The 524,683-nt window shown below is 38.2% G+C and overlaps 1 protein-coding gene, 1 long non-coding RNA gene, 1 other non-coding gene, 3 pseudogenes and 1 gene segment (V, D, J or C); 2 read left to right on the top strand and 5 right to left on the bottom strand.

The window, feature by feature from the left end:
- Positions 1-40,804: 40,804 nt before the first annotated feature.
- On the bottom strand, positions 40,805-40,936 carry LOC150001810 (small nucleolar RNA SNORA63). Its single transcript, XR_016513208.1, has one exon. It is a non-coding gene; the product is annotated as a small nucleolar RNA SNORA63 (small nucleolar RNA).
- A 38,211-nt stretch (positions 40,937-79,147) lies between these two features.
- AMPH (amphiphysin) lies at positions 79,148-390,061 on the top strand. The gene is made up of 21 exons (XM_090287371.1): positions 79,148-79,602; positions 203,619-203,699; positions 260,696-260,750; positions 269,469-269,563; positions 274,234-274,329; positions 290,627-290,734; positions 296,740-296,825; positions 312,147-312,222; positions 312,885-312,967; positions 315,324-315,462; positions 316,530-316,658; positions 335,122-335,238; positions 338,501-338,524; positions 340,791-340,814; positions 343,452-343,484; positions 355,988-356,047; positions 360,196-360,321; positions 378,116-378,325; positions 380,010-380,252; positions 382,052-382,153; positions 388,843-390,061. The coding sequence occupies exons 1-21, from the start codon at positions 79,534-79,536 to the stop codon at positions 388,948-388,950; spliced, it is 2,064 nt and encodes a 687-aa protein (XP_090143497.1). The 5' UTR covers positions 79,148-79,533; the 3' UTR covers positions 388,951-390,061.
- On the bottom strand, positions 103,084-103,472 carry LOC150001809 (ATP synthase F(0) complex subunit f, mitochondrial pseudogene; annotated as a pseudogene).
- On the bottom strand, positions 281,079-281,373 carry LOC150001808 (protein S100-A10 pseudogene; annotated as a pseudogene).
- Positions 319,898-321,250, bottom strand: LOC150001807 (keratin, type I cytoskeletal 18 pseudogene; annotated as a pseudogene).
- A 57,227-nt stretch (positions 390,062-447,288) lies between the features above and the next one.
- On the top strand, positions 447,289-455,077 carry LOC150001805 (T-cell receptor gamma chain C region C10.5-like). The segment is given in 4 exon segments: positions 447,289-447,322; positions 449,196-449,258; positions 452,849-453,175; positions 454,907-455,077. Coding segments are annotated over 4 exon segments (540 nt in total).
- A 12,676-nt stretch (positions 455,078-467,753) lies between these two features.
- LOC150001804 (uncharacterized) lies at positions 467,754-524,177 on the bottom strand. Its single transcript, XR_016513058.1, has 6 exons — positions 524,104-524,177; positions 513,219-513,592; positions 508,694-508,803; positions 504,472-504,510; positions 503,501-503,615; positions 467,754-467,774 (listed from the first exon to the last, which is right to left on the bottom strand). It is a non-coding gene; the product is annotated as an uncharacterized LOC150001804 (long non-coding RNA).
- Positions 524,178-524,683: the final 506 nt, after the last annotated feature.

Raw genomic sequence — 524,683 nt, 5'->3', positions numbered from 1 at the left:
TAGAAAAATCATCCAGAATAATCAACAGAACACTAGCTGGAGAGAAGTCTTATAACCACAAACAGACAGAAGAAACCACTTCACCACAACATGACTGGCATGGAGTGCAGAAGAGAGATGAGAGGGCTGGCTGGGCTCCAACAGGTGGCAGCTGAAGTGCCAGAGGGATGCTTCATGGGGGTGTCCCCTTGAGAAGCGTGGGATCTAATACCCAAACTGAGCTTCCCAGACTACAGCATAAGAACTGGAAAAGAACCCGGATAATATCCAGCTGTGAAAAGCAGCAGGGTTTCTATCTGCCAGCAAGAGATGGCTAGAGATGGCTAGAGATGCAAGAGCCTCTTAAAGGGCCAAAACACTAAATTTCATTTGCAGCCACTTACCCCAGGTGCCAGAAAAGGGAAAGCTGAGTGGAAGGCCTGGGGTTGGTGGCTCCAGGGAGATAACTGAAGAAACAGCAGCCAGGATGCCTGTGCTGAGTCATTTCCCATATTGCAGGAGCCATATTGCACTCCTCTCTGAATGGCATCAGCCTGAGGGGAAGCAATACTCCCACTCCCAATAATTATTCTGCTGCACTCTGTGGTGCTTAAGGCAGGCTGCTGAATATAGCATGTTTAGATTAACAAGAATTAACAACCAATCAGTTTAATGACTGATTAGTTTGACAGCTAAGGTGGAAAATACAAAGCAGCCGAAACAAAAAGACAAAGAAACAGACCCCAAATGAAAGAACAGGTGATTTTTTCAGAACTAGATGAAATGGAGGCAAGCAATTTATCAGGTAGAGAGCTTAGTGTAATGATTATAAAGATACTCAACAGCATGAAAAAAGACATAGAAACCAAAAAAAAAAATGGACAACTCAGAAATAAAGAATGTAATATCTGAAATAAATAATACACTGGAAGGAATAAACAGTAGATTAGGGGAAGCAGAAGACAGAATCAGTGCTTTGGATGATAAAATAGAAAAGAACACTGAGGCAGAGCAGCAAAAAGAAAAAAAATCTTTTTTAAGAAATGAGAAGAGCTTAAGAAACATTTTGGACAACATGAAGAGTAACAATTCCACATCATGAGAATACCAGAAGGAGAAGAGAGCGAGCAAGGGATTGAGAACATATTTGAAGATATAATGACTGAAAAGTTCCCTATTATGATGAAGGAAAAGGTCACACAAGTCCAGGAAGCTCAGAGAGTCCCAAACAAGTTGGACTCAGAGGCCTACACTGAGACACATCATAATTAAAATGACAAGGCTTACAGACAAGAAGGTAATCCTGAAAGCTACAAGAGAAAAGCAGGGAGTTACTTACAAGAGAACACAAATTAGACTGGCATCGGATTACTCAACAGAAATATTTCAGTCCAGAAGAGAGTGGCATGAACTATTCCAAGTGATGAAAAGCAAGGACCTACAACAAAGGCTACTTTACCCAGCAAGGCTATCATTTAAAGTCAAAGGAGAAATAAGGACTTTCTCAGACAAGAAAAAGCTAAAGGAGTTTGCTAACACCAAACCAGTATTGCAACAAATGTTAAAGGGCTTGCTTTTAAGAAGAGAAAGAGAAACAAAAGAGAGAGAGAAATAGTCTAACAATAAAATGTCATTACTTATGTATCTATTGATAATCACCTTAAATGTAAATGCCTTAAGTACTCTGACCAAAAGAAAGAAGGTACCCAAATGGATAAGAAAACAGGACCCATATATATGCTGCCTCCAAGAGACCTACCTCAAACTGAAAAATACACACAAACTAAAAGTAATGGGTTGAAAAAAGATATTTTATGCAAATGGAAAAGAAAAAAAAAGCTAGGTTAGTAGTACTTATATCTGACAAAAGAAGGACATTACATAATGATAAAGGTAATATTCCAACAAGAAAATATAAACACAGTAAAGCTTTATGCCACCCACACAGGATCACCTAAATATATAAAGCAAATTTTTATGGACATAAAGGAAAAGACTGACAGAAATACATTCATAGTTGGGGATATTAACACCCCATTGACTTCAATGTGTCAATCTTCCAGGCAGAAAATCAACAAAGATATGACAGCCTTAAATGACCCACTAGGTCAAATGGATATAATTGATATCTCCAGAGTATTTCACTCCAAAGCTGAATATGCATACTTTTAAAGTGCACATGGAACATTTTCTAGAATAGACCATGTGTTAGGATACAAAACAAGTCTCAATAAATTTAAGAAGATTGAAATCAGGCTTCCAACCAAAATGGAGGCATAGGTAGACATATCTCCTCACACAACCATAAGAAGGTTCTTAACTAACATCAAAACACAAAAACAAAAACAACAACCAGAACTGCCAGAAAATCAAACTGTATGGAAGTCCCACAACCAAGAATTTAAAGAAATATCCAGATGGGTAGAAGGGACAAAGACAGGGAGCTGGGGCAGAGAGGACACAGTGTGGTGGTGGGAAGGAAGTGGTGGCAAGGCAGCAGCAGCAGCCAGTAGAAAAGGCAGTCCTGAATTCACATATGGTGGACAAAAGCCAGGAAGGATACCTGGGGAGTGAACCCAGCCCCTGGTCAGCCCACAGAGCCCACAGTTCAAGCGCCAAGAAAATAAAGCCTCATAGCTTCTGACTGTGAAAACCAGTGGGTGTTGGGGTAGTGGAAGAAACTGCACATCTCTCAGGAGAGTCTGTTTAGAGGGTCCCCATAGTCCTAGAATGAAAGCAAACCCACCCACTCTGGCAACTACCACCAGAGCAACAGCTAGAGGGGTACCAGTTGCTCATGGGAAATGGATGAGGTACAGGGAAAAGGGATGAGTGCCGAGCAAGTAGCTTTGTTCACTCTCTAGCTTCTTACCCATATACAGTGCCACATAATGGTGAAAGAGTTTCCCCACCCTCTCAAATACCTAAGGTTCCACCCTTTACAATGTAACCGGTGTGCCAAGACAGGAAGTCAAAGCAGCTCTACCTTATACACAGAAACAAACACAAGGAGGCTGCCAAATTGAGAAAACAAAGAAATATGGCCCAAATGAAAGAACAGATCAAAACTCAAGGGAAACAAACAAACAAAAAAAAAAAAACTAAGGAAAATGGAGATAACCAAACTATCAGATGCAAAGTTCAAAACACTGGTGATAAGGAAGTTCAGGAAACTCATGGAATACAGCAAATGCATAAGGAAAGAAATGAAAGCTACACTAAGTGAAATAAAGAAAAATCCACAGGAAACCAATAGTGAAGGGAAGGAAGCAGGGGTTCAAATCAATGATTTGTAACAAAAGAAGAAATGAAAAGTCAATAAATACAGAATGAAGAAACAAGAATTCAAAAAAATGATGTGAGAATAAGAAGACTTCTCCAAAAGTGCCAACATCTGTATCACAGGGGTGCCAGAAGGAGAAGAGGAAGAACAAGAAATTAAAAACTTAGTTGAAAAAATAACAAAAATTTCCCTAATTTGACAAAGGAAATAAACATACAAGTCCGGGAAACACAGAGAGTCCCAAATAAATTGGACCCAAAGAGGACCACACTAAAACAATCATAATTAAAATGCCAAAAGTTAAGATAAATAGAGGATCTTAAAAGCAGCAAGAGAAAAGAAGAGTTACCTACAAAGGTGTTCCCATTAGACTATCAGCTGACTCCTCAAAAGAAAGTTTGCAGGCAAGAAGTATTCAAGTTGATGAAAAGTAAGTATCTACAATCTAAATTACTCTATCCAGCAAAGCTATTATTTAGAATGGAAGGGTAGATAAAGTGCTTTCTAGACAAGATAAAGCTGAAGGAATTCATCATCACCAAGCCATTATATGAAATGTTAAAGGGACTTATTTTAAAAATAGAAGATCAAAACTATGAACAGTAAAATGACAGCAAACCCACAACTATTAACAACTAAATCTAAAAAAGCAAAAATAAGAACAAAAGGAAACTAAGCAAACAACTAGAACAGAAGTGGAGTCATAGCTATGGAGACGATTTGAACGGTTATCAGTAGAGATAGGGAAGGGAAGGATGGGGGAAAGGGTACAGGAATTGAGAAGCATAATTGGTAGGTACAAAATAAACAGGGGTATGTTAAGAATAGTAAAGGAAAGGGTGAAGGCAAATAACTTATATGCATGACCCATGGACAGAACTAAGGGGGCATTGATGGAGAGAAGGAGGGTATTGGGCAAAGGGAAGCAAAGGCTAAAAATTGGGAGAACTGTAACAGTGCAATGAATAAAATATACTTAAAAAGAAAGATTGAAATCATATCAACCATCTTCTCTGACCACAATACTATGAAACTAGAAATCAATGACAAGAAGAATACTGAAAAACATGCAAAGACATGGGAGCTAAATAATGCTATTAAACAATGAATGGGTTAAAAATGAGATCAGGGAAGAAATCAAAAGATGTCTTGAAACAAATGAAAATGAAGAAACAGCAATCCAAAATCTGTGGGACACTGGGAAAGGAATCTTAAGAGGAAAATTCATAGCATTACAGACATACCCCCCACCCAATAAGAAAAAGCTCAAACAAACTATCTAACTTTACACTTAAAGGAGCTTGAAAAAGAACAACAAACAAAGCCCAAAGTGATTAGAGGAAGGAAATAATAAATCTCCCAGCAGAAATAAATGAAATATATTCTTTAAAAAAATGATACAGAAGATCAATGAGTCAAAAGCTGGTTCTCTGAAAAGATAAACAGGATTGACAAACATTTAACCAGACTCATCAAGAAAAAAAAGAGAAAGAACCCAAGTAAATAAATTTAGAAATGAAAGAGTAGAAATAACTGCACTGAAGAAATATTATGAACAACTATATTCCAACAGACCGGACAACCTGTACCAAATGGATAAATTTCTAGAAACATACAGTCTTTCAAAACTAAACCAGGAAGTATCAGAGAATATGAATGGACAGATCACACCTAATGAAATTGAAGCAGTAGTCAAAAAACTCCCACAAATAAAAGCCTTGAACCAGATGGCTTCGCAGGTGAATTTTACCAAACATTCCGAGAAGAGCTAATACCTCTCCTTCTCAAACTATTTCAAAAAATTCTAGTGAGGGATGGCTCCAAACTCATTTAAGGATGCCAGCATTATCCTAATTCCAAAATCAGGTAAAAACACTACAAAGAAAGAAAATTATAGGCAAATATCCCTGAGGAACCCAGATGCTAAAATCCTCAACAAAATATTAGCAAACAGAATACAGCAATGCATTGAAAAGATCATACACTGTGATCAAGTGGGATTTATTTTGAGGATGCAAGATCAGTACACTTGCAAATCAATTAATGTGATTCACTACATGAACAAAATGAAGGATAAAAACCACATGATAATGTCAATAGATGCAGAAAAAAACTTTTATTGAAATCCAGCATTTTTTTATGATCAAAACTCTCAGCAAAGTGGGAATAGAGGGAACATACTTAAACATAATAAAGAACATAAACAACAAGCCCACTCTCAGCTTCATACTCAATGGGCAAAAACTACAAGTATTACCCTTAAGATCTAGAAGAAGATAGGCATGTCCACTTTCAACCTTCTTATTCAACATAGTACTATAAGTCCTCGCCACAGCAATTATACACAAAGAAGAAATAAAAGGCATCCAAATTGGAAAATAAGTAAAACTGCCATTATTTGCAGATGACATAATACTGTACATAATGAACCCCAAAGATTCCACCAATAAATTGCTAGAAGTGATAAATGAATTTAGCAAAGTAGCACAATACAAAATTAATATCCAGAAATCAGTTACATTTTATATGCCAACAATGAATGAATATAAAAGGAAATTAAGAACACAATTGCTTCAAAAACAATAAAATAGTTAGCATAAAACCTAACCAAGGATGTAAAGCACCTGTACTCAGAAAACTATAAGACACTGAGAAAGAAATTGAAGATACAAATAAGTGGAAGCACATACTGTGTTCAGGAATAGATAAAAATAACATCATTAAAATGTCCATACTAGCCAAAAAAATCTGTAGATTCAATGCAATTCCTATCAAGATTTCAATGATGTATTTCGCAGAACTAGAACAAATATTCAAAAATTTATATGGAACCACAAAAGACTGAAAATAACAACAGCGATCCTGAGAAGGAAGACCAAAGTTAGAGGAATCACACTACCTAATAACAAACTATATTATAAGGCCATTTTTAGGCATAAGACCTTGGTTCCAAGAATTTTAGTAAGGCCCCCAAAATCTGCTGCTCCCACAGTAACTGCTGATGCCAGTAACTGCCTATGCCCTTCAAAGATATCTTAGTCTGCTGGCAAGAATTCAGTAACTTCTCTGTTTTAGTAACTTCACTGTTCTCAGAGCTAACTCTCCTAGCTTTCCCTTGTCTGGGAAGCACTTTATCTGCCCTTCCATTCTAAATAATAGCTTTGCTGGATAGAGTAATCTTGGTTGTAGATCCTTGCTTTTCATCACTTTGAATACTTCTTGCCAGACCCTTCTTGCCTGCAAAGTTTCTTCTGAGAAATCAGCTGATAGTCTTATAGGCACCCCTTTGTAGGGGGCGGTTAGGGGGTGGAGGGATTGAGCAAAATGTAAAAAGGGCTCAGGGACATAGGCAACAGTGTGGTGATTGCTAGGGGGAGGGGATATAAGGTACTAAATGGTAATGGAAGAAATACAATAAAGGTTAAATTTTTAAAAATGAAAGAAAAAAATAAGTTACTACCTTGTGGAGAGACCTATCATTACCGTCCTACTCCATTCCCATCCTCTACACTCTAGCTTTAGATAGATATTGACACAGGTATCTATAGGTTATATCTATATCCATTTATTTTTGTTGCATGATGTTCTTACAATAAATCCTCTCCCCAAAATATGCTCGTTTTTAAGATTTTTTGAAACATATTACCTAATTGACCCCAGAAAGAATCTATTAATCTATACTCCAACCAACAGTGCTTGAGAGCATGAGCACAAGCCTCAGTGGTTACTGGGCTGGAGTAGAATATTGATTAATCTGGAAAAGTCAGGGAAGCTTTTTGGAGTCCAGAGATGTCAGAGAGGTGGAAAGAGGGCTTTGGAAAAGATAAGCAGGAGGTGAGTGAGGGAGAGCGGTGGGCTGTCATGTCATAGGAATGGAGTCATGTCACCAGCCTCTTTATCAGACAGCTATGTGAAAATTTGTTCTACCGAGTAAGAAAACATTAACAGTCAAGAAGACCTTTGCAAGCAGCAGAAAGGTTGAGGATGAAGAATTCTGCTGACACAGTCTGTTGGAACTGAGCTGTCTTGACAACCAAGGATTAAAGCCCTTCCAGTCAGTTCCAGTATGTTCATCCAGGAGCCTTCCTGATGGTGCAAATCAAACTGCGTCTGTCCTTGAACACGGCTTTCTTTCTGGTTTTTTCCCCCAGCTCCTGTTTGAATTTATGATTTAAAAAATGTGACAACTTCCTCATAAAAATGTGTTCAAATCTTTTGTATTTACTCACCAGATATTTCTGCACAGTGCTGCTCTGTGTCAGGATTTCAACTTTTAGTCTAGTTACTATGTTATGTCTACTTTTTATGTGGCTTCTTTGCAATTTCACAAGTAGTTGGGGCTTAAGCAAAAATGGTTTTTAATTTTGTAACCACCACAAAAATAATTTAGCACAGTGGTAGGTCCAAGGAACAAAAGGATTAAGACATGATTCCACTTTCCAGAACTTTAGAAATTTCTCTAAATATCTAGAGCATATAATCAACTAAGATAAATTTTTAGAAGAACAAAAGTATCAAACAACCCAAGTAAGAAAATGACAAAAGATAGGAAGAAGCAATTCATTGAAATGAAAAAGACAAATGGCAGAATGACAGATAGAAAAAGCCCAAACTCACTAATACGTAGGGAAATGCAATAAAATATGTGAAGACTGTTGGCAAGGGTACAGGGAACAGATACATTTATATACTGTAGGTTGGAGGTGTAAACTGGTCCTAGTTTTGGGGGAGGAAATTTGGCAACATTAATTAAAATTAAAAATATACATAGACTCACCACAGTAATTCAACTTGTAGATATCAATCCTAGAGAAATTCTCACACTTAATGCAAAAAAAGCATGCCCAATGGGGGTCATTGTAAATGCCAAGCAGAAAGACCTGCATAAACCTGGTTTATGCTATGGAATTCTAGAAAACAGCCTAAGTGCTAAAGAGGACGGACCTCTTAGACATATTATAAAGTGTAAATAAAGAAGCTGCAAAATAGTAAATATTAAATAGTTCCACTTATGTGCAATAAAACAAAGCAGTCACATTCTTCTGACATGTATATAAGCAGGTAAATGCATAGCAATAGCAGCACTAAGTTACCTGTGAAATGGAGAGACACACTAGAGAAAGAAATGAAAAAGATATTTTGACTTTGTCTGTATAGTTTCTATAAGAATGTATTTATATATTATTTGGGTGCCTGAATTTAATTTATATGATTCTTACAGTTATCGGTTTTCTCGCCACCTTGAAAGTAAGTGTGCCTTGTGGTTTACATATTCTAATTTATAGTAGGTCCTTTAGTGTTTTACTCGATTAAGAAATTAAACTATATTACCTGTTCTTCCAAAGGACAATTCAATTCCAAGTGCTTCCTGATCTGAAATAACTCTGTATTAAGCCTCTGGTTAGTGAATTTCTTAATGATATCAAAGAAAATATTCATATCAGCTACTATTTTGATGTGTTTAGATACCACTGTGACTTTGTAGTCTTGATTAATAAGGAAGATACACTTTTAGAATGAATCTTCTAAGGCATTTTCTCAGAGCCAATTCAAGCTGTGGATTTCCCATATCATCAGGCTTGTGGGTAATGTCCTTTTTTTAAGAAGTCGTCAAAACTTGGCTTGCCTTCTTCTGAGAGACATAATTTTATCTTCTCAATCTGTGCATCTTGTGACCATTGTTGAGAAAATTGGTAGGATCAATGATGAAAAATTATTTTAATTTTAAGCTAAATTAGAAGAGAAAATAAAAGGTTTCTGAAGTCTTTTAAGAAGATAATCTGGAAACTTTCATCAGCCAGGCAAATTATGGTATGAACAGTGATATTTCCCTGAAATAAATCTACAGAAGGCCTAGGGAGATCAAGTGGGAGGAGAAACTATCCATTTCGGTATGCTGATCATAGACATGAGTGTTGATGAAAGAGCATTGTGCAATGGTTTACAGGAAAACATCCAGGGCAGCAGTTTGGTCTCAGTATATGGAAAGATGTGGATGTGTCTAAGGTCTTTGACTGGCTCTACAGAAATTCTAAGTTTCACTCTTATGTATATATCCCCACTATTGATGGCTATTTAAATTAAACATAAGCACTCTGAAATACATACAAAATAGGAATTTATCTATAATAGCATCATACTTGGCACAATTTGTTATCTGGGAAAAACCCTGATTGTCTACCTTCTTCAAGTACTTCATGGATAAGGGGATTAAATGAAGGGAAATAGAAGAAGAGAAAAGAATTACTAGTAAAGGTTAAGATGGCCTCCACAGTATATCTCCCATACTTTTCTTACTACTGTTTTAACCACTAGAATGTGGCAGAGGTGAGCAAGACTAGGTCACAAAAATGCCATGCACTTCCATGTTGTTCTCTTAGACCCCACCCACCGTGCTGTGAGAAGGCCCAGGCCACACACACATAGCTGATCCAGATGACAACCTCAGCTAAGATAGTTACGTGTGTGAGGGAACCTTCAAAGTGACGCCAGCCCCAGCCATCACATAAGTGCATCCTCAAGTAAGAACTGCCTCTCTGAGCTCAGTCAACCCGTAGTACAATATTTTGAGCCATTAGGATTTTTTTTTTAGTAGTAATAATTATATCTTTTAAGCAACTATTATGTCATAGATACTGTTAAGAATTTTTCACTTAACTTCACAACCATCCTATTATTTAAGACAAGGTGAGGGAGGCAGAGTCAAGTAAATCTTCCAAGACCACCCAGCTGGGAACTGGCAATCTGAGGTTCAAATCCAGATGAGTCTAGGACTCAATTTTCTTTCTTCCTCACAGTGTCCTGTTCCTTAAATTTGTACACATGGTACACTTCATGTAAATTCTATGAGTGAGCCCCAGATTGTGTGGCTCTGTTGGTTGAGCATCGTCCCATAGGTTTGATTCCCAGTCAGGGCACATGCCTGGGTTGCAGGTTCAGTTCCCACTTAGGATGCATGCAAGAGACAACTAATCAATTCTTCTCTCTCATATTAATGATTCACTCCCTGTCTTCCTCCCTTAATCTCTCTAGAATCAATAAAAGAAAAAAGATTTTAAATAAATTCTCTGAGCGGGATTCCAATAAATAAGTTTTAGAAGCAAAATAAATATTTAAATTATCAATTTCTACACATGATTCTGCTAGAAGTGTTAACATTGCTATGGAGACCCAGATGGTATGCTATTTGAATACTACCCAGTCATGTTCACTGTTTTCTAGTGTTTGAATATTTGTCATAGGCTACATTACTTTGTAAATACTTTGACAGAAGAAATGCAAAAGAGAAGATATGAATGTTGTTGTAGAATACACCAATGAGAAATTAGAAACTGATGGAAAATTGAAATTAGAAAAGCAACACATTATAAATTCTGACAACAAAACCAAAGCCAGGGCAAAACAAAAACAAAAACCAAGATATTTTTATTATTAAAAAGTTGCTTAAGTGAAGCAACAACTACTGCAATGCCCAACTTGAATATGCTTTAGGATGCACTCAGCAATTCTACCAGCGTCAATATAAATTGAAATATTTTCTATACCTGACATATTTGTCATGGAACAAAGATTGAGGCTATGAGATAGGGCAATTAGTGTTTTTTGTGTTTAAAAAGTTCATTTTAAGAATGGATTTCTTAATATTAAATATAGTATTTTTAGCTTCATAAGTGATTTTCAGCTGACATTTATTTTGCATTAATATTGTTATTTTAGGGTACTTTTATTATCAGATGTCTATATCAGTTAGATCATTTTTACATGACATTGAAGCACATCATCTTGTCACAATATATTGGCTGGCAATAAAAAAATTGTTCAGACTTCTGGCCAAAATGGAGGCTTAGACTGACACACTCTGTCTCTCTCCACAACTAAGAAGGACTACAACTACTGCAAAACCAGAAATAACCAGAAGTTCCAGAAAATAAAGCTACATGGAAGTCCAACGTATGAAGTTATAAACAAGTGGTGCTCGTCCAGACAGGTAGCAGGGGTGAAGCCAGGGCAGAGAGATCAAGTTGTGCTGCTGGCGGCAGCTGCAGCGACAGGTGGCAGGACTGCGATAAGCACAGATATCCATATTTAAGGGGAGGCGAGAAGCACCAGGGGAGCACCCCCAGCTGCAGTTCAGACTCATAAGCTCATGATTCCAAACCGGGGAAGGCAGACCCTCATTGTCTTGGGCTGTGAGGCCCAGAGGGCATGGGGATGGAGGAGGAGGCTCCTGGTTGCTCGGTGGAGAGTAATGGCAGGAATCCATCTTAGACCCCCACCCCCACACAAAGTGCCACAGTATGGTGAGAAGGGTTTCCCAGTAGTGACAAGTGCACAGGGCTCTGACCCTGATAGCAAAAGAGGTGTGAATGCCCCACCCAAGAAGGAAAGATAAATGAAAACAGTCAGGATGGCAGGAATCATGATTGAAATACCGATCACACAGCTGACCAAAAAGCAAATACATGAATTAACCGATGGACAAATAGATAATCTTTCAGAGCTATAGTCATAAGGCAGCTTACAGAATTAACAAAAGATATTGAACACAATGGGGAAGGAATGAAGGCTAGTCATGCTGAAATGAATGAAAACACATATGGGACAAGTGGTGAGGAAACAAAAACCAGGGATCAAATCAACAAATCAGAACATAGGGAAGGAACACTCAACCAGTGCGGAAAGAGGAAACAAAAAGTGAGGAATATGAGGAGAGGCTCAGAAACCTCTGGGACAGCTATAAATGAACGAACATCTGAATTATAGGGTTGCCAGAAGATGAAGAAGAACAACTAGAAATTGAAAAATTATGTGAAAAAATAATGAGGCAGAACTTCTCTAACTTGGGGAAGGAAATAGATTTACAGGTCCAGGAAGCACAGAGAGTTCCAGAAAAACTGGACCCGGGGAGAACCACACCAAGACACATTATAATCAAAATGTAAAAAATTAAAGATAAAGAGAGACTCTTAAAAGCAGCAAGAAAGAAGAAAAGAATTATGTACAAAGGGATCCCAATTAGACTACCAGCTACTTTCTCAAAGGAGACCCTGCAGACAAGAAGGGACTCACAAGAAAGAGTCAAAGTAATGAAAAGCAAAAACCTATAACCACGATTACTCTATCCAGCGAGGCTGACATTCAGAATAGAAGGGCAGAGAAAGTGCTTCCAGGACAAAGTCAAACTGAAGGAGTTCATTAGATTCAAACCACTGTTATATGAGAGGTTAAAGGGACTTGTTTAGAAGAAGGAGGATCAAAACTATGAACATTAAAATGAAAACTGTATCATAACAACCAACAATAGAAGCTAGGGAATCGAAACAAAGGCAAACTAAGTAGGCAACGAGAGGGGGAAAAATAATTATAGGTATGGGGAACATATTGGAGAAAGGTCAGTGGAGAGGGGGAAGCGGGAAAAGGGAGGGAGATGATGCAGGAATTAAGAAGCATAGTAGGAGGGAATGGAGTAGACAGGAAGATGTTGAGAAGAACTATATGCACAACCAATGTGCATGGACTAAGTGGGGGGCAACTGGAGGGAGGGGTCACTTGGTGGAGGGGAGCAGAGAGAAAAGAAATTGGGACAACTGTAACAACATAATCAACAAAACATATTTTTTTAAAAATTGCTCATTTATTCTTATATATTTGTTAGCAGAAAATTTAAACATTAAGTAATATAACCCAAGTACAGAAAAACAATTCACCACCATTATAATTACTCATTATTATTTAAAAACATAGAAATAAAAATTTTAAAATACAAAATCATTTATGATTTTGGCATTTCATGAAAATTCCTGGGAATTTTACCTTGTTCATGATCCCTAAGATTCATCTGTTGGGAATTTGTATAAGTTACTTGGGCTATGGCAACCACTCCCAACTGACCTTGACATCATTTTTGCCACATTCTATCTATGTTCCTCTTATTTTCAGAAAACATCCACCAGAAATCCAAATTGTGCATATCATTTTCTGCTTAGAACTTGTCAGTGGTTTCTTGCAATATTTTTGCTTGAATACCCTTATATGCTCAAATTTTTTTAGAATCCATCTATGTATTTATAAATTACAAAAATGTACTACTATACAAAACCAGTATTTTCATCTTAAAACTTGCAAAATGCAAAAATAAAATGGATTAAAAAATTTAAATATTAACAGAAATTTTATCTTCCAGTAAACCAGTGAATCATTTTGGATAAGTTCCAATAGGTCAAGCACCTTACTTTGGAGTCCACTAATGTGAGGAATAAAAATTCAAATTCTTTAGCAATTTCTTCATCCTCCTCCGTTTCTGCAACGCCTCATGCTACAAGCACATTCTTTGCATGTGGCATATTCTGTCTCATTTTGCAACTCTGTAAATTCTGTCCTTGCTGCATCTAATGACCTAGTCTCCTAGTTTGCTTTTCAAAATTCCTTCCACTTTTTAAAATGTAAATTTTATTGATTATGCTGGTACAGTTATCTCAATTTTTTTCCGTTCGCTCTCTTCTGCCCAGTACCCCTCTCCCCTCCAGCAATCCCACCCCCATTAGTTCATGTCTATGAATTTTGCATATAAGTTTTTTGGCTTCACCCTTTCCTATATTATTCTTAACTTCTTCCTGTCTGTTTTGTAACTACCAATTATGCTTCTTAATCCATGCACCATTTCCCCACTTCTCCCCTTTCCCTCTTCCAGCTGATAACCCTCTAAATGATCTCCATACCTATGATTCTGTTTCTATTCTTGTTGTTTACTTAGTTTGTTTTTGTTTTTATTTATCTAGGTTTTGGTGTTGATAGTTGTGAGTTTGTTGTCACTTTAATGTTCATAGTTTTGATATTATTTTTCTTAAATAAGTCCCTTTAACATTTAATATAATAAGATCTTGGTGATGATAAATTCCTTTAGCTTTTCCTTATCTGGAAAGCACTTCATCTGCCCTTCCATTCTAAATTATAGCTTTGCTGGATAGAGTAATCTTGGTTGTAGATCCTTGCTTTTCATCACTTTGAATACTTCTTGCCAGTCTCTTCTTGCCTGCAAAGTTTCTTTTGAGAAATCAGCTGATGGTCTTATAGGAACCCCTCTGTAGGTAACTATCTGCTTTTCTCTTGTTGCTTTTAAGATTCTCTCTTTATCTTTCACCTTTGGAATTTTAATTATGATGTGTCTTGGTGTGATACACTCTGGGTCTAGCTTGTTTGGAACTCTCTGTGCTTCCTGGACTTGTATGTCTATTTCCTTTACCAAATTAGGGAAATTTTTCTTCATTATTTTTTTACATAAGTTTTCAATTTCTTGCTCTTCCTCTTCTTCTTCTGGCACCCCTATGATTCAGATGTTGGCACATTTAAAGTTGTCCCAGAGGTTCCTAAGCCTCTCTTCACTTTTTTTCAATTCTTCTTTCTTCATTCTGTACTGGTTGACTGTTTATTTCTTCTTTATGTTCCAAATCATTGATTTGAACCCCAGCTTCCTTCCCTTCACCACTGGTTTCATGTGGACTTTCCTTCATTTCACTTAGTATGGCCTTGACTTTCTCCCTTGGGCATTTGCTGTACTCAGTCATATCTGTCAAGTCTGTGAGCATCTTTATCATCAGTGGTTTGGATTCTGTGTCTGTTAGGTTGGCTATCTCCTTGTCTGTTAGGTTGGCTATATCATCACTTAGTTCTTCCACTGGAACCTTGATCCATTCCTCCCTTTGGGCCATACTTCTTTGTCTCCTCAACTTGACAGGCTCCTGTGTTTGTTTGCCTCTGTGTCCTAGGTAGAGCTGTCTCACCTGTTACACTGTAAGGGCCAGAGCCTTAGGTATTCATCAATATGAGGTGACCTGTTTCACCACGTTGTGGCACTGTATGTGGGGGAGAGGTCTGAGAAGGAACAATGTCACTTGCTCAGCACTGACTGTTTTTCCAGGCATTTTTCCCACTTCCTGTATAGGACTGGTGCCTCTCTAGCTGTTGCCCTGGCTGTGGTTCCCAGAGTGGGTGGGACTGTGGACATTCTAGGACCATGGATGTCCTTAAACAAATGGACTCTGCTGAGAAACCAGCAGTTTCTGTCAGGATGAGTATTTCTTCTTTATATATTTGTTTGGTGGACTTCCCTGAAGCTGGATTTTCTGGAACTTCTGATTGTCCCCAGTTTTGAAGTAGTTGTATTCCTTCTTAGTTATGGAGATGCAGCATGTTTACCTATGCCTCCATCTTTTTTTAAAGATTTTATTTATTTATTTTTAAAGAGAGGGGAAGTGGGGGAGAAATAGAGGGAGAGAAACATCAATGTGTGGTTGCCTCTTGCGTGCCCCAAACTAGGGTCCTGGCCCTCAACCCAGGCACTTGTCCTGACTGGCAATTGAACCAGTGACCCTTTAGTTCACAGACTGGCACACAATCCACTGAGCCCCACAAGCCAGGGCCTCTTCCCACTTTTAAGGTCAGCCTGAACATCATCTTTTCCACAAAGATTACTTTCCTCTCTCTAAGAAGAGGTGGTGAATAATACTGATCATTATTTTTATTACTGTAAAGCATCAACTACACACATGGACTGCCAGTTCTGCAGGGAGTCTGTGCACCATCTCTTGTAATTGCTGCAATACCCAAATAAAACCCTTGGTGTTTTCCTTCTTTTGGATAAAGCAGTAAAAATTCAATCTGCCTGGCTCTGGAACATAAGCACAGAACTATCTTCTAGCAACTTCTTCTATGGCCCACTGCTATAAGCCTGTCCATAGCCATCTCCCTTACAAAGCAGTGCGCTCTTGGGAACCTGGGGCTATTTTTCATCCATATTTGCATTCCTGCAATCCAGCATCATACCTGACACATTTTTTATTTAAAGTTAAAAAAATGATTACTGAATAAATTTGTAATCAATTTTAAACATAATTATGTGACCCTTCATAGTTGATATATTGATGGAGTTCTCAGGTCATAAATCCTTATAAGGGTTTTCTCATTAACTCCGCTTATATATACAGAAAACTCTTAATGCACAAGTTAAATAAAACCTCTCCTGAGCTTTCATATCATTGCTCTGTTCACTATTTAGAAGAAGTTATGATATAGGACACTGTTTAAAAATTATATTTTAGAATGCCACAACATGGGTTCCATTATTTGCTTTCCTGCAACTTTTCCACAATAACACAGCCTCTATGAGCTACAGTTTCCTTCTCTGTACAATGGGGATGTTGATAAAATCTGGTTCTTAGAGTTGTCATGAGAATTATGAAGCACTTAGAGTAATGACTGGCAAATAGTTGTTGCTGAATATATGTTAGTTATTGCAATTTTAGAGATTTAAAAGACTACTTCTTCCGTGAGCAGCTCCCAAGATTAATAGAAGATTTTTGCATCTGAGGGGTTCCTCCTTAGACCTCTTGTCTCTCTCTAAACCTCATCTCTGGACAATCATCTCCACTCTGTAGCTTCCAGATAATCTTTTGTTTGCCAATTACTCTGAATTCCATGCCTTAATTCAGGCCTTTAGTCCAGATAGTTCTTTGGAACCTCAGACTCACATATCCAAATGCCTACTACATATGTATGCACTTTGTCCCTCCCTAGTCGCTTGAGTATGAAGTGACTAGGAAGAAACAAAGTGGATTATATACACCATGTCTAAAACAAAAAATATGACAAGGATTAGAATAGGCGATAACCAGAGGAAAGGGAGTTGTTTGAAATGGGAAAGGCTAGAGCACCTTTAATTCTTGCAGAAAAGAGCTGAGTAGAGGGACCGGCTGGAGACACAAGAAAGAAACAAACAGATGCAATGAGGGCCTGAGGAAGCATGAGTGAGTATGATCCTGAGGAATTGAAGAGGAGGTGGCTGTGGTAAGGATGGGGGATACAGAGAGATTGCTAGAGGAAGATGCAAGAGGTGAGTTCTGCTCAGTGACTGACTGCTAGTTTTTCTGGGAAAGAGAAGAGGATATTTTTTGCTATACACAGAGTAGGGAGGAGAGCTAGGGGACATATTCAAGTTGTGAGCATTTCAAACTGCTGCCAAGAAATGGAAGATGAGCTCAATTTAGGACTGTGTAGGCGTCCTGTTGAGGTTAGAGAACACAAGTCTGTACCCATTGATCTGTGAGACTGTGTGACTTTCTCTATAGTCTGACTGGAGACCCAGAACAGCGAAGTACAGAGATGAGCCATTAACATAGAGGTGTTAACTATTGGAGCCAAGAAGAGGAAGATGGTTTTCACTAGAGCACAGCTGAAGAATGGGAAAACCAAACATATGCCAGCTGTGATTAAGCCAGGAAGAGAAAGAAGTGCTGGGCTGGTAGGATGGGAGATCATGGTCAGAGAGTGGATGCTTGTGTTACAATTTTCTGAGGTGAGTAATTCCAGGTAACTGCAAGGTTTACAGTGTGGCCTTGTCAGTGCATAGCTGAAGGGGAGGTTATCGAAGATGGGCATGTGTGTTGTTTTGACCATTTTCCTGGACATTGCAGGAAGGGTGAGGCAGGGCCAGGAATTCAACAACTGAGCCATCAGAGATGATGCAAAAACAATAGGTTCAAGGGTCAGAGCAGCATGAAATTTTGCCCCAACTGGAGGAATGATGGTCTGAGGCAGGTAGCACTGAGGCAGGTAGAGAACTTGTGGAATCCTTTTCCTGGCATGGAGGGTTGCCCACATTGGTGAGTACTCTTGAGAATATAAATCAGGAAGGATAGACCAACCTGTGGACAGAACATGAGAGGACTTGTTCTAGGATGTAGAGGAGTGCATTTTTCATGGAATTGGGGTTTCTCACTGCCCAGAAGGGAGGGAAGCAAGGAAAGAATAATAAGGAAGAATAAGGCAGCTTTGGGTTTCAGTGAAGTCATAGGCTGTGAGAAGCATGTTTGTGGGCTCCACCAGCTTCCCTATGGATTACCTGGGTAGGTGTGCTCAGATATATAAATCCTGGGTGACATGAGAGTCACTGATGGTTTCAGTAGGTAGAACACGTTTCATTTCCTAGGGCCAGAGGCAGAGAAGTGTCTTTCTGTCCATTTGGAGGAAGCAGTTCAAAAAATAAGAATATTTTGACTTAAAAAAGAAAGCCTTATTTGTTCAAGAAAAGAAAAGGCCGGCCAGCCTTTTGGTGTATAGGATGATGCTGAAACCAACTGAGCCACACCAGCCAGGGCCTGGAGAACATTATGCTAAGTGAAATAAGCCAGTCAGAAAAAGACAAGTACTATATGATTTCGCTTATATGTGGAATCAAATGAAGAAACTGAACTAAGAAGCAAAATAGAGATAAATTAATAGAGAGCAGGTTGACAGCTCAGGAGGGAGTTGGGGTGGGTGGAGGGATTGAGGGAAAAAAGAGAGAGAGAAAACCCATGGACAACAGTGTGGTGACTGCTGGGGGTGGGGAGGGTGGGTGGAGGTAGAAGAGGGTATAGGGGGATAAACACTAATGGAAAAAATACCATAAAATTAATTATTTTTTTTAAAGAAAAGAGGCCAGAAAAAGGAATGGTGTGGCTCATGGGTGGATATGTGGGAGACAAACTCCCTGTTTGGCATGGTTTCAGCTATCAGCTGAAGTAAAACCACACAGAAAGAGCTAAAACTGAAAAAAAAAAAAAGTAGAAAAAAATTGTCTAGCTTGTAAACTCTGACATACCTATTTATAAGCACACATGTTCTTTTAGGGGATACACCCAGTGTCAAGAAGAAAGGCATTATATTTTCATCACAGCAGCATGACCTTTGGAATTGCTGTGGGTAAATACTCTGATAGGATTGTAGGTGAGAAGCACCTAATTTTCCATCTTCCTGATCTTTTCTCACTATTTAAAAATGAAATGTCAAATTATTTGCCTCTCTCCTAAAACCATTTTCCCTGGAAACTTCATTAGGCTAAAATGGATTAGTTACTTAGACCAATGTCTTAGCCATAATTAAAAAATAAATCAACATTTTACTTCTCTTATTACAAAAGATATACATGTTCACTAAAAAAATAATAATTAAAAAATAAAATAAAATAACAGAAGTTGCCCAACATCACTGTGCTTATTAGAAACCACTGTTAACATCTTGGAATACATTTTTCCAGATTTGTCTGACTGTTTTGCCCTGCCTGTATACAGTGATACAGGCTGTTCTGTCCCATTATGGCCATACCATGGTCTCCTACTCAATCTAGTATACAGTCCTCAAACAAGGCAGTGGATTCATAATCTCAGAAACCAGGCACTCAAAACTCCGCAGGAGACCTCAGATTGCATGTGTCACTACTCTATAATTCAACACAACAGCAGGCATAGTACCTGGCCCTTGGCAGGGGCTCTGCTGAAAAGAATGAAAGTTTTCCTTTGCTTCCTGTTCTGCTCATCTTACCTAAAGTGATACAGCATGCAATATATAGTACAGGATGAATGGTTCTGAACACAGAAAAAGAGACTTTAAACTGTCACCTTTAGGACAAACCTAGAACATTAAAATCAAGTCTTCAGGGCTCTCTCCAGCCCAGTGTTTCCCAACAAGGGCCTTTGTCATGAAATAAGTTTAAGAAATACTACAAATTCTCTTCCCACCTTTGAAAAACAAAAAAAGCACATAGTGTATTCAAAGTCCTGATAGTCCAGCAATAAAGATATCTGTAACACATCAACTTTTATTTTACAGAGGAGGAAAATTGAGGCCAGAAGGGTGATGTGACTTGTTCCAGCCCCATAGCTAATGAACCAGACCAGGGCCAGACTGAATGCCTCTTCACTCATGAGTCCCTTACCATCCCTCTCTGCAACCCCTTCATCTCAGGTTTCTGTCACTTCATGAAGACTCAGAGAAAAAGTTCTAAAATTGGAGCAATGGGACATTTTAACTCCTAAAGGGACGATTTCCTACGTGAGAAAGTTCACATAGTTCATGTGCCATCTGAAGATTCCAGGCTTGTTGCCAGCTGGTTTTTATGCTGGTTGCTACTTAAATATGATTATGTAAAATTAAGGTTTGTATAGGGGCTATTGCTTGAGGTTAAAAACAAAGGTCTGTCAACTTTCCATGGACACTAATATATGGTTATGTCCCTATTTGTGCGAGTTACGGCTGCATTGTAACTTATATAAAACTCCACAACTGATGTGCATTTGTATAACAATTGTGAGTATTCTTTATTTGTCACAAAAATGAAGTTATCCACAAATGTGATTTTTAAAAACAATTTTTAAAATGTTTTGTGCTTCCTAGGGAAATATTAATGTTCAGTGGAAACCCACTAGCCTTTCATTGTCAGAGAACACTAAACATAATTTGTCATAATCATAAAAAACAGCACTGTAAAACTCCCTGGCCGCTGAGGTCTGCACCACAGAGGAGTGATAGCCTCGTGTGGAGGTGATGAGCTCAAGCTTAAAAGGAGGACATGTATGTGTCATTTTTGTTCTGCCACATAGAACCTATCAGACCTGGAACAATTTATTTCACCTCTTGATGTCTCATCTTGTTCTTCTGTCAAATGGAGATAAGTAACACCTACCCTAAAAGGTGGTGGTAAGAATTTAAAAGGCCTGGCACAGAATAACCTTTCAATGAGTAGTAAATACTTTGTGTTTCTGGATGTTTTCAAAATTGATTTTCTTTGCCTTCCTTTTTCTTTTAAAATGAACACTTTTTGTTACTTTTTGTCCCAGAGGTCTCCATCTGTAAGGAAATCTGTCATTCACAAGTGCTCCAAATCTCTCCAACACCCTCTCCACATTTGGATTATTCCCAACTGGAAAGGAAAAGCCTGTCTTCTCAAGATAGACTTTAAAAAAAATTTTAAAAACCTGTCAACCAGATGCACCCATGAAATAGCTTGATTCAGAACCGAGGATGGTCTTGTCCAAAACCCCAGGTCACTAAGACAGTTAGGTACATATGGAACAGGAAAGTGGACTCAGTCCTTTACTTAGAAAGCAGTTGGCGTATTCCAGCCCATGAGGAGGCTGCAGTGCTAAGGAGATATAGACACCGCTACTTTACTCCAATTTGTCTCCCTGGGTCCTGTGATTCGCTCATAAGAGTTAACTTTCCAGAAAACTTGCTAAAGCTAATCCCTTCAGTCACACATGTCTACCTCTCTCACTCAGCAGGGAAACCTTCTCCAGCCTCTCTCTTCCCTGGCGCCAAAGGGGCTCATTTTAACCCATTACCTATCTATCACTCATACCCGAGACTTGAGCACAGCCTCTGATGGAAGCTGTCTGCAATTCCGCTCTACTTGGTTCAGCCAGAAAGGAGAGGGATCCTATCAGACCAGAGAATGAAGGGAGCTGGAAGCTGTTACCTGATTAAAAGATAATCCTTTCACATTGCCATGATCATCCCCCAGGCATCTCTCCTGTGCGTTATGTGAAAAAGAGTGTCCCTTTCTTCCTCTTGAGTTTCAGATCAGAGGTCCCTTTCAGTTTTCTGATATTTAGTACTTGCCAGGACCATGGGGAAAAAATGCATTTGCTTGGGGGAAATGAGGGTAGATACTTATACTTCAATGCTAAATTTTCAATTAAGAAATATTCTCCAGAATCCTAAATTTTAAAAAAGAGATGTCTGCTTGGTTTTGCAGTCTGGATGTCATTTCTTAGGATAATTTATGTTTAAAATCTCACTTAATAAACATGTGGTTGCAATTGCAAGCCCAAGTGAAGGATACAGAAAAATTTAACTATTAAAAACTATCTGGAGGAGCTGTGCTTGGATATAGCAAAGTGACTAACATCTATCTGACTTACCCAACAATAAAAGTTGGAGAACAACAACACCCCCCAGCCCCATCAAAACAAGACAAAGCTGTTTGATGGTATCAGAGGAAACTCACAGAGGTGAGCTGACTCTCCTCCAGAGTATTTTATCTGCAGACCATTTGGTAATTCACAGTGCAGGGCAAAGAGGCCCAACAGAGTCCAACAGTGGACAAGAGGTTGACACAGCCTCTCTGGACTTGGGGGACCTAACTGGAATTTAGAGCTACCAAGGCAATAAGGAAGTGAGGAGCCAAGACCCAAGACAAAGAAACTTCAGGAAAAGGAGTTCCACACCCTGCAGGGAATTCGCCGTTGAGGCATTTGGTGATTCCTAAAGAAAGGTGCAACATTAAGAGTGAGACACAGGAAGAGTGATATTGAGGCAGCCATTCCCAAGAGTACTGCTTGGTCTAATTAAATGTATGCCCACCCAATGATACAGCACCTAATAACTAATGAATAAACAAATCAACAAAGAATAAAAATGAACAAGAAGTCTTGTGCAGATCAATGAACTAAGGAGTGTGATTAACCCAAACCTCTGCGACTAAGCTTTAAGAAAGAAAAAAACAATAATAGGAATCTACATTATAAGTAGTTAGAAGCAAATGTAAAGAGAAGTGTAAAAGATCAATAGGAAGAAAACAACTAAACTTATGGAAACGTATGAATAATTGAATAGACATCTCTGATTTCGCAAGGGCAAGACTCAAAATTATAAATCTATCACTTCTTCCCACATTAATCCTGTATATTAAGGACAATTTCAGTTGAAATCCCGAAAGATTACTTATAAAACTTGAAAAAAAAATCTAAAATTAACAGAGCCGAATAAACCTGTGAGAATATTTATAAAATGTTTAAAAAGGAAAGTAATGAAGGTGAACTACCCCAGATATTAACATTATAAAGTTATAATAACAGAAATAATTATGTCGGTGAAATAGACTAGATCCTAAGAACAGTAGCCCCTCTCTATATCGCGGTTCACTTATTGTGGCCTCACTGTATCGCAGGAGTTTTAAAAATATATTTAAGTATTTATCGCGGATTTTTCATATCTCGCAGGATTTTGCAGTATTGTATATGTATATTGGTAAAGTTACGTAGGTTTAAGAGTGTAGAATATGTTTAAGAACATAAGTAGTGTTTATAAAAGTGTGGAAAAGTTTAATAAGGGAGTGGAAATGGTTTATAAGTGTGTGGGAAGGGTTTATAAAGCCTTAAAATATATATAAATACTAAAATAAATGTAAGGTTCCTACTTCGCATATTTTCAACTATCATGGGGGGTTCTAGAATGTAATATCTGCGATAAGTGAGGGAATACTGTATATTAAAGGTGTAAATGTAAACAAGCCATAAAGCACAAACCATGAAAGCAATGCAATGTAATGTAGGTCAATATTATATATGTTAAGATTTTATTTTTTATTATATAAACTTTGATCCATTTTGGATTTCTGTTTGCTTTAAGAAGGTAGAAATTAAGCTTTATTTTTCCCAAGTAGTCAGCCATTGACTGAATACGCACACCATTTACAAGTGATTCTTACCACAGAAAAATTTCCCGTGATTAACTCATTGTCTAGTCCTTTAGCTGTACTATTTTAATTACTATAGTTTCATGTGTTTTCACATGCAAAAGCCAAATCAACCTTATTACTTTCTATTTTTAGAATTTCTCCCAGCTATTCTGTAATATATTCTTTCATTTGACCTTTCAATTATTTGATCAGACTACAAAAATAAAGAATTATTAATTTTTGGTTTGCAACTGAATTTGATTCTGTTGATAGATTTGGGAAGATGTGACTCCTTTACGATGTGGAATCCTTAGACCCAGAGATATGTTAATAGTTTTTTAAAGGATGTATACTTTCAAAATGAAGCAATCTACATATTTATTAATTATATTATTTTACTATAATTTTATCTACATAACCTGTCAATGACTGAAAGAGATTTAAATCTCTATGATTATATTTATGTCACACTCTCTTAATATTTTAAGCATTTTTTGTTTTAAAAGCAATCCTTGACTTTACATTGAATTTTCATAACAGTTAACTTTTTATACATTTTTAAGTAGCTGTTAATTCCTCCGTATCAACTTTGATGTGCTGAATTACTTCAGCCAGCCAACAGTCCATTTTTGCAATTGTTATTATATTTTCTTATAAAATTATTTGGATATTCATTATATTTTGTCCTTGTTATTTTTATAAAAATTATTGAAACACATAAATATAAATGGGTTAGTACTGGTGGTAAGAATTGTAGTTTTATAAACTTAATTCTATTTCAATACAGATGGAATTGATCTGATGTGCCTCAAACAGCACATCATCAGATTCAATAAGGCACTTATTATAAAAATAAAATATAATTAGGTTCCAATATGGCTGCAGAATAGCTGGAAGCTCCATCCACTTGCTTACAGGCCTGGACCAGTCTTGCAGCTAAACAACAGAGCAATCAAGTTGAAAATCCAGTTGAATGTGAGTGAGTGTGCGTGGATGTGTGTGCAGACAAGTGTGCCGGTATGTGTGCAAGTGTGCGAGTACTTTCTACCTGCGAGGGCACTCAGGGGCAGGTGTCCCAGGCTCACCTAGCAGAGCCACTGCCACCATCACCTCCCACCCTGGAACTTCTGGCAATGAAGATTTGGAGTGGGGGCCATTTTGTAGAATTTACAATATCCTCCTCCAGAAGAAGCTGCTGGAGTGGCCATGCCTCAGTGCCTGGACTTGCCTCTGTGCCCTTCGCACCAGCCTGTGAACCCCACTACCACTGGGATCCAGGGTCCAGAGACTGCAATACTTGCTGGGGAAGAGGCTGTCACCTCCCTGGCCCTGGGTGCTGCTGGAAGTGTGAATGAATGGGACAGAGTCTGACTGAGGAGACTGCGGATTGGCTGAGGAGCTGGGAGCACAGAGGGAAGAGAGAGGCAGCCCGCTGGGGCATACTGGCTGCAGAGACCCCAACAGGAGCACAGCAGTGTTAGCCCAAGGTGGAGGTTCACTGAAGGAAGTAGCATGAGCACTCTGCCAATGTCCAGTGTTATAGTTTTGCTGCTGTACTCTTCCCTTCCTTCTTCCACCCCATCAGGATGATATGAGACTTGAAAAAGATGATGCATACAGGATATATTCTATTGATTTTTCAGAGAGGGAGAGGGGTATCAGTGTGAGAGAGAAGTGTTGATTGTGTCCTTCTGTACTTGTCCTGACTGGGGATTCAACCCACCCCTAGAAGCCTTCTCAAGGCAGAGGTGGTTGTGGTAGTGGTTGAGTCCCATAGTCAGCCAGATGGGAGAAATTTCCACCAATGAACAGGCCAATAAAAATCAGAACCCAAATATAACAAGAAAGTCCACATGACCCACACAAAGGACATTCTTAGAGCAACCAGGTCAGGAGATCAAGGAGTTGACGCCATGTGTGCTTGCTGCGCTAGGGAGAGACAAAAACTACTGGAGAAAAACCCACCATCATTTTTTTTTTTTCCTTAAAGGGACAAAGCACAGGTTTTGTGTCTACAGCTACCCACTTTGGGCCTCAGTGACGGGAGAGTAGTTCAGACTGGAGCCATGCGAGGAGAGTCTGGAGTGGGAGGCACTAAGGAGAGTCTTAGGGAAGCGGCTGTGGGATTTGGGGGGCCTGCTTATACCTAGGCTTCACAGCAGTCATCTTCCTTGAGAAGAGCTAGCCCCTCCCAGGAGAAAATTAATTACGTACTCTCTGGGATGCCACTCCCATCACCCTCTGGAATACGCCTTTCCACAACCTCTGAAATCCTGTTGCTCCCCTGAGCAACTTTTCTTTTGCTCTTTTTTCAATTATGCTCTGTCTTGGTGTTCTGTTGGGGTTTTTGTTGTTGTTGTTTCTTTTCTCCCTTCCTGCATTTTAACCCTTACTGAGGAGAAAGCAACATAAACAGAGTCAGGCATCATCAGAAACTGGCAGTAGGGTGCAGCCAATCCATACATTATTCTGGGAAACAGACTGGTGCTTTCCCCTTCTGGGAGAGTGATAGAAACACCTTCTGAAAAAAAAGAAAAAGAAAAAGAAAGAAACACCCTCTAGCATCCTGCAGATCCAAAATCTGGGCTCTGGAAGCCTACTGGGGGCACTGCCCTGCCAAGTGAAGGAAAATAATCCAGGACAGATACAGACTAGTGGCTCAGGGGAAGGGGAACACACCCACCATCTTCCCTGAAGTCTGAAAGGCACCTGCCATGGTGAATCCAGGAATCACAGTCCCCTGTTTGCTCCAGAAGCCCTCTCAGATATAGTTGGGTTGGCAACTAGTCTAAGATTGAAAACAGGCCAATAGGCAGTGACAGGCAGAGACAGGAAGAGGTGAATCCTGTGGTGACTTAGGACATTTGCTGACACAACCATGTTCCCAGTACTGATATAAACCAGCTTTGCAGAGCAGCTTGGCCCACCCTGAAAGCAGCCAAGCCTGAAGAAATCAGCCACAAACTGTGGGTTGCCTGTAGCTTTGAAAAGGTAGCTGACTTCTGGTCAAGATGGAGACATAGGTAGACACACTTCGCTGCCCTCCATAATTATAAGAATACAACTACCTCAAAACTAAAAACAACCAGAACTACCATAAAATTGAACTGCATGGAAGTCCAACAAACAAACATATAAAGAAGTAATCCAGGCAGGTTGGAGGGGTGGAGCCAGGGGGAGAGGACACAGGTGTGTGGTGGTGGTGGTGGCGGCAACAGCAGCAGCCTCAAGGCAGTGGCTGTTGGCTGGCTAGTGGAAAACACAGTCACACATTACAAAAGTCAGGAAGGACACCTGGGGAGTGATCGCAGCCCCAGACCAGACTGCACAGCTCACAGTTCCAACACAGGGGTTGGGGAGAAGCTTAATTACTTCTGACTGTGAAAACCAGTGGGAGATGGGATGGTGAAAGAAACTTCCAGTATCTGAGCAGAGTCCATTTGTTTAGAGGGCCCCCACAGTTGTAGAATGTCTGGTAACCCTCCCACTCTAGGAACCACAACCAGGACAACAGCTAGAGGGGCACCAGTCCCATACAGGAAGAAGGAGAAATGCCTGGAATGGTGGTAAGTGCTGATCCAGTGGCATTGTTCCCTCTCTGAAAGCTCCGCAACGTACAGTGCCACAACGTGGTTAAACAGGTTGCCCCACACTGATGAATACCTAAGGCTCCACCCCTTACATTGTAACAGGTGAGACAGCTCTACCTAATACATAGCTTTACCTAATCATAGGAGGCTGTCAAGTTGAGGAGACAGAGAACTTTGACCCAAAAGATGGAGCAGATTAGGGTTCCAGTGGGAGAACAAAGTGATGAGGAGAAAGCCTACTTAGCAGATGCAGAGTTCAAAACACTGGTGATAACAATGCTCACAGACTTGACAGACATGCCTGAGTATGGCAAATGCATAAGGAAAGAAGTGAAGGCTACATGAAGTGAAATGAAGGAAAATCCACATGCAACCAATGGTGAATGGAAGGAAACCTGGGTTCAAATCATTTTTCTGGTACATAAGGAAGAAATAAACAATCAACCAGTACAAAATGAAGAAAGAATTGGAAAAAATGAGGAGAGGCTTAGGAACTTCTGGGACAACTTTAAATGTAACAATATCCAAATCATAGGGGTGCCCGAAGAAGAAGAGGAAGAGCAAGAAATTGAAAACTTATGTGAAAAAATAATGAAGGAGAACTCCCCAAATTTGGTGAATGAAATAGACATACAAGTCCAGGAAGCACAGAGAGTCCCAAACAAGCTATACCCAAAGAGAATCACACCAAGACACATCATAATTAAAATGCCAATCTTAAACGCAGCAAGAGAAAAGAAGAGTTACCTACAACAGCGTTCCTATAAGACCATCAGCTGATTTCTCAAAAGAAACTTTTCAGGCAAGAAAGGACTAGCAAGAGTATTGAAAGTGATGAAAAGCAAGCACCTAAAACCTAGATTATTCTATTCAGTAAAGCTATCATTTAGAATAGAAGGTCAGGTAAAGTGCTTCCCAAAGTAAAGCTAAAGGAATTCATCATCACCAAGCCCTTATTATATGAAATGTTAAAGGGACACATTTAAGAAAAAGATGCCATGGCTAGTGTGGCTTAGTGGATTAAGCACCAGCCTGCAAACCAAAGGTAAGCCAGTTTGATTCCCAGTCAAGGCACATGCCTGGGTTGCGGGTCAGTTCCTCAGTTGGGGTTGTGTGAAAGGCAACCAAACATTGGTGCTTCTCTCCCTCTCTCTCTCCCTCTCTTTCTTTCTCTCTTCCACTTTCCGTAAAAATAAAATCAAAAAAAAAAAAAAAGAAAAGAAAAATAAGATCAAACCCATGAACATTAAAATGACAACAAACTCACAACTGCTAACAATTGAATCTAAAAAATAAAAACAAAAACAAACTAAGCAAACAACCATAATAGGAACAGAATAGGTATGCAGATCATTAGGAGTGTTATCAGCTGGGAGGGGGCAAGGAGAGAAATGGAGAAATGGTGCAGGGATTAAGAAGCATAATTGGTAGGTGCAAAATAGACAAGGCGATGTTAAGAATAACATAGGAAAGAGTGAAGCCAAAGAATTTATATGCATGACCCATGGACATGAACTAAGGGAGGGGGGACTGCTGGAAGGAAGTGGGGTACTGGGAAGAGAGGAGCAAAGGGAAAAAATTGGGACACATGTAACAGCATAATTAATAATATATACTTAAAAAAAGAAAAGTGAAAAAAAGAAAGAAAAAGGAAAAGGAAAGGCAGCTGAGGGCCAGATATAGACAGCACCTGACAGGCTCAGACATCTGAGTGGTATCCAAAGGGAGAAACCAGAAGGCAGGTTCTAAACTGTGCTGAGACAAATCTACTTGGCTCTTTTTTTTATTATCTTCGCTATTTTTCCTTTTCATAGCCTTTTAATTTATTATCTACTCTTTCTTTTCTTTTGTGTGCTCTAATTTTTCTTTTATATCTCTTATTCTACTCTTATTTCCCATTCTTCTCTCCTTTTACTATTTTTGTTACCTTTTCTGTGTTTCTTTTCCCTGTTTTCCTCTTTCAATTAATTACAGGTAGTAGTTCTTTTCTGCTTTCTCCTCTCATTAATCACTTTTCTTCCTTTTGGTCTTCTCATACTCCTTTTCCTTTTCCCTTTTATCTACTATTCCATTTTTCTTTCTGCTTTTATTTTTCTTTGCTCTCTTTTCATTGATATTGCTGTCTTTATTGAGGAGGGGTTGCTTGTTGGTGTTGCTTTTGAATTGTTTTACTTTGTTCAGTCAGCACCACTACAGCAGCATACAACACGTGGTGGGGGTTGAGTCTCTTAGTCAGCCATCTGGAGGGGAGTTCCCACCAATGAATGGGCCAATAACAACCAGGACACAAATACAAGAGGAGAGTCCACATAACCCACACAGAGGACATTCCTAGAACATTCAGATCAGGAGATCAAGGAGTCTGCACCATTGGGTACCACAAGACTCCTAACACACATGCCACTCTAAAAGATAGAGTCAAAGCAAATCAATCTAATACATAGAAATAAACACAAGGAGACAATCCCCAAATGAAACAAAAGGAGTAATCTCTAGAAAAAAGACCTAAATGAAACCCAAGCAATCAATTTACTAGACAGAGTTCAATGTAATGGCTACAGTGATATTTAAAGAACCAGTGAGAACTACAAGGAACTTAATGGAAATTACATCAGCATGAAAAGTGACATAGAAAACTTAAATAAGAACAAGATGAAAATGAAAAATAGATGATCTGAAATGAAGAACACACTAGAAGAAATTTAAAGCAGGCTAAATGAACCAGATAATTGAATAAGTGAGTTGGAAGACCAGGTAGAAAAAAACATCCAGTCAGAGCAACAAAATGAAAAAGACTCAGAAAGAATTAGGATAACTTAGGGGAGCTTTGGAACAACATGAAACTAAAAATATTCACATTGTAGGTATAACAGAATGAGAAGAAAAGGAGCAAGGGATAGAAAACCTGTTTGAAAAAATAATCACAGAAAACTTCCCTAACTTGGTGAGGAAAAAGTTGATGCATATCCAGGAAGCACAGAGTGTCCCAATCAAGATGAACTCAAAGAGGCCCCCTCCAAAACATATTATAATCAAAATGGCAAAATTTAAAGACAAAGAGAGAATCTTAAAAGCAGCAAGTGGGAAATAGGTAGTAACATATAAGGTAGCTTCAATAAGGCTATCAGCTGATTCCTCAATAGAAACACTACAGGCCAGAAGGAACTGGCACAAAATATGCCAAGTAATGAAAAGCAAGGATCCACAACTAGGACTAATGTACCCAGCAAGATTCTCACACAAAATGGAAGGCTAAATAAAAAGCTTCCCAGACAAAAGAAGGCTAAAAGAGTACATCTCCACCAAGCCAGCATTGCCAGAGATGCTAAAGGGAATGCTTTAAGAAGAATAAGAAAGAGAGAGAGAGAGAGAGAGAGAGAGAGAGAGAGAGAGAGAGAGAGAGAGAGAGAGAGAGGAATGCAAGTAAAAAGGGAAAAAGTGGCAAAGAATAAGTACCTATCAATGATAATTTTAAATGTAAATGTATTAAATGCTCCAATCAGAAAGCATAGAGTAGATAAATGAATAAAAAAAATGACCTGCATATATGCTGCCTACAAGAGATCCAACTCAGAACAAAAGATATACACAGACTGAAAGTGAAGGTATGGAAAAAATATTCCATGCAACTGGACATGAAAAAAAAAAGCAGAGGTAGCAATACTTTTATCAGACAAAATAGACTTCAAATACAGGCCGTAAAAAGAGACAAAGAAGCTCACTACATAATACTTAAGGGAGTAGACCAACAAGATGAAATAACTCTTGTAAACATCTGTGTGCCCAATATAGGTGCACCTAATATAAGAAAAATCTTGGAGGTCTTTAAGAAAGAGACACACAGTGATACACTCATTGTAAGAGATTTAAACATCCCATTGTCAACAATGAATAGATCTTCCAAACAAAAAAATTAACAAAAATATTGCAGCAATGAATGAGACTCTAGATCAAGTGGACTTAATTGATATTTATAGAACATTTCACCCCAGAGAAGCAAAATAAACATTCTTCTCAAATGCACATGGATCATTTTAAAAGATAGTCCACATGGTAGCACACAAAGCAAACCTTGAAAATTTCAAGAAAATAAAAATTATATCAAGTATCTTCTTGGATCACAATGGCTTGAAATTAGAAAACAACCTCAAGAAAAAAACTCAAAGACATTCAAATACATGGAGGTTGACTAACATGTTATTAAATAATGAATGGGTTACAGTGGGATCAAGGAAGAACTCAAAAACTATCTGGAAACAAATGAAAATGAACACACAACAACCCAATACCCATGAGATAAAGCAAGGGTATTCCTAAAGAAGGTTGACATTTTTAAAATAAGCAACCTAACTCTACATCTACAATAACTAGAGGAAAAACAACAAACAAAACCCAGAGCAAGCAGGAGGAAGAAAATAATCAAGATCAGAGAAGAATCAGAGGCTAAAAAAAAGCAATTCAAAGGATTTAATTAGTCCAGGATCTGGTTCTTTGAGAAAATTAAAAAAATGAGAAACCATTAACCAGATTCATCAAGAAGAAGAGACAGAAAGCCCAAATAAAATTAGGAATGAAAGATGAGAGATAACAACCGATATAACAAAAATACAAATGATTGTAACAAATTACTATGAACAACTATATGCCAAGAAATTTGACAACCTGGGCAAAAATGATAATTTTCTAGAAAGATACAATCATCCAACACTGAATCAGGAAGAAGCAGACCTGAATAGACTGACAACAACTAGAAAAATTGAAGCAGTAATTTAAAAAACTACCAACACACAAAGGCTGACCATATGGCTTCACAAGTGACTCTACCAAACATTCCAATAAGAACTAATACCTCCCTTTCTCAAACTATAATATATTTCAAAAAATTCAAGAGGAGGGAAGGCTCTCAAACTCTTTTAATGAGGCCAGTATTATACTAATCCCAAAAGAATATAAAGACACAGCAAAGAAAAAAAATTATAACCAAATATCTTTGGTGAACACAGATGCTAAAACCCTCAACAAAATACTAGCAAATTGGATCCAGCAAACATTAAAAAGGTCATGCACCATAATCAAGTGGGATTTATTCCAGGGATGCTAGAATGGTACAATATTTACCTCACATAAACTAAATAAAAGACAAAATCACATGATTATATCAATAGATGCAGAAAAAGAATTTGATAAATTCCAGTAGCCACTTACGAGAAAAACACTCAGTAAAGTGGTAATAGAGGGAGCGTACCTCAACATAATAAAAGCCATATATGAAAAACCTCCTGCCAACATCATACTCAATGGGCAAAAACTGAAAGCATTCCCCCTAAGATCAGGAACAAGACAAGGATGTCCACTCTCTCCACTCCTATTTAACATAGTATTGGAACTCTGAAAATTATAGAACACTGAAGAAACAAATTAGGAAATGTACAAATTAAAGGAAGCATGTACCCTGCTCATGAATTGGAAGAATTATAGTAACATCATTTAAATGTTCATACTACCAAAAACAATCTATAGATTCAAAGCAATTACTATTAAAATACCATTGGCATACTTCACAGATCTAGGACAAATAATTCAAAAATTTACATTGAACAAAAACATCCCTGAGTAGCCACAGCAATCTTGAGAAAGAACAAAGTAGGAGGGATCACAATGCCTGATATTAAACTATACTATAAGGCCACTGTAAACAAAATAGTCTGGTACTGGTATAAGAACAGACACATAGATCAATGAAATAGAAATAAACCCATGTCTCTATTATCAATTAATATTTGACATGGGGGCATAAGTATACAAAGCAATAAAAATAGCTTCTTTAATAAATGCTATTTTGAGAACTGGACTGGTATATTAAAAAAAAAGAAACTAGACCAAAAACTTATACCATACAGCAGAATAAACTCAAAATGGATAAAAAGACTTAAATATAAGATGTGATGCCATAAAAGTCCTAGCAGAAAACATAGGCAGTAAAATTTCAGTTATCTTTCATAGCAATATTTTTGCCGATGTATTTCCTAGGATAAGGGAAATAAAAGAAAAAATAAACAAATGGGACTACATCTAATTAAAAAGCTTCTGCACACCTAAAGAAACCATTGTGGGGGACCACTTTGGGTGGTATTGGGAACTGTTGCCTTGCCACAAGCCAGGCCTTGAAAGAGGCCTATAAGTCCTGACTGGAAAACTGGGCAGGCTAGAAAGGGGGCATGACCCGCTAACTACTCTGAGTGTTCTTGTGGGAATTGGACTTAAAGAATGTGTACTATGCTTTGAAGCTTGCTCTGTTTTTCTTAATAGTTGCTTAACATAAATAGACTGTCCAAGATTAAAACACGGAAAATATATGAAATCCTGTACCTGGTAGTAATCTGACACCAAAATGTTTCTGTGTTCCTTGCATTTTGTTATCTATAATCAGCAGTTGTTGATAGTAATCCAAGCGTTTGAAGGTGATTGGTGATTTATGTATCCTGAATGTACATGCCCATACATACCTTTATTAATAAAAGGTATGAAAAAAAGAGTTCAGGGCTTTTCTCCTCTAGAGGGAACTGCCACCTCTCTTCCTCCCAGAGCGAAATCAGTGTCCAGATCAATTCATTTCTCCTCATCTGAGGTCCCAAAACCTTTTCGGGACAGAGTTTCCACCAAGCTGGGGCGTGCATCCACAAACCATCATCAAAATAAAAAGGGAACCAACTGTATGGAAGAACATATTTGCCAATGATACCTTGGACAAGGGTGTAATCTCCAAAATATATAAAGAAATCATATGACTCAACACCAGAGAGACAAACAATCCAATTAAAAAATGGGCAAAGGACCTGAACATACACTTCTTTCCAAGGAGGACACACAGATGGTCTATACACATATAAAAAGATGTTCGATGTCAATTATCAGAGAGATGCAAATTAAAACCACAATGAGATATTATCTCACACCTGTCAGAATAGCTATCATTAATAAATCAACAAACAAGTCCTAGTGAGGATGTGGAGAAAGGTGAACTTTTTTTAAAAAATATGCTTTATTGTTTATGCTATTACAGTTGTCCCAATTACTTTTCCCTTTGTCCCCTTCCACCCAGTGACCTCCCTCCCTCCAGTGGCCTCCCTCCTTAATCCATGCCCATTAATTATGCATATAGTTCTCAACATCTTCCTATCTACTCCAATCCCTCATACTATGCTTCTTAATTCCTGTACCATCTCCCTCCCTTTCCCCCTTCCCTTCCCGGCTGACCTCCCCCCAAAATGTTCCCCATACCTATAATTCTTTTCACACTCTCATTGCCTACTTAGTCTGCCTTTGTTTTGGTTCCCTAGTTTCTGTTGTTGGTTGTTGTGATACAGTTTTTATTTTAATGTTCATAGTTTTGATCCTCCTTCTCCTAAACAAGTCCCTTTAACATTTCATATAACAGTGGTTTGGGTCTGATGAACGTCTTCAGTTTGACTTTGTCCCGGAAGCACTTTCTCTTCCCTTCTATTCTGAATGACAGCTTTGCTGGATAGAGTAATCATGGCTGTAGATTTTTGCTTTTCATTACTTTGAATATTTCTTGCCAGTCCCTTCTTGCCTACAGAGGTTCTTTCGAGAAATCAGCTGATACTCTTCTTCTCTCTTGCTGCTTTTAAGATTCTCTCTTTATCTTTAATTTTTTACATTTTGATTATAATATGTCTTGGAGTAGTTCTCCCAGGGTCCAGTTTTTTTGGAACTCTGTGCTTCCTGGACCTATAAGTCTATTTCCTTCCCCAAGTTAGGGAAGTTCTGCTTCATTATTTTTTCACATAATTTTTCAATTTCTAGTTCTTCTTCTTCACCTTCTGGCAACCTTATGATTTGGATGTTGGCCTGCTTATAGCTGTCCGAAAAGTTTTTGAGCCTCTCCTCATTTTCCTCACTTCTCATTTCCTCTTTCTGCACTGGTTGACTGTTTGTTCCTTCCCTATGTTCCAATTTGTTGATTTGATCCCTGGTTTTCTTGCCCTCACCACTAGTTTCATATATGTTTTTGTTCATTTCAACAGGACTAGCTTTCATATTTTCCCCATCTTGTTTAGGATCTGCTGTTAGGTCTGTAAGCATTTTTATAACCAAAGCTCTGAACTGAGCCTCAGAAAAGTTTCCTATTTGCTGCTTCATTAGATTAGATATTTGCTGTCTGGTCAGCTGCATAACTGGGATCTCTGTCATGATCTGTGCCATCCTGACTGTTTTGTGTTTACCTTTGCTTCCTGAGCAGGGCTGTCACACCTCCTATGCTATAGGGGGCAGAGCCCCGTGCACTCGTCACAACCGGGCATTTTCTGCGGGGGTGGGGGTGGGGGTCCAAGATGGATTCCTGCTGTTCACTCTCTGCTGAGGACGAGAGCCTCCTCCTCTGTCCCCACCCCATCTGGGTCTCACAGTCCAAGGCAATGAAGGTCTGCCTTCCTCGGCTTTGGAATCGCAAGTTGATGGGTCTTGTCTTCATTCAGGGGTGCCCCCCAGGTGCTTCTCGCCTCCCCCTAAATATGAGTGCCTGTGCTTACCGCTGTCCTGCCTCTGTCACTGCTGGTGCCATGGACAGCACAGCTTGAACTCTCCTCCCCGGCTTCGCCCCTCTTATCTGTCCAGAAGAGCACCACTTCTTTATAACTTCATACATTGGACTTCCATTTATTTTCTGGAACTTCTGGTTATTGCTGGTTTTGCGGTAGTTGTATTCCTTCTTAGTTGTGGAGGGAGATGGAGCATGTCAGTCTAGGCCTCCATCTTGGCCGGAAGTCTCCTGTGTTTGTTTGCTTCCATGTCCCAGGGAGAGCTGTCACTCCTACTATGTTGTAAGGGGCAGAGCCTTAGGTATTAGTCAGTAACAGGTGACCTGTTTCACCACATGTGGCGCTGTATGCAGGGGAGGGATCTGAGAAGAAACAATGCCGCTTGCCCAGCACTCGCCCCTTTTCCAGGCACTTTTCCCACTTCTGCACCGGACTGGCACCCCTCTTGCTGCTGCCCTGGCCGTTGTTCCCAGAGTGGATGGGTCTGTGGATATTCTAGGTCCGTGGGTGCCCTTTAAACAAGTGGACTCTGCTGAGAGACTGGCAGTTTCTGCCTCCGTCCCAACCCCCGCTGATTTGCACAGTCAAAAGCAATGAGGCTTGATTTTACCCAGTGCTGGGACAGTGAGCTTTGCGGTCTGGTGAGGAGCTGGGAACCCTCCCCAGGTGTCCCTCCTGACTTTTTAAAATGTGTAACTGCGCTTTCCACTGACCTGCTGCTGTTGCTGCTGCTGCCACCACCACACCGTGTCCTCTCTGCCCTGGCTCCATCCCTACTACCAGTCTGGATGAGTATTTCTTCTTTATATCTTTATTTGCTGGACTTCCATGCACTTTGATTTTCTGGAACTTCTGGTTGTTTCTAGTTTTGAGGTAGTTATATTCCTTCTTAGTTGTGGAGGGAGAAGCAGCATGTCTGTCTATGCCTCCATCTTGGCCAGAAGTCTCATAAGGTGAACTCTTTTGACAGTTGGTAGTAGATTATATTTGTTGATTTGAAGATGTTGAACCAAATGTGCATTCCTGGAATAAGTCCCATTTGATCATTGTGTATGATCTTTTTGATGCATTGCTGTATTTTGTTTGCTAATATTTTGTTGAGGATTTTACCATTTATGTTAATCAGGAATATTGGCCTGTAATTTTGTTTCTTTGTAGTGTCTTTATCTGATTTTGGAATTAGGATAATGCTGGCTTCATACAATGAGTTTGTGAGCCTTCCCTCCTCTTGAATTTTTTGAAATATTTGAGAAAGAGAGGTTAGTTCTTCTCAGAATGTTTGGTAAAATTCACCTGTGAAGCCATCTGGTCTAGGGCTTTTGTTTGTTAGAAGCCTTTTGATTACTGCTTCAATTTCACTAGGTGTAATCTGTTTATTCAGTTTTGCTGATTCTTCCTAATTTACTTTTGGAAGCTTGTATGTTTCTAGGAATTTATCCAATTCATCCAGGTTGTCCAGTTTTTTGGCATATAGTTTTTTATAATATTTTCTTATGATCCTTTGTATTTCTTTGGTGCAGTTATTTCTCCTTTTTCTTTTCTGCTTTGATTTACTTGGGTCCTCTCTTTTTCTCAATGAGTCTGGTTAAATGTTTGTCAATCTTATTTATCTTTTCAAAGAACCAGATCTTGGATTTATTGATCTTTTGTATCATTTTTTTTTAGATGTATTTCATTTATTTCTGTTGTGAGCTTTATTCTTTTCTTCCTTCTACTAATTTTGGGCTTTGTCTGTTGTTCTTTTTCAGGTTCCCTTAAGTGTGAAGTTAGATTGTTTATTTGAGCTTCATTTTGTTTTTTGAGATAGACCTGTAATGCTATGAATGTCCCTCTTATTGCTTTCTCAGTGTCCCATAGATTTTGGATTGTTGTGTCTTCATTTTCATTTATTTCAGTTATCTTTTGATTTCTTCCTTGATTTCATGGTTGACCGCTCGTTGTTTAATAACATGTTCTTCAGCTTCCATGGCTTTGTGTGTTTTTAAGTTTTCTTGTGATTGATTTCTAGTTTCATAGCATTGTGGTCAAATAATGCTTGATATGATTTCAATCTTCTTAAATTAATTGAGACTTGTTTTGTGTCCTAATATGTGGCCTATCTTAGAACATGTTTTACATGTACTTGAAAAGTATGTATATTCTGCTGCTTTGGGGTGAAATACTCTGAAGATATCATTTAAATCCATTTGAACTAGTGTGTCATTTAAGGCTGCTGTCCCCTTGTTGATTTTCTGTCTGGAAGAGCTATCCATTTTAGTTCATTGAGTGTTAAAATCCCCAACTATGACTGTATTTCTGTCAATCTCTCCCTTTATATACATCAAGATTTGCTTTGCATATTTAGTTGCTTCTATGTTGGGTATGAAAATGTTTACTAGGGTTATATCCTCTTGTTGAATTGTTTCTTTTATCATTATGTGGTGTCCTTCTTTGTCTATTACTATTGCTTTTGTTTTAAAGTATTTTGTCAGATGTAAGTATGGCTCCCCAGTTTTTTTATCTTTTCCATTTGCATGAGATATCTTTTTCCATCCCTTTACTTTTAGTTTCTGTGTAACTTTTGACCTGAGATGGGTCTCTCTGAAGCAGCATATATATAGGTCTTATTTTCTTATCTATTCAGCTACCCCTACATCTTTTGGTTGGAGCATTTAAGCCATTTACATTTAAGGTGATTATTGGTAGATACGTATGTAGTGCCATTTTATTGTTAGACTGTTTCTCTCTGCCTAACAAAGATGGCTTCTGCAGTATAGAAATGCACTAGGATCCTGGTGGCTCTTTCTCCAGTTCTTTTCCCAGAGCCACCAACCCCAGACTTTCCTCCAGTGTCTCTAGTTCACTCTGCCCTCCCTCTGCAAGAGCCCAGGGTAAGTGGCTGCAAATGAAATTTTGTGCATTGGTCCCCTAAGGGGTTCCCTGGATCTCCAGCAGTCTCTCCATGGCAGACACAACTCCACCGATTTTCACAGCTGGATATTATCTAGGTTCCTTTCCAGCTCTGGTGCTGTATGCCAGAGAGCCCAGCTTGTGGTTTAGACCACCTACTGCTCAGCGGAACCATCCAGCTGCTGAAATATCCCTCCAGAAATTCAACTGCCACCCATGGGAGCCTAGCCAGCCCTCTCATGTCTCCTCTGCACTCCCTACCAGTCATGTTGTGGTGAAGCAGTTTCTTCTGTCTTTCCTTGGTGATACGGCTTCTCTCCAGATAGTGTTATGTTGATTATTCAGGATGATTTCTCTACAATTTAGTTGTGATTCCAGATTGATCCTGGGAGGAGGTTAGTGCAACTTCCACTTACTCCTCTGCTATCTTGGATCTCTTCGATTCATCCTTTTATTTATAGTTTTGATTGCACTTGTTTAAGAAGTAGCTCTTGTAGATATTCATAATTATAGACCTGCTGTTTTAATTATATGTAGTAAGAATATTAATTCATCAGTTTAATTTTGTGATCCAATACATGAGTAAAACACCCACTTATCTATATTATTAGTATAGACATTTTTACTGTCACTTTTGTGATAGTGCTTTTTTACTTCCTGTTTTTGCTACATGCCATATGTTTTCTTTGGGTTTATCTTGCCCTTCTCTCTGTGATAATTTGAAAGTTACTAAGCATGATCTTATTTCAACTTTAACAAAAAATGTGGATATTTCAAGTCAACTTCCTTTACATTTATATGCAAAACAAGATCTATTTACTTCTATGGAAGGTGAAGGAATTAACCTGTTTCAACTTCTTTCTAATATCTGGTTCAAGCTTTTATCAGGATATATTAGAATTTTTATCTGTCTGTCATTATTATAAGTACTATGAGACCTTTCTGTAAACAGGTGTAACACCTACACTCTGTATTATAAGCACAAATATTCTATGTTTAAATAATTTGTTGTTTACTGTTAGGACTGGCTACATAATTTGTAGATCCCTGTGAAAAATGAGAACATAGTCCTCTTTGTTCAAAAATAAGAATTTTAAGATGGCAACAGCAGAATGTTTAACCATGAAGGGTTCTTTGAAGTATGAGGCACTATGCAGCTGCACAGATTGCAAAGTCCATGGAGAAAACCCTGCTGCAATCTTTTCACACAACTTTCCTGTTCTCAGTTATTTTGATTTATCATTTGATAGACTGGGTTAAGATGTTGCACCAGTCCTGGGCTGGCTACCCACATATTCCTTCCTCACCCTTCTCCTATATGCTCTGAATGACAGAGGGGCTTGCCTCTGCAGGATACTTTCCCAGGCTCTTGAGTCACCTGGTTCTCAGTGAGGTTTGCCCAACAGGCAAGGAGAGTAAGGAATTGGAAGGATGGAGGGAGGGTGAAGCAGAGTATTACTCCCTGCCCCTGTTCATTCCAGACAGCATCTCAGGCACCAACCCTCCATGTGTCTCAAACAATATCTCCATTCTTGCTGGGCAGGTAAACTTCCTTCAGGTAACTCTGGCTCCTGGGTTCCTTTGTCCTGCCAGCTGAGAGATTTATTATTGCTTTTTTTTTTTTAGTATATTTTATTGATTATGTTGTTAACAATAGTTCCAATTGTTTCCCCTTTGCTCCCTTCCACCCAGTACCCCCCTTTCCCCAGCAATCCCACCCCCCTTAGTTCATGTCCATGGGTCGTGCATATAAGTTGCTTGGCTTCACCCTTTCCTATATTATTTGTTTTAAATGATTAATTTTTTATAATAATAAAAAATAACAATTCCCCCCTCTCACACTTAAGACCCTTTATAACCTTATAAAAAGAAAATGAGCAAAGGTTTTGTGCTCCTCTAGCTGCTTCAAGCTGGACATGGTTGTCGTCCTACCTACCTTTGGGTCCAGAAATCCCTGATAAGAGTAGGGGTGTAGCACGGAAGGTGGCCTTCCCACATGGAAAAGGATCTTGCAGACTCCAGGTCAGTTGGCTGTCTCTGGACAACGGCGTGCTTGATGTAACAGGCTGGCATCCTTGTTGTATTAGACAATCACTCAGGTAATGAGATCATAAGCTTACGTCCTCTGGTTCAATTTTGCTCGTTTGTGTTGCTCATGAGTCTCCTGTAATAGGTGATATCATATGGTATTTTTCTTTCATTGCCTGGCTTATTTTTTTTTTTTTTTGACATGTATGAGACCAAGCGTCCCTGGCTGCTACAGGAGTATAGCAGACAGGTATAGTTAAGAAACAACTTTATTTTGAGCAGGGGGAACGACAAGATAGCACTGAGCAGCTATATTGTAGTTTGAATCCTGCTTGCCTGGCTTATTTCACTAAGCATAATTCTCTCTAGTTCCATCCATGTTGTTGCAAATGGTAGAAGTTCTTTCTTTCTTTCTGCTACATAATACTCCATTGTGTAAATGTACCGCTGTTTGTTTATCCACTCATCTACAGATGGGCACTTAGGTTGTTTCCAGCATTTGGCTATTGTAAATAGGGATGCATAGGTTCTTCTGAATTGGTGTTTCTGGATTCTTCAAATACAATCCTAGCAATGGAATTGCTAGTTTAAAAGGCAGTTCCATTTTTAGTTTCTTGAGGAAATTCCATACTGTTTTCCACAGTGGCTGCACCAGTCTACATTCCCACCAGCAGTGCAATAGGGTTCCCTCTTCTCCACATCCTTGCCAGCACAAGTTGTTTGTCGATTCGCTGATGATGGCCATTCTGACTGGTGTGAGGAAAACTCTGACTCCAAAAAACCTCCGCTGCCTTGCGGCATACCTCTTCAGGGGAAAGGCTAAGGGAGTAAACCCCGACAGAAAATCCGGAGCCGGAGTCCCTAAGGCGGTTTGACGTTGTAGTCAACACCGGCAACTCCTGTGGTGCACCTGAAGCCAAGCTGTATTGACTCTGTCTTTCCCTTGGATCCTTCAGCTGCGAAGAGAGGGGGGGTCTGCTGCATGGGCAACAGCAGACCCTCCATATCACCCTGCCCAGGCTCTGTAGCTTCAGCTCCAATGGAGAGGACACTCCAACGTCATTGCAAGATGTCGATTCAACATGGGAAGAGACAGATACCGTGTCACTCCCAAGTCGGACTGCAAAGCCATTCTCGGCGGTGCAGATAGACTCTTAAGAAGCTACACCATCAAGAGAACAAGATGGCGGAGGAGTAAGTGGAAGCTACACTAACTTCCTCCCAGAACTAGTCTGGATTTACAACGTAATTTTGGAGAAATCATCTGGAATAACCAACCGAACACCAGCTGGAGAGAAGTCTTATAACCACGGAGAGACAAAAAAGGCCGCTACATCACAACGTGACCGGTAGGGAGTGCGGAGATGCGGAAGGGCTGGCTGGGCTCACACGGGTGGCAGCTGAAGGGACTGAGAAACAGCTCAGCAGCTGGGGATTCCCCCTGAGAAGGGCAGGGTCTAAACCCCCAGCTGAGCTTCCCAGTCTACAGCAACAGAGTGGAAAGTAAAATAGTATCCAGCTGAGAAAAGCGAAAAGCCACAGGGTTTCTTGCTAGCCGGAGAGAAACAGCTGGAGAAAAAGAGCTCTTAAGCGGATCACATACAAAAATATTTTGGCCCCCACTCACCCTGGGCTCAAGCGGAGGAAAGGCAGAGAGGACTGGAGATGCTTGGAGAGAGTTTGGTGTGGTGGTTTTGAGGGGAGAGCTGGGGAGGTGGCCGGCTGGGTCCCAGTGCTGACTCATCCCCACACTGCAGGCAGACCATTCCCGGCCAAGTGGCGACAGCCTGAGGGGAAGCAAAAGCCCTGCCTACAGGAATTAAGCTGCCACACCCACGGTCCTTAAGCCTGATGGCTAATCACAGATTGAATAGATTATCAACTAAAGAAGCCAGACAAAGGCAGTAGATCCCTGGAAGTCTCCAACAGGCTGCCTAGGCCCAGACTGGTACAGGATCTGATGCCACCAGGGGCAGATCCAGGAAGTGCAGATCATTCTAAGAAGCACCAACAAACAATAGGAGTCACAAAAATGGGGAGACAGAGAAACAACCCCCCATCGAAAGGAAAGGTAGAGTCCCCACAAAGAGTGCTAAATGAAATAGAGGGGAGCCAACTATCAGATATGGAATTGAAAGCATGTATTATGGAGAAGTTGAATGAGCTCAGCGGAAACTACAAAGAACTCCAGAAAAACTACAGTGAACTCCAGAAGAACTATAAGGAACTTACTGAGAATTATACCAGCATCAAAAAGGACATGGAAGCTATCAATAAGAGCCAGGAGGAAATGAAGAATACGATCTCTGAATTGAAGAACACAGTAGAAGGAATTAAAAACAGGCTAGAGGAAGCAGAAAATCGGATCAGCGAGCTGAAGGACAACGTAGACAAAAACTCACAGACAGTGCAACAAAATGAAAAAAGGCTGAACAAGACTGAAGAGGCTCTAAGACAGCTGCAGGACAACATGAAATGTAATAATATCCGTATCATAGGAATTTCAGAAGGAGAAGAAGAGGAGCAAGGGATAGAAAACCTCTTTGAAAAACTAATGACAGAAAACTTCCCTAACATGAAGAGAGAAAGAATCATGCAAGTCCAGGAAGCACAGAGGGTCCCAATGAAGATGAACCCCAACAGGCCTACTTCAAGACACATCATAATTAAAATGCCAACATTCAAAGACAAAGAGAGAATCCTAAAAGCAGCAAGAGAGAAACAACTAATAACATACAAGGGAGCTCCAATAAGGCTATCATCAGATTTCTCAGCAGAAACACTACAAGCCAGAAGGGAATGGCAAAATATATTCCAAGTAATGAAAAACAAAGGCCTACAACCAAGAATACTCTACCCAGCAAGGCTCTCATTCAAAATGGAAGGTGAAATAAGGAGTTTCCAAGACAAAAGAAGGTTAAAAGAATACATCTCCACCAAACCAGCATTGCAAGAGATGTTAAAGGGTCTGCTTTAAGAAGATGAAGAAACAGAGAGAGAAAGAGAGGAACACGAGTACAAAGGGGAAAATGACAATGAATAAGTACTGAGAGAAAGAAGGAACTTCTACCATTTGCAACAACATGATTGGAACTAGAGAGAATTATGCTTAGCGAAATAATCCAGGCAACAAAAGAAAATTACCTTATGCTATCACCTGTTACAGGAAACTAATGAACAACACAAACAAATGAGCAAAATTGAACCAGAGGTATGTAAACGAGGAATAAACTAACAGTAACAAAGGGGGAGATGGGAGGGAGAGAAGTGGTAAGAAGGGGAAGGGTCTAGTCAAAGAACATGTATAAATGACCCATGGACATGGACAACTGGGTGGGGACTGAATGTGGGAGAAGGGAGGGACAGGGTGCAGAGAAGCAAGAGGGGGAAAAAAGTGAGACAACTGTAATGGAAAAACAAACAAACAGAAAAATTTTTAGTGGGGGGAAAAATAAAAATATAAAGAATAGAAATGCAAGTTCAGTGAATATTAGAAGGACAAGGTTTTTCCTTCACACTGTATATATTTTCCCCCTATCTGATCCCTCCAGAATTTTGCATTCTAAAGAAGTAAGTAATGACCTAAGTTTCTTTGCATAAAACTAATAAGACCAGTTGTTAATAATGATTTTTTTGACTAAGACTTTGACTGGAATGTCATGCCTAAAGGAGACATGCTTGGGCTTTGGTTGTTACCAAAAAGCCCTGAGCCACTGGGACTGACTTTCAAAGGTAATAAAAGTCCACGAGATAAAAGGCCTGGTACCTTGGATGGATGAGCGTTCCATAGCAATCTTTCCAGGGAAGGAACGAAGGTTGTTTTCCTGAAAGATGGCTAGAAGGGACCTTAAGGCACAATGGAAAACCAGGAGGACCTGGAAAAGACAGGTGTTTACAGACAAGGCTGAATGCCAGGTATGTGGCTCAGCTTCTGTACCCTGAAGGGCAGACTGAAGGTCACCCTAAATGTTCCTTGCGTAAGTTCCAGCAAAGCAGAACTAAAGATCATAAGTGATCATTTGCTGCTCTTGTTGTGTTTATGCAAATGAACAGGATAAATTAAAAATGAACTTAATGCAGTCCCTTTAATGACAAGGAGGGTAATCTTAGGGAGAAAAATCAAGATTCAAGGAAGATCACAATGCCCAGTGGTAGACTATAAAATAGTGCAGCTAACCGTCTTTAAAGTTTCTTTTCATTTAAAATTTGTTTTCATTTGAAAGTTAAACTATGTCTGTGGCATTATCAAAGATGTTTAATTTACAGGCAAGAAGAATGTCAAATGCCTTGCAACTGGATGTCTTTCCGATAAGACAGTCCTACAGATCTATAAACTTGTGTGTGGGTTATGTTATGTAAATTAACATGTGTTTTCTGTTTTCAAAGGGCATAAGCCTACGATCTCATTACCTGAGTGATTGTCTGTACGTATAGGCCTCACTTAATCCTGTCTGCATTGCTGCCTCCTGAGACTCAATGGTTTGGCTGAACTAAGTGGCTGGGTTGGTGAAGAACGGGGTGGTCTGTGGGCTTCACTTTAAAACTGGTTTCTCTTTTCTATCCTAATGGCTTGGACAGAAAGAGCCCAGAGGCCTGAGAGGGGGGAAACATAAACTATTTCCCTCAGTCCAAACTAAGTATAATGGGCAAAAGGGTTTTGGACAGGTGAGATGTACCTGGCATACCTTCCTCCAAAGAAGCCCTTCTTTTCCCTAATGTGGGACATTGAAAAATTAATACCTGTCTTTTGTCATCTAGTGGTTACGGATTGAATGATGTCCTTTAACCCTGTTGCCCCCAGAATACAACAAGGATGCCAGCCTGTTAAACCAAGCATGCCGTTGTCCAGAGACAGCCAACCAACCTGGAGTCTGCATGATCCTTCCCCTTGTAGGAAGACAACCCTCCCCTCCACATCCCCACTCTTATTAGGGATTTCTTGACCCAAGGGTAGGTAGGACAACGACCATATCCAGCTTGAAGCAGCTAGAGGAGCTCGAGACCTTCGGCCATTGTCCTTTATAAGATTGTAAAGGGTCTTAAGTCTGAGAGGGAGGGATTGTTATTTTTTATTGTTAAAATATTTAACTAATTAATTAATTATTTAAAAAAAAAGAAGAATATATGAAAGGGTGAGCCATGGGCATGGACTTGGGGAGGGGATTGTCGGGGAATGGGGGTGCTGGGCGGAGGGGAGCAAAGGGGAAAAAATTGGAACTATTGTAACAATATAATCAATAAAATATATTTAAAAAAAAAAAAAAAGCTACACCATCGTCTCTCGAGACGGACGGGCATGGGCAACAGCAGACCCTCCATATCACCCTGCCCAGGCTCTGTAGCTTCAGCTTCACTGGAGAGGACACTCCAGCGTCATCGCAAGATGTCGATTTAACACGGGAGGAGACAGATACCGTGTCACTCCCGAGTCGGACTGGACAGCCATTCTCGGCGGTGCAGATAGACTCTTAAGAAGCTACACCATCGTCTCTCGAGACGGACGGCTGCCGATGAGGTTTTTATTTGCATCTCTCTGATGGCTAGTGATGTTGAGCATTCTTTCATGTGCCTTTGGACCCTCTGTATGTCATCTTTGAAGAAGTGTTTGTTCAGGTCCTTTGCCCATTTTTTAATTGAGTTGTCTGTCTTCTTGGTGTTGAGCCATGTAAGTTCTTTATATATTTTTGAGACCAATCCCTTTTCTGAAATTTCATTGGCAAATATATTTTCCCATATGGTTGGTTCTCTTTTCATCTTGCTGATGTTTTCTTTTGCTGAGCAGAAACTCTTTAGTTTGATGTAGTCCCATTTGTTTATTTTTTTCTTTATTTCCCTTGCCTTAGGAGATGTATCAGTAAAAATATTGTTACGTGGGATATCTGAAATTTTCCTGCTTATGTTTTCCTGTAGAACTTTTATGATGTCACAGCTTACATTTAATTCTTTGATCCATCTTGAGTTTATTTTGTTGTGCAGGGTAAGTTGGTGATCTAGTTTCATTTTTTTTGCACATCCCTGTCCAGTTCTCCCAGCACCATTTTTTGAAGAGGCTCTTTTCACTCCATTTTATGTTCCTTCCCCCTTTGTCAAATATTAGTTGACCATAAAGATCTAGGTTTATTTCTGGGCTCTCTATTCTGTTCCATTGATCTACATGTCTGTTCTTATGCCAGTACAAGACTGTTTTGATTACCATGGCCTGGTAGTATAGTTTGGTATCAGATATTGTGATTCCTCCTACTGTGTTCTTATTCCTCAAGATTGCTGTGGCTATTCAGGGTCTTCTTCGGTTCCATATAAATTTTTGAAATATTTGTTCTAGGTCTTTGAATTATATCGCAGTATTTTAATAGGAATTATATTGAATCTATAAATTGCTTTGGGTAGTATGAACATTTTAATGATGTTGATTCTTCCTATTCATTAACATGGTATATGCTCCCATTTTTTTGTATCTTCCTTAATTTCTTTCTTCAGTGTTATGTAGTTTTCTGAGTACAGTTCTTTTACCTCCTTGGTTAAGTTAATTCTTAGGTACTTTAGTAAATGGGATTTTTTTTTTCTAGTTTCTGTCTCTGATATTTCATTGTTGGTGTACAGAAATGCCTTTGATTTCTGAATATTGACTTTGTACCCTGCTATTTTGCCAAATTCCATTATTGGGTTGAGTAGTTTTTTCATGAGTATATAGGGTTTTCTATGTATACTATCATGTCATCTGCAAATAATGACAATTTAACTTGCTCTTTTCCAATTTGGATGCACTTTATTTCTCTTTCTTGTCTGATTGCTGTGGCTAGAACTTCCAACAGTATGTTGAATAGGAATGGGGAGAGTGGGCATCCTTTTCTTGTTCCTCACCTCAGGGGGAGTGTTCTCAGTTTTTGCCCATTGAGTATAAATTTGGCTTCAGGTTTCTCATATATGCCCTTTATTTTGTTGAGGTTTGCTCCCTCTATTCCCATTTTGCTGAGTGTTTTTATCATAAATGGATGTTGTACTTTATCAAATGCTTTTTCTGCATCTATTGATATGATCATGTGGTTTTTGTCTTTCATTTTGTTTATGTGGTGTATTACGTTTACTGATTTGTGACTATTAAACCATCCTTGCAACCCTGGGATGAATCTCACTTGATAGTTGTGTATGATCTTTCCAATGTGCTGCTGGATCTGGGTTGCCAATATTTTGTTGAGGATTTTAGCATCTATGTTCATTAGCAATATTGGCCTGTAGTTTTCTTTCTTATTGTGTCTTGACCTGGTTTTGGAATTAAGATAATACTGGCTTCATAGAATGAGTTTGGGAGTCTTCCTTCTTCTTGGATATTTTGGAATAGTCTGAGAAGGATAGGAGTTAGTTCTTCCCTAAATGTTTTGTAAAATTCACCTGTGAAGCCATCCGGTCCAGAGCTTTTGTGTGCCGAGAATTTTTTGATTACTACTTCAATTTCACTAGTTGTTATTGGTCTGTTCAGGGTTTCTTCTTCTTCTTGATTCAGTTTTGGAAGATTATATATTTCCAGAAATTTTTAAATTTTACCTAGGTTGTCAAGTTTCTTGTTATACATTTATTCACAATAATATCTTATAATCCTTTGTATTTCTGTGGTATCGGTTGTGATTTATTCTTTTTCACTTCTGATTTAATTATTGGGCCCTCTTTCTTTTTTTCTTGATGAACCTGGTTAAAGGCTTTTCGATTTTGTTTATCTTTTCTAAGAACCAGAGTCTACTTTTGTTCATATTTTTAATTGTTTGTTTAGTCACTATGTCATTTAATTCTGCTCTGATCTTGATGATTTCCTTCCTTATACTCGATCTGGCTTTGTTTGTTGTTGTTCCTCTAGTTCTGTAGAATTAGATTTTTTTAATTAGAGATTCTTCTATTTTTTTTTTTTAGGTAGGCCTATATTGCTATGAACTTTCCTTTTAGGACTGCTTTCGCTGTATCCCATAGGTTTTGGGTTGTTGTGTGTTCATTATCATTTGTTTCCAGAAACTTTTTGATTTCTTTCTTGATGTCATTGTTAACCCATTCATTATTTAATAGTATGTTATTCATTCTCCATGAATTTTAATGTTTTTGAGATTTTTCCTTGAGGTTGATTTCCAGTTTCAAACCATTGTGATCTGAGAAGAGGCTTGATATAATTTCAATTTTCTTGAATTTGTTGAGACCTGTTTTGTGTCCTACCATTTGTCTATCTTTGAAAATATTCCATGTGCACTTGAAAAAAATGTACATTTTGCTTCTTTGGGGTGAAAATTTCTATATATATCAACTAAGTCCATTTGATCTAGAGTGTTGTTCAAGACCTCAATATCCTTGGTGTTTCTTTGCTCTGAATGTCTGTCCATTGTTGACATAGTTGTATTAAGTTCCCCTACTATGAGTGTGTTGCTGTCTATATCCGTCCTGAAGTCTTTCAAAAAATTTCTTACATATTTGGATGCTCCTATATTGGGTGAATATATGTTTACTGGGGTTATATCTTCTTGATGGATTGTTCCCTTAAGTATTATGAAATATCCTTCTTTGTCTCTTTATATGACCTTTGCTGTGAAATCTTTGTTTGATATGAGCATTGCTACCCCAGCTTATTTTTATGTCCATTTGCTTGAAAATTTTTTTCCATCTCTTCACTTTCAGTCTGTGTAGATCTTTTGTTCTAAGGTGCATCTATTGTAGACAGCATATATGTTGATCATGCTTTCTAATCCATTCGGCTACTCTATGTCTTTTGATTTGTGCATTTAATCCATTTTCTCTTAATGTTACTATTGATAGGTACTCATTGTTTCTTCATCTTCTTAAAGCAGACATGTTAGCATCTCTTGCAATGCTGGTTTGGTGGAGATGTATTCTTTTAGCCTTCTTTTGTCTTGGAAACTCATTATTTCAACTTCCATTTTGAATGAGAGCCTTGCAGGATAGAGTATTCTTGGTTGTAGGCTTTTATTTTTCATTGCTTAGGATACTTTTTCCCATTCCCTTCTGGCTTGTAGTGTTTCCGTTTCAAATCTGATGCTAGCCTTATTGGAGCTCCCCTGTATGTTATTAGCTGTTTCTCTTTTGCTGTTTTTAGGATTCTTTGTCTTTGAATGTTGCCATTTTATTTATGATGTGTCTTGAAGTGGGCCTGTTGAGGTTCATTTTCTTTGGGACCCTCTGTGCTTCCTGGAGTTGTGTGACTTTTTCTCTCATCAAGTTAGGGAAATTTTCTGTCATTACTTTTTCAAACAGGTTTTCTATCACTTGCTCCTCTTCTTCTCCTTCTAGTATTCCTATGATATGGATATTATTACATTTCGTGTTTTCCTGCAGCTCTTTTAAAACTTCTTCATTCTTTTTCAGTCTTTTTTCATTTTGTTGCAGTGTCTGGGAATTTTTTTTTATGTTGTCCTCCAGCTCGCTGATCTGATCTTATGCTTCCTCTAGCCTGCTTTTAATTCCTTCTACTGTGTTCTTCAATTCATAAATTGTGTTCTTCATTTCCTCCTAGCTCTTACTGATAGCTTCTATTTCCTTTTTCTAACTGGTCTAATTCTCAGTAAGTTCCTTGTAGTTTCCCTGGAATTCTTTGTAGTTTTCTTTGAGCTCGCTGATCTCATTGAGCTTCTCTATAATCCATGTTTTGAATTCCATGCCTGATAGTTTACTTTCCTCTGTTTCATTTAGCACTCTTTCTCGGGGTCCCTCCTTTTTTTTTGATGGGGTGTTGTTTCCCCATATTCCCATTTTTTGACTCTTCTTGTTTGCTGCTGCTTCTTAGATTGATCTGCACTTCCTGGATCTGCCCCTGGTGGTGTCAGATCCTGTACCAGTCTGGGCCTAGGCAGCCTGTTGTGGACTACCAGAGATCTACTATCTTTGTCTGTCTCCTTTAGTTGTTGATGGCTTAAGCACTGAGGGTTGGGCAGATTAATTCCGGTGGACAGGGCTTTTGCTTCCCCTCAGGCTGACACCACTTAGAGGGGAATGGTCTGCCTGCAGTATGGGAAATGAGTCAGCACTGAGACCCAGTCATCTGCTCCCCCAGTTCTCTCCTCAAAGCCACCGCCTCAAATTCTCCCCAAGCATCTCTAGTCCTCTCTGCACTCCCTCTGCTTGAGCCCAGGGTAAGTGGGTGCCAAAATATTTTTGTATGTGATCCACTTAAGAGCTCTTTTTCAGCCATTTCTTTCAGCTCAGCAAAAAACCTGGTGGCTTTTCACTTTTCATAGCTGGATGCTATTTTACTTTCTTCTCTGCTGCTGTAGGCTGGGAAGCCCAGCTGGGGGTTTAGATCCTGCCCTTTTCAGGGGGAACCCTGGCTGCTTAGCTGGTTCTCAGTCCCTTCAGCTGCCACCCGTGGGAGCCCAACCAGCCCTTTCATGTCTCTGCACTTCCTACCGGTCACATTGTGATGAGGCAGTCTTTTCTGTCTCTCCGTGGTTATAAGACTTCTCTCCAGCTAGTGTTCAGTTGGTTATTCCAGATGATTTCTCCACAATTAAGTTGCAAGTCCATTTACTCCTCTGCCATCTTTTTGCTATTGCTTTTTGCTGTTGTTCATCTTGAAGAGTCTCATTGGCCCTTATTAGCTTAGCTCTTACAACTGTGAAGCTGATTTTCTTCATTCAATTACCGCATTTCAAATGCTCATGAGAAATATATTTCCTAAGTCTACACATAGAAGAGATAGTTGTCTGTTACCTTTTCATGTAAATGACAATGGAGAGTGGTGCACAATTCATGGGTTATGCTGTGTTTATTAAAAAAAAAACCTCTGGGGCTTCTGGTCAAGATGGAGGCATAGGCAGACATGCCTTGCCTCCTTCCATAAACATAACAAGGATTACCTCTACCTCAAAAGAAAAAAAATCTGGAACTACCAAAAAATTGAGCTGCATGGAAGTCCAACAAACAAAGATATAAAGAAGTAATGCTCATCCAGATGGGTAGGAAGGGCGGAGACAGGAATCTGTGGTGGAGAGGATGTAGTGCAGTGGCAGTAGCAAGGCAGTGGCTGTAGCTGACCAGTGGAAAGAGCAGTCACATATTGTAAAACCTGGAAGGGACATCTGGAGAGTGATCCCAGTCCCAGTCCAGACCATGTAGCTCATGGTTCTAGTGCCAGGAAAATAAAGCCTCATTGCTTCTGGCTATGAAAACTAGTGGGAGTTGGGGTGGCAGAAGAAACTGCTTTTCTCTTAGGAGAGTCTGTTTAGAGGGCCCCCACAGTCCTAGAATGTATGCAAATGCACTCACTGTGGAAACAACCAGGGGAACAGGTAGAGGGGCTCCAATCACATACAGGGAGTGGGTGAAGTGACTGGAAATGGGGTGAGTGCCGAACAAGTGACATTGTTCCCTCTCTGACCCCTCCCTGACATACAGTGCCACAATGTGTTAAACCGGTTGTCCTACACTGTTGAATACCTACGGCTCCACTTCTCACAACATGACAGGTGAGACAGCTCTACCTAATACACAGAGCTGAACAAAGGGTGCTGTCAAGTTGAGACAGAGGAATATGGTCCAAAATAGAGAGCAGATCAAGGCTCCAAAGGAAGAACTAGGGAGGAAGAGATAGCCAACCTAATATATGTAGAGTTCAAAATGTGGGTGATAACGATGCTCACAGAAGTGATTGAGTAGGGCAATGCATAAGAGAAGAAGTGAAGGCTATACTAATAGAACTGAGGAAAAATCCACACGAAACCAATAGTGAAGGGAGGGGAGCTGGGGTTCAGATCAACAATTTAGAACATAAGGAAGAAATAAACAGTCAATGAGTACGGAATGAGGAAATAAAAATTGAAAAAAACAAGGAGAGGCTTAGGAACCTCTGAGACAACTTTAAACGTTCCAACATACAAATCATAGGGGTGCCAGAAGGAGAAGAGGAAGAGCAAGAAATTGAAAACTTAGTTGAAAAAATAATGGAGGAAAACTTTCCCTAATATTGTGAAGAAAATAGACATACAAGCCCAGGAAGCACTGAGAGTCCCAAACAAGCTAGACCTAGAGCAGATCATACCAAGACACATCATAATTAAAATTATAAAGATTAAAGATAAGGAGATAAACTTAAAAGCAGCAAGAGAAAATAAGAGAGTAACCTACAAAGGAGTTCCCATAAGACTGTCAGCTGATTTCTCAAAAGATACTTTGTAGGCAAGAAGAGACTGACAAGAAGTATTCAAATTGATAAAAGCATCTTCAAGTATACATGAGTTTCTGTTTCATTTGCTTGTCCTCTACTGCAGGCAGTAACACCAAATTATCTGCATACTGGATCTCCATTGTTGAAATCTCCTAGGTTTCCTGCACCTTGGCAGACCCATGCTAGGTTCAGTTCCTAAGATGATTGATGGATTGGGAACAAAACTAGGCAATCTGGTAACTTTTTCCTCATATATTCTTCTGACAGATCTGAGAATACATCACAGAAGTTCTCACAAGCATAGCAAAAAGCAGTTCAGCCAACCATGATCAGGGAGTGTAAATAACCTAGACCTGCATAATGTCATTCTGTTGTGAGAGACTGGCCCCTTCTTCTCTCTTGGCTTCCTAGATAGTTACCTCTATCCTCCAGACTGGGGGTACTTAGTAAGACCTTCAAACATCTCTTGCTTCCTTTCTCCTCATTGCCTACAACAGGCCTTTAAATAGTGGAACTATCTGCTGACTCCTTCAGTTTGGTCAAAAATAAATTATCTTGGTTTCTGAACATATAAAGTTTTTGAAATACTAGTTAAACATTTTTGTTCATTTTGGTGAGTTATAAGGAAGGTTTTTATTTTTATTCCCCCCAAAATTCTGCTTCCTAGTTTAAAAATAACTTATGCATAGTGGAGAAAATTGGGAATGCATGGAAAATGTAGAGAAACAGGAAATAACAATTGCCCATTATCACACCACCTGAAAGTGCTAACATTCCTTTCTGTATTTTTAAATGTATTTTAACTTACTGAGAGAAACATTTTATCATTGAATTTTGATCTTTTATTTTTGATAGGAGAAACTTGTAAGTAAATTTCCTAGTCAGGTAAGGCTATATATCAGGAATACAATCCTACTTACGTGGCATGACCAAAGATTTATTTCATTATACTTATTGTCCTAGTGTAATTATTAGTTATACCTCCTTTTACTCTCAAAACTGTTTTAGTGAAGCAAAGGGGTAGAAAGTTGGAGGAAAGGATAGGGTTTTATGGAGAAGTTAAAGAAGTCAAGATAAAGTTGACTGAACCACCAAAATAAAGCTTTATGTATATTAGTTATGATTTGAAGATACCAAAAGAAAAATTAAACATGATTTAATAGTAAAATTTTGGAAGGAGGAGAGGGAGAGGAGAGATAAGTGTTAAAGTGAATTAAATCCTTGTGTTGGGTGTAACTCCAACAGGAATAATGGTACCAAAAATAATGCCCTACAGAACTGCTCTTATGGAAACTCCATTGTCACCACACTCTATCACTTGGCACTTCTGATGTTAAGGGTTCAAGTCTAAACTATACCTAGAGCAGAACCTCTGCCACAGTTAGTACAGAATAATGGGCATCTCCACCCAGAATTGCCTTCCAGGAGATCCCATCATCTCAAATTGCAAATTTCCTTCTTCTAAGTTTTAAATAAGTGGCATGTGTGCTTGGTGAAATGTAGGCTACATATGAATCCCCAGCTCAAAAGAGTCTGGGAAATGTAGGTTTATACCTTTAAAAAGTTTTCCAGCTTCTATAGCACAAGAAGGCAATAGAGGGTGTTGGAGTATGTCTTGAATGAGCCAATTTGAAGAATTGCCATATCTGCCTAAATGACACCTATTGACAGTGTTTTAAAGAATACAAATAATGCATCTATACAGATAGAAAATTTATAAGGCATAGAAGGATTTTGGGATTTCTTGAGGCTAAGAGACCAAAGAAACTGACAATGCCAGAATTACATCAAGAGATCATTAAGGGAATTTACAGATAAAAGCAGCACCTTGGACAGGAACAAGGCAGTCAACTTTCCTTACCCAACAAGGGTTGGGGCTTCCTGCTAACACAAGTGGCTTGTTGCCAGGAATTCTTTGCTTGTTAAAAACTCTGTAATCCAAACCTGTAGCAAGTTAATGAACCTACTTCTCTATGCAAGAATATTTCCTGCAGGTGATGGGGACCCATCCCTCCTAAGCAAACTGGTAGTCACATTGCTTAAAGTACCAGGAATAGTTGTGCCTAACAAAGGCATAAAATAAAAGGTAAAAGCTCCTTCGTACACTCTTTTCCATTCTCTTTTCCTGTATTAGTTGCTCTATAAGGGATTACCTCAAATGTAGTGGCTTTCAAACCAAAACATTTACCATCTTAATTTATTTGAGTCAGAAATCTAGGCACTACCTAGCCAGTTGTCCCTGGTTTAATGTCTGTCATGAAGTACAGTCCAGCTGTTGATTGGAACTTAAGTCTCATCTAAATGTTCCACTAGGGTAGGGTCTCCTTCCAAGTTTACTGGCTTCGTTGTTAGTAGGATTTGGTGCCTCACAAGCAAAGAACTGAGGACTTCAGTTCCTCACAGGCTGTTGGATGCAGGCCCCTCAGTTCCCTGACACATGATCCTGTGCACAGGGCAGCTCACAACATAGCTACCAGACAAGAGAAGGCAAAATAAAACACCCAAGGTGGAAGCCACAGTCTTTCTATAATCTAAGTTTGTAAGTGACATCTGTCACTTCTGCTGAATTCTATTTATTAGAGGCAGGTCAATAACTGTAACCTATAGTCAGGAGCAGGGAATTATGCAAGAGTGTGAATCCTGGGAGGTGGAATCATTTTAGGAGCTGTCTGCCACGACTCCTCTCCCCACATGTGCCTGTCACGAATAGTGAACACTATTAATAGTTTCTTATTCCTGTAAAGAAAAAAACTGGATTTGAATCAATTTTCCAAAATTAACCAGTAAGTATTCCAACAATTACTGCTAAGATTTAAATGTCAACCATTCTTAAGTAGCATAAAAGTTATCCTCTTAGCCAAATAGACCAGATGAGCATTGAAACACAGCTTGTTTTCAGGCAAAAAGGTAACTAGCACAGGCATGGTGATGTGGTGAAAGTGCCCAAGGCTGTTTTTACATTTTCACAAGTGAAATAAAAATCAAACATTATACATAGGGCCATGCCTCAGAAGGAGTTTTTGAGAAAAATATACTTACTCAGATAAAATGTCCACTCTTGTGTCCACAGAGCTGACAGAGAATCAGGGTGTTGCCCATAACACAGGAGTGCTGTTAGCCTCACATACAAATGGCAGTGACTGGTGCCTGCCTGCTCATGAACTGTACCTAGCCTTATTCAGTACTCAATGGCCAACTCTACAGAAGTGATATTAACCCCCCTCAACGATAAAGAAACTGTGCTTCTAGAAATGTGACTTGACCAAATTCCAACACAAGGGTCTCTGGTTTAAATGTTTTGCTCTTTCTACTTCACTCTCCAGTGCCTGAAGTTGGTTTTAGCATCTCCCACCTTTATTGATGTCCAAACGGTTCCGCAGCTTCAATAGGAAGATGTAGCTACGGTTTGCTTGGGGGTAGTTTTCCTCTATGCAGAACGATACCTTTCAGCCATCACCTGCCAGCTCCTCTCCTATATGAAGAAGGATTGTAGCAATCAGGATCATATGCTCTTCATCTGGTTCCAAACAGTCTAGATAAGTGGTGCCACACAAGGTCTTTTGTTCTCACAGAAACCAGTCAACATTTAAAAATTATTCTTATGTTGTGTACACTGCAGTGGGACATAGATGCTGGCCTTTGTCCTGTTGAAATTTAAATTAAGAAAGCAACTAAAAATAGATGGAAGACTTAGCTATTAGTGGAAGAAAATTCTAAAACAAATAACACTTGGAGATAATGTACAGATAGAACCAATAAAACAATTATATTAGAGAGAACACTGGAAATGAGAAATTACTAGAAGCCATTTGATTTAGAAATTGAGCTATTACTATCTTTAAAATCTAAAGTAGTATCACTTCAGAATTAAGCATTCATTTAACAAACATTTATTGAATTTAGTACCAGTCACAGGAAATGCAAAAATAAACAAATGCGTCTCTGGGATTTGGAAAATATAGAGAGGCCAAATGTGAGATGATCATATAAAAATAATTACAGTACAGTTATGGAGGCATTTATTCCCAAGTTCCTGTGTTTTCACCAAGAGCTTGCATTAGACAACACTAGGCTTTTCTCCACCCTTCCCTCTCCTTTCCCCTTCACTGATAACAGGCCAAAGGTGAATGGGGAGTTTGGAAGAGGAAAATGGACTTACTTCTTTGCTTCTCCCTCTCTCCCCTCACCCCACCCCTACTCTTAAGCTCTCTGCCACTTTACTTATAGGGTGTGTGAGAGGGAAGATTCTGTTCAGATGGAGACAGTTTCATTCTGAAACTGTGTAGTTGTAAGCCCACATGACCACATACTTAAGCTTCAGCTTCCAGGGTACTGTCTGTCAGTAATGGAACTGGTATTCTGATTATCATCTGATATATCCTATGTTTCTCTCTCAGAACTAGGCAAAGAAGAGAGATGTTACTTTAGAGTGCTCTTAAAAACTTAAAAAGAAAAAATAGGATTTGTGTGTAATAAGTATATAAGTGCTGTAGGACACTGAGAAGAGACCACCCCTTCTCTCTGAAAAAGTAAGAAACATACAGCGTATATGTTATTGGGCCTAGATGTTGAAGTGTCTGGAATGAGTAAGGCAAGGAAGGCAGGACAGAACATGCTAGAAAAGATATAGAAAGTTACTCTTCATGAAACTGTCATGGAAGGGAAGTGGCAAATAGTCTATGTGGCCTTAGAGTATGGTGAGTTGTGAGGACATGGAAAGTGGGGTTAAGGTCACACTGTGGAGGGTTTGTGTAGATAGTACTACACAGGTTCCTGTACCCCACCCCAGGATTCTGTGCATCTGAGATGGAGCTTGGGTGTCCCATCAGTTTTAGGACCCACTGTTTTCCAGGTGAAGGAGTTTGAACTTCATTGCACTAGTAATAAGAGGCCATTTGAGGGAGCTGACTTTAAACATCTATAGAAAGTTTACTCTGTCAATCAATGTGCAGGCAAAAACAAATGAGAAAAGCCTAAACCACAGAGTAGTAAAATTTATAGAACTTGAAAGTAGAGATTGCCAAAGGCTGAGGACAGGGGAGAACAGGAAGCTACTGTTTAATAGGTATAGAATTTCAGTTTTGCAAGATGAAATGAGTTCTGAAGGTCAGGAGAGGTGATGGTCACAACAATGTGAATTTAACTAATCCCACAGAACTTTATACTTAAAAATGGTTAAGATGGTAAATTTTATGTATATTTACCACAATTTATAAATGCAAAAACACTTCCAGCCATGATGGAGGCCTAGACAGACATGCTGTGTCTCCCTCCACAACTAAGAAGGAATACAACTACCTCAAAACTAGAGACAGCCAGAAGTTCCAGAAATTTGAGCTGCATGGAAGTCCAACAAATAAAGATATATATAAAGAAAACTAATTCAGACAGGTAGGATGGGTGGAGCCAGGGCAGAGAAGCTTCGATGTGATGGCGGCAGCAGCTGTGGCAGTGGCAGGCCAGTGGGAAGCGCAGTCACAGACACCTGAGGAGTGCTTTCAGCATCAGACCAGACCACACAGTTCATGGTTCCAGTGCTGGGTAAAATAAAGCCTCATTGCTTTTGACTGTGAAAACTAGTGGGGGTTGGAGCGGAGGAAGAAACTGTCAGTCTCTCAGCAGAGTCCACTTGTTTAAAGGGCCCACACAGACATAGAACGTCTGCAGACCCACCCACTCTGGAACGACAGCCAGGGTAACAGCTAGAGAGGTGCCAGTCTCATACAGAAGTGGAATAAGTGCCTGGAAAAGAGGCAAATGCTGAGCAAGCGGCATTGTTCCCTTTCAGACCACCCCCCCACAGCACCACAACGTGGTGAAATGGGTCACCGGTACTGATGAATATCTAAGGCTCCACTCCTTACAATGTAACAGGTGTGACAGCTCTACCTAAGACACAGAGGCAAACAAACACGGGAGCCTGTCAACATGAGGAGACAGAGAGGTATAGCCCAAAAGAGGGAATGGATCAAGGTTCCAGTGGGAGAACTAAGTGATGAGAAGATAGCCAACCTAACAGACATAGAGTTCAAAACTCTGGCGATAAAGATGCTCACAGGCTTGACAGATATGCTTAAGTATGGAAGACGCATAATGGAAGAAGTGAAGGCTATGCTAAATATACTCAAAAAAATGCAAATAAATTTTTGCTTAAATATACTTTGAATGGAAGCAAAAGACAAGAAACTGTGAGAATATTTAGGCTGAAATATTTGCATTTTTCAGTATAAAACTACAATGAAGCATATTCTTCCTTTAGCAGAATTGTTCTTCTCTTTCTTGGCATATTAGTACCTGTAAAAATAGTATCTTCTCATTTAAAATATATATTATGGTATGTAGAGAAGAGTCAAGTGAAAGTGAGAACAATTTAAAATTTATTAACCATAAAATACACTTTAAAGATTATTGGAAATGTATTTAAAACATTTTTAAAATTAAGTTTTTCAGAAATATATTAGTGACAGAGGAACAGATACGGCTGAAAAGCAGTTAAAGTAAGTGAATGTGTAGCAAGAATAATTATTTTGTTTGCATTTTTCAAGTGCTTAAATAATCAATATAAAAAAGTTTTATAAAGTTAGCTTTAATATAAATGGAAACCTGTTACTTTTATTCTTTAGAAAGTATTTTATTTAAAAAATAGTTTTTATAGATGGATTTTATAAGTCTTTCAACATGATAAAACCAGTTGAATGTAAATAAATAAATATTTCAAACTATATGATTCATTCTTAAACTTTTTCAGTCTCAAAAAATATTCATCTTTAGATGATAGATTATATGCGTAGCTGTTTATAAAGTTGGTATGTTTCTCATTTGGTCATTAATCCTCATCCCCTCAGCAGGGAATGCAGGAGGAAAGAAGGATGAGTATAGCAGGGCATGTACCGTAGGCACTAGTGCCCAGCCCAGTAACGACACCCTCAAAGCTAGCAGTCAAAGACCAGTGGAGTTCAGGGAAAGCCACAGCTCACTGTGCAGCCCTGGAAGCTTATAGGGTGGCTGAAGCTAGTATGAGATTATTGGAAAATGAGATTCTTTTAATTCCACTTAAGGCTGACTTCAGAACAGGCAGAGCTTCAGACAGAGAGGCTTTTAAGCAGCTTGGGAGAGAATGTTATTTTGCTGTCACAGCTTCTTTTCACCTTTAATCTGTTCCTCAACTAGGACAGCATAGGGGGCCAGTAAAATGCAAAAAGCATCTATGTTCCACGTATGCCTCAGGGCTCCTGTGTGTGATGTTCAGGGCCTTTGGTTCATTAGCTGCAGGTATTGGCAGGCGGCCCTGGATCAGCATCCCCAGTTGTGTACCCAGGGCCAAGAAGGGACCCAAGGTACATCTGCTTTATTGTTTCTGCTGTAATGTAATGGTAAAATGGATTTATAATTCCTAACTCACAGACTTTTTCTGAGAAGTTAATTAAATGAGTCAATATTTAAAGCACCTGAAACAGAACTTGGGAGAGAGTAAGCCATGGATAAGTCTTTGTTACTTGAATGTTCATACGTTGCTTTATTTTGTTGCAGAGAAGGTATTATTTATGTGATCGGAAAATAATGTGAAGGACATTAAAGGAACAAACTTAGGTATTATTATAGCAGACTTTCCTGATTTAAAAACATTCTAGACATTTTTAAGTTCTTCATTTTACTTTCTGTAAAGTATGAGTGAAAACCACCAAAATTTTTCTTTCTGGGTAGGAAGTAAGAAACAACAGATGAGAGGGAGAAATTCAAGAAGGAAAGAAGGGAAAGAAGGACAATAGAAAGATGTGCATGAGATGTTCATCAAGAGTCACTGATGAACACATTGGATCTAACCCTGGAGTCTGCCTTTCCTCTCCCCTGCCTCATTCTGGGAAGTTCTGGGGGGCCCTTGCCCTACATTTGCCAGCCTGGGCAGGGTGTTGAAATATGGTCCTAAGATCATGGGGCAGGGTGAAAACTGGGTTACACTGACCCCCTCAACTCCTCTGGCACTGTCTGGTCCTTTAAGCACTTTCGGGGAATGTAATACAGAGGTTGGTGTGCTACACTGGTCCAGGTACAACTGGATGTTATCAAGGTGATATAGACAGTTCCAGTATGCATCTCCCCACAAATATCCACAGACAAAAATAGCTCTGGGAGAGAGAATGCTGTAATATGATAAAGAAGCTGCGGCAACCCAGTAAAGCACAAAAGCAAAGGATGGCCACATAAAAAAAGGTAGAAAGCATTTTGCCTACATCATTCTATACCCCAGATCAGCAAAACTCAGCAGTAGAAGCGTCTGCTTGGACATAAGTTCCCTGCATGGGAGAAAAGGAGAGTAGGAGGACCCCCAACAGCCTTCACCACTAAAGATTCCTGCATCTTCACTGAGGTGGGCCACAGCTTCCAGAGCTTCCCAGAGTTCATGCCACCGCAACCATCTGGAGCAAGCTCTACCATACCATTGCACAGCACTGGCCTCACTGCATGTGTTTCATTTTAGCAATGAATCATATTCCTTTGTCTGGATGTACCACAATGTATTTATCTTGAAGACGTCTTTCTTGCCTCCAACTTTTGGCAATTATGAATAAACCTGCTATAAACATCTATGTGCAGCTCATTGTGTAGACATAAATTTTCAATGTTTTGAGTAAATGCCAAGGCACATGATTGCTGGGTCATATCACAAACATTTATTTAGTTTTGTAATAAGTTGTCAGAGTGTCTTCCAAAGTGGTCTTACCATTTTGCATTCCCACCAGCAATGAATGAGAGTTAACTGTTGTTCCACATCCTAGCCAGCAATTGGTGTTTTCAGTGTTCTGGATTTTAGCCATGCTAATAGGAATGTAGTTGTTCATTGTTTTAATTTACACTTCCCTGATGACATTTGATATGGAACCTCCTTTTATATGTTTATTTGCAATTTGTATATCTTCTTTGGTGAAGTGTCTGTTAAGGTCTTTGGCCCATTTTTTAATAAGGTTGCTTTTTTATTGCTGAATTTTAAGAACTTTTTGTGTGTGTTTTGGATAACAGTGTTTTATCAGATGGATCTTTTGCAAATATTTTTTCCCAGTGTGTGGCTTATCTTCTTTCTCTTGACATTGTCTTTCATGGAGCAAAAGTTTTTTTTTTTTTTCAGAATTACAACCATTTTATTTTATTTTTTAGTGTATTTTATTGATTATACTATTAGAGACTGTAATGGGGCAAGGCCTGGAGAGGCTCGTAGGGAGAGCCTGGATGGGGGGAGGAGACTACGCGGTGGGCCTGCAGAGCAGACCCTTCCCTTTACGCTCCTCCCCAGGTTCTCCTGAGCAATGCGCTAGCGCGACTCAGCGGCTCCAAGGAGGAGTTCGCTTTCTGCCGCAACCTCAATATCAGCCTGTGTCCGCTCAGCCAGACTGCTGAGAGATTCCAGGTGACCATTTATAATCCGTTGGGGCGGAAAGTAAATTGGATGGTGCGGCTTCCAGTCAGCAAACACATTTTCCTCGTGAAAGATCCCAGTGGCACAGTTGTGCCCAGCGATGTGAGCCCAGTTGATGAATATTCCTCCCATGAATACCCTCCTCCCATGACTACCTCTCCTTATGGGGTTTTCTCCCTTCCCCTGTGGACACCTTCAGGGCTACCTGTCCCCTCCCTGAATACCTCCTGCCCAGTACTTCTTTTCCTCTTCTGAATTTACCCTACTCTGTCCCTTAATATAACCCTCCTGAGAACATTCCTTCCCCATGAAGTATCTTTCTCTTTTTGGCTCGGTGGATTGAGCGTTGGCCTGCGAGCTAAGTGTCGCTGGTTCGATCTTCCAGTCAGGGCACATCAGAGAAGGAAAACTCTGATTCCAAAAAACCTCCGCTGCCTTGCGGCATACCTCTTCAGGGGAAAGGCTAAGGGAGTAAACCCCGACAGAAAATCCGGAGCCGGAGTCCCTAAGGCGGTTTGACGTTGTAGTCAACACCGGCAACTCCTGCGGCGCACCTGAAGCCAAGCTGTATTGACTCCGTCTTTCCCTTGGACCCTTCAGCTGCGAAGAGAGGGGGGGTCTGCTGCATGGGCAACAGCAGACCCTCCATATCACCCTGCCCAGGCTCTGTAGCTTCAGCTTCACTGGAGAGGACACTCCAGCGTCATCACAAGATGTCGATTCAACACGGGAGGAGACAGATACCGTGTCACTCCCGAGTTGGACTGCACAGCCATTCTCGGCGGTGCAGATAGACTCTTAAGAAGCTACACCATCGTCTCTCGAGACGGACGGCTGCCGACGACGACTATTAGAGTTGTCCTAATTTTTTTCCTATTCCCCCCCCATCCACCTGGTGCCCCCCTTCCCTCCAGCAACCACCCCCCTTAGTTCATATCCATGGGTCATGCATATAAGTTCTTTGGTTTCTTCATTTCCTTTACTATTCTTAACATCCCCCTGTCTATTTTGTTCCTACTGATTATGCTTCTTGATCCCTGAACTGTTTTCCCTTTTCTCCCCCTAGTACCCTCCATATGGTCTCCATATCTATAATTCTTCTCCTGCTTCTTTTCTAGTTGTTAATTAGTTTGTTTTTGTTTTTTATATTCGATGTTAATAGTTGTGAGTTTGTTGTCATTTTATTATTCATAGTTTTGATCTTCCTCTTTCTCTTAGTGTAAGTCGCGTTAACATTTCATATAATATGGGCTTAGTGATGATGAACTCCTTTAGCTTTTCTTTGGGTAGTACTTTACCTGTCCTTCTATTCTAAATGATAGCTTCGCTGGATAGACTAACCTTGGTTGTAAGTCCTTGCTTTTCATCACTTTGAATACTCCTTGCCAGTTCTTTCTTGTCTGCAAAGTTTGTTTTGAGAAATCAGCAGATGGTCTTACGGGAACTCCTTTGTAGGTAACTTTTCTTTTTCCTTGGTGCTTTTAAGATTCTCTCTTTATCTTTAATGTTTGGCATTTTAATTATGAAATGTATTGTTGTCATCTTCTTTGGATTCGACTTGTTTTGGATCCTGTGTGCTTCTTGGACTTGTATATCTATTTCCTTCACCAAGTTTGGGAAGTTTTCCTTCATTATTTTTTCACTTAAGCTTTCAATTTTTTGCTCTTCCTCTTCTCCTTCTGGCATCCTTATGATTCAGATGTTGGCACTTTTGGAGCTGTCCCAGAGTCTTCTTATTTTCTCCTCATTTTTTTTTTTTAAATTCTTGTTTCTTCATTCTATACTGGTTAACTTTTTATTTCTTATGTTCCAATTAATTGATTTGAACGCTGGCTTCCTTCCCTTCACCATTGGTTTCCTGTGTATTATTTTTTTTATTTCACTTAGTGTAGCCTTCATTTCTTTCCTTATGCATTTGCCATACTGAATCATTTTTCTAAGCATTCTTAACACCAGTGTTTTGAACTTTGCATCTGATAGGTTGGCTATCTCCATTTTGCTTAGTTCTTTTTCTGGAGTTTTGATCTGCTTTTTTATTTGGGCCATATTTCTTTGTTTCCTCAAATTGGCAGCCTCCCTGTGTTTGTTTTTATGTGTTTAAGTAAAGCTGCTTTGACTCCCTGTCTGGGCATACCTGTTACATTGTAAGGGGAGAGCCTTAGGAATTCACCAGTTCAGGGTGATCCATTTCACTGCTTTGTAGTGCTATATGTGGGGGAGGGATCAGAGAGGGAGCAATGCCACCTGCTTGGCGCTTGCCCTTTTCCAGTCACTTCACCCACTTCCTGTATGTGACTGGCGCCCCTCTAGCTATTGCCCTGGTGATAGATCCCAGAATGGGTAGGTTTGTGTGCATTCTAAGACCATGGGGGCCATCTAAATAGACTCTCCTGAGAGACGGGTAGTTTTTTCTGCTGCCCTAACCCCAACAGGTTTTCACAACTAGAAGCTATGAGATTTTATTTTCCTGGCACTAGACCTGTGGACTGTGAGGTCTGGACTAGGGCTGGGATTACTCCCCAGGTGTCTCTCCTGGGTTTTATCCACCATACCTGAATGTGGTGCTGCCCACCCATTCTGACAACCATGCTGCCTTGCCTTGCCACCTTACTGCCGCCACACTGAACCCTCTCCTCCCTGGCTCCCCAACTCAGCCCCTCCTACCCATCTGGATGAATATTTCTCCTGAAATCCTTGGTGTTGTAATTCTTTGCAGTTTGGTTTTCTGGCAGTTCTGGTTGTATTTTGTTTTTGATTAGCCATGATCCTTCTTATGGTTGTGTGAAGAGGTGAAGTATGCCTGCCTATGCCTCCATCTTGGCCAGAAGTTTGGAGTGAAAGTGTTTAATGTTAATGTTCATATTATCAATTATTTCTTTCATAGGTCATGTCTTTTGTGTGATGTTGAAAAAGTTACCACCATACCCAATGTCATCCAGGCTTTATCTTCTAGGGCTTTTATGGTTTTGTATTTTATATTTAGGTTTTTGATCCATTTTGAGTTAATTTTTGTAAAGGGTACAAGGTTTGTGTCTAGATTCATTTTGTTTCTTGTGGATGTACAATTGTTATAGCACCATTTGTTGAAAATGCAACCTAGCGAATGGGAGATGATATTTGCAAACCATACATCTGATAAGAGGTTAACTTCCAAAATACATAAGGAAACTTTATAACTCCATTGATAAAATACTAATAACCTAATTTAAAAGTTGCTTAAGGACTTTAATAAACATTTCTCCAAAGATTTAAAAAATGGCCAATATGTATATGAAAAAAAAAATGTCAATGTCAAATGACATTGAAATGAAAACCAAAACCCACAATATCACCTCACACATTTCCAGAAAGTTATTATTAAAAAATAAAAATCAACAAATGTTGGCAAGGATATGGAGAAAAGAGAAGCCTTATACACTATTGGTAGAATGCAAAATGGTGTAGCCACTATGGAAAATAGTATGGAGGTTCCTCAGAAAATTAAAAATTAAACTGACATATTATCCAGGAATCCTATTCCTTGGTATTTATCCAAAAGGATCAATATCAATATCTCAAAGAGTTATAAACCCTCCTGTGTTCAGCATTATTCATTCATAATAGTCAAGATGTGGAAACAACTTAAATGTTCATCAACAGAGGAATAGATAAAGAAAATGCAGCATTTACATACAATGGAATATTAATCATCCTTATAAAAGATAAGAAAATTCTGCAATATGAACACTATGGATTATAATGAAAGAAATAAGCCAGTCACAAGAAGACAAATACTGCATGATTCCACTTACATGAAGTATCTAAAATAATCAAATTTGTAGAATCAAAGAGGGGTATGGTAGTTGCCAGGGATGGAGGAGATGGGAAATAGGGAGTTACTAATCAATAAGTATAAAATTTTAGTTAAGCAAGATGAGTGAGTCCTAGGGTCCATATAACATGGTACAGTCAACAATACTGTATTACACACTTAAAAATATGTTAAGCTCAAGATCCAAGATGGTGGCAGAATAGGTAGAGGTTACACTCACATCCTCCCAGGACCAAATTGGAATTTCATCTAAATTATAGAACAATCAGCCTGAATAACTGACTGAAGACTAGCTGTAAAGAAGTCTTATAACCAAGAATATACAGAAGAAGTTACTTTGAGACTGAACGTGAAAAGAGCTGGACTCTCAGCCACATGTTTCAGTTGAGAATCTGGAGGGATATCTCAGTTGCAAAGATCTCCCCTCAGGGGCACCTTTGCTGGGAAGAGGTAACCACATAACATGTGCCTGTGAAAATCAGTGGGGATTCCATCCACCAGAGTGATATGGGAAACTGCCAGAAACCTAGATTCCCTCTTAAAGGGTCAGTGCACAAAATCTCATTTCTGGCCACTCACCCTGGGCTCTGGTGGAGCCACAGAAGTTCAGAGCAGATGGGAGTCATACAGGGAGAGACTGAGTTATGTGGCTTCAGGGAGAGGGCTGAAGGGACAGCTCCAATGTCCCTGTGCTCAATCCCACTCCCATACCACTCACAGATGCAGTTTCCTGGTTGAACACTCCCCTCCATATGGCATCAGTTTGGGGAGATACACCAACCCCATCCTGACCCTGGGGCCCCGCCCTGCCAAGCTTTGGTCCTGCATAAGAATCAACTAGGTGAGGCCATCCTGGGCCCATGGTGCAGTGCTTTTTGGAAGGCTCTTGAAAAGTTCCAGGCAGACTTGGGGGCTGTCAGAGAAGCATAGGTAGAGTCTAAATTGTAAAGCTTTGGGGCAATGGCTATTTTTCCCAAATGCCAGACTGGCACCATCCCCCATGCCATCAGCTGGGGGAGATAACCTAGCCCCACTCTCCCAATTCCCTGTGACCCTACCTGCTAATCTCACCCCTTGTGCTCTATGCACTGCAGAGGAATCAGCTAGCTGTGACCAATGTGGGCCCACAGTACAGTCTTTCTTGGGAGGTTTTCAAGGAGGTCCAAGCAGACTAAGTAGTGTTATAGATGCACAGGAGAGATTGAGATGTATGGTTGTAGGGCAAGGGCAATTTTGCCTGTGCTCTGGCCTGACTGGTGCCTCTGTTGCTGTGTAGAGCCCACCCTTCTGACCTCTACTGGCCTCAGCCTGATGACTGCCTAATACCCCACGCCACCACAAAGGTCCGCAGTTCTCAGACAGCTGGCCTTGGTATATACACTGAGAATTTTGCTGAGTGGCCTCCAACCCAGCACTGATGTCGAGTTTGAGTGTATATAAATCTGGTAAACACCACCTGCCTTATATTGTGACTAACTGAAAACCTACCTCCCGCAAATAACAGGCAAATAGCAGGCAAAGGTAGATCTTGGGGTGCTTTGAGCATTAGCTGACCTGCCCCAGAGCTGGTACTGGTGGAAGTTGACCCCAGCATGTAGGTTAGTCCCTCCCATGTAAATCTAGGTTTAGCAGAAACAGTTACCAACCATGCATGGATCACTTGAAGCCCAGAACCACTCTCAGGCAGCATCTGACATTGACCTGAACCAGAATCCATCCCAAGAAGCCCCAGAACCAACACTCAGTGATGGGCTTCAGAGCACAACCCAGTTAGTTCTACAAGTGACATACCCAAAGAAATCTTGGCTGGCACCACAAACTATTGGAGCAAATTCCATTGCATGGAGTTAGCCCCTGCACAACAGCTCATACACTGTGGTAGGGGGCAATCTTTACAGTTAAGCCAGCCTGAAGGTCAACCCCACCCATGAATAGGACACCAGCATTCAAGAAAAAACTACAGCAGGAGAATTACATAACCTGCACAAGGGACATTCCTGGAGTACCTAGCTAAGGTGATCAGAGAAACTGTGCCACTGAGCCCCGCAGGACACCTACTATATGAGGCCACCATACAAAGACTGGGAGACATACAAGATCTACACAATACACAAAAACAAATGCAGGAGGGCAGCCAAATGGGGAGACAAAAAATGTGCCCCAAATGCAAGAAAAGGAGAAAAAGAACTAAATGAAATGGGAACGAACAGTCTACCAAATATAGAATTCAAAACAATGGTTATAAGGATGCTCAAGGAACTTAGGGAAAGAATAGATAAACCCAGTTATAACTAAACAAAGAGATAGTTTAAGTTACAGTTAAATAGATAGTTATAGTTAAAGCACAAAAAGGACATAAAGACCATAAAAAAATAAGTGAAGAATACAATCTCTGAAATTAAGAATACACTAGAAGGAATCAATAGTAGATTAGATTAAGCAGAGAATCAAATCAATGATATGGAAGATACGGTAGCAGATCCACCTGATCAGAACAGCAAAATGGAAAAATACATTTAAAAAATGAGGATAGTTTGAGTGACCCCTGGAACAACATCAAGAGTAGCAAAAGCAGTAACAGGAGGAGAAGAGAGACTGAGAACCTGTTGGAAGAAATAAAACTTTACCGACCTGGTGGAAAAAAAGACACACAAGTCCAGAAAGGACAGAGAGTACCAAACAAGATGAACACAAAGAGCTATAACTCAAGACATATTATTAAATCGGAAAGGTTAAAGACAAAGAGAGAATCATAAAAGCACCAAAAGAGAGACAGTTACCTACAAGGACATGCCCATAAAACTGTCAGCTAATTCCACAACAGAAACATTTCTCAATAGAAATGACTGGCATACAATATTTAAAGTGAAGAAAAGTAATGACTGACAGCTAAGACAACTCTACCAAAAAGGATATCATTTAACATTTAAAAAGAAATTAAAAGCTTCCCAGACAACAAAAAGTCAAGAGTTCGTCACCACCTAACCAGTATTATAGGAAATGTCAAAGGTTCTTCTTTAGAAAAAAAAAAAAAAGAGGAACATAAATATGTATATATAATAAAATAGCAATAAAAATGTACTTATCATTAATAACTTTAAATGTAAATGGATTAAATTCTCCTATCAAAATAAATTGGGAGCTGAATGGATGAACAAACAAGACCCATATGTATGCTCAGATTAAAAAGACACACACAGACTGAAAGTAAAGGTATGGAAAAAGATATTGCATGCATGTGAAAACAGAAAAAGTTGGGGTAGCAATACTTATATAAGATGAAAGGCTATAATGGGAGACAAAGAAGGTCATTACATAATAATAAAAAATCAATCAAATAATAGAATATAATACTTGACAAAATTTATGCACCAAACATAGGAACACCTAAATGTATAAAGAAAATACTGATGGACATAAGGGAGAAACTGACAGTAACACAGTCATAGTAGGGGACTTTCACACCCCATTGACGTCAATGGATACATCTTTCAGACAGTTAATCAAGGAAGCAGTGGCCTTAACTGGCAAACTAGACCAGATGAATTTAATTTACATGTTTGTGGCACTTCACCCCAAAGCAGCAGAAAATACATTCTTTTCAAGTGCATATGGAATGTTTTCTAGGATAAACCAAATGTTAGGACACAAAACAAGCCTCAGTAAATTTAAGGAGATTGAAATCATATCAAATATCTTCTCCAACCATAATGGTATGAAACTAGAAACCAATTACAAGAAAAAATAAAAACTGGAAAACACAAACACATAGAGGATAAATAATATGTTACTCAACAATAAATGGGTTAACAATAAGACTGAGAAAGAAATTTTAAAAAATAAAAATAAAAACACAGCAACACAACATCTATAGGGCACAGAGAATACAGTCCTAAGAGGGAGACTTATATCAGTACAGGCTTATCTCAACAAGAAAGAAAAATCTCAAATAAGCCATCTAAATTTCCACCTAGAGGAACTAGAAAAAGAACAACAAACAAAGCCCAAATTAGGAGAAAGGAAATAATCAAAATCAGAGAGGAAGAAAACTAGATAAAGTATTAAAAAATACAAAAAATTAATAAAACCAAGAGCTGGTTCTTTAAAAAATATAAAGACAACTGATAAACTTTTAACTAGACTCATCAAGAAAAAAAGAGAGAAAACCCCAATAAATAAAATCAGAAATGAAAGAGAAGTAACAAGTAACATCATAGAAACACAAAGGATTATTTAATATTATGCCAACAAATAGAACAATCTGGAAAAATGAAAAAATTCCTAGAAACATAAAATCTCCCAAAACTGAATCAAGAAGAGACAGAAAATCTGAACAGACTGATTACACTTAATGAAATTGAAGCTATATTCAAAAGACTTCCAGAAAAAAAAAAAAAAATCCTGGACTCGATGGCTTTATAGGTGAAGTGTACCAAACATTCAAAAAAGAATTAACAGCTACCCTTCTGAATTATTCCCAAAACTTCAAGAGGAAGAAAGACTCACAAACTCATTTTATGAGGCCAGCATTATTTGAAGTCTAAAGCCAGATATACTTTAAAAAATAAAATAAAATTATAGGCTGATATCTCTGATAAACATAGATGCAAAAATCTACAACAAAATATTAGCAAATCCAATCCAGCAATACATTAGAAAAAATGATACACCATGATCAAGCAGAATTTATTCCTGGGATAAGAGGTTGGTATAATACCCATAAATCAATTAACATTATACACCTCATAAACAAAATGGAGGAAATAAATCACATGATCATGTCAATAGATACAGAAAAGCATTGGACACAATTGAGCACCTATTAATAAAAAAAAAAAAAAAAAACTCAGCAAAATGGGGATAGAGGGAACATATCTTAACATAATAAAGGTCATATATGACAAACCCACAGCTAACATCATACTCGATGAGGAAAAATTAAAAGCATTTCCCTTAATATCAGGAACAAAATAGTCATGTCTGGTTTCACCACTCTTATTCAACATAGTACAATGGTGTGGAGAATGCCTAAGGTAGTCAGGTGGGGCTGGGTGGAGAAGGGCAAAAGGGGAAAAATTGGGACCACAGTAACAGCATAATCAATAAAACATAATGTAAAGAAAAGTCCTAGTCACAGTTATCAGAATAATACGGAATGTAAATTGTAATTGAAAAATAAGTAATTAAAAAAGAATGGTGCATATATAAAAGAAAATATTACTTGTACATAAAAAAGAATATAACTTTACCATTTGCAACGGCATGGATGGTACTAGAGGGTATCACGCTACATGAAATAAGCCTTCAGAGAAAGACACATACCATATGTTTTTACTTATATGTGGAATCTAAAGAACAAAATAAAGAAACAAACAAAACTGAAACAGACTCAGAGTTACAGAGGACAGACTAATGGTTGACAGAGGGTGGGGGTTTACGGGACAGAGTGTAAAATGTGATTGAATTCGAAAGTACAAATTGGTAGTTATAAAATAGTCATGGCATTGTAAAGTATGGTACAGGGAATACACTCAATAATATGTAAGAACTATGTATGGTGCCAGGTGGATAATAGACATATCTGGATGAAAACTTTGTAAAGTGTATGATTTTCTAACCACTGTGCTGTAAACCTGAAATTAATGCAAAATAGTACTGAATGCAAAATGTAGTATTGAAAAATGAAAGTTAAATTAAAAAATGTGTTAAGCATGTAGATCTCATACAGAGTATTAGTATCACCATAAATTAAACTTAAAAAATAAAAATATGGGGAAAAAAGTAACTGAAAAGATTATAAATTTAGACACTTCTTGACATACTTATTGACACTATAGAAAAAAGAAGGAAAGACTAAGCAATTAACTGACAGTATAAAACCCAGTGTGAAAATCAGAGTGCCCTTTGGGAAAACTGCAAAGAGGCTCTGGAAAGTATCCTGCAATGGGAGTGCAGAGAAAGCTGAGCATGAGGCCTAGACTTAATTACCAGAGTAGCAGAGCTCCAAAGGTTAAATGCTCACCCTATGCCTAGATCTTCAATGCCAAGATTAGAGCCTTGTTTGAGAAAGAATAAGGCACAGACACAGAGGATGGGAATATCTGGATTGAAAACCCTGAAAATCTTAAATCCCAAAGTTTCCCTTGAACTTCTGAGCCTTCAAATGTGGCCCATCCTTTCCTATGTAGAATTAGCTCTCCATTCCTCGGAAGATAATTCAAAGTCCTTCTGCCTTTAAGACAAGGATATAACTCTGCATGTACCTGACTTTCCTCTTGGCTATTAGGCATATAGTCACAGAATGTCCTAACCAGTGATGTGCAGAGCATGAAAAAGGAGGAAAAAGCCCATACCACAAAGGAACTGTTACTCTCAGCATGCACTGCTAGGCTGTCTCGGAGGAAGTGCAGGACTAGAGTTTATGCACGCTTGATAAAGGGGCCCCAGAATTTACAATTGAATAAGGGAAAGTTTACAAATTAGTTACACTTCCCCAGATATTGGGTTTAACTGTCTGGCAAAGACTCAAAGCTGACTAGTAGAATGGATCCTAGAAACACGGTAAAACTAATGGCTTGTGCTTAGTGAGGAAAAATGTCAGATATACTGTGACTGATGGTGGGGGAAGAGATTAAAGGACTCAGGGAAGTGAGCATGCTGGAGTGGATATACTGTGTAAAAGCTGGAAAACTCAACAGATGACATTGTGTAATAGAAACACAAGATGCTAATGTTAAGATAGTTCTTCAGACTCAACAATTCTCTACTGCTTTTTGTGAATTAGTGGTGGTTGGTGATGCGGCTGGCAGACAGAAATATCTTTTGGTCTTTTTGTGCCTATGTCACAGGCTGGAGAGGTCTGACACCACCTCAAGAACACTTGAGACTAAAGGATGAAGGAACTAAATCTTTACCCCAGCTGCCACCAACTCAATTCATGATAAGACCAAAGAGATCAACCTCTCAGTAGTGTAAGAAGCTGGAAAGCAAGGAGAAGAATGTCAAGATCTTGTAGCATTCAGGTGAATTGCTTGTAAACCCTGCTGGATAGAGGGGACTGACTTCATCTTAAAGATCTTGGTTTCTAAATACAATTCTCCACAAACATGAACCAGGGGTTCTTGAAAAAATGGCTTATTCAAAGGTGGGGCTGGGAAAATGCAAGATGAACCTGGAACATTGTGCTAGAAAATAAGTTTTCAAAAAATGATGAGGATATATTAAAAAATGAAGAGGCACTCACTGACCAGATCTAGGATAATTTGAGCATAAGGGTAAATAAAAACAAAAATAGGATGAATAAAATGAGACTCCATGAGTCCACATTGACAATAGATAACAAATTAAATATAAAGGAAGAAAGCGAATACTCTTTCATGCAAGAGAATACTGATTAGTAAATATAGCAGAACTGATGGAATTAGGAAGCATTATTAAAAACCATCTTAGCAAAAAGAGATTTAGGCAAGAATCATTATGCTCACCAAGTTGGGTGAAGGAAAGTTTGACAAGAAACGCTATTTACGTAGTCTTACAGTACCTACCTACAAGTTTCTTATTTTTACAAATGGAAAAATAGTAGCCATACAGTGGAGAAAACTGACAATGCAGATGACAATAATTAACTTAATTAGATATGGGCAAATGGAACATGTTTAAATGTAAAAGGCTAGGCTTTTAGGATCATGAACAATTTAGTATTAAGATACCTTCAGAAGCATATCTGTGTAGGTGGGAGGCATGAAAACATGAGAAGGTGAAGAAAGAAGATATTTTGGAGAGGACTGAAGAATATGTCTCTACCATGTGTTAGGAGCTCCATATCTGAACTACAGAGAATAACGGATGGACTTACTGCCCACCACTGAGAGAGTGCAACCCCAGGCAGCCTCCTGCCCATGCCTGCAGGGTAGGCTCAGCAGCAGAGTGCCAGATACCCCTCCTAGGACACTGGCTCCCTGTGACTGGTGGGCAGATGTATAATGGCTCAGCCCCTGTCAGCTGGATGGAGACAGTCTATGGGCAGAGCACACAATAGAGCCCCAACCTGGTTGGCCAAGGCTTCGTCAGGCCTGATGACAGTCAGACTTCTTCCTCTGCCAGTCATGCTTTCTCCCCCTGCCCCTTTCACAGGTTCCTTGCTCCCTAGTCAACTTGTATCCCAAACTCAGCCTCTGCTTCCAGAGAATCCAACTTGCAAAAACTCAAAAGCTGCTGTTTTTTTCCACTAAATTAAGAAATAAAATAAATACAAGTCATACCCTTACAAAAGTACATTGTTTCAAAAGAAAGCAACAGATGAACATAGGCTGTTCCTACTAATTAAAATCTTGTTTTTGGAAATTTGATTGTCAGTTATTAAATAAGAGGACACGTTTTTCCAAGATGTACATTGTTTTGAAGTAGGTTGAATTCTGTATTAGTTTCCTAAGCCTTCTATAACAAAGTAACACAAACTGGGTGGTTTAAACAACAGAAATTATTCTCGGTTCTGAAGGCTAGAAGTCTGCAATCAAGGTGTTGGTGGGACCATGCTTTCTCCTAACCTCCGTGGGTGCTGGCACTCCTTGGTGTTTCTTGGCATGCAGCTGCATTACTCCACTCTCGGCCTCCTTCATCACATGGCCGTCTTCTGTCCTGTCTTCCCTCTGTGTCTGCCTTCACATGGCATCTCTGCGTGTGCATCTGTCCCATAGTCTCTTCTTTTTTCATAAAGACACTCTCATATGGGATTAAGGGCCCACCTTACTCCATTACTACCTCATTCTAATTTACATCTTAATTAAATATTTACATCTGTAAAGACTGTATTTCCAAATAAGTTCATATTTACAGGTATCAGGGGGTTAGGACCTGTACTATCCATTGTGCAGAGTGTAAAAAAAAAAAAACAAAACAAAACTGTGCATTTCTTCTCTATTTTCAATACTTTGGCCACCAAATGTCAGGGGAGAGGGAGGTTTCCCCACATCAAGCAATCTTGAAATACCAGCGAGGTGTTCTACAACTCAATTCAGTCCTGATACTATCTGGATTTAGCATCAGATACCACAGATTAAAGGCTTAGTGCTACACGATTGCTCACCTCCAACCCCCACTTCAAATCCAGGTTGTCACCTGTGCTTCTGACCAAACTGGCTGTAAATCAAAGGTCCCTATGACCCCCTCCTGGATTCAGGTAATATGCTACAATGGCTCATAGAACACAGAGAAACGTTTAACTTACTAGATCACTGGTTTATTATAAAATGACATAACTCAGGAACAGCCAGATAGAAGAGATGCACAGGGCAAGGTATGTGAGTAGGGGGTGCAGAGATTCCATGTCTCCTCCAGACCTGCCCCTCTTCCTGCACCCCCGGCTGCAGACCACACCCATCAGCTCGCATCTCCAATGCTGGGGGAGGCAGACCCCCATTGCCTCGTACTGTGAGGGCTGGAGGATGTGGGGATGTAGGAGGAGGCTCCCAGTCTCTCAGTGGAGAGTGAACATCAGGAATCCATGTTGGATCCCCACCCCCACACAAAACAGCACAGTGTGGTGAGAAGGATCGCCCCGTAGTGACGAGTGCATGGGGCTCTGCCCCCTATAGCACAGGAGGTGTGACAGCTCCACCCAGGAAGCAAAGGTAAACACAAAACTGTCAGGATGGCACAGATCATGATAGAGATCCTGGTGACACAGCTGACCAGATGGCAAATATCTAATCTAATGAAGCAGCAGATAGGAAATCTTTCTGAGGCTCAGTTCAGAGCTTTTGTTATATGAATGCTTACAGAACTAACAGCAGACCTTAAACAAGGCAGGAAGGAAGGAATGAAGGCTAGTCCTGCTGAAATGAATAAAAGCACATACGAAACTAGTGGTGAGGGAAGGAAAACCAGGGACCAAATCAACAAATTGGAACATAGGGAAGGAACAAACAGTCAACTAGTGCAGAAAGAGGAAATGAAAAGTAAGGAAAATGAGGAGAGGCTCAGAAACCTCTGGGACAACTATAAGCGGGCCAACATCTGAATCATAGGGTTGCTGTAAGGTAAAGAAGAAGAACTAGAAATTAAAAAAATTATGTGAAAAAATAATGAAGCAGAACTTCCCTAACTTGGGGAAGGAAATAGACTTACAGATCCAGGAAGCACAAAGAGTTCCAAAAAAACTGGACCCTGGGAAACCCACACCAAGACACATTATAGTCAAAATGTCAAAAATTAAGGATAAAGAGAGAATCTTAAAAGCACCAAGAGAGAAGAAGAGTATTATGTACAAAGAGGTCCCAATAAGACTATCAGCTGATTTCTCAAAAGAAACTCTGTAGGCAAGAAGGGACTGGCAAGAAATATACAAAGTAATGAAAAGCAAAAACCTACAGCCACGATCATGCTATCCAGTGAAGCTGTCATTCAGAATAGAAGGACAGAGAAAGTGCTTCCGGGACAAAGTCAAACTGAAGGAGTTCATCAGACCAAACCACTGTTATATGAAATGTTAAAGGGACTTGTTTAGGAGAAAGAGGATCAGAACTATGAACATTAAAATGAAAACTGTATCACAACAACCAACAACAGAAGCTAGGGAATCGAAACAAAGGCAAACTAAGTAGGCAATGAGAGTGGGAAAAGAATTATAGGTATGGGGAACGTTTTGGGGGGAGGTCAGCCAGGAGGGGAAGGGGGAAAGGGAGGGAGATGGTACAGGAATTAAGAAGCATAGTAGGAGGGAGTGGAGTAGATAGGAAGATGTTGAAAAGAACTATCTACACAACCAATGGGCATGGACTAAGGGGGGGGGCGGGCAACTGGAGAGAGGGGGGTCACTGGGTGGAGGGGAACAAAGGAAAAAGAAATTGGGATAACTGTAATAAGATAATCAATAAAGCATATTTAAAAAAAATCATTGTAGTCAGGGTTCCCTTTCCCCTGCCCCTATTCCAGTAGTATTGTAGAATTATGAGAAGAAATAGCTAAGGATGGATGTTCTTGAACTATTCTCATGCATGTGTGCATTTTTTCAACAAATATTTGTGAAGCTCCTATTAAGTACCAGCTAAAATGCTTTGTCAATATTCCAGAGTGGCTAGAATGAGCCACATGGCACCTTGAAAATGGATGCCCATTTTCTTGTCAGTTGGAGTGAAATGATTTGAGAACAGTTTGCACATAATAACTTTTTCTTTTTCTTTTTTTCATAATAACTTTTTAATAGGCTCAGCATGTATTCCAAATAGAATTATCAAGAAATGACAAGCTTTCCCTTTCTACCCACATTACAGAACTGGATATGGGCATCTGAATGGAAAGAAAAGTTAACCATTTGTGATTTTCTTTCCAAAGATATTCACTGTGTTCCAAAAATTGGTGGGGGAGAGAGATAGGCTGGTACAGTGAGAACTCATAGCTTGAGCTCAAAGGAAGCAGAAAAAAAGTAGGCCCTGTGCTTTGAACTCTGCCCTTTGTTAGAGAGAGGGCAGTGATATCTGCAATAGGAGCTGAGTCCAGGCCCAGTACAGTAGCAGAGGGGGTTCTGGGTCTTGTAGTATAAGTGACCATGGATTAATATGCTGCAGAACATTCTGGTGTATTCCAGCATTCTGAGGTGTGTAGCCTCATTGCCAAGATTCCAAGGCAAAGGTGAGGTTCTGAAGCCCCCTGCTTTAGAAAGCTGACTAAAATTCCTGGGTTCTGAGCAGTCTTTTCCACTGAATGTTTACCAAGAAGGGAATCAAGTTTCCTTTTACTCCCCTTTGAAGTGGTCTCTTTATTTACTTGGAATGTTGGAACCCAGGCAACCAGCTCATCCAGGTTTACCCAGGACTTCCCTGGATTTAGCACTGCAAGTCTCGTCCTAGAGACCCCTTCATTTCCAGGCAAATTGGAATAGTCATCCTAAGGAAATAAGAGCCAGATGACTAGACTGGCATGACAAAAGTTAGTGGCTTAAAACAACTACCATTTTATTTGTTTTCCATTCCTCACTCAAGGCTGTGATCAGCTGGGCAGGTCTTCTGTGGATCTTGCTAAGATATTTGTATGGCTGCATTCAGCCAGCGGGTTGGCTGGAGGCTGGGCTTAGCTGGGATGGAGGGAGATCCAGGCCACACTCTCTGTCCAAGTAACCTCAGGGCCTCTCCCTGGGGGTTTCTTACAGCAAGGAAGCTGGACTTCTACATGGATGCACAGGGCTCCTCAGAGTGCAAAAACTGCTTGCTTTCTTAGGCTTAGGCCTGGAACTGGAACAGTGTATTCCACCGTATCTTTTGGGTAAAAGCCAGTCACAGTGGCATTCTAGGATCAAGGTGGGGGACTACACAAGGAGTGAATTACTGGGGCAGTTCATAGGGGGCTACCAATGTAATAGTCTACTCCAGAGGTGCAGATGCTCAGTTGGACACCCAGGTGCCCGATTCACTCTAACCTGTTTGCTGGGCCTTCCTTGTTCTCACACTCACAGAGAGAACAGAATGTGAATAGACTGATTACTGATCAGAGCCTTCAAGAGCTCTAGGTAGGTGTAGGACATGTTTATCCCCATTGTACGTACTCCTGCTAAGCGTATATAGGATGGTGTATCCCTGTTTCGATTACCAGAAGATTTGCAAGAAGCAACAGGTCAGGAGGCCTGGCTCTTACAATGTTGATGTGAGATAAGAAGGGACCTGACAACACTTCTTGGGAAGTGAGTGCCTATGCCAGAGTCTCTGCTCAGGGCAGGAATTACAGAGGTCACCAAAGCACAACACTGGCTTAAAGGAGTTGTCCCTTCTCAAAATGGAGCCTTTTCACCCAGGCCACAGGTTTTTGTCTTAAGGTTAAACAAGTGGGAGTGTCAGCATTGGTCCTTCCCCTCTTTCCCCTGGACCTGTCTCTCTACTGCAGCTTTGACCCCTGCACTGACCTGGTTCCCAGGCCAGCTTTCCTGAACAGTGAGCTTCCCTGTAGGACAAAGCCCAGTCCTTCTATTGGAACACAGCGATGGTGAGAGGTGCACTCTCTGGCCCCGGTGCGATTGGTCCAGATGGCACTCCCGGTAGATCAGCCCCGCCCCTCCACTTCAGCAGCTCCAATCCCGCTGGCTCCCACATTCCCCAGGCTTCCCCCCCCCTCTTTTCCCCCCACCCCCTTTTGTTTTGCCCTCCTCCTACACAAACTCAGCTGTAAAAGAATCCTTGAGCTGCCTCTGGGCTCTCGGTCTGCTGCTGGCTTCATTTCCTTTCTCCGCTAGGCCTTTTTCTCCATCACCGTGGGCACTAGCTGGTCATTTTGACTTCTGACTCCCTCCCACTCTTTTTCTCTACCCTGCCCGGTGTTGCCTCCAGTCCCTGCGAGTCCTGCCTCCGCTCTGTCTCTTTAAGCCTGTTCCCCTCCGCTGCGCCCCTCCCTCATCACGCTCCAAGCTCCCCTGCTCCTTGCCACCTTTCCCGCCGCGGCACTCCTGCTGCTCACCCACTCCACCTCCTTTCTCCCGCATCACCTCCTCTGCTGTGCGCATCACCCACTCCTCCTCTGTGCTGCCGGCCTTGCGCCGGTTCTGCTTCTCGTATCGTCTGTGGACCCGCCGCCATGGCCGACATCAAGACGGGTATTTTCGCCAAGAATGTCCAGAAACGACTCAACCGCGCACAGGAAAAGGTTAGAAGCGGGTGGCGGTGCAGGTGGAGGGACGCGATGGTGAGGGCCTAGGGGTCAGGGGAGCGGAGGAGGCCTGGCGGTAGCGATGCCTGGCCGGGGCGGGTCGCGGGGTCGTGGGGACTTCCTGCCCTCGGTTGCTGCGACTGCAGCCAGGCTGCACCGGGCGCTGCGGGCGGGAAGCGGGACGCCAGGGGAGCACAGACCCGGCCCCTGGAGGCGCTGGGTCTGCGGAGCCTCCCGGTCCCTTACTCCCCGCGCTCTGGCAGCTATGCCAGCTCTCAGGGCTGGCGCCGGGCACGAGCAGTCGCAGGTGCGGCGGGTCGCCCGCTGCCCCCGAGCTGAGCGCATCTGCCTCCCTGCGCCTGTTCCCCGCTAGCTCGCCGGGAACTGGTGGGGACACTCACGCATGTTTGGGCAGGGGACTGCGGCAGTGGTTCTTCCTCTGGGGGGATTTACCGGCTACCTGAGTGTAGCAGAAGCAAACAGTTTAGCGCAGAAGATACCCTACCCCCCGCCACTCCAAAACATCAGGGGCTTTAATGCAGTGCTGTGCAGTGAATCCTGGAGTCCAAAACAGGTATCTACATATATAATTTTTGGGGCGTCCTTTTTGGACTCTGTGTATGCCCCCTTTTGACGCCAGTGTCCATTTGAAAGGTCAAAAGTAAATATGACATGAACCTTACTGTTCTTCTCTGCACATTTTTGTGCAAAGGAGGGGTTTTATTACATTTAAAAAATGGTATTGCACAGGTTGGGTTCCCTGTTTTACAAGCCTCTCAGTCTGTGACTTATTCTTCTTACCCAGAGATATGCACAGATGAATCCCAGGTCCATACCGCACAGCCCTCAGTAGCTGGAGAAACAGAGTACCAGGCACAGGGCTGGCCTGGCTACCCCGAGACTGCTTGTCATGAAGGCCTCACTGGCACTGAGGTCCTCATTTCTGTTCTGAGCAAAGGACGTTCTGCTAATAAAGTAGTTTGAGCTCCATACTTGGAAAAAGACATCAACTAATGAGCTTCATAGTCTGTATCAGTTCAACTGTGTTTCCTCTTTTACGTGGCAGGATTTTCCATCCTTGGGATACTGGGTTTTTCTGACACTTTTCTGTTTTACTAGAGGTCAGATTTGCCGCGTTGCTCACTATGACATCGAAGTTTCCTCTTCAGACCCAGGCTCAGGCTGCCCCCACTTCCGCTGACAGAGAAGCTGAGCTGAATGGGGTGCTGGTCCCTTTGCCTGTCCGCTGGCTGAGAGACTGGGTGGCTGCCTCTAGTCCCCCCCTCCACATGGCACACTCTCAATGCAGTAAGAGGATTGTGTTTCTTTTAATATCTACCCAAGCTCATTCTGGACTAATGTGATCCTCTCCCGCCACTCCTTCAGCAGCTGAATTAGCAAGGTTTCCTGCCCCATTCCAGTCCCTGATTACTTGTCCAGAAAGTAGCCAGGATCTACTGGGATCTGAACCAAGTTTTGTCATCATTTTTTCATACTTCATTTTACCCACTTGTAGGTATTCTCCCCCTCCTTTCAAGTAATTACTTGACTCTTTGGTCTGAAGCTTTTCATTGAACCCACTTTCCATCTGTGAAGGAATTTAGTGATATAGTCTGCTTTTCACATATTTTTTAATCTAGGTCACCAGCTGTTAATATGCCAAAAATAAATGAAAAGAAAATGTAATCTGCCTTAAAGAGCATTCAAGCTCTTATGAATTGTTGAAAACTCAGTTTTTCATTATTAAGGCCAAGTGTGTATTATGGTTGCAGCTGTGGATGTTGCTCACTCTTCTATGGGAATAGGGGTGGAGTCTAAGGGAACCTTGCACAGGGCTTCAAGTGTCCTATTTTCTTTCCTGGCTTAAGTTGTTGATGAAAAATGCCTGTTGCAGTTAGTTTAGGTGGTTAAGACACCAAGAGGCTCAGAGTCTGGGTTCTGCCTCTGGGTAAGTTCTGAGCCCTTCCCAAGCCTGTGCAACACAAGGGGAAAGGGCATGTGGGAATCCAGGTGAGGTAGTCCAGCCAAGCCCCAAGGAAGCTACTAGAGAACTGAAAGCATAAAATGTTGCAGGCTTCGTTAGACATCAACCCCAGTGATTCCTTCTTTTTGCCTTTTTGGTCTCTTCCTCTTCTCCAAAGCACAGACACTCCATTGCAGTAACTATATGCCACATATGTTCTTGAAACTCTTTCTCTTTGTTTTTACAAACAAATTTTCCAAAAAGAGAGTCCACTCCCTTTACTTTCTCATTATCTGTGCTCCACCTAACAGCTTGCATACTTTTGACTTCAAATGCAAGAGTGAAACTGCTCTGAAGGCGACTTATGGCTTTTTATGAATTTAAATAATTTTTTTCTTATTGAAAATCCATAAAGGTTCATTGGAGACACAATTAAAATATATATAAGGTAAAAGAAACAACAACAAAACCCTGCAATGAACTAGATCATTCAAAATTCCACCACCCAGAGATTTCACTATCATGTGTATCCTAATAGATTTTTTCCATATATATATATTTATATAGCTAAAATATAGACTTATACTACAATAGTTTCCCCTTATTGGTTTTACTTTCTATGCTTTCAGTTACCCACAGTTTGAAAATATTAAGTAGGAAATTCCAGAAATTTATTAATTTTTTATCGTATGCCATTCTGGGTATCATGATGAAATCTCAGCTTTCTGCTCTTTCTTGCTCATGAGGCAAATCATCCCTTTGTCTAGTATCTCCACCTATATACATGGTATCACAGTGTTTGCTTTCAAGTAACCCTTATCGTCTGGAAGTCAATAGTAGCCTAACACCATGTCATAATTCCTGCATCATTCACCTTACCTCATCTCATCTTGTAGACTTTGCATCTTCTCACATCATCACGAGAAGAGAAAGGGTGAGTACAGTACCGTAAGATAATTTGAGAGAGATCCCATTCACATAACTTTTATTACAGGGTATTGTTATAATTGTTCTATTTTAGTATTAGTTATTGTTGTTAATCTTTTACTGTACCTAACTTACAAATTAAAATTTATAATTGATATGTATGTATAGATAAAAATATAGTATATATAGGATTTGGTACTATTTGGTTTCAGGTATCCATTGGGGGTCTTGGTATGTATCCTCCGTTGATAAGGGGAGATACTATATGTGGTTTTATAATCTGTTTATTTTGTTTAATAATCATTAACATTCTTCAATACTTATATATTTTCAGTCAGCATTTTAAATGGCTGGTATTGGAATATATGGATTTTAATTAATTCACTATAGTTTGGACATTCCATTTTCAATGTTCTTGTTTGTAAATACAAATCAGTGAGAAAACATGCAGGGAAAATGTTCCCACATGCCCTTAAGTATTTCCCTAGATAAACTTATAGAACAAGAATTATTTCAAAGGTATGCTTCTTTTTATTATAGCTAGATTGCCTTTCAGAAAGGTTGTGTAATTTATATTCTCACCAGCCGTCAATGAGATAGTTGTCAACACTGGATAATAACTGAAAACAATCTTTAGCTATGTCATTGGAAAAAATTAGTTTTTATTTCATTTGTTTGAATTTTAGAAACTGAACATTATTTTTTACATTTCTACATTTTTCATTTGCAAACTGTGTGTTGATATTTTTGCCCATTTTGTGTAGTAACTCCTTGTTATTTGTAAGGGCAAAACCATATCAGTCCTAAAGGTTGCAAACATTCTTTCTTCCCTTTCTGTTTACTGTTTAATTTTTTGATGATTTTTTTCTGATACAGAGAATGTTTATGTTTTATGTATATTTGCTTAACTCTGTTGAATGATTTTGTGTGGTTCTCTTTTGTGTGTGGAATTAGTCGGAATCCTGCCACTTGTAAGTATCAGAAATATCAATTCAAACTGGCTTAAGGAAAAAGGGGAATTTAATTCTTAAAAACAAAAATATGGTTTTGCACATAAATTTAAATGAGATTTTAATATATACATATATTTGTATTAAGCAGTTTACATATGTTCTTACATATATGTACCTATAAAAATATATGCAAGTATATTATATACACATATATTATCTCATTTGATTCTATGAGGGAGGTACTATTACCATTTCATTTTATAGATGAGGAAGAGATAAGTAACATGTCCAATATCCCATAGTAACTAGTAAAGCCAAAGTTTGAAACCAAGTAGTCCAATACTTGGGTTCCATTACAAAATGTTGCCTCTTATAATTATGAAAAGGGCAGGGATAGACAAACTTCAGGCCTGCATGGAACCAGAGCCTCAACCACAGACATGAGGGCTCAAGGGCCTTCTCCCATCTCTTATCTCTGCTGGTCATCCTGTCAGTCCCATTCTTGGTCAAGTAATTCTCTCCTGATGATAAGATGGCTGACAGCAGTTCTTAGTAAGAGAATGGCCATACAGGGAGCTCCTCAGTATAACCCTTATTAGCTAAAATTGGGCCTTGTGATTATCACTGGAAGAAAAAAAAAAATCTCTATGGATTGAACTGGGCTTGAGTGACAAGCTACTATTGAAGCTGAGTTGGAGAATTCCTTCTGGATCATATGCACTAATGGTGGAGGGGGAGGGAAAAATCAGAATACAGATTTTATTGTACTGACAAAATAAAGGATGTCACTGAAGCATACTTAAAAGGCTTTCTCTGCCTCATGTTATATAAGTAATCACATAGTTAATGAGTTATAATTTAATATTTAAAAATTTTCCCCATCAAATTAATATATGCACAATTTAAAAAAATCAAATATTAGTAACAGACTGATTTTACAGAATAGCAGTCCCCTGTTCTCCCTCTCCTCAACCTCCAAGTCTTGTTTCCCAGAGGCAGCTAATACTAACCATAAAATTTCTCAAAAATATGCTCATATAAGTGCCTCTTGAGCTATCTTTCCATGTTTGGTAAAGATAGATAAAGATTTAGCTCTCTTAAATTCATCCCTCTAATTTCACATCCTATAATCATGTATTATAGCAAAAAGCGTTGATTGCCGAGGATTATATTTTTTTAATTAAAATATTTTTATTGAATAAAGTGTATAAATCTTAAGTATTCAGCTTAGTGAATTTTTATGTATATGGATATCTGCATAGCTACCACCCAGGTCAAGTTATAGAACATTTCTGTCATATCATTCCTCATGCCTCTTCTGTTCTTTGTCTTTTTACATTTATAATTTTATAACTCCTTTCCTGTCATTTCCCTGATGAGAATCTTTTCATGTACTTATTAGTAATTTTTGTATTTTAATTTATGAAGTACCTATTAAAATCTTTTGCCTATTTTATATTTGGGTTGCTTGTCACTTTCTTATTTGTTTGTATTGGGTTGATCAAAAAAAAAAATTTTTTTTTCCATAAAATGGTTGGCTCTACTAGTGCTAAGTTGTCTTTAACTTCACCTGAAACAATTTTGTTAGATTGTACTGTGGCAGCTGTCATATCAGTGTGCATTAATAATAAATTAACAAAATAAATGAATTTTTGTGTAGCCATTTAAATATTGAAAACAAGAAAATATGTAACACTTTTGGCACATTATGCTTTATTATTTCAAGAAAGGCAGAAATGCAGCTGGACTACAAAAAAAGATTTGTGCAGTGTATGAAAAAGTGCTGCGTGACTGATCGAATATGTCAGAAGTGTTTTTTCGAAGTTTTATGCTGGAGATTTCACGCTGGACGATGCTCCATGGTTGGCTAGACTAGTTGAAGTTGATAGCAATCAAACCGAGACATTAATTGAGAACAATCAGCATTATACCACGTGGGAGATAGCTGACATACGATACCCAAATCAATAAAGTTATTGGTGAAAATGAAACGTGTCTTTTATTTTATGGAAACAAACCTTACAGACATTTTTGGCCAACCCAATAGAATTTTTTTATATATTCAGGAAAAGAATTCTTTTGTTAGACATTTTACAAATATTTTCTCTTAGAAAGTGGCTAGCCTTTTAACTTTCTTTATGGCGTCCTTTGATGAGCTGAAGTTTAAAATTTTTCAAGAAGTCTTGAGATTAAGTTTTCCCTGGAGTTAATTATGTTTTCACTGCTTATTTTAATATGAACTAGTTGGAAATGTTTGTTTTCACTTCATCATATCTGTCAAATAGCTTTCAATATTATTATCAAAGGTTCCATGTATCAGACACCTCCCCCCACAACACACACCTGTTGTAGTATCTGCCTTCTTGCTATAATGTGAGCTGATTTTTTTCCCCTATGCTTGCTTTGTAGCCATTATCCTAGAATTTTCCTTGCCATTGTGGGGTCAAGGAAGGGACTTCAAGGCTCATCAATTCTCTATTCCTAGGTTTTCAAACAGTGCCCTGATGTCAGTGTTGTCCTTCATGCTCTCATTCTGGAGTACTTAGTGGAACCAAGTCCAGTTTCTCTGTTCTGCTGAGTTGGTTCCATTCCTCTGTCCTCTTTTTTGCTAAAATATATTAAATTCTCTCATCCACTAATGATGCGTCTGTTGCTTTTATCTTTATATGTTTATACTTTTAAAAAATTCCTTTACTATCATTTTGGTTGGATTTTGGTAGGAGATAGAAATAAACACATGCAGTCAGTCTGTTTACCCAGCCTTTTTACTTAGACATTTAATCTCTCTGGGATTTATGTTTTTGTCCATCTTCTTTTATTCGTGAAATCCAGTGGCATTTGTTTGATCTTAACCCCTTTGACCTCTATGCAATATGTAACTTGATGGAGCACTTTAACATTTAACATTTTTTAACATTTAAACTTTTTTTAACATGACTCTAGAGAACAAGAAAACCTTTATTATGTTATAATACTAATTTCTTTAAGCATCAGCTTTTTGACTTTTGTTTTTATAAAGGAGTTAAAAATGTGTAAATTTTAAGGTATGTCTAGTCTGGTATTTTTGTGCCATTTTATCTGTCCCAAGTAATTATTGTAAAATAGACTTAGGTGTAATTTTTTTCATGCATTATATCTTCCTAACTAGATTGTAAGTGCTTGAGAACAAGGACAAAATGTCTTCTCAATTGTACATATTCATTGATAATGTATTGAATTGACTTTCTATGTTCTTGCTTGTTTATATTCTACTCTTACAAACACATTGTCTTAAAGAATCCTTTCACATAATTCTTTCTCTAACTTTTGTGAAATTATCATAAGGGTTTCACCGTGTATCACTGTCATTTGCATCATCATTTTGTAAAGGTAGTATATTAAGTATAATTGTTCTTATAGGTTCTGTACATGGTCAGAACTCCATCAATATTAGGGTGAACTGTGCTAATTGTTATTTCTGTAAGTCATGTGGTTCATCCCAAAGTTGATTGTGTGATATGGCAAGAAAAACAACATAATCTCCTTACTTATACCCAATAATGTGACACTTGTGGGTTTTTTTTAGTTGTGTTGCTGATGCCCACATTTAGGTTTGTTCTCAAACATGTGGATGGTGTTTATATGTGCATGTACTTACGTGTATGTGTGTGTGTATGTATGTATGTAAAAAGAATAGGAGGGTGAAGACCCTGCTGTGTCCAGGAGAGTCTTTCCATGGGGCTCAGAGCCTTGTCAGTATAAGAGTAGCTTATATGACTTTGTTTACATTCAAGGACTATCTCTGAGGCATATCCAGTTTCCCATTTTAAGATCATCTGAAGACTTTCTTGCCTGCTTCTAAATTATACAAGCTTATACCTTCTCTTCCACTAAGAACATTTTCTGTGACTATAATATAAACTGCCAAAATTAAAAATAATACAAGGACTTTCTTGACAGAAGGTTTCCTTCAAATTTTTTCACTTCTCAAACACACATATAGCCACACATCCCTTTTTTACCCCAGCAATGACTACAATAGGGAATCAGAACTGTAGGGACTCAGATTTTAACATTTGTAAAAGTGACTGTTCTTTACAACATAGCAGAGTGTGTATGTGTATGTGTATGTGTGCATGATTCCTAAGTCATACTTTAAAAGTCAATATATCTGTGGACCAATACAATCTTCTTAAATGCCTGCAGTACATTTATAAACAATATGGCCCACTTTTATACCCACTTTGGGTTATAAAATTAGATTCCACTTATCTGAATATTCAATTAAATGATTTTGACATTCTATCCAATATATCACAAGAAACTCTTACTCCTTCCTTGAGTGATCTGTTCAGAAAACTCATGAGGAGTTTTCCTCTCTCTAAAGGAGTCAGTGGTTTTCACTGTGGTTTTATGGAAATGGGTCCCAAAAGGTCCCAAAAGCATTCACATGTCACTCTTGTCCCTGGGTGAGCACTGTAGTAAACACTGAACACAGTGCCCTCACTTATGGTTCTCATGGTTAAAGCAGAGGCAGGAAGCCTCTCTCTTCAGGGTTATTCTCAACTGTGATCACTACATGCCACAGCATGCTGGAGCTCCAAATGTCTGAGCTCTTTTTAATCATTTCCATGCTTGCATACATGCACATGGCTTCCTCTGCCCCAAGATTGCCTATGGTGCCAGGATCATTAAGTTAGGAAAGATCTCATCAAAGACTATACCTAGAATTATCCATTCTATTCCACTCCACTCTATTCCATTTTTAAGAAAATGCTCATGTGGATATATTAAATTGATTTCAAGCCTGTAATCTGAAAACCACTACCCTGGAAGAACTCTGGCATCCTTTCCTATAACTTGGCTTTCTTTTCAACCATTCAGTCCATCCAAGGATATGTATGTGCATGTATGCATGTATGTGCATGTGTGTATGTGTGTGAGAGAGATTGTTTCAAATGAAAAATACTGTGAAGCACTTTGGGAAGGGATGAGTACAGAAGGGAAAGGACGTTTAAAAATGATAATGTCATTCTGACTTTTTAAAGTATCAGAATTTCTACTTTACTGTTTAAACACAAATTTTTATTTTTTTAGTCATTTACAGTAGGGACCATCTGTGTAGAGCTCCTAAGGAAATAAGTGGGCCTGTGGAGTTCTGTGAAGGGAATAAAGATTTCTTGTGTTGCAGATATAATCTTCCAGATACTCTCAATAATAGCTAACACCAGTATAATGAAAAGTGCCATCATCATAGATAGAATTCAAGTAATTTACCTGTGAAAGACTACTTATTGTAAGACTATATACATGGAATTAAAGGGATAGTAATCATGATTTCCTGAGAACACATCCTTGGTCCAACTTTTAATGTAGAAATGCTGAAACTTCATCCTTATTGATTCAAACTCTAAATTTTAGGGTGGTATTTAAGTAGATGTACTTTCTGAATACATATGAGCAAATTTCTTATTAGCAATGATATTTCATAAAGCCATGGATGATATCTTAGTTTTGAAATATTTACTGTGCTATAGTCATATATCAAATTTGATTATCCCGAAGCTACTTGGAACAGATGTAAAAAAATAGGAAAACCACCATTTTGTTTATTTCCATCATATTCTCATATAAGTAGGTAGTTGAAAGTTTAGTTCAGAAGTGGGAAGAAGCCCTGGCTGCTGTGGCTCCGTGGATTGAGCATTGACCTGTGAGCCAAGTGTTGCTGTTTTGATTCCCAGTCAGGGCACATGACTAGGTTGCACGTCAGGTCCCCTGTTTGGGGTGTGAGTGAGAGGAAACCACACAATGATGTTTCTCTCCCTCTCTCTCTCCTTTCCCCTCTCTCTAAAAATAAATAAGTAAACAAACAGAAGTGGGAAGAACCTTAAAGTGCTTATAGTGATTTAATAAAATACACATGGACTCATAGATGCACTTCAGTTATGGCACCTAACACTTCTAGACTAAAGTATGCTAAATTTACATGCTCTAATAGTTATGTATTCTATGGTGAAGTCAATCTGGTAGAATTCATTCATTCATTTTGAGTTATTTATTAAGAATGTAATACATGAAAAACACTTGCTAGATACTTGTAATAAACAGTCAACAAAGATGTTCTGGCTGAGTGTAGAGACCAGCAAGAGTTGGTAGGGATGCAAACCTTAAACCTTTGAACATACTAATAACTACAGAGTTATTAATGAAAAATCATAATTAAAAGTTCCGTGAGGAGAAAAAACACAGTTTTCTAAAAATGTAACTAGGGAATTCACCTAGAGTGCCAAGATTGGACACATCTAACTGAAGAAGCTAGGTTTCAAGCTAAGTTCCTAAAGATGAGTTAGAGCTAACCAGGCAAGAGGAGTCAGGAATCATTTAATACATCAGTCTCTTTGCTCTTATTAAAAAATAAATAAGAAAAATAAAAGCTATAGAATATAGGTTGACTGTTAGCATTGGCCTTATAAATGATTTCTTCCATTTGCATATTTAATAAGGGAAAGTGAATTTAATTGACAGGGTCCTACTATAGTAGTAGTCCCTCTTTTGTGTGAACAGATTTTTTAACCTCACATGTTGAAGGGTTGAAGGGTCCTTCTGGGGCAAAGTTCCCCCTTGAAACAGAGGCAGGACACTGGTTTAGAGCTGATTGCCCTCTTAATTATCAGTCATATAAAGTTCCCTTTGCACAACAGCAGTAAATTCCAACCCAGTCTGCCTTCATGGATTTGTAGTGTCTCATCTTAAACTATCAGAAATTCAAAATAAAAATGAAAGCCCTTATAAAATTCTTGAATGTTACACATGTAAAAAGATTAGTTTGTCTGTAAAAGATTTAATAATGCTTGGCTTCCCAATGTTTAATGAAAGAGAGAGAGAACACACAGACACAGTTAAGGCTGGCACCAACTTGACTTAATTATGTTGTGGCAATAGCCTTGATTATTTTGCAGGCAGTGGTCTTGAATGTAGGAATACTCTGTTTAAAGGGATTTGCAGCTTGGAAATAATCTTAAATTTGACAGAGAATCTTCTGTAGCGGTCTTTTCTTCTACTTAGTAACAGTTGCTAACAGTTGAATAACATAGATGGTCCTTAGAAGAATCTCCCACTTTGTGGTAGCACAGCACAGAAAAATGTGGTACTTTTTATGTGCCCTATAATGCGTTAGTGTATGAGACATTTGTGCCAGAAATCCTGCCTTTTTTAACTCACATATTTTTATTGCAAGCTATCAACTTCCTGCCTGCTCTCTTGGTTAGTGGGTTCTTCTCTGAGCCTCTAGGAAAATGATGTCCAGACTTTTCTTCCCACGTCTCTAGAAAATGCTTGTGAGTAGGGGGCCTACTAGCATTCCAAAACAATAGATTGGGACATGAGAGGGCTCTCCTGGGGACCTATATGAGCCCACACTTGGTCCTGTTAAGCATAGAGAATGAATCTAGAAATCAGGTATCTCCAGGGCAGTGTTTTCTCAAAGTGTAGTTAGGACTGTTAGGGGAGGAGAGGGCTAAAATGCAGATTTCTGGGCCTAGTAACAAACTTAACCAGAATATCTTTTTTTTTTTTTTTATTTTATCTTTTGGTTTTTCAATTACAGTTGTCCCATTTTTACCCCATTGCTCCACCCCCACCCAACCAACCCCTTCTCCCACAATCCTATCCTTCCCCGTTGTCCATGTCCATGAGTCATTTATACACGTTCCTTGACTAAACCCTTTCCTTACTTATCCCCCTTCTCTCCCTCCCCCCTCCCCCCTATTAACTGCTATTCTGCTCCTTGTCCCATTTAGTTCGTTTGTTTATGTTGTTCTTTAGCTTCCTGTATTAGGTGATATCATATGGTATTTTGCTTTCTTTGCCTGGCTTATTTCACTAAGCATAATTCTCTCTAGTTCCATCCATGTTGTCGCAAATGACAGGAGTTCCTTCTTTCTCTCTGCTGCATAGTATTCCATTGTGTAAATGTACCACTGTTTTTTGATCCACTCATCCACAGACGGGCACTTAGGCTGTTTCCAGCACTTGGCTATTGTAAACAGTGCTGCTATGAACGTAGGGGTGCTTAAGTTCTTTTGAATTAGGGTTTTAGGATTTTTCGGGTATAATCCTAGCAGTGGAATCGCTGGTTCAAAAGGCAGTTCCATTTTTAGTTTTCTGAGGTAATTCCATACTGTTTTCCATAGTGGCTGCACCAGTCTGCATTCCCACCAACAGTGCAGTAGGGTTCCCGTTTCTCCACATCCTCACCAGCACTTGTTGTTTGTTGATTTGTTGATGATGGCCATTCTGACTGGTGTAAAGTGGTATCTCATTGTGGTTTTTATTTGCATCTCTCTGATGGCTAGTGATGTTGAGCATTTTTTCATGTGTCTATGGACCTTCTGTATGTCCTCTTCAGAGAAGTGTTTGTTCAGGTCCTTTGCCCATTTTTTAATTGGGTTGTTTGTTTTCTTGATGTTGAGTCATATAAGCTCTTTATATATTTTGGAGATCAGTCCCCTGTCTGAGATATCATTGGCAAATATGTTTTCCCATATGGTTGGTTTCTTTTTCATCTTGCTGATGTTTTCTTTTGCTGAGCAGAAACTCTTTAGTTTGATGTAGTCCCATTTGTTTATTTTTTCCTTTATTTCTCTTGCCTTAGGAGATGTATCTGTGAAAATACTGTTACATGGGATATCTAATATTTTCCTGCCTATGTTTTCCTCTAGGACTTTTATGGTGTCACGGCTTACATTTAAGTCTTTGATCCATCTTCAGTTTATTCTCGTGTGTGGTGTAAGTTGGTGTTCTAGTTTTATTTTTTTGCATGTCCCTGTCCAGTTCTCCCAGCACCATTTGTTAAAGAGGCTGTTCTCACTCCATTTTATGCTCCTTCCTCCTTTATCAAATATTAGTTGACTGTATATTCCTGGATTTATTTCTGGGCTCTCTATTCTGTTCCACTGATCTATATATCTGTTCTTATGCCAGTACCAAACTGTTTTGATCACAGTGGCTTTGTAGTATTGTTTGATGTCTGTTATTGTGATTCCTCCTGCTGTGTTCTTCTGTCTCAAGATTGCTTTTGCTATTTGGGGTCTTTTTTGGTTCCATATGAATTTTTGGAGTATTTGTTCTAGGTCTGTGAAATATGTCATTGGTATTTTAATGGGGATTGCATTGAATCTGTAAATTGCTTTGGGTAGTATGGCCATTTTGATGATGTTCATTCTTCCCATCCCAAAACATGGTATTTGCTTCCATTTATTTATATCTTCCTTAATTTCTTTCTTTAATGTTACTTAATTTTCAGAGTACAGGTCTTTTATCTCTTTGGTTAAGTTTACTCCTAGGTACTTTATTTTTCTTGTTGCAATAGTAAATGGTATTTTCTTTTTTGTCTCTGTCTCTGATATTTTATTGTTGGTGTACAGAAATGCCTTAGATTTCTGTATATTTATTTTTTACCCTGCTATTTTGTCAAATTCACTTATTATATCGAGTAGTCTTTTAGTGGAGTTTATAGGGTTTTCTATGTATACTATCATGTCATCTGCATACAATGATAGTTTTACTTCTTCTTTCCCAATTTGGATGCCTTTTATTTCTTTTTCTTGTCTGATTGCTGTGGTTAGGACTTCCAAAACTATGTTAAATAGGAGTGGAGAGAGCGGGCAGCCTTGTCTTGTTCCTGATTTCAGGGGGAATGCTTTCAGATTTTGTCCATTGAGTATGATGTTGGCTTCAGGTTTCTCAAATATATCCTTAATTATGTTAAGGTATGGTCCCTCTATCCCATTTTGCTGAGTGTTTTCATCATAAATGGGTGTTGTACTTTATCAAATGCTTTTTCTGCATCTATTGATATGATCATGTGATTTTTGTCTTCCATTTTGTCTTCCATTTTGAACCAGCTCCTAGTTTCGTTGATCTTTTGAATTGTTTGTTTGGTCTCTCTGTCATTTAATTCTGCTCTGATCTTTATGATTTCTTCCTTCTTCTTGCCCTAGGCTTTGTTTGTTGTTGTTGTTCTAGTTCTTGTAGCTGTCGGGTTAGATTTTTATTTGAGATTCTTCTATTTTTTTCAGATATGACTGTTTTGCTATGAACTTGCCTCTTAGGACTGCTTTTGCTGTGTCCCATAGGTTTTGGGCTATTGATTTCTTCTTTGATATCATGTTAACCCATTCATTATTTAATAGTATGTTATTTATTCTCCATGAGTTTGGATGTCTTTGATTTTTTTCTCTGAGGTTGATTTTTAGTTTCAAGGCATTGTGGTCTGAAAAGATGCTTTATATGATTTTAATTTTCTGGAATTTGTTGAGGCTTGTTTTGTGTCCTATCATGTGATCTATCTTTGAAAATGTCCCATGTGCCTTTGAAAAGAATGTATATTTTGCTTCTTTGGGGTGAAAAGTTCTATATATATCAGTTAAGTCCATGTGGTTTAGTGTGTTGTTCAATGCCTGTATATCCTTGGTGTTTCTTTGCTTCAAAGATCTGTCTACTGTTGATAATGGAGTGTTAAAGTACTCTACTATGAGTATGTTACTGTTAATATCCTTCTTATGGTTTTCTAGTATTTTCTTTATGTATTTGGGTGCTCCTATGTTGGGTGCATATATATTTACCAGGGTTATATCTTCTTGATGGATTGTTCCCTTAAGTATTATGAAATGTCCTTCTTTGTCTCTTTTTATTGCTCTTGCTTTGAAATCTGTTTTGTCTGATATGAGTACTGCTACCCCAGCTGCTTTTTCACGTCTGTTTGCTTCGAATACTTTTTTATATCCCTTTACTTTCAGTCTGTGTAAATCTTTTGTTTTGAAATGTGTTTCTTGTAGACAGCAAATATGTGGGTCCTGTTTTCTTATCCATTCCGTTACCCTATGTCTTTTAATTGGAGCATTTAATCCATTTACATTTAAGGTTATTATTGACATGTATTCATTCATTTCCCTTTGTACCTGTGTTCCTCTCCTCTTTTTTTTTTTCTTAAAGCGTTTCCTTTAGCATCTCTTGCAGTGGTGGTTTGGTCGAGATGTATTCTTTTAGTCTTCCTTTGTCTGTGAAACTCCTTATTTCACCTTCCATTTTGAATGAGAGCCTTGCTGGGTAGAGTATTCTTGGTTGTAGGCCTTTGTTTCTCATTGCTTGAAATATTTTTGACCATTTCCTTCTGGCTTGTAGTGTTTCTGTTGAGAAATCAATCGATAGTCTTATCGGAGCTCCCTTGTATGTTATTTGCTGTTTTTCTCTTGCTGCTTTTAGGATTCTCGCTTGGTCTTTAGATGTTGCCATTTTAATTATGATGTGCCTTTGAGTGGGTTTTTTTGGGTTTCTCTTCATTGGGACTCTCTGTGCTTCTTGAACTTGCATAACTTTTTCTCTCATCAGGTTTGGAAAATTTTCTGTCATTACTTCTTCTATCAGCTTTTCTATTCCTTGCTCCTCTTCTTCTCCCTCTTCTATTCTGATGATCCTGATATTATTTTTCCTCATGCTATCCTCTAATTCCCTTACTTCTTGTTCACATTTTTCAATCTTTTTTCGTTTTGTTGCATTGTCTGGGAATTTTTTTCTACCTTGTCCTCTAATTCGCTGATCTGATCCTCTGCTTCGTTTAGTCTGCTTTTGGTCGATTCTACTGTGTTTTTCAGTTCAGAGATTGTATTCTTCATTTCCTCTTGGTTCTTGTTAATAGTTTCTATGTCCTTTTTTATGCTGGTGTAGTTCTCTGCAAGTTCCCTGTAATTTTCTTGGAGCTGCTGGTAACTTCCTTGGAGGTTGTCGTAGTTGTTTTTGAAATTGTCAAGTATATTGAGCTTCTTCACCACCATTGTTTTGAATTCCATGTCTGACATTTGGGCTATGTCTATTCCATCTACCTCTCTTTCTGGGGATTCCTCTTTTCTTTTCATTGAGAGGTTGTTTCTGTGTCTTACCATGTTGGATCCTTGTTTGTTTTTGTTTTTTGGGTTTGTCTGCTTTGACTTCCCACCTTTTTGATATGAGATTCTTTATAGGAGATCTGGGGGTTTCATTGGTGCAGTCTCTTTGATCTCCTGAGCCTGATGTTCTTGGGGTTCCCTTTATGTCGTTTGTTTATGCTGTCTGGTTATATTTCAGATGCTTCTTGTTAGGATCTTCCCTCTGTCTAGTTGATTGAGAGTCACTCTGTCCACTTTTTCTTGAGTTCTTTTGTGGAGATGCCTAGGCTCAAGCAGAGGAAAGGCAGAGAGGACTAGAGACAGTTGGGGAGAATTTGGCATGGTGGCTTTGAGGGGAGAACTGGAGGAGCAGCCTACTGGGTCCCAGTGCTGACTCATCCCCAGTACTGCAGGCAGACCATTCCCCTCCCAGTGGCGTCAGCCTGAGGGGAAGCAAAAGTATTCCCCTCAGGGGGAATCCCCGCCTATAGGAATACTTAACTAGAATATCTTAAGTAAGCAGTTGGGAATATGCATTTTAAACTCCTTTGGTAATTCAAAAGCTTAATGAAGTTTGTAAATCACACTGCTTTAGAAAAGGGGGTTTGTTGAGATTTTACAGTGGTTATGAGCTGTTAGGTCCATTTCAGGTTATAATATGAAGAGTAAAGCTTTCTACCACTCAGTGGCTATAAATTTATCTCTAATGTAATAAAGAGAAGAAGTGAAAAGCAATGTCCTTATGGAATGCCTAAAAAATATCCCATGCTTAAAATAACCTACTTAAATCTCAAATAAATCAGCCAGTTTGGAGATGTTTCATCAAAGGCCAAATCACTTCTTATTTAGGAATATTGTATAACATGGAAGATTGTTGTATAATCTAATTCTGTAAGAAATTATGATCATGGAAAGTTGCTGTGTAATCCAATTCTGTAAAATATGATTTTAGAATAATGCTGGTTAATGCATCAGTCACAAAGGTAGAAAGACCCACTTCAAAAAACGTTGATATTTTTGGTAGGTGACAGAAGGAGATGGGGTGAGTTTGGGAGATTTAGTTATAATTACATTTATTTTGTCTTTTATTATGAAGTTAATAATAATGAGATTGCTTGTCTTGCCTAGAAGAGAATGTGGTGAAAACTCTAGAGGTTGATTTTGGTGTCCTGTGAAAGCAACACTGTTTTCTAGGAACTAGACCATTAGATTCTAAGTTTAATTTTTTAAAAAGTATGCTGTTGAATATTTATATTTATATTCTAAATAAATATTGTTTTGTAGTTTTCTGTGATGTTTTGTCTGTTTTTAAATAATTTTTAATTTTTAATTAGAGTGGACATACAGTATTAGTTTCAGGTGTATTAGATATTTATATAACTTACTATGTGATCACCCTGAAAAATCTAATACCCATTTGGCACCATACATAGTTTTTAGAATATTATTAACTATATTTCCTACGCTGTACTTTATATTCCCAAGACAATTTTGTAACTGCCAATTTGTGCTTTTAATCCCTTCACCTTTTATTTATTTATTCATTTATTTACTTACAATATGTGTGTGTGTGTGTGTGTGTATAATTGTTGTTCTATTACAGTTTTCCCATTTTCCCCCCATTGCTCTCTCCTGTCATGCCTGCCACCACATTAATTCCCTCTCTGTTGTTCATGTCCATGGATCATTTATACTAGTTTCTTTACTAGCCCCTTCCCCTTCTTTACTATCTTCACCCCCTCCCCTGTTCACTTTGGTCACTGTAAGTCTGTCCCTTGTTTCCATGCCTCGGATTCTATATTGCTCATTTGTTTGTTTTGTTCATTAGGTTCCTGTATTAGGTGAGATCATATGGTATTTGTGTTTTGCTGCCTGGCTTATTTCACTAAGCATAACACTCTCCAGTTCCATCCATGCTGTCATGAAAGGTAGGAGTTCCTTCTTTTTTCCTGCTGTATAATATTCCATTTGTAAGTATACCACAGATATTTTGATCCACTCATCCACTGATGGGCATGTAGGCTGTTTTCAGCACTTGGCTACTGTAAATAGCATTGCTATGAACGTAGGGGTGCATAGGTTCTTTTGAATTGGTGTTTCAGGATTCTTTGTGTAGGATCCCAGCAGTGGAATTACTGGATCAAAAGGCAGGTCCATTTTTAGTTTTTTGAGGAAATTCCATACTATCTTCCACAGTGGCTGCACCAGTCTGCATTCCCACAAACAGTGCACTACGGTTCCCTCTTCTCTGCATCCTTGCCAACACTTGTCATTTGTTGACTTGTTAATGATGGCCACTCTGACCTGTGTGATGTGGTATCTCATTGTGGTTTTAATTTGCATCTCTCTGATGACTAGTGATGTTGAGCATCCTTTGATATGCCTATGGGCCCTCTGTATATATTCCTTGGAGAAGTGTCCATTCAGATCTTTTGCTCATTTTAAATTGGATTGTCTGCCTTCCTGGTGTTAAGTTATATAAGTTCATTATATATTTGGGAGATCAAACCCTTGTCTGAGGTATCATTGAAAAATATGTTTTCCCATATGGTTGGTTCCCTTTTCATCTTGCTTATGTTTTCTTTCACTGAGCAGAAACTTTTTAGTTTGATGCAGTCCCATGGGTTTATTTTTTCCTTTATTTCCCTTGCCCTAGGAGATATATTGGTAAAAATATTGCTGCGTGGGATATCTGAGATTTTACTGCCTATGTTTTCCTCTAGGACTTTTATGGTGTCAGGACTTACACTTAAGTCTTTTATCCATCTTGAGTGTATTCTGGTATATGGTGTAAGTTGGTGGTCTGGTTTCACTTTATTATATACATGTGCCATGTCCAGTTCTCCCAACACCATATATTGAAGAAGCTATTTTTACTCCGTTTTATACTCTTGTTCCTTTTGTCAAATATTAATTGACCATAGAGACCTGAGTTTATTTCTGGGCTCTCTATTCTGTTCCATTGATCTGCTTGTCTGTTCTTATGCCAGTACCAGACTCTATTAATTACAGTGGTCTTGTAATATATTTCGATACCAGGTACTGTATTGCAGTTCCTCCTACTTTGTTCTTCTTTCTCAAGATTGCTGAGGCCATTTGGGGTCATTTTTGGTTCCATAAAATTTTTGAAATATTTGTTCTAGCTCTGTGAAATATGACATTGGTATCTTAATAGGGATTGCACTGAATTTATAAATTGCTTTGGGTAGTATGGCCATTTTGATGATGTTCATTCTTCCCATCCCAAAACATGGTATTTGCTTTCATTTATTTGTATCTTCTTTAATTTCTTTCTTCACTGTTCTGTAGTTTTCTGAGTACAGGTCTTTTACCTCCTTGGTTAAGTTTATTCCTAAGTACTTTATTTTTCTTGTTGCTATAGTAAGTGGTATTTTTTCTAGTTTCTATCTTTGATATTTCATTGTTGGTGTACAAAAATGCCTTCAATTTCTGAATATTGACTTTGTATCCACTATTTTACCAAATTCGCTTATTATGTAGAGTAGTTTTTTAGTGGAGTCTGTAGGGTTTTCTATGTACACTATCATGTTGTCTGCAAATAATGACAGTTTTACTTCAACACCGGCAACTCCTGCGGCGCACCTGAAGCCAAGCTGTATTGACTCCGTCTTTCCCTTGGATCCTTCAGCTGCGAAGAGAGGGGGGGTCTGCTGCATGGGCAACAGCAGACCCTCCATATCACCCTGCCTAGGCTCTGTAGCTTCAGCTTCACTGGAGAGGACACTCCAGCGTCATCGCAAGATGTCGATTCAACACGGGAGGAGACAGATACCGTGTCACTCGCGAGTCGGACTGCACAGCCATTCTCGGCGGTGCAGATAGACTCTTAAGAAGCTACACCATCGTCTCTCGAGATGGACGGCTGCCGACGACGACTTCTTCCTCTTCAACTTGAATGCTTTTTTTTCTTTCTTATCTCATCACTGTTGCTAGAAGTTCTAAAACTTTTGAGTATAGTGGAGAGACTGGACACCCTTGTCTTGTTCCTGATCTTAGGGGGATAGCTTTTCATATTTTCCCATTGAGTATGATATTGGCTGTAGGTCTCATATATGGCCTATATTATGTTGAGGTATGTTACCTCTGTTCCCACTTTGTTGAGTGTTTTCATCATCAATCGGTGCTGTACATTATCAAATGCTTTTTCAGTATCTATTGGTATGATCGTATGATTTTTGTCTTTTTTTGTTTTTATAATACATTTATTTTATTTTTTAAATTTAATTTAATTTTATTGATTATCCTGTTCCAGTGGTCCCAATTTCTTTTCTCCCTGCTCCCCTCCACCCTATGACCCCCCACTCCCTCCAGTTGTTCCCCTCCTTAGTCCATGCCCATTGGTTGTGCATGTAGTTCTTCTCAACATCTTCCAGTCTTCTCCACTCCCTCCTACTATGCTTCTTAATTTCTGCATCATCTCCCTCCCTTTCCCCTCCCTCCTCCCCGCTGACCTCCCCCCAGTATGTTCCGTGTACCTATAATTCTTTTGCCCCTCTCATTGCCTACTTAGTTTGCCTTTGTTTCGATTCCCTAGCTTCTGCTGTTGGTTGTTGTGATACAGTTTTCATTTTAATGTTCATAGTTTTGATGCTCCTTCTTCTAAACAAGTCCCTTTAACATCTCATCTAACAGTGGTTTGGATCTAACAAACTCCTTCAGTTTGACTTTGTCCTGGAAACACATTCTCTGCCCTTCTATCCTGAATGACAGCTTCGCTGGATAGAGTAATCGTGGTTGTAGGTTTTTGATTTTCATTACTTTGAATATTTCTTACCAGTCCTTTCTTGCCTGTTAAGTCTCCTTTGAGAAATCCACTGATAGTCTAATTGGGACCTCTTTGTACATAATTCTTCTATTATCTCTTGCTGTTTTAAAGATTCTTTCTTTATCTTTAATTTTTGACATTTTGATTATAATGTGTCATGGTGTGGTCCTCCCTGGGTCCAACCTATCCAGAACTCTCTGTGCTTCCTGGACCTGTAAATTCATTTCCTTCCCCAAGTTACAGAAGTTCTGTTTCCTTATTTTTTCACATAATTTTTCAATTTCTAGTTCTTCTTCTTCACCCTCTGGAAATTCTGATTCAAATATTTGTTCGCTTATAGCTGTCCTAGAAGTTTCTGAGCCTCTCCTTATATTCCTCACTTTTTGTTTCTTCTTTGTGTACTGGTTGACTGTTTGTTTCCTCCCTATGTTCCTATTTGTTGATTTGATCCATGGCTTTCCCTTCCTCACCACTTGTCTTGTATGCATTTTTGTTCATTTCAGCAGGACTAGCCTTCATTCCTTTCCTGTCTTGATTCAGCCCTGCTGTTAGGTCTGTATGCTGCCTTATGACTATAGTTCTGAACTGAGCCTCAGAAAGATTTGCTACTTGTTCATCAGCCATGACCTTTATTTATTTTTTTGTTAGCTGTGTGATTGGTATTTCAATCATTAATTTTGCCATTCTGACCGTTTTGTTTATCTCTCCTTCTTGGGTGGTGCGCCGTCACACCTCCTACGCTATATTGGGCGGAGCCTAGTGTGCTGGTCACAATCTGACGACCTTTCTCACCACACTGTGGCACTTTGCGTCGGGTCAGGGGTCCAAGATGGATTCCTGCTGTTACTCTCTGCTGAGGAACTGGGAGCCTCCTCTGTCCCCATGCCCTTCTAGACAATTGAGTCTGCCTTCCCTGGTGTTGGAATCGTGAGCCGAGGGGTCTGATCTGCAGCCAGGGCCGGTTCCCAGGCGCTTTTCTCCTCCCCCTAAATATGGGTGTCTGCTTACCAGGTCCCGCTGTTCGCTGCTGCAGCTGCTGCCTCCAGCACAGTTTGATTTTTCAGCCGCGGTTTCACCCTTCCTACCCGTCCAGATGAGCACCACTTGTTTATGACTTCATACAGGGACTTCCATGTAGCTTTATTTTCAGGAACTTCTGGTTATTTTTGGTTTTGTGGTAGTTGTAATCCTTCTTAGTTGTGGAGGGAGACAGAGCCTGTCGGTCTATGCCTCCATCTTGGCCGGAAGTCAATATATTACATTTATTGATTTGAAAATAATATACCATCCTTACATCCCTAGGATGAATCCTGTTGATTGTGGTATATGATCTTTTTAATGTGTTGCTGGATCTGATTTGCCAATATTTTGTTTAGGATTTTAGTATCTATGTTTATCAGCAATATTGGCCAGTAGTTTTCTTTCTTTGTTGTGTCTTGAACTGGTTTTGAAATTAGGATAATACTGGCCTTACAGGAAGAATTTGGGAGTCCTTCTTGGATTTTTTGAAATAGTTTGAGAATGACAGGAGTTAGTTCTTCCATAAATGTTTGGTAAAATTTGCCTGTGAAGCCATCTGGTCCAGGGTTTCTGTGTTCTGGGAGTTTTTTGATTACTGACTCAATTTCACTAGTTGCTATTCAGGTTTATTCAGGTTTTCTGCTTCTTCTTGATTCAGTTTTGGAAGATTATGTTTCCAGAAATTTGTCCATCTCATCTAGGTTGTCAAATGTTTTGCTGTACAATTGTTTGTATAATTTCTTACAATCCTTTGTATTTCTGTGGTATCTGTTGTGATTTCTCCTCTTTCACTTCCGATTTTGTTTATCTGGGTCCTCTCTCTTTTTTTCTTGATGAGCCTGGCTAAAGGCCTGTTCATTTTGTTTATCTTTTCAAAGAACCAGCTCCTGATTTATTGATCTTTTGCATTGTTTATTTAGACTCTATGTCATTTACTTCTGTTCTGATCTTGATGATTTCCTTCCTTCTCCTCGCTCTGGGCTTTGTTTTTTGTTGTCCCTCTTGTTCTTGTAGCTGTAGGGTAATATTTTTTGAGAATCTTCTATCCTTTTTAGGTAGGCCTGTATTGGTATGAACTTTGCTCTCAGGACTGCTTTTGCTGTGTTCCATAGTTTTGGGCTGTTGTGTGTTCATTATCATTAGTTTCCAAAAACTTTTTGATTTCTTTCTTGATGTCATGTTAACCCATTCATTATTTAATATCATGTTATTTATTCTCAATGAGTTTGAATATTTTCGAGTTTTTTCCTTGAGGTTGATTTCCAGTTTCAAGCCATGTGATCTGAGAAGATGCTTGATATGATTTCAATTTTCTTGAATTTGTTGAGGCTTGTTTTGTGTGCTACCATGTGGTCTATCTTTGAAAATGTTCCATGTGCACTTGAAAATAATGTATATTTTGCTTCTTTGGGGTGAAAAGTTCTATATATATCATCTAAGTTCATGTGATCTAGTGTTGTTCAGTGCCACAATATCCTTGGTGTTTCTTTGCTTGGAAGATCTGTCCATTGTTTACAATGGGGTAGTAAAGTCCCCTACTATGAGTGTGTTGCTGTTGATATCCTTCTTGTAGTCTCCCAAGATTTTCTTTATATATTGGGTGCTCCTATGTTTGGTGCATATATGTTTACCAGGGTTATATCTTCTTGATGGATTGTTCCCTTAAGTATTTTAAAATGTCCTTCTGTGCCTCTTTTTCTGGCCTTTGTTGTGAAATCTATTCTGTCTGATATGAGTGTTGCTACCCCAGCTTTTTTTCCATATGTTTGTTTGAAATATATTTTTCCATCCCTTCACTTTCAGTCTGTTTAGATCTTTTGTTCTGAGGCGAGTCTCTTGTAGACAGCATATTTGTGGTCATGTTTTCTTATGCGTTCAGCTATTCTATGTCTTTCAATTGGAGCATTTAATCCATTTTCATTTTTTTTTTCCCAGTACCAGCCGTCTTTTATTAGGTGTTAATTACAATATGAAAGGATTCAGGGGTACTGTGCAAAGATAATGGTCAGGGATACGGAATCCACACTGGGTCCTCTTCAGTGGTACTTGCGCCGCCGCTCATGTTTGAGTTCCTTATAAGAACGGCAGTAGTTAAAAAGCACATAAGCTGCCAGCACCATAGAAATCCCAGCAACACCCCCTTTCTTCACATTGATATACTTGTTGTAATACCGGTAGTAAGCTCTTTGAAATGCTCCAGCAATGCCTTTAGGAGTGAAATCCTGCATCAGTATCCAGCTTGGCAGCTCCCCTAGTTTGACATCCATGAGTGTCTTCTCCTTCAATGGTACGACTGACGCCATCTTGGAGTCCAGGGTGTCCTAATCCATTTTCATTTAATGTTATTATTGATAGATACCTATTCATTGTGATTTCCCCCCTTCGTATCTGTGTTCTTCTCTCTCCCTCTCCCTCTCTTTTTCTTTATCCTCTTAAAGCATTCCCTTTAGTATGTCTTGCAATGTTGGTTTGGTGGAGATGTATTTTTTTAGTCTTCTTTTTTTCTGGGAAACTCCTTATTTCACCTTTCATTTTGGATGAGAACCTTGCTGGGTAGAGTAACGTTGGTTGTATGCCTTTGCTTTTCATTGCTTGGAATATTTTTTGCCATTCCCTTCTGGCTTGTAGTGTTTCTGTTGAGAAATCAGCTGATATCCTTATTTGAGTTCCCTTGTATGTTACTATGTATGTTACTAGCTCTTTCTGTTTTGCTGCCTTTAGGATTCTCTGTTTGTCTTTCTATTTTGCCGTTTTAATTATGATGTCCCTGGAGTATGCCTGTTTGGGTTAATCTTCATTGGGACCCTCTGTGCTTCCTGGACTTTTTCTCATCAAGTTAGGGAAGTTTTCTGTCTTTACTTTTTCAAACATGTTTTCTATTCCTTTTCCTTTTCTTCTCTTTCTGATATACCTATGATCAGATATTATTATGTTTCATGTTGTCCTGCAGCTCTCTTAAACCCTCTTCATTCTTTTTAAGTCTTTTTTTATTTTATTGCTCTGTCTGGGAACTTTTTTCTACTTTGTCCTCCATCTCGCTGATCCGATCCTCTGCTTCATCTTTCCTGCTTTTAATTCCTTCCTCTGTGTTCTTCAATTAGAAATTGTGTTCTTCATTTCCTCATGGCCTTTATAGATAGTTTCTATGTCCTTTTTAATGCTCGTGTAGTTCACCTGGAGTTCTTTGTAGTTCTCTCTGAGTTCGCTGAACTCATTGATCTTCCTTATAACCATTTATTTGAATTTAATGTCTAGTAGTTGGCTTGTTTCTATTTCAGTTAGCACTTTTTCTGAGGTATCTTCCTTTTCTTTTGATTGGGAGTCATCCCCCTTCCCCCCACCCCCCCATTTTAGGTAATTCTACTTGTTTGTTTTTGCTTCTTAAATTGATCTACTTTGACTCCCTGTGTTCATGGTGTGACCTTCTGTGGTAGGAGATCTTGGAATTCAGTAGTGCAATCTTGATAGCCTGAACTTGGTGCTCTGGGATGCCCTTTATGATGTTTATTTGGGCTTTCTGGTTGTAATTGCATTTTGGTTGTTGTTGTGTTGCTCTTTGGTGGGTCCTTTTCTCTGGTTAGCTGACTGAGAGTTACTCTGCCCTTCCACATCTTGTATACTGCCATCAAAACTAAAGTAAACAACCCAGTAAAGAAACTCACATCCACGAAAATAACACTGTCAACTGCAAATGAGCCAGTATTAAGGTATGAAGAGACTGCGACTATTATAAGAAAGGAAAAACAGGTAAGAGGTGGCTAACTGAAAGAAAAATGATTTTAGAGAGGAGAGAGGGAGGAGCCATAAGAGTAGCTAATAGGGACAAGGCAATGAGAGAAAGAATGTAAAATTTATGTTGTATATAAAAGAGAGAGAAGAAGGCAATATGAAGTAAGAGAAGGGAAGCGTTTGATATTAGGTTTAAACAGAAATTATATAATGTATATATAGTGAGAGAGAGAACAACAACAACAACAAAAAAAGAAAAAAGGAAAAATAAGCAGGAACCAAATTAGAGAAAACTTTTCACCAGAGCACTATCACCAATCAATGAGCAAATATAATATAGGTGGAATGGGAGTAAGGGGGACAAAGGAAAGAAAGAAATGCTTAAGAGATGTGTCAACAAAAGGGAAGTGATTTTGAGATGTTAGACGGGGAAGGAATACTAAGAGTGAGGAATGAAAACCAGGGTAAGACAGGGAAAAATTTAAATTTGAAATGAAACAAAGGGTTGGAGAAAGCTACATATGGAATAGGGGAGGGGATGAACAAGACTTGAGAATTTAAAAACAAAAAAATGAAAACCTGTGAATAGGATTGCAGAAATGCCACAACCACCACCATATCCACAAACAATGAGCAAAGATTGATCAAGGTGGAGAGAATACATATATTTTAAGAAAGGGAAAAAGAATGTGAGATGTCTAATGACAAGAAAAATGATTTTGAAAGACTGGAGAGGGGGAAATGGTAAGAGTGCCCAATGGAAACAAGTTCTAGCAAGAGAGAAGTTAGAATTTAAAACAAAAATAAGAAGAGAAAATAAGGTGGTAAAATGGTGTAAGAGAAGGGAGGGTCAAAATATGAGATTTGAAATAAACTGTAATATAAAAACTAGCAACTTAACATGCACAAACTGGGAGGACAAGAAACGAATGTTAAAAAGCTATGCAGGAGAGAAAATATCTCAAATCTTGAAGAAGACGGTGGTGGAATTCTTCTCAGTAGTATCTGTTTCTTTTACCACTTTATTCTCTTTCTGGTGATATTCGATGATTGTGTTCCAGTCTGGGCCTAGGCAGCCTTTTCAAGACTACCAGGGATCCACAATGTGTGGCTGTCTCCTTCAGTTGTTAATCTAGTCAATCTGTGATCAGTAGACAGGTTTAAGTACACAGGGTGGGGCAGGGTAACTCCTATGGGCAGGGTGATTGCTTCCCTTCAGGCTCATGCTATTTGGAGGGGACGGCTCTGCCTGAGGAAGATGGCTCCTTCAGTATAGGGGGTAGGGGAATGTGACTCAGCACGGGGATCCTGGCAGCAGCTCCCTCAGTTTTTTCCCCAAAACTACTGCCCTAGACTCTCCACAAGCGTCTCTAGTCCACTCTGCCCTTCCTCTGCTGGAGCCCAGGGTAAGTGGCTGCCAGTGAAATTTTGTGCATTAGCCCTTTAAGAAGTTCTCTGTGATTTCAGGCAATGCTCTCAGGCCCAGCAACAGCCCCCACCGGCAAGCTGCTTTTCACTTTTCACAGGTTTACTCTAGGCTCTGTTGCTGTAGGCTGGGGAGCCCAGCTTGGGATTCAGACCCCATACTTCTCAGGGGGAACCCTCAGCCTCTGACATACTTCTCTGTACCTTCAGCTACTGCTTGTGGGAACCCAGTTAGCTCTCTTGTTATCTCCTCCACATTCCATACCAGTCATGTTGTGATGAAGCAGTTTCTTCTGTCTGTCCGTGGTTATAAGGCTTCTCTCCAGCTAGTGTTAAATTGGTTATTCTGGATGCTTTCCCCACAATTAAGTTGTAGTTCCAGATTGGTCCTTGGAAGAGGTTAGTGTAGCTTCCACTTACTCCTCCACCATCTTGCATCTCTGAAGGAGTCATCTTTATCCCACTATGGAAACCAGGGCTCTATGAACTGGGCTTTCACGTTTATTTACCTGTTCAGCATTTGATATACTAAAGAGAGATATGAGGATTATGGAAAATTTACATTTGAGACATCTTAATTTTTGTGTCCACCCTAGTATGCATTTATAATTGTGCGCTTACTATCTGTTAGGTACTGTTATGGGCAATTTACATATTGACTCATTTAACCCCCATAGTAAACCTATGAATTATGTGTTTTTATTATCCTTAGTTTACAGCTGAGGAAATTGAAGTTCAGAAAGGAAAACATTAGGCACATTGCCTGAGATTACTTAGCCAATTAAGTAATTGGGATTTGATGTTGGAAGTCTGGTTCTAGAAAGCTCACATTTTCTGAAAATTTTGCAGTCCAATGTTCTTTTCATCAGTTCAGGTAATGTTCTGATGTGTTGAGTTGAGAAAATGTCAGGTCTCATGTGGTGGTTGAAGGCAGGGGTAATATCCACGTGGTCTGGTATCTGAAAATGTGTCATTATATTCCTGGAACCTCTCTTCTAAACTTCTGGAGAGTATTTTTTATACACTAATTTTTCTTAAAGTGGGGCAAACCAATGTGACAATCACCTGTTTTGGGTTACATGGTAGTTTTATCCCAGCAACTCAAACTACTTTAATAAATATACTTAAGTCTTGTGGGATTTGGAAAGGAGGCACTGATAACTTGGAGTCTTAGTACCTCAAAAATGGTTTTGGAAAAACAAAGAATTCTTGAGCATATGAATTTATTTTATTTCTTACAAGATGAACACCCTGCGAACTCTTTACAGCTCACCCTAAAGTTGAGCACCAGGAGATATGAGAGAAAGCTGTGCCACTAAATGTGATCTCACAAATTAGGGAAGAGAGCAGAGTGTGAATGTTGTGTGGGTTCTATTCGATTGACAATGGGCAGCTTTCTCTGAAGAGCAGTTTTCTGAAGCTATCAGTGAACTTGTGCATGTTCTATATCTGCTTCTTAGAAACTTAAATATGCTAAGAATGCTGACTTCCTCTTAATTTAACCTTACTTGAATAACTCAATTTTTATCTTTTCAAGTGCTTTTCCAGAGCCTTTTTCAGTTCAGTAAGTTTTATATGATCCATCATAGGAACTCGTAGCATTTTACGACAGTTCCTATTCTTTCTCTTGGTGTGTGACAAAGATTTCAGGTTCCATTGTCATTTGGTGATAAAACCCTAATATTTGCTAGGCGTATGGGTATCCACTTAAAGATAGTATTTCACAACCTCATTTGCAGTTAGATCTGGCCATGTGAGAAAGTTCTGACCAGGTTGATGAGCAGAATGTGCATAGGTTCAACTTCCAGGTCTTGATTATAAGGTTAAAGGTTTGTGTTCTACTATCTCCTCTCTATCCCCTTTGTATGGATTGTGGATGTAATGCCTGGAGGTAGAGCTGAGACCTTGGACTATGAAATGGCCATATGCCATCTCATGTGGCAGGAAAATAAGATGGAAGGAGCCTGGATCCTTCACACTATGGAACTGCCATAACATCCTGGGCTACTTACATTAGAACAGTTACATGACAGGAAAATAGAATTTTATCTCTACAGAAGTTTCTGGGCTTTTTTTTTGTTGTTGTTCGTTTGTTTTTGGGTGGGGGAAAGGAACTTTTATTTCTGTAGCTAAACTTATGTGCTAAGATTTAGTTTGAATCACTTGCAAGTCCCATTTTTGTGAGTCAAAATTATCATACATCATTAACTTCATATAGTTCAACTTAAAAGCACATTAATTTGATCATTATTTTTCCTTGAGTTTTGCACCTACTGTCTGAGGATGCATACTATTAAAGTAAAGGGTGTTTTATGGAAGGTGCAAAGATGACTCAGAGACAGTGGAAAAATACTCTCAGACATAAGGTAATGAGCAGGTGCTTGATAACTTAGCATTATCCAGATTCCGTCTGTTGAAAAGATTGATCTCTTTAGTTAAGACCTCCTGGATTAGCATATACAATAAGATATTTGTATTCTACTTAGTTGGAAGGCAGGTAGGAAGCCACTTCAGAGGCCAAGTGTATCAATGGATGGCTTTGAGGTTTGACCAATGGGTGGTATTTTCACTTGAATTGTGATGTGACGGCCCACTTGTATTGTGTCCTGTGCCAATGGTAGGCACTGATGATGCTGTCAGGGGACAGTTTGGAACTGGCCATGGTACTTTAGAAAAGGCTACGTTTATGTTCCTGTCTTTTTCTTTTTTTAAAAGATTTTATTTATTTATTTTTAGAGAGAGGGGAAGGGAAGGAGAAAGAGAGGAAGAGAAACATGTGCAAGAGAAACACCAATTGGTTGTCTCTTACACATGCCCAACTGGAGACCTGGCTCACATGCCTGGCATGTGCCCTGACTGAGAATTGAACCTGCAACCTTCCATTTAGCAGGCCAGTGCTCAATCCACTGAGCCACACAAACAAGGGCTATTTTTTTGTCTTTTTCAAGGTGGCAAATTAGTACTATATTTATATGTTTTTAATCTTCCTTTAGAATAAATAGCAAAAAGAGGATCTAAGTATATACAAAAGTAAAGCTTTGATAAAATCCATAATGGATTTGATGAATCTTATTTCCTGTATGTTAAGGCTGACATTTTTCTTATTCATTTATCTGTAGATGACATTTAGGTTGTTTCCATGTCTTGACTATTGTGAATAGCGCTACAATAAACATGGGAGTGTACACATCTCTTTAAGATCCTGATTTCAGTTCTTTTGGCTAAATATCCAGAAGTGGGATTGCTGGATTATTGAACCTAATATTTGAATCTGATATTGTCTGCCTCACTTCTGCTTTTTTTCCTTTTCTGCTCTTCCATTATGCTGCCTTGTTATGTTTCTTGATTCTTTTCTATATGTGCTCATAAGATAAAATTAAATTATATTTTTGTTTATTGAATGTTCTATGTATCCTTCATTAAATTTACAAAGCCAGTAAAGATGGACAGAATCACATTTAAAACATGGCTCTTCCAATTACTTGTTGTTTGGCTAGGAAGAAGTCATTTATTCTTTGTAAGTTTCACTTTCCTCATTTGTAAGATTTGTAAAACACTTAATTTAAAGGATTATTGAAAAGATTGGTAGATGATGGAAGTAAAATGTCTAGCAAAGAGCCTGAGATAGAGCAAATTTTCCATACATTGTAGGTACTATTTTTTAAATCATGTAAGTTGAGCATGTTACATTTTTCTTAAAATAAACTAAGCTAATTGGCTTTTTACTTGCATGTGCCCTTCTGAGGACTTTGGATTTCTTTTATATTATGCTATTTCCCCTCCTTTCACTGGTTTGTGAACAGAGTAAGTTTTTAGAAAATGGTTATGGAATGAATTTTTTCAATCTGATCTATAACTAAGTTTCCTTTTTAAAGAAATATTTACTTTACAATTATGAATGTAATACATCTTCATTGTTGAAAAACACCTACATTCTATTAACTATTGATAACCATTCTTTAAATACATACATACTTTATACCATATGACCCCAATTTTATTTAAAATGAGAAACATTTTTTAAATCGAGATTATACACATCAGCATTTTTTGCTTTATACTTTTGGTTTTGTACACTTGTAGAATGTGGTTTTTATGGCTGTAGTGAGGATGGATCATTGCTTGAAGCAAATTCCTGACTCTGCTCATGGAATTCTAGGGATGGTCTCAGGCACTCTCCGGTGTGCCAAATGTTTCTGACAAAATATCTGGAAGCGTTCTGAGTCAGTGGCTACTGCTGCTGCTGCTGAGTTTGGGCCGGAAGATTTTTGGATCTCATCAAGGATTAGGAGGGAGTCTAGCAGATGTCTTTCAAGTTGGTTTTGAGGGGCTTTATTGGCACTAAGTGAAACAGAAATAAAAGTAAATCTCTGTCGAAGAAGAGAGCCCTTGTTTATCCAGCTGCCTGTATGTGTCTGTGTACACTGACTTTGATACTATTAACTGGCATTGAAAATAGTTCCTGTTTAAGAGCCAAGCCTGAAAGCAGAGAGCTGATTTCAGCAGCCTGCCTCTCTTAGCCTTGTAATTTGAGGATTAGCCTCTTACTAGTCATCTTACTTTTCAAGTGAATGGGGTTGGTGCCAAGGGGCTATGGACCTTTTACCAAAGATTGGCGTTTGCTTGAAATGATGCTGTTTTCTTTATAATTCTTTTATTATTGACTATACCCAGCACAGTTAGTACAGGAACAAAAAGAAAATACTCATTTAAGCTGCCCATTATGTTGCTCAGAAAACACCTTTTATGTCACCTTTTTTTTTTTTTTTTTGTAGGAACATGTCTAATGTAGGCTTGCCACGGGGAAATGCACAGATTGAAGAAAATGGTCCTAGCATGATCTTGATTGTGATGTAGGCTAGACATGTAGATTAAAATGATTTGCTGCTGAAGCATTTTGTTTTGCATGAGAGAGGCAAACAGAAGACTTTAATCTGCTGTTGACAGCATCTAGTAACCAGGCCCTCACCCTGATTTATCTGTGTGTGGTTTTCATCTCTGTTCCTCTGTTGTGATGTCAATATTGGTAATTGGTATTGATAGACAGTTAGTGGCATCAATATATTGGGGGATGGGGGAGATACATGACAGAGACAAAACTATTAGCCTTCTTTTAAGTCTGGGATCCTTGGGGTGCTTTTGAGGATGATAGTTATTGCTACAGAAGAGCCTCAACAGAGCTAATAGTGATATATTAGGAAGGTGGGGAGCTGCTTAGTGAAGAGTAGGTGGAAGAGGGGGGCAAAAGAGAAAATTTATAATTTAATTTTCACGACAGTGGGAAATAGAGAGCTTTACTCTTATTTTTACAAATGAGAATATCAAGGTGCAGAGAGATAAAGTGGCAGATAATCAGAACAGGTGGCGTGACCTTGAGGTAGCATCTAGGAAGGCTGGCCCATGGATTCATGCTCAGACACCCACAGTCCTGCACACCATCAGCTAATGTCATATGCAAGCACTGACCACAGAGATTTTATTAGTAGCAACAAAAATTGCTGATTTATATCCATTTTTTCATCCAAGGGGAAAGTAAAAGGTTCTGTCTTTTAAGTAATTTTCATAACGCTTTATAAATGGAGTTTTTAATATATTTAATGTTTATAACATCAGGAATTGGTGCCACAAAAGCCTAGATATTGGAAGTGTTAGATATAATTTTCAGTACCTTTAGTGGTATATACAATTAAAATAAAATCGAATAACAGGAAAACTGTGCAAATTTCTCCTTGTAGCATAGAGACCCCATGAACTTTCATTTTATAGTGCAGTCACAGAAATAGATAACTTAGCGACAGACACCAGACTGTTCTTCAGAGAAAGAAACAAGACATCTTGGCTTTTCTCTGTCATTTCCCTTCCTCCAGCTAACTGTTGTTCTTGCTTCACATGACCTTGATAGCCTTTTTTATATTAGCTTGCAATGTTGCACAAAAATACTGCTTTCAAAAATTGAACATGGACAGATAAATCAGACTTCCAGCTAAGATGGAGGCTTAGACAGACACGCTGCATCTCCCTCCACAACTAAGAAGGAATACAACTACCTCAAAACTAGAGACAACCAGAAGTTCCAGAAAATCAAGCTGCATGGAAGTCCAACAAACAAAGATATAAAGAGGAAAAACTCATCCAGACAGGTAGAAGGGGCGGAGCCGGGGTGGAGAGGATGCAGTGTGGTGGTGGCAGCAGCAGCAGTGGCAGCAGCAGCAGCGGCAGACCAGTGGAAAATGCAGTCACACGTTTTAAGAAGTGGGGAGAGACACCTGGGGAGTGCTCCCAACACCAGACCAGACTGCACAGCTCATGGTCACAGCACCAGGGAAAATAAAGCCTCATTCCTTTTGACTGTGCAGCCAGTGGGGGTTGGGATGGAGGCAGAAACTGCCGATCTTTCAGCAGAGTCCACTTGTTTAAAGGGCCCCCACAGTACTATAACATTCACAGACCCACCCACCCTGGGAACAATGGCCAGGGCAACAGCTAGAGGGGTGCCAGTCCCATTTGGAAGTGGGAGAAGTCCCTGGAAAAGGGGCAAGTGCTGAGCAAGCAGCATTATTCCCTCAGACCCCTCCCCCCACACAGCGCCACAATGTGGTGAATCAGGTCACCCTGTACTGATGAATACCTAAGGCTCCACCCCTTACAATGTAAAAGGAGCGACAGCTCTACCTAAGACACAGAGGCAAACAAACACAGGAACCTGTCAAGATGAGGAGACAGAGAAGTATGGCCCAAAAGACTGAACAGATCAAGGTTCTAGTGGGAGAACTAAGTGATGAGGAGATAGCCAACCTAACAGATGTAGAGTTCAAAACACTGGTGATAAAGATGCTCACAGGCTTGACAGATATGCTTAAGTATGGCAGACGAATAAGGGAAGAAGTGAAGGCTATGCTAAATGGAATGAAGGAAAAACCACACAAAACCAATGGTGAAGGGAAGGAAACAAAAATTCAAATTAATGATCTGAGACATAAGGAAGAAAAAAAGTCAACCAATACAGAATGGGCAAACAAGAATTGAAAAAAATGAGGAGAGGGTTAGAAACTTCTGGGACAACTTTAAACATATCAATATCCAAATTATAGAGATACCAGAAGGAGAAGAGGAAGAGCAAGAAATGAAAGCTTAAGTGAAAAAATAATCAAGGAAAACTTCCCAAATTTGGCAAAGGAAATAAACATACAAGTTCAGGAAGCACAGAGAGTCCCAAACAAGCTAGACTAAAGGAAAACCACACCAAGACACATCATAATTAAAATGCCAAAGGTTCAAGATAAAGGGAAACTCTTAAAAACGGCAAGAGAAAAGCAGACAGTTACCTACAAAGGGGTGCCTATAAGACTGTCAGCTGATTTCTGAAAAGAAACTTTGCAAGCAAGAAGGGACTGGCAAGAAGTATTCAATGTGACGAAATACAAGGACCTACAACCAAGATTACTCTATCCAGCAAAGCTATCATTTAGAATGGAAGGGCAGATGAAGTGCTTCCCAGACAAGGTAAAGCTAAAGGAGTTCATCTTCACCAAGCCATTATTATATGAAATGTCAAAGAAGATCAAAATTATGAACATTAAAGTGACAACACACTCACAACTATCAACAACTGAATTGAAAAAATCAAAATAAATCCAACTAAGCAAACCAGAATAGGAACAGAATCATAGGTATGAAGATCATTTGGAGGGTTATTAGCTGGAAGGGGAAAGGGGGAGAAATGGGGATATGGTGCAGGGATTAAGAAGCATAATTGGTTGGTACAAAATAGACAGGGGGAAGTTAAGAATAATATAGGAAAGGGTGAAGCCAAAGGACTTGTATGCACAACCCATGGACATGAAGTAAGGGGGGGTGGGATTGGTAGAGGGAAGAGGGGTACTGGGCTAAGGGGAGTAAAGGAAAAAAATTGGGACTAATGTAACAACATAATCAATAAAACATACTTAAAAATAGAGATAAAAAAATTGAACATGAACCATTAATATATAACCCAAGGTACATGTAACTGTTTTAGCATTTTGGGTGTTTTGCTTTGGAAATTTCATTACAGTGGAGTTCATAATTAAGAAAATGCAGTCACTCCTGTCTGGTTGGTAATATAAATAAATCAACAAACAATAAATATTAGCGAGTATTGATGTAGCCACTGTGAAAAACAGTATGGAGGCTCCTCAAAAAATTAAAAATGGAACTGCTTTGTGACCCAGTGATTCTACTTCTGGGTATATATCAGAAGAAATCCAAAACACTAATTCAAAAGAATATATACACCCCATTTTCATTACAGCATTATTTACAATAGCCAAGGTATAGAAGCAACCTAAGTACCCATCAGTAAATGAGTGGATAAAATAGTGATGGTACATATGTACAATGAAATACTACTCGGCCATAAGTAAGTGAAATCTTACCATTTATGACAATATGGATGGAGCTAGAGGGTATTACACTAAGTGAAATAAGTCAGACAGAGAAAGACATATCATAATTTCACACGTGGAATCTAAAGAACAAAATAAATGAACAAACAAAATAGAATCAGACTTACAGATGCAGAGAACAGACTGATGGTTGCTAGATGGGAGGGGTTTTGGCAGTTTAGGTGAAAAAGGGTGAATGGGTTAATTTGTACGAGTTGGTAATTACAAAATAATCACAGGGATGTAAAGTATAGTATAGGGAATATAGTCAGTAACTGTGTATGGTGTCAGGTGGGTACTAGAAATATCGGGGGGGCACTTTGTGAAGTATATGATTGTCTAATCACTATGCTGTACATATAAAACTAATGTAAAATAATATTGAATGTAAACTAATTGAAAATAAAATTAAAAATAAATATATTAAAAAAAAGGAAATGAAGTGACTTTAAGTACTAGCTAGATTCTTTGATATTGGGTGCAGATTTCATAATTATTTTGAAACTTCAGAAATTAGTGAAATGAGAAAGTTTTAGTAGAATTTAGGGCATATTTTGAATGTGTCATTTTAAAATTGTTTCATCAACAAATACTTTCTGAGCCTCTTTGGACACCTCACAGCATAATGATTACCAAGGGAATCAGTGCCATTTGGAAGAGAGTCAGGGCAGTGCAGTGATTAAAAGTATGGGTTTTCCAAAAGAAATTGAAAAGAACAGATGTTTGAACATAAAATTATATATGAATATTCATAACAGTATTATTCATAATAACCAAATGTGAAAACAACTCAGATGACCATCCAATGAGGAGTAAACAAAAATAGTATATCCAGACAATGAAATATTCATCTTTAAAAGGAATGTTGTTCTGAGACATACTACAACATGAATGAACCTAGAAAAGATTATGCTAAGTGAAAGAAGCCAGATACCAAAGATCATTTATTGGATGATTCTGTATATATAAAATATCCAGTATAGGCAAATCCATACAGACAGAAAGCAGATTAGTGGTTGCCAAGGACAGGGGGAGGAAGGAATGTGATCTTTCTTATTGCTTAATGAGTACAATATTTTCTTTTGATGGTGTTGAAAATGTTCTGGAACTAGATAGTAGAGATGTTTGCCCACAGTATGAGTGTATTCAGTGCCACTAAATTGTTCATTTCAAAATGATTGAAATGATGAATTTCATGTTCTGTGAATTTTACCATGATTTTTCAGAAAGCAAGAAAACTAAAACCAAAAACATGGGGGTTGGATTTGGACTGACCTGGGTTTGAGTGTTGGCTCCACCACCTACCTGCTGTGTGAGCTTGCACATGTTAGGTAATCTCTCTGAGTTTCTGTTTCTTCACTTCTTCACTAATAGACTGCATTTTCTACGCTACCCAGTTGTGAGGATTACATGAGATTGAGTGATAGGCCAACAGTGTTGAGGCTCTTTTTCAAGTGAGTTTAGGCTACAAGTACTCAAAACAGCAATGTAAGTCCCAAAAGAATATTGAGTCAAACTTCTAAAATAAAAAGAAAAGTAAATACCTTCTTCAAGTTTTCATGGAGGACTAAGTGTGACCTCCGAAGACTCTTAGAAAGTACTAGAAGTCTTTGCTAAAGTCTGTTAGGTGCCAGAGTGTTGAGGGGTGGAGTATTACATTGAATGATACATAGCACGATGTTCTGGAGATGTTTTTCACTTCATCTGTTTTTCCACCATCTCATTCACCATGGTGGCATGGCCTCCTGAAATCTCTGGATCTTCCTCTTGCCTTGTTGCTCCACACACAACTTCAGTCCATGCTCTTCTGTTGTCTCCTCACTTTTCCTCTCTTGCTTCCTTCTCTCACCCCTTCTTCACTGCATAGCTTTCGTACTGTGTACCAGTCTGACTTCTGTCTGGGCCTTTTTAGTCTAGCCATACCTATTACCCTGACCAGAAGCCCCAAGGCCCTCAAACTTCAAAGAAGAAAAGTAATCATTTTATCTTTGTCACAGGAAATTTCTATATATGTGGCAAATATCCTTTGTTAATCTCCACTAGTCCTAAAATGAACCCTCTGTGAATCCTTTGTCACTTTATGAAGGATGGAAAAGTATTACTAAATAAGAATGATAATCTAATTTGACTAATCACCTTGTACCTCCCAATAGAGAAAACCAGGAGATAAAAATGAAAGAAAATGCTATTCTTATAGACAGAATGAAAAGAAAAGAGAAAGGAGGAAAACTTTGAATGACTTTCATTTGCTTTACATGATAATAAAGTCAGTCCTCCTGAGGCTGATAGAAGGGTGAAGGTTGAATGTAGTTCATGTAAGGTAGATTTTATTATAGAGTTCCTGGTAATAATAAGAGATAGGCCTTTGGGTGATGATCTCATGTAGATCTCAGGAACTGTAGGGGCAGTTAATGAGGAAACTGAGGCTCTGGGAGGTGAGGTGACCTTCTCAACTCATGAACAAAATATGGCAGAGGCAGAATTCCAACCCAGGCCACAGGACTCAAACCCCATGCTCTCACCTGCTCTGTGCGGGACTCAGGCAAAGTCTGCTCATTCTTATTCCTTTGTGTCTCCTTCCTTTCTCCACCCCACACCCTGCACATAGATGCGGTTGATGTGCAGGAGCAGAGGCTTTGGGTCTGGGGGGGCTGGGAGGATTTATTACCCCAACCTCCCATCTAGGAAGAGGATTGAGTGGATGAAATATTTGCTACAGAGCACCTGGGAGGGTGCCTAGTAGTGATCTTATGACCCCATTTCCCAAGGACTTCTTGTGGTACTCTTGTGGTCTTTTTGCTTTTCCCTCACCCTTGTCTCTCAGGTTTTGGTACTTAAAATTCAGCAGCCTTCTTGAGGTGTCATTATCCTTAGTTTTCTAGATCTGTTTATTGTAGATTTTTTTTCTGTATGCTTTTTTTGGAGACAGTGCAAATATCTCCCTTTTTTATTTAGAAAGACTTTAGTACAGAAATGAATGAAGACCAACACTTGAAGGTTCATCTGCCAGCTGTGGTCTTCATAAATGACCACAGCAGCCTTCCTCAGACAGGTGCAATTACACTTATTTGCCTAGTTTTGAAGCTTTCTAGAAATTTACTTAATATCTTAATCAGCACAGAGCATAATTCTCGTGCTTAACTAATTCTTTCTGCCATATAGCCTAAGTCCTTTATGCTCTGTCCTTTGTCCTCTACAAAGTCATTGCCTGTTCTGTGTTGCACATTTACATACTCTGTGAGATTTATCAAAGCCTGTATCTCTTATTTTTGTTTCCATGGTGACAGTAGGGTCTGAATACAACTGAGCTGGGTTTGGTAGCACCCTTTGCTCCAAAACCTTTGAATAGTTTCGGGCCTCAGGGTGGTGTTGCAAAAATGACTGAGCTGTATGAGCAGGTACAGCTGGAGCTGTGTGAGGCTCAGTACTGGCAGTAGGCAGTCACACTGGATTTGATGAACCTCTTGGCATGTTGGGTCTCAGGGCCTGTGTTGTGGATACATATGGAGGCCTGCTTTAATTACTCTATGGTAATTAGGGGCTTTAGAAATAAAGCACCATACACATTTTAGGCCACCATAGAAGTGTGTACATTTGTGCCTAGCTTATTACCAAAATGGTTTAGGCACTAAAAAGAATCTGGCTCCCATGGAGTTCAAACAAGATTGAGAGAATAGAAAATCATTTATAAACTATTTTGGGTAGCCTTCTCTTTTGCTTTGGAATTCTGAGACACGAGAATTATTTTTTTTAATGTGATATTTTCTTTCTTATTTTAACTTTATCTTGACATAATTTCGTAGAAAAGTTGCAAAGTGGCACAATACTCAAAATCAGGAAACTGATATAGTACTAATATCCAATCTATAGACCTGATTCAGGTCTCTCAGAACCACATATTTTTAGTCTCCTTTCATTACAAGCAATCCTAGCCTTCCTTTGTATCAGGGTATCGACAGTTTTGAAGACTCTAGGTCAGTTATTTTGTAAATGCTCTTCAGTTTGGCATGCTGTTTCCTCATGATTCAATGGTTTTGGCAGGAATACTGCAAACGTGATGCAGTGTTCTCAGTGTGCTATTTCAATGCATCACATCAAGGCCTTGGAAATTATAGTAAGCAAGATAATGTGCCCTCAGGTTAGCCGCAGCCTAATTCCTAAAACCTGTGAATTTTACATTACCTGTCAAACAGGACTTCACAGATTTCATTGTGAAGAATACAGAGATGGGGAAATTATTTTGGAATATCTGGATGGGACCAATGTAACCACAGGGGTTCTTATAAAGAAAGAGGGAGGCAGGAGAGTCAGGGAAGGAGATGTGATGAAGGAGACAGAGATTGGAATTATGTTGGGTCTTGAGCCAGGGAATGTGGGAAGCCTTTAGAAACTGAAAAAGGCAGTGGAACAGATGCTTTCTTAGAACCCCCAGAAAGGATGCAGCTCATGATTCCTTCCTGTTAGACTGACAAAACCCATTTTAGACTTCTGACCTCTACAGCAAATAATGGGATTGTCTTCTTTTAAGCCACTGAGTCAGTGGTAACTTATTATAGCAACAGCAGGAAACTCATACAGAGATCTGTCTAGAAAGCTGGATTACTGGGCTGATGAGAGAGACTCTGGGTCCCTCGGAATGGATGAAGAAACTACCCAGACACTCACCATCTGAGGAGGGAAGGGGGGGTTTTGTTCCTGAGGAAAATCGCTGCCATTTCTTTATTAGCCAGGGTTTTTATCTACTTTCTACATGCGGAAATGCATAAGAAAAACATGCAGCCCTTCACCAAATGGTTGGGAGTAAGAACAAAGGGAAATGCAGATCAATAGGGTTAAAATGCCCAGGTATTTTATACAAATTAAAAAACATTTCCTCTTACTTAATTGTTCTGTTTTTCACATTCTACTGACAAGAATTTGGGGCTATTCAGAGAAAAACAGAGCAGGTTCCCTTTTCCTTAAAAGCCAGAGCAAGCATGAAAGACAAAAATCAGCCGATTAAGACCCAGGGCCAGGCTCCACACAGTGGTCATCAAAGTCTTTTGAACAGTGCCTGCCTGTCTCCCACAGGCTGATACGGAGAAAGGCTCTGAGATAGCGTTGCCTACTGATCAGGATGGGTCTTTGTAGCCCTTGGGACTAGGTGTCCCGTCCTCCTCATGGGCTCTGCTGCACAGTCCACTGTTGGCCAGTACAGTGGTCCTGGCCATCCTCAGATATCTGGCTGTTCTTAAGGTTTTTCATTATGAATAACGTAGGCAGAGGTAAGATGACCAGGGGGCTCAAAGACTTTTTAAGCTACCTTCATTTGGGTTTTGCTTTAGATCCACGTAAAAAATTTGCTGGTAGTTTTGCATTGATACTTACAGGTAATTAGTTTTGCTTTTGGGATCTAAGCAATACACAGGGTCCTCTGTAGCTTTCTGGTGTTCTTTGTATGAAGGTAGGATGAAATGGGGATTTGAGCAGGTGAGGAGAACGCTTGCTCTCTGTGAGGAACTATACTTTGTTTTCTTCTTGAGAGTTGTCAGCAATGTGAGCAGGCAGCTAGGATTTGTCCATATTACAAAAGTGGAAGCAGAGACCCAGAGGGCTGAAATTACTGGCACAAAGTCAGGGGTTTTAAGGCAGGTCTGTGGGACTTGAGGTCCTGGTCTACCTTATACTGCCTGACCTCGGAGAAAGGTTTTTTGTTTGTTTTCTTAAAAAAAAGAAAAGAAGGGGGATTATGTTAATGTTTTTAGTCCAGCAAACATTTAATGATCCATTTAATGGGCAGTACTGTGCTCAAGATTTGGTGAGGGCTTGAAAGAATAAAAAGATGACTAATGTTACAGAACCCCCGGGCTGCTCCAATTGAAACAGAACCCACGGGCTGTTTAGTTAGGGTTCTGATTGCCCGCTGCCAGAATTATAACTCTCAATACCAGAGTTTAGTGAAAAGAATTGTTTATTTAATAGTTATATAGATTTATATTATTTGCAGATTTCTGCCATTAAGTCTTATGTTCCTTAAAGCACCCACAAACACATATTTCTGCCTCCCCCTACCAAACCAGGCTACTTTTAGAAAAGTTAGAGATACCGTTTCCCTACTTCCTAGACACAGTTCAGCTTTACCGGTAGCTGCCAATCATTCAGTTCTGATTGGGAAGGCCTCTCTGCGTTGTGGTGCTCGCCAGCTTTTAATCCAGAACCACGTGAATTCCCAGCCTCCTTGTAAACTGCATGGTCAGTCCTTTGTAATCCGCATGGAGAACTTCTCAAAGCAACATGGTGTCCCCCCGCTTCTAATCCGCATGGAGAGCACCTCTGCTCTCCGTGCAAACTGCCTGGAGAACCTTCCTTTTCAAAGCTGAATGGTCAGTGTCCCCAGTTAAATCTGCATGGTCAGCCTGGTTAAAATGTCTGCCGTTTGTTTTTAAATCCCTGACTGCGTCCTGTGACGCAGTCAGCGTGGTCCCTAGTTCTGACCCTTCACAGAACCTCACACAGGCTCTGTAAGCCTTTTCAATACCATTCCCCCGGTCCAAGACCCCTCGCATCTCCTTGAGGCCTTGGAAACATCCAAGCCATTTGTGTAACAAAGACACTGGCCACCAGCCTCAGGCATGTGAAGGCATCCTGAAAGCTGCTTCCTTCTCCCCATCCCTCAGCCACAAGCTCTGGGGGTTTTTGGACACCATCTTTCTGTAACACTAACAGCTTGCATTTCAACTATCTTATAAATTTGATTTTTAGAACATACCCTTTAGTGCCCCAGGCCATGAAAAGCATAACTTTGATTTTAAAGGGCCTTTAACAAAATGGAATTTAAGTTGGATTGGGGAAAGAAAAAAGTGAATTTCAGTCTGAAGTCAGACAGGTCTCTGGCCTTGCCACCAAGGGAGGCTGCTTTTAATGGGGTGTTATTTTAGCAGATCTGGATGAAAGACTGCAGTCAGAATCCTGCTTCTTAAGAATGAGTGCTTCTAATTAGTGTCAGGATGAGTTGTGGGGACAGTTCTTACAATAGTGACAGAAAGTGGGGGGCATCACTGACAGCTGTGAACTATGCATTGGTGTTTGAATGCCAGGATATACTTTGTTCACTTCCATTACAACAGGGCAGATTTTTGACTGGGCATGGCCCGTAAGGTGCCTCCCCCTTGCTGATAGTGGGAAAAGCTGCCTTAGGAGCTAGAGAGCAGAACCACCTGATGACAAGGAGCCTTGAGAGAGAGCAGAGTCTTGGTGATAATGAGCTTTAAGGAAAATATGAAAATCAACATAATTAGCAATCATTTATAACGGCCTTTTGAATAATGGCCATTTGGGAGAACATACTATACCTCTGGCTCAGTGTCAGCATGGGGACCATTTATTTATGGTAGTACCTGTCCCTATATAAGCATCTTAATGTTTTACAGTATTCCCTCACTTATCACAGGTATTACATTCTAGACCCTCCATGACAGGTAAAAATCCACGAAGTAGGAACCTTACATTTATTTTAGTATTTATATATATTTTAAGGCTTTACAAACCTTTCCCACACACTTATAAACCATTCCCAGTCCCTTATTAAACTTTCCCACTCCTTTATTAACCTTTTCCACACTTTTATAAACACTACTTATGTTCTTAAACATATTCTACACTCTTAAACCTATGTAACTTTAACGACATATGTATACAGTACTGCAAAATCCCATGATATAGTGAAAAATCCGTGATAAATAATTAAATATAATATTTTTTAAAATCCTGTGATACAGTGAGGCCATGATAAGTGAACCGCGATGTAGAGAAGGACTACTGTATTCGAATTCCCGTATAACAAGATTGAACAAAGAATGCTTAGCCCAAGCTCATGGATGAATCTAGAAACAAAAGCCTCATATAAAAATGTTGATGAACTGAATTTAGAAGAGCATTAAAAGAATTATCTTCAATCAGGTAGGATTTGCCTCTTAAGTGCAGGGATGCTTTAATATTCATCATATCTTCTAATATGTTAGATTGAATAATAGGAAATTACCATGTTTTCTAGGTAAAAAAAAATGGTTGAGATTGGCATTTTCCTCTGGTTCAGTGTGAAAATGTAGCCAATTAACAGGCAATAATTTCAGTAGGTGTATAAAAGTGTATGGTAAAATTTACCACCAATTTCTGATTAAAATATTCTTCTTTCCCATGACAAAAATATATTAATATTGTGAATATCAAATGAATATTATCCCTTAATTAATAATATTACTTAATGTTGATCTGGTATTTCTGGCTAATTCAAATAGATATGAAATGGAAGTAATATTATAACATGAATGTGACATGATTAATAGATACAAAGAAAAATTTAAATACTTAAAACTCATGCAGCTATTTGAATCATTTAGTAATAAATTTAGTACATTAGTACGTGAGATAAACAAAATTGCTATTCTTATAGATCATCAATATTTAGAAGATATGATAAAAATAATACTCTAGCATAACAACAAAAATTCTAAACTCTGGATGATCCTACTAAGCAATGTGTGGGAATTATATTAAAAAATTGTACACTGAGAGTCATAGTTATAAGCTAAGTGATGGATAAAAGGATCTGAATGCATAGAGATATGTACTATATATATATATATTTTTTTTAATTTTGGTTTTTCAATTACAGTTGTGCCCTTTTCCCCCAATTTCTCTCCCCCACCCAACCCACCCACTCTCCCACAATCATATCCCTCCCCGTTGTCCATGTCCATGAGTCATTTATACGGGTTCTTTGACTAAACCCTTCCCTTACTTATCCCCCTTCTCTCCCTCTCCCCTCCCCCCTATTGACTGCTATTCTGCTCTTTGTTCTATTTAGTTCCTTTGTTTGTGTTGTTCTTTAGTTTCCTGTAGTAGGTGATATCATATGGTATTTTTCTTTCTTTGCCTGGCTTATTTCACTAAGCATAATTCTCTCTAGTTCCATCCATGTTGTCGCAAATGGCAGGAGTTCCTTCTTTCTTTCTGCTACATAGTATTCCATTGTGTAAATGTACCACAGTTTTTTGATCCACTCCTCTACAGATGGGCACTTAGGTTGTTTCCAGCACTTAGCTACTGTAAACAGTGCTGCAATGAACATAGGGGTGCATAAGGTCTTTTGAATTGGTGTTTCAAGATTCTTCGGGTATAATCCTAGTAGTGGAGTCGCTGGTTCAAAAGGCAGTTCCATTTTTAATCTTTTGAGGTAATTCCATACTATTCTCCATAGTGGCTGCACCCAGTCTGCATTCCCACCAACAGTGCAGTAGGGTTCCCGTTTCTCCACATCCTCGCCAGCACTTGTTGTTTGTTGATTTGTTGATGATGGCCATTCTGACTGGTGTAAAATGGTATCTCATTGTGGTTTTTATTTGCATCTCCCTGATGACTAATGATGTTGAGCATTTTTTCATGTGTCTATGGACCTTCTGTATGTCCTCTTCGGAGAAGTGTTTGTTCAGATCTTTTGCCCATTTTTTAATTGGGTTATTTGTTTTCTTGATGTTGAGTTGTATCAGCTCTTTATATATTTTGGAAATCAGTCCCCTGTCTGTGATGTCATTGGCAAATATGTTTTCCCATATGGTTGGTTTCCTTTCAATCTTGCTGATGTTTTCTTTTGCTGAGCAGAAACTCTTTAGTTTGATGTAATCCCATTTATTTATTTTTTCCTTTATTTCTCTTGCTTTAGGAGATGTATCCATGAAGAAATTGTTACGTGAGATATCTGATATTTTCTTGCCTATGTTTTCCTCTAGGACTTCTATGGTGTCATGGCTTACATTTAAGTCTTTGATCCATCTTGAGTTTATTCTCGTGTGTGGTGTAAGTTGGTGGTCTAGTTTCATTTTTTTGCAGGTCCCTATCCAGTTCTCCCAGCACCATTTGTTAAAGAGGCTGTTCTCACTCCATTTTATGTTCCTTCCTCCTTTATCAAATATTAGTTGACCATAGAGGCCTGGGTTTATTTCTGGACTGTATTCTGTTCCACTGATCTATATGTCTGTTCTTATGCCAGTACCAGACTGTTTTGATTACAGTGGCTTTGTAGTATTGTTTGATATCTGGTGTTGTGATTCCTCCTGCTGTGTTCTTCTGTCTCAAGATTGCTTTTGCTATTTGGGGTCTTTTTTGGTTCCGTATGAATTTATGAAGTATTTGTTCTAGGTCAGTGAAATATGTCATTGGTATTTTAATAGGGATTGCATTGAATCTGTAAATTGCTTTGGGTAGTATGGCCATTTTGATGATGTTGATTCTTCCCATCCAAGAACATGTTATTTGCTTCCATTTATTTGTATCTTCCTTAATTTCTTTCTTCAGTGTTATGTAATTCTCAGAGTACAGGTCTTTTATCTGTTTGGTTAAGTTTACTCCTAGGTACTTTATTTTTCTTGTTGCTATAGTAAATGGTATTTTCTTTTTTGTCTCTGTCTCTGATATTTTATTGTTGGTGTACAGAAATGCCTTAGATTTCTGTATATTTATTTTGTACCCTGCAATTTTGCCAAATTCACTTATTATATCAAGTAGTCTTTTAGTGGAGTTTATAGGATTTTCTAGGTATACTATCATGTCATTTGCATATAATGAAAGTTTTACTTCCTCTTTCCCAATTTGGATGCCTTTTATTTCTTTTTCTTGTCTGATTGCTGTGGCTAGGACTTCCAACACTATGTTGAAAAGGAGTGGAGAGAGTGGACAACCTTGTCTAGTTCCTGAGTTCAGGGGGAATGCTTTCAGTTTTTGTCCATTGAGTATGATGTTGGCCTCAGGCTTCTCATATATAGCCTTAATTATGTTAAGGTATGCTCCCTCTATTCCCATTTTGCTGAGTGTTTTCATCATAAATGGGTGTTGTACTTTATCAAATGCTTTTTCTGCATCTATTGATATGATCATGTGATTTTTGTCTTTCATTCTGTTTAGGTGATGTATTATATTTATCAGTTAGATCCATGTGGTTTAGTGTGTTGTTCAATGCCTGTATATCCTTGGTGTTTCTTTTCTTGGATGATCTGTCTATTATTGATAATGGAGTGTTGAAGTCCCCTACTGTGAGTGTGTTGTTGTTGATATCCTTTTTGTGGTCTTCTAGTATTTGCTTTATGTATTTGGGTGCTCCTATGTTGGGTGCATATATGTTTATCAAAGTCATATCTTCTTGATGGATTGTTCCTTTAAGTATTATGAAATGTCCTTCTTTGTCTCTTTTTATTGCCCTTGCTTTGAAATCCGTTTTGTCTGATATGAGGACTGCTACCCCGGCTTTTTTTTCTGGTCCGTTTGCTTGGAATATTTTTTTATATCCCTTTACTTTCAGTCTGTGTAAATCTTTTGTTTTCAGGTGTGTTTCTTGTAGACAGCAAATATGTGGGTCCTGTTTTCTTATCCATTCCGTTACCCTATGTCTTTTAATTGGAGCATTTAATCCATTTACATTTAAGGTTATTATCGATGTCTATTTATTCATTGCCCTTTGTACCTCTGTTCCTCTCCTCTCTTGTTCTTTTCTTCTTTTTTCTTAGAACACTCCCTTTAGCATCTCTTGCAATGCTGGTTTGGTGGAGATGTATTCTTTCAGTCTTCCTTTGTCTGAGAAACTCCTTATTTCACCTTCTATTTTGAATGAGAGCCTTGCTGGGTAGATTATTCTTGGTTGTAGGCCTTTGTTTTTCATTGCTTGAAATATTTTTGACCATTCCCTTCTGGTTTGTAATGTTTCTGTTGAGAAATCAGTTGATAGCCTTATCAGAGCTCCCTTGTATGTTATTTGCTGTTTTTCTCTTGCTGCTTTTAGGATTCTCTCTTTGTCTTGGAATGTTGCCATTTTAACTATGATGTGCCTTGGAGTGGATTTTTGGGGGTTCCTCTTCATTGGAACTCTCTGTGCTTCCTGAACTTGTATAACTTTTTCTCTCATCAGGTTCGGAAAATTTTCTGTCACTATTTTTCCTATCAGTTTTTCAATTCCATGGTCCTTTTCTTCTCCTCTCTAATTGCTATGATCCTGATATTATTTCTTATCATGCTATCCTGTAATTCCCTTACATCTTGTTCATATTTTTTTAATCTTTTTTCATTTTGCTGTATTGTCTGGGAGTTTTTCTCTACATTATCTTCTAACTCACTAATCCGATCCTCTGCTTCGTTTAGTCTGCTTTTGACTGATTCTACTGTGTTTTTCAGTTCAGAGATTGCATTCTTAAGTTCTTCCTGGTTCTTGTTAACAGTTTCTATGTCTTTTTTTATGCTGGTGTAGTTCTCTGTAAGTTCCCTGTAATTTTCTTGGAGCTGCTGGTAACTTCCTTGGAGGTTGTCGTAGTTGATTTTAAGGATGTCGAGTATATTGAGCTTCTTTACCAGCATTGTTTTGAATTCCATGTCTGACATTTGGGCTATGTCTATTTCATCTATCTCTCTTTCTGAGGATTCCTCTTTTCTCTTCATTGAGGGGTTATTTTTTCATCTTACCATGTTGGGTTCTTTTTGTTTGTTTTTATTTATTTATTTATTTGTTTTTTTGGGTGGGTAGTCTGCTTTGACTTCCCTCTTTTGTGGTGTGAGATTCTTTATCGGAGATCTGGGGGTTTCAGTGGTGCAGTCTCTTTGATATCCTGAGCCTGATGTTCTTGAGTTACCCTTTATGTCGTTTGTTTATGCTGTTTGGTTATATTTCAGATGTTCTTTGATAGGATCTTCCTTCTGGCTAGTTGGTTGAGAGTCACTCTATCCGCTTTGTCTTGAGTTCTTTTGTGGATATGCTGTTAAAAACATAAACACACAGCCCAGGCAGGAGACCCACACCCTCAAAGAGTATCCCCCACTCTATCCCGCTATCGTCAGCCAACGAGCCCGTATTAATATAAATGTAAAGAGTTTAGAGCTTTCATAGTATAAGAAGAATAGATAAGAGTTGTTTTGGGGGAGGAAAAATATAATTTTTGATAGAGGGGGTGATAGATTAATAATAGTTGAGACTGTGCAAGCCAGTAGGTAATATTTACATTGTATGTTAATAAAAATAGAAGAAAAGAATGGAAAAATGCATAATATAGTAAGAAAGTGGGATTGTATTGTATTGGGTTTATATAGTAATTATATTCTATTATTTAGAGTGATAGGGGGGCTAAACTAGACACACAAACGAATAAACAACGATTAAAGAGAAAGGATGAGAAGGAGAGGTTATATGCAACACGTTAGAGATAAAGTTTGTTATTCTTTTTGGAAAGGGAGAAAAAATAACACCCCCTCCAAAAAAAAACCCAAGAAAAGAGAAGAAAGAAAGAAAGAAAGAAAAGAAAGAGTATAGAAGAAAGAAAGAAAGAAGAGAGAAAAAAATTGAAAAAAATCCACAAAACCCCCCCCAAAAAAACCCAAGAAAAGAGAAGAAAGAAAAGAATAAAGAGAGAGAGAAAAGAAAGAATAAAGAAGAGAGAGAAAAAAAATTGAAAAAAAAAAGAAAAACCGAAATCCGCCTCAAAAAAACCCAAGAAAAGAGAAGAAAGAAAAGAATAAAGAAAGAAAGAAAGAAAGAAAGAGGAAAGAGAGAAAAGAAATTGAAAAAAAAAAAAAAAGCGATGTTTTTACTCCGTTTTAGCCTTGGTGAATTGAGAAGAACTGAGATTTGAATTGAAAGAGCCTGTCTTTTCTCAAGTAACTCATTTGTGCTGAGGGACAGTTAAAGAGGCAGTGCTCTACAGGATTGTTTCTCCAACCCCTCATCTCTGTATACATTTTTCTTATTCCTTCCTTGTTTCAGCCCCTTTCAGTCTAGTGCAAAGACATTTTTTTAAAAGTAGCACTAATTTTTATCAGAGATGACAGAAACTAATTCATATAAAGGTATATCTCATATTAACAGAGCTGTGACCCCATAACTTCCCAAAATTTTACTCCCTATAATTATCATGTAAAGAAAACTTACTTTCTGTTGTGGCTTAAACATTATTATAAGTACACATCCAACTTTTTGTTCAAAGAAATACTGGAAAGTAGAACTCATCATTAACCCTGATTAACATTTACTAAAAGATTAATCAAAATATAATTGAAAATGAATTTAATGTATTTAATGAAAATAACAAGTGTAATTCAGGGACACATTTATCATCCTAAAGGTAACCTCCAAAAGTATAGTAGTAATTCTAGTAAAATGTGATCCATTATGAGAGAAGGAAAACTCTGACTCCAAAAAACCTCCGCTGCCTTGCGGCATACCTCTTCAGGGGAAAGGCTAAGGGAGTAAACCCCGACAGAAAATCCGGAGCCGGAGTCCCTAAGGCGGTTTGATGTTGTAGTCAACACCGGCAACTCCTGCGGCGCACCTGAAGCCAAGCTGTATTGACTCCGTCTTTCCCTTGGACCCTTCAGCTGCGAAGAGAGGGGAGGTCTGCTGCATGGGCAACAGCAGACCCTCCATATCACCCTGCCCAGGCTCTGTAGCTTCAGCTTCACTGGAGAGGACACTCCAGCGTCATCGCAAGATGTCGATTCAACACGGGAGGAGACATATACCGTGTCACTCCCGAGTCGGACTGCACAGCCATTCTCGGCGGTGCAGATAGACTCTTAAGAAGCTACACCATCGTCTCTCGAGAGGGACGGCTGCCGCCGCCGCCGCCGCCGACGAGCCTTGGTGTGTTGCCTTCTTTTTCTGGGTTCGCAGCTGGTCTAGTGTGGCGGTTCAGAGGTTCTTGTTTCTTGCAGCACTGGTGTGCGCCAGCGGTTGCTGCAATGGTGCGCGCCCGCAGTTGCCGGCACGGCGAGCTCCCTTGCTGCCCGCTGGAGCCACTTGAGGTGTCCTTGCGCTCGCTTGAGCCCCTGCACGGGCGGGGTGGCCCAAGAGTTTGCCCGGGTGTTGGAGCCTATTGTTGCCGGGCCGGTGTTGGAGCCTATTGTTGCTGGGCCGAGGTGTTTCTGTGTTCGTGCAGAGGTGTCCCTGCGTGCGTCCCTGCAGGCGCAGGCGGCCCGGGAGCTTGCCCCGGGATTGGCGCCTATTGTTGCCGGGCGGAAGTGGTTCCGCATTCGTGCCGAGGTGTCCCTGCACACGTCCCTGCATGCACGCGTGTGGCCCGAGAACTTGCCCCGCGATTGGCGCCTATTGTCCCCTGGCTGAGGTGTTTTCGCGCTTGCGCGCCGCCCAGGCCCTTAGTCCCGCTGAGCCGAGCTCCGGGAGTTGGTCTCTCGCCTCTTAGGGTGGGGCTGAGGACACTTGTGCTCAGTGGAAGTGAGCATCTGTGAGTCCTTGCTGCCCGCTGTTCCCCTGCTGCAGCCTCCCGCCTTCCCTCTCCCATCTGGGCGGGCACAAACAGAGCCTGCGCTAGTGGTCTGCTTTCCAGCCTGGGGCCCGGCGCCCACGGGAGCTGTCTAGGGGTATCTGCGCATGGTCCTCTGCATGTTCAGTGGGTCCTCCCTGTGCCCGTTGGGGCACTGATCTTATGTCCGTTGGGGAGTGTCCGAGGGACACCTGGACTCACGGCCCTGCACACCTGGGCCAGTGAGTGAGAGCACTTCTCTATGCGCGCCCCCGCGTCCCAAGGGTAGGGTTGGGGAGTGGATGAGTGCACCTCTGCGCCTGCGTTCCTCAAGAATCGCCTACCACCCCCAAACTTTCCTCCCCTCTCCACCGTCTACTAGAGAAAAATATAAAAGAGAATTATATTCTCACTTACCCGGCAGCACGCTGTTTCCTGTCCTTCGGCGCCAATGCCACTTGGTCGAATCCCGTCTCTGCCAGCGGGCAGAGATCCACTCTCCTCCCGACTCCTCTCCGGGGTAGCCTGATCAGACTCACTCCCTGGGGCTCTGGCACTGGGGAGGTAGCTTGAGCGGCACCAGTTGTATACAGGGAGAAACTGAAGTGTCTGGCACTGGGGCAAGCAGAGGTCAATGTCTTCCTTCTGGGACCCACAGAGCTGAGGGCTGGTGTCCTGTGTGAGACTCCATCAATCTGCCTATATATTCTTTTAGACAAACTTTTAAAGATGACAGCATATAAGGGGGATAAATGGTAATGGAAGAAATATAATAAAAAATATTAAAAAATAAAGATGGCAGCACTTCCCAACTTAATCTCAATTTTTAAAAAGTCCTACCAGAATGTTATTAGATAAGAGTACATATGAATATTTTGGATTCTTTTGTACTACCAGAGGACTCATCTTCATATTTAATATAAAAATAAAATAATTAAAACAATGGGGCATTTGTTCAAAAATCTATACACAGATTAGATCAGAAAACAAACCCCAGAAAAAGGGAGAGCCTTTATGGAATCATCACTCTGATAAAGGGAAACACTGAAAATATATGAAAGGCATATTCATCAATAGTCAGTCATAGAAAAAGTAGTTAATTGGGAAGTCATGATTATGTAATTCATCATCTTATACCATAAACAAAAAAATTTTCAAATGGATTAAAGATAAAAATGAAATTAGATTAGACTATAAAAATTAAAGATGAATATATAATTGAATCAGTGAAGAGAATGAATTTTCTAAGCATAAAAGCAATGAAACAATCACAGTTTTGATTATATAAAAATTTTAACCCTGGCTGATGTGGCTCAGTGGACTGAGTGCTGGCCTGTGAACCAAAGGGTCACTGGTTCGATTCGCAGTCAGAGCACATGCCTGGGTTGCGGGCCAGGTCCCCAGTTGGGGGCGCTCAAGAGGCAGCCACACACTGATGTTGCTCTCTGTGTTTTTCTCCCTCCCTTCCCCTCTCTCTAAAAATAAATTAAGAAAATCTTTTAAAAAATTAAAACTTAAAAAAATTAAATGTTTGTTTAAAATGTATTAATATTAAAAATTAGTCGTCGTCGGCAGCCGTCCATCTCGAGAGACGATGGTGTAGCTTCTTAAGAGTCTATCTGCACCGTCGAGAATGGCTGTGCAGTCCGACTCGGGAGTGACATGGTATCTGTCTCCTCCCGTGTTGAATCGACATCTTGCGATGACGCTGAAGCTACAGAGCCTGGGCAGGGTGATATGGAGGGTCTGCTGTTGCCCATGCAGCAGACCCCCCCTCTCTTCGCAGCTGAAGGGTCCAAGGGAAAGACGGAGTCGATACAGCTTGGGTTCAGGTGCGCCGCAGGAGTTGCCGGTGTTGACTACAACGTCAAACCGCCTTAGGGACTCCGGCTCCGGATTTTCTGTCGGGGTTTACTCCCTTAGCCTTTCCCCTGAAGAGGTATGCCGCAAGGCAGCGGAGGTTTTTTGGAGTCAGAGTTTTCCTTCTCTGATGTACCCTGACTGGAAGATCGAACCAGCGACACTTAGCTCGCAGGCCGACGCTCAATCTACTGAGCTATACCATCCAGGGCAATTTAAAAATTAGTATAATTAAAAATTAGTATAATATATAAAATAATATAATAATAATTAAAGTATATCATTTGCAACATATGTGAGTTATTTCCCCACTACAGTTTGCCTTTGAATAACATGGGTATGCATTACATGTGTCCACTTATATGTGAATTTTTTTTCTAATTGACCATCACAGTTCAAATACATATTATTCAAGAATCAACTCTAGTCTGGGAATCTGAGTATGCTGAGGGCTGACTATAATTATACTCGGATTTTTTATTGCAATGGAGGTTGGTGCCCCTAATCTCAAATTGTTCAAGGGTCAACTGTATATCAAAAGGTCTTATAAGTTAAAGTGACTTTTTAAAAATAAATGTGAATTGTTTAAAATTAATGTGAAATACTTAAAGTAGTCTAGCAGGGAGATGGGCCAATGGCTGGCTTAGATTGTTCTTAAAAGATGCAATAAATATGATTTAGAAAGATATATAAAAAGTCAGATTAATTGATAATAAAAGAAATGCATTTAAATTGAGATTTTCATATTTTATTAGACTCTCAAAGAAAAAAGAAAATAAAAACAATTCATTACCTCTTGGTGAGGGTCAGATCGAAAGGTCACTCCCAATTTGCTGGTTGGGAGTGTAGTCTTTAAAAATATTTTCAACCTTTGATTCAGTTGATTCCATTTTCAAGAATATATTATAGCAGTTGCCTCCTTATCTGGGGAATTAAATAAATTCCAATATCCCGAGCGGATGCCTGAAATCTCAGAGGTACCAAACACTATTATATTATGTTTTTTTCTTATACATACCTATGATAAAGTTTAATTTAGAAATTAGGCACAATAAGAGACTACCAACAATAACTAATAACAAAATTGAATGATTATACTGTAATAAAAGTTATGTGTATGTGGTCTCTCTCTTAAAATATCTTATTCTATACTCACTCTTCTTGTGACAATATTAAATGATAAAATGCCTATGTAAATAGCTGAAGTGATGTGAATGAAACTTAATAAGTAAAATAAGGGTTATCTGAACAGAAGAAGCACTCTGATGCTTTAGGAGACTGTTAGTAAGTGAATAATGGTCAGGGAGTGTCTTCAGCTTGAAGATGCTGGACAAAGGGATGATTCATGTCCGGTGCAAGGTGGAGTGGGATCGTGAGATTTCATCAAGCTACTCAGAACAGTGTGTAATTTAAATCTTATGAACTGTTTGTTTCTGGAATTTTTCACTTAATATTTTTGGACCATGGTTGACAAATAGTACCTGAAACTGTAGAAAACAAAATAGTGGATAAGGGGGGTGCTAGTCTATAAGAAAATTAAAAGCTACAAGGATATTTTATATAACAATGCTTTGGTGGGGAAATTTATAATAGTGAATGTTGGAATAAATAGTGTTGGAAAATCAGAGCTTTGTTAATTTCTTAGATCCATTACTAGATTATTAAAATCATATATACAAAGTTTATTTAAAGAAATAAAGTGATTTCAAATATTTCAAATCTAAATATTGATGATAAAATACTAGACTAAATATATGTATGAACATACCATTTTATATAGATATATTTATGTATAAATTGGAGGATACGATTCATTTATTGTGCCCTATAAATCAAACATATATATATCTTTTTGCAGTGATTCAAGAGAATATGCACAGATATTACTATATTAAGCTATAAAGATCATCTCACTACATTGTTAAAAGAAGGAATCACACAGACCACATTCTTTCCACATGCCAAAGAATTAGAAAATAACTCAAAAGTTAATCAATCACTTGAAAAATTACAAAAAAATTCTTTTAAGTAACAAGTCATATAGAGTGTATCAAAGCTACATTTAAGACACTGTGTAGAAATGAATGGCAATTAATGTTGAAGGTGTAGCTGGAGGGCTACTCCTCTCTGTCCATTCATAGTCTTCCTACCTCAGTTTTACTTGGCAAGTTTCTCTCCTGGAGGGAAAATGCCATTTGTGTTCTTTACCTTTGGTAAATTTGGTATGTCACACATACCACTACAGTGGCCTAGAAATAAGTCTTAAAACTTATATATATTTTTGACTTATCCATGTCTCTGTGAAAGCTTTCTTAGATTCTTTGATTATCTCTGCATCACTTAGGATGATCATTTGAAAAACTATTGCTAATAAAAAAATCTAGAAAGAATTTAGAATTAGCAACATTGACTTCTCTGTCTTGCTCAAATGGACTGCCCTTAGGTGAAATTCGGCATGCAGGTTTGTTAAGCCCATTTAGTGTTAGTTTTCAAAACTACACATTTAACTATCAGGAGATTCCACATAATAATCTGGAGTCCATATTTCCCTAGAGAAATATAAAGAAGTAATAATACGGGCCTGGCTTTCCCTTCTGGCAGCAAACTGCTGGAGCGGAACAGGAACCCTCTTTTAGATGTGCTCTCTTCTCCCTGTCCAGCATTAGGCTGATATCCTACCTCTGCTGAACCTCAAATGTCTTTACCATAAAATGTGCTAATAATCACTAGCCCATTTTTAGTGTGGATTATGTGCACATAAAGTCCCTAGCACAATGTCTGATCTGAAGTAGACAAGCAGTCAATGTGGCTTACTGTCCTCCAAAGAGCTAGTTTATAAGGTTAAGAGAAGATGGTGTGTTTTGGGAAAGTGTTTTGGGAATATCAGAAGAGGTGATTGGAAGGAGATTGGAATTCACTGGGATCATATATGTATCCTGTGTACAGATCTGGCAGAAACTTTGTCATCCTAGACTCCTCTCTCTCTTGCCTCACATCTAGTCCATCAATAAATCATATCAGCTCTACTTTCAGAACATACCTGGAATTTGATCACTCCTCACCACTCTCTGATCTAGGCCACCTTCATCTCTCACTTGGTTATGGGACTAGTATCACAATGTGACTTCCTGCTTCTGCCCTTGACCACTGCAATCTGTTCTCCACAGGACCACCAGAGTGTTACTGTCAGAGGGTGTCAGTTCTCTGGTCAAAACCCTCCAATGGCTCCATGTCATTGGGGTAAGAGCTATTGTTCTCACCATGCCCCAAAGGCTTTCATTATCTGGCTCCTCCTTATCTCTTTGACCTCATTTCCTACCACCCTCCCCATCTCTTCACTCCATTTTTCTTCTCCCTGGTCCCTTATTGCATCTTGAGCATTTTTGCCTTCTAACACACTACATATAATACTCATCTTATTATTTCTCTTCCCAGTTGCATATAAGCTTTGGGAAAGACTTTGACTGTGTTCACTACTGTATTCCCAGTGTTAAGTACCTGGCACTTAGTGGGTACCTCACAAATGATTATCGATGAAGAAATAAAAGTTAATGAAAACATGTTACCAAGTAGGACCTAATGTGACATTCTTCTTTCCAAAGGAAAACTGTAAAGTAATGCATAGCAAATTAATATTTGCTATTTTTATAGAGGCTCCTGTGACAGAACAGAAAGCCTTAAAAGAAAACTTACAGTTTCCTTAATGTTTTTTCTTGGTTAAATGTAGGAGCCACCCAGGAGCACTGCTTGTTATCCTTTGGTGCTGAGTGCTTACTCCCTTAGAACACACATTCATTAGGATGGCTTGGGAGCTCCTGGGGCTTTTTTTCTTGAAGAATGTCAAAGCAATTTAGTTGATACATTCCTACACTGAAAGAATAGATTCTGTTTTACTAGAGTGGTATAGATCCTTTTAGAAATACAAAAATAATGAAAACTTTGAGATGCTTTATGGTTTCTTTCCTCTAGAAAGCCTTTCATGTATATCATTTAGCCAACATATTTATTCTGTCCCTACTGTGTGCCAAGTATTTTGTAAGATATAAAGAGAAGTATTAAAGTGATGCCTGTACTTCAATAACTTGCAATGCATTTAGAGATAATGCAGATTCATAAGCAATTGCAGGAGGAGTTAAGTATAATAAAAGAGATCCAGCTTTAATGGTCATTGGGGCTAGAATATGCCAGACACCATCCTCACCATAGGTCAAAGCACATGCCCTTATTTAATCAGCTTTGAGGCAAGTATTTCCACTTCATTGATTACTGAAGTGAGATACAGAGAGCTTAAGTAACTAGATCAGATAGGATCCTGCAGTGGGAGAAACCAAATTTGAATCAAGGTCATTAGACCTCAAGGTCATTTGGCCCAAAGGTATTTCTCTTTCACTCAAACATGCTTAAGAAGGTGCCATTCATGAGGAGGGAAATATGTGCAGAGGAAGAACACAAAGAAAGTTGAATGGAGGGACCTTCAGTTGTTAGGGCAGTGACCAGAAGAATGGAGGAGGTACAAGGGCATGCTGAGTACAGCTGTGGGGCTGCCTGCAGTTTGGTTGTGGGCTTCTTGTCAGCAGCATAGGAGAACGATGATAAGTACTTAGGGGAACTTTAAAACATTTCTTCATTTTTGGGACCCTTTTACACTTAGGAGAGCAGAGTTGACAGAAAGGAGGTAATGGGCTTCCGAGATTTGTACATTATTCTCTCTCAGGATAATTTTTACTTGGAAATTGTGAGCTTGGGATGGGAGTCAGAAGAGACATGCTATCTTAGCCCTAGGTTTAAATAATGAAAAAAAAAAAATTGGTAGAGCTCTTATGGTTAAAGGAAAGACCACCCTGGGCTTCGGACACAGGTTAACCTGGGTATTGATTCCCCCACCGTCATTAAGTAGCTTGTGGTATGTTTTGCCCTCTCTAAAAGGATGATAACAATAGTTTTCATGTTCTTCTGAATATAAGGCAACCAGTGAGAAGATTTACTCTCATTTTTTTTCCCCCAAGTGTATATGTACTTATATGGCTGTCAGTAAAATAGTTGAATGTTAACATAATATTAATGTATTAATGTAATAACATACATTTAAACATCTTTTATATAAAATCATATTTTACCTAGGATGTAGCTTTTTCTACTCTTACATTTTATGACACATACTTTTATCCTTTCACATGCATCTTTGACCCCAGTGTCTTTGTTCCTAATGGAATCAATTTTTGAATTCTCTAACTTAATTTTCCAGAGCATTTCAACACTGTAAAAGTTGTCTGAGATGAAGTACCCTTTGGAACCTTGTGTGATGCTGTCCTTGGAAATTTTATCCCAAGTAACGAGAACCCACTAGAATAGCTTTTTATTTTTCACTCATCCTGCTTGATTGTGATTTCTGCCCACTGAATTGTTTTAAGCAAGCTCTAAAATCTTGCCTTGCAATTTGCAATTTGCAATTTGCAATTGTGTGTTCACAGGTGCCCTTTCTGGGCATACAGAACTGGCATTGAGTAATGTTGGGTCAGATTAGTGTGTCTTCCCCACACTGTACTTCCTTGTTCTCATTTAATAACTGAGAGCTATACAATAAAAACTAATCTGTAACAAACCAATACAAGGCTTTTGTTCTTAGAAGAATAATTTTATTTAGTAAAATCTCATCTTTAGGTCAGGCAGAAACAGTATTCTATAAGTTTTTGTGATGACTCAGACAATGACAGGAATACTTGACATTTGACATGACCACTTTGGTTTAGATGCAGTGGTTTTGATTCCAGGTTTAGGCTGACATAGTCTAGAAATCAAGCCATTAAACATTCTGTTACTTAAAAAAGCTACCAAGTAGTATATATAAAACAGTCATCCTTACCTTATGCATAAGCTTTATAGTCACATCAACCCTGAGCTGAGGATAAAGGCACAAGTGGAAATGAGAGATGTAGTGAAGAATTGGTGAGATTCAGAGATGACTAAGGGTTGGTGTAAGAGTTAGACATGATCTGGTAGCTAAACCACAACTAATCAAGAGTTATATGTTTACCAAACTCATTTACTCCAGAAAAGGACATCAGTCGTTCTTTACAGAGCATGTGCTCACACTGCATCTTACATGGTCTGAATTTCAGATCATCATACTTCTGTTTTAGTGTTTAATAGTAATACTTTGGTATCAATTAATAAACAATTGAAATTGGAATTTTATTAATAAAAGAAATTATGATGTTTCCATTCTAAAAATGTAGAGAATGGACACACCTACTTTTAGTAGGCTTTATTATTATGCTAATATTATTTTATTTTAAATTTATTTTTATTGCTTTTCTATTACAGTTGTCCCACTTTTTCCCCCATTGCTCCCCACCAACTCAGCCCACCCCTTCTCCCACAGTCAATCCCCACCCCGTTGTCCATGTTCATGGGTTATTTATACTAGTTCCATTACTAAACCCTTCCCCTACATGCCCTCCCTCCCTCCCTCCCCCCTCCCCCCAATTAACTGTTACTCTGTTCCTTGTTTACATGCTTCTGGTTCAATTTTGTTTATTTGTTTGTGTTGTTCATTAGTCTTCTGTATTAGGTGATATCATATGGTATTTTTCTTTCAGTGCCTGGCTTATTTCACTAAGCCTAATTCTCTCTAGTTCCATCCATGTTATCACAAATGGCAGGAATTCTTTCTTTCTGCTGCATAGTATTCCGTTGTGTAAACGTAAAACAGTTTTTTAATCCACTCATCTACAGATGGGCACTTAGGCTGTTTCCAGCACTTGGCTATTGTAAATAGCACTGCTGTGAACATAGGGGTGCATAAGGGTTTCATTTGATTGAATACGTAATAGGCAGAAAGGGCACCTGTGAACACACAATTGCAAATGTGGGACCTTGTTACAGGCAAGATTTTAGAGTTTGCTTTAAGAGGCCAACAGAGGGTGTGGAGGAGAGTATTGAACTTCAGATGCTCATGAAATTTTCAATTAAATCTTAACAATTTCAGAGACAATCTAAGTAAAATGTATATTAAATTTAGTATCACAACCATTCTTTATGCTAATGGTTTTATAGTCAAGAAGTAATCGGTGAAAATTTAAGACAGTCAGTTGATTCCAATATATTTATCTGATGTAGGCTATAATTGAAAATTTTTTCTTTATTTTTGTTCTCTGTATCTTGAAGTCAACTGAATGAAAATAATTATGATAGTGTCAAAGTTATTAGAATTAAAAAATTATTTAAAATTTTTGTTGTGGTGAAAAGTACATGTCATTAAATTTACCATCTTAATCATTTAAAAAAAGAAGTAATAGTGTTTAGAATCAAAACAAGTTCTCACAGGTTTTCTGGAAGTATCTTTTTTTTCTGATTATAAAAATAGTACTCATAACAATTAATTCAGCATAGCCTCCGTTAATTGGATAATTGGTTAGGCACTGAATAAAGTCAGGAATGTGTGTGTGGCCTCTCAGTTGGGGAAAAATGTGTTTTACATTTTAATAGGTCCATTTTGATGTGGTGATATTAATATGTCTCACACATACAGAAAACATGTAGAAAATCATAAATTATAGTGCCGTTTGCTTACCCAGATCAGTTCACAAAGAGAGGAAGAGCAGAATAATAATTATATATATACCCAGAGTCCCCCTTGCTTTTTAAAAAATAGGGAACCAAGTTCAATGGAAAAGACTTAAGATAAAAAGAATAATCATGTGTAGGTGACTAAGAGAATGGTGCAGACCCAAAGTCTAGAGGAAAAAGACTATTTGAGATAAGATGGAAGATACTATAGAAAATGAGAGTTATTGGTAATTAATAAGCTGTTTTAAAGTTCAGAATTTTGAAGCTGAAAAGCCTAGCTGGTTACTCAAGACTATTTAGGGGCTTTATGTTAGAATAACTATTATCATTTAGGACTTACAGAATAAGAATAGCTGGTAGTCAAAATAATTATGAAGATTTCCGTTTGGAATGGGCCAAACGTATTGAGATATATATTCTGATGTTTTAATATATCAAAGCAGGAACATCACTGCGCCATTTTCAGGCTTTTTTATTGTTTGAGAAATATGTTAAGTATTTTTTAAAGAATTAAGCTTAAAGGACTTTGCTATGCATTTCTCAGCCCCAGTGAATAAATAACTCAGGTTATAACATAGTGCTGTCTCTTTTGTAAGTTTTCATTAGTTAACTGTTAGAGTCTGTCCAAATACCTTTCCAGTTGATTTCAGTATAAAATGTTCTCTAACTATCAGAGGGTCTTTAATCACAAGGATTTACATACCACTTATAATTCAGGAGGTTTAAGCCTCTGTTTTCCAATGGAAGACCCTCCTCTGAAGCATTTCCCAATTGGTGTCAATGTTATCTTTGATGGCACTAAACAGTCATAACTACTAAACCTTGTGCCCCACTTGCTGTAGGAAACACTGGCACCCAGAGCTGTTTCTTAATATTTAAGGTGGTCTGAGGTGCAATAAAGGGTGTGGAGCCCATTGCACAGACTGACATGGCTTCAGCTCCTTGGTTTATTTGCCCTCTTAAGGAGTCATAAAAAAGTTACAAAGTTGTTAAAGGACCTAATAATCTCAGATTTTAACCAGATATTGCACAGGTACTTATTCCATTTATTAATACCTAATAGTTTCAGAATAGGTGTGGATTCTATATTTGTGTATTTATATAATTGATATTTGGGTCAATATTACTTGGGACCCAAGTGTGTTACAGGGAAAAGAATAGACTGGTCTCAGAAGGACTTGGCTTATAATGTAGATTCTACTGAACAAGCAATATAATCTGTCTAAGCCTCTCTTTCTCCATTTGCAAATTGATAAAAGTCCTGATGTATTAAGTGCTTATTAGCACAGGATTGCAGGCTAGAGCATGTCAGCAGTAAATGGTTATGATGAAGGTAAAATGATATTAATAAGTAAAATTTGGATTTGTGGTCACAAGTCTGGCATGGTGTAATATAGACTATTTGTTTTCCTGATTTGAGACACATGCTTTCACCTTTTATAATGAATTAGCTTTAGAACACTCCTTTCATCTTGGGTTTTGTATTTTCACGTGACTGTGGTAAATGTGTGAAAAAAGATCAGACCATATTGCCTAGAGCTGACTCACTAGCAATTAGCACTTTCTTGATTTGTTGCAAGTGTGAGTTACTATCTAGAGTAGTTTCAAAATTGAGCAGATGGTCTAGATTTGTGAGGCTTTGTGGTTTGTACCACAAATAGAAGTCTGAAGGATTATTGTCACTCACATAATGCTGTTATAAAATATCAAATTTATTTTGCTCAAAGAATGCCTCTTTAAAAAAATTCTGGTGAAAATGGGATGAAGAGGTGACACAAAAATGGCAGAAGCCTGGTGATGGATATATGAATTTTCATTATATTTTCACCTGTACTTATGTGTATATTGGAGAATTTCCGTAATAACAAAATTTCCACATTAAAAAAATCTGAGATGGTTGCCTTCTTGTTGAAATATTCAGAAGTAATAAGCATGTTTTAATCCATGTCTGGAATTCGTGTAGCCATCTTTTAGGTGTCATTTAATGTACTGTTTCATTAGTTGTAGGATTAGATGTTTTAAAAGTGTAAAAAAGATAAAAGTACTTTCAAAAGAAATGTGAGAAGATTATCCCAGTACAAAGAGATGAAGCTTAGAAAAAAATCTCTCAGGGTAACTGCAACCTGACTGACATCTTATTTAAGGACTATGGAAGTGAAATCCTCTATGTACCAGAATTCATAGTTAAGCATACATTTATATTTAATTTCCCATTAGGAGAAGTAATCAATGCTGAAGCATTATTGAAATTTAGAAATTTTACTGTATATGGCACTTAAATGATGAAGGATGTTCAAAAATAGCCCTCGCTGCATTTTGAATAGCCAATTATAGTAGATACAGGAAAATTCCACTGGCGCAGTGCACTGTGAGTCTGTTTAATAGATCCATGTATTAAAAGCTTAGACTAAATTTGAGTCTGTGGTGTATAAAATAATATCAAAACCTAGCATCAAGTACTTTTGTCATTTTGTTTCCTCAAGGATGTTTATATAAATAGAATGTATTTTTCTGAAGGACCTGGTACCACAGATGACCTCAAGGCTCCTGTCACCTCAAGCTTCAAGTACTTACTTTGCAAGAGGCCTCTGAGTGCCCTACCATAGTTAACATGGTTTATGCATTTCTCCTCCCCTCCAGCTAAAAGCTAGTGGTCAACTTATATCTCCTCCCTTCTGTCATACCAATTGAAAACAGGATGCTTGTTTTCTTCTTTCCAGGGGAGTTATAGTTCAGAGCTTAGAACCTGGAGTCAGACAGACCTGTGTTTACGACCCTGATACTGCATCTTTTAAAAAATATTATTTTATTTTATTGTTGTTCAATTAACAGTTGTCCCAATTTTTCTCCCATTGCTCTCCACTGCCCCACCACCCCTCCACAGTCAATCCCTACCCTGTTGCCCATGTCTGTGAGTTCTTTGTACTTGTTCCTTGACTAGACCTTTCCCCTTCTTTCCTCCATTATCCCCCTCCTCCATACCTCTGGTCACTGTCAGTATCTACCCTATCTGTGGTTCTATTTTGCTCATTTGTTTGTTTTGTCCATTAGATTCCATTTGTAGGTGAGATCATATGGTATTTGTCTTTCACTGCCTGGCTTATTTCACTTAGCATAATATTTTACAGTTCCATCCATGCTGTCATGAAGGGTAAGAGTTACTTCTTTCTTCCTGCTGCGTAGTATTCCATTGTGTAAATGTACCACAGTTTTTTTGATCCACTCATTTACTGATAGGCACTTAGGCTGCTTCCAGCACTTGACTATTGTAAATAGGGCTGCTATCAACATAGAGGTGCTTAGGATCTTTTGAATTGGTGTTTCAGGATTCTTTGGGTACTATCCTAGCAGTGGAATTGCTGGATCAAAAGGCAGTTCCATTTTTAGTTTTTTGAGGAAATTCCATACTGTTTTCCACAGTGGCTGCCCCAGTCTGCATTCCCACCAACACTACACTAGTGCCTTTTCTCCTCATCCTTGCCAGCACTTGTTGTTTGTTGATTTGTTGATGATAGCCATTCTGACCTGTATGATGTGGTATATCATTGTGGTTTTTATTTGCATCTCTCTGATAGTTAGAGATGTTGAGCATCCTTTCATATGCCTATGGGCCGTCTGTATGTCCTCTTTTGAAAAGTCTCTTCAGGTCCTTTGCCCATTTTTTAATTGGATTGTTTGTCTTCCTGGTGTTGAGTTGTATGAATTCTTTATATATTTTGGAGATCAATCTCTTGTCTGAGATATCATTAGCAAATATGTTTTCCCATACAGCTGGTTCCCTTTTCATTTTACTGATTTTTATTTATTTATTTATTTAGCCATGCAGAAGCTTTTTAAACCAGTCCCTTTAACTTCTCATATAACAGTGGTTTTTTTGCATGCAGAAGCTTTTTAGCTTGATGTAGTCTCATTTGTTTATTCTTTCCTTTATTTCCCTTTCTCTAGGACATATGTCAGGGAAAATATTGCTACATGGGATATCTGAAATTTTCCTGCTTATGTTTTCCTCTAGGACTTTATGGTGTCATGACTTATATTTAAGTCTTTTATCCATCTTGAGTTTATTTTGGTGTATGGTATAAATTGGTGGTCTAGTTTCATTTTCTTGCATGTACCTGTCCAGATCTCCCAACACAATTTATTGATACTTCATCTTAATAGCTATTATACTTATGTCTCAGAAGTGCTCAGATTCCTCATCATAAATTGAGAATAATAGAGATATCTACCCCATAGCTTTATTGTGAAAGGAAATAAGATACTGTTCCTCAGTTAATTGGTACCTGATAAATAACTGTGTGGTAACTGTTGTTATTATTATGATTATGAATCATTAACTTAGGAATCTGAGTGTTTGAACATGTAGTTTGCTCATGCCCAAAGTGTGAAATTGCCATTGTTTTTGGTGTTCAAGGAAAATCCAAAGATGAGTATTTTGTAATTCTTACTTGTAAGGGAGAGGATATTTCAGTCTAAAACCTGAAGTATGAGGCAAAAATGTAGACCCCCATGGCTATTTGACCAAATATACATATGCCCTTGCACACTGGATTCAAGCCCAGATCTTTACATAATGGCAATTTTAATGTAGGTAGAAATTGTGAGTACATGGCTCCATCTGCTCAGGCTCTGATGAGGCAGCAGCACAACTAGTCTATGTACCCAAAGGAGTACAGGAGGAAAGCTTCCAGGAAGTCTGCTGCCCATGAATGTCAGTTTCTAAGGTCTCTGAGATACTCAGCCTTCTAAAACCCTAGGTCCTTTCCCTTTTCTATCATGATGAGATTAATGGTTAAGTGCCAAGAATTACCCACTAGAGACAAACAGCATATCCCTAAGGGGAGCTTTAATTTTTGGTAGAATAACTGTCTCCAGGGGAAAAGTCCCTCATGGATGGCATTGTCTGAAAAGGAACAGCTAGGTGTCACAAATGACTAACCTGCCTGCAGAGACACTTCATGAGTATGACCACATCTAAAGAGATAAACAGTTGTCTAATGAAGCAGCTTAGAAGCAATGACATCTGTGCAACATCTATGTCCTACTAAAAGGAACCTTTCCCTACTAAAATTTCCTATCGCCAGGGCTCCTTGGAAAAATAGCTGCACCGTCTGTCAGAGGAAAATGTACAAGATGAGTCTAGAATACCTTCTGATCTAAAGCAAGGGTAATCCAAGAAGCTATTCAAGAGTTACAGGGGTCATATCCAAAGGACACAGATGCTAACTTGAAAATACTCCCAGTGGCCTGAGATGTCACAATAAGGGCATCAAAAGGATAATGACTACAGTGGATTGAAACATATCAAATGCAGTCATGCACTGTATAATGACATTTTGGTCAATGATGGACTACATACATGATGATGCTGGTCCCATAAGATTATAATGGAGCTATAAAATTCTTATTACCTGGACACATCCAAGATGGCAGAGGAATAAGTGGAAGCTACAATAACCTCCTCCCAGGACCAATCTGGAATTACAACTTAATTGTGGAGAAATCATCTGGAATGACCAACTGAACACTAGTTGGAGGGAAGACTTATAACCACGGAGAGACAGAAGAAACCGCTTCATCACAATGTTACTGGTAGGAAGTATGGAGACATGAGAGGGCTGGCCGGGCTCCCACAGGTGGCAGCTGAAGGGCCAGAGAAACATCTCAGCAGCCAGGTCTTCCTCCTGAAAAGGGTGGGGTCTAAAACCCCAGGTGGGCTTCCCAGCCTACAGGAACAGAGCAAAAAGTAAAATTGCATCCAGCTGAGAAGAGTTAAAAGCTGCAGATTTTTTTGATGGCCTGAGAGAAACAGCTGGAGACAAAGAACCCTTAAAGGGATGATGTAAGAAAATACATTGGTGCCCACTTACCCTGGTTCCAGCAGAGGGAGGGCAGAGTGGACTAGAGATGCTTAAAGAGAGTTTGGGTTGGTAGCTTTGAGGTGAGAACTGAGGGAGCCAGCTGACCAGGTCCCAGTGCTAACTCATTTCCCATACTGCAGGCAGACAATTCCCCTCCAAAGGGCATCAGCCTGAGGGGAAGCAATAGCCCCCCCCCCCCCCCCGGAGGAATTAATCTGCCCCTTCCTCAGTGCTTAAGCCTGACAGCTGATCACAGATTGAATAGATTAACAACTAAAGGAGAAAATGACAGTAGATTTCTGGTAGTCTCAAACAGGCTGCATAGGCCTGGACTGGGACACAGATCTCATGTCACCAGGGGCAGATCCAGGAAGTAAAGAAAATGCACCTCTACAACACTATACAAGACATGGTGGTAGGAGTGACTCTCAGTCAGCTTAGCTGGAGAAAAGGACCCACCAAAGAGCAACACAACAACCACCAAAACCCAAGTACAACTGAACAGCTCAAATAAATGGCATAAAGGGCAGCCCAAGAGCATCAAGTTCAGGAGATCAAGGAGAATGCACCACTAAATCCCACAGGATTTCACCACAGAATGTCACAACATGAAGACAGGAAGTCAAAGCAGGTTAATATAAGAGGCATAAACAAAGAAGAATCACAAAAATGCAGAGAAAAAAAACCCACCCCCCATCAAAAGGAAAGGAGGAATCCCCAGAAAGAATGCTAAATGAAACTTAGGGGGAAATGTTAGCAATAAAAATCACAATGCTAATTTCCGTTCTATGTGAAGAGCAGTAGAAATCAGTAAGAAAAACCAAAACCCAACAGAGGAAAGGACACACGCTCACCCAGTAAGAGGACGCAAACAGCATATGAACACGCAGTGGAGTTCGGTTTCACTTCCGGTGGCAGACATGCGTGTGGGATGAACGAGACGCCAGTTTTCACCCGTCAGCCTGGCGCCATGACCGTGTTTACCTCTAAATGAAATAGAGGTAAACAAACTTTCATACATAGAAGTCAAAATAATGACTAATTAGGGAAGCCAAATGAACTCAGCGAGCTCAAAGAAAACTAAAAGAACTCCAGGGAGCTACAAGGACTTACTGACAACTACACCAGCATTAAAAAGGAAATAGAAACTATCAATAAGAGCCAGGAGGAAATGAAGAATACATTTCTGAATCAGAGAACATGGCAGAAGGAATCAAAAACAGGCTAGATGAAGCAGAAGATCAGATCAGTGAACTGGAGGACAACATAGAAAAAAATTCCCAGACACTGTACCAAAATGAAAAGACTGAAAAAGAATGAAGAGGTTTTAAGGGAGCTTTAGGACAACATGGAATGTAATAATATCCATATCATAGGACTACCTGAAGGAGAAGAAGAGGAGCAAGGGAAAGAAAATCTGTCTGAAAAAGTAATGACAGAAAACTTTTCTAACTTGATGAGAGAAAAAATCATGCAAGTCCAGGAAGCACTGAGGGTCACAATGAAGATGAACCACAACAGGCTGACTCCAAGACACATCATAATTAAAATGGCAAAATATGAAGACAAAGAGAGGATTCTAAAAGCAGCAAGATAGAAACAGCTAATAATATACAAGGAAGCTCTGATAGGCTATCATCAGATTTTTCAACAGAACCACTACAAGCCAGAAGGGAATGACAAAAAAATATTCCAAGCATTGAAAAACAAAGGCCTACAATCAAGACTACTTTACCCAGCAAGGCTCTCATTCAAAATGGAAAGTGAAATAAGGAGTTTCCAAGACAAAAGAAGACTAAAAGAATACATCTCCACCAAACCAGCATTGCAAGAGATGCTAAAGGGTCGACTTTAAGAAGATGAAGAAACAGAGACAGGCAGAGAGAAACACAGGTACAAATAGGAAAAATGACAATGAATAAGTACCTATCAACAATAACCTTAAGTGTAAATGGATTAAATGCACCAATCAAAAAACATAGGGTAGCTGAATGGATGAGGAAACCTGACCCACATATATGCTGTCTACAAGAGACCCACCTCAGAACAAAATATCTACACAGACCGAAAGTGAAGGGATGGAAAAAAATATTTCAAGCAAATGGACATGAAAAAAAGTTGAGGTAGCAATACTTACATCAGACAAAACAGATTTCACAATAAAGGCCATAGAAAGAGACAAAGAAGGACATTTTGTAATACTTATGGGAAAAATCCTTTAAGAAGATATAATCCTTGTAAACATATATGCACCCAACATAGGAGCACTCAAATATATAAGGACAATCTTGGAGGACTTCAAAAAGGATATAAACATAATAGAGGACTTTAATACCCCATTGTCAACAGTGGACAGATCTTCAAACAAGGAAACACAAAGGATATTGTGGCACTGATCAACACTCTGGATCACATTGACTTAATTGATATAAACAGAACCTTTCACCCCAAAGAAGCAAAATGCACATGGAACATTTTCAAAGGTAGACCACGTGGCAGGACACAAAACAAGCCTCAACAAATTCTAGACAATTTAAATTATATCAAACATCTTTTCAAATCACAATGGCTTGAAACAAGAAACCAACCTCAAGGAAAAAACCCCAAAACATTCAAATTCATGGAGATTAAATAGCATGTTAATAGATATTGAATGGGTTAAAAATAACATCAAGGAAGAAACAAAAAACTTTCTGGAACAAATGAAAATGAACACACAATAGCCCAAACCTATGGACACAGCAAAGGTAGTCTGGAGAGGGAAGTTCATAGCAATACAGGGCTACCTAAAAAGTATAGAAGAATTTCAAGTAAACAACCTAACCCTACATGTACAAGAACTAGAGGAACAACAACAAACAAAGCCTAGAGCGAGTAGAAAGAAGGAAATAATCAAAATCAGTGCAGAATTAAATAACTCAGAGACTAAAAGAGCAATTTGAAGTATCAATAAAACCAGGAGCTGGTTCTTTGAAAAGATAAACAAAATTGATAAGCCTTTAACCAGACTCCTCAAGAAAAAAAAAAAGACCCAAATAGATGAAATCAGAAACAAAAGAGGAGAAATCAGAACTGAGATCACAAAAATAGAAAGGATTATAAGAAATTACTATGAAAAACTATATGGCAAGAAATTTTACAACCTGGGTGAAATGGACAAATTTCTAAACATATAATCTTCCAATACGGAATTAAGGAGAGGCAGAAAACCTGAATACACTGATAATAACTAGTGAAATTGAAGGAATGATAAAAAAAATCTCCCGGCACACAAAAGCTCTGGACTGGATGGCTTCATGGTGAATTTTACAAAACATTTAGGCAATAACAAACTCCTATCCTTCTCAGACTATTCCAAAAAATCCAAGAAGAGGGAAGACTCTCAAACTCTTTCTATGAGGCCAGTATAATCCTAATTCTAAAACCAGGTCAAGACACAACAAAAAAAAAAAGAAAACTATAGGCCAGTATTGCTGATGAACATAGATGCTAAAATCCTCAACAAAGTATTGGCAAGCCAGGTCCAACAATACATTGAAAAGATCATACACTACTATCAAGTAGGATTCATCCCAGGGATGCAAGGATGGTATAATATTCGCAAATCAATCAACATAATACACCACATAAACAAATGAAAGACAGAAATCACATGATAACATCAATAGATGCTGAAAAGGCATTTGATAACGTACAACACCCATTTATGATAAAACACTCAGCAAACTGAGAATAGAGGGAGCATACCTCAACATAAGGTTATATACAAGAAACCTGCCACCAACATCATACTCAGTGGGCTATATATATTACTATATTGGGTAGCATGATTTTTCCAGCTTCGTATGTTTTGTCTTTCTTAAGATTGCTGTGGCTATTTGAAGTCTTTTGTGCTTCCATATAAATTTTTGGAATATTCTAGTTCTGTGAAAAATGCCATTGGTATTTTGATAGGAATTGCATTAAATCTATATATTGCTTTGAATAGTATGGGCATTTTAAAAGTGTTACTTCTTTCTGTCCATGAGTGTGGTATGTGCTTCCATTTATTTGTGTCTTTTTCAGTTTCTTTCTTAGTGTCATAATTTTCTGAGTACAGGTCTTTGCCTCCTTGGTTAACTTTATTCCTAGGTATTTTATTTCATTTTTAATGCAGCTTAAATGGGATTATTTCTTAGTTTCTCTGATTGGTACTTTATTTTTTATTGGTGTATAAATTGCAACCCATATCTGAATATATACTTTTGTATCCTGACACTTTAATGAGTTCATTATTAGTCTTAGTAGTTCTTTTGTTGAGTCTTTAGGGTTCTCTATGTATAATATGATGTTTTCTGCAAGCAAGGACAGTTTTACTTTTTCCTTTCCAACTTGGATGCTTTTTATTTTTTGTCTGATTGCTGTGGCTAGGACTTCCATAACTATGTTGAATAAAAGTTGTGAAAGTGGACATCCCTGTCTTGTTCCTGATTTTAAGGAAAATGCTTTAAGTTTTTCCCCATTGAGTATGACGTTAGCTGTGGGCTAGTCATAAATGGCCTGTATTATGTGGAGGTATCTTCCCTGTAGTTACACTTACCTGAGAGTTTTATCATAAATGGATGCTGGATTTGGTCAAATGCAAGGTAAAGAAGAAGGTGGAATGGAGTAAGAGAAGGTTTAAACTGGAATTTAAAAATATATAGTGAGAGAGAAGAGAATAGGAACCAAATTGGAGAAAAAGATCCATCATAAACAACAAATGAAGAAAGATTAAGATATATGGGAAAGGAATAAGAGGAAGAAAAGAAAGAAAAACTTAAGAGATGTTTAGAGGGAAGAGAAGTGATTTTGGGAGGATAGAGGGAGAAGGAATACGAAGAATGAGGAATGTAAACCAGGCTAAGACAGGGAAAAATTAAAATTAAAATTTAAAATAGAAAAAAGAAAGGGCAGGAGGAAGGCAAAATAGAGTAGGAGGGGGCAGCAGTAAAATCTCAGATATGAAAATAATGAAGTCTAGACATTAAATTGAAGATATGTAACAACAACCATCATATCCACAACCAATGATCAAAGATTGATAAAGCTGGAGAGAGAATTAGGTTACTTTAAGAACAGAAAATAATGTGAGATGACTAATGACAAGAAAAATGATTTTGAGAGACTGTAGTGGGTAGAAATAGAGTATTTTCTCACTTATTGCGGGTATTACGTTCTAGACACCCCACCCCCCATGATAGTTGAAAATCCGCGAAGTAGGAACCTTACATTTATTTTAGTATTTATATATGTTTTAAGTCTTTATAAACCCTTCCCACACACGTATAAACCATTCCCAGTCCCTTATTAACCTTTCCCACTCCCTTATTAACCTTTTCCACACTTTTATAAACACTATTTATGTTCTTAAATATATTCTACGTAACTTTAAAAACATACCTATACAGTATCGCAAAATTTCGCGATATAGCAAAAAACCCTTGATAAATAATTAAATATAATATTTTTAAAAATCCCGCAATACAGTGAGGCTGCGATAAGTGAACTGCGATATAGAGAGGGACTACTGTAGTAAGACTGAAGAATGGAAAAAGGTTGTAGCAAGAGAGAAAATAACATTTAAAACAAAAAGAAGAAAAGGAAAGAAGAAGGCAAAATGGAGTAAGAGAAGGGAATAACAAAATATGAGGTTTGAAATACACTGTAATAGAAACACTAGTGACATAATAGGCACAAACTTGAAGGACAAGAAATTAATGTTGAAAAGCTATGCGGGAGAGAAAATAACACAAGTCATGAAGGAGACTGCTGTGGAATTCGTCTCAGTAGATCCTAGTGTTTACCACTGTTTTTTTTCTCTCTGGATGTGCCACAGGGGATGTCTGATGGTGTCCCAGTCTGGCCCTAGGCAGCCTGTTGAAGACTACCAGTAATCCACAGGCTGTGGCTGTCTCCTTCAGTTAATGAAGTCAATCTGTAATCAGCAGTCAGGCTTAAGAACCACAGGGTGGGGCAGAGTAATTCCTGTGGACAGGGCGAGTGCTTTCCCTCTGGGTGATGCCAGTTGGAGAGGAGTGCTCTGCCTGAGCAAGATGGCTCCTGTGGTATGGAGAATGACTCAGCATAGGGATCTTATCGGCTGCTCCCTTAGCTCTATCCCCAAAGCCACCATCTCCACTCTCCTCAAACGTCTCTAGTTCTCTATGCCCTCCCTCTGCCAGAGCCCAGGGTAAGCGGCTGCAAACAAAATTTTGTGCATTGGTTCTTTAAGAGCTGTTCTGTGTCTCTAGCCTTCTCTCTCTGGCAGACAGAACCCTGCTGCTTTTCATAGCTGGATGGTATCTGGGTTCCTTTCTGATTCTGGTGCTGTAGAGACTGGGGAGCCTAGCTTGGGGTTTAGATCCCACATGTCTCAGCAGGAACCCCTAGCCACTGAAATAGCTCTCCAGCACTTCAGGTACTGCCTGTGGGAACCCAACCATCCCTCTTGTGTCCTCTGCACTCTACCAGTCTTGTTGTGGTGAAGTGGTTTCTTCCTTCTTTCTTTGGTTACAAGGCTTCTCTCCAGCTCTTGTTCATTTGACTATTCCAGAAGGTTTCTCTACAATTTATTATTTTTTTAAAGTATATTTTATTGATTATATTGTTACAATAGTTCCAATTTTTTCCCCTTTACTCCCCTCCACCCAACACAGCCTGCCCCCAGCAATCCACCCCCCCAAGTCCGTGCCTATGGTTCATACATATAAGCTCTCCTACTTCACCCTTTCATATATTCTTCTTTTTTTTAATAAATAAATGATTAATTAATTATTTTAACAATAAAAAATAACAATCCCTCCCTCTCAGATATTAAGACCCTTTATAATCTTATAAAGGACAATGGGCGAAGGTCTCAAGCTCCTCTAGCTGCTTCAAGCTGAACATGGTCGTCGTCCTACCTACCCTTGGGTCCAGAAATCCCTAATAAAAGTGGGGGTGTGGAGGGGAGGGTGGCCTTCCCACATGGGGAAGGATTGTGCAGACTCCAGGTCAGTTGGCTGTCCCCGGACAACGGCGTGCTTGGTTTAACAGGCTGGCATCTTTGTTGTATTCTGCGGGCAAGAGATTTGGCAACAGAGTTAAAAGACATCATTCAATTCATAACCACTAGGTAACAGAAGGCAGGGATTAATTTTTCAATGTTCCATATTAGGAGAAAGAAAAAAGAAAGAAAAAAAGAGCTTCTTTGGAGGAAGGTGTGCTAGGCACATCTCACCTGTCCAAAACCCTTTTGCCCATTATATTTAGTTTGGGCTGAGGTAAATATTTTAGGTTTCCCCCCTCTCAGACCTCTGGGCCCTTTCTGTCCAAGCCATTAGGATAGAAAAGAGAAACCAGTTTTAAAGTGAAGCCCACAGACCACCCCATTCTTCACCAACCCAGCCACTTAGTTCAGTCAAACCATTGAGTCTCAGAAGGCAGCGCTGCAGAGAGGATTAAGTGAGGCTTATGCATACAGACAATCACTCAGGTAATGTGATCATAGGCTTATGTCCTTTGAAAACAGAAAACACATGTTAATTTATGTAACATAACCCACAAACAAGTCTCTAAATCTGTAAGACTGTCTTATTTGGAAGACATCCAGTTGCAAGGCACTTGACATTCTACTTGCCTGCAACTTGATTATCTTTGATGATATCACAGACATGGTTTAATTTTCAAGTGAAACCATATTTTAAATGAGAAGAAACTTTTAAGACAGTTAGTTGCCCTATTTTATAGTCTACTACTGATCATTGTGATTTTCCTTGAATAGTGATTTTTCTCCCTAAGATTACCCTCCTTGTCTTTAAAGGGACTACATTAAGTCCATTTTTAATTTATCCTCTTCATTTGCATAAACATAACAAGAGCAGCAAATGATCACTTATGATCTTTAGTTCTGCTTTGCTGGAACTTATGCAAGGAACATTTAGGGTGACCTTCAGTTTGCCCTTCAGGGCACAGAAGCTGAGCCACATACCTGGCATTCAGTGTTGTCTGTACTCACCTGTCTTTTCCAAGCCCTTCTGGTTTTCCATTGTGCCTTAAAGTCTCTTCTAGCCATCCTTCAGGAAAACAACCTTCGTTCCTTCCCTGGAAAGATTGCTGTGGACCGCACAACCAACCATGGTACCAGGCCTTTTATCTCGTGGGCTTTTATTACCTTCGAAAGTCATTCCCAGTTCCTCAGGGCTTTTTGGTAACAACCAGAGCCCAAGCATGTCTCCTTTAGGCATGACATTCCAGTCAACGTCTTGGTCAAAAAAATAAAAGAAATAAAAAAACCTCTATTAACAACTGGTCTTATTAGTCTTATGCAAATAAACTTATGTCATTACTTACTTTTCTAGAATGCCAAACTCTGGAGGGATCAGATAGGGAGAAAAATATACAGTGTGAAAGAAAATCCTTGTCCTTCTAATATTCACTGAACTGGCATTGCCATTCTTCATATTTTCATTTTTCCCCCACTAAGAATTTTTTTGTTTGTTTTTCCATTACAGTTGTCTCACTTTTTTTCCCCCTCTTGCTTCCCTGCACCCTGTCCTCTTCTTCTCCAACATTTAGTCCCCACTCAGTTGTCCATGTCCTTGGGTCATTTGTACATGTTCTTTGACTAGACCCTTCCCCTTCTTACCCCCTTCTCTCCCTCTCCCCTCCCCCCTTGTTGCTGTTAGTCTACTCCTTGTTTACATACCTCTGGTTCAATTTTGTTCATTTATTTGTGTTGTTCATTAGTTTCCTGTAATAGGTGACAGCATAAGGTATTTTTCTTTTGTTGCCTGGCTTATTTCACTAAGCATAATTCTCTCTAGTTCCATCCATGTTGTTGCAAATGGTAGAAGTTCCTTCTTTCTTTCTACTACAAAGTACTGCATTGTGAAAATGTACCACAGTTTTTTGATCCACTCATCTACAGATGGAAACTTAGGTTGTTTCCAGCACTTGGCTATTGTAAATAGTGCTGCTATAAACATAGGGGTACATAAGTTCTTTTGAATTGGTGTGTCAGGATTTTTCAGATATAATCCTAGCAATGGAATTGCTGGTTCAAAAGGCAGTTCAATTTTTAGTTCTTTGAGAAAATTCAAAAATGTTTTCCATAGTGGCTGCACCAGTCTGCATTCTCACAGTAATGCACCAGGGTTCCTGTTTCTCCGCATCCTCTCCAGCACAAGTTGTTTGTTGATTTGTTGATGATGGCCATTCTGACTGGTGTGAGGTGGTATCTCATTGTGATTTTTATTTGCATCTCTCTGATGGCTAGTGATGTTGAGCATTCTTTCATATGTCTATGGACCCTCTGTATGTCCTCTTTGGAGAAGTGTTTGTTCAGGTCATTTGATTATTTTTTAATTGGGCTGTCTGTCTTCTTCGTGTTGAGTCATATGAGTTCTTTATATATTTTGGAGATCAATCCCTTTTCTGAAATTTCATTGGCAAATATATTTTCCATGTGGTTGGTTCCCTTTTCATCTTGCCGATGTTTTCTTTAGCTGAGCAGAAACTTTTTAGTTTAATGTAGTCCCATTTGTTTATTCTTTCCTCTTTTTCCCTTGCCTTAGGAGATATATCAGTGAAAATGTTGCTACGTGGGATATCTGAAATTTTTCTGCCTATTTTTTCCTCTAGGACTTTTATGGTATCACGGCTTACATTAAGTCTTTGATCTATTTTGAGTTTATTCAGGTGTATGGTATAAGTTGATGGTCTAGTTTCATTTTTTTGCACGTCCCTGTCCAGTTTTCCCAACACCATTTGTTGAAGAGGCTCTTTTCACTCCATTTGATGTTCCTTTCCCCTTTGTCAAATATTAGTTGACCATATAGACCTGGGTTTATTTCTGGGCTCTCTATTCTGTTCCATTGATCTATATGTCTGTTCTTATGCCAGTACCAGACTGTTTTTATTTCCGTGACCTTGTAGTATAGTTTGATATCAGGTATTGTGATTCCTTCTACTGTGTTCTTTTTCCTCAAAATTGCTGTGGCAATTCGGGCTCTTTTTTATATCCATATAAATTTTTGAAGTATTTGATCTAGGTCTGTGAAAAATGTCATTGGTATTTTAATAGGGATTGCATTGAATCTATAAATTGCTTTGGGTAGTATGGACATTTTAATGATGTTGATTCTTCCCATCCATGAGCATGGTATATGCTTCCTTTCATTTGTATCTTCTTTAATTTCTTTCTTCAGTTTTATGTAGTTTTCTGAGTACAGGTCTTTTACCTCTTTGGTTAAGTTTATTCCTAGGTACTTTATTTTTCTTGTTGCTATGGTAAATGGGATTTTTCTTTCAGTTTTTATCTCTGATATTTTATTGTTGGTGTACAGAAATGCCTTCGATTTCTGAATATTGACTTTGTACCCTGCTATTTTGCCGAATTCACTTACTAGGTTGAGTAGTTTTTTAGTGGAGTCTATAGGGTTCTCTATGTACAATGTACACTATCATGTCATCTGCAAATAATGACAGTTTTAATTCCTCTTTTCCAATTTGGATGCCTTTTATTTCTCTTTGTTGTCTGATTGCTGTGGCTAGGACTTCCAAGGCTATGTTGAATAGGAGTGGAGAGAGTGGACATCCTTGTCTTGTTCCTTACCTCAGGGTGAATGCTCTCAGTTCTTGCCCATTTAGTATGATGTTGGCTTCAGGTTTCTCGTATATGGCCTTTATTATGTTGAGGTATGCTCCCTCTATTCCCATTTTGTTGAGAGTTTTCATCATAAATGGGTGTTGTAGTTCATCAAATGCTTTTTCTGCATCTATTGATATGATCATGTGGTTTTTGGTTTTCATTTTGTTTATGTAGTGTATTACGTTTATCGATTTGCAAATATTAAACCATCCTTGCATCCCTGGGATGAATCCCACTTGATCGTGGTGTATGATCTTTCTAATGTGTTGCTGGATCGGTTTGCCAATATTTTGTTGTGGATTTTAGCATCTATGTTCGTCAGCAATATTGGCCTGTAGTTTTCTTTCTTTGTTGTGTCTTGACCTGGTTTTGGGATTAGGGTAATACTGCCTTCAAAGAACGAGTATGGGAGTCTTCCCTCTTCTTCGATCTTTTGGAATAGTCTGAGGAGGATAGGAGTTAGTTCTTTCATAAATGTTTTGTAGAATTCACCTGTGAATCCATCCGGTCCAGGGCTTTTGTATGCCGGGAGTTTTTTGATTACTGCTTCAATTTCACTAGTTGTTATTGGTCTATTCAGGCTTTCTGCTTCTTCTTGATTCAGTTTGGGAAGACTATATATTTCCAGGAATTTGTCCATTTCCTCTAGGTTGTCAAATTTCTCGCCATACAGTTGTTCGTAATAATTTCTTACAATTCTTTGTATTTCTGTGGTATCGGTTGTGATTTCTCCTCTTTCGTTTCTGATTTTGTTTATTTGGGTCCTCTCTCTTTTTTTTTTTTTTTGATGAGCCTGGTTAAAGGCTTGTCAATTTTGCTTATCTTTTCAAAGAACCAGCTCCTACTTTTGTTGATCTTTTGAATTGTTAGTTTAGTCTCTATGTCATTTAATTGTGCTCTGATCTTGATGATTTCCTTCCTTCTACTTGATCTGGGCTTTGCTTGTTGTTCTTCCTCTAGTTTTTGTAGATGTAGGGTTAAATTTTTTATTAGAGATTTTTCTAGCTCTTTTAGGTAGGCCTGTATGGCTATGAACTTTCCTCTCAGGACTGCTTTTGCTGTATGCCATAGGTTTTGGGTTGTTGTGTGTTCATTATCATGAGTTTCCAGAAACTTTTTGATTTCTTCCTTGATGTCATTGTTAACCCATTCATTTTTTAATAGCATGTTATTCATTCTCCATGAGTTTGAATGTTTTTGAGTTTTTTCCTTGAGGTTGATTTCCAATTTTAAGGCATTGTGATCTGAGAAGATGCTTGATATAATTTGAATTTTCTTGAATTTGTTGAGGCTTATTTTGTGTCCTACCATATGGTCCATCTTTGAAAATGTTCCATGTGCACTTGAGAAGAATGTATATTTTGCTTCTTTGGGGTGAAAAGTTTTATATATATTGACTAAATCCATTTGATCTAGAGTGTTGTTCATTGCCTCAATATCTTTGGTGTTTCTTTTCTTTGAAGATCTGTCCATTGTTGACAATGGTGTGTTAAAGTCCCCTACTATGAGTGTGTTGCTATCTATATCTTCCTTGTAGTCTTTCAAAATTTTCCTTACATATTTGGGTCCTCCTAAGTTGGGTGCACATATATTTATAAGGGTTATATGTTCTTGATGGACTGTTCCCTTAAGTATTATGAAATGCCCTTCTTTGCCTTTTTTAATGGCCTTTGCTGTGAAATCTGTTTTGTCTGATATAAGTATTGCTACCCCAGCTTTTTTTTCATGTCCATTTGCTTGAAATACTTTTTTCCATCCCGGTTTCTCTACAATTTAGTTGTAATTACAGATTGGTTCTGGGAGGAGGTTTGTGTAGCTTTCACTTACTCCTCTGCCATCTTGGATCCCTATTTATTTATTTTTAGAGAGAGGGGAAGGGCAGGAGAAAAGAGGAAGAGAAACATTCATGTGAGACAGAGAGACATTGAGAGCCCTTTTATATGCTGGTCAGGGCATAAAAGGATTGCTTTAGAAAGTCTTTTCCCTTAGTAGAGATTTGTTGGGTTTTTTTATTTTTTGGGAGTGGGGCATTTATGTGCACAACTAACAAGCTACCACTTTCATCATGAAGCTAACCCATTCATCCATCCATTCATTTATTTATCATCCTTAATGAGCATCTCATATGTATAATGATAAGCCTGAAAAAATGTTCTAATGTCTTTTCTTTAGAAGATAAATTTAAATTCAACTAGGAAAATAAACCACTTAACAATTGATTTATGAAATGATTGAAAATGTAGTTGACCTCATGTTACTGTTGTTGAATTCAGGTATTGGTGGCTATGCTTAGTAAGGAGAACTTAGAGAATTTGAAGGAAGCTGCATTTAAGACTAATAATGGCTTTACATTGTGTTTCAAGTGAAGCTTTCTGCCATAAAAGAAGGGGAAGAGTAGGTGTGAAGGCACACTCCTTGTGTTGTTTTTATTAATTTATTTTTTATTCTTTTTGCTGCTATATTCTTCTAATAGCAAATCACAAATAAAAGATGCCTCTGTTTTTCTTTTACTCTTTTACTCTCCTTTATCATCAAAACTCTTTTCTCTCCTACCTCTCCATTCTCCTTTTTGTAATCATATCATGGTTCCTGTGAGGAAAAAGCCCTCCATTTTGAAGTCTGCCATTCTAAACAGAAGTCATCCAAAAGCCTGCCATGAGGCAGCTCACCTTCCTACCTGTGCCCCTACCTGCCCTAGACTCAGGCAGCTATCAGGAGGTTGCAACTGGGCTAATCACCAACCTGCTGGCCATATAAGGAGGCAATTTAGCCTCTCCTGTGCTGTTTCTAAATTCCAAGCCTCAGGACTTAAAACTCACCATTCCTGACCTTGGTGTCTGGCATCTGACTCAGAGACCCTAGCCCGCCATGTTGCATACTCAATAAACCATCTTGTTCAACATTTGGCTGCTGGCCTTCTCTACCTCTGCCAACACCCCTGAAACATAACATTTTGGTGCTGAAACCCCAGAGAAGGGCTAGAGGTTTGCAGGCAGGGGAGCAGTGGGCTGCGGCAGTACACCTGGGCTAACTCCCTGATCCTGCCTCTTGGGGCCACAGTGCCTTCCTCCTGGACCCGGACTTTTGGGGACCTAGTCAGAGAAGAGAAATCACTGAGGACCAGCCTTCCTTTGCCTGGCTTTTCCATCCACACAGGCTAAATTTGGATAAGGAATTTTCCCTTAACCTGGCTGTCTCGCTGTACTGTTCCTTGGGTGTCTGGGGTGCCCCTCAGAAGTCCTAGCATTAGGCAGAGACTACCCAATGTTCAAGTGGAGCAAGACAAGGGGATGCCCTTTTCTCCTCTTTTCTCTGTTAGAGTTCAGAACACCTCTAAGTGACCCTTCATTGGGCGGTGGGGGCGCCCTAGTCCAATCCCTGTGTCCTGGACTCTCAGAGTTAAGCCTGTGCGCTGCTCTTAAGAGTCTTGAGCCCCTGGGCTCTCATGAGTTGCTGAGCTCATGAGAATTCTCCTTTCCCTCCTCACTTTAATCATGGGTATTGGCCAATCTAAGCCTCCCCGAGACTCCCCTATTGGGCGTCTCCTAAAACACCTCTGGGATATTGATCCTGAACTGAGACCGCGGTGGCTTGTCTTTTTCTGCAACACTGCCTGGCCTCAGTACAAGCTTGATAATCAGTCTGCATGGCCCCGTAATGGGACCCTGGATCCTTCAATCTTAACTGATTTTGACAACTATTGTCGCCACCTCAGCAGATGGAATGAAGTCTCGTATGTGCAAGCCTTCTTTGAGTTGTGGCGGCACCCCTCCCTTTGTGGATCCTGCTCTACCTATCAGATCCTTCTCCTCCATTCTCCTCTACCCCAGGTTTCTGCTCCTTTGCCCTCCACTCCACCCTTGGACCCTGATCTCCTAGAGGACTGTCTTTCTGCTCCTCCCCCGCACTCCCCCTTCTTACCAACATCCTCCCCCTCAACCCGCGCCTGTGGTGTAGCAGCCTCAAACTCTAACCCAGACCTGGACTCTATTTCTGACACTCCACCTCCTCAGCCAAGCCCTCTCCGTACGTGGGCTCATCAGTATCTCACCCCATACTCCATCCTTCCCCTCCACAAGGTTGTGGGTTCTGGAGGCAATTCCATCCGGATCCATGTGCCTTTCTCTCTATCTGATGTGTCAGATTGAGCAACTCCTTGGCTCCTTCTCCCCTGATCCCACTTGGTTCATTAAGGAATTTCAATACATTACAATCTCCTATAGCCTCACCTGGCAAGACCTTTATCCTGTCCTCTCTACCGGCATGAATGCTGAGGAGAGGGAGAGAGTTGGGACTGCCATTCAGGCTTACACTGACATGCTTAATCACCAGGACTCCAACAATAGTCCTGTTGGGGCCATGGCGGATGACCAAGAGGAACCATATTGGAACTATCAGGGAGGGGTGCACGGCATCCGCATTCGTAACCGAGTGATAACTTGCCTCACTGCCGGAATGCAGGCAGCTGCTCCGAAAGCTGTAAATTATGATAAATTCAAAGAAATTACGCAGGGACCTAACAAAAACCTTGCTGCTTTCTTGAGTCAGTTATGGGAGGCCCTCCAGTGATTCATTAATTTAGACCCTAATATGCCAGAGGGTGCTTTTCTTCTCTGTATGCATTTTATCTCCCAGTCTGCTCCAGAAATTCGCCATAAGCTAAAGAAGCTGGAAGTGGGTCCACAGAGTACATAAGCTGACCTAGTAAATCAGGCCTTCATGGTCTTCAACAATCAAGATAAGGAGAAGGCCCAGTCTCAGTTAAGGCCCTTCAAATGTTGGCTTCAGCCCTGACTGAGCCTTGTAATAGTTCATCAAGGGCAGGGGTGGGCTTTCAGGCATCCCATGGAGATTGCTTCAAGTGTGGAAAAACTGGCCACTGAGCTGCTAATTGCCCTAGCCCATGACCACCAACCAAGCCCTGTCCTCTGCGCAAGCAGAAAGGACACTGGAAGTCCAAATGCCCCCCAGGCCTATCAAGGCAAGGAGGCACCAGTTACCCAGGCTGATAGCAGGGCTTTGAACTTCTCAACCTCTTGGGTCTGGCCAGAAGACTGAGGTTTCCCGGGAACTGTTTCAGCCCTAATGCCCATCCTGACAATAAAACTGTGGGTAACTGTCAGTGGCAGGTAAGCCAGCCTCTTTTCTTATTGATACCGGGGTCGTGTATTCTGCTCTTCCCAAATATTCTGGGGAGCTCGCCAGTTCCTGTATCTCAATTTTAGGGTTGATGGCATAGTTTCAAGGACTGCTGTAACTTCCTCCCTGTCCTGTTCCCTGGAAGAATTCACTTTTTCACGTTCTTTTGTAGTTCCTCCTAATTGCCCTACCCGCCCCCCCATTCTTAGTAGAGAGATTTTAGCCATATGATGGGCCTAGATTCTTATACCCACCCACCCCCAGAAACTGCAGGGAATTTTCCTTCTCTCTCTCTCACAGTCGACTGACTGTCATATCTTAACATCCTCTTTTCACTCTCCCAACTATGTCTGGGACGCAGACACTCCTGTCGTTGCCACCCACCATGAACCCATTAAGATCCACCTTAGAGACCCCAACTCAGTTCCCTTCCTAGTCACAATACCCAGTACCCCCAGAAGCCTTACAGGGTCTCAAGCCAACAATCACCCATCTCCTTAAAGCTGGGCTTTTGAAGCCTACACGTTCCCCTTATAATACTCCCATTTTCCCTGTTTGAAAGCCCAGTGGCACCTATTGTCTTGTTCAGGATTTGTGAATAATCAGTCAGGCAGTAGTTCCACTCCACCTAGTAGTCCCTAACCCCCATACACTTCTTTCATTTATCCCATTGACTACGACACACTTTTCTGTCCTGTACCTCAAAGATGCCTTTTTTTTTACCATCCCTCTGCACCCCGACTCTCAAAATATATTCGCTTTCACCTGGACAGATCCAGACACACATGCTTCCCAGCAACTCACTTGGACTGTCCTTCAGGGGTTCAGGGACAGCCCCCATTTGTTTGGTCAGGCATTAGAAAGAGACCTCCACCAGGTCAACCTCTTTCCTTCCACTCTCCTATAATACGGAGATGATCTCCTACTTTGCAGCCCATCTCTTCAGGATTCCCAACAGGAGACCACCAAATTACTTAATCACCTTGGAAAGCTGGGATATCTGGTCTTTTCTGAAAAGGCACAACTGTCTATCCTTAACCTCAGTCACCTACCTTGGACCCACCCTTACTCCAACTGAAAAAGGAATGACCCAGGACTGGAGAGGCCTACTAGCCTCTATGGTGGTGCCTACCAGCAAACTGGACCTCTTATCTTTCCTGGACTAGCTGGATACTTTAGAAACTGGATTCCCAACTTTGGCATCCTGGCCAAACCACTTCATGAGGCAGCTAAGGGACCCCTATCAGAGCCCCTACCTCTGGATAAACCCATTCTTCTCCACTTTAGGGACCTCCAGGGGGCCCTCACTTGGGCTCTGGCTCCAGCCCTAATTGACTTACCCAAACCCTTTCTGTTATACACAGATGAAAGACAGAGCATCACACTTGGGCTACTTGGGCAGATCAGGACCAGATCTAAAAGTTGTTGCAGATCTTTCCAGACAGCTTGACCCCATAGCACAACGGTAACCAACCTGTTTGCAGGTGTTAGCAGCTGCCACAACTTTCTTAACTGAGGCCCAGAAACTAACCTATCATCAGCCTATCACTGTCTACTCCCATCATGCTGTCGCAGACCTCCTTGCCAACCAGGCCGATAAATTCCTTCATCTGTCCCACCTCCAACAGTCTTTCCTCATGCTCCTGCGGTACCACATGTGACTGTTCTCTGGTGCCTGGTGCTGCACCCAGCCACTCTCCTTCCTCTGCCCTCAACCTCTGGAGACCCACATGTGTGCTCTGAGATACTCTCTGACCTCCTGTCTCGCTTCCATCTCTGAAACTCCTCTCCCTCAAGCCACAGATTCCTGGTTTATCAATGGTAGCTCCTTTATCATGAACAGTTTAGGAAATCGGGTTATGCCATTGTGTCTCTCACACATGTGAGAGAGGCTGGCCACCCACCACCTTGTCCCCAAAAGCAGAACTAGTGGCTCTAACCCATGCTCTAGTGCTAGCATAAAATAGGCATGTTAACATTTACACTGATTGTAGATACGCTTATCACATTTCTTCATTCTCATGCAGCCATCTGGGCTGAAAGAGGGTTTCTGACCACTAAAGGGTACCCTGTCACTAATGCAAAATCCATAAGCTCCTCGAAGCTGCCTGTCAGACCATGCCCCTTGCTGTCATACACTGCAAAGGACACCAAGGTACAGCTACTGACATAGCCAGAGGGAATGAGAAGGCAGACCACTGGGCCAGGAATGTGGCTCTGCTTACCACCCCAAAACACAGCTTTTAGTCATTCCTTCTATCAGACCACAATATTCCCCCTCCAAAATTCAATCAGTAACCACATTTGGGGCAGTCTGGGAAGGAGAATGGCTTACCTAAGCTGGCCACCTTATCCTTCCTACAAGACAGGCTGAACAGATCCTTACATATTTCCATGATGCCCTACACATTGGATTCTGACCTTTACTGAAATCCCTTTTTCCTTTCTGTTTCTACCCTTGCCTATCTACAACTCTCCAATAAATCACTTGGCAATGTAACATCCGCAGCCAGACTTCCCCTGGCAGGGCTCTAACCTTCTCCTTCATTTCCTGTCCATCAAGCTAGAGGACATGCTCCAGGACAGGAATGGCAGATTGATTTTACTCATATGCCTCCAGTTAAAAAATACGAAAACCTAACTCTGGTGGGCACCTTTTCAGGATGGGTTGAAGCCTACCCCGCTACCTCAAGAAAGGCATCTGAATTCACTAGGGCTGTACTAGAATTTATCATCCCCTGCTTTGGAATTCCTATAACCCTTCCATCTGACAATGTTCCAGCATTTATTTCACATGTTACACAGGAGCTTGTCTGTTCTCTGGGTATTCAATGGAAATTACACATTCCATACCACTCACAATCATCAGGCAAAGTAGAAAAGGCTAACTCCATCCTTGTGATGCAGTTAACCAAATTATCCCTAGAATTAAGGCAGGATTGGACTGCGCTCCTTCCCCAAATATTAGCTTGCATTCATGCCACCCGCTGGGCACCCAGCTTTATGAGCCCTTTTGAACTTATGTATGGGAGACCTTTCCTGCTTAATAATTCCCCTGACCTAAAAAGCCCTCTCAGAGATTATATCTCCACTTTGGCCCTCACCAGGCAACTCTTGCAGGAACATGCCAAGTTCTCCCAAAGCCAACTGCAGAAGGGCCCAACCTGACCCCTCTAGAACCAGGAGATTGGGTGCTTCTAAAAAAAGCAACCAGACACCTACCACGCTTTGCAGCCTTGCTGGGAGGGACCCTACCAGGTCATTCTGACAACAACTACTGCAGCTAAACTGTGGGGTCTTTCTCAATGGATTCATTCTTCAGGTTAAATAAAGCCTCTGGTCCTGACTCTTCTACCACACTAGACCAAGACAAACAGGCCTTGTGATTCTGGTCACAAATCATTGCTTCCACGTGGGTCAGGCTTACCAAGATCCAGGAAGAGGACAATGAGTCTCCATATCTGTGCCACCCTGACAGCTGAGACAAGTCAATGCAGCAACAGCTCAAATGGCAAAATCAATGCTGGTACTCCAGGCATACCATTATCAACCCCTTCCCCAAGACTGTTTAGGGACAGCTCTATGCCCCTTCCAAGCAGGGAGTAGATATAGGAAAAGGAGACTACTGTCCTGCAACCCCTAGAAACAAATAAAAAAAGAGACTATAATATGAAGAAGAAGCCCACCATTTTAAAGCCTACCATTTTAAACAAAAGTCATGCAAAAGCTCTCCACAAGGCAGCTGACCTTCCTTCCCCACCCCTACCTGCCCTAGACTCAGGTGGCTATCAGGAGGTTGAATCTGGGCAAATAGCCAACCTGCTGGCCATATATGGAGGCAATTTAGCTTATCCTATACTGCTTATGTATTCTAAGCCTCAGAACTCCTTAAAACTCACCCAGCCCTGACCCTGGTGGCTGGCATCTGACTCTAGGACCCTAACTCCCCATGTCACATACTTAGTAAAATATCTTGTTCAACATTTGGCTGCTGGCCTTCTCTACCTCCGTGATCCTCCAAAATCTAACAGTTCCTTTGTGTTTAGTTATGAGTTCAGTGTTGCCTCAGAGGTTGAGGCTGTGAGTGTTAAGACCCTTTTGGTACTTAAGAATATTTATCTTTGCTCAATTGTTGGACCATCATCCCATGCACCAAAAGGTTGCGGGTTTGATTTCTGGTTAGGGCACATACTTAGATTGCAGGTTCTATCCTTGGTCAGGGCACGTATGGGAGGCAACCAACTGATTGATATTTCTCTTTCTTTTTCCTCTCTTCTCTCTCTAAAATCAATACTTATATCTTCAAGTGAGGATTTTTAAAAAAATGTCATATCATTTGCCTTACCTTCCTCACTTAACTGGTGTGGGAGGCCTGAAGCGTTTCTTTAGTTTTCCCCTTCTTCTCTGTTACTTTGCCAGTAGGTGATAACAAATGTTTATGTACTAGTGATTCCAAATTTTGATGCTGCTACAGTAGTATAAATAACATAATCCCAATTTTAGATGTTTTAGAATTAATCGATTTAATTAGAAAAAGAAAATGGGAACAGTTAGTATGATCTCACCCTGTCAGACATCCGTCCAGTACTACTAGGTAATGATGGTTTTCTCTTTTGAATTTCCAGGTTTTTAGAAAGAATTGAAAATGTCAATATGTTTTGTTTAGGATTCAAGAGGGTGTTTTATTCCTCCTGTATCATGAGGTTGCTCATTGTATGCCTTTCTTCCTTTTTCCATTTTCTCTTCCAGTCTTCTGTGCATAGAATGACTTTCTCTTTTCTCCGTACCTCAGTTTTCATGAATTGAACTTTTACCCATGTTATTTTCTACTTGCCCTTCAACTGAAGTCCTGTCTCTTTTGGAAAGCCTGCTGATTTAGCAAGCTAGGGCTGCTGTAACAAAATACCATAGACTGGTTGGCTTCAACAACATATATTTATTTCTTTTAGGTCTGGAGGCTGGAAAGGGGAAGATCAAGGTGCCAGCAGATTTGCTGTCTAGCGAGAGCTCTCTTCCTGACTTGTAGTTAGCTGCCTTTTCAATGTCTGTTCACATGGTCTTTCCTGGTGCAGGTGCATAGAGATTGGGGGGGGTGTTATGGTCTCTTCCTATTCTTATGAGGACACTAATATCATCATGGGAGCTCCACTCTCATGACATCATCTAAACCTAATTACTGCCCAAAGGCCCCACCTACAAAACCATCACATTGGGGGTTAGGGCTTCAACATATGAATTTTGGGGGTTATAGACATTCAGTCCATAACACCTTCCTTCATCTGAGTTCGAATAGTTCTGCCTTCCTTCTTACTTTAGGGTTCACTCATGTGCTAATCATATGGCTTTCTAGACTTATCTCTTCTACTTCTTGGTAAACATTATTAGCTTAGGGACCCCTGCATTTTTCCTTTTCTTTGTAGTTCAGTGCTGAGCACAAACTAGCCTGGGTTTGTCCTCAGGAAGTTGGGTTCAGGGTTCCCAAGCAAAGGAGTCTCCTTTCATAGGAACTTTTAAAACTTCAACTTGCCTGAAGTTTACAAAAGTCTCTTTGGAAAAAAACAAATCACATGGCTAAATTTAAATTCAGTAGCTGGAGAAATAGTTTCCACCTCTCAGTGGGAAGAGCTGCAAGGTATGTTTCAGTGTAGCATACATACAGGAAAGGAAAGGATTTTGTGGGCATATTTGTCATAGTATTCCTATTAGCAGAATTCTGTATGTAACAGAAGAGCTGTCTGTGGCTGTACACTTTACCATATTACTTTTGCATTTGAAATTGACTTACAATAACTTATGTAAGGTCTTGTTAAGAGAGCCTGACCAATAGATGTTAGCTGCACAAGGAACAAGTAGTATCAGGAAAAAATAGGTTATTAAAACCACAGACCTGGATTTCTAGTACTAGCTTTTTTACTTTCTAGCTGTGTGACAATAAGCCATTTATTCCATACCTGTAATTCTCAGTTTTCTCATCTGTAAAATGGGGCTAATAATGGTACTTACTCTACAGCAGTGATTCTCAACCTTCCTAATGCCGTGACCCTTTAATTCAGTTCCTCATGTTGTGGTGACCCCCAAACATAAAATTATTTTTGTTGCTACTTCATAACTATAATTTTGCTACTGTTATGAATCGTAATGTAAGTATCTGATATGCAGGATGTATTTTCATTGTTACAAATTGAACATAATTAAAGCATAGTGATTAATCACAAAACAATATGTAATTATATATGTGTTTTCCGATGGTCTTAGGCGACCCCTGTGAAAGGGTCATTTGATCCCTGAAGGAGTCGCGAACCACAGGTTGAGAACCGCTGCTCTGCAGGGTATTCATGAGGGTTAAGTGAAAAATAACATGTGGCACAGTTTTTGGCACAGCATAAGAATTAAGTATATGAATTTGTTATAAGATATTCTCACTTGTCAGAGAAAGATGGAACTCTCCCATTAGTTCCTATTTAATAGGACTCAGGCATCCAGCTGGGCATCTGAACTTGTTGTTTATGATAACCAACGGAGCATATTATTGGGATCACTTGCTCACCATTCCATTGGGAAACCCAGTGCAGCTGAATCCACAGTTTTGGCTTGCTTCCAGGACATTCTGTAAAAGCCACCGTCTGTTGTTCTTCAGCCTAAAAATTAGGTTTGCACCTCTTTGTTTTTCATCCATACCCACCTTGCATGGTGCCCTTGACTGCTCTGTCACTTGCTGTTGTCATAATCAGATGAGCTGAGGAATGTGATTTCAGTGGAATGTCTGTGGGGTCTGCCCATCGGACGGATTACACAATGCTAGTGTTGTGAGCTGCATGTACGTTGCCCGCTTAGGAACCTGAGGAGGCTGGAAAGCACATGAATTATAGATTTTGACAATGTGTACATGCAAAGGGCATGTCCTCTGTGACTTAAGTTTTTCATGAAGCAAACTGTTCTTGATTTAGAATTTTTATATGAGTACTTTCCTTACATCTCATTGTTTCCTGGTTGGTGTGTTGCTGACAAGATAAATTAGGGGGAGTGACCAACGGAAAAATGCAAAATAAGCTGCTTCAAGAAGAACTGTTTGCCTAATACAAAAATAATAAGCACTGCTATTTTCTTTCATCTTTTTCTCCCAAGTTGAGCAGTTGCTTCCTTGGTCACTGGAGCCCAGAGTGGCTGCAATGTCACAGGACTAACACCAGTCGCTCATCATGGTTTTTTTAAGGCAACTCTCTTCCAGATGTGAAAATTGTTATATAACATGTTTTGCATTTCTTAACCTGCGAACATTCCTTGAAAAGAAAACACTTTATGTCTTTCTCAACCAGATGCTTACTAGCCAGCCTCCTCCCTCCTTCACGCCATTCATTGTTCCTTAGTTTCCACCAACCAGGGACTAAAAATAGCATTAATCAGTGTTTAAAATGGTTCCTCAGATTTAATATGAAGAAAGTTGCTGATGGAAACCACTTTTGAGGTCCAGAAAATGTTTAGTCCTCTGACTAAGCTACAATGCAAATTTAAAACTAGGACCCTAATTGCAGGAATAAGTAGTCAAATGCTGAAGTCTCTCTTTTGAGTCCCAGTCAGTGATTTTTGGCCAGGATACCACACATGCCTTTATCATGTTTGGGTGATGCAGAGCTTCTGGTATCACATGGCAGCCCCAAACTACCACTGCACACACCTGCCTGCTCACTGCCCTTGAGCTGTGTGCTGTGGAATCTTCTCTGGGCTATTTGTCACATGTTTTTGTTGAGATGGATTTTCTCTAGGATCTTTGTTTAGTAGGTTTTATGAGACACATCATTTGCTTCAGCAGTTGTCAATAATGAGCCTTCTGAGAGTTCCTAGGCAGCCTAGTGGTCACCTTGTCTTGCAGTTTTTATCTTTTAAATATTTTATGAATCTTTCTCTTCTCCTTCCCTTCATTTTTCTTCATATCACTGAATGCTTCCTGAAATTATTTTTGTTTATATTTTACATGGTGGTGCAAAAGTAGATTTACCATTGTCAGTACATGAAACACAGAGTTTATTCTTGTATTACTATTTATTAATTATTGTATTATTTTCCATACAAACAGCTGTAAACCTACTTTTGGCCCACCCTTTGTTGTGTACAGTCTCTCACAATAGAAAGTAAATCCCATGAAGGAAGGGCCTTTGTTTGTCTTGTTCATGGTTTAGAACAATGCCTGGAAAAGAAACGACTACACTTAATGTTATATAACCCCAGCCTATGCTTTTCTGGAACAGCTGTGGGGTCGGATTGCCTGCTGCCAAGAAGCGTGACTTCCAATACAGAAGTTTGGCAAAGAAGTCACATATTAGACCATAATTTTCTTATTGTCCTGTAACTTTTTTTTACACAATTAATTACTGTAAATTTCTCCTGTTTTTGAAGATCCTGGACACATATTTACTTATTAATAGGTGTATGTGATATTGTGATTTATAATAAGAAATATATATTTGGTCTTCATCTCAGTTATTGACACAGAGTTCCTAAACCCTTGGAATTTCCTAAGTGATTAGAGCAACAAAGGTGTCTCTTGTTACTAATAAGGTGACTTTAGACCTGCAATTAAAGATGGACGCTGGTTGCCAAGAGGACCAACCAGGTGATTAGAGGGCTGGAGGTTTCAGTCTTACCCCCCTGACACACTAGGGAGGGGAAGAGGGATGGAGGTTGAATCAATTGTCCATGCTGATTTATTTAATCAATCATGCCTATTCAATGAAACCTCCATAAAACTCCAAAAGGATGGGATTTGAAGAGCGTGCAATTGATAAACACATAGAGGGCCTGGGAAAGTAGGGCTCCTGGAGCGGGCTTGGAAGCTCAGTGCTTCTTCTCAGATACCTTGCCCTTTGCATCTCTTCCATCTGGCAGTTCCCGGCTTATATCCTTTTATAATGAATGGGTAGATAGACAATGTCAGAATTGAATTGAATTGTAGGGCACAGAGCTTGTGTTGGAGAGCTCTATGGTAGTGTGAGGAAAATGCCCCCCACCCAACACACGTTGTAATTGGTAATAGCATTACTAGTATTTTATATTATAAAAGTCCTTAGAGTTAGGTTTGTACCTGGAAGAAGGGAGGAGTCAGGTGGACCAGTTCAAAGCCTTTTTTGAGGGACATTCAAGCAGGCAGCTGAGTCCGAGGAGACTACAGCACCAAAGGAAGGGGTAGGGGGATTTTTAAGCGCTTGGAGCAAACCCCTCAGGGGATGGGTCATCCTGCTGGCTGGCTCCAGAGTCCAGGGTATAGGTATTTGTGAAAGAACAATGTCAGGAGACTTATGGTAAATAATTAAGGGAGAGAGGAAGGGGTTATAGGGGTGTAATTAGCTCTTAGCAGGATGTGGTGCGTATGCCTTAGTCACCTCTGTTAATGGGGAACATTGTATTTGGGTGTTTGGCAGGTGACGCAGACCCTCTTAGTTTTGGCAAAGGTGGTGACTCAGGTCCTGTGTGACTGCAGGCCCTAGTTTCCAAGGACACAGTGACTACCGGCCACAGGTGGCAGGTTATGGGGCCAGCCACATGGGGTCTCTGGCCCTAACGCTTAGCACTTAATCAGTGGAAATTCTTTGAGGAGAATACTGAAGTTAATTCTTCTAGAGGGGATTTAGTTTGCCCAAGCCAGGCCCCTGATGCACCAATAACCATGGGAACCATACAGCATTGCTTTAAATTAAATTCTCTGCTTGAAGTGTAGCCCATGATCCCACAGATAGTGAGGTGTGGGGTTCAAATGCAGTGAAGCCAAACTGCGCTCACCACATCAAGGAACAGGTTTCTTTCTACTCCCTCCAGTAACAAGGTCAAACAGGCAATTTAAAAAAAAAGATTTTATTTATTTGTCTTTAAAGAGAGGGGAAGGGAGGGAGAAAGAAAGGGAGAGAAACATAGATGTGAGAGAGAAACATCAATTAGTTGACTCTCTCAAGTGCCTTGACCGGGGTGGGGGGGTATTAAACCTGCAACCCAGGCATGTGCCCTGACTGGGAATAGAACTGGTGTCCTTTCTCTTTGTGGGATGGCACTCAACCAACTGAGCCACACAGGTCAAGGCAAACAGGCAAATTTTCTTCTGTGGACAGGTATAGTTCTAATTCATCATGTCATTGCAAATGTAGCTCTTGGGGTCCCAGCCTTATGCAGAAATGGGGAGAGAAAGGTGTGGGTTTCCTGACAGACTCCACACCATGTGCTAGCCACATCTAAGCTTTATTTCTGGTCAGTCCAACTAGGGTAGCTGTCAGCACAGTGGAAGATGCCCTCAGGGCTGAAGGCTCCCAGATTGGTCTCCTTGGCCTCTTGAATTTCTTACTTCTTGCCAATACAATGGAAACAGTGTTTATTATATTTGAAAATGTGGGGTTGGGAGGGTTGTTCTAGATGTCTAGCTCACTGTAATGTGGGAAATAGAATTGCCAGTAATATATTTAATTTCTTATTTTTAGATATTTATTTTATCTATATCATTTTGCTGTGGTAAGTAAAGTCATAATGAACATTCTTATAGATACATTTTTGGAAATATCTATGATTAATTCCTTAGCATATTCATAGAAGTAGAATTGCAAGGTCAATGAATAAAGATATTTTAAAGGATTTTGGTAGATGGTGCTGAACTGTACTCCAGAAAGAATGAATGAGACTATATCCGAATAACAAGGCTCATTTATTATTTTAGGCCCCTAGAGAACATGACTGTAAATTCTTCTGAGGATTGTATCTGAAGCAGACTATAGGTCCAGGGTCCCCTGAACAGTGATCAAGTCTCAGATTTACTTAGTTATCTGCTGAACATTGGAGACCACAAGAAATCATCACTGACGGAAATCTAAGTTCTCTCTTGTTCTTCAAAGTGTCAGAACAGCTTTGCTCTGAGAAATCACCCGGAGACCACTGTGGGAGCAGGCAACGGGTTTATTGGGGGATAAAGGGGAAGGGGTGGAGGGGAGAGGCAACTCCTGGATTGACTTCAGGGCCCATAGGAGCAAGGGGAACGAGGAGCAAGGGCATGGGGATTCCCAGTCCCTCATGAGGTCCTGTAGGAGTCCCACCCAGACTTCTGCAGGCGACCTTTTTATACTTGCCAACTGCACGTTTCAGCGAGGGTGTTTGTTGTATTAGCATATTCAGTAGGTCATTTGCATTTTGTTGTCGTTCTGACCAGGATGATTAACATATCCTTTTGTTGTCTCTACCAAGTTTGCATCCTGGTTACTTCTATATTCTGACAAAGTCTTGGGCACATTTGATAATAATGCCTGGAATGGGGGTCTGTGCATTTTCCTGGTGTCAGAAAGCCAGGCCCAGCCAGGTGGGTGAAATGGAAGAAAAAGGGTAATGGAACATGGGTCCTTGGGTCTGCAGGCCTCCACTGCCTCCAGCATATTCTGAGAAGGACTTCTAGAAACAGCAACTAGTGACACTTAGAGAACCAGATCCTTTGGTTGTAGCTTCACTAAGTTCAATACTCTCAACAATTGGTAAAACCTGTAAATGAATTGTTGCCTCTTCTGTAGCAAAAGCAGAACCCTTTTCTAGCCTGAGAGTTGAAGAATGATACTTTAAGCATGTGGTTTTGGCCTCCCAGAGGGCCTTGCCTTTCAAAATCATTATATCAATTTGAGTTTTGGAATTTTATTTTACAGAAGTCAGATTCTGGCAGGACTCAAGTTTCCCTCAACTCCAGCAAAAGCTCATGACAACAATTTTTAAGGGCATTAAGTTGAGTAAATATGTTACCCTTCTTTGGGTGCAACTTTGTTTTACAACTGGGATTTAGAACTTTGGCTCAGTAATACATATTTAAATGAACACTAATTGGTGAACATTCAAATAGTCTATTCAGACCCTCAGCAAACTATTCTGAGAGACCTGTTTTGTTATGTGTCTATGTATATGAACACATGTGCTTTTAAACTGCAAACACTCCTCCTCCTCATGGGCTCAGGATGGGCACACAGGAACAGTGATCACCCATGGCCAGAGATGGTGGCCGGAGATGGTCCTGTGCCATCAGCTAGGGCCTGGTGGGAGGCAGAGTTCAGCTTAGATGGTTCAAGAGGCTTTAGTGAATGGATTGTTTAGTTGAATGCACAAGTGTGGGAAGTGTTAAGGGAATCAACTAGAGACTAGTAATAACAGCAAGAAGCTGTAACCAAGTTGTAGGCCTGAAGGGGAAAGGGGAGAAAATGGTGCTATCAGATCCATTGAAAGCTGGAGCCTTGAAGGAGGGATCTGTGGACAGGAGTGATGGGGTGAAGGGACATAAGCACTGCCAGAAACACAACTCAAAACCAGGATAGAGCAGAGCCTGACCTTTCCTCCCTCACCCCTTTGTACCCTGCTGCTGCTTTCCCTTGGCCTCAGAAATTAGAGGCAAGGGAGATTCAGTCCATTGGGTCAGTCCTGCAAGACACAGGGATCTGCAGAGAAAGGAAGTGAGGCTGGTATGGTTAGGTCTCTGGAAGGTCTTGATGTAAGTGGGCTATCACATGATTTTATTTCATTAGTTGTTACCTAAATGGTGAAAAAGCAGTGGAGAAGAGGAAAAGATGAGAAAACTTCCACTGGGTTATGAACCCCTTCCCCCATTATTTGAGCCTGGTTTACATTGACTTATTCATATAGGTCAATTAATGGTAGTGATGTATGTATGTCAGAACCTGAACTAAGCCTGGCAGGGGTTACATTGTAGGGATTCTGTTTGAGAACAGGTGATCTTCAGGCCCCTCATTGGGGCCTCAGGTCAGCAGACAAGCAAGGGAGACTAGTGGACTCTCAGTGACTCATTCAGGTGATAGAGCTTGTGCCAGACTGAACCAGGACATTTAGTTATTTGTTGTTCCTGAGAGATGGCTCACTTCCAGGTCTTATGTAAATTTGGTATTAAATTAAAATAATTACTCTTTAGGAATACAGTTAAAGCTTTGCCCACATCTGACAAATTAGAGCAATTGTGGGGTCATCAAAACATCCTGTGCAGACCTGCTACAGCAGAAGCTTGCCAGGTGTTCCTCATGCCAGTCAGGTTGAGGAGCCCTGTTTAAGAGGTGCCAGGGCTCCCAAGTCAGATATCTGTGGTGAAGCTCAAGGTTTTCCCTAGTGCATTTGGTAGAGCATCAGTCTTGTGAGATACTCCTTTGACGAAAGGGTCCTTTGGTCAAAAATATTTTGGACAACTACATTCTACATCTCCCTGTTGGATATTCCAAATGCACTTGACATATTAAAGCCATATGAAGTCATCTAGTTTCCTGGATAATTTCCTTTAAAGAGTAAGTTATTATTTAAATTTACATGTACTTGTTTGTATTTTGTCTTTTGAACTATTTATGTAACCCTTTAGTTTGGCCCTCAACACCCAGGAGTGTGTATCTGTACAGTCCCTATTCAGAAAGAAAGCTTATTTAGGCATATCCATCCATCCCTCTCTCCTTTTTCTTTGGGATTTTTTGGCTCTTCCGCAGGGTTCCACATTCACTGGGAAGAAGGGGAAGGTTAGAGTTTCTGAGGCCCTGCACATCCCTAGAAGTGAATTAGTCCTTTGCATTCTTTAGAGAGACACTTTGTCAAAATGGAACTGCCTCTTGCTAATACTGGCCACTTTTCACAGAAAAATTTAAGTATATTTTATGCTAACAAACTGTCATGAGACTCCCAATAAGAGGTGTGAAGGGAAAAGAAAAAGAAAAGAAGGCAACAATGGGGAGAGAAAACCCTATTTGCCACAATTACGCTTGAAGAAGGCAGTGACTATTAGTTGTAGATTCCAAGCACAGGGCTAAACATGGTGTCCTATTCACAGCCAGTGCTGAGTCTGCATTGGGTTACTATTGCTGGTTAGGTTTTGGAGGAAGAAGCAAGAATTGGTTCAGTGCTAATGATTCTATAGCGTGTAAACTCCTAGGTTAAAACCTATTTCTTATGTAAGAAACCAAACAGAACATTTCGCAAAGAACTAAATTTGCTCTTATTAAACAGGTATGATTGACATTAAAATCCCTTGCTTTCAATCCGAGTTTCTTAAAGCATTGTTTCTGAAATCCAAAACCAGATACTGCTCATCTGGTTTCAGTTATTTCTGTGTGAAAGGGCAGGCGCATCCATCAGGGGATTTGAGCAAGTCAGCGATTACTTGCCATTTTGGGGGATGGTCAGGGAAAACTTCATGGATGTTCCCGTTTCATTTATATGAAGTTATTGAATGTCACTGAACCAGAAACGTGAGTTTAATTCAAATATTGTGGACAAAAAAGTGACGAATGAGAATGATTCTACTTCCTATGGAATGGGTTGAAGAATCATCCTTTTATAAAAATCTAGTTGTGATAACTTCATTAAAATGCAAATTAAACTGCAAACAACTAGAACCCAGTCAACCATTCAGAATATTTAACTATTTGGAAATTTTGCAGTAGTCTGCTTTAAGAGAATGGGGGAAACGCTAACCAGAGATCAAGCATTCATTTTATTAACCAACATTCAACATGTGTACCTATGATCATCATCATCATCACAGCTTCAGTTTGATAATCTTGATTTCTTTTTTTTTTTTTTTTGTATTTACAACAGATACCTAGAATAATGACTTTGGTCCTTTCATTTACCTATAGGATTAGACATTGACTTTGTAATTTCTAGAGCAGGCTTCCAAAACTTTCATGTGCAGACGAATTGCCTGGGGACGTTGTTAAAACACAGAGTCCAGTTCAGTGGGTTTGGGATAGGCCCCCAATTCTGCATTTCATGCAAGCTGCCAGGTGAGGCTGTTGCTGCTGGTATGAGGACCCACTTTGAGCAGCAAAGACTAACAGAAGGTAGCATCAACAGGATGAAAGGACTCCATCAATTAATCAGTTTAACTTACTGCTTAATAAATTTACTAAGGTGGCTAATTCTTGGAAGATATGCAATAAGAAAATTTGAAAGTGTTTATATTTTATTTTGTTCACTTAACCTGGCCATTATATTGATCAGACAAGAGTAGTCTTTCAATTTTCTGACTAATCAAATATTATATATTGTAAATTATAACTTTAACAGGTACATAGAAGCAGAAGGAAAAGAACCAACCTTTTAAAAAGCAAACTCATATCTATATGTTTTTAAGCAGAGGGCAAAGAAATAGTTCTATACGATTCCATATAGGAGGTGCAGCACCAGTGTATCTGGTCCACCTAAATTAATTATCTCATTCAGTGGGCTGTCTTTTATTTTATTGATGGTTTCCTTTGGTGTGCAAAAACTTTTTAGTTTGATATATAGTCTCATTTGTTTATTTTCCTTTTGTTTTCCTTGCCTGAGGGGATATATCAGATAAAATATTACTGTAAGCAATGTTTGAGATTTTACTGCCTATGTTTTTTTCTGGGATTTTTATGGTTTCTAGTCTAACGTTTAAGTCTGTACTCCAGTTTGAATTTATTCTTCTGTGTGGCATAAGAAGGTGGTCTAGTTTCATTTTTCTGTACATATCTGTTCTATTTTCCTGACACCATGTATTGAGTAAACTATCTTTAGCCCATTGTATGTGCTTGCTTCCTCTGTTGGATATTAATTGACTATAAAGATATGGGTTTATTTCCGGGCTCTCTGTTTTGTTCCATTGATCCATGTGTTTGTTTTTATGCCAGTATCATGATGTTTTGATTACTATGGCCTTATAGTATGGTTTGATGTTCAGTAGTACGATTCCTCTACTTTGTTCTTCTTTCTCAGGAGTGCTGTTGCTGTGTGAGGCCCTTTGTTGTTCTATAGAAATGTTTGTTCAAGGTCTGTGGAATATGTCATTGAAACCTTGACAAGAATTACACTGGATCTATAGATTGTTTTGGGTAATATGGATATTTTAATGATGTTAATTCTTCCTATCCATGAACATGGTATGTGCTTCCACTTATTTGTCTTATCTTCTTCAATTTCTTTCTTCAGTGTCTTATAATTTTCCAAGTACAGATCTTTTACATCCTTGGTTAAATTTATTCCTAACTATTTTATTGTTTTTGAAGCGATTGTGAATATCTTGTTCCTGATCTTAAGGGGGAACACCTGTAGTTTTTACCTGTTGAGTATGGTGCTGGCTGTGGGTTTGTCATACATAGGCTTTATTATGTTTAAATATGTTCCTTATATTCCCACTTTGCTGAGAGTTTTTATTATAAATGGGTGCTGGATTTTATTAAAAGTTTTTCTTGCATCTGTTGACATGATCATGTGGTTTGTATCCTTTGTTTTGTTTATGTGGTGTATCACATTTATTGATTTTCCAGTGTTGTACCAACCTTGCATTCCTGGAATAAATCTCACTTGATCATGGTGTATGATCTTCTTGATGTATTGCTGTATTCAATTTGCTAATATTTTGTTGATAATTTTAGTATCTATGTTCATCAGGGATATTGGCCTATAATTTTCTTTATTTATAGTGTCTTTATCTTGTTTCGGGATTAGTATCATCTTACAAGGCCAGCATTGAGGAAGAAGAACAAAGTTGGAGAAATTACACTCTGTAATACCAAACTATATTATAAGGCCATAATAATTAAAACAGCCTGGTACTGGTATAAAAAAGACACATAGATAATGGAACAAAACAGAAAGCCTGGAAATAAACCCACACTTTTATAGTCAACGAATACTGACAGAGGAAGCAAGCACATACAATGGGCTAAAGATAGTTTATTCAATACGTGGTGTCAGGAAAATTGGACAGATATGTACAGAAAAATGAAACTAGACCACCTTCTTATGCCACACAGAAGAATAAAATCAAAATGGAGTACAGACTTAAATGTTAGACTAGAAACCATAAAAATTCTAGAAGAAAACATAGGCAATAAAATCTCAGACATTGCTTGTAGCAATATTTTATCTGATATATCTCCTCAGGCAAGGGACACAAAAGAAAAATAAACAAATGGGACTATAACAAACTAAAAAGTTTTAGCACAACAAAAGAAATCATCTACAAAGTAAAAAGATAGCCTATTGAAAGGGAGAACATATATGCTGATACATCTGATAAGGGATTAATATCCAAAATTTATAAAGAACTTATAAAACTCAGCATAAAAACAAACAAACAATATAATTAAAAAATGAGCAAAGTACCCGAATAAATGCTTCTCCAAAGAGGACATACAGGCAGTCAATAGACATATGAAAAGATGCTCAAAGTCACTAAACATCAGCGAAATGCAAATTAAAACCACGATGAGGTATTACCTCACACCTGTCAGAATGCCTGTTGTCAAAAAACCAACAAACAAGTGCTGCAAGGATGTGAAGAAAGGGGAACCCTTTTGTACTGTTGGTGGGAATGCAAATTGGTACAGCCACTGTGTAAAGCAGTGTGAATATACCTCAAAAAATTAAAAATGGTACTGCCTTATCACCCAGTGATTCCACTTCTGGGAATTTATCTGAAGAAACCCAAAACACTATTCGAAAGACTATAAGCACCCCTATTTCATTGCAGCGGTATTTACAGTCGCCAAGATATGGAAGCAGCCCAAGCGTTCATCAGTAGATGAGTGCAACTATGGGACATTTATACAACGGAATACGACTTGGTTGTAAAAGAGAATAAAATTTTACCCTTTGTGATAGCATGGTTGGACCTGGAGAACACTACGCTAAGTGAAATAAGCTAGTCAGAGAAAGACAAATACCATATGGCTTCACTTCTATGTGGAATCTAATGAACAAAACAAACAAGCAAAATAGAGACACTCATAGATAGAAGAGTGACAGCTCTGGGTGTGTATGGGGGGGATAGGATGGAGGTGGAAGGATCAAGCATAAAGGAAGAAGGGCTCATAGACATGGACAACAGTGTGGTGATTGCAGTGGGGAGAGGAGTATAAGGGGGATAAATGATAATGGGAAAAACACAATAAAAAATAGAAAAAAACTTACAGGGAAGAGATATAATTGCTGGAGGGATCACCTGCAAGGGAGAGAATTGAGGCTGGCAGGGATGGAGCCAGGAGAACCAGTGCTCCAACCCCTCCCCTGTCCTGCCCTGCTGTGTCCTGCTGGTGCTTCCCATTGATTGACTCCAGACATAAGCCAGAGAGTCAGGCTGGGATGCAGCCCCTAGGAATTTACTTCCTGGAGTGCTGAGCTGAGAGAAAAGTGGAGTGTGGATCAGGAGGGGCAAATGTGGAGTATGCACCATAGAAGTGTCTGCAAGTATTTATAGATGGTATGAAAACAGCTAGTGAAAGGCTGTTCCAGAAGCAGCTTTCATTTATGCAAATATTGTATGGATATCATTCAAGGTCTCCAGAATATAGTTTTTTTCTACCCATTGTATCATGCAGTAATTCTCACACACCAAACTGTGCTTCTTAAAACATCTGCCTAAAGTATTACCAAATGCAGACAAGAATCTGGTAATATAGCCCATAGCAGCACACTAGTAATATGATATTTCTTTGAAGTCTATTTTATTTTTAAAATTCATGCAAAGTTTGTGTTTAACTTTCTAAAATATCCATGTTAACAATAGAAACATGGTGATTCCAGCTTAAGAAGCCTAAATGGAAAAAGAAGAGTGGACCTCCTACAAAACTGTCTTGAATAATTTGTTTTCTTTAGTAATTAACTTCCTGGAGATAAGACTTTAAAAAATATCTACAGAAAACTGAAAATCAAGGCATAGGTCAAAATACACAATTGTGTGCAAAAATAGTGCTGCACAATTTACTTGTTTCTTTGCTTATTTATTTGTTTGTTTGTGGAAATTGCATGTTGTGTGGGTGAGGAGTATTCTCAGTTCCAAGTGCCCTGGAGCAGGAGGCTCTGTGCTTTGACACAGGTGGCCAGAAGGATCAACTTCTTTCTCTCCCAGGACTCTCCAGCATCTTCTCTTGCCCCTCTGTTTCAGTGTTCTTTAAAGAAAGGTTATGCATGTACTCAGAGTTCTTTCTTGAGCACAGATCTTTAGAAAATAGCCACAAGAACAAACTGAACTGAAAATACTGTGTCCAGCACTATATCAGAACTCATTTCCAGAAAAAGTATGGCTTGATTTTCAGTATGTTAGCAATCTCCTTGTTCTTTTTTGACTTCAGTTCAAAACTACAATTTGTATAAAATTTGTCTTTATAAAATCAGATTATTGTTATTTTTGATCAATAAACATTAAAGATAGAAACTACCAGTGAAATCACCTTTGGGCCAGACATCCTGTTGGTCCCTCTGAAATCCTTAGTAATCATGAGCCCCTAGTATTTAGGGTATATTGCATGCTTTTGGGTGACCATTTAGGAACTTGTGGAGATTATGCAGAATATTTTTTCAAAAGGTCTTTGAGTACCCCACAGCCTTTCTCTTTTTCTTTATTCATAATGTGTTTGTGAAACAGAAAACATCACATTAGCATAAAGCATTATTTAATTAAAAAAAGAGAGAGAGAAAAGTTTGCTAAAGAGGGCTGGTGGCTTTTTTGATGTCACTCAGTGGCCCCAGGCAGGACTGCAGTGGGGACTTTGGTGTGAGGATTCTGGTCGCATTATTATTTCCTCCAAAAACCTAACCAGGGAAAAACAAACTACTCTTAGTATTAGACCAGATGCTACCCTCAGTCCCCAAGCCCAGATTTTCCTGATTCAGGAGGAGAGACATTAGCAGGTGTGATGTGGCATTTGGTCTCCTGGTTTGTGAGGTTCACATGGACGGATTCCATTCCTACTGCTCCAAACTCTCCTCAGATGCTTCAGTAATAGAAAGGATTCACCAATGAAGACACTTTCTAGCAATCTAAATGCTACTCTACGCCTTCTTGGTTGTGCTGGCAATGGTGCTTACACATGTGTTTCTTGGAGTTAGAGAATTGTTCAAGAGACATTTATTGAGCAGAAGAAAGTGAATTCCAGCAAACTATGCTCTAAATAAAGGTGGTTCCATCGTCTTTACAATGTCCATTAGCTCTATACGATCCCTCTGAATCACAGAAGGTTAAGGATTTGACTTCAGCAATACACTTAGCTTTTCCCAGTCTCATCTGTTGGATGAGAAAATTGGATTGCATAAAGTCTAAGCTCCCTGTCAGTTCCTTCATATTGCAGTTGAAGATGAAGTTACTAAATCAAGGAAAACAGAAAAAATTAACCATCACTAAGCACCTTTCAGAGTCAGGCATCAAATTGGGCACTTTTGCTTGTGTTCTCATTTAATTTTCCTGGAACTTGAGGCTAAATTAAGTTGAAAAGTTTGCAAAGATTATTCAGGTCCTAAGGTAATTGTGTGAGGCCCAGTTTTATTTGATTTTTATACTTATTTTCTTTCCACTGTGCCTATGGTGTCTCAGAGGCAGTGGTTCATCTGATAGAAGCTATGAGCCCCTCCTAATAAAAGGCATATCCGTATAATACTAGGTGTATAATTTCAGGTCATTCATGAGCACCTTGGAATCTATCCATGGACCCCAGATAGAGAGTCCCTTGCCTAGAGAGAGGCCATAGTCATTCTTGTTTTCTTAAAGGAAGACCCACAGCTCATCTTTGTGTTTTCCCTCTGCAGGTCTCGGTCGGAGACACTGAGTTGCTATGATAATTCCTGTAGGTGTATCTTCATCAAAGGAAGGGAAAATTACCTGTCGGCAGTAGTGGTAGAATCATAGAATCTCAAGAAACATGTGTGCCTCATGAATCATCCACAAGCTCCTACCATCAAGTATCAATGATTAAAGATTATTTAGCATTGTGTGTTAGGATGGCAATGATTCTAATAGCTAATAAATAGTCTTGACCACTTACTGCTAGGAATTGAAATAAAAGTTTTACATACTTTTTATTATTTCATTTTCAAATCCACACTATGAATATTACCCTTAGTTTACAGATGAGAAAACTGCCATAGGAGAATGAGGAGCCTTGCCCAGGGCAGACTCTGAGAGGTGGGCCTAGGGTGTGAACCTGAATTGTCCAAGCCCAGGGCCCTTTATGTCACTTTGATATATTGTTTCATGTCACTTTGTTCCTACCCACAGGGAACATTCACCATTTTAGCTCTTTTTTTAAAAATAAAAAACTAGTTCAAAATCAGAAAATTCACATGTTCAATGGAGCTTATACCTAAGCTAATCAATCAAGAATTACTTTCCTCCTGCAATCTGAATTCCTTTCACTCTGAAATTTGATTATTTTTTTCTGGAGACATCTGGTATGAACAAGGAAAATCTCCTGCCAAATGACTTGGGGATTTTGGGTTGCTACATAATTCTGCACCTGTTTTTTTGTAGGGAAGATCAGTGAAGTCCATAAAACTCATAGTGAGAATAAACTCTTCCCCAAATTGTGCTCCATTGATAGTAACCTTATAGTATGTAAGTGGGTATGATATGAGCAAATATGCATGGGAAACAGAGTTAAATAATGTTATACAAGCTTCTTTAAGACATCTTAGTGATAGGAAAAATTATGAAAAGCTTATGAATTTTGTCTGGGGGCAGTGTTGCAATAGACTGTTATCAATTTTCTATCTCAATGTAAATTTATTTCAGCATTTCTTATTGCCTATATATGTTGGTTCTTTAAATTCTTGGAACTGATTGTAACATTTTACCAGTTTCTTCATTAAGTAATGAGTTAAAAAATAATCTTTGACATATGATCATTTTATATTTTTATGGACATTGTGATTTTCCCTTTTTATTTATTTATTGATTGATTGATTTTAGAGCTCGAGTAAGGAAGATAGGGAGAGTGAAAGAGAAGCATCAATTTGTTGTTCCACTTATTGATGCATTTATTGGTCAATTCTTGTATGAGCCCTGACCAGAGATTGAACCCACAACCTTGGTGTTTCAGGATGACACAACTGAGGTACTAGACAGGACCTTCCCCTTTCTTCTTTAACTATTGTTAAAGGGTTATATAGTACTTAGTATTTTTCAAAAAGATTTGACCCTAGCATTTTCTTTGTTTGTTTTGGTTTTTTTTGCATAGAGATTTCTGAGATTGTGCTCCATAGAACACACTTTGGGAACTTCTTCAGAAAGAACAAGGTGAATATGAGGCCACTGAAAACTGAACTTCAGCCTTACCTAAACTTACAATATTCCTGCAAAGTAGAAAGGGGGCAGATGTTTTTATTCTGATTGTGCTCCTGATTTACGTGAGGTAGAAAGCACATAAACCCAAATTCCTACAAAGAGACAGTGCTCAATCCCATCTATTATTAATGATTTTAATCCAGGCCCAAAACACACTGCCTTACTGCCTTTCTTTTTCAGCCATACCTGAATTTGCCCATCTTAGCCTTTCAGTTTACCTCTTGAAACACAGGAGAAAGTTGGTTGACAAAGTTAGAACAAAACTTTCAAAAACCTTTCCTGTAATTTGTAAATAGCTAATACTCTTGGGCATGTAAAATTATGTTGCCAAAATGAGAGGGACGTTTCTTGAAAATGTGTTTTGGGATGCAAAGCTTATGAGTTGTAAGGAGCTCATGAAGGTGAATGGTGGTGGGTCAGAGTGGGTTTAGTGCTGTTGGGTCAGAGTGGTTGTAATGAGATTGGACCTGGACCTGGATGCTCAAGGGCAGCCAGATGGGGAGAGCTGTAGTCAGTGTAACTCTGCATTATGGCCCCTGGGAGTTTATTGCTCATTTTGGTGGAATGATCTTGTCTTGACATGTATTGACTCAAGTGAGATTGTTTTGTTTTGTTTTTCCAGCACTGCTCCCTGCTGCTCCTGTGAATCACTTTTTGTAGCTTGATCTATAATGATGTCATAGAGAGTGATGTCCTCTTAGGACTTCTACTAGTCAGAGGCCATGTGAAGATAGAGTGAGAGAACACATATTTTGTATAACTGGCATTCCGCACCAGGGTATTTGAATTAACATAATAACCTGCTTTGAATGGAGATGGTGTCAAATGGCTTAACGAAGTATGAATTAGGCAGTTATTGTGTTAGCATTATTTATAATGTGATACACTTAGTGGGAATGTAATATAGAATGAAGGAACATGACTTAGCTGTCAAGGGGAAACATTGGCCACCAGGCCATATTTCTTTCCCCGTTGCTGTCTTTAGGGCATTATAGCTTATTAGTCAGAAGTTGACTCTAATCAAACTTCTTTGACTCTCAGCTCAGTTACACACCAGTTCTGTAACTGCAATGAATTAACATCTCTAATTTTCAGTGCTCTCAATGGTAAAATGAGGGTATTTATTGTAGCCTAACTCATGATATTGTTGTGAGCATTAAATTTATTTTAGATATAATGCATTTAGAACTGTGCTTGATATATTTTAAATTTCCACAGATGAAGGCTAATAAATTAGGAAATTAAGGAGTTTTTAAGGTGTGGCATTTTAACAAGAGGAATAAAAGCAAGAACATCCTTTTTTTTTATTTTCTGTATTTTCCTTTTCACCTGCTTCATACCCATCAGCAGTAACAGCTGCCTCTTGCCTTAGGCAATTTACAGTCCCAAATGAAATTCTGGGTAGGGTTTCATGGACTTTTTGTTTTACCCAGGGCAACATCCTCATTTGTACTGTAGGTCAGTGTTTTCAAATTTCTGACTTAGCTTTTGCTGGGACAGTGGGTGTGCGAAGTAGCAAAGACTGCCTGAGGAGTCTGTATAAAGGAATCAGGAATGGAACTGCTCCCTGGTGAATTCCCCAGGTACAGGGTCCTCCCTGGCTCCATGTCCACATGCCTTTGCAGTAGTTCCTCTGCAGGTAGATTGCCAATAGTTTGGCAGACATGTTTTCTCTCAAACACCTGGCCAGTGGTAAATGAAGGAGTAACTTCCTCTCACTAAGCAGCATGAGGATTAATTTTAAAAAGATTCTAGTGAGGTTGGAGAGTCACTCTATTAGCTTGTGCACTATTGGTATGAAAACATTATGTCCTTGAAGGGGCCCTGGAGAAGGAAAATCTGGTCCCTCTCTGAGCCTCGGGGGATGACTCAGAGGCTTTAGCAAGATTTCCTGGTCACTGAGTTTTGGTGTAAATGTATTCTGGGTTTCACAGAAAAGTTGTTCTGAGACAAGGGTGACCCAGCCCAGAGGGAGAGAGTGTACACCTGATTCCCAAGAGAAGAAGGAGGCATTGGATACCAGACTTACAATCCATTCATCTTTGATAGATCAATATTCCTCAAGCTATCTTTTTTCACATTTTTTTTTGTAAGTTAGATGACTAAGATGTTCTCAACCTTAAAAATTGAGGAGGATAGAAGAGAGCAGAATTCTGGAGCATGATACCTCAGCAGGTAGATGTGAGAGCAGTTGTGCCCAGTGCATACTATGTCTGCATTTTGAGGGTTGTTCTCACTTACACTGTTTCCCTTGCAGGCTTTGGGACTTTTTTTCCTCCATTGCTTTCTAATTCCGAATTGCCTCTGTCCCAGGTAGGATAAACCTGCTCACATCTGAGACTTTTACTTTCTCTCTACTATATGTTTCTTAGCCTCAAACTTTTAAAGTCCTAAGGCCACTCAAATGGGACAGAAGGCTGTGAGCATTTCCTCTCTCATCTGTTCTTGCTTACGTCTCCAAAACTGTCGTCCAGAATTAGCAGGAATGCTCATGCCAGCCTCTGAGAGCCTTTGAGGATGTGATGGCTAATATACTAATGAAATCTACTAGAGCAAAAAGTTGATATCATAATGATGCAGAAATAAATCCCCTAGAGGGCCAGATGGTGGTGAAAATGTAGGACCTCGACGGGCACATCAACAACACCAATGGATGATTTATCTTATTTCTCTCAAATTTGGACACATTAGAGCCATTTTTTAAAGTCCTGAAAGTTACCCAGAAAGAGGACAAAGGACTAGTATCCTGAAGTTTGGAAAACAGTGTGGTACAGGCCCATAGATCGCTTCATAGGCAGCTACACTGAACTTGCATGTACTTGATTGCATCCCTCCAGGCCTAGGTTATGGAACTTTGCACAGTGTCAGAAAGCACTTGATTAATGCTCTCTGAATTTGTAGTTATGTACAGTATGTGGGTATATGAACAGATGAATGAATGAGTCATCTGAGTAAGGCCAAGAATGGAAGACTAGCTCTCCATGTCCTGTTCAGACAGGCCATGGTCATCTCTTGTAGTTGACTCTTAGATTTAATAAATAATATATACATAGTTTTATGTTCTCTCTCTTTCTCTCACTCTCTCTAATAAAGACAAAGTGTGATGAGAAGGGTATCTCCTTATTCAGAGACTAACTAAATTGTGATTGTCTTACTGACTTTTAGAATCTTGCTTAAAGTAGCATGAATTGCAAAGAGTGGAAGTTTGTCTAGTCTGAGCCCTCATCTGGTGCATGAATCTCTAAGCATCCCAGTGACAGATTCTGTGGGATTCTTTTAAATATTACCCTGTTCCAATATCTAGCCATATATAAATACATGTCTCTGATATCCAAATGGCCTTCATCTTGAATTACTTCGTGGTCTGTATGATTTCCTTTTATTTTTTTCCTTCTTCTGATTGTAGGATTTATTTTCTTGCTTGGAGTCACACCTCACCATTGGTTGACCTTGCTTTGATCTTTGCCCCTAATTAACAGAAGTCATTTCCATGTCAAATGGAATATTGTGAATTTTTTCTTTGACTTAAAATGCCAACTACTTTTTTGAAAGCTGCCAATATAGTATTTCATTCCTTTTAAAAAAATACTAAGAGAGGATGATTATTCTCTTACTACAATAGTGTTTAATTTGCACTGGACTCTGAAGATTTGAGACTTGATCAGAATTTTGGCTTTACAGTATGAGGAAATTGACCAAATCAAAGAGTTCTAAATTTTTACAGACCTACTTGGGCACCTTATATATGAGCAGTTACTCTAGAAAAGAAAGTGAGATTCATATCATTGGAGCAGCTTTTGAAATCCAAGTCGAGGAACTATTCACTTTAGGAGATACTGAAAGATTTATTAGTTGAAATTTTCAAGCTACCATATTTATTCCTGCTTTTTCTTCCTGCTTTCTCTTCCTGTTGAGTTAAAAAAAAAATTTTTTTATTTTCACCCAAGGACAATATTTATTTATTTATTTATTTTTTTAGAGAGAGGAAGGGACAGAAGAAACATCTGAGAAAGAAGCATCAATTGGTTGCCTCCTACATGTGCCTACACTGGGGATCAACTCCCAGTCTAGGTATGCACCCTGACTGGGAGTTAAACCTGCAACCTTTCTGCTACAGGATGATGCTCCAACCATGTGAGCCACACCTGGGACAGGGCCCTATTGAATTTTTTAATTTACCAATGTCATGATGTGTTTAGAATCAGTTAACTTCTGAACTCAGGGCTGAAAGTTTGAGCACACAGCCAACCCTAGAGGAGTGTTCAGGATCTCAGTGAAAGGTAAAACAGTTTGAAAAAGGTTATTCAACTTAAAATATTGTTTTGCGTTTGAAAAAATATCAGCAGCAAAAGTAACAACAGAAATTCTATTTCAAAAATAATAACGCATCAATTTAGATACAATTAGTGTTGAAGGAAAAGACCTAAAACAAAAATGTATGAAGCACAGCATTTTCTTCCTTTTGCCCGTAGGTAGAAGATATGTCATGTAGTCAAAATCTGAGTATCAGATGCATGGATATCCAGTGAACCTCCTGTAAGATCAATGCTGCCAAACTATTCAGGCTTAATTGTTATTTACATCATAGTTGGCAGAAAGGTGAATGAGAGGCCATCTAAATTATAAACTCACTGTCAAATATTGTGACATAAAATAAGGTAAATGGTAGGTTTTTGTTATCTCAATTCTAGGTTCTAGTGTCTTTGATGCCTTAAGAAATTTGCTGTGTAGCTGATTATTCTCATTACTCTTATTGAAGTTGCTGGAGAAAAATCACAAAACTGCTTAAATGTAGGCTACTGCATATCCATGGTTTCTGCCTCAGGTGGGCCTTGAATTCCATCCAAAAATCTTATGATGTGATTTTGGGTCTTACTTTTTCTAATTCCACATCTAACCTATTTCCTTCTCCCTGGAGTTGTACCACAACCAATTCACTGACCCCATCTGGGGATTCTCAGCAGATGAACTACTCAGCCTCCACAGCAGAAATCCGAGGTCATCTTCACCCTTTTCATCTCATCAGCCATTAAGTACTGTCTCATATTTACTTCTTAAGGATTGCTTTTTCTGTTCCTTAGTTTAGACCCTGTCATTTATTGCCTGGATTATTTAAATGGCCTCTTAACTGGTCTTATTTTTCCAGCCTTGCTCTCTTCCTTTTTATTTTTAATTTCTTTTTTTATTGTTGTTTTATTACAGTTGTCCCATTTTCCCCGCATTGCTCTCCCCTGCCCCACCTACCCCCGCTCCTTTCCCACAATCAATCCCCATCCTGTTGCCCATGTCCATGGGTCATTTATACTAGTTCTTTGACTAGACCCTTCTCCTTCTTTCCCCTCCTTTCCCCCTCCCTCTTCCTCCCTGGTCACTGTCAGTCTGTTCCTTGTTTCTATGCTTCTGGTTCTATTTTACTCATTTGTTTGTTTTATTCATTAGGGTCCTGTATTAGGTGAGATCATATGCTATTTGTCTTTTGCTGCCTGGCTTATTTCACTAAGTATAATACTCTTCAGTTCTATCCATGCTATTCCAAAAGGTAGGAGTTCCTTCTTTCTTTCTGCTGCATAGTATTCCATTGTATAAATGTACCAGTTTTTTGATCCACTCATCCACTGATGAGCACCTAAGCTGTCTCCAGCATTTGGCTATTGTGAATAGTGCTGCTCTGAACATAGGGGTGCCTAGGTTCCTTTGAATTGGTGTTTCTGGATTCTTTGGGTATAATCCCCGCAATGGAGTCTCTGGATCAAAAGACAGTTCCATTCCATACTGTTTTCACAGTGGCTGCACCAGTCTGCATTCCCACCAACAATACACTAGGGTTTCCTCTTTTCCTCATCCTTGCCAGCACTTATTGTTTGTTGATTTGTTAATGATGGCCATTCTGACAGATGTGAGGTGATATCTCATTGTAGTTTTAATTTGCATCTCTCAGATGGCTAGCGATGTTGAGCATCTTTTTAATATACCTATGTGGCTTCTGTATGTCCTCTTTGGATAAGTGTTTGTTCAGGTCCTTTGCCCTTTTTAAATTGGATTGTATGTCTTCTTGGTGTTGAGTCATAAAAGTTCTTTGTATATTTTGGAGATCAAACTCTTATCCATGGTATCATTGGCAAATATGTTTTCCCATACGTTTGGTTCTCTTTTCATTTTGCTGATGTTTTCTTTAGCTGCAGCCTTGTTCTCTTCTAATTTCTACTTAGTGTTGTCACTAAGGAGCACAAATGTAAAGATGTAGCTGACTCCAGGGGAATATTTCATTGACTCCATGTGGTCTATATAGGGAATCAGAGTCTTTAGTCTTGCAGACTGTACCTTTCCATAATCTGCCCTGTTTACCGTGCTAGTCTCATGTGCTCCAGTTCCACACTTCATACTTCAGCACCATCACAATATCACAGTCCCTAGACTACAGCTTGCTTTTCTACAGCTCCTAGCTGGGCATATAGTCTTTTGTAGGTCAATATAAGTTGGTGATAGAAATGAACAGACTTTTTTCTCTTACTACTATTCATTGTGATTTATTATGGATTCAAAAATTAGGAGATATCTGAAATATGACTCATTTTATTCACATGATGAATAAATCTCTTCTTTATCACCTCTAAATGTTGTTTAAGCTCAAATAACTCTTAGCTCAGTGAGGTAATGGCCTCTACCAACAAACTATTTAATTTCTAGAAAGCCATGATAAAATTTTTAATGCAATTTTTTTATATAGCTCTTATTTGCCAATACTAGTTCTTGATCTTTGTTTCTGATAGAAAAAAAGTCTGATTCTTCATTATCATGGTACTTATGTATTTGAAGACAGATGTACTCTTTTTCCCATGGTTTCCTCTTCTCCCTGGTAATATACCCAGTTATGTAAAATATGCTTCTTATTTTATGGTGTCAGCTCCTTTTGCCTCTTATGGGGCTCCTTTAGCTGTCTCCAAGTTGTCTGTGTATTTATTTGTTTACCAACTTGTCCACCACAGAGAAGCATTCAGAATCTCTCTCCTGGTAGCTCTCATACTTATTAGAGCAGCCTGAGATTATATTAGATGCTTTGGCAGCAACATCACTTTGTTGACTTATTTTATCTAAAGTCATTCCTTATTTCTACTTAAGGACAGAAACCATGTATTCCTACCATTCATCCTGTTTGTTGAATTTTGGTTGAAAGTTGAATACATAAATCTGGTGCTTGAAGAACTGTACTTTTGACCTAAATTTTATCCCTGTTGAATTTCATGGTGTTAAAGAAGATCTTCTTGTGAATTCTGCTTACCATAATATTACATACCCAGCTTTTTGTCAATGCAAGTTTATGCCATTGATGAAATTATTCAGTAGGGTTAGATAAAAATATCTCTAATAATAGTAGATATTTATTGAACATTAAATAATGCCATGAATCATAGTTTAGCATTTCCATGTGTCTTTGGTAGTTCCACACAATTCATTAATACCCTCACCTTACATATGAGCTACTGAATCAGGTATGGGTTCTTTAGGGCTACTTCTGGAAGTCTTTCTTCCAGTTGATATTAATTCACTCACTAGTCTTTCAACCAGTTAATAAGAAATAAACGTACTTTACTAGAATCTAATACATAAGTCTATTACATAGAATATCAGCATTATAAACTCCTATTTATATTTTATTTTTCCTTATTACTTTAATAACAGCCATTGAGAAATTGTGGTAAATACAGACAATTATAAAAAAAAAAATCAGCCTGAATCTTACCATTCACAAATAATGACTGTTAACTTTAAAATATTTCTTAGTCTTCTTTTTTTACACTTATACATAATATCATGTTTCTTCTTATTAATTTTTCCCTGGTTATGGGTGCCCAATTCTTTCAGAAATGCAGCATTTTTTCTGCCTTTCAAAAGACTCATATAAGTGAGGATATTATTAGTTAATAAGAGTGATTACTTGTCTTTTGATGTTTATGTTACTGGATCCCTAGAACTTCCTTTAAATAATAAATTTCCAATGAGGGCTAATATATCTTTTATATTATTCATATGTAATGTTGGCTTCTAAAATTGACTGATATTGAATAATTGTTAATGTGTGTGAATCTGTATATACTTTTATTTTAAATATATATCCTTGTTTATTAACTTACATATGTCTTTCTATCTCAAAATGACCTTTAAGGACTAGGACCTCAGGATCTCACCACTCTTCCAATCACCGCTCTTTGTGGAATGTGCTGCCTCCCTTTTTGATATACAAAGAATATCAAGAGGGCATTGTGATTTTGGGATCCTTCTTGAGAAATTAGAATTTCATTCAAGAAACTGTAATATGACTTAATGGAGGGAAATAACAGGTCAGTCCAAAGAGGCATGTTAGAAAAGAGAGTTTGGCAACATTGGGAAAATGAGAAGAGAGATAATGATGGTATTAATTGAATCTGATGGTTCAGCAAGGTAGGTCTTTGATCTCAGATTAGACATTAAAATGCACATAAAAAATAAGAGAAAGAAGTTTTGTTATTGTAAGAAGAATCATCATGGTTTTTGGTGGATGGATTGGATATACGTAAGTAAAGGCAAATAATTCAGCACCTGTATTGGCTACCACTCTCTATGACCACTTTAAAATTTTGATCTCTAGAGAAATTTGGTATTCATATTTTAGAACCATGTTCTAGGCATCTATTTTCTTGGGTGGATTGGCCTGTTGGCACTGTCTTTGTGAGAAGGCACTGTGAAGACGGTGGGGGAAGTACTGGGTTTGAATTTGTGTTCTGCTACTTGCAAAGGGAATACTCTTGGGCAGGTTGCCTGACTTCTCTGAATCTCAGTTCATTCATCTGTAAAATAAGGATGAGCAAGCTGCAGTGAGGATCAGCTGAAATCAGAAACACAGTCCTTAATGCAGTGAATAACATGGAGAAGGTTCTCAGCAAAAGGTAGATACCTTCCTGCCTCTGTCCCATGCCTTTCTCATCTCTCCTCTGTAGCTGCTGCCGTCAGGAATCTAACATCAAGGTACGGGTGTGCTATAACTCTGGGAGTTCTAGAATTTTTCTTATTTCCTTAGAAGAGAAAGTATGGGCTTATGGTGTCATCCAATTATTATTCTTCACCTCTCTTTACACCCCGTATCAATTTTTATTGTTGTGCTGTTTTAGTTATACTGTATAGTTGCTAGAAATGAAAAGCAAGAAATCGTGATTTTAGATTTAAGTAATGGACTTTAAGCAAGGGGTCTACAAAAGTTCCCCTCTAGCATTGTAGATGTGCAGCCTAGGAGATATGCTTTTCTTAGGGTAGAATAGCCTGTAGGGATTTTGAGTGAGAATAGGAGAATAATAGTTTGATGTATAAATTTTGTGGGATTCCCATGAGAAGGAAAATACTATATATGATGGTAACAAGGATATCAGACCTTAGAATGGGGATTTTCTTGAGGGTATCCAACAAGCCACTTACTAATGGTGTGAATCCAAAATAAGTACTAGGTAGGAGTGTTGTGAGAACTGAAGAGGTAATGTGTAAATCACTTTCTGTAGTTTCAGGCACATACTAGATCCTCAATTAATATTTGTTTCTATTTTTTTCTCCCACTCACTGAGACAAGAGTTCCTTTTCACTAAAGTATAAAGTTGTACAACTGAGCTGTTGCTGCTTCCTCATAAGAGTTTGATAGCCTTCCCTGGCCTTTGTGAACTGATACCATCAGGTGAGGTATTACTGGTTCTCAATGACTTACCTGATCTAGAGAAACTAAAAATTGATGAGAAACTAAACATTAATGAATAAGTAGATTTTAAGAATTAGGAAAAACTTCACGTGGTAAGTACTAGTTGCCTTTTCCCTGATACTTTAGTTTTTCTGTGCGTTTCTGGTGGGAGGTCATTTGGGAGACCTAGCTTTTTCTTTAAAAAAGAAAAGTGGGAGGGAAGAAGCAGTCAAGCAAATTTCTTCTTTCTTGTTTATTGTAATTAGAATAAAAGGTGGGAGTAGATGGGAGGAGATATTATAAAAAGCAAAGAATCCCCATGTCATTGAATTTTACTTCTCTTGCAAGTGGCCTGCATACTTTTATTTTATTTTATTTTTTAAATTTTTGTTATTGTTTTTAATTACAGTTGTCCCATTTTGCCCCCATTGCTCCCCCCTACCCAGCCCACCCCTTCTTGTACAGTCATATCCACCCACCCATTGTTCATGTCCATGAGTCATTTATACATATTTTTGATTAAACCCTTCCCTTACTTATCCCCCTTCTCTTCCTCCCCCCTGATAACTGTTATTCTGTTCCTTGTTCAATTTAGTTCATTTGTTTGTGTTGTTCCTTAGTCTCCTGTATTAGGTGATACCATATGGTATTTTTCTTTCAGTGCCTGGCTTATTTTTTAAGCATAATTCTCTCTAGTTCCATCCATGTTGTCGCAAATGGCAGGAGTTCCTTCTTTCTTTCTGCTACATAGTATTCCATTGTGTAAATGTATCACAGTCTTTTGATCCACTCATCTACATATGGGCACTTAGGCTGTTTCCAGTACTTAGCTATTGTAAACAGCACTGCTATGAACATAGAGATGCATACGTTCTTTTGATTTTTGGGGTATAATCCTAGAAATGGAATTGCTGGATCAAAAGGCAGTTCCATTTTTAGTTATTTGAGGAAATTTCATACTGTTTTTCATAGTGGCTGCACCAGTCTGCATTTGTACCAACAGTGCAGTAGGGTTCCCGTTTCTCCACATCCTCACCAGCACTCGTTGTTTGTTGATTTGTTGATGACAGCCATTCTGACAGGTATAAATTGGCATCTCATTGTGGTTTTTATTTGCATCTCTCTGATGACTAGTGATGTTGAGCATTCTTTCATATGGACATGCTGTGTATCCTCCTTGGAGAAGTGTTTGTTCAGGTCCTTTGCCCATTTTTTAATTGGGCTGTCTTCTTGGTGTTGAGATGTATAAGTTCTTTATATATTTTGGAGATCAGTCCCTTGTCTGAGAATATGTTTTCCTATATCGTTGGTTTCCTTTTCATCTTGCTAATGTTTTCTTTTGCTGAGCAGAAACTTTAGTTTGATGTAGTCCCATTTGTTTATTTTTTCCTTTATTTCCCTTTCCTTAGGAGATGTATTGGTGAAAATATTGCTACGTGGTATATCTGAAATTTTCCTGCCTATGTTTTCCTCTAGGACTTTTATGGTGTCATGGCTTACATTTGATTAATTGATCCATCTTGAGTTTATTCTGGTGTGTAGTGTAGGTTGGTGGTCTAGTTTCATATTTTTGCACGCCCCTGTCCATTTCTCCCAGCGATCACAGTGGCTTTGTAATATTGTTTGATGTCTGATATTGTGATTCCTCCTACTGTGTTCTTCTGTGTCAGATTGCTTTGGCTATTCAGGGTCTTTTTTGGTTCCATATAAATTTTTGGAGTATTTGTTCTAGGTTTGCGAAATATGTCACTGGTATTTTAATAGGGATTGTGTTGAACCTATAAATTGCTTTGGGTAGTATGGACATTTTAATGATGTTGATTCTTCCCATCCATGAACATGGTATATGCTTCCATTTATTTGTATCTTCCTTAATTTCTTTCTTCAGTGTTATGTAGTTTTCCGAGTACAGTCTTTTATCTCTTTGGTTAAGTTTATTCCTAGGTACTTTATTTTTCTTGTTGCTGTAGTAAATGGGATTTTCTTTTGTTTCTATCTCTGATATTTTATTGTTGGTGTACATAAATGCATTAGATTTCTGTATATTGACTTTGTACCCCTGCTGTTTTGCCAAATTCGCTTATGTCGAGTAGTTTTTTAGTGGAGTCTATAGGGTTTTCTAGGTATACTATCATGTCATCTGCAAATAATGACAGTATTACTTCCTCTTTTCCAATTGGGATGCCTTTTATTTCTCTTTCTTGTCTGATCGCTGTGGCTAGCACTTCCAACACTATGTTGAATAGGAGTAGAGAGAGTGGACATCCTTGTCTTGTTCCTGACCTCAAGGGGAATGATTTTAGTTTTCTTCATTGAATATAATGTTGGCTTCAGGTTTCTTATATATAACCTTAATTATGTTGAGGTGTGCTCCCTCTATTCCCATTTTGCTGAGTGTTTTCATTATAAAGGGGTGTTGTATTTTATTAATTTTGTTTTGCATCTATTGAATATGATCATGTGATTTTTGTCTTTCATTTTGTTTAGGTGGTGTATTATATTTATTGATTTGCGAATATTAAACCATCCTTGCATCCCTGGGATGAATCCCACTTGATCGTGGTGTATGATCTTTTTAATGTGTTGCTGGATCCTGTTTGCCAATATTTTGTTAAGGATTTTAGCATCTATGTTCATCAGTGATATTGGTCTGTAGTTTCTTTCTTTGTTGTGTCTTGACCTGGTTTTGGAATTAGATTAATACTGGCTTCATAGAAAGAGTTTGGGATTTTTCCCTCTTCTTGGATTTTTTGGAATAGTTTGAGGAGGGTAGGAGTTAGTTCTTCCCTAAATGTCTTGTAAAATTCCCCTGTGAAGCCATTCGGTCCAGGGTTTTTGTGTGCCGGGAGATTTTTGATTACTCTTTCAATTCCATTCTTTGTTATTGGTCTATTCAGGCTTTCTGCTTCTTCTTGATTCAGTTTTGGAACATTATATATTTCTAGAAATGTGTCCATTTCATGTAGGTTGTCAAATTTCTTACCGTACAGTTGTTTGTAGTAATTTCTTATGATCCTTTGCATTTCTGTGATATCATTCGTGATTTTTCTTCTTTCGTTTCTGATTTTGTTTATTTGCGTCCTCTCCCTTTTTTCCTTGATGAGGCTGGCTAAAGGCTGTCGATTTTGTTTATTTTTTCAAAGAACCAGCTCCTACAATTGTCGATCTTTTGAATTGTTTGTTTAGTCTCTATGTCATTCAATCTGCTCTGATCTTGATCATTTCCATACTTCTACTCGCCCTGGAATTTGTTTGTTATTGTTCTAGTTGTTGTAGCTGTAGGGTTAGAATTTTTATTTGAGAATCTTCTGTCCTTTTCAGGTAGGTCTGCATTGCTATGAACTTTCCTCTCAGGACACCTTTAGCTGTCCCATAGATTTGAGGTTGTTGTGTGTTCATTATCATTAGTTTCCAGAAACTTCTTGATTTCTTCTTTGATGTCATTGTTAACCCATTCACTATTTAATATCATGTTATTCATTCTCCATGAGTTTGGGTGTCTTTGAGTTTTTTCCTTGAGGTTGATTTCTAGTTTCAAGGCATTGTGATCTGAAAAGATGCTTGATATAATTTCAATTTTCTTGAATTTGTTGAGGCTCGTTTCGTGTCCTATTATGTGGTCTATCTTTGAAAATATCCCATGTGAATTTGGAATGTATATTTTGCTTCTTTGAGGTGAAAAGTTTTATATATATCTGTTAAGTCCATTTGGTTTAGTGTGTTGTTCAGTGCCTCAATATCCTTGGTGTTTCTTTGCTTCAAAGGTCCGTCTATTGTTGATAATGGAGTGTTAAAGTCCCCTACTATGGGTGTGTTGCTGTTGCTATCCTTCTTGTAGTCTCTTAGTATTTTCCTTATATATTTGGGTGCTCCTATGTTGGGTGCATATATGTATACCAGAATTATATCTTCTTGATGGATTTTTCCCTTAAGTATTATGAAATGTCCTTCTTTGTCTCTTTTTATGGCCTTTGCTGTGAAATCCGTTATTTCTGATGTAAGTATTGCTACCCCAGCTTTTTTTTGATGTCCATTTGCTTGGAATACTTTTTTATATCCCTTGACTTTCAGTCTGTTTCAATCGTTTTGAGGTGTTTTTCTTGTAGACAGCATATATGTGGGTCATGTTTTCGTATCCATTCTGCTACCCTATGTCTTTTAATTGGAGCATTTAATCCATTTACATTTACGGTTATTTTTGACAGGTATTTATTCATTTCCGCTTGTACCTGTGTTCCTCTCCCTCTCTTTTTTTCTTCTTTTTCTTAAAGCATTCCCTTTAGCATCTCTTGCAATGGTGGTTTGGTGGAGATGTATTCTTTTAGTCTTCTGTTTTCTGAGAAACTCCTTATTTCACCTTCCATTTTGAATGAGAGCCTTGCTGGGTAGAGTAGTCTTGTTTGTAGGACTTTGTTTTTCATAGCTTGAAATATTTTTGACCATTCCCTTCTGGCTTGTATTTTTGTTGAGAAATCAGTTGATAGCCTATTGGAGCGCCCTTGTATGTTATTTGCTGGTTTTCTCTTGCTGCTTTTTGGATTCTTGCTTTGTCTTTGAATGTTGCCATTTTAATTATGATGCGCCTTGAAGTTGGTCTCTTTGGGTTCATCTTCACTGGGACCCTCTGTGTTTCCTGGACTTCTATGACTTTTTCTCTTATCGGGTTAGCAAAATTTTCAGTCATTACTTTTTCAATCAGGTTTTCTACCACATGCTCTTCTTCTTCTCCTTCTTGTATCCCTATCATTCTAATGTTTAGTCTCATGTTGTCCTGCAGTTCTCTTAAACCCTCTTTATTCTCTTTAAATATTTTTTCATTTTGTTGTATTGTCTAGGAATATTTTTCTACATTGTCCTCTAACTTACTGATCTGATCATCTGCTTTGTTTAGCCTGCTTTTGATTAATTCTACTGTGTTCTTCAGTTCAGAAATTGTATTCTTTATTTCTTTCTGGTTCTTATTAATAGTTTCTATGTTCTTTTTTTATGCTGGTGTAGTTCTCCAGACGTTCCTTGTAACTTCCCTGCAATTCTTTGTAGTTTCCTTGAAGTCGTTGGTAATTTCCTTGGAGTCTGTTTTAGTTTTCTTAGAGATTGTCAAGTACATAAAGCTTCTTTATCATCATTCTTTTGAATTCCATGTCTGATAATTGGCTTATGTCTATTCCATCTATCTCTCTTTCTGGGGATTCCTCTTTTCCTTTCATTGGGAGGTTGTTTCTGTGTCTTCCCATGTTGGATTCTTCTTGTTTGTTTTTGTTTATTAGATTTGTCTGCTTTGATTTCCTGCCTTTGTTGTATGAGATTCTTTATAGGAGACCTGCTGGATCAGTGGTGCAGTCCCTTTGATCTTCTGAGCCTGATTCTCTTTGGATGCCCTTTATGCCATTTGTTTATGCTCTCTGGTTGTATTTTAGTTACTCTTTGGTGGATCCTTCCCTCTGGTTAGTTGATTCAGGGTCACTCTGCCCACCTTGTCTTGAGTTCTTTTGTGGAGATGCTTTGTGTGAAGTCTTCTCTTTCTGGATCCACACCTGGTCAAAATTCCATGAGCTTCAAATATAATCTGGCTGGCTGGCTGTGAGGTGATCTGGCTGGTTTCTGTGGCTGCTTTTCTATCACTTGTGGGCCGGCTACAACTTTCTGCTGTGAGCTGCACTGAGTTGGGTCTCTCCCCACTTGTCCTGTGGCACGCTACAGCAATCCTCAGGCTTCTCTAGCAACAATGTTCTGCTGGCAAGCCAGTGTGCATGTCCCCAGTCCCTGCCCAGTCTTGGGCCCTGTCTTCACTCCTCCTCCCAATAAGTCTCTGTGCTCCAAGCTGCAGCACCGGGCTGCGTCCTTCCCTGGCTGGCCGAGTCACTGTTCACCTGTGTGCACTGCTTGCCTGCCTGGGGTCCTCACTGAGTCTGCGTTTCCACTACAGCTCTCCTGTATGGGACCCTCTCCCGGCTTAGTTCCACTCCCTTTTGTTTAGTGGTGCCGTGATACATGCGCCTGGGGCACAGGGTTGCCAGCCCATATTTGTCAGCCCAGGGGACCCCCACCTCGACTCAGTTCATACAGCTTCCCACAGTCCGGGCTGCTCACTGTCCTCCTACAACTCCATCTGTTTCAAGGAAACCTTCCTATTGTCTCCCTCCAGGACTCCGCTGGTCCCAGTGCCTTTGGCAAGCAGCAGTTTCCAAGCAGATCCCGGCCAATGAGCTGGTCTGCAGCTGCCCCTTTGGGGTGCGGTGCTGCAGCCTCACCAGGCTGGGGGGCCCAGCAACTCATCTTGAAAGCATGGGCGAGCCTTCTGCCCTTTTCCACTCCGCTCCCACATTCCCTTCCCTGCTCGCGCTATCTGAAATCCACACTCAGTCACTCGTCTCCATGTTTGTACTCCAAGCCTTTCCGCAATGGGAGCAAGCAGACAACACTGCTACCTACTCCTCCGCCATCTTCGGACTCCTGCATAATTTTATTTTGCCCTATCTTTCTTACTACAATAGTAATAAGCATAATAGTGACAATAGTTTACATTTGCACAGCACTACTAAGTTGATGCTATTGTTAAATATAACTTTTCAAAAGCTAAAAGACAAGATTTTCATATAAATTTGAAATAAACATGTGCCATAGGTTTTATTAAACTCATTAATTAATGAGGCATCCAGTAATTTGTTAAAAACTGATTCAAAATATATTTGAAGAGCTGGGCATAGTGACTATTTAATAAGGGGATTTTAGAATAACATTCCTGATTTAGATCCAAAACTGGTTAATGTCCTGCAGGAACATACGTTATAACCTTTGGGGTTAACCTTCCCATTGAACAGAAACTATTTGCATCTCTTCCAAACAAAAATCTTCAGGTTAACCTCTGTCTCTATGAAGCTGTAAAAGGCCCAGTTGGTAGGAAGCCCATCAGAAGTGTACAAGTCCAGTACTGCATGAAAAAAAGATACCCAGGGATCTCTTGTCTCTTCCTAAGTTTTAGGTGATTTTTCTCACTCTTTGTATTGAAAGGCATCATTAAAACTTATTAATTCATACAAGGTTATATCTTTGATTTTAGGAAACAAATTAGCATAATCCAATATAAAACGTAGCTATAGAAAGTGCTTTGTGTGAATGTACATTTTAATGCCCGAATGTTTACATTTCATAAAAACATATTTGGTAATGTTATTGAGTGTGTGTATTTTGAGAAGGCAATGTTTATAGAGTTTTTATGTTCTTGAATAAGTTGGTGTTTTAGAAATGGGAATATTGAATAGTGAACCCAACTGTGGCTCTCAGGATCCTTCTGCTCTGTCCCAAAGTAACTTTCTGCTAATATCTCTGAGAACTGCTTTTCCTAATACCAATCCTGTGCTGTAGGAAAACAGAACTACTTCTGCTAAGTCCCACATGCATAATAATTTTTCCAGTGATCTTTGCTTAGGCTACTTCTTTTACTGGAATATAGTCTGACATATTTCTGTCTGCTGGAATTCCCAGCACAATTTGAAAACTTCCACAGAGTATTCCCTGACCTCAGCTGTAAGGGGCATTATTAACAAAACTTTGCAACTGCTCATGTTGATTATTACAGATTGTCTTTGTTGTTTGTGAATCTGCCCTGTCTACTCCACTAGATTATACATTCCTTAAGCTTAAGTGCTAGGGCCTTGTTTTATTTGTCTTGTATTTATGGATGACCAGTGCTTAGCATGGGACTTTGTGCCTCTTTGAATATTTATTCAGTTCAAGGGAATATTATTGTAGAAGATGGTGGGGGAGAACTTACCATGTGCCTGACTCTAGTAATTCTAATAATATCCCTGTGAAGTAGTTTAATACTCCAGTCATGTCACTTTGGTTCACTGTTTAACAAAAAGTTGAGTACCACTTCTGGTTAAGATGGTGGCATAGGCAGACATGGCTTGCCTCTTCACATAACTACATCAAAATTACAACTAAAATATAGAACAACCATCGCTCAGAACTGACAGATACATTAAATGGAAGTCTGACGACTATGGAATTAAAGAATCCGCATCCATCTAGACTGGTAAGAGGGATGCAGACATGGAACAAGCTGGCCCCACACCCATGTGTAGTGTACAGAAATTTGGGGGGCATATCTCAGGAGTGAGGAGTCCCACCCCATACCAGGCCCCCCAGCCCAAGATTCCAGTGCCAAAAAGATAAGTCCCCACAATTTCTGGCTACAGAAACCAGTGGGGATTGAGTCAGTGGAAGAAACTGCTTGGAGCGCCAAGCAGTTCCTCTTAAATAACCCACACATAGACTCACCTACTCAGACTCACTTCCTCTGAGCTCCAACACCATTAGCTTGAAAGGCACCAATGGCATACTGAGAGAAATGCGAGTATCTGGCATCAAGGTGAGCAGAGGCCATTGTCCTTTTTCTGAGCTATGCCCCACTCCTGCCACAGAGCCACTGAGCTGGCAGGATGCTGTCATATGTGAGACTCCATCAACCTGGCTTACACTGTTTGACCAGCCTTGGAACCCCCCCAGAGACTCCGTCCCACCCAACTTATGGGCCCACCCAAGCTGCTTTTTCATATGAATGGCTGGTTTTGGCTCATGCTGCACAGATTTCTATATCCTATTAAGCAAACAACAGCTGGCCTCAGTGAGCTCCAGGCCTAGCACTAGCAGCAGCCAGCTTAGATTCATAACTTGGCTTTGCCTGAGAATCTCCAAGTCCAGCACAAGTAGCAGTCATCTCACATTACTTTACAACTCAGGCAGGGTGGCCCTGGGCAAAACACAAGTAAGGGACAACCTTGGCCTCCACCACCTGGGAAACCCCAGTGCCAGCAAACCCAGTGGACAGCTGAAGACCACATTAGAGCATCATCACCCTGCCCCTGTACAGCTGATCCTCCACAGAGGGTGGAGGTTGGTGGTTAGTGGTCACAGCCAATCCTTACAGCTGACTAGACTGGGTAAATCCCTCCCATTGATGTGCCAACAAAAACCAAAGCTCAACTACATGAGGAGAGTGTACTCAGATTACATGAAGGATGTACTTTGAGTCCCCAGGTTGGGTGATAGGGGAGCCTGTGCCACTGGACCCTATAGTACATCCACTACATTAGGCCACACTAACAAGACACAGAGTCAAAGCAGCTCTACCTAATACATAGAAACAAACACAGGGAGGCTGAAAAAAGTGAAAAGACAAAGAAACATGGCTCAAATGAAAGAACAGATCAAAACTCCAGAAAAACAGCTAAATGAAATGGAGATAAGCAATCTGTCAGATGCACAATTCAAAACACTGGTTATAAGGATGATCAAGGAACTTAGTGAGGACCTCAACAGCATAAAAATGATCCAGTCAGAAACAAAGGATACACTAACTGAAATAAAGAACAATTTACAGGGCAACAACAGTAGAGTGGATGAAGCCAAGAAACAAGTCAATGACTTGGAATAGAAGAAAGAACCAAATACAACCAATCAGAACAATAAGAAGAAAAAAGAATCCAAAATAATAAGGATGGTATAAGCAACCTCTGCAACAACTTCAAGAGGCCCAACATATACATCATAGGGGTGCCTGAAGGAGAAGAGAAAGAGCAAGATATTTGCAATCTATTTGAAAAAATAATAAAAGAAGACTTCCTTAATTTGGTGAAGAAAATAGACATGCAAGTCCAAGAAGCACAGAGTTCCAAACCAGATAGAAGCTAAGAGGCCCACTCCAAGACACATCATAATTAAAGTGCCAAAGATTAAAGATAAAGCAAGAATCTTAAAAGCAGCAAGAGAAAAGTTAGATGCTTACAGGCGAGGTCCCATAAGACTGTCAGCTGGTTTCTCAAAAGAAACTTTGCAGGCTAGAAGGGATTGGCAAGAAATATTCAAAGTCATGAAAAGCAGGGACCTACAGTCAAGATTGCTCTACCCAGCAAAGCTGTCATTTAGAATCCAAGGGCAGATAAAGAGCTTCCCACACAAGAACAAACTAAAGGAGTTCATCATCACCAAGCCATTATTATATGAAATGTTAAAGGGACTTATTTTAGAAAAAGGAGATCAAAACTGTGAACAATAAAATGGCAAAAATACATATCTATCAACAATTGAATCAAAAAACAAACTAAGCAAACAAGAACAGACAGAATCATGGATATGGAGAGCCTTTTGATGGTTGCGAGATGGGAGAAGGGTGTGAGGGAATGTGTGAAGAGGTGAGGGGATGAAGAAGTAGGAATAGTTACAGAATAACCATGGGGATGTTAAGTACAATAAGGAAATGGAGGAGTCAAATAATTTAGACTCAAGACCCATGGATATAAACAATGGCAGGGGAGTTGCCTGAGGGAGTGGGGGAGCTGGGTGGGGATGAGCAAAGGGGAAAAAATCAGGACGGCTGTAATAGCATAATTAATAAAATATAATTTTTAAAAAAATTGAGTCCCTATTATGTCACGCATTGTGCTAGATACTTCGGATGTAAAGACAAGGCATAGCTTTTTTCTTTAAGTCATGTGTAGCCTACTGGAGGAAACAGATATGTAATAATTAAATGCAACCTACCATGACTCTTGCTTAAGGTCACACAGCCTGTGAGTGGTGAAACTGTAATTAAAATCTAAATGTGTTCAGCTCCAAGGCCACAAAGCCATGATGCTTCCAGAACAGAAAAACTAGCTGGGCTAAGATTGAATTCTCAGAGGAGCAAAGCAGCAGCCTTGCTCTGCCTATTATGTGAAACCATTACTAAATTAAACCATTTTATCTTATTTGCAAACTAGGTCCTTCAGAAGCTTGGGAAAGCTGATGAAACAAAAGATGAACAATTTGAAGAATATGTCCAGAACTTCAAGCGGCAGGAGGTAAGTGCATTAAATGCATCTAGTCTCTGAGTGGGAAATGGGTTTGATCTTATCTGTGCATTAGCCTATAACTAAAATGCTTTAAGGTTGAAGAAAGAACTTCATAGCTGTTGGTGTTAGCCTGAGGGTAACACTTGCTAGTCTGTAGACTCTTCTGTGGAGGACGAAGGAAGAGGCAGTAGGCACTGCAGGAAGAAGATTTGTGTTTCAGAATCTCAGGAGATTTAAGACTGCTTCTCTGGGGCTTTTAAATACAGATTGCTGATCTATATAGGAAAGATGATGTTTCTGGTGATATATATTCCACTAAGTGTTACCAGTAGTTAGATACTTTTGGTTAAAGTCCTTCAGTTATTGCCTGCTTCAACATCATGCATTCTCAGTGATGATTATATCTCCATCATGAGGGTGAAAATTGCTTCTTGGTGGGTGAAAAAAATAATATTCTTTTTATGTGTATATATTACATAAATAAATAAATAAATATATATATATATATATATATATATATATAGTATATCTGTGGTATTAAAATTCAGTAGCAGGTGATATTAGAACAAAGTGTATAAAAAACTCCTCAGAGGAAGTCATTATGAAAAAAGGTAGAGAAACATGATTTGTGAAATTTGTTTCTTTAGTGGGCTCCTATGTGTTTAACAGACACATGTATAAAGACACTATTTAAAAAATTATTTATTTATATCTCTAAGGCTTGGATAATTGGTTAGCATAACACTCTTTAGAGATAATGCATGGGGGTCAGAGAGCAGGAAGATGCAAGTGGGGTCTTTGAGGTTATAAGCTTCAAATCTGGAGGTCATTCTAGAGGTTAGGTGGGAAGAAGACGGAGTCAGAAGATTTCCCACTGCACTGGAAAATGGGGTTTGGACATGGGACAATGTAAGGGCATGGGTTTATTTTCCTGCTGTCGTTGATGCTACCAGTGCCCATAGGGGAAATTGGGGCCTCAGGGATGAATATGTGGGAAAATAGAGGTGATTTGAAGAAGAAAGCAGTTATAGAGAGGAAAATAAATTATGTACAAATAACCAAATATTATAGAGAGCTTTGGATATATGAAGACAGAAAAGGAAATGCCTAGAGAAATGTTGAGTCTAGGCCCATAGAATAAGGTGTCCCGCAGTCACTTACGGGTGAACATATCTTCTGTGTCTTCCTATGCTCTCATTTGTAAGTTTCATACATTCCGTCATGCATTAGGATAACACTCATACAAGTCATTGTTTTAGTCGAAAAACTTCCCACAGAAAACCTTGTCAATTAGTTCCCTGGATTACAGGGCAGTCCCACATGTCTGCTTTAAGTAATTGGATTTGTATAGAAGTGACTCATGTTTACAGTTTTCCTTACTTACGGTTTTACATTCTATCCTTTGAAACCTACTCTTGTTACTTGGTATAATCATTCTTTGTTCTTGGATTTTTTAAATCTATCACTTTTATGGCATTGTGATGTTAGCACCTCAGAAGGCTAACCTTGGGAAGCATCAAGTTCAATAATGCATTTTCAACTAGGAAGCACTTTGCATTTTGCAATCATGGTGAATTTTTAGTGTTCTTATTTGGACTTTGTTCATTGAACCAGGTGAGGACTTTTTTTAATTTAATTTTTTATTTATTGATTTTAGAGAGAAAGAGAAAGGGGGAGTTGGGGGGGAGAGAGAGAGGGAGACTAGGAAGAGAGAAACATCAATTTGCTGTTTCATTTATCTATGCTGTGCATTCATTGGTTGATTTCTTGTATGTGCTCTTACCAGGGATCGAACCAGCAATTTTGGTATATAAAGATTCTGCACTAACCAACTGAGCTCCCTGGCCCTAGCCAGGATTGTTTTCCTGTCTAAAGTGCTAGTGACAAGTGCAGTTAAATAAATCACCAATTTCATTGGTTAAATGATCTGTACCACTAAGAGTTGCAGCATGGGGTAACTTTAAAATGATTCCCAGTCAGGGCACATCCGTGGGTTAGGGGCCAGGCCTCCAGTTGGGGGCACACGAGAGGCAACCACACATTGATGTTTCTCTCCCTCTCTTTCTCCCTCCCTTTCCCTCTCTCTAAAAATAAACAAAATCTTTAAAAAATAAATAAAAAGAACATGCTTTTCAGCCATCCATTTTTGTCACTACATGCATTTTCAAATACTATGTTATTTTATAAAATATTATTTCAAATAATACAGTATTTCAAATATTTTATAAAATATACATTTTACACATTGTGTAAAATAAAAATGTACAGTATTCCCTCACTTATCGCAGGTATTATGTTCCAGACCCCCCGTGAAGTAGGAACCTTACATTTATTCTACACTCTTAAACCTACGTAACTTTAGCAACATATGTATACAATACCACAAAATCCCGTGATATAGCGAAAAATCTGCCATAAATAATTAAATATAATATTTTTAAAAAGCCCGTGATACAGTGAGGCCATGATAAGTGAATCATGATATAAATCATTTTGATTTATACATTTTCAAATAATATATTACCATTATTGAAACCCAACACCTTAGCTTTCTCAAGAATATTAGCAGATTTCAACATGTTGGTAGAACTTCAAAATTTGGGGAAATTTGCAGAAGCAAATTGACTTTACAAGAGTGAAACAAATAAAATGGAACTGTAGAAATAGTATTTCTCAGGTAGTCTTCTGACTGTCTTTGGTTCCTTTTGAAAATATTATTGCATAAAAACATCTTGAATTTGCACATACTCATTTTGATGTTTCTGTTTTAATCAAAAACAGTAAATTTATTGCCATTTTAGTGCAATGAGGAGGGGATGGTACCTAACCTTGACTGTATATTAGAGTGAGAGAAGAAAGACAGGAATAGGGTGGGAAAAAATAAAGAGAGAGATTTATTAACTGAAAGAACAGTTGAACTGAATTTATTAATACTCTTAAAGGGAAAAACATCCCTTTAACCCCCAATATGTATTGGTGGCCAGATCATATGTATTGCATATGCTGAAAAAGGTGTGGTGCTTATATAGAAACATTAACCTAAGAAGAAAGGCCTACCAAGATGTGGTGACCTCTACAAGGCCTATGATTTTAGTATTAATGTAATGGTGAATCATTGCTCTAAAGGCAGAGGCATTATCTAAAGGCAACACATGCTAAAGAATGATCTTACCTAGGAAATCTAGATTACATATTTTTTCTATGTCTATATTTTTCAAATCTAAACAGATACCATTTAGAGTATAAAATAAACCACATTTGAATTTGTGCATTATATTATAGTCATCTGGTCACACTCAGTACTTATTCAAAAGTAGACCATTATAGAATATTCTACAAAATATTCGAACATTTTAGGCCCTAATGATCTTGCTTTTAAATTGCCCTTAATGAAATCATAAGGGTCCTCATAATTATTGATATATTACCTGCTTGTTCATGTTGGAATCAAAGGTGGCAGAGTGTCTGTGTTTGAACTCTAGCTTGAGGCTTAGCTTATATTTTATTCCAACCCCAAATTTTCTTTTTTATCCCAAACCTCTTTTCCTAAAAGGCTGTTTGAATTGGACTGGAGTGTGGATGAAGGGTCTGTGCATACTCTTCGATGTCCTTTGGACTCCCCATTGCTGCAGTTTTTGTGATCCATCTTTGATAAATGCTCAGTTAGGACAAGAAGGAGGGAATGGACTCCTCCACTAGGAGCTCAGGACTTACAATGATGCTTAGTGCTAAGGAGAGCAAGAATTATAGAAACCTAAAGGAAAAACAAAGTATGACTTTAACATTTCCTTCCTGGAGGATTTTTTTTTTCCTTTTCCATTTTTTTCTCTCTTACCAGAACTAACACGTAGCAGATTGGTGTAAACATTTGGCTACTTTCACTTCACCTGGTTGCCTCATGACAGATTCGTTAATGGGCAGAGAAAAGGTTCCAAAGTGGAAGGAAGGTCTTTGGCTTCTCTTCATCCTTCTGGCTAATAAACCTAAATAGTAAGAAGCTATGCCCGTGATAGCACGTGTGCTAATTAAAATGGCAGCAAAATAACTCGGTCTGATCGAGCCAGATAACTGATTATCTGATCATTTTCAGTAAGTTTAGATGTGAGCATCCTACTGCAGTTATAATCTGGGAACAATGCTTCAAATAAGGGAAAAGGGAGTCTCACTATTCACATATACAAAGTTTCTTATTCCTTCTTTTAAATACCATAGCAGTGTAGTTCTGCTGCTTCTCTTCATGCCTAACTTTGCTGTCATGCAAACAAAGAAGAAAATAAAAATTGGGACCTTGAAACCCTCTCCAGTGGTGAGAATTTGGAGCCAGTGATTCCAATTATTAGGATAACCCAGCGATTGAAAGCAGGAATCATGGCTTCTCTTTACTGATCTCTCATCACAGGCCTTCTCTGTATATACTTTCGCCTTTTTGTCTCCACAGGTCTCGATGTCTTGCAGTAAGCTTAAAAATACGTTAAACTTGAAGGTGAACTAGTAGCAGAAGTGATCATTTTGAGCACATTCTTAAGAACATGTTTTTATTTCTGGGATAGAAGAGATGTTGAATATTACGTGAAACTTTGTAAGAAGTTTCACAACATGCTTTAGTACATCGTCAGCAGCCGTCCGTCTCGAGAGACGATGGTGTAGCTTCTTAAGAGTCTATCTGCACCGCCAAGAATGGCTGTGCAGTCCGACTCGGGAGTGACACGGTATCTGTCTCCTCCCGTGTTAAATCGACATCTTGCGATGACGCTGGAGTGTCCTCTCCAGTGAAGCTGAAGCTACAGAGCCTGGGCAGGGTGATATGGAGGGTCTGCTGTTGCCCATGCAGCAGACCCCCCCTCTCTTCGCAGCTGAAGGGTCCAAGGGAAAGACGGAGTCAATACAGCTTGGCTTCGGGTGCGCCGCAGGAGTTGCCGGTATTGACTACAACGTCAAACCGCCTTAGGGACTTCGGCTCCGGATTTTCTGTCGGGGTTTACTCCCTTAGCCTTTCCCCTAAAGAGGTATGCCGCAAGGCAGCGGAGGTTTTTTGGAGTCAGAGTTTTCCTTCTCTGATGTGCCCTGACTGGAAGATCGAACCAGCGACACTTAGCTCGCAGGCCGACGCTCAATCCACTGAGCCAAACCAGCCAGGGGCGTTTTAGTACATATATGTATATAAATAGTTAAAGAGAAAACTTACATAATAGAAGTTTTAAAAAAGAATGTAAATACAAAATATTCTCCCATATTGTGTTAATGCATGGATAGAATTGTTATTTATGGCAAATCACATTTACATTCTGGAAAACTGCAATTTGCTTGAGCAGATGGACCTAGCAAGTACTGTAGTACTTCTTTTTTTAACCACAGTTAACCATGATGTGAGTATGTTAGTGTATCTATGTTTCATTATATTAACAGTGACCTTCCTTTGAAATGGCCACTGCCTTGATTAAATGTGAGCCCATTGGGTCTGTTTGGGGTAATAATCCAATTCTAAGTGCCAGTGGCCTAGCCCAGATTATGGAGAACCTCGGTCATTCCTACAGAGCCTTCTGTCTCACTCCTGGCTTCTGAATGAGAACCTCAGGTGGTGAGTTTTGTTCCTACCAGAGCAGCGCTTTTTAAACTGTGGTTGCATTAAAATTACCCAGAAGGCCTGAGTACAACATAGATTGCTGGGTCCCACCCTTGGAGTTTCCAATTTAGTAGGTCTGGGGGGAGGCCTGAGAATTTGCATTTCTGACAAGTTCCAGGTGATACAAATCATGCTGCTCTGGGGACAACACATTGAGGAGACTAGTGCTTTGTTTCTCTTCATACAATTTTTTTTTTCAGTATTTCCTCTGATTAGTTCTTGAAACTTCTAATTCTATGTTTGATGTCTGTTTCTAGTATCTTTATGACGAAATGTAGATACAGGTTTGGTGTTCAGGTTATGAGTTATCTGTGATCTGCATAACTCAAATCTACTTTAGGAGGCGTGAACTTGGATGCAGTGGTGGAATCCCCTTCTTCCTATGGTTGTTGATCCTGAAAACTGATGCCCAGTGAAAATATAAGTGCCCCTGGAAGAGATAAAATATGTGCTGCTCACACTTTAATGAGTTTAATGAGGCTCTTCCCAGATATTTAGCTTAATTGGGGAATGAATACAAAGTTTTAGAACTTGACATGGATCCTGAGAGAATGAAGAGTATTTATCCAGGGTCAGATAAGTGCAGCAAATACAAGGCCTTGAAAATGAAAAGATCTTTTAAAGTAGCTGAGTGAGCTGATTATCTTCATATGCTCATTCCTGGCTTTTTCACTGCAGAGGTGATGCTGTGTTCTTCCTAGTGCCTTGTATCAGAACACAATGTTGATTTGTGACTATGGATGTCAACTTCGATCACTTAGTTAATAAGAGGCTATCTCCCAGGTTGCTCCAGTATGAAGTTTTTGTAGTTTTAAATTAAGTTTTTTTGTGAGGATATACTTTGAGACTGTAATTATCCTGTTCCTCATCATACTTTTACCTACAAGTTTTATCCATTGAAGCTTCTAAATTGGATGGTTGGTAAGTGCTGTTTCTTTTTCTAATTCCTTTTATACTTATTAATTAGCCTTCTCTATGGTAAAACTCTCCCTTCTCTCTGAATTAATGAATTATATCTGTATGAACTTAGGGATTCCTATTTTATTTAATAGGTTATAATATATTATTATTAGTTGTTGTTTTGAAGCACAATTGTCCCAAATTTGACCAATGGGAACTTCAAGGAATTGACTCCTGTATTCTTTTCACATATCCTCACCATTCTTTGAGAATTTTTCTTACTTTTTGGTACAGGATGTTTCAGGCTTACATTGTGCTTGTTTTTTTTTTTCTTTTTTTTTTGAACCTTACCTGAGGGCATTTTTTATTTCATTGCTTTTAGAAAGAGAGGAAAAGAGAGAGAGAAACATCAGTGCAAGAGATAAGCATCAGTTGGTTGCCCCCTGGATGCACCTGGACCAGGGATCGAACCCCCAACGTGGGTATGTGCTATGACCGGGAATCGAACCTGCACCCCTTCAGTTACGGGACAATGCTCCAACCAACTGAGCCACACCAGCCAGGGCTCCATTGTGCTTTTTCTACACATCCTTAGAATCAGTTGCTTGTCCAAGGAATCGTGGTTTCTTTTAGTGGATAATGACATTTAGAAACCAAGATTTGGGTGCTAGGTAAACACATTGCTTATAGAGTATGTTACTTCTAGGTCTTCTAATTGGATGGAATACGTACTTGGATACTTGGATTTACACACAGAAGCATATTTGTTTTTTATTTTTCATCTATCTGAAAGCATGATATCACTTTTATTTGAGCCTTCTCTTTTTCCATGGCCCTGGCTGGTTTAGCTCAGTGGATTGAGCGTCGGCCTGCGAGCTAAGTGTCGCTGGTTCGATCTTCCAGTCAGGGCACATCAGAGAAGGAAAACTCTGACTCCAAAAAACCTCCGCTGCCTTGCGGCATACCTCTTCAGGGGAAAGGCTAAGGGAGTAAACCCCGACAGAAAATCCGGAGCCGGAGTCCCTAAGGCGGTTTGACGTTGTAGTCAACACCGGCAACTCCTGCGGCGCACCCGAAGCCAAGCTGTATTGACTCCGTCTTTCCCTTGGACCCTTCAGCTGCGAAGAGAGGGGGGGTCTGCTGCATGGGCAACAGCAGACCCTCCATATCACCCTGCCCAGGCTCTGTAGCTTCAGCGTCATCGCAAGATGTCGATTCAACACGGGAGGAGACAGATACGATGTCACTCCCGAGTCGGACTGCACAGCCATTCTCGGCGGTGCAGATAGACTCTTAAGAAGCTACACCATCGTCTCTCGAGACGGACGGCTGCCGACTCTCTTTTTCCATGTTTATACTTCCTTCTTTGAGAGTGAGAAATCTGGCTTCCATTTATTTTCAATGTATGTATTTATTTATGCAATCCTCTTGGTGTAACCTGTCTTCTGATCATGTGGGCCATCTTCTCCACTCCTATGCTGCACCATTCAAGAGTGTCCTGTGCTCCCTAGCTGATTCATACTAGCCTGCAACTTTCACTCTTTCCTGTACTCCAGGCCTATTGGCCAAACACACTACCCTCTGGATGCACAAGCTGAGTTCTTTCTTGCCTGGTGGTGTACCTGCTAAGAGTTGTCTGCCCTGGCTTCTGGCACCATGCCTTCTGAGAGTTTCCCCCACTATCCCCATTAACTCTGGCTGAGCAGCTGTAAATAACTCAATTATTGAATGTTGGCACCTCATGCAATTTTATAATGGGAGTCTATAAAGAAAATTCATGTCCATGGGACAAAGTTGACTCATTACTATACATATAAGTATACTAAGTGATGAACATTATCAAGTCCTAAGATAAAGTTAGCAGTTATATAGCTTTTTAACATAATGGAAAGTCTGCTTTTTAGACTATAATAGGATGTGAATTATTAATTTAAAATGTATTGTTTGTTTGCATTTACACTTAAAAATTAGAATGTGGCTCTCCTCACCTGATTAGGAATTTCTTATGTGAGGTGTAGTAGTAAATTTCATAGAGTGGTAGAATTGGCTCTAATTACCCTTGTTACATTGCAGACAGTGAGGGTAATCACAGTAGAATTCTCAATAGTATTAGAGGAAGACTCAACTTATGCCAGGGTAGCTGTGGTGCAAATTACAGGTTTATTATTTATAGAACAAATTCCTTCTGTTGTTCATTTTTTCACTTTTTTCTTTTTAAATTACAGTTGATTTACAATATTATATTAGTTCCAGGTGTCCAACCTCATGATTAGACATTTATCTAACTTACGAAGTGATCACCCTGATAAATCAAGTACCCATCTGGCTCCATACAATATTGTTGACTATTCTCTATGCTGTATTTATATCCCCATGACTATTCTATAACTACCAATTTGTACTTCTAAATCCCTTCACATTTTCTATCCATCCCCCAACCCCTCTCTCATCTGACGGCCGTCAAAATGTTCTCTGTATCTGAGTCTGTTTCTGTTCTTCTTGTTTGTTTATTTCTTTCATTTAGATTTTATGTACAGGTGGAATTATATGACACTTGTCTTTCTCTGTATGATTTATTTCACTTAGCATAATACCTTCTACGCCCATCTATGTTATTGCAAATAGAAAGATTTCATTCTTTTTAGGTGGTTGAGTCATATTCCATTCTATAAATGCCCCACTTCTTCTTTATCCATTCATCTACTGATTGACACTTAGGTTGCTTCTATATCTTGGCTATAGTAAATAACGCTGCAATGAACATATGGGTGTATATGTCTTTTTGATTTAGTGTTTTGGGTTTCTTTGGATGAATACCCAAAGTGGAATTGCTTGGTCCTTCTTTCTCTCTTGTTACAGCCTTTGTTTTAAAGTCTATTTTGTCTAGTATAAGTATTGCTATCCCAGCTTTTTAAAAAAGATTTTACTTATCTTTAGAGAGAGTGGAAGAGAGGGAGGAAGAGAGGGAGAGAGACATCAGTGTGTGGTTGCCTCTCATGCCCCCTCAACTGGGGACCTGGCCTGCAACCTAGGCAGGTGTCCTGACTGGGAATCGAACTGGTGACCCTTTGGTTCACAGGCTGGCACTCAGTCCACTGAGCCACACCAGCCAAGGCTACCACAGCTTTTTGTTTGTTTTCATTTTCATGAAATATCTTTTTCTGTCCCTTTACTTTCAGTCTGTGGGTGTCTTTCCATCTGAAGTGAGTCTCTTGTAGACATCATATGTAAGGGTCTTGTTTTTTTTTTTTTTTTATTAATTTAGCCACTCTATGTCTTTTGAATGGAACATTTAATTTATTTGCACTTTAAGAATTATTGATAGATATGTATTTATTAGCATTTTATTATTTATATTTGTGGTTCTTCTTTTTCTTCTTCCTCCTCCTCCTCCTTTTCCTCTTCCCTTCTTCTCCTCCTTCTCCTCCTCCTCCCCCTCCTCTTCCCACTCCCCTCTCCTCCTTCTTCTTTTCTTCTCCTCCTCCCTCTTCTTCTTCCTTTTCTTTTTCTTCTTCAAGAAGACTCTTTATCATTTCTTGTAATACTGGTTTGGTGTGATGAACTCCTTTAGCTTTTTTTCTTGTCTGGGAAACTTTATCTGTCCTTCAATTCTAAATGGTAGATTTGCTGGGTAGATTAATCTTGGGTGTAGGTCCTTGCTTTTCATTACTTTGGATATTTTTGCGTCAGTACCTTCTGGCTTGCAAAGTTTCTGTTGAGAACCCAGCTGACAGTGTTTTTGGGGGTCCTTTGTAGGAAACTAAGTGCTTTCCTTTTGAGGCTTTTAAGATTCTTTGCCTTTAACCTTTGGCATTTTAATTATGATGTGTCTTCGTGTGGGCCTTTTTGGGTTCATCTTTTTTGGGACTCTTTGTGCTTCCTGGACTTGTGTGTCTTATTTCCTTCACCATGTTTGGGAAGTTTTCCGTTATTATTTCTTCAGTTAGGTTTTCAATTTTCTTGCTCTCTCTCTTCTCCTTCCAGCATTCCCATGATGCAAATGTTGTGCTTGAAAGTGTCCTGGAGACTCTGTACACTCTTATATTCTTTTTTCTTTCTGCTGTTCTGTTTGGTTGTTTCTACTTTCTTATATTCCAAATCACTGATTAGAATCTCTATTTCGTCTACTCTACTGTTGATTCCCTCTAGTTTGTTTTATTCTTTATTTCAGTTTGTGTATAATCATTTTTGACTGGTTCTTTTTTTTTATGGTTTATCTCTTGTTCTTTATGCTATTGAAGTTCTTGCTAAGTTTCTTGAGCATCCTTATAATCCTTGTTTTTTGTTTCTCTTTTAATCTTCACCTTAGGATATGCTTATTGATTTTAGAGAGAAAGGAAGGGGAAAGGAGAGAAGGGGGGAGAGAGCGAGAGAGGGAGATGTGAGAGAAACATCCTTTGGTTCCTCTCTGTACAAACCCTGATCGAGGATCATACCTGTAACCTTGTGGTGCATACTGGACAATGCTCCAAACAACTGAGCCACCTGGACAGGGCTATAATCGTTGTTTTGAACTCTGTATCTGGTAGTTTGCTTCTCTCTATTTCATTTAGTTATTTTTATGAAGATTTCTCCTGTTCTTTCATTTGGGACATGTTTCTTTGTCTCCTCATTTTGGCTGATTTTTCCTGTGTTTGTTGCTATGTATTAAGTAGAGATTTTATTTCTCCCAGACTTGGTAGAATGGCCTTATGTAGTAGGTGTTCTATAGGGCCCAGAATCCCTGTTCACTGAGCTTGGGGTTCCATGTTCACCCCTCTGTGGGCTATGTGCACTGTCATGTTGTAGTTGAGTCTTGATTGGTGTTGGCATGTCACTGGGAGAAATTGATTTCCAGGCCAATTGGCTGCAAGCCATAGCAGCCAGGTTCTCTCTCCTGATTTTTAACCACCACATATGGGTGTGGGACCAGCCCGTTCTGTATCTTAGTCTTGATGTAAATCTTTTTTATGTCCTTAGTTATAGGACTTCTGTTTAGCTAGATTTCAGGTGTTCTTCCTGTTGTCTGTTTTTAACTTTTAGCTAAAATTGATATCATTCCAGGTCACATATTTAAGAAAAGAAATCATTTGTTTAGGGCCAGGGGAAGGTACAAAAAATATTTAAATTATGTTGGTATAGGTATAGCAGGTCTCTTTATGATCACAGTGGTCAAAATATTTGAAATTCAGTGTCATGATAGTCATGACACTTATTAGTGGTCTGTTTTTGAAAGCCCATTGGTAGACATCTTTTTAGCAGAACACACAGCTTTAATTTGGATTAGTCTTATCTTTGGGTCCTTTATGTAATGGACAATGCTGTTAATGGGAGGGTATTAACCTAAAAATTAAAGGTCTTTCAAAATGAGAAGCAACAGGCATTTATTGAGATCAGTAAAAATAGCTATTTGAAAACATTGATTCAGGTAGAAGCCCAAATGATGTTCTGATTAGGAGACAAAGGCAATGGGTAGTTATGAGCAGGGAAAGGGGAACTATTACATAAGTAGAAGAAAGGCATTTCTATTGGTGCAGATAACGTAGCATAGTGATGTTAATTCTAAACAGTGTTTTAAATTTTCTGTCCAGTAGTTAGAATAACTGATTTCTTATTATCTTTGCAGATAGTTCTTTTGTAAGGCACAAGTCTGCTCAGGTAGAGTCCAAAGGTTATTTTGCCCTGTTTTAACATTCCAAATGTTTGAGGCATAAGATGCACAAGGAAGTTCCTCTGGCATGGCAGCTCCAGCTTCATTTTAATGTGGCTCCATCTATATAATTGTTTCCAAGGGAATAGAATGTGTTTTGATGCTGGATGGAGACACATCAAAGTCTTAAATGGACATAGAAGATAAGGAGGAGAGAATTCTGGTGACATTTCAGCAGAATGTGAAAGGGAAACTTCCACTGAAAGTCATGCCTCACATGAAACCTCTCCTACAGAGAATGAACAGTCACAGATCAAGAAAGCAACATAGAAATGGGGTGGATGGATAACTTTTCTTTTCCTTGAAGGCATTATAATAAAGCAAGATGTGATGCATAGAGGGGTATGTTATATTCAATTTGCACTTAACCAAGAACCTTTACTGTCTTAAAAAAGATGTCTGACTCCACACATACATTTTAACATAGAAATATCTGATCTTTTGCCTGAAGGAATTCCCTAAGTTACCCTCTTAAGAATATGTATTTGCATGACTTGGAGAAAATTCTGCTTGGTTTGTCTTTGTCTTTATTCAGTCTCCTTTTCTGTAGGTCACAAATTATTTGTAGTTCCAAATAACTTTGGGCTTCCCCTCACATTCAGAGCATTAAACCTTTCTATTTTTTTTAAAGATTTTGTTTATTTATTTTTAGAGAGAGGGGAAAGGAGGCAGAAAGAGAGGGAGAGTAACATTGATGTGTGAGAGAAACATCAATTGGTTGCCTCTTGCATGCCCCGAGCTGGGGACGTGGCCCACAGCCCAGGCACGTGCCCTGACCAGAATCAAAGTGGTAGCCTTTTGGTTTGCAGGATGACACCCAATCCACTGAGCCCCACCAGTCAGGCCTAAACCTTTCTTTAGCTATACTCTGATGTGCTCACACCACCCCTTATAGTGTTTGGCAGATACAGCCTATCAGTTGTACAAGTGGCTTTTCTCTTTAGGTGTCACATAAAAGAGGCTGATTCGAATCAAGGTGCTTTGGTGTAACTAAAGATAGAAAGGAAGTTGGTGTAGTGAATAGTTGGTGATCTCTGTCTGATGGTGTTATTTTGGGACTTCTTGATTCTATGCTTTTCTTCCATTTCCACCATTTCAAATGCTTCTCTGTAATTGTACTTCTCTTTGCCTGACTGCCATCTTCATCTGTTCAAGTCCCATCTTACTATAATGTCAACTTACAAGATATTTCCTACCTGCTGTCTTTTCAGTCCCCTCAGCCAGGATCTCTCTTTCTCCACATAATCTAGTAGTACATTATTTGTGTTTATCCAATAGCTGTTGTCTCACTTTTCTTATATGGAAGTTATTTAGATGTGTATCTGTGCTCTAATTAGATTATAGAATATTTAAAGAAACACATCCTGTCTTTGTCATTTAATAAAAATCTTTCATGCCCTCTACCACCTGCTAGGTGTGTAGTAAGTGTATTCCTCCTTGTCACACATATTTTCTGTATTCATACTTTGTCCTTTGTCTTGGATAGGCTTCCTCACTTATTTAATATCAAAGCCCCTCTTCCTGTTATTTATTTACCTATTTCATCCTAACTTTTGGCAGTAAGATATCCCTCGCAGAATGTATGACATGGCCTGGACTTGATTTCAACATGGGTTATAGGGACTAAATTGGGGCTCTGGCCCCTCCCTGGATTATAAAGTTTCCCTAGTTTCATGCTTCTTCATATCTATCTGCTGGCAATTACAGTATTTACAATACTTGTTTTTCACATACTCTAGTAACTTGATATAACTAATTTTAATTATGCAGATTATGTTCTTTAGTTTGTAGTTTTTTAAAAAAAGTTGTTTGGAGAAGCCCGCTTTTCTCTGATAGGATAATATTTTTAACAGAGCATTAATATTGTTTATATAATTGATAACAGCTAATTGCTTCTGAGAAACTTTGAGAGAATTGTGAGTCTTGTCTAATTTATGCTGGATTTACACTGAAATTTCAAGTCAGTAATCATAAAATATTCTATAGAATAATTTAGCATGTGTCTGTGTCTTCGAAACTAAAGGAAACTTATGGTTTTGGCTAGCTATAAGTGTAACAACGGAGTTGCTCAGATGACCGTTAAGACACAGTGAGCTGAGAATCAGAGGTTTATTGGGGAAATTAGCAAGTGGGGAGGGAGCCCTGCCACAGGTGGTCAGGACCCCAACTTTCTAGAGGAGAAGGGGGCTGCTTTTATAGGGGGAGTGAAGAGGGGAACTTTTTGTGAGCCTTGTCAGCTGCCTGGCTTTCTGGCAGCTGAGGCTGCTACAGACTGATTAGAACAAGGCATGGTTTCAGCTTGATACATTCTGTCATCTCACAGATAGCTGCAGGTCGGGTAAAGGGACACAGGGTCTGGGGCCTGGGGATGTCAATAAGTTTCTGTGAGAATTCTGTAACATTGGAAAACATCTTAATGTGAAAATATTTCACAGTATTAAAAATGTTTTTCTTCTACAAAAGACCCTGAATAGCCTCAGCAATCTTGGAAAGAAGAACAAAGTTGGAGGAATCATGCTACCTTATGTCATACTATACTAAAAGGCTATAGCCATCAAAACACCTGGTACTGGCACAAGAACAGACACATCGATCAATGGAAAAGAATAGAGAGCGCAGAAATAAACCCACACCTTTATGGTCAATTAATATTCAACAAAAGAGGCAAGAACATACAAGGAGTAAAGACAGTTTATTCAGTTAACAGTGTTGGGAAAATTGGACAGATCATACAAAAAATTTTTTAAAAGAAACAAGACCACCAACTTATACCATACATGAGAATAAACTTAAAGTGAATTAAAGGCTTAAATATAAGATGTGTAATTATAAAAATCCTAGAAGAAAACATAGGTGGTAAAATCTCACACATTTATTATAGCAATGTTTTAGCCAATATATCTCCTCAGACAAAGGAAATAGAGGAAAAAATAAAGAAATGGAACTACATCAAACTAAAAAACTTTTGCATAGCAAAGGAAACCACCAGAAAAATGAAAAGGGAACCCATTGAATGGGAGAATATATTTGCCAATGATACATATGGTAAGGGGTTAATTTCCAAAAAATATAAATAACTTATACAACTCAATACCAAGAAGACAGACAAACCAATTAAAAAATTGGCGAAGAACCTGAATACACAATTCTACAAACAGGACAGACATACAGAAGGCCAACTGACATATGAAAAAGTGTCCAATGGCACTAATCATCAGAGAGATGCAAATTAAAACCACAATGAGATATCATATCACATCATGCCTGTCAACTGGCTATTAATAAATTAACAAACAAGTGCCAGTGAGGATGTGGAGAAAAGGTGCACTATTGGTGGGAATACAGATTGGTGCAGCTGCTGTGGAAAGCAGTATGGAGTTTTTTAAAGAAATTAGAAATGGAATTCCCTTTGACCCAGCTGTCTCACTTCTGGTAATATATCCAAAGAAACCCAGAACACTCATTCAGAAGAATATGTGCACCCCTATATCCATTGCAGAATTATTTACAATAACCAAGATTTGGAAGCAGCCCAAGTGACCATTAGTAGATAATGAGTGGATAAAAAGGCTGTGATACATTTATACATGGAATACTACTTGGCCATAAAAAAGAAGGAAATCTTACCTTTGTAACAGCATGGACAGACTTGGAGATTATTATGCTAAGTAAAATAAGCAAGTAAAAGAAAGAGAAATACTATATGTACTCAATTATATGTGGAATCTAATGAACAGAATAAACTGATGTACAAAATAAAGCAGAAGCATGGGTACATGGAACAGACTGACAACTGTCAGAAGGGAGGGGGATTAAGAAGCTGGGTGAAAGAAGGTGAAAAAAGGTGAAGAGATTAAGCAAAAAAACATGTATCACATAGATACAGACAACAATGTGTTGATAGCCAGCAGGAAAGGGAGGACTAGGTGAAGGTAGACAAAAAGGAGGAAAATGGGGATGGAAAAAGATTTTGCTCGGGTGATAGGTACATGATGCAGTGAGCGTATGATGTTTTTGTTGAGTTGTACACTTGAAATCTTTATGGTTTTGTGAACCAATGTCACTCTAACAAATTCAATAAAAAGTGAAGTAAAATAAAAGTAAAATTAATAAGTAAATAATAATACAAGAATAAAAATGTTTTCTCTTAATATCAACTTTCAAGGACATTTTAGATTATTTGATAGGTGTGGATGCATGTTTAGAACAATAATGTGTAATTATTTAGACATCTATTTGCCTTACATTTATTAATATCTTCTGCATGTCAGGAATGAATCTAGGTCTTTGGGAAATTTCAGTGTGAACCAGACAAAGGTTACTGCCATTGTTAATTATACATTCCAACAAGGGGTAGACAGTAAACAAAATGCAGTAAATGAACAGATTATCCCATCTCCTAGAAAATGATGAGACTTACAGGGAAAAAACCAAGTAAGCAGAGAATAAATAAAGCAAGGTGAAGGGTATCAGGAAGCTTGGAGACAACTTTCAAGTTTTGTCTCAAAGAGAACAAATAAGATTGTAGTGAGCAGAGGAAGTGGGATCAAGACACTTTTTTAAAGATGACATACATGTATGTATACCGATGGGACTCATTTAGTAGGAAACTGATGAGTCACCAAAGAAAGAAAACAGCTGACTCGTGTCCTTGAGTAGGCAGAAGGAGGTGGGATCTAACAGAACTGGAGGGGTTGACTTGAGTGGAGAGCAGGACACTTCATCAAAAGCAGCAGGTAAAGGCCAAGTATAACTTGTGGCTAAGAGTCTATCAAAAGCATTTCTCGAGTGACTCAACACATAACTATTGAGTGTTTATTGAAGCACAAGGCATTGGAAACAAAATGATAAATAATTCAGATATAGTTCCTGTCCTTATCAAGCTTGTGGTCTGGAGTGCAAAAGCCTTTTTTTTTTTTAAGTAATTAGTAGAAAAAAAGGCAGAATCTTGAGATGATGTTACTATACTTCCATTATTATCATGCAGTTGATATCCTAATTTCACCACTTAACATTAGCTCATGAGTATATTCTCACCCCAACTTGTATTTTTAGAAAAAATCATTTCTATACCTTCCCACAATCCCATTTCCAGGTAATTCTCCCAGGGCTCAATGAGTGTCCACTGATAGTTGCTCCCACTCTGTAGAGCTGCTTGAATAGTATACTAAATATTCATGAAATGGTTATATGATTGGCTTTGATATTCTTGGTTTTACTGATTTATATGTGTTGAGTTATGGTCACTGTAGGGCAAAGAAGCAAGGGATTATAATTTGGCCACTGAGTCTTTACTTAACACTGGCAGTCTCCTTTTTAATATTATTCTTATGGAACATATGTATTTTAAGTACAGAGTCTTGATTTAGAATTAATTCTTGGTAAGTATTACCCACTATGATTGCCAATACAATTGACTTCTGTGGTAGGGGGCAGTTAGTGGGAACCTGTAGATATCAAAAGTATGTATTGGCTCTTTTTCTTCAAATTTCCCTGAATTTCTTTTAGTCTTCCTATTTAATTCATTTATGATACATCATTAAACCATCTCTCTTTTGCTCACAGGCTTTCAAGGAACAAATGAGTCCATTGCACCAGATGGTGGGAAAGAAAACAAAAATGTTCATTGGGCAAGCTTTCCACTTTTTATGCTCTTTACTTTTATTTGTTTCATTCTATCTACAAGAATATCTCTTCAGTTATTGCCTATATACATGAAAATCATTATTTGAAACCTAACTAAAATTTGACCCAAACTACAAAAATATTCCAAGCATCACTGTTGTGCCACTTCTTATGGAGCCACTACGAAATCACTTCTAGGGGAGAAAAAATGGCGGTGTAGTAGGTAGCAGTGTTGTCTGCTTACTCCCATCGCAGAAGGACTTGAAGTACAAACATGGAGTGGAGTGAGTGAGGATTTCAGATAGAGTGAACAGGGAAGGGAGTGTTGGAGCTGCATGAAAGAGGGCAGAAAGCTCGTTTCGCACTCTCCAAGTGGAGTTGCTAGGCTTCCCAGCCCAGCGCCTCTGTGGCACCACACCTGAAAGGGGCAGCTGCTGACCAGCTCATTAGCAGGAATCTGCTTGGAAACTTCCCTCTGCCATAGGCGCCCTGATCAGCAAAGTCCATGAGGGAGTCAGCGAGAAAGTTAGGTTGAAATGGAGGGTGGGGGGAAGACAGAGAACAGCCCGGACTGTGAGAAACTATGTGAACTGAGTCTTGGTGGGGACGCCTTGGGCTGGCAATCCTGCACGACCAGGGGGCACTTGCATCAAGGCTCCTCCAAACAAAAATGAAGAACTGAGCTATGGAGAGGGGCCCATACAAGAAAGCAGTGGTGGGACCCCAGACTTGGTAGGGACCCCAGGCAGGCAACTCTGTGCATGTATGCACGCAACAAGCCTCTGGCAGGCAGGGACGCAGACCAGTGATGCAGCTTGGAGGCAACACAGAGACTTTTTTGGAGGAGGAATGGAGACAGGACCCAAGGCTGGGCAGGGACTATGGGAATGTGCACTGGCTCACCAGAAGAGTAGCGTTGCTAGACAAGCCTGAGGAGTGCTGGAGGGTGCCGCAGGACCAGTGCGGGGGCCCAACTCAGTGTGGCTCACAGCAGAGAGCTGCAGCAGGCCCACGAGTGAGAGAATAGCAGCCTCAGAATCCAACTAGATCTCCTCACAGCCAGCCAGGCAGAAAAGAAGATTTGAAGCCCATGGAATTTTGACCAGGGGCGGATCCAGAGAAAGAAAACAACACCCAATGGTTGTACTGGGGAAAAACTTTTTCTTTAATCTGTTTTCTATCTTCTTTCCCTCTTATTCTTTTTCTTGAATTTTTTTGTCTGTCTGTTTTGTTTATCCTCACTCTTAGAGTAAGTATATAACAAATAACTGCTATATAAACATAATACTATACACTTGCACTTTCTCACTTCATTTTGCATTCTTCCCTCCCTTTTTCAACATACAATGTAAATATTACTTACTGTCTCACATAGCCTTGACCCTACTTGCTACTATTATTATTCTACCATCTTCTCTCTCAAAAATCATCTTTCTTTCAGTTAAAACAACTCTTATCTGCTTTTCCTATAGTATAATAATCTTAACCTCTTTACATCTATATTAATATTGGCTCCTTTACTGCTGATAGTGTGATTGTGGCTGGGTGATATTTTTCAGGGTGTGGGTTTCTTGCCTGGGTTGTGTGTTTATGTTTTAACAGCATCTCCAAAAAAGAACTCAAAACGTGCTGGGAAGAGTGACTCTTAATCAACTAGCCAGAGGGAACTTTCCACCGAAGAGTAACTGAAATACAACCAGACAGCTTAAACAAATGGTATAAAGGGCATCCCAAGAGCATCAAGCTCAGAAGATGAAAGAGACTGCAATACTGAATCCCCCATGTCTCCTATAGAGATCTCATACCACAAAGGTGGGAAATCAAAGCAGACAAATATAAGAAACAAGAACAAACAAGAAGCATCCAACATGGGGAGACACAGAAACAACTTCCCAATGAAAGAAAAAGAGCAATCCCCAGAAAGAGAGATAGATGAAACAGAGATAAGCAAACTATTAGACATGGACTTCAAAAGAATGGTTATAAGGAAGCTCAATGAACTTGACGAACTCAGAGAAAACTACAACAAACTCTAGGGGAACTCCAGAGAACTCCAGGGAAACTACAAAGAACTTCGGGGAAGCTACAAGGAACTTACTGAGAACTACACCTGCATAAAAAGGACATAAAAGCTATCAGTAAGAACCAGGAAGAAATGAAGAATACAATTTCTGAAATGAAGAACACAGTAGAAGCAATCAAAAGCAGGCTAAACGAAGCTAAGGATCGGATCAGTGAGTTAGAGGACAATGTAGAAAAAATTCCCAGACAATACAACAAATGAGAAAAGACAAAAAAGAATAAAGAGTGTTTAAGAGAACTGCAGGACACATGAAACAAAACAATATCCATATCATAGGGATACAAGAAGGAGAAGAAGAGGAGCATGTGGTAGAAAACCTGATTGAAAAAGTGATGACAGAAAATTTTGCTAACTTGATGAGAGAAAAAGTCATGCAAGTCCAGGAAGTACAGAGGGTCCCAATGAAGATGAACCCAAAAAGGCCCACTCCAAGGCACATCATAATTAAAATGGCAACATTCAGAGAAAAAGAGAGAATCCTAAAAGCAGCAAGAGAGAAACAGCAAATAACATACAAGGAGGCTCTGATGAGGCTATGAACTGATTTCTCAACCGAAACACTACAAGCCAGAAGGGAATGCCGAAACATATTTCAAGCAATGAAAAATGAAGGTCTACAACCAAGACTACTCTACAAGGCTCTCCATCAAAATGGAAGATGAAATAAGGAGTTTCCCAAAGGAAAACTAAAAGAATACATCTCCACCAAATCAGCATTGCAAGGGATGCTAAAGGGGATGCTCTAAGAAATAGGAGAAAAAGAAAGAGGGAGAGGAACACAGGTACCAAGGGAAATGAATAAATACCTGTCAGTAATAACCTTAAATATAAATGGATTAAATGCTTCAATTATAAGATATAGGATAGTGGAATGGATATGAAAACATGACCCACATATATGCTGCCTACAAGAGACACACCTCAAAATGAAAGATTTATACCGACTGAAAGTGAAGGGATAGAAAAAAGTATTCCAAGCAAATGGACATGAAAAAAAAGCTGGGATAGCAATACTTATATCAGACAAAACAGATTTCACAGCAAAGGCCATAACAACAGAAAGAAGGACATTTCATAATACTTAGGGGAACAATCCATCAAGAAGATATAACCCTGGTACATATATAGACACCCGAGATAGGAGCACCGAAAAATATAAAGAAAATTTTGGAAGACTACAAGAAGGATATCCACATAGTAGAGGACTTTCACACCCCTTTGTCAACAATGGACAGATCTTTGAAGCAAAGAAACACCAAGGATAATGAGGCATTGAATAACACTCTAGATCAAATGGACTTAATGGACATATATAAAACTTTTCATCACAAAGAAGCATAATATGCATTTTTTTCAAGTGCACATGTAACATTTTCAAAGATAAACCACATGGTAGGACACAAAATAAGTCTCAACAAATTCAAGAAAATTAAAATTATATCAAGCAATTTCTCAGATCACAATGCCTTGAAACTAGAAATCAACCTCAAGGGAAAAACTCAAAGACATTCAAACTCATGGAGAATGAATAACATGATATTAAAAATAAATGGGTTAACCTTGACATCAAGGAAGAAATCAAGAACTTTCTGGAAATTAATGATAATGAATACACAACAGCCCAAAACCTGTGGGACACAGCGAAAGCAGTTCTGAGAGGAAAGGTCATAGCAGTACAGGCATACCTGAAAAGGATAGAAGAATCTCAAATAAAAAAATCTAACCCTACTGCTACAAGAACTAGAACAGCAACAAAAAATAAAGCCCAGGGCTAGTAGAAGGAAGGAAATCATCAAGATCAGAGCAATATTAAATGACATAGAGACTAAACAAACAATTCAAAAGATCAACAGAAGTAAGACTGATTCTTTGAAGAGATAAACAAAATCAACAAGACTTTATCCAGGCTAATCAAGAAAAAAAGGGAGAGGACCCAAATAAACAAAATCAGAAAAAAAGAGGAGAAATCACAACTGATATCACAGAAATACAAAGGATTGTAAGAAATTACTACAAACAACTGTATGGCAGAAACTTGACAATGTAGATGAAATGGACAAATTCCTAGAAACATATAACCTTCCAAAACTGAATCAAGAGAAGTAGAAAGCCTGAACAGACCAATAACAAAGAGTGAAATTGAAACAGTAATAAAACAACTCATGGTACACAAAAGCCCTAGACCGGATGGCTTCATAGGTGAATTTTGCAAAACATATAGGGAAGAACTAATGTCTACTCTTCTCAAACTATTCCAAAAAATCCAGGAAGAGGGAGGACTCCCAAACTCGTTCTATGAAGCCAGTATTACCCTAATTCCATAAGCAGGTCAAGACACAACAAAGAAAGAAAACTACAGACCAATATTGCTGATGAACATCGTTGCTAAAATCCTCAACAAAATCTTGGCAAACTGTTTCCAGCAACACATTGAAAAGATCATACACCACGATCAAGTGGGATTCATCCCAGGGATGCAAGGATGGTTTGATATTCGCAAATCAATAAATGTAATATACCACATAAACAAAATGAAAACAAAAACCACATGATCATTATCAGTAGATGCTGAAAAAGCATTTGATAAAGTACAACACCCATTGATGATGAAAACACTCAGCAAAATGGGAATAGAAGGAGCTTACCTTAACATAATAAAGGTTATATATGAGAAACCTGAAGCCAACATCATACTCAATGGGCAAAGACTGAGAGCATTCACCCTGAGGTCAGGAACAAGACAAGGATGTCCGCTCTCTCCACTCCTATTCAACATAGTCTTGGAAGTTCTAGCCACAGCAATCAGACAAGAAAGAGAAATAAAAGGCATCCAAATTGGAAAAGAGGAAGTAAAATTGTCATTATTTGCAGATGACATGATAGTATACATAGAAAACCTTATAGACTACACTAAAAAACTACTCAATTAGTGAATCTGGCAAAATAGCAGGGTACAAAGTCAATATTCAGAAATCGAAAGCATTTCTGTATATCAACAGTTAAATATCAGGGACAGACATTAGAAAAAAAATCCCATTTACTATAACAAGAAAAATAAAGTATATAGGAATAAACTTAACCAACGAGATAAAAGACCTGAACTCGTAAAACTACATAACATGGAAGAAAGAAAGCTAGAAAGATACAAATAAATGAAAGCATATACCATGTTCATGTATGGAAAGAATCAACATCATTAAAATGTCCATACTACCCAAAGCCATTTATAGATTCAACACAATCCCTATTAAAATACCAGTGATATATTTCACAGACCTAGAAAAAATACTTCAAAAATTTATAGGAAATGAAAAAAGACCCCGAATAGTTACAGCAATCTTGAGACAGAAGAACAGAGTAGGAGGAATGACAATACCTGATGTCAAACTATACTACAGAGTCACTGTGATCAAAAGAGCCTGGTACTGGCATAAGAACAGATGTATAGATCAATAGAACAGAATAGAGAGCCCAGAAATAAACCTCATTCTAAATGGTCAACAAATATTAAACAAAGTGGGGAGGAATATAAAAGGGAATGAGAAGAATGTCTTCAACAAATGGTGCTGGGAGAACTGGACAGGGACGTGCAAAAATATGAAACTAGACCACCAACATACACCACATACCAGAATAAACTGAAGATGGATCAAAGACTAAATGTAAGCTGTGGCAGCATGAAAGTCCTAGAGGAAAACATAGGCAGGAAAATTTCAGATATCCCATGTAACAATATTTTCACTGATAAATCTCTGAAGGCAAGGGAAATAAAGGAAAGAATAAACAAATGAGACTACATCAAACTAAAAAGTTTCTGTTTAGCAAAAGAAAACACCAGTAAGATGGAAAGGAAACCAACCATATGGGAAAATATATTTTCCAATGATACCTCAGACAAGGGACTGATCTCCAAAATATATAAAGAACTTACATATCTCAACGTCAAGAAGACAGACAGCCCAATTAAAAAATGGGCAAAGGAGCGGAACATACACTTCTCCAAGGAGGATATACAGAGGGTCCATAGTCATATTTAAGAATGCTCAACATCCATAGCCATCAGAGAGTTGTAAATAAAAACCACAATGAGATCCCATTTTACACCAGTCAGAATGGCCATCATCAACAAATCAACAAACAACAAGTGCTGGCAAGGATATGGAAAAATGAGAACCCTAGTGCACTGTTGGTGGGAATGCAGACTGGTGCAGCCACAATGAAAAATAGTATGAAATTTCCTCAAAAAACTAAAAAGGAAACTGCCTTTTGTACCAGCAATTCCACTGCTAGGATTATACCAAAAGAATCCTGAAACCCCATTTCAAAACAACTTATGCACCTCTATGTTCATAGCTGCGCTCTCTACAATAGCCAAGTGCTGGAAAAAGCCTAAGTTCCCATCCGTCGGTGAGTGCATTAAAAAACTGTGGTACATTTACACAATGGAATACTATGCAGCAGAAAGAAAGAAGGAACTCCTGCCATTTGTGACAACATGAATGGAACTAGAGAGAATTATGCTTAGCGAATAAGCCAGGCAATGAAAGAAAAATACTATATGATATCACCTGATACAGGAGAATAATTAACAACACAAACAAATGTACAAAATTGAACCAGAAATATGTAAACAAGGAACAGAGTAACAGTTATCAGGGGAGAGAGGTGGAGAGAAAGAAAAGGGGGAAGTAGGGGAAAGGTTTAGTAAAGGGGCTAGTATAAATGACCCATGGGCATGGACAATGGGGTCGGGGGGGAGCAATGGGAGAAAAAGTGAGACAACTGTGATAGATAAACAATGAAAATAAAATTTAAAAAAAGTCGAAGTGGGAAAAGCGAGGGACTGTGGTCAATAATATTATGGTAACTAAGTATGGTGAAAGATCTGTACTGGATTTATTGAAGTGATAACTTAGTAGGTTATATGATGTCCAATCACTGGGTTATATACTGAAATAAATATAATATTGCATGTCAACTATAAATGAAAAATAAAGAAAAGGAAGTAATCACTTTCAGTGGAAGATATTTAAGTTATTGCTCTGAAGGTTTCCTTTTATTTATCCTATTCTTTTAACTAACTTTAATTGTATTTTACTTTACTACATTAATTAACCATGCTGACTGGAGAGGATTTAACTTCCCATCCCTTAGTATTTATTTAGAGACCAATTTCTTAGATCTTCTACTTCCCCCTGTGAGGTGAACTTATTATCTAGTTTGGATGTTCTTCTCTAAATGGTCCCCAGATTGACTGTAACTGTTCTGGTAGTGGGATGCAGAGAATTAGGCATATCTTTTATCCAAGCCTCAGGAGACTGTCTGAAATGTTGTGAACATCTACATAGATGAGCTGTAGTTGATTCTCAGATTCTTATCATTGTATATGATTCTCATAAGTCATCCTGTAAGCCCCATAGGTGATCTTGCATTGGAGTTGGGATCTAAGTGATAAAAATGCATTATAAGAGATGTCTTATGATGACTGATTGAATCCTGGAGCCAGACACATGTTTAAGATATTTTTTGGTTATTCATGGTAGATCTACATACTGGTGTGCCTAGTGACAGTGTGTCAATTAAATGATAGAGACATAGAAAAATTATAGGAGTTTCCAAATAACCATTAGAATTGCCTGAAGGACTTTCATAAATATTTTTTTTGTTTATTTTTAGAGAGAGGGGAAGGAAGCAAGAATGGAAGGGAGAAAAACATCAATGTGAGGAACATTGGGAACTTGGTTCGCAACCCAGGCATGTGCCCTTACAGGAAATTTAACTTGTGACCTTTTGGTTTATAGGAGAATGTCCAACTCACTGAGCCATACAAGTCAGGGCAGCCTGGAGGACTTTAACAATACTGATTCCTGGGTTCCACTCCAGACTTCTGAATCAGGCCATACATTTGACTTCTGTCTCTAACATTGTGGAGGTCACAGCTGATCTGAGAGATACAAACTCACTCTTTTCTTAAATATTGTTACATATATCAGGTGCATAGGTTCAAGGTCATGACTAGCTGCGCATTTATATGTGACTTACGTTAAGCCATAATGTTTAAGCTGTCAGTTTGGTTGTAACATGTGTTTTTAAGGCTGTATTTGATAATAAATTGTATCAGAGAGATACTGTGAAGTCTAAAGTCAATATTGGTGTAATTGTTTTGTTTCGCGAACTTCAAAGTCAGTGTTGTGTTTTTATTTTCACTTACATTGAAAATGGGTGGAAAAATATATCAATTCAGTTAATCCAAGAGATGTCGAAAAACGCAGCGAAAGCTACTCAGGTCCGATGATGAGAGTCATGTGTGAAAAGGAAAGTGATTTAGAAGATGAATGTTATGTGTAAGTTTATTCAGAAGATTCAAATACTGGGCAAGATATTTCTAGTGAAGAAAGTGAAGATGAATTAGACATCAGTGAAGAATTATTCTTGGAAAGGATAAAGAATCAAAATGGAGGAAAAGTCCAATAAGAAGACAAATTAGAAGACAGCTTCAGAATATTTTGTGTCAACTTCTGTTCAGACAAATGCAAAAAATGCCAAGACAGGACTTGAAACTTGGAACTGCTTTGTCACAAATGATATTTTAGATCTAATCTTATATGCAAATAAATACATTGGTTCTATCTCCAGATGGTTTTCAGTATAAAGAGATTCTAAACGGAAAAACAAAACTGAATTAAAAACATTTTTAGGCCTCTTATATCTAGCTGGCTTACATCTCAGCAATCAGCTAAATTTGTGGGATTTATGGGTGACAGATGGTAGTGGGATTGAACTTTTTAGCCTTATGATATCTTTATGGAGATTTAAATTTATTCATAATTGTATCAGGTTTGATGGTAAACTTCTTAGAATACCTGAAATTAGACAAATTAGTGGCTATGAGAGACATTTTCTCAGCATTTGTAGAAAATTGTAAGTTATGTTACTCTGTAGGACAGAATGTAACAATAGATAAAATGTTACCTGGATTAAGAGGCAAATGTAGGTTTAAAAAATATATTACATTCAAGCCCAGTAAATATGGTGTAAAGTTTTTTGCTATGGTCGATTCAAAAGTATTTTACACAGTAAATCTTGAAACATGCCTATATGCAGCCCACAGGTCCTTACTTGGTTAGTAATAAATCAGCCGATGTAATCAAGAGACTTGCAGAACCTATTTACTCATCAGGATGTAATATTACAATGGATAACTGGTTCACTGATATAAATTTTATCTCCAACTTGAAAAAGAAGTGACTTTCATATGTAGGTACTGTTCATAAGAATAAACCCCAACTGTCCCCTGAATTTGTGTCTTTTAAAAACAGGCCCCCCAAACCCAACTTACTTGCTTTTGGTGCAGATTGCATACTTGTATCTCATGTAAACAAAAAGGGAAAAAACATAATTTTAGTTTCATGTATGCATTTTGATGACACTGTAAATTTATATTCATAAAAGCCTAACATAATAGAAGATTGGAACCAAACGAAGTCAGGAGTTGACACTGTGGACCAAAGGATAGGCACATATGATGTGGTCAGGAACACCAGAAGATGGCCTGTGGTTATATTCTACAAAGTTCTGAGTATTGCAGGAATAAATGCTCAGACTATATTCATAAGCTGAACAGCAATGTGAAAATAGACTCAGAATATTTATTAGAAATCTTGTAATGCAGTTAGTGTCAGAACAAAAAGGCATTCAGGAATTTCTACAGGTGTGCATAAGCCTTTATGCCTGAAACGTCATCAACTTCAAACACAAGTTGAACGAAATTCTAATAATGGCATAGGTATGGCTTCCTTGACAAGCGGAAAAAGAGAAAAAGATGTGTTAGGTGCTAATGCATCCAAAACGAGTTGCTATCAAAATATTTTTGCAAGTGTTGTGAAAAGTGTTCATGCCTGGAGCATAGTGATATTGTTTGTGATGACTTTTACAAATGTTTTGCAAAGCCAACTATTGAAGATTCTAATTAATTAATGTTAAAGACATTTTTCAGTTGTATTTTTAGCAATATCCATGTTTTCATTATTTGAAAAGAAAAATTTTTATTGTTTATGTTTTTATATTTCTTTGTTTAATAACATTGTAACTAAGAATAAATAAAAATTATTTATGTTAAAAATGTTTTACATTTTTGTTCACATTTTAGCACATACAGAATGACTCTCAGATACATGCAACCTATGCTGCAGTTTTATTTTTTTGACTGAGACCTCTGCAGGGCTAAAGAGCTACCTATATGAGAGTTACAGTTTGAATGCAAACCTGAGCTTACACTGGTATAGCAAAGATAATGGTTTTCTTAATTGTACATCTATTTGAATGTGTTCCTAAACCTGGATAATTATAAGAATCTTCTAAGGAGATTTAAAAATTTAGAAATTTCCAAGACACACCTGACTGGCTTACATGAAAGCAGCAATGAAGTAGTTTTATTATTAAGACTTACCACAAGTAGTCTTTAGCATTTATATTGTGTATTGTATACTGTTCCACTTGATTCTCCTAGCAATCGATAATTGTAAATCTGCTTTATGTATGAGAAAACCAAGTGTATGTCACAAAAGCTTTCATTTTGAGAATGATCTTGATTATTCCTTTGGCCACTGGTACTCATTGCTTTCTTATTGTATTTCTTTACAGTAATTTGTGATATTGGCTTATTTTTTCTTATATACATTGCTAAGTGGTTCTTATGTATCTGCATAAATTCTTCCATTATACTCTAGGATCTTTTGTTACTACAACATTTAAAGATATAAAAACAAACTTTCTGAAAAATATAACTGAGACTTATAAGTATAAATAAAACACAAAGAAACATTCTAAGTTTCCAACTAGCTTGTTTTGGGGAGGTCTTAAAATACTTCTCATGAAGATATTCCTTTGTAATATCTTAATACTTAGTTCAGTCAAGCGTTTATGAAACACTCACACTTTGTAGAGTTTGTCTTTTAAAAAGTATCAGGTAGAGTAATAATAGTGTCATCCAACATTTATTGAATGTGTACTGTGTGCCTGGTACTCTGCTGATACTTTAGGAGGACTATCTCTCTTGACCTTCTTACGAGCCCTAGGAAGTGAGTGCTGTTATCACTTCATTTTACAAAGGAGAACCAGAGGCCTAGAGAAGTTAAGTGTTTCCCCAAGTCGCATACTTAGAAGTAGGAGAGCTTTGATTTTAAAGCCAGGCAGTGCAGTCCCAGAATCCACCAACTTAACCACTATGTTATATTAATTACACAAAATATACTCAGGAATCATGAGTTTTTGAGTAAAACAAGTGAACAATTGGCATTTTTATTTATTGATTAGAATCACATTATGAAAGCACAGGGAATGATACATTTAGTTAAATTACTCTCATTGATTAACAGTTGGTTCTACTTGGAAAGCCCTGTGCATCAGCAGCTGACACCCCTGCCTTTAAAGCCTGGGAGCAGATAGGACAGTGGTCAAGCACGTGGCTCTTCAGGCACATTATGGGATTTCAATAACCCAGATTATTCGGGATCCAGTACTGGCTGACCTTTGGGCAAGTTTCTTAGATTCTGTGCCTCAGTTTTCTCACTTTTAAGAATATGCCAACATCATAGAGCTATTGTGAGAATTATGGGTTAATAGATCAGTGACACTTAGAACAGTATCCTAAATAAAGGGACCACTTAGTGTTAGATTTTTTTATTGTATTGCTATATTAAAGGCTTGCTTTGAGGACAGTGTTATGACTGAATTGTTTCCCTCCTTAACTGATATGTTGAAGTTCTAACTAACCTCCAGTACAGCTTAGTAGTATACTTCAGAATGTGACTGTATTTGGAAACAGGTCCAGTAAAGAGGTAAATAAGATCAAGTGAGACCATATGAATGGTTTCTAATCCAATATGATTGATGTTCTCATTATAAGTAGGAGAGACATGGAGGATGAACATGTACAGAAAAAGCTCATGTGAGGACACAGTGAGGAGGCTCTCTCCAAGCCAAGGAGAGAGGCCTCAGGTGAAACCAAACTTACCAACACTTTGATCTTAGATGTCTAACCTCCAGAACTGTGAGGAAATGAATTCTTTTTTTTAAAGTATATTTTATTGATCATATTGTTACAATAGTTCCAATTTTTTCCCATTTGCTCCCCTCCACCCAACACCCCCCTTCCCCCAGTAATCCCACCTCAAGTCCATGCCCATGGGTCGTACGTACAAGCTCTCCCGCTTCACCCTTTCATATATCCTTGTTCTTTTAAAAAAAAAAATAAATAAATGATTATTTATTTTAACAATAAAAAATAACAATCCCTCCCTTTCAGACTTAAGACACTTTATAATCTTATAAAGGACAATGGGCGAAGGTCTCAAGCTCCTCTAGCTGCTTCAAGCTGGACATGGTTGTCGTCCTACCTACCCTTGGGTCCAGAAATCCCTAGTAAGAGTGGGGGTGTGGACGGGAGGATGGCCTTCCCACATGGGGAAGGATCGTGCAGACTCCAGGTCAGTTGGCTGTCCCCAGACAACATCATGTTTGGTTTAACAGGCTGGCATCTTTGTTGTATTCTGGGGGCAATAGTTTTGGCAACAGGGTTAAAAGACACCATTCAATCCATAACCACTAGATAACAAAAGGCAGGGATTAATTTTTCAATGTCCCACATTAGGGAAAAAAAAGGCTTCTTTGGAGGAAGGTGTGCCAGGCACATCTCACCTGTCTAAAACCCTTTTGCCCATTAAGCTTAGTTTGGGCCGAGTGAAATATTTTAGGTTTTCCCCCTCTCAGATCTCTGGGCCCTTTCTGCCCAAGCCATTAAGATAGAAAAGAGAAACCAGTTTTAAAGTGAAGCCCACAGACCACCCCATTCTTCACCAACCCAGCCACTTAGTTCAGCCAAACCATTGAGTCTCAAGAGGCAGCACTGCAGACAGGATTAAGTGAGGCCTATACATACAGACAATCACTCAGGTAATGAGATCATAGGCTTATGCCCTTTGAAAACAGAAAACACATGTTAATTTATGTAACATAACCCACAAACAAGTCTCTAAATCTGTAAGACTGTCTTATCGGAAAGACATCCAGTTGCAAGGCGTTAGACATTCTTCTTGCCTGTAAATTAAACATCTTTGATGATACCACAGACATAGTTTAACTTTCAAATGAAAACATATTTTAAGTGAAAAGAAACTTTAAAGACGGTTAGCTGCACTACTTTATAGTCTGCCAGTGATCATTGTGATTTTCCTTGAATCAAGATTTTTCTCCCTAAGATTACCCTCCTTGTCATTAACGGGACTGCATTAAGTTCATTTTTAATTTATCCTGTTCATTTGCATAACCACAACAAGAGCAGCAAATGATCACTTATGATCTTTAGTTCTGCTTTGCTGGAACTTATGCAAGGAACATTTAGGGTGACCTTCATTCTGCCCTTCAGAGCACAGAAGCTGAGCCACATACCTGGCATTCAGCCTTGCCTGTACACACCTGTCTTTTCCAAGTCCTTCTGGTTTTCCATTGTGCCTTAAGGTCCCTTCTAGCCATCTTTCAGGAAAACAACCTTCATTCCTTCCCTGGAAAGATTGCTGTGGACCGCACAACCAGCCACAGTACCAGGCCTTTTATCTTGTGGGCTTTTATTACCTTCGAAAGTCATTCCCAGTTCCTCAGGGCTTTTTGGTAACAACCAGAGCCCAAGCATGTCTCCTTTAGGCATGACATTCCAGTCAACGCCTTGGTCAAAAAACCCTCTATTAATAACTGGTCTTATTAGTTTTATGCAAATAAACTTATGTCATTACTTACTTGTTTAGAATGCTAAACTCTGGCGGGATGAGATAGGGAGAAAAATATACAATGTGAAAGAAAATCCTTGTCCTTCTAATATTCACTGAACTGGCATTTCCATTCTTCATGTTTTCATTTTTCCCCCACTAAAAATGTTTTTGTTTGTTTTTCCACTACAGTTGTCCCACTTTTCTCCCCCTCTTGCTTCCCTGCACCCTGTCCTTCCCATCTTCCACATTCAGTCCCCACTCAGTTGTCCATGTCCGTAGGTCATTTATACATGTTCTTTAACTAGACCCTTCCCCTTCTTATCCCCTTCTCTCCTTCCTGCCTCCCCCCTTGTTACTCTTAGTCTGCTCGTTGTTTACATACCTCTGTTTCAATTTTGTTCATTTATTTGTGTTGTTCATTAGTTTCCTGTAATAGGTGGGTGACAGCATAAGGTATTTTTCTTTCGTTGCCTGACTTATTTCGATAAGCATAATTCTCTCTAGTTCCATCCATGTAGTTGCAAATGGTAGAAGTTCCTTCATTCTTTCTGCTACATAGTACTCCATTGTGTAAATGTACCACAGTTTTTTGATCCACTCATCTACAGATGGACACTTAGGTTGTTTCCAGCACTTGGCTATTGTAAATAGTGCTGCTATAAACATAGGGGTGCATAGGTTCTTTTGAAATGGTGTTTCAGGATTTTTCAGATATAATCCTAGCAAAGGAATTGCTGGTTCAAAAGGCAGTTCAATTTTTAGTTTTTTGAGGAAATTCCAAACTGTTTTCCATAGTGGCTGCACCAGTCTGCATTCCCACCTACAATGCAGCAGGGTTCCCATTTCTCCACATCCTCTCCAGCACAAGTTTGTTGATTTTTTGAAAATGGCCATTTTGACAGGTGTGAGGTGGTATCTCATTGTGGTTTTTATTTGCATCTCTGATGGCTAGTGATGTTGCTCATTCTTTCATATGTCTATGGACCCTCTGTATGTCTTCTTTGGAGAAGTGTTTGTTCAGGTCCTTTGCCCATTTTTTAATTGGGTTGTCTATCTTCTTGGTGTTGAGTCATATAAGTTCTTTATATATTTTGGAGATCAATTTCTAGTCTGAGATATTATTGGCAAATATATTTTCCCATATTGTTGGTTTCCTTTTCATCTTGCTGATGTTTTCTTTAGCTGAGCAGAAACTTTTTAGTTTGATGTAGTCCCATTTGTTTATTCTTTCCTCTTTTTCCCTTGCCTTAGGAGATATATCAGTGAAAATGTTGCTACGTGGGATATCTGAAATTTTCCTGCCTATTTTTTCCTCTAGGACTTTTATGATTTCATGGCTTACATTTCTGTCTTTGATCCATTTTGAGTTTATTATGGTGTATGGTGTAAGTTGGTGGTCTAGTTTCATTTTTTTTGCATGTCCCTGTCCAGTTCTCCCAACACCATTTGTTGAAGGGGCTCTTCTCACTCCATTTGATGTTCCTTCCCCCTTTTTAAAAATATTAGTTGACCATATAGACCTGGGTTTATTTCTGGACTCTCTATTCTGTTCCATTTATCTATATGTATGTTCTTATGCCAGTACCAGACTTTTTTGATTATCGTGGCCTTGTAGTATAGTTTGATATCAGGTATTGTGATTCCTCCTACTGTGTTCTTCTTCCTCAAAATTGCTGTGGCTATTCGGGCTCTTTTTTGGTTCCATATAAATTTTTGAAATATTTGTTGTAGGTCTCTGAAAAATGTCATTGATATTTTAATAGGGATTGTGTTGAATTTGTAAATGGCTTCGGGTAGTATGGACATTTTAATGATGTTGATGCTTGCCATCCATGAACATGGTATATGCTTTCATTTATTTGTATCTTCCTTAATTTCTTTCTTCAGTGTTATGTAGTTTTCCAAGTATAGGTCTTTACCTCCTTGGTTAAGTTTATTCCTAGGTACTTTATTTTTCTTGTTGCTATGGTAAATGGGATTTTTCTTTCAGTTTCTGTCTCTGAGATTTTATTGTTGGTGTACAGAAATGCCTTCGATTTCTGAATATTGACTTTGTACCCTGCTATTTTGCCAAATTCACTTATTAGGTCAAGTAGTTTCTTTTGTGGAATCTATAGGGTTTTCTATGTACACTATCATGTCATCTGCAAATAATGACAGTTTTACTTCTCTTTTTCCAATTTGGATGCCTTTTATCTCTCTTTCTTGTCTGATTGATGTGGCTAGAACTTCCAAGACTATGTTGAATAGGAGTTGAGAGAGCGGACATCCTTGTCTTGTTCCTGACCTCAGGGTGAATGCTCTCAGTCTTTGCCCATTGAGTATGATGTTGGCTTCAGGTTTCTCATATCTTGCCTTTATTATGTGGAGGTATGCCCCCTCTATTTTAATTTTGCTGAGAGTTTTCATCATAAATGGGTGTTGTACTTTGTCAAGTGCTTTTTCTGCATCTATTGATATGATCATGTGGTTTTTGGTTTTCATTTTGTTTATGTGGTGTTTTATGTTTATTGATTTGCGAATATTAAACCATCCTTGCATCCCTAGGATGAATCCCACTTGATCGTGGTGTATGATCTTTCTAATGTGTTGCTGGATCCGGTTAGCCAATATTTTTTTGAGGATTTTAGCATCTATGTTCATCAGCGATACTGGCCTGTAGTTTTCTTTCTTTGTTGTGTCTTGACCTGGTTATGGAATTATGGTAATACTGGCTTCATAGAACAAGTTTGGTAGTCCTTCCTCTTCCCGGATCTTTTGGAATAGTCTGAGGAGGATAGGAGTTAGTTCTTTCATAAATGTTTTGTAGCATTCACCTGTGAAGCCATTCGGTCCAGGGCTTTTGTGTGCCGGGAGTTTTTTGATTACTGCTTCATTTTTACTAGTTGTTATTGGTCTATTCAGGCTTTCTACTTCTTCTTGATTCAGTTTTGGAAGATTATATGTTTCTAGAAATTTGTTCATTTCCTCTCAGTTGTCAAATTTCTTGCCATACAGTTGTTGGTAATAATTTCTTACAATCCTTTCTATTTCTGTGGTATCAGTTGTGATTTCTCCTCTTTCGTTTCTGTTTTTATTTATTTGGGTCCTCTCTCTTTTTATCTAGATGAGCCTGGTTAATGGCTTGTCAATTTTGTTTATCTTTTCAAAGAACCAGCTCCTACTTATGTTGAGCTTTTGAATTGTTAGTTTAGTCTCTATGTCATTTAATTGTGCTCTGATCTTGATGATTTCCTTCCTTCTACTTGATCTAGATTTTGCTTGTTGTTCTTCCTCTAGTTCTTTTAGCTGTAGGGTTAAATTTTTTATTAGACATTTTTCTAGCTCTTTTAGTTAGGCCTGTATTGCTATGAACTTTCCTTTCAGGACTGCTTTTGCTGTATCGCATACGTTTTGGGTTGTTGTGTGTTCATTATCATTAGTTTCCAGAAACTTTTTGATTTCTTCTTTGATGTCATTGTTAACCATTCATTATTTAATAGCCTTTTATTCATTCTCCATGAGTTTGAATGTTTTTGAGTTTTTTCCTTGAGGTTGATTTCCAATTTTAAGGCATTGTGATCTTAGAAGATGCTTGACATAATTTGAATTTTCTTGAATTTGTTGAGGCTTATTTTGTGTCCTACCATGTGATCCATCTTTGAAAATATTCCATGTGCACTTGAGAAGAATGTGTATTTTGCTTCTTTGGGGTGAAAAGTTCTATATATATCGACTAAATCCATTTGATCTAGAGTGTTGTTCAGTGCCTGAATATCTTTCATGTTTTTTTTGCTTCAAAGATCTGTCCATTGTTGACAATGGGCTGTTAAAGTCCCCTAGTATGAGTGTGTTGCTGTCTATATTTTTCTTGGAGTCTTTCAAAAATTTCTTTACATATTTGGGTGCTCCTAGGTTGGGTGCATATGTATTTATAAGGGTTATATCTTCTTGATGGATTGTTACCCTAAGTATTATGAAATGTCCTTCTTTGTCTCTTTTTATGGCCTTTGCTGTGAAATCTGTTTTGTCTGATATAAGTATTGCTACCCCAGCTTTTTTTATGTCCATTTGCTTGAAATACTTTTTTCCATGCCTTCACTTTCAGTCTGTGTAGATATTTTGTTCTAAGGTACGTCTATTGTAGACAGCATATATGTTGATCATGCTTTCTAATCCATTCAGCTACCCTATGTCTTTTGATTGGAACATTTAATCCATTTACATTTAAGGTTATTACCAATAAGTACTTATTCATTGTCATTTTCCCTCTTTGTACTCGTGTTCCTCTCTGTGTCTCTCTGTTTCTTCATCTTCTTAAAGCAGACCCTTTAACAGCTCTTGCAATGCTGGTTTGGTGGAGATGTATTCTTTTAGCCTTCTTTTGTCTTGGAAAATCCATATTTCACCTTCCATTTTGAATGAGAGCCTTGCTGGGTAGAGTATTCTTGCTTGTAGGCCTTTGTTTTTCATTGCTTGGAATATTTTTTGCCATTTCCTTCTGACTTGTAGTGTTTCTACTGAGAAATCTGATGATAGCCTTATTAAAGCTCCCTTGTATGTTATTAGTTGTTTCTCTCTTGCTGCTTTTAGGATTCTCTCTTTGTCTTTGAATGTTGGCATTTTAATTATGATGTGTCTTGAAGTGGGCCTGTTGAGGTTCATCTTCTTTGGGACTCTCTGTGCTTGCTGGACTTGCATGACTTTTTCTCTTCTTATGTTAGGGAAGTTTTCTGTCATTAGTTCTTCAAAGAGGTTTTCTATCCCTTGCTCTTCTTCTTCTCCTTCTGGAATTCCTATGATATGGATATTATTACATTTCATGTTATTTTGCAGCTGTCTTAGAACCTCTTCAGTCTTGTTCAGGCTTTTTTCCTTTTATTGCACTGTCTGGAAGTTTTTGTCTATATTGTCCTCCAGCTCGCTGATTTGATCTTCTGCTTCCTCTAGCCTACTTTTAATTCTTTCTACTGTGTTCTTCAATTCAGAGATCGTATTCTCCTGTTCCTCCTGGCTTTTATTGATAGCTTCTATGTCCTTTTTCATGCTGGTGTAATTCTCAGTAAGTTCCTTGTAGTTTTTCTGGAGTTCCCTGTAGTTCCCCTGGAGTTCTTTGTAGTTTCTGCTGAGCTCACTGAGCTTATCCATAATCCATGTTTTGAATTCCATATCTGATAGTTTGCTCCCCTCTATTTCATTTAGCACTCTCTCTGGGGATTCTACCTTTCCTTTTGATGGGGTTTTTTTCTCTGTCTCCCCATTTTTGTTACTCCTATTGTTTGTTGGTGCTTCTTAGAATGATCTGCACTTTTTGTATCCGCCCCTGGTGGCATCAGATCATGTACCAGTCTGGCCCTAGGCAGTTTGTTGGAGACTTCCAGTGATCTACTGCCTTTGTCTGTCTTCTTTAGTTGTTAATCTATTGAATCTGTGATTAGCCCTCAGGCTCAAGGACAGTGCGTGTGACAGCTTAATTCCTGTAGGCAGGGCTTTTGCTTCCCCTCAGGCTGACCCCACTTGGAGTGGAATGGTCTGCCTGCAGTACTGGAGATGAGTCAGCACTGGGACCCAGTCGGCTGCTCCCCCAGTTCTTTCCTCAAAGCCACTGCGCCAAACTCTTTCCAAGTGTCTCCAGTCCTCTCTGCCTTCCCTCTGCTTGAGCACAAGGTAAATGGGGGCCAAAATATTTTTGTATGTGATCCACTTAAGAGCTCTTTTCCTCCCGCTGTTTCTCTCTGGCTAGCAAGAAATCCTGTGGCTTTTCGCTTTTCACAGCTGGATACTATTTTACTTTCCACTCTGTTGCTGTAGGCTGGGAACCCCAGCTGGGGGTTTAGACCCTGCCATTCTCAGGGGGAACCCCTGGCTGTTGAGCTCTTTGTCAGTCCCTTCAGCTGCTACTCGTGGGAGCCCAGTCAACCCTTCCATGTCTCCGTAGTTCCTAGTGGTCACATTGTGATGTAGCGGCCTTTTCTGTCTCTCCGTTGTTATAAGACTTCTCTCCAGCGAGTGTTTGGTTGGTTATTCCATATGATTTCTCCACAATTAAATTGTAAATCCAGACTGGTCCTGGGAGGAGGTTAGTATAGCTTCCACTTACTCCTCCACCATCTTTGATCTCAGGAAATAAATTCTTATTTTTTCAGCCACCAGGTCTCTGGTATTTTGCTGTAACAGCTCTAGCAAACTAATACAGACATCATAAATGGTAGTTTAAAAAACATTCTGGATATTATGTTATGACTGGACTAATGAGAGGCAACACGCTTCTTTCTTTTCAGTAATGCATCTCTGTAGCGTTATGTCTTAGTTGTTTTTCTAATACTTTCACATCTTCTCAATTTGGACATGAAAGAATATTATAGATAGAGCTGACATTCATGCCCACAGAAAGGGACACTGAATAATAAGTCTCATGAAGAGATATTGTTGGAGTGAGACACCTGTGCAGTTTCCGTTAATTTATGGATCAGTCCCTCCCTCACTATATTCAATACTGTATTCTAGGAATTACGTAAAAGTTTAGAAGATTTTATATAATGCGTCTAATGGACCTTATAGGTCAAGTATCTTTATTCATATACAAAAGGAAAAAAATTGGAATGGTTTTTCAAGGGTCACAAACTCAGTTGCCTAAGGGCAATAAAGCTTATCTTCAAGTTGTATGCAGCCTGCATGATGTGGTGAGTGTAATGGTTCTAACTAGGCAATTCCATCCCTTTGCACACACAATGGTTAGCTTTTCCAAAAGACCAGAACAGAGATCTTATAAACTCAACTTAGTTGGCTTAAGGGAAATATATGGACAAATTGCACATATAATTACTAACTAGCTTTCTAATTTTGTTTTGTTGAAAGATATAAAGCATATTTGACTCAGTTTTCATATCATATGTTTTCTTGGAGTTGATGAGATGGGTATAATTGGAAATTGGTTCAGGAATCTTGGGTAAAATTGTGAACACTATGTTCTCTTTGATAACTACTTTCCTTCCATGTACCAGCCTGTATTGCCCTCAGCCCAGGAAAAGGATTTTGAAATCGACTCTGATTTCCTATTTATATCTTTTACCCTAATATCTGCCAAGAGAAAATTTTTTAATCGGAGAAATTGTTCAATGAAATCAGTTTTGGGTTTTTAATGACAGCTCCTGTTACTATAAAGAGCTCAAAGCAAGAAAAGAAAATGGAAATTTTAGACACCCTTCTGCTTTTACCTTTGAAAACTTTTGTTTTCCAATTTAATAGCCCCTGAACTTTTTATATGGAGGGCTCTATTTCTTAGTAAACCAAGAAGGCCTGTAGTGTTGTTCAGCAGCCTAATATTGTCTTTGATCATAAATGGGTTCTGATATTTTGCCTTATTGGTCAACTGTTAACCAAGGTGCTAATTACCACTTTTTAAAATCTCATCTCCTTGATAATATAATTTCTTCTAAGCTTCAAAAATAAGAAAACATTAACATGGCTTTCAAGATTGAGTTAACCTGTCATAACTCTGAGAAATTGAGCCAATTTTAATTTAATATGTTACTTAGCCTTTTCAAGAGAAAAGTGTCAGTAAAGGCCAAAAATAATGTGACTATGGGAGCTTTTGTGGGCTCATAATCACAGATGACATGAAAGGATTTACCTTATTTTTTGCCCTATAAGATGCACCAGACCATAAGATGCACCTAGACTTAGAAAAGGAAAACAAGAAAAAAAATATTCTGAGCCAAATGGTGTACTAAATATTTAATAAAATATAACAGAATAATATTTCAACCATGTAAAGTGATCAGCAGTCAACAGCAGTATTAAGAACCATCATCACTGTCATAAACAAATGAGGAGAGACTTTAGACTTTAAGGTTCAAGTATTCTTCTACATTTCTGGGAACCCGAAGAACTCATCATCGCTAGTGTCAGAATTTATGAAGCTCAGTTGCTCACAATCACTGATATCACTTTCTTTGCTATCTTCATATATGATACTATCTTCACTTCCATCTAAGGCATTGCTAATGCCACATTTTTTGAATGACCATACAACAGTTTCATCCTTCACTGAGAGCCATGATGTTTTCATCCATTCACAAACTTGAGTGATAGTGGGCCTCTTCATTTGTCCAGTAGGTGTCAGATCATGATTACCAGCAGCCATCCATTTGTCCCACTCTTCTCACATAAAGATTTTAAATGATTTCTTGATGGAAACGTTGAGAGGTTGTAACTGGCTGGTAAGACCCCCAGGAATTACAGCTAGATGAGTCTTCACTTCTTTAAAGCTCTGTTTTGTAATTTTGCTAATATGTGCTCTAAACTGGTCAAACACTAATAAGGCAGGTTTTTTTAGAAGCCCTCTAGGATGTTTGGATCACAGTTTTTCAACCCATTCTCTCATTCCATTTTCATCTCCCCATCCTTTCTCATGAACATGCACAACTATTCCTTGTGGAATAACTTCTTTTGTAAAGTTTTTCCTTTTGAAACTTAACATCCGTGGCAATTTGGTGCCGTCTGCACAACAGGACAACACAACCATGTAATGGGTTTTCTCATGTCCTGAGGTTTTCATGGTTATGGTTTTGGCACCTTTCAGATCAGCAGTCTTACTAGATGGCACAACAAAGTTTAGCAGGACTTCATATTCCCAATCTGGCCAATTTTGAAATCATTTTTCTTCCTAGCATCAACTACAAATTTATGAAAAGACAGAATCTTAGATTCATATTTTTTTGACTTTTTTTTTGTGCAATTCTAGTTTTGGTGTGCATAGCAAGGCCACATTGCCTCATATATCTGTAACACCATGATGGTGATCCAGTAAAATCCTGAATGCCTTTCTCTACAGCAATGCGTTTGGGTGTATATATTTTTATTTTTGTAGAGATCGAGAAGCCATTATTCTAGTGACATGTGATTCATTCTTTCATGCCCACGAAAAGTGTGCTTACTCTTATCTACTTTTTGCAGCTGATCCTCCTGTTTCCTCCACTCTCTTATCATTTTTTCAGTTGGAGGTGGCCCAAAATGTCTTTCCACTGCTCTGTTTCCATGTTCCTTAGCATATTTTACTACCTCCAGTTTAAAAGGAATTTTATATGCTAGTCTTTTCTGCTTTGACATCCTGGTATGTAGCATGAGGAGGTGGTATTTTTCTGCAAGAAAATATAGTAATGAAAGAACTGTCAGTAATGTGTCTTTCATTGTTATGAGAGCACTGTAGCTGAGAACATCAGGGAATGACACACATTTATAGGGGATCTGCTGCTGACACACTGTTATGGAGGACACGTTTAAGGTTTTACCTTTATAGGGGACAGTTTATAAGGACACTTTATTGGAGGACACTTTCTTAGGCACCATTCATATGACCGTATTTTGTTTCCGTAATCGATGGGTCTGCAAAAAAATGGACACAACACAGAGGTCATCAATGTTTTTTTGAATCTGTAAACAGATAAGGTCACATGAATGGACCATTAGAGGGACACTTTTTAAAATGACACTGGGTACATGAGCACTGTAGTCTGCAAGTGGGAAATCACTCATGCACGGCAAGCAGGTACATGCCAGAGTAGGCACATGGGGCAGCTAAAGGAAAGCCTGCACCCACCCATCTATCCCTCCAACAGCGCACCACTCCCTACAACACGCACCGACAGCCTCACTGTCCTACATGGCACCAGCCACCTCAAACTCCTCTGTAAACTGACCATTTTTCTGGAGACACAGACGGACACTAAGATGGTGTGAGGCCAAGGCATTACAGAATAGGAACCAAGGGATTAAAAAGTACCTCCAACCTTCCGAAACATCCACTTCCCCTCACTTCTCCATTGGCAGCTAGCCTGGTTCGGGTATTCAAATAAAAAAAAGCTCATCACTTCTCACCTCCCACTATACATTTTATGACAAAGAGATGAGCTTTTTTATTTTAATGCTCTAACCGGGCAAACTGCCAAGAGAGAAGTGGGGTTTTTGGATGGTTGGAGGTACTCTTTAAGGTGGGGCCTTTAATAACAGGCATTGAGGGAGTTAAGAAGTATCACTGGTTTTAACAGTCACTGACAGTATCACTATCCTAGTTACAGGTTCTGGCAGACTACCCCCAATGCCTGTTACAGTTAGTGATACCCCTTAATCCCCTCAGTGCCTGTGTTACTGCTAGAATAGTGACCCCATCATAACTCCCTTTATATACTACAAACTTCATTTATGGCTGCTCACCCAGTTACTGCTGGTGTCCTCACACAGAAATCAGGTGTGCACTGAAAAAATATGGAGGTAGACGAGACAGCTGTAGCATCTAATGGAGCCAGTAGCCAGCCAAGAACATGTCACTTCAGCTCCACCCATCTGCCTTTTGTGATTGTCAGAGCTTAAGACAGAGTGATTGGTGATTGGAGGTGGTTCTACTGACACAGGCCCCACCCAGTGTCAAAGACAATTGGCAATTGGCACTGTGACTCATACCCGTTATTAGCCTCAGCTGATTCGATGGGTCAGCGGCTGTAGCTGGGAGTGTCAGGCAGCTCTCTGCACTCTCCCAGGTCCTGGGTGATGGGTAGAGGCGGACGGCAACTAACCAGATGCCCCAAGATTCAGCAGTGAAGTGGGACATTTAAGCGTCCTCAAGAGTTTCACATGGGGCCTCCGCTTCCTCTTCTAACAGCTGTAACCACTGCTGACAGGTCAGGTAATACACATCACGGTCTGTGACACCATATTCGCTCCATAACATATAGACATTTCCCCACTTTTGGGGGAAAAAAGTGGGTCATATGGAGCGATAAATATGGTACCTTTGTGACATAAAAACTTTGTAAAGTTATATCTCCTCAGAGCCAAATTACACACACACACACACACACACACACACACACACACACACACACACTCTGTTGGCTTTTTATCATGAGAGCCCCTTTCTAAATGTCAGCTCTCAGTTTCTGAGTTGGAGAGGCAAATTAATGAAAAAATAGTCTGGTTTGTGTATGTTTTTTATTTTTCCATATTTTAAAACAAAAATTAGCTATAAATATAAATCATTACTCATTTACCATATTTTAACATGTCAATTCAACAACCTATTGCTTGTTTAATAAGTATTAAATACTTAATGCTTTAAAGTAATTAGTTAGACCTGTGTAACCTGACAAATCAATTCCACTGGATTTGGTTTTGCCAGGCAGGACTGCAGTGATACATGCCCCTGCCCAGGAATGTTATGGATGTGTATTATGTGAGCATGGTGCCCTGAATTTGCAGCAGTTGCTGCCCTGAATTTAGTTTTTCAGATATTATAATTTATTTTATGCATGGTGTCTACAATACATTCAAAGTAATGCCTCAACTATGGTTTCTTTCTTCTGGGTAGAAGGAACTGAACTAACAGGATTATATAATACCTTCTATATAGGGCCCTGAAGACCTAGATATAAAATATTTATTAATATTAGTATATATATATATTTATAAATTTCAATTTTTTTAATTTAAAATTTTTTTGCTTTTTTTGTTTTTCAATTACAGTTGTCCCATTTTTTTCCCAGTGGCTCCCCCCCACCCAGCCCACCCCTCTACAGTCATATCCCCGCCCTGTTATTCATGTCCATGAGTCATTTATACATGTTCTTTGACTAAATCCTTCTCTTACTTATCCCCCTTCTTTCCCTCACCCATACCCCTGATAACTGTTATTATGTTCTTTGTTCTGTGTTGTTCCTTAGTCTCCTGTATTAGGTGATATCATATGGTATTTTTCTTTTGTTGCCTGGCTTATTTCACTAAGCATAATTCTCTCTAGTTCCATCCACGTTGTCGCAAATGGCAGGAGTTCTTTCTTTCTTTCTGCTGCATAGTATTCCATTGTGTAAATGTACCACAGTTTTTTGATCCACTCATCTACAGATGGGCACTTAGACTGTTTCCAGCACTTAGCTATTGTAAACAGTGCTGCTATGAACATAGGGGTGCATAAGTTCTTTTGAATTGTGTTTTTAGGATTTTTCGGGTATAATCCTAGCAGTGGAATAACTAGTTCAAAAGGCAGTTTCATTTTTATTTTTTTTAGGTAATTCCATACTGTTTTCCATAGTGGCTGCACCATTCTGCATTCCCACCAACAGTGCAGTAGGGTTCCCGTTTCTCCATATCCTCATCAGCACTTTTTTGTTGATTTGTTGATGACGGCCATTCCAACACGTGTAAAGTGGTATCTCATTGTGGTTTTTATTTGCATCTCTCTGATGGTTAGTGATGTTGAACATTCTTTCATGTGTCTATGGGCCCTCTGTGTATCCTCCTTGGAGAAGTGTTTGTTCAGGTCTTTTGCTCATTTTTTAATTGGGCTGTCTGTCTTCTTGGTGTTGAGATGTGTAAGTTCTTTATATATTTTGGAGATCAGTCCCTTGTCTGAGGTATCACTGGCAAATATGTTTTCCCATGTGGTTGGTTTCCTTTTCATCTTGCTAATGTTTTCTATTGCTGAGCAGAAACTTTAGTTTGATGTAGTCCCATTTGTTTATTATTTCCTTTATTTCTCTTGCCTTAGGAGATGTATCCATGAAGATATCGTTACATGGATATCTGAAATTTTCCTGCCTATGTTTTTCTCTAGGACTTTTATGGTGTCACGGCTTACATTTAAGTCTTTGATCCATCTTGAGTTTATTCTCGTGTGTGGTGTAAGTTGGTGATCTAGTTTCATTTTTTTTGCATGTCCCCATCCAGTTCTCCCAGCATCATTTGTTGAAGAAGTTCTTCTCATTCCATTTTATGCTCCTTCCCCCTTTGTTAAATATTAGTTGACCATATAGTCCTGGGTTTATTTCTGGACTCTCTATTCTGTTCCATTGATCTATATGTTTCTTTTCTTATGCCAGTACCAGACTGTTTTGATCACAGTGGCTTTGTAGTATAGTTTAATGTCTGGTATTGTGATTCTTTCTACTGTGTTCTTCTGTCTCAAGATTGTTTTGGTAATTCGGGCTCTTTTTTGGTTCCATATTAATTTTTGAAGTATTAGTTCCTGGTCTGTGAAGTATGTCATTGGTATTTTAAGAGGGATTGTGTTGAATCTGTAAATTGCTTTGGGTAGTATGGACATTTTAATGATGTTGATACTTCCCATCCATGAACATGGTATTTGCTTCCATTTATTTGTATCTTCTTTAATTTCTTTCTTTAGTGTTATGTAGTTTTTCGAGTACAGGTCTTTTATCTCCATAGTTAAGTTTATTCCTTGGTACTTTATTTTCTTGTTGCTATAGTAAATGGGATTTTCTCTTTTTTGTTTCTATCTTTGATATTTTATTGTTGGTGTACAGAAATACCTTTGGTTTCTGAATATTTACTTTTAGCCTGCTATTTTGCCAAATTCGCTTATTGTATCAGGTAGTTTTTTAGTGGAGTCTATAGGGTTTTCTATGTATACTATCATGTCATCTGCAAATAATGACAATTTTACTTCCTCTTTTCCAATTTGGATGCCTTTTATTTCTTTTTCTTGTTTGATTGCTGTGGCTAGCACTTCCAACACTATGTTGTATAGGAGTGGGGAGAGTGGACATCCTTGTCTTGTTCCTGATCTCAGAAGGAATGCTTTCAGTTTTTGTCCATTGAGTGTGATGTTGACTTCAGGTTTCTCATATATAGCTTTAATTATGTTAAGGTATGCTCCCTCTATTCCCATTTTACCGAGTGTTTTCATCATAAATGGGTGTTGTACTTTATCAAATGCTTTTTCTGCATCTATTGATATGATGATGTGATTTTTGTCTTTCATTTTGTTTAGGTGGTGTATTATATTTATTCATTTGCAAATATTAAACCATCCTTGCATCCCTGGGTTCAATCCCACTTGATCATAGTGTATGATCTTTTTAATGTGTTGCTGGATCTAGTTTGCCAATATTTTGTTAAGGATTTTAGCATCTATGTTCATCAGCAATATTGGCCTGTAGTTTTCTTTCTTTGTTGTGTCTTGACCTGGTTTTGGAATTAGAGTAATACTAGCTTCATAGAAAGAATTTGGGATTTTTTCCTCTTCTTTGATTTTTTGGAGTAGTTTGAAAAGGGTAGGAGTTAGTTCTTCACTGAATGTTTTGTAAAATTTACCCGTGACACCATCTGGTCTAGGGCTTTTGTACTGGGAGATTTTTGATTACTCTTTCAATTTCCTTCTTTGTTATTGGTCTGTTTAGGCTTTTATTTCTTCTTGATTCAATTTTGGAAGATTATATGTTTCTAGAAATTTGTTCATTTCATCTAGGTTTTCAAATTTCTTGCCATACTGTTGTTTGTAGTAATTTCTTACAATTCTTTGTATTTCTGTGATATCTTTTGTGATCTCCTCTTTTGTTTCTGATTTTGTTTATTTGGGTCTTCTCTCTTTTTTTCTTGATGATCCTTGCTAAAGGCTTGTCGATTTTGTTTATGTTTTCAAAGAAACAGCTCCTACTTTTGTTGATCTTTTGAATGTTTGTTTAGTCTCTGTGTCATTTAATTCTGCTTTGATCTTGATGATTTCCTTCCTTCAACTTGCCCTGGCCTTTGTTTGTTGTTGTTATTCTAGTTCTTGTAGCTGTAGGGTTATATTTTTTATTTGAGATTCTTCTATCCTTTTCAGGTATGCCTGTATTACTACGAACTTCCTTCTCAGGACTTCTTTTGCCGTGTCCCATAGGTTTTGCGCTGTTGTGTCTTCATTATCATTAGTTTCCAGAAACTTCTCGTTTTCTTCCTTGATGTCATTGTTAACCCATTCATTATTTAATATCACGTTATTCATTCTCCATGAGTTTGGATGTCAATATTAGTATACTTTTAATGCCTCAGACTTTATTGTACCTAAACAGTAAACCACTTGGCTCATTAATCTTCATACATCATTTATTACATGCTAATGGAGCCTGGTGTTTACTCCCGGTATTAGAGAAGGTTTGCTTTGGCTCTTCTGTGTGTCAGATCTGTGGTAGCTCTTTTTTGCCAAAGAATTGGACCACCTTGTAGGAAATCTCTCTGTAACTCTTCTGTTCTTGTATGCTCTTAGTTGAGTGCAATAGGAAACTTTGATTAGGTCGCATTTATAGATGGTCCTTTGATACTACATAGATTAAATCTTTTAAAAATTAAGAACCATAGGAAAGACAGTGGAAGATCTCTTCAAATTGCAAAAGGGAAATGACTGCCAGCCTATACTTCCACACCAACAAATCCATCATTAAAAATGAAGGCAGACTTTTGGTCAAGATGGTGGCATAGACAAACATGGTTAAACTCTTCACACAACCACATGAAAATTACAAGTAAAATGTAGAACAACCATCACTCAGAACCATCATAAATTGAGTTAAGTGGCAGTCTGACAACTGTAGAATTAAAGAAGCCATATCCTTCCAGACTGGTGGGAGGGGTGAAGATGTGGAATAGGCTGGTCCCTCACTCACATATAGTGGATAAAAACTTAGGGGGGATATCTTGGGAGCAAGGAGTCCCGGACTCACACCAGGCCCCTCAGCCCACGGTTCCAGTGCCAGGAAGATAAATCCCCACAACTGCTGGCTACAAAAATCAGTAGGGATTGAGTCAGTGGAAGAAACTGCTGGAGCCCCAAGCAGTTCTTCTTAAAGAATGCACATATGGACTGACCTACGCAGACTCTCTCCCTCTGAGGTCCAGCACTGGGGCAACAGCTTGAAAGGCACAAGTGGCATAAAGGGAGGAATTGAAGTGTCTCGTATCAAGATGAACAGAAGCCATTGTCCCTTTCCTAATCCCTCCCCCTATAGAGTCAGTAAGCTGGTGCCAAGCTGAGACTCCATCAACCTGGCTAACATTGTTTGAACAGTCTTGGAGATCCCCACAGACTCCACCCTACCCAATTTACAGGCCGACCCAAGATGCTTTTCCATATAAATGGTTGGTCTTGGTTCATGCTGCCAAACTTCCTCAATCTTATCAAACAACCAACAGCTGGTCTCAATGAGCCACAGGCCCAGCACTAGCAGTAGCTAGCCTAGATGCATATCTAGGCTTTGCCTGGGAATCTCCAAGCCCAGCACAAGTAGCACCCATCTCAGGTTGCAGCCAGGGTGGCCCTAGAAAGAAAGAAATGGGACTTGACCTTGGCCTCCATCACCCAGGAAACCCCAGGGTCTGCGCACCCAGTGGCAGCTACAGACCATGTTGGAACACCACCACCTGACCCCTGCACAGCTGATCCTCCATGGAGGGCAGAGGTTTGCGGTCAGTGGCCACAACCAGTCCTTGCAGCTGACTGGCCTGGGTAAATCCCTCCCATTGACCTGCCACAGCAACCAAGGCTCAACTACATGTGGAGAATGTACTCAGCCCACAAGAAGGGAAGACCTGAGTATTCAGCTTGGGTAATAGGGGAAGTTGTGCCACTGAACCCTGCAGGACACCCACTACATTAGGCCATACTACCAAGATATGAAGTCAAAGAAGCTCTACCTAATACTTAGAACAAACACAAGGAGGCTGCAAAAATGAAGAGACAAAGAAACATGGACCAAATGAAAGAACAGATCAAAACTCCAAAAAAAGAGCTAAATGCAATGGAGATAAGCAATTTGTCAGATGCACAATTCAAAACGCTGATTATAAGGATGATCAAGGAACTTAGCGAGGACCTCAACAGTACTTAAGAAAGATTCAGTCAGTAATGAAGGATACATTAATTGAAATGAAGAACAATTTACTGGGAAACAACAGTAGAGTGGATGAAGCTGGGAATCAAATCAATGATTTGGAACACAAGGAAGCAAAAAACAACCAGTCAGAACAAGAAGAAGAAGAAAAATTTTTAAAAAATGAGGATAATGTAAGCAACCTCTGGAACAACTTGAAGATGTCCAACATTTGCATCAAAGGGGTGCCAGAAGCAAAAAGAGGGAGCAAGAAATTGGATATCTATTTGAAAAAATAATGAAAGAAAACTTCCCTAATTTGGTGAAGGAAATAAACATGTAAGTCCAGGAAGCACAGGGAGTCCCAAACTAGAGGGATGCAAAGAAGCCCACTCCAAGATACATCATAATTAGAGTGCCAAAGGTTAAAGATAAAGAGAGAATCTTAAAAGCATCAAGAGAAAAAGAAATTAGTTACTTACAGGAGAGTTCCCATAAGACTGTCAGCTGATTTTCCAAAAGAAACTTTGCAGGCTAAAAAGGATTGGAAAGAAATATCCAAAGTCATGAAAATCATTTCTACCCATCAAAACTCTCATTTAGAATCGAAGGTCAGAGAAAAAGCTTCCCAGAAAAGAAAAAACTAAAGGAGTTCATCATCACTAAACCATTATTATATGGAATGTTAAAGGCACTTATTTTAGAAAAAGGAGATCAAAACTCTGAACAATAAAATGGCAATACATACATACCTATCAATAACTGAATCTAAAAAACAAACTAAGCAAACAAGAAGAACAGAGACAGAATCATGGATATGGAGAGCCTTTTGATGGTTGCCAGTGTGGGGGAATGGGTGAAGAGGTGAGTGGATTAAGAAGCGCAGGCAGTTACAGGACTTCCGGCCAAGATGGAGGCAGAGACAGACATGCTGTGTCTCCCTCCACAACTAAGAAGGATATAACTATCTCAAAACTAGAGACAACCAGAAGTTCCAGAAAACCAAGCTGCATGGAAGTCCAACAAACAAAGATATAAAGAAGAAATACTTATCCAGACAAGTAGGAGGGACAGAGCTGGGGCAGAGAGGATATGGCAGGCCGCCAGAAAGTGCAGTCATATGTTTTTAAAAGTAGGGAGAGATGCCTGGGGAGTGCTCCCAGCACTGGATCATAGTGCACAGCTCACGGTTCCAGCACTGGAGAAAATAAAGCCTCATTGCTTCTGACTGTGCAAACTAGTTGGGGTTGGGGTGGAGGAAGAAACTACAGGTCTCTCAGTAGAGTCTGCTTGTTGAAAGGGCCTCCATGGTCCTACAATATCCACAGACCCACCCACTCTTGGAACAATGGCCAGGGCAACAACTAAAGAGAAGCCAGTCCCATATGGAAGTGGGAGAAGTGCCTGGAAAAGGGGAAAGTGCTGAGTAAGCAACATTGTTAGCTTTCAGACCCCTGCCACACATATAGCACCGCAGAGTGGTGAAACAAGTCACCCTGCACTGACTAATACCTAAGGCTCTGCCCCTTACAATGTAACAGGTGCGACAGCACTACCTAAGACACAGAGGCAGACGAACACAAGAGCCTGTGAAGATGAGGAGACAGAGAAGTATGGCCCAAAACAGGGAACAGATCAAGGTTTCAGTGGGGCAACTAAGCGACAAGGAGATAGCCAATTTAACAGACGAGGAGGTAGCCAACCTAAAAGATGAAGAGTTCAAAACACTAGTGATAAAGATGCTCACAGGCTTGACAGATATGCTTAAGTACAGAAGTGAAGGCTATGCTAAATGAAATGAAGGAAAATCCACAGAAAACCAATGGTGAAGGGAAGGAAATTAGGGTTCAAATCAATGATTTGGAACATAAGGAGGAAAACAACAGTCAACCAGTACAGAATGAGGAAACAAGAAATTTAAAAAATGAGGAGAGGCATAGAAACCTCTGGGACAGCTTTAAACATGCCAATATCTGAATCACAGGGGTGCCAAAAGAGGAGGAAGAGCAAGAAATTGAAAGCTTATGTGAGAATAAAATGAATGACAACTCCCCAAATTTGGTGAAGGAAATAGATATACAAATCCAGGAAGTACAGAGAGTCCCAAACAAGCTAGACTCAAAGAGGACCACACCAAGACACATCATCATTAAAATGCCAAAGGTTCAAGATAAAGAGAGAATCTTGAAAGCAGCAAGAGAAACACAGAGAGTTACCTATAAAGGGGTGTCTATAAGACTATCAGCTGATTTCTCAAAAGAACTTTTGCAGGCCAGAAGGGACTGGCAAGAAGTATTCAAGGTGATGAAAAGCAAGGACCTATACCCAAGACTACTCTATCCAGCAAAGCTATCATTTACAATGCAAGGACAGATAAAGTGCTTCTCAGACAAGGAAGGTAAAGCTATAGGAGTTCATCATCACCAAGCCATTATTATATGAAATGTTAAGGGGACTTATTTAAGAAAAAGAAGATAAAAACTATGAACATTAAAATGACAACAAACCTCACAACTATCAACAACTGAATCTAAAAAATAAAAACCCAATTAAGCAAACCAGAATAGGAACAGAATCATAGGTATGGGGGTCATTTGGAGGGTTATCAGCTGGGAGAGGGAAGGGGGCAAAATGGGGAAATGGTGCAGAAATTAAGAAGCATAATTGTTTGGTACAAAATAGACAGGGAGAAGTAAGAATAATATAGGAAAGGGTAAAGCCAAAGAACTTATACACATGACCTTTGGACATGAACTAGGGGTGCTGGGATTGCTGTAGGAAATTAGGGTACTGGGTGGAGGGGAGCAAAGGGAAAAAATTGGGACTACTGTAACAACATAACCAATAAAATATACTTTCAGAGAAATCACAAATAGGTAGTTACAGAATAGCCCTGGGGATGTAAAGTACAATAAGGAAATGGAGTAGCCAAAGAATTTATAAACATGACCCATGGACATGAACAATGACGGGAGAGTTGCCTGAGGGAGTGGGGGGTGCTGGCTGGAGGGAGCCAAAGGGGGGAAATCAGGACATCTGTAATAATATATTCAATAAAATTTAATTTTAAAAAAATGTTATGAATCACACATGTGTCTGGGCACTGTCCAAGGTTCTCAAGATAGGCTTGCAGATGAGAACTGTCTGGGACCTCAGCAAGTCTGGGAACCCAACACCACCCCCACCCCCCATGATCCCAAGGTATATAAATAACAACCACAACAACAACAAAAACACAATAAAAGGAATTGGAGCTACTAAAGACCAATCTGGTGTAATACACTTTGGAAACATTTAATTAGGTATGTAATGTGATTTTTTTGTTTTCAGTAACAAAGATGTCTGAATCCTTTCATGATTATGTACCTTCTGCATTCTTTCTCTATTTAGTTAGATTTTAAACTTCACTGTAATTCTTGGAGTTGGGAATATTTTGAGCAGTCCTCAGGAGTAAGGGAAGAAAACAACAGCTTTGAGGTACCACTCAGCAAGGGAATAAAGGGATTTTTTGCCTCGAGGTAGTGATTGTCAGACCTTCATGAAATTATAAAACTATGTATACTTTTTTTACATGGCTGTTAAGTTTTGGTATATCTGTGATGAAATCCAAAATGACTCCGGCTTGTTTCCCAGGATAGTTGGGAAGCAAGGAGTTAGGAAGACTTCTTCCTTTTCCCAGCCCTGCAAGAATCTGATACCCAAGGGAAGGAGTGGGTTGGAGTAGTCTTAATGAGGAAGGAAAAGCAAGCCTACTCCCTCAAGCTGTGTGGGAAGAAAGTGGGGCCTGTGGGATTGTCTGGGCTGGAGAAGCAGCAGCTTCTGACAATAATAAATGATTCAGTTGAAAATAATTGAAGACTGTCTAACAGCAGAATAACTCATACTATATGACAGGGCAAGGAATTTTGTATGTGGCAAATCCTTCTTGGATGTTGTCCAAAGAGGAGTATGAACTGGGAATCAGAAAACTTTACTGTAATATACACCCTTGCTCCTGTGTTGCTCTAAGCCCTGAAGAGTGTGACCAGAAATCAGAATAATAATTTCATCTTACCTTGTAAGAAGGGAAAATACATGCATATAGACTCACGGATGTAAAAATTTTAGTCTCTTTCTATAAAGACATACTATTCAAGACAGCATTACCAAAATGGTAATTTTCAGAGGAATTTGAAATAAACTTCAGTGAAATGGGAGAAGTGCTATAAGGGGACTAAATGGTAATGGAAAAAAGTACTATAAAAATATAAGAAAAAGCAAAAGAAAAATGTATATCAAACTTAAAGCATCTTGTGATTCACATAGAATAATAATGTTAAGGAAACTATTGTGCAATAGATTTTGTGCACAACTACTCTGGCATATTCTAGGTGAAAATTCCTTTTGAAAGTGTCTTACCTTTTTGATTCAGGCATAATTTAGATGAAATTTAATATGGTTATAACCAAATGATTTATAATACTCATGGGGAAAATTAAGAATTTTAGTATTTAGAAAGAAGAAAGTTATTTAAATTGGCTCAGTTTATCTACTTAAATTGCACTCATCTATTTAAGCCATTATTGTATAATTTGAATTTTCTTCTACTCTTATATCAAAAAAAAAATACCTTCTTGGGATTGTTATTTCATTTAAAAAAATGTTTATTTTTTCCCTTTGGCTAGATAAATCATTCTCTTTCTTGTTCTGAAAGAAAAATCAATGTCTAAATTGTGGCATAATTTGACATGTTTTGTTCCTTAAATATTTAGGAAAAGAACACATTTCTCCACTACTTCTTTGATATTTCCAGATACTCATAACCATATTCATGGTTGGCTTTGTATTACTTTCTGAGGGAAAAGCATCCTTTTGGGTGAGGAGTGAGCCCTGTCTTAGCTCAGTGCCTCTCACACTTCTTTTCAGGGAAGAATTATGGACAGTGGCAGAGCAGAGCAGACCCCCTGCAGCAGATAGCTGAAGCAGAAGACTGAAGTTCTGTTTTTCATTTCTGTGCAGTCTGTCTTTCTACATTTGTAACCACTGTGCCATCATCAAGTGGCATGTGGTTATAAAATAATGGTTTCTCTACCATTTTCTCCCCTCCATCCTCAATAAACTGATGTTCCAGAGAGATGCTTTAGGTTTATTTTGTGGCTCTATGTGCCTTAGACAAACCATTAAGTATCCCCAAGGTCTACACTTAACCACTTTGAGAAATGTGGCCTTAGGAGATTCCAACCCTATTTAAATCCTAATTGACCCTGGCTGAGTAGCTCAGTTGGTTAGAGCTTCATCCCAATATGCCGAAGTTGCAGGTGCGATCCCTGATCAGGGCCCGTAATAAGAATCAACCAATGAATGAATAAATAAATAAGTGGAACAACAAATTGATGTATGTGTGTCTCTCTCTGTCTCTCCTTCCTTCCTCTCCCTCTCCTCTCTCTCTAAAAATCAATAAATTAAAAAAAAAATCCGAATTGTACCTTTTAGGGCCTTAGGCTTCAAATTAGTCTGGTTCTAGATCTGTCCAGGTAACTCACATATCTAATTACAGATATTAATGTCTATAAATTATTTGCCATCTATTGTAACAAATGATTCTGGGTCTTACTCTCCTCTCTCAGAACCATTCTACCCCTTTCCATCACTTTATCAGCACTTGGGGTTCAATTTACTAAACCATCCACACTGTCTTTAATCTTTCCAATTTGATTTCATTTCTGAAATGTTTTTGTAAATGCATTTGGTGCTCTTCTGCTTAGTAATTCCATTGGCTTTTTTTTCTGTTAGATTTTAGCCTTCTCAGTCTTTCAGTGTTTCCACTTTTGATGCTTAACCTCTGCATCTGGTCATTTTGGTAGGTTATGGTGTAGCAGCAATACCTCAATGGCTTTCAACAACAGATGTTGATTTCTCACTTAGGAGAATGTGAATGGTAGATGTACCTCATGTTCTCTTTACTCCATTGTCCGGGATGGAAAAGCAACCCTTATCTGGAACATTACAGGGCTCATAGTAGAGGAAAAGGAAATGGTAAGATTCTAGGATGGCTCTTACATATTGTGCTCAGAAGCGGCACTTCACTTCCATTCACTTTTTAAGTTCCACAGCCAAGCTTGATGTTAATGGGGCAGAAAGTATAATTCTTCCCCAAGACAAATCTTGTAGAATGATGTGACAAGAATAAAATATCACAGAGCCATAGCATTTCAGATTTTTATGTACTCAGAATCTAGCACAGTACTTGTAACATAGTAGATATTTAGTAGAAGAAAAGGCCTACTTCATTCTTCCCTGAATTCTTACTTTTTGTGGTGATGTTGAAGACCTTGGCCTAGTTCTCTTCTGGATCCTTTTTATCCTCTACCTTTGCGGAAGTGCTTATCCTCAGCATTTTCTCTTCATTCTTTTCATCCTTTCCCTACAGTTTTCCACTACACTTCAATGTTTTGGGAGTCCAACATTGGATTTTTTTCCCCCAGCTCATGGCAGTTTGCCTTCACACTCTGTTTCTGAATGGCTCAGCAAGGCAATGTTAATCTAAGGTTGATTTTAAACCATGTTGAGACTCGAGAAATGGAATTAGTTGTTTAGAATTTTGATGATTACTGTTTTGGCATTTTGAATAGAACCATTCTGGTTGGAGTTCATTATATGCCAGCAAATGAATTAACCCTAAATTTTGTCTGATAGTATGTGGGTTTACAGAGCTGAGAATAATAGCTTGAGCTTAGTGCAGATAAAGAAAACCTTACCTGATCTCTACATACATTTCATAAAAGTAATGTCACTGTACCTTGTGCCATATTGGAAAAAAAAGGCTCATTGGAATCCCTTTGAGGGTTTAGTGTAGTCTTAAACACTTTTTTTCAGTTTCTTTGTATCTTTAAATGTGATGGGTATTTTGTCTTCTCTTTGTGCTCCAAAAACTTTACATGGCTGTTGCAGGGCTAAATGTAATCTACTCTGCTATTTTCTATTTATATATTTATTTATTATAGTTTTTTTCACATTTACTTTATTTTATTGTTGTTCAATTATAGTTGTCCCAGTTTTCCCCCATTGCTCTCCCCTGCCCCACCCCGCCACTCTCACAGTCAATCCCAACCCTGTTGTTCATGTCCATGAGTCCTTTATACTTGTTTCTTGATTAGACCCTTCCCCTTCTTTCCTGTTACCCCTCTCCTCCCTCCCCTCTGGTTGTTGTCAGTCTGTTCCTTGTTTCCATGTCTCTGGTTCTGTTTTGCTTGTTTGTTTGTTTTGCTCATTAGGTTCCACTTATAGGTGAGATGATATTGTATGGCAAAATGTATTTGCAATTTTCTATTTAGATATTTTAGTTCCCCTACTAAATTGTAATTCACTAAGCAAGTAGGCATTTTCCCCTTATTCCCTGCCCCCCTCTTTTTGGCAAATATTAACAAATGGTTACTGACTTATATACGACTATTATAATTACTATATTATTAACTATTAACTCTCAAGTTAGAGAAATAATATAGATGCTATATTATTAATTATGAAGGTAGAGTCTTTCAATATGCTAGCTGTCTGTAGTTTTGTTAAATAATTATGCAATTAAAGTACATATATTTTTATATTTTCAAGTGCTGTGTCAAAGCACACACGGTGGATGCCCAGCCATATGTACCTAGTAGTTCCTTTTCTGAAACTGCTAGACTGCCAGCAAGGGGAGCTCTTTGCCTGTGGATTTTTTTTCTGGTTATTGGAGACCTCTTTGCATCTGTGAGGATATAGTGGAGGAATTAATGTCCCTTAGGAACAGTTCTCAACCAATACCTTTCAGGAGTTGATGGATAAATGTCCCAGCTTCCTTGCCTTTGAGTTAGGGTATCTATAGGGTGTAAAACTATCTTCCAGATTTTGCCAGTGGGACCAAGACCAGTTGCCCACCACAGAAACTTCCTTGATAATAAACCCTGTGATGGTTCTCTTTCCTTCCCTGCCTCATTTCTCTGTGCCCCTATTGACATTTTCTCCATTAACTCCAGATTAAACTACTTGCAGTCTAATCCTGGTCTCAGAGTTTCTAAGGGTAATCCAAACCAAAACTAGGACTCATGTGTCAAAATTTACATTTTAACAAATTCTCTGTTTTGATAGGGTGAAGTAGAAATATAATACAAACAACATATGTAATTGAAATTTTTCTGGTGTCCATACTTAAAAAAGTGAAAAGAAACAGGTGAAATTAATTTTAATAATACAATTGTTTAACTCAATGTATCCAGAATATTATTGTTTTAACATGCAATTGATATAGAACACATTAATGAAATTTTTTATATGAAGTTTCTGAAATCAGGTGTATATTTTATACTTAAAGTACAACTTTATTCACACTGGTTATGTTGCAAGCACTGAACAGTCACATGTGGCTAGTGGCTACAATATTGGACAGTGGTGATCAATTTCCTACCATTATAAACCATATGTCAAAATTTAGAGACTTGCTAGCTCTTGAATATGTAGGAGCCTATATGGTGGGCCACAGTTTTCCTTCTTAGCAAAATTTTACTTGTCCTTTTCTTTTAAGCTGAATAAAATCTGGCAGGCACCTTGTTTAGTCTGTGTCTGCATATTTATGTTACTTCAAGAACAAACCTCTGGCAATAATAATTCTGACACTTACTGCTTTGTACATGTTCACATGCAAAATATAGAGAAGATGTTCAACATTTCTTTGTGTGTCTTTCAGGCAGAGGGTACCAGACTTCAGCGAGAACTACGAGGATATTTAGCAGCTATCAAAGGTAATATGTGTGAGTTGTTTACACCATGTTACCAAGTACAGGTTGGTCTTGGATTTCATGAATTACAGGATTGAGTGTTAATTATACAAAGCCAATTGGCTTTCTGGCAAGATGGTACTTGATCACAGGTGTTCCAGTCCACCCACTCCCAAATTCCCATTGAAGTGATAATCAGAATATACAAGGAAAAAACATGTCTGCTTTGATTCTGGAAACTAGAAATAAGTGCCTCCCACATGCCAGAGATTTCTAGGAAGAATTGTTAGAACAAGCTCAAGACTTTGTTTAAGAAAAGCTGCAGCTGGTTTACCTCCTGAGGGAGAGCATGTCCCAAGAGAACACTCAGAGATTCACACCTAAGCCCTCTAGCTGGAAGGGGCAAGAATCATGGCAGAGACAGAGAATCATGGTGAATTATCAGGAATCACTGCCCTAGACTGCCTGTGATTTGTATGGACCAGCCACACCTACAGCCCTGCCATGGTATGGGGAAAGAGAAGCCCTGGCATTGGTTTCTGCCACAGTCATAAAAGGCAAAGAAATGAGCTCAGTGTTGGATGATGTATAGCAGGTATATCATCCAGTTCCCTGCATGGAGTCAGATCTGAGTGTACCCATGGGTGTGGTGGGTCACAAGGTAGATTTTGAGATTTGTGGGGAGAGAATGGATTATCTCACAAGGGATCTCAGATAAACTGTCTGAACACTCAGAAAAAAATGAGATTCCTAACCTCACACTCTACTCCCTCCTCAATTTCAGATATAGTAAAAATTTAAATATGTATATACTAGAGCTATACTAGAGTATTAGGATAAAATACAATAGACTTAGTTTCTAGTGTCAAATGACAAGGTCTTGACCAGGGTAACCCAAAGACAGAAAACATAAAAGGAAAAACTGAGAGAGTTGATCTCACAAATATATAAAATGGATATATGTATGTTTAAAAAATATTTAGACAACACACTTAATGAAAATAAACCAAAATATAAAGAGCTCAGTAAGTAAACTAAATGAAGATCATTGTTTGAAAGAATGGATAGTCATATTAAGAGGAAATTAGCCAAGAATTATAGATGGGTAACAAATTTGAAAAATGCTTCTCCTCATGAGTAATCAAAGAATAGTAAATAAAACCAAAAGGAACATGATGTCATTTTTCTTCCAAATGTTTTAACACAGTACTATAAAAAAAATTTTTTAAAGGCTGTAAGGAGTAGACCCTTTTCATATACTGATGGCAGGATAGCTTTCCAGGAGAGCAATTTGTCCAAAGCCTTTAAATGCATTGTTTGGCATTCCTTTTGACATAACAGTTACATTTCTAAGAATTTATTATAGGAGTTTTAACGTGGACATGTGAAATTTATTATAAAGTAGTGATACATAATAAAATAAATCATAATAAAATATTAGTCAATAAAAATTAGTGAAATTATTTTTAAAATAATGTCATTTTTAATACAGTTGACATACATTAATATATTAGTTTCAGGTGTACAACCCAGTGATCAGACATTTATATAACTGACAAAATGATCACCCAGGTAAATCTACTACCCATCTGACACCATACATAGTTATTACAATATTATTAGCTATATTCCCTATGCTATACTTCATAGCCCTTTGACTGTTTTGTATTTCTTAACAGTCAGTATTTCTTAATTTCTTAACTTTTTTACTAATTTCCCTCAACCCCTCCTCCCATATGGCAATCATCAAGATGTTCTTTGTATCTGTTAGTCTGTTTATATTTGGATTTTAGACTCCCCATATAAGTGAAAACATATGGCCTTTTTCTTTCTCTGACTTACTTCATTCAGCACAATATCCTCTAGGTCTATCCATGTTGTTGCAGATGGCAAGGTTTCATTCTTTTTTTATGGAATGCATTCTATTGTATATATGTACCACCTCTTCTTTATCCATTTATCTATTAATGGACACTTAAGTTCCTTCCATATCTTGGTTATTGTAAATAATGCTGCAGTAAACATATGGATATATATGTCTTTCTGACTTAGTGCTCTGGATTTCTTCAGGTAAATACCCAGAAGTGGAATTGCTGGGTCCTTCTTTGTCTGTTGTTATAGCCTTTGTTTTAAAGTCTATTTTGTGTGGTATAAATATTGCTATGCCAGCTTTTTGTTTTGCTTTGTATCCATTTTCATGAAATATACTTTTCCATCCCTTTACTTTCAGCCTGTAGGTATCTTTCCATCTGGAGTGAGTCTCTTGTGGACATGATATGTAAGGGTCTTCTTTTCTTGCTAATTCAGCCACTCTATGTCTTTTGATTGGAGCATTTAATCCATTTACATTTAAAATAATTATTGATATATATATATTGCCATTTTATTATTCATATCTTTGATTCTCCTCCTCCTCCTTCTTCTTCAAGGAGACCCTTTAACATTTCTTGTAACTGATTTGGTAAAAATGAACTCCTTTATTTTTATTTCTTATCTGGGAAGTGCTTTATCTGTCCTTCAATTCCAGAAAAAAATTTTAAAAACTAATTTATTCATTTGTTTGTTTGTTTGTTTATTTTATTTTTAGAGACAGGGAAAAGGAGAAAGAGAGGGAGAGAAACAACACTGTGTGGTTGCCTTTCACTCCCGCCCCCAATTGGGGACCTGATGTGCAACCTAGTTATGTGCCCTGACTGGGAATCAAACAGCGACACTTGGTTCGCAGGCCGACACTCAGTCCACTGAGCCACACCAGCCAGGGTTTGTCCTTCAATTCTAAATAATAGCTTAGCTGGGTAGTATAGTCTTCTTTAATAGTTTATTTTCATTGAATTTTTTCCATTACCATTTATCCTCCCTATATCCTCTTCTACCCCACCTATCTCTCCTCACCCCTCCTCCCTGACATCACTGAACTGTCATCTGTGTCCATGACTTCTTTTTCTTTTTTGCTTTATCTCCCCACCACCACCCCCAGCTGTCAGCTGGCTGTAGGTATTTATTATTACTTCTAGGCTTTGTAAAGTGGATCTTAAGTTCTTATTCATTTTATTTTTTAAAATATTTTATTATATTTCGAGAGAGGGTAAGGGAAGGAGAAAGAGAAGGAGAAAAGCATTGATGTGTGAGAGAAACCTTGATCGGTTGCCTCTAGCACAACCCAGGCATGTGCCCTACTGGGAATCCAACCGGTGGCCCTCCTTCTGCTTTGCAGGACAACGCCTAATCAATTGAGCTACACCGGTCAGGGCACTCGCATTCATTTTAACAGCAAACATCACATTGAGTCTCATTTATGGGCCTGACATTGTTATAGGGCAGTGGTTCTCAACCTGTGGGTCACGACCCCTTTGGGGGTCAAACGACCCTTTCACAGGGGTTGCCTAAGACCATTGGAAAACACATATATAATTACATATTGTTTTTGTGATTAATCACTATGCTTTAATTACGTTCAGTTTGTAACAATGAAAATACATCCTGCATATCAGATATTTACATTACGATTCATAACAGTAACAAAATTACAGTTATGAAGTAGCAATGAAAATAATTTTATGATTGGGGCTTACCACAACATGAAGAACTTTATTAAAGGGTCGTGGCATTAAGAAGGTTGAGAACCACTGTTCTAGGGGATGGGGATACAGAGATGAACAACACATGGTGCCTACTGTCATGGAGCTTGCAGTAGAGATGGGAAGAATAAACAAAAAAGTCAGATGTGCTTAGTAATATATATTTTAATGAAAGTATGCATTGTGTGCTGTTCTGAGGAAAGGCTGTGTATGCAAAGTGGTACCCAGATGTCAAAGGAGGCAAGACACCAAAGAAGAGAACAGACAAGTCCAGCTGTCGGTTTAGAGTTTAATGGGGAACGTATGTACAGAAATGGGTCCTGGGCAGTGACAGGGCATTACTATCTCTTCATCTTTCACTTCTCCATACCAGGGGGAGACCAGACATGGACAGGCCCTGAGATAATGAGATAGATAACATCTACAGCTCCTTGACTCAGAAGAAGGAGTAATGAAAACTCTGTGACTAGCTGAAAACCTCTGTACACATTTCAGAGTCCACTCATGGACTCGAAGATCTGGGCTCATTCACTAAGAAGTTAAGGTAGTGTATTAGCTTTAAGGTGGACTCAGCTTTTCCAGATGGAGTCAGCTTTGTCCACACATGTGCTGTCATGACAGAGGACAGACCCCCATTCTACCTAAGGGACAGGACGCCAGGTCAGAAATGGTCTTTCCTAGGAACTTACCCTGGAATGGACCAAGGAAGTGAGCATACCTAGTCATTAAGTTTTAAGATATACCAAAGAAAGAGATTGATGTTAGAAGGACTTCCTAGGAAGAAGAAACAACATGTACAAAGACTCAGGAAGCAGGAAGGAGCATGAGCTCTTTAGGGACTAAGTAGATTAGTGAGAGGCAAGCAGGAAACTGAGCTGCATGAGATGTGGAAAGGAAGGCAGCATTTGTACAAAAAGGTGCTTATGTATTATTCTGGGAGTTTATTCTGTCAGTGGGGAAGAGTGTCATTGCATTATTATAAGCAAGGAAATGAATCATATGATCAGATTAGCATTTTAGAAAAGTAATTATTGGGGTTGTATGAAATTCAGGCTAGAGGAAATGAAACTTCAAGGAGACTTAGAAGTCTAGCGCAATAATAATAATAATAATAATAACCAAGATTTATTGAGCTCTTATATGCCAGGCACTGACATAAACTTTTAACTATTTAATTTCATATAATTCTCATTGCAACCTATGGCATGTACTATTATTTCTTAGTTATGTACACTTTGGAAAAATGAATTTTAGGGTAGCTAGGTAATTTGCCTAAGATTGCACAGATGGTATATGATGGAACCAAGATTTTAACAAAGGCTGAATGATTGCAAATAATAATCTTAATTACATAGCCATACTGCCTCCAAAAGTAGTTTTTATGAAGGCTGTCATTTGAATGTTTGCTGTGTGTAAGTATTCAACCATTTACATGGATTATTTTTTCTAATCTAAATAATAAATGTTGAGTGCCTTTTGAGCACTGGGGCATTGGAATGAAGAGACTTCATTTGAGAATCAGACAGAATTGTCTTGCTGACAAATTCAGTGTAGGAGGATGCATGTAGGATGACTTCCGGTTTTTTAACTGGGACAACTGGGTGATATTTATGAGGACTGGGGAGAGGAGAAGGAGCAGGTTTTTACAGGAAAGTTCTCAGTTTGTTTTGAATATGTGAAGTTTGAGGTATTGGTAGGACATCTAAGTAGAAATGTCCCGTTGGGATCTGGAGTCACTGGCATGTGGGTAGTGGTGGGGGCCAGAAACAGGGATAATGAACACACAAGATATTTCTCTAAATAGAGTCTGGCCCAGGTGGCATAATGAATTAAATGTAACTTGTCATGTCAGCATGACTTCAGTGGTGAAGTTGACTGTTCTTGAGCTGTCTCACAATCTGCCTGCTTTTCCCCTACTTGCTCTCCCCCTGACACTCTAGACTAAAGACTTCCCTTTACCTGAAGCAACCCCTGTATTCTTAAATGACTCTCTCCCAAACAATGGGTAAAACTTGCAATATTTTAGATATTCTGTTAATGGTTTATAGCTGCTGCTGGTTGTTGTAATAATGCATTTTAACTGATGTTATTTTCCATTAAAACATATGCCTTCAGGCTTCTTAAGCAAAGAGGGCTTCTGTAGCAGTGTAATCTATGCAACAAATCTTGGATGATGAAAACGAAACTCACAAATTTGGTTGCAAATATAAATAGAGGTTGTTACAACAAAGGCCTTGGACAAGGTCCAAAATTTTGAAGAAAGAAAGTGATTCCTATCTAGTAGTAAGATAGTAATTCTTCTGTGGAAATCACTATTCTTATAAGAACACGTTGGCTATTAGGTAGTATTAAGTGCCATTTAGCATCCATTCTGTTTTAATATTGCCAGATTACATTGAAGAAAACTTGGGTTTTATTTTTTTTCTCTTATATTCTGTCAGTAGAGTAAATTCTAAATCCCTGAAATCTCTTTGCCAGACTTCATGCTCTTTACGAGCAAGGCTGTGTCTTGTTCACTTATATATCAATCCAAGTACAATTTTTATGTCAAAATGGATTCTTCCCACATTATCCATCACTATTTATCCACACAGCAATTAGTGATTTTTTTGTCTGCTAATAGATGTATTTACTGCAATATTTTCCTTTTAACCTCAATGAGTAAGGTCTTATGTAATTTTATTTTAAGCTTACATTCACAGTTTTATATTTACCATAAAGGTTATTTGTCCTATAATGCCATTATTTCTTTTTCTTCCCATAAGACATTAAGAACCTATCTAAACAGCTGTTTATAAAAAAAAAAAAAAAAAACTTCAGAAGCCTTTTGACATAGAAATATGGAAGGGACTCATCCAGTGACTAACTTTTGGTATGAATTTGAGAGATACATGGTTAGTATAGATTTGCTTGTACTTAGGGAGGAGTGAATGTGGACACTTGAGATCATGTTGCTACCACCTCACAGTGACCACATGTACAATTCACTTGCTTGAATGCAAAGTCCTAAGGGACAGATTCAGGCTTCTGTATGATTTTGGGGCGGCTTTTGCTGTATCTACAAAATCCTTATTTCATTGGAGTCCCCAGTGACTTGAGTTCACTGTTTTTCCCACCCTATCCTGCTGGGGCTTCATCTTGTGGTTAAGGCATTGCAGCTTGTTGTAAAGGGCTCCTTTAACATGCTCAGTGATGTACTTCATGAAGACAAGGGTATAGGCTTTCATACCAATAATGTGCAAAGACCAAACATGTATCTCCTTCTTATCAGGGGAAGGAAAATGGGATATACTATGCCTAGAGAATAATGAAAAAGTACTGTGAAATACCAAATTATATGTTGACTTTTATACATCCTCTTCAAGGACATGCTTCTATAATTTCAGACTTTTTTTTTTTTTTTTTTTGCTTTGGTTTTTCTCTCACAATTGAACCCAGCATGGACTCACTTAAATCTAACAATCACGTGGTTGAGTATAGAGTGTTGCAGGTTTCAGTTTAACAAAAACTATCTGTCTTTGATTCCCTGGCATTAAGTTTATGAGATGTGTTTTTGTTTCTAATGACAGCACTCAGTTGCTCTCTTGTCTCCCTTTATCTAGTCCCTTTTCATATTCCCTAATGACAAAGGCCACAAAATCAGCTCAGCCAGGTCTAACCTTCCAGCTGGTGCTAAAGAAGTACTTGTTCCAGTCACCAGCAGAGGAATGTACATGTATCCCCTGTATAACACAGTTTTGCTCTAACATGATATGACTGTAGAAGATATCCAAGAATTGCTGGTAGAAGAAGAAATTGATGAAGCAGTTATGGAGGAAATGACATCTGGAATGTGCCAAGATAATTTAGGGGACGATAGCACTGATGAAAACGAAGAAGTTAAACAGTTTGCTCTAAAAAGCGTAAGGAAAGTCTAGACTTAGCCGAACAATTAGAGTCATATTTCTTAAATGACAATTTTTGCACTGAAAGGAGCACAAAGTTTAAGAGAGAACTTCAAAAGTGCTTAGCACAATATAAAAAAATTTATAAAGATCTTTCAGCTAAAAGCAAGCAATCTAAAATACCAGATTTTTTGCAAAAAGTAAAGCATAGAAATCAAGATAATGCTGAAGAAGGTTCAGAAGATGAGGATATCTTGTCAAAAAGAAAATGCATTTGTAGTGATGACGCAGAAAACATTACTTAATTCATATTAATATGTAATATATTTTTTATGAAAAGTGCTTTAATAAAGATATTTCTCTTAAAATAAAAATATAATGGTATTTTTAAAAAATACTTTTGGACCCTAACTCCCCTTTTTGTTTCTGTTCTTTATTTTGCATAACATGACATTTGTTAGGAACCTAACTGTGTTATACGGGGGTTGCCTATACCTTGTTTTGTTCTCAGGCTGAGCTGTCTCCATGGCCATCCACACTTCACATCCATGTTTTGAAGGAGAAGTGCATAATACTTGGTGATACTTTATGTCACCATGTTTCACTCAGAAACTTTCTTTCCTATTACTCATAACCAAATTTTTGTAACATACCAAATGTATTTCTATGGAAAATTCTGATCCATAGACTTAAGAATGCTGAGCTTTCTGAGAATTCTGACTTAAAACTGTATATATAGATTTTAATAATATTGGGGAGAGAAAAACTCCTTTTTTTCTTTTGGAAATTGTTAGGCCACTTAAACCACTTTCAACTGTTATGCCCTAAAGTCTTGTTGATTTTGCTTCTATCTGCTTCTAAAAAAATGCTTTAGTTTTTACACTTAAAAAAATTTAGAATAAATTTTATTTTTAGAACTCTAGTTTTTTAGACACGTATTCTAGGTGTCCTATACATTTATGGTTCCATGCCATTTGGCAATTGACAGCACACATAATAGGACACATTTATTGTTGTTTTCAGAATAGAACACTGTTGATTTTGTCAAGACCCGATTTCTATCATTATCACATAAATAATAGAACATGCACACTGTAATCAGATAAGTCTTAGAGACCCTCAAGCAAAGATGTGATTACAGATGCAATTAACAGTTGTGCTTTCACAATTTTTGCTTACATGATTAACAGAGATTTTTCTCTCACTTAGAAAAGTAGGGGAAAGAGGAAGAGACTCCTCTCCTATTTCTATCTGATAGGAGTTGTTTTTCCCCAATGTAGGCATGCAAGAAGCCTCGATGAAGCTCACCGAGTCACTGCATGAAGTCTATGAGCCTGATTGGTATGGGCGGGAAGATGTGAAGATGGTTGGTGAGGTAAGAGCCAGGATGGCAGCACACTGGAGGTCTGGGGGACTTCTGCAAGGCTGCCACCCAGTTCTGATCACTCAGCCTATTTTCTGACCCCCTCTTACCACTTCTTGGCCTTCATCATGAGGGAACACGATGCACCCACAAAGCACCATACAGATATGCCATCCAGATTATCCCAAATTCAGTGATTAGAGAACTGATTATAAGACCACTTAGGTAGAAAGCTGTGCATTAAAGATTGTTTTTCCTCAAAATAAGAATAACATTTTTCTGTCTCTTACTCCACATCCTAACTGTGCATTTCAGCAGGAGAATGGGCTCTTGGTATGAGAATGTGAGCCAGCTGCACCTCTGCGCCATTTCTTTTCCCATTCCCCCTAGAAAGCAGGGAGCTGGGAAGAGCATCTATTTCACTTAAACAACACATAATCCATTCACTGGTCCAGAACAGAGGACTGATGCAATTGGCCTGCTAATAGGAGTTTAACTTCTGGAAGGCTTTGTTCCCAGATATGTCTTAACACCTGAGATCCAACTTCTAGCTGAGAGTCTCCTGGGACTGAGCAAATGGGTGTCACTCTTTTGAGGAAGGTAGAGTGGGGCAGGTCTGTGTTACATGTGAGGCTGGACAAATCCTTTAACCTTCTTGGGCTTTAGTTTCCCCATGTGCAAAATGAGAATAATAATTGTGCCTACTAGTAACACGTTTCACGTTTTTATATTCACATCACTGCCATCATGTACAGTGTGTGTGTTTATTACTGGTATTAGAAAGCCACCTGTTGGGTTCTCTCATGTCCAAGTTCATCAATAAAACAAAGAGCAGTTGTTTGTCATTCCCCACTGCATGGGAGCCAATTGCTGCTCATTTAGGCACAGAAGACCTAGGAAGTACAGCTGCCAAAGCTCAGGGGTAGGCCTGATATGTGATGAGCTGACCATCTATGTAGCATACGGAAAGATGGATTAATAATGCAGTGCCAGGCTGCTCCATGGAAATTCTGACATTCCCACTTTGATCTTTATAATTTCATTTTGACCAAGGGAAAAGCAGCGATTTATTTATGAGGAAAGCTCTTGTTGGCTCTGTTCCCTCTTTTGAAAATGTTCATGATATGAATTTGCCAGAACCAGCTTCCACACCCATTTTCCAATGCAATTATAAGTAATTGCATATTCTCATATTTCTTCAATAACAAAAACACTGTTTTAACATATTAATGCTAAACTCATTTTGTAAATTTCTGATTAATGGGGTATAATTAAAAATTTTGTCATGAAATGAAGAATTTTTAAGGGAATAATAGACACGGTGTTATTGGCCTTTCAGAACACTGCTACATTGTATGTGTGGCAGGTGCTATTGTTGACATTTATTCCTAAGGAAACAGCTGCTATCCTACCTTGGGCTTTTGTGACTGCCAAGAGTTTTGGAATCTTCTGTTGCAGATCCAAATATGGGTTCTTTTAATGGTCAAAAAACTGAACACTGCATGTTCAGAGGGTCTACTCAAGTTAGAAGAGGAACCTTTTTATATTAGAGGATTTTAATTTTTTTGTGTGCAGAAGAGTCTTGATTTGGGATCTGTAACAAATAGGATTAGTTTTTGAAGAAACCAAAGGAAGTACCTCGCCCCACTCCAAAGTGATTTCAACACAATAGAAACTTATCTCTCTCACATAAAGGACTTTGGAAGTGGGGAACCAAGAACGATATGCTGGACTCACAAGCATCAGAGTCACATCTTTGCCATTCTTGCTGCCTCTGCCAGGTTCAAGGTGACTGAACACTGGCTATCAGCCCTTAGTTCTGCATTCTATTTAGCAAGAAATAAAATGCATGAAAGATTAGCATCCTTTATGGGGCACTTTCTGAAAGTATATCACATTGGCCAGAACTTAGTCTTATGGCTACATTTAGCTGTAGTGGAGGCTGGGAAATATAGACTATCCTAGGCATCCCTGTTCCACTGACCTCTTTTCCCTTAGATTGTCAAATAAAAAAGATGGCAACAGCGAACAGAACAAATAGCCATCTTGTGTGAATGAAGGAAAATTACATCTACTTTTTTTTATTAGATCGGCAAAAAATATTTTGTGATGTGCCACAGGATTTTAGTAATTAGTTTATGTGTGCCATGAAATGAAAATGGTTGAAAATAGATTATTTAACCCAATGCATAGACATAGTGATAGTAGTAGTAGTAGTAATAATAATACCTAATATTCATTGTGTATTTAATCATAATTGGTACTCTATAAAAGGAAGGTCCTTTCCCATTATGACTGTAAATTTTCTGCTCGTTCTGTGGAAGCTTCAGCAACAGTTGTTTGTTTGGAGGGGTATCTAATTTCCTAGATAGCTTCATAAGACTCTATGTGGAATTCTTCACAGTCTCTTAGCCCCTAAGGTCACCTATGAGGATCTATATTCTTTCATAACACTGGGGAACACAATTTTCATTGAGTTAGATCTGACACTTGTTTTCGACTAACTTTTGGCATCTGAATCCAAAAACAATCCCAATTTTTCTCTATCACATCAACTTTTTAAGGTACAGGGTACCCTCCCTTTGTCCCCCAAATCATATAAAATGTACATACAAAGGAAAAAATTACCTGAACATACTATTTATTTAGAGTTATTTTATTCATATAAAGGCTACATATTGTTACTCTAAGTCAAATTGTGTACAAATAGTAAAGGTCTGCTGCCAAACATACATATTAAGGTATTTTATCTTTTCATATGACAGGCTAAGAAATGCCAAAAGGAGATACTTGAAATAGTCTCCTTCAGTTGGCAAAGGTTTCACAAGTTGCTTCATGAGACCCAGTTTTATGTGCAGAGATGAGAATATAATGTTCTTTCTGTCAACAAGCGGCTCATATAGAATGTTTGGATCACCAGGTTTGAGGTCAGATCTCTGAGCCAATTCAACTCCACCCAATGCTTCTCATGAGCTCTGCTGTCCCACATACATAGAAAACAGGGATACTTGGTGTATTACGTTGCTGGCCAGGAAGGAAGCAGACCATTTTAAGGTCAACACAGATGATCCAATTGTGCTTGTGATATTGCAACAGATCAATGACTCTCTTTGTGTCTTCATATTCTTCACAAAAACAAACTGAATGGCTAATTGGGACTGCACCTAATAAATTGCCATTGTGGAGGAGGACACACTTCAAGCTGTGCTTTGAGCTATTGATGAACAGTCGCCATTCAGGTGCATTCTAGATTTGAATTCCCAATTCCTCCATTAAACCATGTATGTTATGGCAATACACAAATCCACCATCATTTTGAAAGTACTGCAGAAGTGCACTTTCTCTTGATCGAGAGTAGGATGCCTTCGCTCCTTTTTCAAGCAAGTTTTTCTCATGCAGTCTTGATGCTAGGAGATCTGAAGCCTTTTGGTTAGTCCCAAATCTCGTGCCAAATCATTCAATTCATGCTCATCAAATCCCTTATGAACTGAGTCATCTTCAATTTCAAAATCTTCATTGTTACTGTCACTTAGTTCTTCATCATACTCCTGTTTTTCAAAAGAGGGTAGTTGAATGAAAACTGGCACTGGGATTTCAGCTGAATGAGACACTGGGCATGTATTTGATAGTAGACTAGGATACTTTTACATTTATTTTTCTTGTTATATCCTGACGTTTTCACTATACAAAAGTAACAGTCACTTGAATGATCTCTGGACTCTCGCCAAACCATAGGTATATCACATGGCATTTTATCAGTGTTCCCTTCGTCCACATCTGTAAACTCGCAGTACACTGCTTGCACATCTTGTGGGGGGCCCAAGACTTATCTTGATCACCAAGTTTTACTTCAAAATATGCAAAATAGGCTTGCCTGACAAATGCGCTGATGTTTGTCCTTTGACTGGGAATGGTGAAACTGCCACACATATAACAAAACGAATCAGGGTTGTTTAGGCACTTACGATGAGAAATAGCAGAGGTAGACATAATCTGAAGGAAAGGAAATAAGTATGTATGTAAATAAAAAAATAAATTCTCCTAACTCCTGTATACAGACAAGAACTTGGACTACACTTCGGAATATGAATCACTATATAGTGTAGCACAAAACCTCTCACCACACTGTCTCATGTGTAAGAATAGCCTAAACAAGTATGAACCTGTTGCTGGTCTCCAGGGTCGTCCCTCACCCCTCCTTACTCTAGGGAATTTTGCTCTCAGCCAATAGGAGAGCGCTAGTGCTTTCCTTGATCTAGGCTTGATCCACCCTAGAGTGGTCACATTAAGATAAGCTGTACAGAAAAAACTTGACATGATAGAATAAAACTAACTACAGTTTTGAAATCAGCATGCCTATTTAAGTCTAAAACAGCTGAAAAATCAAACTCAGCAGGAATTATGTTAAAAATTGTTCCCCTGTGTAATTCAGAATCGAAATACATTTTTTTATGAGCTAATTCTTTAAATAGCCTATATTATAATTTAGAACTGATAGCCAAACTGCCTAGAAATTTTATTGTATTATTAAATAGTCCACATTCTTTCTAGCATCTAGTATCTGGGAACATATTACTTATCAAATTTTTTAGTTACAGATTTTTTAGAAGTTTGGTGTTTGATGAAAGGTATTCAATTAAACTAATTCAGCATTTATATCTTTATTTCTCTTTCTCTTTCAGAAATGTGATGTGTTATGGGAAGACTTTCATCAAAAGCTAGTAGATGGGTCCTTGCTGACACTGGACACATATCTGGGCCAATTTCCTGACATAAAGGTATTTTGCTCTGTGTCTGTAAAGGGAAGAATTGAATGGTCCCATGTACTTATTAAAACATGACCAAGAGGAATCAAAAGTCAAAGATAATGGCTAACTTTTCATTTATTTGAGTGTAGGACTTTTATTCTGTTCCTATCAGTTTGAAATGAAATATATTAGAGAAATCACATTTTCCTCTTGAGTGAAGTACTCCAGCTTTTCATTTCTCTATAGAAGTTTTTTAACCCTATGAGTATTACATCAGAAATCATGGTTGAAACCTTTTTATTATATAGCATTTGACAAGAATTTCCATTAGAATAAACAACAGTTACAAGGCAAGGAGAAACTTAATTGCAAATGTGAGAGCAAAGTCTCATTTTTCTTTGTGTACTATTTATTTCGTATATGTTCATAGCACAGCTGCATATTGTTTTCTCTCCTTGAAATTTTCCAGTTCAAATTGACTTATAGTTAACACTTGAACAGCCTAGGGGTTAGGGCCATCAGCCCCTGTGCAGTCGAAAAATCCACATGTAACTTTTGGTGCCCCAAATCCTTAACTATATTTGTCCCTCCATACCCATGGAGGATTGGTTTCCATACCCTTAATGGATAACAAAATCTGTGGATGTTCAAGTCCCTTCTATAAAATGGCATAGAGCAATGCATATAGTCGGTTCTCTGCTTCTGCAGATTGAAAATACTGCTTTCGATCTGTGTTTGGTTGGAATTGAAAATGCAAAACCAGGGGATAGGGATAGTCAACTGTATATTTATTGAAAAAGATCCAAGTATTAGTAGACCTGTGCAGTTCCAATCCATGTTGTTAAAGGGTGAGCTCTCTTACAAGTGTTTCATATACATTTGCATCTGGATCTAAAAATACCTTGTCTAAAACATTTGTCTTATGTGAACTTGGATCATTGAAAGGCAAATGCACAGGTGAAGATTTGAATATCATAGATTTGGAATTGACTCTGGAGGTAAAGATGGTTTTTACTCCACCAAAAACTACTATATATAAAAATGAATTCAGCAAAGTAGCAGAATACAAAATCAATACTCAGAAATTGATGGCATTTTTATACACCAATAATGAGCTATCAGAAAGGAAAACTGAAAAAGCAATCCCATTTACTCTTGCAACAAAAAAGTATGATACCTAGGAATAAATTTAACCAAGGAGATAAAAGACCTGTACTTGGAAAACTATAGTATATTGAAGAAAGAAATTGAGAAAGATACAAATAAATGGAAACATATACCATGTTCATGAATTGGAAGAATTAACATCATTAAAATGTCCATATTTTCCAAAGAAATCTATAGTTTCAACACAATTTCTATTAAAATACCAAGAGCATATTTCATAGACCTAGAACAAATATTCCAAAAGCTTATATGGTCCAAAAAAAGACCCCAAATAGCCTCAGCAATTTTGTAAAAGAAGAACAAAAGTGGAGGTATCACAATACTTGATATAAAACTATACTATAAGGCCATGACTGAGCCTGGGGTATGGGTGGGGTTATCTCAAGTGCAAAGGGAGAAAAAATGAGGGCAACAAAACAATGAAAAAAAGAGATGATTTTAAACCATTTGCGTTGTATATAGCAAATAGTAGGATTAATAGAGCTGTTCCGCCACTCCCAATTGTTTTCCCTGATCTAAGAAGAACGCCAGGTAAGGCAGCCACATACTTTCCTTTCTGTAGGCTGAGAAGGTCATGAACCAGCATCTATGGGCATCTGCAGTGTTTTGTTAGGTGACTTCTGATGCGAAGTTACATTCTTACCTGGCCTTCTTTGTAGCCATTGCCAAACACCAGGGAACTATCTGCAGTAATATGCACTGAACTTGACCATGAAACAGTGAAACTTCTTGGCCAAAACTGCACTCATATCAATAAATTAGTTTCCTTGGGCCCACACAGCATGCCTAGTGCTAACTGGCCAATAACTCAAGAGTATGTTTTGAGATACCAGGGACACCCAACAAGAACCAAAATGGATCAGACTAGATACATTAGCCTTGTTGGTAAAAAGCAAAAGAAACAAATCCAAATGATAGATTCTTAATGATGTGATAACATCATAATAGGCAGCAGAAGGTTTCACTGTACCATTGCACAAATGTATCCAATTAAAATGTATATGTAAGCCTTTTTAATTGTCTGAGAAATTAAACAATTAAATTTAAAAAATTTAAATTCTATAAGACTGCATATAATAGCCTACATGTGTAGGTTATCTTTAAATTATTCTGTAGATATTAGAATTTTATCTTAGAATTTGTAGCATTTGTGAATCAAGCAGTCTCAGAATCATTATCACACTCCAGAATACCATTTACTGCATGACAATTTAATCTTCATAAAAATAACTCCCCACTCTCAGCAATAGATAGATCTTCTAAACAAAAAATCAACAAAAATATTTTAGCATTAAATGATGCTCTAGATCAAGTGGACTTAATTGATATTTACAGAACATTTCACCCTAAAGAAGAAAATATATATTCTTCTGAAATGCACATGGATCATTTTCAAAGATAGACCACATTGTACCACACAAAACAGTCATTAACAAATTCAAGAAAATTGAAATTATGTCAAGCATCTTCTTGGATCATAATGGCTTGAAACTAGAAAAACACCTCAAGGAAAAAACTCTAAGAACATTCAAATACATGGAGGCTGAATAACTTGTTATTAAATAATGAATGGACTAACAATGACCGAGGAAGAGATCAAAAAGTACCTGGAAATAAATGAAAATGAACACACAACCCAAAACCCATGGGACACAGCAAAGGCAGTCCTGAGAGGGGAGTTCATAGCAATACAGACCTACTTAAAGAAGACAGAAAAATCTCAAATAAACAACCTAACCCTACACCTAAAAGAACTAGAGGAACAACGACAACAACAAACGAAGCCCAGAGTGAGTAGAAGGAAGGAAGTAATCAATATCAGAGCAGAATTAAATGATACAGAGACTCTAAAAGAGCAATTCAAAGGATCAGTAAATCCAGGAGCTGGTTCTTTGAAAAGATACACAAAATTGACAAACCTTTAACCAGATTCATCAAGGAAAAAAGAAAGAAGATTCAAATAAATAAAATCAGAAATGATATAGGAGAAGTAACAACTGATACCACAAAAATACAAAGGATTGTAAGAAATGACTATGAATAACAATATGCCAAGAAAATGGACAATCTGGTTGAAATGGATAAATTTCTAGAAAGATATAATCTTCCTAAACTGAATCAGGAAGAAGCAGAAAACCTGAACAGACTGATAACAACTAGCAAAATTGAAGCAGTAATAAAAAAAACTGCAGGCACACAAAAGCCCTGGACCAGATGGCTTCACAGGTGAATTCTACTAAACATTGAAAGAAGAATGTTAGTTCGTTTTCAGACTATTACAAAAAATTCAAGAAGAGGGAAGACTCCTTAACTTTTTACAAGGCCCATATTATCCAAATTCCTAAACTAGGTAAAAACACAACAAAGAAAGAAAATTACAGGCCAATATCTCTAATGAACAAAAATGCTAAAATCCTTAACAAAATATAAACAAACCAGATCCAGCAATACATTAAAAAAGATCATACACCATGATCAAGTGGGATTCATCCCAGAGATGCAAGGAGGGTACAGTATTTACAAATCAATAAATGTAATGCGCCACGTACACGAAATGAAGGACAAAAATCACATGATCATATCAATAGATGCTGAAAAAGAATTTGATAAAATTCAATACCCATTTATGATAAAAAACACTCAGCAAAGTGGGAATAGAAGGAGTATACCTCAACATAATAATCACCATATAAGAAAAACCTACTTCCAACATCATACTCAATGGGCAGAAACCAAAAGTGTTTCCCTTACGTCAGGAATAAGACCTAATAAATAAATTTGGTAAAGTAGTGGAATACAAAGTTAACATTCAGAAATCAATGGCATTTTTGTCCACCGACAATGAAATATCAGAAAGACTAAAAAAATTTACTATAGCCCCCCAAAAGTAAAGTTCCTAGGAATAAATTTAACCAAGGAGGTAAAACACCTGTTCTTGGGAAACTATAGAACACTGAAGAAAGAAATTGAGGAAGATACAAATAAATGGAAGCATATACTGTATTCATGGATTGGAAGGATTAACATCATTAAAATGTCCATACTCTCCAAAGCAATCTATAGAGTCAGTGCAATTCCTATTAAAATACCAATGGCATATTTCAAAGATCTAGAACAAATATTCCAAAAATTTATATGGAACCAGAGAAGACCCCAAATAGTCTCAGCAATCTCGAGAAAGAAGAACAAGGTTGGAGGATTACAACTTTGATATCAAACTATACTACAAGGCCACTCTAATCCAACAGTCTGGTACTGGCATAAGAACAGACACATAGGTCAATGGAACAGAATAGAGAGCAGAAATAAACCCATGTCCTTATGGTCAATTAATATTTGAAAAATGGAGCACTAGCATACAATGGAGTAAAGACAGCCTCTTTAATAAATGGTGTTGGGAGTCAGGACTGGTACATGCAAAAAAATGAAACTAGACCACAAACTTACATCATACACCAGAATAAACTCAAAATGGACAAAAGACAAATACTAGTTTTGATACCATAAAGATTCTACTGGAAAACATAGTAAAATTTCAAATATCTCATGTAGCAGTAATTTTGCTGATATATCTCCTAGAGCAAGGGAAATAAAAGAAAAATAAAGAAATGGGATTATATCAAATTTAAAAGCTTCTGCGCAGCTAAAGAAACCATCATCAAAATGAAAAGGGTGCTGACTGTATGGGAGAACATATTTGCCAGTGATACATCAGACAAGGATATAATCTCCAAAATATATAAAGAACTCATACAACTCAACATCAGGAAGACAAACAATCCAATTAAAAAATGGACAAAGGACCTGAACAAACACTTCTCCAAGGAGGGCATACAGATGGCTCTTAGACACATGAAAAAGTGCTCACCATGACTAATCATTAGAGACATGCAAATTAAAACCACAATGAACTATCACTACACACCTCCCAAAATGGCTATAATTAATTAATAATTGATAAATCAACAAACAAGAAGTGCTGGTGAGGATGTGGAAAAAAGGGAACCCTAGAGGATGTTAGTGGGAATGTAGACTGATGAAGCTACTGTGAAAACTGTATAAAATTTCCTCAAAAAATTAAAAATGGAGTGAAATGCTCTAAAGATATCAATTAAATCCATTGTGTCATTTCAGGCTGCTGTATCCTTGTTGCTTTTCTGTCTGGAAGATCTATCCATTGAAGTCAGTGGGATTTAAAATCCCCAACTATGACTGTATTTCTGTCAGTCTCTCCCTTATGGCCATCAAGATTTGCTTCACAAACTTAGGTGCTCCTATGTTGGGTGTATAAATGTTTACCAGGGTTATATCCTCTTTTTGGATTGTTCCCTTTATCATTATGTCGGCAGCCGTCCGTCTCGAGAGACGATGATGTAGCTTCTTAAGAGTCTATCTGCACCGCCGAGAATGGCTGTGCAGTCCGACTCAGGAGTGACACGGTATCTGTCTCCTCCCGTGTTGAATCGACATCTTGCGATGACGCTGGAGTGTCCTCTCCAGTGAAGCTGAAGCTACAGAGCCTGGGCAGGGTGATATCATTATGTAGTGTCCTTCTTTGTCTCTTACTATAGCCTTGGTTTTAAAGTCTATTTTGTTGGATATAAGTACTGCTACACCAGATTTATTTTTCTTTTCCATTGCATGAAATATTTTTTCCATCTCTTTACTTGTAGTCTGTGTGTATCTTTTGATCTGAGATTGGTCTCTTGGAGGCAGCATATATATGGGTCTTGTTTTCTTATTCAGCTATCCTGTGTTTTTTGATTGGAGCATTTGAGCCATTTACATGTAAGGTGATTATTGATAGATATTTATTTAGTGCCACTTTATTGTTAGACTATTTTCCTCTGTTTTTTTTTTTTTTTTTTCTTTCTCTTTTTCTTCTCATTTTTCTCAAAGCAAGCCATTTAACATTTGTTGCAGTACTGGTTTGGTGTAACAAACTCCGTTAGCTTTTTCTTATCTGGTAAGCTTCTTATTTCTCCTTTGATTCTAAATGATAGCCTTGCTTGGTAAAGTAGCCTTGGTTGTAGGTACTTGCTTTTCATCACCTTGAATATTTTATGCCACTCCCTTCTGGACTGAAATGTTTCTGTTGACTAATCAGATGCTAGTCTAATTGGTGCTCCCTTGTCAGTAAATAACTGCTTTTCTCTTGCAGCTTTTAGGATTCTCTCCTTGTTTTTGAGCCTTGTCATTTTAATTATGATTGTCTCAGTATAGGCCTCTTTAGTTCAACTTGTTTGGGACTCTCTGAGCTTCCTGGACTTGTGTGACTTTTTCCTTCACCAGATTAGGGAAGTTTTTGGTCATTATGTCTTCAACTAGGTTGTTTCTCTCTCCCTCTCTCTCTCTCTCTCCCTCTCTCTCAAACTAAAAAGGAAATTTGTTTCTTGAGGGCAAAAGGGTGCAAGCAATATAAAAATCAGAAGCTTCTCTGGCTTTAATTAGCTTTTCTTTCTCTTGTCAAATGGGGTGGAATTTTATTTGTGCATTTTCTAAGAGTCCTAATCTGCTCATGAAATCCTTATACAGGGGGAAGCTGTGGGGCAGAGATTTGTTAAATGACCCACTGGGAGAACTCTATCAGGGAGGAAGTAGCTGTTCCTCTGCCTACTTCTTTCCCTTCTGCTTCATGTGTACTACAAAATAGTCATTGCACGCGATGGTGAGCCCAGCAATTAGTGAAAAGAAGCTCTGGAAGTCCACTCTGCCATCTCGGCACCGGTCCAGGTCCTTCATTATTTTGTCTATGGCCAGAGGGTCTTTTTGATTTTCCAAAAATCCAGGGAACTCCTTTTCCATGAGTACTCTCAGGTCCTCCTTTGTTAAGTAGCCTTTATCCCCAGCGAATTTGTGAAATGTGAACATCATGGTTTCCATGGAGTGTTCCATTTGAGATGGCATTTTGGTGAGGTCTTGGCCCGAGGCACAGCAGGATTGCTATGCTCTTTTCAACTAGGTTCTTGATTCCTTGCTTGCTCTCTTCTCATTCTGGTACTCCCATGATGTGGATGTTGTTGTGCCTCATTTGTCCAAAATATTTCTTAAGCGTTCCTCATTTTTTAATTCTTTTTCTTTTTGCTGCTCTGCCTGAGTGTTTTTTCTATCTTGTCTTCCAAATCACTGATTCTGTCCTCTGCTTCATCTAACCTGCTGTTTATTCCTTCCAGTCAGATATTGCATACTTTATTTCTGATTGGTCCCTTTTTATAGTTACTATGTCTTTTTTCATGTTGTTGAGTATCCTTATAATCATTACTCTAAACTCTCTATGATAAATTGCTTGCTTCCATTTCATCTAGTTCTTCTGGAGAATTATCTTGTTCTTTCATTTGGGGTCTCTTTCTTTGTCTTCCTATTTTGGCTGCTACCTAGTTTTTTTTCCACCTTAGCTGTTAAACTAATCAGTTGTTAAACTAATCAAGCTGTAATCAGCAGTCCAGCTTCAGCTCCAGAGTGGGCAAAGTAATTCCTGTGGGTGGGGCTATTGCTTCCCCTCAGGCTGATGCAACTTGAAATGGAGTGCTCTTCCTGAGAAAGATGGTTTCTGCAGTATGGGGAATGATTCAGCATAGGGATCACAGTGGCTGTTCCTTCAGTTCTCTCCTCAGAGTCACCAACCCTACACTCTCCTCAAGCTTCTCCTGTCCACTCTGCCTCCCTCTGCCAGAGCCCAGGGTAAGTGGCTGCAAATGAAATTTTTTGTGTTGGCCCTTTAAAGAGCTCTCTGCATCTCTAGCCATCTCTCATTCTCAAGACAGAAACCCCGCTGCTTTTCATAGCTGGATGTTATCTGGGTTCATTTCTGCTCTGGTGCTTAGGCTGTGGAACCCAGCTTGGGGTTTAGACCCCATACTTCTCAGGGGCAACATACCAGCCCTGAAATATCTCTCCAGCATTTCAGCTGTCACCCTTGTCTGCCCAGACAGCTCTCTTGCACCTTCTCCATACCCCTTCCCAGTCTCATTGTGGTTTCTTCTGTGTGTTCTTGGTATAAGGCTTCTCTCCAGCTAATATTCAGTTGGTTATTCAGGATCCTTTCTCACAATTTAGTTGTAATTCCAGATTAGTCCTGGGAGGAAGTTATTATAACTTCCACTTACTCGTCTGCCTTCTCAGAACTACTTTTTCACCCAGTGATTCCACTGCTGGGAATATACCCTAAGAATCCTGAAACACCAATTCAAAAGAACGTATGCACCCCTATATTCATAGCAACTCTGTTTACAATAGCCAAGTGTTGGAAACAGCCTAAGCACCCATTAGTAGATAAGTGGATTAAAAAACTATGGTACATTTACACAATGGAATACTATGCAGCAGAAAAAAGGAATTCCTACCTTTTTTGACAGTATGGATGGAACTGGAAAGTATCACGCTTACTGAAATAAGCCAGTTGGTGAAAGACAAATACCATATTATCTCACTTATAAGAGGAATCTAATGAACAAAATAAACTAATGAACAAAATAGGACCAGAGGCCAAGAATCATGGAATAGACTGACAGTGGTAAGAGGGGAAGAGGAGGGTGATGACTCTTTGAAAGAGAATGAAGGGTTTAGTCAAAGAACATATATGAAGAACTCATGGACATAGACAATGACAATGATGTGGTTATTGACTGTGGAGGTGGGGGATGGGGTAGGTGGAGGGGAGTGAAGGGGGAAAATTGGGACAACTGTAATAGCATAAACAATAATAAAAAATATAAAATAACTTTCCAAATAAGGAGAGGATAAATGAAAATTTTGCCCTCCTAGTTGAAAATTTCAAAGCATCTTATAACTTGTCTAAATTATTCCTAGTATGATTTCATTAAACCAGTGAAGGCAGTGATTGACTAGAAAAACACATTTGAAAAGTTGTTGAGTTTCAGGAACAAAAACTTAGTATCATCAAAAAATTGTTAAGAATCTTAGCTGTTATGGTTCTGCCCAGCAATAGTTATTTGGAAATTGGCTATGCTGTATTGGAACATATAATTTCAGAAGACAGACACATGCAGAAGTACCTGTATTGAAATATAGAGAAAGTAAAATCAAATAATGATGAATTATATCAGCTAGTTTTTCACTTTGTTTCATGTCAGAAGGATGAAGACCTCAGGAGCATTTTTACTTAAGCAGTTCTTTCCTTGGGGTCCATGTTTGATGTCATGCAAAAAGATGATCTTCCACTTACTGAACCATATTTACACTAGAGATTTGGGAACAATATTTGTCTGGATTCACTGAAGCTAAATGAAATATTGTCGTGGTTTTACCTGCATCATAAAATGAGTCTGAAACAGTCTCTCTCTTTTGCTGAAGTCACATTTAGAATATCATAGTATACACACAGAGTTTCAATCCAGATAGAAAATTGTGAAACTATTTGATATGATGGATAGTTGAAGGAATAGCAATGTTAACTTGGAAAGGAAGCAATTTGGAATTGAATAGTAGGGAGGTTACTGTTTCTAACATTTCAAAGATTCTTCTTCTGTGAAAAGGAAGTTAGAAGTGGATATAGACTCAATTGCTACAAAAGTTAGTGCTGAGTGGTTATGTAATGAATGGGTTATTGGTGGAAAGGAGGATTATGGTTAAAAAATACTGAGTGGTGGATTTTCAAAGCATGAAACACAATGGACTTCCATAACTCCCATTAAAATTTATAGGACATGTATTGTTAAAACATTAGGTGAATTTCCAAATATTTACTGCAGCCCATCAGTGAGGCTATGGAGTACTGTTCATGAAAGGATATGTTTGACTTTTCCAACTGTGATTGGCAGGGCAGCCAGTGTTATGGTTCTTATTATTCATCACTAGTGTCAAAAATTAATGTAATAAGAGCCAACTTGTCATAACCCAGGCAGGCTTACAGCTGTGAGCAGTTATTGTAAAATGTAGTTTAGAGTCCATCTTAGCAATCATGTGTGAACAATTAAGTATATTTTGTGCCAAAGTAAATCCTAAGCTGGGCTTATTATAGAAATTTTAAAAGGACAATATTTTCTTTACTACATAAGGTAAGTACACAGTGGGAAATCTGATGAAATTTAGATTGGATTGGGTGTTAAAATAAGAATTGTATGACTCGGGAGGTTTGGTTCTTCTTTCAAGCTTCCCAAATATCAGATAGGTAAGGAAATAAGATTGGTTTGTTTTTCCAACACAAAATTTTCTGCATCAAAGTGAGTGATGGCCTTCAAAATAGTCATTTCCACATGGTAAGTTGTACTCTGTAATTGACTTGTCACACAAGAAAGTGAGTCACATTATTTACTTCACTTCTTGTATTTGAACAACAGCAACAAAAAAATAGTGACACAGTCACTACTTCACCTCATTCCTAAGCTTGGAAGTAATTGAATTTTGGCTGTTTTCAAAAATCAAATTAATCTTCAAAGAATCAAGATTTGCTTCTTGGAAGATATTAAAGGAGAGCCATCTTCACCCCGTGCTCCAGCAAATCCACAAAGCAGAGCTTTATTCAAGTTTACCTATAGTTATACATGGCCACTGCTTTAAGGGACAGTTTTCCTTTGGGCATAACACATATTTGCTTAACATAATTAGCGTTGTCAGTCCATAGGCACACTGTATCCACCATACTATCCTGAAGGACCATTCTACCCTGCCTGGGCTAATTCATCACATATTTTTAAGTGAATGTGGTATGACAGCCATACTTCCCACTACTAACAACAGTTGGAAGTGGTAGGTACAGAGGGTAAAATGAAAGGGACTGGAAGCAGTTAAATGAGAGTAACTGCCCCATTACACCTCTCATCAGTCCTGAAGGGGGTGGAGAGTAATATCATAGTGACAGGTGGCAATTGAATGATAATCTGTCAGAAAAACATGAGAGCTGGTAGAAGAAATTCTTACTAAGAGTCAGGAGTATCTCTGGAACTGAGAGAGGCAAGTGAGGCCATTAGAATTCAAAATATATTAAGAAGCACCTGCTCTCCATTGCCAATCCTGTACTTGTATGACCCTGAGAGTGTGCCAGAGGTATTTCACTTGCCCTACCCCACTCTAGACACTGGTGGGGTGGGGAGCTGATATCTACTTTATCTTTTGCCACAGACAAATTAGAGGTTAATATCATGCAACTTCAAATTTCCTATACATAAAATGGGAATGATTCCCCCAACACTCTTATTGTAAGTTGCTATGAAGGTTCATAGTCTATGACTATGTTTTCTAAACCATATGCATTTATATTATCATTCTTTACTTTTCATTTTTTATTTAATCTTTATTGTATTTTTTTTCATTACTATTTAGCCTCCTTACAGCCCCCTCCCTCCAGCAATCACTACACTGTTGTCCATGTCCATGAGTCCTTTTTCCTTTTTGCTCAATCCCTCCACCCACTCACCTCCCTGCCACTAGCTATCATCTGCTCTCTATCTGTGAGTCTCTCTCTGTTTTGCTTGTTAGTTCAGTTTGTTCATTAGATTCTACATATGAGTGAAATCATAATGGTATTTGTCTTTCTCAGACTGGCTTATTTCACTTATCATAATGTTCTCCAGCTCCATCCATATTGTCACAATGGGTACAATTTTCTTGCTTTTTATGGCTGAGTAGTATTCCATTTTGCAAATGTCTTATAATTGTTGTATTCACTCAACTATCGATGGACACATAGACTGCTTCCATATCTTGGCAATTGTAAATTACACTGCAATGAACATAGGGAAGCTTATGTTCTTTTGAATTAGTGTTTTGGGTTCCTTCAGATATATTTCCAGAAGTGGGAATGCTTGACTCCTCTTAAAATTGGGAACAAGGCAGGGACATCTGCTTTTGCCTCTCTTATTCAACATAGAACTGGAAGTCCTAGCCACAGCAATCAGACAAGAAGAAATAAAAGCTATCCAAATTAGAAAGGAAGAAGAAAAGCTGTCTTTATTTGCAGATGACATGACACTATACATAGAAAACCCCAAAGATTCCACCAAGAAACTACTATAACTGATAAATGAATTCAGAAAACTATCAGGATACGAAAGTAGTATCCAGAAATTGGTTACATTTTTATATGCCAATAACAAACTAACAGGGAAATAAAGAAAACAATCTTATTCACAATTGCTTCAAAAAGAATAAAATACCTGGAATAAACCTAACCAAGGATGTAAAAGACCTCTACAGGGAAAATTATAACACACTGAAAAAAGAAATTGGAAAAGATAAAAATAAGTGGAAGCACATACTGTGTTCATGGATAGGAAGAATTAACATCATTAAAATGCCCATACTACCCAAAGCAATCTATAGATTCAATGCAATTCCTATCAAGATTCCTATGACATATTTTACAGAACTAGAACAAATACTTTAAAAATTTATGTGGAACCACAAAAGGCTCTGCAAAGCAACAGCGATCCTGAGAAACAAGAACAAAGTTGGAGGAATCATGCTACCTAATATGAAACTATACTACAAGACCATAGTAATCAAAACAGCATGGTACCAGCATAAAAACAGACATGTAGATCAGTGGAACAGAATAGAGAACCCAGAAATAAATCCACACCTTTATAGTCAATTAGTATTTGACAGAGGAAGCAAGCATATACAAATCTGCTAAAGATAGTTTATTCAATAAATAGTGTTGGGAAAATTGGACAGATTTGTGCAGAAAAATGAAACTAGACCACCTTCTTACATTGTTATTTTCTTCTTCCTACCATATCAAATTTTTAAAAAATTTAAGGGTCTTTTGCAGTAGTTCTCAGTGTTCGACTAGGTGGGTATAACTATCACTGGGGTTCTTTTTATAAAGGACAGATGCCTGGCCCTTGCTTCATACTGATTAAATAAGAGTCTTTCAGTCTGAGGTTCAGGAGTCGGTATGTTTTATACTACTTGTTTATTAGTTGTACTTCTTTAATTAAATTGGCTTTTTAGTGGTTACATAAATTTATAATGCACATCTTTAACTTACCATGTCTAACTTCAAAAAAATAGTGTACTTTATGGATAATATTAAGAACCTTAAAGCAGTATACTTTCCAATTCTTCCCTCACTTTCTTATGCTATCATCACACATTTTTCCTGTACGTATGTTATAACCCCACAATACATTGCTTTTATTGTTTAGATTATGGATTACCTTTAGAAGCAATTAAAAACCCCAAATTTTGTATATTTACCTTGATTTTTACAGTTTCTGGCACTTATTTCTTTGTATTGCTCTACTTAGTATTAAAATTCTTTTACTGTCAATGAATTTGCTTGGCTTTTTTTTTTTTTTTTGTCTGAAAAAAAGAACTTTATTTTACCTTCACTTTTGGAAGGTATTTTCAATGGGAATAGAATTCTGAGTTGATAGGTTTGAATTTGTTTTATTTTCCAGTACCTAAAAGTGTCACTTGATTGTATTCTGACTTGTGTGCCTCCAGTTTCTGAAGACTCTTCTGTAATTCTTAGCTTTGCACTTTATTCTTGATTTTCATCAGTTTGGCTATAATGTATCTAGATGTGTGTTGTTTGGTATTTATCCTTCTTGAGATTCTTTGAGTGTCTTGTATCTGTGCTTTGATGTCTTCATTATTGTATAAATTTCTCAGCCATTATTTCTTCAGAATAAATATTTTGGCTCTACCTTTCATCTGTATTTGACACTTCAATTACACTGTTAGACCATTTGATATTGTATTTCATAATTCTGGTGTGTTTTTTTAAACTCATTTTTTTCTCTTTGGATTTTAGGGAGTAATTATCTTTATCTACTTCAAGAGCACTGTTTCTTTCTTCACATATTTTAAGTCTAGTGATTGGCGCATCAATGAAATGTTTTCTCTGATTCTTTTTATTTCTCGAATATTCATTTGATTTCAGTTTGACTATTAAAATTTCCATATCTCTGTTGAAATTCCCCACCTGTTTATATATGTTGCCTAACTTTTCCAACTATGTACTTGTGACATATTAGTCATAGTTATTTTAAAATTTCTTTTTGATACTTCCAACATCTGGGTTATATCTGGGTCTGGTTTTCTTGATTTCTTTATCTTCTCTCATGGGTTGTTATTCATTTCTTATAGGTATTATTTCATAATTGTTGATTGACTGCTTCACATCATATGTAGAAAAATGAAGACTGAAGTAATATTTATGCCTGGAAATGGACATGCCTTTTTTTTTGTCAGACTATGGGCATGAGAGTTCAAATCAATCTAACTTCAACTTGAGCTGGATTTGGGTTTCGTTGTTACTGTTGTTACTTTCAGTGCACACTGGCTTTCAACGTTTTTTAGAATTGAGCTATAATCTCTTGTACTTATGTTCTAACATCTATAATGCTTTCAGACTCTTAGGCTGAAGTCTTCTTTTGGCTTCTTTTTGATCCCCATAGGGTGGGCCGTTGGATGCCAGAGAGTTTTTATCAAGTGTTCCTGCCCCATCTTAGATTTAAGTAGTCCTTGTATGCTTGTATCGCAGAGGGGAGTCTGTCGCTATGAACTTGTCCATCCTCCAGTGGTAGGCAGCTATTGCTTGTTATTCAGTACTAGATTTGTAGTGGGAGCAGGGCTATTTTCTGTTATACTTTTTTGGCCTTCTGCTAGGTAGAATTTACCTTGTATCTGTGGTTGATCTTGAGCAGGAGTTTTCTGCTCCTGCTCTAGTGAGAGCCCGTCAGTGCTTGTTATAGGAATTATATCTTGGACACAAGAAGATTTTATGTCTTCCCCAAGTGTGTAGCAATCTACCCTTCTGTGTAACAGTTAACTCTGCATATATTCTATGGGCTAATGGGGTCCCTGTCTCCTTACCAGAGCCAGATTGGTTTTGCTTCTACTCGGAAGCAGCAGATCTTTGCCTGGCCTCTGTGGGCATGAGGACTTGTTGCTCCCTCCTCAAACAGCTTAAAGTTTTGCTCTCTAAGAGGAAAAGGTCTCTGAAATTGTCAGTGCTTTGTGCTCATCCCTTAGCAGTCAAAGACATTTCATTCTTCCTAGCACTGCAGGTTTCTTGTCTTTGAACTTCCTGATACATCCAATGGAAGAACTTCCCATAAATACAATTTCCCATTTGTCTCAGACACCTAAGTATTCCTAACTACATGTTAGCCCACACTAGGGCTTTAACAATTTGTTAAAATTTTAGTCGACTTTTTATCTATTTGCATATAGGAAACAATGTTTACCTGTGCACTGCCAAAGGTGAAATGGTTTGCATGTCTCTTTAGAATTCAGATTACTTTATGGACTAGTGACCTCAGGTCTCTGATACAATCAAGAAGAATTATGTTTTTATAGATTATCCAGATTTTTTTTCATGTTAGTGTGGGAGGGACTTTCTTTGCAACTCTATATCCTAACTGAAGGTGGAAGTCTCTAGGAATCAGTATATTTTTTAAGATCCTGAGATGGTTTTAATGAACAAAGGATTGAGGAACACTTGTAGAAAAAGGATTTTTATTCCTAAGAATCTGCTTTATTGAACTGCTTTATAAATAAGAACTGCTTTATAAATCTGCTTTGTAAAACTGCTGTTAGTGTGAATGTAATTAGGATTATAAAGCCAATCCTAATATAGTCTTCCACTATGTTGAAAATAGAACGCGTAAAGATTTAAAATAGAGGCTAATTGAGTATATAGGTTTACCTGCTTCACTCAACCAGTACTAGAAATTTTCTGGCTTTTGACCACAAATTCTGCTTTCAACTCCTATGATTGGTCTAATTTTTTATTGGAAGGGAAGATATTTACCTAATAGTTTTCACACAAAGGATTGAAGGCTATAGTCTGATTTCCAGGTATCATTTATCTGCTAAAATTCCAGTTCACCTTGATCTCCAATCAAGATCCTCATCTACTCTGGACAAGAAAAGAATTTTAGCAGTTAAAAAAATTGCCATGACAGGTAATGGTTCAGTTGCTTGGACATCATTCCACAAAGTGAAAGGTTGCCAGTTTGATTCCTGGTCAGGGCACGTGCCTGGGTTGTGGGCCTGGTCCCAGGTTGGGGTGCATGTGAGAGGCAACTGATTGATATTTCTCTTACACATTGATATTTCTCTCCCTCTCTTTCTCCTTCCTTTACCCCGACTCTAAAAATAAATAATAAAAATAAAAACCTTTAACAAAACAAAACAAAAGAACCTATGACCATGTCTCTACCTTAATGCATGTCTTCTTCATTTGCAGAATCGCATTGCAAAGCGCAGCAGGAAGCTGGTTGACTATGACAGTGCCCGCCACCATTTGGAAGCTTTACAGAGCTCCAAGAGGAAGGATGAGAGTCGAATCTCTAAGGTAGGAATTGATCCCACTCTTGAAACCACTCTATATTCTGTGACCTGTAGCAAATTTTAAAAATGAAGTATTTCTGTTCTAAAGGGTATTGGAATCAGGACAGAATTTAAACTGGAATATGGTGCTTATGGGCTGCTTTCCATAATTTTTAATTAAAAATAAGATTTTTCATCTTCTTGTAGAGTTCACATGGATGACACTGACTTACACATTTTTTTAAGTATATTTTATTGATTATATTGTTACAATAGTTCCAATTTTTCCCCTTTGCTCCCCTCCGCCCAGCACCCCTCTCCCCCAACAATCACCCCCCAAGTCCATGCCCATGGGTCGTACGTACAAGCTCTCCTGCCTCACCCTTTCATATATTTTTCTTCTTCTTTTAAAAATAAATAAATAATTGATTATTTTAACAATAAGAAATAACAATCCCTTTCTCTCAGACTTAAGACCCTTTATAATCTTATAAAGGACAATGGGCGAAGGTCTCGAGCTCCTCTAGCTGCTTCAAGCTGGACATGGTTGTCGTCCTACCTACCCTTGGGTCCAGAAATCCCTAGTAAGAGTGGGGGTGTGGAGGGGAGGGTGGCCTTCCCACATGGGGAAGGATCGTGCAGACTCCAGGTTGGTTGGTTGTCCCCGGACAACGGCATACTTGATTTAACAGGCTGGAATCCTTGTTATATTCTGGAGGCAATAGATTTGGCAACAGGGTTAAAAGACATCATTCAATCCATAACCACTAGATGACAAAAGGCAGGTATTAATTTTTCAATATCCCACATTAGGAAAAAAATAGAGCTTCTTTGGAGGAAGGTGTGCCAGACACATCTCACCTGTCCAAAACCCTTTTGACCATTATACTTAGTTTGGACTGAGGGGAATATTTTAGGTTTCCCCCCTCTCAGGCCTCTGGGCTCTCTCTGTCCAAGCCTTTAGGACAGAAAAGAGAAACCAGTTTTAAAGTGAAGCCCACAGACCACCCCATTCTTCACCAACCCAGCCACTTAGTTTGGCCAGAACATTGAGTCTGAGGAGGCAGCAATGCAGACAGGATTAAGTGAGGCCTATACGTACAATCACCCAGGCAATGAGATTGTAGGCTTATATCCTTTGAAAACAGAAAACACACGTTAATTTATGTAACGTAACCCACATACAAGTCTCTAAATCTGTAAGACTGTCTTATCGGAAAGACATCCAGCTGCAAGGCACTTGACATTCTTCTTGCCTGTAAATTAAATATCCTTGATAATGCCACAGACATAGTTTAACTTTCAAATGAAAACACATTTTAAATGAAAAGAAACCTTAAAGATGGCTAGCTGCACTACTTTACAGTCCACCATTGAGCATTGTGATTTTCCTTGAATAATGATTTTTCTCCCTAAGATTACCCTCCTTGTCATTAAAGGGACTGCATTAAGTCCATTTTTAATTTATCCTGTTCATTTGCATAACCACAACAAGAGCAGCAAATGATCACTTATGATCTTTAGTTCTGCTTTGCTGGAACTTATGCAAGGAATATTTAGGGTGACCTTGAGTCTGCCCTTCAAGGCACAGAAGCAGAACCACATACCTGGCATTCAGCCTTGCCTGTAAACTCCTGTCTTTTCCAAATCCTTCTGGTTTTCCATTGTGCCTTAAGGTCCCTTCTAGCCATCTTTCAGGAAAACAACCTTCATTCCTTCCCTGGAAAGATTGCCATGGACCGCGCATCCATCCAAGGTACCAGGCCTTTTATCTCGTGGGCTTTTATTACCTTTGAAAGTCAATCCCAGTTCCTCAGGGCTTTTTGGTAACAACCAGAGCCCAAGCATGTCTCCTTCAGGCATGACATTCCAGTCAAAGTCTTAGTTAAAAAAAAAAAAAAAACCTCTATTAACAACTGGTCTTATTAGTTTCATGCAAAGAAACCTATGTCATTACGTACTTCTCTAGAATGCCAAACTCTGGAGGGATCAGATAGGGAGAAAAATATTCTAATATTCTAATATTAGAATATTCTAATATTCACTGAACTTGCATTTCCATTCTTTATATTTTCATTTTTTCCCCCACTAAAGATCTTTGGTTTGTTTTCCCATTACAGTTGTCCCACTTTTTTCCCCCTCTTGCTTCCCTGCACACTGCCCCCCCTTCTCCCACATTCAGTCCCCACCCAGTTGTCCATGTCTGTGGGTCATTTATACATGTTCTTTGACTAGACCCTTCCCCTTCTTACCCCCTTCTCTCTCTCCCATCTCCCCCTTTGTTACTGTTAGTTTATTCCTTGTTTACATACCTCTGGTTCAATTTTACTCATTTATTTGTGTTGTTCATTACTTTCCTGTAATAGGTGATAGCATAAGGTATTTTTCTTTCGTTGCCTGGATTATTTCGCTAAGCATAATCCTCTCTAGTTCCAACCATGTTGTTGCAAATGGTAGAAGTTCCTTCTTTCTTTCAGTACTTATTCATTGTCATTTTCCCCCTTTGTACTCGTGTTCCTCTCTGTCTGTCTCTGTTTCTTCATATTTTTAAAGCAGACCCTTTAGCATCTCTTGCAATGCTGGTTTGGTGGAGATGTATTCTTTTAGCCTTCTTTTGTCTTGGAAACTCCTTATTTCACCTTCCATTTTGAATGAGAGCATTGCTGGGTAGAGTATTCTTGGTTGTAGGCCTTTGTTTTTCATTGCTTGGAATATTTTTTGCCATTCCCTTCTGGCTTGTAGTGTTTCTGCTGAGAAATCTGATGATAGCCTTATTGGAGCTCCCTTGTATGTTATTAGCTGTTTCTCTCTTGCTGCTTTCAGGATTCTCGCTTTGTCTTTGAATGTTGCCATTTTAATTATGATGTGTCTTGAAGTGGGCCTGTTGAGGTTCATCTTCTTTGGGACTCTCTGTGCTTCCTGGACTTCCGTGACTTTTTCTCTTCTTATGTTAGGGAAGTTTTCTGTCATTAGTTCTTCAAAGAGGTTTTCTATCCCTTGCTCTTCTTCTTCTCCTTCTGGAATTCCTATGATACGGATATTATTATGTTTTATGTTATCCTGCAGCTGTCTTGGAACCTCTTCAGTCTTGTTCAGTCTTTTTTCATTTTGTTGCACTGTCTGGGAGTTTTTGTCTTTAAGTTGTCCTCCAGCTCGCTGATCCGATCTTCTGCTTCCTCTAACCTGCTTTTAATTCCTTCTACTGTGGTCTTCAATTCAGAGATCGTATTCTTCATTTCCTCCTGGCTCTTATTGATAGCTTCAATGTCCTTTTTCATGCTGGTGTAATTATCAGTAACTTCCTTGTATTTTTTCTGGAGTTCTTTGTAGTTTCTGCTGAGCTCATTGAGCTTCTCTATAATCCATGTTTTGAATTCCATATCTGATAGTTTGCTCCCCTCTATTTCATTTAGCACTCTTTCTGAGGATTCTACCTTTCCTTTCGATGGGGGATTGTTTCTCTGTCTCCCCATTTTTGTGACTTCTATTGTTCGTTGGTGCTTCTTAGAATATCTGCACTTCCTGGATCTGCCCCTGGTGGCATCAGATCCTGTACCAGTCTGGGCCTAGGCAGCCTGTTGGAGACTTCCAGGGATTTACTGCCTTTGTCTGTCTTCTTTAGTTGTTAATCACTTCAATCTGTGATTAGCTCTCAGGCTTAAGGACCGTGGGTGTGGCAGCTTAATTCCTGTAGGCAGGGCTTTTGCTTCCCCTCAGGCTGATGCCACTTGAAGGGGAATGGTCTGCCTGCAATACTGGGGATGAGTCCGCACTGGGACCTGGTCGGCTGTTTCCCGAGTTCTCCCCTCAAAGCCACTACACCAAACTCTCCACAAGCGTCTCCAGTCCTCTCTGCCTTCCTCTGCTCGAGCCCAGGGTAAATGGGGGCAAAATATTTTCGTATGTGATCCACTTATTTTCTCCAGCTGTTTCCAGCTAGCAAGAAACCCTGTGGCTTTTCGCTTTTTTCAGCTGGATACTATTTTACTTTCCACTCTGTTGCTGTAGGCTGGGAAGCCCAGCTGGGGGTTTAGACCCCGCCCTTCTCAGGGGGAACCCCCGGTTGCTGAGCTGTTTCTCAGTCCCTTCAGCTGCCACCCATGTGAGCCCAGCCAGCCCTTCCACGTCTCCGCATTCCCTACCCATCACGTTGTGATGTAGCGGTCTTTTCTGTCTTTCCATGGTTATAAGACTTCTCTCCAGCTAGTGTTCGGTTGGTTATTCCAGATGATTTCTCCAAAATTAAGTTTTAAATCCAGACTAGTTCTGGGAGGAGGTTAGTGTAGCTTCCACTTACTCCTCCGCCATCTTGTTTCTCTGACTTACACATTTTGATTAGAATAAACTTTGCCCCCCCAACATTACTATAGGATCAGAGAAAGTAAGAAGTGCTCCTTTACTTCTTACTGTGGTCGTGGTGCATATGTGATGCTGAAATGCAGATTCAGATTGGAAACAAGTTTGAAAATCTCAGACATAACCTGTGATTTTCTGAGAGTACAGATTTGCTAGGTTTGTATAACATTATTTATTTATTTTTTTAGAAAACTCATTTCAGTAAGTTTTACAGTATGTTAGTCATTTACAGATGTCACTTAATTGATGACATCTGATAAGCTACTCCCTTTTCTTCCAGTCTTGCTTCCACCTATCTGCCTACACTCAGCTGCCTGGTCTTTCTACATCACATATTTATATATGTTTCTATAGTGCTTAAGTCTTTTAATGGCTCCCATTGCCTGTAGAAAAATTCTAGATTCCTTAGCACAGTGTATTCGATGTTCTCTATTTGGTTGTGACTCACCCATCCATCCTTATCAACTTTCATGCCTTCTCTTCTCTCCTCTCTTTCTTCTATGCACACATCCTAAGCTAGAGCCTTCATGACTTACATATCAGTTCCTGAGCAGCTGCAATAATAGCTGTTCTTTGTGTGAGACCTCGTAGAGACCAGACACCATGTTTAACACTTCATCTATATCACCTTTCCTTAATACAGTATTCCCTCACTTATCGTGAATATTACGTTCTAGACCCCCCGCGATATGTGAAAATCCACAAAGTAGGAACCTTACATTTATTTTAGTATTTATATGTATTTTAAGGCTTTATAAACCCTTCCACACACTTATAAACCATTCGCAGTCCCTTATTAACCTTTCCCACTCCCTTATTAACCTTTTCCACACTTTTATAAACACTACTTATGTTCTTAAACATATTCTACACTCTTAAACCTACATAACTTTAACAATATACATATACAGTACCACAAAATCCCACGATATAGTGAAACATTTGCGATAAATAAATATATTTAAAAAAATCTCGCGATACAGTGAGGCCATGATAAGTGAACCGTATATAGAGAGGGACTACTGTAGTCACAACACTTTTCAGGTGGGCATTGCTATCTCTATTTTATGAATGAGGTATCTGAGGTAAAAAGCAATATGACAAGTTCGCAAGGCTAGTACATTAAAATTTCAACCGAAGGAACTCCACCTTTATATATAACAATGTTTTACCCATCCCCTTCTGTAGCAAACATTTACTAACACTTTAAGATCCAGTTAAAAAATATCACCTTCTCTATGAACATTTCTGTTCTCTGCACCATCTTCTATAACAACATATTCCATAACAGTTTACAAACTCTATCTTGCAATGTTATTACTTAGACTTCTCACTAGACAGAATTTCCATATGGGGAAGTATCCATGTTCAGTATCCAGAGCAGAGCAGTGTGTGACAGGAAGTTATCACATTTTTGTAGAATGAATGAATCTGCCAGAGAGTATAAGAACAACCATTGTAATCCAGTTTTCCTATTTTAATAAGACTGTTTCACATTGGTTGAAAAAAAATTATGTAGGTATTAAGCAGACTAATTTTTCTCCTACTTAGAAAGTGTCTAGCATGCCATAAAGCTGTTCCTTTTTTATATTAAATGATTTAGTTATGTATAGAAATGGCTTGTGTTTATGTGATTTTTTTTAAGTGTAAACACATGTTATGTGTCATTTCTAGGCAGAAGAAGAATTTCAGAAAGCACAGAAAGTGTTTGAAGAGTTTAATGTTGACTTGCAAGAAGAGTTACCATCGTTATGGTCAAGGTAAAGATGTTTTTGTACAGGTTGTACCTGTTCCTCTTAGAAGTTTAAGCATAATGAATATCTCTTACTTTGTCTTTGCTGTCTGTGATAGTTTAGCGCTGTCCAGTGGAAGTGTTCTATAATTTATGCTTTCCAGTATGTGGCTGGCTGTTGGACACTTGGAATATAGCTGAATTTTAAATTAAATTTATTTTGTTTTGATTTATTTAGATTTAAATAACCTCATGTAGCTAGCATCAGCCATATTGGATGACAGCGTTTTAGACCTGATCTATCAAGTGGAGACCCAAATCTCAATTAGAAGCATTTGGAAAATTTCCTTTAACCTTGAAATTTACAAGGATATCCTTTCAGTTCTTGGCAGAACTTCCTTTATTCCAAGAGCTTATCTAGTCTTCTGGCTTCGATGCCAAGGTACTACTTTCAGCCCTGACCCATTAACCTGAACTTCATCCCTATTTTAGACACTAAATATTCTTATTTACAGGTACTCTGTATTTCTTATGGCATTAAGTGAATTGTGGATTTCTCAATGAATTGGTGCATTTTCCATTTCTCATGGTCTTACTACTTCTTATTTATAGGTATTCTACATTTCTCATGGCCTTAAGTGCAGTTTTCTTGATGTTAGAACCGAGAAGTTGTTGGGTGAACTGGGGCATATGTCTCAATTTCCATCAGCACCATACACACTGTCACCCTAAATCAATAGAATAGTACTTACCATGCAACATTGTTTAAAGTCAAATCATCTAAACCAACTCCCAACCAGATTGTTGCCCCTAAAATCTCCCTATATTGAAATTCTATACCTTCTATTTATCCTCCAAAATTAATATTGAGGACCTAGACAGGAGTTTTTCCATTTCTGTGTTAATTCCTAGTGTTATTGATTTTTTGTCAACAATAGGCATTCAAGAGTTTATTTTTGAGCTACTGAAATATCTAGAAGAAATTCTGGCTAGTGTTACTATAAAAGTAGCCTGTGGGACATGTCCAATGCGATGACCAGCCATTACCCACAGTTCAACGTGTGTGAAATTAACTCATTGGTTATATGCATATACTCATTCTTTGAACATCTGCATTTCTCTTTTTGGGACCATCATTCTTGGGCCTCCAGCCTCAAAACTTTATAGTCATTAACTATGGCACCAAAGAACTGTCAAAGAAAATAATCCGTTCTTTTTATGTGTGATCCTCTGGACTGATCTCCCCACCTGTATTCTCATTGCCACCATCCCTAACCCTCATCATCCTCTGTAGGTTATGATGGTAGTCTTGCCCTCTCATTTCGGTCTCTGAACTCTTCCTCCTGAACACCTCTTCATTCAGAAGCTCCACTGTGACATCTCTGTGGTCTGCTAGGAACTTACTGTATATGAGGTCTGTCTGGATAAAGTCCAGCCCTTGTTAATATCATGAGAATGGTCTGTGCAATATCAATGTAACCTGGCAGCCAAGGAAAGTGGGCTGGGATGTACATGGGTGAACAATGACGACTTCAGTCTACCAGTCAGTGGGGGCGGTAGATGCCATTGTACTCATATGTACTGTGTGGCTCTCCCATTTAAAATGACTGAGAGATTAGAGCAATGGAGCTGCATCAGATTTTGTGTTAAGCTTGAACATTCCTCCACAGAAACTATTTCGATAATTCAGAAGGCCGCAGCTCTGGGCTACTGGTGACTGGTAGCTTTATCACAACATACTTGCTTGTACGTCATATCCCATGCAGAGTTTTTTGGTGAAACATCCAATCACCCAGGTGACCCAGGCCTCCTACAGCCCAGATTTGGTGCCCTGTTACTCCTGGTTTTTCCCAAAGCTAAAATTACCTTTGAAAGGGAAGTGATTTCACATTGTTAGTGAGATTCAGGAAAATACGACGGGCAGCTAATGGTGATAGGGAGAACAGTATGAGATCCCAAAGTGCCTACTTTGAAGGGGACTGAGGCATTGTTATATGTACAATGTTTCTTGTATATTCCTCAATAAATGTCTCTTTTTCATATCACTTGGCTGGATATCTTCTCGACAGATCTCGTATGTCCAAGAAAGACCTCACACCTCTCCCAACGAGGATTTTGAACAGCCTGAATAGATAAACTTTTAGGGATATAGATGAGATAATATCTAAAATTTTAATTTATCTAGTCATTTATTACTAATTAAAACCACAAAGTATATGAAATTATGTTTTTTAAGAAATATTGTTGGCATTCTTATATTTCAAGAAGTACTTCTATCCAAAGTCTTTATATAAATCTTTGACACTCATCAAGTCAGCTAATAGTTTTTTAGAGCTTGTCATCTCCCTCAACAGGTATCCCATCTTAAACAGAAGTTGTCATTTGCATTCAGTAAAGACAGTTATTTTCATTTCTCCTGTAAAAGAAGTTTTGGAATCTCTAACATAATTATATACATCATAGCTTTTTAAATTGGTCCTTTAAAAGGCTTTGGTACCACAATATTTTACACTTCCGATTATGAGACAATGCTCCTGGGAAAATTGCCAAAATTGTCAAAAGGCAAATGCATATTATTTGCCTTATATGTAATGGATATGTAGCAAAAATTTATTTAGTGCTCTTTATACATATTAAAAATGAGCATTTACTAATGTAGTCTGGCTTATATGCCCTCCCCAAACAGTCTTTGCTTATTCAAAATAAAGTTATTGTCAAACTATCTTTAATTTGAAAGATTTGTAGGGACTTAAAAACAATGGGGATATTTAAGGGACAAATTTTGGAGAGGAACCTTTCCCCTCATCTGCTCATATAAAATATAAATGCTTTAATGCTTTTAAATCCAGTCTAACTTCTCATGTGGCACTCCAGGCTCTTTCTCTTTATATTAATCAAGTTCTACACTTTGATCAAAACCCAGCATAGGCTTTTCTTTTTATATAGTGTGTTCCTTGACTAAACTCAGATTATTCAACCACAATAATTATGTAAATTGTGTGTGTTTTGTGTGAAAGAGAGAGAGAGATTACTATTGAAAACTTTCTATTTGCCAGGTATCATTTTGTGTACTTTATATGTGGTACATGGTCTCTAACCATCACAATTACAGATATCCATCCCCATTTTACAAATGAGGAAGCTAAGGATTATATTGCTTAAATACCTTGCCTAAGACCATAAATTTTAAAAATTCTTTTTTGTTTACCTATTCTTCCATTATTGTCATGTGTTTCAAAAATAGGGAGAAGGCAGATGAAGTACTGCCTAGAGGGGGATGGGGGTTCAAGTTTAAAAGGAAATGCTAGGTATGTTTGTATGTTCTAAAAGAGCTTACAATTTTGTAAGAGACAATAGAGAGGTATCAGAAAGAAGGAAGGACTCCAAAGAGAAGCTTAAGCTAAATCTCTTTAAATGATTACTATCACAATTTAGTGAAAAGGATTTTCTGGGCTGAGGTAGAACATGAATACAGGCATGGAGATTGGAGCGAATATTGTGGATTCATGGACCTGTACTTAGTTTTTGTAGTTGGAGGTCAGAGTGAGAGTGTCAAAGAGGAGAGTTGTGATAAAACAGGAGAGAGGCAGTGGTCAGATTCACTTGTAATTCATTCAGCAGGTACTGATTAACCACCTATCATGTGTCAACCACTATTTTAGGTGCTGAAGATTCTGTACTGAAGGTTTTATTGTTTGGAGCATACATTGAAATATAGGAAAAAGTAATTACCAAGAAAAGAAATTAAGAATAAAATATTAAACAAAAAGGTTAAGGCAGAAGATAAAACAAGATAATTTAATAGAAAGTGACATGGGATGGGATAACTAGTATAGATTGGGAAGTTCAGGAAGGGCTCTCTGAGAGAGATAGACAATAGGTGAGAAAACAGAAATTTTAGGAAACTCCATAGTTCTAGTTTATATACAAATTTGAAGAAACACTAGGAGGCCCAAAAGGATATTATCTGTTGAGCTAACTAGGTTGGGAGCTCAAAAAGAGGTTTGGCAGTCTTTATTATTCTTAGGTTCAGTAAGAGCCTCAAAACCCCCCACTCAATAAGTTGATTAGCAGGAAGTAAAAACCACAAACAATGACTATTGAGCAGTCCAGTGAAAAGTTCCTCAAATCTTGCAAAGCACCAGTAGGAGATAGAACATCTTTTACTCCCTTATTCTATTCTTCTCCCCAGAAACATGCCCAATAAATCACCAAGTACCTTCTCCCGAACAACATACCCAACAGAACACCAAGTACCTCGTTGTTCCCACCATTGTTCGCGCCGTTACCCCCAGACTCAACCCATTGTTCCTGCCGTTACCCACAGGCCAAACCAATCACTGGGCGCCCGATACCCTGTTCCAGTCATTCTCTATCCCTCCCTTTAAAACCTTGTCAGCCTGTATGCCAGCTGCTGTTTTCTCCTTTGAGACAGTCCGGCAGGTTCCTCTTAATAAATCTTTCATCTCAGCTTCCTTGGTTTCAGTTTTTACTATTTCTAACAATTATATGGATGGTAGTTGATGGCGTGAGAGTTGATGAGGTGTAGGTAGTGAGATAGGTTTTGTTTTGGCAACGTGAAGGCCAAAACAGAACCTTTCAGAGCACCAATCTTTAAGGGATGTGTAGAAGAAGAGGGTTGTGTGGAAAAGCCTGAGAATATGAAATAATTAGAAATGTAGGAGACCTGGAAGGTCTCAAGTATCTCAGAAAGCTAAGAACAGAGAGAACTTGAACAATGAGGGAGTGCCAGGACTGTCATTTACAATAGAGGTCAAGTAGATATGACTAAAGGTGCATTGCCTTTGGTGAACTTTCAGAGAAGGTGTTGTCGATGGTGGGGTCAGAGCTGATGGAGACTGGATGGGTGATAAAGAAGAAGAAACAGTAGGTATTGTCTGTTATTTCAAGGGTCTTGACTATGATGGGCATGAAGAATCTTCATAGATATAGGAGAATATATAGGGCAAGGGAAGTCTTTTAAAATGACTTTTATCATTTTGAGAAGATGGCAGCGGCTAAGGTGGGATGATTTAGGACTGACTGTATGTGAGGCCAGTAGGTGATGAGGACAAGAGTGTTGACAGAGCTGACAGGAGCATCTTGAGGGGTATGCCATGGGGCTTGGTAGATGAAGATGTTGAGCCTGAGGGGACAATAGCTTGGAAGAGAAAGGACAGATATCTCAGAGATATTTTTTTAAAGTCAGGTTCTCTACAATTTAAAAAGTATTCAGAGTGGGGGGTGGGGCTGGGAGGGGTTGTGAGAGGGTAGATATGAAACCCAAAAAAAGTAAAAATAATAATTTTTTTAAAAAGCAAACAAGTGTTGTGAATTTCACTCTTCTTTCCAGAAAACCAGCATCCTTCTGACATGGAGTAACTGTCAACCCATATATTAAAAATTAGTAAAGCAAAATTACTTTCTCAACTTTTCTCACAAATATACTCTTCATTAAAAAAAAAAAAAAAAACCCTATTCCTAAACTACCTGCATTACAAAAAGTCAAATGAGAAGGTTTACTTGATTAGTATTCGTCCACCCTTACCTCCCTAAAAAAAATCATCAGCTGGAATGGAAGTGAATGAATGATGAGTGGGTTCTGGATGCCTAGGAAATTAGGTTAGTGGGTGGGCTGCTGAATTTTCTCATTTCAGAGGTGGAGCAATTTTGAGTGATGGTAAGATCTAGGTTATGCAGTAGGAAGTCATTGTAGAATGTGTATAAATAGGAATACTGGGGTTACAAACCCTGGCTGGTTTGGCTCAGTGGATTGAGCGTCGGCCTGCGAGCTAAGTGTCGCTGGTTCGATCTTCCAGTCAGGGCACATCAGAGAAGGAAAACTCTGACTCCAAAAAACCTCTGCTGCCTTGCGGCATACCTCTTCAGGGGAAAGGCTAAGGGAGTAAACCCCGACAGAAAATCCGGAGCCGGAGTCCCTAAGGCGGTTTGATGTTGTAGTCAACACTGGCAACTCCTGCGGCGCACCTGAAGCCAAGCTGTATTGACTCCGTCTTTCCCTTGGACCCTTCAGCTGCGAAGAGAGGGGGGGTCTGCTGCATGGGCAACAGCAGACCCTCCATATCACCCTGCCCAGGCTCTGTAGCTTCAGCTTCACTGGAGAGGACACTCCAGCGTCATCGCAAGATGTCGATTCAACACGGGAGGAGACAGATACCGTGTCACTCCCGAGTTGGACTGCACAGCCATTCTCGGCGGTGCAGATAGACTCTTAAGAAGCTACACCATCGTCTCTCGAGACGGACGGCTGCCGACGACGACTGGGGTTACAGAGGTCAGAGGGTTCGGAGTTTGTTATTTAGTTATATGTGTGGCATAAATATCAGAGGACAGTGTAAATGAGCTCAGAAAGCTAGGAGAAATCTCACGTCTTCCACTCTACCCACATGGTGAGTGAGCAATGGCAGAGGGAGACTCAGGGAAAAGCAGTGAACACCCCCAGGGGAGGCAGACTTCCTTATGGCAATGCAGAGGGAGTATATCCTGGCCTGAAAGCTGTGGCTGTATTAAGCTTAGCTGTTAATCCTTTCCACTGTTTCCAAGAACAACAAAAAAGTCTTAATAAAGAAATTTACTTGGTCTTGACAGCCAATCAGAAGGGGCCTGAGGATGCCTCAGAGAAGACCTTTAGGGAGATGGTAAAGTCTCTGAGTCCCTTGTTTGTGAAGAACTTGTGAAATAAAACCTCCCGAGCAGATAGTATCAGAATTCAGAGCCAAGTTCTCTTTATGGATGAGTATTTCCCTGCTGGTGACACTACCTTTTCACAAGCTAAGGTTACAGTCAGAACATGCTCCCCAGTACAGAGTGCCACATTTGCTTATTCATTGACATGTTCTCTTGTTCGTTTCTTTGCTCATTTGTTCATTCATGAATTCATTTATGCATTCATTCATTCATGAAATATTTATTACATGCCTGCTATTTACCAGATGCTGTATTAGATGCTAAGCATATAATAGTGAGGAAGTCCCTACTTGGAAAGAAGTAATTGGAGAAAATCACTGGATAAGAAGTTGCATAAAAAATATTGAACTTTTTTCTAAATTAAATACTCCTAGTTGATTTAATTTCTAAACTCTAAAAAGAAACATATAAATATTATAAAATTTAGGTGTTTATTTAGTCATTTGAAACAAGGTATTTCTTTCTGGTACTTCCCCAATTATTCCTGCAAACAATAATTGATATAAACAAGTTAATATGCTGTATATCAGAAAATAAAATTTAAAGACAGAAGAATGGAGATTCTTGTTTTTCCCAAATGTACAAATAAGACAAAAATTAAGAAAAAGTAAAAAAAAAAAAAAGTAGGTAACTCAAAAGGAGAAATATAAATGAGCAATAAATAAATGAACAAAAATGTGTTAATTTTCATAAAAGGAATATAAATTTAAAAGTTGGTGACATACTAACTCTTGCTGATTTATCAAATTTATGAAGGTTTTGTATACAGCCATATTTAAAGTTGAGAGACTATAGAGGCCGGGTCCTTGAGAGAGTCATTTGGCAATGTACATCAAAGCCTTCTCCAGTATGTACCTTTCATATAGCATTTACATTCAAGAAACACATTCTAAGGAAATGGTAAAACTGTGAAGTTTTAATTCACAGATATTTATTAGGGTTTGCTTTATCATAGTGAAAAATCAATGAAAATAAAACAATATCCACCAATCAACTTCAACTACCTTCCCCCCATCTACACCCAGCTTCTGTTTAAAGCTGACCTATTCTTCAGGACAGCCTAAGTATGTTTTCTGAAATAGATGTTTGCAGCTGGCACGGGCCTCCTTATCCCCCTCACCTCTCAGTTCCTTCAGCTGTTTGTGTCCAATCTAATCATTTTTGATATCTCGTCATATATGACTTTTGTGATAACTTTAACATTTACAAACTGTCTTTAAATCTGCTTATTTCCCTTACTGGTGTTAATGGAGCATGTGTTCATTGATCAGCATTTTCTAATGAGATTGTTAGTTTCTGAGGCCACCTTAGACCACCACCAGGCTTGTACCCAGAGGTGGATAGGCCCTTTGTTGAGTAATTGAATGAGGGAAGGTATGAGGAATTACTGACTAGTTGACTGGGATCCTAGAAAAGGCGTCCTGAGTTGCTAATTGAAGTGCCCAGGAAGACTTTTCTGCAAACAATACAATGAGTTAGGTCCCTCTGCAGAGTTGTCAGGGCATCTGCAGTCTCTCCTCTCACATCCAACTGTTGCCTTAGTTACTTCCCTAAATACAGGTCCAGGCTCTCTCTTTTCCCATATCTCAAACATGGCCAGAGGCCACAAATAACTGTTGCCCGCAGAAAAACACTCTGCTTTCATGGTCTGGAACATCTTCTGTCTCAGAGCACAGGTCTGCTTCCCCAGGCTCCATTACCCAGTCTTCTGGTCTGACTCTCTTCAATGCTTATTTCCCAGTCACACTCTACCAGGATTTTCTTGATTAATAATATGCTTATGTGTATGGATATTTATATAAATTATTCACATATACATGTTATATATATATATATAAATATATAATTCTAATTCAAATAAAAGAAAAGGACACATGATCACTGTAGCAATAGACCATCAAGCTTCAGTGAAACATTTGACTTTCTCTGTTCAGCTTATTTCTCTTAGCATAATGCCCTAAGCTTCATCCATCTTATTGGAAATGGCAAGATTTCCTTTTCTCACACATAAATAATATTATATGTAATATTATATATATACAATAATATTTTGTATACATATATATAATCTCACATCTTCATCCATTTTTCCATTGACAGTTACTTGGGGTCTTTCCATATCTTAGCTATTTTGCATAATGCTGCAGTTAATGTGAGAGTGCATGTATACATATTTCTTTGAGATCCTGGATTGCTGGGATTATATGGTAGTTCTATTCTAAATTTTTTGAGGAACCTTCACACTTTTTTCTGTAGTGGTTGCACCAATATACATTTCCACCAACAATGCTCAAGGGTTCCATTTTCTCCACATCCTCCACAGCACTTGTTATTTCCTGTCTTTTTGATGATAGCCATTCTGGCAGGTGTGAGGTGCTACTGTATGGTATCACTTATATGTAGAATCTCAAAAAAAAGAAAAAAGCAAACTCATAGAAACTGAAAGTAGAAAATGGATGCCAGTAGCTGGGGGAGTGTAAGAAATAGGGAGAGATTGGTAAAAGGGTACAAACTTTCAGCTATAAGATAAATAAGGTCTGAGAATCTAATGTAAAGCATAATGACTATGGTTGATAACACTGTTATATAATTGAAATTTTCTAAAAGAGTAGAACTTTAAAGTTCTCACCAAAAAAAAAAAAAAAAAAATGAGGTCATGGATATGTTAATTAACAGGAGGGAATCCTTTCACAATATACGGGCAAAAGTAGGTTTATAGTTATAAGTACACAAAACACAGTTTATTCTTGTATTATTACTTATTAATTGTTGTACTTTCCATACAAACAACTGTAAACCTACACTGTATACATAAGTCAAGTCACCAAAATGCACACTTTAAATATCTTATAATTTTGTCCATTGTACCTCTGTAAAGCTTGGTGGGAGGGGGAACAATGAAAGAAATTCAAATAAACTAGTTTAGAAAGGTTTTTTTTTGTTTTTTAAGAAGAAGATTGAATGGAACATGGTGGAAATATTTTTGTATTTTTTTCCGTTACCCTCTTTCCAGAAAGTTAAGGTACAGGTTAAGCCATTGAAAAACCAAGTCTTATTGGTTGGGGTGGATTTAGCACTCAACTATTTTTTCCCCTAAATTAGACTTCTATCTTTTATTTTGTTAAAATTATAAACCACCTAATTTATGGGAAAACACAGAAATAATAATAATCATGCTTAAGCAAAATTTTTCAGCAAATATTTCATGCTTTTATTTATTTATTTTTAAGTTTATTTTATTGATTATATTGTTACAATAGTTCCAATTTTTCCCCTTCGCTGCCCTCCGCCCAGCTCCGCCTCTCCCGCAACAATCCCCCCTCCCCAAGTCCGTGCTCATGGGTCGTATATACAAGCTCTCCTGCTTCGCCCTTTCATATATTCTTCTTTTTAAAAAAAATAAATAAATAAATAATTATTTTAACAATAAAAAATAACAATCCCTCCCTCTCAGACTTAAGACCCTTTGTAATCTATATAGGACAATGGGCGAAGGTCTCGAGCTCCTGTATCTGCTTCAAGCTGGACATGGTTGTCATCCTACCTACCCTTCGGTCCAGAAATCCCTAATAAGAGTGGGGGTGTGGAGGGGAGGGTGGCCTTCCCACATGGGGAAGAATCGTGCAGACTCCAGGTCAGTTGGCTGTCCCCGGACAACGATGTGCTTGATTTAACAGGCTGGCATCCTTGTTGTATTCTGGGGGCAACAGATTTGGCAACAGGGTTAAAAGACATCATTCAGTCCATAACCACTAGATGACAAAAGGCAGGTATTAATTTTTCAATGTCCCACATTAGGAAAAAAATAGAGCTTCTTTGGAGGAAGGTGTGCCAGACACATCTCACCTGTCCAAAACCCTTTTGTCCATTATACTTAGTTTGGGTCGAGGGAAATATTTTAGGTTTCCCCCCTCTCCAACCTCAGGGCTCTTTCTGTCCAAGACATTAGGATAGAAAAGAGAAACCAGTTTTAAAGTGAAGCCCACAGACCACCCCATTCTTCACCAACCCAGCCACTTAGTTCGGCCAAACCATTGAGTCTGAGGAGGCAACGATGAAGACAGGATTAAGTGAGGCCTATACATACAGACAATCACTCAGGTAATGAGATCATAGGCTTATGCCCTTTGAAAACAGAAAACACATGTTAATTTATGTAACATAACCCCCACAAACAAGTCTCTAAATCTGTAAGACTGTCTTATTGGAAAGACATCCAGTTGCAAGGCGTTTGACATTCTTCTTGCCTGTAAATTAAACATCTTTGATGATACCACAGACATAGTTTAACTTTCAAATGAAAACATATTTTAAGTGAAAAGAAACTTTAAAGACGGTTAGCTGCACTACTTTATAGTCTACCACTGAGCATTGTGATTTTCCTTGAATCACGGTTTTTCTCCCTAAGATTACCCTCCTTGTCATTAACGGGACTGCATTAAGTCCATTTTTAATTTATCCTGTTCATTTGCATAACCACAACAAGAGCAGCAAATGATCACTTATGATCTTTAGTTCTGCTTTGCTGGAACTTATGCAAGGAACGTTTAGGGTGACCTTCAGTCTGCCCTTCAGGGCACAGAAGCTGAGCATTCAGCCTTGCCTGTAAACACCTGTCTTTTCCAAGTCCTTCTGGTTTTCCATTGTGCCTTAAGGTCCCTTCTAGCCATCTTTCAGGAAAACAACCTTCATTCCTTCCCTGGAAAGATTGCTGTGGACCACACAACCAACCAAGGTACCAGGCCTTTTATCTCGTGGGCTTTTATTACCTTTGAAAGTCAATCCCAGTTCCTCAGGGCTTTTTGGTAACAACCAGAGCCCAAGCATGTCTCCTTTAGACATGACATTCCAGTCAAAGTCTTGGTCAAGAAAACCTCTATAAACAACTGGTCTTTATTAGTTTCATGCAAAGAACCTTATGTCATTACATACTTCTTTAGAAAGCCAAACTCTGGAGGGATCAGATAGGGAGAAAAATATACAGTGTAAAGGAAAAATTCTTGTCCTTCTAATATTCACTGAACTGGCATTTCCATTCTTTATATTTTCATTTTTTCCCCCACTTAAATTTTTGGTTTGTTTTTCTATTCCAGTTGTCCCACTTTTTTCCTCCTCTTGCTTCCCCGCACCCTGTCCCCCCCTTCTCCCACAGTCAGTCCCCACCCAGTTGTCCATGTCCGTGGATCATTTATACATGTTCTTTGACTAGACCCTTCCCCTTCTTACCCCCTTCTCTCCCTCCCACCTCGCCCCTTGTTACTGTTAATTTATTCCTTGTTTACATACCTCTGGTTCAATTTTGCTCATTTGTTTATGTTGTTCATAGTTTTCTGTAATAGGTGATAGCATAAGGTATTTTTCTTTCACTGCCTGGCTTATTTCGCTAAGCATAATTCTCTCTAGTTCCATCCATGTTGTTGCAAATGGTAGAAGTTCCTTCTTTCTTTCTGCTACGTAGTACTCCATTGTGTAAATGTACCACAGTTTTTTGATCCACTCATCTACAGATGGACACTTAGGTTGTTTCCAGCACTTGGCTATTGTAAATAGTGCTGCTATAAACATAGGGGTGCATAGGTTCTTTTGAATTGGTGTTTCAGGATTTTTCGGATATAATCCTAGCAATGGAATTGCTGGTTCAAAAGGCAGTTCAATTTTTAGTTTTTTGAGGAAATTCCAAACTGTTTTCCATAGTGGCTGCACCAGTCTGCATTCCCACCAGCAATGCACCAGGGTTCCCATTTCTCCACTTCCTCGCCAGCACTAGTTGTTTGTTGATTTGTTGATGATGGCCATTCTGACAGGTGTGAAGTGGTATCTCATTGTGGTTTTTGTGTGCATCTCTGATGGCTAGTGATGTTGTGCATTCTTTCATATGTCTATGGACCCTCTGTATGTCTTCTTTGGAGAAGTGTTTGTTCAGGTCCTTTGCCCATTTTTAAATTGGGTTGTCTATCTTCTTGGTGTTGAGTCATATAAGTTCTTTATATATTTTGGAGATCAGTCTCTTTTCTGAGGTATCATTGGCAAATATATTTTCCCATGTGGTTGGTTTCCTTTTCATCTTGCTGATGTTTTCTTTTGCTGAGCAGAAACTCTTTAGTTTGATGTAGCCCTATTTGTTTATTCTTTCCTTTATTTCCCTTGCCTTAGGAGATATGTCAGTGAAAATATTGCTACATGAGGTATCTGAAATTTTCCTGCCTATATTTTTCTCTAGGACTTTTATGGTGCCATGGCTTATACTTAAGTCTTTGATCCATCTTGAGTTTATTCTAGTGTATGGTGTAAGTTGGTGGTCTAGTTTCTTTTTCTTTGCATGTCTCTGTCCAGTTGTCCCAGCACCATTTGTTGAAGAGGCTCTTCCCACTCCATTTGATGTTCCTTCCCCCTTTGTCAAATATTAGTTGACCATATAGACCTGGGTTTATTTCTGGGCCCTCTATTCTGTTTAATTGATCTATGTGTCTGTTCTTATGCCAGTACCAGACTGTTTTGATTACTTTGGCCTTGTAGTATAGTTTGATATCAGGTATTGTGATTCCTCCTACTGTGCTCTTCTTCCTCAAGATTTCTGTGGCTATTCGGGCTCTTTTTTCATTCCATATAAATTTTTGAAATATTTGTTCTAGGTCTGTGAAAAGTGTCATTGGTATTTTTAGAGGGATTGCATTAAATCTATAAATTGCTTTGGGTAGTATCGACATTTTAATGATGTTGATTCTTGCCATCCATGTACATGGTCTATGTTTTCATTTATTTGTATCTTCCTTAATTTATTTCTTCAGTGTTATGTAGTTTTCTGAGTATAGGTCTTTACCTCCTTGGTTAAGTTTATTCCTAGGTACTTTATTTTTCTTGTTGCTATGGTAAATGGGATTTTTCTTTTAGTTTCTATCTCTGATATTTTATTGTTGGTATACAGAAATCCCTTCAATTTCTGAATATTGACTTTGTACCCTGCTATTTTACCAAATTCACTTATTAGGTCGAGTAGTTTTTTTGTGGAGTCTATAGGGTTTTCTATGTACACTATCATGTCATCTGTAAATAATGACAGTTTTACTTCCTCTTTTCCAATTTGGATGCCTTTTATTTTTCTTGTCTGATTGCTGTCGCTAAAACTTCGAAGACTGTTGAATAGGAGTGGAGAGAGTGGACATCCTTATCTTGTCATGTTTTTCTATTGCATTTTCCTTCTTTTGGGTACAAATACTGGTTCTCCGTTTATTAATTCATTACCTTGCACAGTGAACATTCTATGCCTCAGAATTCCTGAATAAAAAGTGGGGACCACTACTTAAAGGGTAGTTTTGAGAATTAAGTGAGGAAATATATAAAAATGCTGTGATGGCTGCTCTCTCTATGAGCTTTAAAGATAGTGGAATATTTGTCCACCTTTGTTTGCTGGATCCTACAGACAACAGGGTAAAACCACAAGAAGACCCTTTTTCTATCATCTCATCTCATTGTTTAAATAAGAGGGGTACCTACTGTGTACTGGCACATTCCTATTCCCCAATAAGTATTCTTATCATTAACTTCCCGAATATATGTTTTTTTATATATTAGGCTTATCTAATGTTTCACCAGAAAGTCCTTATTTGCTCTCGATTGGGATTTGGAATCTAATTAACCAATTAGGATTCTGGGGTTATTTTTGAGAACGTCGTTGAAACAGAAACATGAATTAAATCAAAGTGCAATTTACTCAGATCAGAGGATTGAATTAATACAGTTCAAAGGGCTCTCATTTAGAGCAGAGGGAGCTTATAACGGGGCTACTGGGCTGAATCCACTGGGCTGACTAGTATACCTACTACTAGGGAGTGAAACAGCTGAAGAGACTGCTTGTGTCAATGTTTGAGAGTATGCAATGAAAGCATACTCTCACTTTAGCTGAAGAATTGTAATTAATTTGTAGGTCCTTTATTTTCTTCTGTCACAAAAATTTTAGAGTCAAAATATATGATATCAAAACCAGGCCATTTATATTTTGTAAAAATTAAAAATAAACCTTTGTAAGATACATATCTGAAATACAAATACATTCTTAGGACAGTGGTTCTAAGTGTTAATTTCTGAACCAGTAGCACCTAGAGCTGGTTAGAAATGCAAATTCTCAGTCCCTACCTCAGACCTACTGACTCAGAAAGAAACCTTCAGGTGATTCTGAAGCACACTCAAGTGTGAGAACCACTGTGTTAGGATATTAACTACATTTTAGGAGAGGTGCTGTGTGCAAAAAGGTGTTATTTTTGTTATTTACTTTTAGAGAGAGGGGAAGGGAGGGAGAAAGAGAGGGAGAGAAAGATTGATCAGTGGCCTCTCTCACATGCTGTGACTGGGGACCGAGTCACTAACCCTGGCATAGACCCTGGCCAGGAATCGAACTAGCAGCCTTTTGCTTTGCAGAATAGCACTCAGACACTCAACTAACTGATCCATGCCAGTCAGGGCTTTTTGTTTATATTTTTGATCAGGAAGGGGTGGGCATAATTTGAGTTAAGTATTTTATTTAATCCAATGTTATTCAAAATTATATAAATAAGACCTCTTTTTAATATACTTAATTGGTATTAAAATACAGTTTTGCTCACTAGTCTTTCTCTTCTTCCTTGTTTGCATCTCCACATGGTAGACGAATTGGATTTTATGTCAATACTTTCAAAAATGTCTCTAGCCTTGAGGCCAAGTTTCATAAGGAAATTGCAGTGGTGAGTAATGATTATTTTTACTTATGGAATATAAAGTAAATGAACATTTATTCTGGAAGCAAATGAAGTGGCATAGCAGTATGCAAAGAATGTGCTTACTTGCATGTTTTTAACAGTGTATTATTACTCTCAGTAGTATTTCTAAAGTTTTTGTTGTTGTTGTTGTGATCATGTAGTTCTCTATGTCTTGCAAAGATTTTAGTTTGTGGGTATAAAAAAATGCTGTAATGAGTCACTGAGTACTTTTATTTTTTTTCTGAAATTATTTTTTTCATTGTCAAAGTTCCAGAGTTTTTTGTTTTTGTTTTCTTTTGTCAGTTTTTAATGTTGGAGTTTTAAGCAATACTTTAAGCTATGGAAAATTTTGTCTCCAAATATTCAGATGATCAGCAGCTCTGCTGTCAACTGGTGTTTTCTTACTTTAGCAGGTGGTTGTATGACTATCTCTAGCAGAGTCAATGTAAACAATTATATTTTGTTTTTTGCTCTGTACTCTGACTAATAAATATATTTTAATATTTTTAAGTTTATTTGTGTTTGTGGCCTTTCAGTTTTGACATGGATTCTAATTTTTCAATAAACAATCCCTTTTGGGGAGCCATAGCCTGAGTAGGCATCAGAATGAATTGCAGCTAATAGACAAGTGACCTCTGTCCCCTTAGCTTTGCCACAAACTGTATGAAGTAATGACGAAACTGGGTGACCAGCATGCTGACAAGGCCTTCACCATTCAAGGTGCTCCCAGGTAGGCCAAGTTCATGTCCATTCATCTGCATTCAGTCTGTACTAGCCTACTATTTTATTTATCCTACAAAAGTCAAAAATAAAGGAGCCTTTCCATGTAGAGGCAGACACCTGCCTTAGTCCTATGCTTTTACATTTACCTTCAGCTTTCAGGTTTACCTACCTGCCATGGCCTTTCTCATTGTCATGATAGAATTGACTATCTGCCTCTCTGCTTTCCACGGGAACTGAGAGCCGTGGTGTAAGTTTTTAACATATAATTTCTAATTCTGCACTTGTTACTTTTTTTGGAGAAGAAAGGAATTACCCAAATTCACAATCATTAACCCTGATATTTATTGTTGTGAAGACATACTTAAAGAACCCATTTTGGGGAAAGGAAAGAAGTAGGTGAGACCTCACCACCAACTTATCTCCTAACTCCACCTTGCAAGCACATGGTTATTCTGAGTGTGCCAGTCAAAACACCAAAGGCCCAGTGATCCAGAGGTAAAATGTTTGCATTGCCAGGGTTGTTTCGCTTCACACCAGCTTTCTCCTGTGATTTTGGAATCCTTCTTATTCCATCTTTCTCAGACATTATGCACTCAAAGAATGCAGGCAAGTGAATCTTGGGCTGGAAGTCCAAAGACCCAGCTTTCAATTTTATGACTCGACATGTAGTTAACATGCATTGACTTTCTTAACTCCAAGAGCCTTTCAGGTTAAAGATGTCATTTTTTTTATTAACAAATAGGAAAAAAAAAAGATGCTATTGGACTAAACAGCTTTAAAATAATAGACAGCGTTGGGGGAGTGGGGGAATTAAGGAAAAAAGAGAAAGGACTTATGGACATGGACAGCAGTGGTGATTGCAACGGGGGTGGGGGTGGGTAGAGGTGGAAGAGGGTGTAAAGGGGATAAATAGTAATGGAAAAAGTACAATAAAAAGAAACAATAATAAAGTAATAGGCAGTTGAGCCATTGTATATTTGCAATTTTAACATTAATATATATACTCACACACATTTATAAAAATACGCCTACACCTACACATGCGCCACCATCTCTATATGTCAATGTTTGGTTCTCTCTGGAGATAACTAATATTATCATTTGTTGCTTTTTGCATTAGCTGTATTCATAGTCTCTGTTATGGCTGCTGTACTAAGTGGGCATAAAGTATGTTTCTCCTTCTAAGGGAAATAATATTGCTTAAAAGAATATACATTAAAGGGGCAGAGCTACTGTTTCTAATACACTTAGGAACAAAGTAAGAATTATAATATCAAAATGACACTTAGGTGTTTTAGAAATAAAATACATCAAAAAATTAAGGGTTGCTCCATTATGGAGAGATGAAAGGGACAGATACATCTAAAAATTTCAAAGTCGCTAAATCAGATAAAATGGACGAATGGGGCCACAGTCATTTAACAAACATTCCTTTCATTTTTTTCAACATTCCTCTGCAGAACAAGGTGGTGAGTGAGCTCAGCAGGATCTATTTCTATTAAGCAGAGATTGAGCTGTGCTTCCCAACAGAGGCCATGATTTTTGCACAGATCCCCAATCAAGTGGTGTGTCTGTGTTCTCTCTGTAGGACCCATTTCCTTGTAGACCATGCTGCTGTGTACATATTTATTTTGGGATGCAGGTCCTGTTCCCTCAATCTGTAGAATTTTGAAATTCTTTGATAGCAGGATGTGTTCTAAGTGCTCTCTTAGTCATTAAGTTTGGGATGTTCATAAGCACCTGGCCCAGTGCCTGGTATGTGGTGGACTGTTAGTAAATATTTATGATTCTGGTTTATCACATAATTTGTTTGCATATTCCAAGGTGCCTCAGTTGAGTCATTGTTCTTCAGGGTGTGGAAGCAGAAACAGTTAATTGATTTCCAAATGTTATCAGAAAGCACTTCTACAAAATCTTAATTAACACTATCCGAAGGGTGCCTTTTAACATAAATTTATCATTTTCAAGGTAGGTTTTTCTATAAATTATGACATAGCAACATTCCTTTGTAAATCAAAAGTGCAACTGGTTCAGTTAATTCAACTTATGTTTGAAAGATTCTTGCAAAGACTGTTTGGCAGAGTGGAAGGAACAATGGTTGAATTAATAAGGCCTGAAATTAGATCCAGTAAATCGCCAAGTGACTTTAGGGATTTTTAACCCCACTGCATGGATATTGTGGTGTTTAGAGATAATCTATGAACAGGGTCTGGCACACTGTGTTAATAACCAGAATTAACTTGGAAGGGGGTGTAAGTAACAAATAATACTTGTTAGGGCTCAGGGTTTCTCTGGGATGGAGTAGCCCTGATAAAGAAATACGCCTTAGAAGCCCCTTGCTTACATCTCATGTGCTCATCTAGTGATTCGGGTCCTCTCCGCGTCGCAAAGACACCATCACCGCCCGAGGAGCCTTCACCCATCCCAAGCCCGACAGCTAGTCCCAATCATACACTGGCACCTGCGTCTCCTGCACCAGCACGGCCTCGGTCACCTTCTCAGGTAGGAGGAGATCAAATGTATTGGGGTGACTGGAAGAGGTCATGGTGGGATAACCCCATTTGGTATAGTCCTGCGGTGCAGGGGCATTGAGAGGAGTTTATGTCTGCTTGGGAAGACTTTGAGGTTTGAAGCTTTAGGTATTGTGGTCATCATTAAGGAATCAACTCATTTTTCTTATTTGGACTTTTTATTTTCTTGCACACCCTATATTTGAGCGTGTTTATCTCAGCTTCCTCAGGCTTGCCTGTTTTCTTCTTCCATCTTTTGCTCACAGAATCCTTCAAGGCTTCTGTTAATCCTACCTTCTCTATGAAACCTCCCTCCTATAGCACTTTAGGTAATGTTCATGGCAAGCACAGCCACTAAAACTGTTATGTGTATATACCATTTCACACTTTTTGTATCACCCACCATATATTGTACATAAATAAACATTCAACAAAAGTGTAGGAAAAAATGATTGAAAGAAACAGTAAGGGCCAGGAAAAGGTAAATACAGAGAAAAATTGCTACCCATTTCTTCCCTACTTTGGGTGAACATGAAATTTCTGTTAAGAAAGCTAGAAGTGTGCAGTTCAGTTCAAGCTTTCATGTGTTTGGATGAAACTAAGTAAGGGATTCATAGGAAGATACACGTAGCAGATGTGTGCTGCCTGTTGGTAGTCTCACTGATTCCAGTGAATAACTTGCTTGATTTTCATTTAAAAATTTTAATTTATTGCTGAAATGAGAAATCATTTTCAATTTGCTTCAGAGAAGGGAATGCCTTCATTTAACATTAGAGGCACAGGAATCTGGCCCTGCGGCCCTGAGTGTAGCTCTTGCATTGAGATTAATGGAGTCTGAGCCTGAATTTTTCTTATTGGACCAGTGCCTGTCAATTCTGTGAGAGCCACCCAAACAGATGGCATTCTTTACCTTAATCAGGTGGGCTTGTTTCTATATGAATATCTAAATTTCAATCAGTGATCTATCTGTCCTTCCAGCTCTGTTCACATAAGATTTTTGGACGTCTTGCACATCATCTTTGGCTGAATTAACTACTGCTTGTGTTTAATGCTTTGCAGACAAGGAAAGGGCCTCCTATCCCACCTCTGCCTAAAGTTACCCCGACAAAGGAACTGCAGCAGGAGAACATCATCAGTTTCTTTGAGGATAATTTTGTCCCAGAAATCAGTGTGACAACACCTTCCCAGGTGAGTGCCTATTCATCAGTTTCTTTGAGGACAACTTTGTCCCAGAAATCAGTGTGACCACACTTTCCCAGGAGGGATGTCTGTAAAGTATCATGGAGGAGGGACTTTCAGGGATCAGCTCTAAATAAAGCAGATGTTAGAGCCAGCAATATGATTTCAGCTGCCATTCAGGTTAGCTTGGTATGTCTAAAGCATTTTCAAATGGGAGATGTACATATTTGAATATACTCATATTATTTTTGATTAAGATTAATAAGTAGCACATACTTATTATAGAAAATGGGAAAACAGTAAAAAGTATTAAATTAATAATTTTAATAGTTACTGAATTATATCACTCTGACTTAGTCATGAATATGCTTTGGTTTATATTCTTTTGGTCTTTTTATTTCCTAGTTATGTATTGATTTTGTCCCACAAAATTCAGACTGTATTGTTATGTACTCCCAACTTTTCTACTTAATCTCATGAGCACTTTTTCATGTCATAGTATTATCTTTTCAAAAAAAAATGTTTAAACAGAGTATGCTCTCAGATGGATGTAGCAACCTCTGATTGTGTTCACAGGTTGCTTCCAATTTTTCGATGATTTCACCAGCACTTTGGTGAACATCAATATCAATGAATTCATGTTTACACCTCTATCACTTCTTTTATGTTACTTCCTAGTAAAGAATAGGAAAATGAAGTTAAATAGGTGAATTTTTTTAAGTCTTTTGCTCTACAGCAGGGATAAATGTATCCATGCACATGATTTAGCAAATGGAAACATCAGTGTTCCCCTTGCTTTCAAACACAACTGGATGCAGGTTCTCCTCCTCTAGTTACCCTCAGTGGACTATAGCTCTGTCCCCGTGAGCAGCTGCTTGGTTGTCTTGAGAATAGCCTCAACTTCTTCCAGAGCTACTCCTAATGTCATAGAAGCCACCTCTTTAAGAGTCCAGAGCTACTCCTAATGTCATAGAAGCCACCTCTTTAAGAGTGAAAGTACCCAATCATGTCAATATCATTTCTCACAATGTTCTCAGGATCAGGAACAAAATTTACATTCTGCAAATGGTGTGAATGACATACTTTAATTACTGAACACATCAATAACAGCACTGTGTACAACACCCCAATTACAGTCACATTTTGTTGATAATAATAGAAGTAATGTACTGATATCAGGGGTTCAGAATATAAAAACTCAGAAGCAGTGCAGTGGCAAATCATAATTTGTCATCCCTTTCAAGACCATTTATCAACAGACACAATGCTTCTGTTTGGGTTTTTTTTTTCCTTGTTGTTTATATGAGATGCTGAATATGATAAGCTAGCTAGGGCTTGAAATGAGATTTAGCAGGTCCTTCGAGGAGGGGGAATAGCATGTTTATTAGTGCATAGATAAATTATGCTTGTGGCTACACAGATGCTGCCAGGAATAGCTGTCTTGAACTAAATGATCTTACTCAGCATCCACCTGCCACCAAACCTGAGGAATTTTCATTTCCAAGTTGTGCTCTCCCTTTGTGTTTACTAACAGCTTAGCTTCATTCTTGATTTTGCTATATCAGTTTTCAGTCAGATGTTTTAGGGTGATAGTGACCTTACTTTCAAGTTTCTTTTACCTGGACCCTCCAAGAACATCCTCTGAATTCTATCACAAATAGAGAATGTGATCACCTAGAAACCATGTGTGCTAGCAGAGGACGTCTCCATTTGTCAGTTAAGGCAATTGAAATAGAGATAATATGACACAGACTAGTTCTGAAATAAAGATGGGGTTCAAGAGTGCTATTTCTTTTATTTTTATTTATTTATTTTTTAAAATATGCTTTATTGATTATGCTATTACAGTGGTTCCAATTTCTTTCCCTCTGCTCCCCTCCATCCAGTGGCCCCCCTCCCTCCAGTTGTCCCCCCTTTTAGTCCATGTCCATTGGTTGTGCATATAGTTCTTCTCAACCTCTTCCTGTCTACTCCATTCCCTCCTACTATGCTTCTTAATTCCTGCATCATCTCCCTCCCTTTCCCCCTTCCCCCTCCCTGCTGACCTCCTCCCAATATGTTCCCCATACCTATAGTTCTTTATCCACTCTCGTTGCCTGCTTAGTTTGCCTTTGTTTTGATTTTCTAGCTTCTGTTGTTGGTTGTAGTGATGCAGTTTTCATTTTAATGTTCATAGTTTTGATCCTCCTTCTTCTAAACCAGTCCCTTTAACATCTCATATAATAGTGGTTTGGATCTGATGAACTCCTTTAGTTTTACTTTGTCCTGGAAGCACTTTCTCTGTCCTTCTATTCTGAATGACAGTTTCACTGGATAGAGTATTTGTGGCTGTAGGTTCTTGATTTTCATTACTTTGAATATTTCTTACCAGTCCCTTCTTGCCTGCAGGGTCTCTTTTGAGAAATCCGCTGATAGTCTAATTGGGACCCCTTTGTACATGATTCTCTTCTTCTCTCTTGCTGCTTTTAAGATTTTCTCTTTATCTTTAATTTTTGACATTTTGATTCTAATGTGTCTTGGAGTGGTTCTCCCTGGGTCCAGTTTTTCTGAAACTCTCTGTGCTTCCTGGACCTGTAAGTCTATTTCCTTCCCCAAGTTAGGGAAGTTCTGCTTCATTATTTTTTCACATAATTTTTCAATTTCTAGTTCTTCTTCGCCCTCTGGCAATCCTATTATCTGAATATTCTATCGCTTATAGCTGTCCCAGAGGTTTCTGATCCTCTCCTCACTTTCCTTACTTTTTGTTTCCTCTTTCTGCACTGGTTGTCAGTTTTTTCCTTCCCTGTGTTCTGGTTTGTTGATTTGATCTTTGGATTTTATTTCCTCACCACTTGTCTTGTTCGTTTCAGTATGAGTAGCTTTCGTTCCTTCCCTATCTTGTTCCAAATCTTTTGTTAATTCTGTAAGCCACCTAATGACTATAGCTCTGAACTGAGCCTCTGAAAGGTTTTTTATTTGTTCCTCTGTCAGGTCTCATCTGCGACCTGGTGAGCTGCGTCACTGGGATTTCAACTGTTGTCTGCTTTATTCTAACAGATCTGTGTTTAGCTTTCTTCCCGGGCAGGCTATAGGGGACGGAGCCCCATGAACTCATCACTGCCTGACGACCAGCAGTGATCGGGGACCGGAGGCAATCGGCGACTGCTCTGCGGCGCTTTGTGTGGGGGCAGGGGTCCAATATGGATTCCTTTTTTTTTTTGAAGTTTAATGAACTCTGAACTTTTTATTGGCCTCCTGCCCCACAAAAAGATCCCCTACTTCTGCTGCCTTTAACGCCTCAAAACTTTGGTGTCGTTGACCTCAGACACCACTTTGCCGTCCACAATCATGCAGGTGGTGGTCTTTTGGATGGTTTGTAAGGAGTGGCTGTTGTCCAGGGCGTCAACAAGATCGAAGTCCTCCCCTTCTTCCAGTAGTCGGCGGTAGGTGGCAATCTCAGCCTCCAGCTTGACCTTGGTGTTCAGCAGGGCCTCATACTCCTGGGCCTGGCACTGCCCCTCTGCCCGGGTCTGGACCAGCTCTGACTCCAGGTGCAGCAGGATCCCATTGAGCTGCTCCATCTGCATGGCATAGTGCGTCTCCACCTCCCTCAGGCTGTGCTCCAAACTGGCCTTCAGATTTCTCATTGAGTCCAGGTCAGTCTCCAAGGACTGGACCATATGTCTCAACTCCTTGAGTGTCATCTCAGCAGCTCCTATCTCAGCGGTCTGCGAGGTGACTACTGTGATGCTCTCCTCAATCTGATGGGACCAGTACTTGTCTAGCTCCTCCCAGTTCTTTGGAGCCAGCTCGTCATACTGGGCCCGGATGTCCACCATGATTTTGCTGAGGTCCTGAGATTTGGGGGCATCCAACTCCACAGTCAGCCCAGAGTTGGCAATCTGGTTTTGTAGACCATTTACTTTCTCCTAATGGTTCTTCTTCATGAAGAGCAGTCTCGATCTCCGTCTCCAGCTGCAGCCAAGTGATGATGGTGTCATCAATGACCTTTCAGAGCCCATTGATGTCATTCTCCACAGACTGGCGCATGGCAAGCTCCGTCTCATACTTGACTCTGAAGTCATCAGCAGCAAGACGGGCATTGTCAATCTGCAGAACGATGCGGACATTGTCCACAGAATTTGCAAAGATCTGAGCCCTCAGGTCCTCGATGATCTTGAAATAATGTGCCCAGTCTCTGACCTGGGGTCCCTTCCTCTCTAGGTATTCCTGGGTTTTGCTCTCCAGTCTCCAATTCTCAGCCTCCAGGCTTCTCACCCTCTCCAGGTAGGAGGCCAGGAGGTCATTCAGGCATTGCATAGTCTCCTTCTCGCTCTGGATGCCCCTTATGCCAGCCAGACCCCCGGCCATCCCTGCAGCAAGGCCCCCGGATCCCCAGTTGCCCTGCACGCTGGTGGAGTGGGACACCGAGATCCAGGAGCCCGAGCCCCCGGCACCTGCATAGATGCTGGCCGCGCTGCTGGCCGGCCAGACCCAGTGACTGGAAGACTGCACGGAGCCCAGGCTCTGGTAGTTTGTGGAGAAGCTGGAGCATGTGCTGAAGCTCATGTTGCTCAGGGAGAAAGGCGAGAAGCCGAGACTCAGGTTGAAGCTGCAGTGAGTGCCAGGTCAACAACTCAAGTTTTTCCCAAGATGGATTCCTGCTGTTACTCTCCGCCGAGAGACCAGGAGGCTTCTTCCCCACAGCCTCACTGTGCAAGGCAATGAGGAGTCTGCCTTCCCCAGTGTTGAAATCGTGCGCTGCTGGGTCTTGACTGCAGTGGGGATTGTTCCCCTGGCATTTCTCGCAGTCCTGCCACTGTTCTCAAGGCTACCGCGGGCAACTCAGCCTGACCCTTCCGTCCCAATTCTGATCTCGCCCCTCCTACCCATCCAGGCGACCATCACTGGTTTATAACTTCATATGCTGGGCTTCCGTGTAGTTTTATTTTTTGGAATTTCTAGTTATCTTTTGTTTTGAGGTAGTTGTATTCCTTCTTAGTTGCAGAGTGAGACAGAGCGTGTCAGTCTAAGCCTCCATCTTGGCCGGAAGTCTGTGCTCTTTCTTTTAAAACGTGCTTTTATTTACAGTTTGCTGACTCTGAAAAAAAAAAAAAAGAGTCAAAGCACTTTGTAAAATTACAAATGCCAGGAGAGGCCTTTAAGTACTTCTAAGAGCATTAACTTTTGCTGGTATTGTTGAGTGACATGATGGGAAAAGTCAAGAGCTGGGGGAAAGGGAGAGGAAGCACCTCTCAAAACAGAACCTTGTCCAGCTGCTACTGCTGCAGTGAGACAGCTGGTAGAGTGCTGGCCCCAACGTGGATAGCTTTACACAGGCTGCACAGTTGTTGGAAAGGGAGGGAGAAGCACCTCTCTCTCAGTGCCTTCATAACTTCCCGGCTCTGTGTCACATCCATCAGTCCACCAGGCAATTTTGCAAGAACTACCTACTAGAGACATTATGGGTGTGTATTTTGGGGGCTCAGCTTCATGTATATAGTTTTCTTTTAATATGGGGAGGAGGCAGAGAGGAGTTTCTGCCATTTTTTTTTTCTGAATCTGAGAATCAACATGGCTGTAGCAGGTTGACCACACTGTATGACTTTGAGCATTTTCATCGACTCTATGGCTATTAGTCTTGTGTCCTGATGTCAAGAGAGGGAGTGAAGCAAGAATTGTATTTCAGTCTGCTTTTTAGCTTCTAGAGTGATATAATCTAGCTTTATTTTAAAATTTACAGATGCCACCTTTTGGTGAAGCATCTTAACAATTCCCTTAGTTGCTTGTACCTCTGTAGATATAGATATAACCATTTTGTATTACTTCAGCCCTTTTGGGTCCCATCTAGCAGTTTCTGATTCAGTAGATTTGGGTTGGGGTCCAAGAATCTGCTTTTCTAATAAGTTCTGAGATGATGCTGATGTTGCTGGTCTTGATGCCACATGTGAGAATGACTGACTGACTAACAACATCAGGATTCCTCATAATACAAATATGTGGACCTGAACAAAGTACCACAGTGAATTAACAGATTTCTCCCAGAGAAATATTCAGCTGAGTCTCGTGTATGTCATGATTAACCACTTATACTTGCTCCATTTAAATATAATGTGACTTTAAATGTTATATATTTAGGACTGTTGGACTTACATGTATATATATGATTATGATATTAGATATGTTTGTCAGGTTATATGTCAAGCTACATATTACAAGTGAACAGATTTCTCATGGATGACAATATCTTTAGACATACACAGAGAAATGATAAAAAATAAATAAATAGAATTTTGAGGAGAAAATGAGATGCCAGCTGCCAAGAAGCAGTTTATTGATACCTAGAAAGCTGAAATGTACTGAAAAGGTTTTCTTACAGGTACATATATTATAATATTATAAAGTGATCCATTTGCACTTATTTAATATTTTTTAAATGTTTGAGTAATTTTACATTTAACAGATATGTTCTGCCCATTTTCTATTTTTTACCCTATGCTTTATGGAGAAGGAAAGCATGTGTATTAATCCCATCTAGAAACTCAAAAAATAATAATTAGAATCCCTCATCTCTGGTTGATTTGCCTGTCTAATCACAGTGCCAATTCTCTTGAGTGTGTTCTGGGATTGGAAACAGAAATGTATCAGGCCTGAAAGCCCTCATATGGCCCCAAACCTTAAATATATCACAGAATCTTCTCTGGAAAATATCCTCACTTGTTTACAGGGAAATGCTTGAGCATCAAGGCTTACAGGCTGATCTTTCTTTTCTGGTTCTGTGTTTACAAACATCGGGACTGCCAAAAGCCAAACTCATCTCTCTCTGTTTTTCCATCTCAAGAACTTAAATGGAAAGAAATTCTCTGTGTGTCTGTGTGTGTTCCTGCATTATTCCTTTAAAACAACATTTTCCATCTAGTTTCATAAGCTGCATGGTTTATGTGGCTGGGAGGGGTGGCAGCCCCTTGTGCATTTTTCATGGCCCACGTCAGCATGTTTGGCACTCGGAGAAGTTCTGCAACAAAAGTCTTGTTTGTTTAATCAGAGTTTCTCAAACAGTCTCCATTTTATCCCAGTGTACCCTGTTCCTGAGAAATGGGTGTTTTGGTGAAACATTTTAAAAGGAAATATTTAAATGATATTATGACCATGGAAACCAAACTTATGGCATATATGGCTAGATTTTAGCAGGAGAGCAAAACCAAAGAAAGCGGTCATGCATATATACACATAGACGTGTATATATGTAAGGCTGTTTCTTTTTTCTTCAAAAATAGTTTGGACTGCTTTCTATTCTGACTTGATGACTTAACTTTAATTCTGATGTTCACCCTCCCCTCCCACCAAGGCTTCCCGTAGTGATTGTGTCTCTGAGCAAATATTTTTGGAAGGGCACTCTGTCCATATAAACAATTTGGGACACTTAAAATGAGCATATCAGCAACATTATAGTCGATAGTGTCATGGGACTCCATAAATGAAATGCCATGCTGTCCTGTATAAGTAATCTGCGTACCCCAATCTTGAAAATAACCTGACTACCACATTCCAGGATAACCAGGAGGATATGAACCCCAGAGTTCCAGGAAGCATATGATGGACCCACATCTTATGAGGACTTAGAAAATCTCAGGAAAAGTATTCAAATATGTGGGGCCCTCCTGAGGTACAAGGCAAAGGGCAAGGTCCATGCTTGCCCATCTTTCTGTAAAACATCAAAGAAGAAAAAATGAGCCATATTAGAATTTTTTAAAATAAGAGACACCCCTAACTATTCTGTCTAAATCTTCCCAGTGGTGATGTTGCTTATTTTGTGCCTTTGATATAACTTTCCTATTTATAAATCAAAAGATTACATTTTGAACATCCTAGCTTATTTCTCTAAGTCCTTCTTATCACTCCATTTGGGAGTGCCTGCTGTGCTGGAAGGCCAGACATCAGCAGAGACTTTAAATCCTGTGACCATCAGGATCAATTTAGCACCATTAGCTGTATTACTCTTCTGCGTATCTATGATTCCCAGTTTAATGCTACATCTTGCATTTCTAGCTCAGGAAGTCATTTTATTTTTTCCTCACTAATCAAACTGAAATAGATTTTTCAACTTGCAAAACAAGTTCATACAGTGACCCTTTTTATTTGTTCAATCTCAACGAGGCCAGCCTGCAATTATACTCACACACAACACTCACTTTCTGGATACCTGTAACCTAGTTTTAAACAACATCTTGGCATATACCTGAACCAGCTACCATTTCTTTAAGTTGATATTTTTTTCAAAGTAAATGTGTTACTTTGAGAAAGAAAGAAAGAATTAGTAGCGAGAAAGAATTAGTAAGATGAAAATCAGAAGGATGAAAAATACACAGTGCATTTCAAGCCAAAATTCAGTCTCCTTATTGTGCTAATAGATTACCCACAACATTATTTAATTCCTGCAACAAAGTTAGGCCTGAAAAACAGTTAATTTATCATCTGGATCTCTGAAAATATTCTTAAATCACTGTGTTATGTGCTCTCACAAGCTGCCAAGGTTCTCAGACTCCAGAAACTCTAATAATCATAGAGTTTTTGCATCTTATAATCCATCTCATGACATTAATTCATTTTGAGTTTTTATATTTTCAAATGTGGTTTGAGGTGTGGGTTAGATGTCTAGTTAGCTTGCCACCGGAAGGGAAACAGGAGAAGAGGAAAAGAGGAAAGCAGAAGAATGAGTCAGGGAAGGTCAAGGAACTCAAGATGGGGAAGCAGCAAATAAGTGATAGTGAGCAAAGAGTGAGCCACACAATGGAATGGGAACAGCTATTGAACAGCCACACACCTGAGTATGTTATATGCAAGGTCTCATTCAACTTTATTATGACATCATTCCTACAATTTTCAGGTCATTATTCTTATTTCAGAGATGAGTAAATCTGTCATCTTTTTGTGACAATGTGTTGTTCCAGGGCAGATGTGGAAAGTAGAATGCTGGGACTATGTGTGCCAGCATTTAACCACCTGAGACATAGCAGATACTAGACTTCTAATAAATGAACAAATGTATTTTTGTCCTTAATATTCAGAACATATGTTCTTAAGCATGTTCTCTAGAACTTCTTCAGATTGTTACACATCACTGATATACTTGGTAAATACCAGGATATAGTAGGAAGAAGGTCTTCAATCAACTATTTTGGTCATCTGTTCATCCCTTGTCATAACAGAACCTCAATGTAAGGGTAAGCCCCATCCATCTTCCCTGCTGTCTCTATTCTCATTACTGTCAACCTTTCCTCTTCTAGTCATAGTGTATAAAAGGGTAATGAGCAAAACCCATGACATGCTACACTAAGAATGACTTTACAGTCTACCAACTTGCCCTAACAACAACCAAACAAACAAACAAACAACTGTTCTCTAGAAAATTTAATTTATTGTCAGCTCATTAGGTTATTGCATGATTGCTTAAATGTAGGTAGGCATATAAAGCAAATATGCTCCACCATCTTTTTGCTTGCATTATTCCTGGTGATAAATCTGTTGTTATTCTGTCTTTTTTTCTCTGGTCACGTTTAACAATTTCAGTTTCACAGTGATTTTGAGAAATTTAGTTATGAAGGGTCCAGGTGTGCTCCAAGTGTTCCCTATCCACTTTGGCCAGTAGCTAGCTAAAGCTTGTATTTTTCATGGTAAATGGCAGAAATATTAAAAAAGCAAGTCAGCCATGTAAGCATATTTCAAGCCTTGACTTGCATTGTGTTTGCTAACATCTGTTGGCTAAAGCATGACACATGGCAACCCCAAGTCAAGGGATAAGGAAGTAAACCCCACCTATCAGGAGGCTATGACATGTTGTAAACCTGTACTGGAAGAAATCCATACCTTAATTGTAAACTTATATATTCCTAGCAGAAGACCCCTCATGAAATGTAGCACAGAGATTATTATAGCTGGTAATATTTCCCAGTGGATATTTCCCCACTGTGGTTTCCATACCATGTGTCCTTTTCAGGAGCACATCCCAGGTCACTGCTAGATTTCTGATGGGTAACAGCACTTAAGATCAAGTTCCCCCAAAGCTTAAGAATGTTGGCACCACATCAGATCTATTCTAATTGTGACACATGTGTAAGAAATAAGAAAAAGTTGTTTTCTTTTGTTAAGGGAAATTACATGCTACTGTGTTTCAACATGTAATCACAGAGTTGTGAGTGCTTCTCTGCTCTTTTATAAAGGAATAGTACATAAACATTCAACTTCTTTTTGCTCTCTTTAGTTCTGTCAAATTTCTTTTTGATATGAGTGCTTAAAGGTATAAGAGAACAGACTTTGATCCAAGATGGCAGGGGAGTATATGAAAGCTACACCAGCCTCATCCAAGAACCAAACTGAAATTACAACTAAATTATAGAAAAAAATCATCCTGAATAAGCAACTGAAAACTAGCTGGAGAGAAGCCTTATAACCAAGAATTTACAGAAAAAATCACATCAACACATCAAGATTGATTTGAAGTGCAGAGATGTGAGATGGCTGGCTAGGCTTGAATAGGCAGCAGCTGAAGTACCGGAGGGATACTTCAGTGACTGGGGGGATTTCCTCTGAGAAGTTGGGGTCTAAACACCAAGCTGGCCTCCCCAGCATAAAGAACCAGAACTTGACCCATATAACATCCTGCTGTGAAAAGCATTGAGGTCTATCTTCCTGGGACAGATGCCTAGCAATGTACTACACTCTTAAAGGTCAATGCACAAAATTTTGTTTGCACCAATTACCCTTGGCTCCTACAGAGGCAAGGTAGAGAGGACTAGAGCTATGTAAGGAGAGTCTGGGTTTTGTCATTCTGTTGAGAGAGCTATAGGGTCAGCCGTCAGAATACCTGTGCTTAGTCATTCCCCATACTGCAGAAGCCATCTTTTCTTGGGCAGAGCACTCCCCTCCTTGTGGCATCATCCTAAGGGAAAGCAATAGTACCACCCACAGCAATGCCTCTTTCCCCACCCAGTGGAGCTTAAACCCTGCTGAAGAAGACATACAGGGGCTCTTTCAGTGATTAAGCCTAATAGCTTATGGATGGAAGCAGATCTCTCAGTGCTTTGAGACTTTAGCTCACCACACCCCAGGCTTGATGCTGGTCAAAGTGAGCCTTGGTGCACAGAGTGCTCTTCAGCATACATCAGGCACAGCAGAGGGAGCCACAAGCTGTGAATTGCTGATAGCTCCAAATAGTTGGCCAAAGGCCAGTCACAGGCAGCATCTATGGTCTGTACCAAAGTCTTTGCCAATTTACCTAATATACAAAAACAAAAACACAGAGGCAACAAAAATGGAAGACAAAAACATAGGCCCCAAATGAAAGGACATGAAAATTCTCTAAGAAAAGAGCTAAATGAAATGGAAGCAAACAATTTATCACAGAGTTCAAAGTAATGGATGTAATGATGCACAACAGCAGGAAAAAAACATAGAAACCATAAAAAAGGGCTAGTCAGAAATAAAAAATGCAATTATCTGAAACAAATAATACACTGGAAGCAGTAAACAATAGGTTAGATGAATCAAAGGATTGAATCAGTGATTCGGAAGATGTAATAGAAAAAAAATACCCAATCAAAGCAGCAAAGAGAAAAAATAATTTTTTAAAATTGAGTATAGTTTAAGGGACCTGTGGGACAAAATGAAGCATAACAACATCCATGTCATAGGGATACTAGAAGAAGAAGGGAGAGAGTAAGGGATCAAGAACCTATTTGAAGAAATAATGATTGAAAACTTCCCAGACCTGATGAAGGAAAAAGACATACAAGTCCAGGAAGTGCAGAGAGTCCCAAACAAATGGATCCAAAGAGGCCTACACTGAGATACCATAATTAAACTGGCAAAGCTTAAAGACAAGGAGAGAATTTTAAAAGCTACAAAGGAAAGGTGTTAGTTACCTACAGGGAGCTCCCATAAGAATGCAATATGATTCTCAACAGGAACATTTCTGCCCACAAGGGATTGGCATGAAATATTCAAAGTGATGAAAAGGAAAGAACTACAACCAGGGCTACTTTACTCAGCAAGACTATCATTTAAAATTGAAAGAGAAATAAAGAGCTTCCTACAAGAAAAAGTTAAAGGAGTTTGTTACCACCAAACAAGTTTTATAACAAATGTTAAAGGGCTTTTTTAAGAAAAAGAAGGAGGAGGAGGAGAAGGAGAAGGAGAAGAAGAAAGAGCAATAAATATATGATAGATATATCAGTAATCGTTTTAAAAGTAAATGGCTTAAATGCTCCAATCAAAAGACACAGAGTAGCTGAATAGGTAAGAAAATAAGTCTCATATATATGCTTTCTTCAAGAGACCCACTTCAGAATGAAAGAGAGACAGACTAAAAGTAAAGGGATGGAAAAATATATTTCATGTGAATGGAAAGAAAAAAAAGCTGGAGTAGCAATACTTATATTTGAAAAAATAGACTTTAAAATGAAGGTTATAGTAGGAGACACAGAAGGACACTGCATAATGATAAAGGGAACAATCCAACAAGAGGATATAACCCTAGTAAACATATTCTCACCCAACATAGAAGCACCTAAATACATAAAGCAAATCTTGACAGACATAAAGGGAGAAATCGACAGAAATACAGTCATAGTTGGGTATTTTAACACCCCATTGACTTCAAAGGATAGATCTTTCAGACAGAAAATCAACAAGGAGATGACAGCCTTAAATGGTACACTAGATGAAATGGATTTAATTAATATCTTCAGAGAATTTTGCTCCAAAGCAGTAGAGTGTATATGCTTTTTAGTGCACATGTGTGTTTTCTAGGATAGACCACATGTTAGGACACAAAAAAAGTCTTAATAAATTTAAGAAGATTGAAATCATGTCATGTATCTTCTCTGAACATAATGCTATGAAACTAGAAATCAATCACAAAATAATTGAATAATACACAAACACAATGAAACTAAATAGCATATTATTAAACAATGAATGGCTTAACAATGATATCAAGGAAGAAATAAAAGATACCTTTAAACAAATGAAGATGAGATGAGAATACAACAACCCAAAATCTGTGGAACACAGGAGAACTCTCCTAAAAGGAAAATTCATAGCATTGCAGGCCTATCTCAAGAAACAAGAAAAAATTCAAATAAATCATATAACTTTTACACCTAAAGGAACTTGAAAAAAACAAACAAAAAAGGCCCAACGTAATTAAAAGATAAGCAATAATGAAGATCAGAGCAGAAATAATGAAATAGAGTCTAAAAAATGATATCAACGATCAATGAATCCAAGAGCTGGTTCTTTGAAAAGATAAGCAAGATTGACAAACCTTTAACCAGACTCATAAAGAAAAAAAGAGAGAAACCAAACTAAGTAAAATAATAAATGGAATGGGAGTAATAACAAGTGACACCAAAGATATACAAAGAATTTTAAGAAAATATTAGGAACAACTGTATGCCAACATTGGACAACATGGATGAAATGCACGGATTCCTAGAAACATACAATCTTTCAAAAACTGTATCAGGAAGAATCAGAGAATCAAAATAGACAGAATACAAACAGTGAGATTGAAGCAGCTCCAAACAAACAAAAGCGCTGGACCATACGCTTAACAGATGAATTACCAAACATTCCAAGAAAAACTAACACCTCTTGTTCATAAACTATCCCAAAAAATTCAAGAGGAAGGAAGACTCCCAAACTCATTTTACAAGGCCAGCATTATTCTATTTCTAAAACCAGATAAAGACAATACAATAAATAAAATTATAGACTAATATCTCTGATTAACATAGATTTTAAAATCCTAAACAAAACATTAGTGAACCAAATACGCCAATACAGCAAAAAGATCATACATCATGATCAAGTAGGATTTATTCCAGTTATGCAGGTTTAGTATGATATTCACAAATCAATAAAAGTGATACACCACATAAAAAATGAAAGATTAAACCAGATGATCATACCAATAGATGCAGAAAAAGCATTTGATAAAACACAGCATTTATAATAAAAATTCTCAGCAAATTTGGAGAAAAGGGAACATACCTCAACATAATGAAAATTTTACATAACAAGTCCACTGCCAACAGCATACTCAATGGGCAAAAATTACAAGTGTTCCCCCTAAGAGTGGAAAAAAGACAGGGATGTCCACTTTCACCACCCTTATTATGCAAAGTACTGGAAGTCCTAGCCACAACAGTCAGACAAGAAAAAGAAATAAAAGGCATCCAAATTGTGGAAGTTGAACTGTCTTTATTTGCAGGTGACAGGATACTGTATATAGAGAAACCTAAAGATTCCACCAACAAACTACTATAACTGATAAATGAATTCAGTAAAGTATCAGGCTACAAAATTAATATCCAGAGATCAGTTGCAGTAATGAACTACAATAAATGGAAATAAAGAAAACAATTTCATTCACAGTTGCTTCAAAAAGAGTAAAATACCTAGCAATAATTTTAACCAAGAATGTAAATGACCTATACTCAGAAAAATATAAGATGCTGAGGACAGAAATTGAAGAAGATAAAAACATGGAAACATATACTGTGTTGACGGATAGGAAGAATTAGCATCATTAAAACGTCCATATTTCCCAAAGCCATCTATAGATTCAGTGCAATTCCTATCAAGAAACAAATGATGTATTTCACAAAAATTTATATGAAACCACAAAAGGCCATGAATAGCAACAGCGATCTTGAGAAAGAACAACAAAGTTGGAAGATTTATGCTACCTAACTATACTATAAGGCCATAGTAATCAAAATAGCATGATACTGGGATAAAAATAGACATATAGATCAATGGGGCAGAATAGAGATCTCAGAAATAAACCCACACCTTTATAGTCTATTAATATTTGACAGAGGAGGCAAAGGCATGCAATGGGCTAAAGTTAGTTTATTCAGTAAATGTGCTGGGAAAATAAAACAGATACATTCAGAAAATGAAACTAGACCGCCTTCTTAAGCCACACACAAGAATGAGTTCAAAGTGGTTTAAAGACTTAAATGCTAGACTCAAAACCATAAAAATCCTAGAAAAATTATTGCATTAAAATCTTGACAAGCTCATATCAATATTTTTTTCTCATATACCTGCACAGGCAATGAAAACAAAAGAAACAATATACAAATGAGACTATATCAAACTAAAAAGTTTTTGCACAACAAAGGAAACCATCAACAAAATGAAAAAAGACAACCCATTGATTGGGAGAACATATTTACAAATACATCTGGTAAGAGTTTAATATCCAAAATGTATAAAGACCTTATAAAAATCAACACACACACACACATACACACAAAAAGATAAAAAATTCAAATAAATAAGAACCAAAGGACCTGAATAGAGACATCTCCAAAGAGGACATACAGAGGGCCCATAGACATATGAAAAGATGTTCAACGTCACTAATCATCAGAGAAATGCAAATTAAAACCACAATGAAATGTCACCTCACACCTGTCAGAGTGGCTATCATCAATAAATCAACAAACAACAAGTGCTGACAAGGATGTGGAGAGAGGGGAACTCTTTTGCACTATTGGTGTGAATGCAGATTGGTGCAGACACTGTGGAAATAGTATGAAGATACTACAAAACTTAAAAATTGAACTACATAATGACTCAGCAGTTCCACTTCTGGGAATTTATCCAAAGAATCAAAAACATATTCAAAAGAGTACATGCTTCTCTTTGTCACTGCAGTGTTATTTATAATAGCCAGATTTGGAAGCACCCCAAGTGTCCATCAGAAGGGGAGTGGATACAACAGCTATGGTACATTTACACAATGGAATACTACTCACCCATAAAAAAGAATTTTACCCTTTGCAACAGCATAGATGGACCTGGAGAGCATTATGCTAAGTGAAATAAGCCAGTCAGAGAAAGATAAGTACAATATGATTTCATTCATATGTAGAATCTGATGAAAAAACTGAATTAACAAGCAAAATGGAGATAGACTCAAAGACAGCAGGTTGATGGTTATGGGAGAGGTGAGGTGGAGGGATCAAGAATAATAAAAAGAACTCATGGACAGAGTGAAGGTGGGACAGGTTATAGGGGAGATAAATAGTGATGAAAAAATACAATGAAAAATGAACTAATAAAATGAAATACACTAAAAACCAGGAAAAATATGAACCACTTTAACAACAAAGACACTAGTTAAAATACTCATTCTTAAATAAAAAGAATGGTACACTATGAAAGAAAGATTAAGGGAACAAAACTGAACAGACATTGAACTTGAAGAGCCTGCTACATATTTTAAAGACAACTAAACTGGTATTGTGGATGTTTGATGACAATTTTACACAAATATACATAATTACTAACAGTAATTAACTGCAGAAGTTTCTAGTTCCATTTTGAGTATATTCTATATATTATGTGCAATATATTTATTGTCTTTATTACTCTTGGTAATCTTACTAGATATTATTAATCTCATTTTATGCATAAAGACATGGAGCTCAGTGGAGCTGAATGAATTGTCCAGAGAGAGACAACCGGCAAGTGACAAAATTGGGCTGCACACCCAGATGTCTCTCAATCAAAGGCTCAAAATAGCCATTGTAGTCAAGTGCCTCTTTTCTTCCATGATTTCTAAATTCCGATTTGGGCTTCCTTAAGGGGACCCTTTAGGCTCATAAGGGACTAATGGACGTATTTGTGCAGCCTGAATTTTTATGGATGTGCAGAACATTGAGAATTCCTCAGTAGAGATTGAGGGTCCCTGTTTGAGATATGTGGGATGGGATCCCAGCGGCAACTTGGAAGAGCACTAGAGTCACAGGTATGTGCCTGTAGTCCTGCAGCTGGAAGACCCAGGACAAAAGAAAACCTTGTTCAGCCCAGACTTCTTATCTCTAAATGAAAAAAGTTGCCATTTGCCCTTCGATTTTTTTCTAAGAATTAGACAAGCCAAGGTAAACACAGTTTGGGGGATATAGTAAAGTAATTCTTAAAAGGCAATAATAGTGTTATTGTCATTAGACTGCAACAAAGTGCACTAATATGAGCTGGTGTTCATATGCATGAAGTTATTAGAACAGTGTCTAGCACATTAAAGTGTAATGTGTTTTCAAAATTGAAAAATATAATTTGCACAAATATAAAAGTTGATGTAAAACAAAACTCATGCAGACTTTAAAGAGCAGCCATGGGATTCAGTTGAGTTTTGTGACTGTAACTTAAAGAAAGCAGGATCTCAGAACATTATCTTGTGAAATTAAAAATATGTAGATGATGAGTAATCATGCTGCAAAACAGATAACTCGAAATCAACATCATAATATTAATGGATTTTCTTGTATAATGAGTATAAATATACTAAAAAAAAGTATTATCTGTTGTGCTCCCAAGTTTTCTATACATTTCTAAGTTAAAAATTTTTTAATGTTTATGACCAATATTAATTAAAATAAGTCCTGTTTTTTAAAGTTTTTCTCTAAACATCTGTGTTTTTGAATAACACTTAATTCATTGTTGTGACCTTTTAGTTTTAGACAACGGATAGTCAAAATTGAAGCTTATATTAAATATCAAACACAAGTAACTTGACTTGTGTAAACTGACTCCAGTTCTCTTCACTGTGGTATGGTTTATGGGACTTTATTTCAGCTCAGCCTCTTATTGTGTAACTTGAGCCTGGGTTATGGCCACTCCAAGCCCACATTGTTTTTCCTATATCATGACCATAAAAAATGAACAAATGTTAATGTTTATTATTATAATTTTTGCTATTATCATAGTAGGACTTTTGTCCTATGTCTTATTGGACTCACCTTCTTTCTAATCCAGAAATGTTAGTGGGGTTGAAGCTCATTTAGCACTGAATTTTGAGGTACATTGTTCTCTTCCTTTCTTTTCTCATTCTCCATCCCTCATACACACAGTTGAGAAAAACAATATGGACAAGGAATGGATAATATGATAAGTAACTCCAGGGCTAGGGTGTCTGTGAGGGGATAAAGAAGGTGGAATGTGGTCATAGTAGGCAATGAACTCTTTCTTTTAAAATTTATCTTCACAGGGGACATCACAGCAGTGAGTTACTGTAATGAGTTGATGCCTTGCCCCATGTTATCCACCTGGTCATCTGCAATTCTTGATCTGAGATCTCTGAACTAGCAAAGAATTTCTGTAACCTTGGTGGCATTAGGATATATCTCTCACACATCCCCTTTGTTGGCTGGACTTAAAGCTGGATGAAGTATAGGAACTGAAACCTGTGCCTCATTCTTGGGTGTCTTAGATTATGCTTGGCCAGAGTTGGTTATTTCCCCTCTCATCCCATTGGCTGGTGACTCTGAGAGTGCATGGATGAGCCACCGAATTGGTGAACTACCAAAGCTTGCTTTTGGGATATTGACTGATATTAGAGGGTGATATGGATTATATAATGAAGTCTTATCAGATTCTAGCTGTACATGTGTTTTTTTGTTTTGTTTTGTTTGAACAGAATGAAGTTCCTGAGGTAAAGAAAGAGGAGACTTTGTTGGATCTGGACTTTGACCCTTTTAAGCCTGACGTAGCCTCTGCAGGTTCTGCCGGAGTGACCCAGTCACCCATGTCTCAGGTATCAATCAAGTCATTTATATGTTTGGAGATGATTTTTCATAAATGTGAATAAGTTCAGTAAGGCACAGATGCATTTCGGTGACCCCTCTCCCTTTGAAATGGCTATCTACTTTTCTTCTTGGTTGACATGTATTTACTAATGAGAAGGAAGGGTAAAAGGAGAACCTTATCAATATCAATTATACAAGAGCTCCCCTTACCATTAGCTCTCTGTATCCATGCTGCTGGAATAACCATGCATTTAAGTTTGCCCAGGAATCATGAATCTCAGAGTAATTGTTAAGAATACCTCCTTTTTGCTCTAAAAGTATCCAGGTTTGGATGATATATTTAATGTTTCCCTAAATCTCTTTCTTTGGCTTTGGGTTTAATCTTATCACTGTTTTCTCTACTTTTCTTCCTTATACTTTGTAAATTAAGTTACGTTTTAATAACCATGAGATTATGACCCGTGATATGTTTTTTAGTCTTCATAGTTTTGAACTTGATGTTGTCCTCCACATTGCAGAAACTACCTCATGGAATCTTGATTATGTCCTGATGCAGAGTTGACCTTGCTTATCCAAAGCTATCCTTGCTTATACATCCTCAATCTCAAGATTTTTCCCATTTCAGTAGTTACTATGCTGGCATCCTTCATGAGAGGGACACTGGTAATGGGTGCTATAATGATCTGTGAATGATTTTTGTGGAAATAGTTACTTTATAATTGTCTATGTTCATAAAAGAAGTTAACTCAAAATTTGGCTAAACAAAAGTTGTTTACATCTGTATTTTTTATATGGTCTGAGCCTCACATTTCATTTTGGGCAAATCCAAAGATGCTAGGGTATACTTCAAATTAATTAGTGATGGTTTATTGTAAAACTCAAGAATTGAGACCTAGCTCAATTTTCCAGTCTTGAAGTTTTCTTAATACCTTACAGTAAACAAATCACTGGGAAACAGACTGCTCAATATGATCCTCAATAAAAAAGCTTCCATTTAATCTATGCTTTATTCCAGATAATTTGGTTTCTAAGGGTCTTTGTGTTGTAGACGAAAAAAGTAAATATCTGAGATGTCAACAAACCAGGAAATTAAGTAGGTCAGAGACTAGCCTTAAAGGTATTTTGCAAAAAATGGGTCACTCAATGTTTTAGAAATTTATTTTAACTCCCTTTTAGGAGATTCTTGATATGTATGAGAATATTAAAGGTTCCAAGAAGTCCTGTAATTAAAAAAAACTGTTTAGATGTGTTTAACTTAGAATTTCACAAATATGTTTGCTCATTTTAGTCAGTTTTAAGGAAACTCTCTTAACATTCATTGGATGTACATATCATTCAGAATACTTGCTTCTCAGAGTTCTTGTGCAGACAGCTAGCAGAAGTTATGGGCTTCCTCTGCCTTATTCTCCACCATTCATTAATTTAGTGTTGGAAGGAAAAGTTCAGCTGTGGATGTTGTGATGATCTGTGGGTGAAATTCCACAGCATTCCTGTCTGCACATTTGAAATAAGAGAAGCCTCTTTTATATCAGTTCATGAGTAGATTAATCTATAAATCATGGAAATTTGTGTGGCAATAGGACCCATATTCTTTCAGAATTTTTTTCAAAAAGGGCACTTGGTTAAGCCTTGGTTCTGAAGAAAAAGTATTACTGAAGTTATGAAATTTTGTGTATGCCACTGAGTTCTTTTTCAGGGCAATAATAAACCACTCTAGCTTCCCAGTGGCCATAAGTGAGTCACTGCACTAAAGAGTTGGGCTGAGATCCAGTTCTAATTATATCACTTTCCTTTTGCTAAGATGTCTTAGGCTGAGATAACAAAAAGAACAGAGCTGTTAGATTCTACTGGCCTTCTTTCCCCTTCACCCAAAGTGGTCTACCTTACCCATCACCTGATACCATGTTTTAGGTTGATGTTCTTGCTGCTAGCAGAACACCTCACCTTGTGATCTCTGCTGTGTGCACAGGAGCTAACATGTTTTTTTTTTTTCATGATCCTGAGACCTGATTAACATGATGATTCACATGGCTGCCTTCCTTTGAAGAAAATACTGCTGCTGTCTGTATTATGCAGGGATATGTAGTTTAGGAGCTGTGATTTTTAAGGAGCTATGAAGCAAGAAAACATAAATCATCTGAATGATCAGAAAGTGTATATTAAATGCAAAGCAGTCCATATTTCAATATCCATCTTAGTCATTCTACAGGTAGATGCTAATCTAGAGACCATCCAGGCTGTGCAGAGATGCAGGGTGGGTGAGGCGGTACAGTTAGAGCAAGCCAAGAGTCAGTAGGCGGCATCACTCAGACCACAGGGCCCAGGTTCTGTAGTACAGAATCCAAATGAGACATCTGTAGTCCCATCTGGAAACTCAGATTCCTAAGATGGGAGTGCCAGATTCTCTTAACTTGCTGCTCACGTTTTGGTGATTCAAAACAAGTATGAAAGACATGGGAAGAAAAAGAATATGGCTTAGCATTAATTCTCAGTCACAGAGGACATAAGAAAAAGAGATCTCTCCCATTTTCTCTATACAAAGTGCAAGTCATTTTTTAACTATTTGGATTTATTTTCTAGGATCAAAACGTTTTATATTAAAAATTCATTCATATGTGTTAAGGGGTCCTACAAATTTTCATGATTATTAATTAATTGGGTATGGTATGTAATTCAACCTATTGAAGAACTATTTTCCCAGAAGTTATTTGCCATCAAACTGGCCATAATGCATTCTCTTCAGTTTTGTGTGGAGAAGAAAGGAAATAGCATTAGCAATGATTAGGATGTGCACATTTCCTCAAAGATGTGCTAAACTCATATCTGGACACCTTGTTTACCTCATTTAAGTGTGTTTGTGTGTGTGTGTGTGTGTGTTAAATGTAAACCATTAATTATGCTTCATATCTAGCTTTCTACTTGTATAACAAAGGCACATTAATTAGGCCTATTCTATCCAATATAGGAACACAAGCCACATTTGGCTTTTTAAATTTAAACAAAATAAAACTGTAAATTGAAAAATAGGGTTCTGTTACACTAACATATTTCAAGTTCTCAAAAGCCACATGTGACAAGTGGCTACCTTATTGGACAGCACTGATAGGGAACATTTTTATCACCATAGAAAGTTCTGTTGAACAGTGCTGCATTAAATAGTTCAAAATACTTATTATTTTATTTCAAGAACTTTTTTGATCTCAGTAATTTTTACATGCTTGGGATTTGTATACTTAGAATATTTTTGTTTGCTTGTTTGTTTGCTTTCAGACATTGCCCTGGGACCTGTGGACGGTAAGAATACTAAGAACTCTATATTTTCATGTATCTGAATCCCTAGAAATTTAGAAGCCTTGTTATATTTTATTTCATCTGTGATAGGAAGAAGGTCCAAACTTTTTAAATAACAATGTAATGTATCTCCTAAAGTAATCATCAGCTCCCTGATGTTTCCAAGCATTAATAGCACTTGGAAATGATGGCGAGGGAAAGAGTGTCCATGTGCCGGACTCCTGGATGAGCAAGAATTGGATGTGCCCCTTTATACTTTTTTCTGTGATTATTGGTGGCTTGAAGAAATGTTGTAGGGAAGGATGTGCACATTTGTTATTGCTTAAAGAATGTAAGAAAAGTATAAGTGAGAAAATGTAAGGGATTGGCTACTCTGCACAGGGAAGTTTTTCATTTTTATTTTCAATGAAATTTAATAAGAATTTGAGCTTTAGAGGCAGACAGCCCTGACTTGAGTCCAGAGGGTTTTATGAGGATTGAGATAATATTTGTAAAGTAGGTAGCCCATTGCCTGATATGTATCAATAAAAGATAAAGTGTAAGGATGAGTGCTTTCAGAATTTAGAGTTTGGAAAAAGACACAAACAGAGCTTTGTGGAGGCAACATTTGTAGTAAGAAATTAGAATATCAGCTGCACCATATGGAGCCTCACATCCCTTGAGGCAGAGCCTTTGTCTACCTGTCTTAGAACAGCCCTGGTTGTGTGGTCATATAAGAACTCCACCTGAGTTTAATGTTTTCTTTTTTTTTTTTTTTTTTTTTTTTTGTGATACAGCAACAGGAAAGTTGGGATGATCTAGCTATTTGGGAGCCTGTGGTCTTCTGAAGTGGCATTACTACTTTCTTCCCTTAAAACAAAATATGACTGTCCCCTTCCCTGCCCCATGAGCAAGGTCACACTCTGCTTCATTGGATCCTTGAAGCATCTTGGAAAGCTCTCAGGAGAAGAGCTAAAAAATGTTGATTGAGAACATCTTTTATAGTGAGCTGGTTTGATTTGTATATTCTCAAAAAGAGATGCATGGATTAGTGTTCAGGACATTTGAATTCTAGCCTCAACTTTGTGTTAATTTTCTAGGAGAGTAAGACGACATTGTTAATTTTATGTTACTCCAATATTTTATATCTTTATTTGGAGCTATTCCACATTTTTCTTTCCTTGACTGAAAAGTATATGGTGAGGGTGAAGGTATCATCTATAATAAGCATTGACTATTTCAAAGGACAAACCTGCTAGGAATAGTAACAGTGACAATATTGTGAAACAAGAGCTCCCTGGACATAATTAGTTCATTTCTTGATCCTCTTAACCTCCCCAGTGTTGTTTATGCCCTGACAAAGCTAGGATGGGGGACCTTGAGGAGAATCCTCACAGCAGTCAGCGTGCTTAGTATCAGATCATCCTCCATCCAAAAACTACCTCAAAGGCAGAACCAAATGCAGGCTGAGTTTGGGAATGGTTTTACTCTGATACTGTGTCAGAGTGGATGATAATGGGTAATTTTGTGGCTGCTAATATTTGATGCTATTCTCATGCTCTTGTGCTTGGTTATTTATTTGAAACTTTGCATTTCAGAGTCTGCTGAAGCAACAGTCATGTAATTGCCATAAAACGTTGTTGTTACTAGAAAATAATAGAAGCTTTGTGTTTTGGTTGTACAGTCTTAAGAATATTGGGACAGAACTCACTCTTATCACAAAATAAGTTATTTACTCCCAAACAAGTGAAAACAACAGCCTATAGCAGAATATTGACTCTGGATAACATAGAATTTTAATGTGCAAACAAATTTCTTCTCTTGCTTATGATTTTTTTCCAAACAATTCTCCTTATTTTAGCAGGAAGTGTTAATCAAGGCAGACCACATTTTGGGTGATACAAATATATTTTTATATGTTTACAAGAATAGAAATCATAGCTTTTAGGCCACAATGGAATTAACTGGAATAGGTTAACAGAAAGATAGCTGGAAAATGCCAGAATACTTGGAGATTAAGCAACACACTCCTAAGTAACACATAGGTGAAAGAAGAAATCTCACAAGAAATTTTAAAATATTTTGAACTACATGAGAATAAAAATACAATTTATCAAAATTTGTAAGATGCTGCAAAAGCAGTGTAGATATTAACATATAATATTGTCTGTGTATATTAGAAAAGAAAATGTAAAATTATTAATCTGAACTTTAACCTTAGTAAACTAGAAATAGAAGAGCAATTAAAGTTTGCCTGTGATTTACTATTATTATTTTTTTGCTCTTACAGACAAGCACTGATTTGGGACAGCCGGTAGGTAAATATCCAGAAAATTCTGGATTTTTTGTATGCAATATGCATTTTATACATGTTATATTATCAAAGCGAACTTTTTTTCTCCTCATGGCATTGCTAGTAACAGATATAACCTTAAGCCATTTATTTGATTTAAATACTCTCTAATTTTATTTAACTGGTGCTAACCTACTAAAAAGCTTTGTGTTTCTCATCAACTCTTACCATGATGTATTTCAACTTATTTTTTTTTCCTTTGCTGTTCTGCATACTCTAAAGATTGAATCTTCAAAAAGTCTTTCCCTGTATAACCTGATCATGGAGGAAACTCCACACAGTGTGTTAGCTGAAGAAATTCAAAGATCTCAAAATGACCTAAGTGCTATTTGGGGGGCCCTGATGCTAGTACAGACAATGTCTGCCATGAAACTACCCATGGTGGGTCCCAGGAAGCCTCCTCATGTGTCTCTGAAAAAGAGCAAGACATGGAATTATCTACTGGGAAGTTTCCTTCTACTAACTGGCACACTGTAGCCAGACATGGTGAATGTGTTCTGGGGCCAGCCCCTCCATATGGAAAGGAACTACTGTCCCCAAAGTCAGTGCCTGAGGCTGAATTTGCCATTGGTGCTTGTATGGAGATAGAACAGTCTTATGATTCACCTGACTCAGAAATGGCAGCCTTGGAAACTGGTGGCCTGGTCAAAGAAAGTCAAGAAGATGTTAAAAAGGCAGAAGAAAAAGAAGAGAAACTGAAGACAGAAGATTCATGTGGGAAGGTGTGGAGACATGTGAAAAGGTAGACACTGAAACTATTGATATCAAGGCACTAGAAGGTACAGAGGAATTTGAAGAGAGGGCATGTGAAAGTACAGGAAACTAGGAAAGATCTAAGAGTTAGTGTAAGGAAATTATAAAGACCAATATAAAGTATTTTGAAAAAAACTGACATATTAGAAAAGGACATGGCAGATGAATTAAGTGACAGAAAGGATAGGCTAGATGAGGAGATTCAAGTAATAATAAGTAATTGTGAAACTGCAGAGGACTCTGGAGCTAAACCTACAAATTACATAGATATTTTGAATCTGCCTCTTTAGGATGACTCCATACCTAATATTGAAGATGGCAGCCCTGAGGGATGGGATTTAGTTATAAAAGATATAAAGAAAAATTTAGTAGACTCTCCTAATCATGATATATCATTCAGCACAGGAGAGTACAGATACTTAAGAAATTCAGCATGAGGGTGTGTTATATGCGCCTATAGGTAACAAGTATAAAAGTGAGGCAGGTTTTTTTCCCAAGGAAACATGAATTGACAGCTCAGCTAAGACAGTCTTTATTATACTCTGGAGACTAATGCAAACAGAAGAGACTGTTGTTTGTGTAAGGCAGAAGATTCATTAACAGAGGGATCTGAAAGTACAGTGACTTGGGACTGCAGTCATACTAAGAATTGCAAAAACAGATTCTCTGGGAACAGATCCACGTCAAATCTTGCAGCCAAGTATGGATTCAGCAATGAATAATATGGATATATTGGAGTTCTCTGGTATACCAGATGGTCAAGGAATTGTATTTGCCCTTTGTCTTAATTCAACTAATCACTCACCTATCAGTGATGCTGAAGCCTTATATAATTACTGGGAACATTTAGATGTACTTGAGAGCAAGAGAGGGCTGGAGGTGGACTTAGTGGCAGGTGTATATGAGGAACAAGCCATTCATAGCTGCTGGGAACAAAACCAAGAGAAAGTTAGACCGTTGGTTCTGGGAATCTCCCAAATTCTGCTAGTCCCCAAGACAATGGCACCAACAACTCATATTTACCTGAAGATGAAATTGCTAACCAGAGATATGGATTGATGTACCAAGAAATAGAGGCTGATAAAGAAGAGGTACTTATCCCAGTATGTAGTATAGACTAGACAGACTTCTTTAGGTTCTGCTTATCCTAATGTTTCCCACCTACATCATTATCCATCACTGTCTTCTCTGAGTCCTGCCGTATCTCATTGCAAACCAAACTCAAATAGGTTGACAAAAAAAAAAAAAAAAAAAAAAAAAAAGCACAGAATGATTATGTTGGAATTAATGAGAGTCTATTTTACTATCAATTTCCTGTATTTATTTTTATTTTTCCTACTTTTATTTTTCTATTCAAGTATTAAAAATATGTAGAACATACTAATTTACCTTTTTAAAGGTTTACCCTAATAAGAACTCATGAAATGTTTCTACTAAGCCTACTAAAACTGTAGAATCTCATAATAGGTGTCATAAAAAATATATAATAAAATTATATTAGAGAAATGCTAGAAATGCTTCTTCTAGATTCTGTCAATGGCCTGAAGAAAAGCCATTTAACTCCTAGTGGCTTTTCTCCAGAATTATCTCATTATTGAGAAAGTGGGTTTTGGTTAGCCCTGAGTCACACACCAGCAGTAATTCTAAAAATAATCTTTCTCTTTTTCTTTGTCAACCTATTTAAAATAATACACTGTGGTCTTTTGCATTTCCTAAGCACTTTTACCTTTTGTATTATTTTAAAATTTGTGGTGATCTTTACTTTCCAACTTGTCTAATGGGCATTCACTGATCCTATAAAATTGATGAAGAAAATAATGTCATCTGATTTCCATTTCTGTTTAGGCTTCTGATGGTTCATTTAATGCAATCACGCAGGTAAGAAATTGACTTGCTGACAAAATTAATCTGTTGAGAAAGATGTAAAGTTTTTAAATAAGGACCTTTGTCACTGGTATGGCATAATGATTAAGTGTGTCAGCACAAAACTTCACTCCATTACTGAGAAATTCAGTAATGGAAACAGTAGTGGTATCAACATTGTAGTGTTGTTTTGACTATTAAATGAGTTATATCCAGCAGCCTAGCACATACTGCGTCCTCTCTGACTGTAGTTAACTATTATTAATATTAGCTATACCAAAGCCTTCTCCCATCCACTGACTCTTCTACTAGAAACTAGGAGTTGTCCTGAGCTGAGAGATCCACTGGATCCAGCTGTTTGAAAAGAGGAGAAAAGATTGTTTTGAACTAATGAAATTGGTTTTTAGAAAATACGGTATGTTTTAGAAGCCATTGGAAATCAGAAATCATAAGTTGCTCTGGCCAAAAAAGACAGTATTTTCCTTGCAGATCTGAGGAAGATGAGCCATAAGATGGACTGTCTCATTCGCTGTATGTGCCCCAACAGATGGACAGCTGTAACCCACATAAAATACAGACCACATGGCTATCAAGCTTGTGGAATAAGTTCTGAAAACGTCTTGAAGGGAAACTCCAAACAGAAGTTTGTCTGTGAGGAGTGCTTTGTCTCAGAATATTAGATGTGAACAATTCCAATTTAACATTTAGAATTTCTTGATTCAAAAGTTGGCTTACTTTCCCCCACAAACCTACAAAAAGATAAAACCCACTCATGCACCCACACCTAAATACAGATATAGCTACAAACCCAAAGAGAGATGATAGTGTGTATCTTCCATCTGCATAAACTCTTGGAAGTTTGAGTCATCGGAATTATTATTCATTGCTTATTTTTAAAATAGTATTTTTTTCACTTATAAATGCACACAACTTAAAAAGCACAAAATATTATACGGGCTTTTATTTAATAATTTCAGATTATTTAATCCCTCTTTCAATTCCTGTTTCTTAAAGATAAATACTTTCACTTATTTTAACAGATTCTCTAGTTTCATCCACATATATGTGCGTGACTTTGTTATAAGGCTGCTTTTTGATTTCTAAAGCATTATCTATTGACTCACCTCTTTGGAAAGTGAAGACTTAAAGCATTTTCAGCCTCCTACTTTCACAGTTCACCCCACTCTTCTGCTTGCCTTCTTCTGCTATAGTTCTGCCAGAGCCATCCAACCTGTGGTAATATTGTAACAAGAACATAAATGCTATTTGTGCCCTAGTCATGAAGTACACATTTCCCTTTATGCCAAATTTATCATTTCCTTTGAGGAAATAATTGTAGGGTGCTATTTGTTTGTTGTTGGTTTGCTTAGTTTTCTGCGTACTCGTCACTAGTTCAAACCCATGTGCTGAAGTTATATAAATCTCCTCTCATTTTGTTGGGAAACATTAAATATTCAATTTTTAGATTAACAACTAAGGGAGACAAAGACAATAGATATTTGATAGTCTTGAACAGGCTGCCTAGGCCCACACTGGGACACTATCTGATGCCACCAGTCTCAGATCCAGGAAGTAGAGAAAGTGCACCTCTACAACAATATACATGACATGGTAGGAGGAGTGACTCTCAGTCAGCTAGCTGGAGGGAAGGACCCACCGAAGAGCAACACAACAACAACTAAAACCCAGGGACAACCAGACAGCCCAAATAAACAGATTAAAGGGCATCCCAACAGCATCAATTTCAGGAGATTAAGGAAATGCACCACTGAATCCCACAGCTCTCCTACCATGGAAAATAACAACATGAAGACAACAGGAAGTCAAAGCAGATCAATCTAAGAAGCAGAAATCATCAAGAAGAGTCACAAAAAAAAAAAAAAAATGGAGAGACAAAGAAACAACCTCCCATCAAAAGAAAAGGAGGAATCCCCAGAAAGAGTGCTAAATGAAATAGAGGTAAGCAAACTATCAGACATAGAGTTCAAAATAATGATTATAGGGAAGCTCAATGAGCTCATTGAGCTCAAAGAACTACAAAGAACTCCACAGGAACTATGAAGAACTCCAGAAAAGCTACAAGGAACTTACTGAGAACTACACCAGCATTAAAAATACCATAGAAACTATCACGAATAGCCAGGAGGAAATGAAGAATACAATTTCTGAATTGAAGAACACAGTAGAAGGAATCAAAACCAGACTAGATGAAGCCAGAATATTGGATCAGTGAGCTTGGGGACAAGGTAGAAAAAATCCTAGACAGTGCAACAAAATGAAAAAAAAACCTGCAAAACACAGTTGCAGGACAACACGAAACATAAAAATATCCGTATCATAGGAATACCAGGAGAAGAAGGATAGAAAACCTGTTTCAAAAACTAATAACAGAAAACTTCTCTAACTTGATGAGAGAAAAAGTCACACAAGGCCAGGAAGCACAGAGGGTACCAATGAAGATGAACCCAAAGAGGCCCACTTCAAGACAATCATAATTAAAATGGCAAAACTCAAAGACAAAGAATCCTAAAAGCAGCAAGAGAGAAACAGCTAAGAACATACAAGGGAACTAGGATCATATTTCTCAACAGAAACACCGAAAGAAGAAGGAAATGACAAAAAATATTCCAAGGAATGAAAAATAAAGGCATACAACAAAATCTACTCCAGCCAGCATGGCTGTCATTCAAGATGGAAGGTGAAAGAAGGAGTTTCCCAGACAAAAGAAGGCTAAAAGAATACATCTCCACCAAACAAGCATTGCAAAAGATGTTTAAAGGTCTGCTTTAAGAAGATGAAGAAACAGAGAGGAACACAGATACAAAGGGGAAAAATGACAATGAATAAGTACTTACAAATAAAAACCTTAGATGTAAATGGATTAAATGCACCAAACAAAAGACATAGGGGAGCTAAATGGGTTAGAAAAAGAACCAGATATATGCTGTCTACAAGAAACCCACCTCAGAACGAAAGATCTACACAGAAGGGATGGAAAAAATATTTCAAGCAAATAGACATGAAAAAAAAAAAGTTGGCATAGCAATACTTTTATCAGACAAAACAGATTTCCCAACAAAGACCATAAAAAAAGACAAAAAAGGACATTTCATAATACTTAAGGAAACAATCCATCAAGAAGATATAACCCTTGTAAACATATATGCACCTAACATAAGGGTACCCAAATACTTAAGGAAAATCTTGGAGGACTTAAAGAAGAAAATCAAGAGCAACACATACATTGTAGGGGACTTTAACACCTATTGTCAAAAATGGACAGATCTTTGAAGCAAAGAAACATCAAGGATATTGTGTCACTGAACAACACTCTAGATCAAAAGGACTTGATTGATATATACAGAACCTTTCACCCCAAAGAAGCAAAATATACATTCTTTTCAAATGCACATGGAACATTTTCAAAGATAGATCACATGGTGGAACACAAAACAAACCTCAACGAATTCAGGAAATTTGAAATTTTATCAAGCATCTTCTCAGATCTCAATGACTTGAAACTAGAAACCAACCTCAGGGAAAAAACTGAAAAACATCCAAATTCATGAAGACTGCATAACATGCTATTAAATAATGAATAGGTTAACAATGATATCAAGGAAGAAATCAAAAAAGTTTCTGGAAACAAATGAAAATGACAAACAACAGCTCAAAACCTGTGGGACATAACAAAGGCAGTCCTGAGAGAGAAGTTCATAGCAGTACAGGCCTACTTAAAAAGGATGGAAGAATCTCAAATAAAAAAACCTAACCCTACATCTACAAGCACTAGAGGAAAAACAACAAACAAAGCAGAGCGAGTACAAGGAAGGAAATCATCAAAATCAGAGCAGAATTAAATGACATAGCGACTAAAAGAATAATTCAAAGTATCGGTAAAACCAGGATCTGGTGCTTTGAAAATATAAATGAAATTGACAAGTCTTTAACCAGACTCATCAAGAAAAAGAGAGAATAGACCCAAATAAATAAAATCAGAAGAGGAGAAATCACAAACATACCACAGAAATACAAATGATTGCAAAAAATTACTATGAACAACTATATGACAAGAAATTTGACAACGAAATGGACAAATTTCTGGTAACATAATCTTCTAAAACTGAATCAAGAAGAAGCAGAGAACCTAAATAATCCAATAACAACTAGTGAAATTGAAGCAGTAATCAGAAAACTCCTGGCACACAAAAGCCCCTGAACTGTGGCTTCACAGGTGAAAGTTATCAAACATTTAGGGAAGAACTAACTCCTATCCTTCTCAAACAATTTCAGAAAATCCAAGAAGAGGGAAGACTCCCTAACACTTTCTATGAGGCCAATATTATCCTAATTCCAAAACCAGGTCAACACAACAAAAGCAGAAAACTACAGGCCATTATCACTGATGAACATAGATGCTAAAATCCTAAACAAATTATTGGCAAACCAGATGCAGCAATACATTAAAAAGATCATATACCATGATCAACTGGGATTCATCCCAGGGATGCAAGGAAAATATAATATTCACAAATCAATAAACATAATACAACACACAAACAAAATGAAAGAAAAATCACATGATTATATCAATATGTGCTGAAAAAAGCACTTGATAAAGTTCAGCACCCATTTATTATAAAAACACTTAGAAAACTGAGAATAGAGGGACATGCCTCACATAATAAAGACCATATATGAGAAACCTGCTACCAACATCATACTCAAGGGAAAAAACTGAAAGCATGCACCCTAAGATCGGGAATAAGACAAAGATATCCACTCTTTCCATTTCTATTCAACATAGTTTTAGAAGTTCTAGCCAAAGTGATCAGACAAGGAAAAGAAATAAAAGGCATCCAAATTGGAATTGAGGAAGTAAAACTGTCATCATTTTAGATGACATGATAGTGTAATAGAAAACCTATAAACTTTACCAAAAAACTACTCAACCTAATAAATGAATTTAGAAAAACAGCAGGGTACAAAGTCAATATTCAGAAATCAAAGGCATTTCTGTATACCAACAATAAAATATCAGAGATGGAAACTAGAAAAAAGAAATCCCACTTACTGTATCAAGAAGAAAAATAAAGTACTCAGAAATAAATGTAACTAAGGACATAAAAGACCTATACTCGGAAAACTACAGAACACTGAAGAAAGAAATTAAGGAAGATACAAATAAATGGCAGCATATTCCATGTTTATGGATGGGAAGAATTAACATCATTAAAATGTCCACACTACCCAAAGCAATTTATAGATTCAATTGAATCCCTATTAAAATATCAATGATATATTTCACAGACCTAGAACAAATACTTCAAAAATTTATATGGAACCAAAACAACCCTGACTAGCCTCAACAATCTTGAAAAATAAGAAGAAATAGAAGGAATAACAATACCTGATATCAAATGATATTACAAGGCCATTGTAGACAAAACAGTCTGGTTCTGGCATATGAACAGACATATAGATCAATGGAACAGAATAGAAATCTCAGAAATAAACCCAGGTCTCTATGGTCAATTAATAAATGACAAAGGTGGAAGGAACATCAAATGGAGTGAAAATAGCCTCTTCAACAAATGGTGTTGGGAGAACTGGAGAGGAAGATGCAAAACAATGAAACTAGACCCTCAACTTATACCATACACCAGAATAAACTCAAGATTTGTTGGCAGCCGTCCGTCTCGAGAGACGATGGCGTAGCTTCTCGAGAGTCTATCTGCACCGCCGAGAATGGCTGTGCAGTCCGATTCGGGAGTGACAATCCCTGCCGCACTTGGTACAGGTGAAGGCAGATGGCTGTTGTTGCTGCTGTTGACGCTGCTTCCGCCTCGATCTTTTCTGGGCCGCCTCCTCGTTGCGCGCAGCCTCTGCACGTGACGTACCTTGCCTGACCGCGAGCCTCCAGGCTGGGCGGTCGTCTGCTTGAACTTCCCATGTGTTGAGATTGATGGAGCATTGTGTCATGTCCTTTTTGCAGATGTCTTTGAACCGCAGTTTTGGGCGCCCTGTCATCCTCTTGCCTTCTGCTAGCTCGCCGTAGAGGAGGTCTTTGGGGATACGGCCTGCATCCATTCTTTTGACATGGCCGAGCCACCTGAGGCGTCAAGATGGATAAAAGGCAAATGTAAATCATGACACCATAAAAGTCTTAGAGAAAAACTGAGACAGCAAAATCTTAGATATCCCATGCAGCAGTAGTTTTGCCAATATATCTCCCATGGCAAGGGAAATAAAGGAAAGAATAGACAAGTGAGACTACATCAAACTAAAATGTTTCTGTTCAGAGGAAGGAAACAGCAAGATAAGGGAATCAACCATATGGGAAAACATATTTGCCAATGATACTTTGGACAAGGGTTTGATCGCTAAAATATGTAAAGAATACATACAACTCAACACCAAAAAGATAGACAATCCAATTAAAAAATGGGCAAAGGACCTGAACAGACACTTCTCCAAGGAGGACATACAGAGGGCCCATAGGAATATGAAAGGATGCTCAACATCACTATCCATCAGAGAGATGCAAATAAAAACCACAATGAAATACCACCTCACACTGGTCAGAATGGCCATCATTAACAAATCAACAAACAAGTGTTGGTAAGGATGTGGAGAAAAGGGAACCCTACTGCACTGTTGGTGGGAATGCAGACTGGTGCAGCCACTGTGGAATACAGTATGGAATTTCCTCAAAAAACTACAAATGGAATTGCCTTTAGACCAAGCAATTCCATTGCTAGGATTATACCCAAAGAATCCTGAAATGCCAATTCAGAAGAACCTGTGCGCCCCTATGTACATAGCAGCACTATTTATAATAGCCAAGTACTGGAAACAGCCTATGTGCCCATCAATGGATTAGTGGATCCAAAAACTGTGATATATTTACACAATGGAATACTATGCAGCAGAAAGAAAGAAGGAACTCCTATCTTTTGTAACAACATGGTTGGAACTGTAGAGTATTATGCTTAGTGAAATAAGCAAGGTGGTGAAAGAAAAAATACCATATGATCTCACATAATACAGGAACCTAATGAACAAAACAAATGAGCATGGAAACAAGGAACAGACTGACAGTCACCAGAGAGGAGGGGGAAAGGGGATAAGAGGGGAAAGAAGGGGAAGGCTCTAGTCAGAGAACTAATGTAACTAACCCATTGAAAATAAAATATTCAATCAGTGTCATCTTCTTGAAGAATGTGACTTTCTGGACTGCTCCAGTCTACGCTAGGGACTCAGTGGCTATATCACAGCTGGCATCACAGGCTCTTCCATTGTGTAGTGATTGCCCTCACCTCTCTCTTATGTCAATCTGCTCTTTTCAGGACATAAATCTTCCTTGTTTGTCATTTAATTCCACAAATAAAAATACCTCCTAACCCACAAATTAAAACATATCTACCAGTAGCTTACTGAGAAAACTGTGTATGAGGAGCAACTGAAAATGTCCGTGCATACATAATGGGCTGTAACTTTGAATATATTGTTAGAAGTACTAAATCGTTTCCCTTGTAATTTTGAAGCTGTTGTTCCACTCGGTTCCACCTCCAAGTGTTGCTACTGAGAAGCTGACATTTTAATTCCTGATATTTGTGAGAAATCAGTTTTTTTTTTCCTCTCTCTCTCTACTGCTTATACACTCCTCACATGGTCTTTTTCTCTCCTTCTCTCTGGAAGTTTGTAAAATTTTCTTTTTTTAGTGTTTTTGAAATTTTACTATGATGAGCTATGGTTTGAGTCTATTTTCATACATGTCTTTAATCTAAAAAGATATGTTTTAGTTTGAGGAAACTTTTTTTTAATCTGGCTTTTTTAAAAAGTATATTTTATTGATTATGTCATTACAGTAGTCCCAATTTTTTCCCTTTGCTCCCCTCCACCCAGTAACCCCCTTCCCTCCAGCAGTCCCACCACCCCTTTAGTTCATATCCATGCATCATGCATATAAGTTCTTTGGCTTCACCCTTCAACCAGCATTGGATGAGATGCTACAGGGACTGCTTTAAGACGAAGAAGTAGAGAGAGTGGACACCCTTGTCTTGTTCCTGATCTTAGGGGGAAAGTTTTTAGTTTTTGTCCATTGAGTATGATGTTGGCTGCAGGTTTGTCATATATGGCCTTTATTATGTTGAGGTATGCTTTCTCTATTCCCACTTTGCTAAGTGTTTTTATTATAAATGGGTACTGTACTTTATCAAATGCTTTTCAGCATCTATTAATATGATCATATGATTTTATCTTTCATTTCGTTTATGTGGTGTATTATGTTTATTGATTTGTGAATATTATACCATCCTTGCAACCCTGGGATGAATCATGCTTGATCATGGTGCATGATCTTTTTAGTGTATTGCTAGATCTGGTTTGCCAATATCTTATTGAGGATTTTTGCATCTATGTTTATCAATGATATTGGCCTGTAGTTTTATTTCTTTGTTGTGTTAACCTGGTTTTGGAATTAGGATAATACTGGCCTCATAGAAGGAGTTTGGGAGTCTTCCCTTTTCCTGGATATTTTGGAATAGTTTGAGAAGGATAAGAGTTAGATTTTCCCTAAATGTTTGGTAAGATTTGCCTGTGAAGCCATCAGTTCGGAGGCTTTTTTGTGCCAGTAGGTTTTTGATTACTGCTTCCATTTCACTAGTCATTATCTACTTCATTTTTTGTATATTTTACTGATTATGCTATTACAGTTGTCCCAATTTCTTTTATCTTTTATCCCCTCCACACATTTACTCCATACCCTCCAGCAATGCCACCCCCCTTAGTTCATATCCATGCATCATGCATATAAGTTCTTTGGCTTCACACTTTCCTGTATTATCCTTCACTTCCTCATGTCTATTTTGTACCAACCAATTATGCTTCTTAATCCCCACAAAATTTCCCCATTTCTCCCCTTTCATCACCCAGCTGATAAACCTCCAAATTATCCCCATACCTATGATTCTGTTCCTATTCTGGTTTCCTTAGTTGGATTTTGTTTTTATTTTTTAGATTCAGTTGTTGATAGTTGTGAGTTTGTTGTCATAATGTTCATAGTTTTGATCTTCTTTTTTCTTAAATAAGTCCCTGTAACGTTTGATATAATAATGGTTTGGTGATGACGAATTTCTTTAGCTTTACCTTGTCTGGGGAGCACTTTATCTGCCCTTCTGTTCTAAATGATACCTTTGCTTGATAGAATAATCTTGGTTGTAAGTCCTTGCTTTTCATCACCTGAATACTTCTTGCCAGTTCCTTCTTGCCTGCAAAATTCCTTTTGAGAAATCAGCTGAGAGTCTTACAGACACCCATTTGTAGGTAACTCTCTGCTTTTCTCTTACTACTTTTAAGATTCTCTCTTTACCTTTAACCTTTGGCATTTTAATTATTATGTGTCTTGGTGTGGTTGTCTTTGGATCTAGCTTGTTTGGGACTCTCTGTGCTTCCTGGACTTATATGTCTATTTCCTTCACCAAATTTGGGAAGTTTTCCTTCATTATTTTTTCACACAAGCTTTCAATTTCTTGCTCTTCCTCTTCTCTTTCTGGCACCCCTGTGATTTGGATGTTGGCACATTTAATGTTGTCCCAGATGTTCCTATGCCCCTTCTCATCCTTTTCAATTATTGTTTCCTCATTCTATACCGGTTGACTTTTTTTTTTCCTTGTGGTCTAGATTATTGATTTTATCCCTAGTTTCCTTCTCTTCACCATTGGTTTTGTGTGGATTTTCCTTTGCTTCATTTAGCATAGCCTTCATTTCTTCCCTCATGTGTTTACTGTACTTAAACATGTCTGTCAAGCCTGTATCTTTATCACCAGTGTTTTGAACTCTATGTCTGTTAGGTTGGCTATCTCCTCATCACTTAGTTCTCCCACTGGAACCTTGATCCATTTCCTCTTGTGGGCCATACTCTGTCTCCTCATCTAGACAGGCTCCTGTGTTTGTTTGCCTCTGTGTCTTAGCTAGAGCTGTCATGCCTGTTATATTGTAAGGGGGGGGAGCCTTAGGTATTCATCAGTGTGGGGTGACCTGTTTCACCATGTTGTGTGCTGTATGTGGGGGAGAGGTCTGAGAGGGAACAATGCCACTTGCTTAGCACTCGACCCTTTTCTAGACACTTCTCCCACTTTCTCTATGGGACTAGTGACTCTCTAGCTATTTCCCTGGCTGTTATTCCCAGAGTGGGTGTATCTGTGGATGTCCTAGGACCATGGGGGCCCTTTTAACAAGTGGCTTCTACTGAGAGACCAGCAGTTTCTTCCTTTGCCCCAACTCCAACTTGTTTGAACAATCAGAAGCAATGAGGCTTTATTTTCCACAGCACTGGAACTGTGAGCTGTGCGGTCTGACCTGGTCCTGGGAGCATTCTTCAGGTGTCCCTCCCTACTTTTTAAAATGTGTGACTGTGCTTTCCAGCCTGCTGCCACCACTGCTGCTGCCTCCACACCATGTCCTCTCTACCCCAGCTCTGCCCCTTCTACCCGTCTGGATGAGTATTTCTTCTTTTTTAATCTTTGTTTTTTGGACTTCCATGGAGCTCAGTTTTCTGGAACTTCTGGTTGTCTCTACTTTTGAGATAGTTGTATTGCTTCTTAGTTGTATAGGGAGACACAGTATGTCTGTCTGGGCCTCCATCTTGGCCAGAAGTCAGGAAATTTTTAAAAATCACTTAGGATTTCTCTTTTTTTTTTCTTTGTTCTTTTATCTTGAGCACTTCTCTTTTTCATGTGTTGGCTTCCTGAACTAGCCTTCTAATAATCTTTTTCTTTGTTATTTCCTTTTCTGTGTCATTTTCCTCTACCTTCTAACTCTGTTACTGGTTTTTCACTTCTCTATATTTCTTTAATTTTCAAGAACTCTTTCTGTTTACTGAATATTTTAATAGAATTCTTCTATGTAGTGGGTAACACATCTTTTATTATTTCTTCAAGGATATTAATAATAATAATTTTTTATGGTTTTCTCCCTTGCAAAATATTTGTTTGTTTTTTACTGCTTGGTTCCTACCCTTATTAATGAGACTTTTCTTAAATGTTTGGAGATCTTGGCTTTCCACTCATATTTTAGAGTGAGACACTAGAAAGCTGACGGGAAACATGTACAGGTAGGTAGAGCTCATTGACTATGGGCATTGTTCTAGGGTTTTCTGGCTCATCTTTGGTGTTGAGGAGCCCCTTATGTTGGATTCTTTAAACGTTTTTTTGAGCTACTCTAATTTCTCTGAGAAGACTCTTCTGTTCTCCTGTGTGAGGTGTACAAGCCTGGCTGCCGGAGTAATGGAAGATGAATGGGGAAGAAGTTGGGGAGGTGGATCCCATTTCGTCAATGTTGATTATGTGAATGCTCACTTAATCCTGCTACTTTTCTAATATGCCTGTGTTTCCACAGTGTAGAGACCCTCTGTTTCAGCCTCCATGGAAATAATCCCAAGCCTTTTGCTGGAGTGGGAAGGGATGTTGCTTGGTTTTCAGATACAAGAGAGTGTCTCATGATCTAATTACTTTTTAATAGACTTTCAACCATTTCCCCTGTCTTTAGCACCACCCTTACTTCTATTTCCCATAATACCCCTGTTTATAATTCTTGATCCATTGGGATTCTGAGTAATAAATTTGATTTATTTTTGGCATTTCTTATATCATCTTAGGATACTAATCTTTTGGGATCCATCAAGGTGCTTATTGCTTCTTTTTTCTAATTTTCAATTTCAAAATTTTATTGATCCTAGCTTTCTTCCCATTCTTTTTACACTTGTGGGTTTATGCCTTTAAGTTTTTTGCTTTATGACATTCCTTTTATTGTTGTTTAGTTTGAATTCTGGAGGTAATAGAGGTAATTGCCTGTGTTGAATCCACCATCTTTAACCAAATGTTACTTCCTCATCTTTTCTGTTGGAGAGCCCTTGATGTCAAATTTTTATAAATACTTCCTTTTCTTGAACTGGTCAATTTTCCAGGAAAGACTTTACTGATTTCCTATCTGGAGAGTATAAGCCTAGCTGCCAATATCATGAGAGATAAATGTTACCTTAGAGATCACTGTCTCTTAGAATCCTCCATCTTGATTATTTAAGTCAAGAATATACTATATAAAAATGTTAAGTTATGGCTCATAATTAACCTGTGTAAGTCACACTTAATTAAGATTATAAGATTGAGTTTCCAACATTAAAAAGTTTAAATTTGTAGTTTAGAGTCACTGCATTCTACTTCAGAACAGATGTCCAGAAGACAAGCTGCAGACCAGTGATACTCCTGAAGACACTACCCTTTACCCTTTATTTAATGTATCTCTTGTCGTATCTTCATATTCTGCTAACTCGGAGTTACTCTTGCATATTTTGCTTTTCTGATTATAATACAAGTACAAATACTTTTAAAAACTGTATAGTGTGTTCACTGACACAATTAATGAGAGCTAATTTAAATTTTATCTTTGTTGTTGTTTTTAGCAAATTGGCTGAAACCTTAATACTTTTAATCTCACATTTTCTCCCCATTTTTCAGCCCCAGGATACTTCATTATTCACGATGCCGACAGACCAGAATGTGATCTGTAACTTATTGGTAAGTTGATTTTATTTTATGCTTTTGGAAAGTTGACAATTACTATTAATTGTTCTAATGTTGATGGTTCGAAGTTTTCTAGAGCTTGGATGTCCAGAATGTGATTTCTGCAGCCCCTTGTTTTCTAGAAAACAGGAAGGAAAGCTGAAAAATTTCAGTTTGACTTTGAATGTGGTTGCTTCTCTTTATAAAGGCACAGTGATCATAGCAGAAACAGAGGCCTCCTAATTATGGGGTCAGTGGAACAGTGTAAATCCATCAAGGACATGGATATTTCCATGCGAATATAACTTAAGCTACAGGATTGAAAATGAAATTCCCTTAAGAATTCATATTTCAAGATCGTTGTTTTTTTTCCTCGAACATGAAGCTACCTCATTTCTTATCTCCTCCCTTCTTTTTGTGAGTTAACAAAAGAGGTAATGCATATTTGAGATGCAATTTCTACTTTGATGAGAGATGATATGAGAGGAAAGATTAGCTAGAGAGTGAGTAGGAAGCAGAGTGACCCTTGGTATTAGAAGAAATTCTACAAGGTGGATGTTAGTTATCATAGGAAACCTTTCTAGCAGCAGCTTACTGATAAAGTTGAATGAAGAGACTTTGAGTGATGCCACTTGTGAGCTTGTCAGTGATACACTACAGAGGATTTTGAATCTCTTGGTACTAGTGCACAAGGGCTATTTGTAGCCCTCTGGTTTTCCATGGAAATGGTGTATAATTATCCCAGCTCCTGGCTTTCACATTGGGAGCTTAGGATTGGATTAAAGTTGAGTGATGTTTTTAGATGATTACACTTCTAAGTAAAGAATTCTGTTATGGGAAGTTTGTCTTAAAGGTTAATTTGATATTTTTTCAAAGGCATGTGTCTAATACCTTGTCATGGATTGTCACACATGAGAGGTGGAATCTGTGTGGCCTTCAAATAAAGATTGAAGTGTTTAAAATACAAATTATGTTGGTGTTAATAATCGAATAAGAGAGACTCATGGTTTATATTTATTGGTGAGTTTCTGCCTGGGTGATGAAGGAGTAAGGATTATACTGATACTGGACGATGAGATTTTTAACTGTCAATGTAAATTAAGAAAAATGGAGAAATGCTGTTATAAAGGAAAGAATGGGGCATAAATTAAACTCCCATCTATTACTTTGATGCAAAAATCCAGTCATAGAATCCAGTGGTTTTTCAGTTCCTCTGAACATTTTCCTACTCTGACACCTGGTTCCAGGAGCCTTTCCGCCCTGCCCTTCTCTTGATATGTAGTTTCTGAAGCACATATCTTGCACCTTCTTCTCAATGAGGAACTTAGTTTGTCATGCCCAACACTGCATGTGCTGCAGGTCTTACTTCTCCCTGTTGGGCATTATGAAATGACAGTGAACCTACATCTCCTGGTAAGTAGTGATATATATCATTTCCCCAGGAGCAGGACAGTTTCCCAACATTAGGTCATTGACTATTCTGGTCAAGGTTAAAATTGGTAGTTAGCTGCACACCTTCCCAGATTACATCATACAGCTCCAAAGCACATTCTTTGAGCGCTGGTTTAAACCCTTGGAATCTGCCCACCTTGCTCAGGGCTCAGAATTACTTCCTTGTCATTTTGTAGTTCTCACCAAATTAGCTCTCCTAAAACTGGAGAAATAAGACTGGCAAATGCCATGTTGGAATAAGAATAGACTCTTAGCCTTACTCTCTGATCCCTCTCCTCTTCCTCTGTATTGACCTGCCTTCTATCTTATCACAGAGGCTATCAGGAGGTGTGGGCCAAGTTTGCACAACTAGTTTTGTTCTGAAGGAAGAATTCCATTTCTGAGTCTCTGAATTTATCCACTGTGGCATTCTGCTGCCACAGTAAGTATAAAGAGTGTCCCTGTCCTCTAATGAAGATTATGACTAATCAAGTCAACAATAGGAAATCAACCCTTTTGCAATGTTTGTGAAGGGATGCATCTTATAGAAAAAAAGTGGTTGAAGCAGGGCACAATTCTGACAGGACTATTTTAGATTTTTTTTTTTTTGAGATATCATTCACAATTTACCTGTGTTTTCCTTTCTATCTTGACAAAATATTTAGAATTTTACATTATCTTAGAAAGAATAGGAGGGCAACTTCTATATCCAAATTTGAGTAGCTGATTTTATGTACAGTCATGTTATCATGTTTCATCTGTACTTATCATTCAGTGAGTTATATTTATTAATCCCTCTGAAATTTAGGTGTTAAGTTGTAATGCTGTATTATAATATTTGGTGTGATATTATAACATAAAGTGTTGTGACTTGTCTTGTGTTGACATATTTGATCCTACTACATACTACACCTGTGTTACATTGTCTAATTTCAGCAAGCAAATCCAATTTGACTCATTTATAAAGTCACCCTACTTATCTTGCCTTATTTAAAAATCAACATTTCTTCGGACTGCCAAGAAACCTAGACTCTGATGCATATACATTTTTTCATTTAAAGCTATCTATACATTTATTTTTAAGGTACAGTGATAGGTATTTAACTCATCCTTTAAACTTTCTCTTGGCTCCACATTTGGCTTCAGACTTCCTCCATCTCATAGACTCAGCTCAGAGGGACAGACCATCTGCATATGGATTGCTTGGTGCTTTGTCAGATTACCTTTCCTGTCCTTCTGTGTAGGTCATTTGATAACATAGCCTGGTAGAAAATCACCTTGACTTCCAAAATGGTAAGATTATACCCTGACAGCTTACAGTTTCTCTGTATGAAAACTTGCTTCATTATGAAGATAATTTTTTTGAACAATAAAAGTGACATCTCTTCCCATTAAGAGTATATTAGAGTGAATTTTATTTCCTTTTTTTCTTAAAAATTATATTAAAATACTTTTTAAAGGTTGTAAAAAACCCATAAAAAGATCAAATTTCTGCCCACTTATCTATCAACAATTCCTTCTATTTCATTTTGCCTTTAAGGAGAAGGGCAGTGTGATCATGGTATGCATCACAAGAAGGATTTGATGAGGGTACAAGACAAATCCTTGGCATGTTTGTCTGACTCTAGGCTATTCATTATTCACTTTTTCTAATCTCAGCATAACTTTGCTATCACTTCTCTATGGAACTTGTCATGTACATCAGCTTAGATGGATTCATAGAACCAGAGGTAGTTTTTGATTGCTTTTGTTGTCTAACAGAAGTTACTGATTTCTCCATTCAGAGTATTTATTGGTGACTTCTTACTCCTCTAAGAAAACACTTTTAAACTCTTTCACAGTTTAAATGTTCTGATGGAAAAAGAGTCTTAACATGCCCTCTAACATCCATCCATTTAGTGAAAAAATCCTGCTAAATAAATATGTTGATTTACATTAATCAAAAATGAAAAAGTGGGAACATTTTCAGTAACCATAGTAACATACATTGGTTGTGGTGTTTTTGATGGCCTACTATTATTTAATACTGCTAATTTTAAAACCAACAAAGCCTAGAGCTAAGAGATTTTTAGAAGCTGGAATCAGGATGCAAAGAGGTCATAGTGGGATGAAAAGACCTCACTTTTTTTCCACACAGTAGAAAAGTCGAATTGGTACCACAGGGAATACTGTCCTATGCAGATTTATGCATTGTGATATGGATATTGGAATGACCCCTAAGTTTTTGGTGTAATGCATATCAATAGAATTGGGAGTTCCCAGAACTGTGCCCTATAAACTCTTCCTCACTTCTTCCAGCTGGCAATGATGGTGCTCCTAGGATCCTCTCTCTGCCTCTCTGTCTCTCTGTCTCTCTGTCTATCTCTCTCTGTCTGTCTTTCTCTCTCCTAAATAACAGAAAGAACCATTTTAGCATCTCTTATAGATGTCCTAAGAAGTGAGTAGTCAAAATGTTGCAAGTAAAATGAATAGCCAAAATAGTAAGTCTGGCCTAATGTCAAGGGAAATGACAGTTCTTGATGATAGTAAAAGAGAAGCCTATGGAGTCCATTTCTGAACATTCAGTTCTGTAAAGGACCCTGATGCCAATGGAGCTTTTTTCTCAGCACAGATTTGATGAAGCTAGTTGCCTGTAGGACAAAGAGAAAAATCTTAATTGTTCAATATTCTGCAATACTATCTATTGATATGTGCACCTTTTTCCTCTTAACCCTCAAAACAAATAACCAAAGGCTGAGTCTGAACAGGCTCCACCAACAGAACTGAAAGCAGAGGAGCCCCTTGCTGCTGCAGCACCTGCTGTTGGGCTGGAACCTGGACTGGACACCCAGGCTGAGGAGCCAGTGGAGGGGGCAGTGGTGAGCACCACCTCCCTCCCACCCATTACCTGCCATACCTGCCACATCCATGCTCATCTCATGGTCCCATTTCTCCGTTCTCATTCATGCTTCACTTGGGCAAATCACCTCCATAACTGTCATGACTCCACAGGTTCAAATAACATTTGTTCCTTTGATAAACTCCATTCTGTTTTATTTTTGAGTAGAAAAAGTATCCAGAGACCTGATTCTATCTGCCTTCTTTATAAAGTTGCCTTGATTTTTTCTGTTAATCTGCCATTCATGGTAGGTGGGTTGTAGAACTTGCAAATAATGAAATCTGTTAATGTGGTATTCTACCTGTGACTGCTGGAGCTGTGCCTTCAATTAGAGAGCAACCTGCAGGTGCAAACAGAACGACGATAATAACTTTGTTAGTTATGTGTACATATTGATTTATTACAATATTCGTTTTGTAATTAGTTAAGGCCAACGAGAGATTGAAATCCCATATTACAAATCCATGAATCAATAAGGATTCTGACATGTGCAATCATTTGCTCACAGTCAAATCTGGTGCTGGCTCTGCTCCATGCAACCATATACCACACCACGTCACAAACTGGGATGAACTCTATATGCACCACGTTGAACTGGATTGTGTAACACCCATGAAAGCACAGACTAATAATACCAAGGAAATTTTAATTCAAAATACTGATGCAGAGTGAAAAATTTATTTATGAAATGCAGTTAAAATGTCTCCCAAGAATTTCAATCAGGATGCCATTTAATACAGCCTTTCTGTACAAAGAAGGAAGCCAATCTCCCTTTCCCAAAATTACATTGCATAGATAACTAGAGAAATAATAGTTATGCTTCTTGCTTTTGGTGCCCTAGGTCATTTACTGGGAAAAGTATAACTCATCTGTCAAATCTATAGTTTATTAATATTGTAAAAAAAATATTAGGGCAAGATAGTGATGGAAAATACAAATTAAGAATGACTCAAAAAATGATTTTATTTGCCATTTAAAGATAAAGAGTTGGACCAAGACCTGTAGGATAAAATGAGAAATGCATTTTGCTAAGCTGAGTTCCTCCAAGAAGTGCAGCTTCTCTGGTTTTAGACTGGAGAATGCTGAGGCTCCCTGCTCCAATATCAGGGTTTTGCTTCCAGACTGTCATTCCCAGATTCACTAGTGACCTATCTCAATAACTTAGTGGAAATGGGCTATTTTCATTTGGTGTCAGAAGTGGTCTGCCTACCTTACTTACCTTTAAATAACAACAGAAGGGAAAGGTACAGTTGAATTTTGACTGCTGTTTAATTAAGAGAATTGACTTTAAAAAAGCATATGGATGATGCCAGGGAGTTAAAAGATACTGATTAGGTTCAGATACCGGTTTAGAAATTGCTTCAGTTCTGAAAAGTTCTCATCAGATGTCTGTTTTGAATAGCAGCCCAGACTTCATTTTTACTAGTGCTTTTAAACCACATTGATTCCATATAAGGCTTACTGTCATAATGCCCATGGTTTTGAGCAAGGGTATTTGATGTTGTATAACCAATTGGAGATGTGAAATAGACAAGTTAATGTGTTAAATACAGGTTTGAAAGCTGATTCTCCATGATCCTCTCTCATAGGGCCACGGTACATACCTCTCACACTTGTCCTTATTTGAAGTTTCTGTTTTTTCAGAATCCAAGTTTATCAGTTTTCCAAAATGCACTATTTGTAGATACCAATGATCAAGTACCTACTACACCATACCATATGTAAACTTTTTAACCAAGGGTGATATTAAACATATTTAATAAACTCGATGGTACAAGCATTAACCATCACTAAAACCAACTTCCTGAATGTAGGGTAAAAACATATTTGAAAGAATTCTTTATTATTAAAACTCTTGTCTCCTAAAGCTTATAAGGGAACTTTAGAAAAATTTTAGATTCCTTGTGAAATACAAGGCTATTTGGAGAATCTTATGAAGACTTCAGGTACCTGCTGAGACCTAGAGTTGATGTAAGCACAGCAGATACAGAGCTTACCATTGATCCACCCTTTCCAAGGAGAAAGAATTTATTTCTTCAACTTCATATGGACTGAAAAATAATAGTAAGAGAGGGCAGCTTACACCAGTTCAATTTTCTCAGTGCTCATTAAAACTGACTGTCCTCCTGGTTTTTAAAACTAACACACTCAGATGAAGTCAATTATTTCTCATGTTCTCCCTTCTACTTTGGAAAATAACATATAGAATGTAATTTTGTTCTCTAATGCCAACTTACAGGTTCTTGCTAGCGGTGGCAATAATCTAAGATAATTTAAGGGTTTTTTTATTTTTTTTCTAAGAGGATATACCCCTTGTGTTGCAAGATGTTATACTTAGTTGTAAAAACATAAAAATCTGCATTGTGTTCCAAGCATTAGTTAATAGGCTGGCTGTGGCTATAATTAGTCAGAACTGAATTGACATGACCTTTGATGGTAATCCTTTTTGCCACTGAAATGTCACCACACCATTATTACTTTAAGTCTTTCCAGAATTCACTTTATTTAAAATAAAATTACTGATGGGTCTTTTTTTCTTTTCAGAAGGCAAATGTAATTTCAAACACAGAAAATTTTAACAATGGCTCACAAAGAAACCTAGGGCTTTTAAGAAAATTTTAGTTATTACATTTTTATTTGTTATTATATGTTGCACATAGCTAACACTGTGTTTAGTTTTTCCTATAAAATAATTTTACCAGTGTATCTGCAGGGTGCATTTTAAAAACCAACACTTGCTACTTCTCCAGATATTTCCACATTCTATAAGTAATGTAAATTTTCTTTAGAAAAAAAGATTAATATTTGATTCAAATGTATGCCAGAGAATTGGGTCACAAAGCAGATGAATTTCTGTCAGCTACCGTGTTTTGCTCAAATGGTGTAAACTGGACCAATGTCTTTTCCCCTATTATTTAAAAATAAATAATAAACTCAAACTTAGGATCAACATAATTTCCAAAAATAGATAAATGAGGAAAAGATTGAGGTAAAGATGTTTTTAGAAATGATGGGAAATCCTGAAAGATGAAACACTGACCCATTATTTTGGGGCTGACGTTTGGTTTTGCTGTGTTTTGGTTTTTAAAAATTTCTCCAAATGTAAGTTGACTTGTCAAGACCAATTTAAACATACATATATATAGATTCAATATATATATTCTAGGCTATAATACATCATATATAGATATATAATCTGTCCAGAAAAAATATCAATGTAACCTTGGCAGCCAAGGACAGTGGACTGGAATGCACATGTGTGAACAGTGACTACTTCACTGTACTAACCAGTGGGGCAGCAGATGCAGTTGAGTGAGCATGCTTACTGTGTAGCCATCAAATTCAAAATGACTGAGCGAGTAGAACAATGAATCTGCAATCAGATTTTGCATTAAGCTTGAACATTCCTTCGTGGACTATTTGGATGATTCAGAAGGCTTCCAGGGATGATGAAATGAATGCAGTACAAATAAAAGTGCATCACAAACACTTCAAAGGTGGTCAAGAATCTGTTCAAAGTGATCCACGTTCTGGAAGATCTGCAAGCAGAACACATGAGAATATTGAACGTGTATAGACTGCAATCAAAAAGATAGGAATCACAGTACAAGAAGTAGAAGCTGATATGGGGATTCCAAAAACTATCATGTCTGAGATTTTGATGCAGGATCTTGGCATGAAATATGTCATGGAAAAACTCATCCTGTGGCTTCTGCTACCAGAGTGGAAGGAACATTGTGCTGCAGTTGCTAATGACTTGATTCAAACAGCTACTAATGAACCAGAGTTCCTCAAGAAGGGGTCAAAACTGGAGGTGAATCATGGGAGAACTGTGTGAGGTCCCAACGTGTCTACTTGAAGGGAACTGAGGCATTTTTGTCCTTTGTACGATGTTTCTTGTATCTTGTATCTTCTTCAATAACTGTCTATTTTTCATATTACATGGGTGGATACTTTCTGGACAATATCAGACTATATATATCAACTTTATCTTGCTAGAGCTATTTCTATTTGCTTGAATAGAATACATGTGTTAGTTCCCCCTCATTCAGTTGACAAACATATTTGAGTGCTCTAGGTGTCAGACTCTGTTCTGGATCTGAGGGATCCATTAAAGCAGTAAGCAGATATGGCTCTTGCTTCAGAGTTTGTGCAGACTGGTGCTGGAGTAGATTAACATTACACCATGGTTGGGCATCCTTCTGTGTTGGTCATGCCTTGGGAAATAGCATTGTAGGTTTCTCCTTGTAAATGTGAGAACACAGGCTTTCACTGTGCCTCCAATGTGAGCTCCCTATATGTCAGAGGAACACTGTGAAGGTCAGTGGAAGCCAGAGAAGCTTAATTCCTTGTCTGTCCTTCATTATTACAGAATTATCTCCAAACTCTAGTGCTCACATTAACGCATGTTTGAAGTGTTGAATATGGTCGGGGACGCTGAGATAATTCCAGCAAGCAGGATGAATGGCCAATACGCATGGAGGACTGTGGCTCACTCAGACCATCAGCAAAAGAGCGAAAGGTCACATCGTCCTTTTATTAGGATTTCAAAAGTTACTAGAACAGGGGGTGTGACTTTCCAGCCAACAATAAAAGAATTTTTACAAGTGAAAGAATTCTTACAAAGTATCATTAATATGTAAAATACAGCCAGAATAACTTCTGGTTTAGATAACACCTATCAGGGATGCAAAGCAGATCCACTAATCACCAAGGCCAGCCCCAATTTAAGACTTTATCTTCAAGGAGGCAGATGGAGTACTCAACAGACCTCTTTGTCCTCAGGATTCCATGACCCAGTGGCCTGAACAGCCTAAAGCTGCAGTCGGAGTCAAGATTAGCTCATCATCTCCTGAGTCACAGGACACCTGGGCGGAGGGGCATGGGAATGCCCCTACCCAGAGATCTGTGTTCCTGCAACACATGTTTAAATTAAATTGTGTGTTTGCATTACATGTGTATATCGAGAGAAGCCTTAGAAATGGATATACCTTTTTAACTTTCTCAGAAAAAAAAATCACAGAAATTTTATTTTCTGTAAGTTTGACTACATTCTTATTAGTAATTAATTACATTTTCAGTACTCCGCAGGCCAAGCAAATGGCATTGTTTCTTTTTTTTCCTATGGTGTCCAGGACAAAGCAGAGTGTATAATATTGAGTTGGCTGAAAAGTTCATATGTTTTTTTTCTGTAAAATAAAAGATACATTTTTCATTTTCACTAATAGCTTTATTGATTTGTATATTTTGAGTATGTCAGCTATTTACCACGTAAGAACACCCTTTGTTTATGGTTTCTTTTCCAAATTCTATTTGCTGGGCAGTTGGGTAACAAGCCATCGTGGAGTAGGTTTACTTACCAATGCCATGGATGACTCAAAGCCTGTGAAGTCAGAGGTCTGGCAGGTAGACCTTCCAAGTGTGACTGTCAGGACCCACACTGCCATGTGTTCAGATCCCAGGCTTTCCAGGGAGGTGTATGTGGTTCTTGTCAGGGTTGGGTTTGGGAGTTTTGCCAAGAGAGCATGATGACATTTAGGTGATGAGCAAATCACCGGTTTGGTCTAGTTTCTGGTTGTACCTGGCAGCCCCACCTCTGCCTTTTGCTGGCCCAAGCCTGGGTCCATTCACAAAGCAATTTGAGCAGAGAGATCAAATGCTTTAGATCATTCAGAGAAGATTATAGGCATCCAAGGTACATTTTTGCTGAGCCGTGAATGCATGTTCCTTAAACAACCTCTCTAACAAACTATTTGCAACCCTCTGTTGAGGCTGTCCTTTATGGCTACATAAAAGTGCAAATTAAAATCACAATGAGATACCACCTCACACCAGTCAGAATGGCCATCATCAACAAATTAACAAACAACAAGTGCTGGCAAGGATGTGGAGAAAAGGGAACCCTAGTGCACTGTTGGTGAGAATGCAGGCTGGTGCAGCAACTGTGGAAAACAGTATGGAATTTCTTCAAAAAAACTATACATGGAATTGCCTTTTGACCAAGCAATTCCATTGCTAGTATTATATCCAAAGAATTCCGAAACACCAATCAAAAGAACCTATGCACCCATATGCTCATAGCAGCACTATTTACAATAGCCAAGTGCTGGAAACAGCCTAAGAGCCCATCAGTGGGTGGATCAAAGAAATTGTAGTACATTTACACAATGGAATACTACCCAGCAGAAAGAAAGAACTCCTGCCTTTGCGACAGTATGGATGGAACTGGACAGTATTATGCTTAGTGAAATAAGCCAGGTGGCAAAAGAAAAATACCATATCTCACCTAATTTTGGAACCTAATGAACACAACAAACTAACAAGCAAAATAGAACCAGAGGCATGGAAACAAGGAACAGACTGACAGTGACCAGAGGGGAAAGCAGAGGAGGAGAAGTTGGGGAGAGAAGGGGGAGGGTGTACAAGGAACTAATATAAATGACTCATGGGCATCAACAACAGGGTAGAGATTGACTGTGTTAGTGGGAGGACAGGACAGTAGAGAGCAATGGGGGAAAAATTGGGACAACTGTAATAGAACAATAAAAAAAAAAAATTTTTTTTTAAAAGAAAGAGATGAGCACTTGCTTTGCCCCATCTCTGAGAGCACACAATATTTACCTTGGCTTCAAAAGATAAATCTGCTTTTCATGCCCATTTCTCCCATACACTTCACAAGTAAATCTCTAATTAAAAATAATATTTTAATATATTTTGTTATTAGATATACTGCCATGAACTTAAAGGCCAAGTTAACCAAAAATTCATTAACTGTGGCATTTCTGCAGTTCTTAATTTTTAAAGAAAATATGGAGCTAATTCAGACAGATACTGGTTTCCATGACAACACTGCTGCCAGCAGCTGAGTTGTGCAGCGACCTGGCTGCTAAAGGTTTATGATGGGATTGCAGGCAATTCCAGGAGAGTACATTGAAAAGGGTGATTGAGATGAAGGTCAGGGGGAAAAATCTACAAAATTTCTTGTTGGAAAGGAAGTGCATAGACGGGAAGTGTGTAGATGTATCAGTTGAAGTTTGTAATGCTGGAGCCATGTTTGAAAGGAACGCCAGTGGAAGCCTGTGTTCCATAGGAGAACTCAGCTTACAGTCATGCTGAAGGAACATTATTACCTTCAGTGTTTTAAATACACAGTATGTCGTGTGAAGAGGAGTACTAGCCACCAGCCTGTTTTTAAATACAGGAATCTTCTGAGGCCCTAATGACCCTAGTTGACTCCTGGCCTTTTCTTTAAAATGGATCCTGAAGAAAATTTTGTACTTTTATACAAATGCTAGGATCTTCAGACAAGTCAAGAACCCAAGCTGGATCCAGAATACTGGATGGGCAGGAAAAGGCCATGGGGGCCTGTAGCCAAGATTCTCACTGTGATATTGATCTTTCTTTGCTCCATCACAGTGGGACTCCGGGGTCATTCCAGCTCCAGTGCTAATTAGTGGAAGGATCAGAACTAACACTTCGACCTCCAGCTCTGTCTGCAGTGCTACTGCCACTGTCATATTTCCACACTTGTAAAATGCCAGCATTGGGTAAGGTGAGCCCCTGGTCCTTCCCACTTTGGGATCATATTAATCTGTAACTTGAAAACATAGCTGTGTGTGTCCAAGTGCTGAATTTCTAAGTGTTCTCTGTTTAACTGTGTAGTGCAGTGGATAAAGCCAGGAGAAGATCAGATGATCTTTTTTTCCACTTTCCCACTCTGTACATGTCTTTCTAAACAAAGAAATCTCTTCCGGCCAAGATGGAGGCATAAACAGACATGCTGCATCTCCCTCCACAAATAAGAAGGAATACAACTACTTCAATACTAGAAAGAACCAGAAGTTCCAGAAAATCAAACTGCATGGAAGTCCAGCAAACAAAGATATAAAGAAGAAATACTCATCCAGACAGGTAGGAGGGGCGGAGCCATTGCGAAAAGGACATGGTGTGGTGGTGGCAGCAGTGGCGACAGCCATAGGCTGTCAGAGAGCGCAGTCATATGTTTTAAAAAGTCAGGAGGGACACCTGAAGAGCGTTCCAGCTCCACACTGGACCTCGCAGATTATGGTGCAAGCACCGGGGAAAATCAAGCCTCATTGCTTCTGACTGGGCAGACCAGTGGGGGTTGGGGTGGAGGCAGAAACTGTCAGTCTCAGCAGAGTCCGCTTGTTTAAAGGGCCCCCATGGTCCTAGAACGTCCACAAACCCACCCACTCTGGGAACAATGGCCCCAGCAGCTAAAGGGGCACCAGTCCAGTGCAGAAGCAGGAGAAGTGCCTGGAAAGGGGGTGAGTGCTGGGCAGGCGGCATTGTTCCCTCTCGGACCCCTCCCCCACATACAGCGCCACAACATGGTGAAACAGGTCGCCCTGTACTGACGAATCTCTAAGGCTCTGCCCCTTACAACATAACAGGAGCAACAGCTCTACCTGGGATGTGGAGGCAAACAAACACAGGAGTCTGTCAGAATGAGGAGACAGAGAAGTGTGGCCCAGAAGTGGGGACGGATCAAGGTTTCAGTGGGAGAACTAAGTGACGAGGAGATAGCCTACCTAACAGACAAGGAGATAGACAACCTAACAGATGCAGAACTCAAAACACTGGTGATAAAGATGCTCACGGGCTTGACAGATATGCTTGAGTACGGCAAATGCATAAGAGAAGAAGTGAAGGCTATGCTAAGTGAAATGAAGGAAATTCCGCACAAAACCAATTGTGAAGGGAAGGAAACCGGGGTTTAAATAAATGATTTGAAACATAAGGAAGAAAGAGTCAACTAGTGCAGAATGAGGAAGCAAGAATTGAAAAAAATGAGGAAAAATTCCCATATTCTGTGAAGGAGATGGACATACGGGTCCAGGAAGCACAGAGGGTCCTGGGTGAGCTGGACCTAGATGGGACCACAGCAGAAAGCATCATGATTGAGATGCCAAAGGTGAAAGATAAAGACAGAGTCCTGGGGGCAGCAAGAAAGAGGTGGAGAGTTGCCTACAGGGGGGTGCTTATAGGACTATCAGCTGATTTCTCAGAGGACACTATGCAAGCAGGAAGGGACTGGCAAGAAGTATTCAAGGTGATGAAAAGTAACCTACAACCAGGATTGCTGTATCCAGCAAAGCTATCATTTTGAATGGAAAGGCAGATGTAGTGCTTCCCAGACAAGGTGAAGCTAAAGGAGTTCATCATCACCAAGCCATTATTATATGAAATGTCAAAGAGACTTATTTAAGAAAAAGAAGATCAAAACTATGAACACTAAAATGATGACAAACTCACAATTATCAACAACTGAATATAAAAAATAAAAACAAAATCCAACTAAGCAAACCAGAATTGGAACAGAGTCATAGGTATGGGGATCATTTGGAGGGTTATCAGCTGGGATAGAGGAGGTGGAGAAATGGGGATATAGTGCAGGGATTAAGAAGCATAATTGGTTGGTACAAAATTGACAGGGGGAAGTTAAGAATAATATAGGAAAGGGTGAAGCCAAAGAACTTATATGCATGACCCATGAACATGAACTAAGGAAGGTGGTGTTTCTGGAGGGAAGGTGGGTACTGGGCAAAGGGGAACAAAGGGGAAAAAATTGGAACTACTGTAATGACATAATTAAAAAATATACTTAAAAAAAAGAAAAGAAATCTATGGGACTAGTAACAAAAATAATGGTAGTGAAATTCTGTCTTACCAGTCTCCTCTCTATATCTTTTTTTCATATAATTTGCTATTAATTAAGAGGGATTATGTAATGTGTTTGCTTATATGCCCAATTATACTGCATATGTATGAGTAAACACAGATTTTATTTATAATCTACAAATCTCACTTTAAAGAGCAGCATTCCAATTAATACACTGGCTGTTTATAGGATCACACTTGCGTTCTTTGTCCAACTTCCCTTGTTGGGTGTTGTCAGTAGGAAACAGTGGTGTGTGGTGCTCCAGGTCTCAGGATCACTGTGGAACTCTCTGATTTGAAAGGAAAGGTGCATCATCTCTTTGAATGCAGGTTGGTAAGAAAAATCACAGAAATTAATTAGTTCCAATTCTGGTTTACTGATTGCATGAGTTTCCTCAGCTCTAAGTATTACTTGATTTGTCTTGGAAATGGGAATAATATCTAACAGGGTTGCTGGGAGAAGAATGTGCCATGAGTGTTGAACACTTGGGATAGTGCCTGGAAAATTGTAGATTCACAGTAAAAGTTAGTTTCCCTCACAAGCTATAGAATGTGCATGTATTGAAACTGTCAAGCAGAAGCCTGTCTGGGTTGGAATTATCACACTTCATGTTTGGTATAGACTGGTAAGCCTTAGAATTCAGCAATCTTTCAGTGAAGTGTCTCTGCTAAGAGCAAATGTCATGAAGATGGATCCTCTCTGACTCTATGTCCTTTAACCATGGAAGGACAATTATAGCTATAATTTGAAAATATATATTTTTTACATTTCTTATTTATGATTTGTGTCATTTACTCCAGGAGAATCTTAATGAAAATTAAGTGCATCCCAGTAGCACATAACTGAATATTGTATGAGAAAACTGATAAATTAAAGAATGAATCACAAAAAATTATATCAGATTTACTAATACCAGTTTTTTTTTTTATTTTAATGCTCTTTTCACTTAAGCATACAAAGAAAGTCAAAGCTTCAATAGTACTATATTCTAGAAATATTAGACAAGCCCAGGAGAATTTTCCACAAACCAAGGCATGAAAAGGATCTTAAAGTATAATAACTAAGCCTGGTATCAAGAAGTATGTGAGATTTTTACCAATCCTTACCCTTGATAGAAGACAATTGGCATCTAGTGCCCCACTTTCCCCATCAGTGTGGAAAGCATCTTTCTGAAGCACCCAGGTCACCTCAAGCCTGCTGCTGCTCTCACACCAGTAAATCCTTTAGGGGATTTGAGGCAAATGGTTTTGTGTAGATACTTGATGAACCCTCTCCACCTCCTATTCTGAAGAGAATACCTACAAGTCCAATATGGAGAATAAAAAGGAACAAAGAAAATGTTTCCATGTCTACTGGAAACATCAGGCATAGAGAGATTTCACACACATTTTTAAAAATTAGGTCGTATATCAAAGTAATACAACAGAAGGAGAGCATTCCATAACACAAGGGAACAATTTTTAAAATAAGTCCTGTTGAGTTCGATTTTTCAGCTGGTTTAGACTTGAATAGACATGCTGATATCAAAACTGCAGTTAATTTTCTTCTATCACATCAAGTTTTTTCTGTAAGCTTATCTTAATGCGACCACTCTAGGTTGGATCGAGCCTAGATCGAGCCTGGATCAAGGGAAGCACTAGTGCTCTCCTATTGGCTGAGAGCAAACCTCCCTTGAGTGGGGAGGGGTGGGGGATGACCTTGGAGACCAGTGACAGGTTCATACTTGTCTAGGTTATTCAGTTCAACTTGAGACAGTGTGGTGAGAACTTGTGTGCTGCTCTGTATAGTGATTCATATTCTGAAGTGTAGTCCAAGTTCTTGTCTGTATACAAGGTGTTAGCAGAATTTATTTTTTTATTTACATATATAACTTATTTCCTTTCCTTCAGATTATGTCTGCCTCTGCTATTTCTCATCGTAAGTACCTAAACAACCCTGATTTGTTTTGTTATATGTGTGGCAGTTTCACCATTCCCAGTCAAAGGACAAACATCAGCGCATTTGTCAGGCAAGCCTACTTTACATATTTTGAAGTAAAACTTGGTGATTAAGATAAGTCTTGGACTCTCACAAGGTGTGCAAGCACTGTGTTGAGGGTTTATGGATGTGGATGAAGGGAACATGTGATAAATTGCCATTTGGTGTACCTATGGTTTGGCAAGAGCCCAGAGATCATTCAAGTGACCGTTACTTTTGTATAGTGAAAACGTCAGGATATAACAAGAAAAATAAATCTAAAAGAGAGTATCCTAGTCTACCATCAAATATATGCCCAGTGCCTCATTCAGCTGAAATTCCAGTGCCAGTTTTCATTAAACTGCCCTCTTTTGAAAAACAGGAGTATGGTGAAGAACTAAGTGACAGCAACAATGAAGATTTTGAAATTGAAGATGACTCAGTTCATAAGGGATTTGATGAGCATGAATTGAATGATTTGGCACGAGATTTGGGACTAACCAAAAGGCTTCAGATCTCCTACCATCAAGACTGCATGAGAAAAACTTGCTTGAAAAAGGAGCGAAGGCATCCTACTTTCAATCAAAAGAAAGTGCACATCTGCAGTACTTTCAAAGTGATGGTGGCTTTGTGTATTGCCATAACATACATGGTTTAATGGAGGAATTGGGAATTCAAATCTAGAATGCACCTGAATGGCGACTGTTCATCAATAGCTCAAAGCACAGCTTGAAGTGTGTCCTCCTCCACAATGGCAATTTATTAGGTGCAGTCCCAATTAGCCATTCAGTTTATTTTTGTGAAGAATATGAAGACACAAAGAGAGTCATTGATCTGTTGCAATATCACAAGCACAATTGGATCATCTGTGTTGACCTTAAAATGGTCTGCTTCCTTCCTGGCCAGCAACGTAATACACCAAGTATCCCTGTTTTCTATGTATGTGGGACAGCAGAGCTCATGAGAAGCACTGGGTGGAGTTGAATTGGCCTCAGAGATCTGACCTCAAACCTGGTGATCCAAACATTCTATATGAGTCACTTGTTGACAGAAAGAACATTATATTCCCATCTCTGCACATAAAACTGGGTCTCATGAAGCAATTTGTGAAACCTTTGCCAACTGAAGGACACTGTTTCAAGTATCTCCTTTTGGCATTTCCTAGCCTGTCATTTGAAAAGATACAATACCTTAATATGTAGGTTTGGTAGCAGAACTTTACTACTTGTACACAATTTGACTTAGAGTAACAATATGTAGCCTTTATATGAATAAAATAACTCTAAATAAACTATATTCAGGTAATTTTTTCTTTATTTTCCTTTGTATGTACATTTTGTATGATTTTGGGGACAAAGGGAAAGTATCCTGTGCCTTAAAAAGTTGACGTGATAGAGAAAAATTGGGATTGTTTTTGGATTGAGATGCCAAAAGTTAGTCAAAAACAAGTGACAGCTCTAACTCAACGAAAATAGTGTTCCCCAGTGTAATAGATATAGAGTTAAAATTTTCTTTAGAGGACAAAAGAAATTACCAAAAGTACAATGGAAAAATTTGAAAGTTTCCTTTTGTTATCAGGAAAATTCAAGAGGACCATGATTATTTGAAACTAGAAATGAAAGATGAGATAAGGCTGCCCCATTGAAACAAAAAGAGAGTTGCTTATGAGGTAGATGAAAAGGAATCTCAATGATGTTTAAAAGATTTTAAGAGGATAAAATGTAATATTAGAATTAAAATTTGCACAGGAGTGGTAAAGACCCAGAGGAACAGTGCAGAGAATTGATTTTGTGACATGAGGACAAACTGAAGGAGTTCTCCCAACATAAAGAGGAAGAGCAAAAGCAGAGGTGATAGATGTGGAGGCTTAGAATGAAGACACAACTTCTGGATAATTACTGTTCCTAAGAAGAAACTGTGGAGAGTGCAGTAGAAGCAATAGCAGCCAGTATAACAGAAGAAAACGTGCTCCAACTGAAGTCCCCTAGTTGTAGGAATTCCTGCATGCAGATCCTAAGAAATCAGTGACAAAGTGCAAAATTAGTAAGAGACTAGCATCTAAATGTATTCTATAAAAATTTTTAATTTGAATCTTGCATAAAAGCTATGGGGAAAATGCACTGCAAAAGAACAATAATTAAGCAGACCTCAGGCTTATCCTTCCCAGTACTAAAGGTCAGAAACTGTTAGAAGGACATGGATTTTAAATGCAAAATGAAGCACATTGTAGCAATTTTACCCCAAGGCAGTAGCCAATCAGTGTGAAAGCAACAGAAATGCTTTACCAACTTTATAAAGTATAAAATATCCCATAGAATTCCTGAGGACCACTTTTTAAAAGATATATTGTGATTGAATGGAAGATTAATCAAAGTCAGTGTGGACAGATGGGAAGTCTTGATAAAAGCAAACATAGCAGCATGTCAATTTGAGATCCTAGGTCCTGGGTACTTGGATGTGCACTGTATGATCTTTTAAATTTTTATCTGTGTTGACTTTTTTCCATAATAAAATTTTGCGCAACCCCCCATAAAATTATCCTTAAGGAGGACATCATAAAAAAATAAAGGGAGCAGTGCTTTGTATATAAATTATTTAAATATATAGCTTATATTGTTGTAAATATGGTTACAGACCAGGATTTTTCTCACTGTGCTTATAACATTTTTAAGATCTAGAAACTGACTAGTTTAATTATAGGAGAACTATTAAATAAGTTGTTAAATAGAACAGAAATAAAGTATTATATAGCCATTGATAGAATTTTCCTAACAAACATCTATGTGTTGTAAAATAAATAAAGCCCCTATATGCATAGAACTAAATAAAAATAAATACCTTAAAATTTTACCATTAGTTATCTCTTTCATTTTCAATCCAATGATATCCATTATTGTTTAATCAGAAAAAGACATACTTTCATTTAAAATAACCTTTATAAATAAGTAGTATGGTAAAACAGATAGTATAGTTTTGGCAGAAGACAATGGTATAACCCTTAACATTTGGAATGAAGAGAAAACTTTAATAACATTGAATATCAGAGTCTTGAAATACTTTCAGTAGTTTCAGTCACCTGGTCTCCCTGAAAATACTTTAAAAAATAGTATTCATTAATCGTTGTGTTTTTCCCAGCAAGTGGAACATCTATGGTAGCAAGCAAAGTCTAGAAAATGTTTTTATTTTTTAAATCTACAAATAGCTAGCAACTTGGAATGCGTAAAAATAATAAAAGAAGAGTAACCCAATCCCTGAAAACTTTTCAATCTTTCCTGGATTTTAATTAGAATTAACACTGAATCTAAGCAAATGGATTCCTGTTTTCCATTGTATTTTTATGTTGTCTTATTATTGCAGTCAGTAAACATGCAGTGGAAATACTTTGGTAAGCACAGAAGATGTGCAACAGATTCCAGACATAAAGGGAGAATTTGGGCAGCCCTGGTATCAGAGCACTGCCAGAGGCAGAAGGATGTGAGGGAATCTAAGCAGTGGACAATTCTTCTCTCTTTCTGCGATGTTCCTAAGCTTTGTAAAATCAAAGTGTTAATTTTGGCTACAGAAATAGGAATTCATTACTAATGGTCTCAGAGAAGAATGGAGGACTTAATTTCTTCCCTTCTCCATAGGGAAAGTGACAGGTTTTTTTTTTTTTGGCACCCTGATTATACCAACAATGTTAATATCAATATTTATACCGTGTGTGTGTGTGTGTGTGTGTGTGTGTGTGTGTGTGTGTGTGTGTGTGTGTGTGTGTGTGTGTGTGTGTGTGTGTTGCTGACCTGCAATTTGCTCCTGCCAGGTCTAGGAAACTCAAAACGGACACAGATGGCTCACTTGGGCTCCACCTTCTGGTGGCCAGCATACAGCAGCCGCACTGTCAGGACTAACTCAGATCCAGCCAATGATACCTGTTTATACCATTTAACAAAGTAAAGATGATGACATGTATGTCTTGCAATAGTAAAATGTGATACAATCTAGTCGATAGGTATACTGAGCTCTAGGGATGAACCAGGACCTCGTTATTAACATTCTGTTTGTATGGAGAGAGTTAAAAATTTACCTTTGGGAATACTGCCAATGCTTCATAGAAATATATTCTCTTCTAGAACTATTATCAATTCAGTTGAGAATGAGATCCAATTACTAGTATTAAGAACATACAGCCTATCAAATAACATGGAGGGTGTTTTTTGATCTGCAGCAATATGCATGTGTGTATGCACATGGTGGTATTCACTGTTTGCTCACACTATGCATGTATCTAGAGTCTGTCTGGTATGACCCTATTGAAACCAATGGATGGTGACTCCATAGTGTGATTTTCCAGACATATAGGAATCATAAATAACTTTTAATTGTGACAACACAACCTGCTTTCTGCACTGAAGCCCATAAAACCATTGTATGTGCACTGTCTTTATGTATAGTTTCTGATGTAGAAGACATTTTACTATGTCCTTTGGGCCCTAAAGAAAGCTTGCTGATTTTCCCAACAATAAACCTATAAGGAATTGTTCAATATTCCTCTTGGAATTAAAATAACCTCCTTATTTATATTATTATTACTCTCTTGACAATAGGAACAATAACAGCTGTAAAAAGGCCAATGTTTAAAACAAAAGGTGCAATTCCCTTAAAATTTAACATAAACTTTTATTATGAAATTTTTCAGTCATTTACCAAAATATAAATTTTCATGTACCTGTTACCCCACTACAATAATTATCAACATTTATAATTCACTTTGAATAAATATGCTATAATTCTTAACCTATGTACTTTAATGACAGAGTAGAAAATAGCAATAGATAACTACATCATGGATAGTGACTACATTCTGAATTATTACACACTCTGAAGAGTCAAATCCTAATAAGAGATTCTCATAAAAAAAGGAAGTAAATTTATAAGAATATGAGTAGATCTTGGCCAGATAACAAGTAGTATAGCTGTTAACATAATTTTTCATTCCCACAGTAAAATATTACATTTTAGAAAAATGTTTGCTTTAACAGGTTATTTTTATTTACTCTATTACCTGTAAATTTGAGTTAGAAGGATGGTTTTTTTAAATGCCTTGCCGTGAACTGTAAGTGTGTGGTTTGTGTTTTCCATCTCCCATTTCTGATGCACATTCTGCAGGCACTCTCTGTCTCCCTTCTCAGTATTCTGGGTTTGACAAGTGTTATCTGCAACATTAGGGCTTTCTGGACATAATAAGACAAACTGGGTAGAATTTATTTGATAAAGGAAAGGAATGTCTAATGCTAATCACATCATATAGCAAGATCAATTTTTGCAAATAAGTCTTTCTGATTTTGAACTTCTGAAATCAGGTCGGTCAAGCTGAGTCTTGCTAAAGACTTGGACTCCATAACAAATTTGTTCAAAATTAAACTTTTGACTATACTTTGTTTATTTCATTATTGCAAGTTTAAATACTATTTAAAGTTCTTCTTTTGACAGGTTCAACCTTAGAAACAAAATTTTCTGTTTTTTTTCCATTTTACTACTCCCAGTATAGTACCCAAAATCTGATTTGTCTTTTGATTATAATGAATATTTGATAATAAAAATGATTTTTCCATTATGCTCAAGAAGTCTTATGAAAAATTGACCTAAATTTTTTCCCTGAATTTGATTTAGTTTTGGGGACCTTCCCCGTAAAGATTTTAAAGTTTATACTGAAATGCAGTTTCTCTAAATCCTGACTTTGCATAGTGAGGCTTTTCTTATGTAACTTTGCCCCCATAACCCTGGCATTGGGGCCAGGTCCCACCCACTTTGTGGCTCAGGTGTCCCCTAGGACCTTGTATCATCTGCTTTCGGGCAACAAAGATAGAATTTGCTGGGGAGGGGACCACCCACACCTTGAAAGCCACATCTCAGGAATGGCACGTGTCACTTCCATTCAAATTCCATTTGCCACACCTAACTGCAAGGAAAGCTGAGGAAGGTAGCATTGTGGGTGCCCAGGAAAAGGAGGAGTTAGAGTTTTGATCAAGACATGGCAGACTGCTGTAGTAAATCTCATGAGCCTTAGCAGAGGGGAGAAAAGGGAGAGGGCTGAGTCTGACTCCTGCTGAGTCCCTGGAGACACAGACACAGCCATTTTGGTTCTGGTTTGCAGATCCTACCTGGAACTGAAGCTGATGGGGCTATTGGAACATCAGTGTCAGCAGTGGAGGGAGCCCCAGCAGAGGAAGCAGAGACAGAGAAGGCAGCTCTTTCTTCTGGGGAAGGAGTAAGCTTAGAAGAGGCCAAGATTGATCCTGAAGCCACAGAGGTTGCAGGCAGTGACAGATCTCAACCAGATGAAACAGAAGCTGCAGCACCTCAGGTACGTGTCCTAGTGAAATGGAGGTTCTGGGGAGATGGCGCCAGCTGGAGTGCTCTCCTGGTTAATGGCGATAGCACTTTAGCATGCGGAATATGTTTGTAGCCATTTTGTGCCATACTGCTTCTCCAAAAAAAAACAAATAAAATTAAATGATCAGAAAAAGTGGTCACAGAGCACAGCATGTTCTCAATGTCAGTATTCTGGGGTTCCACACAAACCCCCAGTGCTGTGGGGGACTGGGCTTAAATTAAGCACAGAAAGAGGAAAGGAGACTATGCAATAAATGATGGAGAAAAGGAAAGAAGCACAGGTGACAAAAAACATGAGAACAGAGGGAAGACAAAGGGACTATGATAGAATAATAAGGTTGTATGGATTATGTGAGGAAATAGCCATAAAGTGCTTAGCTTGGTTAATCCAACTTCACCCCACATTAAGCTCCTTTTACCTAAAGCCTGTCCTTATGCTGTACTTTTGAAAGGAAATGGGTCATTAACTACATATTGAAGTTGGACTTTGCCCCAGCTCTTCCTTTCTTCAAAGAAGCATTCAAAGGCAACACTGCCAGCTATGCCTTGACTCTGGGAGCCTTAAACCCCGGCACCCAGCAAGAACAGCTCTAAACCCCATGTTTGGTTCCTCTTTATTGTAGGAGGTGACAATGAAGAGTGGGCTTAATATTATGCTTTCATTTTTCTCATTATTTTACTCATGATAATTTCCAGAAATCTCTCCAGAGTTACTCATAATTTGAAACTGAATTATCCTTTTTATCCCACTAGAAAATCAGCAGGTTGTTATTGGTGTTTGAAGAAATATCTCAAAATTGTATTCTTTGTGTGTGTGTGTGATTGTTTCTTATCACCATGCCAAGAAAAATTTTGTTATACTTGTTGAAAGAGTGTATTATTTACTCCAAATTGAAGTATTAAAGTGCTTAGGTCCACTGATATCTGAGGGAATATAGCAGTTAATCTGAAAAGCAAGAAATATCTCCAGATTTTCATTATGGGAGTTAAATTTCTCTCTTTGCTCATCTTTATCAAAACATAAAAGGGAGGACATGATCCCTTGGTTCTGCTTTCTCAGACAACAGAGTACTTGGGGTGGTTGATGGGAATTGTCATCCCTTCAACTGTAACTGTGGTGTGGCTCTAATGGTAATCAACAAGCAAGCGACAGGTAGATTACCTCCAAACGTGGGCCTCATCTTTGGGAGTCCCATGAAACTGTGGGAGTAAAGCAATAGCAGATTAAATGTCAGCTTCTAGTGAGCATTAGCATTCAGTGGGACAAGATTGACCATTGCACAATGAGACCATCCTTGGAAGCCTACCACATTTCCTTGCAGGACTGTCTCCTGAAGCCTGCTGTGACTCATCCTCCATCCTTGCAGTCTCCTGCCCCTCTTCTGAGGTGACATAGAAATCACCCTCTTACCAAACTGGATGACTGTTCAAGGATCCAGAAATAAATCCCACTAAGGGTGTCTGAGTCATGAGAGATAGAAAGGAGAAAGGTCCTGCATGCGGAAGGCCCAAGGGACAGGAAGCCTAAATCTGGTTTGGGGTACAGGAGGCATTTAGCTGAATGAGGGAGGTGGAGGAAGTGTTGCCATGAGGGTTTGACAGGGAGAATGCGGATATCTCGTCTCCAAAGGACCTCCACATTTTTCTTCCCCCAGGAGAAAGTCATCCCTTCAGTTGTCATAGAGCCTGCTTCCAACAATGAAGGGGAAGGAGAACATGAAATAATTATAGGTGCAGAGTCCAAGGAGGTGACTGAAGACTCAGCTCTTCCAAGCCCCACCAGGGAGACACAAGAGCTGTCCTCTGAGCAGAAGGCTGCTGAGGAATTCCAGCCAGTACCCCCTGCTCCGTCTGCAAGCCAGGCCTCTCAGGACATGCCTCCTGGATGTCTCTACAAGGTCTTTCCATTTTTAATTTTTAAAATGTTGGCCTTTTCTCCTTTTTCTTGGAGGCCCTTTTACTCATACCTTTGGTTTTCTGATTTTTACTTTTACTTTTAGCAATACCTACTCTTTATCTGTGCTGCTTTCCCCTCCATCCCAACATTACATTGCAACGTAGCAGGATTTCTGTGCTGCGGACAAAGGAGAACTACAGTGACATTTTTCCATTTAAAAAATAGATAATTGATATGCCCCTTGGAAGTGAAAGTATTAATGCCTTCCTCCCGAGTGCCCTCCTATGCTCCCCACAGAGCTTTTTGGTTACCTCTACTCTGGGCGCAACTGCTCCTAGTTGGATTATATACCTCCGGAGGGCAGGGAAGAGGAATCATCCATTCAACTCAGGCACCTTGTTACAGTGCATGACACAGAGTAGGGAGCCAAAACATATTTTAAAAGTAATTGAATACAAATGTTAATGGGCTTCTATGAAAAGGAAGAGAAAAAGAGGCCTAAATTTATGGGCAGAAGGTTTTGCTCAGAGAGGCCATCAAGTGGTTACATAGAGCCTTCATAAACTGAAAGCTACTTACAAAAAAAACAAACAAACCAGTAAATACATAGAAACACAGACTAAAACCAAGTGTTAAAGGCAGCTAATCCTCCTTAATAAAATATTTTTGGGAATTTTAAGTTCCACAATTTGATTTTACATTTCAAAATTTAGCTTTAAAAAAAATAAATTTTTTTGTGTTTGTGGAGGTGGGATTAAATAGTCATAATCTTTTTCTGCTCTCTGCTCATTAGACAATTACTGCTACCCTGCTACCATGAATGGGGGTGGTTGGGTATGATGAAGTTATGAAGGAATTATGTGAAGAGAACACTAAGCCTGTGGCTAGTGGGGGCATGTGTGCCACTGGAAGCCAGGCCTTGCTGGGCCATCCCAGGCTTCCCTACTGACTGCAGTGTGAGCTAGGAACACCACTCAACCCCTCTCTCTGGGCTTCAGGTTTTTCATCAGAAAAATTAATTTGGGGACAAATAATAATTTCCAGCTCTGACAGTTTATGATTCTACATGCAGAAAACACATTTTAAAAGCTGATTATATAATCTCCTGAGTGGGGTTGAGGGGAGGTTCATGAAAGAAATAAACCTGAGTGTGACTATGGATAGTTATACAAGCTACATAATGGGGGTTCATTTTAGTATTTTTTCTACTTTTTAAATTTTTATATGATCAAATTTTAAAGAAATCTTTCAAAAAAGGTAAATAGAAACAGATTGTCATGTTTAAAAGGTAGGATAGGGAAAGAAGGAAGTTTATTTACAACAAGATTGAACATAGGTCTGATTAAATAGTGATTTTATTAAAACATGCAAGTGATGGTTTTCCCAATACAACAGAAGCTGTGGTTAGAGGAACATTCAGCTAAGTATTTTTAATTCAGGTTTTAAAATAAACACTAATAAAGCATCAGTGATAATAAAATGCAAATCTCTAACAAAAATAAGACGAATTAAGCTAATTAACGCATGACATTTCAGCTCTAGCAGAAGGTGTTGCAAGACTAAATATACATCCAAATCGTCTCAATATCAGTCTGGGAAAATTGGATGTTTTAAGTAAACAGAGAAGAGGATTTCCTTCCTGCCTTCAGAGGACTTCTCCTTTGGGGTGTGATGCATGTCTTTATTTTTATCCAACTTGGAGATGCTTGTAAGAGTGCCTGTGGATCAACTGATTGGGAGACTTTGATATGACCTCTATTTTTCTTTCTAACATTAATCAGTTCTTTTACAATCTTGTAGGTGGAAGCACTGCATGACTTCCAGGCAGCAAATTCTGATGAACTTACCTTACAAAGGGGTGACGTCATCTTGGTAGTCCCCTCTGATTCGGAAGCTGACCAGGTAAAGGATGAGATTGGAAAGTGCTACAGACTATATTTGGTTTTCCCTGAGGATCAGTTGGGCACAGTGACTTCCTGAAGACATTTTCATTTTCTGAGATGCTGCAAAGCATCTGTTTTCTAGGGATGTTGTCTGTGAAACATTAGTCCTCAGGAACTGCAGACACTGTCCATGTGCACTGAAATTCCCCCTTCACAAGTAGTAGCCTATGAGGGTGTGGAGACTGGTAAGGAACAGTCTTGAGGGGACATCTGAGGGATAGAAATGTTTTATATCTTGATAGGAACGTGAATTACACATGTGTTTGCATTTGTCAACACTCATCTAAACTATACATGTAACAATCTTTGCATTGCACAGTGCAAAGATCCTTTCTAAAAGATACTTTTAAAAAAATAACCTCCAGGTTAATAAAAATCACCTCCAACATAGTGGTCTAATGCTAAGGTGCTGAGAACTCCATTTTGTTCTTCTTCACAAGATTTGTGAACCCCTGAAATGTCATGCAAAATATGTAAACGTGTTTATTAGTGTGTTTTTCTGGAGAGAACTATAACTTCTGTAATATTCTCAAAGAAATATATGAACCTTCCCTCATATAATAAAGTCACTATGTTTGAGGTTATGGCTTCCATGTCCCATGTTTGTTTCTTTGTCTTGATAATACACTTACCAAGAATGATCAGGTGCTGGGCCAAGCAAAAAAAAGTATACCACAATAAAATTAAATTACAAATTAATAGTAGTAATATCTATAAGAGCCTTAAAAAACTAAAATATACATTGTTATATAAACCATAGATCAAAAAATTAAAGTTAAAAAATATTTAATAGTGATCATTAATTTCTAAGTTTTCAGCCTAAGAAAATAAAAAGAGATAAAATAAATACAAAGTACATAGAGAAAAAGAAATAACAAAAATGAGTTCATAAAAATGGATACAATGAAGAGACAGTAGAAAATATTTATAAAGCCAAATGTTCTTTGAAGAGATTAATAAAATTGTTAAAACTATAGAAATACTCCTCAGACCAAAAAAAAAAAAGAAAGCATAAATTACCAATTACAGGCAGAAGTGTCTGGTTACCTCAAAAACCCCATTCTAAACTTATAAAATATATATGAAATATAAATTTATAAAACATTATAAAATATAAATTTACTTCTATTTTGCATTAATCATAAGCTATCTTTTAAAGAAATTAAGAGGGAAAAAGGCCTTGCCCTTGCTGCTGTGACTCAGCTGATTAGAGAATTGTCCTGTAGACCCAAGGGTCACAGTTCAATTCCCAGCCAGGACAGATACGCAGGTCTCAGTTGAAGCACCAGTTGGGGTGTGCACAAGAAGGCAACCCATCAATGTTTCTCTCTCACATCGATGTTTCTCTCTCAATTTCTCTCTCTCTCTCTTTCTCCCTCTCCCTTCCTCTCTCCCTTGTTCCCTTCCTCTCTCTCTTTCTCTCTCTCTAAGAGTAGTGAAAAAATATGTCCTCGGGTGAGCTTTTTTTTTTTTTTTTACAAAAGGCCCTTGCCAATTCCTGTAGTGCTGATATGCTGGCAGTAATTATTCTCAGCTCAACCTTTGTTTATCTGAAAATTTTATTGATGTTTGTTTTTAAATATTTTTTCCCTAGAGAAAAAAATTGAGTTAACTTTTTTCTTACACACTTAAAAAATAATGTTTCATTATTTTCTAATCTATACTGTTTATATGACAGCTAATACTGTGACTTTTGCCCTGACTGATTTTAAGAACTTGTCTGTATCTTGTTTCATCATTCTAAATGTAATGTGCTCTGTTCTTGTTTATTTCACAGTTTTCATGCTTGAAGTTCAATGAGCTCCTTAGACTTGTATCCATGAAAGACTGTTATTTCTCAATTTTTTCTTTCTCTTTAGTTCTGTCTACAATTGTGTATATATATGTTGGACTTTTTGATGTCTAAAACTGTTCTTTTTGTTCAACATTTATTTCTCTGGTACTCTGGTTGAATAATTTTTATTAACTTGTCTTTTAAGTACATAGGGGCCCTTTCTTATGCTCCTTGAATTGTTGTTAAGCTTATCCTGTGACTTTTTTACTTAGAATATTATCTACATAGTTCTGTAATTTCTATGTTGTTCTTTTATATAGTTTTCCTTTCTGAGATTTGTTATCTATTTTCATTATTACCGTCTTTTAATTTCAGTACATAAACATATTTATAATAACTGCTTTATATCTCTTATTGCTAATTCTAAAAGCTGGGCCATCCCAGGATACATTGCTGTTGATTGTTTTTTATAATTTGGTCATATTTTCTTGGTTTTTTTTTCCCTTATCTCTAGAATTTTTTTTTTCATTGGTACTGGACAGAGTATGTAATATATAAAGTCTGGATTCTATTTTCCATCTATGAAGATTATTTCAAACTACTGGTTAATTACCTTGAATTCATGGAAGTTTGTCTTATACTTTGTTAGAGTGGGTCTGTTTCAATATTGCCTTACTCTTAAGATAAATTCCCAGTCCTGGGATATTGTCTTTACCTCTAAGACATACTCCATCTGGGATTGCAATAGAAATCCTGATGGGTTTATCAACCCCCCTACCTTAATGGAATTTGACTCTAAACTCTGCCTCCCCTCCACTGGCTTGAATATATACTCATCATTTCCCTACTTCCTGCTTCCCCAGGCTCCTGGGAAGCTCAGGATTTCAAAGAAGCTTCTCTACCTATTTAGGGACTTTCTCCACAGCTTTCTCCTTTTCAAGATGTCCCCCATAAAAGTACCACTGTTATGGAAGCCCTCAGCTCTAAGCTCTGAACGCCCCGCATTGCACAGACTGAAGAGCATCCTCAGGGGAGGCTGTACCAGCACAGATCTCAGCCGGGCAGCATCCTACTTTCAAGCATTAAATATTCTTCAATTTCTGGGCTTCCAGCCAAGATGGAGGCATAGGTAGACATGCTTCATCTCCTTCCACAACCATAAGAAGGATTACATCTACCTCAAAACAAAGAACAGCCAGAACTACCAGAAAATTGAACTGCATGGAAGTCCAACAAAGATATAAAGAAGTAATACTCATTTAGACAGGTAGGAGGGGTGAAGAGGATGTGGTGCAGAGGTGGCTGCAAGGCAGTGCCTGCGGCCAGCTGGCAGACCAAGCAGTCACACATAAAAGCAGAGAGGGACACTTGGGGAAGCCCAGGCTCGACCGCACAGCTCATGGTTCCAGCACCAGGAAAACAAGGCCTCATTGCTTCTGGCTACAAAAACCAGTGGGGGCTGGGGCAGTGGGAGAAACTGCCAGTCTCTCAGCAGAGTCTGTTTAGAGGGCCCTCACAGTCCTAGGCCATACACACACACACCCACTCTGGGAAACATCAACAGACAACAGCTAGAGGGGTGCCAGTCCCATATGGGAAGTAGGTGAAGTATCTGGAAAAGAGGCCAGTGCTGAGAAAGTGACATTAGTCCCTCTCTAACCCCTCCCACACATAATAGCACCACAAGGTGGTGAAATGGGTTGCCCCATATTGACAAATACCTAGGGCTCTGCCCCTTATAACAGGTGCAACACCTCTACCTAATACACAGAGGCAAACACAGGAGGCTGTCAAGTTGAGGAGACAGAGAAGTATAGCCCAAAAAAGGGAGCAGATCAAGGCTTAGAAGGGAGATAAGCAATGAGGAGATAGCCAACCTCAGATGTAGAGTTCAAAACACTGGTGATAATAATGCTAACAGACATGACTGAGTATGAGAAATGCATAAGGGAAGAAGTGAAGGATATGTTAAGTGATATGCAGAAAAATCCACATGAAACCAATGGTGAAGGGAAGGAAGCTGGGGTTCAATTCAACAATTTGGAATATAAGGAAGAAATAAACAGTCATCCAGTACAGAACAAAGACACAAGAATTGAAAAAAAATGAGGAGAGGCTTAGAAACCTCTGGGACAACTTTAAATGTACTGACATCCGAATCATAGTTGTGCCAGAAGGAGAAGAGAGAGAGAGCAAGCAATTGAAAACTTAGTTGGAAAAATAATGATGAAAAACTTCCTTAATTTGATGAAGGAAATAGACATACAAGTACAGAAAGCACAGAGAGCCCCAAACAATGTGGACCCAAAGAGAACCACACCAAAACACATCATAATTAAAATGCCAAAGGTTAAAGATAAGGAAAGAATCTGAAAAGCAGCAAGAGAAAAGAAGAGTTACCTACAAAGGGTTCTCATAAGATGGTCAGCTGATGTCTCAAAAGAAACTTCGCAGGCTAGAAGTGACTGGCAAGAAGTATTCAAAGTGATGAAAAGTAAGGACCTACAACCAAGATTACTCTATCCAGCAAAGCTATCATTTAGAATGGAAGGGCAGAGAAAGTGCTTACCAGACAGTGTAAAGCTAAAGGAGTTCATCATCACCAAGCCCTTCTGGTATGAAATCCTAAAGGGACACATTTAAGAAAAAGAAGAATATCAAAACTATGAAATTAAAATGACAACAAACACAACTATCAACAAATTAATCTATAAAAGCAAAAACTGACTAAGCCAACAACTAGAACAGAAACAGAGCCATAGATATTCAGATCATATGGAGGGTTATCATTGGGGAGGAGGAAGGGAGAGAATGGGGGGAAAAGGGGCAAGGATCAAGAAGCATAACTGGTAGGTACAAAATAGACAGGGGGGTATTAAGAATATAAAAGTAAATGGCAAAGAAAAAGAACCTATATACATGACCCATGAACATGAGCTAAGGGAAAGGATATTGCTAGAGGGAAGGGAGGTATGGGGCAGAGGGGGGCAAAGGGGGAAAAAATGGGAAAACTGTAATAACATAATCAATAAAATATACTTCAGAAATATAAATAAATATTCTCCATTTTCTGCCTGTTTTTGCTTACTCTCAGTGCTTTCAAATTGTTGTTATATATGTGCAACCTCTTTATATAATGACTGCATTCCATAAGTTTATATTTCATATTCTGTATTTTGTAACAAATAGTTGTTTCTATATATAAATAGTTGTATATATCTACATATATGTATTTTAGGTATATATAAATATATAGTTAGTCTAATGCTTATATTTGCTCTGTGCAGAAGCATTTGTGTGATACAAATACAAGCTGTTTTACCATTACCAAAATTTAATTTTCTTTATTTGCCTCAGCTTAAGATTGATATTAGCTAATAATATTCTTTGCTATATAAGCTGTATTTAAGGATATATGTGTTGAAATATATCTTCATTATGGGTTTGTGCCAGTCCTCTACTTTATTTCTTTATTGAAACTATTTAAAATGCATGCCTCTACTTGACCCCATTAGATTTTTTAGTCATTGTAAATAGTCAAATGTGGTCTTTTATAGGCTTGCTAGAAGTTGAGAAATACTTTGTATCACAGAAATGTACAATTGAAACTTATATAATCTTATTAACCGATGTTAATCCAATAAATTTAATTGAAAAAATATATAAAGATAATATTTAGTTATGACCTTTTTCTTTATGTATAACTTTGTCCTTCACATATATAACATAGTAATCGTGAAGACAATAATTTTTGTCATCAGCTAGGATATTTATTTTATTGTCATTCTTTTCTCACTGTTTTTTTTTCTGCCTTCAAAAATTAGCCTGTCAAATGATTATATTTTTTGTCTATACAGCAGCATCAATTTATAGTCTCAGATTGTATCACAAAGGAATGTGTTCAGCTTTTTTAATTTTTGAATCCTCATTTTATCTGGTGTACTTGAACTTTATCAGGAATTGGTTTGGATTAAATCTGGCCATCCCTCATTTTAAGATGGATCTCTTTTAGGGTATTAGTTAATAACATAAAGACAGCCATTCCCCACTAGTTTTGCTTCATATGGTCTGCATGATTCTTATTGTTCCTGCTTATTTTCCATAGGACAAGGGCAGACAGCAGCCTCCGTTTCTCATTTTTACATGTAAGCTTCAATGCTGTGTGACCACACATGAATGGGTTCTTTAACCTTCCTTTGACTAATTGTCTGTATTTCTATGATGGCCCTTCTACAAGACAAATGTTTATAAGGAATAATTTATAAATAACATATGAATGTTTCCAACAAGAACATCATGACAACAAACTGCATTGTACTATATACACTTGAAAAATTAGATATTATAACAGCAACAATAAAGAAATATCTGGTGACATACCTAGCTGTTGTTATTTGATAAGACTGGTATGTGGTGGTTTATTTGAGTTACATGATGTAAGCTGGGGGAAAGAATAACAGTGTTGTTTCTTATGAACAAGTGGTTCAGGATGAAATACAAGATCTTCTATGGCTTTGTCAGCGCTTTATTTTAACGCAGGGATCCTCAAGCCTTTTTCAGCATGACCCACAGGACAGGAAATGCTCCTGTGCACGACATCCTGTCATGTGCTGCTCCTGTCTTTTTACTGGCTGTAATTCTCATCCTTTCCTTCTTCTTAACAGCTCATGTCAATTAACTGTACTTTATACAAAATTATAATATTAATATTAACCTTCAATTAACTTTCCCATTGATGCACAGCAGTTTACACACAATGTACAGTAATGTCTTGGTGCAGAACCACAACACTAATTGCACAAATTATTTTGTTAGTTGTTGGCAGTGCAGATTTTTCAGTAGTTGGACCTTGAAAGCCCTCTCTTGTCTTGCAGGATGCAGGATGGCTGGTAGGAGTGAAGGAATCAGACTGGCTCCAGTACAGAGACCTCACCACCTACAAAGGCCTCTTTCCAGAGAACTTCACCCGGCGCCTGGTTTAGGGCCTAAAGTGTTGAAGAAAGAGCCTGGTTTGGGGTTTTTTAAACCTTCATGAAAGCCTGCAGAATCTACTTCAGCTACCACACTCCTAATGATGTAAAGACTGATGCTGGACAAAGCTTGGAAGGATATATCAATGGAGTGTGTGCGCAAAAAAGTGTCAGGAAAAAAAAGTAAAAGAAGGAGAAAGTTCTCATTGGCTCCCATGTTATTAAGAAAGGGTTTGTCTGTGCTTGTCCAAGCTATGAAGACTCTTCTACTTGATCCCTTCCCACCAATTCTAAAGTAGTTTTCTCCAGACCAGAACCTTAATTTCTCTGCACCAAGTGTGTGGTATTGAGTGGCTTCCCTGCAGAAGACACAGTGAATTATCCTGTAGTGCAAGAATATTTTATTCCCCAGTGCAGGTGTGAGCACATGCATTCCTGCTCTTTCTCTTCCCATTTCAAGTTTACTGTGTTTAAATGTAAACTGCTGCATAAGTCAAGTTCTTTTCCAATACATATCTCTCTCTTTATATATGTGTGTACACACACACACACACACACATAGTTGTTTGAGCTAGTTCCCATCATTCCTGGATCTGTGTGTGTGTGCAGAAAATGACATATACATAGTTGCTTTCTTTCGTTTCCATTGTAGCCATTTGCCTCTCAAGTGTCATTGATACATGCATTGCTCTGGCATTACAATTGCAGTTTTGCCTCGGAACAAAACCAGCCATCCCATTGCCAAAAGAGTCAACAGTATCTGTGTTCGCAATGTGCATTTTTCAGGGTGTGATGACAGCATGTCAGAGCTGCTGTCCTTTTGGAGAAAGCAGAGCCTAATGCTCTATATGGCTGGCTACTGTGGCTGGAGGCAGGCTAGTCGGGATAAGCAGCGAACTTTCTTAACTTCTGCCTTTCAGAGATTGGCTAGATGATGGGGCATATAAACCCACCCCAAAAGAATACTTAAAAAGAGCTCCTTATGTTTATGCAAATCATCTTCACAGATTGTCGTAAAATAAGGTAGGTGATATATGCTATATCCACAGATCATCTGTAACGATAATGTTTTCAGTGCTTGTCATTCCAAATAAACCTTTGGTCAGCTCCAGCAATTACCTCATTTCCTTCTGATGAGTCATTTGTTCTGAAAAGTTGGTCTCAGTCAGATGCACTACTTGAAACAGTTTATGTTGCAGTTGTTATTTGTGCAGAAATCTGCTTGTTCCTTTTGGATGTGTTCCATAGTCCCCCTCCCTTCATGCAGTCCCTTCATTTCAGTGGTTGCTGGTCACTCGGAGGTCCCGGCTGTCCAACAATCACTATAGCACAAATAACAGCTGTGGATGAAGGCCCCGCATAGATGCAGCTGTGGCCCCCACCCTGTGCATCACAGAAAACATGATGACAACCTTCATAATCAAATTCTTCTCACACCAGTCTCCTTTTGTTGGTCACTTTTTTTTTACATGTTTATGTTTGTAGGTACATAAAAAAGTCCCTGGCTGGTTTGGCTCAGTGGATTGAGCGTCGGCCTGCGAGCTAAGTGTCGCTGGTTCGATCTTCCAGTCAGGGCACATCAGAGAAGGAAAACTCTGACTCCAAAAAACCTCCGCTGCCTTGCGGCATACCTCTTCAGGGGAAAGGCTAAGGGAGTAAACCCTGACAGAAAATCCGGAGCCGGAGTCCCTAGTCCCTAAGGCGGTTTGACGTTGTAGTCATCACCGGCAACTCCTGCGGCGCACCTGAAGCCAAGCTGTATTGACTCCGTCTTTCCCTTGGACCCTTCAGCTGCGAAGAGAGGGGGGGTCTTCTGCATGGGCAACAGCAGACCCTCCATATCACCCTGCCCAGGCTCTGTAGCTTCAGCTTCACTGGAGAGGACACTCCAGCGTCATCGCAAGATGTCGATTCAACACGGAAGGAGACAGATACCGTGTCACTCCCGAGTCGGACTGCACATACCGTGTCACTCCCGAGTCGGACTGCACAACCATTCTCGGTGGTGCAGATAGACTCTTAAGAAGCTACACCATCGTCTCTTGAGACGGACGGCTGCCGCCGACGACGACGACGACATAAAAAAAATAGATATAATAGATTAGATGGACCATTGTTTACAGAAGAGAATTCTTAAAGTAAAAACTTTTCATTTAGACTTTTCTGCCAATATAATTCTATACCCAATGGAAGCTGATCAAGAATGCATATTATTAGACTTTTAATTTTGGTATGTATTTCTGATTTGTGGTTTGAAATCTCCCAATGGATTTCTGACTCTGATATTTAACTGTTAAGAGGGAAACAGCAATTATTGACCCAAGATTTTTCCAAGGGCTAATTTACAGGGAAGCTGGACCATCATGAATGCTAGTCTAATGGCATAACTAATAATTCAGCAAATAATGTGCAGCATTGTAAGATTTATAGTAGTTTCCATTCCTGACATGGAAAATACACGAGAGAAGTTGAAAACTGAGAATGAAAAAGTAGTTCTTAAATAAATGCACCTGATGTTCTCAAGATCATTCCTCTTACACTCCTCCCATAGCAGTTCCCAAAGTGTACACAACTGGACAGAACGTAACTCCTTTGGTAAGCATAGCCCACACCTGAAACATTCCTGAAGGAATTTAACAAGTTCTTCTGAAATGACATGTTTTTAATTAGCTACGTTGTCCTAGTGTGTAGTCTTTGAAAAAAAAATTAACACCAAATAAAGGCAATCAGATTATTTGTTACAGAAATTTTCAGAATCCTAAATTTCCCAAAGCAGTGAAAATTAAAAGGAAAGGGGGAGGAGGATGGGATAGTGGTATTCTGTAGAAATGTCTATAGGTAAGGAATGAACATTCTTTGCCATTTCAGTGAATTTTCTACAGGACCTATGAGTAGTTAGTTTCAAGGACTTCTTGTGGTTACTAGTTTGAAAGGTCCTATCACTTCCCTTTCTTAGTTACTCTAATTCAAGATCTCAGACCACCAAACCACCACGGCATGTCATCTAGTCATGTTTGTAGCTATGCTTTATACTGAAGGCCTGGACCCAGGAAGTCCTATCCAAGCATCTCCTCATAGTTTAAGATTTCTCTTACAAATCCAGTGGCACTTGGAACTTCAAGTAGTTTAAAGGACCATGAAAGAATTATATTAAACAAACACACCTTCCTTGCATTCCTACCAATACCATGTATAGACACATATTTAAACCTCAGCAATTAATATACTTGCTCAGCAAAGCTCTGGCCATTTGAACTTTTAACAGTATCTCAGCATATCTAGGGCCCTGAAATGGGAAAATCCCCAGGCACTGTACTATCATGTAGCTCCCACCTTTGACTGCTCTTTCTGACAAAGCTGGGATAGCTTCTGAGTGAGCAGAAAGCCACGTCCACCCTATGCTCCAGGGAGAGATCATTTTCGGAATTTGGAGCCCTCTTTTATCACATGAAGAAGACTGTAATCAGGCTATTAGAAAATTCCAGCAAGAGGGGGAGGAAGAAGATGGCAGCAGAGTAGGTAGTAGTGTTGTCTGCTTGCTCCCATCACGTAAGAACTTGGGAGTACAAACATGGAGAGGATTGAATGATTGCAGATTTAAGATAGCATGAGCAGGGACTAGAGTGAGGGAGCAGTGTGAAAGAGGGCAGAAAGCTTGGCCCGCACTCTTCAAGTGGAGTTGCTGGGCCTCCCAGCCCAGAGCCTCTGCAGCACTGCACCTGAAAGGGGCAGCTGCAGACTGGCTCATTAGCCAGGATCTGCTTCAAAACCCCCCTGCCATAGGCTCTCGGACCAGCAAAGTCCTGGAGCAAGTCAACGAGAAAGTTTTATTGAAAGAGCTGGAGGCATGGGAAGAGAGTAAACAGCCCAAACTGTGAGAAACTGTATGAACTGAGTCTAGGTGGGGAATCCCTGGGCTGGCAACCCTGCGCCCCGGGCGCTTGCATCACTGGTCCACCAAACAAAAAAGCAAAACTGAGCCATGGAGAGGGGCCCATACAGGAAAGCTGCAGTGGAAACGCAGACTCCGCAGGGACCCCAGACAGGCAAGTGGTATGCACAGGCACACAATAAGGCGCTGCCAGCCAGGGACACAAGCCGGTGCTGCAGCTTGGAGGCAACACAGAGACTTTTTTGGAGCAGAAGCGGAGACAGGACTGGAGACTGGACATGGACTAGGGGCTTGCACACTGGCTTACCAGCAGAACAGCATTGCTAGACAAGCCTGAGGAGGGCTGGAGGGTGCTGCAGGACCAGTGGGGAGAGACCCAACTCGGTGCAGCTCAGTGCAGGCCCACGAGTGAGAGAATAGCAGCCTCAGAATCCAGCTAGATCTCCTCACAGCCAGCCAGCCAGCAAAGAAGATTTGAAACCCATGGAATTTTGACCAGGGGTGGATCCAGAAAAAGAAAGACAGCACCCAAAGGTTGTACTGGAGAAAAAAATCTTTCTTTAACCTGTTTCCTACCATCTCTCCCTCCTAATTCTTCTTCTTTAATTTTGTTTGGTTGTTTGTCTGTTTTGTTTATCCTTCCTCTTCCACTAAGTATATAGCATATAACTGTTATATAAAACTAATACTATACACTTGCACTTTTTCACTTCATTCTGCATTCTTCCCTCCCTTATTCAATGTAAATACTACTTACTGTCTCACATAGCCTTGACCCTACTTGCTACTACTATTATTCTACCATCTTCTCTCTCAAAAATCATCTTTATTTCAGTTAAAACAACTCATCTCTTTTTCCTATAGTATAATAGTCTTAACCTCTTTACATCTATATCGATACTGGCTCATTTGTTACTGATAGTGTCACTGTGGATGGGGGATATTTTTCAGGGTGTGGGTTTCTTGCCTGGGTTGTATATTTATGTTTTAACTGCATCCCCACAAAAGAACTCAAGACAAGGTGGGCAGAGTGATTCTCAATCAACTAGCAAGAGGGAAGGGTCCATCAAAGAGTAACTGAAATATAACCAGACAGCTTAAACAAACGACATAAAGGGCATCCAAAGAGCATCAAGCATAGGAGGTCAAAGAGACTGCACCACTGAATCCCCCAGGTCTCCTATACAGAATCTCATACTATGAAAGCGGGATATCAAAGCAGACAAATTTAAGAAACAAAAACAAACAAGAAGCATCCAACATGGGGAGACTCAGAAACAACATCCCAATGAAAGGAAAAGAAGAATCCCCAGAGAGGAGGAGATGAAACAGAGGCAAGCAAACTATGAAACATGGAATTCAAAAGAATCGTTATAAGGAAGCTCAATGAACTTGATGAACTCAGAGGAAACTATAACGAACTCTAGGGGAACTACAAAGAACTCCAGGGAAACTACAAACAACTCCAGGGAAGCTACAAGGAACTTATGGAGAACTACATCAGGATAAAAAAAGGACATAGAACTTATCAATAAAAACCAGGAAGAAATGAGGAATACTATTTCTAAACTGAAGAACACAGTAGAAGCAATCAAAAGCAGGCTAAATGAAGCAGAGAACTGGATCAGTGAGTTAGAGGACAATGTAGAAAAAAATTCCCAGACAATACGACAAAATGAAAAAAGACTAAAAAAGAATGAAGAGGGTTTAAGAAAACTGCAGGATAACATGAGACTAAACAACATGAGAATCATAGGGATACAAGAAGGAGAAGAAGAGGAGCAAGGGATAGAAAACCTGACTGAAAAAGTATTAACAGAAAATTTCCCTAACTTGATGAGAGAAAAAGTCATGGAAGTCCAGGAAGCACAGAGAGTCTCCATGAAAATGAACCCAAAAAGGCCCACTCCAAGGTACATCACAATTAAAATGGCAACATTTAAAGACAAAAAGAGAATCCTAAAGGCAGCAAGAGAAAGACAGCAAATAAAATACAAGGAAGCTCTGATAAGACTATCAACTGATTTCACAATAGAAACACTACAAGCCAGAAGGGAATGGCGAAAAATATTTCAAGCAATGAAAAACAAAGGCCTACAACCAAGACTACTCTACCCAGCAAGGCTCTCCTTCAAAATGGAAGGTAAAATAAGGAGTTTCCCAGACAAAGGAAGACCAAAAGAATACATCTCCACCAAACCAGCATTGCAAGACATGCTAAATGGAATGCTTTAAGAATAAGAAGGAAAAGAGAGGGAGAGGAACACAAGTACAAAGAGAAATGAATAAATACCTGTCAATAATAACCTTAAATATAAATGGATTAAATGCTCCAATTAAAAGACATAGGGTAGTGGAATGGATACGAAAACATGACCCACATATATGCTGTCTACAAGAAAAACACTTCAAAACGATTGACACAGACTGAAAGTGAAGGAATAGAAAAAAGTATTCCAAGCAAATGGACATCAAAAAAAAGCTGCGGTAGCAATACTTATATCAGACATAACGAATTTCACAGCAAGAGGCATAAAAATAGACAAAGAAGGACATTTCATAATACTTAAGGGAACGATTCATCAAGAAGATATAATCCTGGTAAACATATATGCACCCAACATAGGAGCACCCAAATATATAAGGAAAATACTAAAAGACTACAAGAAGGATATCAACAGCAACACACTCATAGTAGGGGACTTTAACACTTCATTATCAACAATAGACATATTTCGAAGCAAAGAAACACCAAGGATATTGAGGCATTGAACAACACACTAAACCAAATGGACTTAACAGATATATATAAAACTTTTCACCTCAAAGAAGCAAAATATACATTCTTTTCAAATGTACATGGGACATTTTCAAAGATAGACCACATAATAGGACACAAAATGAGCCTCAACAAATTCAAGAAAATTGAAATTATATCAAGCATCTTTTCAGACCACAATGCCTTGAAACTAGAAATCAACCTCAAGGAAAAAACTCAAAGACACCCAAACTCATGGAGAATGAATAACATGATATTAAATAGTGAATGGGTTAACAATGACATCAAAGAAGAAATCAAGAAGTTTCTGGAAACTAATGATAATGAGCACACAACAACCTCAAATCTATGGGACAGCTAAAGGTGTCCTGAGAGGAAAGTTCATAGCAATGCAGACCTACCTGAAAAGGATAGAAGATTCTCAAATAAAAATTCTAACCGTACAGCTACAATAACTAGAACAACAATAACAAACAAATTCCAGGGTGAGTAGAAGTATGGAAATGATCAAGATCAGAGCAGATTGAATGACATAGAGACTAAACAAACAATTCAAAAGATCGACAATTGTATGAGCTGGTTCTTTGAAAAAATAAACAAAATCGACAGCCTTTAGCCAGCCTCATCAAGAAATGAAGAGAAGACCCAAATAAACAAAATCAGAAATGAAAGAGGGGAAATCATGACTGATATCAAGAAACACAAAGAATTGTAAGAAATTACTACAAACAACTGTATGGCAAGAAACATGACAACCTAGATGAAATGGACACATTTCTAGAAACATATAATCTTCCAAAACTGAATCAAGATGTAGAAAGCCTGAACAGACCAATAACAAAGAGTGAAATTGAAACAGTAATAAAAAAAAAAATTCCGGCACACAAAAGCCCTGGACCAGATGGTTTCACAGGTGAATTTTACAAAACATTTAGGGAAGAACTAATGCCAATCCTTCTCAAGCTATTCTAAAATATCCAAGAAGAAGGAAAACTCCCAAACTCTTTCTATGAAGCCAGTATTACCCTAATTCCAAAACCAGGTCAAGACACAACAAAGAAAGAAAACTACAGGCCAGTATCGCTGATGAACATAGATACTAAAATCCTCAACAAAATATTGGCAAACTGGATCCAGCAACACATTAAAAAGATTGTACACCATGATCAAGTGGGATTCATCCCAGGGATGCAAGGATGGTTTAATATTCGCAAATCAATAAATGTAATATACAACATAAACAAATTGAAAGACAAAAAACACATGATCATATCCATAGATGCTGTAAAAGTATTTGATAAAGTACAACACCCACTTATGATGAAAACTCTCAGAAAAAAATGGGAATAGAGGGAGTGTACCTCAACATAATAAAGGCCATATACAAGAAACCTTAAGACCACATTTTATTCAATGGGCAAAAACTGAGAGCACTCTCCTGAGGTCAGGAACTAGAAAACGATGGCCACTCTCTCCACTTCTACTCAACACAGTCTTGGAGAATCAAGCCACAGCAATCAGACAAGAAAAAGAAAAAAAAAGGCATCTAAATTGGAAAAAAAGAAGTAAAACTGTCATTATTTGCAGATGACATGACAGTGTACATAGAAAACCCTATAGACTCCACTAATAAATTACTTGACATAGTAAGTGAATTTGGCAAAATAGCAGGTACAAAGTCAATATTCAGAAATCAAAGGTATTTTTGTACAGCAACAGTAAAATGTCAGAGATAGAAACTAAAAACATATCCCATTTACTACAACAACAAGAAAAATTAAGTACCTAGGAATAAACTTAATCAAAGAGATAAAAGACCTGTACTTGGAAAACTATGTATCTCTGAAGAAAGAAATTAAGGAAGATACAAATAAATGGATACATACACCACGTTCATGGATGGTAAGAATCAACACCATTAAAATGTCCATACTGCCCGGTGGCCACCAGATTGCTGAAAATCAAAATGTTGGATAACACTGCTTTGGAAGTATTTAGTGAAAACATGTATGTGAATTTCCTGTGACCGGCAAGTCTAGGCGTGAGGAGACCCTCTTAGGTGTCCATCACAGCCTTGCTGGTGACAACCAGAACCAAGAAGCAGTTGAAGTTCCTGTCACTGGGAAATGGGTGAAAAAGCACAGCGGATGCATGCGGAACAATGAACACAGGACAGGAAGACTGTACTAGGTATATAGACATGGATAGACAAGGATGGTATCTATTTATATAAACATAAAAACACATTTGACACAAACAATACCTTACAGTTTCTACAGATACATAGGCTCACAAGACATACATCAGACACATTGGTTTGAGCATCCATGGGGGTAGTAGAAAGGGGAATGAAGGGAGAAAAAGAATAACAAATAATAAATATATAAAGCTATACAACATGACAGGTGCAGATTAATGAGATAGTGTAGTGTGCACTGAGAACTATGACAGAAAAAAATACTAGAACTAAGGATTTTTAAAAAAATAAGCAGAAAACAAAACAAAACATATACCATGGAGATACTTAGAGAATGCTAATTTTGGGATAACGTGTTGAAAACTCTAATTTAAACTTTGAGACCTAATTTTTCATAACCTTTCAATCTCAGAGAGTTGTTTCAACTAGCCAATTAAGATAAAGATAATCCAAAGGAATTTATTTAATTATTTCAGTGGTTTTGGAAATTTTGACATTTTCTTTTACAGGTAAAATCCATGTTCACTGGCTGCCAACTGACATCTAGTTGGTTCTGGCCATTTGCACTGGTCTTGGGGTCACCCTCACTCTCAAGACAGTGTCCTTCTGCAAGCAAACCTGGACTGAGGTGCTACTGCATTTAAGAGCACTGGGTTCAGGCACTGATACAAGCCCTTGGGAGCTTGGTGATATGAGAATGAAATGAGAAATGAGAATTTAGTTTTTAGCCAAGATATTTTCCAAACCATAAGCAACTGCCACAACTTCCAGAGATGGGCATATTTAGTTTGATGTTGAAAATCTTTTTGATCTTTCAAAATCATGATACATGGAAACTTTCTAAAAGTTATAAAAAATAAATCTGAAGCATAATGAAGTGGTACAGATGAATGAAAAATTTAAAATTGTCCCCCCAAAATTATACACAAGACCAGAATCAATTACATGAAGAATGAACACCATTCAGCTTCTGGGATCTACCATACTTGAGGACAATGCATGTGTGTCTGCACACATGTGCACATAGACTCCCTCAAGGCTGTGTTCAAATCCTTCTTAGGAGTTAGAGCCTCATGTAGATGTTAGGCTGTGTAATGGATCAGTAGAGTAGGTGAACACAACCTTGTTTTTGTCAAATAAACAAACCAGATAAGAATTTTCCTAGCGCAGTATCAAGTAAAGAGGAAGCAAGAAAACTGCATTATTGTTGGAACAAAATAAAAATGATAAACTTCCATTTTTATTCTGCTACATCTGTTATTTCAATATATGTTTAATTCAGAATCACAAATTATTGGAACCAGAAGGGACCAAAAATATCACCGAATCCTCTCAGGTGAAATGGGTGCCTTGCAAGGAGGAGTTGCTTACCTACCACTATGAAGCACATTAAGAATACATTTGGTAAAACATGTTTCCTGCTTTGCATTTCAGAGCACTTTTGTTCATTTTGCCGAGTCTTTGCTGCTAATAGACATCACTTAACAGGCGCTCCAATACAGAAGAATATAACATGTATAACACATACCCCCAATGGCCAGGAGAGGATGCTAGAAGTTCGTGTGAGTAACTAAATACAATCAAAATACTATACTTTTTAAACAGGAAGCATGGAATTGAAAACAAACAGGAAGTTTAACAACATCAAATTTACATTTAAATGCAACAATCCAATGAGTATAGAAATTAATCCTTGAATCAAAACATTCAAACAGGTTACTTAGGGCACAGGCTCTGGAGACTGTCACCTTGGTTCACACTCTTCGTCTGTTCATTAGCTAAGCAACCTCAGTAGGTCACTTAACCTACCTAAACCTCTATGTCATCTGCAGAATGGGAGTAAGTAATGACTACTTTATGCTAGCAAGAAATAAAAAAATATATGCAATGCTTGACATTCACTAGAGAGTATTTGTTATCATCTAGCAGATCAGTGATTTCTGTTGTGACCTTTAAAAATTAGTATTTTACAGAAGGCAGTCAACTATTAACTCGAATGTGCTAGAATAATTTTCTACTACTTTTTGAGGTCCACCTTTCATCTTTAAGACTATCTTATGCTCTTCGCTTACTGGCATGTGAATTTCTGCAGTCTTTATGGAATTCTCTTTATGGTCCCTTATACTCCATAGTTTTAAAAGAAATTCTCTATCTATTGAATGGGTTTCAGAATTTTTTATATACTTGGGTTTCTGTGACCTGAGCAGGTGAAACTTAAGATTCCACTTCTTCCATCTGTCAAATGTAGTTGTTTATAACTACTTTGAAGTATTATATAAGGATTAAATTGTTAAAAGATTTATGGTATTTAAGACTGACTTAAATGGTCTTTATTTAAAAAAAATAACTTGACACAACCCTGGCACGTATGATTCTCATCTACAGTGATTTTCCCAAGTACACACATCCTCCAAGTGGCCGTGCTTGGACTTGAGCTGTCATTCCATTTTCACCAAAGCAATATGTTCTCACAGAATTACAAGGTTTCATTCAAACTTTCTAAAGTGCCCCTTTTGGCAGCTCCTCCTTGAGAAAGGCCATCTCTCCTGAGCAATCAAATTACACTGTTGGCTGCCTAGAGAGCTGGGCTCCCAGGCTGAGCCCCATGACTGGACCACTTGCGAGGAAAGAAAGTCTGGAAGTCTGGCAGACACATGGAGTTGGTCTGAACCAAATGTTCCCAGAAGGCCACACACACCTGGAAGCCAGAGAGCCTGCGGGAAAAGCAAGCAAGATGCAAAGCTTTCGGTGAGGTTTCTGGGCTACACTAAACTTCCCTAGAAATTGTGCCTGGCACAGCCCTGCCACAGCACTATCAGGAGATGCTGCTGCCTCCTGGGAAGCTGCAGGAAGGTACAGAGAAGCACAGGGCTCAGAAACATGAATCAAGTCCCCTTGTTCACCTAGCCTGCCTTTCTCTCAGCTCCACTGTCAACTCCTCTTTCAGTCCAGTGTGATGAGTAAGGATTTGCATGAGTCACTGGTTCCCAACTATGTGTCTTCCCAGACTGTGTGAAAATTCTGTTTACCCACAGTTTCTTTTAATCTATGGAAAGAACTGTCATTAGGTAATTCAGTTTTACTGACATTCTTATGAGAATCCTCCAACACACACACATGATGTTATTCTATAAACATCTATTAAATGCCTACCATATTCCCGGCCTTCCTCAAAGTGCTCTGGATATAGAGTTTGTGCCCTCATGAAGCTTGTTATAAACATTATTGACCTGCTTCTTTGTGATCTCAAAACAATAGAGAAGACGGACATTTGTAGGAGACCATTTTGTGTGGTATAGGAAATTGTAATTGTGCACAAGCCAGGCCCAAAAATGGGACTGTAAGCCTTGACCAAAAACGGGAAGCAGGTGGTGGCATGCTCCAAATTCCACACTGCTGGTCATGCACTCGGGAGAAAGAATAGGAATGTGACGTATCTTTTGAGGCCTGTCCTGCTTTATCCAGCTTTAGATCTGTATCAGCTGGCTGTTTATTATCAACAGAATGCTTAACTCAAGGAGTACAATCTAATCTTTTGCATTGTGCTCTGAAGCCAGAAAGTCTAACTGATTGTTACAATGTATTGATCTGTTCCTCTTTAATAATCCTCTTTATGTTTGGGTGAAGGGCTGCTTTCACAAGCCAAGCATTTCTCAATAAAAGCTCTGTTGAGAAGATCGGAAGTGACTCCACCCTAGAGGCCCTCTCTTCTTCCTCCAGGGCATTCATTTCTGGGTCAATTTCTTTATCAGCAATCAGGGGACTGCAGGTCCAGGAGCCCCCGCAGACATTGACTTCAAGGTCATGAAATCATAGGAAATTCTAATGATTCATGATAGGCTATTTCCCATACTATTGTTAGGTAACTCCTCATGGCCAGCTGAGGCAGAAATGTAAGCAATAGTTACAGTATGCTACAATCTGCTCCCCAAAGCAGCAATGTTTTGGACAGTTCTTCTAGCATCACCATAATAATTCTGATCTCTTGATATGTGACAGGTATTATACAATCAGGAAAAGCCTAATCTCTGACCATAGCAAGCTAACCAGACCAACAGGCATAAATTTCAGTCCCCAGGAAGACTAGATATACATATATACATATTATTATATTATATATTATAACTTACTATATATTATACACATATACATATTATATTATTATAGTATACTTATAATTATAATTTACTATATATTATACACATATGTCAACCAGTGGTCGTTGGTGCCAATTCAATGCTAAGAGGAATCTCCAATTTGGGGTGTGGAGAGGAATGAAACTTTATTCACACAAACAGTTCAATTGTGATGCAGTGCAGCTGTGACACATATCAATAGTGTTACAGCTCATTTATGAAGCAGCATGCTGTGAGTCAGTCCCAGGGTGAGGTCCTTCTCCACCCAGACAGCTCTGCTTTGCTCTGGTCTGCTCCACTTGTTCTGATCCAGTTGGCTTTGCCCAGCTCCAGTGGAACATCTTTAGTGTTTCAGCTCTAGCCAAGGAGGCACAGTCTGTAGTCTTCAGTGAAAAGAGAAAACACACTTCAGGGACTTGAAGGGCCCAGACATACACAGACAGAAGTTCCCACTTCTGTTACCTGATTGGTCTTTCTTTATGCAAATGAGGACTACAAATCCTCCCAGTTGGATTGACCAAAACTGCACTATATTGATTGGTCAGAATGGAGCTGCTCTAATTGGTCAGTGAAGATGCTAATAGGGATGTAACTTCACATCTCCAACTGGACAGTGAAAGGCTCAGTCCCAAGAAGTCAGAGAAAGGTGGGGGCAGTGCTGGGGGCAGGGTCAGGAGGTTAGCCCAGGATGACCTGTTACTGGCATTTCCCCCTGGTTGCCATGATGGGGTGGGGCCCTTAGAGTATAGGAGATGCCTGCGGGTGAGGCAAAAATGAGGGGAAAGGGGAAGATTCAGGAGTGCCCTGGGAGGCAGAGAGCACATTGGAACCTTTTGAGGTTTTTTAAAGGATGAAGTTTTAGGAGAGGTCTTGCAGAGAATCTCAGTAGAATATTTATTAGCTTTATGCTGATGTACCAAAGTGAGATTCATTCCCTTATATACATCTGTCCTTGGGTGTGATTGACGAATGCCACTAATTGGATTTCTGCTATCTATCCTGCTGATAATGTACTTTAAGTTATTTACTCTCTGGTTGGGGAGGAAAAGTGCAAACCATTTACTTTTAAGTGTCCTTAGTTTAGGGAAGATAGGATTTATCAGATGGCTGAAAACTGCTTGTCTAATTATCTTTTTCAGTTTCCCTATTTTTTTTGTCCTGGCTTACTAGCCTGTCTCACTGCCCCTCTCCATTTGACAGTGTGCCATGATTTGGTGACATATCATTGCATCTTTTTTTTTTAAGTATATTTTATTGATTATATTCTTACAATAGTTCCAATTTTTTCCCTTTTGCTCCCCTCCATCCAGCACCCCCCCTCCCCCAGCAATCCCCCACCAAATCCATGCCCATGGTTCATACATACAAGCTCTCCCACTTTACCCTTTCATATATTCTTCTTATTTTTTTAAATAAATAAATGATTAATTAATTATTTTAACAATAAAAAAATAACAATCCCTCCCTCTCAGATATTAAGACCCTTTATAACCTTATAAAGGACAATGGGCAAAGGTCTCAAGCTCCTCTAGCTGCTTCAAGCTGGACATGGTCGTCGTCCTACCTACCCTTGGGTCCAGAAATCCCTAATAAGAGTGGGGGTGTGGAGGGTAGGGTGGCCTTCCCACATGGGGAAGGATTGTGCAGACTCCAGGTCAGTTGCCTGTCCCCGGACAACGGTGTGCTTGATTTAACAGGCTGGCATTCTTGTTGTATTCTGGGGGCAACAGATTTGGCAACAGGGTTAAAAGACATCATTCAATCCATAACTACTAGATGACAAAAAGCAGGGATTAATTTTTCAATGTCCCGCATTAGGGGAAAAAAAGGCTTCTTTGGAGGAAGGTGTGCTAGGCACATCTCACCTGTCCAAAACCCTTTTGCCCATTATACTTAGTTTGGGCTAAGGGAAATATTTTAGGTTTCCCCCATCTCAGACCTCTGGGCTCTTTCGATCCAAGCTATTAGGATAGAAAAGAGAAACCAGTTTTAAAGTGAAGCCCACAGACCACCCCATTCTTCACCAACCCAGCCACTTAGTTCAGCCAAACCGTTGAGTCTCAGGAGGAAGCGCTGCAGACAGGATTAAGTGAGGCCTATATGTGCAGACAATCACTCAGGTAATGAGATCATAGGCTTATGCCCTTTGAAAACAGAAAACACATGTTAATTTATGTAACATAACCCACAAACAAGTCTCTAAATCTGTAAGACTGTCTTAATGGAAAGACATCCAGTTGCAAGGTGTTTAACATTCTTCTTGCCTGTAAATTAAACATCTTTGATGATACCACAGACATAGTTTAACTTTCAAGTGAAAACATATTTTAAATGAAAAGAAACTTTAAAGACGGTTAGCTGCACTACTTTATAGTCTGCTGCTGATCATTGTGATTTTCCTTGAATAACAATTTTTCTCCCTAAGATTACCCTCCTTGTCATTAAAGGGACTGCATTAAGTCCATTTTTAATTTATCCTGTTCATTTGCATAACCACAACAAGAGCAGCAAATGATCACTTATGATCTTTAGTTCTGTTTTGCTGGAACTTATGCAAGGAACATTTAGGGTGACCTTCAGTCTGCCCTTCAGGGCACAGAAGTTGAGCCACATACCTGGCATTCAGCCTTGCCTGTAAACACCTGTCTTTTCCAAGTCCTTCTGGTTTTCCATTGTGCATCTTTATTGTACCATCTCAGAATGCTAAGGTAGCTGTCTGTACTATGTGGTCTGATCTAAAGTAGAGAACATTCCTTGCCCTACTGTTGTAACAGAACCTCTGGGTTGCTCCAATTGAAACAGAACCCACAGGCTGTTTAGTTAGGGGCCCGATTGCCCACTGCCAGAATTACAACTCTCAGTACTAGAGTTTAATGAAAAGAAAAAAGAACTGTTTATTTAACAGTTAAAATAGATTTAGATTATTTGCAGATTTCTGCTGTTGAGTCTTATGTTCTTTAAAATACCAACAAACACATAGTTCTGCCTCCCCCTACCAAACCAGGCCTGCCTTAGAAAAGTCGGAAACACTGTTTCCCTACTTCCTAGGCACAGTTCAGCTTTACCAGTAGCTGCCAATCACTCAAATGTGATTGAGGATGTCCTTTCTGCGCTGTGGTGCCCTCCAGCTTTTAATGCAGAACCATGTGGATTCTCAGCCTCCTTGTAAACTGCCTTCTTCCTGCAAACCATGTGGATCTCCTCTCCTCAAAACCACATGGCGAGAGCCTCTTAAAGCAGCCTGGAGAGCCCTCTCAAAACCACATGGAGAACTCAGCTTCTTTAATCTGCATGGAGAACCTAGCTTCTCAAAACTGCATGGAGAAGGCCCCTTCACCAAGCCGCATGGAGGGATCGAGAGAGAGAGCAAGCTGGAGAACCCCCTCCTCCAAACCACATGGAGGGAGAGCATGAGAGAGACTGTGAGAGCAAGCGAGAGAGAGAGCCAGAGAGCAAGAGAGCCAGAGAAAGAGAGCCCACAGATGCTTATATATCCCTGACTGCATCCTCTGATTCAGTGGGTGTTGCAACCAGTTCTGACCATCCACAGAACCCTACACAGGCTCTGTAGGCTCCTTCCGTGCCATCCCACAGTTCAAGACTCCTCCCATCTTTGTGGGCCTTGGAAGTATCAAAGCCATTTTGCACAACAAAGACACTAGCAACTAGCCCCAGGCATGCAAAGGCGTCTTAAAAGCTGCTTCCTTTTCCCCATCCCCCAGCTGCAAACTCTGGGGTTTGTTTTTGGACACCCCTGTTTCTGTAACACTGTCTTCCCAGAGAGTATATTTGTTAACAGGTGGTGAGGACACTCCTTTACAGTGAGGTATGAGAGCCTTCTTCACTGTCACCAATGGGAAGTTTGACCTGGTTGACTCAGCCAAGCCCCAATGTCTGAAACTATTCTTAGCAGTGGTTGCAGGCTGCTCTGGAGGGGATTGCAGTTCATTCTGACATGTTACCACTGTTCCAAGCCTTAACTCTGGCAGTTCTTAGTGCTCATAAGTTGTTTTCCTCCCCTAATTCATTTTGACATATATTCTCTAATTTTGTAATTGTTTTAAAAAATTCTAAGTTTTTGGTTGATTAATTCTCTTTGGTGTGACACTTTCTACAACATCTGTATATTGATATCAAGAAAGACCTGGTCAAGTCACTGTCAAAATGTAATCAGGCATTACATTGGACAGATTTGAGGTAGATATTGAAAACTTTTATATCTGCCCTCACTATTCACAATGTAGAGAAAATTTTTGTCAAAATATTCTCCACATTATTTCTAGGACTTCTTTTCTACAAGTCAATTTGCATTGCAGTTCTGATACACCTGTCTCCTTTGGAAAATATAGATATTAGATTAAATGATATTCATTTTACTAGAGACTAAAATGTAACAAACATAGCATGATCTAAACACAGTTCAGGGAACGCTGCAATGCTAATCCACAGTGAGAATATTTGATTTTTCACAAAATGTATAAACACTGTACTTATTGAGTTCATACTAGTCTACTCTGGATTAGAATTTGAGGAGTAGTTCATTTTGTGGGTAAGATTCCACTTATGTAACTAAAATGTCTGATTGGCTACTCTGAGGTAGGCATTGTATATAGCAAAAATTACAAATCTCACATACTTTGTCAAGGCCAGAGGTTGCATCTCTGGAACCTTTTCTGATCTAGGCTTCCCTTAACCAGTGAAATGACAGTCCTTATCTTAAATACATCTCATGGTTATCAATCTCACATGAATTCTGGTTACATCTACCTCAGCTCATGGTTCACAATTTGTTATTATTTGGCAACAACAAAACAAATAAATACCTTTGTTTTAGGCTTATAGAAAACAGATGAAAGTAGATTTTCTCTGGTTCAAAAAGTTGACAGATGAGTGATTCTTAGACTTCTCTTCTCAAATAGTTCCTATACTTTCTGATTCTTTGTTAGTTCACCAATTACCTGGCTGTACATGTGGTATAGCAAAGTGGTTAAGGCCTGAGCCTCTTGTATCAGAGAGACTTAGGTCAGACCTTGGCTCTAACATTAGCTGTGGGGTAAGGCCTTAGCTTCTCTAGGCCATTTCCTCACCTGTAAAATGAAGGTTCTCTGTTTCCTCGTGGGTTGTGAATGTACTTGAGATGATGTATAATAAAGGTCTGGCTGAGTGTCTGGCACATTGTGAGAGCTCAATAAATAGAGCTAATAAAAAACAAAATAACCAGTAGCACACATATTCATACAACAAATAACATGCACACACACATACACACAACTTTGCATGTCCAAGACTTTAGCACCACATTTGTCATAGTGTGACTGTTTAGTTAAAGATAGATTAGCTAAATATGAAGAAAGACTCATGAGTATGTATCCCAAGTCAATTTAAATATGAGTTTTCAAACATGATTCCATAGCAGATTTGACTTACACATAGCTTTGGAGGAGAGGGGCCACAGGCATAAAGCAAAGAACCACTACTTGGGGAAATAAGTCTATATTTGGAGTTGTTTACTCCTCCTGACCTTCTTTTGTCTAAGCTGAGCTTCACCAAGGACACTTTGGCCATACAGACACATCTGAGGCAAACCAGTCCTGTCCTAACTAAATCTTTGCCAATTAAATGGTTGCTTATATTGCTGATTCATAGAAACACTGGCATTTTGTCAGAATATATAGTACTAAATGGAATAGGGCTCAACTAATGTCTTTTGAAATGAGATTAATATTTTAATCATTTTTGAGGGGCCACATTACTTAATGTAGGGAGATTTTATAGAGATGGGTGTCTAAAATATTCTGATAACTTTGGCTCAAATTATTTTATACTTGAATTGGGAGAGATATAATCACTATGCACAATAGAAGCAACATTATATTATCTAATTAATGGTGAATAAAATCTAAGAAAATTTTCAAAATTACTATTTTCATAATGAAAATGCCAGTACTGTGGGAAAAGTGATGTCTTTTACCTAGAAGGCATTTTGTAAAGATCATAATTTAAAATATTGTTAAGCCCACCTGGAAATTCATGTTGTCTTTTTTATATTGGATGCTCTTTATTTTCAGCTCTCAAAATTAGTTCAGACCAGCAGCCTAGGGTTGAGGAAAAGCTGTAACTTGGAGTGGTCACCTCTGAAAGTTGGGATTATGGATATTCTTATGCCATCTTTGTAATCTCTAAATTGTGTAATAGAACTTTTATTACTTTTGAATTTTATTTTGAAATTTATTTTTAAAAATAACTGACCTGTCTCATGATATTAAAAATATCTCTGCATAATATTGAGAGCCTAGAGACAGCATGTTAAATTTGAAGTTTAGAAAATCCTGTAGTGAGCTGTGTCTTGACCCCTTTTTCTCCTCTCTTTTCTAACAACCTTTGTTTCTTTTACAAAACAATATCTTCTTTTCTCTCCTGATATCCACTAATCCCATCTGCCAAGTTGGAGACCATGTTAATGCCTGGGGTGCTCAAGGTAAGTTTATTGTGCTCATATGTCTCTTACTCCTTCAGCAGTACAAATATAGAGTATTAGGTAGTGGCAAATAAACCGAGTCTTTTCACACTCTTACTATGGCTTTCTTGCTTTCTTTACTTCCTTTGTAGTCCAGATGCAGTTGCAGTGAGGAGATTGTCTCAAGTAGAATTGCACGCATTACTGCACACGTTCAGGGTTTCCTTCAGCAAGGTTGTTTGTCACTTTCATTGCCTGAGAACATGGTCCTCTACCTTTCTTGGAAGGTTGCTAGAAAATCATACTCATCCAGTCTTTACCTGGAGAGTGAGAAGAAGGTAGACTCTCAACTAGGACGCTGTACATCCCCAACTTTAGGGATATGGCTTTCTCACCCAGTCAAAGGACAAGGGCAGATGCTGAGGAGGAAAGAGTATGGATTCTGCTGAGTGTCTTCTGTTTTTCCCTCAAGATCCACTTTCCAGGCTTCTCTGCCCTGCTTTGTGTCCCAGGAGGCCAGCCCCTTCAGGTTACACTAATGAGCATCTTTGTTCTCTGATTTCATGTAATTTTGGCTAGTGGAAGTCAAATTTCAAAGAAATCATGACAGTTCACCTGACAAAAGAATTTCTACCTTGTGCCTTAGAGTTTCCAAGACTATGGATCAAGAGCCCTGGGAAAAAAAAGAAATGAATTCCTCCTATTGGTATAAAGGAAAATGGCTAGTTCCACTTCCACCTCTTGTTTCTTGGACATAAGCCTCTGGTTTTGGACAGATAGTAAGTATTCCCTCACTTATCATGGGTATTACGTTCCACAGCCCCCCATGAAGTAAGAACCTTACATTTATTTTACACTCTTAAACCTACATAACTTTAACAACATATGTATACAGTACCGCAAAATCCCACGATATAGCAAAAAAAAAACACGATAAATAATTAAATATAATATTTTTTAAAATCCCGCGATACAGTGAGGTCGTGATAAGTGAATCGCGATATGCGAGGGACTACTGTACTATATATTGAACAGCTGTGGGCGGAAATTGAAGTTCCCTGTCTCCTGCTGTTGTTTCTGTTAACTGCTTACTGTAACCAGAGGAAAAGGAAGACCATTAACACAGCCCATAAGGGTCCAATACAGAAGGCATGGGAGAAGGTAGAGTGTAGAGGGTCTATCTGGAGAAAAAAAGAAATCAAGTGGTCATTAAGTAGGTTATGTTTGCCCCTAATGTGAGGATAACAAGTTGGGGAGTAGGAGGAAGATTTTATCTAGTTTGTTTCATTTCACTGTTCACAAACCCAACAATATCCCATCTCTAACAGAACATGATATACTGTTCCTTCTGTAACAAAACAGAAAATGGGACAGTATTGAGGAATTATCATTAAATCTGCACTTTTCTAGTTGATGAATTTAATAAAGTCATGCATATAGATTATGTGTAATGCTACTTTTCTTGAATTAAATAATGGATTCTTAGGTGTTTGTTGACTTATTAAATAAATTATAAACACATAAATAGAATAATATAAATAACATAAAAATATCTATGATTGTATTGTTTCATACATAATTATAGGGCCTTATGAACCATTATTATGATTAATTCAATTTTGTGTTCTTAATGTTCTTTAAAACAAAATATAAGTGTAAAGTAATGAGACAATCTCAGCTCATAGTAAGTGATTGAAACTAGAGAAATACCTGCCACTTCTTTGATGTAAACTAAAAGCCACACACCCACAGTTATAATTGATCTATTTCTTTCTGTAATTCCATAATTTATTTCTGGCAACATTCAGTTTAGCATTTAACTACTTCAATCACATGTGATAAATTTTTATTCTACTGTAATCCTATTGCATTTTTAACTTATGAATTAAGGTACAGAATAATTACAAAAAAATCTATAGTTATATTCTGAAACTTCTATAATTAAAATTTGTCATCTGTTCATCAGCAGATTTCTTTGACTCTATTTTTTCTTTTTTAACATTGAAAAACAAAAAATTAGTTTACATGTACAGAATTGACTATACAGTCATTCTACCAAAGAGCTCAGTTCTAAATGAAAATAATGAAATGTAATTTAATGTTCTGATAAAAATATTATAATAATAAATATTGTTTATTGAATGTTCCTGGTGTGCTTGGCACTTTATTAAGTACTTTATATACCTCAGTTTATTTAATCCTATTAATAATACTGAAAGATAGATATTATTGTCATTATCTCAATTTTATACTTATTTATTGATACAAATTTAAGATTTTGATAAATGAAGTGACTTGATAAGAAGAAGAAAGTCTGGGATCTGAATCCAGAACTGTCTGGTTATAAAATATATGTTCTTGATCCCAGAAGAATGTGAATAACAACTTTTTGAAGAGAATATTATGGGGAATATAGAGAATTTAGCCATCCATTATATGGTTAAAGTTTGTGTTTTTATTTTACTTGCAGCATGAGGTACTATTTCCCTGATTCACATTAAATTATTTAAATTCATACCTGCAGTGTTTACTTAGAGATAATCTGCAAAGAATTCTCCACAGACAATTTTATTATGCAATGATTTTTTTATGACTCTTGTGTATTAGTTTCTTATAAGTAAAAATAGGCACAACAAGAACTGTTTATTGAACAACAGCAAAGAAAACATCAAGATGGAACACAAAGACATGTTCCTTAATTATTGTGTTTGATGCTGCACTCCCCCACTCTCAACCTGCTGGAGAGTACAGAAATATCATCCTAAGGTAGATGGAAAAGAGGGTGAGGGACTTATAGGTCAATTGTGGGGACTGGATTAAATGCTCATGTGAAAAGTTGCTTCAACTTTGCTGAATTCCAAGTGATCCTGGGTACACTCCCAACTTCACTGGTAACAACCTGAGAGTTGCTCATAAATTAAATAACATTTGTGATGAGAATGTGAGCATTAGAGCTTATGGTAAATTGGAGGCAATTGTGTCCACATTTGGGGAGAACAGGTTCATAGAGGTCACAGTCATATTATAAAAATTCAAAAGTGAATAAAGGGGTATTTTGGGGACCTCTACACAGACCATTAATTGACTTACTGTGTGCAGTTACAAAATTTACAATGGAGGGTGTCCCTTCTCATCTCTCTCTAACATATGTAGGTGCCCACACAGGATGTCAGCTAGTCAGTTCAGTGTTCTGTGATTCAGTCTATCAGCATCCATTTAAGGAAGGTACACAGAAAAACAGCTGGCACGATGCAGAAGCTCAGTGGATTCCATGTCCTTCACTTCCTTCCTCTCTATTCTGCCTCTTTGTTGAAGCAGGCTGAGCACAGAGCAACTGCTGGGATGCCAAGTTTTAGACTTGGGGTGTGTTCTTTATGTGATTTTAGTTTCTTGTCTTAAAATATATCAATAGTATCCCCAGACAGAATAGCTCCCCATCATGAGTTATCAGTTGAGAATTCCAATCTTTGGTCATTAACTACTTCTAGCCTGGCTACAAAAGAAACCTAGAGAATCTGTGAGGACATTTTCTCTAAAGAGCACTGTTGGGAGTGACATGGCAACTCTATCCTCTTTCAGTGAGGAGGTTAGGAGGCAGCTCTCCCATCTCCATGCCACACAAGAGAACTCTCCAGGCCTTAAGGCCAACATGCATCCAGAGCAAAGATCTGTGGGTGTGCTGGGGTCATAGAATTGTTTGACCTGTGTATGTCCTTAGGGTTTGGTGGGCAGAGAGATCAGTGATCATTCTCATCCAGAAAAGTCAAAAGTCATAGCAGGTTTTGTAACTTAGATAAACTCTGCTACTGAAATCAACTGAATTATCTTGATAAAATAATAAAAATAAAAATAATCTTTCTGCAAGTTTCTTATAGCTAACAAAATAACATAGTGTGAAAGACTTTAACTTTAGTAAATGGTCTGCTTAATTTGGTGTCATATAGTTATAGTTAAAGCTCCCATGTGCTGTTGACCAGTTAGCAACCTCAGAAATGATTGATCTGGAAACTAAACTCTGAGCCACCTGTTCCCCCTAATAACACTCTGGGAGGCTCCCTTATTCTCCTCCTGTTCCAGGTCCCTATCTCCTCCTCAGCCTGCTTTTGGGGCACACAGTAAGGGTAAACAGAATATTATGGCTACAAACAGTTCTTTGCTCCTCTCAATGCTTTTCCCAAATGTGAATTTGTTCCACCATTTCTCGGGTTAGCTGAGAACTTTTTGAAAAACTAATATTTTATTTTTTGATAATTTTTTTGTTATAAATGCCATTCTTTTGTTTAGAGTTGAAATTTGATAGATACAATTAAAGCAACTGAAAATATTTATGGCAATAGCATAAATGAAGCATACATTTTCACTTATGGTATCCAGATATAATATTTTATATATGCACAGTTACTGGCAGACAACAGATCAGACTTTTGAAAACCAGATGTTTTCTTAAAAACAAAAAGAAACAAACAAAACCCCATTGTACTGGGTAAGAATTTCAATCACAAGTAACATAAAATTTTGTCTACTCCTCTTTAGTCCCTAATGTAAATTCCACAGAAGACATGATGACCTAATATAATGACCACTGGGAGCTCACAATGTTATTGGAGCCAAGATAATAAACACATACACCACTCACCATGACCACATCCTTCCCAACATGAAGCATCCTCAGTCCTGAGTCTGAAGCTCAGTCCTGCCTATGCCTCCACCTCAGCTTACAGCACTTCCTGTGCTTCTCATATTGATGCCTCAGAATTATGGGAAAGAAGAAAGGGACTATGATGGCTATCACTTATACCCCCACAGGTGCCAGTCACTTTGCCTCCAAATGATGTCTTGTTTGACATCATTTCTTATTGATCTGGGTTCTAAGTTAGAGACCCAGTTTGTTGAAAGGCCTCATAATTTTTGAGAGAAGGCAATGTCTATTATTTCATTTCCATGAGATTTCTGGTAATTATGAAAATCTCAGGCTAAAGGCACTGACAATGAACAAAATGAAATTCATATCAATTTTGCCATCATGGCTGCAAGATAATGTGCTGGATATTCTATGTGCTCAGAAGTCCACTGATCATTATAGAAACCCTTAAAAATAACCTGTATCATGGAGGAAAGAACTGATGCTTAAAAGGGGGCAGCATATGTCTAAACAAATAGTCTGCCTTGTTTAAACTGTGCTATTGGGCCCCTTTGAATATACTTAATAATTATTATCTTCATAAAACAAACTGTGGCATTTGTGGGCAAATATGGGTTGTCCCAGACCTGTTCCCCAGCCCAGTAGAGCTGTTCAAGACAGAATGAACAGTCATTCAACAAGCCATAGCTGAAGGACTGCCTTGGGAACTGTCTGAAAGCATTCCCTTTCTGGACAGTCTGCCCTATGGGGAAAGCCTAAAAATATATATATATTATATGTAATTTTGTGAACTTGCTCTAACAGGAATTATGGAATACATGAAGAGGATTTAAATCTCTATAGCTTAGACTCACATACACAATCAAAGTATTCAATGAGGATAACGTTTTGGACATTTGTAGCCAGAATATTTTTATTCTCCCAAATAAGTCAGGTAAATTGTAGCCCTTCTTCAATTAAGAATAAACCATAAGAGTATCAAAGATGGTGGAGAAGCAAGGGAAGGCTGCACTTATTTGGTCTCAAGACCTGTCTGTAGTTTAGGCTAATTGTGGACAGAGCATCTCAGTTAACATCTGGATACTGGCAGGAGTTTAGCCTTGGTGCTGCTGGCTCAGAGAAGACTGTCTGGGAGTGACCTGTCTGGTGAGGATGGTGGAGGAGAAAGGAGTGAGACAGGATTTCTGGATGGCTAGCCTCCCTGAGCTGTGGCTGGCAGTGTGCAAAAATGTTTTAGTGACCCTAGGTTTCCCTTGAGAGGAGTCAGGGATGGAGAGTGAGGCTCTGCCTACTGGCAGAGCCAGGAGTAGACCAGGTGGCATTTGGCTCTGACAGGAAATGAACAGTGTATTTGTGTGTGTGTGTGTGTGTGTGTGTGTGTGTGTTTTGTTTTTTTCTTTTGATTTTTTTTTTTTTTGTGGACCAGAGAGGAAAGGCTAGGGGCAGGGCGATATTCTTGAGGAACACAGGCACAGAAGCGCACTCGTCCATTCCCCAACTCTCCACCAGGAACATTTGGGCATGGGCACAGAAGTGCCCTGGTTTGCCCACTCAGGCACACAACCAGCCCCCAGCTGGCTTGCAGAAGCGCTTGTGGCCCACCTGCTCAGGCACATAACCAAACCACTGGCCAGCACATGGAAGTAACTATGGTTTGCAGGTCCAGGCACAAAACAAGTTAGACCACTGCCATCCCCCTGCCAGTGCACAGAAGAGCTCATGACCTGCCCGCCCAGGTGTGCTACTGATCAACCCATCACTGGCCTGCATGAGAAAACACACTTTCCCTTGGCTGAGGGCAAAGAAGGGTGAAGTGAACTAGAGGCACTTTGTAAAACTTTTGGGTGCTGGCTCTAGAGAAAGAGCTGAGAGAGCAGCAGACTAGATTCCAGTGTAGACTCATCTGCAGTGCATTGGAGAAATCTCTTAAGCAGTCTACTCCCTTCCAAGTAACATCAGTCAGAGGCAGCAGCTCAACAACTATATACAAGAAGGTCACACCACAAAGGCAGGAAATAAAAGCAGGTCAATCAAAGAACAGAAACAACAAGAAGAACCACCCAAAATGGGGAGAAGAAGAAATAACACCCCAACAAAAGGAAAGGAGCAATTCCCAGAAGGAAGGATAGATGAAATAGAGGTAAGCAAACTATCAGACATGGAATTCAAAACAATAAAAATGAGAAACCTCAAGGAACTCAACAAACTCAGAGAAAACTACAATGAAATCCAGGGAAACTACAAAGAACTCCAGGTAAGTTACAGGGAACTTATTGAGAACTACACTAGCATGAAAAAGGACATAGAAACTGTCAATAAGAACCAGGAAGAAATGAAGAGTACAATTTCTGAACTGAAGAACACAGTAGAAGAAATCAAAAGCAGGTCATATGAAGCAGAAGATCAGATCAGTGAGGTAGAGGACAACATAGAAAAAAAATCCCAGACAACGCAACAAAATGAAAGAAGACTGAAAAAGAATGAAGAGGGTTTAAGATAGCTTCAGGACAATTTGAAAGGCAACAATATCCATATCATAAGGATACCAGAAGGAGAAGAGGAGCCAATTCAGAGAAAGAGGCCAAATCCCAGAGACAAACCAGCAGAGCAAAGAGCTGGAAGTTGGAGAGGATGCAGAGGGTGGCAGACACTCCCATTCCTCCCATATGCATTGATGCCATCCTGGGGACAAGTCAAGAAAGAGAGGGAAACACAAAAATCACAAAGAATGTGTCAAGAGAGACTGAATCACTTGTAAGAGACTGTCCTAAACTGCAGGAAATGATTTTGTACACACACACACACACACACGTATGAAATTATATATATATATATATATATATATATATATATATATATATATATATAATTTTGTTCAAGAAAATGCATTCCTCTGTCAAACCTTCCTGTGCAAATTATTGTTCTGCCACTTATACCTGTCAAGCCTTGGACAAAACGCCTGCTCTGTCACAGTCTCCATTTTCTCATCAAAAAATAAGAACAATATTAACAACACCCACTTAATAGGTATTTGAAGATTAAATGAGATAATGGGACCAAAATGATTGCAGTACAGTGCCTGCCACATAGAATGTCTTTAATTATCATGAGGTATTAATATTATGAGAAGTAAATAAAATAAAATGCCTATTTTCTGAAAATGTTTAAAAGGTTAATTCTACTTTGTTTAACTTCGTGTTTGAAACAATAAAAAAATTTGGGGTGGGGGGAGGAGAACATTTCTAAAGTGGCCATTTAGCTTCCTCTTTGTCTCATAGCATTTAAAACCCTTTCTTAGGTTTAGGAAATTTTCCTCTGATGAGTCTTGGTGAAGGAATAAATCCATCTCCCACTATAGAAATGAAAAATGCCAAATACTTTTTTCAGCCTTCCTTTTGGCTAAAGTCAGGGAGATTGTGTGAGCTCCACCAATTAGAGGCACTCCCAACAGCTGCCTGCCCACTGTGCTCTGCTGCCTGCACACTGATGTTGAAGTTTTTGGATCTGGAAGGAAATGTTTGTCAGTGATGGAGGAGCAAGGGACTGAGGTCTGGGGTAACTATGGTTTCCCAAGCAATGGCAGCACCCAAGCCCCAGAGTGAGCACTTTCAGCAGCACTGGCCCAGGTGGCAGGACTGGTGTTCTGATCCTCCTCCTTCTACCTCACAAGATGCACTTCTCTGCAGGGGAAGAGTCACAGGCCTTCTGGTCTACCACCCTTACCTCCTTCACCTTCAATTTTCCAATGCTGTCATCATCTCCAAAATGGTATTTATTGGACAGGACAACTGCCTCCAGCCATAGTGAGCCACCTTCTCCTCTTTTCTTCTTGAGAAGACCCAAGCTAGTAGAGTTCACATCTGTTCTACACAATATATTGCAGGGCTGGACATAAGTTTCAGGGATAACTGCTATCCAGGGTTAAAGAAGCTCTAATACATACAATGATCTCAGAGATAACCATAAGGGAATGAGTTGACAGTATAGTGAATATAATTCATTAAAAAATAGTAGTAGTAACAATAATGTCTAATTCTAATTACTGAAAATATACTATATGCCAGGATCTGTACAAGGTACTCTTAGTTATTTAATCTGCATAACATTTTGAGATAGATGTTATAATTGCATCCATTTTAAAGTGAAAAATCTGAGGCACAAAGAGATTAAGATATTTACACAATGTCAGGAAACTTCTAAGTGACAGAGTTGGACAGTGATTAGCAGCAGACATTAAACAATGCTTCAGTGGCATAGGAAGTTAGTCATAAGGTAAATGAAAAGAAAAAGAACACAGAACTCTATACATGTTGCACATATAACTTAAAAATATTTATCATCCACAAAAATCACATTGCTATCCCCATATATGCAAATAGATTTGTTCTTAGTGATATATCATAATTATGGTTATTTTTACTTCTATCTTAAGCTTGTTTCTCTTAAGTTTCTTCAATAAGCATCTTTAGCAGCATGCTCCAAGTTGCCTCCATGGCCCCTCACATTCATGCCAGAGCCCTGCAGAGACCACCAGCCTTATCTTGAGATCATGAGACCCACAGAAAAGAATAACCTCTAATCAGCAGCCAGCACTAAAGGCTCAAGGTTCTGCTGACCCACCACTTCCTTTTGTCTCCCCAGTTTAGGTTACACCCACTTGTCACTGAATTTAGGTGCCCTGCCACCAGGTCTCCAAATTTCCTGCTTCTCTTTGAGGACACAGCCTGGTAACAGGATGTCACCGCTGGAAGCATTCACCTTCTTGTCCTTCTGGGCTCGTGAGTAACAGTCCCTGATCATTTCGGTCTAGATGAGTGAGCAAAGAACTTCTTTAATGTTTTTTATATTGTCAGAAATTCATCGGTAATTCTCTTCTTTTACATACAGTTGGACTTGGGTTATCAAAATTGCAGCAGTCCCAGATATCCATTTCCACAGAAGTAAAGAAAAGTGTTGGCATAGAATGCCAGGTTACAAGCACACAATTTGAAAATGATGTCATTCACTGGTACTGGCAAAAACCGAATCAGGCTTTGGAGCACCTGATTTATGTGAGTTCGACAAAAAGCACAGCTTATCGTCCCCGAGGTGGGAAGAACAACAAAATTGAGGCAAGAAAGAATTCTATAAGTCTCACTTCAATCCTGACCATAAATTTCATAGAAAAAGAAGATGTTGCCATTTACTACTGTGCTGGCTGGTACTCACAGTACTAGAACTGTCCAGACACCCCACACAATATCCGTCTTTGGATCTGTGCCCACCCACATCCTTCCCAACAGAGGCAACCTCAGCCAGAACCCTGCTCCCCAGCTGGGCTCCTGGCCTCAGCCTCATCCTGCCTGCAACACTTCTCGAGCTCTCCAGGAAGCCATCTTGGGTTATGCTTGCACATTGTTTCCGGTTAATTTCAGGAATTGTGCTTCCAAAGCTTAATTTGAAAATACATCCCAAATAAGTAAAGTCTTGTGTGGAGACGAAGAGCACACAGGGTGTGCCACTATCCACCATATCACCCAGCCAGGGACTCTCGGTAAATGGTCATGGTGGATGGAGCCATTGTTATCATACATACGCAAGACAATTCCTTGGCAATATAATTGTAATTGGCCTGTTTTACAACTAAATAAATTAAGCTTAGAGAATTTAGGCTTAAGGATCATTTAAAGACAAGAAGTCTATGCTTTTTGAACTGGACTGTGAGACTACATGTTATGTTTAAGGATTACAATGTTTTAAGTAAACACTACAGTATCTAGAGTAAATTAGGGATGGAGCAATGTCAGTTTCTGGGAGATGTAGGGACAGTGTTTCTACCAGCACAATGTCTTCAGACCAGAGCTCTGAATTCATTGGGGATGTTAGATGAGCCCACTATATTGAGTGACTCTTGATTTTGCCTGTGAAGGAAGAGAGAGAATCTGCCATGATCAGAAGGCTATTATCACATGTATAAATGGACATTGGCTCTAGTTGGGTTGCTAAATAGTTGGACTATTGTCCTATACACAAATAGGTATTGGTTTGATTCCAGTCACAGCTTATACCTAGTTTGCAGGTTCAATTCCAAGTCGAGGTGTGTAAGGGAGGTTACTGATTGATGTTTCACATCAGTGTTTCTCTCTCTCTCTTTCCCATCTTCCTCTTTATATAAAATCAATGAACATATCCTTGGGTGAGGACTTTTTAAAAAAGGACATTAATTCAAAATACTCCTCTCTGTGACATAGTGTCGTGAGACAGTTCCAAGGTCCAGGTTAAGTTGAGGCCTATCTCGTTCTCACAGGTTGTTCTGTGGTTCCTTCCAGCAATTTCACTTCTGTCTCTTCTTGAAAGCACCCAGATTATAAGTGAAACTTCATTTCTCTGAGTTGGAATCTGTATGCCGTCATTTCAATTAGTTGTAAAATAAAATGCTCCATTGTATTTCAAATCAAAATGCCTATGATTTTTACAATGAGGAATGAATAATGTCAATTTGAAACTCTATGTGCCTTTTTAAAAAATAGTAAAATACTGGTGCTTGCTGGGTGGTGCAGTTGGTTGAAGTGTTGACCCATATACCAAAGGGTTGCAGGTTTGATTCCCAGTCAGGGCATACACCTAATTGAGGGTTTTATCCCTGTTGGAGCACATATGGAAGGCAACCAATGCAAGTTTCTCTCTCACATTGAAGTTTCTCTCTCACACTGATCTCCTTCTCTGTCTCTCTGTCTCTCTCTCCCCACCCCCTACCCCTCCTCCCTACTTCTCTCTCTCTAAAATAAATAAACATATCCTTGGTGAGATTTTAAAAATTGTAAAATACTCTCCATGTTTCATACCCCTGAGCCCCAAAGCCAACGATATTAACCAAAGGACCAATTTTAACTTGATGACACAAAAACTACACATTCACATCTCTGAAACAATGTGTCTATATACTGTGAAAATTAAGGAGGGAACAGGTAAGTTTAAAACAGAATTAAGTCACCTTCAGAACTGCCTCTACCCAGCTGGCAGACACATTCCTTTCCAGGTCGTGAACCCTAGTCCCTATCACTTCAGCATGAATGAGTAATCAAAACCCCTGAAACTGCTCACCTCTGAGCAGGCCCCCATGGGATCAACTGACCTGCTACTTCTTCCTCTCACACCTTCCTCCTTCTGACCTGGACACGCCAAGGATCCTCACTTTTCTGCCTTCTTCTTGGTGACACAGTCTGGCAGACAGTAACATGTCACTGCAAGGAACGTTCATATTTTTCTCAGGGCTTGTGAGTTGCTCTTTAATTTATTTGAACATGGATGGGACATAAGAGATTTTTTACTTTTTCTTGTTTCTACATCAGATGTTCATGGGAATTTCTACTTTTTGTTTGCATTTGGATTTGGGTAGTTACAGTTGGAGCCACCTAATATGGCTATTCCCAGAGCAATAGTAAGTGTTCATTTCTTGTAGGATGTCCCTAAAGACTTTGAAAATTCAGTTATACACTGTTATCAGTAGAAACCACACCAAATTATGGCACATCTGAAGTCTATCATCTCAAAAAGAAATCTCAGCTCCAGTTCACTTAGGAGAGAAGAACAGCAAATTTGAAGCAAGAAAATATTTTTAATAATCTACAACTGAACATGTGACCAAAGACTAGTGTGCTGGTGTGACCCACAGTGCTAGAGGTGCCATAATGTCCCAACAAGAGCCTCCTCTGAGTCTCTGCCCCATCACAGCCTTTCCACAGGAGCAAAATCAGCTAACTCCTGCCTCGGTCTCCAGCTTCCACCTCAACTTCCCTCCTGCACATCAGAGTTTTCAAGGAAGCCAAACTGTGTTTGCTCACACATTAAGCCCAACCTTGAGCAGAAATAATTTCTTACCATGATGTTCCCAAATCTTCATTTACTACCCCTTCCTTATGATTTAAAGTCTTGTTGGGAATGAGTAGACACAGGCCCCATTAATCATATTGCCATCCAGATAATTCCACTAAGAGAATTGTTTCAGGCTGAGGGAAGGAAGCATTATATACCAGCACTCCTAGACAGAGCACATATACATTGCCACAGATAATTATCACAACACTCCAGCCCCAAACCATTATTTGCACATTTTACATAACAAAAATTAAAGGTCTGAGTGTTAAAGTGATTGGTCAAAGACAAGAAGTCCATCTGTTTTTAACTGGACCATGAAGCTAGCCTGAAAATATAAACATAACATTCTTCTTTTTTTTTTCAAATGTTGGTTACATTTATTTAAAAATATATATATATATTTTACTGATTATGCTATTACAGTTGTTCAAGTTTTTCCCTTTTGCTCCTCTCTATCTGGTACCTGAATTCCCTCCAGTAATTCTGCCTTTAGTTCATGTCCATGAGTCATGCATATAAGTTCTTTGGCTTCTCCATTTCCTATACTGTTCTTAACATCACCATGTCTATTTCTCCCTACCAATTTGTACTTCTTAATTCCTGCAACTTTTCCCTCATGCTCTTCCTTTCCCCTCCCAACTGATAACCCTCCAAATGCTCTCCATAGCTATGATTCTGTTTCTGTTCTGCTTATTGCTTAGTTTGTTTTTTAGATTCAATTGTTGAAAATTGTGAACTTGTTGCCATTTAATGTTCATAGTTTTGATATTCTTTTTCTTACACAATTTCCCCTAACATTTCACATAATAATGGCTTGTTGTTGATGAACTCCTTAGGTTTTACCTTGTCTGGGAAGCACTCAACCTGCCCTTCAATTGTAAATGATAGCTTTGCTGAACAGAATAATCTAGTTTGTAGGTCTTTGCTTTTCATCACTTTGAATACTTCTTACCAGTCCCTTCTAGCCTGCAAAGTTTCTTTTGAGAAATTTACTGACAATCCTATGGTAACTCCTCTGTAGTTAATTATCTACTTTCCTCTTGCTGCTTTTAAGGTTCTCTCTCTGTCTTTAACCTTTGGCATTTTAGTTATGATGTGTGTTGGTTTGGATCCTCTTTGGGTCCATCTTGATTAGGACTCTCTGTGCTTCCTGGATTCATATGTCTAGTTCACCAGATTAGGGAAGTTATCTTTCATTATTTTTTCAAATAAGTTTTCACTTTATTCATCTTCTTCTCCTTCTGGCACCCCTATGATTCAAACGTTAGTACATTTAAAGATGTCCCAGAGGCTTCTTAGCCTATCCGAGTTTATTTAAAAAATTTTTTTTCTTCTTGCTGTTTTGATTGAATGATTTTTCTTTCTTATGTTCCAAATCATTGATTTCATTCTCAGCTCATCACCTGCACTGTTGATTTCCTGCTGATTTTTTTTACTTCACTTAATGTAACCTTCATTTCAACCCAGATCTTTTTAATTCTGTTGAAGTACCCAATGAGTTTCTTGAGCATCTTGATCACCAGTGTTTTGAACTCTACACTATATAGGTTGTTTATCTCCATTTAATTTAGTTCTTTTTCTGGAGTTTTGCTCTGTTCTTTCATTTGGGTCATAATTCATTGTCTCCTCCTTTTGGCAGCCTTCCTGTGTTTGTCTCTGTGTATTAGGTAGAGCTGCTTTGATTCCCTGCCTTAGTAGCGTGGCCTATTTTAGAGAAGTGCACCTCCAATTTCTATGGAGTGGAGCCTTAGGTAATCACCAGGGAAGGGCAACTCATGTCATCTCTCTGTGGCTCAGTGTTGGGGAGGGCTTGGAGAGGGGACAATGCCACTGCCTAGCCTGGGAGGAAGCTGTCTCATAATACTCATCCTGATGACAGTCACTTCAATTTCTCCCCATATGCCACCGGTGCCCTGCCAGTGTTGACTGGGGCTTCATCGCAGAAGGAATGAATCAGTGTAAGTCCTAAGTCTGTTGAGAACCCTTTAACAGGAGATTCCTAAGAATCTTAATGTTTCTTTTAGCCCCCTACCCCCACTGGTTTTTACAGCCTAAAGTTGTAGGAACTTACCTTCCTGGTGCTGGAACCATGGTTTAGGTGGTCTGATGTGGAGCTGGGATCCCTTACTCCAGAGGTATCCCTTCTGATTTTTATCTACCACATGTGGGTTTGGGACCACCCATTCTTCAATTCCATGACCCTCAACACCTCTGCATCTCCGCATTTCTCCATGCCTCTCCTTCTACCTGTGCCTCTCTGTGTCTCTGCTCCTCCTACCTGTTTGAATGAATGTGGATTCTTTAACTCCTTGGTTATCAAACTTCCAAACAAATATCTGGGTGATATTTGTTTTTTAGTCTAGTTTTAATTTTAGCTGTAGTTGTGGGAAGAAGTGAGGCAGGTTTACTTACCCTTATAGCTTGATTGGAAGTCTAAACATCACAATTCCATAATAACAAAATACTTCAGGTAAATTTAATTTGGGATAGAGTTGGAATCCTTTTCCTTGGGAAGGAGAAAGATAGTTCCTCACTTCACATTCGGGGCTGTGCAGTGACTACGGGTATGACCCCCTGGGGCCATTAGATGAGCTCACCACATTGTGAGTGATCCTTGGTTCTGCTTACAAAAGAAGAGCGAGAATAGGCCAAAAGAAGGAGCAGCTACTAATTTTTGTGTGACAGTTGTCTACTAGTGCTCTCAATTCTCTGTGCACATGAACCTCTCCAACCCTCATGGTAACCTATGAGGTCTCTTGTGTTATAACTATGAACCCATTTGATTCATGAGGTGAAATATTTTGTATCCCAGGAAACTGTCCAAGTCACACAGTTGATAGAAAGCAAAGTAGGGTTGGACCCATGGAACCTAGCCCCAGGGTTTGACCTCTAGATCATAAGAGGATAAAAAGGAGTGCAGTGCATTATTCCTACACCCATGGGAAAAACAAAACAAAACAAAAAACTAACCTCTGTGAAACATTCCCTGACACTATTTACTATTTTTTACTGAATCATGTGACCAGGATTTGAGTAATCATGAGTCTTCATAAAATAAGTAAAATATTAATGTTACAATTTATTTTTCAAAATATAAAATAAAAATTATATTGTTCCATAATGCCACTTCTGAAATATTGTAAAATGAATGACTACACTTTAAACCATACATTCTTCTTATATAGTACATGCTGGACACCCCATGGAAGAATAAGGACATCGTTTCGGATCTGTGTCATACATATTCCTTTGCTTGTTTGATAATTTCTATGGTCATGACAACATATTCATCCCCATTATCTCCACTTCTAAGGGCCATGATTTTAGTTCTCAGTTCTGAGAGGCTATTGGAAGAAAGAAAGGAGATTCATAAGAAAGACTCATATAGCATCAGCCTGTCAGCCTTTCTCCTCCTACCTCTGATGCCCTCGGCCTTTCATTATTTCATACTTCTGTATTCTAACCATCTTGTTTTCTCAGTGTGGATCACAATTAATTTTTTGAACATATATAGGGCTTTACTGATTACCTAAACTTCTATTAAAAGCAAGAGTAGAGAGAAAGACCTGAAAGAATACCAAAAAATCTGAGAACATGAGCCCTTTTCAGACGGAAATGTACAGACAAGCTTCTTTACACGGCTGTCTCATTTAGTACTAAAAAGAACCTTTTAGAGCAGTAATGAGGTATTGACAGCGAGGCACTCCCTGTGTTTAGATCTTAGAAGAAAACACTGAAGCAGCTTTTTATATGACAGATTAAATGATTAATTACAGGGAATGAGACACATGCTTTACATTGCATTCAAAGGGTAGAATATTATACAACCATTGAAAAAAATGTATTGTGGATTTATTAATAAAATATAAAATTATAATATAACTAAAATATAATAAAATAAAATATATACATATATACAAATATAATACAATATAAAAATTATGAGCATACAATAACCTCTTATCAATAAAAGTTTGTTGATAAAAGAATAATAAAAGGGGGGGAAGAAAATGTCTAAAACTTTAAGAATGATTATTCCTGAGGAAAGAGATGGCTTTATTTGTTCTATGTACTTTGATTAACTTACATATTTTCCTAAATGAGCTAGTAGGCTTGCATTATAAAATGTATTTAACAAAGTAATTTTGCCTTGTTTGATAATAAGACTAATAATAAGACTTTATAACATCATTGAAGACTCATGATGTGTCAGGTACTAACATTTGAGTGCTTTGGGCATAACCCTCATGTAATGTGATCGTGTAAGCCTCTTCATACTTCTGGAAGATACACATAGAGACAACATGGACATGTGGAAAGTGAAGCACTAGAAGCTTAAGTAACACAACAAATGTCAGATAAGCTTAAGTGGTATAGGAAGGTGTTTAATTATAACTTTGGTCATTAAATAATACTTACATAGATTATTTACAGACCTCAATATTGCTCACTATAATAAGTTAACTGAAAGAAGAGAATAAAAGCCAAATATTTAAATTCCACTTAAAAAATTTTATATATAATACCAAGCAATCCTATTTATACTCATAAATATGTAGAGAAGAATTCAAAGTAATAATAAAAGATGGGTGCCCTTTCTGTCATTTTTTTATACCTCATTTTACTCAGACTTTAATACATAACTGTTAATGATCTGAGTTCTCATATTTCCCAAATCTGGGTGTCTAAGTCACTTCTCTTTGCCACTGTCCTCTAGGCAAGATGGAGATTATCATAACAGCTACCTCACAGGACTTTTATTGAGAGGATTAATTAATTTAAGTAAGCATTTAGAATAATTCCTTACAAGTAAAAGTTCCTCAATAGATATTAGATGCTGTATTAATTTGAAAGTATATTATTATATCTTAAGCATAATATAGCTTTGAAATTACTCCTGCATGTGGCATTGTGTTCATGAGACAGTTCCAGGGTCCGGAATGGGAAGCTGAGTGCCGTAGATTGCTCTGTCTCTTCTATCTGCCAGCTACTGCAGTCCAGCTCCTCCTAGGAGGCACCCAGATTCTAAATAAAGTTTGGTTGCCCTGCATCATAGTCTGTGAGGTGACATCTTGATTAATTTAAACACACACACACACACACACACACACACATTCTTCAGTGCCTGTGCATATGGCATCATAAATAATGTCAATGAAGTATTTCAATGCCTGATTTTTGTGTTTTTGTGCTAAAGAAAAATAAAGATCAGGCTTCATTCCCAAATCAAGAATCCATAGCAAGTCACAGAAAGATAGACATAGGGGCTGAGCATAGCAGGTATGTCTTCACATTTCAGAAACAATGTTTCTATGCCACAGTATTTCATGGAGAATGGCTGAGTGGGTATCAGAACCATCCCTGTCCCAACCTAAGATGGACACATTAATCCCAAGATGTTCTTTCCAGATCACAAACATTCTTACCCAATCTTCCCAGCACTCACAGGACACAGGAAGCCCCAGAACTGCTCATGAGACTGGTCTGCTAGCAGGGACCTCACTTTCTTACATTCTCACATTCTCCCTGGGGAGCCAGCCTGGCCTGCAGGATGCCGCTACTGGAAGCAATCATCTTCTCCCTCTGGGCTTGTGAGTTGCCCCCAAACATTTCATATAAGAGAGACCAAATAATTTCTTAATTGTTTCTTCTTTTCATGTCATTTGTTCATGGGAATTAATTAATTATCATAATTTTTTGCTTGCAGTTGGGCTTGGACAGTTAAAACTGGAGCAACCTGAAATATCAATTTCCGAGGCAAGAGATAAGAGCGCCTATATATCTTGTAAGGTGTCTTCTAGCACATTTAACACAGACTACATACACTGGTACTGGCAGAAACCAGATCAGGGTATAGGACATTTAATAGCCGTTCACTCAATAACCCCTGCTCGTTGGAAGAACAACAAACTTGAGGCAAATAAAGATCCTCACACTTCCACTGTCACCTTGAAAATAAATTTCTTAGAGAAACAAGACGAGGCCATGTACTACTGTGCCTGCTGGACTGGCACCCACAGTGTTAGAGTTGCCAAGATACCTGCACAATATATTTCAGGTCTGCCCACACACACCCTTCTAAATCTGGGCAACCATAGAGTCCAGAGCTGAGCCTGAGTCTGAGCTTGCCTGAGACTCCCTGCTCACAGAATTTAAGTCATCTACTATTTTTTTGACTACAAAGATTACTCATAATGTAAATGATACGGCTCAGACTCAAAGAGGAAATCATCAAGTGCCAGGAAACATGCCTGTGATATTATTTTATGTAATCACAGCTCTTTTGCACCGTCATGATCTTTTTCCCACTTTATTTTTAATACTTTGATGTTAGAGAGATAAAATTACTTTCAAAACCCCAAACGCCATACTGCATCAACTCTGTCAGACCATCCTGAAGATGTTCAGTGTTTCTTTTTTCCATACATTTTGGAGGTGGATGTGTGATGGAGTGCTTGCCCACTCCTCTTGGGGAAAGGGAGATCGTTCATTCTACATTGAGGGATCTGTCACTACCTGACCAGCACACTTCCTTTTGTACAGGCCTCAGACCCTCCCTGGGAGCATTAGATGATCACACAACAGAGTGAATACTGACAGGACCCCTTTCCCTAGGTCTCTGCTGGGATCATGGGAGGGTCATAGCAGTCATCCACTCAGAGCTGCTGCTCTTTCTCAAGCTACATTCTAATTCATCACATGTTTGTGACAATCTGTTGACATACTATCTCATTGACCCTTTATGGATGAGGAAACAGAGGCATAGAGATATTATTGACTTGGTCTGTGCTCTCTGAGATGCTAAGTGTGGATGGAGGACTGGAATTCTGTCTTCATTGACTGTCCTAAAACCAGTGTGCTACCTGCCTCTGAAAACAGGCATTAGAAATGGCATTTAGTCTGTTGTTCACACAGCTAAAGAGAAAACAAACTCTCATTCACAAAATAATTACTGAAACAAAGAGATTGCTATTTTAAGCTGAGTCTGAGTTTGTGTTGTCTTCCTAGCAATAGTATAAATACCATGGCTGTTTTGACTTTCAAAATATAGTGAAATATAAAACAAAAACATATCATTTTATTATTTTTTGAGATAACAGAAATAAATAAAAAAATGAAACCCTTTCTTTTAGCACAGTTTCTAATAGAATATCTGTCCCTGACATTCCTGGAACACAGCCCCACCTATGCATTTACATACTATCTATGACTGCTTTGGAGCTACAAGAGCAGAGGTGAGTAATCACAGCATGGACCTTATGGTTCACAAGGCCTAAAACATTTCTCATCTGATCACATACAGAAAAAATATGTCAGCCTCTGTTGTGCAACATGGGCTTAAGGAATGGGTCTGTAAGTATAATTAAAATTCAAGATGCAAAAAGAGAAAATATTGATTACTTTTACTACATAAAAATAAAAGTAAATTGTGCATAGTAAAACCAACATAACTTAAATGAAAGGACCAATCACAAATTATAGACAATATTTGCCACCCATTTGGAAGATAAAACCCTACTATCCCTGATATTTAAAAAACTACATTTTAAAAATGAAGAAAAAACATTAAAAATATCCTATATGAAAATGGAAAAGACATAAAAAGTCAATTCATGAAGAGTAATGTAAAAAGAGCTCTTAGGCTTATAAATAGATGCTCAACTTTACTTGATGTAAGATAAATGGAAACCAATGCTACATTGAGATACTATTTCTCACCCACGAGATTGGAAAGAATTAAAAAATTTGACAAGATATTCTTTTGGTTATGTGATGGAGGGAAATAGGCACTCTTCCATTGCTGGTAGAAGTACAAACTACAATGTTTTGTAGGGAAATTTGGAACTATATAATAATACTTTCTATGAATTTACCTTTCCACCAAGCAGAAACTCTTTTTATATTGATCCTGAAAGCACCACTTTCAACAATATTAAAAAAAATGTATATATAAAGTTAATCATTGTGCAACTGTAGAATATTGGACTGTACATAGAAATACAAACATAGGAGATTCATTAAATAAATGATGGCACATGCATAATGTGGTAGGTACAGCTGTAACATAGAATGAGAGATACAAAATTAATTGTAATTTTGTATACAGCTGACCTTTGAAAAACGTGGGAGTTAGAAGCATTTACCCACTAAACAGTAAAAATAAATCTAAAATAACTTTTGATTCTCCAAAAACTTAACTACAGTCAACCTTCAGCATTGATTCCAGGACTCCTTCAAAATACCAAAATCTGTGGATACTTAAGATCCTTATTTTAAGTGGTATAGAACAATGCATACAGTCAGCCCTTTGCATCTGACACTCCAAACTGAAGACTGAAAATGCTAGTTTTGATCAGTCATTGGTTGAATCTGTGGATAGAAAACCCATCTATATAGAAAGACAACAATATTTATGGGAAAAAAATCTACATATAAGTGGACCCATGCAGTTTAAAACTGTGTTGTTAATGGGTAAACCAAATAGAAATGAACAATTGAAAATTTAAATTTCAAAATAGTACTATTTACAATAGAAACAACAACCTATATATTATTTAAATATAAATTTAATAAAAAATGTAAAGGATATATATGCCAAAAACTACAAAACTGTGATGACAGAAGTTGAAGAAAAACTAAATAAATGGACAGATATGCCATGTTCATGGATTGGAAGACTCATATATTTAAAATATCAAACTTTTCCCAAATGGATAAGTAGATCTAATTTAATAACAATTAAAATCCCAATAAGACTTTTGTAGAAATCAAGAACTTGTAAAATATGTAAGGGAAGGCAAAAGACATAGAATAGCCACAAAATTTTGAAAAAATTGAAATCTTAAACATACTCTTAAGCTACAATGAGAAAGACAGTGGGTTGGTGAAAGGAGAGATACATAGATAAGAACATCAGAAAAGGGAACCCACTTCTGGCCAAGATGGAGGTCTAGACAGAAATGCTGTGTCTCCCTCCACAACTGAGAAGGAATACAACTGCCTCAAAACTAGGAACAACCAGAAGTTCCAGAAAATCGAGCTTCACGGAAGTCCAATAAACAAAGATATAAAGAAGAAATACTTATCCTGACAGGTAGGAGGGGTGGAGCAGGGGTGGAGAGGATGCGGTGTGGTGGCATCAGTGGCGGTGGCAGTGGCACACTGGTGGGAAGTGCAGTCACATTTTAAAAAGTCAGGAGGGACACCTGGGGAGTCCTCCAAGCACCAGACCAGATTGCGCAGCTCACGATCCCAGTGCAGGGGAAAATTAAGCCACATTGCTTCTGACTGTGCAAACAAGTGCGGGTTGGGGGTGGAGGAAGAAACTGCTGGTCTCTCAGCAGATTTCTCTTGTTTAAAAGGCCACCATGAAGGAGAAAGAAGATGGCAGAGGAGTAAAGGGAGGCTGTGCTTGCTTGCTTTTGAGACCTGTCTATAGTTTAGGCTAACTGCGGACAGAACATCTCAGTTAATATTTGGATACTGGTAGAAGCTGAGCCTTGGCACTGCTGGATCAGAGAAGACTGTCTGGAGTGACCTGTCTGGTGAGGATAGTGGAGGAGAAAGGGACAAGATGGGATTTCTTACAGGGTTGGCTCCCTGAGCTGCAGCTGGCAGTATGCAAAGATTTAAGTGACCCCAGGTTTCCCCAGATAAAAGTCAGGAGAAGAGCGAGGCTCTTCCCACTGGCAGAGCCAGGAGTGGGCCAGGTGGCATCTGGCTCTGAGAGGCAAGAAACAGCGTACTGCTATGTGTGTATGAATGTGTTTTTCCTTTTTATTTTTCTCTTTATTTTATTTATTTATTTATTTATTTTGTGGAGATGGAAGGAGAGCCTAGGGGTGGGATGAGATTCTTGAGAAGTGCAGGTGCAGAAGCGCACTCACCCACTCCCCAACCTCCCCCTGGGTCACACGAGCATACACATGGGAGTGCCCCAGAGTGCCCGCCCAGGCATGTAACCAACTTGCCCACTGCCACACCCTAGCACAACAGGCCCGCCCCAATAGGCACGAAACCAACCCGTCAGTCACTGCGCACAGGTGACACCCAGGCCCACCAGAATAAGCACAAATAAATCCACCCACCAGTGTGCAAAGGCCTCCCCCTCCACTGGAACAGGTGAGCAACCAGTCTGCCTTGGACCCTCCCGCTCCCATGCGCAACAGGTCAATCCTTCCCGGGTCTGCGGGAGGGAGTACACTTGCCCCTGGCTGAGGCCAAAGGATGGTGAAATGAACTAGAGGCACTTTGTAAAAAGTTTTGGATGCTGGCTCTCGAGAAAGAGCTGGGAGAGCAGCAGACTAGGTCCCAGTACAGAATCATCCCAAGTGCTATGGGAGAAACCACTTAAGCAGACTACTCCCCTCCAAGTGGCATCATCTGGAGGCAGCAGCTCAACAACTGTATACAAGAAGGTCACACCATAAAGGCAGAGAATAAAAGCAGATAAATCTAAGAAGCAGAAACAAGACCAGTGCTGAAAATGGGAAGGCGTAATAACTCCCCACCAAACAGAAACAACACACCACCAAAGGGAAAGAATTCCCAGAAGGAAAGATCAATGAAATAGAAGCAAGCAAACTATCAGATACGTAATTCAAAACAATAGTAATGAGGAAGCTCAATCAACTGACAAAATCAAAGAAAACTACAAAGAACTCCAAGGAAGCTACAAGAAACTTACTGAGAACTACACCAATGTAAAAAAGGACATAGAAACAAACAACAAGAACCAGGAAGAAATAAAGAATACAATTTCTAAATATAAACACACAGTAGAATCAATCAAAAGCAGGCTAAACAAAGCAGAGGATCAGATCAGTGAGTTTAAAGAACAACGTAGAAAAAAATTCCAAACAATGCAACAAAATGAAAAAAGACTTAAAAAGAATGAAGAGGATTTAAGAGAACTGCAGGACAACATGAAATGAAACAATATCCGTATCATAGGGATAAAAGAAGGAAAAGAAGAGGAGCATGGGATAGAAAACCTGATTAAAAAACTAATGACAGAAAACCTTTGTAACTTGATGAGAGAAAAATATCATGCAACTCCAGGAAGCACAGAGGGTCCCCATGAAGATGAACCCAAAAAGGCCCACTCCAAGGCACATCATAATTGAAATGGCAACATTCAAAGACAAAGAGAGAATCCTAAATGAAGCAAGAGAAAGACAGCAAATAACATACAAGGGAGTTCTGATATGACTATCAGTTGGTTTCTCAACAGAAACACAAGCCAGAAGGGGATGGCAAAGAATATTTCAAACAATAAAAAACAAAGGTCTACAACCAAGACTACTCTACCCAGCAAGGCTCTCCTTCAAAATGGAAGGTGAAATAAGAAGTTTCCCAGTTAAAGGAAGACTAAAGAATACATCTCCACTAAACCAGCATTGCAAGAGATGCTAAAGGGAATGCTTTAAGGAAAAGAAGAAAAAGAGAGAGGAAGAGGAACATAGGTACAAAGGGAAATAAAAAAATACCTGTCAACAATAACCTTAAATGTAAATGGATTAAATGCTCCAATCAAAAGATATAGGGTAGCGGAATGAATACAAAAACATGACCCACATATGTACTGTTTACAAGGGACACACTTCAAAACAGATATTTATAAACACTGAAAGTGAAGGGATGAAAAAAAGTATTCCAGGCAAATAGACATGAAAAAAAAAAAAAAGCTGTGGTAGCAATATTTATATCAGACAAAACAGATTTCACATCAAAGGCCATAAAAAAAAAGAAAAAAAGGACATTTTATAATACTTAAGGGAACAATCTATCAAGAAGATATAATCCTGGTAAACATATATGCACCCAATATAGGTGCACCCAAATATATAAGAAAAATCTTGGAAGACTACAAGAAAAATATCGACAGCAACACACTCATAGTAGGCGATTTTAACAACCCATTGTCAACAATAGACAGATCTTAGAAGCAAAGAAACACCAAGGATATTGAGGCATTGAACAAACTCTAGATCAAATGGACTTAATTGATATATATATATATATATATATATATATATATATATATATATATATATATATATAACTTTTCACCCCAAAGAAGTAAAATATACATTCTTTTTGAATGCACATTAGATATTTTTAAAGATAGACCTCATGGTAGGATACAAATAAGCTTCAACAAATTCAAGAAAATTGAAATTATATCAAGCATCTTCTCAGATCACAAAGCCTTGAAACTAGAAACCAACCTCAAGGAAAAAACTCAGAGACATTCAAGCTCATGGAGAATGAATGACATGACATTAAATAATGAATGGGTTAACAATGACATCAAAGAAGAAATCAAAAAGTTTCTGGAAACTAATGATAATGAACACACAACAACCCAAAACTTATGGGACACAGCAAAAGCAGTCCTGAGAGGAAAGTTCATAGCAATACAGGCCTACGTAAAAATAATAGAAGAATCTAAAATTAAAAATCTAACCCTACAGCTACAAGAACTAGAACAACAACAACAAACAAAGTCCAGAGCGACTAGAAGGAATGAAGTCATCAAGATCAGAGCAGAATTAAATGACATAGAGACTAAATAAACAATTCAAATGATCAACAAAAGTAGTAGCTGGTTCTTTGAAAAGACAAACAAAGTGAACAAGCCTTTAGCCAGGCTCATCAACAAAAAAAGAGAGAGGACCCAACTAAACAAAATCAGAAACGAAAGAGGAGAAATCACAACAAATATCACAGAAATGCAAAAGATTGTAAGAAATTACTACAAACAACTATATGGCAAGAAACTTCACAACCTAGATGAAATGGACAAATTTCTGAAACATATAATCTTCCAAAACTGAATCTAGAAGAAGTAGAAAGCCTGAACAGATCAATAACAAAGAGTGAAATTGAAACAGTAATCAAAAAAACTTCCGGCACACAAAATCCCTGGACTGGATGGCTTCAAAGGCAAATTTTACAAAACATTTAGGGAAGAACTAATGCCTATCCTTTTCAAACTATTTCCAAAAATCTGAGAAGAAGGAAGATTCTCAAACTCTTTTTATGAAGCCAGTATTACCCTAATTCTAAAACCAGGTCAAGACACAACAAAGAAAGAAAACTACAGGCCAATATCACTGATGAACATAGATGCTAAAATTCTTAACAAAATATTGGCAAACTGTATCCAGCAACACATTAAAAAATCAAACAACATGATCACGTGGGATTCATCCCAGGGATGCATGGATGGTTTAATATTCACAAATCAATAAATGTAATATAACACATAAACAGTTTGAAAGACAACTACGTGATCATATCAATAGATATGAAAAGGCATTTGATAAAGTACAACGCCCATTGATTTTGAAAACAGCAAACTGAGAGTAGAGGGAGCATACCTCAACACAATAAAGGTCATATACAAGTAACTTTAAACCAACATCATATTCTTTTTTTTTTTTTTTTTTTTGGTTTTTCAATTACAGTTGTCCCCTTTTCCCCTAATTTCTCTCCCCCACCCAACCCACCCCCTCTCCCGCAATCATATCCCTCCCCGTTGTCCATGTCCATGAGTCTTTTATACGGGTTCTTTGACTAATCCCTTCCCTTACTTATCCCCCTTCTCTCCCTCTCCCCTCCCCCCTATTGACTGCTATTCTGCTCTTTGTTCTATTTAGTTCCTTTGTTTGTGTTGTTCTTTAGTTTCCTGTATTAGGTGATATCATATGGTATTTTTCTTTCTTTGCCTGGCTTATTTCACTAAGCATAATTCTCTCTAGTTCCATCCATGTTGTTGCAAATGGCAGGAGTTCCTTCTTTCTTTCTGCTGCATAGTATTCCACTGTGTAAATGTACCACAGTTTTTTGATCCACTCATCTACAGATGGGCACTTAGGTTGTTTCCAGCACTTAGCTATTGTAAACAGTGCTTCAATGAACATAGGAGTGCATAAGTTCTTTTAACCAACATCATATTCAATGGACAAAAACTGAAAGCATCCCCCCTAAGATCAAGAACAAGACAAGGATATTCATGCTCTCCACTGCTATTCAACATAATATTGGAAATTCTAGCCACAGGAATCAGACAAGAGAAATAAAAGGCATCCAAATTGGAAAAAGAGAAGTAAAACTGTCATTTTTGCAGATGACATGATAGTGTACATAGAAAACACTATAGACTCCATAAAAAACTACTCGACCTAATAAATAAATTTGGCAAAATAGCAGGTACAAACTAAATAATCAGAAATTAAAGGCATTTCTGTACACCAACAATAAAATATCAGAAATAGAAACAAAAAAATTCCATTTAATATAGCAACCTGAAAAATAAGTACGTAGAAATAAATTTAACCAAAGAGATAAAAGACCTGTACTTGGAAAACTACATAACACTGAAGAAAGAAATTAAGGAAGATAGAAATAAATGGAAGCATATATCATGTTCATGGATGGGAAGAATCAACATCATTAAAATAGCCATACTACCCAAAGCAATTTATAGATTCAATGTAATCCCTATTAAAATACCAGCGATGTATTTCACAGATGTAGAACAAATAATTCAAAAATTTGTATGGAACCAAAAGCACCCTGAATAGCCACAGCAATCTTGAAACAGAAGAGCATAGTAGGAGGAATCACAATACCTGACATCAAACTAAACTACAAGGCCACTGTAATCAAAACAGATTGGTACTGGCATAATAACTGACATATAGATTATTGGAACAGAATAGAGAGCCCATAAAGAAACCCAGGCCTCTATGGTCAACAAATACTTAACAAAGGCAGAAGGAACATAAAATGGAATGAGAAGAGCCTCTTCAGCAAATGATACTGGAAGAACTGGACAGGGACGTGCAAAAAAATGAAACTAGACCACCAACTTACACCACACACCAGAATACACTCAAGATAGACCAAATACTTAAATGTAAGCTGTGACACCATAAAAGCCTTAGAGGAAAACATAGGCAGAAAAATTTCATATATCCCAGGTAACAATATTTTCACTGATACAAGGGAAATAAAGGAAAAAAAATAAACAAATGGAACCGCATCAAACTAAGGAGTTTCTGCTTAGCCAAAGAAAATATCAGCAAGATGAAAAGGGAACCAACCATATAAAAAACATATTTGCCAATGATACCTCAGACAAGGGATTGATTTCCAAAATATATAAAGAAATTACATATCTCAACACAAAGAATACATACAGCCCAATTAAAAAATGGGCAAAACAACTGTTCAAACACTTCTCCGAGGAGGATATACAGAGGGTCCATAAGCAAATGAAAGAATGCTCAAAATCACTAGCCACGAGAGAGATGCAAACAAAAACCACAATGAGATACCACTTTACACCAGGCTGAATGGCCATCATCAACAAATCAACAAACAACAAGTGCTGACGAGGATGTGGAGAAAAGGGAACCCTAGTGCATTGCTGGAGGAAATGCAGTCTGGTGTAGCCACTGTGGAAAACAGTATGGAATTACCTCAAAAAACTAAAAATGGAACTGTCTTTTGAACCAGTAATTCCACTGCTAAGATTACACCTGAAGAATCCTGAAACACCAATTCAAAAGAACCTATCCACCCCTACATTCATAGCATTGCTGTTTACAATAGCCAAGTCCTGGAAACAGCCTAAGTGCCCATCTGTAGATGAGTAGATTAAAAAACTTTGGTACATTTACACAATAAAATATTATACAGCAGAAAGAAAGAAGGAACTCCTGCCATTTGGTACAACATGGATGGAACTAGAGAGAATTATGCTTAGCGAAATAAGCCAGGCAATGAAAAAAATATATATATGATATCACTTGATACATGAGACTAATGAACAACACAAACAAATGAACAACATTGAATAAGAAACAGACTAACAGTTATCAGGGAGGAGGGGGGAAAGAGGGAAAGGGGGTAAGTAGGGTAAGGGTTTAGTAAAGGAACTAGTATAAATAACCCATGGACATAGACAATGGGGTGGGGGTGGTTGACTGTGAAAGAAGGGGTGGACTGCGTCAGGGTTAGCAATGAGGGAAAAAGTGGAACAATTGTAACAGAAAAACAATAAAAATAAAATTTTAAATAAATAAATAATAATGTTAATAAAATAAATAAATAAAATAAAAGACCCCTACAGGTCTAGAACGTCTGCAGACCCACCCACTCTGGGAATGACAGCCAGCACACAGCTAGAGAGATGTCAGGCCCATACAGAAGTGGGAGAAATGCCTGGAAAAGGGGCGAATCATGAGCAGGCAGCATTGTTCTCTCTAGGACCCCTCCCCTACACACAGTGCCACAAGGTGGTGAAACAGGTTGCCCTCTACTGACGTACTACTAAGGCTCCGCCCTTTACAACATCACAGTTGCGACAGCTCTACCTAAGACACAGAGGCAAACAAACACAGGAACCTGTCAAGATGAGGAGACAGAGAAGTATGGCCCAAAAGGAGGAACGTATGGAGGTTACAGTGGGAGAACTAAGTGACAAGGAGATAGCCAGCATAACAAGTGAGGAGATAGCCAACTTAACAGGCACAGAATTTAAAACACTGGTGATAAAGATGCTCACAGGCTTGACAGATATGCTTAAATATGGTAAATGCAGAAGGGAAGAAGCGAAGACTATGCTAAATGAAATGAAGGAAAATCCACACAAAAACAATGGTGAAAGGAAGAAAACCAGGGTTCCAATCAATGATTTTGAACATAAGAAAGAAAAAACGGTCAACCAGTACAGAATGAGGAAACAAGAATTGAAAAAAATTAGTAGAGGCTTAGGAACGTCTGGGACAACTTTAAACATGCCAACATCCAAACCATAGGGGAGCCAGACGGAGAATAGGAAGAGCAATAAATCAAAAATTTATATGAGAAAATAGTGAAGGAAAACCCCCCAAATTTGGCAAAGAAAATAGACATAGAAATCCAGGAAGCACATAGAATCTCAAACAAGATAGACCCAAAGAGGACCACACCAAGACACATCAGAATTAAAATGCCAAAGGTTCAAGATAAAGAGAGAATCTTAAAAGCAGCAAGCTGGACATGGTCGTCGTCCTACCTACCCTTGGGTCCAGAAATCCCTAATAAGAGTGGGGGTGTGGAGGCGGGGGTGGCCTTCCCACATGGGGAAGGATCATGCAGACTCCAGGTCGGTTGGCTGTCCCCAGACAACAGCATGCTTGATTTAACAGGCTGGCATCCTTGTTGTATTCTGGAGGCAACAGATTTGGCAACAGGGTTAAAAGACATCATTCAATCCATAACCACTAGATGACAAAAGGCAGGGATTAATTTTTCAATGTCCTACATTAGGGAAAAGAAGGGCTTCTTTGGGGGAAGGTGTGCCAGGTACATCTCACCTGTCCAAAACCCTTTTGCCCATTATACTTAGTTTGGGCTGAGGGAAATAGTTAGGTTTCCCACCTCTCAGACGACCATGTCCAGCTTGAAGCAGCTAGAGGAGCTCAAGACCTTCGCCCATTGTCCTTTATAAGATTACAAAGGGTCTTAAGTCTGAGAGGGAGGGATTGTTATTTTTTATTGTTAAAATAAATAAATTAATTTTTTTTTAAAAAAGAAGAAGAATATATGAAAGGGTGGAGGGGAGCAAAGGGGAAAAACTGGAACTATTGTAACAATATAATCAATAAAATATACTTACAAAAAGAAAAAATAGCAGCAAGAGAAAAGCAGAGAGTTACCTACAAAGAAGTGCCTATAAGACAATGAGCTGATTTCTCAAAAAAAGCTTTGCAGGCAAGAAGGGACTGGCAAGAAGTATTCAAGGTGATGAAAAGCAAGGACTTACAACCAAGATTACTTTATCCAGCAAAGCTATAATTTAGAATGGAAGGGCAGATAAAGTGCTTCCCAGACAAGATAAATCTAAAGGAATTCATCATTTCAAAGCTATTATTATATGAAATGTCAAAGCGACTTTCTTCAGAAAAAAAGATTAAAATTATGAATATTAAAATGACAACAAACTCACAACTATCAACAGCTGAATCTAAAAAAGAAAAACAAAACCCAGTTGAGCAAACTAGAATAGGAACAGAAGCATAGATTTGGGGATCATTTAGAAGGTTATCAGCTGGGAGAGGGAAGGGGGAGAAGTGGGGAAATGGTTTTGGGATTAAAAAGCATAATTGGTTAGCACCAAATTGACAGGGGGAAGTTGAGAATAACTTATGAAAGGGTGAAGCCAAAGAATTTTTATACATGACCCATGGACATGAACTAAGGGGCATAGAATTTCTGGAGGGACTGGGGGTACTGGGCAGAGGATAGGAAAGGGGGAAAAAACTGGGACTACTGTAACAACATAATCAATAAAATACACTTAAGAAAAAAAACAAAGAAAAGGGAATCCAGAAATAGGCCTACACGTAAGTGGTTAATTGATTTTTATCAAGGGGCCATGTAAACACAAAAATAAACAATGAATAAACTCTTCAACAAAGAGTTTTGAACAGCTGTTCATGTATGTGAAAAAAACATCAATCCATACTGAACACCATACATAAAAATGACTCGAAAAGAATTATAAGACTAAATATAAAGCTGAAAACAATAAAACTTCGAGATGAAAATATAGGAGAAACTCATTGTGACCATAGATTAGGCACATAGTTCTTAAGACAGACTAAACAGAAAATATTGGACAAATTGTGCAATCATCAAAATCAACATTTCTGATTTTTTAGAGACTGATAAGAAAATAAAGAGAGAAGCCATAGATTAGGAGAAAATATTCTCAAACACGTATTTAAAAACAAAACAAGAGTGGTGTCCAAAATACACAGAACTTTTCACAGCTCAATTAAAAAAGGAATGCAATTTAAAAAATAGGAAAGAGGACCAGCATGTGCTCAAAGATATAGAGAGGGGGAAATGAACTTGCACCCCTCTTACAGCAACATAAGAAAGAGATAAACTGAAAATTAATGACTTTGCTTGAACCTGTGGAGAACTGAGTTGGGGGGAAGTGACTGACAATCTGGAGACAGGCACTTGCAGGGAGAAACAGGAAGCAGAGCATTTGTTTACCTTGGACAGATGCTGCCAAGCACCAGTTAAGTTGGTTGAAGATTAAACAGAACATTAATAAAATGACAAGAGCTGCGGATAGACCAGTGGGAGAGAGTGAACTATTGGGAACTACAAATCTAGGGTATTTTCTACTATCTTTTAAGCATTTCCTCCAGGAAGCCAACACGATTCCTACAGAAAAAAACAGGGAGAATCTGGAGAAAGCTCCCCCCTATAGTGCTAGCTGCAGGTGGGGGACACAGCTGCTGCTGAAATTTATCCAAACCTAATCCACTCCATCCCCACTGGAGGAAGAAAAAGACCCAATCTGCAGGGAAAGGCACTGGTGGAATTCCATTGCAGTTTTGCATATAGAAATGAGGCCACCACCAAAACTTTGCCTGGAACTAAACCATCTCCCCCAAGTTCACATAGAAACAAGTTCTCATCTGAAGAAAGATGGGCATCAAAACCTTAGCCTGAAGTGGGTGGATACCTCCTGCAGTAGGGGAAGGAACATGGGTAAAAATGTGCCACCCCTGGAAGAGGGGCTGGAACACATGAAGGCCTAATTTTTAACAGCCAGTTTTACTGTAACTGTTTATGACTGAGTCAGAAAGAATGTCCACTTTTCTTACATCTCACAAGCATGATAGCAAACGCTGAATAAAAATAACTGTGGAATATAGCTAAGGGAGCAGAATAAAGGGAAGACTCAAAGCAAAGTGAAAAGACAAAAACAAAGCATGACCGCCAATTTTAAATATCTGCACCCTAAAAGCAACAAACTCCAACCCTGATAACCTAATCAACTTCCAATCCAGTATAATTCCTGACTAGAATAACACAAATACCCACACTAAAGGACTAACAGAAGGAAAGGTGTGCTAACTATCAAGCATAACATATATTTACCTCGGAATCTATTAGACTATACATATTCATCTTTCAACCAACAATTTCAGAGGCATGCAAAAGGCAAGAAGAAACAGTCTGAAAATGCAAAGCAATCATTAGAGCCAGGTGGACACATGACATAGATGTTGGAACTAACAGAGAAGGAATTTGAAATAAATATGATTAATATGTTAATGGCTCTAATGGAAAAGGTAAAGCAACATGCAACATCAGACAATAATTTCATCAGGGAAATGAAAATCATAAAAAAAAGGAAATGCAAGAAATAAATAACACTAACTGAAATGAAAAATGCCCAGAAGGACTCATCAGTAGACTAGTAGAGATAAGGAAAGAATTTGGTAACATGAGGATAGGCCACTAGAATTTCCCCACACTGCAATGCAAAGAGGTAAGATAGAGCAGATAATCATACATCATAAAAGTACAGAACTATGGACAATATCCAGTTTTCAAATGCATTTGTAATTATAATCCCAGAACCAGAAGAAAGACAAAATAGAGAAAAAAATATATGAAGAAGTAATGATTGAGAAGTTCTAGAATTAGTGACTGATATCAGTCCTATTTACAGTAGCCAAGATTTGGAAACAGCCTAAGTGCCCATTAGGAGGTGAGAGGATTAAAAAACTGTGGTACAGTACATTTACTCAATGGATATTACACAGCAGAAAGAAAGAAAGAATTCTTACCTTTTGTGACAGCAAGGATGGAACTGGAGAATATTATGCTAAGTGAGATAAGCCAGTCAGTGAAAGACCATATTATTTCACTTCTAAGAGGAATCTAATAAGCAAAATAAGCTAATGAGCAAACTAGAGCCAGAGGCACAGAATTATGGAATAGAATGACAGCAGTGAGAGGTGAGGACGGAGGTGAGGATGGTTTGAAGGAGGATGAAGGGATTAGTCAAAGAACATATATATGAATGACCCACAGACATGGACAATGATGTGGGGGATTGACTATGGAAGTGGGCAGTGGGCTCAGTGGGAGGGAGAAAAAGGGGAAATTTTGGACAACTGTAATAGCATAAACAATAATAAAAATTATTTTTTAAAGAAATCAAAGACAAAGACAAATGAAAAATCTTGAAAATAGCCAGAGGCAAAAAGAAACAATGGCAGACTTCCATCAGAACCAAGCAAGCAAGGTGCCATTGGAGTGAAATCTCTAAAGTAATAAAAGATAAAACTGACAATCCTTGCTCTTCAGATGGAAACACCAAAATGAGAATATCTCAGGATCAACTCTCCTTAACCCAAACACCAGACAGAACAGTGCACATAAGCAGCAAGCTGTCTGGGATTCTCCATGAGAATACCATTGTGCACTGGTATCAACAAAAAGAGGAGCCACTGAGATGAATCCTTTATGGCTCAACCAAGAACGACAAGGATGACAAGCTCAATCCCCGCTTGGAGACATATCAGAAAGATGACGGAATCTTTTACCTGATCATCAATAATGTTGTCAAGTCTGATGAAGCCACTTACTACTGTGCCTGCTGGGATCTCACAATGTCACAGAGTCACAAGGGCTCTGTAAGAAAACCTTCTCTATTACTAACCCTTAACTCCTGTCACACTCAAACAACTACAACAGACTCTTTAATACCCTTAATCATAAGTTTATAAACTATTGGGACAGGGAGGACTCTTAGGACATATTCAGCAGTGCCCATGCTTGAAATGAGGAAGCTCGGGTCAGCTCAGAGATGGCAAGCAACTTGTCCTAAGGTGGTTAACCACAGAGGTAATGCTCCACTTACATTTCAGATTTTCAGTCCAGTGCTTTTTCCCATCTCTCTGATAGTCAGTGTTGAACTTAGCAAAACTGTAATTCTTTCAAAAGGAAGCTTTAACAATTAACTATACTTTGTCTTCATAAGTTAGGTCCCCAGAATGTGATAAGGTCTGATATGTAGGCAAAGTAAGTAACTTCACACTGTAGAGAAGGGATAAAAGTCAGCAGGGGAGGACTCCAAGCTTCATCTATCACCATGTTGTTTCTCCATATACTTACTCCCCCTCATTTCTATAGTTTCCTATCTGTTCTGAAATACCCAATAATTGAAATAGTTTCCTGGCATATGCATTAAATATTTGGGCATGTGGGAAGTGGAGATTGGTTTTTCATGAATATATTTGTAAATGTTTGCCAGGTACAGAACAACCTGCTGAACGAAGTTCAAATTCCCTGCTTTGCACTCTAACGTGTGACACCTATACTAACTGCATGATTATACCCTTTGTACCCAGTTTGATAGCCCTGACCTACTTCTGCATTGTTAGAGTGATTCAGGACATTTTCATGTCCAAGGTCTTAGCAGCCAAACTTTGAAAGTAACAGGAACAACAGTACAACAATTTCACTACAACATTACTGCTGAAAACCGCTTTTCTTGGATGTCAAATTAAGTATCCAGAACACAACTATTAATTCCAATATCACTCCCTCAAATTCTCAAAATTTGTATTATTTTTCTAACTACATTTTCCCATCTCAGTATAGGACAAAAGTATATTGTATCACTGAACAAAATGGCAAGGATATTTTTCCATATCTTTTTCTTCTTCTGGTAATTAGAGAAATAGAGATGAGGAAACCTAAGCATTCTTTATGCATTTCCCATGATGTGAAATTTGATAAAGAGACAGGAGACCCTGGAACTGTGGTGTCACTGGGCAGAAAGTAAACCACAAACCGAACCAACTGCAGGGCCACATCCTATGACTAGAACTGGCTTTCCAGACAGAGCCTCCAACCTAAACTCTTAGATCCAACACAGAGAACTCCCACTCCTTTATCTCTAACTCAATGCAAGTTTGTAAACTCTATTTATTTACTAGCTTACACATGTAGGCTAAGCAGCAAGTTCATGAAAGAAATAATCATTTAATCCAAATAATATGTATAATTTGAACTATGTGGCTCAAATGTTCCTGGGGACACTATAATCTTCTAGTGTATCTAAAGGACAAGTGAAAAGAAGCTAAATTGTAGAATTTAATTGGATATTCCAATTATACCAGGCCCAGTCTTTCCAGCTTCTTTTGCTAGGTGCTTGCACTTACTGCCCATTGCTTTTCACCTACTTTTTACTTAGGATGATTATTCCTGTAATTCTCAGAAAGCAACATGCAATACCTCATATTTGACCAGGTGAGACACAGATCCTCTGAGAATATTGACCTGGAATAGGCCTGGAAATTGTTCTTGCCACACACACGTCTTTCCAATTCCACCCAAGAAGGGTGAAGTACTTGAAAGAATAGGGGGTCGGATTTTGTGACCTTGAAATCAAATCTCTGCTCAATTTGAAATTCCTAACTTTCAGCTCTCTTTCTGCCTTTTACGGTAATAATCACTGTATAGGTAATGCTGAATAAGGATACATGTATGGATGGTGCCAATTAGAGAGCAGACTCCACATATATGAATTTCTCTTTCTATCACTACTAGAGAACACAGAGCAATGGCTTGTTCTGTCAGAGCAAGGAGAAATAAGAGGAAATGAGAATTGGAGCTAAGGTACAATGCTCCTTTTCCAAGAACAATTTTTTGCCTTTCATGCATACTTGTTCAGGACAGACAAACATTTCTTGTTTGCAAAATAGAAACAAATGCTTCAACAAACATGTTTTTCTGTAGGTGCTGTATGAATTAAGAAGTATCCGAATTGCACATAGATAGTGGCATGTGAAGTACTCAAAGTGCAAAAAAATCCTCAGAGAATAGAAGCTCATCAAGTTTAATATGAAGACAGATGGTAAAATTGCTAAAGGGAAGAAACTGCTTGAATGTAAAATGACCTGGTCTCTGCCAGTCACTGCCCTTTTTATAAACAAGTAAACAGAGTACTTTCTAATGATCTATTGTACCTTAAAGAAACATGACATGCACATGGGAGTCACCAGGACGTGCCCTCTCTGGGTCTTGGCAGGTGGACAACTCCTCTACTCCAAGGAGCATTCAGCTGCTTCTGACAGTTTCTTTTCTCCTGATCCAAGAAAAGAGGCATAGTTTGCAGAACAACTTCCAAGAGGATTCTTCTTTCAACAAATCATAGAACTGAATATTATTTTTAGATTTCCATTTAAATAAGAATTCTGTTATTTTATAGGAGATAGAATTCTCCAAATCTCTACTTTTATTTTAAGAATAGTAATGTCATCAAAAAATTATTGTCTCATTTTGCATTGCCTGATAAACAATCACATTGTTAAATGATAAAAGTAGCTTCGTTAAAAGTGGAGAATTTTGTTCATATTTATTAAATATATTTGTGTTGGCAGATTTACATTTTCAGTTACTGAAAAGTTTCCTCCTTTGAGAATCACATTCCCAAACCGCTAAAGGAGCAGCCCTGGCATTTCTGAGAACAGAAGGAAGGGCCTTTCCTTTGATGCAATCTCTGAGAAGTTTCACACAATTGCACACCTCGCAGTAAAAAAGTCTTAATTCACTGAACACATTTCCTAGTAATTTAGAAAAGTTGTGGTTGACCTGTTGGACTTGTCTCTTCTTTTCCTGCTTTTATTCTTTTCATTTTCTACCAATTCTTTTCAATAATTACTGCCTTGATAGAAAACAGACATCTGGGTCAATTTATCTAAGGAAAACATATAAATATCACATGCCACAAAGACTATATTTAAGGACTTACAAAGGAACCAAGATGGTCAAATTGCTTCTTCTATTTTTTTTTTTTTTTACAATGCTGGTCACAACATGAAGTTTAGAAGAATGGTGAAATGTTTGTAGGAGCTGTGACCAGTGTATTAGCTCAGGCTAGATCAAGATATTTGCAGAAGGGACTAAACTCATAGTAATCCTCCCCTGGTAAGTAATGTTTTCTTTTCTCTATTCTGAAAATCTGGCAGATGCTATTTAGATAAAAGCAATTTATAATCACCCTGATCTGACTGCCAGATTCTCAGTCTCAACATATAAACAGCAATTTTGCAGCTACTGGTCACTGTATATGGAAACTAAACTACTTTGTAAATGGTTTGTTTCCTTCTCTGCTTGTCAGCTGATTGAAATTCTTTTCTTAGATTATACATATACAAAAAAAGGGTAGAATTGGGCTAGAAATTAAAATATGTTGAGTATCAGCTCTGTAAACCATCAGTATAGATTGTGGGTTTAAGATACTTTTCTTGTAGGCAGTCTTTTAATTGAGAAAATTTTATTAATGATCCCCATGTTTTGAGATAAAACATAGTGCTTAATTCTCTCAATAATCTGATAGATTATTGGTTTTTATTTCATTCCTAACAGCCATGCAAAATCTTAATGAATGAATGTAGATCATCACAATTTATGGTATCACTAGTCTTGTTATACTTCTTGTAGAGATGGACCAGTTTAATGGACTTATTAACCTAATAAGCCATTTCAGCTCCAAAATTTATGAGAAGAGTTTGCATGGTTTTACATCCTCATTTGTTCATTCGTTGTCTCAGCAAACATTTATAGACATTTCTGTGCTGAATGCTGGATGAAAAATACAGAGTCCCAACACTCAAAAAGCTTCTAGTCTAATATATAAGCATTCTAGATTCTGGCTTGATTGGTCTGTGGCTACTATAGACATAGAAGATCTTGGGTTCATGACTTATTTCCTTTCTTTATTTATATAAGTTATTGCTTATGAAGTACACATGTTTTGTTCCATGGAAGAATTTGATAATATGGCCCCAGACCATTCTATTAAAGAGAATGATACTAGCTAAAATTTATTGAGAGTCATATACCATGATAAATAGTTTTATTGCCTTACCTAATTCTTCAATAGCCCTGTACAGGAGATCCTCTTATTCCCATTTCATAGATGAGAAAGCTGAGGCTTGGAGTAGTTTGGTTATTTGCCTCAAGTCACAGGACAAGTTACTATGTTAAAGTTTAGGATTCAATAGAGACTTGTCTACTCCAAAGTGCATGGTCTGGACCATTACGTGATATTGGAAACATTAGGTCATTATTTTTCTTCTGAATATTTACTCTTCTATAATTTGATGATTTAAATAGACTCTTTAATTGACGACTTAATTAGTAATAGTTCATATTTTAAATTATTACTCTTGTAATAAAACAATGCTTCTGTTTCTAATTATGTCACCCCTCTCTCCACCCAAAAAAGATCAAGTAAGTCATGTTGAATATGGATTTATTAAGTACTTTAAGTATAATTCTTAGAGTATTTCTATAAAATGACAAGATACTTTGACAATATTGCACTCAATTTTGTTTCTATATTGGCATCAAGTTTGCTAAACATTTTGTAGCTGGTGACCAAACTAAATTATTTGTATTAAATTGCATTACTAACTAAATTTCACAACTCAACACTGCCTTGCCACTTGTGATAAGACAGATGCAGAAAAGCAAACAAAAAACTAGCCTCTGATAAGCAGAACAGCATGCATAGTAAATGCCCTGAAAACTATAAGGGCAGTAAGTCCAGTCTTTCAGCAATAAATAGCTGAAGAGACAATCATTAAGAATTTACACTCTGTAACAACTCATTGATCTATCAGTGGGAATTGGAATCTAGAAATGTTACTTTAGAATTAACCCATGTTAAATTTCTTTATTGTCTATTACCAGTGCTAGCTCTAAAGTTAGTATTAACTGAGTTTTTTAAATAAATTTTAGTTTTATATCTTGTGTATTATTTTTTAAATCAAATCGTTGTATTGGAAGATCATCTTTTATTATGAAAGGTTGCACGAGAACTGAAATATAAAGCAACCCCTGCTTTGCAAAAGATAATTTTGGAAAAGAAAACCTCACCTTATGTTCTGCCATGTTCAGTCTATTTGAATTCCACATGTTTTTCATTTATATCACAGAGCTAGGATTTATAAACATATTATCCCAGCTCTCATGTCATCTGTAAGTTAGACTTTATTAAACTATCAATACCATGAGCAGAAAAAGAACAAGCTATAGTGCACCAACTTCTTGTTATATCTTTAAACTATTTCCAAAATCTACTCAAGGAGATCTAAATCAAAGTTACAGCCGAACCATGAAATAAGAATTGAAGATCAAAAGCACTACCAAAAACAGAAGAAAAAAAGCCTGTAATTATCCAGCATGAAGCAAGGGGTAAAATTTTACACTAAAAGGTAGGAGAGTTATGTCCGTTATAGCTCAATTTTCCAAAAGTGAATTTAAAAAAAAAGTGTAGGAAAAACTGTAGTGGAGTACATACTTTTTATTGATAGAATGAAGCACTCCAAAATTTCAAAAATGTTTTCCCACTATAAAATTAGAAAAGAGCTTCAGTGCATGAAACCTTTAGGAGAACAGTGAAGTAAATATTGAATATTGTCTCCAACATCTATTTTACAAAATGGAAGAAAGAGTCTATAAACAAAACACTGCATCAATGCTATGAGCATTATAGACACAGATGGTGACCCTCAGCAGATAATATCAGGCAGGTAACGTTTTAGTGACCTAATGTGACAATAGAAGGATTTAAGGACAAACATCCTGTCATTTTTCTTGTCATTCTGGCTTGAAGGCCCACTGGCAAGAGTTTCAAGCTGAACTTTTAGTGTGAGCTGGAAAGATGTCAGTTTGAGCCTGAAATTTCTGGTATAAGTTTGGAATGCAAATAGATTGTGCTGTTTGTTGATTGGGGAAAGAGCTATTTGTTTTGGACAATACAAGAGAAGCATCCGTGTATACTGACTGAATATTATTAGACTAGCCAATGTTCCCTTTGATTTTCTTGGGAGATCAGACAAGATTCTGTGGTGTGGCCATAGGCTCCCTTTGATTTTCTAAACACTGGAAATGCAGATAGACAAGATAAGTGATTGCATGTTAATTAAGTGTGTTAAAGTCACCTTTCCCATGATGATGGCTTTGAAAATTCCAGACATATTAGAGCAAAGTGGAATGCATTGCCAGAGATTTGTCTACAACCCCAAAGTGCTAAATTCCTATTAGTAAGGGCAAAGTTTCATTTCACTAGATTATAAGGGCAAGCTGAAGCACAAAGTCATCACAATCAAATAGCTAATAATTATTTTAATCTCTCATTTCCATAGCATTTTTAATCTAAATGTTTTTCAAATCTTGTTTCCTTTCAATCTCACTAGTAGTGATGTTGAATTGATTTACACTAGCATTGTTGTTTTCAGGTAAATAAGGCATCAAAAACTTTAATTTATTTTATTGGCTCAGTCACAGAACGTATGAGCAAAATGAACCAGAAGTAGAACACTGACCCCTTGATTTGCAGACCATCATAGCTCCACTAGAATTTGAAAAACTCTGAGAAGCTAAATTAGTCTACAGTTTTTGATACTAGTTGAATCACTGTGGAAATATGATAGAAAACTCTTTGGTGATGGAACAAAACTTGTCATCACAGGTAGGTATCAGAAAAATGCAATTTTTCAAGGTAATAAAAGGTAGACAAGAAAGAGTTAAATTGGAATAACAGAATATTTAGGTAAATAGGAATGTGATGGGGATTAAATGTAGAAATATTAGGAGAGATTGTAAAATGAAGCCTTAAAGGCATGCATTGAAACATTGTACAATTGTCACAGCAGGATTTGGCTTTTGGGTACACCTGGACTTGTACAAAATGCTCATGTATAATGTACACATTAGCATGGAAGTGCTTGGCCCAAGGACAAAGTTTATTACTATAGATCAGTTTTGTGAATTGACACATTTCCATTTCTGATGGTGAAATGATGTAAAAGAGCCTGGGCTTTGGAGTCAGGATGGCATGCAGCTCTGGCTCCACCACTTACTGCTTATGTAAACTTGGGCTATTATTTTCTTGCCTCAGTTTCTTAATTCATAAAATGGGACAAGTATGCATCCAGAGGGGATGTATGAGAATTAATTGAAATGGTGTGAATGAAGTACTTGCACATTTTCTAACATATAATAGGTGCTGAATAGGTGTTCCCCCAATTAAAATGTAAAGAAGAATTGTATCCAGTATGAAGAGTTGTTTGCAGCCAATAATATTGAAAGAACAGAAATTCATCTGTACTTCTAACTACTCATAAAAAAAATAAAATAAGTTTCGAGGTATTGGTTTAATTTTACCACCACTTTTCCCTCTCTGGCAAGAAAAATGAAATTAGCATGTGTATGGTTTTAATTTTTATTGTTGGCATATGTGCTTTAAATGTTAACCCTTTATCTTAATTGAAATTATTTCTAACAACATTTTTTGGCCCTAAAATTCATAGCTAGTAAGGTTGGGCTCCATGCTCATATTCATAAAAAGCTTAAATTCATACAGAAAATAGTCCATGTATGAAGTAAATTAAATATAGTTAGAAATGTCATAAGTTGAAATTCACCTATAAAAATAAAATAGCTTCAACTACTTATTTGATAAAGGAAATGTAACAAGAAAAAATAGAAAACATAATATCAATATGTAGGTTTGAAATATCATACTTTCTATTGAAAACATAGTTGAGGTTTATATAAAATTTGGTAAAATTATATACAATTAACACTGTTGCATCTGAATAAATATAAACAACTCAGGCAATTTAACTCAGATGTATTATTTGATTATGCTAATGACTTTACATAAATGTATTGGAAGGCTAATTGATTTTTTTAACCTGGTTTCAATTATATGCATTATGAAAAATATTTTGTCAGCAAAAAAGTTAGAAAATTTAAAAACAAAGTTTAAAGAAATAACATGTAATACAATTATCCAAAATATAAGTACTAACCATATATAATTAAATACACTATTTAATACTCAGTTAACTATTACATTGAGAAAGGTATGGAAGTTCAAGATTCATTTAATCTTGAAAAGAATGACACTTAAAGACTCTAGCTATGGAAAAGGGACAGGTGATAATAAGAGTATATGTTACCACATAAATATTTCTAGTTTGTAATTCATTTTTTAATTTCTTTAGTATAATGAATCAGGAATATTGCTATGAAAAAATAAATTTCCTAGATAAATTTAGATTTTTTAATGTATTGTCTAGAGACTGAAAGTATGTAAATATAAAGTACAATTAAAAAATTAATTTTACTTTATATAACATGCTTTTTAAATTAAAAACAAAGTATACAGTTGAAGAAATATACATCTTACTATTATAATAAAAAATACTATGATACTAAAAGCAAGATGTATAAAATTAAAATATGCACAATATAACTTAATTATGTTTACAACATGCCAAAACAAAAAACAAAAAAAACCTCACCTCAAAATGTTTGCTTATTGATCTTGTATAAAAGTCAGGAGTTTTGTTCCACAGGCAGCAATGCTCAAGAATTTTTTACCTTTTCCTATCAAATGAGATATTCAATTTTTTTCTTACAAAATTGCCCACTGAATTATTAAACCAACTCCAAGCTAGCCCAAAGAGAATAGAACAAGAAATTTGTGTTTTAATTGGAGATCAAATTGGAAAGAGCTTTAACATTTATAATCTTAACCATTAGATTTTTAATATAATCAATGCAAAATTAAGTAACACTTCAGCATTCATGGGACATGCCTTTTACAATATATCATGTTTTGTTATACATTTTGACATTAGATCTGCAAAAGCTCTAGAACCATAGTTTTTAACATTATTTCAATTATGTATACATAATTGGAAACAAAGAAAATGATGAAGTTTTAAAATAGCTCAGCAGCCTTACAGGGTAGATTGAAATTTTAGGCGAGACACTCAAGGGTCAAAATATGGCATATTTAAAATATGGCGTAATAGTCATATTTAAATTTCAAATGAACTTCCAAAAAAACATGTGCTTTAAGTGAATCTTTTCTAAGGTGAAATGAAATTCTGTTAAGGGCATTTACTTGCTACATTAATATGTATTTCTGAAAATAATAAATAACATTTTTAATAGAAGTTCTGGAAATTTACTCTTTTGTTTCTAAATTCAAAGCATCATGAATAATTTGGAGGTGCCCCCCCAAAAATCTGGAGTGGTTCAGTGTGAAATTAAGATGTTACATATATTTATAAACCAACTAGGAGAAATGTATTACTTCAAAACTGGGCATGGGTCTATATTTGACACTAAAAGAATACCTTGGTAAATTAAGTACATGTGGAAGTAGATTTCTGTTAAAACAAGTGACTGTGTATTGTTTAGAAAAAAAATTAAAAACTTCCTCCTAGAATTTATTTTATGGAGAATAAAAGATAATTTGTTGCATTAAAGAATTCTTTAAATGGAGAGTGAGGTTTCAGTTACAGAACATGAGAATGTGTAGCCAAAGAAAGCTTAAGTTACAAAATTCATGGGGAGAGAGAAGTACATTATATTGTTTATTTTTGTTGAATTTACTGGGGTGACACTGGTTAATTAAGTTATGTTGGTTCCATGTGTATGATTCTATAATACATCATCTGTATATTGCATCTTCACCACCCAAACTAATGTCTCCATCACCATTTATCCTTCCTCTATGCACTTTTACCTCCCACGACTCCCCTTTTATTCTGGCAAGAGCCATATTGTTGTCTGTGTCTATTTTTTGTTTTGTTTTGTTTTTGCACTTTAGAAGCCACTAAAGATTCTCATCTGAAGAAAGATGATCTAGTTGCTTCCTGGCCTTCTCTGCTATCTCTGTCATCTACACTTCATCTATGATAGAATGAAAGAGATTAAAAACAAACAAATAAGCTCACAAATGTTGGAGCAGTTAAAAGTCATACCCCATTTTAGCATGTGGAAAAGGAACAAAGGCCAAGATTTAATTCAGGCTGTGCCATTTAATAGCTATGACTTTAGGCAAATTATGTAACCTCTTGAATCTCTTTTTTCTTCTGAAAATAAGAACCATAATAAGTAACATGTATTATGGGTGAAGAGCCATTATATGCACTAATTCATTGGCAGGTTTTCTTCGTATTACTATTTGCCAGGTTGTTCCAAACCACACAATGTTTGTGTTTTCCTAATTCTTAATTGCTATTCTGTTTCTCCCCACAGAGAAAAGCCTTAATTCAGATATTGCTCCCAAGCCCACGATTTTTCTTCCTTCAGTTGCTGAAATAAACCTTCATAAGACTGGTACATATCTGTGTCTTCTTGAGAAATTTTTCCCTGATGTTATTAAGGTATATTGGAAAGAAAAGAACGATAATACAATTCTGGCATCCCAGCAGGGAAATACCATTAAGACTAATGACACATACATGAAATTCAGCTGGCTGACCGTGACTGCAAAGTCAATGGATAAAGAACACAGATGCATCGTCAAACACGAGAATAATAGAAGAGATGATCAAGAGATTCTTTTTGCTTCAATAAAGAAAGGTATGTATATATAAATACAACCTCCTAGAACACTCTTTTTCCCAAAGGGAATGTCCCAAGTGTCTGTCAAGTATTAATAAAAAATGTATATGTGAATCTTTCTTAAATGTTGCTACATTTAATAGTAGCATAGATGTCCTGCTATTTCCCCACACAATTAAAATAGTATAGGCTTTGGAACATAAAAATATAAAGAAATAAAGAATTTTACTTTTCTCAGCCTCAGTTTTATCATCCAAAATATTAAAGTCAGATGATTTTTTGGGGGGTTGTTTTATGGTTTAAGTGAAACAACATACCTGAAAGCACCTAGCAATTTAACGCACAATTAATGCTCAAAAAGAGATTCCACTTTTGATGATCTTACTTGACCAGAAAATACGGACAATTATGTATCTTTTCGAAATTTTCTACTCAGCAAGCAAAGTCACAATCACTTCAGTCTTGCTATACTCAAAGTTTAATCAAGGAATTATTTGTTAGGCAACAAATGGTGTCCTGAGGGAGTTGGATCAAGTTTCAACAAAAACAATAACTTAGCCCTGAAGTTTTTGTATGGTTCTAGGGTTTTCAGATTTGAATTTTATAAAAACTGTAGGTAAGTTTTATAATGAAAGATTGGGTGACAGCCGATGTGCAGAAATAGATTTCCATTCTACATAAGGAGCATATTTCTTGCCATTGGAAACAAACAGGTACTGCAGTATTAGCTTGTTTCAGGCCTGGAAGGACATGGATGAATACACTAGGAGGAAGTGCTGTCCCAAGAAGGATGCACAGAGTGAAGAGAATACTGTACACTCTTTCCCTTAACATACAGGGTCACTTGAGATTCAGGCATGATGTCATGAAGGAGTGCCTTTGATTCAGATTTTGTACATATTTAGACAGTGTGTATAAATGTGTATAAATGACCCATGGACATGGACAATGGGGTGGGGATTGACTGTGGGAGAAGAGGTGGGCAGGGTAGAGGGAAGCAATGGGGGAAAAAGTGGGACAACTGTTAACAGAAAAACAAACAAACACAAATTTTTAGTGGGGAAAAGATAAAAGAAAAATGAAGGCAAAATAAATAAATGAGCCAGCAAATCACCCCCCCCCAACAAAAAACTTCACATGAAAACAAAAAACATTACTTTATTGTTTTTACCTCAATTGATACATGATGATAAGAGATTTTGATTTATCTTTTAAAGGATAAAATCATTGTAAGGAAAATAAAGAGACTTTTAAGACACAGTGATATGAATCTTTGAGGATAGTCTAACATCTCAACATAATTATACTAACATTTTCAATCTTGGGATTTATCCCAAAGCCTATTTCTCACACTTTTATTTTTAAGGTACACCAAAAAAAAAAAAAAAAAAAAAAAAAAATCTCATTGAGTGCCTAAAGTCACATACCAGAATTCTAGCCATATGGATAAGAACACATCTAGTAGACAAAGGCAAACCAAAGCAACAATTGCCACTGTTTTCTTCCGTCCAAAGGCCAATGAACGTTTTAAGAAATTTTGTCTTTGTATGTATATTTGCCTCTTTTAAAACATTGTAGATAAATACAACTATAAATGTGACTTGGCTTATCTCTTTATTTCTGGAAAGAATTGCACTGAGATGCCGGGCTCCTGTAATATAAGGGTCACTTGGTAAATATAATTAAGATACCTGAAAGAGACGACGTTTTTAGTGCCTACCATAGTGGAATTATGTTGTCTCTCTTTAGGAGATGTGACAAAACCTGTGAGAATGCAGGACCAGGATCCAAGGAATGCAAAAAATAAAATTCTGGAGACTGAAAAAGGTAAGAAAAAAGATTATGTTCTGGAGCCTCCAGCCTAGTGAAAGTGATTTTGGACTTTCGGTCTCCAGAACTATAATATATCAGAATAAATGTGTGTCATGTTAAAAAAAATAATATTCTATGGATTATTTTTACAGAGTACTTTCCACATATTCTCTTCCATTTAATCTCCCACAATGATCCTTTGAATGCTGGCTCTGTCCATCACTGGTATGACTCTCAGCAAGTCATTAGTACTCTCTTCGCCTCATTTTCTCATCTGTAACATGGAATCCAAAAACAAACAAACAAACAAACAAAAAACTTCAGTGTTACTGAAAGATTAAATGAGATAACACACCTGAAGCATTTAACATATACTATGCCACACAGCTTTGCACACTAATAATTACTCAGTAGGCATTAGCTTCTTTAATATTGTTGTCATGTCCACAAAGGCAACAACTTCAGAAAAAGAAAATTATATGCATGAGCTAGAGTCATCGGGTTTATGAATGAATGGAAAAGGCATGGCTTAGATGGGAAATTTGCCTACACCAGGTTCCTTCAAACCTATAAGATTCTGTGATGGATTATACTATTAAACAAATTTATTTTGGTAGCAAATGTTCATATCAGCAGTGTGTACTGACTATAGAGCAGTTCTGTTTTGTGTTTATTTTTTCCATTCAATAAGTATTTATTGAACAGCTACTTTGAAGTGGGCACTGTGCTAGGAGTGGTGAATACAGGAGGAAACCAAGTAGTCTTGTATAGTACACTCCAGTTATGATTACAAAGAAAAAAATGTATCCTTCATGAACTTCAACATCTTCATGTGCCGAAACACAATATATGAATTTGATTTACTGAATTGTAAAAAGTCTGGGCATCTCTTTCTGGAATTGTTGGGCTCATATTTTTAGTGGTTCTCTCCTCTCTGTAGGGAGATTCTATTTAGCTATCTATCTGTCATCTATCTATCTATCTATCTATCTATCTATCTATCTATCTATCTATCTATCTATCATCTATTTATGTGTCTGTCTATCAACACACACAGGCACACTGTCAAATAATGGTTACAAACAATTCATTAACAGTTCTCATTTCTTGTAGAGATTGCTGGTATTAATTGTACAATGGAAGATTTTCTGAAAGATAAAAGTGGTATGTTTTTGCATATATTTGCCTTTATGTCATGCTATAGCATCTTTTCCTCCTGATCAACATAAGTTTTGAACTTCTCTATCTTAAGATAGAGAAATCAGAATGGCTGGGTTTTGTAGAATAGGCTGAGTGATATTGTAAGTCAATTCATGCTTTCCTTGTAGTCATCTTAGCATAGCAAATGCTGGCTTTTGGTATGAGATGACTATGAATTAGCAGGTGCCATGATATGCTTGGGATTATTTCAACACTGTACTTAATTCATTTGTATGGCTTTAGTTTCTAATGACTAGGGAACACATTTTATCATTACTTCTAGATTTTTTTTCATCTTTGGTCCTTGCTAATAGTTAATAACAGGAACTGACATTTACTGAGCATTTTTATAAGGAAGACATAGTGCTGTGTTTTGAAAGCATTTTCTTGTTTAATTATCTTCATACTCCTGTAGAAGTGTACAATATATTTTTCTCATTTTACAGATGAGAGCAATGAGCCAAAATTAAGACTCTTATACCATGCCAAACAGCTAGATCTGGGGTTTTAACTTGGGCTAAGGGAATCAAGAGTTCATACGCTTAGTTGGTTCTCTATTCTTCCTCTAAGAATCAAGTCACAGACCAAAAAATCCAAAAGCCAAGACCCCAAGAGACAATGGATGCATGGCTTTGGCAGGGGTTGAGGAGAGTGCCTTGTTTCCAAGTACCACAGACTGGACTTCAACCCCAGTTCTTTTAATTATTAGTGGCATGAGTATGGGTACTTAAATTCTCTGAGAAATACTTTTCTCATCTGCCAACCAGGAATAATTAGACCTAACCCAATTTCTGAGGAGATAAGGTCACATATGTGAAATGTCATCCAGCACATGGTATCTCATTAAGCTGGCATAGAATATGTACAGGTTTCTGGCCCTTTATCCCTACATGTGTACAAAGAAAGCACCTAGAAGCATTGACTGTAGCCCTGCTGGCCTCTCCTCTGTTTCCAATCTCAAGGGGGCTCTGGACATCAGCTAACATCTTACCTGACCAACGCAAAGGAATTCTGAGCACATCAGCTCTAGAGGTCCCTTTTCACACCAAGTGCTAATCATTCTGAAGTTCTGACACTATGAAGATAAAGTGCGTCAAAAGGAAATTTCCACGGGAAAGGACTTGGCCTTGTGGTTTATTGAACAGTCTAGCCCACCATCATTGTCATCAATTTCTTGACATCATATATTTCTTGCAAAACTTAAAAGATATTAATTGCAATTACCTTATGCTATCATAGCTATAATGAAAGACAGCTGAGAAATGAGTGGCCTCTTAAAGTTTCAGGGAATTTGGATTAACCACTTTCTTCTAGTTAACATAGTGCCCTCTACTAAAACCTCATACCCACCACCTGTGAATACCATCATATCTTCAAGGATTCTACCCTTAATAGGAATCATATTGCATGCACATGCAATGACTCAGATGCTTCTAAGTCAGTAATTCAACTTTATATTTATGCTTAACCCTTTGATGTCAGGGTATTATTTATTGCACTTGGAGATACAGAATTTTAGTGAGTAAAAATGCCAATTCATGTAGCTGGGATTGAAATCTGGTCTGGTACTTACTAAATGCATGACATCAGGCAAGATTTTCCTCTCTCTGCCCTCATTTTATTTGTAAAATGGGAACTAAAATAATAATCTCATAGGTTATTGTAATGATTATGTAAGAAAGCTCTCAGAATGTTTGCTTAATGGTTAATGAAAAATATTAGCTTGTATTATTAATTAGAGACATAGTTGGGGTGAAGAAATAGTAGAAGTTATTTACCACAAATACTTTTTTCTGATTGGACTTTCTTATTAAAAATGCAATCTTAGTTTTTAATATTTTGGAGAGTTCTAAGTGAATTTAGCAGAGGTTGTTGATTGACTTGACCTGCAAGCTATATTCTAAATTTTCTTGTTGTTATTGGTGGTGGTGCTGTTAGATGTTGGTTTATTTTGGGGTTTGGTAGTGTGGAGGTGTCAGTCACTTCATTGTAGATTATAATGAGACCACCTGTCATTAATATTTCCTACCCTTTCAAAGGAACAGATGAAGCTAATTAAATGACTTCTTCTAGATTTATTGCAGTTGCAGTTCACCAATACCTCTGCCTACTACACCTACGTCCTCCTCCTCCTCAAGAGCCTGGTCTACTTTGTCATCATTTCCTTCTGTCTGCTTAGGAGAACAGCAGTCTGTGACCATGGAAAGAGTTCATAACAGATGATGGCACAAAAGAATCCATTTTTCTTCATTTATTTTCCCTGGGTTTCTATTGAGGGTCTAGCTTGACTTTCTTTCTAGGTTTGGATCATTTCAGTTTACATGCATTTTTCTATTATTGCATAATGGTTTTCAAACCACAGGGCAAAATAAAATTTCTCTCGGTGACAATAACAAATTCTGCCATTACTAAGGTGAAGGGCCACAGGGTGCCCTTTAGCACCACTCTTCCCATAATCTCAATCAGCTTCTCTAGCTAACCCAAATAATCATGCCTTCTGAGTACAGACAGCACGCAGCTCCTAGTCATGTTCCTTAGCACTTTTTATCCAGATAATTGCCTTGAAGCTTTCCATTTCACATACCGAAGTTGCTGTCTTTGCTGTATGTTTTCTGTTTTTGTTTTTTATAATAGGCACAATAAATTATTTTAAAAATCAAGTATTTTGTCTATTTACTTTAATCTGATACATTTAATTAAAAGTCCCAGATAAGAAAGAACATGGCAAGTAAACTCTCAAACTCAGCATTGTCATCATGGTCAATACTATGATACATTTGTGTTTCTTGACCTGAGACAGCAGTTATAATCCTTTCTTTGGGGCACTGGTTCCAAGGGGGTCCAGAGGTGATTGAAGGTGTCCAGGTTAGTTTTCTTTCAAAGGTCACCATATTCATACTCATTTGGTTTGGGAAATTCCTATGATGACAGTGTAACATCTACAATAATTGGCACTGTATGCTCAGATCTATGCCAGTGTTTCACATGCATCAAGTTTCATGATCCTCACAGTAACCCATGGGAACAGCACTGACAGTGGACAGGCAATGTGGTAGAGGGTTGAGCCCCTTGACTCTGAACCCTAAGTACCTGGCTTTGAATCCTGGGTCTAGTATTGGCATCTTTGTAACCTCAGACAAACTATTTGAACTCTATATGCCATAATTTTATTGGGTGTAAAATTAAGTTACAGTGCCTGGCCTCCTGGATTTATGTGAATTAGATGAGTTAAAAATGATTGGTACATGCAAGTCTTCAACCATTACTGTTAGTTGCTATACTTTAGAAATAATAGACCATACACACACACACACACATGCACACGCACACGCACACGCACACACTCACTCACTGACAAACATCTCTAATTTTATTTTCCTGCAGACAGGTTAGATCTGGATGGAATAAGGACTCTGTGAGTTTCTGGTATTCACCAGGCAATCCCACTGATCCTCTCAGAGCACTTGGAGGAAGGCAGAGTCCACAGTTTACAGATTGGAGAGATTATGTTATCTGCTCATGGTCACCATTTTGTAAGTAATAGTCATTTGAAGCCAGGTCTCTTTAAACTCACAGTCCGTATCTTGTTACCAAGTATCTGTGGCTTCCCCTTTACCATCTTTCAACAGGGAAAAAGAAACCATGCACTGCTTCCTTACTGAAGGCATTCTTCAAAATCAGCGGTAGGTTAAAAGCTTGTTGGTCCATGTCTATTTTCTCCTCATCTGTATACTCTGGTAGAACCCTAATTGCTCCCTTTATTATCAGTGGTATGAAAATCCTGCCTTATCCTAAGTGTGTCCTAGATTTGCAGTTCCTCTTTTGGGGTGTTAATGAAATGAAATGAGAGTCTCAGGCAAAGCAAGGCCTTTGACAGTGCCACCGGGTGCACCATTCTGACATTCCAGCTCCTCCTCTAGACTGAATGCGTCCTAAAGTCTTGAGAATCAGCGTGTGGAAGCCTTTGGCATGTCCGTGGGCATTTCTGAGATAGAAAGTAGGTGTACTTCAATTTTTGGTCCAGGACTTTTCCATCACAGCAACACTGCCACGGGGTGTGGTGGGAGGAATACTGGACCAGAAGTTTCACCTCAAGCTTCCTAGTTAGAGCCTCAGTTACTTGGTCTGGCTTGAACTAGCTGTGTCATTTCTTCTTGACCATGTCATATTGCCTATATTTACCTATTCTTAGAAAAAAGTGTTCAAATTCCCAATAATTTCAGATTTCTAGCACAATTTACAAATTCAATGATTAACATCATAATGAAGTAATAATAGCAAACACTTTCATAATGCTTACTGGTACTGGTCTTGGCATGTGTTAACCTGTTTCTCACAAGAACCCTATGAAAAAGTACAATGATGTCTGTTTTACAGAGGGAGAAACTGAGGCAAAGAGGAAATAAAGGATATGTCCATAGTTAGACAGTTAATAAAATGAAGGTCTGAGATTTTAACTTAAACAATCTGGCTACAGGAGATCTAGTTGTAACTTCTACATTACTTGCTATTAGAGTAGAAATAGATTCTTTTCGGTTTGAGTTAAGATGGGAAATCTTCCTTCTTTATTAGGCTAAGAGATGATGAAGAGAACTGCTTCTTCACCTGTCTACACTTTCTCTCCTTACTCCTATCCTGTTCAAACAGTTAGAAGATCTAGACAAGCCTGCCACACAATTCTTCATGTTGGGAAGATTTTGTTTTGCTGATCTTCCACTCACCAATCAGACATCTGTTATTATAGTCCATGGCACTTGCTTGGATAAAATAAATAGCAGAACAACAGGCTGTATTCACAGGTATGCAATGGAAAAATTGAACAATGATTTATACAATTCCACTAAAAGCACTCACGTCTCTAGTGTTTATAGAGCTAGCATGTCCTACACATTTCTCAATCATTAAAAAAAGAAAACTTCCACGCAACAATTCTCACATTTTTTCCCATTATTAATTCTTCCCACTGTTTATAATTATTTTCTTCATGAACTAAGATTTTTTGAAGGTTTTCTGTCAAACAAGCAGGTCACAATTAACACTTGATTTCCCTTTATGTTAATCAAAGGTTTATATAACTGCCAATTAGAAATTCAGAGTAATAAGAGATAGCCAGAGATACTATGGCAACAGAATACAATTTAGCCAAAAAGCTAGAAACCCAACACTTCCAGAGCCATGAAAACTCACCTGGGTGAATGCATGGTCTCTGTCAGGGTCTCTTAGACTACTTTTGTTTGCTTTCTTTTGTTTTGTTTGCTTTCTTTTGTTTCGTTTGAGTAACAGCAAGTTACTTGTTACAACATAATGATCATCAAGAATTCTTCCTGGCAGTCTGCATGGTCTGTGTCTAGTGCTCTCACTGTACCACACAGTACAGGCATCACGCTCCTTTCACTGATGGGAAGACCAGATAGGCCAAGAAATATACCCAAGGCCAGTCACAGAGTAGTGCCAGAGTCCACGTGATTCCAGCACCATCTGACTTAAAATCTGCTATTTTACCCATTGTATCAGTGGCTCTCTTCTTGGAGCCTTTAAATTTTCACTGAGGTTTAGACTTCCTTCCAGTCAGGCGTCAGACTTTAAACAGCCTCCTTCAGTAATTCAAATGTGTAGCCAGACTTGAGGCCAGCAAGTGACTGAACTAGCTCCTGAGCTCTGGTGCTGCTGTCTCAGCTCTCAGGCAGTGAGGAGCCATCACAGAGACAATCCCAAAGGGGCAGAAGGTGCTGCAACCTGGAAACTTTCTTACCATTGACCATAAATTTCCTGAATAAACAGAAGGGATGGACTATGATTTATGTGCAAGGATGTTCATTCACTACAGCCTGTTTATAGCAGCCCCAAATTAACCCAAATGTTCAAGAAGAAACTAAAAGAATAAACAAAAGAATGTCATATGACAGATTACTATACATCTTCAAAAAATGCAGATTACTTAAAGAAATTAAATACCAATCAGGAAGTTTTTTTGGAAAAATAATATGCATAGTAGAACCCTACTAAATTGTTAGATAATACCTTCATTGGCTCCAAAAACAAAACACTCTAAAAGATGCCTTAAGAAATTTTGTTTCAACCTCTGTCTCTACCTCCCCAATTTCTTACAGATCATGCTTTTGTTTCTTGGGCATCCTTCTAGTTTCTATTTTGCAGCTATAAATGTACATATATAAATACATATGCATGTGTCTATATATTCTAATTTCCTCCCTTAGTACACAAAGATAGTACACAACATACATTATTCTGCATTACTGTTTTTTATTTACATATCCTAGAGCTCTTATGTCAATATATAGGGACACTTCACTGCATATTTACCTGCTGAATGTAGAATACTTTATAAAACCATAGGCATAGATATAGTATAAAACAAAATGTTCAATGTATGGTAGATGGGTAAAAAAGATTGCATATTTTTCTATTTTCTCTAATGAATCTTTTAAAGGTTAATAAGTTTATATATTAGAGTTAAAATATTATCTCATTTAAAATTGGGAAGATTTTATTTGTTTGCAATCAGCTTTAGGTTATGTGAAACAAATTATTTCGGGAATCAAGTAGAGGTTCCTATTAGGAAACAAAATGAAATCAAACAGATACAAAAAAGGTTAAATTTAATTAGCTCTCTATGTAAAGCAACAATTTTCAAGTGGTATGCCACTAGAATTTTTAAAACATGCAACACCTGACTATTTAGTCAAAGGCACTGAGCTATTTTCCCTTAGATTGTCAAATTTAAAAAATGACAACAGCTAATAGAACACTAGCCTTCTTGTGTGAATGCCCTGTCTTGAACCATAAATATATAGGTCATATAATAGAGTTGCATCTTATTGTTCATGTTACATAATATGGTTTTGTCTGATTGGTTAAGTCATGGTACAAGAAATCCTCATCTACAGTATAGGCCTCTAATTTTTTAAAAAGTCACTTTGAGTAAAAAGAGTAGGTAATTACTATTATTATTATATAAATCAATCAGAATTATACATATTTTTGTCAGATTGGTAAAATTATATTTTTCATGTGCCACAGAATTTTAATAGTTTATGTGTGCCATGAGATGAAAAAGGTTAAAAATTGCTGACTTAGACTATTGCAACTACTGTTGTTGGAAAAGGAGGAGCATAGAGGACACTTGAAAATCACTGAACGCTTTGTGCATCTAATTTCAGAGCTGAGCACTACTAGATTGCATCTCCTGTGGCACCAAATTTCTTAGCAACTTCCTTCCTCAGCTCACCCTGGGCTGCCCTGAGACGGGCAGTGAAGGAGGGAGAACAAAGGTGGTGGAGGCAACAGCATGGGTGGTGGGAGTGTGTTGCTGTGGCTGATGGTGTTTTAGTTTCTCAGGCTTCTTTTGTCTGTGTGCTCTGGCAAATGTGGTTGATTCGTGGAAAATGCTTGAAGTTAACTCGGCCCCTACTAGTTAGGTCTGTGCAAGCAGTGGCTTAGGTGTTATAAGATAAAATAAGGGCAGTTAAACCACAATCAACTTTGCTCACATTCTAGAGACCACAAGTAATGTAATGAAAATATCCAGTTACATACACATGTAGACAGTTATTACCAGACATATTTTGGAGGAAGACAGAGAGAGAGACAGAGAAAGAGAGAGAGATATAATGTGTGAGAGATAAACATTGATGTGAGATTGAAACATTGACCAGTTGCCTCCTGAATGTGCCCTGACTAGGAATGGGAATCAAACCTGCAACCTTTTGGTATTTGAGACAACACTCCAACCAAATGAGCCACCCAGACTGGGATCCCCACTTTTTATATACAAAGTTCACTCTAGTTAGCTACTATGTGAGCTGGAAATCTTATGTCCAGGACTGTTCAGATGCTGCACCTTCAGTCGAACATGAGCCTATTCTGAGGGAAGAGCAGACAGCACTTAGATAATTCTGAAAATTACACCAAATAGCTGTGCTTTTCCATGGAATTTGATTTATTGAGGCTTGCACCTTGTGTTTCATCTTCTCAGTGTAGAGCGGGTGACATAAGACTCATGGCTGTGAACCTCATAGTATCAACAGATCATAGATGGGAGCAACAGTGATGAGCTCTTTCCTTCACAGGAACACAGAGACAGCAAAGCCCTAAGTTCAACTGTGTCATTGAATGTCATACACCGAATCATGTAAGTCCTTCTCAAAGGACAAAACGACTTCAGAGGCAACCTGAGAAAAGCTTGATAGAGGATATGAACATCAGATAAGTGTGGTTGGGGTTAAGTAGAAGAGGACTGTTCAGCAATGTGAACAGAGGCCAAATGTTCCCACCCAAGCATGGTACAGTGTGGGTGCCCAGGTCCCAGGCTCAATCTCTGCAGTCATGGGGAAAGTATAGCTCTATTGTGCAGATCAATGCTTCAGGCTTCCATAGTTTGACTTCACAACACATTCATATCAGATACTTCATTCTTATTGGTCTGTGCTCTGAGAGGCAACTTCTGGCAATCTTAGCTTTTTATGTTGCTTGGCTGTATCCTGCTGGTTCAGCCCAGTGTGTCTGAGTGAGAGATCTTTCTCAGGTTAATTAATACAATGACATCTGGCTTAGGCATGATCTGAATGCTTGGCGTATATGTGAGTTCGCTCCCAAGACAAGGAATTCTCTTTGTGATAATACTATTGAGCTCCTAAGGTTTAAGTCCCAAGGCCTGACCCTGGAGCTTTCCATCACCCTTTCCCCACCATAGGAAGCTCTTGCTTGTAAGATTCCAGGCCCCCTTGATCTTCCAAGGGACATTTCTATCATTTGGCCCATTCTTGAAACAAGCACAGATGGAGTTGATTTGATCTGCACAAATGGCCAGTTCCCACCCAAACCAGCACCATTACCATGACACACAATTGAGTTTTTCTTAAAGGACACATCAGTGAAGGAAAACAAATAGATATGCTGCTTTCCTATAAAGCATTAAGGTAACAGTTCACATGGAAACATGGAACAGACTGAAAGTGACCAGAGGGGAGGGGAAAGAGGGAGAATGGTGGAAAGAAGGGGAAGGGGCTAGACAAAGAACATGTGTGAGTGACCCACAGACATGGACAACAGGGTGGGAATTGATAGTGGGAGTGGGAGGCAGGGAGATGGGCGGAGGAAGGTGAAGGGGGAAAAATTGGGACAACTGTAACAGAATAACAATAAAAAATAGCTCACAATACAATTTAGTTTACTTTAATTTAAATTAGCTAAACACAAAGAGAAAATGATGGCAATGATTTCATAGTGTGGTTTCAAATAACAGTACCCAGACTTCATCAGAACCAGTCTGCTAAGAGAATGATATTGTTGGGCTGGCTTTTAGTTTTTTCTGTTAAATAAAAGACACATTCTCATTTTCACCTATAACACCATTGATTGGGATATTTTGAGTATGTCTGCTATCTCCCACGTGGTAGAACATTGATTGTTCTCAATTTGATCCCTATCAAATTCAACTGGTCTACCCAACCTGTGAGAAATCTACAGCACAAAAGTTTGCAAGCACTTTTGACATGATTGATCAGTCACAGCACCTTCTCCATACACTGCACAAATCCTCTCTTTGCATTTTGGTTGCATTTTTACCTTTCTTAAAATAATAAAGCATAATGTGCCAAAAGTGTTGCATATTTTCTACCATCTTCAATAGTAAAATAACTACACAAAAATTCAACAATTTTGATTTTTTTTTAAATGCATGATGGTATGACAGCTGTCACAATATAATGTAACAAAATTGTTTCAAATGAAGTTAAACACAACTAAGCACTACTAGAGGTGAAACAAACTTTTTGACCAAACTAATATTTCATGACAAAAATAATTTAAAATGTCTGGTAACATTTTATATGTATTTATAATCCCTCCTTGTCCCCCATTGGTAATCCCAACAATTTTAGCCAAATTAATAATGCAAAACAAGAAAAATAAAACTAGTCATTTTGATATGTGGGATTTTATTACTTTTTAAATTGTACAAAGAATGCATTTGCATGAACTAAAAATACAAAGAAAATATGATATTAAAAAAGAAATACAAAAGAAATGACATGAAACAAAACAATTCCATTCTGTGAATCCAAATAAAAGATATTTTGCTCACAAATGTGTTATTCTGATATATTAAGAAGCCTGTTGGTTAGGAACACAGCAGGAGACCTTTCTGCAACTATTCATTACAGATCATACTCAGACTCACTCAATATAGGATGGATCATTGTTATCTTACCTGTCACAGGGAGGTTACTAAATGACTAAATGTATGTGAATATGGTACAGTGTCTGTGAGGTATTACAGAAAATAGATTCTTTATTTGCCTAGCAATCAAGTCAGCAGTGGAATTCACCACTTCAACTCTTCATAGTGATATAGCATCTCCAGTCCTTTTTGCCCTCCAGTCATTTTCAATGAGAGCTTTTCACACTTTGAAAAAGAGAGAACACAAAATATTTGAGAAGTTGTTTTACAAGGAGAAAAGATACACATTGTCTTTTGTTTTTATAACAAAGTCTGTGTACTGAAGATGGGCTGTGTTACAGACACTTAAAGGACAATTGGTGTGGTCACACAGAATTTATTTCAAAGCATTTTAGGAAAGATCAACTGTTCACATGTCGACATTTGAAATAGGATATAAATAATATAGGCTGTGTGGCCACAATTACATAAATTAGAATCTCAAAACTGAAAGGAAACCAATTAAACTGTCAACATTGATGTTGTTTAATAGTTTGAAGAACCATAAACTTTTATTTTTGTTTTTTCCACAGGTTTATAAAAAGCATGCATTATACTCATAATCAGGCACAAGAAAAACAAAAGGAGCAATGAGGAGACAAAGGTTGTAATTAGGGATATAGTATATTTGCTCACAAATGCAGCCTGCCTCACACTGCTGCTGGACTCTTGTCAGGTACTGCACATTTCTTATGAGAGTGTCTGCCTAGATTATAGCCCAAAATAAGTCTGCTGCTACAGGACAATGAAAAGCCAAGACTCTGAAGAAAAGATTGTGTTCCACATTTTAACTTCTTAAATGTCAGATAGTTAAGGTTAAGTTTGTGATAAAATAAACACATACAGGCTTTACTTTCCAGCCCGTTAAGCTGCTATAAAGCATGGGGACAGTGGGCTGGTTTATCTGTCTTCTTCTCACTCTGAAAGGAGTCTGAGGAAGATGGTCATACCAACATGCTGGTTCTGCACTCCCTTTCCCCTGTCAGGCTAACAGACTTTAAGTCACAGGCTGACATGTCTTGGAATTACTTGGGAAACCTATAAAGACAAACATTTAATTAACATGATAACATTTGTGATCTTCATAATTTAAAAGTGAATGCTAGGAAGGCCTTTTGGTTATAGTGAAGTGAGGAGTCAAGGAGTCAATAAATCTTCTTGAGAAGCAATTATAAAATGGGACTAGATTAACAAGACTAACTCGGAAAATGACCAAAGACATACAACAACCCGAGAAGTGTTGATGCTGGGAAAACAGCTGAATTCTGGGATCAATCGTGGTATTCTTGCCTGGAGCTGCTCCAATTCCTCCACCTCACAACACTTTGCTTTATGGGCATGAAGGTTCTTCCAGGCTGGGGCAGACTGTGAGGATTGGCAGCAAAATTATGCAGTTGAAGAGAGCTCACATAATTTGGGCTTGGGATTGAGGTAATGGTGAACTGACAAAATCAGTTGTGTGAGAGCACGAACAGCCAGAGGGTCTGCTGTTTTGAGGTTGTGGTCATGGCTGCAGTAAGCATATGCTTACCTGAAGTTGTGTGAGTGCTGAGTGGACCCAAAAGAGCCCAAGCTAGCCAAATATTCCCGCTTAACCCTGAGGCTATGAGCACATGCAGAAGAGACATGAAAAGATGGAGAAGAAAGTCCAACCTAGGAAAGACTCAAAATAGCCTGAAATTTGAATGTGCTACCTAGTACATATTCATATCCATTTGGCAGAAGATGGGAGATTTAATCAACATGCTGGATCACAATCTCTGTCTATCATTAGCTACCACTAAGCTATGTAGACAAAGGGGTGAACCCATAAAGCTATGCTTAAAAATAAAAGTATTAAAAAGAAAATAAAAAACTGAGAAGACATAGCAGCAACCATACACCACAAAGAACATATTTCACAGATTTAGCCCAGGCAGTTTTCTAAGCAAATGGACATTACTAATAGCAACTATTTTGGGAAAAAATCAGAAACTAGAGATGACTCAATATATTTTCAACAAAATATGTTTCAATAAAATATTACAAGACAGGAAAAGAATCAGAAAAGTGTGACTGTTCCCTGGAGAAAAAAACAAAATAAAAACCACAACTTAATACAAGTTGTCCCTGAGTTTGTCTATACATTTTATTTAGCAGACCATAACTTCAAAGTGGATAATATAAATATAAGATTTAAATTTGGAAATAGGAAGTTATAGATATACATATTCAAAAAATTATAGAAAATCATGCTTAAAAATTAGAGGCAATTTTAAATCAATAAAATTACAAATCAACAAATAAAGATGATCAAGTAGACAAGAATTACAAATCGATCAGATTACAAAAATAAAATCTGTAGTAGAATAGTATAATAAATAAAGTGAAATATTCAGTAGAGGGCACATTGAGAGAATATTCAAGTTGGCAAAAGACAGAATCTGTAAACTCTATGATAATAGCAATAAAAGTTAGCCAATCTGAATAACAAAGAAAAAAAGAGTGAAGAAAAATTGAAGAGAAGAGGTCACAATATGGGGCAGAGTAGGCAGAAATATCGTACACCTCCTCCTCAAACCAAACTGGAAATAAAACTAAAGAGAACAGTCCTCTGAAATAAACCGAAGACTACCTGAAAAAGAGACTTTTAACCAAGGATGGGCAAAACCACCTTGATATGGGTCAGAAGGTAAGGTCATTAAAGAGGCTGGCTCGTTCACAAAGTTGGGCCAAGGCAGCAATTTGGCTGTGGAAGCTTCCCTTTGAAAGAAGAGATTCTGGGACCACAGACTGGGCTCCAAAGCACAGAGCACTAATGCGGGGATCAGATGACCCACATAGCATCCAGTGGTGAAAGGCCGTAGGAGTTTTCTCTGCTGGGGACAGAAAAAACCCACTGGAGACAAAGCCACTATAAAAAAAAATCTTAAAGGAACCAAGGCACAGGTTTTCTGTTCACAACCACTCATCTTGAAGACCAGCGAAGAGAATATGGTGCATACTGAAGTTGCACAAGAAGAGCCCAGATTGGGAGGCACTGGAGAGAGACACGGGGGAGTGGCTGTGGGGTCTTCTGTGCTGGAGTATACCTGGATTCTGCACCAGCCATCTTTTTTGAGAAGAGCAAGACCCTACCAGGGGAAAAACAGTTACCTTACTCTAAGGCAGTGGTTCTCAACCTGTGGGTTGCAACCCCTTTTGGAGTCGAACAACCCTTTCACAGGGGTCACCTAAGACCATTGGAAAACACATATATAATTACATATTATTTTTGTGATTAATCACTATGCTTTAATTATGTTCAATTTGTAACAATGAAGATACATCCTGCATATCAGGTATTTACATTATGATTCATAACAGTAGCAAAATTACAGTTATGAAGTAGCAACAAAAATAATAGTATGGTTGGGGGTCACCACAACATGAGGAACGGAACTGTATTAAAGGGTCACGGCATTAGGAAGGTTGAGAACCACTGTTCTAAGGGATACCACTTGTCCAACCCTCTGGAATCCTTGCTCCATCCTGCACTATTTTTTTCTTTTTTTGTTTTGTTTTGGCTGGGATTTTTTCTTCTTTCTTTTCTCTCATCTTGCATATTAACCCCTACTAAGGAGACAGCAAAATATGCAGACTCAAAGGGTGTCAGAGACTGGTTGTACAGCACAGCTATTTCATATGCTTCCTTGGGAAACAGACTAGCACTTCCCTCTTACAAGAAATATAAAAACGCCTTCCTGGTTTCTGGCAGATCCAAAATCTGGTCTCTGGTCACCCCACTAGTTAACCTATTAGGGGCCCCACCTTATTGAGTACAGGGAAATAATCTCAGAAAGACTCAGACTAGTGATTTGGGGAAGGGGAACTCACATCTTCCCTGAGGTCTGAGAGGTACCTGCCTTGGGAAATCAAGGAGTCCCATCCCCCTGATTCTGCCAGATACCTCCCAGAAATAGTCAGGTCTGTGATTAGTCTAAGACTTGACAGCAAGCTGGCAGGCAGCAACAGGCAGAGGCACATCCTCTGGTGACTTGGGATGTTTGCTGACACACCTCTAGACCCAGTGCTGGTGAAACTCATCTCTGCAGAGCAGCTTGGCCCATGCTGGGTACAATCAAGCCTGGGGTAATCAGCCACAAACTGTGATCACTTGTAGGTTCGAATAGGCTGCTGAGGACTAGATATAGTCAGCACCTGACATTGGCTTACACCATCCTCAAACTATATGCAAAGGGGGAACTGAAAAGGCAAGCACTAAACTCTGCTGAGAGAAATTCCACTTTGTTATTTTCATTATTTTTCTTTTCCATAGTCTTTTTATATTTTTTTCTATTTTTTTTTCTTCTATTTTTGTTGCCCTATTTTTTCATATATCTTATGTTACTCTTACCATTGATTGATTACACCATTGTTTCCTTCTTTCTTTTTCTTTTTTTCCTTTTATTTTTTTATTTTTTCAATTACAGCTGTTCCATTTTCCCCCCATTGCTCCCCCCCACCCATCCCACCCCCTCTCCCGCAATCATATACCTCTCCGTTGTCCATGTCCATGAGTCATTTAAACACGTTCCTTGACTATACCCTTCCCTTACTTATCCCTCTTCTCCCCCTCCCCCCTATTGACTACTATTTTACTCTTTCTCCTATTTAGTTCGTGTGTTTGTGTTGTTCTTTAGTTTCCTGTATTAGGTGATATCATATGGTATTTTGCTTTCTTTGCCTGGCTTATTTCACTAAGCATAATTCTCTCTAGTTCCATCCATGTTGTTGCAAATGGCAGGAGTTCCTTCTTTCTTTCTGCTACATAGTATTCCATTGTGTAAATGTACCATAGTTTTTTAATTCACTCATCTACAGATGGGCACTTAGGCTGTTTCCAGTACTTAGCTATTGTAAACAGGGCTGCTATGAACATAGGGGTGCATAAGTTCTTTTGAATTAGGGTTTTAGGATTTTTCAGGTATAATCCTAGCAGTGGAATTGCTGGTTCAAAAGGCAGTTCCATTTTTAGTTTTTTGAGGTAATTCCATACTGTTTTCCATAGTGGCTGCACTAGTCTGCATTCCCACCAACAGTGCAGTAGGGTCCCCGTTTCTCCACATCCTCGCAGCATTCATTGTTTGTTGATTTGTTGATGTTGGCCATTCTGACTGGTGTAAAGTGATATCTCATTGTGATTTTTATTTGCATCTCTCTGACGGCCAATGATGTTGAGCATTTTTTCATGTGTTTATGGACCTTCTGTATGTCCTCTTCAGAGAAGTGTTTGTTCAGATCTTTTGCCCATTTTTTAATTGGGTTGTTTGTTTTCTTGATGTTGAGTCGTATAAGCTCTTTATATATTTTGGAGATCAGACCCCTGTCGGTGATATCATTGGCAAATATGTTTTCCCATATGGTTGGTTTCCTTTTCATCTTGCCGATGTTTTCTTTTGCTGAGCAGAAACTCTTTAGTTTGATGTAGTCCCATTTGTTTATTTTTTCCTTTATTTCTCTTGCCTTAAGAGATGTATCCGTGAAGATATTGTTACGTGGGATAGCTGAAATTTTCCTGCCTATGTTTTCCTCTAGGACTTTTATGGTGTCACGGCTTATATTTAAGTCTTTGATCCATCTTGAGTTTATTCTTGCGTGTGGTGTAAGTTGGTGGTCTAGTTTCATTTTTTTGTGAGTCCCTGTCCAGTTCTCCCAGCACCATTTGTTAAAGAGACTCTTCTCACTCCATTTTATGTTCCTTCCTCCTTTATCAAATATTAGTTGACCATAGAGGCCTGGATTTATTTCTGTACTCTCTATTCTGTTCCACTGATCTATATGTCTGTTCTTATGCCAGTACCAGACTGTTTTGATCACAGTGGCTTTGTAGTATTGTTTGATGTCTGCTGTGTTCTTCTGTCTCAAGATTGCTTTGGCTATTCGGGGTCTTTTTTTGGTTCCATATGAATTTTTGGAATATTTGTTCTAGGTCAGTGAAATATGTCATTGGTATTTTAATAGGGATTGCATTGAATCTGTAGCTTGCTTTGGGTAGTATGGCCATTTTGATGATGTTGATTCTTCCCATCTAAGAACATGGTATTTTCTTCCACTTTATTTGTGTCTTTCTTAATTTCTTTCTTCAATGTTATGTAATTTTCAGAGTACAGGTATGTATCTGTTTGGTTAAGTTTACTCCTAGGTACTTTATTTTTCTTGTTGCTATAGTAAATGGTATTTTCTTTTTTGTCTCTGTCTCTGATATTTTATTGTTGGTGTACAGAAATGCCTTAGATTTCTGTATATTTAATTTGTACCCTGCTATTTTGCCAAATTGACTTATTATATCGAGTAGTCTTTTAGTGCAGTTTATAGGGTTTTCCATGTATACTATCATATCATCTGCATATAGTGATAGTTTTATTTCTTCTTTCCCAATTTGGATGCCTTTATTTCTTTTTCTTGTCTGATTGCTGTGGCTAGGACTTCCAACACTATGTTGAATAGAAGTGGAGAGAGTGGACAGCCTTGTCTAGTTCCTGAGTTCAGGGGGAATGCTTTCAGTTTTTGTCCATTGAGTATGATGTTGGCTTCTGTTTTTTTGTATATAGCCTTAATTATGTTAAGGTATGCTCCCTCTATTCCCATTTTGCTGAGTGTTTTCATCATAAATGGGTGTTGTACTTTATCAAATGCTTTTTCTGCATCTATTGATATGATCATCTGATTTTTGTCTTTTATTTTGTTTAGGTGATATATTATATTTATTGATTTGCGAATATTAAACCATCCTTGCTTCCCTGGGATGAATCCCACTTGATCGTGGTGTATGATCTTTTTGATGTATTGCTGGATCCTGTTTGCCAATATTTTATTGAGGATTTTAACATCTATGTTCATCAGTGATATTGGCCTGTAATTTTCTTTCTTTGTTGTGTCCTGACCTGGTTTTGCAATTAGGGTAATACTGGCTTCATAGAAAGAGTTTGGGATTTTTTTCCTCTTCTTGGATTTTTTGGAATAGTTTGAGGAGGGTAGGAATTAGTTCTTCCCTAAATGTTTTGTAAAATTCGCCTGTGAAGCCATCTAGTCCAGGTCTTTTGTGTGCAGAGAGATTTTTGATTACTGTTTCAATTTCCTTCTTTGTAATTGGTCTGTTGAGACTTTCTACTTCTTCTTGATTTAGTTTTGGAAGGTTATATGTTTTTAGAAACTTGTCCATTTCTTCTAGGTTGTCAAATTTCATGCCATACAGTTGTTTGTAGTAATTTCTTACAATTGTTTGTATTTCTGTGGTATCAGTCGTGATTTCTCCTCTTTCATTTCTGATTTTGTTTATTTGGGTCTTCTCTCTTTTTTTCTTGATGAGCCTGAATAGAGGCTCGTCGATTTTGTTTATTTTTTCGAAGAACCAGCTTTGAGTTTTGTTGATTTTTTGGATTGTTTGTTTAGTCTCTATGTCATTTAATTCTGCTCTGATCTTGATGATTTCCTTCCTTCTTCTTGCCCTAGGCTTTGTTTGTTGTTGTTGTTCTAGTTCTTTTAGCGTTAGGATTAGGTTTTTTATCTGAGCTGCTTCTATCCTTTTCAGATATGCCTGTATCTCTATGAACTTCCCTCTTAGGACTTCTTTTGCTGTGTCCCATAGGTTTTGCGCTGTTGTGTGTTTATTGTCATTAATTTCTAGAAATTTCTTGATTTCTTCTGTGATGTCATTGTTAACCCATTTATTGTTTAATAGCGTGTTATTCATTCTCCATGAGTTTGGGTGTCCTTGATTTTTATCTCTGAGGTTGATTTCTAGTTTCAAGGCATTATGGTCTGAAAAGATGCTTGATGTGATTTCAATTTTCTTGAATTTTTTGAGGCTTGTTTTGTGTTCTATTATGTGGTCTATCTTTGAAAATGTGCCATGTGCCTTTGAAAAGAATGTATATTTTGCTTCTTTGGGGTGAAACGTTCTATATACATCAGTTAAGTCCATGTGGTTTAGTGTGTTGTTCAGTGCCTGTATATCCTTGGTGTTTCTTTGCTTCTATGATCTGTCTATTGTTGATAATGGTGTGTTGAAGTCTCCTACTATGAGTGTGTTGTTGCTAATATTCTTCTTGTGGTCTTCTAGTATTTGCTTTATGTTTTTGGGTGCTCCTATGTTGGGTATATATATGTTTATCAGTGTTATATTGTCTTAATGGATTGTTCCTTTAAGTATTATGAAATGTCCTTCTTTGTCTCTTTTTATTGTCCTTGCTTTGAAATCCATTTTGTCTGATATGAGGACTGCTACCCAGCTTTTTTCTCAGGTCCGTTTGCTTGGAATATTTTTTTATATCCCTTTACTTTCAGTCTATGTAAATCTTTTGTTTTGATGTGTGTTTCTTGTAGACAGCAAATATGTGGGTCCTGTTTTCTTATCCATTCCGTTACCCTACGTCTTTTAATTGGAGCATTTAATCCATTTACATTTAAGGTGATTATTGACATGTATTTATTCATTTCCCTTTGTACCTCTGTTCCTCTCCTCTTTTTTTCTCTTCCTTTTTCTTAGAACATTCCCTTTAGCATCTCTTGCAATGCTGGTTTGGTGGAAATGTATTCTTTTAGTCTTCCTTTGTCTGAGAAACTCGTTATTTCCCCTTCTATTTTGAATGAGAGCCTTACTGGGTAGAGTATTTCTGGTTGTAGGCTTTTGTTTTTCATTGTTTGAAATATTTTTGACCATTCCCTTCTGGCTTGCAGTGTTTCTGTTGAGAAATCGGTCGATAGCCTTATTGGAGCTCCCTTGTAAGTTACGTGCTGTTTATCTCTTGCTGCTGCTTTTAGGATTCTCTCTTTGTCTTGGAATGTTGCCATTTTAACTATGATGTGCCTTGGAGTGGGTTTTTGGGGTTCCTCTTCATCGGAACTCTCTGTGCTTCCAGAACTTGCATAACTTTTTCTCTCATCGGGTTGGGAAAATTTTCTGTCACTATTTCTCCTATCAGTTTTTCTATTCCTTGTTCTTCTGATCCCTCTTTAATTCCAATTACTCTGATGTTGTTCTTCCTTATGCTATCCTGTAATTCCCTTACCTCTTCTTCATACTTTTTCAATCTTTTTTTCTTTTGCTGTATTGTATGAGAATTTTTTTCTACATTATCTTCTAACTCACTAATCCGATCCTCTGCTTTGTGACTGATTCTACTGTGTTTTTCAGTTCAGAGATTGCATTCTTCATTTCTTCCTGGTTCTTGTTAATAGTTTCTATGTCCTTTTTTATGCTGCTGTAGTTCTCTGCAAGTTCCCTGTAATTTTCTTGGAGCTGTTGGTAACTTCCTTGGAGGTTGTCATAGTTGTTTTTAAGGTTTTCGAGTATATTGAGCTTCTTCACCACCATTGTTTTAAATTCCGTGCCTGACATTTGGGCTATGTCTATTCCATCTACCTCTCTTTCTGGGGATTCCTCTTTTCTTTTCATTGAGAGGTTGTTTCTGCATCTTACCATGTTGGATTCTTCTTGTTTGTTTTTGTTTTTTGGGTTCATCTGCTTTGACTTCCCACCTTTGTGATATGAGATTCTTTATGGGAAATCTGGGGGTTTCAGTGGTGCAGTCTCTTTGATCTCCTGAGCCTGATATTCTTGGGGTACCCTTTTGTCATTTGTTTATGCTGTCTGGTTATATTTCAGATGATCTTTGTTAGGGTCTTCCTTCTGGCTAGTTGATTGAGGGTACTCTATCCACTTTGTCTTGAGTTTTTTTGTGTGGAGATACTGTTAAAAACATAAACATACAGCCCAGGCAGGAGACCCGCACCCTCAAAAATATTCCCCACCCTCTGTCCCGCTATCATCAGCCAATGAGCCAGTATTAATATAAATGTAGAGAGATTAGAGCTTTTATACTATAGGAAGAATAGATAAGAGTTGTTTTTAGGGAGGAAAAGTATTATTTTTGAGAGAGGGGATAATAGATTAATAATAGTTGAGACTGAGCTAGACAGTAGGTAATATTTACATTGTATGTTAATAACTATAGAAGAAAAAAAGGGAAGAGTGCAGAAAATAGTAGGAAAGTGGAATTGTATAGTATTGGATTTATATAGTAGTTATATTCTATTTATTTAGAGTAAAAGGGAGGCTAAACTAGACCCACAAACAAATAAACAACAATTAAAGTGGAAGGATGAGAAGGAGAGATTGTATGAAACAAATTAGAGATATAATTTTTCTTTTTCCTTTCAGGAAGAAAAAGAAAAAGGAAAAAAGAAAAAAAAAGAAAAAGGAATGTTTTTACTCAGTTCAGCCTTTGTGTGTCCTCTTCTTTTTCTGTGTCCACAGCTGGTCTAATGTGGCGGGTCAGAGGTTCCTATTCCTTGCAACAACATTGTGTGCCCACAGTGGCTGGCACAGCGCATTCCTTTGGCCACTGTTGGAGCCAGCCGAGGTGTTTTTGCAAGTTTGCCCCTGCATGTGCAAGGTGGCCTGAGAGCTAGCCTCAGGCCTGCTGTGCTGCATTCTGGAGTTGATCTCTCGCCTCTTGGGGCGGGGCCCCGGACACTTGTGCTTAGTAGAAGTGAGTGTCTGTGAGTTGCTGCTGCCCGCTGTTCCCATGCTGCAGCCTCCCACTGTTCTGCACCCGCCTGGGCGGGCACCAGCATAGCCTAAGCAAGTGCTCTGCTCTCCGGCCTGGCACTCTGGCCTGGCGCCCACTGGAGCTGGCGAGGGGCTACTGCGCACAATCTTCTGCATGTCCAGTGGGCCTTCCCTGCACCCGTTGGGGCACTGATCTTATGTCTGTTGGGGTGTGTCTGAGGGGCACCTGGATGTGCGGCCCTGCGCACCTGGGCCAGTGAATGAGGGCATTTCCCTATGCATGTCCGCGGGACCCAAGGGAAGGGTTGGGGAGTGGGCGAGCGCACTTCTGTGCCTGTGCTCCTCAAGAATGTCCTATCACCCCCTAACTTCCCCCCCTCTCCACAGTTCACAGAAAAATACAAAGAAAATTACGTTTTCACTTGCACAGCAGCACGCTGTCTCCCGTCTTCCAGCGTCAATGCCACCTGGTCGAGTCCCATCTCTGCCAGGGGGCAGAGATCCGCTTTCCTCCTGACACCCCTCTGGAGAAGCCTGTGGTCTTTGTGTCCTTCCAGCCACAGCTCAGGTAGCCACCCCAGTCAGGAATCCCGTTTCATCCCTTTTTCTTCCGCTATCCTCACTAAACAGGTTGTTCCCAGATGGTTTTTCTCTAATCCAGCAGTGCCAAGGCTCGACTCCTGCCAGTGTCCAGCTGCTCACTGAGATGTTCTGTCTGCAATTAGTCCAAACTACAGACGGGTCTTGGGAGCCTGAGAGCGCAGACTCCCCTCACTCCTCCGCCATCTATCTTACTCCTCTTTTTCTTATTTTTGTTATTCTTTCTGTTTGTCCCTTTTTTTCTGTTTTCCTCTTTCAATTCATCATTTGTATTAGTTTTTTCCCCTTTTCTCTACCCATAATCACTTTTCTTTCTTTCGGTCTAGTTTTATTCTATATTTTCTTTCTTTAAATTTTCCCTTTTCTCTACTATTCCATTTCTCATTACACTTTTATTATCATTTGATCTTTTGTCATTGATATTGCTATTAATGTTTGAGGTGGTAACTAGCTTTGTTTTGTTTTTTGCATTGTTTTGCTTTGTCAGCTCCTGTACAACTCTGTAGAAGATTTGGTGGGGATTGAGTTTCTCAGCCAGCCAGCCAGTGGAGAGATTCCACCTACATATGGGCCAATAACACACAAGACCCTTTTAAAACAAGAGGGCTCACATAATGCATACAAAGAACATTCCTAGAGCATCCAGATAATGAGATGAAGGAGACTGCACCATTGGGTCCCAAAGGACTTCTTCTGTATAAGGCCTCCACACAAGACAGAGAGTCAGAGAAGATCTATCTATATATAAAATCAAACAGAAAGAGACAGTTAAAATAGGAAGACAAAGAAACAACTTCCAAACAAAAAGAGGAATCTCCAGAAAAAGAGCTAAGTGAAATTGAGGAAAAAAATTATTAGACATAGAATTCAAAGTAAAGGTTATAAGGGTGTTTAAGGAACTTAAGGAGAAGAACATCAATGTAGAAAAGAATATAGAAAATATGAATAAACACCAGATGAAAACGAAGAATGAAATATCATAAATGAAGAATACACTAGAAGGAATTAAAATCAGGCTAGATAAAGCCAAAGATCTAATTAGAAATTTGGAAGACAATGTGGAAAAAAATACCAAGAATAACAAAATAAAAATAGACAAAAGGAATGAGGATAGTTTAAGGAAGATTTGGAACAACATTAAACATAACAATACATATTCACATTACAGGGATACCAGAAGGAGAAGAAAAGGAACAAGGGGTAGAAAACTTGTTTGAAAAAGTAATGATAGAAAATTTCCTTAACTTGGTGAAGGAAAAAGTCATGCAAGCACAGGAAGTACCAATCAAGATGAATCCAAAGAGGTCCAGACCAAGACACATCACAATTAAAATGGCAAAGTTTATAGACAAAGAGAGAATCTTGAAGTCAGTAAGAGAGAAATAGTTACCTACAAGGGAGCTCAAATAAGTCTGTCAGCTGATTTGTCAACAGAAACCCAACAGGCAATAAGGGGCTGTCATTAAGTAATGAAAAGCAATGACCTGCAACCAAGACTATTCTATCCAGCAAGGTTCTCATTAAAAATGGAAAGTAAAATAAAAAGCTTCCCAATGCTCTGCTTTCTTTTCAAAATGAATAATTCTTTTGCCTTTTACTAAAAAAATAAAATAAAATAAATAAAAAGCTTCCCAGACACAAGGATAAAGGAGTACATTTCAATGAAACCAGCATTGGAAGAGATGCTAAAGGGACTGCTTTAAGAAAAAGAAATATATATAGAGAGAGTGGACATCCTTGTCTTATTCCTGATAGCTTTGCTGAATAGAGGAATTTTGGTTGTAGGCCCTTGCTTTTCATCCCATTGAATACTCTTGCCAGTCCCTTTTTGCCTGCAAAATTTATTTTGAGCAATCAGCTGAGAGTCTTATAGGCACTCCTTTATAGGTAACTACTCTTTTCTCTTGCTGCTTTTAAGATTGTCTCTATCTTTAAACTTTAGTATTTTAAATATGATGTGTCTTGGTGTGGTCCTCTTTGGGAATAGCTTGTTTGGGACTCTCTGAGCTGTCCGGACTAGTATGTCTATTTCCTTTGCCAAATTTTGGAAGTTTTCTTTCATTATTTTTTCACAAAAGCTTTCATTTCTTGCTTTTCCTCTTCTTCTAGTACACCTATGATTTGGATGTTGGCATGTTTAAAGTTGTTCCAGAAGTTTCTATGCCTCTCCTCATCTTTCTCAATTCTTGTTCCCTCATTCTGTACTGGTCGATTACTTTTTTCTTCCTTATGTTCAAAATCACTGATTTGAACCCTGGTTTCCTTCCTTTCACCATTAGTTTTGTGTGGATTATTCTTAATTTCATTTAGAAAGCCTTTACTTCTTCCCTTATTCATTTGCCATTCTCAAGCATGTCTGTCAAGCCTGTGGGCATCTTTATCACCAGTGCTTTGAACTCTACATTGGTTAGACTGGCTATCTCCTCATCTGTTAGGTTGGCTATCTCCTCATTTCTTAGTTCTTCCACTGGAACCTTGATCCATTCCCTTTTTTGGCCCATACTTCTCTGTCTTTTCATCTTGACAGGCTCCTGTGTTTGTTTGCCTGTATCTTAGGTATATCTTTTGTACCTGTTACATTGTAAGGAGCAGAGCCTTAGATATTCATCAATATGACAACCCATTTCATCACGTTAAGGTGCTGTATGTGGGGAACAGATTTGAGAGAAAATAATGCCACATGCTCAACACTCGTTCTTTTTCCAGGCACTTCTCCCACTTCCATATGAGACTGGCACTTCTCTAGCTGTTTCCCTGGACATTGTTCCCAGTGTAGGTGGGTCTGTAGACATTCTAGAGCCATGGGGGCCCTTTGAACAAGTGGATTCTACTGAGAGACTGGCAGTTTCTCCCTCCACTCCAACTCTCACTTCTTCACAGTCAGAAGCAATGAGGCTCTATTTTCCCCAGTGCTGGAACCATGAGTTGTGCAGTCTGGTCTGGTGCTTGGCATGCTCTCTGGGTGTCCCCCCCTACTTTTTAAAACATGTGACTTAGTTTTATGCTGGTCTGTTGCTGCTGTTCTATTGCCACCACCATACCACATCCACTCCACCCCAGCTCTGCCTCTCCTACCTGTCTCGATGAGTATTTATTCTTTATATCATATTTTTGTGTGTTATACTTTCATGAAGCTCAGTTTTCTGGAACTTCTGGTTGTCTCTACTTTTGAGGTGGGTTTATTTCTTATTAGCTGTGGAGGGAGGTGCAGCCTGTATATCTAGGCCTTCATCTTGGCTGGAAGTCTCGTAACTTCTTACAGTTCTTTGTATTTCTGCAGTATCAGTTCTAATTTCTCCTCTTTCATTTCTGTTTTTTTTTTTTTTTTTTTTTTTGGGATCTCTCTGTTTTCCTTGATGAGTTTGGCTACATTCATAGAAAAGCTATTTATAATAGCCAAGTCTAGGTAACAGACTAAGTGTCCATCAGTGGATGAATGGATGAAAAAAATGTGGTACATTTACATAATCAAATACTATGCAGCAGAAAGAAAGAAGGAACTCTACCATTTGTGACAGCATGGATGGACCTGGAGAGTATTATGCTTAGTGAAGTAAGCCAGGTGGCAAAAGACAAATACCATATGATCTCACCTGATACAGGAAACTAATGAACAAAACAAACAAACTAGCAAAATAGAACCAAACACATGGAAACAAGAAACAGACCAACAGTGACCAGAGAAGTGGGAGGAGGGGGAGAAGGGAGGTAAGAAGAGGAAGGGCCTAGTCAAATGACCCATGGAGATAGACAACAAGGTGGGGATTGACTGTGGGAGATGGGCAGGGGAGGGCGGGGCAAGGGAGAGAAATAGGGGGAAAATGGGACAACTATAATAGAACAACAATAAAAAATTAATAAAGAAGAAATATAGAGAGAAAGAATCAGAAACAAGGTGAAAAATGACAATGAATAAGTAGTTAGCAATAATAAACTTAAATGTAAATAGATTAAATTCTCCAATCAAAAGACTTAGGGTAGCTGAGTGGATAAGAAAACATGATTTGTATATGTACTGTCTATGAGTGACCCACCTCAGAACAAAAGATTTATGCAGGCTGAAAGTGAAGGGATGGAAAATTTAATCTATGCAAATGGGGACCAAAAAAACCTACGTAGCAATACTTCTTTTTTTTTAAATTATTTATTTGTTTGTTTGTTTGATTGTTTTTTAGAGAGAGGGGAAAGGAGAAAGAGAGCGAGAGAAACAGCACTGTGTGGTTGCCTCTCATTTGTGCCCCCAACTGGGGATCTGGTGTGCAACCTAGTCATGTGCCCTGACGGGAAATTGAACCAGCAACACTTGGCTCACAGGCCGACGCTCAATCCACTGAGCCACAGCAGCCAGGGCGGTAGCAATACTTCTGACAAAATATATCACACTTCAAAACAAAGACCATAACAAGAGACAAAGATGTTCATCACATAGTACTTAAGGGGTCAGTCCAACAAGAGTAAATAAGACTTGTAAACATATATGTACCCAATACAGAAGCACCTAGACACATCAGGAAAATTTTGGAGGACTTTAAGAAAGAGATCAACAGCATTGTAGGGGTTTTATACTTCACTGTCCACAATGACCTGATCTTGCAGACAAAAACTCAAAAAGGATATATCATCATTAAATGTCATACTAGATCAAATGGACTTAATTAATATTTACAGAATATTTTATCACAAAGAAGCAGAATATACATTCTTTTTAAATGCACATGGAAATTCTCAATGATATACCACATGGTAGGACACAATATAATCCTTTATAAATTCAAGAAAATTGAAATTATATTAAGCAGTTTCTTGGATCACAATGGCTTGAAACTAGAAATTGACCTCAAGGAAAAATTCAAAAACATTCAGACATATGGAGACTAAATAACATGTTATTAAATAATGACTGGGTCAACAATGAGATCAAGGAAAAAATCAAAAAGTACCTGGAAACAAATGAAAATGAACATACAACAACCCAAAACCTATGGAACACAGGTCTAACTAAACAAGATAGAAAAATTGCAAATAAACAACTGAGCTGTGTACCTAAAAGAACTAGAAAAAACAACAATAAACAAATCACAGAGTGAGCAGAAGAAAGAAAATATTTAAGATTAGAGCAGAAATAAATGACATAAAGACTTGAAAAAATTCAAAAGTTCAATGAATCCAGGAGCTGGTTCTTTGAAAAGATAAACAAAATTGGCAAACCTTTAACCAGACTCATCAGAAAAAAAAGAGAGAGGATCAAAATAAATAAAATCAGAAATGAAAGAGGAGAAGTAACAACTGATACCACAAAAATTCAAAGGTTTATAAGAAATTACTATGAGCAACCATATGGCAAGGAATTGGACAACCTGGGTGAAATGGATACACTTCTGGAAACATACAATCTTCCAAAACTGAATCAGAAAGAAACAGAAAATCTCAATAGACCAATAGCAATTGAAGCAATAATTTTTAAAAATCCAGCCACACAAAAGCTCTGGACCAGAGGTATCCACAGGCAAATTTTGCCAATTATTCCAATAAGAACTAACAACTATACTTCTCAAATTATTCCAAAAATTCAAGCAGAGGGAAGACTTTCAAACTCTTTTTATGAGGCGAGTATTATCTTACACCAAAACCAGGTAAAGACACACAAAGAAAGATTATTACAGTTCGATATTTCTATTAAACATAGATGCTAAAATCCTCGACAAACCAGATCCAGCAATACATTAACAAGATCATATATTGTGACCAGGTGGGATTTATTCCAGGGATGCAAAGATGGTACAAAATTCAAAATCAATAAATGAAGTACATCACATAAACAAAATGAAAGAAAAATCACATGACCATATAAGTAAATGCAGAGAAAACATTTGATAAAATCCAGCACCCATTTATGATAAAAAACACTCTGTAAAGTGGGAATAGAGAGAGCATCCTTAATATAATAAAGGTCACATATGAAAAACCTACTGCCAACATCATACTCAATGGAAAAAAAACTAAAGACTTTTCTCTTACTCTCAGGAACAGAACAGGGGTGTCCTTTTTTACCGCTTTTATTCAACATAGTACTGGAAGTCCTATGGTCAAACAAGAAGAAGAAATAAAAGTCATCCAAATTGGAAAGGAGGAAGTAAAACTGTCCTTAATCAGAGATGATATGATATTGTACATAAAAAGCCTTACAGGCTCCTGCAAAAAACTACTCAATCAAATAAATGAATTCAGAAAAGTAAGACATATAAAGTCAATATTCAGAAACGAATGGCATTTTTATGTACACCAATAATGAACTATCGAAAAGACAAATTAAGAAAAAAATCCCATTTACTATTGCAACAAAAGAAATAAAGTACATAGGAATAAGTTTAACCAAGGAAGGAAAAGACACGAACTTAGAACTATAGGGTACTGCAGAAAGTAAATGATGAAGATACAAATAAGTGGAAGCATATAGTGTTTTCATGGATTGAAATAAATAACATCAATAAAATTTCCATACTATCCAAATCAATCTGTAGATTCAATGCAATTCCTAATAAAATACCAATGGCATATTTCAAAGATCTAAAGAAAATATTCCAAAAATTTATATGAAACAAAAAAAGACCCCAATATAGCCTCAGCAATCTTGAGAAAGAAGACCAAAGTGGAGGGATCACAATACCAGGTATTAAACTATACTACAAAGATACTGTATCAAAACAGTCTGGTACAAACATAAGAACAGACACATAGACCAACAAGACAGAAAAGAGAGCTGCAAAATAAACCTATGTCTTTATAGTCAATTAATATTTGATAAAGGGGGCAAGAGCATACTATGAAGTAAAGACAGTCTCTTCAACAAATGGTGTTTGAAGAACTTGACTGGTACATGCAAAAACCTAAACAAACAAAGAGAAAGAAAGAAAGAAAGAAAGAAAAAAGAAAACAAGAAGAAAGAAAAAGAAAGTAGACCAGCATCTTACACTATACACCAGAACAAACTCAAGATGAAAAGAAGACTTAAATATAAGTCAGGATACCATAAAAATCCTAGAAGAAAACACGTGTAATAAAACTTCAGTTATCTCAAGTAGCAATATTTTTGGTGATTTATCTCCTAGGCCAAGGGAAATAAACAAATGAGAATACATCAAATGAAAAAGGTAAAGTGACCATAATAAAAACGAAAAGAGAATCAATGTTATGGGAGAACATATATATCAGACAAGGCTTTAATCTCCAAAATGTACTTACACAACTCAACACCAGAAAGACAAACACTCCAATTTAAAAATGGACAATGGACTTCTGGCCAAGATAGAGGCCTAGACAGACATGCTGCATCTTCCTCCAAAACTAAGAGGAAATACAACTACCTCAAAACTAGAGACAACCAGAAGTTCCAGAAAATCGAGCTGCATGGAAGTCCAACAAACGAAGATATAAAGAAGAAATACTCATTCAGACAGGTAGGAGGGGTGGAGCTGGGGCAGGGAGGACACAGTGTGGTGGTAACAGCAGCAGCAGCAACAGCAGGCTGGCAGAAAGCACAGTAACATATTTTTTAAAGTTGAGAGGGACATCTGAGGAGCATGCCCAGCAGCAGACCAGACTGCACAGTTCACAATTCCAATGCTGGGGAAAATAAAGCCTCATTGCTTCTTACTGTGCAAATCAGTGGGTATTGGGGCAGAGGAAGAAACATTCAGTCTCTCAGTAGAGTCTGCTTGTTTAAAGGAGCACCCCCCCTTGTCCTAGAATGTTTGCAGACCCACCCACTCTGGGAACAATGTCCAGGGCAACAGCTAGAGAGGTACCAGTCCCATACAGAAGTGGGAGAAGTGCCTGGAAAAAGGGTTAGTGTTGAGCAAGTAGCATTGTTTTCTCTCAGACCTCTCCCCCACATACAGCGCCACAACCTGTTGAAATGGGTCACCGATACTGATGAGTACTTAAGGCTCCGCCCCTTACAATGTCACAGGTGCTACAGCTCTACCTAAGACACAGAGGCAAACAAATACAGGAGCCTGTCGAGATGAGGAGACAGAGAACTATGGGCCAAAAGAGGGAATGGATCAAGTTTCCAGTGGAAGAACTAAGCAACGAGGAGATAGCCAATGTAACAGGCAAGGAGATAACCAACCTAACATAGAGTTCAAAACACTGGTGATAAAGGTGTTCACAGGCTTGAAAGATATGCTTAAGTATGGCAAATGCATAAAGAAGGAAGTGAAGGCTATGCTAAATGAAATGAAAAAAAAATCCACACAAAACCAATGGTGAAAGGAAGGAAACCAGGGTTCAAATCAATGATTTTGAACATAAGAGAGAAAAACATCATCATCCGGTACAGAATGAGAAAACAAAATTGAAAAAGATGAGGAGAGGCATAGAAACTTCTGGAACAACTTTAAACATGCCAACATCCGAATCATAAGGATGCCAGAAAGAGAAGAGGAAGAGCAGAAAATTGAACATTTAGTTAGAAGAATAATGAAGGGAAACTTCTGAAATTTGATGAAGAAAATAGACATACAAGTCCAGGAAGCATAGAGAGTCCCAAACAAGCTAGACTCAAAAAGGACAACACCAAGACACATCAGAATTAAAATGCCAAAAGTTAAAAGTAAAGAGAGAATCTTAAAGCAGCAAGAGAAATACAGAGAGTTACCTATAAAGGGGTGCCTATAAGACACTTATCTGATTCCTCAAAAGAAACTTTGCAGGCAAAAAGGACTGGCAAGTGTTTTCAATGGGATGAAAAGCAAGAACCTACAACCAAGATTATTCTATCCAGCAAAGCTATCATTTAGAATAGAAGGGCAGATAAAATGCTTCCCAGACAAGGTAAAGCTAAAGAAGTTCATCATCACCAAGCCATTAGTATATGAAATATTAAGGGGGGGGGTTATTTAAGAAAAAATGAAGATAAAAATATGAACATTAAAATGACAACAAACTCAACTATCAACAACTGAATATAAAAAATAAAAACAAAATTCAACTAAGCAAACCAGAATAGGAACAGAATCATAGGTATGTGGATCATTTGGAAGGTTATCAGCTGGGTGGTGAAAGGGGAGAAATGAGGAAATGGTGCTGGGATTAAGAAGCATAATTGGTTGGTACCAAATAGACAGGAGGAAGTTAAGAATAATATAGGAAAGGGTGAAGCCAAAGAACTTATATGCATGACCCATGGACTTGAACTAAGTGGGGTGGGATTTCTGGAGGGAAGGGTGGTATGGGCAGAGTGGAGCAAAGAGGAAAAAACTGGGACTACTGTAACAACATCATCAATAAAATACACTTTATAACATAAAATAAAAGCTAAAAATAAAAATAAATCAATAATCAAACAAAAAAAATAGGCAAAAGAACTGAGTAGGCACCTCTCCAAGGAGGACATACAGAGGGTCCATAGGTATATGAAAGGGTGCTCCAAGTTACTAAACATCAGAGAGATGCAAATTAAAACCACAATGAGATACCACCTCACGCATGTCAGAATGGTCATCATAAACAAATCAACAAACAACAAGTGCTGGTTAGGATATAGAGAAAAGGGAGACCTAGTGCACTGATGGTGGGAATGCAGATGGGTACAGCCACTGTGTAAAACAGTATGGGATTTCCTCAAAAAACTAAAAAGGGAATTGCCTTTTGACCCAGTGATTCCACTGCTAGGATTATACCCTAAAAATCTGAAAGAAAAATTCAAAAGAACCTATGCACGTCAATGTTCACAGCAGTGTTATTTACAATAGCCAAGTGCTGCAGAGAGCCTAAGTGCCCATCAGTAAATGAATGGATCAAAAAACTGTTACATTTACACAATGAAATACTACATGGCAGAAAGAAAGAAGGAACTCCTACCCTTTGCGACAGTGTGGATGGAACCAGTGGCTATTATGCTAAGTGAAATAAGCCAGTTGATGAAAGACAAATGTCATATGATCTCACTTATAAGAGTAATCTAGTGAGCAAAATAGAAGCACAGGCATAGAGTCATGGAATAGACTGACAGATGTAGGAGAGTAAGGTTGAGGCAGGAACTAATTGAAAGAAGGTGAAGGGATGAGTCAAAGAACATATATGAAAGGGCTGTGGACATGGAAACAGCATGTGGTTTGACTATATATATAGGGTGCTGGTTTGATGGAGGGGTGGAAAGGGGAAAAACTGGGACAACTGTAATAGAATAAACGATAAAAAAAAGAAGTAAAATTGAACAGAGATCAGAGAGCTATGAGGTAACATCAAGCATGCCAACATACATGTACTGGTACTTCCTGATAAGAGGAGAAAGAAAAATAATCAGGAAAAACTTTAAGAGAAATTATCCAAAACTCTTCAAGTTTGTTGAGAAATGTTCATCCACACATTTAATTAGCTAAACAAATACTGATTAGGATATATACAGAAAGATTCACGTGTAGCCATTACAATATATTTTATAGGCAACCATTACATTGAAATTTGTAAGATGTTGTTAAAGCAATGTTTTAGGGGAAATTTATGGCTTTAAATGCCTATATGGGAAAAGATGTAAAATCAATCATAAAAAAGAAGAGCAATATAAACTCAACCCAAGAAAAATAAATAAAATAATAAAAATAGAAATAAAACAATTGAAATAAAAAAAAGCAAGAGAGAAAGATATGTCAGTACTTTGAAAATATCAACAAATTTGACAAACTTCAAGCTAGAATTACCAAGAAGAACTGAGAGAAATCATAAGCTACCAAAAACAATCAAAAACATTAATAGTAATCCTGCATAAATAAAAAGGGATTAAAGAGAATTATTAAAAATAATTTATGTCAACAAACTAGGTAATTTACACAAAATGGATGAATTCTAGGAATTACATAAATTACCAAAATCGATTCCCAAATAAATAAATAATCTGAATGGACATATATAACAAGAAATTTAATTAGTAATTAAAAATCTTCTCACAAAGAAAATTCCTGACCTAGATAGTTTCATGGGAGAACCTATCAAACATTTAAAGAAGAAATAATGTTGATCCTTCACAATAAGAATTCATTCAGAGAACAGGGGGGTTGGGAACACTTCCCAATGCATTCTACAGGCCAAAATTACTCTGCTATTAAAGCCAAGGATATAATAAGAAAGATACAGACAATTAGGTACAAAAATCCTCCAGAAGTATTAGCAAATCAAAACCACAAACAAACGTAATAGATTATGAAACATGATTGCGTGGGATTTATCCCAGAGGTAAACAGTTAACATATAAAAGTTAATGTAATACAAATTATCAATTGACTACAGGTTAAAACCACATGATTATCTCAACAGGTGCATAAAAAGCACTTGTAAAATCCAATGTTCGTTCATTATAAAAAATTTCAACATGCTAGGAATAAAATGGAACCTCTTCAACCTTATAAAGGGCATCTGTGAAAATCTACAGCTGTCTCATTCTTAATGCTGAAAGACTAAATGATTTTCCTCAAAGACCAGGAACAAGACAAGGATGTCTGCTCTTGTCTCTTCTATTCAACATTGCATTGGCGGTGCTAGACATTGCAACAGGAAAGACACAAAATTAAAGCTTTGCAGGAGATTGGAAACAAAAGGTAAAATAGTCTTTAGATATAGTTGACATAATTCTGTATGTAAAAAATTCCATAGAATCCATATACGGTATTCCCTCATTTATCGTGGGTATTAGATTCTAGACCCCCCGCCCCCGCGATAGGTGAGAATCTTCGAAGTAGGAACCTTACATTTATTTTAGTATTTATATATATTTTAAGGCTTTATAAACCCTTCCCACACACTTATAAACCATTCCCAGTCCCTTACTAACCTTTCCCACTCCCTTATTAACATTTTCCACAATTTTATGAACACTACTTATGTTCTTAAACATATTCTACACTCTTAAACCTACATAACTTTAACAACATTCATATACAGTACCACAAAATCCCACGATATAGTGAAAAATCTGTAATAAATAAATATTATTTTTTAAATATGTTTTATTGATTATGCTGTTACAGTTGTCCCAATTTCTTTTCCCTCTGCTCCCCTCCACCCAGTGACACCCCTCCCTCCAATTGTCTCCCCACCTTAATCCATGCCTATTAGTTGTGCTTATAGTTCTTCTCAACATCTTCCTGCCTACTCCACTGCCTTCTACTATGCTTCTTAATTCTTGCATCATCACCCTCCCCTTCTCCCTTCCCCCTCCTCTAACCTCCCCCAATATATTCCCCATACCTATAATTCCTTTCCCACTCTTGCTACCTACTTAGTTTGCTTTTGTTTCGATTCCCTAGCTTCTACTGTTGGTTATTGTGATACAGTTTTCATTTTAATGTACATAGTTTTGATCCTCCTTCTTCTAAACAAGTTCCTTTAACATATAACAGTGGTTTGGATCTAATAAACTCCTTCAGTTTTACTTTGTTCTGGAAGCACTTTCTCTGCCCTTCTATTTTGAATGACAGTTTCGCTGGATACAGTAATCATGGTTGTACGTTTTTGCCTTTTATTACTTTGAATATTTCTGGCCAGTCCCCTCTTGCCAGCAGAGTCTCCTTTAAGAAATCAGCTGATAGTTTAATTGGGACCCCTTTGTACATAAATCTCTTCTCTCTTGCTGCTTTGAAGATTGTCTCTTTAAGTTTTGACATTTTGATTATAATGTGTCTTGGTGTGGTTCTCCCTGGGTCGTTTATTTGGAATTCTCTGTTCTTCCTTGACCTGTAAGTCTATTTCCTTCCCCAAGTTAGGGAAGTTCTGCTTCATTATTTTTTCACATAATTTTTCAGTTTTTAGTTCTTCTTCACCTTCTGGCAACCCTATGATTTGGCTTTTCACTCGCTTATAGTTTTACCAGAGGTTTCTGAGCCTCTTCTCACTTTCCTCAATTTTTGTTTCCTCTTTCTGCACTGGTTGACTGTTTTTTTTCCTTCCCTATGTTCCAATTTGTTGAGTTGGTCCCTGGTTTTCCTTCCCTCACCACTTCTTTCTTATGTGTTTTCATTCATTTCAGCAGGACTAGCCTTCATTCCTTCCCCATCTTGATTAAGTCCCATTGTTAGTTCTGTAAGCTGCCTTATAACTATTGCTCTGAACTGAGCCTCAGAAAGATTATCTACCTGTTTGTCCATTAATACATGTAATTGCTTTATGGTTAGCTGTGTGATTGGGATCTCTATCATTATCCCTGCCATCTTGACAGGTTTGTTTATCTTTCCTTCTTGGGTGGGGCTGTCACACCTCCTACACTATCAGGGGCAGAGCGTGGTGCCCTCATCACTATTGGGCGACCCTTCTCACCACACTGTGGCACTTTGTGTGGGGGCGGGGGCCCAAGATGGATTCCTGCCATTTACTTTCCACTGAGAGACCAGGAGTCTCCTCCTCCATCCTCACGCCCTCTGAGCCTCACCGTCCAAGGTAATGGGGGTCTTCCTTCCCCAGCATTGGAGTCATGAGCTTACGGGTTTGGTCTGCAGCCAGGGGTACTCCCCAGGTACTTCTTGCCTCCCCTTAAATATGGATGTCTGTGCTTACTGCAGTCCCGCCACTCATCGCTGCAGCTGCCGAAGCCAGCACAGTTTTATCTCTCCACCTCTCTGCCCTGGCTTTGCCCCTCCTACTTGTCCGGACAAGCACCACTTGTTTATAACTTCTTACGTTGGACTTCCATGTAACTTTATTTTCTGGAACTTCTGGTTATTTCTGGTTTTGTGGTAGTTGTAGACCTTCTTAATTGTGGAGGAAGTCAGAGCGTTACAGTCTAGGTCTCCATCTTGGCCAGAAGTCTAAATATGATATTTTTAAAAATCATGCGATACAGTGAGGTCACAATAAGTGAACTGCGATATAGAGAGGGACTACTGTATACAAAAAAAAGAACAAAACTAGAACTAATAAACAGGTTTACCAAGTGCACAAGATACCTGTTCAATATATAAAATATCAATTGTATTTCTATACGCTGTCAGTTGACAATTTAAAAATGAAAGTAAAAAAATATTTATATTCAATATAAAACCAAAATGAATAAAATAATCAGGAATAAATTGAACAAAAAGACCAAAATGTATGTGAAAAACTAAAAAGCAATGCAAAGAAAAATTGAAGGATATTTAAATAAATGTAGAGAGCTCATGTTTATGGATTAGAAAATTCAATATTTTCATGATGGCAATTTGTTCCACAATGATCTATAAATACAATGTAGCAGGATTTGTGGGCAAAAATGAACAAACTTACTAAAATGTACATAAAAATAAAAATATCTACAATAGCCTAAATAATTTTGTAAAAAAATAAAGTTGGAGGACTGCTATGGTCACTCTGCATAAGCAGCATGTGGGTGAGGAATCACCAAGAATTTGACTTGGATTTGCCAGTTAATGTTGCCACATGTGCAAAGAGGATATGAAAGGATTTATTAGTTACAAAATTAAAGTTCCTTGGGACAATAGGGCAGGCCTTTTAGTAAGGCCTTACAGCATCTGATTTCAAAGCTTATATAAAAATAAAATAACAGTAATGATGCCAGTGTGGTACTAGTGCAAAGAGAGTATACAAGTCAAAGATAATTGAGTCCAGAAATAAATAAACCCTTAAATGTAAGGTCAAAGGGGTTTTGATGAATGTGTTAAGTCAATTTAATGGGGAAAGTTTAGTCTTTTCCACAAATGTTACTGTGACAACTAGATATTCATAGACAATATAATGAATTTATTTCCTTATATCCATACACAAAAATTAGTTCAAAATGGCCCATAAACTTAAATTGAAAGAGTTAAAACTATAAAATATTCTAGAAGAAAATGTTGGAAAAAATCTTCATGACATAGTGGTTAGATAGTGTTCTTAGACATAACCAGAAACATCTTACCTATAAAAGAATAAATTTTGAAAAACAACATCACCAAAATAAAAGTTATGTTTCAAACATCTTCATGAAGAAAATGAAAAGATGACAGATGGAAGAAAATATTTTCAAATCATATATTTAATAAGGGACTTTTATCTAGAATGCACAAAGAACTCTTTCAACTCAATAAGCAGGCAAAGAACGTAACTTTAAAAAAATGGTAAGAGACTCAAAGTAGACATTTCTCCAAAGCAGATATGTGAATAACCAATAAACCCATGACAGATTCTCAATATCATTCCTCATTATGGGAGTGAAAATTAAAACCATAAGGAGATGTCACTTGACACCTGCTAGAGGGAATGTAAATCAAAATAGCAGCCAATACCAAGTATTGGTGAGTATATGGAAAACAAACTCTCACACACTGCTAGAAGGAATGTAAAATGGCATAGCAATTTTGGAGGACAGTTTGCAATTATTTAAAAAGTTAAACAGAAACCCACCACATCACTCAACAAATCCTCTCCTAGGAAGCTATCAAACAACAAAAAACCCCTATGTCCCCACAAAGATATGTGTACATGAAATGTTCACAGCACGATTACTCACAATAGTCAAAAATTATAAACAATCTAAACATCCAAAAACACGTGAAAACAAAATGCTGTATATCCACATAATGGAATAGTATTCAGCCATATACAGGAACAAGTTACTGACATAAGCTACTGACGCATGCTACAACATGATGACCCTCAAAAACAATATGCTAAGTAAAAGAAGCCAGATGCAAAAATATATATATATTGTAGGATACATCTGTGTTAGTTGTCCTAAAAGGTCAAATTTTCAAGACAGAAAGATCAGTGGTTTACTTAGGGCTGGATGTAGCAGTGGATCAACTGCAACTAAAGGAACTTTTGGGGATGATAAAATTGCTCTAAAATTATATTGTAATGGTGGAAAACTGTAATTGCTAAAAATCATGCAATTGCACATTTTCAATAGATGAATTTTATGGTATGTAAATTATATATCATTCAAACTGTCTTTAAAAAATAAATGTTACCTAGTATCTTCAACTATGATAGCTTTTCTCTTATTTTCAAATGGTTAGAAGTTTACTCTGTGCAGGGCACTGTACTAGATGCTAGAGAAAGCAAGAAAATAGAGGGCTAGGAGCCCCTTGCTCCTAGGGGCCAATCAGAGCTGTATCAGGACAACAGAAACTTATAACTTCTGCTGCTGAAACACTGTAATATTTTGCTACTGGCCTCATCAGAAAACTTGAGAGTAAAATCTTCTTTTTTAGGCACATTAATTACAATAATACTTTTAAATTTTAATTTTAAGTTGAGCATTCAGACAATAAAGTAATACAACACAATATGATATACAATAATATGCAATAAAGTAAGCCATTCTGAATACTCCTTCTCTGGCCACTACTGATTTGTATTTTGTCTAAGACAAGGGAGCTCCCCAGCGGAATGTTGTTTTAGTATTTGTTGTTTTTGTTTAATATCATAAGCCAATGAAATGCTAATATTGCCAACTACCACTAAGTGGTGGTAAAAGTCACAGTCAGGAAGCCAATGGATTGCTTGTTGAAGAATGTTTGAGAGGTATTCCTCACATTCGTATCCCACTGTTCTGAATTCCTAATTAAGAAAGTACATTAGTGTTGTAAAATTTTATTAGTCTTAGAAAAATAAATGCTATACAAAAGCATGAACTATAGTTCAAAATTTCCACTTTTTGAAAGAAATGAATCTTATGATGTGCAAAAATCTCAATGAAATAATCCTTACAAGGAGGTAATGAAAAGTTTAACACTTACTCTAATAGTTTCTGCTGACTGAAAAATAGCTTTTCTGCTAATCCATATATATATACATAATCTAACTCTATGCTTTTATATTTTATATTGCTTTTAGATCCAGCACCAATAGTCCAGAATATCGAGTTATTTCAAGTTCCCCTAATATGCTATATCTCTCATTGCTGTACCTTTGATCTTCACATGGCTTGGAGTCTGTGTTACTATATTGTATGTGTATGTGTTTAAAATGTTTACTAAGCTTAATGCTGGGAATAAAATAATGCAGTCTCCAACTCACGTTTACATCTCAGTGATAGAAACAGGCCAAGTCACTGCTGAAGACAGTGCATACAACATAGGTTCCAAAGAACAACAAAGGACAGGGACATATTGCCTAGACTTCCAGGAGCCAGGGGTAGGTAGGGGATGGGGAGAAGCCTTTTGAACATGTGGTGGAGACTAGGATTGCAGAGATGCAGTGTTAAGGGTAGAAAAAAGTGCAAGATGAACAATGGCTTGAGAGGGTTTGGGCACAGAACATTTTCAGAAAAACTAAGAACAGAACACAAGGGAAGTGACTAGCAGAGAAGATGGGCAATGGGTAGGGGCGGTCACAGAAGTGCGTTCTGCCAGGCTAAGGATTCGTGATTTTTTAAATCCTTGATGCCACTGAACATTTTTGGGCCAGGTAATAATATAACCAATTTTAAATTTTTATTAATATTAAAAAGCTATATATTTATTAGCTATGAATGTGGACTATAGCACTAGAGCCAGCTTTCAAATCCTAGCACCACCTTTATTCTTCATATGATGTGGGACAAATTACTTCACCTCTCTGTGTCTCAATATCTTTATCTCTAAAATAGAGATAATGAGACTTTTACATCAGGGTGGTTATGAAAAACACAACGATGCAATTGCTAGATTTAACACTGAACTCTGTTGGCTAGTTGTGAGAAGAAAACTAAGGCAGGGAGACAGCCTACTGAAGAAACTGAAGCAAAAAATGCTGAATTGAAGTACAATATAAAATTAAGTTGTAAACATATTATTTCACTCATATGCGGGATCTAATTAACAAAATGAATTAACAAGCAAAATAGAGACAGACTCATAGATAAGAGAGCAGGCTGATAGTTGTTGGGGAAGGGGTGTATTGCAGAACTGGGTAGGAAGGTAGAACGATTGAGCAAAATAGAAAAAATAGAAATAACTCATGGATGTGGACAAAAGCATGGTGATTGCCAGGGTGTAGGGGGTGGGTGCAGATTGAGGATAGTAAATGGGGGATAATGATGATTGAAGGAGACTTGACTTGAGGTGGTGACACAATATTATATACAACTGATGTGTTGTAGAACTGTGCACCTGAAACCTGTACAATTTTGTTAAGCAGTGCCACCCCAATGAATTAAATAAAAAGGAAAAAGAAATAAAGTAGCACCAATTGAATGTGATAAAAAAAGGCAGAAATAAAGAGGCTCAAAATGGCTTGGTTAATGATAGGATATGAGCCAAGGAATGGGTGGAGTCCCCAGTGAGGCTCTGGTTTCTGACTTGGGAAATTCTTAGACATGGGAGATCCTGAAGGAGGATCAGTTTAGGGAGTGACAGATAAGAGACAATCAAGACCTTTGTAAGGACTAAGATGGCAGAGAAACAAGGGGTGGATGCACTTGCTTGCTCGCTCCCAAGACCTGTCTGTAGTTTAGGCTAATTGTGGATGGAGCATCTCAGTTAACATCTGGATACTGGCAGGAGTTAAGCCTTGGCACTGCTGGCTCAGAGAAGACCATCAGAGAGTGGCCTGTCTGATGAGGATAGTAGAGGAGAAAAGGGTAAGTCGGGATTTCTGGCTGGCTTGGCTACCCAAGCTATGGCTGGAAGTAACCCTAGGTATCCCTTGAGAGGAGTGAGGGGTAGAGAGTGAGGCTCTGCCTGATGGCAGAGCCAGGAGTGGGTCTGGTGGCATCTGGCTCTGAAAGGCAAGAAACAGCATTTGTGTGTGTGTGTGTGTGTGTGTGTGTGTGAGTGTTTTTTTCTTCTTCTTCTTTCTATTATTTTTGGCCAACCAGGGAGGAAAGGCTAGGGGTGGGAGAGATTCTTGAGGAACTCACGCACAGGAGCACACTCAACCACTCCTCACTTCCCCACTCACAGTTGCACACACAAGAGCGCCCTGGTCAGTCCACTCCAGCCCACAACTGGACTGCTGGGGGCCTGCACCTGGCTGGTGTACATAAGATCTAATGACCCACTAACCCCTGGTCTACGTGAGGGAGCACACTCACCCCTGGCTAAGGCCAAAGAAGGATAAAGTGAACTAGAGGTGCCTTGTAAAAATTTTAGGTGTTGGCTCTGGAGAAAGAGTTGGGGGGCAGGGAACTAGGTCCCAGTGCAGAATCATCCCCAGTGCTATGGGAGAAATCGCTTAAGCAGACTACTCCCCTCCAAGTGGCATCAGCCAGAGGCAGCATCTCAACTGTATACAAGAAGGTCACACCACAAAGGAAGAAAATAAAAGCAGGTCAATCTAAAAACAGAAACAAGAAGAAGAGCTACCTAAATGGGGAGAAGGAGAAAAAACACCCCAACAAAAGAAAAGGAGCAATTCCCAGAAAAAGGGATAGATGAAATAGAGGAAAGCAAACTATCAGACATAAAATTCAAAACAATGGTAATGAGAAACCTCAATAAACTCAACAAACTGAGGGAAAACTACAATGAACTCCAAGAGAACTACAAAGAACTTCAAGGAAACTACAAAAAATTTCAGGGAAGCTACAAGAAACTTACTGAGTACAAAAAATTCCATGGAAGCTACAAGAAACTTACTGAGAATTACACCAGCATGAAAAAGGGCATATAAACTACCAATAAGAGCCAGGAGGAAATAAAGAATAAAATTTCTGAACTGAAAAACACAGTAGAAGAAATAAAAAGCAGGCTAAAGGAAACAGAGGATTGGATCAGTGAGCTAGAGGACAATGTAGAAAGAAATTGCCAGACAGTGCAACAAAATGAAAAAAATGCTTAAAAAGAATGGAGAGGGTATAAGAGAGCTTTAGGAAAACAAGAAATGCAACAATATCTTTATCATAGGGATACCAGAAGGAGAGGAGGAGCAAATGATAGAAAACCTGATTGAAAAAAGTAATGACAGAAAACTTCCCAATTATGAGGAGAGTAAAGTCTCACAAGAACAGGAAGCACAGAGGGTCTCAATGAAGATTAACCCAAGGAGTCCCACTCCAAGACACATCATATGTAAAATGGCAACATTCAAAGACAAAGAGAGATTCCTAAAAGCAGCCAGAGAAAAACAGCAAATAACATACAAGGGAGCTTCGATAAGGCTATCAGCTGATTTCTCAACAGAACACTACAAGCCAGACGGGAATGGCAAAAAATATTTCAAACAATGAAAAACAAAAGCCTACAACCAAGACTACTCTACCCAGTAAGGCTCTCAATCAAAATGGAAGGTGAGCTCTGGCTGCTGTGGCTCAGTGGATTGAGCATCGGCCTGCAAACCAAGTGTCGCTGGTTCGATTCCCAGACAGGGCACATTACTAGGTTGCACGTCAGGTCCCCAGTTGGGGGCGTGAGTGAGAGGCAACCATACAGTGGGAAAAAAAAAAGGAAGGTGAAACAAGGAGTTTCCCAGACAAAGCAAGACTAAAAGGATACATCTCCACTGAACCAGCATTGCAAGACATGCTAAAGGACATCTGTTTAAAAATAATAAGAAAAGGAGAGGGAGAGGAATACAGGTACAAAGGGCAACAAGTAAATATCTGTCAATAATAACCTTAAATGTTAAAGTATTAAATGCACCAATCAAAAGATATAGGGTAGTGGATATGAAAACATGACCCACATATATGCAGTGTACAAGAGACCTACCTCAAAAGAAAAGACTACACTGACTGAAAGTGAAGGGATGGAAAAAAGTATTTCAAGCAAATGGACATTAAAAAAAGCTGGGGTAGAAATATGAAAAAAAGCTGGGGTAGAAATACTTATATCAGACTAAACAGATTTCAAGCAAAGGCAATAAAAAGAGACAAAGAAGGACATTTCATAATACTTAAGGGAACAATCCATCAAGAAAATAACACCTTGGTAAACATATATGCACCCAACATAGGAGCACCCAAATATATAACAAACATCTTGGAAGACTACAAGAAGGATATCAGCAGCAACACACTCATAGTAGAGGACTTTAACACCCCATTGTCAACAATGGACAGATCTGCAAAGAAAAGGAACATCAAAAATATTGAGGCATTGAACAACACTCCAGATCAAATGGACTTAGTTGATATATATACAACTTTTCACCCTGAAGAAGCAAAATATACCTTCTATTCAAGTGCACATGAAATATTTTCAAATATACACCACAGGGTATGACACAAAACAAGCCTCAACAAATTCAAGAAGTTACATCAAGCATCTTCTCAGATCACAATGGCTTGAAACTGAAAATCAACCTATGAGAAAAAACTCAAAGACATTCAATCTCGCGAAGAATAAATAACATGATATTAAATAATGAGTGGGTTAACAATGACATCAATGAAGAAATTTAAAAGTTTCTGGAAACAAATGATACTGAACACAGAACAGCTCAAAACTTATGGAATACAGTGAAAACAGTCCTGAGAAGAAAGTTCACAGCAATACAGGTCTACCTAAAAAGGATAGAAAAATCTCAAATAAAAAATCTAATCCTACAGCTATGAGAACTAGACAAAGAACAATAAACAAAGCCCAGAGTGGGTAGAAGGAAGGAAATTATCAATATCATAATTAAATGACATAGAGACTAAACAAACAATTCGAAAGATCAATAAAACCAGAAGCTGTTTCTTTGAAATGATAAACAAAGTTGAAAAGCCTTTAGCCAGTCTCATCAAGAAAAGAAGAGAGAGGGCCCAATAAAACAAAATCAGAAATGAAAAAGGAGAAATCACAGGCAATATGACAGAAGTACAAAGGATTGTAAGAAATTAATACAAACAACTGTGCAACAAGAAATTTGATAACCTAGATGAAATAGACAAGTTTCTAGAAACATATTGTAGGGGCACCAAATATTCTCTGTAAAAAGTTTCAAAGGTCTGCTAAATATGTAAGTATGTAAGGACTTTAAATGGTCTTTGTAAGAAGTAGCAAGAACTTGCTAAAAGGCCATGGAAAAGGGAATGTAAAAAGGAGTGTTATAGCAATTGGTGATTTACAAGCTAAAAGCACCTCAGGATCTATCACCTTCCATTTGCTCGCTTGTGTCTGGTTTATAACATTTGTTAAAGTTATACTTTACAGGATATCTAGCCCTTTGAAAATAAATTGCTTTGCAAAGAAATCCTCCCTGGCTGGAAAGCTATGCTGCCGCCGAAGATAACCTTATAGCCTTGTGAATTTCTGTTTCTGTTATTGCCAAGACATTCCTGCAGTTCTGCCCAGCCCCCTCTTCCTAAGGCTGTTTCCCACCAAAGAAGAAACAAAGGGGGGCCTCATCAGTATAAAAACTCAGCGTTTTAGACTCCATTGCAGGTTGGAGCATGTTAAAGATCAGCTCACCATCTGCCCAACTCCTGGCCATTATTAAAATCCTTTGCTTACTTTATACACTGCTTCAGAGTGTTCAATCTCGCTTATGTAGCCATAACAATATAATGTTCCAAAACTGAATGATGAAGAAGCAGAAAGCCTGAATAGACCAATAACAAGTAATGAAATTGAAGCGGTAATCAAAAAACTTCCAACACACAAAAGCCCTGCACCAGATTCACAGCTGAATTTTACAAAAACTTTATGGAAGAACTAATGCCAATTTTTCCCATACTATTCCAAAAAATCCAAGAAGAGGGAAGATTCCCAGTTTTCATGAAGACAATATCACCCTAATTTCAAAACCAGGTCAAGACACAACAAAGAAAGGAAACTACAGGCCAATATCAGTGATGAGCATAGATGCTAAAATCCTCAACAAAATATTGGCAAACAGGATCCAGCAACACATTAAAAAGATCATACACCATGATCAAGTGGGATTTACCCCAGGGATGCAAGGATGGTTTAATATTCACAAATAAATAAATGTAATACATCACCTAAACAGAATGAAAGACAAAAATCACATGATCGTATCAATAGATTCAGAAAAAGCATTTAATAAAGTACAACACCCATTTATGATGAAAACACTCACCAAAATGGGAACAGAGGGAGCATACCTTAACATAATTAAGGCTATATATGAGAAACCGGAAGCCAACATCATAATCAACGGGCAAAACCTGAAAGCATTCCCCCTGGAATCAGGAACAAGACAAGAATGTCCACTCTCCCCACTCCTATTCAACATAATGTTGGAAGTCCTAGTCACAGCAATCAGACAAAAAAAAAAAAATAAAAAATAAAAGGCATCCAAATTGGGAAAGAAGAAGTAAAACAATCATTATATGCAGATGACATAATAGCATACATAGAAAACCCTATAGACTCCACTAAAAAACTACTCAATATAATAAGCAAATTTGGCAAAATAGCAGGCAAAAAGTAAATATTCAGAAATCTAAGGCATTTCTATACACCAACAATAAAGTATCAGAGCCAGAGACAAAAAAGAAAATACCATTTACTACAGCAACAAGAAAAATAAAGCACCTAGGAGTAAACTTAACCAAACAGATACATACCTGTACTCTGAAAATTACATAACATTGAAGAAAGAAATTAAGAAAGATACAAATAAAATGGAGGCAAATACCGTGTTCATGGATGGGAAGAATAAACATCATTAAAATGTCCATACTACCCAAAGCAATCTACATATTCAATGCAATCCTTATTAAAATACCAATGACATATTTCACAGACCTAGAACAAATACTCCAAAAATTCCTATGGAACCAAAAAAGACCCCGAATAGCCATAGCAATCTTGAGACAGAAGAACACAGCAGGAGGAATCACAATACCGACATCAAACTATACTAAAAAGCCACAGTGATCAAAACAGTCTGGTACTGGCAAAAGAACAGACATATAAATCAATGGAACAGAATTAGAGAGTCCATAAGTAAGCCCAGGACTATATGGTCAACTAATATTTGATAAAGGGGGAAGGAACATAAAATGAAGTGGGAAGAGCCTCTTCAACAAATGGTGCTGGGAGAACTGGACAGGGACATGCAAAAAAAATGAAACTGGACCACCAACTTACACCACACATGAGAATAAACTCAAGATGGATCAAAGACTTAAAGGTAAGCCACGTAACCATAAAAGTCCTAGAAGAAAACATAGGCAGGAAAATTTCGGATATCCACATAACAGTATTTTCATGGATATATCTCCTAAGGCAAGAGAAATAAAGGAAAAACTAAACAAATGGGACTACATCAAACTAAAGAGTTTCTGCTCAACAAAAGAAAACATCAGCAAGATGAAAAGGAAACCAACCATATGGGAAGACATATTTGCCAATGATATGTCAGACAGGGGACTGATCTCCAAAATATATAAAGAGCTTATACGACTCAACATCAAGAAAACAGACAACCCAATTAAAAAATGGGCAAAGGAACTGAACAAACACTTCTATGAAAAGGACATACAGAGGGTCCATGGACACATGAAAAAATGTTCAACATCACTAGCCATCAGGGAGATGCAAATAAAAACCACAATGAGATACCACTTTACACCAGTCAGAAATGCCATCATCAGCAAATCAACAAACGACAAGTGCTGGCAAGGATGTGGAGAAACGGGGACCCTACTGCACTGTTGGTGGGAATGCAGACTGGTGCAGCCACTATGGAAAACAGTATGGAATTACCTCAAAAAACTAAAAATGGAACTGCCTTTTGAACCAGCGATTCCACTGCTAGGATTATACCTGAAAAATCCTAAAACCCTAATTCAAAAGAACTTATGCACCCCTATGTTCATAGCAGCGCTGTTTACAATAGCTAAGTGCTGGAAACAGCCTAAGCGCCCATCTGTAGATGAGTGGATCAAAAAACAGTGGTACATTTACACAATGGAATACTATGCAGGAAATAAAAAGCAGGAACTCCTGCCATTTGCGACAACGTTGTTCAAACTAGACAGAATTATGCTTAGTGAAATAAGCCAGGCAAAGAAAGAAAAATACCATATGATATCACCTAATACAGGAGACTAAAGAACAACATAAAGAAACAAACTAAATAGGACAAATAGCAGAATAACAGTCAATAGTGGGGAGAAGGGGAGAGATGGGGGATAAGTAAGGGAATGGTTTAGTCAAGGAACATGTATAAATGACTCATGAACATGGACCACGGGGAGGGATGTGATTGTGGGAGAAGGGGTGGGCTGGGTGGTGAGGAGCAATGGGTAAAAAATGGGAGAACTGTAATTGAAAAGCCAAAAAATGAAATTACAAAAAAAACCAAGATAACGACTAGCACCCATATATATACAACAAATCAAACACACAGACACACACCTTTGCATGTCCAAGTCTTTAGTACCACATCTGTCATAGTGTGGCTATTCATTATAGTTAAAGAGAGATTAGCTAAATACGAAGAAAGACTCATGAGTATGTATCCCATATCAATTTAAATATAACTTTTCAAACGTGATTGCATAGCAGCTTTGACTTACACACAGCTTTGGAGGAGAGGGGCCATAGGCAGGAAGCAAGCAACCCCCTTTTGGAGAAATGTCTATATTTGGAGTCATTTACTCCTCCTTTTTTTGGCTAAGTTGAGCTTCATCAAGGACACTTTGGCCATACAGACACCAGAGGGAAACCTGTCCTATCCTAAGTAAATATTTGCCAATTAAATGGTTACTCATATTGCTGGTTCATAGAAACACTGGCATTTTGTTAGAATGTACAGTACTTATGGCATAGGGGCTCAATTAATGTCTTTTGAAGTGAGATTAATATTTTTATTATTTTTGAAGGTCCATATTATTTAAGAGGTGGAAAATTTTATAGAGGTGGATGTCTAAAAATATTCTGATAATTTTGGCTCAACTTATTTTCTTTCATACCTGAAGTAGGAGGAATATAATCACTCTGTTCCATAGAAGCAACATTATATTATCTAATTAATACTGAATAAAATCTCAGAAAATCTTCAAAATCACCATTTTCATAATGAAAATGCCAGTACTATGGGAAAAGTGATGTCTTTTACCTGGAAGGCATTTTGTAAAAATCATAATTTAAAATATTGTTAAGCCCACCTGGAAATCCATGTTGTCTGTTTCGTGTTGGATGCTTTTTATTTTCAGCCCTCCAAATGGGTTCAGACCAGCTGCCTGGCGTCTAGGAAAAGCCATCACTTTGGTGTGGTCACCTCTGTTAGTTGGGATCATGGATATTTTTAATGTCATTTTTGTAGTTTCTAAAATGTGTATTAAAACACTTTTATTACTTTTGAACTTTATTTTAAATATTTTTTCAAAAGAACTGTCCTGTCTCATAATATTAAAAATATCTGTGCATAATATTGAGATCTTAGAGACAACATGTGAAATTTGATGTTTAAAAAAGCCTGTAATGGGCTGTGTCTTGACCTCTTTTCTCCCCCTCTTTTCTAACAATTTCTTTTATTCTACAAAACAATATCTTCTTTTCTCTCTTGATTCTCACTAATCCTATCTGCCAAGTTGGAGACCATGTTAATGTTTGGCATTCTCTGTGTACTCTGTTGGGCTCATATGTCTCTTACTCCCTCAGTAGTAAGGAGGTGGCAAATAAACTCAGTCTTATTCACACTCTACAATGACTTTTTTGCTTTCTTCACTTCCTTTTATGTCCAGAAGCAGATGCAGTAAGGAGATTGTCACAAGTAGAATTGCACACATTATTGCACATGATCAAGGTTTCCTTCAGCAAAGTTGTTTGGCACTTTCACTGCCTAAGAACATGGTCCTCTACCTTTCTTGGACAATTGCTAGAAAATCATCCTCATTCAAGCTTTCCCTGGATAGTGAGAAGGAGGTAGACTCCCAACAAGGATGCCATTCATTTCCTATTTTAGGGATATGGATTTCTCACCCAAAGGACAAGGGTGATGCTGTGTGCCTCAGGAGGCCAGCCCCTACAGATTACACTAATGAGCATCTTTGCTCTCTAATTTTATATAATTTTGGCCAATGGAAGTTGAATTTCAAAGAAATCATGACTGTTCACCTGACAAAATAATTCCTACCTTGTTCCTTAGAGTTTCCAGACCTGTGGATCCAGGGCCCTGGTAACAAAGAAGCAAATTCCTCTCATAGGTTAATTGGTGTAAAAGAGAATGGCTACTTCAACCTCCACCTCTTTGTTCCTTCATATAAGCCTCTGGCTACGGGGAAATAGTACTATATACTGAGCAGCTGTCCCCAAGGAAACCTTGACCTCAGTCTCCTCCCACATCCTAATCTATTGCTGATGTTTCTATTAACTGCTTCCAAACCAGAACCAGAGGAAAAGGAAGACCATTAACACAACCCATGAGGGTCCAATTCACAAGGCATGGGAGAAGGTAAAGGAGTGGTTGAGGGTCCATTTGGAGAAGCAAAAAGAAGAAATCAAGTAGTCACATAAGTGCATTATACTTGCCTCCAAAAGAGTATAACAAGTTGGGGAGTAGAACGAAGATTTTACTTAGTTTGTTTCATTTCACTTTCCACAAACCTAACAAGATCCTATCTTTAACAGAATAAGATGTGCCCCTGTTCCTTCAGTAACAAAACAGGAAATGAAACAGTGTTGAGAATTATCATTAAATTTTGTATTTTTCTAGTGATGAACTTAATAATAAAGTGCATGTAGATTATTTGTAATGTTTTTGTTCTTGGGTTAAATGATGAATTCACAGGTATTTGTTGACTTATTAAGTAAATTATCAACACATAAATAGAATAAAATAAATAACATAACAATGACCTATGGTTATATTGCTTTATATATAATTATAGTGCCTTATGAATCAACATTATAATTAATTCAATTCTATTTCTTGAAGTTTTTTAAAATAATAAATAAGTGTAAAGTAATAAAACAATCCCAGCTCTTAGTAAATTATCTAGACCAGAGAAATGCCTGCCACTTTTATGTCAACTAAAATCCACACACCCACAGTTGTAATTGATCTATGTCTTTCTTTAATTCCTTAATTTATTTCTTGGCCACCTTAAAGTCAACATTTAACTGCTTCAATGACATGCTGATCAATTATTATTTTACTGTAATTCTGTTGCATTTATTTTTTAACTTATAAAGTTAAATGTAATTACCAAAAATCTACAGTTACATTCTGAAAGTGCTATAATTAGATTTGAAGACTGTGGGTCACCAGATTACTTTGACTTTATTTTTCTTTGCTTAATCAGAGTAAAACAAAGAATTACTTTACATGTATAGAATCAGCTATGTAGCCATTCTATCAAGGAGCTCAGTTCTATATGAAAATATTAGTTTGGCCAAGAGGTGTGTCTAGTTTTTTTCTGTAAAATAAAAGGCACATTTTTTACTTTTACCAATAACTTTGTTGATTTGGATATTTTGAATATGTTGCCTATCTCCTGCATGCTATAATGTTGATTGTTGTCAATTAATGTCTTGATTTGATCACTATCAACTTCAGCTGATCTACCCAATAGTGGAGAATTATCTAGCAAGAAATCTCCAGCATAAAACTCCTCAAACTACTTTGTACATGTTTGATCAGTCACAGCACCTTCTCCATACACTGCACAATTTTTTTTTCTTTTTGCGTTTCAGTTGAGTTTTTAACTTTCTTGAAATAATAAAGCATAATATGCCCAAAATGTGGCTTATTTTCTTTAATCTTCAATATTAAAATGGCTACACAAAAATTCACCAATTTTGATTAGTTTTTTTTTAAATGCACGCAGATATGACAGCTATCACAATATAATCTAACAAAATTATTTCAAATTAAGTTAAAAAGAACTAAGTGCTGCTAGAGTCAACTAAGTGCTGTTTTTGGTCAACCCAATAAACAAATGTAATTTAATGTTCTGATTAAAATATTATAATCAATAATAAATATTGTTTACTGAATGTTCCTCATATGTGAAGCACAGTATTAAGCACTTTGTATAATTAATGTTATTAATCTTAAGAACAATGCTGAAGGACAGCTATTATTATCTTAATTTTATAGACAAAAATTTAAGACTTTGATTAATGAAATCATTTGATAATAAGAAGCAAGTCTGGGGTCTGAATCTAGATATCTCTGGTTATATTATAAAATTAATATTCTTGATCCAAAAAGTACGAGCAAAACAAATATTTTTGAAGGATATATTATGAGGAAAACAGAGAATTTAACCATCTCTAGTGTTGTTATTGTTTTTTTTTCTGCAGTATGAATTTCTATTTTCTACAGCCACATAAAATTATTTAAATTGATACCTGCAGTGTTCACTTAGAGACAATCTGCAAATAATTCTCTACAGACAATTTCATTAAGCATACAATTTTATCTGACTCTTGGGTTTTAGGAGGTTTATTTTTAATAAGAAAAAAACGCATAACAAAACTGTTTACTGAGAAAAAAGAAGTATCAAGATGGAACACAAAGACATGTTCCTTAATTATTGTGTTTGATGCTGCATTCCCCCACTTTCAACCTGCTGGAGAGTACAGAAATATCATTCTAAAGTAGATGGAAAAGAGGGTGAGGGACTTCTAGGTCGATCATGGGGACTGGGCTAAACACACATGTGAAAAGTTGCTTCAACTTTGTTTGCTGAATTTCAAATGCTCCTGGGTACACTCTTGACCTCACTAGTAACAGCTTGAGAGTTGCTCAGAAATGAAATAACCATAGTGATAAGAATGCAAGCATTATGACTTATAGTAGATTGGCTGTGATTGTGCCTGAGTCTGGAGAGAACAGGTTCATAGAGGAGGCAATAGCCATACTATAAAAATTCAAAAGTGAATAAAGGATTTTTAGGGGCATTTTGGAGACTTCTACACAGGCCATTGATTGACTTACTGTGTGCAGTTACAAAATTTGTGAAAGAGGGTGTCTGTTTTCACCTTTCTATAACATATGTAGGTGCCCACAGAGGATGACAGCTACCCAGTTTAATGTTCTGTGATTCAGTCTATCAGCATCCATTTAAGGAAGGTACACAGCACAACAGCTAGCATGGTGCAGAAGCTCAGTGGATTCCATGTCTTTCACTTTCTTCCTCTCTGTTCTGCCTCTTTGTTGAAGCAGGTTGAGCACAGAGGAACTTCTGGGTTGCCTAGTTTTGGATTTGGGATGTGTTCTCTATGTGATCTTAGTTTCTTGTCTTGAAATATATCAGTGGTATCTCCAGACAAACAACTCCCCATCATGAGTTATTAGTTGAGAATTTCAACATTTGGCCACTAACCACTTCTAGCCTGGCTAAAAAAGAAACCTAGAAAATCTTTGGGGACACTTTCTCTAAAGAGAACTGTTGGGAGTGACATGGAGACCTCTATTCTCTTTCAGTGAGGAGGTCAGGAGGCAGCTCTCCCATCTCCATGTCAAGCAAGGGAACTCCCCAGGCTTTGAGGCCAACATTTGTCCAGAGCAAAGATCTGTGTGTGTGTTGGGATCAGAGAATTGTATGACCTGTGTATGTTCTTAGGGTTTGGTGGGCTGAGAGACCAGTGATAATGCTCATCTGGAAAAGTCAAAAGGTGACTTCAGGTCATAGCAGCTTTGGTAACTTTGACAAACTCTTTCACTGAAATCAACTAAATCATCATGAAAAAAAAATAAAAAAATAATAATCTTAATTTTTTTTCTAATAGCTAACAAAATAACACAGTGTGAAAGACTTTTACTATGGTAAATGGTCTGCTTAATTTGGTGTCAAATAGTTATAGTTAAAGCTTCCATATGCTGTTGACTAATTAGCAACCTCAGAAGTGACTGAGCTGGGCACTGGGCTCTGAGCCACCTGTTTCCCCTAGTAACACTCTGGGAGGCTCCACTGGTTCTCATATTGATTGATAAATATTTAAAAAATGAATGTCTTATATTTTGATAATTTTTGTTAGAAATGCTAGTCTTTTACTAATAGTTGAAATTTGATAGATACAATTAAAGCAACTGAAAATATTTATGGCAATAGCATAAAGGAAGCATATATTTTCACTTAGGATATCAAGATATAACATTTTCTACATAAACAGGTACTGACAGACAACAAATCAGACATCTGAAAACCAAACATTTACTAAAACAAAATAAAACCTTGTACAAAGTCAGTTACCAACATAGAACTACAATAAAAAGGAACATAAAATTCTGTCTCCTCCTCTTTGATCCATAATGTAAATTCCACAGAAGACATGATGACCTAATATAATGACCCCTGAGAGCCCACGGTATCATTGGAGCCAAGATAATAAACACATACACCACTTACCAGGAGTGTGGCCACATCCTTCCCAACATCTTCAGTGCTGAGCCCAAACCTCAGCCCTGGCTAGGCCTCAGCCTTGGCTTGCAGCATTTCCTGTGCATCTCATGTTGATGCTTCAGAATTAGGGGAAAGAAGAAGGGACTATGATGACTATCAATTGTACCCCAACAGGTGCCACTAACTTTGCCTCCAAATGTCTGGTTTAACATCATTTCTTATTGACTTGAGCTCTCACTTAAAGACACAGATATTGAAAGTCCTGATAATTTCAGAGGGAAGGCAAGGTCTGTTATTTCATTTCCCAGAGATTTCTGGTAATTGTGAAAATCTTAGTTTAAAGACAATGAACAAAATAGAATTCACATCAATTTTGCTGTCATGGTGGCCAGATAATGTGCTGGATGTTCTATGTGTTTAAAAGCTCATTGATTATCATAAGACTCTGCAAATAAACCTGTTTCATGGAAAAAAGAATTAGAGGAGGACAGTAGTCAGTACAAACAGTTTGTGTTGTTTCAATTGCACTATTAGGCCATTTTGAATGTCCTTAATGTTTATTATCTTTATAAAACACACTATGGCATTTGTGGGCAAATATGTGTTGTCCCAGACCTGTTCCCCAGCCTAGTAGGGCCTGGTCATGACAGATTCAACAGTCATTCAATAAGCCATGGCTAAAAGATTGCTTTGGGAACATATCTGGAAGAGTTCCCTTTCTGGACAGTCTTCCCTAAAGGAAAAGTCTAAGAAAATCATATATCATATGTCATTTTGTGAACTTGCTCTAACAAAAAATATGGGATACATAGAGAGGGCTGAAATATTTATAGCTTGGGCTTATGTACACAATCAAAACATTTAATGAGCATAATGATTTGGAAATTTGTAACCAGAATATTTTTATTCTCCCAAATAAGTCTGGTCACCTGTAGCCCTTCATTAAGAATAAACCATGAAATTTACCACCCATGGAAGGAGATGGCAGCTGTACCCAGAACATGGTCATGTTTTTTCTGCTTCTTTTCTTTTAGTTTTCAGATTTATCAAGATATAGTTGATATGTAGTATTGTATAATTTTATGGGTACAAAGTATCCATTAGCAACAAAACAAAAACAAAGAAGTAGCTTGACATAAAACTAAAAAGATTCTGCACAACAAAGGAAACTATCAACAGAATGAAAAAACGACCTACATAATGAGAAAAAGTTTTTGCAAATCATATATTGGATAAGGGGTTAATATCCTAAATATATAAATAACTCATACAGTTCAATGACAAACAAACAAACCTTTTAAAAATAGAAGAACTAAATAGACATTTTCCCATAGAAGACATAACAAAGGACCACAATATACACAAAAAGGTGTGCAACATCGCTAATCATCAGGTAATTTGCCAAAATGGCATTCATCCAAAAGGCAAACAATAACAAGCATTGGTGAGTATGTGGAGGAAAAGAAACCCTTGTGTATTGTTGATGGGATAGTAAATTGGGACAGCCACTATGTTAAATAGCATGGTCATTCTTCAAAAAATTACATATAGAAGTGCCTTATGATTTAACAATACCTCTGTTGGGTATATATCCAAAGGAAATGAAAATAGGATCTTGAAGAGATGCACTCCCATGCTTATTGCAGCATGATATGGAAACAACCTAAGTGTCTGTCAACAGATGAATGTTTTTTAAAAATAGGGTATACTCGTATATGCAACAAAATATTATTTAGCCATAAGAAAGAAGAAAATTCTGCCTTTTGTCACAACTTGAATGAATCTTGAGAGCATTAAATGCTAAGTGAAATAATTGATACAGAGAAAGAAAAATGGCATATGATCTCTCATATACTGGGCATCTTAAAAAACCAAACTTATGGAAACAGAGATTAGAATGGTGGTTACCATGGATTGGAGGGTTGGAGAAATGGGGAGATATTAGTCAAAGGGTACAAACTTCCAGTTATAACATTAACAAGTTCTGGGGATCTAGTTTACAGCATGATAATCATAGCTCATAATACTCTATTATATACTTGACATTTACAAGATCACTTTTTTAGTTAATCATGAGATAATGGACTTGAAAGTGGAGTTTAGTTGAAAAAGAAAGGGTTTTATAAAGTTTCAAATATCCTGTTTAAAGTTCAATGCAAGATGGCAAACTAAGAACAAAAAATTTTACTAGAGGTCTAGATACATTTAAGTGGGGAGGTGGTGTCAGGAAAGTTAGCATCCATCTTAGAGGAAGGGGTACCATTGTCAGTGTGGTGTGTTGTGAGATAAGGGGGAGAGAGCAAGAGGAGATAACTTTCTGGTTCCCTTGACCCTGATGGTCTTACCCAAAAAAGGAGAGAACTTCCATAAAAACCCAAAATACAGAAAGAGAGAATCTGAGATTATCTGGTGATAGCAAACTCCTCCAGCATGGCTATGGTAGGTAAAACAACATTAATAGTGGAAGGCATTTGCAAATGAACCCAAACCAGCACTACTTTCCCTACAACTTCATGTGTAGGAGACCCAAATGCCTCTCAGGGTCTCTAAGAGGGTGAGAGGTGCTGAAGGGACCAGGGAATGCAGCACCCAAGATTTGGATGGGAAGCTGCAAGGTGGGAACTTTGTACCTAATGGCCTAGTGTGGAGTGTGGTTCAGCTCTGGTTATTGCACCAGCCAATTCAGAGGAAGAGGCCAAATCCCAGAGACAAAAAAAGAAGGGCAAAGAGCTGGAAGTTGGAGAGGATGCAGAGGGTGGCAGACACTCCCATATGCCTTGATGCCATCCTGGGGAGGAGCAAAGGAAGAGAGAGAAACACAAAAATCACAAAGAATGTGTCAAGAGAGACTGAATTACCTGTAAAATACTGTTTTAAACTGCAGGAAATTATTTCATTATATATGAGGTAAAGTATCTTATTTAAGAACGTGAGCTCTGGTATCGAGCCCTCTGGTGCAAATTATTGTTCTGCCACTTAACATCTGTCAGGCCTTGAACAAGATGCTTTCTCTGCCACAGCCTACATTTTCTCATGTAAAAAATGAGAACAATATTAACAGCTCTCTCTTAATAGGTTTTTGAAGATTAAATGAGATAATAGGACCAAAATGTTTGTAGTACAGTGCCTGCCACATAGAATATCTTTAATTATCACGAGGTATTAATATTATGAGAAGTAAATAAAATAAAATGCTTATTTTCTGAAAGTATTTAAAATAATAAGTAGAAGATAAATTTTACTTTGTTTACCTTCTGTATTGCAGGGGGAAAAATGTTATGCCAAGTATGTTTCTAAAGTAGACATTTATCTTCCTTTTTGTCTCATAACATTTAAAACCCTGTCCTAAGTTAAGGGAATTTCTCACCTTATAAGTCTTGGTAAAGGAATAAATCAATCTCCCACTACAGAAATGAAAAATGCCAGATACTTTCTCAGGCTTCCTTGCAGCTAAAATCAGGTAGATTGTGTGATCTCCACCAATAGAGATACTCCCAACAGCTGTCTGCCCCCTTACTCTGCCACCCAAACACTGAAACTAAAGTTGTTGGATCTGGGAGGAAATGTCTGGCAGTGATGGAGGAGAAAGGGAACCAGGTCTGGGGTGACCATGGCTTCCCAAGCAGTGGCAGCACTGAGGCCCCAAAGCAAGCACTTGCAGTAGCACTGGCCCAGGCTGCAGCACTGGTGTCCTGATCCTTCTTCTTCTCACTCCCAGAATGCACCTCTGCACAGAGTAAGAGCCACAGGCCTTCTGGTCTACCACCTTCTAACACTTCAACATTCAATTTTTTAGTGCTGCCATCTCAGAAATGGTATTTATTACACAAAAGAACTGCCTCAGGAGAAAATTCCATCCATAGCAAGCCAGCTTCTGCCCCTCCTTTCTTCTTGAAATGACCCAAGCTATTCTGAGTTCACATTGCTGCACACCGTATAGTGCATGACTGGACACCAATTTCAGGGACAACTGCTGTCCAGGGTTAAAGAAGCTCTAATACATACAATGATCTCAGAGATAACCATAAGGGAATGAGTTGACAGTACAGGGAAGTTAAATTCTTTTAAAAAATGTTAGTAGTATTAACAGCAATATCTAATTCTAACTACTGAAAATTTACTATATGCCAGGATCTGTACATGGTACTCTTAATTTTTTAATCTGCATAACTTTTTGAGATAGGTATTATTACTGCATCAATTTTCAAGTGAGGAATCCAAGGCACGGAGAAATTAAGAAATTTGCACAAGGTCAGGCAATTTATAAGTGACAGATATGAGCAGTGACTAGCTGCAAACATTAAACAATGCTTCAGTGGCATGGGAAGTTATTCAGAATATAAGGTGAATGAAAAGGAAAAGAACCTAAAATCCTATACATGCTCCACATATAACTTAAATATATTTATCATCCACAAAAGTCACATTGCTATCCACATACATACTAAGAAGTATCTACATGTTAACACCATAATGACAATAGATTTGGCCTTGATGATATAATTATGGTTATTTTTAGTTCTATCTTTACCTTGTTTCTCTTAGTTTCTTCAATGAGCATCTTTAGCAACATGTTCTAAGGTGCCTCCAAGGCCCCCTCACATTCATGCCAGAACCCTGCAGAGACCACCAGCCTTATCTTGAGATCATGAGACCCACAGAAAAGAGTAACCTCTGACCAGCAGCCAGCACTAAAGGCCCACGGTCCAGCTGACTCACCACTTCCTTCCGTCTACCCAGTTTCGGCTACACCCACTTGCCACTGACTTGAGGTGCCCTGGCATCAGGTCTCCAAACTTCTTGCTTCTTTTTGAGGATGAAGCCTGTTCACAGAATGTCACCTCTGGAAGCATTCACCTTCTCGTCCTTCTGGGCTTGTGAGTAATAGTCCCTGACCATTTCAGTCTAGATGAGTGAACAAAGAAATACTTTAATGTTTCTTATATTATCAGAAGTTTATTGGTAATTCTATTCTTTTACATACAGTCGGACTTGGATTATCAAAATTGCAGCAGTCTCAGGTATCCATTTCCACAGAAGTAAAGAAAAGTGTTGACATATATTGCCAGGTAACAAGCACAAATTTTGAAAATGACATCATTCACTGGTACTGGCAAAAACCAAATCAGGCTTTGGAGCATCTGATTTATGTGAGCTCGACAAAAAGCCCAGCCCGTCGCCTCCAGGGTGGGAAGAACAACAGAGTTGAGGCAAGAAAGAATTCTAAAATTCTCACTTCAATCCTGACCATAAATTTCATAGAAAAAGAAGATGTTGCCATTTACTACTGTGCTGGCTGGTACTCACAGTACTAGAACTGTCCAGGCACCCCACACAAGATCTGTCCTTGGATGTGTGCCCACCCACATCCTTCCCAACAGAGGCAACCACAGCCAGCACCCCGCTCCCCAGCTGGGCTCCTGGCCTCAGCCTCATTTTGTCTGAAACACTTCCCGAGCTCTCTAAGAAGCTATCTTGGTTTATGCTTGCACATAGTTTCCAGTTAATTCCAGACTTGTGCTTCCAAAGCTTTATTTAAAAATACATCCCAAATAAGTAAAGTCTTGTGTGGGGACAAAGAGCACACAGGCTGTGCCACTTCACAATCTCACCAGCCAGAGACTCTCAGTAAGTGGTCAAGGTGGGTTGAACCATTATTATCATACATACTCAAGACAACCCGTTGGCAATATAACTGTTATTGGTCTGTTTTTACAACTAAATAAATTAAGCTTAGAGAATTTAGGCTTAAAGATCAGCCAAAGAATAGACGTCTGTGCTTTTTGAACTGGACTGTGAGACAACAATGTTAAGTTCAAGGATTCCCTATTTTAAGTAAACACTAGGTTATCTGGAGTAATTTAGGGATAGAGTAATGCCAGTTTTCTGGGAGATGTGGAGAAAATTTTCAACCAGAAAGATGTCATCAGACCAGAGCTCCAAATCCATTGGGGACATTAGATGAGCCCATCATATCATGTAACTCTTGATTTTGCCTATGATAAAAGAGAGAGAACCTGCCGAGATCCAAAGAATTAACAATCTGTGCTGTGTATGGGTTTGGGTTGATCAGTGTGTGTGTTGCCAGTTTGTGTTTTCAATTATCTGAGTTTATTAGCTCCTTTAACTCACACTTCCTGTAAATCTGTTCTGTTATCACAAAGCATATTTGCCTCATGAGTAAGTATAGTAAGAAGTGGTACAGTCACTTTTTTGAGATACACAGCTGGTATGCAGATAGTTGGCAGAGTAGAGTAGGAACCCAGATAATCTGGCTCCTCATGACTGTTACACTAAAACCATTCTAATTGTAAGAATATAAAGGAAGACTACATTAGTATCATCCCATTGCGGGTGACAGAACTAATCATTATGGAACATTAACTCACACAAATTATCATTTGTGCTGAAGCATGTGCCCAGGATTTGACTAATTAGGTGTTTATACAGAATAAATTAAATGCAAACAAATTATTGATTGACTGTTCAATATAAAATAATACAAAGGTCCTTATTTTCTATTTCAGAAAGTAGTGTCTGTAGTGGGCTTAAGAATATAGCTATCTCCTTGCAAGTTTCCTATACATACTATTCACCTTGGTTAAAAATTACCAAAATAAAATCACCATGTTCATTCTCTCTAATCCCTATTTCAATGATTCATGGTCTACTATTTAATTCTAAGGTGTACGGGAAGGGAAAAAAGAGTAATTTTTAGGCTAGGCAGACACAAGAGATGGAATTAGACATACAACCCCTCAGCCCTCTCCCACCTCTGGTTGGCTCATATTTCATTGATGGAAACCAACACTATTTATGACCATGACAGTATGTAAGTGAAGGCAACATTGTCTTCTTGAGCATAAACAGAACCTTTCTAGTCCCTTATATATTTTATGCAAGGAAATTAGAGACTAGAACCTGAGTGGCAAACACCAAATGTGATAAGATCCATTTCCAAAAATAATGTATGATAAGTGAAGATCTTCTCAAAATATCTTTGCTAATGCACAGAGAGCAGTGTACATTAGCGATATAGTGCCTTCCAATAAATATATATCAGAAAATAAATGTTATAACAGCTTTTCAGTATGACTCTTAGAAAAAAATTAGTGACAAATTCAATGAACAAGGGGAAAGAGGCAAATGATTTATGTGGCATTCAAAAGATAAAATGTTATGGAGAGGCAGCTCTACCTAACAGAGACAAAAAAACACAGGAACCTATCAAGATAAGGAGACAACTTCCAGCAAGATGGAGACCTAGGCTGACATGCTGTGTCTCCCTCCACAACTAGGAAGGAATACAACTGCTGCAAAGCCAGAGATAACCAGAAGTTCCAGAGGATGAAGCTACATGGAAGTCCAACATATGAAGTTGTGAAGAGGTGGTGCTTGACTGGATGGTAGGAAGGGCGAGGGCGGAATGGAGATATCAGACTGTGCCAGCAGCAGCAACTGCATCAGCGGCAGCAGGACAGCGGTGGGCACAGACACCCGTACTTAGGCAGAGGTGAGAGGCGACTGGGGGACACCCCCAGCTGCAGACCAGGCCCATCGACTCGCGATTCCATCACCAGGGAAGGTGGACCCCAATTGCCTCAAACTGTGGGAACCGGGGAGTGTGGGGATTAAAGAGGAGGCTCCCGGTCTCTCAACAGGGAGTGAATGGCAGGAATCCATCTTGGACCCCCACTCCCACACAAAATGCTACAGTGTGGTGAGAAGGGTCACCGGTAGTGACCAGTGCACAGGGATCCGCCCCCTATAACATAGGAGGTGTGACAGCCTTACCCAGGAAGCAAAGGTAAACACAAAACTGTCAGGATGGCACAGATCATGATACAGATCCCAATCACTCAGCTGACCAGACAGCAAATATCTAATCTGATGGGTCAGCAGATAGGAAATCTTCCTGAGGTACAGTTCAGGGCCTTGATTATATGAATGCTTACAGATGTAACAGCAGATCTTAAACAAGATGGGGAAGGAATGAAGGCTAGTCCCACTGAAATGAATGAAAACACATAAGAAACTAGTGGTGAGGGAAAGAAAACCAGCGATCAAATCAACAAAATGGAACATAGAGAAGGAACAAATAGTCAACCAGTGCAGAAAGAGGAAACGAAAAATGAGGAAAATGAGGAGATGCTCAGAAACCTATGGGACAGCTATAAGCGGGCCAACATCTGAATCATAGGGTTGCCAGAAGGCGAAGAAGAAGAACTAGGAATTGAAAAATTACGTGAAATAATAAAGAAGTAGAGAAAGAAATAGACTTACAGGTCCAGGAAGCACAGAGTTCCAAAAAGACTGGACCCAGGGAGAACCACACCAAGACACATTAGAATCAAAATGTCAAAAATTAAGGATAAAGAGAGAATCTTAAAAGCAGCAAAAGAGAAGAGAATTACAAATAAGGGGGTCCCAATAAGACAATTAGCTGATTTTTCAAAGGAGACTCTGAAGGCAAGAAGGGACTGGCAAGAAATATTCAAAGTAATGAAAAGCAAAAACATACAACCATGATTGCTGTATCCAGCGAAGCTGTCATTTAGAATAGAAGGGCAGAGAAAGTGTTTCCAGGGCAAAGTAAAACTGAAGGAGTTCATCAGATCCAAACCACTGTTATATGAAGTGCTAAAGGGACTTGTTTAGGAGAAAGAGGATCAAAACTATGAACATTAAAATGAAAACTGTATCACAACAACAACAACAGAAGCTAGGGAATCGAAACAAAGGCAAACTAAGTAGGCAACGAAAGTGGGGAAAGAATTATAGGTATTGGGATTATTTGGGGGGGAGGTTAGTGGGGAGGGGGGAGGGGGAAAGGGAGGGAGGTGGTACAGGAATTAAGAAGCATAGTATGAGGGAGTGGAGTAGATAGGAAGATGTTGAGAAGAGCTATATGCACAACCAATGTGCATGGACTAAGGGGGAGGGCAACTTGAGGGAAGGGGGTCACTGGGTGGAGGGGAACAAAGGGAAAAGAAATTGAGACAACTGTTACAGCATAATCAATAAAACATACAAGAAAAGATAAAATGTTATGAAGCTATTAAAATGGCATTTTTGAATATTTATTGAAAGTTAAATAGTTTACATTTATATATCAATAACACATAAAGTATGAATGAGAATACATTAAATCTTAAATATGTAAGTGTCTAACTGGTGGAAGAAATCAAATGAAAGGAAATACTCCTGTTTTAAAATAGTTTTTTTTTCCTGATAAAGTGGATGGTTATTTTCTTCTTTATTAATTTTATACTCTTTTTAAAAAGAGACTGCCAGAACTTTTACAATTAAAATTTCATTTACAAGTTTATTTTCTCTGTTTTTTTAATAATAATAAAAACACAACTTGAAAACATCAGAATAGGTTTATTATATGTCAGACACTATTGTCTGTACCTTATGTTCCTTCCAATTTTTAGTTTGATAATGTAACTTTCTTAACTCTCTAAAAAATATTTATTTAGGCAATTAGAAAGGTAGAACCTGAGACACAGAGCAATTAAATAATTCAGCCAATACCAGAAAGGGTAGGTAAGTAGCAGAGCAGGGTGTTTATTTTCATGGGTCATTTATAATGATACCACATAAATTTTTAAGAATCTGGCATTTTTTCAAAATATAAAATTAACTCTAAAAGAATATAAAACTGTATGAGCAAAATTTAAAGTAAAAATATAATTAAAATATTTCATTGTACAATTTAAAATATTTTTAAAATATTTTTTAATGTGTAATGATCCAAGCAAACATACTATTATGTATAAATGTGTGGGGAAAATAGTTAAAATTAAGTAATAAAGGATTTTGTTTTCAATATTTTATAATAAATTTACTCAGATTTTCTTCAGTTAACATCTGTTACTTATCCAAGCACCCACATTTACCAACTTCATGATTTTGGTAAGTCACCTTTACCACACTGTTCTCATCTGTGAAAGGGATATAATACCACTAACTCTCAAGATTGATGTATGTTGTACAAATGAAACAAAACAAGAAAACATTTAACTATTAGATATAATATTAATTTTAAAAGCTTATTATCACATGTATAAGTGGACATTAACCCTGATTGGATGGCTCATTTGGTTCAAGCATTACCCTATACACCAGAGGGTTGTGGGTTTGATCCCTAGTCACAGCAAATACCTAGGTTGCTGGTTTGATCCCCAGTGAAGGTGCATATGGGAGGCTACTGATCGATGTTTCACATGGATGTTTCTCTCTCTCACCCTGACTGCTCTCTCTAAAATCAATGAACATATCCTTGGGTGAGATTAAAAAAAAAAAAAAGAACATTAATTTAAAATACCCCTCACTGTCTCTCTTTGACATAGTGTTCCAAGGTCCAGGGCAAGTAGAAACCAATTCCATTCTCACAAATTGCTCTGTCTAATGATGTTCTAGTAATTTCAATTCTATCAGCTCTTGAGGGGCACCCATATTATAAGTGAAATTTCATTTCTCTGAAGTATAATCTGTATAGGGACCTCCCAATTAGTTATAAAACAAAATGCTCCATTGCATTCCAAATCAATATGCCTAGGCTTTTAAAATGAGGTTTGAATAATGCCAGTTTGAAACTTTGGTTTGCCTTTTTGAAAATTGTAAACTACTGTTACTGTTTTATACTCCTGAAGTCAAACAAATTAATAGAAGGACCGATTTTAATTTTATGACATGGAAGCTATACCTTTACATCTCTGGAATAATGTTTCTATAGCATGAAAGTTAGGAAGGAACAAGTAAGTTTAAAACAGAATTAAGTCACATCCAGAACTGCCTTCACCCAGCCCACAGACACATTCCTATCCAGGTCAGGAAACCTAGTCCCTATCACTTCAGCATGAGTGAGTCATCAGAACCCCTGAAACTGCTTAGCTCTGCACAGGCCCCCATGGGGTGACACTGACCTGCTACTTCCTCCTCTCACACCCTCCTCCTCCTGACATGGACACTCCGACCAGGATCCTCACGTTCCTGCCTTCCCCTTTGTGACACAGTCTGGCAGACTGTAGGATGGCACTGCCAGGAACATTCATATTTTTTTCCCTCGGGACTTGTGAGTTGCTCCTCAATTATTTCAACATAGATGAGAGTAGAAAGAGATTTTTTTATTGTTTTCTATTTCTACATCAGATGTTCATGGGAATTTCCACTTTTCACTTGCAGTTGGACCTGGGCAGTTACAGTTGGAGCCACCTGAGATGTCAACTCCCAGAACAACAGAAAAGAGTGTTCATTTCTTGTAGGATGTCCACTGAAGACTGAAAATACAGTTATACACTGGTATCAGTAGAAAACACACCAAATTATGGCATATCTGAAGTCTATCCCAGCTCCAGTTCACTTAGGTGAGAAAAAAGCAAATCTGTGGCATAAAAAAAAAATGTTTTCACAAGTCTACATCAGTCCTTACCATAAACTTCATAGAAAAACATGTGGCCAAAGACTTGTGTGCTGGTGGGACCCACAGTGCTAGAGGTGCCAAGATGCCCCAACAACAGCCTCCTCTATGTCTCTGTTCCACGACAGTCTTTCCACAGGAGTAATATCAGCTAACTCCTGCCTGGGTCGCCAGCTTCCACCTCACCTTCCCTCCTGCTCATCTGAGTTTTCCAGGAAGCCAACTTGTGTTTGCTCACACATTAAACCGCACCCTAAGTAGAAATCATTTCTGACCATGATGTTCCCAAATCTTCATTTACCACCAGTTCCTTAAGAGTTAAAGACTGGGAATGAATAGACACAGGCCCCATTAATCATATCACCAACAAGACACTTCCATTAACTGGAATGGCTAAGGCTGAGGGAGGGAAGCATTGTGTACCAGCACTCCTAAATAGAGTACATATACATCAACACAGATAATTATTATAACACCCCTGCAAAATAATCATTATTTGTCCATTTTACAGATAAAGAAATTAAAGCTCTGATAGCTAAAGTGATTGGTCAAAGACAAAAAGTCCATGTGTTTTTAACTGGACCATGAGATTTCCCTGAAAATGTAAATATCATAATTCTATAACAAGCAAAATACTTGAGGTTAATTTGGGATGGAGTTATAATCTTTTTACTGGGGGAGGAGGAAGATAGTTTCTCACTTCACATTTGAGACTGTGTGAACATAATGTCACCAGACTATAAGTCTGACCCCCTGGGGCCATTAGATGAGCCCACCACATTGTGAATGACCCTTGGTTCTGCTTACAAAACAAAAAATGAGAATGGGCCAAGAGAAGGAGCAGCTAATAATTTTTTTTGTGTGAGAGAGATATCTTTTAGTGTTCTCAGTTCTTTGCGCATGAGGTCTCTTCTGTTATAACTATGAACATATTTGATTCATAAGGTGAGATATTATGTATCCTAAAAACTTGTCTAAGTCACATAGTTGATACAAAGCAAAATAGAGTTGGACCCATGTAACATAGCCCAAGAATATGACCTCTGAATCATAAGAGGATAAAAAGGAGTTCTTTGCATTATTCCTACAACCATGGAGAAAACAACCTCTGTGAAACATTCCCAGACACAATTTACTATTTTGTATTGAATCATGTGACCAGGATTTAAGTGATTAGGTGTCTTCACAGAATAAGTAAAATGTCAATAAGTTATCAATTTGTTTTCCAAATTATAAAATAAAAAATTCTATAGTTTCATAATTCCACTTCTGAAATATTTGTGAAACAAATGACTACCCTTTAATCCATACATTCTTCTTACACAGTACATGCTGGGCACTGCATGGAAGGTTATGGACATCACCTTGCATCTGTGCCATAGATGCTCCTATACTTATTCGATAATTTCTAAGGTTATGACAACTTATTTATCCTATAATCTCCTCTCTTAATGATGCTTGTTCTAATTCTCAATTTAGGGAAGCCATTGGAAGAAAGGAGATTTGCAGGAAAAACTGACGTAGAATCAGCCTGTCAGCCTTTCTCTTCCTACCTCTGATGCACTCAAACTTTTGTGATTGTATCCTGTCTTTTATTCTCTCAGTGTGAACCAAAGTGGACTTCTTGAACCTATATAGGGCCTTACTGACTATCTAAACTTTTAATAAAAGCAAGAATAGAAAGATCTGAGATAACCAAAAAGAATTTTTTAAAATTTATTTATTTATTTGTTTGTTTGTTTATTTATTTTTAGAGAGAGGGGAAAGGAGAAAGAGAGGGAGAGAAATATCACTGTGTGGTTGCCTCTCACTAGCACCCCCAACTGGGGACCTGATGTGCAACCTAGTCATGTGTCCTGACTGGGAATTGTACCAACGACACTTGGCTTGCAGGTCGATGCTCAATCCGCTGAGCCACAGCAGCCAGGGTGATAATCAAAAAAAATTTGAGACTGTAAGCCCTTCACAGACAGAAATGTACAGACAAACTTGTCAACTACCCTCTTTATCTCTCTGTCTCATTTAGTACTAAAAACAAACCTCACAGAACAGTAATGAGGTGTTGACAGCAAGACACTCTCCCGTGTTCAGATCTTAGAAGAAAACTCTCTGGCAACTTTTTATATTCAGACTAAATGGTGATTTACAGGATAAGAGATACCTGATTTACATTGCATTCAAAGAATAGATTGTTGTGCAGCCATTGAAAACAATGTTCTATGGATTTATAAATAAAATTTAAAATATTCACAAATATAATATAAAGAAAAATTTATAGCAATTTCGCTTCCCAGCAATTGTCATCGATTTGGCTCAAATAAACTCGTAAAAATTCTCCATTAAAAAAAAAAAAGAAAAATTCATGAGTATATAATAATCTTTTAACAATGAAATGGTTTGTATTGATAGAACAATAATAAAAGAGGGGAAAGGAAATGTCTAAAACTTTAAGAATGATTATTACTGAGGGAATAATAGATGGCTTTCTTTCTTATATGTACTTTGATTAACTTACATATTTTCCTAAATTAGCTACCATGGTTGCATTATAAAAAAAATTTAACAAAGTAATTTTGTCTTGTTTGATAATAATACTAATAATAAAACTTAATAACATCATTGAAGACTCATGATGTGCCGGGTACAAATATTAGAGTGTTTTGTGCATTATCCTTTGTAATGAGATCATGTAAGCCTCTTCATACCTCTGAAAGATGCATGTATAGACAACAAGTATATGTGGAAAGTGAGTCGGGAGAAGCTTAAGCAACTCAACAAATGTCAAATAAGCTTAAATCGTATTGGAAGGTGTTTAATTATAACTTTAGTTATTAAATATACATATATTATTTACGGAGTTCAAAAAAATAACTTAACAAAAAGGATATAAATCCAAATATTCAAATTACACTTAAAAATGTATATTTATATATAACACCAAGCAATCCTATTTATACTCATAAATATGTAGAGAAAAATTCAAAGTAATAATAAAGAATGGGTGTTTTTTCTGTCATTTTTTATACCTCGTTTTACTCAGACTATCTTTAATGAACAACTATTACTTAATCTGAGTTTTCATATTTCCCAGGTCTGGGTTTTTGAGTCACTTCTCTTTGCCACTGTCCTCATTGCCAGATGATGATTATCATAACGCTATCTCACAGGACTGTTGTTGAGAGGATTAAATTTAAAAAGTAAACATTTAGAATATTGTCTTACAAATAACAATTTTTCAATGGATATTAGATGCTCTATTAATTTGAAAGCTTATTATTACATATTAAGCACAACATTGCTTTGAAATTACTCCTGCATGTGGCATTGTGTTCATGAGACAGGTCCAAGGTCCAAAATGGGAAGCTGAGTGCCCTAGATGGTTCTGTCTCTTCTATCTGCCAGCTATTGCAGTCCAGCCCTTCCTAGGAGGCACCCAAATTATAAATAAAGTTTGGTTTCCCTGCATCATAGTCTGTGAGGTGACATCTTGATTAATGTAAACACACACACACACACAGAAATTCGTCAGTGTTTTTGTATATGGCTTCATAAATAATGTCAATGAAGTATTTCAATGCCTGATTTTTGTGTTTTCATACCCAAATCCAGATTCCATAGCAAATCACAGAAAGATAGACATAGGGGCTGAACACAGCAGGTATGTCTTCACATTTCAGAAGCAATGTTTCTATGCCACGGTATTTCATGGAGAACAGCTGAGTGGATATGAGAACCATCCCTGGCCCAACCTAAGATGGACACATTCATCCCACAATTTTCTTTACAGATCACAAACACTTTTACCCAATCTTCCCAGCACCCATGGGACACAGGAAGCCCCAGAACTGCTCATGTCTGTAGCAAATCATGAAGAACCCCAGGGAACTTTCTGACCTACCAGCTCTTCTGAGAAACCAGAACCAGCCCCACCTTCCTGAGACTGGTCTGCTAGCAGGGACTCACTTTCTTACATTCTCCCTGGGGAACCAACCTGGTCTACAGTATGCCATTACTGGTAGCAGTCATCTTCTTCTCCTTCTGGGCTTGTGAGTTGTCCCCAGTCATTTCAGTCTAAAAGAGAGACCAAATAATTTCTTTATTGTTACCTCTTTTCATATCATTTGCTCACAGGGATTAATTAATTAATTATCATTATATTTTGCTTGCAGTTGGCTTTGGACTATTAAAGTTGGAGCAACCTGAGATATCAATTTCCAGGGCAAGAGATAAAAGTGCCAATATATCTTGTAAGGTGTCTTCTGACACTTTTAGCAAAGACTACATATTCTGGTACCGGCAGAAACCAGATCAGGATATAGAATACTTAACATACGTTGTTGACTCAACAATCCGTGATCCTCGTAGGAACAACAAACTTGAGGCAAGAAAGAATACTCACACTTCCACTGCCATATTGAAAATAAATTTCTTAGAGAAAGAAGATGAGGCCGTGTATTACTGTGCCCGCTGGACTGACACCCACAATGTTAGAGTTGCCAAGATACCTGCACAAGAACCAATCAGGTCTGTGCCCACACATCCTTCTCAATATGGGTGACCACAGAGGCTGC

The sequence above is a fragment of the Furipterus horrens genome, unplaced genomic scaffold (genome assembly GCF_987537825.1).
Source record: "Furipterus horrens unplaced genomic scaffold, mFurHor1.1.pri manual_scaffold_9, whole genome shotgun sequence".
Lineage (NCBI taxonomy): Eukaryota > Metazoa > Chordata > Mammalia > Chiroptera > Furipteridae > Furipterus > Furipterus horrens.
The sequence above is the reverse complement of the archived record's forward strand: the minus strand, read 5'-3'. Positions and strand labels throughout refer to the sequence as shown.

Coding starts and splice junctions, on each gene's coding strand:
- AMPH (XM_090287371.1), top strand. CDS start 79,534: ATGGCCGACATCAAGACGGGTATTTTCGCCAAGAATGTCCAGAAACGA. Junction 296,826..312,146: donor TTACCATCGTTATGGTCAAG/GTAAAGATGTTT, acceptor TCCACATGGTAG/ACGAATTGGATTTTATGTCA. Junction 312,968..315,323: donor ACCATTCAAGGTGCTCCCAG/GTAGGCCAAGTT, acceptor GTGCTCATCTAG/TGATTCGGGTCCTCTCCGCG.